This window comes from Nomascus leucogenys, chromosome 17 (genome assembly GCF_006542625.1).
Source record: "Nomascus leucogenys isolate Asia chromosome 17, Asia_NLE_v1, whole genome shotgun sequence".
NCBI classification, from domain to species: domain Eukaryota; kingdom Metazoa; phylum Chordata; class Mammalia; order Primates; family Hylobatidae; genus Nomascus; species Nomascus leucogenys.
In genome coordinates, this window is record NC_044397.1 from 26,053,690 (window position 1) to 26,630,405 (window position 576,716).

At 39.5% G+C, this 576,716-nt stretch overlaps 5 protein-coding genes and 2 long non-coding RNA genes across 15 annotated transcripts; 4 read left to right on the forward strand and 3 right to left on the reverse strand.

The window, feature by feature from the left end:
- Positions 1-62,937: 62,937 nt before the first annotated feature.
- NEB (nebulin) lies at positions 62,938-293,339 on the forward strand. 2 transcript variants are annotated; one of them, XM_030797595.1, is made up of 175 exons: positions 62,939-63,016; positions 63,619-63,702; positions 64,234-64,298; positions 67,769-67,810; positions 69,516-69,716; positions 71,857-71,964; positions 72,470-72,574; positions 73,067-73,171; positions 73,938-74,042; positions 79,913-80,017; positions 86,858-86,962; positions 87,635-87,742; positions 90,402-90,518; positions 92,989-93,093; positions 93,180-93,287; positions 93,386-93,490; positions 93,905-94,003; positions 94,956-95,060; positions 96,006-96,113; positions 96,207-96,320; positions 98,279-98,380; positions 98,475-98,582; positions 98,672-98,776; positions 99,835-99,933; positions 102,250-102,354; positions 102,910-103,017; positions 103,111-103,224; positions 105,659-105,856; positions 107,863-107,970; positions 108,490-108,588; positions 109,293-109,397; positions 109,487-109,594; positions 111,121-111,432; positions 111,537-111,743; positions 113,916-114,020; positions 114,713-114,820; positions 116,602-116,913; positions 118,048-118,254; positions 120,062-120,166; positions 121,271-121,378; positions 122,789-123,100; positions 123,651-123,857; positions 124,329-124,433; positions 124,584-124,691; positions 125,336-125,647; positions 126,845-127,051; positions 129,998-130,102; positions 131,088-131,195; positions 132,701-133,012; positions 133,143-133,349; positions 133,789-133,893; positions 135,070-135,177; positions 138,316-138,627; positions 138,822-139,025; positions 142,973-143,077; positions 144,649-144,756; positions 145,095-145,406; positions 145,858-146,061; positions 146,341-146,445; positions 146,529-146,636; positions 148,817-149,128; positions 149,422-149,625; positions 150,089-150,193; positions 153,154-153,261; positions 155,519-155,830; positions 158,122-158,325; positions 158,647-158,751; positions 159,821-159,928; positions 161,610-161,921; positions 162,227-162,430; positions 163,818-163,922; positions 168,472-168,579; positions 169,688-169,999; positions 170,976-171,179; positions 171,975-172,079; positions 173,326-173,433; positions 174,856-175,167; positions 177,056-177,259; positions 178,581-178,685; positions 178,824-178,931; positions 179,326-179,637; positions 180,844-181,047; positions 181,948-182,052; positions 182,829-182,936; positions 184,678-184,989; positions 185,778-185,981; positions 186,856-186,960; positions 187,689-187,796; positions 188,957-189,268; positions 191,652-191,855; positions 192,738-192,842; positions 193,627-193,734; positions 195,468-195,779; positions 196,568-196,771; positions 197,650-197,754; positions 198,329-198,436; positions 199,591-199,902; positions 202,803-203,006; positions 203,359-203,463; positions 207,208-207,312; positions 207,420-207,731; positions 208,440-208,544; positions 209,096-209,194; positions 209,402-209,503; positions 209,641-209,748; positions 210,340-210,651; positions 211,998-212,102; positions 212,214-212,318; positions 212,672-212,776; positions 213,910-214,017; positions 214,121-214,234; positions 214,987-215,184; positions 215,580-215,684; positions 216,370-216,474; positions 216,574-216,678; positions 216,984-217,091; positions 222,959-223,072; positions 223,984-224,181; positions 224,500-224,604; positions 225,228-225,332; positions 226,161-226,268; positions 228,263-228,367; positions 230,254-230,361; positions 230,925-231,029; positions 231,129-231,233; positions 232,217-232,315; positions 232,654-232,764; positions 237,087-237,191; positions 237,832-237,936; positions 238,181-238,285; positions 240,404-240,508; positions 240,670-240,774; positions 241,404-241,508; positions 242,836-242,940; positions 244,319-244,423; positions 245,093-245,197; positions 246,708-246,812; positions 247,489-247,596; positions 249,287-249,391; positions 250,994-251,098; positions 251,540-251,644; positions 252,300-252,404; positions 252,494-252,604; positions 253,283-253,393; positions 253,937-254,038; positions 254,138-254,242; positions 258,780-258,890; positions 259,480-259,584; positions 260,129-260,233; positions 261,938-262,042; positions 263,585-263,695; positions 264,084-264,194; positions 264,801-264,914; positions 265,652-265,756; positions 270,314-270,418; positions 271,396-271,500; positions 272,150-272,242; positions 272,846-272,938; positions 274,953-275,045; positions 275,509-275,601; positions 276,899-276,991; positions 279,003-279,095; positions 280,050-280,142; positions 280,678-280,770; positions 281,357-281,449; positions 282,020-282,112; positions 284,091-284,183; positions 284,477-284,569; positions 284,899-284,991; positions 285,858-285,965; positions 286,071-286,254; positions 286,927-287,019; positions 288,197-288,343; positions 288,637-288,743; positions 292,750-293,339. In XM_030797595.1, the coding sequence occupies exons 3-175, from the start codon at positions 64,263-64,265 to the stop codon at positions 292,921-292,923; spliced, it is 24,210 nt and encodes an 8,069-aa protein (XP_030653455.1). In that variant the 5' UTR covers positions 62,939-63,016; positions 63,619-63,702; positions 64,234-64,262; the 3' UTR covers positions 292,924-293,339. The 2 variants fall into 2 exon arrangements, with proteins under 2 accessions (XP_030653456.1, XP_030653455.1); XM_030797596.1 differs by lacking the exons at positions 150,089-150,193; positions 153,154-153,261; positions 155,519-155,830; ... (20 more) ...; positions 280,678-280,770; positions 281,357-281,449 and having other exon boundaries at positions 62,938-63,016; positions 149,422-149,589; positions 158,290-158,325.
- On the reverse strand, positions 126,604-143,360 carry LOC115831012. The gene is made up of 3 exons (XR_004026568.1): positions 143,253-143,360; positions 138,840-138,992; positions 126,604-126,907 (listed from the first exon to the last, which is right to left on the reverse strand). It is a non-coding gene; the product is annotated as an uncharacterized LOC115831012 (long non-coding RNA).
- RIF1 (replication timing regulatory factor 1) lies at positions 271,359-369,304 on the reverse strand. Of its 7 annotated transcripts, none has more exons than XR_004026565.1 (42): positions 369,159-369,277; positions 368,665-368,778; positions 367,826-367,904; positions 364,266-364,362; positions 363,017-363,144; positions 362,802-362,896; positions 359,078-359,267; positions 356,386-356,478; positions 350,443-350,581; positions 346,099-346,250; positions 343,714-343,831; positions 342,271-342,447; positions 341,929-342,039; positions 340,545-340,607; positions 339,158-339,258; positions 337,284-337,370; positions 335,955-336,025; positions 335,575-335,755; positions 333,845-333,952; positions 332,704-332,853; positions 327,197-327,296; positions 323,731-323,995; positions 322,247-322,289; positions 320,897-321,099; positions 319,941-320,040; positions 318,730-318,849; positions 317,581-317,732; positions 316,518-316,598; positions 316,374-316,428; positions 312,714-315,944; positions 310,670-310,816; positions 310,267-310,344; positions 310,062-310,177; positions 308,957-309,110; positions 304,710-304,818; positions 303,546-303,905; positions 295,384-295,520; positions 284,439-284,525; positions 283,042-283,136; positions 278,853-278,984; positions 275,209-275,360; positions 271,359-272,198 (listed from the first exon to the last, which is right to left on the reverse strand). XR_004026565.1 is itself a non-coding variant. In XM_012496511.2 (36 exons), the coding sequence occupies exons 2-36, from the start codon at positions 368,766-368,768 to the stop codon at positions 303,691-303,693; spliced, it is 7,413 nt and encodes a 2,470-aa protein (XP_012351965.1). In that variant the 5' UTR covers positions 368,769-368,778; positions 369,159-369,304; the 3' UTR covers positions 301,377-303,690. The 7 variants fall into 7 exon arrangements, 1 of the variants encoding a protein (XP_012351965.1); XR_004026564.1 differs by having other exon boundaries at positions 278,853-278,988; XR_004026566.1 differs by having other exon boundaries at positions 278,853-283,136; positions 369,254-369,284.
- Positions 369,305-389,760: 20,456 nt separating this feature from the next.
- Positions 389,761-412,252, reverse strand: TNFAIP6 (TNF alpha induced protein 6). Its single transcript, XM_003274958.2, has 6 exons — positions 412,087-412,252; positions 405,781-405,918; positions 403,646-403,807; positions 399,617-399,845; positions 396,487-396,527; positions 389,761-390,443 (listed from the first exon to the last, which is right to left on the reverse strand). Exons 1-6 carry the CDS (start codon positions 412,178-412,180, stop codon positions 390,274-390,276), a joined length of 834 nt encoding a protein of 277 aa, XP_003275006.1. The 5' UTR covers positions 412,181-412,252; the 3' UTR covers positions 389,761-390,273.
- Positions 390,436-432,677, forward strand: LOC105737691. Its single transcript, XR_001113362.2, has 3 exons — positions 390,436-390,619; positions 397,158-397,279; positions 431,107-432,677. It is a non-coding gene; the product is annotated as an uncharacterized LOC105737691 (long non-coding RNA).
- Positions 432,678-480,757: 48,080 nt separating this feature from the next.
- On the forward strand, positions 480,758-499,136 carry NMI (N-myc and STAT interactor). The gene is made up of 8 exons (XM_003274957.3): positions 480,758-481,075; positions 487,711-487,797; positions 488,618-488,713; positions 490,315-490,477; positions 493,442-493,548; positions 493,636-493,822; positions 497,871-497,977; positions 498,729-499,136. Exons 2-8 carry the CDS (start codon positions 487,717-487,719, stop codon positions 498,909-498,911), a joined length of 924 nt encoding a protein of 307 aa, XP_003275005.1. The 5' UTR covers positions 480,758-481,075; positions 487,711-487,716; the 3' UTR covers positions 498,912-499,136.
- Positions 499,137-507,838: 8,702 nt separating this feature from the next.
- Positions 507,839-524,439, forward strand: RBM43 (RNA binding motif protein 43). 2 transcript variants are annotated; one of them, XM_030797023.1, is made up of 5 exons: positions 507,839-508,005; positions 514,171-514,381; positions 517,059-517,147; positions 518,239-518,424; positions 524,347-524,439. In XM_030797023.1, the coding sequence occupies exons 1-5, from the start codon at positions 508,003-508,005 to the stop codon at positions 524,365-524,367; spliced, it is 510 nt and encodes a 169-aa protein (XP_030652883.1). In that variant the 5' UTR covers positions 507,839-508,002; the 3' UTR covers positions 524,368-524,439. The 2 variants fall into 2 exon arrangements, with proteins under 2 accessions (XP_030652883.1, XP_003275022.2); XM_003274974.4 differs by lacking the exon at positions 524,347-524,439 and having other exon boundaries at positions 518,239-521,962.
- Positions 524,440-576,716: the final 52,277 nt, after the last annotated feature.

Below are 576,716 nucleotides of genomic sequence, written 5' to 3' on the forward strand. Positions count from 1 at the left end.
TCACTGCTGTACTCAAAATACTCTTCAACTAACCTGATCTGATGTCCTTGAAGTTTAGTACTTCTAATAAGATCTAACATTTGGTTGCATTTGTTATAAATGCCAAAGTTATATTTAAAAACACCCAAAGGGGCTGGGTGTGGTGGCTCACACCTGTAATGTCAGGACTTTGGGAGGCCCAGGCAGGAGGAGAACCTGAGCCCAAGAGTTTGAGACCAGCCTGGGCAACATAGTGAGACCTCCATCTCTACAAAAAAACAAAAAAAATACGCATGGTGGCATGTGCCTGTTGTCTCAGCTACTTGGGAGGCTGAGGTGGGAAGATCACTTGATCTTGGGAGGTTGAGGCTACAATGAGCCATGATTGCAATATGCAACACTGCATTCCAGCCCAGGGAACCATGAGACTTATCGCAAATTTAAAAACAAAACAAACAAAAAAACCCAAACACTCCAAATATAAAGTGAATAGTTCAGATCAGGTGTACTGGAGGCTATATGAAGAGAGACAGTGATAGCAAGAGTCAACAGTCCTTACAGACTAAAGTGAGGTAGTAGTAGTAGTAGGCATTGGGGAACCACTGAAGGTTTGCTTGTTTTATTTTGTTTTGAGACAGGATCTTGCTGTGTTTCCCAGGCCGGAGTGCAGTAGCATGATCATGGCTCATTGCATCGTTGACCTTCTGGGCTCAAGTGATCCTCACACCTCAGCCTCCCAAGTAGCTGGGACTACAGGCACGTATCACCACGCCTGGCTAAATTTTTTTTTTTCTTAGAGATGTGGTCTTGCTATGTTGCCCAAGATGGTCTCAAACTCTTAGACTCAAATGATCCTCTCACCTGGGCCTCCCAAAGTTCTGGGATTACAGGCATGAGTCACTGCACCTGGCCTGGGAATAACAGTTTAAGGCCAGCCTCTTAAAATCAAAGTTATTGTGGCAACTTCTAAAAGATGGGTTGAAAAGAGAGGAAACTGGGGATAACATCATAAATAGATTATTATAGTATCCCTGGTGAAAGAAAATGAAGGCCTGAAACAAGGCAGAGAAGGCAAAGACAAACTTGATATCTAATGGAATATGAGTAAGTAACAATATAAGTTATCAGCCAAAATGGGATATGCTTAAGAGTCAAAGAAGGCACTATTAATAATTACTCCAGCATATCAAAATACCACACTATACCCCATAAATACATACAATTTGTCAACTAAAAATATATATTTTTTTAATTCATGAAAAAGGGGGATAAGAAGAAGAAAAACATTCCTGCAGGACTAGTCGGGGCAGAGGAGGAGTTGTGGTAACTAGATATGAGGAGACAGAGAGGAAGGAGGCACAGAGCAGTTGGAGCTTGCTGCCTGGAAGAGTGACGGTATGATAAGAGAGAGAGACGGGATGATGGGAAATAATTCACATTGTTAATTATGAAGTGTGTTTTGAATCACCTCAGTGTTATCCAGAAATGACACTCAGTTATCGTGTTCAGATAGGGGACAATGTGTTTTTGCAGTGATAGCAGTGGAGGGGAAGGGCTGTCAGCTTAAGTTGGTCATTCTGTCATCAAATGAATTAGTAGCAAAACTTGACCAGCATTTGTGAATAATGAAGCTTTTCTTGCTGACAAACTGCTGATGTTTACATTGGGCCATTATAATAGGCAATTTAATGTCATTAATGACCTTTATGTCAAAAATAACTTGTGAATGAATGAATGTAGTGAACATTAAGTACTGCTAATAGGAAAAAAAAAAGGGCAAGGCTTCTTCACCAAGTTGGCAGAATGATCATCAGTATTTCTGCCTATTCTTTGCCTCAGTTACACACACATTTATTTATTTATTTATTTATTTATTTATTTATTTATTTTAGTTTTAGAGACAAGGTCTATGTTGCCCAGGCTGGACTTCAACTCCTCAGTACAAGTGATCCTCCTGCCTGAGCCTCCTGAATAGCTGGGACTACAGGCCTGCACCACCATGCCCTGCTCTAGTTACACAAATCTTAAAATGATGCTGTTATGATAATTCAATTAAGAAAGTAAACTAGTTCTATGATCCAAGCACATAGTTATGACTCAATTCATGCTGTTGCTTTTAATCCTGAAATGATATTGTAAAATAAGAGCTTTGCCTTAAAGTTTTTGCTACTCAGTTTTTACATTTGAGGCAAGAAGGCAAGTGGCAGGGAAGAATGATTAGCAATAAAGCTTTTTAAAAGTTCTTCAGAAACAGTAGACAATTGGTTGAGTCAAATTGACCTATAATGACTATTCCCAGGAATTTCCTAGTTTTATTCCTTTGGAAGGAATTGTAACTACATTATGCCATGTAAAGAATGCTGCTATTTTACGTTTATTACAAAGATGTGCCTACAGATAAGAATCAAACTGTAGAACTTTAAAAATGTTTTAATTTTACCTGATCTTTTTCTTAGAAAGCTAACTGTAAGTAGGATATGGTGCCAAGAAAAATCATCAGCCTGACACTGTGAAAAAAGACGCCCTATTAATATGCCCACAACATTATCAGCAAGCTAAGTAACATCTCTGGACCTTAGTTTCATTATATTTTTAACTAAATATGTATCAGAGCAACAAGCCCAATGTATTTTGGAACCTCAATACATAGTGGTTTTGCTGATTGTCTTTTTAACAATTTCTAAAATATTGAATACTGGTTATTATAATTAAATGTATTCTAAACATCCGTTCTTTCTGTCTCATGCCTTTATCTAGCCTGTTCCTTCCACCTAGAATGCCTTTTCCTTCCTTTTCTCACATAGCAATCTTTGACATATCCTTGAAGACTGAGCTCTCCCATCACCCTGGGAGGTCTGGCCTGATCTGGAAGACGGTTCAGCACGTCTTTCTCTCTTGCCATAGTGTGGGATTTTTGTCTGTTTTCAGCAGGTTGTTCCAGACTGCAAGCCTCTGGAGGGCAGTGACTCAATCCCATTCAGCTCCGTATCCCCACTACCAGCATGGCATGCAATGGGGGCGTCCATACATATACAGAACAGAAACTTTCAGGGTTTGGCCAATTTTACTTTTCCCTAGCATGTATTATCATAAAGTGATGTAAGTACTATATGCCTGGATTTGTCTTATTACTACATCTATTTGTTAGTAAAAGGAGGTTACATGGTGCCTTAGTGGTTTCTTTGCACTTAAATATTTTTGAAATTATTTGGTTCTTGGCTGGGAACTGAGTTCAGTATGTCTGCTAAAGTATTTCCCATTTCTTGCCACCTCTACAATAGTGCCATAATTTCCAAGTTGATTTTGTATGTATCATCTTTATTCTCACAATCCTGAGAGGTATGTAGAGCAAGAATTAAGTTCTACATTTAACAAAAGAGAAAACCCACAGAGATTGATAGGCTCGAGGTTATATAGCTAACTGGTAACAAACCAATTTTTATTAAAATTAATTTTAAAAATTTAACTGTTTTAAAGTTTTTCTTAAATGATGAACATTGCCTGTGTTTTTCTTGCGTGTAGTTTCTATTTTAGGAGAAAGAATTTGCCTAGGGGTAGTTCTGAAACCAAGTAAAAGTAATTGGATTATGAAGGTCTTCTACCTTAAACTAGCTGTCAACTTTAAACTCAACCATTTAATAATTAAATTTAAACTTTACCTTTGTTTAATTTAGTAATGTTTCTTCACACTAATCAATTTTTCAAATTAGGAAAGTAATAAATGACAAAAATGGAAGAACATTTATTAAAGATAGAAAAATAAAATGTTTAATGGTCTTGCACATATAAATGGTGTTAATATTTTGGCTTCATTTTAATAAAGCTTTTATTAAATAGTGTCAGAGAGAGAGTGGTGGTTATTTTGTAAAGAAAATGTAAAATCTTTTTTCAAATTATAAAATTACTTGCTTATTTTCATACTTGGTGAGAGCCAAATTAAAATTATTTATAGTTCAATGGGCTACTTTGCTAATATTTGCCAGAGGTGAACTTCACTTGAATAAAAGATGTGACATAAATTTATACAACATTTTTCATGTGAATGTGGTTCTCAAAAATTTTATTTCTAAGTTGGAACGGAAAAATTTAAGAAATATAAATATGTATAATGAATATAAATTGATTTCTTAATACTTTCTACTCTGACTGAATATCAAAATTAATTAATATGCTCTTTGAATCCTAGAAAAAAAGCTAATAGTTTAAGTATTAGTAATGTACTAAAATTAAAATGACCTTAGAAAGGGATTCAGGTATTTCAGGCTAAATTTTCCTTTGATTTTAAGTTACCAACTGATAGAGTACAAAAGTGATAACTTTCTGAGTATTGTTGCTGTAAACAAGCATATATTCAGTTCCTGCTGTGTGAAAAGAAGCCAAATGTAATGATTGTGGTCTTATTCAGTGACAAAGTGCTGATGATATTATTTCCATAGACAGTACAATTCTGCAGCTGGCTCTGTCAGTCTAGGAAGAGAGCTCACTAAATAAAGACCATGAAGTAATTTGCAATTCAGGGGCAGCGTTTTAAAGGAAATGAGCTGAAAGTCTACTCATTAAAGTCAAAGGAAACCTTGTGCTTTTTTTTCTTTTCAATATATTTGTTTCTTCAAAGTGTAGCTATACCAGCTTGCATAGCCCATATTGGGAATTCAGAAAAAGGTGACACTGTTAAAATTTTTACTTTTTGGAGAAGTTAGATCTTTTGGGGTAAAAAAATTATTTGGGTGTCTGGAATTTAAACCTACGTTGCTCGTTTCATTTCAGACATATAAGAAATGTGTTTCAGAGGCATTTGTTAGTTGTCTGTTTCCTCGCAGTGTAAGACTGTCAAGCATATAAATGCAGGAGCTCCAGTGGCCTGAAAGCAGTCAGAGTTCCTACTCTCCTTCTTGGCTCAATGGAAATGCAAGTGAACTGTACAGCATTCAATGGACCAATCAACGGGGCAAAAATCAGTAAGTGCATGTCCAGTTTTCTGAGGACAGTAATTTAGCTACAAATGATTCTTTTGATGCTGTATGTATCTCCTCACCCCATCCCCTTTAGAGAGTCCAAAATTGTGTCATTTGGCTGCTTATGTATAATAGCAAAATTTTATTATAGCAAAATAAAAGTCAGTAGAGATTTGAGTAGCTACTCTGACTTAGAAACCGCTAGAGGTCAGGGATGTAGAGAATGAAACCACATATGTTGCCAGGTTGCTTAATCTGGTGGGGCAGATTTATGAACAAATAGCTTATGTGGTGTTAGAAATATATCACAGGTAAGTATTTCTGCTTCTAGTATTCAAATTCCTGACATACATACTTTTGGAATAGCCTAAAGACCTGTAAGAAATAAGTCAGTGCCAGGGCATCTCCACTTTTTATTAGATGTCAGTAGCAAGCTTGGTTCTTCTATTGGGGTAGGTTTGTTTTCCTTTTTTCTTATTTGTGCCTACTGCTCTTTCACCTCTATATAGTGGGACATTCCTTATCACATGCCCCCACTTGTTGCTACCCCAAGTCACTCAGGGTTTTACCAAACTTCCCTCTCCATCCTTGTCCTTTCAGTGTTTATTTAGACCCTAGTAACCTACAGATTCATGCTGCCTGTGTGATTGTTAAGATGATGTCTGAAAGGTAATGTGTGTGTCAGAAAGTGAATTCATCTTCCCTACCCTCCACCTCCTGCCTGCTTCTTTCCCATTTCTCAAATTTCGGTAGCACTGATCTTGGCCCTGCAAAGTAGCAACACCCTTAAATAGAGTGTTCACATATGAGTGAGATCATGTGGTAGTCCTCTTTATGTGCCTGGCTTATTTAACTTAGCATAGTGTCCTCCAGGTTCATCTACGTTGTTGCAAATGACAGCATTTCCTTCTTTTTTAAGGCTGAATAGTAGGGAATCCCATCTTGCACAGTGTTTCCTGAAACATCTAACTCAGCACACAGTGGATGCTCTTCCTCCCTGCCCGCATGGGGTATTGCTGCGTACTCCTCAGGTCTCCATATTCCTTTCCCCATCCCCCGCAGACAGCCTTGCTTCATAATTTAAAAGATGATAAAGGCTATGAGGTGTGAACTCCTGGACTTCTCTACCATTTTATTTCCCTTTGCTCATTTTCCGAGAGTTTGTTCCCTGGAGTCACTGAGGCTGATTCAAGACTCCTTGCATAACTATACTCTTAGTTCCATTTCCTTTTGCATTCATGCCTTGTTTTTCTCCTTCCGTAACATTTTATGGAACACTTACTATATGCATGCCACCGTGCTGATGCTGGGAATGTAGTCATCATAATTAAGATGGTCAAAGTTGAGCTTCCATTCTAATGAGGAGAATCTTTTTTATTGGTTTTTCAATCTCTTTCCCTCAAGTGGTCTATGTGATCTAAGACATTTCCAACTTTTCCCCTGTATAAAAAAAATAAAATCCTAAACTCTCTTAACGTTATACCTCCTTCTTGATACTACCTGATTCTTCCCTTCCCTTTTCAACCAAGCTCCTTGAGAAAACATTATAATGTTTCTGAAACTTGAGTTCACACAAACTATTTTTAAAGAACCTTGTTCCATATCTTGTAACCTATACAAAAATCAACTAAAAATGGAATATCTACCTAACTGTAAAACTTGAAACTATAAAAGTTCTTAAGATAACACAGAAGAAAATCTTTGTGACTTTGGATTAGGCAAAGATTTGTTAGCTGTATAACCAAAATTTGAGCCATAAAAGAAAAAAGATAAATTAAACTTCATAAAAATTAAGTATGGTAGTCTCCTCTTATCTGTAGTTCACTATCTGTGTTTCATTACCCACAGTGAATACCATGGTCCAAAATTGTTACATACAGTAAGATGTTTGAGATAGAGAGAGACAACATTCACATAACTTTTAGCAGCATTTTATTATAATTGTTCTGATTTATTATTGTTAATCTCTTACTACGCCTAATTTATAAATTAAACTTGATCATAGGTATTATATATAGGAAAAAAACATAGTGTGTAAGGTTCAGTAGTATCCACCATTCCAGGTATCTACTGGGAGTCTTGAAATGTATTCCTCCTGAATGAGGGGGAACTATTTTACTTCTGCTCTTTGAAAGATGTGGATAAGAAAATCAAAAGATAAGCCACACATTGGAACAAATAATATTTGCAAATCGCATATGTTATAAAGAACTTATATCCAAAAATCACAAGAAAATAAATAACTCAATTTAAAAAATAGAACAATGTGCTGTGGCTCATGCCTGTAGTCCCAACACTTTGGGAGGATGAGGTGGGCAGATTGCTTGAGTCCAGGAGTTTGAGACCAGCCTAGGCAACATGGCAAAACCCTGTCTCTACAAAAAATAGGAAAAATTAGCCAGGTATGGTGGCATGCACCTGTGGTCCCAGCTGCTCAGGAGGCTAAGGTGGGAGGATTGCTTGAGCCCAGGAAGGGGAGGTTGCAGTGAGCCAAGATCGTGCCACCACACTCCAACCTGGGTGACAGAGCGAGACCCTGTCTCAAAAGAAAGAAAAAAAAAGGCAAAAGATCTGAACAGACATTTCAACAGAGGACAAATAAGCACATGAGAGGATGCTCAACAGCATTAGTTATTAGGGAAATAATAAGTAGCTTCTCAGAAAGTTCAACCTACAACCTATGCCTACTGTATGACCCAGCCATTTCATTACTAGGTATTTACCCAAGTGAAAAAAGCCTATTCAAAGACTTGTACACAAATGTTCATAGGAGCTTTATTTATAATAGTCCACAACTGAAAAACAAAAACAAAAAACAAAACACATGCAAGTACAAACAAATCATGGTATGTCCCTACAGTGGAATACTACTCTGCCGTAAGAAGGTACAAACTATTGATACACAAGACACATGAATATCAAAATTATTATGCTGAATGTAAGCCAGACAAAAAAGATTGCATACTGAATAATCCCATTTATATGAAATTCTAGAAAATGCCAAGTAATCTATAGTCACAGAAAGCACATTAGTGGGAATGGAAGACCAGGGAAATATGGGAGCTGGGGTTACAAAGGGGTGTGAGGAAACATTCTGGAATGATGGATATATTCATTATCTTTATAGTGATGATGGTTTCATGAGTGTTTACATATGTCAAAACTTACCACCAAATTGTATCCTTAAATATGTGCAATTTACTAGATGTCAGTTATACCTCAACAAAGATTTTTTTGTTTTTTAGAAGGCTACATAATGCGCAAGTCCATTAATGTGACATTCTTATGAAGGCAAAACTATAGAGACAGAAAACATATCAGTGGTTGCCAGGAGCCAGGGTGATAAGCAGGGTTGACCACAAAGTAGCATGGGGGACATTTTTGGGATGATGAAATCGTTTGACATTTTGATTACAGCGGTGGCCACATGACTATACATGTTTGTTGAAATTCACAGAACTGTACACTAGAGGGTACATTTTACTATATATTAATTATACTGTAATTTTGAAAATGAAAAAAATATTCAAATAATTCTATGAATACCAGAGTTGTTTTTACTAAATTTCCACATCCTAATACATTGAGTAGTGCACCCTTACCAGCAAGGGTTATGTTCCAAGATCCCCAGTGGACGCCTGAACCCATATATCTTATGCTTCTTCTAGACATACATACCTATGATGGGATTTAATTTATAAATTAAGCACAGTAAGAAATTAAGCACAGTAAGAAATTAAGTACAGTAAGAAATTAATAATAAAAAATAGAACAGTTATAACAATTTTACATTTTCTCTTTGAAACTCAAGAAAAGGAGTTTGGGCCCTGGAACTGGAGGAAAAGGAGAGAGGAGGAAATGCCCAAAGTGATCTTTACCAACAGGCTTGTTGGATGATGAAGTAAAGGTTGTTTTCTCTTTCACACTCTGGTTTTTTGTTGCCTTTTCCCTAGTCTTCAGTGAAGCTTTACTACTTCCTTAGACTTGTATTAGCACCACCTAGACTTGTATTAGCACGGGAAGGTCACATTCAGAGCAAGCTGAACAGAAAATCAAGTACAGAGTTTAGAGCAGGGATCAGGAGCGAGGGTGAGCGAGATCACCGGGAAAATGTAAGTTCCTCTCTGGAGCTCCTTGGAAACAGTAGAGAGAAAGCTGAGCTTCTCCTAGTTATTAATTTATTTACATTTTCTTGTCTTTGTATTTATTTGAGCCCAGATAACTGGAAGACTGGGGACAGATGAAACATACTTCCCCACTGAGCATGTCTACTGCTACTACCTTAGTACAAGTTATCAACACCTGAAGCTTGGATGACTGCTATTGCCTTTTAACTAGTTTCTTTGAATCTTTTAGTTTTTTTTTATTTTATTTTTTAGTTTTTATACTTTAGATTCTGGGGTACATGTGCAGAACATGCAGGTTTGTTACATAGGTATACATGTACCATGGTGGTTGGCTACACCCATCAACCCGTCACCTACATTAGGTATTTCTCTTAATGCTATCCCTCCCCTAGCCCCCCACCCCCCAATGGGCCCCCATGTGTGGTGTTCCCCTCCCTGTGTCCATGTGCTGTCATTGTTCAACTCCCACTTATGAGTGAGAACATGTGGTGTTTGGTTTTCTGTTTCTGTGTTAGTTTGCTGAGAATGATGGTTTCCAGCTTCATCCATGTCCCTGCAAAGGACATGAACTCATCCTTTTTTATGGCTGCGTAGTATTCCATGGTGTATATGTGCCACATTTTCTTTATCCAGTCTATCATTGATGGACATTTGGGCTGGTTCCAAGTCTGCTATTGTGAATAGTGCCTCAATAAACATACATGTGCATGTGTCTTTATGGTAGAATGATTTATAATCCATTGGGTTGGGTATATACCCAGTAATGGGATTGCTGAGTCAAGTGGTATTTCTAGTTCTAGATCCTTCAAGAATCACTACACTGTCTTCCACAATGGTTGAATTATTTTACATTCCCACCAACAGTGTAAAAGCGTTCCTATTTCTCCACATCCTCTCCAGCATCTGTTTTTTCCTGACTTTTTAATGATCGCCATTCTAACTGGCGTGAGATGGTATCTCGTTGTGGTTTTGATTTGCATTTCTCTAATGACCAGTGATGATGAGCTTTTTTTCATATGTTTGTTGGCTGCATAAATGTCTTCTTTTGAGAAGTGTCTGTTTATTTCCTTTGCCCACTTTTTGATGGGGTTGTTTTTTTCTTGTAAATTTGTTTTAAGTTCATTGTAGATTCTGGATATTAGCCCTTTGTCAGATGGATAGGTTGCAAAAGTTTTCTCCCATTCTATAGGTTGCCTATTCACTCTGATGAACTCTTTTTTTTTTTTTTTTTTTTTTTTTTTTGAGACAGTCTCACTCTGTCACCCAGGCTGGAGTGCAGTGGTAAACTCTTTCTCTATTGCAATTCCCCTGCCTTGATAAATTGGCTCTATCTGGGAAGCTGGCAAGAAGAACCCACAGAGTGTTTACATTACTATCTGTCTTCATGAAGGCAAAGGCTTTGATTTTTTTCATAAGCCCCACCATGCAGCTAGCACTTGGCTTAGTGACTGAACCCTCATAGGCACTCAACAGATATTTGAATAAATGTGTCCTGAGCAGTGCTGTCCAATAGAAGTAAGATGTAATTTTAAATTGTTGAGTAGTTACATTCAAACGTAATAAGAAAAAATAAAGTTAATTTTACTAATACATTTTAATTACCCAATATATCTAAGATGTTACCACTGCAACATGTAATCAGTATAAAAATTATTGAGATATTTTACATTTTTTTGTGTTAAGTCTTCAAAATCCATCGTGTGTTTTACATTCAGAACACATCTCAATTTGTATTAGGTGCCTTGCAAGTGCTCCATAGCCTAAAGTAGCTAATGACTCCTGTACTGGACAGGGCAGGTCTGGAACCTCCTAGTGTTCAATATATGCCAGTTGATAGATAATAGCACAATGCAAAGAATTGGAGAAAGAAAGTTTTATTCTGAGAGCTGCCGTATCCACTGGTTGATACAGTGACTATGAGACTTCATTCACCTGTTAACATCTGGAACAGCAGAAAGACCTAAAGTGCCCATGATGAATGAGTAAGGACACTGGACCAGGAGTGAGGTGAATATGCAAAAGCCTATGTCTCCCAGAGCCCCAAAGAGACAGAGCAGAGGACACCCAAAGAGCAACAGGCTTGTTGCACCAGTGGGAAGACACAGCAGGCGGCAGGCTCTGCTGAGGAGTCTGCCAACAGAGCATCTCAAAGTGCAAACCAGGCTGGGCACAGTGGCTCACACTTGTAATCCCAGCACTTTGGAAGGCTGAGGTAGAAGGAGCACTTGAGCTCAGGAGTTCAAGACGAGCCTGGGCAACAAAGTGAAAAATCTTGTTGCTACAAAAAAATTTAAAAATTAGCCAGGTATGGTGGTGTGTGTCTGTAGTCCCAGCTACTTGGGAGGCTGAGGTGGGAGGATCACTTGAGCCCAGGAGGTCAAGGCTGCACTGAGCCATGATTGTTTCATTGCACTCCAGTCTGGCTGACAGAGCAAGACCCAGACACCAAAACATACCAAGGACTAAACTCTGACCATTTTTCTCTCTTGTCTAAATCTCTACCTAAGGGGTGAGAGAAGTCACACACTACAAACAAAGTCTCAGAAGATGGATTTTATTTAACCCTATGTAACATGGATTACTTTCCAACTTGACTCGTCATAACATCACATGACAGATGAAGAGGGAAACCAAAATGTTTTACCCCAAAAATATGTTTCATCACCATATTTTGAAATAGCTCTATAAAGCCATTTTTTTGTGGGGGAAATTTGCCTCTGTAAAGAATCTCCATTAACATAACTAGGTCTTTCCTCTACCAGGTCCTCCCAGTCTTGAAGAGATTAACTGAGAGTCTAGCACCTCTTAAAGGACTGAATAGGAAACATTTGCCGTCTATGGTCTGAAAGGCCTGCCACCTATAGACTACTGGAAACTGCCTGCTTCACTACATAGTAAGAACCTTGGAACCACAACCTCTTATCTTAACCCAGACACTCCTTTCTATTGATCCCAGGTTTTTAGAAAGTAACTTAACTCTCAGCCAATCAGAAAATCTTTGAGTCCACCTGTGACCTGTAAGTCCCCACCCTTCAAATTGTCCTGCCTTTTGGGACTTAACCAATGTATACCTCACATGTATTGACTGATGTCTTATGTCTCCCTAAGATGTATAAAACCAAGCTGCAACCCAACCACCTTGGGCACATGTTCTCAGGACCTCTTGAGACAGTGCTGTGGGCCATGGTCACTCATATTTGGCTCAAAATAAAACTCTTCAAATATTTTACAGACTTTGGCTCTTTTCACTGACAGTACTGTTCTGGGATTTGTCATGGCAGGGTATGTGTCTTAGTCCATTTTTTACTGCTGTAACATTCTAACACAGACTGGGTAATTTACAAACAATAGAGATTTATTTCTCACAGTTCTGGAGGCTGGGAAGTCCAAGACCAAGGTGCTGGCAGGTTTAGTGTCTGGTGAGGGCCTGGTCCCTTAAGCCCTTTTATGAGGGCCCTGATCCTATCCATGAGGGCACTGCCCTTGTGACTTGATTACTTCCTGAAGGCCTCACCTCTCAACACTATCACGTTGGTAATTATGTTTCAACATATGAATTTGGGGGGATATATTCAGACCCTAGCAATATGTAATGTAGTTTTTTTCTTCCTATAATACTTTCTTTGGCTAATTTGTGGCTAGCATGCTTTCCATTGGGATGTTGGTACTAGCCAACTGGGCTGTCTACTGAAATGAGTTTGTCCCAGGTTTCTGGGTAGGAAACTGTCTCCTTAAAAGTGACTTTTAGGGGCCAGGCATCATGGGTCATGCTTGTAATCCCAGCAATTTGGGAGGCCAAAGCAAGGAGATCGCTTGAGGCCGGGAGTTCAAGACCAGCCTGGTCAACGTAGCAAGACCCCATCTCTGCAAAAAATAAAAAATAAAAAAATTACCCTGGCATGGTAGCACATGCCTCTGTCCCAGCTACTCAGGAAGCTAAGGTGGGAGGATCACTAGCCTGGGAGGTCATGGCTGCAGTGAGCTGTAATCATGCCACTGCACTCCAGCCTGGGAGACAGAGTGAGACCTTGTCTCCAAAACAAAACAAAACAAAACAATACAAAAAGTGACTTTTAGATGTGTGCCCCTCACTAAGTAATAGTCATCATACTGATGACACAGTGCTTGGGAGAAAATCCACTGTGCATGTTTAAAACTCCGTTTTAATGCTCTGAGGGTAAAATGTGTGTCGTCCAAGAAGATAAGCCACTTACTTTGGTATCCAAAGCAATAGCTGCCTCCCACCCACATTTGACTAATGTTAGTTTCATTGCTTGATGCTGTTATCTCTTGTCGCTATGAGTTTCTGAATCAGCGAGACAAGAGGGCAGTTAGTGCCGCATCACCCAGCCCTCCTCTTTGCTCTTAGGGAGCAGTCTGGGTGGTGGATTCTGAACCATCCTGCACAGAGAGTTCCCAAAGGTGTCAGTGGGGATTTGTAAGCAGGAAGAAGTTCCCGATATTTAAGGGAGAATTCTGCCGTGCAGATCTCAGAACCCAGCCCACAGCTCAGAGTGAACAATTTTTAACTTTTTACTTTTCCAGAAAATGAAGACTTACCCTCCTAGGTTTCAAAGAATATCTACCAGTAATATTTTGCTGGAGACCCATGTCTTACAAAAGATCCAGTAATTTTGATGAGAGATCTCCAAGGCAGTTGAGGAGGTAAGGGGTTCATGGGGCTATTTCCCCAGCACTACTAGTGACTTAATAAAATATCAGCTGCTGTTTGACAACAAACAGAGATACACTATAAAACCACAACTGTTCCTTTCAGATTGTATTAATAGAAAAAATCTGGTAAACAAGAAAGATCAGTACAAGAATGTTCCACCAAGTAGATCCAATTTCTCAAAGGAAGTGTTAATCCCTACGCATGACAGGCTTTCACATTAAAAAAAAAAAAGTGAGTCATCATTGTATCACTGATTATTTTAAGCAGTTTTATAGAGGTTAACGGGTGTTGGAGTCAAATAAGTCATTTCTTTTTTTCTCCCTTCAAATATTTGTAAGGAGTATTACAGATATATTCTTAGAAAAATTAAAGTATGTTTAAAGATTTCTATGTGCCCTTCTCCAATTTCATTCCACCCTTTTCACCCTAAAATAAACTATATTATGTCTTAGTTTCAAGTATGCTTTCTACTTGCTATGTATGTAGTATCAATAAATGAAGTACAGAACTGCCTCTGCATATGTTAAATTTTAAAAAAATGGTAACTACTGCTAATAATTCGTGTCTTCTTGGAGAAATATCTACAAATATACAAGCATACATATCAATTTTACATAAAATAAGCTTCTATGTATCTACACCTTGTGTGTTTTTTTTTTTATTATTATTATACTTTAAGTTTTAGGGTACCTGTGCACAAAGTGCAGGTTTGTCACATATGTATCCATGTGCCATGTTGGTGTGCTGCACACATTAACTCGTCATTTCGCATTAGGTATATCTCCTAGTGCTATCCCTCTCCCCTCCCCCCACAATAGTCCCTGGTGTGTGATGTTCCCCTTCCTGTGTCCATGTGTTCTCATTGTTCAGTTCCCACCTATGTGTGAGAACATGCGGTGTTTGGTTTTTTGTCCTTGCGATAGTTTGCTGAGAATCATGTTTTCCAGTTTCATCCATGTCCCTACAAAGGACATGAACTCATCATTTTTTATGGCTGCATAGTATTCCATGGTGTATATGTGCCACATTTTCTTAATCCAGTCTATCGTTGTTGGACATTTAGGTTGGTTCCAAGTCTTTGCTATTGTGAATAGTGCTGCTATAAACATACGTGTGCATGTGTCTTTATAGCGGCATGATTTATAATCCTTTGGGTATATACCCAGTAATGGGATGGCTGGGTCAAATGGTATTTCTAGTTCTAGATCCTTGAGGAATCGCCACACTGACTTCCACAATGATTGAACTAGTTTACAGTCCCCCCAACGTGTAAAAGTGTTCCTATTTCTCCACATCCTCTCCAGCACCTGTTGTTTCCTGACTTTTTAATGATCACCATTCTAACTGGTGTGAGATGGTATCTCACTGTGGTTTTGATTTGCATTTCTCTGATGGCCAGTGATGATGAGCATTTTTTCATGTGTTTTTTGGCTGCATAAATGTCTTCTTTTGAGAAGTGTCTGTTCATGTCCTTTGCCCACTTTTTGATGGGGTTGTTTGTTTTTTTCTTGTAAATTTGTTTGAGTTCATTGTAGATTCTGGATATTAGCCCTTTATCAGATGAGTAGGTTGTGAAAATTTTCTCCCATTCTGTAGGTCGCCTGTTCACTCTGATGGTAGTTTCTTTTGCTGTGCAGAAGCTCTTTAGTTTAATTAGATCCCATTTGTCAATTTTGGCTTTTGTTGCCATTGCTTTTGGTGTTTTAGACATGAAGTCCTTGCCCATGCCTATGTCCTGAATGGTATTGCCTAGGTTTTCTTCTAGGGTTTTTATGGTGTTAGGTCTAACATGTAAGTCTTTAATCCATCTTGAATTAATTTTTGTATAAGGTGTAAGGAAGGGATCCAGTTTCAGCTTTCTACATATGGCTAGCCAGTTTTCCCAGCACCATTTATTAAATAGGGAATACTTTCCCCATTTCTTGTTTTTGTCAGATTTATCAAAGATCAGATATTTGTAGATATGCAGCATTATTTCTGAGGTCTCTGTTCTGTTCCATTGGTCTATATCTCTGTTTTGGTACCAGTACCATGCTGTTTTGGTTACTGTCGCCTTGTAGTATAGTTTGAAGTCAGGTAGTGTGATGCCTCCAGCTTTGTTCTTTTGGCTTAGGATTGACTTGGCGATGCGGGCTCTTTTTTGGTTCCATATGAACTTTAAAGTAGTTTTTTCCAATTCTGTGAAGAAAGTCATTGGTAGCTTGATGGGGATGGCATTGAATCTATAAATTGCCTTGGGCAGTATGGCCATTTTCACGATATTGATTCTTCCTACCCATGAGCATGGAATGTTCTTCCATTTGTTTGTATCCTCTTTTATTTCATTGAGCAGTGGTTCGTAGTTCTCCTTGAAGAGGTCCTTCACATCCCTTGTAAGTTGGATTCCTAGGTATTTTATTCTCTTTGTAGCAATTGTGAATGGGAGTTCACTCATGATTTGGCTCTCTGTTTGTCTGTTATTGGTGTACAAGAATGCTTGTGGTTTTTGCACATTGATTTTGTATCCTGAGACTTTGCTGAAGTTGCCTATCAGCTTAAGGAGATTTTGGGCTGAGACAATGGGGTTTTCTGGATATACAATCATGTCATCTGCAAACAGGGACAATTTGACTTCCTCTTTTCCTAATTGAATACCCTTTATTTCCTTCTCCTGCCTGATTGCCCTGGCCAGAACTTCCAACACTATGTTGAATAGGAGTGGTGAGAGAGGGCATCCCTGTCTTGTGTCCATTTTCAAAGGGAATGCTTCCAGTTTTTGCCCATTCAGTATGATATTGGCTGTGGGTTTGACATAGATAGCTCTTATTATTTTGAGATACGTCCCATCAATACCTAATTTATTGAGAGTTTTTAGCATGAAGGGTTGTTGAATTTTGTGAAAGGCCTTTTCTGCATGTATTGAGATAATCATGTGGTTTTTGTCTTTGGTTCTGTTTATATGCTGGATTACATTTATTGATTTGCATATGTTGAACCAGCCTTGCATCCCAGGGATGAAGCCCACTTGATCATGGTGGATAAGCTTTTTGATGTGCTGCTGGATTCGGTTTGCCAGTATTTTATTGAGGATTTTTGCATTGATGTTCATCAAGCATATTGGTCTAAAATTCTCTTTTTTTTGTTGTGTCTCTGCCTGGCTTTGGTATCAGGATGATGCTGGCCTCATAAGATGAGTTAGGGAGGATTCCCTCTTTTTCTATTGATTGGAATAGTTTCAGAAGGAATGGTACCAGCTCCTCTTTGTACCTCTGGTAGAATTTGGCTGTGAATCCATCTGGTCCTGGACTTTTTTTGATTGGTAAGCTATTGATTATTGCCTCAATTCCAGAGCCTGTTATTGGTCTATTCAGAGATTCAACTTCTTCCTGGTTTAGTCTTGGGAGGATGTATGTGTCGAGGAATTTATCCATTTCTTCTAGATTTTCTAGTTTATTTGCATAGAGGTGTTTATCCTTGTGTTGTTCTCTTACCATATCTTAGATAACTTTTTATATTCACACAGATCTACCTCATTTGTTTTAATAGCTGTGCATTTCATGTTAGAGGTACCTTAATTTGTTACCCCAACTTCCTATTGATGGGCATTTAATTGTTTACTTTCCCCTATTGCAATCATTTCTTTGTTACAAATATTGCTGAAGATGTTTCCGTGTACTCATAAAAGTATATATATATATATATATATATATATATATATATATATATACATATATGAACTAAATTACTAGAAATGGAGCTGCCAGGTCAAAGGATTTGTTCAGTTTATATTTTTAAAGACATAATTGCTCTTCAAAAAGTTTGACTGTCTATTATATTCTGGGTATTATCAAATGACTTAACATTAGACAAGCATTGGTGAAAATTGGCATTTTAATTAGCATTTATTTAATTATATATGAGATAAAAACTCTTTTCATTGTTTATTGGCCCTTTCTTTTATTCCCTTTAAACTGCGTATTCAAAGCCTTTTCTCATTTTTAAAAAAGATTGAACCCCTTTTATAAAGACTAACGGGTATTGGAGTCAAATGAGTCTTCTTTTTTTTTATCCTTTTTTTCCTCTAAATATTTGTAAAGAATATTACAGTTATACTCTTAATGAAATAAAACATTAAAATATATTTAAAGATTCATTTATGCCCCTTTTTCAAATTGCTATTTAAGTGCCTTTATATATTAGGGAAATTAACTCCATTCTCCTATGAATTACAATTTTTTTTACCAGTTCATTTTCTTTTAACTTATGGTATTTTTAATGCAAAATTTATGTAGTACATTTGTCAATCTTCTTTATGATTTCTGGGTTGTATCTTATTCAAGAAAGTATCTCCTCAGGCCAAGAGTATCTCCTTCTAGTACTTCCATGGTTTCATTATGTTGTAGTTACATCTTTATTCATCTGGGATTAATATTCATGTAAGAAACAGAATAGGAATCTAACTTTTTCTCATTGCACTAAGTCCTCACAGCATTTACTGAATAATCCTTCTTACCCTGCTTAGAAATGCTGCTTTTATCATTTCTATTTTATCCTCTATTCTGAGCCAGTGATCTTCTGAGTCATCCTGCAATATCAGAAACTCTTAAAATTTCTGTAGTTTAATAATATGTCTTAGTATCTAATATAGCTAGTTTCTTCAGATTTACTTTTTTTTAGAGAGTAGCTACTAGCCAGCTCTGGTATACTACCAAATAAAGTATTGTTGTTGTGCTATGAAAAACATTCTTAGGCCATGCTAGGAACACAAAGCAGAGAATAGTCAATTCCATTTGAGGAAGATAGTAGAGGAAGCTTCATAGAGAGACTTTCAGGTGTTTGAAGGTTTTCTTTAAAGACATGGAATGTAACCCTCTTGTAGCACATGAGGCCTTCCATTTTTGTTCCGTTCTTGGACCAGATAGTTGAGAAGTCTGTATTTAGAAGAAGTACAAGCTTCATATCATCAATGGCAAGATGAAGAACAAAGATCCCAGGTGATCCTAAGATGCTGCAAGGGATAGAACCAGAGACTCCTCTGCTGAAAAGCCTTAGCTGGCTCCTAATCTTTAAGTTACAAGACTGTAGAATTTGTTTGTCTTTCTTTCTTACTCTAGCCTGAGTCTTTGCCACTCAAAGATTTCGTACTGAACAATTACAGAACCAAGCTGGGGCATTGCTAATAAATTTGCCTCACAAAACTGGGGAATCCCAGACTCTGGAAAAAAATTATCTGATAGGAATGTTGTGTGGAAGGCAGGAAGATTGGACTAGAAGATATTAGAGTTCTTCCACTTTTCAGTAAGCTGATGGTGCTATGAAGAGTCTGGTTGGAGTCATTTTTCAGTCTTTCAGAAGGAGCATTGTTGAATCCCTGTAATGTCCTGTGGGTAGCGTTTGTTGTAAGGGAGATTCTGTCTTGGCTGAGATGTAAGCCCATGTGGCCCTCTGGAAAGAAAAGAGGTTGGGGACATGTGACTCAGGGGCTGTGGCCAACACACCTCTTTCACACCTCCTCTGTCTCTCGCAGGTACCAGCACCCTCCCTGGTTCAGGTAGGGAATGAGGAATAGGTTTGTGTGAGATGGGAGACCTCCAAGAGCTATTGTGGGATCATTTGTTGAGCAGCCAAAATGAAATGTATTTCTCTTCCCAAGACATGTGCAGTGCCTTCGCTAGCTTCTTTCTGAAGACAGACATATTCCCTTTTTTGTTTACACCGTAAGCACTCAATAAATAGTATGCCTCGGTCGTCATAATAATCCCTGGTTGCTTCCAGAAACAAGCCAAACTCATGAGTAAAACCAGCATTAGTGGACGCCAAACAACTGTTGCATTTCAGACACCTCAGAGCCAGCTTGGTAGCCAATGACCTTTCAGTGCAAGCTGGCTCCTTGGTGTTACTGGAGGAGAAGCAACTGCTTTCCCAGAGGCATGGGGCTGCCCCAGACAGCTGTGTTTGCTGAACTGTTTCATGTCACCTCTCTATTTAGTCCAGAAATAGAGATCTGAGAAAAGAAAAAAACCAAAACAATGGCAAGGTCTAAATGTAAACAATACGACAATGACAATGGCTTGTTGGCTTAGATCATGGGAATGCTTCATAGTGTCCAGGCTCTAGGCAGGAAAGGGAGGCTAAGCCAAGATTTTAGGGTCCCCATTTCTAAATCGAGGTCTTCAAAGGCCTAGATTAGTTTAACATGTAAATTCTTCACTTTACCCTTGCTCAGCTGGAGAGTCTATGTCCGGGCTTCTGACAAGGAGGAGAGGCTAGAGAAGAAAGAACAATGGGTACTGGAATGGCCCAATAGAGTATTTGTCTCAGATGTCTTTAGAGAAGGAAACAAAGGTCCTCTAACATGGTGATGTGGTGCAGTGGTAAGGAACCTGGAGTGTGTCTGGAGAAGAGCCTCCTAACTCTGGTTCTGTGTTGGCCATAACATTTTCTCTCTAAGCCCAGTTTATCTCAGTTTGCTCATCTGTATAATAGGAAGATAAGACTTCATAATATGGTAATTTTCTAATTTTCTAACCTCTGATTCTAAGAGCTTCAATACTCTTTGCAAAGTTAAACAGAAACCAAAAACTACCCAGGAGACCCAGACTTCAGAAATAGGGCTTATAAAATTTTTTTAATGTCTTCTGTAAAGTCTATATAATAATTTTATCACTGTCCACATTTTCTCCATGTTCTTTTGAGATTAGCTAACAGCACCTTGGACTAGTTCTACTCCAAAGAGGGTTAGAGAGACAGTACAGTTTTGTGATATTATTCGTAGGAGCCGAGGGAGTTTGACAAGCCGAAATAATTACCCAAACCTTACAGCTCTGCTTATCAAGCTCTTGCTTATCACCGCCATTGACAACAAAACCAAATATGTATGGAATATTCACAAAAAAGGGTGAGCTTACTGTGACAGGAACTTTGTTAAAAAACAAAATTGGTCCTAAGCCTGACAAGCTCATCCTATCATTTTGGAGGTAAATTTTCTTTCTTTCTTTTTTTTTTTTTTTTTGAGAGGCAGTCTCGTTCCTTCGCCCAGGCTGAAGTACAGTGGCACCATCTCGGCTCACTACACCCTCTGCCTCCCGGGTCCAAGTGATTCTCCTGCCTCAGCCTCCCGAGTAGCTGGGATTACAGGCGGGTGCCACCATGCCCGGCTAATTTTTGTATTTTTAATAGAGATGGAGTTTCACCCTGGTGGCCAGGCTGGTCTCAAACTCCTGACCTCAAGTGATCTGCCCACCTCATCCTCCCAAAGTGCTGGGATTACAGGTGTGAGCCACTGCACCTGACATTGGAGGTAAATTTTTAACAAGATAAAATGCAAGGAGTGGCATCTCCTGGAAAATGAGGTCATGATGCTCTGTGGAGGAGGAGGGTCCTGATAGGAGCCTGGAAGGAGGAGGCTGCTGGCAGCAAAGAGAAGCCAGAGGCACGCCAAGCCAGGACAACATGATGAGCAGGACACAGAAGTGCCATGTCAGGAGACAACAAGTACATGAGCGTCTTTGTAGGGCAGGACAGATGAGAGCGAGCAGACGGCAGGTTCAGCTGGAAGGGGGTTCAAGATTTGGCAGACATCCCTAGTTGCCTATCCCAATATCTTCTCTTCCTCCTTAATAACCCAACCTTGATTTTTAGCTGAGCTTCTTAATGCTCAGAATTAAAGATAACACTTTCCACACTCCTTTGCAATTAAGTGTGGCACATGGCTGGCTCTAAACAATGAGATATAGGCAGAAATGTTCTGGGGGACTCTGGGAAGATGCATACCCATTTCCTCCTTTCTTCCTGCTACATGGACTGCAGATGGGGTGGCTGGAGTTCCAGCAGCTGTCTTGCGCTTGGAGGTGATTTGAGAATGGCATATGTTGAAGTTTATAGAGAAGAAAAGAAGGAACCTGGGTTATTAATAATGCCTCAAAGTAGCCTGAGACTGCTTATCTCCACACTTGTTTCATATGAGACAGAATTTTAAATTTTAAGATACAGTTATTTAGTATTTTTCTGTCGTATGTATCCAGATTGTGGTAGGCACTTTCAGAATAAATTAATTCTTTAGAGACTAAGAAATGGTACAATTTAAAAACTAATATATCAGTTATATTTTGGGTATCTATTTCAGACATTGTGACAGATGTTGGAGGAATGTTCAGCTAATTTTCTGAAGGCCACAATACAGAAATGCTTTTGTGGTTCATTTAAATATGAGTTTATGTTTGGCTGTCAGTGAGAACTTACATATATTTCTCATCTCTCTTTCCCTGTGATATATTTGTAAAGCACATCACTACAGGTAGTGTACTTGAATGGCACTGTCAAAACATCCTCTAAACCCCGGAGTTAAAATTAATACCCTGCTTTCAGAAATAGCCAGGTAAATCCTTTCATTGGTCTAAAACTCTAAAATGAGCTTCCTCTATCTAGTAAGTCATCCATTTTACTTTGGCTCATCACATGCTATTAGAAAGATAGTCTTGATTTTGCATTCACTGCCCAAGAGCACCTAGAATATACCAAGTTGATGAGAGTGTTTGGCTGAGTGGGGAGTCGGGGGTTGGGCCATTTTAAAGGGAAGCAATATCTCTAATGCTCAGTTAAAAAAAATACACAGGGAGCAACTCTATACAACTCCCCTTCTATTCCCTCCCCTACACTCACCCTCAGCTCTGAATCAAAGGTAGTGTTGTTCCCCAAGCTGATTTTCTTTTTATCATCAGGGTATTACTCTGTTGCCCAGGGTGAAGTGCAGTGGCATGATCATACCTCACTGCAGCCTTGACCCCCTGGACTTAAGCAATCCTCCTATCTCAGTACCCCCAAGTAGCTGGGACTACAGGAGCATGCCACTCACACTCAGTTAATTTTTTTAAATTTTTTCTAGAGACGGGGTCTTGCCATATTGGTCAGGCTGGCTCCAAATTCTTGGGCACAAGGTATCCTCCCACCTCAGCCTCCCAAAGTGCTGGGATTACAGGGGTGAGCCACTATGCCCAGCCTTCAAGGCTGATTTTCTAGCAAGCTCTCAGCTGATTTTCTAGCAAGCTATCGACCACACTTTGGGTAGCAAGAGTAGGCAATGCCACCTGTCTCAAAAGTGTTTTATCTTAGTATCTTTTATCTTTAGTGTCATGCACCCTGTGCCAGCCTGGATGACATCCCAGGCACAACAAGAAAAACATCGATGAACCTGACTTGTTTGTGCTATTCTAATGCTAAGAGTGGCAAATCCAGAATAGAGACCTGGTTGTATTCATAAGTACTGTACTTTCTTTACAGTAGTAATTTCTAATAAAGATGATGCTGATGATGTTAATAATAACAGTAGCTAACCTCTTTTTTTAGTATTTATTGTGTGTCTGATAGTGTAAGTGCATTCCATGCATTATTTAATTTAATGCTATCAGTAACTCTGTACAGTAGGCACTAGTCTAACCTCCACATTTCACATGAGGAAACTGAGGCTCAGAGAAGCTAAGCAGCTTTCCCAGGGTCACATGACAAGTGTTAATGGCAAATATTTCTCTGCTCATTGAAGAGTATTAGCAAGTCCTCCTTATTGCTCCCAGACAGGTACGAGTTGAGTGAGGGTGCTGAACAGAGAGTTTTAGGTCAGTGGAAGGATTTACCTGGCTATTTCTGAAAGCAGGACATCAATTTTAACTCCTTGGGTTTTGAAGATGCTTCGACAGTTCCCTCCAAGTATACTCCCTATAGTAATATGCTTTTAAAATATATCACAGGGAGAGGGAGATGAGAAATATCTATAAGTTATCACTGACAGCCAAACACAAACTCCCTGCTTACAAGTTTATCCTCTTTCTTAAAACTTCAAAGTGAATACATCTGGGATATGGGGACAAAAGTTGTCCTCAGGAACCATGAGTCATAGTGACTTTAGGAAATGATGATTCAACACCAGACAGCAGTAAGTGAACTATTTCAAGATGTCTCAGAGTCTTAGTGTTGGAAGGATCCTGGAGGCTGAAGTCCCCTCAGCGTTCCTACTCAGAAGCTGTGCATTCATGTTCCGTACCCTTTGAGCCACAGCAGCCACTGCCTTGCCAGACAGGCTGCTGCTTTTTCAGGCAGCTCTAGTTGTTAGGAAGTCTTTCTCTGTATTAACTCCACTGGAACTCTCTTAAGCCTCATTCTGCCCTGTGGAGTACCTCAGATTCTGTCTCATCTGTCCTCTGTATGACACTAACATATGCCTGTTTCCAAGTTCCAACTCCAAGGTTGCCTACTTCTGACCTAAAATAAAACTGTGAGGGGTGTTCATGTGTGTCCTCTGGTGCTTGAACATTGAACATGCATGTTTATGCCCACACTTGCTAAGTGCTAGCTGGGCTCATTGATTTTTCTTTTCACTTTTGTTTTTTAGAGATGGGGGTCTCACCTGCCATGTTGCCCATGCTGGACTCCAACTCCTGGGCTCTGATCCTCTTGCCTCAGCCACCTGAGTAGCTGGGGGGACTATATGTGTGAGTTTGTTCATTTTAAAGGTGGCTTTGCCCAGTAATCTCTAGCTGGGAACATCCCACTGACCCTGGGAGCTAATGCATGGGGGAGGATGAGAGGTACTCCTGGGAGGGTGAGCGCCTTTGGGTTATCTCAGTCCCTGGCACCTTCAGGAACGGGCAGGCAGATGAGCTGTCATTCTAGAAAGTGCCAGCTACGCCTGCACACTCCTCTCAGCCTTGAAGGCACACACCCTAAGCTCTGAATCAAAGGTAGGGCTGCTGCCCCAAAGCCGATGTGGCTTGTTAAGAGTCTGAGAGACTGTAGGTCATTGCAGTCACAAGGGCATCCACCAGAGATGGGGACAACCAACAGGAGACCTCAGCCTTGGTGCAGGCAGTCTAATGAGGGGCCCAGCAGTGTGGTTACGAGAAAGGGCTCTGAGTCAGCAATGCAGCTTGTTGGTGGAGCTACTGAGCAAAGCTTCTTACCTTCTCTGCTTCTTCAAGGCCCAGTGTTTTATCTGTCGAATTTGGAGAAGATCTCTGCCTTATAGGCTTTAAATGTTTACTTAGTAGCTCTCAACTTCCTTTCTCTCTTGGCTCAAGTTTTGAATGTTGAGGCAGGAAACTACTACTGAATATCATTTACTTGAGATTTCCCTTGTGGGAAGGGGTATGTGTGTGTGTGTGTGTGTGTGTGTGTGTGTGAGAGAGAGAGAGAGAGAGAGAGAGAGAGAGAGAGAGAGACACCAAAGGCCACTGCGGGTGAGGGTGGAGTGTTTGGATGAACACCAGTCTGGGAGAGTCAGGATCCCTGGACTTCTAGGCCTGAGCTCCACTGCTCCCTGGTCATGTGGCTTTGGGGAAGCCACTCTAACCTTTCTAGGCCTCATTTTCTCCATTTCTAAAATGAATACCATAAATGGGAAGTAATTTCTAGTGTATTATGCTACTCAAACTTCTGTTCTCACTTGTTTTTTTGTGTACCTTCTGCATGATGGGAACTAATTCACAGCATGAAACAAGCCCCTGCAGTCCCAACTTTTAGCAGCCCGTGCCCCCAGAGAGGTCAGGTCATACCCAGATAGACAGCTCCACAACGGAAGGTAGAGGTGATGAGCAGCACACAGGCAATACAGGGACGCAGGGGCGTGGAGAGCGATGGGCAGGCACTGCGGGGAGGAAGTGCTGTTTGAGCAGGCAGCTTAAGCACTTGAGGCAGTGAGTCCAGGGTGTGTTTGGCCTGAGCACGGAGGGGCACGAAGTGGGCCTGAGGCAAGGAGATTGGATTTCATTCTAATGGGAGGGCTTTGTTTTTATTTCGGCCTTCAGAGCTGTATTTCAGTCCATGTGCAGCAGGTTAAAACACCGCTTCTCCCATCTCCTTCCCTGCTCTGTGGTGGTGGTGGTGGTTTTGACACTGAAGGGTGGAACCCGGAGGTTGGGGTGAGGAGGAGGGAAGGATGGAGCGGGTCTGGCAGGGCTTCTTGGAGAGCACGTGGAGTTGATGGCAGAGGAAAGAAGCAGGAAAGGGCACGCATTCCAGTTCATCTTGTATTTCCAAGCTCTGAACTCACTACTTAGAAGGAGGACATAAGCCCTGTTTCCTCCACTTTTCCCTTTTCCCTTGTATTTTCTCGTGGATTTAGAACACATAGAGAATTGATGCCAATGCCTATTATTTGTCTCTCAGCTAACTTTTAAAGTATTTGCAAGGCTGAATGATTATGTGTTGTGCATCAAGTGTTCCTGTATTCTCTCCCAAAGCCGTTTTTTTCCATGAAACCTATTGAAATCAAAGAAGAGAAGGTCACAACTCTCCTGGCCTCCGGTTTTTCCTGAGGTGGCAGAGCTGTGGTGTGGACAGGGTGGGCTGGTACAAGTGGGAACCTGTTTTCCAGAAGGGTGAGTTCAAAGGCTCAAAAATAAAGAAGCAATAAAATTTTAAAAAAGCAAATAAAAGAGCAAGGCTGGGGCTGGATAAATGAATCTAAAGAAAGCAAAGGGCAAACACAAAAGACCCACATTGCTCAGCTACTTCCCAGACCTCCAATCAGCGTCAGCCCCTCCATTACCTAAACTTGGGCCAAGTTGAAAGACTCAAATTAACTGGCTTTTGTTTTGTCTTTTCTCACAGCTCACCTTCCCTAGAAGCCTGGAGTGGAGGGTGAGTCCCAGAGGATGGGGAGCAGGAGGGAGGACAGAAATGTGGAGAGTGATGCCCACTCCCTAATTAGCTCCATAATGTCTGAGCCTTGAGCTTGAACTTGCTTTCTGTAAGCAAAAGTGGCCCTCTGGCCATCCCTATATACTCAACTAAAGACACTGCCCAATCCTCAGCAGTACAGATAAATACCCTTTTCAAGATTTATCCACACTGCACGTAGATGCCCCTCCCTGACTCAAAACCTTCAAAAGTATCATAAGGGCCAGTAAGATTTGATCCAGGTGGTATTCCTAGCTGTCTCCCGCTCATCTTCTCCCATCATTCTCTCCCAGCCTCCTTGGTTTTTCTTTTACTTGAATAGCATATTCCTCCCTAGGGCCTTTGTATTTGCCGTTTCCTTGGCCCAGAAGGGTCTCCCTCAGTCATGCACTTGGCTTACTCTCATTTCATTGAAGACCGTGCTCCAACTTCACCTTCCTGGGGTCTTTCTGGCTCTCCCAGACAGCTTGTCCCTCTTGTAAGAATATTTATCTGTCTGTGTGCATATCATCTATCTCCTTCATTAGGATGTAAGCACAGGAGGCATGGGAATTCGTCTGTTTTAGTCATCACTGTATCCGTAGCACTGCAAATGGTTCCTAGCACATAGTTAGCAGTCAATAAATATTTGCTGGAAAAATGCTTTGATTTGTGGGGCAGAGTCATACTTGCTGGTCTACCCAATGTCTCCAGGACGAGCTCGTTTCACGTGCCTGCAGGTATCATTTGCATTGATTATATCTCCTGGTTGTGTGTGTGTATGTGTGTGTGTGCATGTATGTGTGCATTTGCATAAGAATTGCTTAGTAAAAGTGCTACTTTTACTTGATTTTTGAAAATTGCAAAATAGCCACAACTACAAGGTGAGGAGCCCATTTGGCCAGCAAACAGAGGGAAACTTGAGAACTTCAGCCTTGCAGGTTTCCCCTAGTGCCCAGTGAGGTGGGCGGCCATACCTCTCTGTGGTCTCAGCCTGGCTATGAAAGAAGGGAGATGCTGCCTATGATATGCCTTGCCTCTAGGCAATGTTGAGGACGGGTCTCAGAGAGGGGCTCCACCAGAGCTGGTGGTGATGGGAATAATAACATATGGACCCAGGTCTCCCACCCCCACGTGGCAGCCAGGCCTTGTGGCTTCAGCCATGTGAGCTCGGGGAGTTGTTTGATTGTATGTGTGTTTGGTTTCCCTGTTTACATGGAGCAATTAAAGGTCATGAAAAGACCTCAAGACCTCTGAGTTCTCTTCACTTTGTTTCCTCTTTCTTTCCCAGGGGGTACAGTCCATGCTGTGTGAAATACCCACAAGACCGTGTCAAGAGGAAGGTATACCTGAATACCTGTATACCATTCACACAGCTTTCAGTGACTAGGTCTTTTGTCTGGCCCGCTTTCATAAGCAGTGACATTATTTAGCATCTGCTAATCCAAAATTCACCAAGTACATATTTTTTAATATTTTAGGCCATTCAATAACTACCGAATGCCTGCTATCATGCATTAAAATTTTAGAAACCAAGTTCTGCCTTGCCTTTCAAGAGAAAAATCCCAATACATAAAAAGAGGGGGGCAGGAAATAGAGCAATTCTACAGTAAGCTTCCACTGGAGTAACCCCAGGGGAACTCCGTACAGCCACAAGGGCTTTAAAGACCATGATCAGAAAACCTCTAGGCAAGATTATTTTTAAATGTTTTACAAAAATATATTCATGTCAGGTCTATGCCAATATTTGATTTTAAGCAACATGCCCCCAATTTAAACCCCAGTCTGGCCAACCCTCTGGCAATCTACTGAAATCCACACTGCTTGGCAGGTAGACAGGCCTGAGTGTAAATTCAGAGAGAGGAAGGCCCCAGAGTAACCAAGTGTCACATCTAAAACACTTGTACCCAAAAGTGTACAATCTAGATGGGTCAGAGTTCTCTAGATTTTTTGGCATCGTATTATTCAAATCACAGCAGGCAATGGAGATTCTGACCACTGAACGTGAGGTATACTTACGGTAATGTGGTCAGTTTAGAAGTGGCAGGAAGCATTTCTCTTTCTGGCAACTGATGTGAAGGCTAGCTGCCCTGAAAACTCAGATTATCTGGATCTTCTCTCAGGCAATATGGGAAACAGATGGTGAGCACATAGTCATTCTCTTTCCCATCTGATCCTCCCAGCAACTGTCTGTAGTTGACTGGGGGTGCCAGTTCTTAAGTCACGATGGTTCTCTGTTAGAAATAAACCTATTTCCATCTAAGGATAAATAACAAAATACAACTTTTTCTAGTGAGGCATAAATTGGATATGTTTGAAGTTACACATTTTGAAGAATTGTAAATGTCCAATACTTCTGAAAACACATACGCTTTAATAAGTTGATTTTTGTTTTACTATTTCTTTTCCTTTTGTTCCATGTCATCTTTCCATAGCTGACATGTTTAATAATATATTTTCAATCTAATGGTTGCATATAAAGTAAGAGTTGCATTAGACTAATTGTAAAGATCATGATATATCAAATCAAATGGTGTTTACACCAAAATCAGAAACCCCCACACATACTCTACATACGTATGTGTACATGTGTTTGTGTGTAGTGTATGCAGAAGCAGAAACATGGAGTTACAGCTTTTATCACCCAAAATGTGCATTTAACATTGAAGTGATACTCATCTTTAATTACAAGGAGTTGTTTCCCAGGCAAATCAGCCAGTCAAGTCAATTGTCTATAACTTACTTTGTAAAAGATGGAAAAGAAACCAGGTATGGTGGCTTGTACCTGTAGCCCCAGCTACTTGGGAAGCTTGAGCCCAGGAGTTCAAGGCCAGCGTGGACAATACAGTGAGACTCAGTCTGAAAAAGACCCAAAAGGCCAAGTGTATAGCTCAAGGCTGCTCAGAGGTAAGGGGCAGATCTGAGGCCAAGGCTATGTGGCCAACTCAGTGTCTCAGATTCCCCAGTGCCCTCTGGGTCTATTTGCTGCTGCCTTGGTTTTTCATACCTGGGAACCTTTGCATTCCTGTTAAGTTGGAAGCAGTTCAGTATTCAAGGGCCAGAGGCTGGAGGTAAACAGGCAGTCAAGGTGAATCCCAGAGGCTCTTTGAAATCCATTCATTCATTCATACATGCATTTACTGAGCAACTATTATACGCTGAGTTACATAATACAATGCAGGTGACCTTGTTCTAACAGATGCCTGAATCTGTGAAAACAAAGGAAAAAATAACTGTTTGTATCAGTTTCCTAGGGAAAGTGTAACAAAGTAACAAAGTACCACCAACTGGGTGGCCTATAGCAATAGACATTTATTGTCTTGCAGTTCTGGGTGCTAGAAGTCTGAAATCAAGGAGTCAGAAGGGCCAGGCTCCTTCTGAAACTTGGGGGTGAATTCTTCCTGTCTCTTCCAGCTTCTGGTGGTTGCTGACAATCCTTGGAGTTCCTTGGCTTGTAGATGCCTCACTCCAAGCTCTGCCTCCATCGTCACACCCCATCTTCTCCCTTGGTGTCTCTGTGTCTTCACATGGCGTTCTCCTCTCTGTCTCTACTTCTCCTACAAGGACACCAGTCATATTGGATTAAGAACCCACGCTGCTCTAGGATGACATCATTTTAACTCACTATATCTATGGTGACCCTATTTCCAAATGAGGTCACATTCTGAGACCCTGGAGATTAGGACTTCAACATATCTTTTAGGGGGACACAAACCTGTAACACCCTGAGGTCCAGTTTGTTTCAAAGGATTTTCAAAGTTTCACAGGATTCATCTCCCAGCCTATTCCACTTTCTCTTTGAAGCCTCCTGACTTTCTAAAAAATAACTTTTAAAAAATGCTGTAGCAAGATTTGTGGGATTATACATATTGTGGGATACTTCAAATGTTTTAAATTAACCATTTATAATGCAAAAATAGAGTGCAACACAACTATGTTATTCACAAGATAATTACAGAATTTACTTTGAAAATATTAATTTACAGTGTACTCTTGGAAGTAGGATCCAAGTTTTCAACTCCCTAAGAAAAGACAATTTATTTTAATCCTGTGGGTTTATCTCAGGCAGCAATCGTGTGCCTCATTAGTCATGACTTCAGACTCCTACATTTGAGTCCCATTGCGACAGTGAGGCTGGGCCAAGGGACCGGCTCCCCACAGATAGCCCTGCTCGCACTTAGGAAGAAGCCATTTTTTAATTGACATGAGCCTCATTCCTTCCCTTCTACCTGCTGAGCCAACACACGCTGCCTTTGCTCTGACATCACTCTGTTCATGTCCTCATGCTCCTGACTCAGAGCAGTGCCTGGCTGTCTCCTGTCCTTTTCTCATCCGCATCTCGCCTGTCCTTTGCCAGAGGGTGGACGTGCTACTGTCCAGCCCGCAGGTGGCTGCTATTTGCAGCAGTGAGCTCTGCAAACAACACTGTGCTTACCCCAGGCCTTAAGCCTGTTTGTTCTTGTCCAGTGACCCAGGGAGAGCTCAGGGCTCAGAACCATTTTCTCAGTGCTACCAGTGTTCCCCCTGAGGCATTGTGCCTGTAATATGCTCTCCACATTTTGATGGCAAGGGACTGCTTTACCTGACCTCACGGCTACTGCTCCAGAGAAATAACAATAATAACCAATATTTATTGAGCAATTACTGTGGTGTATTAGGCACTCTGCTAGGCTTTTTATATGAATCCTGTTATTTAATCTGCACAAAACATTATGAGGCAAGAACAAATATCATCCTCACTTTGCAGATAAGGAATCCAAGACCCAAGGCAAGTAGGTTACTTGTATAAGGCCATACTGTTAGTATCTTTTTTATTTTATTTAAGACAAGGTCTCACTCTGTCACTCAGGCTGGAGTGCAGTGGCACAATCACGGCTCACTGTATCCTTGACCTCCCAGGCTCAAGCCATCCTCCCACCTCAGCTTCCCAAGTAGCTAGGACCACAGGTACACACCACCATGCCGAGCTAAATTTTTTTTTTTTTGTAAAGATAGGGTCTCCCCATGTTGCCAAGGCTGGTCTTGAACTCTTGGTCTCAAGTAGCCCTCCTGCCTTGGCCTCCCAAAGTGATGGGATTACAGACGTGAGCCACCATGCCCATCCAACACTGTTAGTATCTTTGCAGACCCTGGCAACCCACCCTCAGGTGCCCTGACCCCAGCGACAGGAATTTTCATCACTCTGGCCCTGTCCTGCTCTGTTTGGGAATGCTATGACAAAATATCATAGACTGGGTGGTTTAACAACAACAAACATTTATTACTTACAGTTCTGGGGGCTGGGAAGTCCAAGATCCAGGTGCTGGCAGATTTGGTGTCTGCTGAGGGCCCTGGTTCAGAGTCTTCTTGGTTCAGAGACAGCCATCTTTTCAATGTGACCTCACATGGCAGACAGGGCAAGTGAACTCCCTCAATCCTCTTTTATAAATGGCAGTAACCCCACTCATGAAAGCCTCATGACCTAATCAACCCCCAAAGGCCCATCTCCAAATATCCTTTAAAAAAACTTTTTTTAATAGAGATGAAGCCTCATTACATTGACCAGGATGGTCTCAAACTCCTGGCCTCAAGCGATTCTCCCATCTCGGTCTCCCAAAGTGCTGGGATTACAGGCATGAGCCACCACACCCAGCCCAAATATTTCAGCATGTGAATTTGGTGGGGCATAAACATTCAGATCGTACTTGCCCTGTGGAGGATGATGGGTGGATGGATGGATGATGGCCTATGGAGGATGGTGGGTGGATGGATGGATGATGACCTATGGAGGATGATGGGTGGATGGATGCATGATGACCTATGGAGGATGATGGGTGGATGGATGGATGATGACCTATGGAGGATGATGGGTGGAAGGATGCATGATGACCTATGGAGGATGATGGGTGGATGGATGGATGGACAATAGAGCAATAGACTGATCCCAGCACAGAGAGCTTGACTGGCCTGCTCAAGGACATGCCAGGCCCTTCAAGTACACACAGTCATGGACATGCCTGTGAGGGAGCAGCACACAGGGGCAAGGAGTTTGGACTCTGAGTGACACTACCTGAGTTTAAATCCCGGTACCATCACTTGCAAATTGTGTAACCTGGGGCCAGTTTGTTCCACATCTGTGTGCCTCAGTTTTCTCATGTAGAAAGGTAGAATTATCATAATATTACTCCTGAGATGTTAAGAGAAGTAAATAAAATTAGACTTGTTGAGGCTGGGTGCAGTGGCTCACACCTGTAATCCCAGCACTTTGGGAGGCTAAGGCAGGTGGATCAGTTGAGGTTGGGAGTTCAAGACCAGCCTGGCCAACATGGTGAAACCTCATCTCTACTAAAAATACAAAGTTTAACTGGGCATGGTGGCACGTGCCTCTAATCCCAGCTACTCCGGAGGCTGAGGCAGGAGAAACTCTTGAAGCCAGGAGGCAGAGGTTGCAGTGAGCCAAGATCATGTCACTGCACTCTAGCCTCGGTGACAGAGAGAGACTCCATCTCAAAAAAAAAAAAAAAAAATAGACTTGTTAATCTCTTAGATAAGTGTCTGGCCAAAAAAAAAAAAAAAGTACTGCTCTCTGAATGTTGGCTAGTATAATTATTACAATTTTTTAACAACAATACCTTACTTTTGCCTTATGCCAAACCTTTCAAAGCCTGTGGGAAATGTTTTCTCATGTGAGCCTCGACCGGTGCCACGTAGTAGATGAGGCAAATATTTATGTCTAGTTTACAGGAGTTCATTTCAAAGAGTTCAGGAACATGAGAAATCCTAGAGCCAGGGATGGTAGATGCAAAAGCCAGGTGGGCTGACTAAGCCCAGAGGGTAAGAACTACCCTGGGGAATACTGTGAAAGATGAGAAAAATCTGTCTTTAGCTCTGCCCTCCTTCATTCTTCACTGCTGCAGCCTGAATTGCTTTCAGCTATGATCCCCTCTGAGCTCTGATACTGCTGTAAAGGGCTGTTTTTCACATGCCCATTGCTTGTTTAAGCAGGGCCGCTGGAGGGGCCTCAAAAACCCTGCAGAATGGACTTGTGATGGAGGTATTGCAGGCACTCGTTGAAACACTTGAGGAACTTAACACAGGTAACTCTAGCAGCTGATGGAGAATAGTTGGAGGCCTGGATTCAGGGAGACGAGTAGGGAGGCTGTATTGATAATTCAGGTGAGAAATATTGATTGATCTGAATTAAAGCACTAGCAATAGAGGAGAAGAGGCCGGCACGAGAGAGAGGTTGGAGGTAGTGCTGAGAGTTGACTGAATGAATGTGGAAGATGATGGGGAGCTGGGGTTGGGGTTGAAAGGAAATACTTCATAAAGCAGTGGTTCTCAAGCTTTTTTTGTTTTAACATCAGAATCACTTGGTGGGCTTGCGAAAATAGAGATTGCTGGGCCCCTACCCAAGAGTGGGTGAGGGCTCTCTTCATAGTTTGAAGACAGCCATCTTCCTGTTGTATCCTCACAGGTGTGGTCCCAGAACCAGCAGCATTAGGATCACCTGGGAACTTGTTAAAAAATGCAAATTTGTGGGCCCCTCTTTTGGGTAGGGGCCCAGCAATCTCTATTTCTCCACCCCACCTCACTTTATTGGCTTTCTCTTTATCTAGTTGCACAAAATGGGAGTGAATGCAAAGTCACAATGCCCATTGTTGCTTTGCCATGGCAACCTAATGGTTCAGACCAGGAGCATTATCAGGAACCACTATCCTAGAGAATAGTGTGGTTAGGTTTCAATGTAGCTTCTAGGAAGGAATTAGACGCAGATGGGCTGAGAAGATGGAGGAAAGCATGTTAGGTGGGCTAAATGGCATGGATAGTCAGTAATATGAGACTGTGTCCTGCCTGTTCAAGTGGCCTCTTGAGGGCCTGAGTGTGGTAGAGATAAGGCTTTTTAAATAACCAGTGCCTTTGCAGTGTATCTGTTTGTGAGCACTTCCCTTGCCCATGTTGTGATATAGCCATTGGATTTAATGAATCTTAGTGTGAGTTGTTTCAGATTCAGATGCCAAGAGGATTTAAATGAAATTAAGAAGTGCAGGCAACTCCAGGAAAGAAAGGCATGTTGTACAGGGAAGAGAAGGTGGAGTCATTAAGCCACAGGAAAACTGGGGTAAGTGCAAAGCTCAAAATGATCCCAACCAAGGTGGGAGGCAGCTGGGGTATTAATACAATAACTCTTGAGAGTCATGATTGAGTGCTATATTTGGTGACAGGTGAGGTGTGTTAATTCCTTAGCACTTCTGGTCTGCAGCTTGCTTCCCTGAGTCCTGGGGAGAGCCTCAGGCACAAAGATGCAGGTGCTGGCTTTATAAATGGTGGGAATATATTCAAAGGTCCAGGGGAAGACTACATAAACACCATCTGGGATAACCTCTAGCTAAATGCCAATAATGGTCTCTGTTAAGGCTCCTGGTCTGAACCTTTAAGTGGCTATGGCAAAGCAACAATGGGCCTTGTGACCTTGTGTTCATTCTCATTTTGTGCAACTAGAGAAAGAGAAAGCCACTAAGGTGAGTTAAGCTGGGATGGGGAGGAGGATTCCTTTTGGTATTCTAAGGTTGGCAGGTATTTAGCCTGTGGAAATAGTGCATTTTAATCTTCCTTACATGTGGGACTATTTTTCTTATTCTAGGAAGCAGAAGTCAGTTCCAAACTGCTAATCAGGTCCTGGGTTTGTTTTGGATATTCACTTGAGATTAGCACATTACTAGTTTATTATCTCGTTTTTCTCACTAAAGATAGCATACCTTGGATAGTCTTTTAGGATACTGTTAGTCAGTCTGGGCTGCTATACCAAGATACCATAGACTGGGAGGCTTGAACAACAGAAATTTATTTCTCATAGTTCAGAAAGCTGGGAAGTCCAAGATCAAGGTGCTGGCAGATTTAGAGTCTGGTGAGAGCTCTCTTCATGGTTTGCAGATGGCAGTCTTCGATTAATTCATCACGTGATAGAGAGCTCTAGTCCTTTCTCTCCTGATAGATGTATTAATCCCTTCATGGTGGCTCCACTCTCATGAGCTCATCTAAACCTCCCAAAGCTGCCATTTCCGAATACCATTGCATTGGAGGTTAGGAGGGACACAGACGTACAGTCCATAACAAATACTCTTTCCTGAAACTCATATTTTCCTGGGCATTTAAATTGGGTTTTCATTTTACTTTTGATTCCTTCAAGTCTCTACAGCCTTGGAATCATCTTTTTCGATCAGCTGGAGTCATACTCCTTTTGCCACCATTTAGAGTTAAGCAAAATGACAGAGGAACCAAATATTTCTGCTACGTGTTAAGCTCCTGGGGTGATCAAATGACGCACACCTGTGACCAATGAGGAAATGTACTAGTCATGTTGAAAGGCCCTTTTCACAAAGAGGAAGAGCAAAAGGAAACAAACATTTTAAGTAAAAAGTCATTATTAGCCCCAGTGGTTCCTGGAATAGCTCTAAGTATTGAAATTTCTCTTGCATATTGTCTTGTCCAGAGAAGTTGACTAGTAAGTATTGGTTAGCTTTAAACACTTTTACAAAATAAAAATCCAGGCTAGGTGCAGTGGCTCATGCCTGTAATTCCAGCACTTTGGGAGGCCGAGGCAGGTGGATCACCTGAGATCAGGAGTTCAAGACCAACCTGGCCAACGTGGTGAAACCTCATCTCTACTGAAAATACAAAAATTATCTGGGCATGATGATGTGCACCTGTAATCCTAGTTACTAAGGAGGCGCTGAGGCAGGAGAACCACTTGAACCCGGAAGGCAGAGGTTACAGTGAGCTGAGATCGTGCCATTGCACTCCAGCCTGGGTGACAAGAGCAAAACTCTGTCTCAAAAATAAATAATAAAAATCTGGAGTATCATTCATATTTCTTAAATAAAATATGTAATAATGCTATGCAATGTAATGTAACATAATATAATGGTTTTGAAATAGTATAACATTTTTTTCTTGGAGGTCAAATTAGTCTTGTTTAAAAGTTACTAAGTGTCAATCTTCAGCTATAAATTCATCCTGAGACCCAAGATGTGGAACATCTATTTATGGAGGATTAGCTGTGGTGTCTGTCACTCAGCAGCCCAAGGGGCTGGGAAGAGGTCAAATTCTAAAGTAAACTCACCCATGGGAAGGATATTTGGTGCAATGACAGAGCTGAAAGGGTCATTCAGCTCACTCATTTTACAGATGAGGAGAATGAGTCCCAAAGTGGGGGAGTAACTTCCAAGAGTAACACATTTAGTTGTAAATTAAATGGCATGCAGATCAGAGGTGGGGAGGATGGTAATCTGAGCCTCTCTCCCCAGCCATGGATGCCATTTCTGTCCTCTGCCCATTCTGTCCCAAGGATTTGGGTTTAGACCAGGGCAGGTCTGGAGTTGCCACTCTGGACAGTGCTGAGGTAGGGATTCACAAAGCATATGCTATGGAACAAAATGAACTGATGTTACTTAAATATATTGTTTCGTAGTTGTGTAGTTTTCAGATATGCAAAGTAGAACAAAGCCAGTAGGTTTATTTTACTTCAAGGCTCTGCTTCTTTGGGTCATTACAATTGAATGCGTTTACAAATCCCACAGAAATGTTTTAATGTTCAGAATTTCCCACACTTGCTAACAATGGAAACTTCTTCTCATGGACCAACTTGTGAGACTAATGAGTCTCAAGAACTCATATGGGGAAAGGCCAGTCCCAGTACCCTTGTTCACTTAAGAGGAAAGGAAGCCAGAAAGGTGTTATGGAACCAGTCTTACATTTTGGAAAAAGCTGTTCTCCAGTTTAACCAAGTGCCAGATCATGCCCACTCTGGACAGCTGTCTACTGAAATGATAATCCCAGGAATACATCAAGTTGGGCTTCAGTTTGTGTTTGAGATTATCTGTTAATTCAGGGCCCATCATGTCATCTTGGCTCTTCCTCAGAATATATGAGGTCACTGGAGATGATAGAACTGACCTAGTTTTTCAGTGGCCTCCGAACTACTTATGTTAAATGAGTCAGCTAGACTGTACAGTCCACAGTGAACTAGATTTCAGGAAAGAACCTGCACTCCAGAGAGTGTCCTGTGAGTGAAATGGATCTAGGAATCAATGGGACAATTGTTCATTATTTACCTACTTGTATTTGCTGTTGTCAAACTTTCAACATCAGATGCTACATAATGGATCCTGAAAAGTTACTGCTGACAAACTCTTTCCTCTTCACTCTTTTTCTTGTGAAACAACCGTTTTGGTCCCAGATACTTTCAGTAATAATGATGGAAAGGTGACTTAGATATTAGTTCAAACTCTGTCAAAGGAATTAAGCATCTCTGGATTGCTCTTATCAAAAGCACTTAGAACTATTTAATCAATTTTTTTAAAAAGGAAATGTTAAGAAATGATTGTTAAGGATGGCTCAGGTGAGTTAGTTTGGCATCTACAGGACCTCATAAAATGCCACTTACTCCACACAAACTTCTCTTGCTAAGTAGAGGTTATGCAACGACTTCCTCCCTCAAGACAAGCTCTATGAAAATTAATAAACATGGAAATATATATTCTATTTTAAAAATTGTCATCTGAGCTAGAACCACCTTTTATATTGCAAATCCTCTATGTTCATATTTACATATATGTGTATACCTCTATACATGCAATGTGTAATTTTCAAACACTAAGACTACTAACAACTGCGTAAGGACTTATCAATTCAAACTTAAATCTGGAGGTCATTTTCCTGGAAAAGAAATGTACAAATACATACATATGCACACATGTGCATACACACACACATATAATTTGTGTGTGAGGCCGAGGGTTGGAGGTACTGCCTATAACGTTAGATGACAAGCCATACAAGAAATGGACATTGCTCTATCTCATATTGGAAGCTCCTTAGAAGTCAGCAATTTAAGAGTGGCATTTTTTTTTTATTATACTTTAGGGTTTTAGGGTACATGTGCACAATGTGCAGGTTTGTTACATATGTATCCATGTGCCATGTTGATTTCCTGCACCCATTAACTCGTCATTTAGCATTAGGTATATCTCCTAATGCTGTCCCTCCCCCCTTCCCCCACCCCACAACAGTCCCTGGAATGTGATGTTCCCCTTCCTGTGTCCATGAGTTCTCATTGTTCAATTCCCACCTATGAGTGAGAACATGCGATGTTTGGTTTTTTGTCCTTGCGATAGTTTACTGAGAATGATGTTTTCCAGTTTCATCCATGTCCCTACGAAGGACACGAACTCATCATTTTTTATGGCTGCATAGTATTCCATGGTGTATATGTGCCACATTTTCTTAATCCAGTCTATCGTTGTTGGACATTTGGGTTGGTTCCAACTCTTTGCTATTGTGAATAGTGCCGCAATAAACATATGTGTGCATGTGTCTTTATAGCAGCATGATTTATAGTCCTTTGGGTATATACCCAGTAATGGGATGGCTGGGTCAAATGGTATTTCTAGTTTGAGATCCCTGAGGAATCGCCACACTGACTTCCACAATGGTTGAACTAGTTTACAGTCCCACCAACAGTGTAAAAGTGTTCCTATTTCTCCACATCCTCTCCAGCACCTGTTGTTTCCTGTTTTTTTAATGATGGCCATTCTAACTGGTGTGAGATGGTATCTCACTGTGGTTTTGATTTGCATTTCTCTGATGGCCAGTGATGATGAGCATTTCTTCATGTGTTTTTTGGCTGCATAAATGTCTTCTTTTGAGAAGTGTCTGTTCATGTCCTTTGCCCACCTTTTGATGGGGTTGTTTGTTTTTTTCTTGTAAATTTGTTTGAGTTCATTGTAGATTCTGGATATTAGCCCTTTGTCAGATGAGTAGGTTGCAAAAATTTTCTCCCATTCTGTAGGTTGCCTGTTCACTCTGATGGTAGTTTCTTTTGCTGTGCAGAAGCTCTTTAGTTTAATTAGATCCCATTTGTCAATTTTGGCTTTTGTTGCCATTGCTTTTGGTGTTTTAGACATGAAGTCCTTGCCCATGCCTATGTCCTGAATGGTATTGCCTAGGTTTTCTTGTAGGATTTTAATGGTTTTAGGTCTAACATTTAAGTCTTTAATCCATCTTGAATTAATTTTTGTATAAGGTGTAAGGAAGGGATCCAGTTTCAGCTTTCTACATATGGCTAGCCAGTTTTCCCAGCACCATTTATTAAATAGGGAATCCTTTCCCCATTTCTTGTTTTTGTCAGGTTTGTCAAAGATCAGATAGTTGTAGATATGCGGCATCATTTCTGAGGGCTCTGTTCTGTTCCATTGATCTATATCTCTGTTGTGGTACCAGTACCATGCTGTTTTGGTTACTGTAGCCTTGTAGTATAGTTTGATGTCAGGTAGCGTGATGCCTCCAGCTTTGTTCTTTTGGCTTAGGATTGACTTGGCGATGCGGGCTCTTTTTTGGTTCCATATGAACTTTAAAGTAGTTTTTTCCAATTCTGTGAAGAAAGTCATTGGTAGCTTGATGGGGATGGCATTGAATCTATAAATTACTTTGGGCAGTATGGCCATTTTCACGATATTGATTCTTCCAACCCATGAGCATGGAATGTTCTTCCATTTGTTTGTATCCTCTTTGATTTCATTGAGCAGTGGTTTGTAGTTCTCCTTGAAGAGGTCCTTCACATCCCTTGTAAGTTGGATTCCTAGGTATTTTATTCTCTTTGAAGCAATTGTGAATGGGAGTTCACTCATGATTTGGCTCTCTGTTTGTCTGTGATTGGTGTACAAGAATGCTTGTGATTTTTGTACATTGATTTTGTATCCTGAGACTTTGCTGAAGTTGCTAATCAGCTTAAGGAGATTTTGGGCTGAGACAATGGGATTTTCTAGATATACAATCATGTCATCTGCAAACAGGGACAGTTTGACTTCCTCTTTTCCTAATTGAATACCCTTTATTTCCTTCTCCTGCCTGATTGCTCTGGCCAGAACTTCCAGCACTATGTTGAATAGGAGTGGTGAGAGAGGGCATCCCTGTCTTGTGCCAGTTTTCAGAGGGAATGCTTCCAGTTTTTGCCCATTCAGTATGATATTGGCTGTGGGTTTGACATAGATAGCTCTTATTATTTTGAGATACGTCCCATCAATACCTAATTTATTGAGAGTTTTTAGCATGAAGGGTTGTTGAATTTTGTGAAAGGCCTTTTCTGCATGTATTGAGATAATCATGTGGTTTTTGTCTTTGGTTCTGTTTATATGCTGGATTACATTTATTGATTTGCGTATGTTGAACCAGCCTTGCATCCCAGGGATGAAGCCCACTTGATCATGGTGTATAAGCTTTTTGATGTGCTGCTGGATTCGGTTTGCCAGTATTTTATTCAGGATTTTTGCATCAATGTTCATCAAGGATATTGGTCTAAAATTCTCTTTTTTGGTTGTGTCTCTGCCTGGCTTTGGTATCAGGACGATGCTGGCTTCATAAAATGTGTTAGGGAGGATTCCCTCTTTTTCTATCGATTGGAATAGTTTCAGAAGGAATGGTACCAGTTCCTCCTTGTACCTCTGGTAGAATTCAGCTGTGAATCCATCAGGTCCTGGACTCTTTTTGGTTGGTAAGCTATTGATTATTGCCACAATTTCAGAACCTGTTATTGGTCTGTTCAGAGATTCGACTTCTTCCTGATTTAGTCTTGGGAGGGTGTATTTGTCGAGGAATTTATCCATCTCTTCTAGATTTTCTAGTTTATTTGCACAGAGGTGTTTGTAGTATTCTCTGATGGTAGATTGTATTTCTGTGGGATCGGTGGTGATATCCCCTTTTTCATTTTTTATTTCATCTATTTGATTCTTCTCTCTTTTCTTCTTTATTAGTCTTGCTAATGGTCTATCAATTTTGTTGATCTTCTCAAAAAACCAGCTCCTGGATTCATTAATTTTTTGAAGGGTTTTTTGTGTCTCTATTTCCTTCAGTTCTGCTCTGATTTTAGTTATTTCTAGCCTTCTGCTAGCTTTTGAATGTGTTTGCTCTTGCTTTTCTAGTTCTTTTAATTGTGATGTTAGGGTGTCAATTTTGGATCTTTCCTGCTTTCTCTTGTGGGCATTTAGTGCTATAAATTTCCCTCTACACACTGCTTTGAATGTGTCCCAGAGATTCTGGTATGTTGTGTCTTTGTTCTCATTGGTTTCAAAGAACATCTTTATTTCTGCCTTCATTTCATTATGTACCCAATAGTCATTCAGGAGCAGGTTGTTCAGTTTCCATGTAGTTGAGCGGTTTTGAGTGAGTTTTTTAATCCTGAGTTCTAGTTTGATTGCACTGTGGTCTGAGAGACAGTTTGTTATAATTTCTGTTGTTTTACATTTGCTGAGGAGAGCTTTACTTCCAACTATGTGGTCAATTTTGGAATAGGTGTGGTGTGGTGCTGAAAAAAATGTATATTCTGTTGATTTGGGGTGGAGAGTTCTGTAGATGTCTATTAGGTCCACTTTGTTTAGAGCTGAGTTCAATTCCTGGATATCCTTGTTAACTTTCTGTCTCGATGATCTGTCTAATGTTGACAGTGGGGTGTTAAAATCTCCCATTATTATTGTGTGGGAGTTTAAGTCCCTTTGTAGGTCACTCAGGACTTGCTTTATGAATCTGGGTGCTCCTGTGTTGGGTGCATATATATTTAGGATAGTTAGCTCTTCTTGTTGAATTGATCCCTTTACCATTATGTAATGGCCTTCTTTGTCTCTTTTGATCTTTGTTGGTTTAAAGTCTATTTTATCAGAGACTAGGATTGCAACCCCTGCCTTTTTTTGTTTTCCATTTGCTTGATAGATCTTCCTCCATCCCTTTATTTTGAGTCTATGTGTGTCTCTGCACGTGAGATGGGTTTCCTGAATACAGCACACTGATGGGTCCTGACTCCTTATCCAGTTTGCCAGTCTGTGTCTTTTAATTGGAGCATTTAGCCCATTTACATTTAACGTTAATATTGTTATGTGTGAATCTGATCCTGTCATTATGATGTTAGTTGGTTATTTTGCTCATTAGTTGATGCAGTTTCCTCCCAGCCTCGATGGTCTTTACAATTTGGCATGTTTTTGCAGTGGCTGGTACCGGTTGTTCCTTTCCATGTTTAGTGCTTCCTTCAGGAGCTCTTTTAGGGCAGGCCTGGTGGTGACAAAATCACTCAGCGTTTGCTTGTCTGTAAAGTATTTTATTTCTCCTTCACTTATGAAGCTTAGTTTGGCTGGATATGAAATTCTAGTTTGAAAATTCTTTTCTTTAAGAATGTTGAATATCGGCCCCCACTCTCTTCTGGCTTGTAGAGTTTCTGCTGAGAGATCAGCTGTTAGTCTGATGGGCTTCCCTTTGTGGGTAACCCGACCTTTCTCTCTGGCTGCCCTTAACATTTTTTCCTTCATTTCAACTTTGGTGAATCTGACAATTATGTGTCGTGGAGTTGCTCTTCTCGAGGAGTATCTTTGTGGCGTTCTCTGTATTTCCTGAATCTGAATGTTGGCCTGCCTTGCTAGATTGGGGAAGTTCTCCTGGATAATATCTTGCAGAGTGTTTTCCAACTTGGTTCCATTCTCCCCGTCATTTTCAGGTACACCAATCAGACGTAGGTTTGGTTGTTTCACGTAGTCCCAAATTTCTTGGAGGCTTTGTTCATTTCTTTTTATTCTTTTTTCTCTAGACTTCCCTTCTCGCTTCATTTCATTCATTTCATCTTCCATCACTGATACCCTTTCTTCCAGTTGATCGCATCTGCTACTGAGGCTTCTGCAATCTTCACGTAGTTCTCGAAACTTGGCTTTCAGCTCCATCATCTCCTTTAAGCCCTTGTCTCCATTGGTTATTCTAGTTATCCATTCTTCTAATTTTTTTTCAAAGTTTTTAACTTCTTTGCTATTGTTTTGAATTTCCTCCCGTAGCTCAGAGTAGTTTGATCGTCTGACGCCTTCTTCTCTCAACTCGTCAAAGTCATCCTCCATCCAGCTTTGTTCTGTTGCTGGTGAGGAACTGTGTTCCTTTGGAGGAGGAGAGGTGCTCTGCTTTTTAGAGTTTCCAGTTTTTCTGCTCTGTTTTTTCCCCATCTTCGTGGTTTTATCTACTTTTGGTCTTTGATGATGGTGATGTACAGTTGGGTTTTTGGTGTGGATGTCCTTTCTGTTTGTTAGTTTTCCTTCTACCAGACAGGACCCTCAGCTGCAGGTCTGTTGGAGTTTACTAGAGGTCCACTCCAGACCCTGTTTGGCTGGGTGTCAGCAGCGGTGGCTGCAGAACAGTGGATTTTCGTGAGACCACAAATTCAGCTGTCTGATAGTTCCTCTGGAAGTTTTGTCTCAGAGGAGTACCTGGCCGAGTGAGGTGTCAGTCTGTCCCTACTGGGGGGGTGCCTCCCAGTTAGGCTGCTCAGGGGTGAGGGACCCACTTTAGGAGGCAGTCTGTCCGTTCTCAGATCTCCAACTGCATGCTGGGAGAACCACTACTCTCTTCAAAGCTGTCAGTCCCACAGGGACATTTAAGTCTCCGGAATTTCCTGCTGACTTTTTGTTTGTCTGTGCCCTGCCCCCAGAGGTGGAGCCTACAGAGGCAGACAGGCCTCCTTGAGCTGTGGTGGGCTCCACCCAGTTCGAGCTTCCTGGCTGCTTTGTTTACCTAAGCAAGCCTGGGTAATGGCGGGTGCCCCTCCCCCAGCCTCACTGCCACCTTGCAGTTTGATCTCAGACTGCTGTGCTAGCAATCAGCGAGACTCCGTGGGCATAGGACCCTCCGAGCCAGATGCGGGACACAATCTCCTAGTGTGCCGTTTTCCAGGCCCGTTGGAAAAGCGCAGTATGAGGGTGGGACTGACCCGATTATCCAGGTGCCGTCTGTTACCCCTTTCTTTGACTAGGAAAGGGAACTCCCTGACCCCTTGCGCTTCCCGAGTGAGGCAGTGCCTCGCCCTGCTTTGGCTCGCGCACGGTGCGCTTCACCGACTGTCCTGCACCCACTGTTTGGCACTCCCTAGTGAGATGAAACCGGTACCTCAAGCAGAAATGCAGAAATCACCAGTCTTCTGTGTTGCTGGGGCTGGGAGCTGGAGACTGGAGCTGTTCCTATTCGGCCATCTTGGCTCCACCTATCCCAAGAGTGGCATTTTTTGAGACCCATGATTTGCAAAGTCTGTTTTGGGATGGGGAGTAAATTGTGGCCAAATTTGATAATTTACTCTGTAACAATTGAATAACTGTGGATAGTGGGTCAAAAGAGCAATTTTGCCCTTGGCTGTAGAGATTGAAAGAGTAGAAGCAAAATACATAGAACCCTTGGCTACTCTGATTTCAATACAGAAATCAAGAGACACACAATTCCAAAGTCAGGACCCTCCAAACAATGAAACTGAATGAAATACCGCACTTAAAAGATATATCTATATCCAAGTCCCATAAGAAATCACAGACAGCAGAAAAGCAACCTAGAAATGGATCAGAGGGTAATTTAATATTTTGAAACCTCTCCTTTCTCTTCCATGTTGATGTGTTTTTCTTGGGGTCTGATTTTAAGGAACATCAGTAGGAGGAGGTAGGAGTATTTAGGATGAGGGGACAGCATTAGTGAAATTTATTGTGTTTGACATGGATTGTGAAAAGTAGATAACACTTGGGAGGTTTGATAATTTGAGAAAGCTCTTTTCAATGTTGATAGAGATTTGTATTCATACCTATATTCCTGCTGTATTATTCAATCTGCATGTTTCACAATTGAATATGTTTCATTACATACTGTATAATGTATTATTGATATATTTCTACTTTGCTAATATCTGATTGAATTAAAGCACTACATTATGTAGAAGAGAATAGCAATGTGACAATGTCAGAATGTACTGCTTTCTACTGTTTTCTATTGCCTGGCTGTGTGTGCAGGGTCTTCCATAAAATAGCTTCAACTTTATGGCTTTCCATTTCTTCTCTACATACACTTTATAGTTGATCTAAATCAGATGAATTTATATTCCCCAAACAGGCAACACACCTTCCCAAGTCTGTGCTGTTGCTCATAATACCCACTAATCCTGGAATGTTCTGCCTGCTGTCATTTCTACCTCTCAGAAATCCTATTGAAAATGTACTTGAAATGCTAGCTCCATGCTTCAGATTCAAGATGGCTGACGTTTATCAAAATGTCAAATGTGTGACCTTTCTCAAAATCTCAATAAATTCTACAAAAAGTTAAAAACAATAAATAAAAAAATCAATAATGGCAATAAAAAACAAGAAGCTTGATAAATAGCATCTACTAGAATTTCTACACAAAATTCACAATGAAAAGAAAGGCTTTAAAATACCCACAAATACACTTAACTATTTAACATGCAAGACCTATATAAATAAAGCCTTAACACTTTGCTGTAGACATAAAAAAGGAAGTGGATGGGAAGATTACATTATAAAAGTACCAATTCTTGCAAAACAAAGCTATAAATTCAATGCAATTATTTTTTTAAATTCAAGGATAATTTTAATGGAACATGATAGGCTAAAAATATCATAAAGAGCAAAAATATAAAATATCCAAATGAATTTTAGAAGAATGGGGGTGGCTTGCTCTACAGATATCAAAGCATACTAAGGAGCTGCAGTAGCTGAAACAGTGTGATACTGACTTAGGAACAATGAAACAGATTGATTGAGGAAAGAGACTATACTTTTCAGGGAAATTGATAAGCTGGTTGTAAAATTTGTGTGGACTATCCAAGACAGGAACAACTAAAACTCTGTTGAATATAAAGAATGAGGTGAGAGGACTTGCTCTTCTAGAAATCAAGACATACCACAAAGCTACAGAAGTAAAATCGTGTGGTATTGGTGCAAGGCTAGACAAATAGACCAGTGGATATAACAGGGAGTTCAGAAAGAACTCACAATTTTGGTAACAGAAAATATCGATTGCAGAGGAGGAGCTTTATCCTGTTGGGAAACGATGGAATTCTCAATAAAATGTGAGACAATTGGCTATCTACATACCAAAAATAAATCTCTCCTTCATAACATATAAAAATAATTTCCAGGTAGGTTAAAGACCTAAATGTAATATGTAAAACTCTAAAGATTTTAGAAGAGTATATAGGAACGTATCTTCGTGACCTTGGGTACAAAGTATTTTTTTGTTGAAAGCAGTAACAAAAAAGAAGATTCATGAAGCTGACTACATGAAAATTAAAAACTTTTCATCGTATGTCAGTATGAAAATGATGAAAAGAAAAGCCAATGAGAGGCGAAGACATCTGCAGCACATGTGATGATCAAAGGATAGTCAGAATAAAGAAGGTCTATAGATCAATAAACAAAAGGTCAACAACTCAACAGAAAGATGGTTAAGAGACTCAGACACTTCTCAAACAACAACAAAACACTGAATTGGCTAACAAACATATAAAAAGTTCAGCCTCACCACTAATCATGAAAATGCAAATTAAAACTACACAATTATACTATTACACACCCGTTAGGTAGGCAAACATTGGAAAGCCTAATTTTAAAAATTTATATATATATAAATTTATATATTTTAAAATTTATATATATATAAATTTATATATTTTAAAATTTATATATATAAATTTATATATTTTAAAATTTATATATATAAATTTATGTATTTTAAAATTTATATATATAAATTTATGTATTTTAAAATTTATATATATAAATTTATGTATTTTAAAATTTATATATATAAATTTATATATTTTAAAGTTATATATATAAATTTATATATTTTAAAGTTATATATATAAATTTATATATTTTAAAATTTATATAAATTTATATATTTTAAAATTTATATAAATTTATATATTTTAAAATTTATATAAATTTATATATTTTAAAATTTATATAAATTTATATATTTTAAAATTTATATATATAAACTTATATATTTTAAAATTTATATATATAAACATATATTTTAAAATTTATATATATAAACTTATATATTTTAAAATTTATATATATAAATTTATATATTTTAAAATTTATATATATATAGAGAGAGAGAGAGAGAGAGGGAGAGAGACAGGGAGACAGGGTCTGGCTCTGTTGTTCAGTCTGGAGTGCAGTGGTGTGATCATAGCTCACTGTAAACTCGAACTCCTGGGCTCACGTGATCCTTTCTTCTCAGCCTCCAGAGTAGCTGGGACTATAAGTGCATGCCACCACACCTGCTTAATTTTTAAATTGTTTTGTAGAGACAGGGACTTGCAGTGTCACCCAGCCTGGTCTCAGACTCCTAGCTTCAAGTGATCCTCCCACCTTTATCTCCCAAGTGTTGGGATTATAGGCGTGACCCCCCACACTCTGCAGGAAAGCCTAATCTTAAGTGTTGGCCAGGTTAAGAGCATGCATGACTAACAAAATGTAAATTGGTACCAACACTTTGAGAAATAGATGGAATTATTTAATAAAATTGAAGATTAGCATATTCTATAACCTATAATTTCCACTTCTACTTGCATATCTTACTGATTTCATTGTCAATGGTTCCTAAAGGTGATCAGAACATGTCAACCCCAAATATACTACTTTAACATATTGATTATTTTTATTTATTTATTTATTTTGACATGTAGTCTCACTCTGTCACCCAGGCTAGAGTGCAGTGGCACCATCTCAGCTCACTGCAACCTCCGCCTCCTGGGTTCAAGAGATTTTCCTACCTCAGCCTCCTGAGTAGCTGGGATTACAGGTGCCCACTACCATGCCCAGCTAATTTTTGTATTTTTAGTGGAGACAGGTTTTGCTGTGTTGGTCAGGCTGGTCTCGAACTCCTGACCTCAGGTAATCTGTCTACCTCAGCCTCCCAAAGTGTTGGGATTACAGGTGTGAGCCACCATGCCCAGCACATATTGATTATTTTGAATTGAAGGTAATTGAAGAAAAGCAGATGCACGAAGGGCTCTCTGACTAACCCTTTCCTACCTAAAAGTGGAGCATAACTTTCTTATGAAAAAGGTGTCCTTCCTGTACCAGGAAGAGAACATTTTTATCACTTGAGGTGGGGAAGTCAACACTGAGATGAATCTGTACAAACGAACCTACTATAATAACGCTTATCTTTCATTAGTCTTTCCCATATATTTCCTGGTCACTTTCCTACATATACACTGGATATATGCTCAGTAATGGGATGACTGGGTCAAATGGTGTTTCTAGTTCTAGATCCTTGAGGAATCGCCACACTGTCTTCCACAATGGTTGAACTAGTTTACAGTCCCACCAACAGTGTAAAAGTGTTCCTGTTTCTCCACATCCTCTCCAGCACCTGTTGTTTCCTGACTTTTTAATGATCACCATTCTAACTGGTGTGAGATGGTATCTCATTGTGGTTTTGATTTGCATTTCTCTGATGGCCAGTTGTAATGAGCATTTTTTCATGTGTCTGTTGGCTGCTTAAATATCTTCTTTTGAGAAGTGTCTGTTCATATCCTTTGCCCAATTTTTGATGGAGTTGTTTGATTTTTTTCTTGTAAATTTGTTTAAATTCTTTGTGGATTCTGGATATTAGCCCTTTGTCAGATGGGTAGATTGTAAAAATTTTCTCCCATTCTGTAGGTTGCCTGTTTACTCTGATGGTAGTTTCTTTTGCTGTGCAGAAGCTCTTTAGTTTACCTAGATCCCATTTGTCAATTTTGGCTTTTGTTTCCATTGCTGTTGGTGTTTTAGTCATGAAGTCCTTGCCCATGCCTATGGCCTGAATGGTATTGCCTAGATTTTTTTCTAGGGTTTTTATGGTTTTAGGTCTAACATTTAAGTCTTTAATCCATCTTGAATTAATTTTTGTATAAGGTGTAAGCAAGGGATCCAGTTTCAGCTTTCTGCATATAGCTAGCCAGTTTTCCCAGCACCATTTATTAAATAGGGAATCCTTTCCCCATTTCTTGTTTTTGTCAGGTTTGTCAAAGATCAGATGGTTGTAGATGTGTGGTATTATTTCTGAGGGCTCTATTCTGTTTCATTGGTCTATATCTCTGTTTTGGTACCAGTACCAAGCTGTTTTGGTTAGTGTAGCCTTAGCATGTTGCCTCCAGCTTTGTTCTTTTGGCTTAGGATTGTCTTGGCAATGTGGGCTCTTTTTTGGTTCCATATGAATTTTAAGGTAGTTTTTTCCAATTCTGTGAAGAAAGTCATTGGTAGCTTGATGGGGATGGCATTGAATCTATAAAATACCTTGGGCAGTATGGCCATTTTCACATTATTGATTCTTCCTACCCATGAGCATGGCATGTTCTTCCATTTGTTTGTGTTCTCTTGTATTTCGTTGAACGTGGTTTCTAGTTCTCCTTGAAGAGGTCCTTCACATCCTTTGTATGTTGGATTCCTAGGTATTTTATTCTCTTTGTAGCAATTGTGAATGGGAGTTCACACATGATTTGCCTCTCTGTTTGTCTGTTATTGGTGTATAGGAATGCTTGTGATTTTTGCACATTGATTTTGTATCCTGAGACTTTGCTGAAGTTGCTTATCAGCTTAAGGAGATTTTGGGCTGAGGCGATGGGGTTTTCTAAATATACAATCATGTCATCTGCAAATGGACAATTTGGCTTCCTCTTTTCCTAATTGAATACCCTTTATTTCTTTCTCTTGCCTGATTGCCCTGGCCAGAACTTCCAACACTATGTTGAATAGGAATAGTGAGAGATGGCGTCCCTGTCTTGTGCCAGTTTTCAAAGGGAATGCTTCCAGTTTTTGCCCATTCAGTATGATATTGGCTGTGGGTTTGTCATAAATAGCTCTTATTATTTTGAGGTACGTCCCATCAATACCTAGTTTATTGAAAGTTTTTAGCATGAAGGGCTGTTGAATTTTGTCAAAGGCCTTTTCTGCATCTATTGAGATAATCATGTGGTTTTTGTCTTTGGTTCTGTTTATATGATGGATTATGTTTATTGATTTGTGTATGTTGAACCAGCCTTGCATTCCAGGGATGAAGCCAACTTGATCGTGGTGGATAAGCTTTTTGATGTGTTGCTGGATTCGGTTTGCCAGTATTTTATTGAGGATTTTTGCATCAATGCTCATCAAGGATATTGGTCTAAAATTCTCTTTTTTTGTTGTATCTCTGCCAGGCTTTGGTATCAGGATGATGCTGGCCTCATAAAATGAGTTAGGGAGTATTCCCTCTTTTTCTATTGATTGGAATAGTTTCAGGAGGAATGGTACCAGTTCCTCCTTGTACCTCTGGTAGAATTCAGCTGTGAATCCATCCGGTCCTGGACTTTGTCTTTGGTTGGTAAGCTATTAATTATTGCCTCAATTTCAGAGTCTGTTATTGGTCTATTCAGAGATTCAACTTCTTCCTGGTTTAGTCTTGGGAGGATGTATGTGTCGAGGAATTTATCCATTTCTTCTAGATTTTCTAGTTTATTTGTGTAGAGGTGTTTATAGTATTCTCTGATGGTAGTTTGTATTTCTGTGGGATCAGTGGTGATATCCCCTTTATCATTTTTTATTGCATTTATTTGATTCTTCTCTCATTTCTTCTTTATTAGTCTTGCTAGCGGTCTATCAATTTTGTTGATCTTTTCAAAAAACCAGCTCCTGGATTCATTGATTTTTTGAAGGGTTTTTGTGTGTCTATCTCCTTCAGTTCTGCTTTGATCTTAGTTATTTCTTGCCTTCTGCTAGCTTTTGAATGTGTTTCCTCTTGCTTCTCTAGTTCTTTTAATTGTGATGTTAGGGTGTCAATTTTAGATCTTTCCTGCTTTCTCTTTTGGGCATTTAGTGCTATAAATTTCCCTCTACACACGCTTTGAATGTGTCCCAGAGATTCTGGTATGTTGTGTCTTTGTTCTAATTGGTTTCAAAGAACATCTTTATTTCTGCCTTCATTTCGTTATGTACCCAGTAGTCATTCAGGAGGAAGTTGTTCAGTTTCCATGTAGTAGAGCGGTTTTGAGTGAGTTTCTTAATCCTAAGTTCTAGTTTGATTGCACTGTGGTCTGAGAGACAGTTTGTTATAATTTCTGTACTTTTACATTTGCTGAGGAGAGCTTTACTTCCAACTATGTGGTCTATTTTGGAATAAGTGCAATGTGGTGCTGAGAAGAATGTATATTCTGTTGATTTGGGGTGGAGAGTTCTGTAGATGTCTATTAGGTCTGCTTGGTGCAGAGCTGAGTTCAATTCCTTGATATCCTTGTTAACTTTCTGTCTTGTTGATCTGTCTAATGTTGACAGTAGGGTGTTAAGGTCTCCCATTATTACTGTGTGGGAGTCTAAGTCTCTGTGTAGGTCTCTACGGACTTGCTTTGTGAATCTGGGTGCTCCTGTATTGGGTACATATATATTTAGGATAGTTAGCTCTTCTTGTTGAATTTATCCCTTTACCATTATGTAATGGCCTTCTTTGTCTCTTTTGATCTTCGTTGGTTTAAAGTCTGTTTTATCAGAGACTAGGGTTGCAACCCCTGCTTTTTTGTTGTTTTCCATTTGCTTGGTAGATCTTCCTCTATCCCTTTATTTTGAGCCTATGTGTGTCTCTGCACGTGAAATGGGTCTCCTGAATACAGCACACTGATGGGTCTTGACTCTTTATCCAACTTGCCAGGCTGTGTCTTTTTATTGCAGCATTTAGCCCATTTACATTTAAGGTTAATATTGTTATGTGTGAATTTGATCCTGTCATTATGATGTTAGCTGGTTATTTTGCTCATTAGTTGATGCACTTTCTTCCTAGCATCGATGGTCTTTACAATTTGGCATGTTTTTGCAGTGGCTGGTACAAATTTTTCCTTTCCATGTTTAGTGCTTCCTTCAGGAGCTCTTTTAGTGCAGGCCTGGGGGTGACAAAATCTCTCAGCATTTGTTTGTCTGTAAAGGATTTTATTTCTCCTTCACTTATGAAGCTTAGTTTGGCTGGATATGAAATTCTAGGTTGAAAATTCTTTAAGAATGTTGAATATTGGCCCCCACTCTCTTGTGGCTTGTAGAGTTTCTGCTGAGAGATCAGCTGTTAGTCTGATGGGCTTCCCTTTGTGGGTAACCCGACCTTTCTCTCTGGCTGCCCTTAACATTTTTTCCTTCATTTCAACTTTGGTGAATCTGACAATTATGTGTCTTGGGGTTGCTCTTCTCGAGGAGTATCTTTGTGGTGTTCTCTGTATTTCCTGAATTTGAATGTTGGCCTGCCTTGCCAGGTTGGGGACGTTTTCCTGGATAATTTCCTGAAGAGTGTTTTCCAACTTGGTTCCATTCTCCCCATCACTTTCAGGTACACCAATCAGACGTAGATTTGGTCTTTTCACATAGTCGCATATTTCTTGAAGGCTTTGTTCGTTTCTTTTTACTCTTTTTTCTCTAAACTTCTCTTCTTGCTTCATTTCATTCATTTGATCTTCAATCACTGATATCCGTTCATCCACTTGATCAGATTAGCTACTGAAGCTTGTGCATGCATCATGTAGTTCTTGTGCCATGGTTTTCAGCTCCATCAGGTCATTTAGGGACTTCTCTACACTGTTTATTCTAGTTAGTGATTCATCTAATCGTTTTTCAAGGTTTTTAGCTTCTCTGCAATGGGTTCATACATCCTCCTTTAGCTCGGAGAAGTTTGTTATTACCGATTGTCTGAAGCCTTCTCTCAACTCGTCAAAGTCATTCTCCATCAAAATCATTCACATGTCCATGGCGAGGAGCTGCATTCCTTTGGAGGAGAAGACGCGCTCTGATTTTTAGAATTTTCAGCTTTTCTGCTCTGGTTTCTCCCCATCTTTGTGGTTTTATCTACCTTTGGTCTTTTATGATGATGATGTACAGATGGGGTTTTGGTGTGGATGTCCTTTCTGTTTGTTAGTTTTCCTCCTAACAGTCAGGAGCCTCAGCTGCAGTTCTGATGGAGTTTGCTGGAGGTCCACTCCAGACCCTGTTTGCCTGGGTATCACCAGTGGAGGCTGCAGAACAGCAAATATTGCAGAACGGCAAATGTTGCTGCCTGATCCTTCCTCTGGAAGCTTCGTCTCAGAGGGGCACCCGGCCATATGAGGTGTCAGTCGGCCCCTACTAGGAGGTGTCTCCCAGTTAGGCCACTTGGGGGTCAGGGACCCACTTGAGGAGGCAGTCTGTCTGTTCTCAGTTCTCAAACTCCCTACTGGGAGAACCACTACTCTCTTCAAAGCTGTCAGACAGGGATGTTTAAGTCTGCACAAGTTTCTGCTGCCTTTTGTTCAGCTATGCCCTGCCCCCAGAGGTGGATTCTACAGAGGCAGGCAGGCCTCCTTGAGCTGCGGTGGGCTCCATCCAGTTTGAGCTTCCTAGGCTCTTTGTTTACCTACTCAAGCCTCAGCAATGGTGGACGCCCCCCTCCCCAGCCCTGCTGCCACCTTGCAGTTTGATCTCAGACTGCTGTGCTAGCAGCGAGTGAGGCTCCGTGGGCATGGGACCCTCTGAGCCAGGCATGGGATATAACTTCTTGGTGTGCCGTTTGCTAAGGCTGTTGGAAAAGTGCAGTATTAGAGTGGGAGTGACCCAATTTTCCAGGTACCGTCTGTCACAGCCTCCCTCTGCTAGGAAAGGGAATTCCCCAACCCCTTGTGCTTCCTGGGTGAGGCAATGCCCCACCCTGCTCCATGGGCTGCACCTACTGTCTGACAAGCCCCAGTGAGATGAACCCAGCACCTCAATTGGAAATGCAGAAATCACTCATCTTCTGTGTCACTCATGCTGGGAGCTGCAGACTGGAGCTGTTCCTGTTTAGCCATCTTGGAACTCAGGTCTTCTTTTCTTAAATATGAAGGCCTCCATGTACATGTAAGAATATTAACATCAAGTATAATTTATATGTTTTTATCCTGTTAATCTCTCTGTTGTTAGTTTAATTCTCAAGCCAAGTCACAGAACCTAAGAGGGTAGAGGAAAAGTTTTCTACCCCTCCACGCAAGAATACAATGTATAAGAATGTTCATTTCATCTTTGTTCTTAAATGACAAAAGTTGAAAATACTTAATTCCCTTTCAACAGCAGAATGTGTAAGCAGAAGTATGGCCATTTGGTAGAATGTTATACAATAATAAAAACCAACAAACATGATGTAAGTAAAAAATTAAGTTACAAAAATTGCAGGCCAGGCGTGGTGGCTCATGCCTGTAATCCCAGCACTTTGGGAGGCCAAGGTGGGCAGATCACAAGGTCAGGAGATCGAGACCATCCTGGCTAACATGGTGAAACTCTGTCTCTTCTAAAAATACAAAAAAATTAGCCGGGCGTGGTGGTGGGCACCTGTAGTCCCAGCTACTCGGGAGGCTGAGGCAGGAGAATGGCGTGAACCTGGGAGGTGGAGCTTGCAGTGAGCCAAGATCATGCCACTGCGCTCCAGCCTGGGCGACAGAGCAAGACTCCATCTCAAAAAAAAAAAAAAAATTTGCATATAGCATGATTCCATTATATAAAATCTAAAAACAGACAAAATAAAACTATATTGTTTAGAAATGCATATATATGTGGTAAAAATAAAAGCAAGAAATTATTACTGCCAAAATCAAGAGATGACCTTTCTATACTAGTGTAGTGTTAATAGTTACATGGCTGCCCCCATTTACCACCATTTGCTAAACTGTATGCATAAGTTTTACATAATTTCCTGCGTGTTACATTTCATAAGAAGATCAAAACCAAATAAAGTCAAAGACAAAACAAAAACCCTAGGAAGTACAGAAAAAAAAATGAGAAGGCCGGACACCGTAACTCATGCCTGTAATCCAGCACTTTGGGAGGCTGAGGTGAGTAGATCACTTGAGATCAGGAGTTTGAGACCACCCTGGCCAACGTGGTGAAACTCTGTCTCTACTAAAAATACAAAAATTAGCCAGGTATGGTGGCCTGCACCTGTAATCCCAGCTATTTGGGAGGCTGAGGCAGGAGAATCGCTTGAACCCAGGAGGCAGAGTTTGCTGTGAGCCGAGATCAGGCCACTGCACTCCAGCCTGGGTGACAGAGTGAGACCCTGTCTCAAAAAAGAAAAAAAAAGAAAAGAAAATGAGAAAAGACATGAGACTCTTGAAACAGAAGTACATGTTAATTTAATATGTGTTAAAAGCAGTATTTCAAATTCAATTTAGTCAATAAATGGTGTTGAAACTGGAAGGAAGACATTGACATATTTGACTGACAATAAATTTCAACTCATCTCCGTGGTCAAAGACACCACAAATAACTTGGAGAAAATATTAACAACATACACAAGAGGCAAATAATCATTTCTATAGTACATTACAAATGCCCAGAAATGAATGTGGGGTGGAGATATGAGCAGATAGTAGACAGAACAAAAGATATAAATGGTCAATAAACATAAGAAAAAATAACCAACTTGATTATTAATTGGCAAAGTAAAAGTAGAAAAACTGATATGTAGGGAGAAGTAATATAATCACTGTAATTACTTGTATAATTGTAATACATTAACATTATTAAATTTAAAAGTAATTTAAATACAAAAATTAAGAAAATCAGTAAAGGCTAAGACTCCTCTAGCTTTACCATTTCTTAGTGCATGATCCATATTCTTATAGTCTCAAGATGGCTGCCCTGGCCCAGGCATTACATCTGTGTTCCAGGCATAGTAAAGGGAAGAACGGCACAAAAAAACTAGTGCATGCCAGATGAGTCTGACCTTGCTCGTCAGTCAAAAAAGAGCTTTCCCATAGGCCTCAGCATCAAGAACTGTACTTAAATCTTATTGGCAAAACAGTATCATAGGTTACCCCTAACTGTTAGGGAATCTGAGGAGTGTATTTTTAAAATGGGCATATTTCTGTGTCACACTAAACTGTGGTTCTGTTAATAGACAAGAAGGGACGCACATAGAGTTGGCCCTTTGTATCTGTGGGTTCTGTATCTGTGAATTCAACCGATCACAGATAGAAAATTTTGGGAAAAAAAATTCTGAATGCATAGAGACTTTTGGGGGGGGCATTATTATTCTCTAAACAATACAGTATAACAACTATTTAAATAGCATTTACATTGTATTAGGTATTACAAGTGTTCTAGAGTTGATTTAAAGTATACAGGAGGATGTGCACAGGTTATATGAAAATGCTATGTCATTTTATATCAGGGACTTAAGCATCTATGAATTTTGATATCTGCTAGAAGTCCTGGAACCAACCCCCCATGGATATTGGAATTGTTCTGCGCAATACCCACTGAGGGAGGGCTGTATATTGCTTAAGCAACTAGTAATGTCTGCTGCATGAAGGAAGCATCTAGAACAGAGCCTCATATATTGTACATAATAAATAATAGTTAAAAGAATTAATTAGAATTTTTATATTATAATGTATATAAACCTTTATTTCATATTATAATCCACATGAACCTTTATTGCTTGAAATTTTTACAATGAACATATATTACTTTCAAATTTATAGATCGAATGCATACTTATATTTGGAGTCCTGGAGGATTTTGCAGTTCCATAAAGTAAGAAAATGCACTCTCTCTCTCTCTCTCTCTCTCTCTCTCTCTCACACACACACACACACACACACAAACACACACTGATGGGGGGTATGTCAAAGGAATGCAGGAGCCAACTAAAAGAGCTGCCAATGGTCAAAGCTAGAACCATTTGAGTAATAAGTATTGGATTGCAACACAAAGTATAAAATAAATATCCAGTAGTCCTTACTGATATAAATAAATGATTAAATAAATAAATTGGGAAAAAAAATTTCCCATGTTGAAGAATTTCAAATAATTTATGTAGTTACTCCACCCTTAAGGAGGGGTGCACAGCTCTCCAATCCTTAGGTTTTGGCTATGCCTAGTGACTTCCTTCCAAGAGTGTGGTATGAAGAGCGGTGGTGGGGAGAGTAATTTTACAGAGCAGAAACCTCCCAAACACCACAGCCAGGTGATGAACAAGGCCAACATCAACAGCAGTAAGTCATGGGGATAGCAGGTACTCTTGATATGAGGGGAAGAAAATAGCACTTCACCTCTGTGGTCTTCCTCCCAATAACTCATAACCTGAGTCTTTTCTATGAGGAAAGACATCAGACAAATTCCAATACTAGGCAACCTATAAAATACTTGGCCTGTACTCCTCAAAACTGACAAGGTCATCAAAAATAGAGAAAGTGTGAGAAATTGCCACCTTTAAAGAGACATGACAACTTAATGTAAAGTGGTATCTGAGATGGAATCATGGAACAGAGAAAGGGCATTAAATAAAAACTAAGGATCTCTAAATAAACTACACCTTTTTAAAATAATGCTGTGTCAATATTGGTTCGTTAATCATAACACATGTATCATACTAATGTAAAGTGTCAACGATGGGGAGACTGAGTGGAAGGTATGTGGGAACTTTCTGTACTATCTCCTCAATTGTTTCTTTAAATCTAAAACTGTTCTAAAAAATAAAGTTTATTAAAAAGAAAATATCCAAATTCTTGTGAATATTTTTGATGTCTTTTCTATTGATTAAAGGATATATTAGTTATCTATTGCTGCATAACCAATTGCCACAAACCTAGTGGTTTAAACAAGACATATTCATTGTTTCACAGTTTCTGGGTATTAGGAGTTTTGGCTTGGCTTATCTGGGTCCTCTTTAGGATCACACAAGGCTGCATAGAAGTTGTTGGTGAGGCTGTATTCTCATCTGCAGGCAGGACTGGGGAAGAATCTCCTTCCCAGATTACTCTGACTCTTGGCAGGACCATTCCCTTGCAGCTGTATGACTGGAAGCCCAGCTTCTTACTGTCTTCTTCCGGAGGCTGTCCTCAGCTCCCAGAGGGCGACAGCAGTTCCTTGCCAGGTGGGCTTCTCCAGCAAGGCCATATGGCTTCATCAAGCAAGCAAGAAGAGTCTCTTGAGCAAGTTGGCTAGCAAGATGGAGTCTTATATGTTGCATGTAACTACAGGTGTGCCATCTCAACAAGTTTGCCAAATTCTACTGGTTAGCAGCAGGGCACAGGCCCCATCACACTCAAGAGGAGGGGATTTCACCAAAGTATGATCACCAGGAGGCAGGGCTTATCATGGGGCCACATTACAGTCTTTTTGCCACAAGGCTTTATTCATCTAATTCACATCCATAGTCATGAAGGGAACCGGAAGAATGGAGCCATGTACTGCAGGCCACATCCAGCCCCAAAGCTCAGCAACAAATCCCAAGTCCCACACTCCAGCATCTAGTCCCACACTCTCAGCTCAAAAGCCACCAGGAAGTCTTTGGATGAGCACCCGGTTCCAGTTCTGAAAGTCTAGGTCTATGCGTATTCTATACTTTGATGAAAAGTTTTTAAAAATGTTAGGCACATGTCATCAGGACCTCCTGAGGTTATATCACAGGCATGTCATTAACCTTTGCAAAATAAACTTTCTAAATTGATTGAGACCTGTCTCAGAGACTTTTGGGTTCATACCTTGTATGTATCCTTTCTCAGGAAACTACTGGAGGATGTTTTCCATCAAAACAAGAAAGGTAAGCAAGAGAAAGACATGGGATCCAGGAAACCCAAGGTCTAATTCAGAAGAGAAAAGAGGATAATTCCCAGAACAAAAGACAGTGGAGGGGGCTCAAGAAAAGAGCTGAGCTCCAGCTGCATAGAGAACTGATCCAGATGGAAGAAAAGATTCCCTGAGAGATCTAAGAAGAGGAAATGGGTAGAATTATAGAACACTACTTAATGTCTTTGCAGACAACACCAAGAGCAGACTTGACTTAGCCAGAAAGTTTGAGGTGTTAGTGCTAAAAATGTCTAGAATTATTCTGCCCAATACTATCGCCACCTGCTACATGTGGCTGTTTGAATTTAAGTCAAATAAAAAGTCTAAAAATTCCATTCTGCAGTTACACTAACCACATTTTGAATGTTCAATAGCCACATGGGACTAGTGGCTACTGTACTGGACAGTGCTGTTATAGAACATTTCAACTATTGCAGAAAGCTCTCTCAGACACCACTTGTCTAGAAAAATATGAAGCCAAGGAAGAAAATAAAAGAAATGGAGAAAAATATCAACTTCCAGAAAAACAAGCCCTTGTAGAGGAAAAGAAAAATAATCATAATATATAGGGTTCAGCTGTGAATAGCCTTTTGCTAATCATAAAAATGTAAACATTGAGTTCTGAATTACATGTGTAGAACTTTATTGAGGTGTAGGAGGTGAGGCTTGTGGTTTAGATGAAAGAGAATTAAAGCCTCATCTTCCCAGATAGGAGCTTAATAAATGATGCCTATGAATGAAAAATCAGGAAGGAGCAATGTAGACATTTTGTTAAATGTGTAAAGGAATATAACAAAAGATTCAGCTAAACGAGTCAAAATGATGTCTCCAGGAAGGGGAAAAAGGAATAGAGGAAACAGAAAGTGCTGATTTAGTAGCAAGTCTTACAAAACTTAAGCTTGTTTCTTAAGCTATGTTCATATAGAAGTTGATCAAAATAATGAAATCAAAGAAATGACGACAAAAACTGTTACAATCCCATCTCCCTTATCATGTCTTTTTTGGTCCCCAGGCATGACACTTTTATATTTTCATATTTAGGGAAGCATTATCTGAAGTTCCGATATTGGCACCTAACTGCCCTGCTTTGGTTTGTAGCCAGTTGTACAAGCTTCTAGTCAGATGCCTGTGTACTCATAAATTCTTAGACTAACTATTGTCCGATTTCAGAAGTTTCGAGATATTTGGTATTTCAGTTACATACAGAATAAAGAGTGAAGCTTCCAATATAATGTAAAAAATGATAATAGTAAAAATAATAATAGCTAACATTTACTGAACACTTACTATGTGCAAGGTATATAATAAGGACCTACCAATAAATCAGGGTGTCAATGTATTCTCGTTCCATAGAAGAGGTCATAGATAGGCCAGGAAAATAAAGCTGTTCTTTCATTTCTAGAGGGCATCATTCTAGATTACCATCTGCAGAATTTATTAAGGAGGTGGCAGTGTTTTTCTCTAGTATGACTAGGAGGGAAATGTAAGCTGCTTGCTGGTACACTTACCCCTGTGTAACCATGGTGGGAATATAACCAGCTCTCCTGTGAGTCTCTTACTTCTGACGTGCTTTGCAAATTATTAGGGCAACCTGCAGCAGGCCAATTTAGCAGGGGCTTTGGGGCTTTCTTTTAGCAGGAATTTATCCCAAGAGATCTAAGCCAGGGTAATTTCATGTGAACTCACTCTTGCCCCACCCCCCACCCTAACTTTTTAGATGCACACTTCACTATGAATGGAGTTTGAGGTTCTGCTCATCTGTAGCACTTCTATTTACTATCATAGTGGTTTCAAAAGTAATGTATAAAGAGTGTCTTAGTCCATTTGGTCTGCTATAACAGAAACAATATAAGCTGGGTGGCTTATAAACAGAAATTTACTTCTCATAGTTCTAGAGGCTGGATGTCTAAGATCAGGGTGCTGGCATGGTTGGGTTCTAGTGAGGATGTTCTTTCAGGTTGTGGCTGGCCATCTTCCCCCTGTAACGTCACATGGCAGAGAGAGTGCCAGGCAGCTCTCTGGGGCCTCTTTCATAAGTGTACTAATCCCATTCATGAGGGCTCCACCCTTATGACCCAATCACTTTCCACACATCGGGGGGTAGGATTTCAACATATAAATTTTGGGGGGACACATTCAGCTCAGATAGTAAAGATTTTTCAAGTCTAATAATCCCTAAGGATATTGAGATGTGTATACATAGGAACCCTCATTCTCTGTTAGTGAAACATAAAATAGTGTAAGGATTTTGACTGGCAACTTGACAATATCTATCAATTTTCAAAATGTGCATATATCTTCTGCCTCAGTAATTCTACTTCTAGAAATTTACCTTACAGGTACATTTCATATAAGTATACAAAGGTAATGCACAGGGATGCTTACTGTGTGTTTTGTTTCGCATTGTTTTGCTTTATTTTGTAATAGCAAAAACCTTGAAACAACCTAGATGTCCATTAATAAAGTAATGATTAAACTATTATACTCTATCCAATCAATAGAATTATTTGTGGAAATTAGAGTAGGATATGTTTATGTGATGTTTCATAAAAAAGTCTATTGCATATTAAGTATATCGATTTATGTCAATATCTATATTGAAAATATCTGAAACTTAAAAATGACTACTTTAAGACGCAATACTCATTTTTTACTTTATATAATTTTGTACTCTATGTTTTTAAAGTATGGGCCTGTATTATTTTTTAATTCAACAACACATTTTAAAACATGTAATGACTAGTAAGTCACAATTCTAGTTTGCAGCTACCAAGTGAGTGATCTCATATTACATAAATATCCTTTGGTCATAAGACCTGTGAGAACATACAAGATGAACAGGTATAATCAGCTAAGATGATAAAATTATGTTAGATTTTATTTACTACCATGTGAATCATGGAGGGGGAAAAGGTACATGTATTTGAAATATGAGATTACTTTCTCAAACTCCTGGCCTTAAACAATCTGCCCTCCTTGACCTCCCAAAGTGTTGGGATTACAGGCGTGAGCCACCACACCCAGCGAGATTACTTTCTAATGTTTAACTTAAAAAAGAAAAAATATTACAATATGTTTAATCTCAAATCCATATCAAGATATAGGTGACTCACAGTGTTTTGCCTGAATACAGGAGCAACCCAGAGAAAGAGCAGTTCTCTGTCATATAAGAGCCTGTGATTTCTGTTGCTATGTGTAAGGACAGACAGACAGACAGATAGAATTAGATTCTAAATTAGAAAAAATACTTCAGGAGCAAAGAAAGTGCAAGAGAGACATTAGGCAAGTTTTAAGAAAATTGTTAGATAATTTTTATGAAGGAAATGTCTTATGTTCGGATTTGCCAAATAGGACATTATTTTCTCCTGATAAGTTACTGATTTCCATGTTAATCTGCTCTTGCTGTTGAGAAATTGAGCCTGTGCCCACATTCACACGTTGCTTCTGGGAGCCAGGAGTCATCTGAGTTAACAGAAAAATCACTAACTCGGTTACGTATGAGAGAGGTTCTGTATTCCTAGGAGCTTGCCTTATCTAAGGAAGGAAAAGGTGCCAAATAGGATTTTGGTATACCCTCTTGGTTTAGTAACAGAAAAATGATGGGGTCTAATCTTTCTAATTACACCCTGTGGATATCTTATCTAGTGCCATCGTCAAATATTTTCACCTTTAACTCATCACATTTTTAAAAATTGCCTTTGCCAACTTGATGTTTACTGGGTCTTATTCCTCAGTTTCTTTCACACTAACACCAGTAACTTACCTGTAGCTCACCTGGTGAACCTTACCAGGGTGAGTACATTTACCACCATGACTGGACAAATGACATGAAGAAAGCAGTCATGGAAGGGTCAAAGCCTCTCAAAGTCATGCTTATTTTCTACTAAATTCTTTTGCATGAATATGACATTGAATGGGGCCTCAGTAAATGGGAAATTCAACCTAAAATTGAACTGCACAGGCTGGAAGTTAGGTAAAATTTGATTCCATTTGAATAGTTCTAAGCAAGCAATTTGTTACCCTTTATCCTTTAGTGGAATTGATGAACAGGTGGTTTTCAGAAGATCACTTGGTAAATTTAGCTTCTGAAATTTGAGCAACTCAAGATCTGATTGGTTGCTCTTGCCACATGATAATTCAGAGCCCAGGCATCACGCTGGCTTTTGCCTGGGGTTTTCAGGAGGGGAGAGTTGGGAGAGGCTTTGCTGCTGAAGAAATTTATTTGGTAGATTGAAGGTAAGGACAGTTTGTGACTTTTTCTGTAATGCTCTTTCAGGAGATGTTCCACAACTTCCCTTAAAGTATTTTTCAAAGGTTTGGGCCATAACTGAGGAAATTAGTGGTAGAAATATGGCTAGGAGAGTCTAACCCCATTGCCCTACTAAGGCCCTACTAATATCTGCTATGTACAGTGTGTGATTAGAGTCAAGTCCTTTGCTAACCAATTTATTGCTTGACTGAATTGGTTCTCTTGTCTAACAGTTTTTTGCCTTTGATATTTTTCTCTAAATATATTAGTATGAAAAAGAAGATATGTTGCTCTACGTTCCTATATTTATCCTGTTCTACTGGGCTTCATTTGCCTGAGGAGTGGCAGTTTTGCTAGCTTAACAAAACCAGCCACTGCAGGGTATTGGTTTACACGGCAAACATCTTTGGATGAAGGGACAGCTGTTCCAACTCATCATCCACTTCATATCAAGAGTCTCACTCTCTGGCGTCAAACTGTAGAGGCCTTGAGAGATCCTTTCTCTATTTTCTGCATTAGAAGCTTATGCTAAGGACTGACAATCCTATATGTACTTCAACCAATGCTTTACAACTTTGTTATTTTTCAGGTTTGAACGAGAGCTACAGAAACGAAAGAAAAATTCTGTATAAGCCAATGGTGTTTGGGAAGAAAATAACCCCATTGACTTGAGGTTTCTTTTTTTCTTTTAAAATTTATTGACAGATGTATTTTTATGGGTTCCAATCTGAAGCCCAAGATATACTGCAAACAGTGGATCGGGGCAGTGTAGAAAAACTAAGTCAGCCCTCTTAGAATTTTGGTGCGGGGGGAAAAATTTCAGCTTCTTCTGAAACCCAAGCTGAACTTCTTTCACTAAATTTTTGCTGGAAAATGTCTTTTCTCTAAGTGTTTGGAAGTTTAAATTCTCTGTTCCCTGAGTCCAAATTCTCTCACTTCCTTACCTCAATTTCCTTTTACAATTTTAACTAAACTGATTATGTAGAAGTAGCAATTCCCAACACTGAAGGAATAAAGAGAAAGAAATTTGAAGCTTCTGCTGTTTATACTTGTATTTTAAATGTCTTCTCTCCTTTAGCCTGCAACAATATATGATTTGTACAATAGTTTCGCTTCAAATTCTATTTTTATAATGTCATTAGATAATTTCTGTGCTGGGAGGAATAGACTGTAATATGTTTTCATTTGTATGGAATATGAAAAGTTTGTAGGTGCCACTACTACTCTGGAAAAATGGCAGATGACGAAGACTATGAGGAGGTGGTGGAGGTAAGATTTAAAAAAAAAACACTGACAGCAAACTATTTTATGTAGTGACAATCGAAGCCGTGTAGGTGAATTAATCATTTAAAAAATACATTGTGTATTATAACTTCACAAAGAGTCATCATTTAAAGCATAAGAAAGGAATATTTTATGTTCAGTTTCACTATAATTACGTGGGATTTAGAATTGAAAGGAAATATCACTGTTTCCCAATTTTGCTTTTCTTTAAGCTCTCAAAAAACCAAGTTGGAGTAAAGGCAGGTTTTAATTCGTCTTCTAAAACTACTTTCTTCCCCGCTTCCCAACCCCGATGTTCAAAGGGACAGAGATGAAGGGAAAGTTCTGAAAATGGAACTCTGTCTCTTAGTGTCTGCATAGCAATAGAGGAAAAGATCTACTCCTTATTCTTTGCTTCAACTAGCTAATCATCTATAGGGTAACATGGGTTAGATATTCAGAATAATATGTATGAAATTATATGCAGATTTGAGACTTTATACATAATACATACACACGTGCACAGATACACACATACAAGCAAATGTAAATAAAGGCATGAAAGTCACAGTGATAGTTGGAGCTGCACCTTCCCACCAACTTCATTATATTTACCCAAGTGAACAAGACTAGCTTTTGCTTTTGAATTTTGAATAAGAACAAAGACTATAGTGGGTATCTTGAAAATTTTCCTTCCAATTATTGGTGGACATCTAACACATTTTACAAAGCTGTTAATCATTTATTTTATATTTATTTTACATCCCTTTGTTTTTATCATCTTACGATTTTTCCTCTCTGGCTCTTGCCTTTAGCTTCACATTCTAGAAATAAAATCTAAAGGCTTGGAACTATAATGCACATAAATACAGTGCCATGAATCTGAATGTGCTTAATAATTACCAATTAATGATGATGATCCAAACACATGAAAATCTCCAAATGCCTAAGGCACTTGGAGGCAGTTTTGAAAATCTGTGCTTTTTAATAAGACTGAAATTAACTGTAAGAGCTACCCAGAACCAAATTTTAGGTGGCAGTGCCAAAATTACTCTTTGGAAAATTATTTTAGTGACCAGTCTATATTTAGATGAAGAAAATTTTATTTATTCTACAAATAAAATTGCTTTTATTACTGAAGGATATGAGGGAAGAAATAGAATGAATCTCATACAACGTAACACTCAACCTTTCTGGCTTAAATGCTGATGACCACATCTTTCATGCTGATATTATCACTAGTGTGCATTTTACTTATGTACCTAAGGGTCAGAAATATCACTATCAAACACTAATACAATTATAAATTAAATTGTCTTCCCTATGATAATAATGCCAGTAACAGTTTTTACTCTCCAACTTAAATATCTCTTGTCTTTCTTAAAGTAATTGTGTACCTTTGCCACTGGAAATTGTCCTTAGTGCTAGACTTGATTGATTCAACTAGATGTCATAAAAAAGGAGGCGGCTATTTTTAGACATCCCATCCCTACCATTTTGTTCCCATTACAGCATCTGGGTCTGACCAGCAGGTGATAAACGAATAGACTGCCTGCCAGAAAGTATTGAACTGAGATCTCTTTGACTTCAAAAAAGATCATGCACATAAGAGGGTGGTGCATTCGAAAAAATGGCCAGGGAAGATTTTAGAAAACAGAGAGGAACTAGCTTTAAAAATATGCAGAAAACGAGAAGAACTGGCTTTAAAAATATATCTCCTTGGGATCTTGGACATCTGAAATAAAGTTTTACTGTTCTCTCTACTCTAACTTAAACTTGGAAAGAAAGAGAGAGAAGCAAGGATGTACTATCTAATTAGTGGCACAGCTCTAAAAAAAGAGTGAGATTTGGCATACAAGTTAATGCCAACCATTTAAATAATGTTGCCTCTTTTATAAGCATATTTCTAAGATGGATTTACCAATGGTGAGAGCCCAGCAAAGGTAAAATTGAATGGTTTCCAAGGAGCTGCTTTTAAACTTGGATGCTGAGAAAATCCAAAATAGTTGTGAATCTTCCATTTTATTTTAATATTTCTTCTGAAGCCACTGATGTTTTGTGTGACTGGAGGAATGACTCTATGTGGCATCAGCATCAAACAATATTTTCTAGAGTATCCAAATGATATTTCTCATGTGCTGAAAGTCACAACTGTAAAAAAGCAAATCTCTGTCCTGTCGGTGCTTGTGATTTTTGTTGCTATGTGTAACGACATACAGGCAGAATTAGATTTTAAATTAAAACAATAGCTCAAGAGTAAAGAAAGCACAAGAATGAGGAACATTAGGCAAGTTTTAGACAATTGTTAATGCAGGTGAAATAGCACAGGCGGCCTGTTGACAATCATTAAGTAATTTGATGACACTTCACTGAACCAAGAACTCAGGCCATTGAGGGAAATTTTGCACTTACTGTTTTCCCTTCCCTTGAGTGCTGTATGTTTTGGTGTTAAAGATGAGAAAAATGAAGCATAAAGTGTTATACATCCATTTTTTTTTTTTTTTTACTAAGAAATGAGCCAAGTGTTTCATCTTTATCCCTTTCCTCATGTGATTGACCTAAACGAGCCTCTCCTTCTGTTCACCCTACAGAGCAGGGTGAGGCTAAGGACAGGATTCCTCTCTCCTTACACATCTGAAACCAAATGTCAGCCAGTTCCTTTCTGCATCTATTTATTGCTGGTGATGTCAGAAGTACAACAAAAGCAGACTCGGTTTCAGACCCAGGCTGCAGATCCATCATGCAGGCCATGATGACCTCAGAGCCACTATGACAAACTGCAGCCTACATTTCCCACACTTCGTGATGAAGAATCTTCTCATTTTTCCCTTCATTCCTTAGCGTTTACCAATTTTCATATTAGCACCATTCTGTTTAGGACAATCACACTATTGAAAAGGACTCACCCATCACTCCAGAAGAAACTTATTACTTACTAATCAGGAGGGTATAGGAATAATTGAGATGTAGATATACTTTGGGATCTTATTATTTCCATGATGCAATCCATTTAAAAATGTATTCACACTCGAGTTTCTGTTTTATTTTATTGTTAGTTTGCAAACAGTGAGTTTTATCACAGTTGCTCTCTGCCCAAGGATCTTCTTATTGTATTCTCTTCTCAGCAAATTCTATCTTGGGGACCATAAGAAAAAAATTTCCATGTCCCAGTAAAGTAAAATAGCTTCTTTTGATTAAAAAACAGCTTCATACAATTTTCTCAGCCCTCTGCATCTCTTTGTCCATTTGGATGGCATTCACTTTAGCTTTCCTAAAGTATAAATGAAATGGGTTCCAAATGGGTTCCAAAGTGAAAATGGGTTCCAAAATATGAACAGGCTCCCTCACCTACCCCTTTGCCACAGACATTCCAAATCAACTGAGCTAGTGCAGTCACCTAAGTGGTTCAGCTGAGGCAGAGGAGAGGTGGTTTCTGCTTTGGTTCTCTTGCCAATGCCTTTGCGCTCTATTTACAGTACTACACAGAAGAAGTGGTTTATGAAGAGGTGCCGGGAGAGGTAAGGCCCAGCTCACAGCTGCATAAACTGCATTCTCATTAAAGCAGGAAGAGCTTTCTCCTTTCTCAGACTCCCAGGGCCACAAAGATGGCAAAAGGGATTATCTGACAGAGGATCACTCACCTACCTGTGCCCAGAAGCTGGTGTGAAAGCACAAACATTACCTGTTTGATGGATTATTTCACCTTTTTTTCCTATTCAACAAACCCAAGATGGCAGGGGGTGGTTCCCCCTATTGCTCCTGTCTGATATTTTTGTGTAGATGAAGCTAATTAGAATAATGTCAGTGGCTATCACCATTCTCCAACAGCGGCAGGAGGGATGGTGACAACAAGCCAAGGAGCCTTGGCTTTGTGGTTGGCACAGGGGACAAGCAGTTTTACTGTGTGGAGTTGTAACTTGTAGGATACCATCTCTGCCAGCAGGGATGGTGCCTCCAAGGCTTTGTCCCTGATGATGCATTCTAATGCTACTCAGATTTTAGCACATTAGGAATTCTAAATACGCTATTACCATAAATATTCCACATTCAAGCTCTTTTTTTTTTTCAAGGTGAAATACCTCTCTCATGCTTTATTTTCTGCATGCAGCTGTTTCTCTTTGAGCACGACAAACAGTGATATGTTTGGTTAATCCTGAAGTTTGTTCAGAGAACCTGTGACTGCATAAAAACTAACATTTGTAGATGCTGTGATTTGGTTAGTTTCTCACAGTCAACCATGCCTTAGTAATCATGGGCAGTAAACAACCTATTAGCAATGATGTGACAACACTAGAGGGGGTTTCTATTAATGTACAATTTCCTTGCTAGGTTCTCTTTTCATAATTGATGCTAGAATTCTTTGGTACAGATGATATTAGCTGTGAAGGGAAGGATACTGTGAAATGGATTGAAGACTTGGCTGCTTATCTTTTTTTCTTACATGCATTATTTTTAACCTTGGATTAGACCCAAACTTTGGGTCTTAGTGTCTTGCACTATAGCCTGCTGTAAGAAATAGTAATTTCTCACCTACTACATAGATAGGACTGTTGTGAGGATAATTACCCCATTATGTTGTCATCATTATTCTTGTCCACCTAAGCATTTATTAGTGTAAATGGCACTCCAGTCCACGTTAATTAACTGACTAAGCCAAGGGAATGAAAATCTCTTATAATATTGATGCGATTCATTTTTTTAAAGTTCATTATTCTTTGTCTCCTACTACAGTGGAGAATGCCTAAATCCCTGCAGAACAAACGACCAATTTTCCCTTAGTCATTTACAACTTAATATTAAAGTCAAGAATTTAGGCTTTGTTTGATTATCTTAACCTTTTGTTCCCCAACCTCAAGTTTCTTTTACTTTACCCAGGCAACTTAAGATTTTCAACGGTTTTAAAATAATAGTTTATTGCCGATTTTCCCCGTACTACTTTGAAGTGTTTGTCTTTCTGCAAATGCAAACTTAAGGCAATGTTGCAAAGTAATAAGGAGTAAACTTTTTATTCCACACAGTCCCAACAATCAGCATTCAGATTTGTGTACATAATGTGCCTTCATACAGCTACAGTGTGCCGTTTCCTGCTTTGGCTTACTTTAGTTATGGAGAAGTAACACCAGGAATGTAAATCTGACTTGAAGTTAGAATAATATATACTGAGATCACAGTAGCACAGTCTTTGCTTTCACAACAATGTTGAACTGCATATCAAATTTTCAGACAATAACAGAAATTTATGAGACTACGACAACAAGGACATCTGACTATGAGCAATCAGAAACTTCCAAACCAGCTCTGGCACAGCCAGCACCAGCAAAGCCGGTGGAGAGGAGGAAGGTCATCCGGAAGAAAGTGGATCCTTCAAAGTTCATGACCCCCTACATTGCACACAGTCAGAAAATGCAGGATCTTTTTAGCCCAGTAAGTTTCAAACAACTTCTGCTAACCTGATTTGATTATTAAGAAATTACTGATCTCAACCCACTCTGTTTTGAATGCTGGCTGGATTTTATTTCTCAAACCTGTATGAAACAAAAACTTATTTTGCAAAATATAGGCTCTTGATTGTTGAATTTTCCTTTTATGTAATTCATTTATACCATTGCAGCATAAGAAAGCATTCTTATTGAAATCATTCCTGCAAAATAAGCATAAGGCCAATCATAAAGCATTTATTGGTATTTAATCACTATTAGCCAATCAGGAATAATGAAATCATAAATACAGATTTAATTTAGGCCAGTTCACGGAAGCTACATAACATATTTAAATAATGTCAGCAGAATAGCTTCTTAGTAGACTAGCTAACAGCATATAAAAAGGTATATAAAGAGGTGTATAGTGAGAAAGAACATTTATTTTAAAAATCCAAGATCAGACTAAGAACTCATTTGAAATTGAGGATCTGAATGTTTGGCTATGCCTTAGAACAGTGGTTATTAACCATGGCTGCACACTGGAACCCCCTGGGAATTTTAAAACTAACGATGCTCAAGCCATTCTAGTTTAATTGGTTCAGAGTTTGGCCTGTGCACAAAGATTTTTTTTTTTTTTTTTTTTTTTTTTAAGAATCAGAATCTTTCTCTGTAGCCCAGGCTGGATCAAGCAATAGCTTGATCACAGCTTACTTCAGCCCCAGACCCCTGGGCTGAAGCAATCCTCCTACCTCAGTCTCCCTAGTAGCTAGGACTACAGGTGCATGCCACCATGTCTGGCTAATTAAAAAAAAAATTTGTGGGATCTCCTGATTTTTTTTTCATAGAGGCAGGGTCTTGCTGTGTTGCCCAGGATGGTCGTAAACTCCTGGCCGCAGGTTATCCTCCCACCTTGGCCCCACAAAACATTAGAATTACAGGCATGAGCCACCATGCCCAGCCCTGTACAAAAGGATTTTAAAAAGCTGCCCAGATGATTCTAATGTGCACCCAGGTTGAGAATCACTGCTCTCAATGGTCCCTGGTCCTTAAATTCCCATGTACAGTTCTGTAAGTTACACTGACTGATTCAGACAGATTCAGACACATTTCAATGGCTCTAATTTGTTGATTGTCCATGGTGGGCTGAGGTCTCACTGGGTGGCTTGATTGCGTGTGCTCTGGAGGCTTAAAAAAATGAAATGTAGCTTAAGAGAACATTGGATTATATAAGACTAAAGTTTATGTCAAAAGCATCCTATCGAGGTTGAGCAATACATACTCACTTTTCATTAAATGATAGCAGCTCACTGTTTGGTAAAATTCTAGTTCAAAGCCTTAAATAATCTAAGACAGGTTTCTAGAAACAAGATTTTCTTACCTTCTTTAGTGCTGCAGTATTCAGCAAGGATAGAATTTTTTGTCAATATATTGCCATACATTCTTATTAATTCAGATCCTATGAACCTAGAATTTCTGATGTTCTGAACAGAATGTCAGCAAAGGTCTGTAATAGTTTTTAAGTGGTTAGTAACCAAATCAATAGTAGAATTTAGATTGTTGACTACTCCACTCAAGAGTACTCCCAAAACATTTATAATGATAAATTATGCACATTATCATTACAGCAAGAATTCATTGTATATTCAGCAGAAATAATAAAATCACATTCCTAAATTTACAGAATATGATTCAGACCTGTCATTAATTCAGCTGGTGTCTCAGCTATCTGAACTACTGAAGTTTAGCTGCAACTTCTGAATTGAATATTTTTGCATTGTATTAGCAATCAAATCTTTTCAGAATTAACTCAATTTCTATATTTATTTTCTAAAATAATTGAGGTTTAGGCTTTTTATGTATGCATTCAGACAAAAAAAAAGATTGAAAGAATCATTTTAGGGTATTTCCAAGACAATAGTCTATAATAAATTTGCATTGTCTCCAAGATGCAACCATGTTTAGGAGAAGCAATTATCAAATCTATTTTAGTTTTTGCTGAGAGTTGGGGTAGGGGACAAAAAGAAAGCTATTACAATTGATAATTGCTATAACTTGAAGGATTTTTTTTTAATCAAATGGGGTGAGTATGTTGCCTGAAATTTTCGCTGCTGTCTTGTTAGGCTAATATCTGATATTCTTTTCAGAATAAATACAAGGAGAAGTTTGAGAAAACAAAAGGACAGCCATACGCCAGCACAACAGATACCCCAGAACTTCGCAGAATCAAAAAAGTACAAGATCAACTCAGTGAGGTGGGCTGCATTGCTGAAATAAAGGAGAGGGACATTTCAAAATACACCTACTGCTGGGAATTGTGGGCTCTAAATATGTACTGTGAGAATGAGCAGTTGAATTACCATGAGCTAGTTCACAAATCTAGAAAAGCATAAGCCATAGATCATTTGCTGTAAATGTGAACCCAAAGAAACTTCTAAAAGCTTGGCTTAGCAACTTAGCTTAAGAGGAGACTATGAGATGGGAGCTCCAACTCACTGTGGTTCTCCACACTGTACAGTAAGGCCAAGAAGCAGCAGGCTGGAGATCCAGCCAGGAAAGCAGACAAGCAGTAAATGCAGGTGCTCCTTTGAAGATCACATTTTTCCAGCTAAAACGCAGAAACTATGCTTTGTGATGCAGACACTATGCTTTGTGATGCAGACCTAGAGTCATTGGGGGTAATGCTCTGTGGTTATAAGAAATTCCTTAATATACTCACATGTTTATGCCTGTCATGAACTCTGTGCATTATTTGGGCAGGTTAAGTATCGAATGGATGGTGATGTTGCTAAGACGATATGTCACGTAGATGAAAAAGCAAAGGATATTGAACATGCAAAGAAAGTGTCGCAGCAAGTCAGTAAGGTAAGGCAATGATATGGATGGCTGGGGTACTCAGTAGCATGTGCATCACCTCTGCATTGTCTTATAGGAGAAAATTGGACAGGCCTGATCCTGCCCACCAGCCTCATGGGCAGTGTGAGTTCAATACCTGTATTCATCAAGGAAGCTGCACAGATGACTGAGTGGCCTGTAGAACCTATGGGTGGATAGAAGAGTCCATGCCCTGTGCAAAGAGGCAGCTGTGACTCGGCTGCAGGCTGTTGCTGCATGGAGTTCCAGTGTCGCCAAAGAAGCTGAGGAGCTAAATTTTTAATTGAAAGGAATTAGAATTTTCAATCAAAAACTGACTATTGTAGGAAAAGTATTATAGGACGTTGGCATGGTCAATGTTTTCCTAGTAACACATTGGCAGCCTTTGAGCAAGGATGCCTTCATGAGTCTCCCTTTGTTGTTTAAATCCTCATGCCTTTGGGTGAGACCTCAAGCCACAGATCCTCTGCTCCTTCTTTCTAGGTTTTATACAAGCAGAACTGGGAAGACACCAAGGATAAGTACCTGCTTCCTCCTGATGCCCCTGAACTTGTCCAGGCCGTTAAGAACACCGCCATGTTCAGCAAGGTAAGGGCCTGCTCCATTGCCACTTCTATCTTCCTATGTCATCCTATCATATACTTCATGTAATACTTGGTGAACTCGTGATCATCCGGAATACAATTCCCCAATCTTTTTATGAGTAGCCTTGAGACATATGAGACTGCAGGGATAGGGCTTGGCAAAAAGGAACTGAGAGGAAAGCTCCTAGGCAGAGTGGGGAGAGGGTTCTTTGGGAACCTGAGCAACCCGGGGGCAGAGGGGAGTGTCTGTGGAGAATAAAGGTGCTCTGGAGAACCAGCTGAGAGAGCCACAAAGTAGTATCTCAAAATTGTCTGTAGACCCTGTGCTATAGTTTGGATGTCCCTGACTATTACTCTAATTAGAGGTTTATTTTGTGCCACTTCTTGCAAGTGTCCTATATTGCCCTGAACTATGTGAAGTGCTTCCTGGCTCCTTACACTGTGTTAACACTTGTAAGTGCTATTAATAAACAATGACAAATAATGACCAAAAAAAAAAAAAAAAACCAAGAAGGCAGGTAGAGTCACAGAGAAGAGATGAAACAAAATCAGACATATCTGCCCCTTTGAAAATAAGAAAAAGCAGGGCATACTATCAGTAAAAATGACTTGGGTTGGATGGAAAGTGGAAAGTTATCTGTGAATTTCATTTACCTTTGCTCTCAACTGGCCCTTGGTTCTTTAGGTCATTGATGGATGAATTCAAATCTATGTATTTTGTGTAAATGTGACCCTACTTCCTCCTAACTTTTCACTCTTTTTTGATTTAGAAACTGTACACTGAAGACTGGGAAGCAGACAAAAGTTTGTTTTACCCCTACAATGATAGCCCGGAACTGAGGAGAGTTGCCCAGGCCCAGAAAGCTCTCAGTGATGTAAGTGAAATGCAAGTGGCACCATTTAGGTGTGCAGAGTCAGGGGAACTTGAGTTACATCTTCTGGCCAGATGTTCACTGCAGCTCTTCTCTGTAAGAGACTAAATGTTGTATTTCAGAGGAGTACGTCTAGAATTGTTATAATTTATGATGTCTCATTTAAATTAGAAAAAAATTATACTTTATATTAAATATAATCTTGTCCAGTTCCCTCTTCTTATAGGTGGCAAACCTGAATCTGGGGTCACATTAGTTAGTGGCAGAGCCCAGGTTTGTAAGCCCAAGACTAGTATTCTTTCCATTACAGCATGAGTCCTTCTTTCCCCTTGGCTCTGGTTGAAGTTGTTCTGTGACGACAGAGTGACAATTTTTAAAAACCTATTGTAATCATAGCCACCTTCCCAAATCTATTAAGTAAACAATGTTATGGAAGGGTTGTGCCTTGCTATTCTAATCATCGAGTCCAAATTGTGGTGTGTCTCCCTTTTTCTGTGTGTGGGACCTGACTAGTGTACTTGTTAAAACATATTTGTGGCTAGGTGTGGTGACTCACCCCTGTAATCCCAGCAGTTTGGGAGGCCAAGAGGGGAGGATTGCTTGAAGCCAGGAGTCTGAGATCAGCCTGGGCAGCAAAGCAAGACCTCATCTCTACAAAATACATTTTTAAAAAATTAGCCAAGTGTGGGGGTGCATGCCTGTAGTCTCAGCTACTCAGGAGGCTGAGGTAGGAGGATCACTTGAACCCAGGAGGTGGAGGCTACGGTGAGCTATGATCAAGCCACTGCACTCCAGCCTGGGCAACAGTGAGACCCCCATCTTAAAAACAAACAAACAAACAATGACCACGCCAACAACAACTAAACAAACCAAAAACACATTTGTATAGTTATCCCACAAAGAGCTCTTGCTATCAGAAGATACTTCAGTTAGTGAAAAATCAGTGATCCCACTTGCCAGAATTTTGGTACCCTAGACCTCGAAAACCGTATCTTAGAGGAACTTAAAAGGCTTAATAGAGTCCTTAGGCTTGAAACCAGCAGCAACAGCAGCAGAGAGACCCACTTGGGCCTAACACTCTCCCTTATTTTGAGGTACTTTCTTACATGACCATTGGATTTGCGGGAGGCCATATTGAAAATCCAGACTGCTACTCCAATCTTCAGCAGAGCACTGTATTATAAAGTGACAAGTTATTTGACATTCAATTGTCAGTTAGATCCCTGGAACCTCTTATACTCAATTTGGACTTAGTAAGCCAGTTCAGACTGATTGGGATTTACTTCTAATGGAATCTAGGGTCTGATCTTGCCATGAACCAAAATTATACATACCAATTTGATGGTGTCTCCAACTTTTGAGGTCTAATTTTTAATACCACCCTCTTAATATCACCTGCAAGTTTAGTGGACATCTTTTCTATTTCACTTTCTATGTAATTGGTTAAAATATAACACAGATACAGTCGTATCCTTCCATAAGTAAGTTAGGAAATAGAGAAGGTATAACAAAATTTTGAAGTTGTCTAGCACATGGTACCAATTTTAATGTGTGAGTACTTCTCGCTTCTTTTTCAAGATTAGCTTTTTGATTCTGTATCTCACAGATTCACAATATTGTTACATGGCTGTTACCAAGTGATCAATAGTTATTTATTGAAAGTCTATTATGCATGCACACCTGGCAGGATAGAAAAGTACTGCAAGCAGTTTTCATCCTTTCCTCTGAGAATTTATAATCAGGCTGATAAAATAAAGGTATGATATATCAAACAAGAAAAAAGTTTAAAATGAAACAAAACCCAACAGTCTAATGCTTGCTACAAGACAGACAGAACACTTGTGAGTAATCAGAGAAGGCCGTGTGGAGGTGGTGGTCCCAAGGGCATGGGTGGTGATGAAGAAAGGCATTTCGAGTAGAGGGAGCACTCGAACAAAGGGACACAGGTAAAATGAGGTCTGAGTTTTGAGGGACAAGGAAAGTGAATGATGTGAGTGCCTCATTTGGAGGGCACTTGTGAGAATGCCGGCAGCAGGACCTTGAAAGGCAGACAAAATCGCTTCGACATGGAACGGTAAGAAATAAGAGGCATCATAAGATTTTGGAGTGGAAAACAGTATGATAAAAATAGAATCTGGAGTAATTTTGATGAGCAATATGACAGATTGAGATTAGGAAATACAGGAAAAACGGAGTAATTTGGAGAAATCTATTTAAAGGAGAGGAAGAAATGAATCTGAGGCTAATAAGTATTAATAAGCATGAATGGCATTGGATATTGGAGCCAAAGGAGAGAAAGAAGCCCTAAAGGAGCTTCTGACTATAGACTGGTGGTCTAGGTGAGTAGGGGCACAGCTGGTAAAGATGCGTTAATGGAAAGAGAAATGGAGTTGAGATGATTGAAGGAAACTTCAGATCAAGGCATCCTATGGATAAATTAGAAAGTACCATTGCTCAGGTGTGAGACCAGGGCAAGAAATTAATATTTCAGAGTCATCAGAACAAAGTGACAGCCAAAGACATGAACATCTATGAGGGAAGCGAAAGAGTGCATGGCCAAGGGCAGAGTTTTGGAGGACACTCACACTTAGAACTGAACAGGAGCCAGCAAAAGGATGAGGGAACAAACAGCGAAGTTGAAGAGGAACCAGGAAATGCCATGTCATATAAGCCTGGGAGAGGTTTCCAAGAAGACACTTAATCTCCTATCTCCCTTCATCTATCAAATGGAGAGATGAAGGATTACCTTCATACCATTCTAATGCTATGGACTTCGAACAATGAAAGTTGGCCACATGTTTTGAGCAATTACAGTAGAAGATGTAATGAAAGAGAACATACAATAGTGAAGTAAAGTCTTCCCTGCTATTCCTCAAAAAGATGTGACAGTTAAGGCATAGCTTTTATTTTTATTGCAGACCAGTATGCACTCAGTATCAGATTACAGACATGCCTATGAATACTGTTGTCAGTACTATGAACTTCTACAATTATTGGGCACAGAGCCCTAAGCAAGCTGTTGTTTGCAGAATGCACCACTGGGTAGGCACATAGATTTCTGGCTAAGGGCTTGGGTTTAGAGGCTTTTGCTACCTCTCCTGTACCATCTTCCTGTGTCCTTCTTAATCTACTTATCATGTTTTCCTTATTACCTAAGTAGAGACAAACTACTTTGCACACACTAAGAGTCTTTAAGCTGATGCAGAATACTGAACTTTTTTTTTTTTTTTACTTTTTAAAAATCAGATCATTCTCCATAACAACAGAATTCTAACTAAACAGAATTCTGAAGAAGGTTCCTGAGAAATTAGGACTTCTAGATCTGATTTGTCTGAAACTTCTTGGCAGGATGTCATACTTAATAAGCATTTATCCTATTCAAATGTTGCTTTTACCCTAAGGACTTAACCAGCCATGAAAAATCCTGTTGTCCTTTGCCTAAAATAAAGTCTTCAGTTTGTATTTTTTTTTTTTTTTTTTTTTGAGACAGGGTGTCACTCTCTCACCCAGGCTGGAGTGCAGTGATACAATCTTGGCTTATTGGCTTATTGCAACCTCCGCCTCCCAGGCTCAAGCAATCCTCTCACTTCAGCCTCCCAAGTAGCTGGGACTACAGGTGCACACCAACACACCCAGCTAATTTTTGTATTTTTGGTAGAGACATGGTTTTACCATATTGCCCTGGCTGGTCTTGAACCTTTGAGCAATTCATCCGCCTTTGCCTCCCAAAGTGCTGGGATTACAGGCATGAGTCACTGTGCCTTGCTTAACTTATTTAAAAGAAATTAAGCCAGGCTTGTTTGTGGAATTTGTGTAAATACATTTCAAAATCTGTCTTTTGTATCCCAATTGATTTGATGTCCATGAAAGCTTTTGTTATAGGCACCAGGTAGATATTATTGGGGTAAGATACAGTTAGACTTGGTTAAAGTATAAAGATGATTGGGACTTTGGGATTATTCAACTGCTTTACTTGATAAATAAGAATACTGCCATGAGGAAGGGAAAATAATCATAGAAATCTCACAGTTGTGTTGTGGAAGATTAGAAAGATAATTCTCCTCTTGAGACATTCCCCCATGGCCTCAGTGTGTAAGACACACATTGAGATGTCAGTCATTGACTCTTGCTCTAGCTAGGTACTATGCAGGCCACAAGGGTTCCCAAGGATAGGACATCTTCTTTGCCATCCCAGAGCTCACAGTCAAGAGGAAAGAGACATGTAGACAACAAATTACAGTGTCATCTGACAACCCCTTTAAAGGAGGTAATGGCCAAGTTGAGTGAGATCCCGGGAGAAGGTCATCACATCTGGCTCAGGAGTCAGGGAAGGCTTGGGAGAGGAGTTATGGTTGTCCTGAGTCATGGAGAGGAAACAGAGGTTTGCAGACAGACGGGGAGAGGGAACAGCATGTACGAGGCCCTGAAGCATCTGAGGGCTTCGTGTATCTGAATATACGAATCTATGAATAGTTCTGCATTGTTGGAAGCAGGGGCCAAGTCTGGTAGAACAAAAAAACCCAGAGGAGTCAGAAATGAAGAAAGAAAGGAGGGCAAGAAAGAAGGATATGCATGATTTGTGGGCACCATACTTATTTTAAGGTGATAGAAGTCTTTTATAGGCCGAAGGGAAGGAGCTAATGAAGAAGGAGAGGTTGGGGTTGTGAGAAAAAGGAGGGATGACTGAGAGAGCTGGGTGCAAAAGGATGTGCTGGAAAGGGCAGCACCCTGGGTGCAGGAGTCATTCCCTCTGAGGGATGTTTCTCCTCTGAGCCAGGGCAGGGGTGGGAGAGGCAGGGATGAATATGGAGAAGATAAGGGTGTAGCGTTTCTTTACTCTATGAAAAAGGAAGCTGAGAGTAAGGTGGAGTTAATTGTGGGCTTAAGGACAGTGTTGGGGTTTTAGACTGGCCCCTGAGAGTAGGGACTAACCAGAGACTCATAATGGGCTGTGAAAGTTTCCTTGAAGACAAAATGGCATTAGTATACCATAGGGTCATAGAGTATTGGGCACAGAGCCCCAAGCAAGCTGTTGTTCACAGAACATACCACTGGGCAGGCATGTAGATTTCAAGCTAAGTGCTGGGGTTCAGAGGCTCCCTGCCCTGTACCTTCTTCCTGTGTCCCTCTTAACCCTACTCATCATGTTAGCATTGCCTAATCCATGGAGTTGCAGGTTTTCTTCTGTGGCATTCAGCATCCTAGGCATAAGAACAGAGAAGTTGGCCAGGCGCAGTGGCTCAAGCCTGTAATCCCAGCACTTTGCGGGGCCAAGGCAGGCAGACCACGAAGTCAGGAGATCAAGACCATCCTGGCTAGCATGGTGAAACCCTGTCTCTACTAAAAATACAAAAAATTAGCCGGGCGCAGTGGCTGGTGCCTGTAGTCCCAGCTGCTCGGGAGGCTGAGGCAGGAGAATGGCGTGAACCTGGGAGGCGGAGCTTGCAGTGAGCCGAGATCGCGCCACTGCATTCCAGCCTGGGCGACATAGCGACACGCTATCTCAAAAAAAAAAAAAAAAAAAAAAAAAAAGAGGAACAGAGGAAGTATATGGTCGAGTCAATCCAAGGCTGGGGGTTTATTGAGTGTGATAAAAAGACAAGGGGTTGGGAGTTGAAGACGCTTGTTAAGAGAATAATTGCAATTGCAAACCACGGTATGGAAATGAATGGAAGAAAGCAGATCTAGGGCCATGAGTCCTGAGGACGAGGGAAGAAAATTCAACGAAACAGAAATCACTAGCTGTACTGAGAGCAAGGGTATGTAACATCTAGAAGGACAAATTATAACATGTTACACTAAAATTTAAGACTTCAAATAAAGATGAAAGCATAATCGTTTTTAAAATACATCCCTGTCTTTTATTTCATCAGGTTGCCTACAAAAAAGGTCTCGCTGAACAGCAAGCTCAATTCACGCCTCTGGCCGATCCTCCCGATATAGAATTTGCCAAGAAAGTAACCAATCAAGTGAGCAAGGTAAGTAAATAGAGCTGGGACATTGCCTCCCTTGAAGACTCTGCTTAATAATTTCAACCATCAGAGAGGGTTACTAAAGGTGAGCCTGAAGAAAAAACACAAACACTCGGAGTATTTTTACATATGATCCCCAAAAACTCTACAGCAAAAGCAATACATCCATAAACGTCAAGAACTGTGTTAATACATGTTTAGCCAGCTTGATGACTCAGTAATTGATAAATGTGAAAGTCACCTTTTGAAAACAGAAGCCATGTCCTAATGTCACTTGACATTTTCACTTATGACAGTAATACTACAGAGTCACCAAATAACCACACACTTCCATGAAGAGCTGGTTTAAATTCACGGTGAAGACCTTGGATAGTTCTATCCTATCAGTCACACTTGGAAAAATAAGAATGTGTCTCAGACATAGCTTAGTTAACAGCAGTGGGCAGTGGACCTCATAACTTTTAAGGCCCTAACAAACAGCTTAGTCTACCTATATTTAGGCAGTAAACTAGCTCTGAGGAATGTGGCTCTGATGAGGAATGCAGAGACAGATGCTCAGCTGATGAATAGGCCCATGCTAAATTCCTATTTTAAATTGGTCCAAATCAGGCCACTTTCTCCTGGGATACTGCTGCTTTTAAATACTTTATCTTGCCCTCTGTGGAGATGAGTGTCAGTTTGTTCTGCTTGAATTTTGATGAAACCTCAAGATTTTTATCTTAAGCATTTTCTGGGTAAATTATCTAGTAGAGAAGAAGCATGAAATGATATGGATAATGATGTCTATTCAGTGATGTTTGTTAGTGTTTGATATTGTAGATTACCTAACTGTGTAACTATGAGCTGTTTGGATAAAGGATCTAGTAAGTATAGTGAAATTTCACTAATAGGAATACTACCAATCTGAAACTTTGCCCATGGCTAAGCAGAAATTAACTTTAGAACTGTACATAAATACATGATCCATTGAAAGTGTTGATATTGGCCAGGCGCGGTGGCTCACGCCTGTAATCCTAGCACTTTGGGAGGCCAAAGTGGGTTGATCACCTATCAGGAATTCGAGACCAGCCTGGCCAACATGGTGAAACCCCATCTCTACTAACAATACAAAAAAGTAGCCAGGCATGGTGACGGACGCCTGTAATCTCAGCTACTTGGGAGGCTGAGGCAGGAGAATCACTTGATCCCGGGAAGTGGAGGTTGCAGTGAGCCGAGATTGTGCCTGGGTAACAAGTGTGAAACTGTCTCAAAAAGAGAAAAAAAGAAAAAAAAAGAAAGAAAGTGTTGATATTGTAAATAAGACAGGGGAGAAGGACAATTTGTCCTTTTGGAAGAAAAATAAAAAGGTATTTTCAAGTGGTCATTTAGAAAGAAAAAGGAATCTATTTTTAGATTTTTACTTAAAGTCTATTTTAAAACATACTTTAATAAGGAAACATTCTTTTGCCTTATTTAAGTATGCAGTGGGGATTCTTAAAAGTGATTTTTGAAAATCACTTTCAAACTCCTCTATAATTATTCTCTCCACCAATTTAGACTTGCCAGTTGGTTTAGTGCCACACTCTCCAGTACAGTAGCCACTAGCCAAATGTGACTAGGAAGCACCTGAATTTGATCAGTATAAACTGAGTGTATAAGTCAGCTTGGGCTTCTACAACAAAATACCACACATTGGGTGGCTTAAACAATTGACATTTATTTTCTCACAGTTCTGGAGGCTGGGAGTCTAAGATCACGGATTCAGTTCCCGGTGAGAGACCCCTTCCTGGCTTGTAGATAGCTGCCTTCTCATTGTGTTCTCACACATTGGAGACAGAGAGCCAGCTCTGATCTCTTCCTCTTCTTCCTCTTCTTATAAGGATGATAATCTCATTACGGGGTTCTCACCCTCATGACCTCACCTAAACTTAATTGCTTCCCAAATCCCCTTACCTTCAAGTACCATCACATGCCTGTGAGTTAGGTCTTCAACATACGAATTTGGGGGGTGGGGACACAGACATTCATCCCATAACACTTAGTGTCCAATATGTGAGAAACAGACACTGGATCTTGAGTATTTAATTCTGAAGAAAAGAATGTTTCAAATTAATATTTTTATGTTGATTACATGTTGGAATGTTAATTTTCAGATCTACTGGGTTCAGTAAACTGTATTATTAAAGTTATTTCCCACATGTTTCTTTCTACATTTAAAAATGTGGCTACAAGAATGACTTGCATTATATATGCACTGGATGGCACCATTCTAGGTGGGCAAGGTGACAATATTGGGTACTTTGAAAGCATTGCCAGAACTGGCTTTGCCCTGTGGAGTAATAGTATGAGCTAAGGAAGGGTGGCTGTGGAAAAAGGTCACTGGATTTGGCCATGGTGACATTATTTATTCCCAGTCTTAACCCAGATTTCTGAGTTCTTAATGACTATTGTGCATCCAAAATAATAGTTGTGTTGGGGAGAAATGCTTGTGATTGGTAGAAGTCCACCCAACAATAAACCATCCAACAAGGGAGGCACAGGGCTGCCAAGAGTGACTTACCTCTGGTACTATCTTCCCTCCTCACTCTCAAGATGCTTTGGCCCACGTTGCAGCAGGATCATATCTTCTAAAATAGGATAAAAATCTCCTTTATCTACCTAGAACTTAAAGTATAAAAAAAAAATTAAAAAAAAAACCCTTTATCTACTCACTCGCATGCATTTAAACTCAATATCCCCTTGTTGAATCATGTCTCCCAGATCCATCTGTTGGAGCCAAGGGGTCCTCCTTGGCCCACTGAAGGTTGGCTGAAAAATCAGCTTGCAAAAGGCAGATTAATTGGAGAAAAGGCATACAAATTTATTTAACGTGTACACACGGGAACCTACAGAATGAAGCTCCAGCTCCCCAGGGGGTGCAGAAGCTTATATACCATCTTGAGGTTACAGAAAGACTATGAACTTGGATCCTGGCAAAACAGGTTATGGGGAGTGGGGAGAAGAGGAATTCTGTTGAGGAGCAAGAAATGATTACTAGGGAGAATTCAATGGGTTTGAAGAACATACAATAGTCTGGGGTGAAGTCTGTTGGGCCCACAAAGCAAACAATGGTTTATGACAGTAGTCTGTCCAGGTTTCTGACAGACTTTAGTCTTCCCTCCTGCAATATAGGTTCAGTTGAAAACTCAGGGAAGGGGTCAGAGGGAATTGTTTTCTTCTTTGGTAGGTCCGGACCTTAGACAGATAAGGAAACTCGAGCCTGTGCTTTGGGAGAGGTAGAGGATTGAGAGATAGGATGGGGGTGGGAGGTTAGTGGGGAAACAATTTTTCTTCTTAGTGGGTCTGTCTGGTCTTTATGTAGAAAGAAGTCTCTTCTATCTTCCATTAATCTCTAAGGGCCTTTAATTCAAAATACTCATTATACTAGGGAGCCATATTTTGGGGTGGAGTTCTCTGTGCATCCTCACATCCTTTTCTTACAGTTCCCAGTTCAGATGGTAATGATTGCATATCTGCAGTGATTACACTAATGTTACCTTCTGTTTGCCAGCCTTCCTTACTACGCCTGTCAGAATCAATTCTCTCACCTTTGTCTTTGGCCAAAGCCATTAGCTACATACCTCCTTCTGTCTCAGCTGTATTTTGTAGCTCTAACGTAGATGAACAGGCAGAGTTGTTCATAGAAACAGGCCTTCCAGGTGGGGAAACTATGCACACCATGACCAGCTGAAAGTGGGGCCCTGAATGCAATATTGGGAAGTCCCTTTAGTTTCTCTGTACCTGCCTCTCTGCTCCCTTCCAGATCCACAAAAAAAAAATATGCGCTTTCAGGTTGGAATTTCCCACTGAAACCAACTGGAGCCTTAATTTTTTTTATAAAAATAATCTTTCAGTAACATATTGTTACACAGCATGAAGATACCAGGCCCGGGTCCTCTAAAACCATGGAAATTCTTCTGTCACATAGAATTGGGAAGATTTCCATTGATTTCACCAGAAGAGATTTGATTGAGTCAAGCAGGCAGTGTTAGGCCCACTGTGGGCAATAAAAATACCAGCTGGGTTCTTATACCTTTTCTGCAGGGATAACTTTTCTATGAATGGAACCATCAGGAGTCCCAGTGCTTAGCTACTCACAGAAAAAAAGAAGGGTAATTAACTGGCTTCGTATTCCTTTCCATTTGATAATCACATAAAAATTACAGATTCAGATGTTGAAAGTAGATAATGAAGCTATATGTTTAAGCAAGACACCAGGGTACCCAGTTTGTGGCCCCATGGAAGTCCCCTCAGCTGACCTCTGAGGAGGAAGGAAACAATCTTACTGTATCTATGGACACATGGTCACCCTCTTACCCAGAGAAGGTGTCCCAGAGCTTGGAATTGGCCTGACATACTTTCCTCTGTTAAACAAACCAAAAAAATTCTAGAGAAGTTAAACTGACTCTTTCTTCCAAGTTTCCATCGTTCAATTGCAAATACAACAGAGTTTGGAGAGAAAGGTTTCCCCCTAACCTTTCTCTCCAACTCTGTTGTGTTTGGATGTTGAGAAGGTTGAATGTTGGACTCTGACATGAGTAACCCATCTCCATGTATTGTACAAAAGCTCTGGCCTCACTCTCAGACTTGCAGAGTGAGACCCCTTGGCTGGTAGAGAGGGTCCCACATGGACACATACCTCTCTCTTCCTCTCACTCCTCCACGTATGGACCCTTGTCCTATCAACTTCTCTCCTACTCACAAATGAGACAGAAAGCCATAACTTCCTCAGTAGTCAACAAGCTCCAGCCTCCTCTTGTGTCATGAAAATCTTCCCAGACTTGGCAGTGCTCAGGAGTGGATTGTGAGAGCTCCATCTCCACCCTGACCCATTTCAGCTGCTGGATAGGAGGAAATAATATGTCGTGGTCTGTGAAGATTAAGAAGGAAGGAAGGACTTTGAATGAGGGAGTTGAGTGATCTTACACTCTTGTTTTGCGTCTTGTTTTAATATCTTCTTGAAAACCAGACATCTGTCTATCACTGTGAGAATTAATCTCCTGCTCAATTATCCTTAACAAATCTACATATGCAATGCCTGTTTCTTGATAAATGCCCAACATTTAGACCTCATTAAGAATACCTCCTACCTTCTCAACTTTAAATTATATTTCAAAGTTCTCTGGATCTCAGTTTTGGGGATCAGGCCCAATTGCCCCTTCCCAATCCTAAGGTTTTTCTCCTTTGACAGCAAGCAAGAGGTAGGGCCATGTCCCTCCAAAAAACGATACATTAGGAGATCCTAACCTGAGGTATGTGGACATCAAGAACCTCTGAAGTTATGACTGTTTGTGAGCATTTTATAGCTTTCTCAATTTCTTGAAGAGGTCTGTCTCCAAAAAAAAAGATTAGAAACATTTCTATAAGTAGTCTTAGCAAATCCAGAAATCAATTTTATTGACTTCTGTTCTTTAAATCTTCAAAACAGAGTGCAGGTAAATCAATCAGCAGTATAGCACAGATCTTATCTCAGCAAAGATTTCCATTAAAGAATTGTTCCCTCCCCGCCATACAATTTTCTTTCTTACAGAGTTTCTTTCTGTTATGATGATGACAATAGTAATAGCTATGATTATTATTATTACAATTTTTATACCCTATATTTGCTTAGTGCTGTGGGGTTTACAAAGCACTCTTTAGCGAATGATCTTATTAAACTTCCTAGCAGCCTTCTCTGTAAATATTATTGCCAGCACTTGTGGCTGAGAAAACAATCGTATTTGGTCAATACAAAGTCAAGTCTTGGTCCCAGAGTTTGATAGGACTCTAAAATATATAGCTGCGAAAACCGGTTGGCTATTTATTTGCATATTAACCTTTTGAGAAGAAAGGAAATTAGGCATTTGAGTGAGGGCTAAGCTTCCTTTAACTCAAGCTCGTTGACTGCACCACATCACTCACCTTCTGTTATAGGTATACCAGAAAGACACTTTCTTTTTCCTTAAAGGGTATTGTGGGGATGTAGGCATATGCCAGTGCCTTGAGACCCATTAGTTATATCTGTTAACACATTTTTATGAGCCATGGAGGGAGAATTGCTCTAACTCAGCTTGGGCTCTAGCTCATGGACCCAGGTTTGGGGTTGGCTTGGTTAATTCTGCTCCAAGAACACTTAAGCCAAGGTATTTCAAAACCACATATCATAGTCTCAGTTTAGTGTAGTTGAACAAACATCTATGATGTAACTTCTCTGTGCTGCATTTTGTGTTGGGTTCTGGGAATATGAAAGCAAAGAAGACATACCACCTCTCTCTTCCAGGAGCTTACAGCCTGGGATTCAGATGGAGTGGGGTTTGGGAGTCAGATGGGGCAATAATTCAATTTTTGAATTACTTTCCAGTTCCTATTAAATTTAACTCTAAACTCGAAGATCTATTCGTTAGTCTGCAAGTTGAATTTTATTGTGGTTGTTTCTTTCTGGATAACTAGGAGTTTTGGTAAAGCTTAGAAATTAATGGCTAAGTTCATTTGGCATAGAAATCTCAGGTTGATAGGTTGTACTGTAACTCTGAAATATAGATAGAGGATGACTTCTGACTCTATTTCTTTAAACATCAGGGGACATCTGCAACTTCCGAATGAATGAAGTCCCCAAACTCAGCAAGGGGAGGGGGTGTTAGTACCCTCTTTCTCCGTTCTCTATCCCCATCACCCAACTTTCTGGTTGGGTAAATTGACAGTACATTGGAAGATTTTTTTTAAAGGCATTTATTAAGGACCTAAGAGTGGCTTGCTGAAGATATTTTTAAAAGTTAATCATTATTTCTTAATTTGCTGTCTTATTTGTCAATTCATGAATTATGCTTGTCTTATTTTCTTTTTTTCTAGCAAAAATACAAAGAAGACTATGAAAATAAAATCAAAGGCAAATGGAGTGAGACACCTTGCTTTGAAGTTGCAAACGCCAGAATGAATGCTGATAACATTAGCACAGTAAGTGGGAAGGGATGGCTGGTCGGTCATCCTGGGAGGGAGACCCCTTTCCTTGGTGACTTCTAGCCACCTGCTCTACCTGAATGGGTGCCAGAACACTTGAGGCCCCTCTTCTTGGGGCAAGACCTGGTGTAGAGTTCCTGTTAAGAAAGAATTTCACAAACTCTCTTTCCTTTTGAGAAATATTATTTTGGCCAAATGCCATGATTTCTACCTCGATTTTTACAACACATTACGGTGAGACCCTCTTACTGACTACAAAGTACGGTTAGTACAAGTTAAAGGGACTCTTTTTAATTATTCTTTGCCTGAGGGGCCAAACTGTACAGTTGTGAAATTTATTAATTTAGTATCTCCTCACTGGAAAACATAAGTCTAACTATTGTTTTTCTTTTCTCTTAAGTTCCCTGCTCCTGGCCCTTAAGAGCTCTTTCTTGGTAGCCAAGAAAAGCCTTTCTAATTCTGCTTTTAGCCTATTTTAATTGTTCTAAATCTCTGTTAAGTTGCTAATCATTTTTGTAATGGTATCACATTCTCTAATTGTAATCTGACCAGCCTAAACCAAGGACAGGGTGGCTTTGTGTAACTTTTCCAAATCCCTGTGTCTTCTCATGGAAATTCTTGCATAGTTCGTTTCCACAGCAGTTCTTCAGCTTGTCTAATGTCTTACAGAGGAAATACCAGGAAGATTTTGAAAACATGAAAGACCAGATCTACTTCATGCAGACTGAAACACCAGAGTATAAAATGAATAAAAAAGCTGGTGTGGCAGCTAGCAAGGTACAAGGAAATCATCCCATTTATCTTGATGGTTTGAGTGTGGGTGAATTTCTTATAACTTTGGCTCTTGTATATAATTAGTAAAAAAGGGGAGGAGTGGTTCTTGGGGGAACTACCAGGGCTGAGACCAGTGGATGTGAGACATTTGAAAATGAGTAGAATTGAAACAAGAAGAACAACAACAAAAGTACTTTGGAATTATAATGGGGCTACTAAAAATGTTTTGCCATGTATGAGCATTAATAACATCTAATTACCATCTTCAGTATTTCCTAATTTATTATTTGCCTGAGGAACCAAACTGTACATTTATCAATTTGATTTAGTGTCTTCTTACTGGAAGGGCCTTTTGCTGTTTAGAAGGAGAAAGACTGTAATCTTAGACAGCAGGACTTCTCCCCCCAGGAAGAGGCAATTGGCAGCCTTATACGAAGACAGGCAATCATACATGCAACACTATCATTATTTTTCTTATTTTCCCACTGACTATGAAAAAACCTAGTCGCAGGTTCATAAATCCATGGATATTTCCATATGTTTGATTGAGTGACTTTGGTGAATGGCCTGAGTCCTTGGCATTCTAAAGCATGATGGTCACTAAAGAGAGCATAAACTTCGAAGCCAAACACACTTGGTTCTAACCCTGGCCTTGGCTGTGCCGGAGAAAGCAGGATTACATCACTTAGAAGGCTATTACAGCATCCACGTGTAAGACGGTGGTTTGAACCAGGAGGGTAGCAAGGCAGGTGATAAGAAGTATTTTGAAAGAGCAGCTGACTTGATTTGTTGATGGATTGGATGACGTGTGTTTTGGTCTAAGCAGTTAGATGAATGGGGTTTCCTTTTATTGAGACGGGGAAGACTATGGAAGAAGTTGGTAATTTTTTTGGAGGACAGACAGGAGCTCATCTTCAGATATGGTAGATTTGAGATGCTTTTTAGATATCCACATGGAAGTGTCAGAGGTCAGTCGACTACACGAGCCTGAAGTTTCAGGGAGATATATGGAAAGTTGTATAAACTGGGGTGTCATCAACATATAGAGACTATTTCATGCCATGAGTCTGGAGAGCATCAAGGGAGTGAGTGTAAACAGAAAACTTTCGGGGCTGAACTCTGGGGTCCTTCCATGGGAACATATATGTGAGATGAGGGAGAAGCAAAATCAGGAGAGGGCAATGCGTTGGGAAGCAAGTGAAGGGGGAAGGGAGTTATCAACTGTGTCAAATGTCTCTGAAATGGATTTACCAATGTCTGGTCTCTGGTGACCTGAACAAGAGCAATTTGGTGGAGTCTGCTTAGAGAGGATTCACGAGTGAATGAAAAGAGGGAAATTGAAGATACAAGTATATTCAGCTCTTTCTAAGTATTTTCCTGGTAAGAAAAGAAGAAAATGGGCAAGTAGCTGATGAAAAACTGGGTAAAGAGGGACTTTCTAAGATATGAAACAAAAACATCATGTTGATGGAAAGAATCCAGTAGAAAGGGAAGATTTGGTGATGTTGGAATGGGGAAGAATGTCTGGAGTGATATCCTAGAGTAGGTGGAAGGGGAAGAGATCTGGTGCTTAAGAGGAGGGGATGGCTTTGCCACAAGCCCTGACAGTTCATCTGCATAACAGGGAAGAAGGCTGCGTATCCCAGATGCGGGTAGGGAGAGAGTACAGTTTATGAATCTGCTTTCTGGTTGTTTCCATTTTTCAAGGAAACAGTTAATTCTCTAAGGTGGAAAAGTGATCTGAGTCTCCCATTCCTGTAGCATACTGTTGTGATGCTCTGTGGAGGCTGAGGGGTGGATGCCTCTGTGCTTCCCTCGTGTATCTCTTGCCTTTGGATACCAAGCTGATTGCCTTTGTTTTCTGAGTTCATAAGTGGTAGATTTATCTAGGATTCCTTGAACTTCTGTGGTTACATTGCCTGAATAAAGGGCTTACACTGGGGATCGTGGTGGGAACCAGGATCAGTTTCTTGTTCTAATCCCTGTGGACAGGCTCCTGATGGGGGCTTGTGAACCCTGGCTTCCCTATTCTCCCCCAACACCCCTCAACTTGCTGCTTCTGCCATAGCTGGAATTAAAAGTGCAAATAGGAATGGCAGAAGGAAAAGCAAGCCTCCTTCTCCCTGCTCCTTCCTCCTCCTCCTTCTACTTGTAAATTGAATACATGTGTGCTCCACGCACAGTTGCAGGTGAGGCATAAAAGGGTGGATTAGTGGTACTTCCGGCTTCCTTTCCTTAGGAGCGTGTTGGCAGGTAGGTAGCTGGGCGTTGAGAGCTGAGTGAAAGTTCTATAGCAGCAGGTATCTGGGACATCTTGCACGGTCACTATTTGGATTTCTTTCTCTCTCCTATTATTTCTGTATCTCTCTCTTTGAGGGCAAGGACCGTGTGTTCTTTCTTATATCTGTCCCCAAGCCAGAAACAGAATTGACACCCTATGGATAAGTTTGAATGAATAAATGAATGGGAAGAAAAAGCATCCTGGAAATTTATGCAGTTTCTCTGCTGCTGTTAAGAGTTACTATGAGTATTTTGTTTATAAAATGTCAAGCTGCCATTTTTCTAAAGAGAAAATTGATTTGTGGAAGTATGTCATATTCATAATAGAGACGGGGGCAAAAATAACCCATAGTTACTTTATCATTTTATTTCACTCCTACAGGTAAAATACAAAGAAGACTATGAAAAGAATAAAGGAAAAGCAGATTACAATGTGCTTCCTGCTTCAGAGAACCCACTGCTTAGGCAGCTGAAGGCAGCAGGAGATGCCCTAAGTGATGTAAGTATATTTTTTGTCAAAAGTGTTTTTAAACCTTAGCTGAAAAAGAGATGAAAATTTTCTCCTTTAATGACTAAATGAATATATAACTTTGCAAATACGTTAAGGTTATGGAGTGGTAGGTTCATTGGAACTATGTAACCACAGAAAGGCATGAGTCCCTCTGAGTACAACGTGCCTTAATGTTTGTGGTTCTGTGTGGTTAATTCAATGGGAAGGGAAATTCTCATTTGCTTATGAGCTCTGGGCACCTGGGCCTCCACATTGCAGACGTGTTGTTATTTTGACAGAAGCAGAAGGAGACTTTCAAAGATAGATCTTGGCCCCAGAAACCATCATTTGCCAACAACAGAACTTAAAAGATGGGCCCCTAAGTCTTCACAGGACTTTCTAATTGTGCAATTATTAAGAGCCCGACTAAGCCATTCAATTTAAAGCATATTAGGCAAATGAGACTGGGCTTGGGATTAAAGGACTAACAGCCTGAGAGAGAGAGAGAGAGATTGAATATGTGATGATTTGAGTTTATCTCTTACGGTTAGGTTTGCATTAAGCTTTCCTAGAATTTGTGGATTTTATGTAGCTGTCTGTGTGGGTTAGTTATCTTTTCTTTGTCCCTTGAACTAAGTCAGCAGCATAGGAAATATGTGTGTGTGGTTGGGGAGCAGGTGTAGGAAAGTGGCAAGTGAGAGGGTATAAATGGATCTGTCCAAATAGCTCTGCTGGGAAATCAATGCAAAGCACGTTTGCTTTCTTTTAAAAAACATTTTATTTCAGGGTACAGGTGGTTTTTGGTTACAGGGAAAAGTTCTTTAGTGTTGATTGCTGAGATTTTGGTGCACCCATCACCTACGCAGTGTACACTATGATCAATATGTAGTCTTTACTCCCTCACTCCCACCCCAACATTCCACTCAAGTCCCCAAAGTCCATTATATCATTCTTCTGCCTTTGTGTCCTCATAGCTTAGCTCCCACTTATAAGTGAGAGCATATGATATTTGGTTTTTCATTCCTGAGTTACTTCATTTAGAATAATGGCCTCCAGCTCCATTCAAGTTGCTTTGAAAGACATTATTTCATTCATTTTCATGGCTGAGTAGCATTCCATGCTGTATATATACCACATTTTCTTTATCCACTCGTTGGTTGATGGGCCCTTAAATTGGTTCCACATCTTTGCAATTGTGAATTGTGCTGCTATGAACATATTTATGCATGTGTCTTTTTCATATGATTTCTTTTCCTTTGGGTAGATACCCAGTAGTGGGATTGCTGGATGGAATGGTAGTTCTATTTTCAGTTCTTTAAGGAATCTCCGTACTGTTTTCCATGGTGGCTGTACTAATTTACATTCCCACCCGTAATGTAAAAGCAGTTTAAAGCAGTTTTACTCTCTAAGTGAAAAACATCCTTATTAAACATCTAAAAGCCCAAGTTCAAATCTCCTTTGTTGATAAAGACAGGAATATAAAAATATTAAACATGAATAGCATCATTTACATTTTGAAAACCCAGAATGAAAAAAGTGACAATAATCTGCTTTATCAGCTGCATATTTAAAACTAATCATTGCTTCTTTTTGTTCACGCTAAAGATAAATCCTGGCAGAGAAGAGTTAGTAATAACTCATAGTACCAGTTCATATATATATATATATCTTATTTTGAAGGCTAATTGTTTGTATAATAAGAGATTTTTTATAGGTATTGGAGGGAGGGAGATTGTGTATTTCTCACCTTATATAACTTTTTCATGAAGATTTGTTTAAAAAGAATTAAACAACTTGCAATTGCTCAAAACCTGTGTTTGCTGTGGTGCTATCAGTGAGGAAAGAGTATGTGAGCTGAGAGACAGAGAGGGCAGCAATTCACAAATACACAAGAATCTCTGCTACTAAGGGCATGGTCAGAGGTGGCATATGGGTTTCCTAATTTTTTGAGTTTGGAATGTACGAAACTCAGGCTTTATAATAATTGCTAATAGAACAGTCTTACAATTCATGACATTCCGTGTTTGATTGTCAGGTTTTTTTCTTTTTGTTTTGTTTTGTTTTGTTTTGAGACGGAGTCTCGCACTCGCCCGGGCTGGAGTGCAGTGGCGCCATCTCGGCTCACTGCAACCTCCGCCTCCCGGGTTCAAGCGATTCTCCTGCCTCAGCCTCCCAAGTAGGTGGGATTACAGGCACCCGCCACCATGCCCAGGTAACTTTTTGTATTTTCAGTAGAGAGAGGGTTTCACTTTGTTGGCTAGGCTTGTCTCAAACTCCTGACCTCGTGATCCGCCCGCCTCGGCCTCCTAAAGTGCTGGGATTACAGGCATGAGCCATCACACCCGGCCTCAGTTGTCAGTTTTTAAGACAGTTGACAGGCGATATCTTTTCTTCATTTTTTGTTTAGTGTTAGAAAATGTGTTATAATCAGCGTGGGAGTGACAGGAATCTACTTTAACCGATTTTTTTTCTTTGACAGAAACTATACAAGGAAAACTATGAAAAGACAAAGGCAAAGAGCATAAATTACTGCGAGACCCCCAAATTCAAGCTCGATACTGTTCTGCAGAACTTCAGTAGTGATGTAAGCAATCTTACTGTCACTCTTTCTGTTAAAAAAAGAACCCATTATTTCACCAATTAACAAATGAAATATGTTTTGTCTTGCAGAAAAAATACAAAGATTCCTACTTAAAAAATATTTTGGGACATTATGTAGGCAGCTTCGAGGACCCATACCATTCACACTGCATGAAAGTCACAGCTCAAAACAGTGATGTAAGTTCTGAGACAATTGTCTGACTTTCCAAAATAACATTTTTCTTAGGGCATGAATACCATGGCTGCATCTTATGCCTGATTTCTTCTTCTCATAGAAAAACTACAAAGCAGAATACGAAGAAGACAGAGGCAAAGGCTTCTTCCCTCAGACCATAACTCAAGAATATGAAGCAATTAAGAAACTAGATCAGTGTAAAGATGTAAGTCTGTAGTCTGAACTTCGAATGTGACTGCCTTCCATAGCATCTAGCGGTCAGGATATGTTTAAAATGTTGCCACTTTTACAAATAAATGTAAGCCAGGCAATTGCAAGAAAGGAAATCTATTTTGTAGTAAACATCCTATTTTCCCCTTGTTGACATCCCTACATTTTAAGAGGTAGGTCTAGCTCATTTTCCCAAAGAAGAGTTATCAGAAACCTGAAGATATAGGAAAGTTTCTCATACAGATATAAGAGCACCTCTCAAACCACTATCTAGTTAGAAAAAATATATATTTTATTAACTGCAAGTTTCATTGCTTTGTGGGGCATGAGGTTCTATTTGCTTGGCCTGTGAGCCACCTTGGATCTGACAGGTGATACTACTAAACCAAATGCCTTTGCTTCCCCACAGCACACCTACAAAGTCCATCCAGATAAGACAAAATTCACCCAAGTTACGGACTCTCCTGTTCTGCTACAAGCCCAAGTCAATTCCAAACAACTGAGTGACGTAAGTTCCTCTAACTACCCAGGACACCCCATTATGAGGGATAACATTTCATAACTCTATACATAAAATCCAATGTCTTATCAAGTTTTTTCAAAAGACTGAGTGTTAGCAAGTTTAAACAGTATATATTTGTATAAAAATGTATTTCTGCATTTCTTGGGTAGATAAAATATACAGTGAAACAATTGAAGGAAACAAATGTAGCTTAAAGCAATGGAAAGAACATGAGTTCTAGAATCAAACAAAACCGCATTCAAATGTTAGCTCTGTCACTGATGTCTGGGTGGCCAAAGATTTAACCCACCACTGGCTAATATTTCCCTTTTATAATTTGTGGCTGTTTTGAAGAGTAAGTGAAGGAAGAAATATGCACTGCATATACCCTGGCCAACAGCAGGTATTCAGTACATGAGTTTCTCTCTCCCTAGTAAGTTTCTGGAAATCGGAATCTCTGAGACAAATTTTATTATATGAGCTTTAAGTGTGGATTTCCAAAGTTGCGTTGAACTAAAACAATAAAAGTGACCTCAATAGATGAATGGCCAGAAATGAAGGCTCCAATTAGAGCATCAAAAGCCCTGATGTCTGTGAGAGGACTCTTAATCAGATGAAAGGAAAGTGGCTGTGGTACGTGAGCACTGACAGTGACAAGAGAGACAGGGTGGGGCCCTCTCAGAACCTACAGGGCCAATTGTGCTAAGCAGGGAGGGGAACATGTTTGACAGAGCCACCTCATTCCCTTAGGGTCCTACCATGGTGACAGATGTGATAATAGCTGTCAAGTGTCCCGCACACAGGTTCAGTAATGCAGGTGGCCTACCCAAGCTCTAGATGTCTCTTCTGATCTCAATAATGCTGTCACTGACTTGACAAAATGTACCACACAAGAATTTTTGTATTCTGGAACAATTCTTCTGAACTAATTGGTTCTCTCTCTCTCTCTCTGTCGTAGTTAAATTACAAAGCAAAACATGAAAGTGAAAAGTTCAAGTGCCATATCCCCCCTGATACTCCTGCTTTTATCCAGCACAAAATCAATGCCTATAACCTGAGTGATGTAAGTTCCTCATGCCCTGTACCACGTGATGTACTGACAACCTGTGCTTTTATTTTTGAACTGCTTTGTTGCAATTCAATGAATAGATTAATGTTAAAAATGGGAAGAACTGTTAACATTTGTATCATGTTCCTGTGCCTCTGCCAATATAACTGAATTCACCTTACAAAATGTGTGTAGCAATCTTATAAGTAGTTTCATACAATTAGATAATCGTAATATAGTATTGTAACCAGCCCTCAGAATGCTACCTCTCATGTATGCTTAATTGCAAATTTTAATGGTAGATCTTTTAGCCATATATTCATTTAAATTATATATAATTCATTTATTCCCTGGGCTTATAATGTCCCTTATTTCACACAAATGATACTTATTTCTACATGTATGAGAACTTGCATGAATAAAGATATAGGGGATTGAAAGGGCAGAAGTCCAGATACCCATTTCTATCCTTCATTTTTCAAACTTCATTTTATAGAAAAGTTAAATTATCCTTGGGGTTCTCTATTTCTTCAATAATTCTATAAATGAGTACTAAGATTATCTGGCATCAATGAGTATTGTAATGATTTATGAGATAACCTTTGCAGAGAACTTAGAGGTCAAATGAAATTGATGCCTTTATATCATAAAAAAGTAAGTTAACTTTAGAATATATGTGCTACTCTATAAAACATTCAGTGTTAGGAATCAAATATGAGTATAATAGCTAGAATTAAATTAATTTGATAAAAAATTCTCATAGGGAGTAGAGAAGCCCAATCTTGGAGAATTAATAGCTCCAGCTTGAGAAGAAATATTTAAAATATGCATGATTTCCTAGACAATAAAAGGGCCCATTTATTTTATATTAAGACGAGGTATTTAGTTACTCATTAGTCTTTAAAGGTCATGACATGCATATCACTTTTGCCAATTCCCTTGCTGAATTTTTCTATCCAGAATCTTTATAAGCAAGACTGGGAGAAGAGCAAAGCCAAGAAATTTGACATTAAAGTGGACGCCATTCCCCTGCTGGCAGCCAAAGCCAACACCAAGAACACCAGCGATGTGAGTGTGGCCTGGGGACCTGGGGACCTGGACAGGGTGGCCTTGGGGACATTTCCTGGCGAGTGGAATCTGGCATGTGTGATGTCTTTGCAGGTGATGTACAAGAAAGACTATGAAAAAAACAAAGGGAAAATGATTGGAGCCCTCAGCATTAATGACGATCCCAAGATGTTGCACTCCTTGAAGGTGGCCAAAAACCAGAGTGATGTGAGTGTCTTTGTAATTCACCCCTATTTTCAGACGTGGCCACAAAGTTGCTGTTTAATATAACCTTGGATGGACGTTAGCCTAACTGAAATATTGGATTCAAGATGACAAATCACACATGAAATCTTCACCCAGGTGCTAAAGGAAGATGAACTTCCTTATTCTTGTTGATGCCTTTGATACCAGTGAATGCTGCAAAAGTTTCCTTAATCTCCTTAATGCCCTCTGTTTTATTAGGAGGAAAAATATTCTGGCAATATCATTGTTTTTATTATTTTTCCTAGAAATGAGCTTAATATGTGTAAGTATAGGTACATGTGCATGTATATATTCACCCAATGCCCTGAACTGATTAAGGTAGTTTGCAAAAATATATATATAGAAAAACGAAAAGAAGTAAAGAAATTAGTTTAAGGGCAAAGTAAGAAAAACTACATAAGACATAAACTCAAAAGCAAAACATTTTATTTTAAGAAATTTATAGAATATCGATCTTATTTTAAAGACTTTAACATATTTATTAAAAATAAAATATGACCCAGTAATCCCATTACTGGGCATATACCCAAAGGAATATAAATCATTCTATTATAAAGATATATGAACACATATGTTCATTGCAGCACTATTCACAATAGCAAAGACAAGGAATCAACAATGATAGATTTGATAAAGAAAATGTGGTACGGATACACCATGGAATGCTATGCAGCCATAAAACGAAATCAGATCATGTCCTTTGCAGGGACATGGATGGAGCTGGAAGCCATTATCCTCAGCAAACTAATGCAGGAACAGAAAATCAAATACCTCATGTTCTTACTTACAAGGGGGAGTTGAATGTTGAGAACACATGGATACATGGGGGGTACAACACACACTGTTGGAGGCTGGGGGTCGGGGAGGAGGGAGAGCATCAGGAAGAATAGCTAATGGATACTGGGCTTAATTCCTAGGTGACAGGATGATCTGTGCAGCAAACCACCATGGCACACACTTACCTATGTAACAAACCCACAATCCTGCACATGTACACCTGAACTTAAAAGTTGGAAATCAAGCAAAAAAATAAAAAATAAGATAAAACTCTTCACAGAAATTACTTTCCTAATTCCTAGCAAAAAAGAAATACAGACAAATCATCTTTTCATTTATTATTGCTCTAAAGAAAACTGTTGGGTCTTAATGTTAAAAGCCAGCTTCCAGAGGTGTTACAAAATGCATTTTCACCAACTGCTCAACAGAATACTCTTCCAGGACTGTGCTTAATTATCTAAGGTTCACCTTATACCTTTTACCTCATTTTGCATCAATTCTTAAACTCATTTTTCTTTCCTTCTTTATTTTTTGAGACAGGCTCTCACTCTGTCATCCAGGCTGGGGTGTAGTGTCACAATCTCGGCTCACTACAATCTCTGCTTCCAAGGTTCAAGCAATTCTCCTGCCTCAGCCTCCCAAGTAGCTGGGATTACAGACATGTGCCATCATGCCCGGCTGATTTTTGTATTTTTAGTAGAGACGGGGTTTTACCATGTTGGCCAGGCTGGTGTCAAACTCCTGGCCTTGAGTGATCTGCCCACCTTGGCCTCTCAAAGTGCTGTGATGACAGGTGTGAGCCCCTGCACCTAGCGAAACTCATTTTTCTTTAAACATATTCAAATGAATTATTTTAAGACAAAAACTTGCTTAAATAGCAGCATTGGTGTGCTTTAAGTTATTCAGTCTGAAAAAATATTAGGACAAGTAACATAAACATCTTTATGATTATTAGCAGATGAGATTATATAAGGCATGAGCCTCTACCACATCTATTCTGCTTTTCTGCTTTGTGGAAAATTGATGGTGAGAAAACATAAATTTTGCCCCTTCAGTTAAAGTGCAGCAATGACATGAATGGCTTTTACTTTATGAGATATATTTTTCTTTATTTTTGGTTTAATTTCTTTTTCCTTTAACAGAGATTATACAAGGAAAACTATGAGAAGACAAAGGCAAAGAGTATGAATTACTGCGAGACCCCAAAATATCAACTTGATACTCAGCTGAAGAACTTCAGTGAGGTTCGAAAAGCCACGGTTACCTCTCGGGTAGGAGGGCTTTCCTACCATTTGACAAATGATTATTAACTTGAATTACATTTGTTTTATTTTTCAGGCTAAATATAAAGACTTATATGTAAAGGATATTTTGGGACATTATGTAGGCAGCATGGAGGACCCATATCACACACACTGCATGAAAGTTGCCGCTCAAAACAGTGACGTAAGTTTGAAGACAATGGTTCATGACTCACAGTGACATTGTTTGAGAACCATAACAATCATGATCTATTTTTGGTTTTCTCATTATAGAAAAGTTACAAAGCAGAATATGAAGAAGATAAAGGAAAATGCTATTTCCCTCAGACAATAACACAAGAATATGAAGCAATCAAGAAGCTGGACCAGTGTAAAGATGTAAGTTAGCTGCCCTGAATTATTGAAATTGGGCTTGGGATTCTTATGACATCTAGTGGTAAATTTAGCAGGAGTTTACATGCTAATATCTAGTGATTAGAAGGAGATAATTACATTTTACATTTTGATTTTGGGGTGGAACTGGGGAACACAACAATTATGTTGAGGAGAGCCATTTGTTACAAAATTTCAGATTTTAAAAATCTTAATTTTCATTAGTTTATATCTACATGAATTTGGGGCAAAAGAAGGACATACAGATTTAAGATAGGTGTTCATTATTTAACAAATTCTATGTGAGAAGCCATCCTAGGCCAGGCACTTTCCTTGGTGCTGAGAAAGAGAAAAAGCCAGCCACCTCTTGAGCTCCCACTGGAGTGGAGGAGACAAGTAATAAACAAAGGAAGGAGCACAGAAATAAGAAAGATATCAAGCAATGATAAGAAAACTAATATAGGATAATGATACAGAATTAAAATAGGACAACGTATGAGAGAGTGACCGGATGGGCATCTTAGGTTGGGTGGTCAAGGAAGGTCTAAAACAAGCATGACCAGCCAGGCCAAGGTGAGGGGGACAGCAGCAGGGAAGAACGGCCTAAGGAGAGAACAAGCTCAGCATTTAAGGAATTGAAAGGATGGGGTGGCTGAAATTTACTGGGGAGGAAGGCAGTAGTAAGAGGTGAAATGGTTGGAGATGAAGGAGAGGATGGATTCTGTAGGGATCATAAGCCAACGTGCAGTTGAGGCTGAGTACCAAGTTCACTAAAGAGTCACTGTGTAAGGCTTCAGCAGGGGAAGGTTAATCTGGTTGCTGAGTTGCTGTAGGCAGACCAGAGGCAACTTGGGAAGTGGGGATTAAAGGAAAAAGAGAGAGAGAGACAGACAGACAGAGAAGTGAGAATGTAAATGCATCAACTAAGTTTTCAGGAACAAAATAAACTCTGTTTTGACCTGGAACCATTTTTTATGTGAGTGCATGTATAACCAAGAATATACTGATACATTATAATGTATAAATACATTATAAATTTCATTAAAGAACATCTTCTTTTCTAGCATACCTACAAAGTTCATCCAGATAAGACCAAATTCACGGCAGTCACTGATTCTCCTGTACTGTTGCAAGCCCAGCTCAACACCAAACAGCTTAGTGATGTAAGTGCTTCGATTTATGCAAGTGTGGGTGACCCAGAGTGCTTTGCTCATTTAAAATGTAAGCATTTACGTGCTTAATCTTCATGGGCTCATCTACCATCCCAATATTATTATTTTTCAAGATTTGTTTAATAAAACACAAATGAGGCTGCTAGATTGAATTGTAGCCTGAGGAAAGTTGTGTTAGACAATAATAAAAATAAATATTTTTTAATAACTCACTGATTTTTATTGGGACTATCTTACTTATTCATTAGGATCTGTCACATGCACACTAAAACTTCATGCCAACTTAAGTAAACAGTGACAACAAAAGCATCTATTTGTGTAGGACAAGGCAAATATTTCTGATTCTTGAATTTGCTAACAAAGACTTTACAAAAAGAAAGGGCGCAGTAACAAGAAAGACATCAAACGGTGATAAGAAAACTAATATAGGATAATGCTACAGAATTTAAGTGGGATGATATCAAAGAAAGAACTGGATAGGCACTTTAGATTGAGTAGTCAAAGAAAGTCTAAGACAGGCGTGGTCCAGACATGCCAAGATCAGGGGGAAAGCAGCAGTGCTTCTCAGACATCCACATTCATGCAATCGCCTGCTGACCCTGTTGAAGTGCAGATTCTAATTCAGTAGATCTAGGGGACTCCATATTCTGACTTTCTAATAAGCTCCTAGGTGATGCTGATGCTGTGATTGGTAGGCTACTCTTTGAACAGCAAGGTGCTAACCTAGCTAAGTCCTAGAGAGTAGTACACCCTTCTCAAGATAGGTAAGTGGAAGATACAGTTTGTCCTACTATAAAATATGTTTGAAAGACACAAATTAGCTCATACCCAATTAGTAAAGAGGAGAACGGCATCAGTATAACTCAGAAGTCATTTCAGCTCATGTGTCACTTTTCCGAGGATCTTAATATTTTGTGTCCCAATAAAGAACAGCTAAACACTAACATCACTGATCTAGCTGAACTCAGCAAGCTGCAGAGAAATATAGTGCTGTATGTGGTCACAGTCACTATCAGTCACTCTTCTTATTGGCTTAGGTAGGCAATGGACTCTGCCTTGGAATTACTTCTTGTATAGTTCTCAATCTTGTGCATTTTTGCGTTTGGCTCCAAAATTAAACAACCTCATCCGTTCTTCACACTCCCTTCCTTAGACCTAACGTCACCTTTTAAAAAATTTAAATAAAGTTCTATGTTTAATATTTTAAATAAGAATTCACAGCCAGGTGCAGTGGCTCATGCCTGTGATCTCAGCACTTTGGGAGGCTGAGGCAGGCAAATCAGTTGAGCCTAGGAGTTTGAAACTAGCCTGGGCAACATGGTAAACCCCATCTCTACAAAAAAATTAAAAAATTAGCTGGGTATGGTGGCCCATGCCTGTAGTCTCAGCTACTCAGGAGGCTGAGGTGGGAGGATCACTTGAGCCTGGGAGGCGGAGGTTGCAGTGAGCTGAGATTGTGTCACTGTACTCCAGCCTGGGTGATGGAGCCAGACCCTGTCTCGAAAAAAAAAAAAAAGAGTAATTTATATATCTTTTTAACTGTGCTAGTATTTAATTTAGAATTATTTTTTTTAGTGCTTTAATTACAGAAGTTCATGTTCTCCAGACACAACCTAGCAGTATAGATTGGAAATGTGTTCCTGTGTATATAACAGAATCTATGCAATGGCAGCCAGCAGCCCAAAGTATGGTTACACAGCAGTCCCCCTTATCCATGGTTTTGCTTTCCATAATTTCAGTTACCTGCAGTCAACCATGGCCTGAAAACATGAAGTGGAAAATTCCAGAAACAATTCATAAGTCTTAAATTGCACGTTGTTCTGAGTAGCATGATGAAATCTCACACCATCCCCCTTTGTCCCTCCTTTATCAAGAAGGGTGAAAACATACAGTAAGATATTTTGAGAGAGAGAAATCACATCCACATAACTTTTATTACAGTTTTGTTATAATTTTTCTATTTATTAGTTATTGTTGTTAATCTCTTACTGTGCCTAACGTATAAATTAAACTTTATCACAGGTATATTTGTATAGGAAAGAACATGGTATATATAGGGTTCATCGCCATCTATGATTTCAGGCAGCTACTGGGGGTCTTGAAAAGTATCCCCCAAGGATAAAGGAGGACTGTGCCACAGTCCCTGAAACGGGATGAGAGTTTGAATCCTGTGCGAGACTTTGACTCAATTGAGTTTCTCTTTGAGGCATTTTTCTAAAAAGGGCACTAATGCCTTAGCTATATATGCTGTCCTAAATAAATTCAAAGAAGTTCCCCTGAACCGTTCAAATATCCTTTGTTTTTCAGCTGAATTACAAAGCAAAACATGAAGGTGAGAAGTTCAAGTGCCATGTACCAGCAGATGCTCCACAGTTTATCCAACACAGAGTCAATGCCTATAATCTGAGTGATGTAAGTACCAAAGCCTCAGAAGCCTATGTTTGGTGTGCATGAAAAGAGAAAATGTTATAAATTTTAAAAGACAAGACTAGGAATTGTGCAAATAAACAACTATTAAGATGGTTACCATGTAAGTGGAGCTTTTAAGGCCAAAATGCTCTTAAGACTCCTACTTAGCTATCAGATTTCATTTTCTATGGTCTCTGTTACTGTCAGAAGATCTCCAATTACCCGTCTGCAATTCCCTGGAGTTTTACAACATCTTTCCCATGTAAATTTCACATTTCACCTTCTCCAAGTGAGTGTCATTTTATAGCATCCTTATATAAATCGGGATAGCAGAGGGTTTAGAAAGTTTACAGAACATTAAAAAGAGAAGTTGATACTTATTTAGTGGTAGGGAGGAAGAAACTGGATGATAAATCAACACTTATACTACAATTTGATAAATATAGTTTTCATAGGAGAAATAAGTCTATATATACACAAATTTTCAATATGTTTTTATTTTTTCACTGGATTTCACTGTTGTTCTTATCATTCCTTTGCTGAATTTTTCTTGTCCAGAATGTTTATAAGCAAGACTGGGAGAAGAGCAAAGCCAAGAAGTTTGACATTAAAGTGGACGCCATTCCCCTGTTGGCAGCCAAAGCCAACACCAAGAACACCAGCGATGTGAGTGTGGCCTGGGGACCTGGGGACCTGGACAGGGTGGCCTTGGGGACATTTCCTGGTAAGTGGGATCTGGCATGTGTGATGTCTTTGCAGGTGATGTACAAGAAAGACTATGAAAAGAGCAAAGGGAAAATGATTGGGGCCCTCAGCATTAACGACGATCCCAAGATGCTGCACTCCTTGAAGACAGCCAAAAACCAGAGTGATGTGAGTGTCTTTGTGAATCTGTCTTGTTTTCAAGATGGACTCCTGGTTACAATGCCCAAGGATAGTAGTGTGGAAAAGAATTTCATGAGCATGGGCTCTTTCACATTCACAAAAGTACTGCTGTAGAGAACTTCAGAACGATGCCCCGGATTATTGCGCCTCCCACATTTGAGGGGAGAAATTACTGATTTGTACTTGATGTCCATTTCACTTTGAAAAATGTATGCATTAATATTTAATAGAATATTGATTGTATTCTGAAAATATTTTGGAAAACATCACTAGATATTTTCATATTTTCTTCTAATTGAAAAATGATTTTTAGAATGATAATTTTCAAACTGTCTTTACTTTGGAAGACATTTATGAGTCACAAAAATCTTAACAGAGTATCGTTCCTCATTGACTTTAGTAATGAGTTTTGTCTGGATCCAAGAAAAAGACTCCATTGATTATAAACCCCTCTGAGACTCTGATAAAAGATTTGAATCATCTATCTAGAAAATGAACATTTCTTTTCATGCCTTTTGCCTGAATTTTGGTGAACTCATGGGCTGCTTAAGGCTCATCTATGGGCCATGTAACATTTTCCAGTTAAAATTCTTACTACAGAGAGACAAACATCTACTACTGCAAATTATAGTATATATTGTGTATAAAATGTTTAGAGAATCCCTTAAAAGTACTGAGAATGTTCAGTGTAGCTTGCAGATACTAGTTTTTTTATGATGAAAGAGAAGGGTATTTGTATCATTTAGTTTTAACCATGCTTTTATATAATGATCTATACATATCTCTTTAATTCATTTTGCATTTATTCTGTCATTACATAGCACTTTAAAACTTCTAATTCTGTAATTTTCTCTAGTAACTTCACAGTGAATTATGTCAGTATATAGTGCTCACTTATATTACTGTCTTGTTCACTAGTTGAGTCTTTTCAACTCAAGAAGGATATAACTTCCCATTGATAGCATGTGTATTTTTATCTTTTGTTTTTATTCCTATCACAGAACCCAGCAGTAGGCACATAATAAATGCCCAATAAATATTTGTTAATTGATTGATATAGCTGACCAAAACACATAGCAAATGAGTCATTCTCACATAATATCCAGGCAAAATGCTAAGCTGCAGATATAGAATATGAATGGCTTTTTAAAAAGAATCTTTTAAAGCCATTTGGATCTTTGACAACATTTTATATGTACTGGTATGTGTCAGCTGGTGTGAACATGAACAAAACAATAACAACAATTTCTTCAAAAATACTTCCACACACCTACTGCTGTTGCAATATTGCTTTATCAGTTTATTTCTAACGAAGACAAACTGTTGTTTTCAATGTTGTTGCAAACTATCACAAAGTTAACATACTTTATTTTTATAAACCAGGGTCTCAATTTTATAGTTAAGTAATAAATGTATTCAGTGAAAGTGACCATCCACAAAATATGAGAAGGAAGATCAAGTTCCCTTAGAAAGCCCAAAGATCAGATCGTTTGCAAAAGGAATTGTTACAGAAGATTTGTAGTGCACATCTGTACTTGCCAGCTTGGGTCACTGTCTCTAACACATATGTGACCATGGGGAACTAGGATGAGTTTAGAGTTTTCTTAAAGGCAGTGAGTCAAAATTTTTCTGTTAAAGTAATTGGTGAGTGGATACAATGAAGCTGGGAATTTGAACCAATTAGCACCTTGTCTAACCATTCCAGAAAACCAGACAATGAAGGGAGTCCTTGAGGCCCAGTCAGGACATTTGGTTTATAATGCTGTACGGAAGGGCCAACGTTATTTTAATGGCTCAGTTTCTCAAACTTTTCTCTTATGAAGTCTTTTAACTGCTGCAATCTGAAGCTTCTTTTAAATTGTTGCCCAAATTGAACTTGATATGAAAACAACCTTTGAGATTCTCAGTGGGGCTTATCTCCTGTCAATAATAGGTTAAAAAACCAGTTGACTATCCATTCGAAAATGACTCTATACAGCCAATAAACTAAGTCTACAGCCCTGTGTATGAAGTAGTTATTCTATTAAAATCCAATTGTCATATGGTTTTCATTACAGTTAAAAAATGCTTCTTTACTGAAAACTCTTCATAGGTTAAATTACATTAATAATGGTAACACTTGTTAGTGGTCCTTGAGAAACCCTGTTTTAGAATAAAATCATTCCTGTTCCTGACTGAAGCAGAAGCTATTGTCCATTGTCTGCTGTGACCCAGACAGTTTCTCATTGATTTGAGAAGGTCTGCCCATGTGTGCTTTTTGGGGGAGTTTCAATGGTATGTAACATATGAACACATTTTTGGGCAAAATAACTACTCAGATGTTTGACTCTCTAACTTGTATTTATTGTTTATGAAAGATCTCTGTCTTTTCTGGAAATCCACTGAGGATTTGTGATAATAAATGATAATTTCCTATTCACAGCGTGAATATCGAAAAGATTATGAAAAGTCAAAAACTGTCTACACGGCACCTCTTGATATGCTCCAAGTCACTCAAGCTAAGAAATCTCAGGCAATTGCCAGCGACGTTGATTATAAGCACATCTTACACAGTTACAGCTACCCGCCCGACAGCATCAATGTGGACCTTGCCAAGAAGGCGTATGCGCTACAGAGCGATGTGAGTAACCAGGGTTTCTGTAGCCCCTCTTTTAAAAAGATGGAAACTGAAATGGACTTTGAAGTTGAGTGAGGTTTTTGCACTTCTCGGAGGTATCTGCATTGTCCTATGTATGAAGCAAACGACCCTTGTGGTTCTATAAGAGCATGCCCTTCAAGGTTAGGAAGAACTGATCTGGCATGCACCCCATCACTGTTTCCCTCTGGGAAATATATCAATCTTGCTAAGTTTAGAGTCTTCCTCTGTAAAATGGAAATAAATCAAAAACATTGTTTGGAGGATGTAAATGCATGCAAAATACTTAGCATGATGCCAGGCCCTGGTGAGTTCTCAATAAACATTCAGTATTTATCATCGCTATTATCATAATCATCACATTCATCATTATCAATGATTTTTACGTAGATTGCTATCTGAAAAGAAAATGTATGATTTAACATAAATATTTATAACTGTTTTTTTCTGCAGATCAGAATTTCTTTAAGCAAATTCATTTGTCCAAACTACACAACCGAATACTTCATCCTAACAATTCTATTTTTAAAAATGTGACAGAATACACATAACATAAATTTACCACCTTTGCAATTTTCAAGTGTACAGTTCAGTGGTGTTAAGTATATTAACGTTGTTGTACAACCAATCTCCAGAGGCTTTTCATCTTCCCAGACTGAAATTCTATATTCATTAAACAGCAACTTCCATTTTCCTTCTTCCCCTAGCTTGTGGCAACCACCAATCTATGCTTTGTTTCTAAGTTTGACTAACCCTAGATACCTCATATATATGAAGTCATACAGTATTTGTCTCTTTGTGATTGGCTTATTTCACTTAGCAAAATGTCCTCAAGGTTCACCCACGTTGTAGCATGTATTAGAATTTCCTTCCTTTTTAAGGGTGAATAACATTCTATTGTATCGATATGCCACATTTTATTCACCTATTCATCTGTTTGTAGACATTTGGGTTGCTTCCACCTTTAAGCTATTTTGAATAATGCTGCTATGAATATGGGCATGTGAATATCTCTTTGAGATCCTGCTTTCGATTCTTTTGGGTATAAACCCAGAAGCTGAATAGTTGGATTACATGGTAGCTCTATTTTTTATCTGTAGAGGAACCACCATACTGTTTTCTGCAGCGGCTGCAAAATTTTACATTCCTACCACTAACAATTCTATATTATACATTGTTATTCTACTTGTTATTAGTTTGATTTTGTTATGTGTTTTCATCTCAAATAGATCATAAGCCCCTGACAGGCAGGAACTAAATGCTTTCTTGATTTTCCATTCTACTTAAAATGCCCAGAGTAAAAAACAACAGTTTGAATTTTGTATCTAAAATGTAAATTTTTGGCACCACCTATGGTCAGACAACAAGAGTAGCATTTTAATAGCATCAAGTAACTGCCTCAACTAGGACCAATTCCAAATAATAACTGCTGTCTTACGCAAATTAACGAGTGCAACTATTTTAAAGTGTTTTGTTAGCCAATGTAGAAACACTCCAAAGTTGACCAGTACACATCAAGGGCCATGTGTGCAAATACTTAGTACAAATAATTCTGTTAAGTCTTATACAATTAGGAAATTAGGAAATGAGCAAATAACCCACCTTTAATGTGGCCGTCTATTTTAATTTGATTGAAACATAATACTTAAAGTTCCAGGGAACAAACGTCTCACATTTGGTTAACTGACAATTTCACTGACTCTTTGAAGTGCGGCTTTGACTTGAGCATTTTCCAGGTTGGAATTAGAGTACCACAGACTTCCATTAAGTTGGAAATAAGGACGAAATGGAACATATGCCAGTTAGAAGGAAAGCAAAAATCTAAGAGCTGTTACTATATTTCACCAAAGAAATATATAAAATAACCTTAATGTCTGCAGTAAGGAAGCTGGTCGGAAATCTCAAAAACATTGTTTTGGGTAAAACTTTGATGATTTTACATAATGAGGATGACACAGCAAAGAAATGTAACCTTTCTCTTGGTGTTTTAGGTTGAATACAAAGCTGACTACAATAGCTGGATGAAAGGTTGTGGCTGGGTGCCTTTTGGGTCCTTAGAAATGGAAAAGGCAAAGCGAGCTTCAGACATCCTCAATGAGGTAAAGCCACTGGGTGTGTCAGAGGGAGAGTGGTGACTGTGTTGTGTTAAAGCTCTCAAAAGCATGGGCAGTGGCCTAGTTCCTCAATTCCTCCTTCCTCAACCGGACAGCTTCTTGATGCCATTTGCTGATAGAGTAACAGGTAAAAAGATAACTTGTTTGTGTCATGCAAAGACACTCCAATCTCCTTGCTTGCTTTTCTGTTAAACCTTTAGAAAACTGATATTTCCAGATTCTCCTTAGCTGAGGGCATAGGCAAGAAATTAAGAAAGGAGTCTGTCTGGTTCCTGAGAGCAGTATATGTGTCTGTGCTGTCCCAAACTATCCACAATTAAATGGATTTTTAAAGATATTGATTTTTGTATTGCATTCATCAAGCCAATCAAGAATCTAGTGTTTTTACATTTTAAAATCATGAAAAACTCTTCCTTGTCACTTCAAAATAAATTTCAAGGATTTTGACATATTAATCTTCAATGGAAAACAAGATTGTTTTTCTCTTTTTGATTTGCCAAACAGAAAAAGTATCGCCAACATCCAGACACACTCAAGTTTACCTCGATTGAAGATGCTCCAATTATAGTACAGTCTAAAATTAACCAGGCCCAGAGGAGTGATGTAAGTGTTAATGCTATCTATATGTTAATAGATGTTAACTAATACAAATACATTTGTATTTCAAGTGTACTGATCACCTCTAGTTATTATACAATATGAAGAGACCCAATTACACAAGCATCTGTACAATTCCCCAGCTGTTCATTAATAAAGCATGCCTAATTCTTGTATTTACAGTAACATATATTGTGCTGACTGTCCTTTTAGCCATTTGACATTTCTTTCTAAGGAAAAGCTAAGAGGGACTTCTCTTAATGACAACAAAAACTTCAAGCCTATTTCTAGGAAAGACCAGAAAGAATGAGTATATCAAATGGGGAGCAGTTATATTTTAAGTCAGCGCTAAAACAAAAATCATATATAATCAAAACCACCCCTAAGTCCTTTTAATTGCCCACAAAATATAATATAGGTGGTTGGTGTATTCTACCCTGTTACACTTTCCTGAGCTAGGCCCAGAGGTTCCTACTGCAAGTTCCAAGGGATCTTTGCAAAACTGAATAAGCATTGAGACAGGATCCTAAGCAACTGCATGTGTGACCTTGAATGCCTACAGATATTTGCACATGAATATGCAGATGCACAAAGGATGTCCTTCCTAAAACCACCTCTGTGAAATATGATCCATTAGGAAATTATTTTCTGGTGCCATTAAATTTTCTTTCTGCTTTATTTGTTTGTTTATGCATTTTTATCTCTTTCAGATCGCTTACAAAGCCAAAGGAGAGGAAATTATTCACAAATACAACCTGCCAGCAGACCTGCCCCAGTTCATCCAGGCTAAAGTTAATGCCTACAATATCAGTGAGGTGCGTGGGTGGACTCATGGGCTGATGTGTGTGTCCAGACTTTACTAACACAGTCTCTAAGTTGTACTTAAATGACATTTTTCTTTCAGAATATGTACAAAGCAGACTTGAAAGACTTGAGCAAGAAGGGATATGACCTGAGAACTGATGCGATTCCTATCAGAGCTGCCAAAGCTGCCAGGCAGGCGGCGAGTGACGTAAGTCCAGCTGTGGTCATATGTGGGCAACTAGAAAATGTGGGTGGGTAGGCTTGGGGTCTGACAATGACCCACGTCTCCAGGCATGCGGTCCCCAATTGGAAGCAAATCTGATTGAAAACTATTCAGGAATAAAGTTCCCTAAATAGATTTAAATTTTCTGGAGGAAAAGGATTTATATAACCTTCTACTGATCCGTTCTAATCAAGCCCCCTCGTTTAAAAATCTCATCTATAGTTCTACACTAACTCACATTACTTCTCTTGTGGAGATCCAGAAGTGACTTACCATTTAAATCATAATAGCCTCCTGATGGTAAAATTTTATCTCAAAACTTTATTAATTTATATGATTTCCTTCTTTCCCTTTCCTCTCCCTTTTTCCTTCATTACTTCTATAGATAGGTGAATAGGCCTCAATTTCACCACCTCTAATAGCCAGTCTTTGGGTTCTATTACAGTTAAGAATTTTATTTCTTATCCTATTTATCTTTAACCAAGATGCGAACTGAAGTCACTTTGCTCTTTGAGATTTAAATAAAATTGGCTCAAGCCCCCATCTGTTATTCTATAGGAAGCGGAATCCCCCTCCGCATGATTTCTGTGGCGTCTCCGAGGTTTTTGTTTCTCTGCTTACCTCTGGCTCCTGGCTGGCTTGAGCTCATCTGCACCCTCCTCCTGTGGGTCTCCTCTTGCTGCTCTGTATGACCCAGAAATGAAACACAGCTCCTTCTTTTGACTTCCCAGGGTCCCAAACACCACTTTACTGATTGTTTGAAATTAGGTTTACATCGCTCCAGTGTAAATATGTGATGATTGAATAACAAATGTCCTCGTTCTGAAATGCCCCTGTCCCACCCAGGATTTCTCATCGACCCCCTTTCTCTGTGGGTGCTTTCCTCCAGCCACTCCTGCCCCAACATACCATGAACCTTTCCTCATGTCTCTGCTTCTCAGTGTCCCACAGTGCCCTCCACATGTCTCCGAGGAAGCTCAGTCTCCCTCACTTTGTTATCCAGAGCCAGTTAGTGTTTACCCCCTCCTGGCTCTGGGTCTCCCTTTGAATATCCAAGGACTTATTAAATTCTACTATTATTAATGTTAACATCCTACCACTACTACTAAAAATTCTAAAACTAAATATCCAGCTACTTGTACTCTAGTAGCACAATATAATTGGTAGAGATTGTGACATATTTATCTTTTCATTTTTCTCTACCAATGTCTAAATGCAAATGAAGAATATAAAGATTTATTTTGTCACTGATACAAATTATGGTAATGCCCCATCTCAACCTCACTTGGATAGGCAGAAACAGCTATAGACAATCAAATGGGTTCCATAATACATAACATTTTTATTTTAAGCAGGCTACATTTCAGAGCATATATAAGTGGATTGTTTATTGTTTGGTTATTGAAGTACAGGAATTTTTGGGAAGCTCAATTACTTCAAATCATGGCTTCATTGTTTAGTAAAACCCTCAAAACTACATTTTAAATTATGCCCACCTTTGTTTACAATAGGTTCAGTACAAAAAAGACTATGAAACAGCTAAAGGGAAAATGGTTGGCTTCCAAAGTCTTCAAGATGACCCTAAACTGGTTCATTATATGAACGTGGCCAAGATACAATCAGATCGGGAGTATAAAAAAGACTATGAGAAGGCAAAGACCAAATACAACACGCCCCATGATATGTTCAACGTCGTGGCGGCTAAGAAAGCTCAGGATGTGGTCAGCAATGTCAACTATAAGCATTCTCTCCATCATTACACCTACTTGCCTGACGCCATGGACCTGGAGCTGTCTAAGAACATGATGCAGATACAGAGTGATGTAAGTGTCATTTACTCCTCAAGAAATCCCCCTGTTGAGTTCAGAGCCTGCCGTGAAAAGAACCCTGGCCTAGGCCCTCACTCCTCTTTTCTTCATTGCTGTAGAATGTTTACAAGGAAGACTACAACAACTGGATGAAAGGCATTGGCTGGATTCCTATTGGCAGTCTCGACGTCGAGAAAGTTAAAAAGGCTGGTGATGCTCTGAATGAAAAGAAGTACAGGCAACATCCAGACACCCTCAAATTTACCAGCATTGTGGACTCCCCAGTTATGGTCCAGGCAAAACAGAACACGAAGCAAGTCAGTGATGTGAGTACAACAAAATAGAGAGGACAGAGGATATGGAGGAAGCTTTTTAGAAAAGTAAACAGCAGCCCAATATTTTTTTTTTCTGGGCTAATATCTTTCCATTTTACATTTATTATTTTGTTTGTTTAATTTTTTAAAAATTATAGTTATGTGTAGTTTGGGCACTAACATTTTCTTCTCTCTTGCTTTTTATCTTCCTTTTTAAAAAAATTTTCCTTTTTAATTGTCTTTGAAATATTGTGTTATTGAATAAACTTGACACGGTGAAAAAATTCTATTTTAGGACTACACACATACACAGGCACACACATACATACACAGAATTTAAGCTTAAATCCCAGACACTTTATTTTGGCAGATTTGTTGTATTCAGTTCCATATTAAGTTTCTCATATTTTCTTTTCATATATAAAACCTTAATACAGAGAAGTAATACATATGAATATATGTTTTTGCTCCTAAGAATTCAGCATACACAATTATCACAGAGACTTTTTAACTTAGGTCTGATTGAGGTAAGTATCGTTTGCCTGCCTGTCCATGAGCAGCGTCTATGCTCTGGTTAAAGTCAAAGTTTCTAAAGGAAAGTTTGATATACAGAAGATCAAAAGCATTCACTTGTTTATTTATTTAATGAATGCTTTTTGAACATTTACCGTGTGCCAGGCACTGTATTACCTGCTGATGGCGTAAAGATGAAATAGATGAGGATTCTTGGGATATAGAAATTCACAAGAATGTAGGGTAAAAGCATAAGACAAAGACATGGCTACAAACAGAGCATTGTCATCCAGAGAGACAAATGCCGCAGGAGAGGAAAATGTTAAGGGAGGTGCCTTGTACATGGGTAACTTCCTACCAGAGTTTCCCAGGCAAGTGAGAGAAGTAAGCATTCCTGGCAAAAGGAACAATATAACGGCAGTAGAAAAGGAATGAACAATATAACAGCAGTAGGAAAGGAATGAAAAAGTGTAAAAGCAAAATGTTCAGGACTGTAACCTGATTAATAAGGGACTCGTATGCTAATTTTTAGAGTCTGGATATTAGGGAGTAGGTAAGAAGAGATGTTGAATATGTTTAATCCACGGAGCCGCATTATCAGGCCTGTGTTTTAAAACACAATGCTGGCCCCAAGCGTGGAGACTTTGGAAACAGGAGAGACTGGAGGTGAGAAGATGAATTAGAAGGCTGTCACCGAAATCCAAGGAAGGCTTAATTGGACTGAAGCTAAGGCAGTAGCAATGGCAGAGAAGGAGCTGTATAGAAGGTCGAATTCATGAATCTGTCATTGCTTAGATATTGTTCTTAAAGGCAATGAGGACTTAGAGGTAACTCTTTGGGTCCTAGAGGAAATTATTTAGTATTTGGGGATTAATTTAGCTATTAGCCATGTCAGATTTTATCTTGGGTACACGCATACCAGTTTACATGTCATATTCCACATAGTCTTGCCCGGGAAATAAGGATATATATGATAAATGAGAATTATGAGATTGAAAATCTACTTGTGATTCTGGCTCTATTTTAGTTTTAGGAACTAAATAATGTATTTCTAATACCAGGAAGAGGATGCAGTAAGATTTCTGCATCACATACTTTGACATCTTTCAGTCAAAAGTATATATAATTCTTTAAAGTAACAACATTGGGCAAATATGAAATAGTGAGCCTTTTGAGTATGTTAGATTCATGTATAAGCACCTCTACATTATGAGGAAATTATTGTATGCTTTCATTGATACAATTATAATTTGGAAAGTTTTTAGCAGAAGTGAAAGACTTATTCTAACTACTATTTTCTCTCTAGGGATAAAAAAACAGAAACTAACAAAAATGGAAGAGCTATTAACTCACAGGCCAAGAATGAATTGATTTGGCTTTGGTGAATTCTATTATTCTTGCTAGGGTTTCATGGTTGAATTTACCTTCCATTCATCTCGGGCGGTGAACAATTTCTATTTTCTTAAGGATTTTTTCTCTTTATATTTTAACACACAAGACTTGTTGGTATTAAAGATAATAAGATGCTTGTTTTATTTAAAAAAATAGGAAAATGCCTTTGATGATTTTTAACACTAGAAAATCATGGGTGATTGCGCTAAAAATAACTCTTTAAAGCAAGCAATTAATAGATTTTCCTTTTTGCACTACGTGAAATGCATTTTATTGCAGATCTTATACAAAGCTAAAGGAGAAGATGTGAAACATAAATACACCATGAGTCCTGATCTTCCTCAGTTTCTCCAGGCCAAGTGCAATGCTTACAATATAAGTGACGTAAGTAGGGTCTTTGCTGGGATGTGAAATTCGGACCTGACAATAAAATCGTAGACTTTAAGAGTAGGATGGTGCCTTGACAATTTATTTAGGCCCATTTCTCACAAATCCCCTACTGGAACATATCCCATAAGGATGGTTCTTTACCTCTTCAGTTGGCCTTTTCAAGTGTAGGACAACTTTAAAGGACATAACATTCTTCTCTATGTAGAGCTCACCATCTATTCCCCTAAAACTTCTACTTGGTTTTCCTAGTTTTGCATGTGGGGGAGGTTATTATCCTCCAGAAACATAAGAATAAATGAGATCCTTTTTAAAATAACAACCCTAAAATTTCTAAAGCTGACCACCAGGTCTTCTCTTGATGTTCCTTTCATGAGAATGAACAACTTCATTGTCTCTAGTTGGTCTTCACATACCATGGTTTCTAGAACCTCTATTTGTTTTTCTCTGGATCCAGTCTTTCAACATTCCTCTCTTCAATATGTGTCAAAACCAGATGTAGGTGAATAATTAGTGCAGAGTCCAATGATCTCATGCTACACACAGTGTGACACTTTGCCAATGTGATTTCCTAAAGCAGTATGTGCTATGGGGGATTCCTTCAACTTCTGTCTGGAAAAGAACAAAACAATCCCAGCAGCTGAGGAATCACTTACAGATGCGGACATTCTGTTTGCTTTTCTGTCCAGGTCTGTTATAAACGGGATTGGCATGACTTAATAGCCAAGGGCAACAATGTGCTGGGTGATGCTATTCCCATCACTGCAGCCAAGGCATCGAGAAACATTGCCAGTGATGTGAGTACAAATTTTAGGTGAAATTTAGGTGTTTGCCTTTTTGAAAAGTAATCAAATGCTTGTTTAAATTGATACCTCATTGAAAGAAATATGTCAAATTAATGGCATTTAAATTCTCAAAATATTGTTTGGAAAACCTGTCACTTTTAGAAACATTTTTGTGGTTCTTTTCAGTTGACCCCACTTGGTAGAGCTGTCATAAATCTGACAGTGGCTTTCTCCTTTGATTCACAGCCCAAATTACCTTCACTGACACATTTCCCTGACAGCCCACATTTATTTTCAGTGGGAACACCCTGACTGACATTACCACATTAAATTCAAATGACTGCCTGCATTATAATTGTATTGAAAAGATGTTATATAAAATGTACAGATTTTTATAAACCAAAGAGGAAAAAGTCCACTTTTTTAGGATATAATTTTGATTCATGTAAATTGATGCCCATTTCCTGTAACAGAAAAAGTATACACTTCTACTCCTTTCCATCTTTGAAAAACAAAATTTTGGCCGGGCGTGGTGGCTCATGCCCGGCCAAAATTTCAGGAGGGCGGATCACGAGGTCAGGAGATCGAATGGTGGCGGGCGCCTGTCGTCCCAGCTGCTCGGGAGGCTGAGGCCCGAGAATGGCGGGAACCCGGGAGGCGGAGCTTGCAGTGAGCCGAGATTGCGCTACTGCACTCCAGCCTGGGCAACAGAGGGAGACTCCATCTCAAAAAAAAAAAAAAAAAAAGAAAGAAAAAAGGAAAAAGAAAAATTTTTAGAAAGCATGCATGCCCTGCAGAGTTCACTGTTACCTGCTGTCCCAGGGAATAAAATCTTGGTTTGAGAAAAGAGAAGAAACCAACCAGGTACACAGACCACATAGGAAATAGAGGTGTAAAAACTCTACTACTTTCCTTGTAGGAATGGTACTGAAAACATCTTCCTCAAAGGTCTGCACACAATGCACATCACTGTGAAATACATTTCTAGTTTAAGTAGAAAGTGAAAGCCTACAGTATAACTTTATTCTTTTTTTTTTAGCACTTACACAGTGATTTTTCACATGCCTAGAAATTATTTGACGATCCTTTTGCCTTCTAAACTCTTATTTATGAATTAAGGCTTAAATAGCAGGAGCTGAAAGTCTGCAGGGTTTAAGTGGATTTGAATTCTCTTGCATAACAACTGAGGTTCTGACCTGTTACAAGATTGCTCAATCTATATCCCATTGCTGATTCCAGCAGTGAGAGACTTTGGACAGCAGAACTTTTTCCATTAGGTTTTTATTGATGGGAAAACCCCACAGCAGGTCCTTACTGTGGCTCCTTAATTTATTTGCAGCTGTTTCAGCAGTGAGCTTGGAAAGCAGCTGCTGATAAAAGGAGTCTGTGAAGGCCCAGCTATCCTATAGCTGGTACTCATATTTGTGATGTAAATAACATATTAAATTGAAACCTATGAAACCTATGAAACCAAGAGATATTGGCCTTATATTTAGAATGTGTCATGTTCATATTAAGTGTGAAAATTCAGTTTGTTTAAAATAAAGTTCCACATGCAAATCGTCTGTAGGAGTCATAGCAAAGAAAATAAACTGATCTTGAATTTATCGTGACACTCGCTTGTAACTCCAATATATGTTTTCACTGAACTTTTTGGAGGGGGTTGTGGTTTGCATTTTTTTGTACACTCTTGAGAAAGTCACAAAGTTCTGAGTGTCTTTATATGTGGATGTAATTACAGCACTAATGCTATCAATGCCTAGGACTTTGCTAACCCAATTCTGCCTCCACAGTATAAATACAAGGAAGCTTATGAGAAGTCAAAGGGAAAGCATGTGGGTTTCAGAAGCCTCCAGGATGATCCCAAGCTAGTCCACTATATGAATGTGGCAAAGTTGCAGTCTGATCGTGAATACAAGAAGAACTATGAGAACACCAAAACTAGCTACCATACCCCTGGGGACATGGTTAGCATCACAGCTGCAAAGATGGCCCAGGATGTGGCTACCAATGTCAACTACAAACAGCCGTTGCATCATTACACGTACCTACCTGACGCCATGAGTCTTGAGCATACGAGGAATGTCAATCAAATTCAGAGTGATGTAAGTATGTGTAACAACAGACCCAGAGATGTTTGCACTTAAAGGATGATCACTTCTTGCTTTTATTAGACTTCATACTACAGTAAGCTATTCGAAAAATGCACTTTAGAATAAATAACCATTACTGAAAGACTGCCAAAGGCATGGCAGACAAGCTGTTTTTGCCTGCTTTCTATGCTTGTATCATAATCATTGATGTTTATTAACTTATGGATGAAAGATAAAACTATATTCCACTAACTATGAGAGCCACTTTGATTCACAGCAAGAGGAGATGGGTATTCCTGATGGGTTGGCTGCAATGGTGATAGATACAAAATGCAAAAATAGAAGAATTTTCTATCCTTCCTGAATTTGGGAAAGGTGTTTTTTTTTTCTTTATTAACTCAAGGTCACAATGTCATCCATGTAAATCTCTGTAATGAGTCATCTAAAATTAACCAGGAGTGCTTTGTGCTTGCAACATCATTTATGGAGAGCTGCATGGAAAGGTGTTTAACATTCAGAGCATCTCCTGCTGCAGGAGCCAGATTTCTGTTAGAATTGCCCTCTGTAAAGGGAAGAAGTGTTATACATATATTGGCACTCGATGAAAATATTGCTCCCCAGATGAGCTCAAGCATAGCCTAGGTGGACAGTATGGATGTAATTTAGTTTTGAAGTCTTCAGTGGAATCAAAAGGAAAGCCCAATTTATTGTCAAAAGTGACAATATTTTTTAGCAGCACCCATAGTGACCTGGATTCCCCTCTGTGTTGCATAATGCACTCTAAAGCATGATCATTTCTCTCTATTTTATTAGGCTTCATAATACAGTAAGAGACTTGAAAAAAATGCTTTAAGATAAACAACCATTATAGAAAGTACCAATTTATTGTCAAAAGTGACAAAAAATTTTTTTAGCAGTACCCATGAAAATATGTGACCTAGATTCCCTTCTGTGTTGTATAATGCACTCTAACAACAGAACAGCTTCTTCTTCTTACCACACTCCAGATAAGCTCTGTAACAGACAGTCAGACATGAGCATGCTGAAGAGTTGCTATTCATTTCCCTTGGATAGAATTGCAGATCCCAGAAACATCCCTTGAATATTCTCCAGGGTATCTTCTCATATTAGCTTACCCTTTTACAGAATGTGTATAAAGACGAGTATAACAGCTTCTTCAAGGGCATCGGATGGATCCCTATTGGTTCCCTGGAGGTGGAGAAGGTCAAGAAAGCAGGCGATGCATTAAATGAGAGGAAGTATCGACAGCACCCAGATACCATCAAGTTCACAAGTGTGCCTGATTCCATGGGCATGGTGTTGGCTCAGCATAACACAAAGCAGCTAAGTGATGTGAGTGCTTTCCTTTCAAAAGGATTTGCCCGTAAATAACCACACGTGTCTGAGCCGCTCCTCCGTCCTTCTTAATTCAGTGTGTGAGGATGCATCTATGTTAGCAAATAAACTGCTTTCATAGGTATGAGAGAAAGGGCTGCCTTTTGAAGCAACTGGGATCTTGAACATGGGAAAAACAGGGAGATGAAAATGGGGGACTATTCCAAATTTGCTTTGTTTTCCAAATATAGAGAGCCTGTGCTATTCATAAGCAGATACGCATTATACATATGAAATGACATTATTACCATTCTTATCTGTGGCTCTGTATGAATTGCAAAACAAGCTATTTATTGCTCTTGGTTGCAATATTTCTACCTAGCCACATAGGGAAGGCATAATGTCCTAATCCCCTCGCATAATAGCTCCATGTTCTGAGAGGCAGTCTTAGAATGAGGTCTCTGGGGAGGAGATAAGCAGTTTATTTGCAGTCATCTGGGATCTCATTCTGAGACCACGTCTATGTGGACTCTTATTCTTTCTGTCAGAAGCTAATTACAATGCTCAGGGCCTCACATGACTTGTTAATTTTAGAGTTCTGTTAAAATGCCTCCACCAGAAAGAGAGGGGTAAGCAAAAAGCAAAGAAAGATTTTTTGTATTTTAGCCCCAGATTTTGGAAGGTGGGGAAATGGTTTGCTTGCCTTGGATTTGAAGATCTATGGATTTTAGCTCCTGCCCCCACATTATCACAGATGTCTAAGGGTTAATTCTATCTTAGGAGTAATAAATGGTGTCAGTTTTCTTGATTTCTTTTGTACTGAGTGAGATGTCACTTCTCATGGTGTTTTTCCAGTTAGCTAGGCAAACTGTACACTCACTATATAAAGTCTTCCCCATCACAATAAATGCCATCAACATCTACCTCGTTACTCAAGCTGGAAACTTGGCAGTCACCGTTAACACCTCCCTGTGTGAACTCCCACATCCAGTACCTCTGCTGAGTCAGCTTCCTAAATATCTCTCAGCCAGCCTGCTCCCAAATGCCACCAACCCTACTTCCAGTTTCTGTATGGCTCGTATGGACAACTACAATAACCTGTTATCTGGACTCCCTTCCTGAGGTCTCAAACAACCATAAGAGCCTGTCTTAAAACACAAATCAAAGCATGTCCGTCTTATGCGTAAAATCTCTTAGGAATTTCTTGAATGTGAAGTGAAATCTAAGCTCATCAACTTGACAAAAGACCCTCCTCTCTGTGGCCCTTCTGCACCTTCTGTCTAATACCGCCCCACCCCCACGTCTACCCGGGTACATTCCAGCCCCGTGACTTGGACTGCTTTCAGTTCCTCAAGGTGGCCAGTCCATTTCCAGCCTCAGGTCCCAAATGCTCTTCCTCCGCCCCTCTCTCCAAGTTTGAGCATAAATGTTACCTCTGCAGAGTGGCTTTACTGACCATCCTTGTTTCTTTGCTACAATTATTCCATTGACAACACATCACGAATTCTAGTGATAGTTTGTAGTTTACATGTTTTATGTCTGTCCTTTCTATTGGACAATAAGCTCCAATAGGACAGATCTGCCTTCCTCACCTCTTTAAACACAGAACTTACCACTCTGTCTGGCCCACAGTGCTGTCCAATAAATACTAGTAGAATGGGAACATAAATGCATCTACCAGGGCCCCTCCCTTATGACAGAGTAGGCATTTGTCTCGTAAATGGAAAACACAAATGATAGCCTTCCTTTTTAAAGGAGTCTCTGCTTGATGAAATTTACGTTATGTGAGCTAATGATATGTGCATGCTGTCTCCTTTGCTTCTAGTTGAACTACAAGGTGGAGGGAGAGAAACTGAAGCACAAGTACACTATTGACCCTGAATTGCCTCAGTTTATTCAAGCCAAAGTCAACGCCCTCAACATGAGTGACGTGAGTATTTGGCCCGGTGCTAATATTGCCTATGTGGGCCTCTGCTTTCTGGTTCTTTGCAACTCTTGCCCTGACAATTGTAGGGGGCGCAGTTCAGTGTGGACCCTGAGCCTCCACATTAAACCCTTAACCATACAACATGAGCCTAGGGAGCCGCAGTAAAATTTTGCTTAACACAGACTTTTCCAGACTATGGGCTGTGACTCATTAGTGGGTTGTAAAGTCAATCAAGTAAGTTATGTCCCATTTAAAAAAAAAAAAAAAAGGAACATGAGACAGACAAGATTGGAAAACACAAGAGTGCCTAGTCTGTAGTATGGAAAATATTGCTTTTTACAACTTTTAATTATTTATTAAAACATCCAAAAAAGTTTAGTTTCCTTCACAAAATCTTTTTTTGTATGTAACTAGCCTCTCTCTGGAGTAGTCTAGACATCTAATTGGTGGTAATGTTTAAATCCACTATTATGAATTGTTTCCTTTTCTTAAAAAATATTGATAAGTCCTAATTTAAAAACATAATAAAACTTGAATAAAATTGTTAATTTCTTAAAAGATGGCTTATTCATTCTTTCCAGTGTTTTTAGGCTCTGTTTCATATCCAACTATACATTCCTGTGCTTTTGGTTCATTAAGGGGAAAGATTTTTCTAAGTAATATTTAAGCATTAAGATAAATTAAAGCTGAGCTGTACTACATCTGGATTTTTAGTTTTAGCATTCATATCTTTCTATAAGCTTGAAATGCTTCATTACAAGAAAATTTTTTCCAAAAGTATTATATATTTATTATAGAAAAGTTGGAAAACATAAAAAATTATGAAAAATAAATGAAAATCTTCTGTTATCCAACAGTCAAAGCATTACCTTTCTGTTGCTTTGTTATGCAAGCATATACATTTTTTGATCAGTTGAGATTATACTATGTATACAGTTTACTGGTCCTTTTAAATAAAATCAATTATATACATAAAAAACTAACTTCATAGATTGTCTTAATAGAAAGGGATCTATTACGACATGTTTTATAAGAAACATTTTGGCATTCTGTTTCATTCCTCTTTTAATGATGTCAAATAATAAAATAACCTCTACTTTTTTGAAGGCTCATTATAAAGCAGATTGGAAGAAAACCATTGCCAAGGGCTATGATTTGAGAACGGATGCCATCCCAATTGTTGCTGCAAAAAGTTCAAGGAATATTGCTAGTGATGTAAGTCTAATTTAAAAGTAGAAACTTTCTGTCTATCTAAAAGACTTCAGGAGTTCAAGACCAGCCTGGGCAACATATTAAGACCCTATCTCTACAGAAATTAAAAAAAAAAATTAGCCAGGTGTGGTGGCGTGTACCTGTAGTTCCAACTATTTGAGAGGCTGAGATGGGAGGATCTCTTTAACCCAGGAGTCTGAAGCTGCAGTGAGCTGTAATTGCACTCCAGCCTGGGTGACAGAGTGAGATACCATCTCTAAAAAAGAAAAAAAATCTATATGTGATGTATAAGACTGTATCAACTACATAAAGAAGCAAGTAAAGAAATTATAATATAAAAATATTTCCTAAAATCCTAATTGCCAATTACGTTATTTATATTGCCTCACTTAAAATATTTTTCACATATTTAAAAGCTTAATAAAGTTGTTAGAAGAAAATTCTTTTTTAAAAACTGTGAAGTATTTAAAACTTTCATTAGTATCATTGTTATGAACTTAAAAACCACTTTTTATTTGGATTTTGTCATGAAAAAAGTCATGATATACTAAAATATCACTAAATTAGAAAAGTCTCCAAGTATTTTAAAAGAATTCAGTGTTTTAATTTTATAATTTCCACGAAGAAAAAAAATCCATGGAAATAGAAACATGGAAAACCAGAAAAAATATTTTGCTAATTCTTTCTGGTTTTTCATATTTCTATTTCCATGGATTATATAACAGGATTTTAGTTAATTACATAACAGGATTTTAGGTAATTTTTTTTTACAAATTAAGTTATATTCCTATATGAATTGACATAATAAATGCCTTGATAGAGTAAAAACCCATTAATTTCAAGATCAATGCACTAATTTGTATTAGGGTTGAAATTTACTCATAATTATACAAGTACATTTTAAGGTAATACAAATTAATAATGGAAATATAATCATAAAAAAGCATGCATTGACCAGACATGGCGGCTCACACGTCTAATCCTAGCACTTTGGGAAGCTGAGGAGGGAGGGCCCCAGAGGCTGCAAGGAGTCATGATTGCACCATTGCACTCTAGCCTGGGGGACAGAGCAAGACCCTGTCTCAACAAAAAAAAAGACAAAAAAATGTGTACATCAAATGCTTCATAAGCCAACTTCTCAGGAACCTTTGAGTATATTCAAATAATTTACTTATGAAGAGTATTAATATAAACTATTCCATTATTCCATTTTTAATGATCTCCAGGGCAGGTCTCAAGATGAGCCATTAAAAATATTTTGCTAATTGTTTATTTTAAAATACAAAACAAAAAAAACTTCAATGTTACCTAGATTCAGACTGAAGTTGGCTTTTGCTTAATTTGTTGTATAAATTCACTTTATATCAGACTTCTATGTTATCCAACTTCTGTTTGCCCTTTGTTTTCAAATAGTGCAAATATAAGGAGGCCTACGAGAAAGCCAAAGGCAAGCAAATTGGATTTCTCAGTCTTCAGGATGATCCTAAACTGGTTCACTACATGAACGTGGCCAAAATCCAGTCTGATCGTGAGTACAAAAAGGGCTATGAAGCCAGCAAGACCAAGTACCACACACCTCTGGATATGGTCAGTGTGACAGCTGCAAAGAAATCTCAGGAGGTTGCCACCAACGCCAACTACAGACAGTCATACCACCACTACACTCTCCTGCCCGACGCCTTGAATGTGGAGCACTCCAGGAATGCCATGCAGATTCAGAGCGATGTATGTACTGGTTACCAAGTTGTTATCCATTTCTAATGGGTGGGAGGGAAAAACAGGAGCCACTTACTCCATCCCACACCTGGCTGCACTCACTGTAATTAAGGATTCCCTCCAGAACTCAGAGTTTTAGGATTTCACTCATTTGAACTATAGGTAGCTTTGTTGTTAATTTTATATATATGCTTAGAAATATATTTAAAATGTTGGTATTAGACCCAAACATACGATGTTGTCTATGAAAAAGTATGAGACTCAAATAGATGTTATATAATTTTCCTTCCAGTGCAAAATTCTGTTAATTTTTCATTTATTTTCCTCAAGAAAGTTAACTTTGTAAAGGAATTGCTGGATCAGGATTTCCTGTTCAAAACCACTATGAATGTAATTACTTTTATAATTAATTTCTTCTGAAAGACAGTAGGGAGTAAAAAGCAGATTATTCTCCCCCTCCCAGCTTCTCTTTTTCTTTTTGATCGTAAGTAAATCACATAGCCAAAGAAACCCAAGCCCTGACTCTTTCTGAAATGAAATTTTTTTTCTCATTGCAAAGAATCTGTACAAATCTGACTTCACCAATTGGATGAAAGGGATCGGCTGGGTGCCCATAGAGTCCCTGGAGGTGGAGAAGGCAAAGAAAGCAGGAGAGATTCTTAGTGAGAAGAAGTATCGCCAGCACCCCGAGAAGCTGAAGTTCACATACGCCATGGACACAATGGAACAGGCACTTAACAAGAGTAACAAACTGAACATGGACAAGGTAAGGACTCACCTGCCAGCCTCGCCCAGGGAACCCTCATGGTGTTCATGCCATTGAGCCTGGCAGTGCCCCCATCGTCTCCTTCAGTGTTTCTTTCTGATCGTCTTGGTGCCGGTGGTGGGAGGGGGACTCTATTGCTTCCATCATGTTTAGAGCATTCTCTTTCATAGTGACCCCTGAGATCATCTCTCAACAGCATGTTAAGAATGTGACAGAACCACAAAACTCCACATGGTTGTGCGGTGGGGGCAAGATGGTATTTGGTGCTTTCATGATAGAGGGTTGCCTTATTCAACAATTTTTTTTCTCATTGTGTATTTAGTTTACTTGACCCATCTTTTTGTTATTTCATCCATTTTCTAATATCACATTTAACCTCTTCTACCATGGAGGTGCAAATCTCTTCCTCTTGCTAGCATTGGGTCAAACTTGTCCTGCTGTAAAATCATGCACCTGACTTTCTCATTGCAGAGGCTCTACACTGAAAAATGGAACAAGGACAAGACCACCATTCATGTCATGCCTGACACACCGGATATTTTACTCTCCAGAGTAAACCAAATCACCATGAGTGATGTAAGTAGATTAACAACAGCAAAAGCTGGGGAGAAGGTTAAAGGGAACTGATACTGATGTCTGCATTCTACATACCAACCACTTTGTAGTCAGGACCTCTATTCTAACCCCAATAACAAGATGCTGTTGTTTTTCTATTTTATTGTTTAGAAATTGTACAAAGCTGGGTGGGAAGAAGAAAAGAAGAAAGGATATGACCTGAGGCCTGATGCCATTGCAATAAAGGCTGCAAAAGCCTCTAGAGACATTGCCAGTGATGTAAGTGCTTCCACTGGGCCTTTTTGGGGCTGAGCAGGTAAGAACAAATGCGCTAAGCTTGTATGTATGTAGGAGCAGCGGTCAGCTCCATTCAGGATTGGTGGGAATGCCATCCCATGTGACACAAGACACCTCCCTTCACCCCATCCAAGTACCCTCTAATCATCTGTTCATTATTTAATGTAAGTAGTGACTGAGTCTTGTTAAAATAAGTAGCCTTTAGAGTCTATTCAAATCACTTACAATTCTAAGCAAATGTAAAGATGCAATCTACATGTTTTACCAGGAGGCCCATGGCCAGGCCCTCTCTTTAAAGATGCACCATGAGAAATCCTGCCTGCAGCCTTTTCTGTCACTTAGACAACTGAGTGGGGAAATCTGCTTTCTAAATCTCTCTAAACCAATTTATTTACACATCTCTTCGATTAACTCTGAGATTATTTTCTTTCCATGGACTGAAGTCTGGGGAAAAAAAAAATGAAGTAAAAAGAGTTTGCTCCCTGCCTCTCATGAGTGCCTCCCTTCTAATTTTAGAGTAGCTCTAAAACCCTTCATCTGAGACAAAGCTAACGTCACCTAGCAAATGGTACTTTGTTCTCTTTCTTTTACCATTTTCATCACCATAATTTCTTCTCTGTCCACAGTACAAATACAAGAAAGCCTATGAACAAGCCAAAGGGAAACACATTGGCTTCCGGAGCCTGGAAGATGACCCCAAGCTGGTGCACTTCATGCAGGTGGCCAAGATGCAGTCAGACCGGGAATACAAGAAGGGATATGAGAAATCCAAGACCTCCTTCCACACCCCAGTGGACATGCTCAGTGTAGTGGCAGCCAAGAAGTCTCAGGAAGTAGCCACCAATGCCAACTACAGGAACGTGATCCACACCTACAACATGCTTCCTGATGCCATGAGCTTTGAATTGGCCAAAAATATGATGCAGATTCAAAGTGATGTAAGTGAAAGCCACATTTGCAGAGCGTTTACTCTGGATAATAAGCAACCATGAATGACCATAAGTAATGACATTTTGAAAATCCTGAAAGAAATTCATCTGCAATTTCCCAACAGTGTTTCATTTGTTACCTTAGATTGAATTCATGTCCTTTAACAAAAGGAGATCAATTCTAGAAACTAAAGTCTTGTTTTCTACTATTGTTGCTGTGAGCATTGTTGGATTCTGAATTCCACAACAGCAAATGGAACTTCATTTCAGAAACAGTGTATTGAAAGAAATATGTCTAGCAAAGATGGTCAAAGGCATAATAGGCTTTTAATAGAGGAATAAAAGGGAAAGTAAGAAATCAGATAACCTGATAGTTCCAGCCCCTCCCTCCCAACTGGGTTTCATTCTACCACTTCTAACTTTGCAATTGCCTACCTTACTAATGAAATTTTGAGAAGGTGATGACTGAGGCAGCTTTTGGACTAAATATAAGGAAGACAGAGAAAGAATAGAGCCAAGAATTTAGCTAAAGAGGCCATTTGATGGTTGGAGAGGTGAATTAAGTTACAAACCCAAAGCAGACGAAAGCAAGGCTACATTTCTCTTTGGGAATGTGAGGGCTGAGCTATTAATTGTCAGGGAGGTAGTATGTGCCCGAATGAAAGCAGCCAGGTGTAGAGAGAAATGTCAAAGCTGAGGAGGAAAAAATGAAATTTACACAAAGTACCAGGAAGGTTTCTGGCATACCTGAGGGAGTTGTAATGGTGGTGGGTGACCAAAGACAGTGAAAGAGAAAAACGGGGTTTCCATAGTCATCTGTTAACCAAGGGGACTTGGGAATTTTTGTAAGAAAGGTCAGCATAGTTGCTTTTCTCAAGGAGATAACAGTCACCTGGGAGATGAATCTATGTGGTATTTCTTAGTACTTTCTCTTTATGAAGGCATTGAGAAAAACAAGTCACAAAGACATTTCTGCTTATTTTTAATTTATCATGCAAGGAAATATAAAAAGGATAAAAGTTTAGGGAAGAAATGGTTGAAGTTCAACATGCTATTGGTTAAATACCAATATTCAAGCAAATATTGAGGTGGAAAAGTTACAGAAAAGTTACAAATGAAGTGGAAGTTACAGAATATTAAACACACACTTAGGACTCTTGGGAAGTTTCAGTTTCTTCTCATAGTTTAATTTTTCCTCTTTTGCAGAATCAGTACAAGGCTGACTATGCTGACTTCATGAAGGGCATTGGATGGCTCCCTCTGGGCTCCCTGGAAGCAGAGAAAAACAAGAAAGCCATGGAGATTATTAGTGAAAAGAAGTACCGCCAGCACCCAGACACTTTGAAGTATTCCACATTGATGGACTCGATGAACATGGTTTTGGCCCAGAATAATGCAAAAATTATGAACGAAGTAAGTCTTTCAATAATGCAGTGTTTCATATGCATCAGAGAGAATCCAGGTATAATTTACATTTAATCCACAGGTTTTTCTAATACAGTTATAGGGCATCACACTTGAGGTTATTTTACCTAGAAAAAGAGTCTTGTGGTTAAAAAAAAAGGATAGGAATTATTTCTAACTAGTAGTCTTCAAATCTTCAATGAACCATCCTATCTCATTGACTTAACCAAATAAATAGGGACTTTTACTGCACCTCTTGAAAATGAGTCCTGTTTGTCTAAGGTGAGGTTGAATAGACATTCATGGCACTGAATCAGCAGATTTCCTGATGGTAGCTGGTGTTGCAAACCACCTCCCAAACCCCAGCTTTCTTTCTGCTTTGATGGGATCAAAGAAAATTCCAAGATTACATGGCTGTAGCAGCATTTCAAACCAGGATGTTCTCTGGGTAATCTTGAGGGCAATTGTTCTACATCAGTGTTTCCTTGGTTCATGAATTATTCCAGCTTTTAGAAAAGACTTACTCTATTTTTACATTGATTTGCAATAAGAGATCAAGACCAACAAGTACAATCAACCTTGAACATCTGTTTTTGAAGTTAAAAATAATAAAATAACTGCAGCAGCACTGATGGATCAAAATGAGAAATGCCTTTGATAACATAACAGAGAAAAAGATGATTTGGATCTAAACATGAAACAGTTGCAGAAAATAATGGCCATAGTTGTGCTAGAAAGATAGAACTGTATTATGCTAAGCCACGGAGTAAAACCCCTGGAGTCTTCAGAGAATTGAATGATTTGTGGAGATAACCTCCTTGAAAGGGACCTGCCTCAAAGACAAGGCACAAATTTCTGTGCCTCTTTTAAGATTTAGAATCTAAACTATCATGAGGATATCTATTTTTTTCAGTGTTAGTAATTAACATTTCAGGGTAATGATGCCAAGAGGAGAATCATAGAACTAGCATGTACTGGCACCAAGAGATGTCTTGATGACCATCAAGCTGAATCCTCCCATTGCAGAGTTGAGAAAAGAACAGCCCAGAGAAGCAAAGCACTTCCCACACAGCAGGTTAACAGCGGGGTCTGGACTAGAACAGGGATTCTGATAACTAGGCACCACTCTTTCCACTAGCATTTCACTGCCCAATACTATTACTACTAGCCACACGTGTTGATTTATATTTACATAAATCATATTAATAATTCAGTTTCTAATTCACATTAGCTACATTTCAAGTACTCAATCGACCTATGTGGCTAGGTTCTACCATATTGGATTATGCAGAACATTTCCATCATTGCAGGAAGTTCTATTGTACAGTGCTGGTCTAAAACAAAGTTCAGAAAAATGACTGTTTTTGTAAATAAAGTTTTATAGTGACACAACCATGGCTGTTTGTTGGCATGTGGTCTCTGGCTGCTTTTGGACTACAACAGCAGAATTGAATAGCTAATGACAGCAATTGTGTAGCCCACAAAGCCTGAAATTTAAGGAATTTCTGTCTATACAGGAAAAGATTGCCAATCTCTAGTCCAGAAAAAGGTTATTCTTATTTTAATTAAGATGGGCTAAAAGAAAGAGATAGCATTTTTCATCTATTGCATTTGCAAAAATTAAAAAGCTGTGTTACATGCAATATTTGTAAGGGAGTTTCTGTTAAAGCAAACTTTTAATGGGCCATTTGTTAATGTTCATTAAAATTTAAAACTCAGGTATCATTACCCTATAGAAATCCTTATATATGTGTGCAAAGATATACATACATACATACACATAAAAATATGTTTTGCAGTTTAGGGTTTCTGAAAGGAGATGCTAAGATGAAAATTGGAGTACAGAGTATTTTTTAGGGATCCTAGTCCTTGGGAGGAAGGACTAGGCGGGAGGAGAAGTTGAACAGTGATGCTGGCATGACAAAGGCTTGGCCAGTCCCATAGAGGGCTCTCAAGTGTCTCTGTCAGTAGAGACCTGCATTGAACTGAAATGGCTAGATCTTTGTACCCCCACTTCGATGAGTTGTTGAGTTTGGTTATCTGGGAAAGGCATGCTCTTGAGTGAGACAGCTGATGACTAGAGACTATTTGCCAAAAGTTGGGGAATCAGGTCCTTCCTTGAATGAGTATATTGGTGGCACATCTCCATGTCCACCACAAGGATCATGACATTGCTTGTAGTAGAAAAAGGCTAGCGGCCATTAAGTTAAATATTCATCAACAGAGAACTGGTTAAATTAATTAGATTATACCTCCTAGTGAAATACTATGTAGCTCTACAAATGAATGAAGTAAATTATTTTAAGAAGGTTCAAAGATATCTAACCTATATTAAGTTAAAAATCAAGATGTAGAACATGACTTCATGTATATTTAAAAAGGACTATATGTATGTTTTAATTTACACAGAAAATTTTAGGAGGCAAATGCTCCATGCTGTAAGATAAGGGGAAAAAGCATTTTTACTTTCCGTCTTACATACTCCCTGTTGTATTGTTTGAATAAGCAACTTTTCCATTAAAATTTTTTTGGGCCGCGTGCAGTGGCTCACGCCTGTAATACTAGCACTTTGGGAGGTGAAGGCAGGTGGATTGCTTGAGCTCAGGAGTTAGAAACCAGCCTGTGCAAATGCAAAAACCCATCTCTACAAAAAATATAAAAATTAGCCACGTGTGGTAGTGCGTGCCTGTAGTCCCAGCTACTCAGAAGGCTGAGGTGGGAAGATGGATTGTTTGAGCCTGGGAGGTGGAGGCTGCAGTGAGCCATAATTGCACTACTATACTCCAGCCTGGGTGACAGCACAAGACCCTGTCTCAAAAATAATAAATAAATAAATAATTTAAACCCAGCTAATAAAAATACATGAAATATTGATATATATGTACAATGATATGTATGTACTAAGTGAGCTTCTTTTAAGATTTTAAACACTAATTTACACTGTTTTTTTCCTAGCATCTCTACAAACAAGCATGGGAGGCGGATAAAACCAAAGTCCACATCATGCCTGATATCCCCCAGATTATTTTGGCAAAGGCAAATGCAATTAATATGAGTGACGTAAGTATAGTTCCCCCTGTTGTCATCTTTCTCTCCGACAGATTTGAACCAGTAAGAACAAATTAATTAATATCTCAGTTATGAGAGTGAATGTTTAAAAATAATGGTGGAAATCCATACATGAAACTCTTTCTAATTTTGCTTTGTGGAGTTGGAGTAGGACTGTCAATGGGGTTGGGCCAAGCAGTTAAGAATTTGAAGGGTGGTTGGATTTTGTTCTGGGGGGGGGGGGCACTCCTTATTAAATTGAGAGATTTGGTAGAAAGAAACAGGCTCGGGGGCCAGGAGAAGAGAAAAAGGAAATAAGAGTCCTAGAATTTTGTTCTTAGAGAGCCCTTCCATCAAGCCTTTGAGATGGTTCTAAAGAAGGGGTTAAATGGAAAGGGAAGAAGAACACTTTGAAGAATCTGGGGCAAACCCCAAAACAAAGAATGTGCAACACTTGTTAGAAAATGTATTGATGTTTTATTTCATTTCCTTTTTCGTCCTAATCATAGTTGCTAGGAAATCCTCTAATCCTACCTATTTTTTTTCGTTTCTTTGTTTGAATTCCACTGAGATTTGGAATAGCTGACCTTTTTTTTAAATTGTAGATTCCACATTATTATACAAATGAAAGTGCTGATTATAAACAGTGACGTTTTCTTTTGTTGTAAGAATAGGGCTGTTTTGTAGTCTTCCTTTAACTCTTATTTGCATCAATAAGAATCTCTGGGACTTTCACATTTTTTTAAGTATATTTACAACCTAATAGAGAGCAGTAACTTTTACTTTTTCTGGTAGTTTCTTGGAAATATATTTAAGTTTGTTATAGATTGTTTTTCAAACACAGTTATGTTACTTGTGAGAACATTCAGCCACTGAAGCACCAATGAAGCATTCTGCTCAAAAACAAAAAAGACGCCACAGTGGTAGTTTACTCTTCTAAAATAAATTCAGGCTTTCATATGTAGAAGAAAACTCTTCCCTTTGCCTCTCATTACAGAAACTCTACAAACTTTCCTTGGAAGAGTCTAAAAAGAAAGGCTATGATCTCAGACCTGATGCAATTCCTATCAAAGCTGCCAAGGCTTCCAGAGATATTGCAAGTGATGTAAGTCTGAAGGAAAGCAGTCACCTGGCTGGGGGTTTCTAAGGAACCAAAATAATAAGGGCTGAGTTCTGGAAACACTGAGTGGACACAATATGAAAAACAGTGGGTCTCACTCTCTGTGAATGCTTCTTAACCTTGCTTTTGTGTTTTCTCTGATTATTTCTGAAAAAACACCAAGCTAACCACATGGTGACCCTCATAGATGTCAGCTCCCTGACTCATGAGATCTAGATAAACTTACTTTGAATCTGTCACCAAGGCTATGGCTTATAGAAATTCAAAGCCCTTCACTAAGCTTTCTTGGTGAAAGAAAGCTTTCTTTCTTGTGTTGTTCTTGCCTCCTGCTTCTTCAGATCTGATTTTCTGACAGGATGTCTCATGATCATTTGGGCTCATGGTAGTCGATGAATAAATAATCAGGAATTTTTGCAAACCACTTGTTAAACCATCGGTGGCTTGATATCAGCTATGATGGGTGTATTTACACCACAGAAATTGGCAAACACTACAAAGTGTGGTTTTCCCCGCACTGCCCGGCAAAAAGCAGGTGTACCAACACATCACTGTCATAACATGCCACCTATATGAAACTCAGTTCTTTCACAAGATTTGGTTGTTTCCACAAGAAATTCACTCACAGGGAGCATTTAATGACTTGGAGGTCCTGGGAGGAGCATATTTCAAAACACTCTTTCCTTGATCACCCATCAGTTTTACTTTCTTTCCTCTTCATCTCTGTTCTTCTTCATCTTCCCTACCTATCCAGCCCATCCCACTCTCTCTTATTATCCTGAGAACTCCAAATTCTTCTGCCCTCTATTACGCTGGAGTAATTTGGCTCTACTAGCTTCTACCCCGAACTTGCACATGCAACCCCACAAGGAGATAGGCAGAAAAAGAAGCTCTCCATGGATCAATATCTCCCCTCTATAGAAGAAAGTTGGGATGATAAATAGCACAATTTCTTCCCCATTATAGCAGTTTAGAGAGTCTTAAAAGGAGCTCCACAAATATAAAGCTATTCTAAAATTACACTGTTTTGTCTCATAATTGAATCTTTTCTCATCAGTAAATGACTGACAGGATAATTTCTCAGGGCAGCATTAAGAGAAATGTTCTGTTTTTTTATTTTTTTTTCATTTTCTGTGTTTTTACCTACTAAAGGCCTCTTTAGCACTAACAGCAAAGTACATGCATAAGTCAGTGTGATGCATCATCACAAAATCTGGATTCTAATCCTCAGTGGCCTCAGCAAGTTGCTCAGCTCTCTGGGTCTCAGCTTATTAATCTATAAAATGAGGGCAGTAATAAGAACTTTGCTATCTACCTCACAAGGGAGAGTTGTATTCAGTTACATCAATAAATATGAAAAATGCATTTGTGAACTATAGAGCGCTATACAAATATAATTTTTAATTATAATTGTACAAAAATAATATATTGACACCAGACCGATTTTTAGTCAAAGGAATTGCTCTGTGTAAAAACTCATATTTTCTTCACAGTATAAATACAAGTACAATTATGAAAAAGGGAAGGGGAAAATGGTTGGTTTCCGCAGTCTCGAGGATGATCCCAAATTAGTCCATTCCATGCAAGTGGCTAAGATGCAATCTGATCGGGAGTACAAGAAAAACTATGAGAACACAAAGACCAGCTACCACACCCCTGCCGACATGCTCAGTGTCACGGCTGCCAAGGATGCCCAAGCCAACATCACCAACACTAACTACAAGCACCTGATTCACAAGTACATCCTCCTTCCAGATGCAATGAACATTGAGCTGACCAGGAATATGAATCGCATACAGAGCGATGTAAGGCTTTCTTCTACTTGGGTGATGGTTGGAATCCTAGCATGGGAAGGGAGATCACAGTCTGTTTACATGCCATGCTTTTGTGTCTAAATGGATAAGATAAAGTAGAATTTGCTTATCTTCTTTATAGAATGAATATAAGCAAGATTACAATGAATGGTACAAAGGGCTTGGCTGGAGTCCAGCAGGCTCTCTGGAAGTGGAGAAGGCCAAGAAAGCAACTGAGTATGCCAGTGATCAGAAATACCGCCAGCACCCGAGCAACTTCCAGTTCAAGAAGCTGACTGATTCCATGGACATGGTGCTTGCCAAGCAGAATGCGCATACCATGAACAAGGTACAGAGAACAGTGGCCGCCCACACGGCTCCCACGTGAGGAAAAGCTAGCAGGCTCTGGTTCTCGTTTGAAGAAATCTAATTCAGATCCATCATTCCTAGGCAGTGGCAAACCATTCCAGATTATTCCCCTACACCATCTTCTTCTTCTGCCCACCTCTTTTTTTTTTTTCTCTTGACCTTCTAGTTGGGTTAGAAATTATTTATGTTTTTAGTTATTGTATCTTCAATACTTTCAATCCATTGTAGAAAATAGAAAATACTTAAAAGATTATTTTTTAAAATCTGAGTTTGTTTTTAGGGTCTTTTCTGAATTATATGCTACTTAGTTGTTACTACATCAAATTGAGTGCATTCAAGTACTAATATATAAATACATATTTTTATTTCCTGCTTGTCCCAGTTATTCAAATTTCATGTCTTTTTTTCCCACTTCCTAGCATTTATACACCATTGATTGGAATAAAGATAAGACCAAGGTTCATGTGATGCCTGATACACCAGATATTTTACAAGCCAAGCAGAATCAAACACTGTATAGTCAGGTAAAGCTATATAAAAATTACTTTTAAGTTTTGTATTGAAACTTATGAACTTATAAAATAATATAATAGTAAATACTGATATAAATGTTGAAGCAATGGAAGTTTGGAAATGACACACTGATTAGCCCAGGATGTTGCAAAATAGAGTGGTTAAGATCAAAGGCTTCAGCCACAACTGTATGCTTCGTGGAGCAGGTTCTGTATCTGTTTATCTCTGTGTTCATTGTGCTTGATACCAAGCAAGAAATCAATAGATAATTGTTGAAAAAAATTGCATCAAACAGCCAGGTGTGATGACATGCAGCTGTAGTCCCAGCTACTCAGGAAGCTGAGGCAGGAGGATCCCTTGAGCTCAGAAGTTTGAATCCAGTTTGAGCAACCCTGTCTCTAATTGGGAGACCCTGTCTCTAATAAATAAATACATAAATAAAGTAAAAATTGCATCAAACAGACTTGGTATGAGTTTTGGCCTTGCCATTTTTGAGATGTATGATACTGGGTAACTTAGATTTAGCTATCTAAATCTCACTTTCCTCATCCCTAAAATTGGGACCATAAAAGTGCCTGTGACATTGGATTGCCATGAGGACTAAATGGGAAATTCTGTGTAAGATCCTCAACACAGTGCCTGGCCCATGGAAAGTACTGGACAACTATGAGCTATTTTAAACCCAGTTTTAACAAACATACATCCATTCAATCAGTAAAGTCAACTCAGAAAGATTGCAACTAAATTATTGCAATTTATAAAAGGCATTTCATCATTTATTGCTTTTATCACTTAGCTAATTAAAATGTTGTGACCTGTTTTTCTTTTTATTAGCAATTATCTTAATATCTATCTTCAAAACAGTAAGCCCAGGCAGTATTTAACAGCAGTGAGAAAGGTACCTGATATGCCTGATATGACCATATTGTTTCTGAACAGCAGAGGCTGTGATAAAATATACCACCAGGATTCTCACAGCCAAAAAAGATTAAAGCCAGGTCATGTGATGCTGAGTCAGTGCTTTTTCTACTCTTTCAAACAGCTTGTTTTATTTTTATCCATATCTTTAAAGATAGGGTAGATGATGTTCGATCTGATATTCACTCTGTAGGTAAACTTTTCCCTAATAATCTATTGGGATTCTTTATATAGACAGAATAATGCTAAAGAATATCTTTAATTTTCAGAAACTCTACAAACTTGGATGGGAAGAAGCTTTGAAGAAAGGCTATGATCTCCCAGTTGATGCGATTTCTGTACAGCTAGCTAAAGCTTCAAGAGACATTGCTAGTGATGTGAGTACTAGTTTGAGTTCTAGAAGGATATATTCTTATCTGAATCAGGTAACTTAATGTTGGTAACTATTTTTATAGATAGGCTTTACCTTTCAAAATATAATGCTTCCTTCATTTTCTCCTACCGTCTTCATTTATCCAGAGTTCACTCTTCTTTTTCACTGTTCATATGTCAAAAGGGGCTTCCTGAATAGAGGTCGGGCCAGAAGACCTCTGAGATCCATTAGAGTAAGATGCTGTACTTGGAGATATTACAGAGGACCCAAGATTGCAAGTTTTCCCTACTTTGCCTGAAAATATAGTAATTTTCCTGCTTTCTACTTGTCTATTTTAGACAAATTCAAAGTGCCAGATAATAAATCAACCTCAACAAACTGATGCTGATAGATTTTATATGCACATATTTTAAAATAGCCTGTCAGTTATTTCAGTTTAGCCCATTTTGCACTTACCTAATTGTAATAAATTACCTTGGGACATAAAAAATCCAAGAAGGTCCAGAAATTTAGGTTTAAGTTCCCAAGGGCTTACTTAACTCTTCTTTCTGCTGAAAATCCGATCTAAAGTTCATAGACTCACTCTCCCAAAGGTAGATTCCAGTTATGATTACAAACGGTAGCAAATCTGGTGAAAAACTAGTTATTGTCTCTATTTAGGTATTGTCTCTATCGGTTAATTTTTTACAAGTATTGTACTTAGATATTCTGCATATTGCTAGCATATCATTTTGTTAATCCCAAAATTTAACCACAAAAATTCAGAAGGTCTTGGTTATAGTGAATAAATTGCCGGGATTTCATAGGGAAGCAGGACCTCTTAATCAAAATCTTTAAAGGAAAACAGAGATTTGGTTAATATGCAGGTTGAAGTACAGAGTGGAGGAAAAGAGTGACTAAAAATGGAATCTGACAATAAATTCTAAGAATATAAAGGAAGATTTTATTTAATTCACTTAATTTCTGGCACTCCGGAAATGTTGGAAAATTAATATGATGATATATTATTACCCACTCTTCAGCTTGCAGGTCAATCCCTTATTAAAATAAATCAACGAGGAGATAAGCCTAAAGCAATAATGATGTGTAAACTCATTTTCATTTAATGCTATATGCTAAAGATAGTTTAGGAATTGAAGAAATAACATCAATAATTTCCTAACAACTCAACATTTGATAGTACCTCATTTCTTTTTGTGTGAACCCATTAATTCGAACTTTTTAAAATCTTACTCTCAAATGAACTGTAAGTGAACTTTCCAACATTATAGAGATATATTTCCCTCAATTTCAAATGTCCTTGTATTTATAAATTTTCAGAAAATTAAAACAATTTTTATAAGTATTTAACTTAATGAATTAGAATCATAGAATTTAGAGTCGGAAGATAACATAAAGGACATTTAATCTAATCTCCCACTCAGCATCCTACCTTCTCTCCATCTCCAAAAGTCTGTAGATACTTAAAAATATAAGAATTTTGGAGGCTGGGTGCAGTGGCCCCCCTCCTGTAATCTCAGCACTTTGGGAGGCCAAGGCAGGAAGATAATAGGAAGCCAGGAGTTCAAGACCAGCCTGGGCAACATAGTGAGACTCTTTCTTTACAAAAAATAAAAAATTAGCTGGGCATGGTGGTGTGTGCCTGGAGTCCCAGCTACCTGGGAGGCTGAGGTGCGAGGATCACTTGAGCTCAGAAGGTTGAGGCTTTAGTGAGCCATGATCGCACCACTGCACTCCAGTCTGGGCAATGGAACAAGACGGTGTCTCAAAAATAAAAAAATTCTTTAAAGGAATTTTGGAGTCCTTCGGGGCAGGTCATTTCTCTGTTAGGTCATTTCTAATTGCCATTATATACCTTCTTATTTTTACCTAAATATTTTACCGATAAGCTCTGGATCTCTGTTCTACAACACCACAAAGCAGCCTATTTCCACTTCCACTTGATAGCTCTTCAAACATTTTCATATTTGCCCTCCTTTGGTTTCAGTTTTATAAATTCTTCAATCTTCTGATCATTCTATTTGTAATTTATGTTATTTTTTCAAAACTCTTGTCAAAATAGAATCCCTCAAAATTTAGTGTCGTTTTCTTGATACAGGAGGTCAGGTCAGAAAGCTTATTTGTGCCCCATACAGAATCTATGGCACTGCTTTTTTAAAAAGCAATTTTGTCAGATTGCTTATGTTGACGTTATAGTCCACTTAAACTCCTGAATATTTTATATATGTAATAATGAAGCTGGGTATCATGTAAGGTATAACGTGTTCAGCATCTAACATCAAGTAAATGCTGTTATTATACTCATTATTATCACTTGTTATTGTCATCTAGTACTAACGTAATTTTTCTCAATTGAATCTAAATACCAAATTTTACTTTTACTGTCTTAAATTTATGTAATCATTTTGACCCATTTGGCGGTGTGTTGAGCTCCTGTGGAATTTTCTTCCTAATCTAACATATTTAGCTATTTTTAGCCATCTGCACATGCAAGATATGGATCCCAAACAGGACAAGGTTATATGACATAACCCCATGGCAAACCACAAAAAATCTTGCTATTTAATAAATTAGTCTGCACTATTAGGCATATTTACTTAGTCATGTATCTTCCTGATTTTTCTACCATTTAGCCCATAAGGATTATCATTTCCATAAGAATATCACAAGAGCTGCATTAAATACAACCCCAAAGTCAGAATACACAATATCTAGCACAACCAAACATATATTTCTGCATCTAGTTAGAATTAATTTCTTATCATAACGTCTCTTGATACTCAATTACATTAGATTTCTTCAGAAGCTTTCTTCCATGTAAACAAGGTTTAGTTTAAGTAAGTAAACATTCCATACTAAGTTAGCATAGACAACCCTTCTCTCATTTCAGTTTTGGAAAGCAAACATGAAAACAAGGCAAATTGAAGCTGGATGAGGTGGCATGTACCTGTAATCCCAGCTATTAGGGAGGCTGAAGCTAGAAGAGTAGGCCTGGGAGTTCAAGATCAGCCTGGGAAACATAGTGAGACCCCTGTCTCAAAAAAAAAAAAAAAAAAAAAAGAAAGAAAGAAAAGAAAAAAAAGCAACTTGAGCTTAACTTGGCCTTTGTGTACTAAAAGAGCTGTGTTTTCTCTGATTTCAGTATAAATACAAACAAGGCTACCGAAAGCAACTTGGCCACCATGTTGGATTCCGGAGTCTGCAAGATGACCCAAAACTTGTGTTGTCCATGAATGTAGCCAAAATGCAGAGTGAAAGAGAATACAAGAAGGACTTTGAGAAGTGGAAAACTAAGTTCTCCAGCCCAGTGGACATGTTGGGAGTGGTGCTGGCCAAGAAGTGTCAGGAGTTGGTTAGTGATGTGGACTACAAGAACTACTTACATGAGTGGACGTGTCTGCCTGATCAGAACGATGTTGTGCAAGCTAAGAAAGTTTATGAACTGCAAAGTGAGGTCAGTTTCTATTAAATCCAATAGTTTATATATTAATTCATATTTTACATGAGTAGCTATTTAGTCAAAGAGAAGCAGAAACTAGGAATTACTATTGAAAATTTAAAATGCATCTCTTCGTAATGCATAGAATCACTTGAATCAAGGGTCCAGGTGAGAATGGGATTTTGATGGCTTGTTCTGTCTTTTCACAGAATCTGTATAAATCTGACCTTGAGTGGCTGAGAGGCATAGGATGGAGTCCTTTAGGTTCTTTAGAGGCAGAAAAGAACAAGCGGGCTTCGGAAATCATCAGTGAGAAGAAATATCGTCAGCCTCCGGACAGAAACAAGTTCACCAGCATTCCTGATGCCATGGACATAGTTCTGGCAAAGACAAATGCCAAAAATAGGAGTGATGTGAGTAGCACTCTGGAAATACATAAAATAGATTATAGTGCCTGCTACCTAGTGTTTGCTCGATAGCACTTGCTTAATAAATGAGTAGAACTGCAAAGCATTGCCTCATACATCACCACATAAAATTTTATATTGGATCACTTTATTTGAATTAGCAACTATCCTACACTGAATCATGTAAAAATGGGTCAGTGTAAGTTTTTGTCACCCAAAGCTTATTTATTATTTTACCAAAATGTAATGGGAAAATGATCGAACAAACTTTTTTTCTTTGAAACTTGAGTGCATGAAACACCCAGATTTTTTTGTTGGGGTAGAGTGTATGAGGGGGAGAGATTCTGAGTATCTTACACAGGTACAATGGATGTGTTATAAAGAGTGTATTTCCTGACAAATGATTATAATGCTTTTAGTTTAGCTGAATCAAGATAAATGGATGATTCTGTCACTGTAAATAAGTATCTATTCCATCTTCAACTTACCGGTGTCAGAGCTGGTGAAGAAAGTATCTAGCACATGATAGGTACTCAATACATATTCATTGAAAAAAATACATAAAAGATAGCAGGGTGGAGTAATTATATGCAAAGAAGGGAAAGATTACTCAACACTGCTCAGCTAAAAGCCTAACCTTGAACATTACAGAATATTGAAGTATGTGCCCTGAAATCTGTAATTGGTAAGAAGATTTAAATAGATATAGAATAACCATCTGTTATTAGGAGGATCTAAAATACATATACTGTAGGTCTTCGGAGGCTCTGAATATATATACTATATGTAATATGCTATACACTTTACATATATCATATATATCAGAAGTTTTATATAATATATAAGCCCATAATCAGCTTAGAATGAGCATTGATAAACTGGAGTTCCTCTTTTCCTAACTAACCCCTCACAGACTTTTTATAATGTTGATTTCCAGAATGTATAGTAAATGCTGGCCTGTCAGCTTCATTATGAATGTTTAAGCATTTACTTATTCTTTTACTGGTTTTATAATGACAGAATCCAACAAAATGAGAAGACAACAAATTTGTACAAAATATTTCCCCCTTCTTGGAATCCAAGTTTCTTTTCTCTCCATGAAACAGGAGGTAAAAAGATCTGAACTAATAAGGTGACCAAATGAGAACCCCTAGATCATGAAGTTTATCAATATACATGTTCTGGGACAGGACTCCCCAGCAGTGTGCTCTAGTTTGGGGGATGCTGAAATATGGAGCTCTCAGGCCTCAGGACCGCCACACAAAACCCGGGCCAGCTGGGGTCCTTGAGCTTGCTGTCTCTCCTTCTGAATCAACTGATACACCTATCCCAGTGTAAATAATAATAGCATTTTCTCTGCATTCCATGGGGTGAAAGTGGCGCATGTCATTGAAGAAATAGTCTAACTTAGTAACTTTCAACCAGAAGCAATTTTGTCCCACAGGAACATTTAGCAACATCTAGAAATATTTTTGGTTTTTACAACTGGGGAGTGGCATGCTACTGGCATCTAGTGGGTAGAAGCCAGGGATGCTGCTAAGCACCCCACAATGCACAGGGCAGCCCCCACGACAAAGAATCATCCAGTACACAGTATCAGTGGTTAGGAGGTAGAGAAACTCTGCTGTTTGCTTGGTGGGTACAATGTGTGTTGCTCCAGTGATGGATGCACTGAAGGCCCTGACTTCACCACAGTGCAATTGCACTTGTGCCCCCATGAATATATGGAAATAAAAAAATTTTTAAAGAGAAACTCTGGTGTTACTAAATCCAAAAGGGTAGTGCAGAACTGGGATACACACATATGGAAATTAACAAGCCTTGCTTTGTTTTGGTGCTGAGGGTCTTAATTGGCTTCTCTGGGTTATATGCACCATGGCAAACATGTGCAGGAAAAAGAAAAGTGCCAGACACACACATCTCATGCTGCACACCTCAAAGGGAAATGGACAAGTTTAAGGGATCAATGAGACAAAAAAAATTTATATTGAAATAATTTCAGGCACTCAGAAAAGTTGAAAAAATAGTACATGTAATTCACATATGTGTGTATGTGTGTGTGCATGTACCCAGATTCCCCAAATGTTAAAATTTTACCACATTTGCTTTCTCTTTTTCCCCCTTTCTTTCTCTCAGATCTAGATCTATATCTGCATATCTATATGAGAAATTAAATTGCTTCATGATGCCTAAATATTCCATCTATATTTCCCGAGAATAAGAACATTCTCATATAATCACATTGTGATGATTAAAATCACAAAATTAATTTTCACTAGTCTGCTGGTCTACAGAATTTATTCAATTTTATCGCTAATATCCTTTATAAGAAAAGAAAATATTTTCTCTGGCTCAGGATTTAATCCAAAACCACAAGTTGCATTACTTGCTATGTCTTTAGTCTCCTTTACTCTGGACTAGTTCCTCACTGTTTCTTTGCCTTCCAAGTTTTTGACATTCGTAAAGAACATAGGTCAGTTATTTTGTAGAGTCTCCCTCCATTTGGGTTTTCTGGTGGGTCCCTGTGATAGACTCAGATTATCTTTTCAGCAGGAGATAACACATTGTGTCCTCCTTAGTACCTCATATCAGGAGGCACAAGATATCAATTTTTTCTATTACTAATAACTTAAACACTTGGTTAAAGTGATATTGCCAGGTTGCTACACTGTCGAGTAACCATTTTATCCTTTGTAATTGATAAGTAATCTGGCAGGGAGATTTTCTGACACTGTGTAAATATTCTGTTTTTAATCAAATTTTCCTAGTTTTAGCTGGGCACGATGGCTCACACCTGTAATCCCAGCACTTTGGGAGGCCAAGGCAGGTAGATCACCTGAGATCAGGAGTTCAAGACCAGCCTGGCCAACATGGTGAAACCCCATCTCTACTAAAAATACAAAAATTAGCTGGGCATGTGGTGGGTGCCTGTAATCCCAGCTACTTGGGAAGCTGAGGCAGGAGAATTGCTTGAACCTGGGAGGTGGAGGTTGCAGTGAGCCAAGACTGTGCCATTGCACTCCAGCATGGGCAACAAGAGTGAAACTCCATCTCAAAAAAAAAAAAAAAAATTCCTAGTTTTAGTAAGTCAGTGAAACTTTTGTTTGGATCCCCTTGTCTTCTGTTGAAGAGACATAAGAATGGCTCTGGGACATCCAAGATATTTTGATAAATTTCCCCCAAAAAAATCCTTTTGGGAATCCTAATCCTTCACAATGATTATGAGGTACAACTATAAATAGTAAGCCACATAAAAGCTGGACACAGTGGCTCACACCTGTAATCCCAGCACTTTGGGAGGCTGAGGTGGGGAGTTCAAGGCCAGCCTGGCCAACATAGCGAAACCCTGTTTCTACTAAAAATACAAAAATTAGCCGGGTATGGTGGCGCATGCCTGTAATCCTAGCTACTCAGGTGGCTGAGGCACCAGAATCACTTGAACTCAGGAGGCAGAGGTTGCAGTGAGCCGTGATTGTGCCATTGCACTCCAGCCTGGGCGACAGAGTAAGACTCCATGTGAAAAATAATGATAATAATAACAAAAAGCCACATAAGAAATAAAACTTCCTGATTTCTAGGCACACTTTGAATAAGACATCTTTTGAAAAGGCAAGGGCTGCCTCTCAATTAAACACTGAGGGACACAACCCAAAAGATGGAGAAGTCTGTTTCATTTGATAATATTGGCAAAGCACGTAATTACCTAGATTGATTTCTTGTAGGCAGGATTATCTGTAACTTTGAAAATGTGACCCATAATCTCTGTTTTGAAAGGCAGTTATGTCCCAGATAAGTCAAGAAATATTGCATCTATTTTCTGCTTATGTTGTCTGCTTGTGATATCAATTCTGTGTAATGTTTAATTCAGATAAATTCAGCAATTCTGTTTGAAGCCAACTGTGTCATTCACTAATCTAACAACACCACTGCAAAATTATTATTTCTTATTTTAGAGACTTTACAGAGAAGCTTGGGACAAAGACAAGACTCAGATCCACATCATGCCTGATACACCTGACATTGTTCTGGCTAAAGCAAACTTAATCAACACAAGTGATGTAAGTTTTCAAATTCAGCATATGTTTTCAGAAAGCTCATTTTAATTGTTTCTAAATCAGTGAAGTTGTCTGGAAGTTCTTTGAATCCCTGAATTATTTTAATTAATGAACTACATATGACTTAGATTCCTTATGTAGTGGCTTTTAGATTGAACATCAAAATGTTAGTACTCACTATGTCAGGAAGAATGGGGAGTCTGTATTCTCTGTTCCTTGCAGTCCATTGTTATACATATCATCAAAAAGTGATGGCTTATATTGCTCTCCCCAGTGTGGACAGACACTCTCTGCAGGCAGAGACAATTCTTATTGAATCTGCGGTGCTTATCTAGAATTGTGCCTGACACATAGTAGATACTCAATGAAATTTTGAATCAGTGAGCATGCAAAAACCATGCAGGAGAATTTCATTTTTATTGTCACTGTCATTGCAGCATAATCTCCTGAAATGTGTACATCTGAAAATTAAATAGTTTAAAATCAAATTCTAAATTCTACTAGAATGACTTTAACATTAGAGAATGTATTAAAGTAGTGCCATGAAGGACTAACAGATAAACATAAGTCCAAGATCAATAGGCACTTTAAACAATCTGGTTTCTGGATAAAAGTACATTTAAATTATATTCTCAATTTTTAAATTATGTCACAGATCTGAAAAAAACAAGTTCTTTCACTTAAGCTTTTAAAATTCATTATTTAAACTTTCTTCAAAACATCCTAAGTTTTAGAAATTATGGTGGACTCAATATTTTACCTATAGATGTGGATCCTATTTTGGATGGTCCCATTTTGGGAGACAGACTATTTCACAATGCATCAGCTATATAGAAGAGATAACCCCTTAGACATGATTTTTCCCCATTAGAAGAATTAGATGAAAAGCCATAGCTCTTTTCTAACAAAAACTTCTAATGAAACAGTCCATGTGAATTGAAAAACAGCACCTCAATAATAATCCATTTCATTTCTCTATTGTTTTACTTCTGCCTGATTCTTGCAAGTTAGACATGCACTGTATAACAACAGTTTGGCCAACAAAGGCACACATACAGGACGGTGGTCCCATAACATAATCATACTGTATTTTTGCTGTATCTTTTCCATGTTTAGCTATATTTAGATACACAAATATTAATACTTCCCATTGTGTTACAGTGGCCTACACTAACATGCTCTACAGGTTTGTAGCCTAGGAGGAATAGGCTATACCATATAGCCTAGGTGTGTAGTAGGCTGTACCATCTAGGATTGCATAAGTACACTCTGTGATGTTCCCACAAGGACAAAATCACCTAACAATACATTTCTCGGGATGTATCTTTGTCATTAACCAATGCATGACTGTATTTGGGAAGAGCTGACAATTTTGCTGATTTAGGTAATTGAAGAGCTTTAAAGTTTAAAACAGGATCATTAGCAATCAATGGGCATAATTTCTAATTACTTTTGAGTATTCTAGGGCACAGATGCTATTCTCATGGACTCAAAATATTTATCACATTTGATCATTATGCTATATTTGTCTATGGGGAACAGTATTTCCCAAAATGATCTTCATTTCTTAACAGAAACTCTACCGAATGGGTTATGAGGAGCTGAAGAGAAAAGGTTATGATCTTCCTGTTGATGCCATACCAATCAAAGCAGCAAAAGCCTCCCGGGAAATTGCCAGTGAAGTAAGATTTTATCCTCTGTTGATATAGATTTGATTGCAATTTATCACTTCAAAGCAGTCTCAATTTAATTTTAAATTGAACAAAATCTAAGGGGTAACAAATTACAATGGAATAAAATGATCCCATGCAGTCTGGGATGAGGATAAGATCAAGGATGCATTTATTATGTATGGAATTTCATAGCTGTATTTAGCCTTTAATCTTTCTTATCAAAAGACTGAAGTCTTTGGCTCTCTAGGCTTAGTAAAATATTTAGAGTTAATGCACTTTGTAATTTGCCACAAAGATGGCAACAGAAGTAAATTTTGAAAGGAATGAGACACATTTGTTTTCTTTAGTACAAGTACAAGGAAGGCTTTCGCAAGCAGCTTGGCCACCACATTGGAGCCCGGAACATTGAAGATGACCCCAAGATGATGTGGTCCATGCACGTGGCCAAGATCCAGAGTGACAGGGAGTACAAGAAGGACTTTGAGAAGTGGAAGACCAAGTTTAGCAGCCCAGTGGACATGCTGGGGGTGGTGTTGGCCAAGAAGTGCCAGACCTTAGTCAGCGACGTGGACTACAAGAACTACCTGCACCAGTGGACATGCCTGCCCGACCAGAGCGACGTCATCCACGCTCGGCAGGCCTATGACCTCCAGAGCGATGTGAGTCTAAGATTTTCCTTTGGCCAACAAAACATTATGTCTGCTTTTTAAAGTATCAGAGTCCCATAGTGAGGGGAGCTGAGTTTACACAATTACCCTGGACTAATGCTCAAGCCCCATCTAGTCACCCAAACATCTGGAGGCACCATTATTCCACAAAGAAAGAGCCAGCAAAGCCCCATTGCTTTGGTGGAAGCCTCTAGATTGTCAAGCTAGACAATCAAAGGATTGAGTCCTTTCCTATGTGCTTCTGTTTAAAATGTTTTTCAAAATATGCTTTTAATCTGAAAACTTGGTTGATTTATAATTCATACCAAAAATTTAGAATTTTCTAATAATTCAAGTATTAAAATATATATAATATGAACTTTTATTTAGGGGCAAATGATTTAATTATGACAAATTGTGATAAATTATTTAATTATGAGAAATTTGTCACTTGCACTTTCAGAATTTGTACAAGTCAGACCTTCAGTGGCTAAAAGGCATTGGCTGGATGCCTAGTGGTTCTCTCGAGGATGAGAAAAACAAACGAGCCACCCAGATTTTGAGTGACCATGTTTACCGTCAGCACCCAGATAAATTTAAGTTTTCCAGCCTTATGGATTCCATACCGATGGTTTTGGCAAAAAACAATGCTATTACCATGAATCATGTAAGTCCTATCTTTGTTTGAGGGGGTTATTAATTTTTTTGTTTATGGAAACACTGAAGTCTGTTTGTATAAAAGTAAACTTATTTTCGATTCCTTTGCTTGGTACTAATGTGGTTTTAAAGTATTGTGCTTCTTATTGACACAAGACATCTAGACCTGAAAATGTCACAGATACCGATTCACTGAGCTGAATTTCTTGATTCTCATTAAAAATCAGACTGTCTGCATGTGTCTGTTTATTACTGGCCTATACCAGTCATGTTTTTCTGTTTCTCTTAGCGCCTCTATACAGAAGCTTGGGATAAAGATAAAACCACTGTCCACATTATGCCAGACACCCCTGAAGTTTTATTAGCTAAACAAAACAAAGTAAATTACAGTGAGGTAAGCAATACATTCATAGTGCATGATACATTTTCCTTACAATGCATTTTATAAATCCAACTTACTATTAATGTCTATTTTAGAAATTATATAAGCTTGGCCTAGAAGAAGCCAAGAGGAAAGGTTATGATATGCGGGTAGATGCCATTCCTATCAAGGCAGCCAAGGCCTCCAGAGATATTGCAAGTGAAGTAAGTATACTTGGAAAGTTATTTGCCTTAGCTTTGGCTCAAAGATTTATTTCTCTCTCCTGGATTTATAGTGGCACAAGTAAGCCATGAGGTTAAAGCTGTTGCTAACAGTTTATTGTTTCAATGAATGGTTTTAAATAATGGTAATACAGTTATCAACACAAAGGCCAAATTCTAGTTATGGTTGAGTCCATAGCAACATGCATTTCAAAACATGTCCATTTCCTGCTGAACAAAAGTATTAGATACTTGACTATAGTTCAGATAATTTTTTTGGCTTTTCCAATGATGTATTTCTCATATACAATTGAGCTTATTGTAGGGCTCCTTCAAAACCCAACCTATGCTGTATGAACCAATGAATCTACAAGGGCTGAATTATAGGATACATTATTCAAAGTTCAACGATTCATGTGGAACATATGTTTGTTTCTATATCAGGTGGTGGGCTACAAATATTTGCTTTCTTTAAAAGTTGGATTTGCTCACTGTCGCAAGGACAGAAAACCAAACACCGCATGTTCTCACTCATAGGTGGGAATTGAACAATGAGAACACTTGGACACAGGGTGGGGAACATTACACACTGGGGCCTGTCATAGCGTGTGGGGAGGGAGGAGGGATAGCATTAGGAGATATACCTAATGTAAATGATGAGTTAATGGGTGCAGCACACCAACATGGCACATGTATACATATGTAACAACCCTGCACGTTGTGCACATGTACCCTAGAACTTAAAGTATAATAAATTAAAAAAAAAGGATTTGCTCACATTTCTAAATTTTTTTTTTTATTTTTTGAGACGGAGTCTCGCTCTTTCGCCAAGGCTGGAGTGCAGTGGCGCTATCTCAGCTCACTGCAAGCTCCGCCTCCCGGGTTCACACCATTCTCCTGCCTCAGCCTCCTGAGTAGCTGGTACTACAGGCACCTGCCACTGCACCTGGCTAACTTTTTGTATTTTTAGTAGAGACGGTGTTTCACTGCATCAGCCAGGATGGTCTCGATCTCCTGACCTTGTGATCTGCCCGCCTCAGCCTCCCAAATAAAAATTTTTATCTTTCCATTTCTTTTGTCTATGAAGTAAAAAAAAAAAACCTCTAGATTTTTTTCTCTATTTCCGAAATATAGGAAGTAATCATAATTTAAGAAAAAATGACAATCACAGAAGGGTTAAATACCATATAATGAAATACCTGCCTGTCATTAAAAATCGTGTATAGGTCAGGCACCGTGGCTCACACCTGTAATCCCAGTGCTTTGGGAGGTCAAGGCGGGAGGATCACTTGAGGGCAGGAGTTCGAGACCAGCCTGGTCAACATAGCAAGACAGTATCTCTACAAAAAACTTAAAAATTAGCTAGGTGTGGTGGCGCATGCCTGTAGTGCTATAGCTACTCAGAAGCTGAGGTGGGAGGATCACTTCAGCCCAAGAGTTGGAGGTTGCAGTGAGACATGATTGTACCACTGCACTCCAACCTGAGCAACAGAGAGAGATGCTTTCTAAAAACAAAAAACAACAACAAAAAAACCAGTCATGTGTGCAAAGACTATTCAATGACACATAGAAATGCTTATGTGATAACTGAAAAGAGCAGGCACAAACCCATATACAGTATGACTTCTAATTATATTCTCACACACAAATCATAAAAAATTATTTTAGTGGCAGAATTACATCTTAATTTTTCTTTTTTTTTCTGTGTGTATAAATATACAGACACTCTTTGCAGGCAGAGATAATTCTTATTGAATCTGCGGTGCTTATCTAGAATTGTGCCTGACACATAGTAGATACTCAATGAAATTTTGGATCAGTGAGCATGCAAAACCCATGCAGGAGAATTTCATTTTTATTGTCATCATCATTGCAGCATAATCTCCTGAAATTTATACATCTAAAAATTAAATATTTTAAAAACAAATTCTGAATTCTAATAGAATGACTTTAACATTAAAGAATGTATTAAAGTAATGCCTATCTATATGATATATATTTTATATAAGATATATTTCATATGTGATGATATATGACATATTTTCTAAATTGTTTCTACTTCTATCATATAATTTATATATTCAGGGAAAGTTTTTTTTTAAATAAATAGAGCAAGTTAGGCTTAGTGATTGCTTTTTACTAAAAGTTAAAACAGATGACTATCCGTCTTTTTCTTCTTTTAGTTCAAGTACAAAGAAGGCTATCGTAAGCAGCTTGGCCACCACATTGGTGCCCGAGCTATACATGATGACCCCAAGATGATGTGGTCCATGCACGTGGCCAAGATCCAGAGTGACAGGGAGTACAAGAAGGACTTTGAGAAGTGGAAGACCAAGTTCAGCAGCCCAGTGGACATGCTGGGGGTGGTGTTGGCCAAGAAGTGCCAGACTTTAGTCAGCGACGTGGATTACAAGAATTACCTGCACCAGTGGACATGCCTGCCTGACCAGAGCGACGTCATCCATGCTCGGCAGGCCTATGACCTCCAGAGCGATGTGAGTACTGAGAGTCATAATAATGTGCAGACGTGGGAAATTATTCAACACGCCTTGGAGAAAATGGCAATATATGGCACAAGCTCACCAGCCCCTGCAGGTGGCAAATAGCATGCCTTTATCCATAGGAATCTTAATCCTTTAACCCTTCAGACCAAAATGGAACATTGTGTGATACCTGACCCGTCCACCAAACTAAATTTTGAGAGTGCTTTTACTTGATCTCTTATCCTTCAGATGAAAATGCATTGCTGATACAGAGATAAATATTTATTGACTCTTTGTGTCAACAGAATATGTACAAGTCTGATCTCCAGTGGATGAGAGGCATTGGCTGGGTGCCCATTGGCTCTTTGGATGTGGAAAAATGCAAAAGGGCAACTGAAATTTTGAGTGATAAAATCTATCGCCAGCCTCCAGATAGATTCAAATTTACCAGTGTGACTGACTCTCTGGAACAAGTGTTGGCCAAAAATAATGCCATCACGATGAACAAGGTGAGACTTCAAAATTAAGAATCAAAGTGGGGCTCCTAAAGGTGAATCAACAAAAAAGAAACATTAATGAGGAAAGAAAGAGCACTGAGCAATAAAAGGCATCTATCTGTCTATCTATCAGCTTGTCATCTATCTATTAATAACTGATATATATCATGTATATTTTGATATTCAGTCATTGTTTCATGATTTTGATAAAGTAGCATATTTTATCAAAAAATAGTCTGCATAAAATATGCTTATTTTCCTTTTCCTTTTGTTAACATACATTTCAGATTATTAGAAGGCATTTATAAATACACATTCCATTATGAACTTATTACTTGAAGATGTGCATAAAACACACAATGTGTATAAGATACATAACCTTTTCTTTTTTTTCTAAAGTTTTTGTGGCCCTAAAATTCCTGTTAACTATACACAGAACTTTTTTCCTGATGAATTTGTGTATTTTCTTTGATAGCGTTTATACACAGAAGCCTGGGACAAAGACAAGACTCAGATCCACATAATGCCAGACACACCAGAAATTATGTTGGCAAGAATGAACAAAATCAACTACAGTGAGGTGAGAGCAGATTCTTTGACATTTGCACACTGCTGCTTATTTCAGTTGATCTACTCTATGATGATGTAATACCAAATGACAGCTTTAGAAAGAATCTTTTTCATGCTTCATGTGAATAACAACTCTTGCATTTCTCAATCACCATCATAAATGTCAAACTTTACGCAATACAAGTTATCATTTAGGAAATACAAATGACAAGAACTAATTAAGCTGTAACCATGAGATTATGTAGACCATTTTCTTTTATTATTTTCTGAAGTTAGGAAATTAGCAATTGACCTAGACATGTAACTCCCCTTTATGCTAAAGCATAACTGTAGTAAATATATTTTCCATATATTGTTCCTAAGTGTGGTTTAGGATCCAAATTTAAGATTTTCAGTGTGTAAGATTAAAGGCAAGAACTAAAATCCACAGTACCACCAGGTAACCCACACACACACAGAGAGAGAGAGAGAGAGAGAGAGAGAGAGAGAGAGAGAGAGAGAGAAATATCTGTCAGTGTAAATATTAGCAAGCCCATTTCCTTTCACTTTCAGTATGCACAGGGCCACATGCCATCATTCCAGAATCATAGATGCCTAGGCAGAGAGTCCAGCCTCAACTCTAGTGCAAAGGGACCCCTCCCCACAAATAGGTTTTTGACCTGCCTTTGCTTAAGGGTTCCCAGTGACAAGGAGCTGATCTCATAAATCAGTCCGTTCGTTCTGGAAAATTTATGAGAAAGCTTCTGATGTATTGAGTCACAACATTTCTCTCTGTAAACTCACATAGTCCTCTGAAGCTGCACAGAACAAATCTGTGCCGACCCCCAGAGATGGAGAGCAGCACCAGGGTGCCTCCCCTGCCACCTTCACCCCAGGTTCACCTTCAAATCCAATATCCCAAGCTCCTGGGCATTCCTCACATGACATCACTGTAAAATGTGACTCTCAGAACTGAGCAAAATACTATGAGTGGGGAATGACTGATGTAGAATACACTTACCTATTGTATTTCCTCTTCTGGACATTTGACCTCTATTCTACATCCTGTGCTCCCAGGGTACATTGGCAGCTGTCACTGCTGGTGCACACAGAACTTGAGACCAACTTAAACTCTAAGACATCTTATGTGGACTAAAGCTAGGTTTCTTCCATCCTGCATTTATGCATTTGGTAATTTATCTCTGTTCAAAGATTGGCATTTATCTCTGTAGTTTCTTCTTCTTAGACTGAGCCTGTGGGTATGAGCCTGTGGGTATAAGCCTGTGGAGATTTTTGTGAATCTAAGATTCTGTCAGCTGATGTGTTAGTTATTTCACCTGGCTTTGTGCCACCAGCAAGGAAAATACTGTTTCTTTGGCAGCATAAATCAACACACAGAGCATAATTTAGAGAATTTAGGTGGAATTGCCACCATCTTAAGTAATTTTATTTTGGAAATGAGACTGTAATTTTAGTGCTTGTATAGCTAGCTCTTAATTGTCACCAAAAACTAAAAACATCAAGTCTTACTCCCCAGTCAGAAAGGATTGAATTATTAGCCAAACCTATAATATGGGTCCTGTTACAGGAAACCATGCATTATATGTGCAAGAATTTCAGGAAACAAAGGGCACCCCCTGTGTCTAGCCAGTCGGCATTTCTGGAATTCTCAACTCTGTCTTTGCTGAAAAAGCTCCGAGATGTGTTAGTGCGGCTACTCGGCTGCCAGTCCCAGGAGGCCCAGGTGCCCTTCCCCCTTTTGCCCACAACCCCCTATTCCACCCACCCAGACTGGGACACTGCCATGGGTGCTCCCCTCTCTTGTTAAAAAGAAGAGAACTTTTTGGCTGCTTTCCTATTTTCTGTAGAAGTAAACACCAACTTCTTAGAATGAGGCATTCACAGTCCAACTCTGGGCTATTCTCAGCACTCTCCTGCGACTCCTCCCTGTGGCCTCACCCACTTCCTTCAGCTCCCCTCTGCTTCCCCTCCACAGTGGTGCCTTGATTCACGTGATCTCCTCTGCCCTTGATGCCACCTTAGTCTACTGAAACTCTGCTCAAAGGCTGACTCAAAGGTCACCCCATCTGCAAGAACTTCCCTGATTCTCAATTCAGAATAAATGACTCCTTCCTGGAGCTCTTCATTATTAGTGTGGTTTGACTTTTCAGCAGTTGCTTCCACAGGTTATCAGTCTCTCCATCAGTTCTCCCAGGAACCTTTAGGTTGAGAGGGGTGTCAACCTCATCTTTGATTCTCAAGTACCCCACACAGTCAGAGACACAGGGTCAGGGCAGAATAAATGTGAGTTGAATTGATTGCCATGATCAACAGTTGAGCCTTTCCCTCCCACCCACATTTTACCACGCTAGAACTATGAATTTCAGCTTAATTTTTCCTGTAATTTTTGAACTGGATTTATTGTTTTAACTAAAAATTTTTAAAACAACCTATAATATGTATATATACTTAATTCAACGTAATTTTTTAAAGTAAAAAATAAAGGTACATTGGTCTTTATGGGTATCTTTTTGTTTTGTTTTGTTTTGTTTTTTGAGATGGAGTTTCACTCTTGCTGCCCAGGTTGGAGTGCAATGGCACAATCTCAGCTCACTGCAACTTCTGCCTCCCAGGTTCAAGTAATTCTCCTGCCTCAGTCTCCCAAGTAACTGGAATTGCAGGCATGCACCACCACACCCAGCTAATTTTTTTTATATTTAGTAGAGATGGGGTTTCACCATGTTGGCCAGGCTGGTCTCGAACTCCTGACCTCAGGTGATCCACCCGCCTCCGCCTCCCAAAGTGCTGGGATTACAGGTGTGAGCCACCGCACCCACCCTCATTTTTGAGTCTTCACTTCAGCAAACATGCATAAGGCTTAGAACTCTCAAAAGTAAGATTATTATAGGCACTGTCTGTGGAGAACTTAGTGAATTGTCTTAGTCCTCTGTCAGTTTTTAGATATAAATGTCAGCATCTGATTTTCTTTAGAGTCTGTACAAACTCGCTAATGAAGAAGCAAAGAAGAAAGGCTATGACTTGCGAAGCGATGCCATCCCCATTGTGGCGGCCAAGGCCTCCAGGGACATTATCAGTGACGTGAGTTGTCAATTCCATTCTGAGTATGTGATCAATCTAATGTGTCATTTTCACTGAACTAAATCTTAGAAAAGAACTTTTCCTGGACCTTTGAAAATATATCCTGATATATTTGTGCGGGTTTTTTCAGAACCTCAGTTCTAAGGGAAATGAAAATCTTGATATTTATAAGAGGAGTCTGTAACCTATAGGACACAGCGTCTTCTGTGAAAACTGGTCAACCAAGAATAGAGAAAGATTCATTCATGTGGACACTGTTAGAGTGAAGCTGCAGGCTTGGAGATGCTTATGTAAGAATTATCACCAGGCTTATAGAAAAGCGTATAGAAAATATAACTCATAAACTTAGGTTCTGCCAGTGAGATTCAGGGCCTGGCTTTATGTAACATTTGAATAGACAGTATTTTAAAACACATGTGGTGCTTGCTATTGAAATTCGCCCTTATGAAAAGAAGGCAGTTGATCAGTACCAGAGGTGACTACTAACCTAAAGTTACACTCTTTTTTTTTTTTTTTTTTGAGACGGAGTTTTGCTCTTGCTGCCCAGGCTGGAGTGCAATGGCCTGATCTCGGCTCACTGCAACCTCCGCCCCCCGGGGTCAAGCAATTCTCCTGCCTCAGCCTCCCAGTAGCTGGGATTACATGCACTCACCACCACGCCCATAATTTTTTGTATTTTTAGTAGAGATGGGGTTTCACCATGTTGGCCAGGCTGGTCTCAAATTCCTGACCTCAGGTGATCCACCTGCCTCAGGCTCCCAAAGTGCTGGTTTTACAAGCGTGAGGTCACACTCTTAACAATAGCTCCTAGCCATTTAGCGTGTCTCCCAGAGTAAAACTGTCATCCTTTTCTGGTGCCTCAGGGATTCTTGAGGAACAAATGACTGCTCTAAAATTCAAGGCCCACTTGCTGTCCTTTATATTGGAATCTTATGTTAGTGACTCAACTTTATGTATGTCGGACCCTCCCAGCAAATGGACTTACGCCAATAATAATAAATGATGACATAATAATAACCAAGAAGTATTGAGAACTCTTTGCTAAGAGCTTTACATGCATTGTCTCACTTACTCTTCATAATTGCCCTAGGATGTAGATATTATCATTGTCCCCATTTTGTAGATTGTTTAAGCAACTTGCCTAAAATCAAACTCCTAGTAAGTGGGGGAGTCGAGATTCTGAACAATCTCATTCCTTTCCACTGTACCATATTGTCTCTTGCTGACTCACCTACACTTTCTCAGTCAGTTGTCTTTGAGACTAGAAGCATGTATTTTGGATAACTGGCTTAGATTCCAGAATGAAGTCATTGGACATGAATAATAAAAACGTTGTTGGCACATGTGAGGCTAGAACCCATGACCTTATTAAGAGCAGGATCTAACCAGTTGGGTTGCTATGTCAGTTTTACAAGTACAATCAGTTTTCAAAATGATGCCAAAAGCTTGCCACTGCCATTGAATGCATGAATCTAGTAAAAATAATAATAATAATAAATTCTCCTCTGTTGCTACTACAGGTGGTCCTTGCAGGAATCAGTCACTCATTTTACTGTTTATTTTCTTATTTTTATTTTTTTTTTTGAGATGGAGTCTTGCTCTGTCACCCAGGCTGGAGTGCAGTGGTGCAATCTCGGCTCACTGCAAGCTCCGCCTCCCGGGTTCATGCCATTCTCCTGCCTCAGCCTCCCAAGTAGCTGGGACTACAGGCACCCGCCACCACGCCCGGCTGATTTTTTGTATTTTTAGTAGAGACGGGGTTTCACCGTGTTAGCCAGAATGGTCTTGGTCTCCTGACCTTGTGATCCACCCGCCTTGGCCTCCCAAAGTGCTGGGATTACAGGCATGAGCCACCGTGCCCGGCCTCATTTTACTGTTTATTAAAGCCACCATTCCACCAAGTGCACCCTCTTCCTGACATGCTTTTAGTGTATAGAATCCAATTCTACAGGTTCCCTGGTTCAAATGTTCTCTGACTTCCACAGGTGAACTTTTCCCCACATATGCACTTCTTGTTTTCAGAGGTATCCCTTAATACCAGGCTGTAGGTGATTTGGGGTCTACACTACAATTACATGAATTCCATCTATTTTTCTACCTCTATAAAGGCTTCCAGGATGAAAGCCAGGATACTGGCTTGAGTTAGTGCTTATTAACAAAAGTCAGTTGAACTATGATGTAAGTGAGTTGATTTTGCACAGACTCGTGGCCTCTAAGGGGTTACAATAAAAACCTGATTTGTGCATTTTCATTTTAGTACAAATATAAAGATGGTTACCGCAAGCAGCTTGGCCACCACATTGGAGCCCGGAACATTGAAGATGACCCCAAGATGATGTGGTCCATGCACGTAGCCAAGATCCAGAGTGACAGGGAGTACAAAAAGGACTTTGAGAAGTGGAAGACCAAGTTCAGCAGCCCAGTGGACATGCTGGGGGTGGTGTTGGCCAAGAAGTGCCAGACCTTAGTCAGCGACGTGGACTACAAGAACTACCTGCACGAGTGGACATGCCTGCCCGACCAGAGCGACGTCATCCACGCTCGGCAGGCCTATGACCTCCAGAGCGATGTGAGTACAGCATCTATAAATGGAGCTGTGCATAGAAATAATTTAAACTATGTGAAAATTATCCTTTATATACAATCCATTGACTTACTCAAGTTAAGATTGATTGGTCCATGAAAAAGATTTAAATCAGAATACACTTTTATTGCTTTATTATGAATACATTAATAGACTTCATAAGAAAGTAAAATTTACAAAGTGAACTTGGTCTTACAAAAACAAAATGGGAATTAAGTAACATTAGAATTCAGGGTCCACTAGAGGGAGACATTTTATTCTTTTAAGGAAGGAGGAAACGTTTTTACTTTAAAAAGAAATTACTGTGGAATTTGTTTTTGGCTTCTTTGCAAAACAAAGAATTATTGAATTCTAATGCCTACTACAACACTAAATATTATTCTTATGAAATAAAAGAAGTCTCTGTGTCTGTACACTACTGGACTGTTTCACAGACACTTCCTCTTAGCCTGGCTCTCTATGGAGGAGCCACATGGTAACGACAGAGCCTACTACCTATTGGAAGCAGATACACTATCTCAAATCTAGATATGAGAGGCACATTTCCTGCACTATGTATTTTATAGACTTTGAAGGAATTAAAGCACTAGCAAGTTTTGGAGACTAAAACTAATTTGTAATAATTATACATTAATTGGTTGTTCCTAAAAACTTACAGCCTACCTGAGAAAACTCCCACGTCTGTTCTGTAGCTTTTGACATACAGAACCCTGTGTTTTGCAATTCTTTCCAAAAAGAAAGGCTTTGCCTGCACAGAAAAGATAGTTTAAAAGGGTTGATGTCACCCATACAACGACAACATTGACAGATTGCTTACCATCTGTCTATTTGTTGGGCACCTTCTCTGGATTGCCTTCCTCACCCTGTGACATGACCTTTATAATGTGGGAAGTATTTGAAAGTTAAAAAGCATTCCAGAGGTATAAACTGTTATTGTTTTCATTCTTTTTTTTTTTTTTTTTTCGCCCAGGCTGGAGTGCAGTGGCACGATCTCTGATTACTGCAACCTCCGCCTCCTGGGTTCAAGTGATTCTCATGCTTCAGCCTCCCTGCAGCTGGAATTACAGGCTGCTGCCGCCCTGCCCCACTAATTTTTGTATTTTTAGTGGAGATGGGGTTTCGCCATATTGGCCAGGCTGGTCTCCAACTCCTGACCTCAGGTGATCCGCCCCCCTCAGCATCCCAGAGTGCTGGAATTACAGGTGTGGGCCCCCGCACCCGTCCTGTTTTCATTCTTGCTGTTGTTATTTGTGGGGCAATAACTAGTCAGCACAGGCTAATTCTAGTAGGTTTTTTTTTGTTGTTTAGACTACAAAATACAAGTTTTTTTATTTTCTATTTAGTTTCTGTGACAGGTGAAATCTTTCTAATGAGCCAAACAAAGATCCAATACTATGATTGTGAAGTAGTTATGAATACTTAATGGGTACATAAAAATCTTCAGCCAAAAAAAAAAATTAAAATAAAGTGAGAAAAATAAGGCAATATGATTTTATATAGGTGTCTGTACTTCCATCCTGAGGACTTGGTGAGGAAGAGACTGGGGCCCTGCACAATGAAATTGTTCATTTAATAAATAAGCAGCTAAATTTTATTGCCCTGAATCTTGGACAGAGTTACAGCTGTTGAAGATCTCAGGGCTTCAGGGGTTCTACAGCACTATTATATTTTAACTGTGTTTTTAAAGGCATTGCAGATATTTTGAAATATATAGAAGAATACATCGCAGGGAATAAGAATCCAAAACAATCCAACCACTAGAAAAACCCACTCTTATTCATGTAATTTATCTACCCACATTGTTTTATGTGCTACTTTAAAATTTCATATTGTATTAATGACATTTCCACATGTCATAAATATTCTTCAACAGTGAAGCTTTTAATGGCTTCAGAGTGTTCCATTTGCCTAGGCCTAAAATTGATTCACTAAGGGCCTGTTGTTGGGCATGTGTGTGGTTTCTGTCACTCTGGGTTGGTATTCTTCCCTGCATAGGGATGTTATAATTATGGTAATGTTCACTGAACAAACTGACAGAAGATATTACTTGGGATCACTCCTCTCCTAATAACCTGAAATATTTGATAACTTTTTATTATGGCTAGGAGATATTTCTGGGTCATTTTTGAGCATAATTCTTTTAGTTTGCCTTATACAATGAGCTTGTTTTCTATGAATAGAAAACAGAATTGCACTTTATTACTGGTTCTATTTGCATATTTACCCTAAATATTGTGGTCTTGATGAAGAGTTTTTGACTTTTTTCCTCTTCTCAGAATATTTACAAGTCAGATCTCCAGTGGCTGAGAGGCATTGGCTGGGTCCCCATTGGGTCTATGGATGTGGTCAAGTGCAAGAGAGCTGCTGAAATACTGAGTGATAACATCTACCGCCAGCCTCCAGACAAGCTGAAATTTACCAGTGTGACTGATTCTCTAGAGCAGGTGCTGGCCAAGAACAATGCTCTCAACATGAACAAGGTGAGTCCCAGCTGCCTCAAGCTTGTCCAAGATGCCAGAAGATGTTTTTATACTTTAATGACTAATGGAGTCAAAATTATCTATGAAGGCATGGGGTCGCATTTACCTTTTAAATTACATGCTTGAAATCCTCTAAATAACTTTGATTATTCCCAGTTTCAATCTTGATAACTAGTAATAAGACTCACACTTCCAGTAGAATACTTTATATTCAAGTCTGGCTTATTTTTCCTAATTAGGTCAGTAATAACAGTTTTTAATGAACTTTTTCTCATTTCTATTTCAAATGATTTTTAATCAACATCTTATCTTCTTTTATAGCGTTTATACACAGAGGCCTGGGACAAAGACAAGACTCAAATTCACATAATGCCTGATACACCAGAGATTATGTTGGCAAGGCAGAACAAAATCAACTACAGTGAGGTGGGGCAAAAATCTGTGGCGCTGTATTATGGTGGGGGTGTCTATACTTAGTTTTGTGGAGATTCTTGGGCCGCAGCTGTCATGGTGCATGTGGCTCTTTCATTTAACACTCCGCCCATCCAACCTTTCATCTCTGGGTTAAATATTACATTTTATGGGATTCCACTGGCAAACTGAAGTCACAATGTCTTTTCTGTTCGTGGTGATTTCCAATGTAAGTCAGTGGGACTGAGTAGTATTTTAGACATTTCAGAGGATTGTCAGATAAAATACTAGCCCATTATTTCTGCCAAAATATGCATGCCCACTAATTCCATCCCTACCAATTAGATACATCAGTAAATCACTGCCCTCTCCAGAGTGGAGAGAGTAAAGGGACAGAAAAGGCCACAGTTAAAATAACTGAGCTTTGTCTATAGAAAGAAAACCTTAGGCATAAGGAAGAAGTGTTCTCTATCAACATTGATTACTGACTTTTTTTAAAGTAAAATGTAATTTTATAGACACATGGTTTACTAATATGATACAACCAAAATTTAGAAAGTTGTGATTATAGTTGTTAACTATATTTTATTATATTTTAATTTTTCTTATTTGTCTTTTAAACATTATAAAATATTATGATTGTCATACAAATTGTAGGTAATAAAAATGAATAAAAATATATGTATATGCATATAGATAGATATTAAACATCGTTCTGCCATTTTTTTTCCACTTAGTGGGATGTTTGGATTGCTGCTTTGCTCATCAATCTGTATTACTAGATTGTATTAATCTATGCTGATATGTATATCATATTGATCTATGTATAGCATATTAATCTATAATGATATATAATAGGTTAATATATCACTATATATTAATGTTCATTGATATATCCCATTTATTTCTAATGCTATGTAGTATTTTTGGTAGAATATAATTTATTTGCTTTCCACTATTGCCAGAAACTTGAATTGTCTCCAGTTCCTATCCTTTTTTAAATTTTAGGATATAAGTCACTTAATAATCTCTGAATTGTTGATGTCAAACCTTTTGCTTTAACTCTTTGACTTTCTTTCTATAGACTCTATACAAACTTGCCAATGAAGAAGCAAAAAAGAAAGGCTATGACTTGCGAAGTGACGCCATCCCCATCGTGGCTGCCAAGGCCTCCAGGGACATTATCAGTGATGTGAGTAGCAACACCCTAGATATTTACATGGACGGATGAAGTGGGGAGGCAGGATTATTACTATTATAACATTTGGGGGCCAGTTTAAGCACATTTATTGGCTTATTTTTCTAAATCAAATAAATGTTTTTCATCTGAAAAAACTCATATTTTAAGCTTCGGAAGACTTTAGTATCTACGTCCCAGCTAGGAAGGGGGTAACCTAAACCAGTAAACTTCAATCCAGTATAAAATTGGATGTGATTCTATAATTTTTCATATCTACAATTATGAGAAATTCATCTCCATATTTTGAGCATGGAGTCTCACAGAAAATAGAAAATGGCAGAAGAGGTGTTAAAAAATAACTTAGTTACATGTATTGGTTCAACATCAGAAAAAGAGCTGATAGAACCAAGTCTAGGAAAATCCACCTTTCCCCAAATCTGCTCTGTGTTTTTGCAAACTCGTTTTTTTTTTTGGAAAATTATCTTAAATGCTTCCTTTTGAGTTCTTTTAAAATGAAAACAGAAAGACAAAGACGAGGAAAACAAGAAAATGGTGAACCTAGTTTCTCTTCCTGCCATCTCTGAAAGAGGTGGGTTCTTTGGTGGAAAATTCAGACATCTTCTTCTTCTTCTTTTTTTTTTTTGTTTGTTTGTTTCTTTGAGACAGAGTCTCAGAGTCTCACTCTTGTTGCCCAGGCTGGAGTGCAATGGTGTGATCTTGGCTCACTGCAACCTCCGCCTCCTGGGTTCAAGCAATTCTCCTGCCTCAGCCTCCCGAGTAACTGGGATTACAGGCACCAGCCACCACACTTGGCTAATTTTTTTTTTAGTATTTAGTATTTTTTGTATTTTTAGTAGAGACAGGGTTTCACCATGTTGGCTAGGCTGGTCTCAAACTCCTGACCTCAGGTGATCTGCCTGCCTCGGCCTCCCAAAGTGCTGGGATTACAGGTGTAAGCCACTGTGCCCAGCTGAAAATTCAGACTTCTGTAAATATTTGTTATGATTGGTGTGGTGTGTTGTCTGAAATAGAAAATATCCAGTTAGCCCTTACTACCACAAACAACAAAATGCTTTTTTGTAGATATATATTCCATTTTCTCACTTGAGGAATCCCAAACAAACCTCAGTCAAATTTGATCTCCAACAGAGCAGGGCTCGTAGGGTGGAAATATAATCCAGACCACTTCAGGGAGTCAAGTGCCCCAGCAGAGCTGGATTTGGGAAGGAGTGTGGGTGTGTTGGATGGAGGGATAAAATGGTATCTGTGGACTCAGGAATAGCAGTCTCAAAATCATATGTAAAATGTCTGGGTTAGTGATTTCATGGGCCTAAGATGAAGAAACAGCAATACACAGTACCAAATGATCTTCTGGAAAGTGTTGCTTCCTTTATTTTCAGAAACGTAACGTCTACATGCCATAGGACCATGTAGTTTGGCCTGTCTTCCCACTGGACTATTCCCATTAGACTGTTGCTGTTAGACTATTTGTGAGACTTCCCATTAGACTATTGCCCATTAGATTAGTGCTGTAGAGTCTAATAAGAATTCAGGATGAGGAGATAAACTGATATTCAGATTCTTTCATTTCTTTGCAAGAATTAGCAATTTTAAAATAATAAAGTTTTACATTAATGAGGCTTCTAAGCCTTTCTATTCATTTTTATTTTTGAAATGACCACCTTTATTTCAGTACAAATACAAAGATGGTTACCGCAAGCAGCTCGGCCACCACATTGGAGCCCGGAACATTGAAGATGACCCCAAGATGATGTGGTCCATGCACGTGGCCAAGATCCAGAGTGACAGGGAGTACAAGAAGGACTTTGAGAAGTGGAAGACCAAGTTCAGCAGCCCAGTGGACATGCTGGGGGTGGTGTTGGCCAAGAAGTGCCAGACCTTAGTCAGCGACGTGGACTACAAGAACTACCTGCACGAGTGGACATGCCTGCCCGACCAGAATGATGTCATCCACGCTCGGCAGGCCTATGACCTCCAGAGCGACGTGAGTAATTAAGATCCATGGTAACTGCTCATAATAGTAATTCATAGAAATACTGAGACAGTGGTCTAGGATTAGGTAGAACCTTCAGAAGGGATGACATTTCTTCTCTCTGCTCATTTTTTAGGCACCTCTTCCCCTTACTTTGTTTGGAGAGAAAGACAGTAATACCTGAGACTGTATTTGGCCTTCATATATTGAAGGACATATACACAAAGTTTCACTATCCAAGCTTTTTAGTGTTATTATTTTTGAAATCATGTTAAAACAACTTCAGTAATACTCGCTTTTGTGTTTAATCTTTCCAGAACATTTACAAATCTGATCTCCAGTGGTTGAGAGGCATTGGCTGGGTCCCCATTGGGTCTATGGATGTGGTCAAGTGCAAGAGAGCTGCCGAAATACTGAGTGATAACATCTACCGCCAGCCTCCGGACAAGCTGAAATTTACCAGTGTGACTGATTCTCTAGAGCAGGTGCTGGCCAAGAACAATGCTCTCAACATGAACAAGGTGAGCCCCCAATTTGTAGGAAAATAAGACAGGGCTATATGTCATTTAAGATACCTATTGTTAATTAAGTTAGTCTCTTTTTTTAATCCAATTAAATTGCTATCCAATGTATAGTGATTCAGTTGAATTCTCTCTTCCGTTAGATAACAATATATGGGAGCATGTCTGCTTTGACATCTCTTGTGAAATAGCCAGAGTTAAGAATGGGACAGCTCTTTGGGAGGCCGAGGCAGGCAGATCATGAGGTCAGGAGATCAAGACCATGGGGAAACTCTGTCTCTACTAAAAACACAAAAAATTAGCCGGGCGTGGTGGCAGACGCCTGTAGTCCCAGCTACTCAGGAGGCTGAGGCAGCAGAATAGCATGAACCTGGGAGGCGGAGCTCATAGTGAGCTGAGATTGCGCCACTGTACTCCAGCCTGGGCGACAGAGCGAGATTCCGTCTCAAAAAAAAAAAAAAAAAAAAGAATGGGACAGCTATTTTGGGTTCAAATTGTTTGAAGTCTATAAGAGTTAGTTATATATGATTTGGTATGAAGGTTTCTTTCTTGCTGAGTACATATTTAGGTAAGCGCAGAACAAACAAGAAAGATGCAAGCCGGGCATGGTGGCTCACACCTGCAATCTCAACACTTTTGGGAGGCTGAGGTGGGGAGATCACTTGAGCTCAGCAGTTTGAGATTAGCCTGGGCAGCATGTTGAAACCCTGTCTCTACAAAAAATACAAAAATTAGCCGGATGTGGTGACGTGCACCTGTAGTCTTAGGTACTTGGAAGGCTGAGGTGGGAGGATCCCCTGAGCCTGGAGAGGTTGAGGCTGCAGTGAGCCGTGACTGTGCCACTGCATTCCAGCCTGGGCAAGAGAGTGAAACTCTGTCTCATAAAAAAAAAAAAGAGAGAACGATGCAAATCTTCATAACATTTATCAAAAAGAAAGCTAGCGATAGCACATACAGGTACATTTGCAGCCAATAAACTAACAACAAACAGCATCAAACAAATAAAATCATGGGAAGGATTTGTTAATATAGTCATAGTACAGATATGGATGGGAATATATGCTTGGGAAATACCTGCTTTTTATTTAATTGGAGTGGGAGTGACCTGGTTACCAAACACACACACGTGGGTGTGTATATGTGTGTGTGTGTGTGTGTGTGTGTGTTTGATTTTATATATATATATACTTCATATCTTAGTATACATTTATATTTTGTTACAATAAATATCTTGTAAAATCAAAGAGGTTGAAAAGAATATTAACATACAGCACATGGAACAGACAGCAAGAAAGCTGGCTCTCAACTTTGTCATGGTTTCTTAATTGAAAACTCCTGTTTTCAACAAACTGTTTTTCTAATTCATTAACCTTTTTATCTCTCACAGCGCTTATACACAGAAGCCTGGGACAAAGACAAGACCCAAGTCCATATTATGCCTGATACACCTGAAATCATGTTGGCAAGACAAAATAAAATAAATTATAGTGAGGTAAGATCATTTGTTTTATTTCTTTGGTCTGGCCACATTGATTGTTGCTGATGTAGGAATGTCAGAATTACAAAATTAATCCTCACATAAAAGCCAGTTAGCTTAGTTGGCTTTTTATGCCATTTACCCTACCTTGAATATACATATCATTGTATTAAAAAATAGGCAGATAGAAAGGTAGATAGATTAGACAGACAGATAGAGAGACAGACACAAAAATATCTTCATTTCAGGAGGGAAAAAATATCTCAAGTCAACTATTAATGACTAAAACATAGTTTTCATTAAAAATAATTCTTGCCATTAATCAAATTAGTACTTGCTTCAAAATTTGTGCAAGTTTATTTTCTTCAATTACCTCATCTGTAAAATAGGATTAAAATGCTTATCTTAAAGAATTTTTGAAGAATGACTAAATGAGGTAAAATATTTAACATGCCCAGTGTGCAGCCTGGTGCAAAGTATTTGTTTAATAAACTTTAATGTCTCTCCTTTACACTCAAGTCACCATGAAAATTAAGATGTATTTAATGTGCTCAAAATAACTTGAGCTTTATTTACAAGAACTGAAATGAGAATTCTTAAATTCACCCATTTCAAATTGCCTGAGAACAATAAAATACATTCTTTTATGAACTATCTTCAGCCTTGCTAAACTTGTCATTGCATATCTTTGCAGTCCAGAAATACTGCTGCATAAATAGCGTCTTGCTCAATTGTTCTTGCCAAAGTCAAAAATTTATATGGTTGATTCAAGAATACTAATTTTTTAACATGTTTATGTGCCATTTTTTTTTAAGAAAAAAAGGAAGGCAGAGTTTTCTTCAGTTTGAGAGCACTGAAAAATTTAAGTACTAATTTTTAAGGTGACCAAATTTATTATTTTACCCATATTAATTACTTTTGCCTATAATAATGTAGGCTTAAAGAGGAGGCATGCTTATATCAAATAATCATGACCAGTAAAATGAAGAGGGTACGATTTCACTTTCTCCAGCATTATAAAACAGACCAAAGGACAAGCCTGATTATAAATATTTGATTGGCCTTGGCTTCAGTCACTTTTGAATGGGCCATTTTCTCTTGGCCACAGAGCTTCCTTCTCAGTTGGATTATCTTCCCCCAGGAGGTTTATTTTATCCAAGGCAGATGAAGTTAGTTTCTGTTCTAGATTATAATGAAGCTCTTAAGCCTCTCTCATTTGTTTACTTTAGGGGAATTGAGGTAGAATTTTTTTTCAGACTGCTGCAAGGATATTGGGCTATTTTTTAATTCTAAAATTTTCAGCTGGATTTACTTTCTTTAAAGTTGCATGATCATGCATTGAAGGCTCTGACTTCACCACAGTGCAATATATTAATGTAGCAAAATTGCACTCATCCCCCATGAATACAATACAAATAAATAAAAACAAAATTGCATGATCATGTTGATTCCCTGAGGAATCTAAGATCACATTTCAGAATGTCCCACTAGAATTTCTTCTCAACCCATTGCCCGTGGTGCCTTCATTCCATAAATGTAAAACAAAACAAACGCATCTATTTTTTTCCTCTTAAATTCTCATTTACCTATTCTAGTTTTCTTAAGTAACAAGCTTTAAAATACATCCTTGATGATAGCTAAAAGTGTTCTGTCCTTTGAAGCACTGCATCTTTTCTAAATGTTGAAAGAATTAAAGAACTCTATTTTTTTTGGCCTGTAGCCATGAGATGATTGAAGCACATTTTTTCCCACTTGTACCATTTTTAAAATGTGAACATTTATTCTTAAAGAAAAAACATAATAAATGAAGTGTTTGACCTTCCAGTTTCAAAAGAAACACTCCTAGAAATTTTGAAGAAAAACAAATTCCCTCTGGAATTTATCTCAAAGATATTAAATTGATTCTTATTTTTACTTTAGCTTTTTCTTATAAAGTCTCATCTTGAAAAGACTATAAACTGACACATCTTAATAATCCACTTTGTAAACATAATAGTGATCCTGTAAGAGTCTGAAGTCATTAAAAATATTAAAAAATATTAAGTGCCTCTGTAGCACATTTAAAATCCAGATACTAGTCCAGTATCCTTAATTCAATCTAATTTGAGAATGGGGCATAAAAATGAAGTTTAATTATTTGTATCGCACTTTTTAGGGATTTTCCTTACTTTTAAGATTTTGTCTTTACACAGCCTCAACAATGAAAAGTACACTGAACAGTATAAAGTAGAGGGATGATAAAGCCTCATAGAACTGTAAATCTTTGTAGTTTTTCCCTTAAAGCCATACATTATTTCTAAATTCTTTTCCAGAACTATCTACTGGTACTGTGTCTGCTTTATCTAACTCAATAAACCTCTTAAAAGAGGAAAGGGGGAAAGTGAAATTAAAGATTAAATTGTTCAATCACAGATTGATCTAAAGGCTGTGTTTGGATATAGATGAGCTGCTTTCAAACCTCAGCTACCTACCATCCTTGAGGTTACACAAAGGCTTTCCAAGGGGTAAACTGGCATAGATCGTTTTAAGTAAATCAGTTAACATAGCTTCAACTTCCATAAATACACTCTTCTAAATTATCTGCCCAAGAATGCCCCTGCAGCTTGAGTGGCATCCCACTTCTTTCATAGTCACTCTTCTCTCACGCTAAAACAAAAAAGGCATGGTTTAAAGGTGAAGAAAGAAACTACAGAACTAAATGCTACTCATTCTCTTGAACTGAATTCTGGATAGAAAAGCAACATTGCTATAAAGGAAATTATTGGGACATTTGATGAAATTGGAATATTCACTGTATATTTGATAGTAGAAGAGAATAATACTAGACAATAATACTGTATCAATATTAAATTTCCTGAGTCTGATACATATACTGTGGTTATATAAAAATATCTTTATTCTCAGGAGATACATGGTAAAGTATTCAAGGATGAAGGCCATGATGTGTACAATTTTCTCTTAATCAGTTCAACAATTGAAAATAATAATAATAAGTAAAATGAAGAAATACATACACACATAAAGAGAGAGATAGAGAAAGCAAATATGGTAAAAATGTTCATAAATTGGGTAGCTGGTATTCATTGTAGCATTCTTGCAACTTTTCTGTAGGTTTGAAGTTTTGCAAAAGGTGGAAAGTATACATTTTAAAATATTAAAACATACATTAAAATATTTGACTAAGTATGATAATATAAAGATTTCATTTTTTAAATAAAGAACAAGAAATAGTCATACTCATCCTAGTAGTTACTATGATGCACGTCTGAAAGTATTACAAGGAAACTTTACCAAACATGGCTGGGTGCAGTGGCTCATGCCTGAAATCCCAGCAATTTGGGAGGCTGAGGCAGGAGGGATCACTTGAGTTCAAGAATTTGAGATCAGCAACACCCATCTCTACTAAAAAATACAAAAATTAGCTGGGCATGGTGGAACACACCTGTAATCCCAGCTACTCGGGTGGCTGAGGCACGAGAATCGCTTGAACCTGGGAGGCAGTGAGCCGAGATTGTGCCACTGCACTCCAGCCTGGGCGACAGAGGGAGACTGTCTCAAAAAACAAAAAACAGCAATAAAAAAACCCCACAAAACTCTACCAGACAACTTAATTCATTATTGCCCATCAAAACTTTGTAATCAAACCACCATGAGCTCCTACAAGTCTCATTAAGAGATCCAATAAATTTTTATTTTTTATGTTTAAAAATCATTATAAAACTGTCTATTTATCTTGTTTTGATTTATTGAATACCGATGTTGGCAATTATTTAAAATTTTTTGTTAAGAGGATGCAGAATCAGTCAAAATTTTTATCACTGGTTCACAAAAGGGGCTAAAAGCCATTGGTATATATGATTGTTTAATGTGTGGTTCTGAAATGACACTTCCATGGAACATTTGTGTTTTGTCTTCTGTGCATGTCTGTCCTGCCACAGAAATTGAACAGTGGTGGTGCTTTCTGAATTCACAGAAGAAGTTAATAAATAGAATTTTATCAGTTTTACAGTTTTGACTCCTAAATCTTTGGTACCTGCTACCCTCATGTCCGCTAACAACTTCCAGCAGTTGATGAAATAATAGGGAGCAAATCAACATTAACAGAGAGATTCAGAAAGAATGATACATCCTTAGTTCAGCACTAAATTTGATTATGGACACATCCTCCTAGTGGTAGTATTATTATATGTTATTATATGATACTATTCTCTGCTAGTAAAAATGTTCCCAATTCAAATTTGGAATTAAATAAATCAACATTTCTTGGTTGTTTCATGAAAAGGGCAAATGGTGAACAATCTAAACACATTAAGAGGTGTTCATTTAATGTATAACATTTATAAGATTTGCTCAAAGAGAGCTTGTGATGTTAAAACTTGCTGAATGTGAAATTTTCATTTAAATAAATATCCAAGGATAAACAAAGTAAAAGAGTTCTTTTTCTGATTTAAGGCTGAACATACTCGTGTAGTTTCGCATCCAAAAGTGGTCTTCCTTTGACAAAAAATATATTTTTCGAGTGAATGTGAATTCTGTATTTCAAAGCTACTCCTTCTTTCCTCAGAGCCTCTATCGTCAGGCCATGGAAGAAGCCAAGAAAGAAGGCTATGACTTGAGAAGTGATGCCATTCCCATTGTGGCTGCCAAGGCCTCTCGGGATATTGCCAGTGATGTAAGAGCTGATCAGGTCCTAACATTTCTTACCATCATGCCAGCCACACGGAATACAGCTGGATGTCTCTTTGGTCATCATCCACCTTAACTCCCTTCAGTGCATAGGCAAATATATTGAGGCTTGAGATACAGATAACTTGCCTAAGATCACAAGCATCATAGAGGCATAGCCTAGACTGGAATGTGGCTCATTGGACTCCTTATTTTTGGTCTTTGCTCAATAGGAGTGAGTGCCTCGATTAAAGTTAGATGTATGTATGCTGAGCTACTCACAAAACCTCAGGAACTTCCTTGGAACACCCAAGGCAAAGATGCCAGAAAAGAAGCAGGCTTAACTGAGTTTGCCCCATCACTTGAAAATGAACATAAAAGGACAAAATCTTCTTTCTATGTGGTGCACGGAACCAGTATTTCTTTACCCTAAAAATGAAAACATCAGATCCCTGGACATCTTAAAAATTAATCCAAGAGTAGTAAAATTGTTCATTTTTATAGGTTTTTAAATGTTTAAATTCTGGTTAAATATATATATATATATATAATATAAAATTTACCATCTTAACCATTTTCAAGTATACTGTTTGGTGGGGTTCAGTATATTCATATTGTTGTACAACAGATTTCCAGAATTTTCATCTTGTAAAACTTAAACTCTCTACCTATTAAATAACAGAAATTGTCCATTTTAAAACTATCCCTCCCAAATGGTTTGTGAAGAGGAAATTATTTTTCAGACTATGCTAGAAAATTTTAATGATCCATGTAAACATATGCCCCAGGTGTGTTCTTAAATAGGCTCACTCACATGATGGATTTCTGAGACACTGTCATGGTTTATTACTGTAATTGGACTCTTCATTTCAGTATTCACTTTTTATCATTTTTTGCCAACATATGATTCTCTAGCATACATAAAGGAACCATTGTGGGGTTATTCTGTGGACATGTGCCAATAAGCACAACAGTCCAATATGTGGCGTTACAGCAGCATGACCAGTGAAACTCCTCTGTTGCCTTAAAGATTTCATAGAAGGCACCACCACAGAAAGAACAACAGGGAATAGCCCTTTGTGCTTCCTTCTTATTTACTGGATTCTCTCTTTCAGTACAAATACAAAGAAGCATATCGTAAACAGTTGGGTCACCACATTGGTGCCCGAGCAGTACATGATGACCCCAAGATAATGTGGTCCCTCCACATTGCCAAAGTGCAGAGTGACCGTGAGTACAAGAAAGATTTTGAGAAATACAAGACAAGGTACAGCAGCCCAGTGGACATGCTTGGTATCGTTTTGGCCAAGAAGTGTCAGACCTTGGTCAGCGATGTGGACTATAAACATCCTCTGCATGAATGGATCTGCCTGCCCGACCAGAATGACATCATTCATGCACGGAAAGCCTATGACCTCCAGAGTGATGTAAGTTTCCTTGATGTTAGCTCTGTGTGTTAAAAGCGGATCTGAAACGTGTCTGTGAGTTCTAACTAGTGCCGATGAACTTCAATTTGTTTGTATATTTCAAACAATTTACAATTAAATGTCTGAAAGGAGTTTCCCATTGGAGGTACTACAATTTGTTTTCTTCTCCAAAAGTTCTCTGTAGGGGAGGAAATAAAGTAAATATTATCTATTCTAAATAGGTATAAATCTTCCTAGGGATTCAGGCTTCCTTTGTTTGAATCAGATGAAACTTAGCCCTTAAAAATATATCACTGCAAACTTTTGGCTAAGGAAGTAAAAAAATGCATGTGTTTGTTGGCAGAGGGTAGTAGGGAGATAGTGAGAGGGAAAGCATATTATGCTAAATTACTTTAATTTACATTTTATACTTACTGATGGGAAAATTCTATCATTCTTGTGTTTTTCGAAACCAGTCATCTAATACTTGTCAACATTCAGCATGTCCTATTGAGAGTAAAATAAAATGAATAATTAAGGAAATACCAAACATATCTCTGTAACATCACATTTCCTTTATACACTTGAAGTTTTGTGATTTTTGAAGATGGAAATAAAAGTGAGAATTTTTTGACTGCAGTACTCACACACCATCAGTCTGAGTGTGTGGTTTTATTTGGAGCCATTAGACTACATTTTCCAAGGCTAAAAAAGCATGTTTCTGTGTAAAAATCTTGTAATACTCTCATAGGCAGGACCATGTCTTTTACTTTAAAAGAAGATCTTTTATCATTCTTGGTGTACTCCTCTGTACCAAAAAAATGCTCAGAAAAAAAAGTACGCTTAGGATTCAATAACATGTGTGAGTGAGTGAATGACTATGCTAGGAACCTTAACTATTCATCAGTATTTTTGTGTTTCTCTAGGATAACCCATTTTGTAACTATGAATCTGAAACACTAATTAATAAATGTGTTTCTTATCTGTTGATCTGCAGAATTTGTATAAGTCAGACCTTGAATGGATGAAAGGCATTGGCTGGGTTCCGATTGATTCCTTGGAAGTTGTTAGGGCCAAGAGAGCTGGAGAATTACTTAGTGATACTATCTACCGTCAGCGTCCAGAAACGCTGAAATTTACCAGTATAACGGACACTCCGGAGCAGGTGCTGGCAAAAAACAATGCTTTAAACATGAATAAGGTGAGTCTTCAATTCTCACTGTTAGATACCGAAAGTTACCACAGAATAATTTAAAAATTCTGATATATTATTGCATTTTAAAGATAATAATAAGAATCATACCTTCTTAAATGATTTTTCCACTATAATACCATAGTTACTTAGTGATACTTCAAAATATTAAACCATTGTTAAAAGTACTGTGTGCTTTTGTTTGTTTGTTTGTTTTGTTTTTTGAGACGAAGTTTTGTTCTCAACGCCCAGGCTGGAGTGCAGTGGCGCGATCTTGGCTCACTGCAACCTCCACCTCCCAGGTTCAAGCAATTCTCTTGCCTCAGCCTCCTGAGGAGCTGGGATTACATGAGCCTGCCAACACACCCAGCTAATTTTTGTATTTTCAGTAGAGATGGGGTTTCACCATGTTGAAGGCTAGTCTCAAACTCCTGACCTCAGGTGATCCACCCATCTTGGCCTCCCAAAGTGCTGCGATTACAGGTGTAAGCCACAGTGCCCAGCCTAAAGTACTGTGTGCTTCTGATTGGATTAGTAGGTTGTCAAAAACAAAAATACTGTGTGCTATAACTCTTTCCTATAAATTATTTTAAATACTTCAATCCAATTATACTTTTCATAACTGATAAGTCCTTTAACAGTTAGATTCTTGAAAGAATTTTAATAAGAAACAAAGGTAAGGAATTTATGCAGCTTTAATAATTTTATTTCTACCTTGTATACAAGAGAGATGACTGGCACATAATGAAAACAATAATATCTGTGAACACCAAAATAATTTCTCTCTCTCTCTTTTTTTTGTAGCGCTTATATACTGAAGCCTGGGACAATGACAAGAAAACTATTCATGTCATGCCTGATACACCAGAAATCATGTTAGCCAAACTCAACCGAATAAACTACAGTGATGTAAGTAAACTGTTGATCTAGTAATGAACAGAAAGGCGAAAATGAACCATTGTAGCTGTTTTCTTAGGAAAATGTTTTGACTAATTTACTACACATACTACAAACTACCATTTTCAGTAGAAGAGATAGTTCTCACTTGATTCAATTTTGAGCTATGTGGTGGGTCCACAAAGTAGGCTACCATTTTATTAACAGGTTATCAGGAATTGAATGATTAAGAATAAAGATTCCCATAGGAATTATACTTTTAAAACCTTCCCCTACAGGTCAGTGTGGATATCAAGTCATTATTTTATTCAGCAGCTAGCAAGAAGGCAAGGACTGGGTTGGAATCTGATGAGTTAGTAAGCCTCATATTATTTTGCTGCTCCAGTATGCTCTGATAATCATTTGATGTTAACATTTTTCCAGGCATTTCTGCCAGAACCAACATTTTCGTAAGGGCAATGATCCTGAAATCCCGGATCCATAGATGAATCACTGTCCGAGATAATAGTCCACAGCAAAATAAGAAAAAATAAGCACAATGCATTGAGTTTTTCATAAAACTGAATAGATTACATTTTAAAATATTGTCTTTTTTATCCTTCTTATGTATTAAGATGCCGTGTCTTTTATATTATGATGACAATAATAAATACTGTTTTGTTTTGTTGGGCTTGAGACATAGTTTCACTCTGTCACCCAGGCTAGAGTGCAGTGGCACAATTTTGGCTCACTGCAACCTCCGCCTCCAGGGTTCAAGCAATTCTCCTGCCTCAGCCTCCCGAGTAGCTGGGATTACAGGTGCATGCTACCATGCCCAGTTAATTTGTGTATCTTTAGTGGAGGTGGGATTTCACCATGTTGGCCAGGCTGGTCTCTTCTCAAACTCATGACCTCAGGTGATCCACCCATCTCGGCCTCCCAAAGTGCTGGGATTATAGGCGTGAGCCACCACGCCCGGCCAATAAATAATTTTTTTTTTTTACATCTGCTTGTTTAGCAAATAAAATTTTGCCAACCAAATGTTGATTTTTTTCCCCACTTTTTTTGTTGAAATTTACAAGTCAATAAAATTCCAGTGTTTGGAACATGTGCCTTAAAAATCCTAAGCACCCATGAGGCAAAGCTATCTATAAACCCACCCTAATGCTTGACTTTGTGAATTATTTCTGTAGTTTAAATGAGGACAAAGAAAAAGTAATAATAAACAGCTTCACTTTTTATGGAAGGAGCAAATGAATAATGACTTTCTTTTCTACAGAAACTCTATAAACTTGCTTTGGAAGAGTCCAAGAAGGAAGGCTATGACTTGCGTCTGGATGCCATTCCAATCCAGGCAGCCAAGGCTTCAAGAGATATTGCTAGCGATGTAAGTGGATGTTTTGGAAAAGCAATTTCTTATTCAAAGATGTTGACAGATAGAAGCTTTTAGAGTTTTTCTTGCCAGAAATTTAGTTACCCCTGTAAGTTTCAATTCCCTTTAGTGATTTTTCCCTGTACAAAATTGTAAATGGAAAAAAAGAAAAGCACAAAATTCTAGACCCATTATACCCATCGATCAATCAAAACTAGAGACATACTATTTTTAAAAAAGTGTTTTACGGACACCAAAAATGGGTTCATATTTTTGAGCCTCAGAAATTGAACACTCCCTCTTCAAAAATAAATAAATAAATAATTGCGCAGCAGTTGACCTAGATGTTTGTGAAATTAAAGGGATTAATTTATTCCCTTTAAATAATATGTGAGAAACAGCCAATATACATGTAAACTCTTCCTTACTACTTCTACTTATTCTTGCATTAAAAGAAAACTAGATGGATATGTCTTAGGGATTTCTTTTGTCCTTTGTAACTCCTAATTGGTGAGATGTCCCTCACTGGACACAAGAACAAGTGGCAAAGTAAGCAGAGCTTTTTCTCAGCACCCGCTTGCCTCTTCTCTACTCCTTTTCTTCACATGCGAAACAACTCCTAAGGGTGGCCAGCGTCCTCATTCTGTAACAAGCCTCCTTAGGACTCAAATCCAGACTTTCCCTCTTCTGGAAGGGCCTCATGCCTTAGACATATGCTTCATTTCTTCTGTAAACTAAAAAGTATCTGAAAGAGATCTCAATCAATTTAGAAGTTTATTTTGCCAAGGTTAAGGACACACACCCCATCATCAAGACTTTTCTTGCTGTTAAGCTGGAGAAGCCCACACCATAATCGTCTCATGGTAAAATGGACCATAATGTGTTATTCTTGAATCTTAAAGGTAGATAAACTGACTCATAGTGAAAGTTCAGTGATGTTGACAGGCTAACAAGAGAGCCATTTCCTGGTGACACATAAACTCTATCTAAATGTAACACATATCCTTGACTGAGAAGTCTATTATAAGTTCTAATAAGGGAACTATTCTAAAATATTCTTAATGTCAAACAGTTTTGGGAAAATATAGTTATTTTCCATCCGATTGTTATGCTCCGTCAGATTGTACAATATATTTACCTCTACTTGTTAAGGAATCAAATGTAAACTAAGCAGTGTGATATAATGAGGAGGAAAAATATTAGGAATGAGAAGCTCTTCCTTCTAGGCTCATGCTGCCACCTGCTTGTGGTGTCTGTGCAAATCACTAAACCCCTGCTAGGTTCAGGTTTTTACTTTTAAAAATAGGGTTGATGATACTCACTTTTCTCCTTCATGATAGTGTTGGGGAAAAGAAAGAGAAACAATGTGAATGTGAACCTATAAAACATGATTATATAAGATGTTCTTGTCATTATACTCATATCTCTATTTATTAGTACAAGTACAAGGAAGGCTACCGCAAACAGCTTGGCCACCACATTGGGGCCCGGAACATTAAGGATGACCCGAAGATGATGTGGTCCATCCATGCGGCCAAGATCCAGAGTGACAGGGAGTACAAGAAGGAGTTTGAGAAGTGGAAGACCAAGTTCAGCAGCCCAGTGGACATGCTGGGGGTGGTGCTGGCCAAGAAGTGTCAGATCCTTGTAAGCGACATAGACTACAAGCATCCCCTGCATGAATGGACCTGCCTGCCTGATCAGAATGACGTCATTCAGGCTCGGAAGGCCTATGACCTGCAGAGTGATGTGAGTGGCTCTAATATTCTTCAGTAATGGTTTAGAAAAGCATTCTAACTCTTTTGTGCCATGGAATCTTTCCACAGTCTGGTGAAACCTACAGACACCTCTTTAAGATAATGTTCTGAAATGCACAAAATAAAATATGTATTTAGTTTCAAAAGAAACCAATCATATTGAAATATCACTATCAAAGTATTAAACCAAACCTGTAATGTGCTTTTCATTAACACATTAAGTAAAAATTTCTAGTGGTGACTGTAATAACTAATTTCAAAGAAGCGATGAGCATAAATACTTTAAGACATCAGCAACAACTCTGTATTAGTCTGTTCTCACAGTGCTATAAAAAACTACCTGAGACTGGGTAATTTATGAAGAAAAGAGGTTTAATTGACTTGCATTTCCATGGGCTGTACCAGAGCATGGCTGGGAAGGCCTCAGGAAACTTAAAATCATGGTAGAAGGTGAAGGGGAAGCAGGCACATCTTCACATGGTGGAACAGGAGAGAGCAAAGGGGGAAGTGCTACACACTTTTAAGCACCCAGATCTCATGAGAATTCACTCACTATCATGAGAACAGCAAGGGGGAAGTCCAATCACCTCCCACCAGGCCCCTCCTCCAACATTGAGGATTACAATTCAACATGAGATCTGGATGAAGACGCAGAGCCAAACTGTATCAAACTATAATAGAACATAAAAAGATTTGAGATTTCTATAGCTGACAAAGTCAGGTGTAGTGTCAATACTACTGTAATATATTGCTTATACTTACAATGGATGAAATGCTGTATTTCAGTTAGAGGTTAATGAAAACGAGGATGTTGCATATTTTTTCTATCCAAGTTCACTGATGCCAGGTTAAGAATTCCTGTTCTAAACAACCTAATTTTCCAAATGAATCAATTGCATTATAATTTTGTGTCTATTTAACTTATAGGAAGTATCTATTGTAACTTTTGAATGGAAGTTTAAAAATGAATTATACATATGAAGACAAATTTTCTAAAAAAACTTGAAAACAGTTGCTCCCTAGAAATATGTTAGACACTTTTGTTGTTGGCCAATAGAGTCCTTTGGAGACTCAAATATTACCTCATTGATATCGAAGCTCCTTGTTTTAATCAAGCTCTGGTTAAATCAAGCACTTTTGGAAGAATGATAAAAGCAGTGACAGTTAAAAAAAGAGAGATTCCCTGAAAGCCATAAAAACAAAAAGAATTGTTACCCTTCCTTACAAGAAAAATTTTCCTTCGACCCATTGTTTATATTCAAAGAAGAAAATGAAAGAAAGAAAAAATGTATTTGTTTACTTGAATTCGAAGACAAGAAAGAGGATGGAGGATAAAATAAATATGAGTAAAAAGAGATGTACTCTTTGACTTGGAAGCATGTACATAGAAGCATACAAAAAAAGATGTCTTTTTTTATCCCCAAAAAAACACATTAATGCAATGTGATCAACCAGTAATGCTCATTTCTTCTCTATATACCAAGAAGAGCTGTGAAGGCCACTGCCTAACAACATAGGAGCCAACTGTATACTAACCCAGTACAGTTTCCATAAGAGGAGGTAGGGACCATCAAATCAGAGAATAAACACTTTGTTTCAGGAGGCAGGCAGTAATTTCCTTAAGGTGGTTTTGTATCACTGAAAATGAATAGCATTAAAGAGATTTTTATGAGTCTTTAAAACAGTAAATATTGGCTACCTTCAGGAGCCAGGCATTTAACTAGCCATTCTAAACCAAAGTAAAGCAATCCTGTAGGTCTTCCCAGAAATTTACACAAATAAGATTCAGACTTATACGTTATCTGTGTATGTTAAATCAGGATCAGGCACTAGGCTGTTTAGGTGACATCTATAGATATTTGACATTATTTCATTTTCAGGCTATTTACAAATCTGATCTTGAGTGGCTGAGAGGCATAGGATGGGTTCCCATTGGCTCTGTAGAGGTTGAGAAGGTGAAGAGAGCTGGAGAAATCCTGAGCGACAGGAAGTATCGCCAGCCTGCAGACCAGCTCAAATTCACATGCATTACAGACACTCCGGAAATTGTCCTTGCAAAGAATAATGCCCTGACAATGAGCAAGGTGAGTCTCCAGCTGTTTCCTGTTGCCAGAATCATACCTTCCACAGATTTGGCTCATAAAGTAGGAAATTCCCTAAGGGTTCCCTGAGAAAGGAGGTGTCATAGTCCTGATTCTCATGCAGGCCTTTAACAGAGCATCTGCTTGAATTCAAGGTGACCCCGTGTGCTCTTCTCACCCTGCCCCCTAATTCTTGTGTGCATGTGGGAACAGAGCCTGGAATGATTTCCCTGGAGTGATGCACTCACCCTTCTGAGCAGTGACCTGGAGACATCACAATTGCATTACCCTTCCTCACACATTCTCCTAGGCAGAGCAGATTCAGGCCACTTACGTGTCTTTAGCCATCTGGTAAGGAATATAAGCCATTTACACTTCATTCTGAGGGCTGGGATACGCATAGTGTTTCATAGCAATGCTGGTATACATTCAAATTGGTTGCTCAGGTTGTTCCTCCACATTAGGTTATGGAAATCCACTTTTGAAAGCTAGCTGCTATTTCTGCTTTCAGTTTTATTACACAAGATAGATGATCATTTGTTTCATCCAAAGTTTTATCAATCTATTTTTATCCAATGAGTCAGCCCTTAATATGCATATTTTAGACTGACTTGAACTTGAATTCTCCCACACCTGCCTGGAAGGCTTCCAATCATTAGGCTAGTACAATTGAGTGCTCAGTACAAATATGAAAGTGGCTTCAGACAGCAAACTCCAGAGTCTGGGGTATACAACTCTAGAAACTCTTTTATCCCATATCCATCAACAGCAACCACAATGATAACAGCAATAGGAATCACCAAAAAATCGTTGAGTATCTGCTATGATGGGCATTTTATATATGTGATGGATCATCTTCAAAAAATAATAAAAAAGAATGATTATCCCCCTCTCAGAAATGAGGAATGTGAGGAGTTATGTACCTTTCTCAAGATCACACAGCTTGGAAATAGTAGAGTTCGGTTTGCACTTGGGATTGACTCTGAAGTCTAGGGATTTCTACTGTCTCATAGTTCCATAACTGAGATCCATCTTTGGATATCTGAATAAGCTTGTGATTCACTGGATGAAAAGAATTACTAATAGCAACCATTATATTGCTTCATATTAATTATGAAACCATTGTACAGCTATTTAAATATTGCTATGTTTTACTTTCCCCATGACTCTTTTGCTTCCCTCATCTCCCAAAAGCATTAGAAGGAGCTATTTTATAGTTAAATATGAGTTAAATTTGCTAACAACTGTAATGATGTTATTGGCTTTAACAGAAGGTCTTATACTCCCTCCCTCTCCCCACGCCCCACGCCGCCCTGCCCTGTAGCATTTATACACAGAAGCTTGGGATGCTGACAAAACCTCCATCCACGTGATGCCAGATACCCCAGAAATCCTGCTGGCCAAGAGTAATTCTGCCAACATCAGCCAAGTAAGAGATTTCCTGACTGTTGCTTAAACCTAAGAGTAATTAAAATGCTTTTTCCACCGTAACAATTTCCTTTCTGGAATTGGCCTATTACCTTCCTCAAACACTCTTATTTTCTGTTGTCTATTATCCCTTCCCTAGAAACTTTACACCAAGGGATGGGATGAATCAAAGATGAAGGACTATGATCTGAGAGCAGATGCTATTTCCATCAAAAGTGCCAAGGCCTCCAGGGACATCGCCAGTGACGTGAGTACCTTCCATCTAACTCTCTGTGGTATCCACCGTGCTGAACAACCCAGAGGGTGGCTGGTGAACCACACTCTATAGTTATTTCCACATGTACCTTCCCGTCCTACTTCCTACCTCCCAAGACCGTTCCCTTTGTTGTTACAGAGAATAAAAATATATTTTGGCATTATAGTTAGAGTTGCTGCAGGGAATGCTTTCACCAGTGAAGATACATGATTACATTACAATTATTTTTATAACAGTATGAAACATTGCTTTTAAATATAATAGTTCAGAGATGCCAAAATGTTTGTAATATAAAATTCTTGTCCATTTCATGTTGTCTGTAATTGTCAGCACATGAGCATGGTTTTAAAACTGGATGTCTCCACCTGTATTTCTGGCATTTTAGTACAAATACAAGGAAGCCTATGAGAAACAGAAAGGCCACCACATTGGAGCCCAGAGCATTGAAGATGATCCCAAGATTATGTGTGCCATACATGCAGGAAAAATTCAAAGTGAAAGGGAGTACAAGAAGGAATTCCAAAAGTGGAAAACCAAGTTCTCTAGCCCAGTGGACATGTTAAGCATCTTGCTGGCCAAGAAATGTCAGACTTTGGTCACTGACATTGATTATCGCAATTACCTGCATGAATGGACATGCATGCCCGATCAAAACGACATTATCCAAGCAAAGAAGGCCTATGACCTGCAGAGTGATGTACGTAACATGAATTTTGGGAAAGGGGGAAGGGGAAGACGTAGATTTGTTCATTACCCAGTCAGTGCCTCTGAGGACAGCCCCCTGGGCTGTGCACTGCACAAACCTGGGGGTGGGGCTGGGGGGTACCATTCACATTGTTTAATATAAAATCCATCTTTAGTAGTTATGTTGTGGGAAGCAAAAATAGAGATGAGCCCTGGTGAGGTCATGTCCTTTATTCCCCAGCCTAGATTCCAGACTTTTTTCCATGTCATTTGTAACTTCTGGCAATGAAAACATATTGCAGACAAATATAAATCATCTGAATGTTTTTAAAATAATTGCTGTTATTATGCTAGATCCAAAACACTAAATTGCATTTCCTTGGGTCCATTATCACAGGATTAAAATGGAATCCAATTCAGCAAAATTTTCCTATAAAGATTTTCAACTATAAAATTTTTTGAAATATCAAATAATTATATTATGGAATTCAGCTTTATTACTATATATTATTATTCATGGCTAGCATAAATAATTATGTTTTTACAAATTACTTCTCTCATCAATATTAAAAACCCTGAATCATGTGAGATCTCAGGTCTTACTTTTTTGGAAGTACAATCTCCTGCACTTATCCCTTCAACTTCATGTGCTTTATTTTTCAGCTAAGGATTGGTATGTCTAACACTTGAAATGTTTTTTCTTTTTTCTTTTTTTTTGAGACGGAGTTTCACTCTTGTTGCCCAGGCTGGAATGCAATCTCCAATTGCACTCCATCCCTTAAAAAAATTTTTTTTAAATGTTAGCACTCACGACTTTAAATTATGATCACAAAGGGGATTTCCAGTGTCACAATGATGTACTTTCATATTTTATTTTTGCTTTGCCATTGCATGTACCCAGAGTTTCAGTGCTGAAGGCCTGCACTTTGCTTCTCATACAATCTTTGCCTATTTTTTCATGAAATGTTGACATTTGCCCTTTTTTTTTCCTTGAGACGGAGTTTCGCTATTCTTGCCCAGGCTGGAGTGCAATGGCACAGTCTCGGCTCACTGCAAGCTCTGCCTCCCGGGTTCAAGCTATTCTTCTGCCTTAGCCTCCCAAGTAGCTGGGATTACAGGCATGCGCCAACATGCTTGGCTAATTTTTGTATTTTTAGTACACAGGGGGTTTCACCATGTTGGGCAGAAATGGTATTTTTGTCTGACATCTTCTTTATAGAGTGTGTATAAGGCAGACCTGGAGTGGCTGCGTGGCATCGGCTGGATGCCAGAAGGCTCAGTGGAAATGAACAGAGTAAAGGTTGCTCAAGACCTCGTGAATGAAAGACTCTATAGGACACGTCCAGAAGCTTTGTCATTCACCAGCATTGTCGACACTCCAGAAGTTGTCTTGGCAAAAGCCAATTCTCTGCAAATAAGTGAGGTAAGAACCATCCTGCTATCAAGCTTTCCTGGTTCTGGATTCTGTTTTCCAAAGATACCACCCAAACTGAGCCCGTAGACTGGACTTCTTCAAAGAATTTTGGTGACAGGAGCAACTCTAAAAATGTCTTTACTAGTGGAGATACACTGAAAATAGAACCCTGACAAACCCCAACATGCCTTTCTTCTACCACACATACACACTTTGAAGCACTGCAATGAAAATGTCACTCCCTGCCAACTCAGGAACACAAATATTTGTTGACCTCATATTAAATACTAAGACATGTAGTGTCATGCTACATAATAATGTAACATTGTATTAGTCCAGATTCTCTAGAGAAACAGAACCGGTAGGGTGTGTGTGTGTGTGTGTGTGTGTGTGTGTGTGTGTGTGTGTGTGTTTGTACACACACACAGAAGAGAAAGACTTTAAGAAATTGTCTCCTGAGATCATGCAGGCTGGCTAGTCCAAAGTCTGCAGGGTAGGCCAGCCGGCTGGAGACAGAGGGATGTGTTGCAATTCAAACCCAAAGGCCATCTGCTGGCAGAATTCCTTTTTACTGGGGAGGTTTGTCTTTTCTATCAAGGTCTTCAACTAATTAGATAAGGCTCACCCACATCATGAAGGGTAGTCTCCTTTACTTGGAATCTACTGATTTAAATGTTAACTTCATTTTAACAATACTTTCACAGAAGCACCTAAAATAATGTTTGACTAAATATCTGGGTACCGTGCCCCAACCAAGCTGACACATAAAATTAACCGTTATAAACATATGTAAAAACATTTTTCCAGATTGAGTAGTTAGCTAAGGTTTACATTAGCTAACTATTAGTCAAACATTAGCTAAGGCTTAATGTTTCAGATATTGATTTCCTATTTCCCTTCTCTCCACAGAAACTGTATCAAGAAGCCTGGAATAAAGATAAAGCCAACATCACCATTCCTTCTGATACTCCGGAGATGCTGCAGGCCCACATCAATGCCTTGCAAATCAGCAATGTAAGTGGCACGAACAAGAAGTGTAAAAGCCTTTATGGGCAATATCTGTCTGCTCATGGAGAGTGTTATAGGAGACAAATTACCTACCTTGCAATGTTTATGGCTTTTAGTGCTAGACATTTTCTCTTTAGCTACCAGTCCCAGTGCAATATGAATGGAATTTCTGTCTTTTAAACGTGAGCCGGGTGCCTAGACTGCAGGATTTGGGACACCTGAATCCTTCTGGTGTCCTCCTTCACTCTTAACAGTCTCTGTTATCATCTTAGGTTTTTTTATTGATCCAGGACTTTGTCCTTTGATATTTCAAGGCCATAAGAAAGACAAAAGACCATTTTTAATTACATCTAAATGGCGGGCTATGTATGATATCTATGTCACAACCCTTTAGCAGAAACTTCTGAAAAGTCAAAGGGCAAAATTAGGGGGAGAAAAATCTTATCAGATCTTACCTGATATCTTGATAAAGATTCTCTGGCTTCCCCATTGATCCTTAGGTTCCATGTACTTGTAGTGGGATATTTTCAAATCATACCATATTGTGATGGATGCAAATATTCAAACATTAATAGAGTTTGATGTTCAGCTTTAAAATTTTAACCAGAGGTGTCCTGTACACCACAAAGGAAATAGCCAACAACCAAAAGGACGCAGAAATGAATGCTTTTTTCTTACACTGACTACATTACATTATTCTTTATGATTTATATTATGACAAATTTGAGTATATTTGCTTATTTTTCCATTCTTGTAAACAAACCTATATTTTCCCTCTATAGAAACTCTACCAAAAAGACTGGAACGAGGCCAAGCAGAAAGGCTATGACATAAGGGCAGATGCCATTGAAATCAAGCACGCCAAAGCCTCCAGAGAAATTGCCAGTGAGGTCCGCTTCCTTCTCTTTTCTCGTGGGTTTTCTCCTCTACAAAACAAGCAGGGAGACTATTTTTCAAGAATTTTGTGTTTAAAAAAAATGTGTGCATAGAATTGCATCTCATCCTGTGCTGGAAGCTTTCTCTATTTGAAAATATTAAAATGGAATGGAAAACATTAAACTTAGCATAGATGAGGTATATGTGTAAATTTACTTTGATGCTGTTACAGAGTAGAAACAAAACATCATGAGGAGTCTGTATTAAATTCCTGGGAAAATTCAGGACCCAATACAATGCCATTTTATCCCTAAAATATTTCTGACATTCTCCACAAATACAAATCACAGATGATAGTTTCATATAAGACTTAAGATTGAAATCACATTTATATGCAAGATTTTATACTGGAGGCTTATGTAGAATACTCTCAGTAATCTTTTGAAGCTCATTTAATTCTAATTTTAAAACTTACTAGTGGTCAAAATAATTATGCTACCTGTCGGGCATGGTGGCTCATGCCTGTAATCCCAGCACTTTGGGAGGCTGAGGTGGGTGGATCACCTGAGGTCAGGAGTTCGAGACCAGCCTGGCCAACATGGTAAAACCTCCTCTCTACTAAAAATACAAACAAACAAACAAACAAACAAACAAAAAATTAGCTGGGCGTGGTGGCGGGAGCCTGTAATCCCAGCTACTCAGGAGGCTGAGGCAGGAGAATCGCTTGAACCCGGGAGGCAGAGGTTTGCAGTAAGCCGAGATCATGCCATTGCATTCCAGCCTGGGCAACAAGAGTGAAACTGCTTCTCAAAAAAAAAACAAAAATAAAAATAGAATAATTATGCTACCAAGCTCACCCTGCCCCCAGCTCCAACTCTTTAAGCCACTTTGTTCCCTTTCTCTGAGCTCTTCTCTGCTTTTTATCATTTAGCTAGTTGTTTCCTCCTTCTTATTCTTCATTTTTGCCTCTAATAACCATAGCTGGTCCATGTTATCTGTTTTATTCCCAGTTTTCTCTCTCTTTGTTCAAACTTGCCTGTGTAGTCCAAACATAGGAAAGAAACAGAAAATCACCTTACACTAGTCCTAAGACACTCATCAGATGGAAACCCTTGTCCACAGAACTTTTGTTGTTATCTTCTGATTCAAGCCACAACCTTGCTTTCCGTCCTTGAAACATGCATCTGTCTTAATTGTTTCCAAAAGCACACACATATGACCTCTCCCTACCTGAGGTTCCTTCAGTACTCTTGGGAGATCATTTGACTTAATGTTGCACTTGCCAGGGAAACTTGGTGCTGGAGATTATCACCTGTGCCTTGTTTTCCCCATCTGGAATGTATGTTAATAATAGTATCTACCTCATAGAGATATTGTGAGGATGAACTGTGATCATAATTGCCACCAGTCAATGATTTTTGACTGAAAAACCTGGTAGTTTCATATGGATCTACCCAACACATTAGAAGTAGTCATAATAGTGTCTGGCATAGAGTAATTACTTAGTAAATGTCAGCTATTGTTATTTACTCTTGTTCACCATACCATCTCCCTCCTGATTTACTCATGTCCTGTCTGAAATGACCCAAAATTGTATTATCTAACTTCTTTAAAGTGAACTGAAATATGTAATGATGGCCAATGTTGAGCCAATTTATACCAAGGCTAAGAAAACGTTCTGAAACTATTTAAAGAAAACCCCTCTTAATACGTTATTTTCATATGTCTCTGTTATCTGATTTCTTACTACTTTAGTACAAATACAAAGAAGGTTACCGTAAGCAACTGGGCCACCACATGGGTTTCCGCACCCTACAAGATGACCCCAAGTCGGTATGGGCTATACATGCTGCCAAGATCCAGAGTGACAGAGAATATAAGAAAGCTTATGAGAAGTCTAAAGGAATTCACAACACACCGTTGGACATGATGTCAATTGTTCAAGCCAAGAAATGCCAGATTCTGGTTAGCGACATTGATTATCGCAATTATCTGCACCAGTGGACGTGTCTGCCAGATCAGAACGATGTGATCCAGGCCAAGAAAGCCTATGACCTGCAGAGCGATGTGCGTATATTATCACCAGACCCCGGGGAGATGTGTATTTGTGTGTTTAATCCCAGTGCATTCCCCAGAGGCATAATTTAAATGGTAATCTTAATAGAAACTAACATATTCTGTACAATTCACGGTAGCAGAATATTCCCCAGACATTTGCTATCTTATGGAGGACTCCTTCTTATGGTAGCAAGACCTTATTTACCAAGATGAAAGTCAGTCTCTTATTCTATGTAATTAGGTAGAAAATTTCAGTTGCAGCTGCTCTGAGCCGTTACCTTTGCATAATCATATACATATTTCAGAAGTAGATGTAAGCATAAGGAAATGTTGGATTTCATGTTTACTTGACACAGAAAAAGAGAGAGACGGGGGACAGGGTGGATATAGATATAGGTCTGTGTTTTTTTTCTCATTATGCATACATCTAAGGTTCTTTACCTCCTAAAATCCAACTGATGTTATTACTGATGTTACTTCCAGTGGTATATAAAAGGCAGACTTCTAGTGGTGACTGTAGAAACTAATCCAAGCGTAGAAAGTTATGTGCCATTGCTGACTGCCATTCCACCAAGTGCCACTTGTGAGCTCTGTTCCAATTCCTGCAGGATACTCTAAACTTCTCCCATGTGTGCCAGAGAGATAACACCCAATATTAACATTTAATGTTGTTCCTTGAGTTTTATGAGATTAGCCACCTAAGTGATTTAAATAGAGGTGGTATGTGGTTTGTAAGCATCAAACTCTTATGGGCAACTTTGACTGTTCCCCACTCTGTGTTCCTCTCCTTCATGTAGAACTTGTACAAGTCAGACCTGGAATGGATGAAGGGTATCGGATGGTTGCCAGAGGGTTCTGTGGAAGTGATGAGAGTGAAGAATGCCCAGAATCTCTTGAATGAAAGGTTGTATCGTATAAAGCCTGAGGCCCTCAAATTCACCAGCATTGTTGACACCCCGGAAGTAATCCAGGCAAAGATCAATGCTGTACAGATCAGTGAGGTAAGTCCAGGTGGATGATGTTTTCAGACAAATGGAAGAAATCTCAATCAAGAAGAATTTTAAACGTGAACTTTAGACTCTTCATGTCAGCGTCAGGATCTGAAACACGTTTGCGTGTATCCAGATGGATCTTTGTGTAGTCAGTCTCTTAGCAGCCTCTGTATTTCATTTGCTTTGATAAGTGTTTGGTCAATGACATGTGGTGGGCATCCTCATGTGCTACACACCCTGATACACACTTTGATCACATTTGGAGATCCAGGCCATAATACAGGCCCACCACTTAGTACTATAATCACAAAATTGCCATTTCTTTATTGCTTGAAATAGGTTGAGAAGTCTAGGGACAACTTCAATATTAGACATTATGGCAGTTATTTGGACCAAAAACAGGTAGGTCCTGCTTAGCAGTGGGGATTATCAGAGCTATCTGCAACGTGGACTTACCCATCAGATAATTAGATGTGAGTAAATGGAAAAGGATAATTTTACTACCGTATTTCTGACTCATTTTAAATTATGTTGTATCACACATAAATGTGTCCTCATTGAAGTCACTATTGGCACTTCTCAAATAAAAGTGCAAATGAGGCCAGGTACAGTGGCTTATGCCACGTATAATCTACATTTATATCGGAGAACATCCTAAAGAACTTTTCATTTTACTTATTATTTAATATAAAATTAGGTTTACCTGTTAATCTTACTTTAAAATTTTAATTTACTTATGTTAGTTTTAATTTATTATAAAATTCACTTATAATTCTTCATCATCCATTTATTCAAGCATATGTTTTATGACTTTATAATTTTGTTTATGTGGTAATTGACTTATTTACTAATTGACCATTCCATTGTTTTTCATTTTTCCCAGCCATTGTATCGCAATGCCTGGGAGAAAGAGAAGGCTAATGTGAACGTGCCAGCTGACACTCCCCTGATGCTGCAATCCAAAATCAATGCTCTGCAGATCAGCAATGTAAGACAGCACACATCATTTGCTTTTCAGAGTGCTCTCTGCCTAACCAAACCTTTTATTATATACCCCAAAGAGAGTTGGGCAAAAGGCATTTTCTTCCCATTCCTTTTATTTCTAGTCTTTCAGTTAATGATAAGTAGTTGTGTGGGTTAGCGTGTGTCTGTATAATGTACATCTCAATATTTATTGGAAGGAAAAATGGAATGGTTTCTCCAAAAACACAACATAAAACTTATAGATACACGTAGAGTAATATCTAGTTCTCATTTTTTAGTGGGCCATCCATCATTGCTTTTTCCTTGTAAAAGCCAAGCAATGTGTTTTTTTCTGATTTTTACATGATTTATTATCTCCTAAGTTTCCTTCTTCAAAACATAATTATTGGGAGAGAGCTTTACTAAATGTCATTAAAAATCTACTGGAATTCAAGCTCAATGTGAAACCAGACTCTTTTATAAATCTTAAGGAGAGACAGCATTAGGAGATACACCTAATGCTAAATGACGAGTTAATGGGTGCAGGAAATCAACATGGCACATGGATACATATGTAACAAACCTGCACATTGTGCACATGTACCCTAAAACCCTAAAGTATAATAAAAAAAAAAAAATCTTAAGGAGAGAGTAATGTTCAGTGTAACTGTTAATATCTATTTTTAAATACATCAGTAATGCTGACTCAGTAGCTCCCTCTTCAGACTGACTGTGATATTGCAATCTCTGCAGAAACGCTACCAGCAAGCTTGGGAAGATGTCAAGATGACTGGTTATGACCTGCGAGCAGATGCCATTGGGATCCAGCATGCCAAGGCTTCCAGGGATATTGCTAGTGATGTAAGAGCTCCTCCTTGCCCAACCGGAACAAACACTAACTAGTAGAAACAGAGGGAGTTTAACTTAATGCCCTTTGAATTATATTTAAATGGAATTGGGTCATTGTTGTTAGTATATTTGTAAATCCTAAATTCAAGAACAACTCTTACAATTTGGGGATCCTTTTGCATCTATGTTTGGTTCTGCAACTCTTGCGTTTAAGCACAGATTATGATTTTCTTTTCAATATCTTCACAATGTGAGTTAATTTACAAGTACTTAAAGACATTTAATTTCATAGTACAAAGAATTCTGTTGTTACTCAAAGTGTGGCATGTGTACTACCGGTGGTTGCTATAATAATTTTATGTAGCACATGCACAAGTATTTTTTAAAATAGTTATATGGTTGTTTTAATGTGTGCTAGAAAAATATTGTTTCTTTTTCTATTTAGATAGGGTTATACATTTTAAAATAAATTTTTAAAATAAGTTTATAATTAAAAATTATTTCAGGCCGGGCGCGGTGGCTCATGCCTGTAATCCCAGCACTTTGGGAGGTCAACGCAGGTGTATCACTTGAGGTCAAGAGTTCGAGACCAGCCTGGCCAACATGGTGAAACCCTGTCTCTACTAAAAATACAAATATTAGCCGGTCGTGTGGCGGATGCCTGTAATCCCAGCTACTGGGAAGGCTGAGGCAGGAGAATCACTTGAACTCGGGAGGTGGAGATTGCAAGTGAGCTGAGATCACACCACTGCACTCCAGCCTGGGGAACCGAGCGAGACTCTGTCTCAAAACAAACAAACAAACAAACAAAAAAAGAAACAAAAAAATATTTCAGCAAAGAATTAATTTGATTTAAAGTAATAAGAAGTACAATTGGTACTTGTGTGTGACAAAACATCTGAAGGTGACCAGGCTATACTGGGAGATAATCCAGCAATACAGTTCTTGCCTAAGAGATGCTCTTAGTGTTTTCATGCATGTAGACACAGAAGACAAACCAATGTATCAAAACTTATGGCTTGAATTTTAATAAAAACAGTAGTCCCCCCCCCCCACCGCCCGACCCACCAAAAAAAAGGTAAACTAAGGGAGATGGAGTTATTTTGAGTAGGCTCTCTAGAAAAAGTGGGTTTGGAAAAATTACTCTTCTATTTTCTGTTCACATCTACCAGTATCTGTACAAAACTGCTTATGAGAAACAGAAAGGCCATTACATTGGATGTCGCAGTGCCAAGGAAGACCCTAAACTGGTTTGGGCAGCAAATGTGTTGAAGATGCAGAATGACAGGCTGTACAAAAAGGCCTACAATGACCACAAAGCCAAGATCTCCATCCCCGTGGACATGGTGTCCATCAACGCTGCCAAAGAAGGCCAGGCACTAGCAAGCGATGTGGACTATCGCCACTACCTGCACCACTGGTCTTGCTTTCCCGACCAAAATGATGTGATCCAAGCCAGGAAAGCCTACGACCTGCAGAGCGATGTAAGTGTGTCCCCCGGGAACCAAGCCCCCCATTGCTTTGCCTGATGGCTCCTTCCAGTGCTCTGAAAACACAACTCTCTGTACGTAGGCACTCCACTTCATTATTATTTTATCAGAATTATTAATTGCCTACCTACAGCCAGGTTTCTTCAGAATGTTTTCATTGTTAAAGGTGCTACCAGAATTTTCCTATAGATTTGTTAATGTGTATAGTGTTTGCAGTTTCTTACTTTTTTTTTTTTTTTTTGAGATGGAGACTCTTGCTCTGTCACCCAGGCTGGAGTGCAGTGGTGCAATCTCAGCTCACTGCAACCTCCGCCTCTTGGGTTCAAGCGATTTTCCTGCATCAGCCTCCCAAGTAGCTGGGATTACAGGCATGTGCACCACACCCAGCTAATTTTTGTATTTTCAGTAGAGACAGGGTTTTGCCATCTTGGCCAGGCTGGTCTTGAACTCCTGACCTCAGGTGATCCACCTGTCTCAGCCTCCCAAAGTTCTGGGATTACAGACGTGAGCCACTGCACCCAGCTTGCCCACCCTTCCCTCCCTCCCTCCCTCCCTTCCTTCCTTCCTTCCTTCTCTCCTTCCCTCCTTCCCTCCTTCCCTCCTTCCCTTGCCCTGTTGCCCAGGCTGGAGTGCAGTGGTGTGATCTCAGCTCACTGCAACCTCTGCCTCCCGGGTTCAAGCGATTCTCCTGCCTCAGCCTCCCAAGTAGCTGGGATTACAAGCACATGCCACCACACTCGGTTGACTTTTGTATCTTTTAGTAGAAGCAGGGTTTCATCATGTTGGCCAGGCTGGTTTCAAACCCCTGACCTCAGGTGATCCACCTGCCTCGGCCTCCTAAACTGCTGGGGCAGTTTCTTAAGCATAAGAATGTCCATGGTCCTTCAGCTATGTATCAAAGAAGGGCAGGACCATCTTCCTCAAACTTAATTTGAAAAGTTAGCAGCACGCTCCAGACCACTTGTTTCCTTTAACTTGACGTTCTTCACAATGTGGTCTTTCATTAACTCACCTAAGGCATTTTTAGATTTACTCGTATTTTCTGCCCCTTCAAACTTTTAGAAATGATGGATTCCAGAAGGTTATTTATTTCCTGTATAGAATGGATAACTTAAAAATTATCTGACCTTGGTTCCCTTAAGCTTCCAGAGATACTTTTTTATAATGAATTAGTTCATTACAGAAAAGCATGTTCATCATTTAAAATGCATTGCCAAGTGGTGGATTTTAGACAGTTTCTGGAGGCCAAAATTGTGGAACTAGTGATTGAATTCCTAATCATCCTTTTAAAAATACTTACACACACCATGTGCCAGGCATTGTGCTAAGCACTAAAGATACAATGGTGAATAAAGAAGAAGAAAAAACATGACATAGGGCTGGGCATGGTGGCTCACACCTGTAATCCCAGCACTTTTCAGACAAATATATTTTCAGACAAATATATTTTCAGACAAATATAAATCATCTGAATGTTTTTAAAATAATTGCTCCTATTATGCTATATCCAAAACACTAAATAGCATTTCCTTGGGTCAATTATCACAGGATTAAAATGGAATCTAATTCAGCAAAATTTTCCTATAAAAATTTTCAATTATAAATTTTTTTGAAATATCAAATAATTATATCATGGAATTCAGCTTTATTACTATATATTATTATTCATGGCTAGTATAAATAATTATGTTTTTACAAATTACTTCTGTCATCAATATTAAAAACCCTGAATCATGTAAGATCTCAGGTCTTACTTTTCTGGAAGTACAATCTCCTGCACTTATCCCTTCAACCCCATGTGCTTTATTTTTCAGCTAAGGATTAGTATGTCTAACACCTGAAATGGTTTTTTTTTTTTTTGAGATGGAGTTTCTCTCTTGTCGCCCAGGCTGGAGTGCAATCTCCAGCCTCCAGATTGCATATTTAACAATCCCTTCAAAAACATTTTTTTAAATGTTAGTACTCATGACTTTAACTTATGATCACAAAAGGGATTTCCAGTGTCACAATGATGTACATTCATGTTTTATTTTTGCTTTGCCATTGCATGTACCCAGAGATTGTGTGCTGAAGGCCTGCACCTTGCTTCTCATAAAATCTTTGCCTATTTCTTCATTAAACGTTGACATTTGCCTTTTTTTTTTCTTTGTGAGACGGAGTTTCGCTCTTGTTACCCAGGCTGGAGTGCAATGGCATGGTCTCGGCTCACTGCAAGCTCTGCCTCCTGGGTTCAAGTGATTCTCCTGCCTCAGCCTCCCAAGTAGCTGGGGTTACAGGCATGCACCACCATGCCCGGCTAATTTTTGTATTTTTACTAGAGACGGGGTTTCACCATGTTGGTCAGAAATGGTATTTTTGTCTGACATCTTCTTTATAGAGTGTGTATAAGGCAGACCTGGAGTGGCTGCGTGGCATCGGCTGGATGCCAGAAGGCTCAGTGGAAATGAACAGAGTAAAGGTTGCTCAAGACCTCGTGAATGAAAGACTCTATAGGACACGTCCAGAAGCTTTGTCATTCACCAGCATTGTCGACACTCCAGAAGTTGTCTTGGCAAAAGCCAATTCTCTGCAAATAAGTGAGGTAAGAACCATCCTACTATCAAGCTTTCCTGGTTCTGGATTCTGTTTTCCAAAGATACCACCCAAACTGAGCCCGTAGACTGGACTTCTTCAAAGAATTTTGGTGACAGGAGCAACTCTAAAAATGTCTTTACTAGTGGAGATACACTGAAAATAGAACCCTGACAAACCCCAACATGCCTTTCTTCTACCACACATACACACTTTGAAGCACTGCAATGAAAATGTCACTCCCTGCCAACTCAGGAACACAAATATTTGTTGACCTCATATTAAATACTAAGACATGTAGTGTCATGCTACATAATAATGTAACATTGTATTAGTCCAGATTCTCTAGAGAAACAGAACCAGTAGGGTGTGTGTGTGTGTGTGTGTGTGTGTGTTTGTACACACACACAGAAGAGAGAGACTTTAAGAAATTGTCTCCTGAGATCATGCAGGCTGGCTAGTCCAAAGTCTGCAGGGTAGGCCAGCCGGCTGGAGACAGAGGGATGTGTTGCAATTCAAACCCAAAGGCCATCTGCTGGCAGAATTCCTTTTTACTGGGGAGGTTTGTCTTTTCTATCAAGGTCTTCAACTAATTAGATAAGGCTCACCCACATCATGAAGGGTAGTCTCCTTTACTTGGAATCTACTGATTTAAATGTTAACTTCATTTTAACAATACTTTCACAGAAACACCTAAAATAATGTTTGACTAAATATCTGGGTACCGTGCCCCAACCAAGCTGACACATAAAATTAACCGTTATAAACATATGTAAAAACATTTTTCCAGATTGAGTAGTTAGCTAAGGTTTACATTAGCTAACTATTAGTCAAACATTAGCTAAGGCTTAATGTTTCAGATATTGATTTCCTATTTCCCTTCTCTCCACAGAAACTGTATCAAGAAGCCTGGAATAAAGATAAAGCCAACATCACCATTCCTTCTGATACTCCGGAGATGCTGCAGGCCCACATCAATGCCTTGCAAATCAGCAATGTAAGTGGCACGAACATGAAGTGTAAAAGCCTTTATGGGCAATATCTGTCTGCTCATGGAGAGTGTTATAGGAGACAAATTACCTACCTTGCAATGTTTATGGCTTTTAGTGCTAGACATTTTCTCTTTAGCTACCAGTCCCAGTGCAATATGAATGGAATTTCTGTCTTTTAAATGTGAGCTTGGATACATCGCCGGGTGCCTAGACTGCAGGATTTGGGACACCTGAATCCTTCTGGTGTCCTCCTTCACTCTTAACAGTCTCTGTTATCATCTTAGGTTTTTTTATTGATCCAGGAATTTGTCCTTTGATATTTCAAGGCCATAAGAAAGACAAAAGACCATTTTTAATTACATCTAAATGGCGGGCTATGTATGATATCTATGTCACAACCCTTTAGCAGAAACCTCTGAAAAGTCAAAGGGCAAAATTAGGGGGAGAAAAATCTTATCAGATCTTACCTGATATCTTGATAAAGATTCTCTGGCTTCCCCATTGATCCTTAGGTTCCATGTACTTGTAGTGGGATATTTTCAAATCATACCATATTGTGATGGATGCAAATATTCAAACATTAATAGAGTTTGATGTTCAGCTTTAAAATTTTAACCAGAGGTGTCCTGTACACCACAAAGGAAATAGCCAACAACCAAAAGAACCCAGAAATGAATGCTTTTTTCTTACACTGACTACATTATTCTTTATGATTTATATTATGACAAATTTGAGTATATTTGCTTATTTTTCCATTCTTGTAAACAAACCTATATTTTCCCTCTATAGAATCTCTACCAAAAAGACTGGAACGAGGCCAAGCAGAAAGGCTATGACATAAGGGCAGATGCCATTGAAATCAAGCACGCCAAAGCCTCCAGAGAAATTGCCAGTGAGGTCCGCTTCCTTCTCTTTTCTCATGGGTTTTCTCCTCTACAAAACAAGCAGGGAGACTATTTTTCAAGAATTTTGTGTTTAAAAAAAATGTGTGCATAGAATTGCATCTCATCCTGTGCTGGAAGCTTTCTCTATTTGAAAATATTAAAATGGAATGGAAAACATTAAACTTAGCATAGATGAGGTATATGTGTAAATTTACTTTGATGCTGTTACAGAGTAGAAACAAAACATCATGAGGAGTCTGTATTAAATTCCTGGGAAAATTCAGGACCCAATACAATGCCATTTTATCCCTAAAATATTTCTGACATTCTCCACAAATATAAATCACAGATGATAGTTTCATATAAGACTTAAGACTGAAATCACATTTATATGCAAGATTTTATACTGGAGGCTTATGTAGAATACTCTTAGTAATCTTTTGAAGTTCATTTAATTCTAATTTTAAAACTTACTAGTGGTCAAAATAATTATGCTACCTGTCAGGCATGGTGGCTCATGCCTGTAATCCCAGCACTTTGGGAGGCTGAGGTGGGTGGATCACCTGAGGTCAGGAGTTCGAGACCAGCCTGGCCAACATGGTAAAACCTCCTCTCTACTAAAAATACAAACAAACAAACAAACATAAAATTAGCTGGGCGTGGTGGCGGGAGCCTGTAATCCCAGCTACTCAGGAGGCTGAGGCAGGAGAATCGCTTGAACCCGGGAGGTGGAGGTTTGCAGTAAGCCGAGATCATGCCATTGCATTCCAGCCTGGGCAACAAGAGTGAAACTGCTTCTCAAAAAAAATAAAAATAAAAATAGAATAATTATGCTACCAAGCCCACCCTGCCCCCAGCTCTAACTCTTTAAGCCACCTTGTTCCCTTTCTCTGAGCTCTTCTCTGCTTTTTATCATGTAGCTAGTTGTTTCCTCCTTCTTATTCTTCATTTTTGCCTCTAATAACCATAGCTGGTCCATGTTATCTGTTTTATTCCCAGTTTTCTCTCTCTTTGTTCAAACTTGCCTGTGTAGTCCAAACATAGGAAAGAAACAGAAAATCACCTTACACTTGTCCTAAGACACTCATCAGATGGAAACCCTTGTCCACAGAACTTTTGTTGTTATCTTCTGATTCAAGCCACAACCTTGCTTTCCGTCCTTGAAACATGCATCTGTCTTATCTGTTTCCAAAACCACACACATATGACCTCTCCCTACCTGAGGTTCCTTCAGTACTCTTGGGAGATCACTTGACCTAATGTTGCACTTGTCAGGGAAACTTGGTGCTGGAGATTATCACCTGTGCCTTGTTTTCCCCATCTGGAATGTATGTTAATAATAGTATCTACCTCATAGAGACATTGTGAGGATGAACTGTGATCATAATTGCCACCAGTCAATGATTTTTGACTGAAAAACCTGGTAGTTTCATATGGATCTACCCAACACATTAGAAGTAGTCATAATAGTGTCTGGCATAGAGTAATTACTTAGTAAATGTCAGCTATTGTTATTATTACTCTTGTTCACCATACCATCTCCCTCCTGATTTACTCATGTCCTGTCTGAAATGACCCAAAATTGTATTATCTAACTTCTTTAAAGTGAACTGAAATATGTAATGATGGCCGATGTTGAGCCAATTTATACCAAGGCTGTGAAAACATTCTGAAACTATTTAAAGAAAACCCCTCTTAATACGTTATTTTCATATGTCTCTTTTATCTGATTTCTTACTACTTTAGTACAAATACAAAGAAGGTTACCGTAAGCAACTGGGCCACCACGTGGGTTTCCGCACCCTACAAGATGACCCCAAGTCGGTATGGGCTATACATGCTGCCAAGATCCAGAGTGACAGAGAATATAAGAAAGCTTATGAGAAGTCTAAAGGAATTCACAACACACCGTTGGACATGATGTCAATTGTTCAAGCCAAGAAATGCCAGATTCTGGTTAGCGACATTGATTATCACAATTATCTGCACCAGTGGACGTGTCTGCCAGATCAGAACGATGTGATCCAGGCCAAGAAAGCCTACGACCTGCAGAGCGATGTGCGTATATTATCACCAGACCCCGGGGAGATGTGTATTTGTGTGTTTAATCCCAGTGCATTCCCCAGAGGCATAATTTAAATGGTAATCTTAATAGAAACTAACATATTCTGTACAATTCACGGTAGCAGAATATTCCCCAGACATTTGCTATCTTATGGAGGACTCCTTCTTATGGTAGCAAGACTTTATTTACCAAGATGAAAGTCAGTCTCTTATTCTATGTAATTAGGTAGAAAATTTCGGTTGCAGCTGCTCTGAGCCGTTACCTTTGCATAATCATATACATATTTCAGAAGTAGATGTAAGCATAAGGAAATGTTGGATTTCATGTTTACTTGACACAGAAAAAGAGAGAGATGGGGGACAGGGTGGATATAGATATAGGTCTGTGTTTTTTTTCTCATTATGCATACATCTAAGGTTCTTTACCTCCTGAAATCCAACTGATGTTATTACTGATGTTACTTCCAGTGGTATATAAAAGGCAGACTTCTAGTGGTGACTGTAGAAACTAATCCAAGCGTAGAAAGTTATGTGCCATTGCTGGCTGCCATTCCACCAAGTGCCACTTGTGAGCTCTGTTCCAATTCCTGCAGGATACTCTAAACTTCTCCCATGTGTGCCAGAGAGATAACACCCAATATTAACATTTAATGTTGTTCCTTGAGTTTTATGAGATTAGCCACCTAAGTGATTTAAATAGAGGTGGTATGTGGTTTGTAAGCATCAAACTCTTATGGGCAACTTTGACTGTTCCCCACTCTGTGTTCCTCTCCTTCATGTAGAACTTGTACAAGTCAGACCTGGAATGGATGAAGGGTATCGGATGGTTGCCAGAGGGTTCTGTGGAAGTGATGAGAGTGAAGAATGCCCAGAATCTCTTGAATGAAAGGTTGTATCGTATAAAGCCTGAGGCCCTCAAATTCACCAGCATTGTTGACACCCCGGAAGTAATCCAGGCAAAGATCAATGCTGTACAGATCAGTGAGGTAAGTCCAGGTGGATGATGTTTTCAGACAAATGGAAGAAATCTCAATCAAGAAGAATTTTAAACGTGAACTTTAGACTCTTCATGTCAGCGTCAGGATCTGAAACACATTTGCATGTATCCAGATGGATCTTTGTGTAGTCAGTCTCTTAGCAGCCTCTGTATTTCATTTGCTTTGATAAGTGTTTGGCAAATGCACATGTGGTGGGCATCCTCATGTGCTACACACCCTGATACACACTTTGATCACATTTGGAGATCCAGGCCATAATACAGGCCCACCACTTAGTACTATAATCACAAAATTGCCATTTCTTTATTGCTTGAAATAGGTTGAGAAGTCTAGGGACAACTTCAATATTAGACATTATGGCAGTTATTTGGACCAAAAACAGGTAGGTCCTGCTTAGCAGTGGGGATTATCAGAGCTATCTGCAACGTGGACTTACCCATCAGATAATTAGATGTGAGTAAATGGAAAAGGATAATTTTACTACCGTATTTCTGACTCATTTTAAATTATGTTGTATCACACATAAATGTGTCCTCATTGAAGTCACTATTGGCACCTCTTAAATAAAAGTGCAAATGAGGCCAGGTGCAGTGGCTTATGCCACGTATAATCTACATTTATATCGGAGAACATCCTAAAGAACTTTTCATTTTGCTTATTATCTAAATATAAAATTAGATTTACCTATTAATCTTACTTTAAAATTTTAATTTACTTATGTTAGTTTTAATTTATTATAAAATTCACTTATAATTTTATTCATCATCCATTTATTCAAGCATATGTTTTATGACTTTATAATTTTGTTTATGTGGTAATTGACTTATTTACTAATTGACCATCCCATTGTTTTTCATTTTTCCCAGCCATTGTATCGAGATGCCTGGGAGAAAGAGAAGGCTAATGTGAACGTGCCAGCTGACACTCCCCTGATGCTGCAATCCAAAATCAATGCTCTGCAGATCAGCAATGTAAGACAGCACACATCATTTGCTTTTCAGAGTGCTCTCTGCCTAACCAAACCTTTTATTATATACCCCAAAGAGAGTTGGGCAAAAGGCATTTTCTTCCCATTCCTTTTATTTCTAGTCTTTCAGTTAATGATAAGTAGTTGTGTGGGTTAGCGTGTGTCTGTATAATGTACATCTCAATGTTTATTGGAAGGAAAAATGGAATGGTTTCTCCAAAAACACAACATAAAACTTATAGATACACGTAGAGTAATATCTAGTTCTCATTTTTTAGTGGGCCATCCATCATTGCTTTTTCCTTCTAAAAGCCAAGCAATGTGTTTTTTTCTGATTTTTACATGATTTATTATCTCCTAAGTTTCCTTCTTCAAAACATAATTATTGAGAGAGAGCTTTACTAAATGTCATTAAAAATCTACTGGAATTCAAGCTCAATGTGAAACCAGACTCTTTTATAAATCTTAAGGAGAGAGTAATGTTCAGTGTAACTGTTAATATCTATTTTTAAATACATCAGTAATGCTGACTCAGTAGCTCCCTCTTCAGACTGACTGTGATACTGCACTCTCTGCAGAAACGCTACCAGCAAGCTTGGGAAGATGTCAAGATGACTGGTTATGACCTGCGAGCAGATGCCATTGGGATCCAGCATGCCAAGGCTTCCAGGGATATTGCCAGTGATGTAAGAGCTCCTCCTTGCCCAACCGGAACAAACACTAACTAGTAGAAACAGAGGGAGTTTAACTTAATGCCCTTTGAATTATATTTAAATGGAATTGGGTCATTGTTGTTAGTATATTTGTAAATCCTAAATTCAAGAACAACTCTTACAATTTGGGGATCCTTTTGCATCTATGTTTGGTTCTGCAACTCTTGCGTTTAAGCACAGATTTTGATTTTCTTTTCAATATCTTCACAATGTGAGTTAATTTACAAGTACTTAAAGACATTTAATTTCATAGTACAAAGAATTCCGTTGTTACTGAAAGTGTGGGCATGTGTACTACCGTGGTTCCTATAATAATTTTATGTAGCACATGCACAAGTATTTTTTAAAATAGTTACATGGTTGTTTTAATGTGTGCTAGAAATATACTGTTTTTTTTCCACATAGATATGGTTATACATTTCTAAATAAAATTTTAAAATAAGTTTATAATTAAAAATTATTTCAGGCCAGGCTTGGCGGCTCATGCCTGTAATCCCAGCACTTTGGGAGGCCAAGGCAGGTGGATCACTTGAGGTCAGGAGTTCGAGACCAGCCTGGCCAATATGGTGAAACGCTGTCTCTACTGAAAATACAAATATTAGCCAGGCATGGTGGCGGATGCCTGTAATCCCAGCTACTGGGAAGGCTGAGGCAGGAGAATCACTTGAACTCGGGAGGTGGGGATTGCAAGTGAGCTGAGATCACACCACTGCACTCCAGCCTGGGGAACCGAGCGAGACTCTGTCTCAAAACAAACAAACAAAAAAAGAAACAAAAAAATATTTCAGCAAAGAATTAATTTGATTTAAAGTAATAAGAAGTACAATTGGTACTTGTGTGTGACAAAACATCTGAAGGTGACCAGGCTATACTGGGAGATAATCCAGCAATACAGTTCTTGCCTAAGAGATGCTCTTAGTGTTTTCATGCATGTAGACACAGAAGACAAACCAATGTATCAAAACTTATGGCTTGAATTTTAATAAAAACAGTAGTCCCCCCCCCCGCCGCCACCCGCCCCACCATAAAAAAGGTAAACTAAGGGAGATGGAGTTATTTTGAGTAGGCTCTCTAGAAAAAGTGGGTTTGGAAAAATTACTCTTCTATTTTCTGTTCACATCTACCAGTATCTGTACAAAACTGCTTATGAGAAACAGAAAGGCCATTACATTGGATGTCGCAGTGCCAAGGAAGACCCTAAACTAGTTTGGGCAGCAAATGTGTTGAAGATGCAGAATGACAGGCTGTACAAAAAGGCCTACAACGACCACAAAGCCAAGATCTCCATCCCCGTGGACATGGTGTCCATCAACGCTGCCAAAGAAGGCCAGGCACTAGCAAGTGACGTGGACTATCGCCACTACCTGCACCACTGGTCTTGCTTTCCCGACCAAAATGATGTGATCCAAGCCAGGAAAGCCTACGACCTGCAGAGTGACGTAAGTGTGTCCCCCGGGAACCAAGCCCTCCATTGCTTTGCCTGATGGCTCCTTCCAGTGCTCTGAAAACACAACTCTCTGTACGTAGGCACTCCACTTCATTATTATTTTATCAGAATTATTAATTGCCTACCTACAGCCAGGTTTCTTCAGAATGTTTTCATTGTTAAAGGTGCTACCAGAATTTTCCTATAGATTTGTTAATGTGTATAGTGTTTGCAGTTTCTTACTTTTTTTTTTTTTTTTGAGATGGAGACTCTTGCTCTGTCACCCGGGCTGGAGTGCAGTGGTGCAATCTCAGCTCACTGCAACCTCCGCCTCTTGGGTTCAAGCGATTTTCCTGCATCAGCCTCCCAAGTAGCTGGGATTACAGGCATGTGCACCACACCCGGCTAATTTTTGTATTTTCAGTAGAGACAGGGTTTTGCCATCTTGGCCAGGCTGGTCTTGAACTCCTGACCTCAGGTGATCCACCCGTCTCAGCCTCCCAAAGTTCTGGGATTACAGACGTGAGCCACTGCGCCCAGCTTGCCCACCCTTCCCTCCCTCCCTCCCTCCCTCCCTTCCTTCCTTCCTTCCTTCCTTCCTTCCTTCCTTCCTTCCTTCCATTCTTCCTTCCCTCCTTCCCTTTCCCTGTTGCCCAGGCTGGAGTGCAGTGGTGTGATCTCAGCTCACTGCAACCTCTGCCTCCCGGGTTCAAGTGATTCTCCTGCCTCAGCCTCCCGAGTAGCTGGGATTACAAGCACATGCCACCACACTCGGTTGACTTTTGTATCTTTTAGTAGAAGCAGGGTTTCATCATGTTGGCCAGGCTGGTCTCAAACCCCTGACCTCAGGTGATCCACCTGCCTCGGCCTCCTAAAGTGCTGGGGCAGTTTCTTAAACATAAGAATGTCCATGGTCCTTCAGCTATGTATCAAAGAAGGGCAGGACCATCTTCCTCAAACTTAATTTGAAAAGTTAGCAGCACGCTCCAGACCACTTATTTCCTTTAACTTGACGTTCTTCACAATGTGGTCTTTCATTAACTCACCTAAGGCATTTTTAGATTTACTCGTATTTTCTGCCCCTTCAAACTTTTAGAAATGATGGATTCCAGAAGGTTATTTATTTCCTGTATAGAATGGATAACTTAAAAATTATCTGACCTTGGTTCCCTTAAGCTTCCAGAGATACTCTTTTATAATGAATTAGTTCATTACAGGAAAGCATGCTCATCATTTAAAATGCATTGCCAAGTGGTGGATTTTAGACAGTTTCTGGAAGCCAAAATTGTGGAACTAGTGATCAAATTCCTAATCATCCTTTGAAAAATACTTACACACACCATGTGCCAGGCATTGTGCTAAGCACTAAAGATACAATGGTGAATAAAGAAGAAGAAAAAACATGACATAGGGCTGGGCATGGTGGCTCACACCTGTAATCCCAGCACTTTGGGGAGGCTGAAGTGGGTGGGTCACAAGGTCCAGAGTTCAAGACCAGCCTGACCAACATGGTAAAACCTTGTCTCTACTAAAAACACAAAAATTAACCTGGCGCGGTGGCATGTGCCTGTAATCCCAGCTACTCAGGAGGCTGAGGCAGGAGAATCTTTTGAACCCAGGAGGCAGAGGTTGCAGTGAGCTGAGATTGCACCACTGCACTCCAGCCTGGGTGGCAGACTGAGACTCCGTCTCAAAAACAAACAAAAAACATGACAGCTCCTGACTTTAGGGAGTTCACATTGATAACCGAGACCTAGATGTTCATTAAAGAATAAAAATCGAATGGCTGAGAGTGATCCATGGAGCTATGAGGAAAGATCAAGAAAGTTTTTCTGAGAAGGCACTGATTTTACAGAGATATGAAGGAAGAATAGAAGTTGGGTTGGTTAGGAGGACATGGGGCATTCCTTCAGGGTGACCAACATGTGCAAAGAGGGCTGATGAGACTACGAATTGAAAGACAGGCTGTGTGATCAGGACACACAGGGCCAATGGAAGTACAGATGACACGAGGCTGGAAGAATAGGTGGGGACTGGTGCCAGACCATTCATCCCCTTCTAGTCTGTGTCAGAGATTTTGATGTTTATCCTATGACCAATGGGAAGCCATAGGATAGGGGGAATGTTGCGACATCGGATTTGAATTCTGAATTTTGAAAAGATCATTCTGGCTGCTGTCTGGAGAACTTACTAGAAAGCCCATTATTGTTGCTTTAAAGTCCACATTGGTAATGATATGATGATAACCTAAATATTATTCAAAAGTCTTCCATGTAGTCCCTCAAATGGAGAGCTGCTTCTGCATCACTTTGCCTTTTAGAATGCACATGGGCACTACCACACAGACCCTTGCCACAGAAAACCAAGCAAAATAAAATGCCATTGTGCATTTGAGGAATTATGTTTCTCAGGCTAGTGCTCTGTTTTAATTATTGTTTGTGGAAGGTAAAATAAAAGAGGCCTGGCGTAGTGGCTCACGCCTGTAATCCCAGCATTTTGGGAGGCCAAGGTGGGCGGATTACCTGAGGTCAGGAGTTTGAGACCAGCCTGGCTAGCATGGTGAAACTCCGTCTCTACTAAAAAAAATACAAAAATTAGCCAGGCATCATGGCACGTGCCTGTAGTCTCAGCTACTCGGGAGGCTGAGGCAGGAGAATTGCTTGAACTCGGAAAGTGGAGGTTGCAATGAGCTGAGATTGTGCCATTGCACTCCAGCCTGGGTGACAGAATGCGACTCTGTCTCAAAAAAAAAAAAAAAAAAAAAATAATATATATATATATGTATTTATGTTATATATATTTTTATGTTGTATATATAATATATACACACACAACATAAAAACTGTCCTTATTTTACCACACACATACACAACAAAACACAAACCCTGCTTCTACCTATGTTTTCTTTTTCAGGCCCTCTACAAGGCTGACTTGGAGTGGTTGCGTGGCATTGGCTGGATGCCCCAAGGGTCTCCTGAAGTGTTGAGAGTCAAAAATGCCCAGCAGATCTTTTGTGATAGTGTCTATCGGACGCCTGTGGTGAATCTTAAGTACACAAGCATTGTTGACACACCTGAAGTGGTCCTTGCTAAATCAAATGCTGAAAATATTAGTATTGTGAGTTAGTTTTTTCTCTATTAAAATTGAATTCATGCCATAAATATATGAGAAATAATAAACCTGGTCATCTATTTTAGAATAATAAAAACTTTGTTAATAACAGAATTTTTATTAAGTAATACAGTATTGTCTTGGTTTGCTTATTTTAAGCAAAAACTCAAATTATTAATAAAAGGGAATAATACAGATCTTATATCAAATTTGAGTAACTTATGTGAAAAGATTCCAGAAATCTTTGCCCTAACATGAAAAGGTTTTGGATCAAATCCAAAAGAAAATTTAAAAGTTGCATACTGGGACTAGCGACATGAAAATTGTGAAGTAATTTTATTATTGTTTCTTTCCACAGCCAAAGTACAGAGAGGTTTGGGACAAGGATAAAACTTCAATCCACATAATGCCAGATACTCCAGAAATTAATCTCGCTAGAGCAAATGCTCTTAATGTGAGCAATGTAAGTACTACAACAGACTCTCTTTTGTTTGGAAAGTTACCCAGTCAGGGCTATACTATGAGCGTGGAAGGGAGGGAAGATGGACTTGGTGGGGTGAGGAAGACTCCTTGCGGTCACCCCTTGACTAGGAGTGAGGCAAGGAGGAGATCCCTGGTGATTCACTGGGCAAGGCCAGTTACTGGTGAGTCAACATCTCCACAACAAAAGTCTCTTTAGTTGTCCTTTTTCAATAAGGGGACAAAGAAGGTGAAAGAGGAATGAAGAGATGCACAAACAAGAAAGGAGAATTAACAATAGACTCGGATAAACTCAAAATAATTTTGAGAATTCTTTGCAAAAATATGTGAATTAATTTTAAAACATGGACCTCTGGGGGTTTTCTAGAAAATCATAAATGACCAAAATTGACCCAAGGAAAAACAAAAAACAAAAAACATATAGCAAGAAATTAAGAGGTTTCTTAATTAAGAAATTAAGGAGAATATTTAAACACTTTCCTTCCTACTTTCAAGTGTCAGGGCCCCCTTGATTATTTCAAAACTTCAATAAATAAATAAATTATCAGGAGCCTAGTAAAAGAAGGAAATCCATTGCAATTACCAAAACTTTTCAAAGATAGTGTCACAAATTAAAAACTGTAGACCGGCTGGGCATGGTGGCTCATGCCTATAATCCCAGTACTTTGGAGGTCAAGGCCAGAGGATTGCTTGAGCCCAGGAGTTCAAGACTAGTCTGGGCAACATAGGGAGACCCCATCTCTGCAAGAAAATAGAAAATAAATAAATTAGTTGGGCAAAGTGAGGTGTACCTGCAGTCCAAGTTACTTGGGAGGCTGAGGTGGGAGGATCACTTGAGCCCAGGAGGAAGAGGCTGCAGTGAGCCATAATCATGCCACTGCACTCCAGCCTGGGTGACAGGGCAAGATCCTGTCTCAAATAAATAAATAAATAAATAAAATTTAAATTGTAGACCAATAATAATGGGGGGAATCTTAAATATTAATAAATCAAATTCAGCATTACATTAAAATGATATGATATAATCAACTGGGGTTCATGCAGGAATGCCAAGAGGGCCCCATAGTCAGGACCTAATAGTGCCATAGAACAAGAAGAAAAGACTCATTTTATTAGATTTAAATGGCATCTGACAAAATCCAATACCCATTCTTATTTTTTAAAAATAAAATCTTAGTTAAGGAAGAATAAATGAATATTTTCTCAACGTGACTGAAAAATAAATCTCAAATCAAAGGCCAACTCATCCTCAGTGACCAAACTTCTCATTCATATAAGGATTAAAATGAGGGTGCCCCTAATATCATCATTATTTAACATTTGCTGGAAGTATTGGCTAAGTGAGTGAGCTTCTCATTGATGCTAATATAATTACTCAGGAGTAAGAACATGCCTGGCGTGGTGGCTCACGCCTGTAATCCCAGCACTCTGGGAGGCCGAGGAGGGTGGATCACTTGAGGCCAGAAGTTCGAGACCACCCTGGCCAACGTGGTGAATGAAACTCCATCTCTACTAAAAATACAAAAATTAGCCAGGCATAGTGGTGGCTCACCTGTAATCCCAGCTACTTGGGTGGCTGAGGCACAAGAATCGTTTGAACCCAGGAGGCAGAGGTTGCAGCGAGCTGAGATCGTGCCACTGCACTCCAGCTTGGGTGACAGAGCGAGACTCTGTCAAAGAAAAAAAAGTACATATATATATTATATGTACATATATACATATATAATATGTTTTTATATATTATATATAATATATTATATATTATATAAAATATATTATATATATTATATACAATCTATTATATATAAATATTCAATATATAATATATTATATATAAATATTCAATATATATATTCAATCTCATAAAAAGCATCACAGAAAAATAGTGTAAAAATATGCATAATAAATTAGAATGAAAGAAAAAGTAAAAAGATAACATAATACATGTTTGCATTAACTACTTTCTAGTTTAATTAATTAATTACTTTATTTATTTATTTTTTGAGAGGGACTCTCGCTCTGTCACCCAGGCTGGAGTGCAGTGGCGCGATCTCAGCTTGTTGAAACTTCTGCCTCCCAGGTTCAAGCGATGCTCCTGCCTCAGCATCTCTAGTAGCTGGGATTACAGGTGTGTGCCACCACACCCAGCTAATTTGTGTATTTTTAGCAGAGAGAAGGTTTCACCATGTTGGCCAGGCTGGTCTCAAACTCCTGACCGCAAGTGATCCACCTGCCTCGGCCTCCCAAGGTGCTGGGATTATAGGCGTGAGCCACTGCACCCAGCCCTTCTTGTACATTTTAATATGGAGAATATTTTTTCTTCTGTACAGAAAACAAGTCAGTTGTCAAAATAGGCCCACTCAAAATTTATACAAAAGCTTGATTGAAAATTCGTATAAAACTTGTCCATGCTTACAAGGATAAAATTTGTCTGAGCACTCATTTTTCAGACATGCAAAAGCTACAGAACTGTCACTAATTAAAATCCACTTCTTTCTGTGCCGTAGAAGCTCCCCTACTGATAGGTATGATTTGTGAATTATATATTTAAATTACTATTATTTCTGAGTCTTTCTGTTATTTGTTAATACACAATGTATCCATTAAAATATGAACATATACTTACATACATTTTTTAAAAACTTGTAAATCAGTCACTACTTTAGTTAACTTCTCTTTAAAACCAAAAAAATAGCTGTGACATCCAATCATGCTTCAGCGGAAGATCTAACATTACCAAATGATATGGATCATTAATCATATAAGATCAAAAAAGCCATATTGAAAAAAACCCCACAAATGTAACAAGTTTACAGTTCTTAAGGTTACAAAACTGAATTGAATTAGAGATAAATAAATTGAATTATTGCATTAAAGAAATTCAATAACCCATTAATGTCTAAAGTTATCCCAATGTTACCAACACACCAACACAAGAAAACAAAGCCAAACCCTTTTTATGAACGAGATTATAAAGCATGAGCAACTACTTCAAGGCTATCATTCAAATTTAAAATTTATTGTACATTTGTAAATAACTGAAAGAGTATAATTGGAGCACTTTGGGAGGCCGAGGCAGGCGGATCACCTGAGGGTCAGGAGTTTGAGACCAGCCTGACCAACATGGAGAAAGCCTGTCTCTACTAAATATACAAAATTAGCTGGGCCTGGTGGCGCATGCCTGTAATCCCAGCTACTCGGGAGGCTGAGGAAGGAGAATGGCTTGAAGCTGGGAGGCAGAGGTTGGGGTGAACCGAGATCGTGCCATTGCCCTCCAGCCTGGGCAACAAGAGCGAAACTCCATCTCAAAAAAAAGAAAAAGAGTATAATCGGAATGTTTATGACACAGACATGATAAATGCTTGAGGTGGTGGATACCCAGTTATCCTGATGTGACTATTACCCACTGTATGCCTATATCAAAATATCTCATGCACCCTATAAATATGTATGTACCTACTATGTACCCATAAAAATAAAATATAAAACATTACAAATAATAAAAACAAAAGAAAGGAGGTTGTCAAGCCCAGACCTTTGGACTCCAGACACCATTACATGTTCCAGGACAGTGGTGCATAGAACTATTCTCACCTATTCTCTTCTTTAACTGCTCTCAAGTCCTTGGGCTTCAAAACTGTGCCCCTGTGGTATTAATTCCACCTGAGCCATTGAAGGTATTGGCAAATTTGAATCTAGGATGATACCTTATTTTTCTCCTTTTCAGAAACTTTACCGTGAGGGCTGGGATGAAATGAAGGCGGGCTGTGATGTCCGGCTGGATGCCATCCCCATCCAGGCTGCCAAGGCCTCCAGGGAGATTGCCAGTGACGTGAGTGGTCTTTTTTAACTTCTCAGTTTTTTTTTTTTTTCAGCCGATGCCCTAGGTGCATTAAGAGGACATGCTGTGACCCATCTGCTTTATTTTTGCATCTCCAGTATAAATATAAGCTTGACCATGAGAAGCAGAAGGGACACTACGTGGGCACCCTCACAGCCAGGGATGACAACAAGATCCGCTGGGCCCTCATAGCTGACAAGCTCCAGAATGAACGAGAGTACCGGCTGGACTGGGCCAAATGGAAGGCCAAGATCCAGAGCCCTGTGGACATGCTTTCCATCCTGCACTCTAAAAATTCCCAGGCTCTGGTCAGTGACATGGATTACCGCAATTACCTGCACCAGTGGACCTGCATGCCCGACCAGAACGATGTGATTCAGGCCAAGAAGGCCTACGAACTGCAGAGCGATGTGAGTGGGCTGCATTTGGGGATGAGCTGTTTTCTCAGTTTGCCATGACTTCCAGAGAGTTTATGACACTAAACCCTTCTGTCATCATTTTACAACTTCATATCACCAAGAATTTAATATTAGTGAGACCTTATAGTATGGTATCAAAATCGCCAAATCTAAGAAGGACCTAGACTTTAAATCAAGAAATAAATGGTAGTATGAATACAGGTCTTAATTGTATCAGATTAAAGAAAACTGTGAAAATATTCTTTCTACAGAATTTAGATAGCAATAGAGGCTTATATCCAGTAAAATATTGGCAGCCCATGGACAGGATGTAGGCACAGACATGCTTTTTTAATTGATACGGTGTTTAGAAATTTTGAATTAAGTTGCCAAGATTTTAAAATCCAAAAATTTTTGTGTACAAATGTCGGATTTCCCATTTCTCTTGGAAATTCAGAGGACACAACTCTGAATTATCCCTTAGTAACAATAACCAGAATGGAATCAAGGATGACCCCCTTTAAATAAAAATATATGCTATAGTTTGTCACACTGCCTGGCCACCTAATTAATTTTCTTACATTACCTGCGTGGCTGCTTGAGTATGTCCTCCTTGGCTTATATAGCATTTACATTGTATTTCTTCATCAGACCAATGGATAGGCTAACTAGGATCACATGACCAGGGTTGCTGAACTCATTCTGGCCCTGTTTTCACAGAATGTTTACAAGGCTGACTTGGAATGGTTGCGTGGAATTGGGTGGATGCCAAATGACTCCGTGTCCGTCAATCATGCCAAACATGCTGCGGACATCTTCAGTGAGGTATTCCAAGATTTTACCCTGACATTCAGTACATTTCCCAAGAAAGTGACAAAATGCACAAGCTAAAATATAGTCATCTAATATCAGCAATCTTAACCATTTCAATTGCTGTGATTTAAACTGAGCATATATATTTTTCAAAATGTACTGTCCCTATCACATTATGGGACCACATCCATAATATAATATCCAGCAGATTCACTGATGCTTGGCATTGTATAAATGGAAAAATCTTTTTGTCAGCAATAGCAATATACTTGGGAAAAGTTTGTTTCGTTGGAAAAAATGTGCATTACAATACACATAATGATACATTTACAACTTTGAGAGCTAAGCAAACTTCCTACTTTAAAATCTGTGGGAGGCATAAGAAGCTGATGCACTTGTTTAAAAAATAAAATGCTAAAAAGAAAGCCAAATTCCCAAGAAGACACCATTCAAATACGGTGCTGTATGTTTTTAGTAGAGAAGGACCCTAAATTTAGTGTATCTTCTCAGTTCACACACGTCTAGGAATTACAACTATCTAAAAGATGCTTTCTTTCCCATAGAAAAAATATCGCACAAAAATAGAAACTCTCAACTTTACGCCTGTGGATGACAGAGTTGATTATGTGACAGCGAAACAAAGTGGCGAGATCCTCGATGATGTAAGTATATGGCTGTTTTAAAATCTCACAGTGATGCAGATATCACTTCCAAAGCTTTTCCATCTACTTACACTCAGAATGCAATCATCTGAAATAAAGATTTTAATCACTGAAATGATGGATGCTAACAATTGCTTCGACAACATGATGTTTTCTTAACAAGTAACTTGCCCCCTTGCCTCTCTTTTTTTTTTTTTTTTTTTTTAGATTAAATACCGGAAAGACTGGAATGCCACCAAATCAAAGTACACCCTCACAGAAACCCCCCTGCTGCACACTGCCCAGGAGGCTGCTAGGATACTGGACCAGGTATGGGTTTCACCCAGATGCCTGGTGTTTGTGTACGAGTGGAGGGCCTTAATGGAACTGTAGGATAATTATGCACACAACTTATCCCTCCCTTCTGACTCCTCATTTTAACCCTTTACTGCGGCTCTGTCTTTCAGTATCTCTACAAGGAAGGCTGGGAGAGACAAAAAGCCACAGGTTACATTTTGCCTCCAGATGCTGTGCCATTCGTTCATGCCCATCACTGCAATGACGTTCAGAGTGAGGTAATATATCCTGATGGGAGTGCATTTTGCAAAAGTGGGACCTTGCTCCCAGGGATTCCAGTTATGCCGAAGGCAGAGATAGCAGCTTCCAGGTGTTCAGTTTCAGTGTGGCAGACCTGGCCAGGCTTGGTGAATGTTGGAGTACCTGCTCCCTTTTTGGTCCTCCTTCCATGGGCTTTGAGCTTCTTTCTTCACCCGCCCACCACCCCCCTTGGCTTTTTAAAAAGCAATTGTTCAAATTCTTTACTTTTTCTTATATTCTCTGCCCTCCCTAAAATCTTTAGGCCTTTGAATAAAAATATTGCCAGAATCAGAGAACAAGTATATATTTTTTCTCTATTTTTATTTTTTAAAATTTATTTTTATCATTTTTAGGTCTATCTCAGCAGAATATTTTTCTATTTTTAAATGGGTGTTTCTTCATATGGATTTATTTCAATGCTTTTTATTATTTGCTCTCAGAGTTGGGGGTGGGTGTCAAACAAAAGGCTGGGGGGCTGAATTTGCTGATATCCCTTAGTAGATGGTCAAGCCCCCTCTGCCTTGTGTGCTTGTCAAAACTGATGGAATTTATATTCCTCTTCTCGCCAGCTGAAATACAAAGCTGAACATGTGAAGCAAAAAGGTCATTATGTTGGTGTCCCGACGATGAGAGACGATCCTAAGCTGGTTTGGTTTGAGCATGCAGGCCAGATTCAGAATGAGAGACTATACAAAGAGGACTATCACAAAACAAAGGCCAAAATCAATATACCTGCTGATATGGTGTCAGTCTTGGCTGCCAAGCAGGGGCAGACCCTTGTCAGTGATATTGATTATCGTAATTACTTGCACCAATGGATGTGTCATCCTGACCAGAACGATGTTATTCAGGCAAGAAAGGCCTATGACCTACAGAGCGATGTAAGTGATTTTTGTTTCTTCATTATCTAGAAACGCATGGCACACTCTGAGAATGATGAGCAACATCCCAGATCCACAAGTGCTTGAAATTTGAGGCCATAGATATTTAATTTGTTCCCGAAGAGAATTGAGGCTGGATATGAAGTAAAGAAAGATCAGGAGCAGTGATGGATTGATTGGTTTGCCTACTGACTGCATTTCTGAATAACTTTCAATCAATTTTTTAAAAAAAAATCTGCTGCTTTTGTACCATTTTGGCCATCAGCAACTCCTCACTCACATTCACATAGAAAAGTATCAGCTAATGGAAAGTAATAATTGGCTTGGGTGGGAATTGAGAATGAGTTGAGGTTTTGACAATATTAGATGATAGCACAGTTAAAGACCTAAGCATGCCCTATTCCTGCTTTGCCAAGCATCTCATTCCTCAAGCCGTTTATGAAGTTGTTCCCAAAGCAAAAGAGAAACAAAATACTGATTAAGCTGCAGGGCCCAGTATGCCTCAAGCAGAGCTTTGGTAAAGCTAGGATAGAGAATAAGGCATAACCTACCTCCCACTGAAGCCTGAATCAAGATCTCTACCTGCCACCCACCTTCTGTATGTGCAGAACAGTAACTTGATACATCAACTTAGTTGCTTAGGTGCCCAGAGAAGCTAATGCTACCTGGGTCTCCTCATCATTAACAAAAGGGAACCTGGAAGTCAGACTGCTGCAGCATAGACGTTGAACTTGAACATCCCACCTCACTGGTTGCTGCAGCAAAATAGCTGTTGTGGAACTTTAATCAGAATAGCAACTCCTCTTATTTTCATGTCGAGTAGGCTGGGGGCATCTAGGTTCTTGAAGGCATAAGGGCAAGAATAGGTTTGGCTGGGACCCAGGGGATGCCTCCCCTACCCAATATGTGAACATTTACTTGTGTAGTTTCCCTCATTTAGTCTCAATGCCCCACATACTTCTACGAGACTAAATGTACCAAATCCATCTAAAAGTACAACCTCCTTGGAAAGCCTTTTCTTATGACAGTAGCAGAAAATAACAGCCCCTTCCCCTCAACTCCAATAGCATTTGAGCACTTGATCTAACAGCACTTCTTGCTTTATAAATGACTTATCTCAACTCCTAGACTCCTTCTTTATACTTATTCATCAAAGTACCAAGCATAGTGCCTCATGCACAGTAACAGCCTCAAGAAATATTGCTCAGGTGAAATCACGATTGAATGAATGGGACAACTACTAGAGAGAAATCCTTCAGAAGCTTCTGAAAAAATTGTAACCTGCCCTCTGTAAGCCTGTGTGTCAGTCATTTATTCCTCCATTATATCTCTCTTCCTGCTCTCAGAATGTCTACAAAGCTGACCTGGAGTGGCTCCGAGGCATTGGCTGGATCCCACTGGATTCTGTGGACCATGTAAGGGTTACTAGGAACCAGGAAATGATGAATCAGGTACGCAAAACCTATTCTCCTTCTAACCTAATGCCTGTCCTCCTACCTGCCATGTTGGGGTAGATAACCTGTGGTGGTAGACCTGTCTTAATTGTCTCCGTTTCTTTACAGATCAAATATAAGAAAAATGCCCTTGAAAACTATTCTAACTTTACAAGTGTGGTGGATCCTCCAGAGATTGTTTTAGCCAAGATTAATTCTGTCAATCAAAGTGATGTAAGTTTGCTTTGTGCATGCTGAAGTGTGCAGACTGGGGAGTAAATTGTCTATCACTGGGTCGATTAGCTTAACTTTAGATAATTGCTTATAAAAAAAATTGGGAGGTGGTAAATTCTAAGATCATCTTTGGGGGGTATGTCTTAAAAGTCACTAGCAGGTGGTAAATTGTATTCACTTTTAGAAATCTATATTCCTATCCAAATTATTCTATTATTTTAGCTAAAATGGACTAAAATTCAACCAGTTGGTTAGTTTTAATCTCTAAACGTGGACTGATTATGTTTCTAGGTAATCTTATAAAAATTTAATATACATTTATAGTAATAAAAGATTTGATTTTCTCTCCTTAGGTAAAATATAAAGAAACATTTAATAAAGCAAAGGGCAGGTATACGTTTTCACCAGATACACCACATATCTCCCACTCCAAAGACATGGGAAAACTCTACAGTACTGTAAGTTCTCTTTTATGTAATAACCACTCAATTTCTAATTTGAAGCTCTTGTTGCATTCATATTCTTGGCTGATTTTGTCAACTGCTGAACTTATAAGCCAACCTATTATTTATTTTCCCATTGCACTTGGTCTTGTGTATTAGAAGTACCATGTTATTCAAGGCAAATAGCGTTTATTCAGCTGGTGTTTTTGAGCTCCTGTGATGTGCCAGGCTCTTTAGGAGGCAATGAGGGGCTAAAGGTCAATGAGACAAGCCTTCAGGAGATCATGCAAGTGAGGGGAACAGACTTAAATTGATAGAATAATAATCTAAGAAGTGCTCTGGGTGCACATAGCATTGAGCACCTACCAATAGAGAAAAGGGAGGTAAGGTTGGTCCCTCTTTAGTAATCACGCATCAGCATCTCTAGCCAACAAGAAGAAAACTTGCCCTCCAAAATTTCATTCAGCTAATTTAAAGGAGACCAATAGTGTACATGTGTGCACCCAATGGGAAAGAATCTTTGCCAGTTCTCTCCCTGTGTGCAAATTTGTTGTCACTTTTACTAGGACCGCAAAAATAGTCAACTCTTACAAAATGCCTAGAGTCGGCTGGGCATGGTGGCTCATGCCTATAATCTCAGCACTTTGGGAGGGCGAGGTGGGTGGATCACCTGAGGTCAGAAGTTTGAGACCAGCTTGGCCAACATGGTGAAACCCCGTCTCTACTAAAAATACAAAAATTAGCCAGGCATAGTGGTGCGTGCCTATAATCCCAGCTACTCTGGAGGCTGAGACAGGAGAATCTCTTGAACTCAGGAGCCAGAGGTTGCAGTGAGCTGAGATCACACCACTGCACTCCAGCCTGGGTGACAGAGCAAGATTCCGTCTCAAAAAACATAAGAATAAAATAAAATAAAATAAAAAATAAAATAAAATAAAATAATAAAATAAAATGCTTCGAGTTTGTAAGTTTGATTTGCAATAAACCAAATAACTGCCCTATTCTAGGTAGATGCACTAACGGCTATAGATAAAGCTTTCAGCCTTGCCTTGAACATACATGTTTCACCTTAATTAGACCAATTGCTTTAGTGGTATCTGAAAGAAGTTGAAAGAAAACTTTTGTTGCCATGTATTTCTTTGTTCTAGATACTGTATAAAGGGGCGTGGGAGGGCACCAAGGCCTATGGCTACACCCTGGATGAACGCTACATTCCCATTGTTGGAGCCAAGCATGCTGATCTGGTGAACAGTGAGGTCAGTATGACCTTTTCCTCTCCTAAGTTTGAGAGTCTTTACTGGGGATCAAGGGACTGGTTAGGAAACTCCAGCGATTCTCAATGATGAACGCATTTTACAGCTTAAATACAAAGAGACATATGAGAAGCAGAAAGGTCACTACCTGGCTGGAAAAGTGATCGGTGAATTCCCTGGTGTGGTTCACTGTCTGGATTTCCAAAAGATGAGGAGTGCGGTAAGTAAATGTCCACTTTAACACGGGATTTGTGCCCCATAAGTGTGCTGTCGTGTCTGCCTATTTATAACTTGGTTCAAGTTAGCTGGGAAATGGAGTAGCATAGGTCCTTCCTGAGATTTTCCTCACCCCTCCCAGTCAGCCTGTGGACTCTTGGTAGCTGTGTGCTTCCTCGCTGCCAGTTTCTCCCCAACTATTTAACACTGCGACTGCTTTGTGTCAAGAAAAGGAAAAAGCATCAAGGTCACTATTTACCCTGTGTTATAAAAGGATGGAAAACTTCAGGCCAGGCGCAATGGCTCACACCTGTAATCCCAGCACTTTGGGAGGCCAAGGCAGGCAGATCACCAGAGGTCAGGAGTTCGAGACTGGCCTGGCCAACATGGTGAAACCTCATCTCTACTAAAAATACAAAAATTAGCTGGGCGTGGTGGCGCATGGCTGTAATTCTAGTTACTCGGGATGCTGAGGCATGAGAATTGTTTGAACCCAGGAGGCAGAGGTTGCAGTGAGTGGAGATCATGCCATTGCAATCCAGTCTGGGCAACAGAGTAGGATACCATCTCAAAAAAAAAAAAAAAAAAAAAAAGATGGGAAATTTCAAAAGAAGAAGAATATACTGAAGTATGATTTTTTAACCTTAGTTTATTCTAGAGATACTGATCTATATGGGAAATAAGGATCTAAAAGACATTGATCTGAATAATTTACATTTAAACCCCTTTCTTATTTTTGTCTTTAAAACGTATTAGTTGAACTACAGAAAACATTATGAGGACACCAAAGCAAATGTTCATATCCCCAATGACATGATGAATCACGTGCTGGCTAAAAGGTGCCAGTACATCCTCAGTGACCTGGAGTATCGACACTATTTCCACCAGTGGACGTCTCTTCTGGAAGAACCCAATGTTATACGTGTCCGAAACGCCCAGGAGATCTTGAGTGATGTATGATGTCCCTTCTGCAGCTTGACTCAGCTACAGCTTCCATGACTGTCTTGGCTACCCCCTAACCCTGGCTGCCATGCTCCCATTGTCCCTGTATTCATAAATCTTGCTGCTTCTCAAAACAAAGTGGCATGAGTAACCACTTTTTGGTATAAGAATCCACCCTAAGCCACAGGACACGTATGTTAAATATTTAATTGGTTCAACAGTAGACTCAGACATTGATATTGCTCTCAAGCTTCTTTAGGCTTGGGAATTAAAGACCTTCCAGCTGGTGAGAGGCCCACCTATGTCTTCTAAGCAATAAGCACAGCCAACGGCTGATAGGAAATTATCAAATGCTCAATCGTAAATTCAGAATACCTCCACATTTCATTGTTCTCTCTTTCTTGCAGAATGTGTATAAAGATGACCTGAATTGGTTGAAAGGCATTGGTTGCTACGTTTGGGATACACCCCAAATCCTCCAGGCCAAGAAATCATACGACCTTCAGAGTCAGGTGAGCCACCTTCCTAGAAGGACTGGCTCTCCATAGCTCATCAGAATCCATGGTGGTGTCAGTGGGCTGATGGGCAGGCAGAGAAAGCTTCTGTAACAGTGTAGGCTCTAACTGACCAAAGCCCCTCCTCTCCCAATCAAAGTTCTTCCAGTGGCTTGCTCTGGGGCTGGATCTTCCCAGTCTGAGTCTCTCCTTTGGTTTAAGGCGGTGCACATTTATAACAAAAGTTCATCTGGGAGGTGTTTCTTAGTGAACTACTCTCAAGCATCTGTACCTTAGTTGATCAGGTTAACTTGCAGAGAGTAGGAGGTAGAAGCATCCTTTGATTACAGGTAGATAAGTTTTGGAGGAAAAAAATCAGTATCTGGAAAACTTTTCAGCACGTGGTTCAGCTCTGATGGGGCAGTTGTAATAGAATGTTAAAAGTGAGGGGCTGCTGTCAGGAATGGAGGATAGGCATGGAAAAGGCAACAAAATGGCCAAAATCTCAACCCCCGTCTTGGTCAAGAGAAACTGTTCATTCTAGCAGCCATACAAAGTCTGCAAGACTCTAGAATGACAGCCTGTTTGTTAGGATTAAAGCAGAAACCCAGAAATAAAGGCACATCTAAGTTGGCACAAGCAGCTAAAGCTGATGACAGACCTGTATGTTACCATTTTTGATGACTTTTGTTTTTCTTCACAGCTACAATATACAGCAGCAGGTAAAGAAAATCTACAAAACTATAATCTGGTCACAGACACGCCCCTCTATGTCACTGCTGTTCAGAGTGGCATTAATGCCAGTGAGGTGCGTCTTCCTATACTCCTCTTCCAGGGACAAACTATTTCTTGTCTTTATGTATTTTTGAACAACAGAGGTGAATAACCTATTGTTGCTTGTCTATAGGTGAAATATAAAGAAAATTATCATCAGATTAAGGACAAATACACAACAGTTCTGGAAACAGTGGATTATGACAGAACCAGAAACCTGAAGAATCTTTACAGCAGTGTGAGTTGAGTTTTTTTCCCCCTCTTATATATGAGCCACCTTTCCCCCTGCCCGGACAGTAAGAGAATAAGTGGGATGGACACTCTATCCCTAAAGGCTTTTCTATGATTTTTTCCTGGACCTTCAATCCTAGTTTACCTCATAAAATTCTACTAGGTATAATTAAATAAGCCCCACCCTAAAGAGGAGTCCTGGGAGTTAGTAGGGAGTGTGTGAGAAGGACAGAAACAGAAGGAAAACCTGCTACTCAGAAGCTAACCAGATGCGTTTTCCCATATTCACAAGAAGGTCTTTAATTCCTGCAGAACCTGTACAAGGAGGCCTGGGATAGAGTGAAAGCCACCAGCTACATCCTGCCTTCCAGCACCTTGTCCCTGACACACGCCAAGAACCAGAAGCATCTGGCCAGCCATGTAAGTCAAGCAAAAACATGACAGCTTTCCCACCCTCCCTCCCCTCCCCTGCTCTCCACTCCAAGAATCTTTCAGGCTGATTCACATGTTGTCCAGAAGTAGCCCTAGCATTCCCATGGGCATGTCCAGGAAATAATTCCAAATGCTCAGTCATCAGAGTCTGTGTGCTCACTGCCTCTCTCTCTGCTGCCTGGAGAGAATCACAAGCACTTGCAAGAAGGACAGGATGTGACCTTTCAGGCTGCCTGTCTGCACATGATAATCTCTGCTAGAGCCGGAAGTAAGGATAGGCTGAAGACATAATACACCTTACAAAAATAGACTTTTTCAATAGAATTACATGGATGTAGGGCAAAAATAAACCAGTGAATATGATAACTGGTTATTATACCATCCCCAGTTAATATAAATTATTTTATAGCAATGAAATAGAAAACATTTAGAAGTTGTTTAATTCTCCTTTTTTAGGTAGAACTTTTCTTAGATATAAACATAATTGTAAAACAAACAAACCCTACATCTCATGAGCTGTTTAAATATAGTAGAAGATCGTACGTCCTCTAACTCTTTATGCCTTTAAATCTTATGACCTCTAACCATTAATGCTCTCAAGTAAAACCTTTGTGTGTGTGTGTGTGTGTGTTTTGTTTTAGTTTATTATACTTTAAGTTCTGGGGTACATGTGCAGAACGTGGAGGTTTGTTACATAGGTATACATATGCCATGGCGGTTTGCTGCACCCATCAACCCGTCATCTACATGAGGTATTTCTCCTAATGCTATCTCTCCCCTAGCCCCCTACTCCCTGACAGGACCCGGTGTGTGATGTTCCCCTCCCTGTGTCCATGTGTTCTCACTGTTCAACCCCCACTTATGAGTGAGAACATGCAGTGTTTGGTTTTCTGTTCTTGCGTTAGTTTGCTGAGATTGATGGTTTCAAGCTTCATCCATGTCCCTGCAAAGGACATGAACTCATCCTTTTTTATAGCTGCATAGTATTCCATGGTGTATATATGCCATACTTTCTTTATCCAGTCTATCATTGATGGGCATTTGGGTTGGTTCCAAGACTTTGCTATGGTGAAAAGTGCTGCAATAAACATATGTGTGCATGTGTCTTTATAGTAGAATGATTTATAATCCATTGGGTATATACCCAGTAATGGGATTGCTGGGTCAAATGGTATTTCCAGTTCTAGATCCTTGAGGAATCACCACACTGTCTTCCACAATGGTTGAACTAGTTTACACTCCCACCAACGGTGTAAAAGTGTTCCTATTTCTCCACATCCTCTCCAGCACCTGTTGTTTCCTGACTTTGTAATGATCGCCATTCTAACTGGCGTGAGATGGTATCTCACTGTGGTTTTGATTTGCATTTCTCTAATGACCAGTGATGATGAGCATTTTTCATATAATTGTTGGCCACATAAATGTCTTCTTTTGAGAGGTGTCTGTTCATATCCTTTGCCCACTTTTTGATGGGGTTGTTTGTTTTTTTCTTGTAAATTTGTTTAAGTTCTTTGTAGATTCTGGATAGTAGCCCATTGTCAAAGATGGATAGATTGCAGAAATTTTCTCCCATTCTGTAGGTTGCCTGTTCACTCTGATAGTAGTTTTGATAGTAGTTTCTTTTGCTGTGCAGAAGCTCTTTAGTTTAATTAGATTCCATTTGTCTATTTTGGCCTTTGTTGCCATTGCTTTTGGTGTTTTAGTCATGAAATATTTGCCCATGCCTATGTCCTGAAAGGTATTGCCTAGGTTTTCTTCTGGGGTTTTTATGGTTTTAGGTCTTATGTGTAAATTTTTAGTCCATCTTGAGTTAATTTTTGTATGAGGTGTAAGGAAAGGATCCAGTCTCAGCTTTCTGCATATGGCTAGCCAGTTTTCCCCTATTAAATAGGGAGTCTTCTCCCCATCGCTTGTTTTTGTCAGGTTTGTCAAAGATCAGATGACTGTAGATATGTGGTGTTGTTTCTGAGGCCTCTGTTCTGTTCCGTTGGTCTATATATCTGTTTTGGACCAAGTACCATGGTGTTTTTATTACTTTAGCCTTGTAGTATAGTTTGAAGTCAGATGGCGTAATGCCTCCAGCTTTAGTTTTTTCCAATTCTGTGAAAAAAGTCAATGGTAGCTTGATGGGGATAGCATTGAATCTATAAATTACTTTGGGCAGCATGGCCATTTTCATGATATTGAGTCTTCCTATCTATGAGCATAGAATGTTTTTCCATTTGTTTGTGTCCTCTCTTATTTCCTTGAGCAGTGGTTTGTAGTTCTCCTTGAAGAGGTCCTTCAGATCCCTTGTAAGTTGGATTCCTAGGTATTTTATTATCTTTGTAGCAGTTGTGAATGGGAGTTCACTCATGATTTGGCTGATTGTTACTGGTATATAGGAATGCTTGTGATTTTTGCACATTGATTTTGTATTCTGAGACTCTGCTGAAGTTGCTTATCAGCTTAAGGAGATTTTGGGCTGAGATGATTGGGTTTTCTAAATGTGTAATCAGGTCATCTGCAAACAGAGACAATTTGACTTCCTCTTTTCCTAATTGAAAACCGTTTATTTCTTTCTCTTGCCTCATTGCCCTGGCCAGAACTTCCAACACTATGTTGAATAGGAGTGGTGAGAGAGGGCATCCCTGTCTTGTGCCAGTTTTCAAAGGGAATGCTTCCAGCTTTTGCCTATTCAGTATGATATTGGCTGTGGGTTTGTTATAAATAGCTCTTACTATTTTGAGATACATTCCATCAATACCTAGTTTATTGACAGTTTTTAGCATGAAGGGCTGTTGAATTTTGTCGAATGCCTTTTCTGCATCTATTGAGATTCTGCATCTATTGAGATTCTGCATCTATTGAGATAATCATGTGGTTTTTGTCCTTGGTTCTGTTTATGTGACAGATTACATTTATTGATTTGCATGTGTTGAACCAGGCTTGCATCCCAGCGATGAAGTTGACTTGATCATGGTAGATAAGTTTTTTGATGTGCTGCTGGATTTGGTTTGCCAGTATTTTATTGAGGATTTTCACATTGATGTTCACCAGGGATATTGGCCTAAAATTTTCTATTTTTGTTGTGTCTCTGCCAGGTTTTGGTATCAGGATGATGCTGGCCTCATAAAATGAGTTAGGGAGGATTACCTCTTTTTCTGTTGTTTGGAATAGTTTCAGAAGGAATGGTACCAGCTCCTCCTTGTACCTCTGGTAGAATTTGGGTGTGAATCTGTCTGGTCCTGGACTTTTTTTGGTTGGTAGGCTATTACTGCCTCAATTTCAGAGCCTGTTATTGGTCTATTCAGGGATTCGACTTCTTCCTGGTTTAGTCTTGGGTGGGTGTATGTGTCCAGGAATTTATCCATTTCTTCTAGATTTTCTAGTTTATTTGCGTAGAGGTGTTTATAGTATTCTCTGATGGTAGTTTGCATTTCTGTGGGATCAGTGGTGATATCCCCTTTATCATTTTTTATTGTGTCTATTTGATTCTTCTCTCTTTTCTTCTTTATTAGTCTTGCTAGCGGTCTATTTTGTTAATCTTTTCAAAAAAACAGCTCCTGGATTCATTGATTTTTTTGAAGGGTTTCTCATGTCTCAATCTCCTTCAGTTCTGCTCTGATCTTAATTATTTCTTGTCTTCTGCCAGCTTTTGAATTCGTTTGTTCTTGCTTCTCTAGTTCTTTTAATTGTGATGTCAGGGTGTCAATTTTAGATTTTTCCTGCTTTCTCTTGTGGGCATCTAGTGCCATAAATTTCCCTCTACACACTGCTTTAAATATGTCCCAGAGATTCTGAGTTCAAGTCCTGATATCCTGGTTAATTTTCTGTCTGGTTGATCTGTCTAGTGTCAACAGTGGGTGTTAAAGTCTCCCACTATTATTGTGTTGCAGTCTAAGTCTCTTTGTAGGTCTCCAAGAACTTGTTTTATGAATCTGCGTGCTCCTGTGTTGGGTGCGTATATATTTAGGATAGTTAGCTCTTGTTCCATTGATCCCTTTCCCATTATGTAATGCCCTTCTTTGTCTCTTTTGATCTTTGTTGGTTTAAAGTCTGTGTAAAACCTTTTATTGTAAAATTCCCTGTAAGCTTTATCGTAATTCTTAGCCCAGTTCTGCTTCAGAAAAATTAGAGACTTTATCTCTTAATCGTGAACATTTTATGTAACACTTTAAATCAGCATTTCTCAAACAGGTTTTGGCCATGACTCACAGCGGGAGATTTATTTTTTATTTCAAGTTCACATACACACACACACCCCCCTGAAGTTTACCTGAGTTTCTTCTGGCACAAACGTCTCACAGAAGAGTAGTGACTGCTAGACTAGAGACAGTGCGCTCTGATAATTTCCATTCTGTTCTACTGATTTAAATGCTAGTGACTCAGTAAATTGATTTCACTACTCTACTGGGCTTACAGATGCACAGCTTAGAAATAAAGTTCATTAGACAGTCTATGGAATTATTTAATTTTTACCTGGAGGAAAAAGTAACATATATGATTTTACCCAGACCCAACTCTATCTGGAAGATTGCAAAAAGGAGCAAAGTTGTCATTTTGGAAGAAAAGTACTACAGATAAGCGCGGTGGCTCACGCTTGTAATCCCAGCATTTTGGGAGGCCGAGGCAGGCAGATCACGAGGTCAGGAGATCGAGACCACAATGAAACCCCGTCTCTACTAAAAACACAAAAAATTAGCCGGACGTGGTGGTGGGCGCCTGTAGTCCCAGCTACTCAGAGAGGCTGAGGCAGGAGAATGGCGTGAACCCGGAAGGCAGAGCTTGCAGTGAGCCGAGATCGCGCCACTGCACTCCAGACTGGGTGACAGAGCGAGACTCCGTCTCAAAAAAAAAAAAAAAAAGATTTTAAAAGCTCAAAAGAGGCCTTTTCCTCGAGTCATGAACAAAATTATAGAGGCAAGATTCTTGGCAAATTGGTTTTGGAGCAAGGTAAAACATAGAGAAATTAATCCTTTAAAAGAAGTATTCTGACCTTATTTTAGGAAAAAGGTTTTTGTTGTTGTTGTTGTTGTTGTTGTTTTTTTAAGGGTGCCTTTAAATGCCATCATCTTTGAAGCTGAGAAATAGATTAGATGTAAGAAGCTGATTTTCTGTTTTGGAAAAATCTGGTGGAAATTTTGGTTGGCCTCCAGTCAATGAAGAGCATTGCTGGAATTCTGATACAAATATATACTCCCATCTCTCTTTTGTTACAGAGGTGCAAATCTCTGAGTTGTGGAAGAATTGTCATTTTATTATTGTGTGCTATGAGATTGGATCTTAGTCTCTGTCTTAACCTGGTTTATATAATCATGGAACACTAATTAATGGGCAACATGGCTTAAGAACTAATTGTTATCCCACAGAAGTTGATTGCACTGTATTTTTGAAAGCCTTGTAGGAACTGAAATCCAGGTATTGTGTCTTCTTAGCAGCAGACTTTTCAGTTGTTAAAAACAAAAATATTCCTAAGCACAGTTTTAATCTTGCACTCATTTTAGTAAGAAAAACAAAGCCATTACCACAAGAGAATATTTTTAAATTACATAATCTTTAAAATGAATTGCTTGTAGTAGCAGTAAAAGTACTAGTATTGCTATAGGAATTTTGAAAACAGCAACGAAAATTTCACAGTGCTCTATGTTTAAAAGTACTTTTGATACAGTCTGATTTAAGCTACACGATAACCCCATGGCAGGCGCTACTGCTGTATCTCTCTGTACAGGTGGGGAAATTAGTTCAGAGAAGCGTTGTCCCCAGTGCTGGGTAGATCTCAGAGTCGGGTTTTTCCCATTAAGTCTTATGCTGTTTTAATAATATAAGCCATTACTCTCTAAAACTGTTTCTTCCTTTCTACTTATTCTCTATAGATCAAATATCGGGAAGAATATGAAAAGTTCAAAGCTCTTTATACGTTACCAAGAAGTGTTGATGATGATCCGAACACAGCACGGTGCCTCCGAGTTGGCAAGCTTAACATCGATGTAAGTACAGTCATGCGCCCCTTAACGACTAGGATACATTCTGAGAAATGTGCCACTCGTTATGTGATTCCATTGTTGTGCTAACATCGTAGAGTGCACTTCTACATACCTAGATGGGATAGCCTATTGCTCCTAGACTACAAACCTGTACAGCATGTTACTGTACTGAATACTGTAGGCAACTGTAACACAGTGGCAAGTATTTGTGTATCTAAACATAGAAAAGGTGCAGTAAAAACACAGCATTATAATCTTTTGACTGAAACATTGTTATGCAACACATGAGGGTAACTCCAAAGACCTTACTTCAAATTTAAGTCAAGTAAAATAGCCATGTATTATTAATAGGAACGTTTCTTTTCTTTTCTTTTTTTTAAGACAAGTCTCACTCTGTTGCCCCGGCTGGAGGGTAGTGGTGCAATCACGGCGCACTGCAGCCTCTACTTCTTGGGCTCCGGGAATCATCCCCCCCTCAGCCTGCTGAGTAGCTGGGCCTACAGGCATGCACCACCACACCCAGCTAAGGTTTTAATTTTTTTGTAGCGATTGGAATCTCGCTATGTTGCCCACTCTGGTCTCAAACTCCTGGGCTCAAGTGATTCTCCTGCCTCAGTCTCCCACAGTGCTGGGATTGCAGGTGTGAGTCATCATGCCCAGCCTGAACATTTTCTATTTACCAATGCATATGACACTGACTGTGCACATGTAAAGAAGCTACACATTATTTCAGCTATAATGCTTCATTTTTTAAAAATTTCCCCTGGTATTAATCTATAGAAAATGTCAGAAAACACCAGTCACCGCCCTGCCCCCAACTGTTTGCTGTGAGTTTGTTAGCCTGACTTCTCTGTATGGCCATGATGCCTTGGCACAATTTCCTGTATAACTGGCATGTGATTTTAACTTTACAGCGCCTGTATAGATCAGTTTATGAAAAGAACAAGATGAAAATCCACATCGTGCCCGACATGGTAGAGATGGTTACTGCCAAGGATTCTCAGAAGAAAGTCAGTGAGATTGATTACCGCCTGCACCTCCACGAATGGATTTGCCACCCCGACTTGCAAGTCAATGATCACGTCAGGAAAGTCACAGATCAGATCAGCGATGTAAGCCTGTGACTTAAGAAGGACCCTCCACGGCCCTGCCCCACGGCCCCACCCAGAAAAGCAGCAAACTCACGCATTTCTTTACCTTAGCCTTTTTCCACTATCTGTATGTCCATTTGTCCGACTTGACTTCAGAGCTGTCTCTGGAAGCAGGGCTCTGTGTATGCATGTTTCTGTGGCTCCCCTGAGCCTCTTTGCATAATGCCTTTGCTCCTCATTCCACAAAGGCTTCTGAGTCTAGAATGTACCTGTTTTTAGTGTTAAAGTTATTATGGTCAATTTTTTTTTTTTCTGATCCTCTCTGTCAAAACCCTCTAGATTGTATACAAGGATGACCTCAACTGGCTGAAAGGCATTGGTTGCTACGTCTGGGACACTCCTGAAATCCTCCATGCCAAGCATGCTTATGATCTACGTGATGATGTGAGTTTGCCTTGTTTTGTTCTTTAGTATATTTCCCTTTCTCCATAGTCTAGAGTTAAGAGGAGGTTATGTAAAATAGGGACATTGTCACAGGCCAGCTCTGAGGGGTGGCTGAGCTGAAGAAAGATGCTAGGAGCAGAGCAACCATCTCTCAGGAAGGCATATGGCATTCTTATTAAACAGTGCAGTCCAGGTATGCCATCGTCCTCTGGTGGAGAAGGGACCAGCATCTTCTCTTTCTACGTTTTAGGCTATTTTGGATATATTAACAAGCACTTAATTGTCATTTTAGGAAACTGTCATTTGTTAGTGTTTGTGATGCTATAGACAAGCTCTATTTGTAAAGAGAGGATTTTCCAGGCAAATTAAATACTGTAATGAGGATTTCAGTAAGAAGGTTTAAACTTTCCTAGAAGAGTAGTTATCAAGTGTCCTAGAAGACTCTAGAAGCCCCATATAAGTGTTGGTTACACTGTTATAAAATTCAAATGCATCTCAGTCTGTTGAGTAGTGCTGATGAATATAAATCTCATGAGTTAAAAGCAACCAAACCCTCTATGAAAACCAGCAGTTTCACGCATAAGGAATGGTCCAACATGGGCTTGTTTTCTTCCTCTCGGCAGATCAAGTATAAAGCTCACATGTTGAAAACAAGGAATGACTACAAGCTTGTCACAGATACACCAGTCTACGTGCAGGCTGTCAAAAGTGGGAAACAGCTAAGTGACGTAAGTGTTCCCTGGAGAAGTTAAGTGGACAGTAATAAAGCAGGGCCACCACTCAAGCAGAGGTGGCAAAAACCATAGACGGGGCAGTGCCAAGTCTTTTCTAACTGGGAAACCAGAGTCGGTATGTTTGAAAGCACTGAAGATGCTGCTGGCTATTGTTTCCTGAAACCTGATGCATTCAAGTAGGTTGCTGGGGTGGAGCTGTAGGTGATCCGAGTCTATGAAGTAACTTTGTGCCTTAGCACTTCCAACGTTGTTTTTTTGTGCCCTGTGTCATAGCAAGTTTATTTCTATCTAGGCCATTTAATAAATTAGAGCCAGCTATGGTAGAATAAGAAGCAAGCAGGCTCTAGAGTTAGAGTTGTGGAGTGCAGTCTCACCTCACCACACATTATCTATAAGGCTTAATGAAAAGCACTTAATCCATCTGAGCCTCCCATTCTGATGCATAAAATGGGGATGTTAGAAAGCACCCACTATGATGCCTGACACAGAGCAGGCAAGGCAGGCACAAAGCTGCTCTTTCTTTATTAACTCCACAGGTTGATAAGTCAATATCAGATCCCACCAGTGAGTGCAAACATTGAGACCTATTATTTTGGAACTTCTAGTGGTAAAATGCCCACCCTTCCTCTTCTTGTGCCTGGGCCATCTCTTCTGTTTCTCAGTGTGAGTGTCCACACGCCGGCTCTGATCCTATTGGACAAGCCACAGTAATATGTCAGATGAGTTCTCCAGGCAAAGGGAAGCAGGCTACCGTTATTGTTTTTAAAGAGGGACCTGGGTTCCCATTCTCTTTGCTTCTAACAATGCTTCTTTCTGCACCAGGCTGTCTACCACTATGACTATGTACACAGTGTCAGAGGCAAAGTGGCTCCAACTACCAAAACCGTGGATCTGGACCGGGCCCTTCATGCATACAAGCTCCAGAGTTCGGTGAGCAGTGAGAACTTGAGAGTGCCCAGCAGAAATCCATTCCATCAGCCTCTGTGGAAGCAAGTGGAGCTTGCTTCCTCTTGACCTGACCTTGTATAAATGCTGTTCCATTCACATGAGGTGAAAAAACAAAAACACAGAGCATAATCTATCTTTCCTCCTAGCTGCCAGGATCCCCCTATGGAGCAATCAAACCAACATAATGGGCATGTTTTAGCAATATTTACAAGTTACAAAGAAGAAAGCCAGTATATATTCTCTGCTTTCAAAAAGCTGAAAATCAAGATAACAGAGACAAGGCCTTTAACCTCAATCAAAGATGAACTAGAAATTGTTGCTGGAATTCAGAAGAGAAAGAACCTGGATCCCACCTGCATATTTAACCTGCCTATGCTATGTTACCCAATGGTGCTGATTTGGTCTCAACTTTTCATGTTATTTCCCATCTTGAGTATTAAAAATAATTTTGGGCCAGGTACGGTGGTTCATGCCTGTAATCTCAGCAATTTGGGAGGCTGAGGCGGGCAGATCACCTGAGGTCAGGAGTTCGAGACCAGCCTGGCCAACATGGTGAAACCCCATCTCTACTAAAAATACAAAAAATTAGCCAGGCATGGTAGTGCATGCCTGTAATCCCAGCTACTTGGGAGGCTGAGGCAGGAGAATCTTTTGAACCCAGGAGGCGGAGGTTGCAGTGAGCTGACATCGCGCCACTGCACTCCAGCCCGGGCAACAAAAGCAAAACTCCGTTTCAAATAATAATAATAATAATAATAATAATAATTTTGGCCAAGCACAGTGGCTCATGCCTGTAATCCCAGCACTTTAGGAGGTCATGGCAGGCAGATGGCTTGAGCCTGGAGTTTGAGACCAGCCTGAGCAACATGGTGAAACCCTGTCTGAACAAAAATACAAAAATAAATAAATTAGCCAGGCATAGTGGCATGCATCTGTGGTCCCAGCTACTTGGGAGGTTGAGGTGAAAAGATGACCTAAGCCCAGGGAGGTCAAGGATGCAGTGAACTGTGATGGTGCCACTGCACTGCAGTCTGGGTGACAGAGTGAGACCCTGTCTCAAAAATAAAATAAAAATAATTTGGTTTTTCATATTTTAAATGTAATTCTTAATCCTAAACTCCAAGAGACAGAGTATTAAGGTCACAGACAGACACTCCTCCGTGTCCTCCCTTCCTGCCATGAACACGTGCATCCTGACCTCTTCACGGCCTGATGTCAACACACTGTGTTTGGAGGGGGCAGGAGAGGGTAATACAAACATGTGCCTGGCTATATCTCATGATGGCTTGCATATCATCACCTGAGGATGGAGTAATGGCAGAGGTGACACTTGGTTACCTGTCTTCTCTGCATTTCCCAAATTCTTGCTAGATGCCATACAGCCAACTGGGCATATGTTCGGAAGCATAGAGGAATTAGTTTTTTTTTTTTTTTTTTTCTTTTTTTTTTTAGAGACAGGGTCTCCTCTGTCTCCCAGGCTGGAGTGCAATGGTGCAATCACACCTCACTGCAATCTCAAACTCCTGGGCTCAAGTGATCCTCCCACCGTAGCTTCTTAAGTAACTGGGACTACAGGTACATGCCACTACGCCTGGCTAATTTTAACATTTTTTGTAGAGGTGAGATCTTGCTATGTTGTCCAGGCTGGTCTCAACTCCTGACCTTAAGCAATCCTCCTGCCTTGGCCTCCCAAAGTGTTGGGATTACAGATGTCAGCTACCACACCTGGCCAGGAACTACTTTCAATAAACCATTTCACTCATTGTTCTATTTTTCCAAAACAATAGGTGAAGAGTAATCTGACTCATTTTATGACTCTTAGAATGTATTTAATTCTTTCCTGAAATCAGTTCGGTGAGCATAAGTGTATTAAGTATCTAGTCAAAAACGTAACATGAGCTATATGTGATTTGTTAAGCTGAGATCAGTTACTTGATGCCTGATGTCATTTAACCTGCTCTTCCTCATTCCGGCAGAATCTATACAAAACCAGCCTACGCACCCTGCCCACTGGATATAGACTTCCAGGTGACACTCCTCACTTCAAACACATCAAGGACACCCGTTACATGAGCAGTTATGTGAGTGGTCTCCTCTTCATTGAGATGGGTCTGAAGGTGGGGTGGCGGGAGACTTATATTAATTAATAGCCTGTTCTAATCCTCCAGTCTCACCCTAAAGGTTCAACCTGATAGGATGATGGGAGCTGGAGAGGAGAGACAGCATATTTTTGAGGGGTGCTGTGCAATTGATCGCTTCTGCAATTCAGCAGTGCCTGGGTAGCCCTGTGGGTTAGAACAGGATGTTCTTGGGAGCCTTGGCTGAGGGCCCATGGCTGTCATGATGCCTCTACTTCTGCTGGCCTTACTTAGCACAGATGCACCCTGAATTATCCCAAGCCATTTACTGGAAATGCAACTTCACCCACACACTACTGAGGTGTGGTGATAGTATCATCTTCCTTCTGCTATGTTTCACTGCAGAAGATATAACATCACCATGTGTTCCTTTGAAAAGAAGACTTCTTGCCTAGCTGCTGGCTGATATTTAGCTCACTACTTATCCTCTGTGCACAGTTCACAGAAGGCTAGAGGGGTACACAGGCTCTTACTACCTGTAGCTTGCTCAGATGATGACCCTCATGTTGCCCTTCTCCACTTTTTACAAGTACTCAACTGGGACTTGATGCATTTACCGCATGGGGAAGTCTTAGGGAAACTGTGGCCATCCCAGTAAGTCTGGCCTGCAGACCACAACCAGCCACTGGTGGAATAATAAGCTCTCCCTCTGTGCTACCCTTCATAGTCCTGGGAATCAAACCTGGTGGCCAGAAAGGACCCAATAACCTGTGGCTCAATAATGTACTTCCAAAGTAGACAGTCACAGATTTAATAATCTAACACCTTTACACTGTTGGTGGGACTGTAAACTAGTTCAACCATTGTGGAAGTCAGTGTGGCGATTCCTCAGGGATCTAGAACTAGAAATACCATTTGACCCAGCCATCCCATTACTGGGTATATACCCAAAGGACTATAAATCATGCTGCTATAAAGACACATGCACACGTATGTTTATTGCGGCACTATTCACAATAGCAAAGAGTTGGAACCAACCCAGATGTCCAACAACAATAGACTGGATTAAGAAAATGTGGCACATATACACCATGGAATACTATGCAGCCATAAAAAATGATGAGTTCGTGTCCTTTGTAGGGACATGGATGAAACTGGAAAACATCATTCTCAGTAAACTATCGCAAGAACAAAAAACCAAACACCGCATGTTCTCGCTCATAGGTGGGAATTGAACAATGAGAACTCATGGACACAGGAAGGGGAACATCACACTCCGGGGACTGTTGTGGGGTGGGGGGAGGGGGGAGGGACAGCATTAGGAGATACACCTAATGCTAAATGACGAGTTAATGGGTGCAGGAAATCAACATGGCACATGGATACATATGTAACAAACCTGCACATTGTGCACATGTACCCTAAAACCTAAAGTATAATAAAAAAAAAAAAAAGAGACTCAAAAAAAAAATAATAATAATAATCTAACACCTAAAAGATGTGTTTAAATGGTTGGTTAAAATCAGTCCACGAAGCTATTCATCAGTCTTAAATACATTCTCTTGTTTCTTCTTTGTATTTTCTAATTTTCTAGCCACATTGGGGCTAAAAATAAAGATTTTTCTCTGGCATTTTGCATATCTCCCTACAAACAGATTTCACCTAGGCAAGGTCGAATTTTATTCTTTTCTGGGCCTGGTTTTATTTTCCAATACATAATTTTCAAGGCCTGGATTAATATTGAAATTTTGTCAATGACTTTTCTTCATACTTAATCCTTAAAAAGAGCAATTTTTCAAATAAAGGTGACATCTCTTTTCTATTTGGAGAAATGTAATGTTGCTCCTTGTTTACCCATCATTGATCTCATTCTCACTTTGCTTTTGCAGTTCAAGTACAAAGAAGCCTATGAACACACCAAGGCATATGGCTATACACTTGGCCCCAAAGATGTTCCATTTGTCCACGTCCGGAGAGTCAACAATGTTACCAGCGAGGTATCTGAATGCTGATTCTCCAAGAGACATATTGAGTTTCAATAGCCATGGCTTTGTTTGAAATGTATTAAGAATTAATTGTATTTCAGTTGTAAACTTACATACCAGCAAAAACGAAAAAGGTCCTTATTGTCACATTTTGATACTGATATTTCTTGGTAGTGGTTTTTTGTATTTGGTAATGCCTTGGAGAGGCTTCCATAGATTCTGATGCAAAACCTTTCTAAAGAATTAATTTCTTCTTTTGACATTTACATTCAAAATCTTTAATAAGGTTGCATTTTAGTCTGACTCATGATCCTGGTTTTCTACACCAACTATTGGTTTGCATATCTGATCCTACTATGCAACCATCTGATAGAAGGTGGAAGGCTTTGTGCTCAGAATTCTTCACCTAAATGAAAAAACTCTTATTTTCTCCTTTTTTCCTAATCTCAATCATTTTCTATATCCTCGATATTTCCTCCCCTCCTCCTTATGTAAAATATTTTATTCTTGATTAGTCAGTAGATGCCCTCGTCATCCCCTACTAAATGCCTGTAATGATATTTCCTCCAACGTAGAGACTGTATCGGGAATTGTACCACAAACTTAAAGACAAGATCCATACAACTCCCGATACCCCTGAGATCCGCCAAGTCAAGAAGACACAAGAGGCTGTCAGTGAGGTGGGTATTTTCTTAGGAAAGACAGGGAGTAGAGACTAGGGATGAATGTCAATCATTTGATCTCTAATACGTGTGTTTTGGGGTATTTTTTTTCTTTAGTTGATTTACAAATCAGACTTCTTCAAGATGCAGGGCCACATGATCTCTCTGCCATACACACCCCAAGTGATCCATTGCCGCTACGTGGGAGACATCACCAGTGATGTAAGCATCTCGTAGGGGTCTTTCTGTAGTAGTCTTACCAAGACGCAGGCTTGTTTTCAGCAGTTAAAACAACCAGTGGTCTTTGAACAGCCTTTTCTGATAAGCACTTCTAAACAAAGAGTATAAGTTGGAGGTAAGACAGTGTGGGAGGAGGATGCCACAATTCTACACCTATGGAAACAGTAATAAGAGGACCACTTGGGGAAGACAGAATTGCCATCATTCTTGATCACTCAGTGACCACCATTCTACATTCAACACGGAATCATTCCAACTCCTCACTCCCTAACTCCCTATGTGGCCTCTGTCCCAGGTCATGTTGAGTGTTTTCCTCTCACTCATCCCTACTCTGACCCCGTTAGCAACTTCTTGCTGCCATTTTTTTCATTCTCCTTGTATGTTCTCTCCTCCTAAATGACCAATCCATTCAATCTGTTCTTTTCTCCAATCAATATTATAGTAATAAAATAATAGCAGTGTTCTCTCCTCAGCTAGGGCTAGAGACTTAAATGAAAAAAACCATGACTTATTTGCGTGCAAGTAAACTAAGAGTACAAGGTAGATGAACCGGCCGGGCACGGTGGCTCACGCCTGTAATCCCAGCACTTTGGGAGGCTGAGGTGGGCAGATCACCTGAGGTCAGGAGTTCGAGACCAGCCTGGCCAATATGGTGAAACCCCGTCTCTACTAAAAATACAAAAATTAGCTGGGCATGATGATGTACGCCTGTAATCCCAGCTACTAGGGAGGCTGAGGCAGGAGAATTGCTTGAACTCAGGAGGCGGAGGTTGCAGTGAGCCAAGATCTTGGCATTGCACTCCAGCCTGGGCAACAAGAATGAAACTCTGTCTCAAAAAAAAAAAAAAAAAGTAGATGAACCAAAATGAAAGATACAGTAATTAAGAAGTGTTGCTACTCCATCTTTTGTGTTTCCTGATTTACATTTACTTATGACCAGCTATATTTCTGTGTTTGTCTCTCAGATTAAATACAAAGAGGACTTGCAGGTCCTGAAGGGATTTGGCTGCTTCCTGTATGACACTCCTGACATGGTCCGTTCCCGGCACCTGCGGAAGCTCTGGGTGAGTGCACATCATCACAATGCATAATTACCCCCCGCACAGCTGGATGCCCCCATCACCAGCCTCCAGGGCTAGGCTGAAGGGATCTTAGCCTGCAGCTACTTTTAAGGGGAAATTTATCACTAACTCACTTGAGCAGATTATCACCTGCCTAATGTGATCTGTGCCTCCTATGAAAGGTGCTTAGTTAAATGACAATTGTTTTTGCTTCTGCCTGGGAAGACATCCAGGACAGATGAAAGCCCTGCTCAGCTTACACATGCCAGACATTTGAAAGACAACATGACGTGAATCCCTTAAATGATTAATCAACTTGTATTTCTCTTTTTTTTTTTAAGTCTAATTACCTATATACTGATAAGGCAAGGAAGATGCGAGACAAATACAAAGTGGTGCTTGACACTCCAGAATACAGAAAAGTGCAAGAACTGAAGACACATCTGAGTGAGGTAAAGACACTTTACTTGTCACTAAAGTCAACCAAATTGACCAGTACAAACTGAATGACTCCACAAGGCTCTTAGTTCCTCTAGTGATCGCTGTTCAGGCAACTGCAGCAGGTAAAATATTTCCCCTCTTAACTGTGGAACGGCTACTGTGTCTAAGCAAGTCAACCAACTGCAATTTACCTCAGTTTACTTATTTTGCCCCTTTTTGGTAAGATAAGCATATTCATACTTGCTCTTCCTATGTCTAGGGCTGATGAGGGGTTTTGCATGATTTTATAGATTAGAAAGACCTTTTTTTTTTTTTTCTTTTTTTTGGGGATGGAGTTTCGCTCCTGTTGCCCAGGCTGAAGTGCAATGGCGCAATCTCGGCTCACTGCAACCTGTCTCCTGGGTTCATGAGATTCTCCTGCCTCAGCCTCCAGAGTAACTAGGATTACAGGCATGCGTCACCACGCCTGGCTAATTTTATATTTTTGGTAGAGACGGGGTTTCTCCATGTTGGCCAGGCTGGTCTCTTAACTCCCAACCTCAGGTGATCTGCCCACCTCGGCCTTCCAAAGTGCTGGAATTACAGGCGTGAGCCGCCGCACCTGGCCTAGAAAGACCTTCTTACTTATTATTTTTGTTGTCTCTAAACTTATTTCAAAATTTTCTTTATCAGGAGCGCTGAGCGTGGCAGTGCCATTGGAGAAGGCTTCAGTGGCTCCCTGCTCTGCTGCCCATTCAGTAAAATTCAGACTACTTAGTTTCATTTTCATCTGGCATTGAGGCTCCTGATATATTGCAGTTATTTGTGAATAGATCTGATTTTCTCACCTAGTGTTGGTTCCTTGATGATTGGGCCCCATGTTATTTATGTGTGTCCCATAGTGCCTTGGCCATAATAGATGTGCATGTTTGCCAAAGGGCATTTCACAAGTGTAAATGGTTGCTCTTCTTATAGGTCAGTTGGCCATTCTCATTCTACTGTCACTCTGGTATTGTAGCTCCATTCATCAGTTTGTGCATTCACCATTCTGTATTGTGGCTTCACCCAGCTGAGCATTGGCTTCCAGGCCATTTCATCCTTCTAGGTAGCTCTGATGGCTGCTGATTAGGAATCTTAGGCTCTTAGTGATGCCCTGAAATACCAAATGTCACCCTCAGTGGAGGGATATGCAGCTTCCTATACTCAGTGAGCGAGAGACAGAGGATGACTAACTCTTCAGCTTTTGCAAATGCAACATTGAGCCAATTTGCTTTCCTAAAAGCTTCACTGTGTTATTTCAGCCAGTGCTCGCACTCAGACTGGAATGCTCACGTTATTTTTATCCTGGTAAAGTTGTGCTTTTCCACTCTGGCTCAGTATGAGAATCACCTGTGGAATATTTAAAAACCACCCAGAAAGGGCCCTGACTCCTAGTTCCACACCAGACTCTGATTCTCTGTGTCTGGGCATCTATATACTTTTAGATGCTCCATAGAGATTCTGTTTAATAATATGCAGCCTGTGTTGAAAACCACTGCACCACATCTCTCCTCCAGCTACCAAATAATAATAAAAAAAAATTGGTAACTTATAGTGCTTCAGAGTAAAGAAAACTCTGAAATACCTTTACTCTTTTTGGCTTTCTGGGTTCAGAATTATCTAAAACTTTAGTTTCTCCTCTTCCCAATTCCCAGGGGGATTTTGTGCAACTTGCGCATCAGCACTGAGGAAGAAGAATGGATATTTTTCAGTGGAGCAGTTTGCACCACATTTGCCTCCCCATAAGAATGACCCAGGCTTGATAAAATGCTGATCCAAGCCATTCTCCTGAATTTAGAAGGGTTGGGAGACAGCCTACAAATCTGTTTTTAATAAGAACCGTGGGGGTCAGGAGGGGTTAATATCAGGAAAGTTTGGAAAACATTGAGTTAGTAAAAAGTGTGATGGCCAAAAGAAGTTACCAACTTTTGAGTTTTCAATTGTATAGATTCTTGACATATACACGTTTGTAGTACTAGGAAGCAGGGACATTGTCGCAAGAAGCATAAGCAATGCATACCTAAGTGCAGGGGAAATATAATACACAGAGAAATGTATAATTCTAGAAATGGCATAGAGGCCAAGCACAGTGGTACATAGCTACTGTCCTGGCTACTTGGGAGGCTGAGACCAGAGGATCACTGGAGTGCAGGAGTTTGAGGCCAGCCTGGGCAATATAGTGAGACCCTGTCTCTAAAAATAAATATATAAGTACAATTTAAAAATAAGAAAAAAATTGCTTGGGAGAATTGGGTTTTAGTCCCAGATTTACTTCCAATTAGCCATATGACCTTATGTAATTCACAACTTTAGCACCCTAATTTCCTAAACTGAAGAATTGGACTAAATGATGATTTGAGCTCCTTTTAACCATAAAATTTTAAGAGTTGTTGATTTACTTTACTCAAAATTTAGCTTGGAAGAAACATTAAGTTTTCATTTAGTTTATCTCTTTCAATAGTAACACGAAAAAAAACAGTCCCAAACACACGAGCTACATTTTAACTTGCAGTCATATATAATTCAGATTTAAAGAAATTGACGTCTGTGTGTGTGTGTGTTTCTTACATTTTATCTGTTCAACTGGTATTTATATCCATGATTAGAATTTATTTGGTATCCATTTGTTCTTTCTCATTTGCCTCATTATATTAAATTCCTTCAACATTTATTAGGCAACTATTATTTTTTAGGCCCTTTGTCTGAGCTCTAGTTGATGAAAGGATCGTACCACTGAACTACTGTGCCCTAGTCTTGGAGAAGAAACAGGCATTGGTGTGACAAATGGCCTTATATAGGAAGAGTCAAGACAGCATGGACTCTTGGAGTTTTCCAGGCAAATAAGAGGGAGAAGAACATTTCAGGCAGGAAAGACAGTCTGTGAAAGTAGCCATAATGAGTTCTAGTAACTGGGACTAGTTTACATAGCACATGGAGGGTGTGGAAGGATGCTGGGAAATGAAGCTATTATAGAAACATGGGTTGGAGCCAGGTTATAAAAACTTGTAGGTGTTATATAAATGACCTTGGACTTTTGGAAAAATCACTGAAGAATTATTTCTATGAAGAATAGATTTGAGCATTAAGAAAATACGTATCTCAGACTTTTGAAAGATGGGTGACTCATGTGGGGTGATCCAATAAAGGAGTTGAGCAGGTGGTTTTGACATGTAGAAAATAAGATGGAAGGCGAACTAGGGCAGTGGTGTTGGCAAAGAATCAGATTTCAGGAATATCACAAAGTGAGGAGCCCAGGATTCACGACCATTTTGATGTAGGAATAAGGGAGGAGCCTAGGATGACTCCCCCAAGTTTCTGGCCTGAGTAACTGGGATATCAACGAGTCATTTAGCAAAATAGAGAAAATAGGAGAAGAAGCAATTTGAGATAGAGATAGAGGCAATATAAAGAATTATACATTGAACATGGTAAATCACCCAAATTCAGAAAGTTGTAGAAAACTTGGGTCTGGAGCTCAGGAAAGATGCTGGATATGTAGATTTGGAAGTCATCAATCTCAAAGTGATGCTTGAGATCACAGGTACAGATGAGATCACCCCAGGAGAATGTACTGGGTGAAAGGGGCCAATCCTTTACCCCAGCTAACAGCAGCCTTTGCATGAGGGCAGAACCAGAGGGAGGCAGATGAGGAGGCCTAAAAGACAGGAGGCCACCTAGGGAAGAATGGTGGAATGGAAGCCAGAGAAGAGAGTTTTCAGGAATGAAACACTGAGCAGCTTCAGTTGCTACAGAGAAGTGTTCATGGCAATCATGAGGTTCTTGGTAGTCTCAATGAATGTGACTTCATTGACGTGGGTAGGTGAGAGCCAAACTATGGTCTTGAGAAATTAATCAAAAGAGAGGCAAAGAAGAAACACAGGCAACTTGGCTGAGACAAGAAGAATGAAGGCCACTGGCTAGAGACTGGAAAAGGCTTAATTAATGACCGGAGGTCTTGAGTCTGTTTGCAGGTGAAGAGAGAGGGTTGGGAAAACAGGAAGAGTGGAAGATACAGAGGAGATGGAGACAATTGCTGGAATAGGGTACTAGAAGGGGCAACTGCGAATGGGACCAACAACACAGCAGGAGGCTTGAATTTTGGACAGGCTAGAGAATGTCTCTTGTTTTGACACAGGGGAAAAAAAGATAAGGAGGGTGTAGGAGGTAAATAAAAGGTGGGTTTATTGGGAAGAAACTGCAGTCATTGCAGTGGGAGGGCTCCTGCCTTTTCTATGTAAAAGCAGTGAAGGCATCTGCAGAGAACATAACATGCCCATGAAACAGAAGTGATGGTGATGACTTGGTTTATGTCTAGCTGGTCTACAGAGCTGCAGGCAAGAAGCAGAAGTCAATCTTTACTTCAGTTCCTGATACTCCTGATCTTTTAAGAGCCAAGCGAGGGCAGAAGCTTCAGAGTCAGGTAAGCTCAGAGGTTCATAAACCTGCCACTCGGGCATCACAGGGGGTGATTATGTGTGCCTGGCCTCACCTGGCCAGTGGCAGACTCACACACTTGGTTGTCCTGGCTGCAACCTCATGCCCATTAACACTGCACTTGAAGAAGCAGTTCTCTTTGGGGCCATGATAATTATGGTTGTGTTTTACTCAGGCAAGGGATGCCACATCTTCTTTCCTAAGTGTTATAAAACTTGTGTTTTGGAGTAATGAAAATAATTGCTTGATCATTCTATAGGATCTTCCTGTTATCTGCAAACAAAGCTGTTATTTCATGCAGTCAAGCAAAAATGAGGGGAAAATATGTTGAGGGATCTATCAATCAGAATCCTCTCACTCTTCTGTTAGCATTCTTTATCACATGGCTTTGCTTGGATCATACTCAGCGGTAGGCATATTAGATAACTGGAGTATGTATATGTGTTTTCAAATATGAGACACAGAGAGAACTGAACAGAAATGCATATAACAAAAAAACAAGCAAACATCAGGACAGTAAGCAGATGCCACCTTCCCACTGAATGGTTAGAAATGAATGAAGTGGACTGAATGCTAAATACTAAATGCTTTATCTCTATGACACCTCACTTTCTTCTATTATTCAGTATCTGTATGTTGAACTTGCCACCAAAGAGAGACCCCATCATCATGCTGGAAACCAGACCACAGCCTTGAAGCATGCTAAAGACGTGAAGGACATGGTCAGCGAGGTAAGATGGGAATTCAGCACTGAGGCACTGGGTAAGAGGAAAAATACTTTGTTAAAACCTTCACCTGCTACCTCTGATCAGAGAGCTCATTACTATAAATGGTGCTCAGCATCATCAAAACACAAAAGGCAGAGCTATTCTCTTAAAGTGTGTAACACATTGTGCCCCTCCACAAGACCTGTGGCTTGGTTGGAAATTGGGAAGACACTTAAACTTGTCTCTCTCTTCTGTACTTATTTCTCAGAAAAAGTACAAGATTCAATATGAAAAGATGAAGGACAAGTACACTCCGGTTCCAGATACGCCAATCCTCATCAGAGCCAAGAGGGCTTACTGGAATGCCAGTGATGTATGCATCCCTTCCTTTTTTCTTCTGTTGTGATAGGGAGAGCTGAGGTTGAAGTACCTAAGAAACATAACATATTTCAGCCATATCCATAGTTCTAAATCATGGCCCAGGAAAAAAACACATATTTTTTTTAAGGAGAAAAAAACAAAACAAAAACGCCCAAACAATACTAGTCAGGCAAAGCAGCTGAGAGATACCAGAAGCCTATTCTTCTCAATTCTCTCCTGAGTAAAAATATGACCCTTTCTTGTAATTCTTCAGTAGCATTTTCTGGGGATACTTGACAGTTAATTTACTTATCCATAAAATTATGGTCTTGCAGTCAGCCAGACATGGATTCAAATCCTGATGCTGTTACTTGCCTGCTGTATGACTCTATATCATCTGTCTAATTTTTCCGAGTCTCTTTTCATATATGTGGAATGACAATGAGAATTGTGATAATTAAATAAAACCAAACAAGATAATGTGTGTGTGTCTAGCATGCTGCTGGGCTCCTAGTTGACACTCAGAAAATGTTTGTTCCCTTTCTTCTCTTAATTGCATATAGATCATGTGAATGATGCATGACACAGTGGTTAAAATTGGGGGGACAGACGTTCATTTTCCATATCACGCAATCGAGGGCAAGGCTGCCTTTTAATGGTAATAATCTGTTAATAATCTGTTAATGAAGATGTGAAGTAGTGAATCCAAGGTAAATAGCCAGTCCTTACGGGTTTTGTGTCTCAGGGTCCAACCAGGAATTCACTGTACCCATTACCAGAGCCACACCCCTAGAGGAATAGACATGTTGGGACTTAAACTGAGCCAAAAATCAAGCCAACTTCATGACCCCCTCAACTGAGCAACATAGCTCTAGGATTTCAAGGCATCTTAAGGTGATTGCAGTGAGCCCTAAGCAGAAAAGAGAAGGTACAGCAAATGTGAACAATATCTCAGTTCCATAATTTTGTTAGGAATTTTTATTTGGAGCAGAGAAGAGCCTACTAGTTAGAAAAAGGCAATGCCAGTTAGTGCTTAAAATATAAGCTGGGAAAAAATCATATATTCTCCTCAAAATCTACCTTATAGGATATTTTTCGTCTTCTTGTGACATCCTTTATCATTATCACTTCAAAGTTACTGTTGAATATTTATTTGAACCAAGCTGAATTAATATCTTACAGCGGTGACCACACATTGAAATTGGCCCTGGGATTCATCATGCCCCACTGGACAGTGCCATCCCTAGGGCTTTATCAGTAGCAATTCTGATAACTCTAATCTTTACAATAGTCTAATGTAACAAGGGTAGTATCTGGCATTTAATATTCAGTATTAACCGTGGCTAGCCCCACAAGTAGATCTAAGCAATCTTATGATCCATCTAAAAAACAAAATTACAAAGTCAAAGAAAAGACATCTTTCATTGTGTTTGCTCAGTTATCACAAAAGAACTGTTTGACGTTGAAAATAGGTTGTGCAGAGAAGCACCCATCTTGTGTAGATTAGATGAATCTTCTATGATATTCTCAGGTTATAATCAGAGCTGTTTTCTCTTGAAATATCACAAAGATAAAGATTATAATGAAACAAAGTTTTAAGACTGCTTAGTGGAGAAGGCACTTTAATACCAGGAGTTAGAAGCTAAACCTTTTTCCCTTTTCCATGTACATTAGCATATCTTGGGCTCAACAATGTTGTTTGTTTGGGTTTTTTTTTTCCTCTCAAATAAGCTTTTGGTTTATGTTTTACATTTAAATAAACTTTTTATTTTAAGTAGTCTTAGATTTACCGAAAAGTGGCAAAGATAGTACAGAGTTCTCACATGCGCCACACCCAGGGGAACACCCACATCCTCCTGTTACTAACACCTATATCACCATCGTAGATTTGCCATGACCAGTGAACCAAGATTGATACATTATGATCAGTTAAACTCCATAGTTGCTTTGGATTTCATTAGTTTTCCCTAATGTTCTTTTTCTCTTCTAGGGTCTGAAATAAGCTTTTAAATTTTTCCTAAATGTATTCATGGGAAAACCAAAGAGAGAAGACAAGAGAGTTCAAGCTTAAAAGAGCTCAATTATGTAACTTGGTAGTTTTTTGTAATTCATGTGCTTTTTCTCTTTATAGCTACGCTACAAAGAAACATTTCAAAAGACCAAAGGGAAATACCACACGGTGAAAGATGCCCTAGACATTGTCTATCATCGCAAAGTCACAGATGACATCAGTAAAGTATGTCCCTAAATATTTCTACTTGTGTTGGGCTCTACAATTCACCATATACATACATAAATTTTTTAGCAACCTCCCTCTTCTAAAATTCTCCAGAAAGAAGCCATATTTACATTAACTTTGGGTAAGACTTACAGCTGTCTTTGTGTTTTTTATAACAGATAAAATACAAGGAGAACTACATGAGCCAGTTGGGCATCTGGAGGTCCATTCCTGATCGTCCAGAGCATTTCCACCACCGAGCAGTCACTGACGCAGTCAGTGATGTGAGTGTTGACATCTTCTATTTTCACATATAAATTCATATTCCCATATAAGCTCTGAAATCATACACTGCATAAAAACTGAAGAAACACTTGGCTAGATTTTAGATTTTGTGTGTGGATGTTTAAATCATAAAACTCAATTGCTAAGTGAGTTTCAACTTGGGAGAAGGAAATATATATTCAAATTTATAAACCTCATTTTTCTCCTGAATGTATGATATCATATTACAGGACTGGAAGTGATATATATCATCTAGGAAATAGCCTATTTTTGATCCAATGAAGTGACAACTTCATGAAGCAATTAAGACACATAACAATGCTCACTTAGAAAGTTCAGCTCTGTGTATGAAAATATAGCTGCCAAGCTAATGATATACTCTCTAGGAAAGTATGCCTGTTAAATTTGAATTGCTTTAATTAGTATTAAAAATGGAAAACTTCCATATGTTAGAAAACAATATACTAGAGGTCAGTATTACTGGAAACGTCTTTTAAATAGTTGTTTTAATACTTTATTATTTCATATACCTCAAAGGGTAGGGCTTCTGTTTGTTCCACTTGTATAGATACTAACTTACTGCTGTTTGGAGATGGCTTCTTACAACTCTTTGATGTTCTTCTCCCAGGTAAAATATAAAGAAGACTTGACTTGGCTTAAAGGCATTGGTTGCTATGCCTATGATACCCCTGATTTCACTCTGGCTGAAAAGAACAAGACTCTCTACAGCAAGGTATATATACTCAAGCAGAAATGGCCACATCCATTCGACATATACCTGTACCCACAGAGAGAATTAGCACTGAAGAAATAGTCTTTCATGTTTCCACCCCTATCATGGCTTCTAGACCTTATAGTTTGAGTACATACTTAATTTTTCACTCCTAGGAAACTCTTGGGTTTTAATCTCATTGACTGAAGGCATTTATTTGAATCTGATGAAAAATTAACTCTGTTCAACCCCTCATGATTCTTCTAGAACACTCTCCTTATTAATATGTCTCTGGGTGGTTTCTCCTATTAAAGCTGATATGACAGCCAACATAAAGTGGGGTTATTTTAATCCACAAATAATGTATGACCTGGGGCAAACCACCTAGTTTTTATAGCCTTATTTTCCTATTTACAAAATAAAGCAATTTAATCCACTTGCATTCGAGCTATACAATAGGATCCAGCAAACTTTTTCCTGAAAAATGCCAGATAGTAAATAAAACGTCTAAGAAGATGTTGTAGGCCAAATTCATTATAGGGCATATTCTTCTTTGTTTGTTACAACACTGTGGAATGGTGAAACCCATTCTAACTCATGAAGCTGTTTAAAAACAGGTGGCATGCTAGATGGGTCATACGCCACACCTGCTCTTAGAAGATTATGATTATCTGATTAATTACTGGAAAACTCTTCAAATTAATGTACTAAAAACCTTCAAGTTCACATGAAAATACTTTCAAAGTTTAATAATAATTATAATATATAGAAATAAACTAGACATTAATTTAAATTTTTGCCCAATATGGAAAATAAATCTATTTGGCATCCATTCAATGGAAGTGTTTTCGTAGTGTCCACTTTTGGGCTAGTTTTCAAGACATCTAGGCAGTTCTACCCTTCATTGCCTTGGAGGCAGAATAAACAATCAGTAAATATGTGTTAGCTTGGTTGGGTTCTGTGGCTCACACATGTAATCCCAGCACTTGGGGAGGCCAAGGCAGGTGGATAGCCTGAGCCCAGGAGTTCGAGACCAGCCTGGGCAACATGACAAAACCCCATCTCTACAAAATATACATAAATTAGCTAGGCATAGTGGTGTACCACCTGTAGTCCCATCTACTTGGGAGGCTGAGGTGGGAAGATCGATTGAGCCTGGGAGGTGGAGGTTGCAATGAGCTATGACTGTGCCTTGCACTCCAGCCTGGGCAACAGAGCGAAACCCTGTCTCCAAACAAACAAATATGTGGTAGCTCTATGAATTATCACAATTATATGATAAACAGCATGTCTCATTCTTAAGATAATCATAGCCTGCTGTCAAGTAACCATGTTCTGTTTTTTCTAGTATAAGTATAAAGAAGTATTTGAAAGGACAAAGTCAGATTTCAAGTATGTTGCTGACTCTCCGATCAATAGGCATTTCAAGTATGCAACTCAATTGATGAATGAGGTATGTATGAATAAACTGCTCCAATTAAGCCTATTCAATTCCCTAAAGAAGTCTCAGAGTTTTTTTAAATTAAATCCCAATACACAGAATGACAGGAAAGCCATCCTAAGTTTTCATTTTAACTAAAGATTTGGAAAAGACTCTATAATGTCACCATCCAACAAGCTCTGCCAAACTACAAATAAGAACAAGTGAAGGGACTGTTCAGTGGTGGGAGAGCCCCGCAAACATCAGCACCTCTGCACAAACGCAGGGCAGCACAGCCCTGCGGGGGACAATACCAGGCAGGTAAAGGATTTTCTTGACTGTCAGCGGAACTCCCTTATATAGAATATTGTGTAGATTTGGAAGACACAGAAGTTCAAGGTTAATTTAGTATCCTCGACTAAGGCACCAAAATGTCAGTTGTTAGAAGAGCTACGCTAAAGAAATAGTTGTGATTCATGCTTCAAAGACATTGCCATTGTTACTCCCAAATATATTGGTGCACAGAAGTATCCATTTGCACCCAAATTTTTTCTATTTTATCCAGCCTTTCCTGTAACCATCTTTGCAATAATTTAAGTTAAATTTAGCTGAAGATGGCTGAAATAAACAAGCTATGAATTTATTTAGTTTGGATGGTTTTATAACATTGGGATGGTTTTATAGTTAAAGTTGTATTTAATTTCCTATTTTCAGATTTTTCACAGGTTTCTGTAAGTTCAAAAATTACGTGAGAAAATTAGTACAATGTTTCTAAAAATGAAAATGTAGCCAAAGGTATATTTACTTAAATGCATGACTTTTTTGTTTGTTGTCTTTACATTCGATTCAGTTCACTTTCAGTAGATTTCCAGACTGGACAACCCTGAAGAATTACTGCCAGTAGCTTCCTATGAATACAGTCTTGATATATTTTGTTTCTATTTTTCTATTTCATGAAGAATTTCCAGGTCTCCTTTATAATCCAATAAATTAATAGCATTTGAAGACTATTACAAATTTCCCATGGATGTTTTAGCATCAGTTATGCTTTGAGATTCTCACAGCCTTAGTTGGTAAAGCTGTAGCTGATTAGTACCCTATTTTAAATATACCGTTAGATGCCATAAAACCTAATGTTGCTAATGGCATCATATGCAAAGATGGAAAATGTTTGGGCACAAGGAACTCTAATTTCGGTGTCATAAATCTGACCTATCCCACACTCCAGCCTTCTTCTGGTAATCTTCCTCCACTTGACTCTCTTTGCTTCCCTGTTTTTATTGTCTTGGGTATGTTGGGAGCCCGCCACTAGAGATGACATGTTCTGGCCCTCTGGAGTGTTTACCTTGAGACATTTTTGTGTAGCCTTGAAGTTGTACTCCTGCTATAATATGCTATGATGTTTGAGCAGAAAAAATACAGAGCTGATTATGAGCAGCGGAAAGATAAATACCACCTGGTAGTCGATGAGCCTAGACATCTGCTGGCTAAGACCGCAGGCGACCAGATCAGTCAGGTACTGTGATGGGGCTGGCCGGTGGCCCAGGCAGGACTGTGCTCCCCGTTTCTCATGAGATGTCGTTCCGTCTGCTGCAAGGATGTCATAGGTTCTGCCTATGATATTGGGTTGTTCTGTTTCAAAGTATCTGTCTAGCCACCCAAAGAGCCTGTCAGCTATTTGAGTGCGCCAGTCCATGCTCTGTGTTCTCACTTGTGCTGTGGTGAAGATGAAAGGAAAAGCTGGGTCCTCCCATCCTTTACTCTTCTGGAGAACCTGTTTGAAAACTGCAACTGTAAGCTGCAGATTGAGTTGCAAAAGCAAAAAATAAACAAACAACAACAACAAAAAAAACAAAAATTAATGGAAGGAAAGAAGACATAACTCCTTACTATATATCTTTCTATTCCAAAGATGTCTTCTTTTCTATAAAGCTATTTTGGTGGTAACATAAGTGAAACTAGCTGTATCATTCCCCATTCACAAGGTCTATGAATGGCCAACCGCAAACATTGCAGTCATTCTGCTTCACATTATAACATATTTGATGTCTTCATCCATACATATGTGAGTACATAAAGTGTGTATGCCTACATCTCTTCACTCAGAGGTGACTGGGATATAGAGCCGTGTTCTTTTCTGTCTTCATAAGTCTCTTTTGTGCTTCACTGCTCTTTGCATGGACAGAGAAAATATAAATCTAGTGCCAAGATGTTTCTGCAACATGGATGTAATGAAATTCTGCGTCCAGATATGTTGACTGCTCTCTACAATTCGCATATGTGGAGCCAGGTAATGTCTGATGGGATGTGAAGAAAGAGGTTTAGAAGTCTTGGATGCATTCCCTTGTATGCTTTCATTGATTTCTTCTCCCACTCCCTGCCCATGCTGGCTTCATATGGTAAAGCTATGTAAATATTCATTCCTTGTAAATGATCTCTGAATGTGGCCAAAGGTGATGGGACGGCGGTCATCTGCACATCATCTGACACTTTCAGAACTCTTAATAAAATTAACTGATTCTTTCAAGTGTTATTTCCAAAGTGGTATAACATTAATTTATACTTTTCAGTATTTGCCTCAAAGAAATAGATTCCTTAGAGATTGAAGATAGTAAGTAGATTCAACAGCATGTAAAAGGTCTGAATATTTAATGTTTTCATCTAATGTGTCCCTTGTTCAATTATCACTACAACTGTTGCGGGAGATGAGGATTACCGTGCAGCTCTATGAATATTGTATATATTCATGGCGCCTCTTGACTTCGATGCTGAATTGCTAGGTTATTTCTAGCACATCTGATCCCGCACACACTGGTTAACAGTGTCTCTGATAATAATGCCTTTTTAGAAGGCCAACTGAAGCATGCACTTTCCAGTACATGCTGAAAGGTAAATTTGATGCAGCAATAAACAGTGATAATTGGTAGCTACCAGACACAATGTTAGTAATAATACCATTTTTCCCAGACAAAAAAAAGTTAATTGAGCTTTTCTCTTAGCAACTTGTTTTGTAATTTTAGTTTACCATGAAATCAATATGTGAAATGAGGTTAAGCTCTCCCTATAAATATCCTGTTTGCCTGAACTTCATCCTTTGTCCTTATATGATCCTCAAATAGTTGTGCATGAAATTTTATGGTGCTCTCTGTATCTGTCCTGCTTAAAACAGCTTCTGTGCATGAAAATAATTATGACTTGAAAATTGCAAAAACAAATGAATTTTTTAAAATGATAAATACCTCAAAGCATATATACTTATTCTTTATTTTACATCCTTGTTTCATCTTTGATATGGAAAAATGCCTTTGGAGATTGTACATGTTCAATACAATATGTTATGAGTAAAACAGTATTTGTCAGACTCCAGAGAACAGGTTCTAGTCCTGCTCTGAGATTCGGTCTAAATGTGTCCTTGGGTCAGTCTCGTAACCTCTGGGGGCCTCTGAGTACATGTGTATAAAACATATTGGAACTTGGGAGGCTGAGGCAGGAGAATTGCTTGAACCCAGGAGGTGGAGGTTGCAGTGAGCCGAGATCACACCACTGCACTCCAGCCTGGGTGACAGAGCAAGACTCCGTCTCGGAGGGGAAAAAAAAAAGGAAATTATTAGTAGTAGTATCATCTGCTCACTCCATTTCACTTTTGCTATCAGACACAAATTTATAGTAAACATTTCCAGTTAGGAATTAAAGAGAAAGCTAGATACCATCTCCCACTCTGGTGTTTCAAGGGTACAATCAGATACCTTAAAGCCCACTCTACAACTTCTTAGAGCTCTTTCTTCTCTTCCACAATTTAGATCAAATACAGGAAAAACTATGAAAAATCAAAGGACAAATTTACCTCAATTGTGGATACTCCAGAACACCTGCGTACTACAAAAGTCAACAAACAAATCAGCGATGTAAGTGCAAGAAACACTGAATAGTTCTCAAACTCAGGGGGCATCTGCAAACACGGAGGGGCATTTTAAATTGTCACAAAGTCTGGGAGACTACTGCCATTTAGTGGGAGGGAGGCAGGGGTGCAAGATGTCCTGTTATGCACAAGATTCTCCTCCCCAATAAAGAATTATCGTGGCTGGGTGTGGTGGCTTATGCCTGTAATCCCAGCACTTTGGGAAGCGAAGGCAGGTGGATCACTTGAGGCCAGGAGTTTGAGACCAGCCTGGCCAATATGGCAAAACCCCATCTCTACTAAAAATACAAAAATTAGCCAGATGCAGTGGTGCATGCCTGTGGTCCCAGCTACTCAGGAGGCTGAGGCGTGAGAATTGCTTGAGCCCAGGAGATGGAGGTTGCAGTGAGCCAAGATCACGCCACTGCACTCCAGCCTTGGCGGCAAAGTGAGACTCTGTCTCAACAAAAAAAAAAAAAAAAAAAAAAAAAGAGTTGTTGTGACCAAACTGGCAGACACGCCAGCTGGAAACACTGAGGTCTTAGCAGACAGCATGAAAGCACCTGTCAAATTCGCAGAATTGTCTTTCCTTTATATTCACTCAGGAAAAAACTTTGCATTTATATTTTGATATTATACATTGAGAAGCATGACATGATGTCTTTCTGTTTTTGATCTTTCAGATCCTTTATAAATTGGAATACAATAAGGCCAAACCCAGAGGCTACACCACAATCCACGACACGCCCATGTTGCTGCATGTCCGCAAGGTTAAAGATGAAGTCAGTGATGTAAGTACTAGAATGGCTTAGCAGTCCCTCTCATCTTGGCCTCCTTCTAATGTGATGTAACAAACCCTGGTCCGGTTATCTATTCCTGTGTAACAACCACCCTAAAACTTAGTGGCTTAAAATAACAGTCATCTCTTGCTCATGATTCGGTAAGTTGACTGGACACAGCTGAATGGTCCTACTCCCCATGTTGCTGGCAGACACCTGGGGCTCAGTCAAGCCAGGACATCCAGGTGGCTCACTCCCATGGCTGGCCATTGGTGACTGCTGCGGGCTGGGAGCTGGGCTATTGTGTAGACAAGACAGGAGCTCCTTCATGTGGCCTCTCCACATGCCTTGGACTTCTCCCCAGATGGCTCTCCATGTGGCTTAAACGTAACCTGAGGTACTGATTTTTTAAAAATGAATTTCCACGACTTTCTCCTAAAGATACTGATTAGTAAATTGGTAAGCTAGGTCTGTGGTGAAGCCAGGAAAATTGTGATTCCTATGATCAGTTTAGTAAACCCCACTATGGCTCCCTTGGAACAGTTTACTTTGGCCTTAGTCACATTAAAACGTAGGATCCTTCCCCAACGATTAATGAGAAAGCCCAGATTGAGGCCCTCGACTCTGAAATTTAAGAAGAGCAAAAGTGGGTGAAGCTGGAAGTCCCAGGCCCAGGATGGAAAAACTGCCTGTTAGGCCTGCAGAGGCTAAGCCTTCCCTGTGCCTCTCCCTCCTATCCAAACCCACAGATACCAAAACTTGCTAGGTATGTCTCTAGCAACGACGATATACAGTTCCATATATTTTTAAAAGGTAGAATGATTGCTGTATTTATCAGTTCATTCATTCATCAAATATTTATTGTCTATGTGCCTGACACTAGGAATGAGATGACGGATGATAAACAGTTTTTGCCCTTAAGGGGTTCTTCTTAATGGAAAGAATAGGCAGATTAAAAAAAATTAAAACATGATATGATAATAGCTATAACTGCAGGAGCACAGAAGGAGAGCAAGACTAATTCTGTCTGGGTGAGCTGGTGGGGAAAGGCTTCTCTTCCATCAGCAGTTATCAAGATGTTCTGAACGCAAGATTTGCTGATTTGGGGAAAGGAAAACCTGAATGAATAGGTGTCCAACCAGTCCTTTCAGCACAAGCACAGAAATATAAATCACATGGCAGGCCGGGCACGGAGGCTCACACCTGTAATCCCAGCACTTTGAAAGGCTGAAGTGTGTGGGATCACCTGAGGTCAGGAGTTTGAGACCAGCGTGGCCAACATGGTGAAACCCCATCGCTACTAAAATACAAAATTAGCCAGGTGAGGTGGCGCACGCCTGTAGTCCCAGCTACTCAGGAGACTGAGGCAGAAGAATTGCTTGAACCTGGGAGGCGGAGGGTGCAGTGAGCTGAGATCACACCATTGTACTCCAGCCTGGGCGACAGAGAGAGACTCTGTTAAAAAAAAAAAAAAAAAAAAAATTATACGGCAACACTGATGACCATAGTCAGTGTGCCCTGATCTGAGATAGGAAGGTGCATCTCTGCATGGCTGTATCCTTGCTCCACAGCAGATTTTTAAAATTCCGTCTTAAGAAGCATTGTGTACGACAGTCATGCATGGATTTAATTTCTTGTTTTTTAAGATGCTCAGTATGCTGCTATAAAAAAATTAATCTTGTCACTGTGTTTCCTCCCACAGCTGAAATACAAAGAAGTATACCAAAGAAATAAATCCAACTGCACCATTGAGCCAGATGCTGTTCATATCAAAGCAGCCAAGGACGCCTACAAAGTCAACACCAATGTAAGTTCCAGAAACTTGCCCAAGCATGGTGGGGGATTTACCAGCTTCTGTAGGACACATGGCCTCTTTTTACATCTCTTCAGGCAACTGAGCTCTAGTGATTGATTCCAAAGCAAGAGTCAGGCTCCAGGAGCATGGACAATGATGCTAAAATATAAATGCTGCAATGGTCCTCACAAAGGAGCATAAGGAAGAGCAAAGGAGGCTTCATCCCATGCCATGGATGCTACACCCACTCAGCTCTTGTGGTGGGTGGCTGAGAAATAGGACATTTAATTCTGAAACATAGGTTGCATTTTTTGGAAAGTGCCTGAGAATTTTTCATTCTCTTCCCCTGTGCTCTGCTCCTGCCTCAAACTCTACAATCTGCTTCTTCTGATAAAGAAAACATTGAGCCATTTGGTGCCATCAGGCATTGGCCTAGACCTTCTTCCTGCTCAGATATTCCGTGTTGACTCTCTTCTTGGGTGTGGCATCTTAAGGCCTCAACTACAGAAATAATTTTGTGCATTTAGATGAACACTGACTTCTTAAAAATATTAAATGGTTATACAATGAAACCATTATAACCGAATTAGTACTCACTAGTGCCAGAGGAGACATATATTTATGAGGGCTAGCAAACTGGAATGCCTGTAGGAGCTGGCAAAGAGCTTGTAGGTATCCTGAGGATGGATTGAGGGTAGACGGATAGAAGGACAGATGTGAGATAAAGCAAATGCAGTAAAACGTACCTTGCAAAATCCAGGTTGTATGGGTATTCTCTGTAATATTCTTGCAACATTTTTGTATGTTTGAAATTTTTCGAAATGAAATGAGGGGAAAAAAACCTTATCAAATAGTGTACATAAAAGCATGTGCATTGTATTGTGTATAAATTATACCTCAATTTTAAAAAGAAAGAATGAGGACAGAAATGTGCCTAATAGTGCAGGCTCCTCCCATGGACACTCAAATTAAATTACATACACTTCTGTGGCTCAGATTTGGCCCAATGCAGCCAGTTCTCCAGCCCTGAAGAGTCTAGGAAGCATGCAAGCACCTCTGAGGCCAGACTGCCTGGGTTTAAATTCCAGCTCCACCAATTGCTAAGTCTCACCTTGGGAAGTTTACTTAACCTTTCTATCCAGTTCTTCAGCTGTCTATTTCATGCAGTTGTTATGAAGATTAGGTGAATTAATTTTATAAAATTTTATAATTAGTTTTGTAATTTGTAAAGAACTTAGAAAAGTGCCTGGCAGAAAATAAATACCTAGTGTTTGATCATTTTTGTTAAAAGTTAAACCTGAATTTAGTTAGAAATTAAAAGTACTCGATTCTGAAGATGATCGGGCTGGACTGGCAGAGCTAGAGAGACTGAAGAATTATTTCACCTGGAGGCCTTTAAAAATTTTAGCCTCTATTTCGGGACCACAAGTTCCCAACAGATGACCTCTGAGTGGATGACTAGCTGCATAAACTGTACAGAAATTTTAATTGGGGTTCCCTCTTGCATTAGGAATCATGATTTGAGATGTTTTAAAATGCAACAGCCCCTCTGTGCCATGTTTATGAATTTAGCCTACTGAATCAAGTGATTTCTTTCTCTCCTGCTAAAAACAGCTGGACTATAAGAAACAGTACGAAGCCAACAAAGCCCACTGGAAGTGGACCCCTGACCGACCGGACTTCCTCCAGGCTGCCAAGTCATCCCTGCAGCAAAGCGATGTAAGACAGGAGAGACATAGACGATCATAACTGCATACTGCACCTGAGAAATACAATGAATATTTCTAATAACCACTGTCAGGAGTGTTAACCCTTGCTCGTTTGAGATCCGAGGAGAGGAGGATTGTTGGGGGAGCGATGGGGGAGCTCAGAACCGAAACCTCCCCATGGAGCCTATTCTCCTTTGGCTGGGCCTGGACACAAATGGCTGAGTTCTGACTGAGCCTGGGGAGAGTCTGGAGGAAGAGTGGGGATGGAGGGGCTTGGTCCTGGCAGCTGGGCTGAAAAGGAGGAGTCCAAAATGCAGTGAGGGACCAAGAAGCTCTTTCCCTCATTCTGGTAGCAAGTCTTTGTCCTCTCCTTAAGAGGACTCCCTGTGGGTTTAATCAAATGCCCAGCTTCCTCCTGTGCTGTGACCCTTCCCTTTTCTTCTGTTAACAGTTTGAATATAAGCTGGACCGGGAGTTCCTCAAGGGTTGCAAGCTTTCTGTCACTGATGACAAAAACACGGTGCTCGCCCTCAGGAATACTTTAATAGAAAGTGATGTAAGTATCTAGTTCCTTCCATGATGCCTGATCTCACTCAGGGCCATCTTCCATGGTACAGTCCCCAGGGACACCAGGGAAGGATGGAGAAGAGCTGCTTCCATCAGGGCTCAGGTATGGGTCCTGAATTATGGCCTATCCTGTGATGGACACCAGCAGTCAAGCAGGGCAGCAGCAGTGCAAGGGCCATTAGATCCAGGTGACAGTCCTCGATTTATACTGCACCAGCAGAAAGTTCACACAGCAGGAATTAGGACCCTGAAGGCCTGGCTAGACTCGTTATGGAAACGCCATGATTTGTTTTCTATGGGATCATACTTTCCCTTCACTACAGTTTCCTCCTCTGTAAAGAAGCAATAATAATGGGCTTATGGAGGGCTTATGGGAGGGACAAATGGCATATCTGAGCATGCCGTGAACATAAGTCTGACTATATAAAGATTCATCATGAGATCTATTTTGATTGTTATTAAAACCACAACTTGCTAGACATAAGGAAAAAACCCTTTTGAATATTTCCCAAGATTTGCAAGTATCACATCTTTTATTGAGTTTAGTATTGTCAACGATGCTGTTCTAGTGGTTTGGGGGTGTAATAAAAATATGTAGGATATCCAGCAGAGCTAAAGAAATGCCCTTTATCCTGTTCCTGAAGCTGAAATACAAAGAGAAACATGTCAAGGAAAGAGGAACCTGCCATGCCGTACCTGACACGCCTCAGATCCTGCTGGCGAAGACTGTCAGCAACCTGGTGTCTGAGGTAACTCCCAGCTGCCCATGAGTTCTGCTTCCCTCTTGGGAGAATGCCCCAGGCAGATGCGTTAACGAGCTCTCTATGGATTCCCCCAGAACAAGTACAAGGACCATGTCAAGAAGCACTTGGCACAGGGCTCATACACAACACTACCAGAGACCCGGGACACTGTTCACGTCAAGGAAGTGACCAAGCATGTCAGTGATGTAAGTGATCAACCACCGGTCTCTTGGCAGCAACAATGCCACTTGACTGTAGAATCTGGTGAAATACTGTCAGTTGCCTTTTGCTTCCTTTATGTAGCTTCACTCTCACCATCAATATCTACATGTGAATCTTAAACTCTGATTTTTAAAATGACCCAGTATTTATTGGCTTTCCAATTCTGGCAATTATGGCAAATGTGGGTTTTGCTACAGGACATGTAATCTACCCATATCAGATATTACTAACCTATTAATAACAGAAGGAGACATTGCTGATTAGGAGCGGCCTCTCCTATTATTAAACTGCTACCCAATTTTAGAAAGGTAAAACTACCTCTTTGGGCCTCAGTAATCTCTGCCCTCTCTATCCTTATCAATAATGCTGTAGTAACCTTGGTATTATATGAGTCCCATATGGTCCCATATATTTTTAAAAGGTAGAAATGGTAAATAAAAGAGCTTAATTTGCCTATACCCAGGTTCTCTAAAGATTGCCAGGTGGTTCTAGTGTTGGGTTGCAGGACACAAATGACAGAGAAGAACTAGAATATGGGTCTTATCTAAGTCCCAGACTGATGCCAGGAGCATGGATTTTCCTGGAGATTTCACAGTTCTTCAAGTAAACCAACTCTGTTCCCAGCTTCCTCTACTCACAGAAGTAATTCTGGCTCTATTTAGACAAATTACAAAAAGAAGTTTGTCAAGGAGAAAGGAAAATCCAACTACTCCATCATGCTGGAGCCACCAGAGGTGAAACATGCTATGGAAGTGGCCAAGAAGCAAAGTGATGTAAGTTTTCCCTCTCAACATTCTCGGCAGCCCACTTGAAGCAGTGGAACCCAGATTGGTGCATTCTCTTGTTCCAGTATGTGGTCACTCTAATTCCTCTATGTGGTAGTTTCAAAAAGTTAGTGGTGAGAATTGGTTTGGGTTTAAGGAAAAAAGCTGATTGTGCTTAATGGGGACTTTTAGAAAGATAGCGTATCTCGGCTGGGCGTGGTGGCTCACGCCTATAATCCCAGCACTTTGGGAGCCCAAGACAGGCAGATCACGAGGTCAGGAGTTCAAGACCAGCCTGGCCAATATGGTGAAACCCTGTCTCTACCAAAAACACAAAAATCAGCCGGGCATGGTGGTACACACCTGTAGTCCCTAGCTACTCGGGAGGCTGAGGCAGAAGAATCACTTGAACCCAGGAGACAGAGGTTGCAGTGAGCTGAGATTGTACCACTGCACTCAAGCCTGGGCAACAGAGTGAGATTCCATCTCAAAAAAAAAAAAAAAAAAAAAAAAAGCGTATGTCTTGAGTAAACATTTTCTTCCCCAATAAAGGTCGCTTACAGAAAAGATGCCAAAGAGAACCTGCATTACACCACAGTGGCTGATCGACCAGACATCAAGAAGGCCACACAGGCAGCCAAACAGGCCAGTGAGGTAAGGGTGTCATGAAAATGTCCCCAGTCCCCAACAGCCACTGCCAAGGCATGCCAGGCAACCATCACCTATTGCCCATTTTGGTTTTCTCTGATTCAGGTGGAGTACAGAGCCAAGCACCGCAAGGAAGGCAGCCACGGCTTAAGCATGCTCGGTCGCCCAGACATAGAAATGGCCAAGAAGGCAGCCAAGCTGAGCAGCCAGGTAATGCAGATGGGTGCACTGGTGGCTCTCATGTGAGATTATAAAAGACCTTGCAGGAAAAAGTGATTTCCAGATTGAAATGCAAAGGGATGCTGGGTCTGTAATAGTACTGCAAAGCTTCAAGAGTTATAAAAAGTGCGCCGAGGGCCTTTTCTCATTTCCCTCTAAGCTGTCTAGACCTTTCTTGTTCTCCACTTTACCATTTATGGGCATTTGTCTGGGTGTCTGTGTGCTTAACTATCTTTATGTGACAAAAACATCAGCTCATGAGATCCTACTGGAACCTCTCCTCAGGCCTTAAGAGTTTCATCCTCGGGGTCTGATTCATACTTGAGTCACCTGGGGTAGATTTAACATTAACAGCAATGAAATTCTAACTTCTAGACTCCAACCAGATGAAAATATTCATTTTTTTTCATTAAACATACATATATTAACTGCCTGGGCTAGGAAGTAGGGATGAGCAGATGTCTTCAGATTACTTGTCCATGGATAAATCATTAAAATTTTGTTTGGCACGTGTTTGATCAGGGTATGCACAGGGTGCTGATGGAGAATGCCACATTCTTGCAGATCTCATATTATTGAGACGCAAATGGACTCAGAAATGTGTTGCCCAAACCCAGTTACCACATGACTTATTTTCCCTTGTTAGACCAATTATCTAAAATTCCCCAAGTTATGACAGGTTTCAGACTTTAGCTCAGAGATCCCATCATCTACCACCAGATCTGTCGGAGCGCAAGTTTGATCCTATAGGACTTTAGCTTAAGAATATCTTATTTCTCCTCCAATTTACAGATCCTACCTTCTTTTTCCTTGTCCTCTCAGGTATCTGTTTGAAGAAATAGGTTTGGGATATACATTTGGTTGTTGTTGTGAGTGACTGACTTTCAGCAATAGCAAATATGGGATTCCAATCTTTTGGAAGATATAATGCAGTAATGTCAAGTGACAGAACAAGTTAGAATTATGAAAACACAAGAGGGTCAGATGACTGATGAAAAGCAAATATTATTTTTAAAAAGTTTTTAAACTTAAAATTCCTATGTAACATATTTTATTGTAAATTAATGGAATTGTATAAGTATTTGAAACTAAGATATGGGATCACCACCACCAACAACAACAACAAAAAAAACAGTGGAATCTCTAAGAGTAATGAGATGTAACAAGAACTTACTTATTAATGCAAAAAGTTAATGTTTTTAAATGTACAAGGTCATATCATTGTAATTTAAAAACAAACGACTATTGATGTTGAAATTTTGAAAACTTTATTGTTTTTGAAAATCAAGAGGCTCCTATTTCTAGTACTGAGTGAATTCTATGGTATGGAGAATGGGACCCCACGGGTCCCATTTACTTCCTGTGAAAGGCTGGTTTCCGGATTGACAGCTTCATGGTGTGGCCCTGGGCCCAAGGGAGCTTCAGCTGTGTGTGGGCTCTCCCTGTTCTGACTTTGCTGTCTTGCTGCGTACTCTAGGCAGAATACCTCAAAGGCCAAAGGAGAGGGCACGGCGCTGTATCTTATGACACCCCTATGATGAGGCATCTTAAGAAAATTAATGCACTCATCAGTGATGTAAAGAAAGACTGAGACCAGCAAGCCATTATTTCTGTCTTCCTCTGATTCTCATCTACTTTCTTGGCATTGGTCAGGGGACTGACCAGGTTGCACTCTTTTCTGTTGATTTTTGTGTTGGAACGTGTAGATTGCTGTGGAAATTTGTTGAAGGATATAGTTTTGCACACACCCTTCTTTTCCTGCATGAAACTTTCCATCTGGAACATACCACTTGGAATAGGAAGGTAGACTAGACTCAGAGATGGCCTCCTAATGTATGTGTATGTTAGGTTGCTGACACTGATCAAATTAAATGATGAAACGAAAACAAACTGAGAATCTCATCTTCAACCAAAGAAACCTCTGCTTCTTATTTGCCATTTTTGATTTTTAATATACTGAAGATTGGTATTTAATATAGTTTCTCAGTTCAGGCCTACTATGAATCAACAGTATAAACTTTTAATAGCTTTTCTAATTCTCGGGACTGTTCTTCAGTCTTTAGAAGCACCAGTATACATCTCAATTCACTAAAAAGGAGCTAAAAAATTAGATCTTAAACTTTAAATACAATTAAACTCCTAAAAATATAATTAATTCAAAATCACTTTCCTATACTACATCCATAATAGGCCCAATTTCTGAGCCTGATGGGATTATAAATCCCAGGGACTGCCACTTGCCAATACACAGCATTGCAGAGTTGCCTCTTAGCTTCCATGGTTAATGGGAAAAAGCTTCACCATTCCCTAATGCCAAGTGTATATAGTTTTACTACATTACTCCCTAGTCAAACACCATTCCAAGAATTCCTAGAGTCCTAAACCTGGTGCATGTCCTTACCTTTCAAACTATACTAGTTTTAAGAAGATCCAGTCAAAAAGGAAGGCCAAAAGTGCTGAACTCAGATTCATATTAGTAGTTGTACTAAGCTGCATTTGTTTAGAGGACTTCCTATGGAGAAGGGAGCCATAACTTTTTTTCAGTTAAAAAGGTTGAAGTTAACTTGAAATTAACAGAAAAAAAAAACTGAAGTGGAACCAATGGGATTGCTGCTTGAAAAATACCTCTTCAGAAACAAGTATCTTCTAAAAGATAGAAGGACTTTTAGTTTGCTTCTAAAAGAAGCAGATTTTATTCTCATTTGAGATGGGCTTTTGCTTCTTTTCTTCCCTACTCTGACTGACTCTGCATATCTGGTTTGCTTTTCTGTGTTTCACAACTCTTGGGAACATCTCCTAGTTTTATGGACTTCTATATCTCTTAGGAAAAGTTGCCTTTGGTCCAGACACCAGCTCACACCTCAGACTTTCCTTACCAGGCCTTCCACTTCTTTATGTTGAGAGTGAAACTTCTTTTTCAGGGAAGAGCCATTGTAGCATTTGTTTACATTTCTTTTTCCTTTACTTTGTGTGTCTGTCTCAGTGTGCCTGCATCATGCTGAACTGTTCTGCATGCTTATTTTTTCTCTGCATTTCCACTGAGGATTTATTAAAAGAAAAGCAGTCTCAGCATTGTGAATGCATTTTCTCTGATGTGGCAGATTTCATTGTTATTTTGTGTCTGTTGTGCTGGATGTGTCAAGTTGGGGGAGGTGAAGAGCAGTGATGAAGCATGAAGGGTACTGCTGTTAGTGTCTTTCATCTTAACAATAACAGAAACTCTAGGATTCCCTGAGGGTTAAATATTACCCTTTTGGTTGGCTAACATCTAGAAACAGCTCAGTTTTCATTCCTCCTAGAGTGAGTAACTAGTAGAATTCTACTTCTGGCCTTAATTCTACAATACTGTTGACAAAAGCATCAGTTTGTTTTTCAATTAGGAGATGTTTCTGTCACTTTCCATTCTGTTGAATTCTTCTATAAATATCCTATTTATTTTGTGAGACAGGGTCTTGCTCTGTTGCCCAGGCTGGAGTGCAGTGGTGCGATCCTGACTCACTGCAGCTTCCACCTCCCAAGCTCAAGTGATCCTCCCACTTCAGCTTCCTGAGTAGCTGGGACTACAGGTGTGCACCACAATGCCCAGCTAATTTTTGTATTTTTAGTGGAGATGGGGTTTCAGCATGTTGCCCAAGCTGGTCTCAAACTCCTGGGCTCAAGTAATTTGCCCGCCTTGGCCTCCTAAAGTGTTGAGATTACAGGCATGAGCCACCACACCCAGCTACCATCCTCTTTAGATATTTTACCTAGACATAATGACTGTCTCTTCCTTTCAATCAAATCACATTTATTGAGCAACTATTGGTGCAAGGCATTGTGCTTATTTTTTAAATTGCAGTTACTTAGCCCTCTGCCTACCTAAACTTATTTTTATGTATACTAAAAGTATATTTAATCTTATTTTTTCTCATTATTCTAAAGTATCTCACTTTTTTCCTACTTCTAGTCTGAAATCACACTTGAAGCCATTAACTCCCAAACTCCTATTTGTTTACTCAGGAGTTATACCATTTTTGGCCAAGTTTAATAATTTTTAAATGATATAGCCAAAGTACTATTTTAAAATAACAATAAATTCTCCTAATTTAATAGATTTCTTATTTTTCAACCTTCTTGATCATTTACAGCCCTTCTTTGGATTTCATACAGACTTAAATTGCCGTTGGTTTTGCTAGTTAGGAGTGCTAAAATGCTCCAAATCAAGTATGTTAAATCACATCTCTGAATTTAGCCTGAAGCCTTTTCCATTTTTTTTTTGTTTTGCATTAGAAAGAGGTGATTACTTTTTATACCTTGGAATAATATAAAAATGAGCAAGGCCAGTGATCGTATATTTGAATGCCTGTTGTCTTGTCATTCTTAATTATTAATAGTGTCTTCTTTACTCTAAATGTCCCAGTTTGGATAATAGATTATATGATCACTCTATGTACAACGCATATTCTTTGGCATTTGTGTCTCTACTATTCCCCAATTCCCAAATTGATTGATGTCCAGGAATAATTTGGATGTTTGCATTTGCTGTTAGGTTAAATACCGAGAAAATTTCGATAAAGAAAAGGGCAAGACACCAAAATACAATCCAAAAGACAGCCAGCTCTACAAAGTCATGAAAGATGCTAATAATCTTGCAAGTGAGGTATGTTTCTAAAATTGTGGTAAAACATATAACACGGTATTTGCCATTTTAACTGTTTTTAAGTGTGCAATTCAGTAGCATTTATAACACTCACAATATTATCCAACTACTGTCACTATTTCCAAAATGTTTTCATACCGACAGAAACTATAACTATTAAGCAAAAACTCTCCATTCCCTCCTCCCGTCAGCTCCTGGGAACCTCTTATCTACTTTTTGTCTCTATGCATTTGCCTATTTTAGAGAGCGCATATAAATGGAATCAAACAGTACTTGTCCTTTGGTGTCTGGCTTATTTTACTTAGCATAATATGTTCAAGGTCCATCCATGTTGTAGGATATATCAGAACTTCATTCCTTTTTATGGCTAAATAATATTCCATTGTATGTATATGCCACATTTTGTTTATCCATTCATCTGCTGACAGACACTTGGGTTGTTTCTGCCTTCTGGCTACTTTGAATGAGGTATGGTTTTTCATCACCATCTCCAGCATTTGTTTGACGATGGGCTATCTCACTTTGATTTCCATTAGTGCTGTTCCATTTCCTATTTATGTGATTTCCTTTCTTCCACCTTAACACACAGGTTAAATACAAGGCTGACCTGAAGAAACTTCACAAACCTGTGACTGACATGAAGGAGTCTCTGATCATGAATCATGTCCTGAATACAAGCCAACTTGCCAGTTCTGTAAGCTCACTCATTTGCTCCAGAAACAGCTTATTTTACCCATTTGGAACTAAATTCTTTCTCTGAGCCTAGATGCATCTTCTTCTCTGCTACTGATACCCTAGATTTATTACAAAACTGTTCTCATTTGAGTGTATTCTTCCAAATGACAAAATTAATCTACCAATTCTCCGTTGTCTGTAACACCTCTCAGAATGTAAAAATGCTTCTTTTTAAAAAATATTTAAACTTTGCCCTCCAATTAACCATTCCCTTTTCTCTAAGGACATAGAAATACCCTCTTGAATAGTTTCTTTCACTTTTAACTTTTTACTTATAACACCTACTTTGAACAAGCCACATAACCTAAGTGTTTACATCTTAACTGACAATACTGAACTTGGATCCTCATTTTTAAAACTTTTTCTTAACCTCCTGTTTAGTGTTTGCCATTTTTAGTTTGATCTTGACAATGGTGCTGTGTAAATGTCTAATCTAAAAAGGAAAAACAGGAATGCTGAGCAGCTTCTCCATCAATGTGCCTTTTTTGCCACCTTCCCCTCAGTACCAGTACAAGAAGAAGTATGAGAAGAGTAAAGGCCACTACCACACCATACCCGATAATCTGGAGCAGCTTCACCTAAAAGAGGCCACAGAATTACAGAGTATAGTAAGTGGATCAAGACCAATTTTTCCTCTGGCACACATTCATCCACAGTACAATGTGAAAAAAAATTTCATAGATTCCCTCCATTGTTTGAGAAAATGCACAAAGATATAAGGGGCTTTGAATTTGGTAACTTTTTGAAACAAATTCTTATGTTATAAATTACAACAACATCTACATATAGTTGAGAAATATACATGCAATTATGTGCTACTGGCAGGGGCTGGAAGCATGAAGAGTGTGTTATGAAGGGACAAACCCCTCATGGTAACTACAGTGTGCCCCATGGGTTCATGCCCCAGGTTAGGGAACACTACAGTAGATTATAGGGAGTCAGGAAGATTTCAAACAGAGAAGTGATATGATCAGGTATACTACTGAAAGCATTTCTGGGAATTTACAAAATTACTAAATTTGTAAGATACAGTCATATACCGCATGATGTTTTTGGTCAATGGCAGACCACTTGTATGATGGTGGTCCCATAAGATTATAATGGAACTACCCTATGCAGGTGTACCATTTTAAAATCTTTAATACCATATTTTTACTGTACCTTTTCTATGCTTAGAGATATCAAGATACACAAATACCCTTGTGTTACAAGTGCCTACAGAGTTCAGTAAAGTAATATGCTGTACAGGTTTCTAGCTTAGGAGCAACAGGCTATATACCATATAGCCTAGGTGTGTAGCAGGCTATACCATCTAGGTTTGTGTAAGTGCACTCTGTGATGTTCACACAATGATGAAATTGCATAACAAAGCCTTTCTCATAACATATCCCAGTTGTTAAGCAATTCATGACTATAATTGAAGATTCTCAGAGGAAAGAACTTACTATCACATGACCTCCTATATCACAAATTCAGCATTATTTAGGTCCCCTGTTGGGCATTAACCATGAGGACTAACTACTAGAAACGTCCTCGTGTCTTTTGTAGGGCAGTATGTGTCCCCAGGCCTTTATTCCAACATCTTGTTACAACCCAAGAGCTCGGAGATTGAGCACTGCCATCAAGGTGCTGCGTACATGAGGGTCTTCGCCTGTTTTTCCAGTTCTGCTCTGTCACATACAAACATTTATGTGGCTCCCCTGATTCTTAACCACGTTATGAGGATGAGGAAATTGTATTTATACAACAGCCTTGAGGCTCTTTTGTCAGTCAATATGTAAATAGTGTTCATTTTTATACCAATTTATTGGCTGCATTAAATATATGGCCAGTCAGGACCCACATAGAGTTGTTTACTTATAAATAAAGCTCCATGTGTTATCCATTCAATCTAGACCCCAGGTCTCTGATAAAAGTTCTTGTGAAAGAAAAACTAAGGATTTTTATCAGAAATATTGAAAGTGTTTACAGCTACCCATCAATTATTGACCAACCTCATCTACCTGGGTAATTTTCCCCATGCATTTTCTTGCATCAGCATTTCTCTCAGCTGGTTCTTGTCAATGATTCTTTTGTCTCCTTGAATTGAATCCAAATCCTAATTATGCCTTGCAGACAGTAATGGTACCCATCCCCTCAACACCTAGACACCAAAAAAATGTACTGGATCTGAAACATAACAGGAAACTGTTTTGAGTGGCAATGAGATGCCATCCAATTGACAGAACATATCAATTAAAAAATACTATCCTTAAACTGCTGTCTAGGAATTGACCCGAGGAGAGATATCTAACATGGCTTTCTATCACCAGGTGAAATACAAAGAAAAGTATGAAAAGGAACGAGGAAAACCCATGCTGGACTTTGAAACACCAACGTATATCACTGCCAAAGAGTCTCAGCAGATGCAGAGTGGGGTATGTCAAAAAAACCACACCACACAACAATGATCCACCACACTACTGAACACAAGCTCTGCCCATGACATAGCCAGTTTCCTGTCATCCAAAAAGTGGTAGCTGATGAAACTTTTTATCATGTGATTACTAAAATCTTCTCCATCTCAGAAATCCTATGGTTCAGCTATTTTTTAAAAATGCTCTAGGTAGTAGATATTTACCATATGTCTTATTTCAACAGCCATTTCTGTAAAATTAGAACATGGAAAACTATTCCCAACACAAACAAATTATACTGAATGTAATTTGGATTTTCCTTTATGAACGAAAAGTTCCCTCCACACAGACACCCCTTTGGCTTTGAAATGCTCTACTCTTAGTAGAATGCCCCAAGCCAAACAAAAGGGTATTTGTGATCAAGACGTTTATCAAGATACCAGATAATCAAAAGTTAAGATGCCATATTCGTCATTCTAGAATTGTAAGCAGAAACATTAAATTTTTTTTTGTCATTTTTAACCAAGAGTAGAGAATGGAATCTTATTTTAAACCTTACTCTGTCTTCAGTGGGAAATGGGCTTATTTGGAATTTCCATTTGCCTCTCTTCCTCCAACTATAAAGAAAAATTGTTTTAAATAAAAGTAGCAGTTTGTGGAGCTTTCCGGTGATAGAATATCAGGTCATCAAAACTTTAAAATGGTTTCAAACAATTGGTGAATCTGAGTAAAGGATCTATAGGAGTTTGTTATACTGTTCTTGTGACTTTCCTGTAAATTTAAAATTCTATTAAAATAAAATTACAAAAGTAGAGTTCCAACATCTGTTCCAAGCCCCTCTGTGAGTCAGCCAAGTCTGGAGACTGGAGAGGAGATGGGGCAGGGAGGCAGAGTGGACAAAACCATAGAATTCCTCTGTGCCTCACTGCCCACCTAAGCTATTCAGTGATTTTTAAAAAAACAGGTCAAAACTCTGAGTGTGGTGGCATACACCTGTAGTCCCAGCTACTCAGCAGGCTGAGGCAGGAGGATCACTTCAGCTCAGGAGTTTGAGACCAGCCTGGGCAACATAGCAAGACCCCATATCAAAAAAACAGGTCATGATTAGGAAAAAAAAGCAAGTTAGCATTTGGTAGCCTTAGGCTCTTCTTCCTCTGCGACTTTTTTTCCCCTTGCATCACTGACTTGTAATTCTGAAATAAAATCTTTTGTCACCTTAAGAAAGGTGTGGGAAAGTTCAGAAGAGACAACAGAGGATTCAGAGTCTTGATGGTGCATCCATCCTTCCACTCTGTGAAGGGCCTGCCCCAGTCACAACATTAGACTGATGAGTGAGGGGCCCATCAAAGTGTCTCAGCCTGAGTTTCCTTGTGGCCATTTGCTCCAGACAAAGTATTTCAAGTACAATCATACATGTTTCAAATGTGTGACCATTAGCAGAACTATGATCGAGTTAAGAGCCCATATATAGAAAATGCTATTATTTTTTTTCTTCCTGAGATGGAGAGATAAATTGTAATAAACATTTTTTTTTAACTTGTCTTTCCTTCCTACTTACATTAGAAAGAATATAGGAAAGATTATGAAGAGTCCATTAAAGGCAGAAACCTGACTGGCCTGGAGGTCACGCCAGCTTTGTTACATGTCAAATATGCAACTAAAATAGCAAGCGAGGTAGTGCCCACTTGGTCTTTTCTTTCCCGCTTAATCCAAATAATTGCACTAATGACACTCATTAATGTGTTCCTCCTACCATTTACATCACCACCTAACTGTGGGTTTCAAATTGGGTTCTCATGTGCTTGGTACTACCACCTAATCTATTAATACCATGTTAATTCTTATGTTTTATTTGAATATTACCTTAGCATTCTATTAACTTCAAGTTTTCATTTGATATTTAATGTTAACTGATCATGCTTATACCCTGCCTTTATTCATATTTTTACTTACTAAACTGTGAACCCTTTAAAAATTGGAATTGTTTCTTATTTTCTTCTTTGCCTAAGAGAATCAATCTGGGCTTTCTTGTCAGTGTTGTTGCTTTTCTTTCATGATATAGAAAGAGTACAGGAAAGATCTAGAGGAAAGCATCCGTGGGAAGGGCCTCACTGAAATGGAAGATACACCTGACATGCTAAGAGCAAAGAATGCCACTCAAATCCTCAATGAGGTAGGCCCACAGCTGAATTCATAGAGCATCATTTCTTTGTTAGCCAAATTACACCAGAAAAAGCAAAACAAAAACAGAGAACAGAGAAAAACAGAGCTTTTGATTTTCAGATTCCATATACAACATAACTGTTAACCATTACATAAAATATATCTCAATTTCTGATGAATGGCTATTATAACAGTATGTTTCTGTAGTGGTTATCATAATCTATTATCTAATATTATTTAACTTGATATATTTGGTGTGCTTATTTACATAAAAACACGACACTGGAGTGGTGTGCACCTAAGTGTAATCTTAGTTATGTACCAAACTAGATGTACAATTTACTTTATACTCTAATCTGCTAAGCAGAGAATGCTAAAAGTATTCAAAAGGAGACCTCTGTTGACCCATACTGACTTGCATACAATAGTTTCCTCCAGAGGACTTCTGGAGACACCACTCCATCCTATCACACGGAAGAGTGAAGGTGAAGAGTAGCAAGCAACACTATCTGTGATAACTGGGGTGGCGTGGTATGTGGATTTATATTCACCCTGTATGTTTATTACCTAGTAGTAGAATTTAGGTACCTTTTTTTTTCTTTTAATGCTACTATAGAAAGAATATAAGCGAGACCTGGAACTGGAAGTCAAAGGAAGAGGCCTGAATGCCATGGCCAATGAAACTCCGGATTTTATGAGGGCCAGGAATGCTACTGATATTGCCAGTCAGGTCAGTGCTACTATTCGATGTCAATTTTTCAGGAAAGTAGTTGTAACTTTAAGGACATAAAGTGTCCCTCTGTCATCTGATTTATTGGTGAAAGTCACATGCATATAATGGCATTCTTGAACATCTGCCTGGAGGAATCCACCCCAATGAAAGGATGGAGGACCCTTTGCCAGGCTCATTGCTGTCTGCCTTTCTGAGTTTATAGGCTCTGGGGACATTCAGAGCAAAGGGCAGAAATTGAGGAATTAAGTAGCTGTTTGGAGCTGGGGCAAACTCGACATCCTGGCCTTGTTTCTGAGTCAATCCACTCATTTGATGCCAGGAATTCCTTGCTTAGAATATCTTGTGAGTTCTTCCTCTCCTTTCAAGCCCTAAGTTTAGAACAGTTTTTAGGCATCTTAGCTTGTCTAATGCTCATTGGTATGGGTCTTTTGCTTATTTGTCATCCTCCCAGCTCATAGGTAAACAATCCATGCCTATCTGGTGATGATCCCTCCTTACCCATATCCCATCCTGCATCCAACTAAATCTTCTCTCAACAGCTAGGACTTGACCTTTCTTACTAATCTCACTCTTTGGTATAAAACTATGAACAAAATAGGAAGAAATATCTGTTGAATGTCAAATGAATGAGTCCCTCTTGGAAAAGAAATATGGCTCACCTCTTAATCAAATCAAGCCAACAACTGTTGTGCACATTGTAAACATTTACCCAACTATTGGGTGTCGTTTTACAGATTAAGTATAAGCAATCAGCAGAAATGGAGAAAGCCAATTTCACTTCTGTGGTTGATACTCCAGAGATCATTCATGCCCAACAAGTCAAGAATCTTTCAAGCCAGGTAAGGACATTCGTCATGCCATCACTCATAAACCCCAATCATGAAAGAATGGAAGTCCTTCCATTAATACCTTAAGAGATTCTTCAAATCAGGTTTTCCCAATAAAAAAGAGATTCACCAGGTGCGGTGGCTCACGTATGTATTCCCAGCACTTTGGGAGGCCAAGGCAAGTGGATCACTTAAGTCCACGAGTTTGAGATCAGCCTGGGCAATGTGGCAAAACCCTGTCCCTACAAAAATTGGCCAGGTGTGGTGGTGCACGCCAGTCCCAGCTTCTAGGAAGGCTGAGGTGGGAAGATCAATTGAGCCCAGGCAGTTGAGGCTGCAGTCAGCTGTGACTGCACCACTGGGTGATAGGTGAGACTCTTAAAAAAAAAAAAGAGAGAGGGGCCTGGCATGGTGGCTCACGCCTGTATTCCCAGCACTTTGGGGGGCCGAGGTGGGTGGATCACGAGGTCAGGAGATCCAGACCATCCTGGCTAACACGGTGAAACTTTATCTCTACTAAAAAAATACACAAAAATTAGCCGGGTGTGGTGGCGGGCGCCTGTAGTCCCAGCTACTTGGGAGGCTGAGGCAGGAGAATGGTGTGAATCCAGGAGGCAGAGCTTGCAGTGAGCTGAGATCACACCACTGCACTCCAGCATGGGCAACACAGCAAGACTCTGTCTCGAAAAAAAAAAAAAAAAAAAAAGAAAAGAAAAGAGTGAGAGGGTAACCTACGATGCAGGAATTTTAAGGTACTGAAGAACTCTTACATGGTACAACTTGTAATTAATGAATCAATATTTTAACATGTAAAATCTCTTATGATGTGGCTTTAAAAATGTGTGCGCAAATCTGTAAGAAACAAAGTAGCCCACATTTGGATTACCAATCTCAAACAAGATCGAGATTGAGAACACACAGTCTAAACCCTGACTCCCCTCATGATGAATAACTCTCCATCTTCCTACAAATAGAGAGATGAAAAAAAGTAGGGTGTCCTTCACACCCCGGGATAGGCCTTTATTTGTATTAACGATTGTCAGTGATGGTCAGGAGTCTGCAATTTGTTTGAGTGGCGCCAGATTAGAATTTGTGCTTGTCTTCTGATCAATGAGTTCCAAAGCCATAGTTAACGTGCCCTAGCTGTGCTTTATAGGCACCTGGGGATGTAGATTCCCTGGTCCAACTCTGGAATTTTGATGCTAGTAAATCTGTGGTAGGCTCTGGAAATCTATTTTTGTTTGTTTTTAATTTTCACAGATAATCTCTTAATGTCCAATCAGGTTGGGGAATCAAGGATTTCAACCCTTTATTGGCAACATATAGTTGTATATTGTGAAATTACACATGAAAAATATAGTTATCACTAGAGAGTGGTTTGATTAGGAAGCAGGTATATTCAAATGGTAGAAGTGTTTTCTTTTCTTTGAAGGGTAGGGATGTGGAAGAATAATTAGCTTTTTAAAAATTACCAAAATTATATGGGCTCCAAATTACCATGTTGTGTTCACTGAGGGAGCCAGGGAGGCTGACATTCTTGGTGCTGTGAGAGGCTCACCAGCCTTTTACCTTCTGCTTTTGACACTGCTGATCTTTAATGAAAGCTTCAGCATGTGGGCCTATCCCAGTGTGGAATCAAGTCACTTGCTCTGCTCTCCTGGGGCTCTGGCTGGTTCCTCAAGGCCTAAAATATAGCCAGGCAAGTTAGTTCCTCCCCAATTCAGGTCAGTATTTACAGTTGAATGGTAAATACTGGTGAGATGGTGCTTGTGTTTCCACAAACTTGCTTCTTGATTTCCAATGGAGAGTCTGTATTTATAACTTTTAAACCTCATGCTTGGGGGTTAATACAAGCAATGTAAGCTGACTCACAAATTTAGGATAATATACAGTAGTCTCCCCTTATCCGAGGGGGATATGTTCCAAGACCTCTAGTGGATGCCTGAAATTACAGACAATACCTAACCCTATATATACTGTTTTTTCCTATACATATACACCTAAGAGAAAGCTTAATTTGTAAATTAGCACAGTAAGAGATTAACAATAATAAAATAGAACAATTATAACAATATACTGTAATAAAAGTTATGCAGTTACATGAATGTGGTCTCTCTCTCTCCCTCAAAATATCTTATTGTAATGTACTCTTATTTTTGACCGAGGTTGACTACAGTTAACTGAAACAGAGGAAAGTGAAACCTCAGATAAGTGGGGACTACTGTACTGAATACTTAATACCAGTATGGCAGGCCAGGTCTCACTAACAACTGTTTGAGTACTAAATGAATGGTTAAGTTAGATATTAAAAGCCAGTGTCCCTGTACAAAGGCTGGGATGTAACAAAAGCCCACCAAAAGTTTCGTCTAGGCCATTCCTGGGCCTTAAAGCATAACAAAATAATGAATTCTTAACAAGACCCATGTAGAATTAAACAAGTTTTCCCATGTAGAATTAAACAAGTTTTACTGTGGGTCTAAAAAAAACTCCCCAGGCCTCCACATACAAGTTTATTGGGGGTCTGAAGAAACTCCTCAAACCTCCCTGATTTAGCAGGAGACAACATAAGAGTAATCACCCCAGCACCTGAACCCATTTAAATTAAGTACATTTACTGAAGCTCCAGAGGAGGGTCTTCAGAATTCAGACCTTAGTTATAAATTAAAAGAAGTTAATCACTTATGTCTTTAGATGAATGAACACTTACACAAAGACATATAGCTTAAAAGGTAAGCTCTGAAAAACTTTGTAATTTTGAGTTGGCCTGGTGATAATTTCCAGGCCTTCTCCCAGTAACCAGTTACAGAAATAAAAACTCTTGGTCGGGCGTGGTGGCTCACGCCTGTAATCCCAGGACTTTGGGAGACCGAGGTGGGCGGATCACGAGGTCAGGAGATTGAGACCATCCTGATCAACATGGTGAAACCCCATCATTAGCTGGGTGTGGTGGCGCACACCTGTAATCCCAGCTACTCGGAAGGCTGAGGCAGGAGAATCGCTTGAACCAGGGAGTCAGAGGTTGCAGTGAGCCAAGATCACGCCACTGGACTCTAGCCTGAAGACACTGCGAAACTCCGTCTCAAAAAAAAAAAAAAACCTCTCTTCCTCCCGAGTTCATCTGCATTTCATTATTGGGCCACGAGAAATAGCAGCCCAACCCTCAATTTGGTCTGGGAACACCAGGGAGTTCAGGTCCCTTTCTCCCAGAATACATCCAAGTTCCGTGTTCATATGTGATTACCCCTCTAAGGGATTAGCACCAGCTCTGCAAACCAGTTGAGGTAGCTTTTGCTTAATCTTGGAAAAAATAAAAGAACGATTGTTTCTACTCTTTTCCCAGGACAATGAGAACTGTTGTCCTTACATCAACATAGCTAAGGAGTCATCCAGGTGACTTTTTCCATGAACAAAACATTTGTTCCTGGTGAACTACTGTTTCTTCCAAAAAATCTTGGCTTTAATTTGCTTCCATTTAGATGAACAAAATCTAGGCCTAAATCTCCCACTGGCTGAAACTGCTTGTTTGTTGTCTCTGGCAAGATTACAAATTTCAATACTTATAAATGTAATTCCTATATTAACAATGTAAATAGAGACAGACAGAATAGTTTTATCCCCATTATAACAGTGGCTAGTCTCATTCCTCAGCCCTCAGCCCTACAAACCAAAACTTCCCTGAAGAGTGGAGAAAACTGGAGCTAAGTGAAGCTAGAGAGAAAAGTGAAAGGACATAGTGACAAGCAATGAAAGAAAAATAAGGCTCTAAAGTGTTCTGCTGCAGAGAATAAAAACAATCATTTTGGTGGTGGGACTGACTGCCCACTGGCGTCTGGAAAAGCAGCCTCTGTATGGACATGTCTCTCCAGCCAAAGGCTGGGGCAGGACAGGGGAGCCCAAGGAATAGTGATGTCTGGTTCAGAGCAGTCCTTGGCCAGTCAGCTGGCCTTAGTGACGCTCCAGGTGTGTCTGTTTGGTAGAGCTGCCAGTCCTGTCAGGCTGCTTTCTGCAGCATCAAGAGCCATATTCTGGAAATGCCTCTGGGCCTGCCTGTCTGCCTGCCTGCTCAGTCCTGTAGCTGGGAGCCCTGACCACACCTGCTCATGGCTCAGTGAACATCTTGTCACCAGCTAAGGCTTTCTAGAGGTCATGTCTTTGACTCTTAACTCTCCAGCTTCTCTCCGCCTGCCTGTTGAACAGTCTGGCTACATAGCTTCATCCAGCCCAGCGAGGACTACTGCCACTGGAGCCATCCCCATCTCCTTCTCTGGGCCTTGCTGGCTGTGACTTTCCTCCTGTGGACCAGCTAGCAAGGTTCCCCCTCTGCCAGCTTTGCCATGACAGTAGGTCCTATTGAATGTCTGGGCTCAGCTTTCCTGGAAAGAAAAAGTATGGTGCTCTTTGACTGAGAGGGTTCTTCCTTGCAATGCCCTAACATCCTTGGACAGTTAAGAAAATACAAACGACTTTCCCTCTGCTGAGCCTGGAAGGGCGAAAATAGCCTATTTTAGGTCCCATTGGCCTATATCCCTGTGGTGTTTACCCTCCTTATTTCTTGGAATCTATTCCCAGAAAAAGTACAAGGAAGATGCTGAGAAGTCCATGTCATATTATGAGACTGTTTTGGACACACCAGAGATACAGAGAGTCCGGGAGAACCAAAAGAACTTCAGCCTTGTAAGTTTTTACTAAATGTAAGGCACAGCCCACAGGCACCTAGAGGTGCTGAGGAAGATGCCTCTGGATACCCCAGGCTTGCAGTGGGGCTGTTGTGCAGCCCTCCACACCTCCCATCCTGCCCCAGGAAATGTGTGCTCAATTCATCTCTGGGCTCACCTTATATCTTAATTCCAAATCACAGCATGAAAGACCCATCTGTTACTTCGTTGGTGGTGTAGGGGAGAAAATATAGTATCTTTTCCTCATCCATGGCAAGGTTCATGGCTAAAACCCCTGTAGCAAAAGACAGATTAACAAGAGACACACAATTTATTTAATAAAAGCTTCAGAATGACTACCCAAAGGGAAATGTGTGTATTTTTATGGATAGAGATGCAGAAGTGTGATTGGACAAAGAGGGGTATGATCCAATGGTAATAAATGGGATTTAGCGAGGCCTGTTTGTTCAGATTCTCCTAGTATCTCTGTGTCTTTGGCTCCTTTCCGCTGGGTCTAGGGAGGACCCTTCTGGAAGGAGGGGCTTATTGCCTGCTTTAAACGAAGGTCAGATAATTATTATCTGCTTCAGGAAAGAACAGAGAAGGCCAGAAACATCCTCCTGCTTCTGCTGTTTTTTCAAATGCCAAGGTGCCATATTTTGGGGTAGTGTATCCTAAACCCTGTCAGTGGCTTCCTTTACTGAATGTGAACTATCACTGCTTTCCATTAGTGGTGACATCTATCTTTTTCAAAGTTAAATCTAAGCAAGGGATACTTAAACAAAAACAAACCCCTAGCTTTATATGTTTTTTAAAATTAGTTTCTCCACAAAATTCTTATCAAGTAATTTCCCTTGGGCTACCAGACCATAATTATTGTGGCATAGACTTTTTTTTAAAGATACAGAATTTTAATTTTCTTTACATAATATAGGACAAATAAAGGAAATAAAGCAATGTTGAAATCTTAACAAGATGTTTACTCTTTCTTCATAGCTCCAATACCAGTGTGACCTTAAAAACAGTAAAGGAAAAATTACAGTTGTTCAAGACACGCCAGAAATACTGCGTGTAAAAGAAAATCAAAAGAATTTCAGCTCGGTATATTTACTATTTATTTTGCATTTAATGCTAACCTAGTCATTTCACTCTCCTCTTTAAAAATATACTAGCCTTATATTGATACAGACAATTAACATCTAACCTCCTCAGTAATACTAGCAGTGATTTGCTAAAATTCCCCATACTTTGCTCCAAAATCATCTCTCCAGAGACCATTTGAAATAACTTTAAAACTGCTAACAACGTAACTTTTATTTTTAAATTTTTTAATCCCAGAGCAGTAACATGTGTTGTCTTGCTCCAAGAAGATGGATTTCTTTTTGGCATTGTGATTTCTTTTGTTATCCCTCCCCCAGAGAACTGACTGACTTTGCATTTCTTTAATGGATTTTGTGTTACGTATGGGAGGGTTTTGTTGTTAATCAACATTTCCTGGCTGTTCTCATCCTGTGTTAGTACGGTACCACAATCTTAGAAGAAATCTTAAGATCTGGAAAGTGATCCATGTTGTATAATTGGTCTGAGTCGGTGATACTGACATGGAAATGTCAGGTGTGGTGCTCTGGCACTTGCCTGGGAACATCGTCTAGTGTGTTGTTTTCACAGAAGTCATGTGTCCTAGTCTTTCTCCAGAACTGCTGGGTTTTCCTTTCTTCTGTGTAACACTGTCCTGATTCTGAATGCCCAGGTTTTATATAAAGAGGATGTCTCACCAGGAACGGCTATCGGAAAGACACCTGAGATGATGAGAGTGAAACAAACACAGGACCACATTAGCTCGGTAAAGACACAGCGAATGCACTTGCAATATTTTCTGCCTCCCTTTGATAATTTACAATGACCTATGAGTTGCACTCAAAGCCTCTGTCACCAGAAACAGCTTATATTGCTAAAATAGGTGCCTGTGTACCACCACCACACAGTATACACCAGTGGCTAGAGTCATCTCATATTCAGTGCAGTGCCTTGACAGTTTTCATGAGGGAGAGATTAGATCTGAAAAACGGAGAGGCTTGTGAGAAAGTAGAATCCGGTACAGTCAAAGAACCAACCTTCCTGGATATATGTATGTGAATCTGTTTGTCCTAGTCAAATGACCTGTTGGGCATAAAGACATTGGAGTATAAAGGAAAGGGCTGCGGTCTAAATAGGGGCCCCCACCCCTGCCCCAAAGAGACGAGAGAGACAAAGCGTCCCTGTCCTAGGAATTGTTCTCCTCTTACCCAGTATCAGAATGAGGTCCCATTCACACTAAGTATAAAGCTTGCGTTATTTACATTGTTGATTTTTTAAATCTGGGGGTTACAAACAACATGTACATGTTGGGAAGAATAACTGTCCAGCATGTAATAATACCTTTCTTTTCCTATTTTTAAATCTGCAGGTGAAGTATAAGGAAGCAATAGGACAAGGAACTCCAATCCCTGACCTGCCTGAAGTGAAACGTGTGAAGGAGACGCAGAAGCACATTAGCTCGGTAGTGGCCATACTCTCAGCTTGCATTTGTGTGACTGGCCATCTCTCAATTGCTACCCTGGTGCTCTCTTATCCTTCTGCTTCCTATCAAGAGCTTCCATGCCTTGGGGATGTTGTGAATTCTCCCTTAGTCTTGATGGGGTCACTACAGGTTGCAAAAGTAGATAAGAAACCTCTCTTCTCATAATCAAGGAGTAGAAGGGATTTGGCTTTCTTTTCCTACCTGTCACTGACTTGAAGCTCATGGACTTGGCTTCTTAATTATCATGCCATTCGTTTCCAAAGTAAAATGTTTTGATGGTAGTAATAAGGTTATTGGGATGATCTCAAGTAATTTAACTAAAAGCATATACATATAAACATTTAAGTAGTATAACATACTTTGGTTTTGTGTATATATATAAAACGTGTGTGTGTATGTATGACACATCATATGAATGATAGGATTCCCAGTGTCCAAAAAGACCCTGGGTAGACATGTGAAGTCTCTTCTCCCCACCCTTTCAAGGTTTCTTCTCCTGTATTCTTTGCTCTCTCCATCTAGTAAATGCAGTGCTACAGGCTGTGATCTACCTACAATGGTATATTATACATTAAGCCTGTTCTGTCATGGTAATTTCAGGCACCTGTGCAGTTTATTGCAGGGCAGGTGTCCCCCACACCTGAAATATCAGGTTAGCACATTTCTCCTGACCTTTTGTCAAGCAAGCCCTGGCTCTGCACCCCACCCCTTTTCCCATCCATAGGCAGATTCTAGGCAGGTGTTGGCTACTAGCAAAAGACTATGTGAAGTTTGGGAAATAGTTTATAGCCAATAAAAGGGGAGGACCTTGGTCTTAGGATTCCCCTGGTCCATGGAGGACTGAACTCTCATTTGATTTTCTTTAAAAGATACTTGATACTTCTCTTGCAGGTTGTTCATATTATTTAGATCTCATTCCCTTCTCACTCTCTGCTTATACTCTGTGGTACAGATTTCCTTGTGGTACAAATTTTATTTAGAGTTTTGTGTCCTCTAATATGAGTTGAGAAAGCTAGCCCAGGTTCCTTTATCACTTTGCATTACAACTTCTTGGTTTTCTTTAATTTTGCTTTGTGTTGTTGTCCACTTTGTTGGGTGAAGAGTAAAGAAATGCCAACTTTGTTACCAAGAAGGTAGATGTTCAAAAGTTCCTAGAAGTTTCCTTGTAAAACAAAGCTATCACGCCTAGCTTGTCACTGATTTTAAGAATTAAAATCTGGGTATGTTGCTTCCCACCCCATGCACTAATACACCAGGGAATCCATCCATTTAAAAGAACCCATTCAGTCCTTTAGGCTGAAAACTTAATGTTCAGAGTTAAGGAGGCTCAGAGAGTGGAGGTTCCTTAATGTTTTCATTAAAATGCATAGTCCTTAGATACTACTACTAAAAAATATGGACTTCTCCCAATTCAGAAAACACTAGTTTACTTGATACAGCAATTAGCAGTAAAAATTTCAGGTAAAGATGCTCTTCATGAAAAATAAACTGATTAAGCCATCTCATATCCAGGGACTAGGCTCCTACAGATTAGGAGCCAGCGAGGAACATTCATTAGAACATACAAAACAAACAGAAAATTCTCAATAAGCCTGAAGGAATAGAGTATCCTATGATTGGAAAATTTTAAACCAAGCAATCTATTCATTAAGTACAAGTCCACTGCAGGCCTACTATATTTGAGGCACCAAAGCTAGATGCAATAAAATGGTTGGATTTTTCTCATTGGTAAATTTATTAATGCATTTTAGGCATGCACTAAGTGGTTATAGAAAATGCTTAATTTAGTGCCCAGTTTTCAAGGTAGTAAAATTTTTACTATTTTGGAAAAGACAACATAAATATTTATGGAATTTCTCCCCCTGTTCCTTGAATGTTATATTTGAGAGCTAGATTGCTTTTATGAGTTTCCCCCAAATAGCCCACATGTTGCTGCTATCTAAAGGATTTACGGTCATTTTACCTTTCTGGGTATTCTAATTATTTTCTACAGGTTATGTACAAAGAAAACTTGGGAACAGGCATTCCAACCACTGTGACTCCAGAGATTGAGAGAGTCAAACGCAATCAAGAGAACTTTAGCTCGGTATTTACAAATATATCATATAAGAAACTATTTCCCATAAAAAATTCACCACAATAACCCATCTTTTTTAAAGAAAGTAACATCTTAACAGCAATTCTGTGTGTGTCTGTGTGTGTTGTGTATTATTACCTGACCAAAACCATGTTAATACAAAATGACTCACATTTCCGATTATACTTTAACATTTTCAGTGACTTGACTAGATTTGAAATACTGTAAGTAGAATTAACAAGATTCCTCAGCGTTATATAACTTAATGCTTTCCATTGTACTTTTTCATTTCCAGAATTAGCTTTGTAGAGTTCATCATTAAAACTGTGAAAAAAGTAAAAACATTATCCTTACTAAATATTACTTACTAAAAAACTGCCTTCTCACATATAACCCCTTCCCCCATTACCTTCCTTCCTTACTCTCTGTGCTTGTTTCAAATGTCCTCTGGGTACTTTCTTGTATCTCACAGGTTTTGTACAAAGAAAATTTGGGGAAAGGAATCCCAACACCTATCACTCCAGAGATGGAGAGAGTCAAACGCAATCAAGAGAACTTTAGCTCGGTATTTCTTAGGGGGCCAAAAAAAAAAAAATCCCTTAATTTTATTTAAAATAATAACACCTTACAAATGTAAAATTACTAAATTCATATAATGAAAGTAATGATACCAAATATTACCTCAGTTTTCAACCCGAATCTAATTTAGTATTTAGTTCTGGTGTGAAATTTTAACTGTGTTTTCTCTAAAACATAGATATTTATCACTTTCTTTAAAAACCTGTAATATTCTGTGTTTTCTTCCTCCATTTCTCCTTTAATAACAGTAGGTGTTTCTAACTGGTGTGACAGTCAAAAGTAAAATCTAACACCCTTTCAAAAGGACAATGTTAATTAGAATTTTATTTGTATTTATTGTGGCTATTTAATGTATTCTTTGTGTTTGCAGCTTTTCTTTAAGGTTTTTTTTTCCTATGTTTAGATGTTTATTTTTCCGTAAGTTTGGGAGGTACAGGTGGTATTTGGTTACATAAGTTCTTTAGTGGTGATTTGTGAGATTTTGGTGCACCCATCACCCGAGCAGTACACACTGCACCATATTTGTAGTGTTTTATTCCCTCGCCTCACTCCCACTCTTTCCTGCAAGTCCCCAAAGTCCACTGTATCATTCTTATGCCTTTGCATCCTCATAGCTTAGCTCCCACATATCAGTGAGAACATACAATGTTTGGTTTTCCATTCCTGAGTTACTTCACTTACAATACTAGTCTCCAATCTCATTAGAGGTCACTGTGTTTGCAGCTTTTCTTAAAAGAATGTCATTCTTAAACATTTTCATTCAAAGACAACACAGCAATTCACAGTAAATATAATTTACTTGTCTTGGCTATTTTTTGTACGCTATGTTAAGATATAAATAATTTTTCCTTTGGAAAACTTTCAGTATCATCGAAAGCTAGTATTATTTAGCTTTCAACATTTATTCTTTATTTTGTTCCCCCAAACCTACCTCTCTCTCTCTTTCTCTGGTTCCCTAATTTAATGTTACCAACAACTCATGGATATTAATTTCAATTAGTTTGAATGCTATTTGATACTCCGGTCTTTGAGAGAAGGCCTACATAAGTCAAGCCACTCCTGCCGGCAGCCTGGCAGCTGTGTTTTTACTGATGTCTTTTAAAGACAGACATCCTGTGTGTGACTAAATGTCCAAAGGGGATCTATAGTTAACTCTATTTGTAAGTTATTGAGGTACTTCATCATAAAAACAACAATAAAAATACTTTTAGGCTGTTTTTTTAGGTTAAGTCTACCTAAAAGATGGGTCCAGGTTGATTTGTTTGTTGGTTTTGTGCACACAGATATTGTACAAAGAGAACCTGAGCAAGGGGACTCCCCTACCTGTCACTCCTGAGATGGAGCGAGTCAAACTCAATCAAGAAAACTTTAGCTCGGTATTTGGGAGAAAGCTCTTTAACTCCATATTAAAAAATAATAATTTCTACAAAACAGAACATCTCACCGTTCATCCCTTTATAATAATCAATTTAACAAAATCTTTTTTTTAATCACATCAACTGAATCCTTCTGTTTTCCAGATCTCCTATTCACCATTTGATTCTAACATTTTATACTTTCTATAATAGTCCCTTAAAACTTTTTATTTCCTTCCCTTTTCATCTTTATGTTGTTGGGACTGTTGAAGTTAATTGATTTCCAGAAAAGAAAAACCAAACACTAAAGCCCTTATTTACTTGGAACTCTTTTTATCTGATGTTACTGGGTTAGAGATGCAAGACAAGATACTGGACTTGAAGCCACATGTAGAAATGGTGGCTCTTCCTTAGGAACAGGGATCATCTTAACACAGACCCTGTTCAGATAAACAGTAGCACCAAGAAAGAAAACTGCTCCATATTGAAACCAAAAGAAATCTTATTTTGGGCCAGGCATGGTGGCTCACACCTGTCATCTCAGCACTTTGGGAGGCTGAGGCAGGCAGATCACTTGAGCTCAGGAGGTCGAGACCAGCCTAGGCAACATGGTGAAATTCCATCTCTGCTAAAAACAGAAAAAATTAGCCAAGCGTGGTGGCACATGCCTGCAGTCCCAGCTACTTGGGAGGCTGAGGTGGGAGGTTCATCTGAGCCCCAGGAAGTCAAGGCTGCAGTGAGCCGTGATCGTGCCACTGCACTCCAGCCTAGGCAACAGGAGTGAGACCCTGTCTCAAAAAAAAAAAAAAAAAAAAGAATAAATAAATCTTATTTTGATACTTATTCAAAACAAGCCATTTCATGAATAGAAATCCAGGCCTTCTGATTTTTTTTTAATATACAAATCAATCAGATCATGAGCTTATATTTAATGTTATTTTCTCTTTTATTAATATTGTTGCTGAAAAACTCTAACACACAAATTATCCTTTGTGTATTATACACAACTCTGAAACTTCTATATCAAGACCTTAGGTTCACTTATACCTATGATGGAGAATCAAATGTCATTAGGAAAATTTAGATGGATTTTTTTCTGGGGAGTGGGAATTAATCCAAAATATTTTTAATTGTCAGTTTAAATATATTCTAAAAGTTTGATTCTTTGACATAATTAGATCAGTAACTTTCTTTGGTCCCACTGTCTTTTTGTTCTGTTTTGTTTTTTAATTACTATTCACTAACAATCCTTCCATTTTGTTAAATTTTCAATGTTAATATGCCTTTTGGAATGTTATATTCATTGTTTTCCCTGTGGGTTATAATTATTATTCCTTTTAGTGAAAGGCTTGCAACAATTTTCAAAATTATTTTCTAATTATTTTCTTCTATACTACAGTAACTATATTATTGTATCTATTTGAAACCTTAATGATCCTGATGATCCTGGACTTTTTTTAAAGTAACCATTTGTGTTAATTTTTACACAGATTGCATTTAGGCAAAATTGCCCAGTGGTGCATAAGCCTATTAGATACTGTGGAAAATAGACAATGCCACATATTGAACTTTTATACTTGACCATCTCTACAACTTGAACTTAATGACAAAGACCAAATTGCCGTATTGCATCGATTTGGCCTGTTAAATATTTGTTAGACTGTAAGACAAACGTTTTTTGTAGAGAAAATAAATACTTGCTAATCTAACTTAAGCAATTTTTCTGTTGTACACTGAGTATTTTAGTGGTCTTAGGAAATTATTTGTATTTTTTTCCTTAATTCCTGGCACAGGAAATAAATATCTATATTCAAGTTACAATAAAAAGATTAATATCAAACACACTGATATTTCACTAAGGAAATACAAAACATGTTCTCACCCAGATCTGTGCCTGAACAGAGAGGTTGACTTGTTCAATTTGTCTTTTCTGTCTGATGTCTGTAGTTGTATACCAGGTTCCCCACAAGGTAGATGAAAGGGCTGTTTTGACTGCTCTTGTTTTTTCTGGATGCTTTCTTGTGTCATACAGGTGTTGTATAAAGAAAACGTTGGAAAAGGGATTCCAATCCCCATCACTCCAGAGATGGAGAGAGTCAAACACAATCAAGAAAACTTTAGTTCGGTATTTAAAAATAAAAAATCCCTTTAACTATTTAAAAAAATTTTTAAAAAGATTAATGGCTAGATTTTTAAAATCTAATCAACTCATCCCAATAAAAAATTTGACCTGTCTTTTTCCCAACTTAATGCTGCCATTTCCTATGAATCAGTTTTCCCCATTTTGGTAAAACATTAATATAACCATTTAACTTAATAAAAAAAGTGTTCAGTATTATATTCCTGCTTTTACAAATGTAACATTCTCAGTGTCTAAGCATCCACATTTATACTGCTTTGGCAAACTTGATCCGAATCTAAAGCTTAAACAAATGTATTTTGCAAAGACCTGACTATTAGCCTCATTTCTTATTCTAACTTTTTCTATCTCTACTGTTATTTGTACAGATATTTTGAAGTTTCTTTTTTTTTAGCACCTTATCATTGCTCTCCATTTGCCTTAAACATCGTTGTTCTCAATATGTTCACCCAAACTAAAAATTAAATACTTTGACTTCTTTTGAAAGTGAACAAAAGAAGAGTTGTGTGTATGTGTCTCCATGTATACAATGTTTGTAAACCCCAAATATCCTTATGTGATTAATAGCATTTTCAAATCAAAAGTAACTTCCTTGGTTTTATTTCTGTCTCTTGTCTGTTTCTACTTTTTTCCCTCCTTGTAACAAGGTGGGAAAGACTAATTGCTCTCTTTCATGGTTGCTCAGTGCTGCAGAGATTAGTTCAAACAATGAAAATAACAACCTTTCTTTTCCCATTTCTTAGTTTTTGCTGCTCTTTCCTGCATTCCTTTGCTTTTGAAGATGTCTTTAGGTTCAAAGAGGTTGAGTCTAAAAGCTTCTGGCATTTCCCTTCCTCTAACTCACTCTCTTCCTCCCTTCCTTCCCACTCCCAACTGCTCCAAAGCAGGGGGAAAATGACTGATTGCTTTTTTTGTTCTGGATGCTTTCTCATCATACAGGTGCTATACAAAGAAAACCTGGGGACAGGAATTCCAATCCCCATCACTCCTGAGATGCAGAGAGTCAAACACAATCAAGAAAACCTTAGCTCGGTATTTTGGAAAGAAAGGGGAAAAATGCCACAACTTCAGAATTAAACTGATCTTTACATTTATTTTTGTTTTAAGCCCATTTCCCTTCCTTTGCTTCTAATATATCTTATATTACAAAAGGATATACCTTCCCATTTCTATAATACAGTTAATGTCATTTTTTTACTTCATCTGATATTTACAAACATGTTTTAAAAATAATGAATGTTTCCATTTGTGTGGATAACAACACTGAGTTCTAACAGTCTCAAATCCTCATGTGATTGTTTAGGAGGCACTGTACTCACAAAAATGAAAAAAAAAATAACATGGATATAACTCTGACAGACTTTCCTCAGCAGCTGAGGTCCCTGCTTCTCTAGAGGGTGCAGATTCCCCATCCCAACAACAGCTTCCACTAAAGTAGTCGATGGCATTTTGTCAGCATATAACTTCTGGCTCCTTGGATGACTGTGTTTTTTCCTCACCCTTAAAACGTCCCAAGAAATGAAATGTTACTCATGGTTGTTTTTCTGGATGCTTTCTTATTGTACAGGTGTTATACAAAGAAAACATGGGCAAGGGAACCCCTTTACCTGTCACTCCTGAGATGGAAAGAGTCAAACACAATCAAGAAAATATTAGCTCGGTACTTTGGCAAGAAAAGAAAAAAACTACTTATTTAATGATTTTTGGAAACTTTCATGATTTAAAATAATACGTATTAATCCTACTTTTTAAAGACAAATTTTGTGAATTTCTTTAGCAAATTTATCTTTTTTTCCTTTGGGCTACTTCTAGCCTAACACCATTCCCATTTCTATAATACAGTTAATTTCAATTTTTTATTTCATCTGGTATTTTCAATTTTCAATCTTTAAAATAATGAGTTTTTCCGTTTGTGTGGATAACAACACTGAGTTCTGTCTCAAATCCTCATGTAATTGTTTAGGAGGCATGGTACTCACAAAAAAGAAAAAAAAAAAAAAAGTAACATGGATAACTCTGACAGCCTTTCCCCAGCAGCTGAGGTCCCTGCTTCTCTAGAGGGTGCAGATTCCCCATCCCAACAACAGCTTCCACTAAAGTAGTCGGTGGCATTTTGTCAGCATATAACTTCTGGCTCCTTGGACGACTGTGTTTTCTTAACAAGGAAGTTGACCTTACCCTTAAAACCTCTCAACAAATGAAATGTTACTCATAGTTGTTTTTCTGGATGCTTTCTCATCACGCAGGTGTTATACAAAGAAAACATGGGCAAGGGAACCCCTCTACCTGTCACTCCCGAGATGGAGAGAGTCAAACACAATCAAGAAAATATTAGCTCGGTACTTGGGCAAGAAAAGAAAAAAACTACTTACTGATTTTAAAAACTATTTCATGATTTAAAATAATACATATTAATCCTATTTTCTAAAGACAACTTAAATTTTGTGAATTTCTTTCTTTAGCAAACTTATCCTTTTTTCCTTTGGGCTACTTCTAGCCTAACACCATTTCCATAATACAGTTAATTTCGATTTTTTATCTGATATTTTCAATCATTTTTTAAAAATGAGTTTTTCCGTTTGTGTGGATAACAACACTGAGTTCTAACAGTCTTAAATCCTCATGTGATTGTTCAGGAGGCACCATACTCACAAAAATGAAAAAAAATAACATGGATAACTGACAGCCTTTCCCCAGCAGCTGAGGTCCCTGCTTCTCTAGAAGGTGCAGATTCCCCATCCCAACAACAGCTTCCACTAAAGTAGTTGGTGGCATTTTGTCAGCATATAACTTCTGGCTCCTTGGACGACTGTGTTTTCTTAACAAGGAAGTTGACCTTACCCTTAAAACCTCTCAACAAATGAAATGTTACTCATGGTTGTTTTTCTGGATGCTTTCTCATCGCACAGGTGTTATACAAAGAAAACATGGGCAAGGGAACCCCTTTACCTGTCACTCCCGAGATGGAGAGAGTCAAACACAATCAAGAAAATATTAGCTCGGTACTTGGCAAGAAAAGAAAAAAACTACTTACTGATTTTAAAAACTACTTTTATGATTTAAAATAATACATATTAATCCTACTTTTTAAAGACAAATTTTGTGAATTTCTTTAGCAAATTTACCCTTTTTTCCTTTGGGCTACTTCTAGCCTAACCCCATAATAACAAAGTTGCTTTAATCCATAAAGTTCTAATATCAAGAAGTAACAGATTTTCCTATAAAACATCCTTTTGCTTCTCTCTCTCCAAACTTACTCTCTATCCACTACCCCCAAGGTCTCTTTGTTTTAGATATGCCTGAAATTTAGGACGGGTATGTGTGGGGTGGTAGAGTAGGTCCAATGGGGCTCTTTCTTGAATATGATTTTGTTGTGCTTTTGTGTCAATGACTTTAGGTTCTAATTTACCCTGTCAGATTTGGACAAAGAGACCTTGGGAAAAATAATCCCTGATCCCCTCCTTCAAGAATAACGATATCAATTATGATCCAATAGTAGTTCTGGCAATTTGATTATCAATTTACTTAAAAATGAAAGTGTCACCAGAATGGCTTTTTGTTTTACCAATTTTCGTTTTTTGTCGTTGTTGTTCTTTAGTTTTACTGTAGTCTTTAACTGCAAACTTTAGTAAACCATTTCCTGTAAGCTTGTGCGCTATGACATTATATATGGTTGTAAATTACCCAGGGATTGAGGTTTGCATGGGGACTTCAGTTTCAGTAGCAAACAACCTTGTAGTGTCCACATTTCCACTGTCTGTAGGTTTCTCCAGTACTTGAGTGCAGTGCTTCTAAAACATTAGCACGCATCAGAATAACGTGCAGGGTTTGTGAAGCCAGATTGCTGGGTCCTGCTCTAGTTTCTCATACTGTAGGTCTGTTATAGAGGGGGCCAGAGAATTTGCATTTTTAACAAGTTCTCATTACTGACCTTGCTGTCCAAGGACCCCACGTTGAGAATCACTATTTCAACAATTCTTCCTCTTCAATGTCATTTCCTAATCTCCCACGTTTCCAAGAATGACACTGAGGGGAGATACCAAGGTTGAAGATTTATCACGATGTGTTACTATGTTTCTCATTTTCTATTGATTTACCATGATAGTGATGTAAGAGCCAAAAACCTTATTCCTTAATGATAAGCTGGATGTTGTATGAAACTAAAGCAAGAGGCAGAGCATAGAGGATAGCAAAGAAAAGGAGGGTAGGGGAAACCCTTTGCTTGTCTGAGGGCCTACATTTTTACTGACACATCTATGAGAGTTTAAGTGCTGCAAAACAGTCCAGTAAAAAAAACAGCTGCTGTGGGCCAGGTGCAGTGGCTCCTGTAATCCCAGCACTTTGGGAGGCCAAGGTGGGCGGATCACAAGGTCAGCAGTTCAAGACCAGCATGACCAACATAGTGAAACCCAGTCTCTACTAAAAAATACAAAAATTAGCCGGGCATGGTGGTGCACGCCTGTAATCCCAGCTACTCAGGAGGCTGAGGCAGAAGAATCACTTGAACCTGGGAGGCGGAGGTTGCAGTGAGCAGGGATCATGCCATTGCACTCCAGCCTGGGTGACAGAGCAAGACTCTGTCTCAAAAACAAAACAAAACAAAAAGCTGATATATTAGGAGCAGCCTCAACCTTCTCGGTGTGATTGATTGAAGCTCATGCCTGTAACTCCTGTTTAGATCATCTCTCAGGGGCTTGACATTCAGAGATTAGCAGTAAAATGATGGTGGTTTCTCATCCTTTTGAGAAACACCACAGGTCTCTCTTGCAGTCCTCAAGGGTTTCAGGGCAGGGGCCTATCCTGGAAACGTGTCTTGCTGTAACTACACTTAACTTCCTTAGGAAACATACTACTTTCCATCTAACCTAATTGCCCAAATGGTTTGGGGCCCTAAAGATAATCAAAAGTTATCTGTACCATTTCCCTTTTTGGTAACTAACTCTTTCTTTTTGGCTTTTTGGATCCATTGGATTCGCATAGGTTTTGTACAAAGAAAATGTGGGGAAAGCCACCCCAACCCCTGTCACTCCTGAGATGCAGAGAGTCAAACGCAATCAAGAAAACATTAGCTCGGTATTGTCTTGAGAAACAAAAGTGCTTTTAATTTTGCAAAATAACTCTTGCAGTTTGGCCTGCTCCTAACCCTGTCCCAGGTTAAAAACAAAGAAAATGCCAGTTACATTTGCATCTGCTCTAAACATCACACTACATTTACTGTAGCCATTAACTATTTTTAAGCTTTCTTCTTGAGAGGTGTTCTCACTAACAGTAATAGATTAAACATAGCATTTCCCCCCAACTTGCAATATAATTAATAGTGATTATTACCTCGTAGTGACTTTCGGGCACGACTTTGTATCTCACAGGTGTTATACAAAGAGAACCTGGGGAAAGCAACCCCCACACCCTTCACTCCTGAGATGGAAAGAGTGAAACGCAATCAAGAAAACTTTAGCTCGGTATTTTAGAAAGGAAAAATAAATCCTTAAAATCTTAACGGCTCTGGCAAACATGGTTATACCACTAATTTATCTTACAGTTTTTCCAAAACTTTTGTGTATCTTTAAAAATTCTTCCTTGTCCACTTAAAAACAACAAACCAACCCCACGAGGTCACAGTGATTTTACTTCTTTCTTAAACTTTTGCTTCCTACCATAACATTTTAATAGCTTTACCTTCAGTGTGATATAACTGAGCCATAACATGAGCCATAACACCAGCTAAGTGATGATTTTCAGACCTGGTTTTCTGCTGTCTGATGCCTGGATGCTCTTTTGGCTTCCCTAGGTATTGTACAAAGAGAACATGAGAAAAGCAACTCCGACACCTGTTACTCCAGAGATGGAGAGAGCTAAGCGCAACCAAGAAAACATTAGCTCGGTATTTTCTAGGACTAAAAAGAAATAGTGCAACAACTTGGAAAATAACATTTTAACATCAAAAAAAACACGCCTTTCTCATTCAACTGAAAAACACACTAAAATTTTAAAAGAGAAAAATGCAACATCTTGGAAAGTAACATTTTAACACCATAAAAATTTGCACTTATTCAACTGAAAATTTACACTAAAATTGACATTAACTGTGCTTTTACATTCCAAACCATCATACTAAACATAACAAGTTAATTGCCAATGTTTTCCTTCCCCTATACTTTACCTGAGGTAGTTCTACATAACCAACTATAACAAATTTACTTCCTAACATCCTCAATCTTCTGCTCTCCTTTAGTTTTAAGATACTTTATGACATGGGTAACACTCTGAAATGGATGCCTTCTTTGGATATATTTTGGGGTTTTAGTGTCTGGAGGACTTTGATTTCTATATTAGCATACTGGTTTATGAAGTCTGGACATAACCTAAGGAAAACAGTCACTTGTTTTAAAGGACAGTTCTTTCAAATTCCCTTCAATATCAGATTTAGAGCCAAATACCATTGAATATGTTGATGCTGTAATTCCTAGCAAATTTCAAGAGGTCACTTTTTCTTTTCAAAATTATACCGTGCCCCTTCTTTGAAAATGAGTTTCATTTTCGAAGTCAAAACAAGTCCCTTTCTCTTCTGCTGGCGGGCCCTCCCGGTCCCCAGATCAGCCTGTTCCAAAGTTGGTCATGTGTCTCACTGGGCCCCTTCAGTTGACCCAAGCGTCCCTCGCCAGCTCCTATCCATCTCTATCTGCTGGAAAGGCTTTGAGGTTTCAGATTTAGGACAGCACCACTCATTCATGGTCTCTCCTCCATCAGGTTCTTTATTCTGATAGCTTCCGGAAACAAATACAAGGCAAAGCTGCCTATGTATTGGATACCCCTGAGATGAGACGGGTGAGGGAGACCCAACGGCACATCTCAACGGTGAGTCGGGAATTCTTTAGGATTGGCTGGCTGCATGTCAGAATGTGTAAAAAGGGATATAGTCACACCATCATATTTTCATAAAGAAAATTCATGACATTTCAGGTGAAATATCATGAAGACTTTGAGAAACACAAGGGTTGCTTCACACCAGTGGTGACAGATCCTATCACTGAACGAGTAAAGAAGAACATGCAGGACTTCAGTGACATTAACTACCGAGGTATTCAGAGGAAAGTGGTAGAAATGGAACAAAAACGGAATGACCAAGATCAGGAGACTATTACAGGTAACTGAGCCTGGGTTGGGGGAGGGGATTAACTTTAAGTGAGGGGGTAGAAGAACAAAAGTAACATTATCTACATCAAGTCAAAATATAAAGGACTTCAATCTTTTTTTTTTTTTTTTTTTTTTTTTTTTTTTTTTTTTTTTTTTTTTTTTTTTTTTTTTTTTTTTTTTTTGAGACGGAGTCTTGCTCTGTCACCCAGGCTGGAGTGCAGTGGCGCGATCTCCGCTCACTGCAAGCTCTGCTTCCCAGGTTCACGCCATTCTCCTGCCTCAGCCTCTCCGAGTAGCTGGGACTACAGGCGCCCGCCACCACGCCTGGCTAATTTTTTTGTATTTTTAGTAGTGACGGGGTTTCACCATGGTCTCGATCTCCTGACCTCGTGATCCGCCCGCCTCGGCCTCCCCAAAGTGCTGGGATTACAAGCGTGAGCCACCGCGCCCGGCCGACTTCAATCGTTTTTTTAGGGGTGCAAGAAAGCTCCTATTATCTCACAGTTTACAAAGCTGATTTCTACCTTATCTTTGTTCTCCTCTGAGGAGAAGACATGACCCAGAACCTAAGCTGGAATAAGTGTGATTCAATCCTTTGGTGGTTGTTAAAATTCATGCCTTGGTTTTCAAGTTATTGGAAAACTCCAAGAACACTTGTTCTGATCACTGGTTTCCCTTTCAGGTCTACGTGTCTGGCGTACTAATCCTGGTTCGGTTTTTGACTATGATCCAGCAGAAGACAACATCCAGTCCCGAAGCTTACACATGATTAATGGTGTGTTATGCTGAAAAAGGCTTACAACATAAACATCACTATTTAGTACACTAGAGTCAATGACTTTCATTTGGGCTCTGAAGTTCCTTCCCTCCAGAGTTTTCCATTTTCTGAGCTGCCCATTTGGCATAAAAATACCTTGTTAATTAGTGAGCAAAACTTACTTTCTAGATAAGTTCAAGTTAGAAAAAATTTTGTTTCACTGCCTCAGTGCATGTCTCCTTCAGGCCCATTATTATCATTTCTAATTTTTTTTCCAAAGAAAAAACAGTAGTAAATCTTTCTATTGGAGAAGTAATGAAAATACATAGGCAAAGGGAAGAGAAGGGATTTGACCTGTAGGAACTTCCTGAGCTCTACTGCATCAAGGAAGTTTATTCATTACACAAAGCAGGCTGCACAACTTTATTCCTTCTATTCATGTTAAAAAGTAGAATACTAGCCTGGAACAGAGAATGAGACCCCTTCTCTACAAACAGTAAAAAAAAAATTAGCCACGAGTGGTGTTGTACACCTGTAGTACCAGCTGTTCAGGGGGCTGAAGTGGGAGGATAGCTTGAGCCTAGGAGGTTGAAGCTGCAGTGAGCCGTGATTGTACCACTGCCCTTCAGCCTGAGCAACAGAGACTCCATCTCAAAAAAAAAAAAAAAAAAAAGTTGAATATTATGTAGAGACAGTTCTCAAAGGATTTGTACTCCAGTTTTCTGATGAAGACACAGAAGTAAATCCATGGTTGCATTCTGACACATGCAGTTTTAAAGGTCTGCCCATGGTATTTTGGGAACACAGAGAAAGACTCTAAATTGATTTGCAGTTAGGGAGGACTTTCTGGAGAAGTTAAACATGGAGTCTGAATGTGAATATTACTATTCATTCATTTTGGTGAGCCAGGAAAATTGGCAGGGGGGAGGGGAGATGTTACAAATAGACTCTTGGATTTGAAACCTGGCTGTACAGCTTAACTGTTCCATGACCTTTGGTCATGTACTTAAGCTCTCATCTGTAAAAATAAGAAAGACAAACCTACATCAGAATAACTGTGAGGGTTTGACCCATGGGAAAGTATTTAAAACCATGCTTGGCAAAGACAACAATAACTGAGATTCAATTACTGTTAGGCATTACTACCATAGAAATTTCATGTTTGCTACATCTCCCCCAACTGCATCTCTCCCAGTCCAAGCTCAGCGCCGGAGCCGGGAGCAGTCACGATCTGCCAGCGCACTGAGCATCAGTGGGGGTGAGGAGAAGTCTGAGCATTCAGAAGCGCCAGACCACCACCTTTCGACTTACAGCGACGGGGGTGTCTTTGCAGTCTCAACAGGTACAAGTGCATGGTGCTGACTTTGGCAGACTCACCCGGCCAGCTCATTGATGGTTACTATAAGAGATGCTTTGAGTACAAAAACAAATTTAAAAATTTTTCATCCTTTCTTTTAAGAGAAAAGACTGGAATTGTGGAGGGTTGCATGAAGTTAGATGTTTCATTTTCTTTGATTTCTCTTTTTGAAAATCATTCTAAGTTGGGGGAAAAAGACATCACTCAGCTGCTAAACACAGATTAAAGGATACATAACCATTTTTCTTCTTATAAAGAATTTCCCCCCTTCTTTTCAGCTTACAAACATGCAAAAACCACAGAGCTCCCACAACAACGATCATCTTCAGTTGCTACCCAACAGACAACGGTATCTTCCATCCCATCTCATCCATCTACTGCTGGAGTAAGTGAATAACAACTCACTTAAATAAATTATTCTTAATTTTTGATATGTGCAAACATGATTATTAGGTATTATGGTCTTTTTTTTTTTAACCAAACCTTCTATTTTATATAATGCTCTTTTATTGCGTTTCATATTAATGATATCAGAAAACTTTCATTATCAAACTCAAATTAATAAAAAGCATTATTCAATAACTTAAAAAAAAAAAAACCCAAACCTATAGCAAAGCATCAGTTTTGGCTCATTGGTCTCACCTACTATCTTAAACATTTGCTGGGCGTAGTGAATCATGCCTATAATGCCAGCACTTTGGGAGGCTGATGCGGGAGGATTGCTTGAGCTCAAGAGTTTGAGACCAGCCTAGGCAACATAGTGAGACTTCATCTCTACTAAAAACCAAAAAATTAGCCAGGTGTGGTGGCGCATCTATAGCCCCAGCTACTGAGGAAGTTGAGGTGGGAGGATTGCTTGAGCCTGGAAACTGAGGTTGCAGTGAGCCATAACTGCATCACTGTACTCCAGCCTGGATGACAGAGGGAGTCCCTGTCTCAAAACACAAGAATGTATAGATGTATGCAATGTGCCCACATATATACATGCCTTATCTTAGATCTCCCCTATTAATATATATAGAAATGGTAAGCCAAATCATCTTCACAGTTCACCAGACTACTTCACAACTCTTAGTTTAAAACCCTGGATCTCATTCATAATATCCTCAAAAGCATAATACTTTAGGATCGATATGAACAATCTTTGTATGAAGACAACTGTCTTTACTAAATGACATACAAGAAGGTCTAAATAAGTGTTAGACCTATTATATTTAAGTAAGGGAATATTGTAAAGTTCTGATTTTCCCTGAAATAAACCAATGCATTCAATTCCAATATAAATCCCAATAGCATTTAAAAAAACCGTGCTAACCCTAAAATCTGAAAAAGATGCAAGGATAATCAAGTAAAATTTGAAAATGATAATACTTAAGGACTCAACTAAAAAAGAACAAAACATACCATAAAGCTATTAAAATTAAATATGGATTTAGCATGGCAATAGATACAAAATATGGATTTAGCATGGCAATAGATACAAAAATAGATGACGTCCAGAAACAGACCCTAGAAGAATTATAAATCAGCAGGAAAGGGGTAAGTTATTTAATTTATATGATCTGAGGTAACCAGTTATTTATTTAGTAAAATAATAAAATTAGATACCCATCTCAAAGCATAAACTGTAGCTGTACCAAAGATTTAGATGTAAAATACAAAATTGTAGAAGTACAAAGAATAATAGACAATACTTTTTTTTATTTTTAGAGACAGGGTCTCACTCTATCACCCAGGCTGCAGTGCAGTGGCATGATCACAGCTCACTGCAGTCTTGACTTCATGGACTCAAGCAATCCTCCAGCCTCAGCCTCCCGAATAGCTAGGACTACAGGCGTATAGGCCATTCCAGGCTAATTTTTTTTTTTTTTTTTTTTTTTTGGTAGAGGCTCACTATGTTGCCCAGGCTGGTCTTGAACCCCTGGGCTCAAGCCCTCTGCCTGCTTCGGCCTCCCAAAATGCTGGGACTACAGGCATCAGCCACTCAGCCTGGCCATAATAATTTTAAATTATAAAGGGGGAAAGCCTTCCCAGGCAAATTCCAAAATCTAGAAGTATAGAAGCCTGGCCAATTTGATCATAAAATTTTAAATGTTTCTATAACAAACATAAACATGTCAGACTGGGAGAAAACATTTACAGCATACATAACAAAAATATTAATATTGAAAAAGAATAAAGAACTCTAAAATTCACTGATAAATTATTCCCCTCGCCCGCAAAATAGGACTTGGAAGACTAAGAATAGATAATTTATGGCAAAATAAATATAAATGGCCAACAAAAAAAGGTGTTCACCATGACTAGTAACCAGGAATATAAAAATAAAAGTGCTAGTAACCAGGAATATAAAAATAAGATAAAGTACATAATACAAAGTATCAAATTGAATCAAATATCATATTGTATCATATTCGAACATTTTAACAGCAAACTTAAAAAATTAGGTCAGGAATGGTGGCTCACACCTGTAATCCCAGCACTTTAGGAGGCTGAGGTGGGAGGACTGCTCGAGTCCAGGAGTTTAAGACCAGCCAATGCAACAAGGCAAAACCCCATCTCTATTTGTAAAATTATTTTATACATATACATATATATGTATAAAATAAGTTTAAACACACATGCCATTTGACCTAAAACTTTCACCTTTAAAAGCTTTTTCTTCAGAAATTATTTGCCCAAAGATAAATGCTAGGATGCTCATTACAGTGTAAGAAAAAATAATGACAACTAAATGTCCAGAAAAATGAAAATGGCTGAATAATTCGTGATATTATTAAAATGTGAAATTCTCTGCAGCAGTCAAAAAGGGTAAGATACAGCTATATTTACATGGAAAGACTTCCAAGCTATATTAAATGGAAAGAACAAATCACAGTATTATTTATAGTAATGTTCCACTTACGCAAAGGGGAAAGGAAATCTATTTGTGAATTTGAATATATGCATGTGTATTTCAAAATGCAAGAAAAAACCATATAGGTTACATCTAAAACTACTAACCAGTGGCTGCTCCTAGGAAGAAACTTTTGATATTATCACTTATTATATACCTCCGAATTATTACAATTTTAATACTGTGGAAGATAGCTTTGAGAAACTTTTACTACTCGTATGCTCCCAAATTCCCAGAGTGAAAGATGACATGCAATAGTGCTATGGGTTTTCAAATTCTTCTCTAAAATACAAGACTGACCTCTTCAAAAGGTAGAAAAAGGCCATAAATAAAATTAGCAGCATATTCTCTCTTTTCTGTCAGTACACATACACACACACACAATTCATGCATACATCACTTGGTATGAAGTTCATACTTTGAAGTGTACAATTCAATGATTTTAAGTTTTTTTCAACCATCACCATAATCTAATTTTAGAATACTTTCATCACCATAAAAACAACTGTGTATTCAAAACTCTTCTGGTGAATTAAAAACAAACAAATGCTGGTGCCCATTGGCATTCATTCTCCATCCCCAACTTATCCCTTTCTGCTCCATCCAATCCTAGGTATCCATTTCCTGTCACTATATTATTTGGCTACCTGAGACATTTCATATAAATAAAACCATACAATATACTGACTTTGGTGCATGGCTTCCTTTACTTTTGAAGTTCATCCATGTTGTATCATGTATTAGTACTTCATTCTTGTTACTACCCAATAATAGATCTGTATGGATATACCACATCTTGCTTATGCATTCATCAGTTGGTGGGCATTTAAGTTGTTTCCACTTTTTGGCTATTATGAGTAATACTGCTGTGGACATGGATGTACAAATTATTGTGCAGATCTATGTCTTCATTCTTCTTGGGTGTACACCTAGGAGTAGAATTTGCTGGGCCATAAGGTAATGCTGTATTTAACATGTGGTAACTGCCAAATTCTTTTCCAAGGTGGCTGCACTCTTTTCCACTTCCACCAGTGGTTTATGAAGGATCCAATTTCTCCACATCCTTTCTAACATCTGTTATTGTCTGTCTGTATTATTATCACCATTCTGGCATGTGTGAAGGGGTATCTCATTGTGATTTTAATAATTTGCATTTCCAGATGACTAATTTTGAGCATCCTTCTGTGTGCTTTTTGGCTATTTGTCTATCTTTTTTTGGAGAAATGTCTATTCATATCCTTTGCCTCTTTTGGTGGGGGAAGGCATTGAGTTGTAGGAGTTCTTCCTATGTTCTGGATATTAATTGCCTATCAGATACATGACTTGCAAGTATTTCCTATTTTGTGGGTTCCTTTTACTTTGTTGATGGTTGCACATTCTCTTTTGTTCAACTTAAGTTTGTGGAGTCAGTCATGAGAGATCTTACAAATAGATGTGTGTTAACTGTTGCAAATCCAACATATAATATTTCCCCTTTTTCCATCCCCACGAATAGAAAATCTTCCGTGCCATGTATGACTATATGGCTGCTGATGCAGATGAGGTGTCCTTCAAAGATGGAGATGCCATCATAAATGTTCAAGCAATTGATGAAGGTTGGATGTATGGCACTGTGCAGAGGACTGGCAGGACCGGAATGCTCCCAGCCAACTACGTTGAAGCTATTTAGGCATTTCAAAGCATCACAACTGTCTGCAGGACTTACAGATCCTGCAGTCAATGTTTCAGTTTAGACTCTGCACTGTTACCTAAGTTCTCAAGCTGCCTATGGTTTTTCTGTGTCAATGTGATTTATGGTAGTACCATCCTTTCTCCTTTGGGTTTTAAAATAAGTTGCAGAATAGACATTTTAAAAGCTTCTGCAATATTATTTCTGTGCCTAGAGTCTTTCTCCATTATAAACGTTTTAACATTATTTTTCTAAAATAGGGATTTTGAATATGCCAAACACATGAAAGGAAAAATAGCAGAGACGTTCACCTTTTCCTTGCTGATTGCTAATGCTTATTATTTCTAATTCAGTTCTGAAATTATAAACTTATAATCAATACAAACCAGCAACCAATAAAACCTCTAATTCTGCAACACTCTGTGGATGGAATGAGCATTATTTATTTTTAATGGTTTTAATATCTACCTATAAAAATTCAATGAAGCAAATTCTACATAAAATTACTAAAAAATTATCTAAATTTTAAAAATGTACTGTTATGCATAAGAGCAGATATTCTCAAAATTCTATCTATACTTGCATTCAGCAAGCTTCTATTACAGTTTTAAGAACACCTGTGGATTCCAATCCTAACTTCAAGGGCATCTTTCCCATCTGTATCCAGTAGGATGGCAGCATGTGGCGAAGACAAAGGGAGGAGAAGCAACCATAATGGCTTAATGTTTAAGTTTACAGACTGTTCTTCCTAGAAGGCAGATAAGTCCCTGTAACTTTACAGCTGTAGTAATGCTGCTTCAAGCTTCTTAATGTGTCTGAGACTCGGAGAAAATGCTCTTGCGAAGAGAGTGCACTCACTTGCGAATGACCAACGTACACCTCTATGCCAGGCACTGGGTCAGAGGCTGAAGCTCAAGTGAAAACAAGAGACAGTTGATGCCATTAGGGAATTTACAGACCCAAGAAAAGGCAAATTATGCCTAACCATCCAAATGGTGCCAGAGATTGCTACTCTCCTGCCCCCAAGTCTTCCATCTTGCCTTAAACTGGATAAAAATGCAAGTTAGGCAACAATCCTATTGTGATTTCCAACTCCCTAACTTTTAGAATACTAAAGTATATGCTATCTCCATTACAATGAGCCATTTTTTTGTTTGGAGACAGAGTCTCACTCTGTCGCCCAGGCTGGAGTGCAGTGGCCCAATCTACTCACTGCAACCTCCTGGGTTCAAGTGATTCTTGTGTCTCAGCCTCCTGAGCAGCTGGGACTACAGGTGTGTGCCACCACTCTGGGCTAATGTTTGTATTTTTAATAGAGACAGGGTTTTGCCATACTGGCCAGACTGGTCTTGAACTCCTGACTTCAGGTGATCCACCCACCTCAGCCTCCCAAAGTCTGGGATTACAGGCCTGAGCCACTGGACCTGGCCTGGCTGGTTTAGTTTTAAATTTCCTATTTACTTTATCGGTTTGCCAAGGCACACTTTGCAGTTGCTATTGCAAAGAAAAACAGAACTTTTGTCTCTTACAGATTTTTCTTTAAAGCCTGGAAAATGTTCAACATGCAGCTGGCTTTCCAAGATCCTTGGGTTCCACATCCACAGATTCAACCAACCATGAATCAAAAATATTCAGAAAAAAAAAGATGGTCATATCTGTACTGAACAGCTAGACTTTTTTCTTGTGATTAGTCCTTAAACAATACAGTATAACCTATTTACATACATTTACATTATATTAGGTATTATAATCAAGAGATTATTTAAAGCACAGGTGCCCAGCCTTTTTGGCACTAGGGACCGGTTTTGTGGAAGACAATTTTTCCACACAGTGGGGAAGGGTGGGGAACGAAACTGTTCCACCTCAGATCAGGTGTTAGATTCTGATAAGGAGCACAAACCTAGATCCCTCAGGTGAGCAGTTCATGAAGAATTTACTGTGGCCACTGAACTGACAGGAGGCAGAGCTCAGGTGGTAATGCTTGCTCACCTCACCGGCCACTCGACCTCCTGCTGTACAGCCTGTTTCCTAACAGGCCATGGACCCATACCACTCCACAGCCCATGGGTTGGGGAACCCTGATTTAAAGTATATGGGAGAATGTGCATAGGTTATATGCAAATATTAGGTCATTTTACACTAGGGATTTTAACATCCATAAGGTGGGGGTGGTCCTGAAACCAATACCCCATGGATATTGAGGGATGACTGTATACATAAAAGTAGAGAATAATCCTACATCCACCAACTAGCCTCAAAAATTATAAACTCATGGTTAACCCTGTTTCCTCTCCACCAAAATCAACTCATGGTTAACCCTGTTTCCTCTCCACCAAACCAATGCACTCCTCCCATTACCTTATAACTTCCTTATAGTGAATCTCATTACAGATTAGTCACCTTTCAGTGTATATCTTACAAAGGACTCTTAAAACATTAATCACAAGAAAATTAACACACCTTAAAAACTGGCAATCAATATCCAATGTTCTAATCTTCCTGTCATCTGCTTGTGCTTGTTGGTCCAACGATACTAGGGAAGTCCTTTGTATATATCTCCACTACCACGTAGGCTGCAAAGAGCCATCTTCAAGAAACTATAAAAGGGAGAAATTAGGTCTACGGGTTACATCTCAACCAAATCTCTCAAATGTATGAACTGCATTGTGTCCCACCCTCCCACCCCCAAATTCGTGTTAAGTCCTAACCCCCAAGGCCTCAGAATGTGACCTTGGAAATAGGATCCTTGCAGATGCCGTTAATTCAGATGAGGCCCTAATCCAACGGCCTTGCTATCCTTATAAAAGGGAAATTTAGACAAATACACAGGCACACAGGGAGAAAGTCATATGAAGATGGGAGACTGGGGAAATACCTCTACCTGCCAAAAATGGCCAGCACACCACCCCAGAAAGCTAGCTGGGGAGAGGTATGGGACAGATACTTCCACACAGTCCTTAGAAGGAACAAACCCTGCTGATACCGTATCTCAGACCTCTACTATTCAAAACTGAGACAATACATTTCTGTTGTTTAACTTATTAGGTTTGTGGTACTGTTACAGCAGCCCTAGGAAACTAATACAGTATCTTTCAACATCACTGTTTACCCTAATTGTTGTTGTGTTTTTTTTTCCTTAAAACTATGGAGATTTTCTTCGGCTGCCACCAACGTGCTTGGTTCTGCAGAGGAAGCTAAGGTCACGTTGGGGTAAGGCATTTACTTCATCTGGTGACTAGCCTGGCAGCGCCAGCTCTGCCCTCGCCCACACCATGTGGACTGCCTCTCCAAGCTTGCCTGCGTCTACTCAGCCCTTATTTGACGAAACCTCTCTTGTAACAAGTTCAATGAGAAACTAAACTCATTAACAACAACAAAAAAACCACCACCTCTGGATTTAGAAACCAGTGGAACCCATAAAACCATGCATAAATCAGAAAATCTCTGTGGTTAAAAAGCAGGCCATAAAAGGGGAAAAGGAAAAGGAATCGTTCATGTTTGCGGAGGAATATAACATATACTCTGTGGTAACTGAATTAAGCTATTCATACTCATTTCAGATCTCATGAAAACAACAAAACAAAAAACCAAAATGTAGCCAACAAAAACAAGTACCAGAGTTTAGTTTTTATAGTTTTATTTCAGGTAAAAGTGCATTTTTTAAAAAATGTTTCAATATCCAGTTTCCATTGTCAAGTGATAACAGTTAACCCTCAATGATTCATGGAAAGTTTTACTGTGAATCAAACATAGAATTCTGCCCCCCTCAACAGTCATAAAGAACCAGAAATAGTAACTGTCAGTGTGCCTGCTTCAAACACTGTATAAAGCAGTGGTCCCCTAACCTTTTTTCAGCAGGGACCAGTTTCATGGAAGACAATTTCCACAGACAGAGGTGTTGGGGTAGATGGTTTCAAGATGAGACTGTTCCACCTCAGATCATCAGGTATTAGATTCTCATAATGAGCGCACAACCTAGATATCTTGCATGTGCAGTTTACAATAGGGTTCATGCTCCTGTGAGAATCTAATGCCACCCAGGGGTTTGAAACCCCTAGTATAAAGCATTACACGATCAAATAAAACTGACTGCACCATTATTTCCATATTTGCAGGTAACTGAGGAATGAACAAGTACTTCTGTTAGGCTTCAACTTAAATCATTTTTAAGACTTATCAAATATAAATACTTTGTGAATGTAAAACTAAGCTCTCTTAGAGTTTACCAAATGATCGGGACAACAATATTATAGGGTTAATAAATGACTGATTTGACGTCTATCAGTCTTTTTCTAAGTGCTATCAGTCAGGTCTATCCACAGGAGGTAGTGCAGAAAGCAACTGATAATTCACAGACCATCAAGGTCCCTTAACATCATGGCAAATGCGTAACTATAGTTTGAGAGTTTAAGTAGGAAAAAGAAGTGTACTTATAAAGTACTAGTGTTTCCTAGTATCTGTGTAATTTGAGCAATAGTAAAACATGTAAGTAAAATCAGGAGAAGCCATTTTGGAAAATACAGGGGTAATAGAAATTAAGTAATCAAGACCTCACTCTGCCAGCTAGAAGCAAATAACTAAATTGACTAACGTGCCATGTATGAGCAAAACCTTCCTCCATAAAAGGGATCGACAAACTCTTTAAAAGGCCAGACAGTATTTTGACTGTTGGAAGCCATACAGACTCTGTTATACTACTAAACTCAGCCACTGTACCAGGAAAGCAGCTAAAGACAATAAGCACAGCTGTTCCAATAAAACTTTATTTCTGGATACTGAAATTTTAATTTAATACGTTTTCATGTGTCACAAAATATCCTTCTTTTGACTTTTTTCACCATTAAAAAATGTAAAAACCAGTCTCAGCTCACAGGTAGTACAAAAAACAGGTGGCATGCTAGTTTACCAATCTGTGCTCTGTAAAAAAACTTAGGAGTTAAGACTGCCATCCTTCAGTTTCTATACTCAAAACCAATTTTGCTCTTAATTCTGTTTTCTTTTGGAAACTTCCTATTCTATAAAAATAAAAAATTCTTTAGACACTTGTTAGCTATTCAATAATGTATCAAAATAATTGTTACACTATACTCTATTTTCAGTTCCATGACACTTTATTTTGAAGGTGATCTTCCTAGTTATATGTTATCTGTTTAAGAAACAAAGCCGCCTTTTGTTGGAAATACTTATTAACTTACTGCTTTTGTGGCAGTATTAATAATGTATTTTAACATAATCCCTCAGGGTATTTATGAACATCAATTATAATACTGTGCTATGGACAGAACAGCTCTCAGAGACTATAGGCTATCAGCTATTTCTGAAGTATATAGGAGTATATAGGACAGCTTGTCTACTAAATGGACTATGCATTAAAATTCCAGCTCAATCTGCCTTTTCCATTCTCTTCAACTCATCACTTCTCAGTGCATCAACTTCTATCAGCATATAAGCTTGCTGTCCAGTAAATTTAGCTTTATCTACAATTATAAATTGGCACACTGTGGCCAAAAATATTCCCTCTGCTACAAGTAGAGTACAAAAGTTAGAGGTTTTTTCTTACTTCTGACATCAACAATTGAAAATATTGTCTTCAATTTTTTTAGGTAAGATGAAGGGTTATCTTTTATTCCAATGGTATTTACAGCTTACCACAACATATTTGGTTTTAACTGTTCTTTGGAGAAAGAAAGGCTTAGTATGTAAAGAAAAAAATGATTAGGACCACATCGGAAAATTTAACATTCTATTTCAGAACTGAGTAAATTCTCACAACTGTTTAGACTATATTAAATATTTATAGATCTCGAAACTTCGATGACTTACATTTTAATGGCTACTTGCAAAGAGCAATATGTAAAGCCTGGCACATAACATACTTATTAACTGGACATCAGAAAGCACGAAACCCAATTTGTTTTACAGATCAAACTATCAACAAATTTTGATAAACAAATTTTTAAAACCTATTACTTAACTTTCGGCTACATTTTCCCTAGTGCTTTCAGGGTAGTTCTTACAGATTATTTAAATATGTGAGGAAAATCCAACACCTTAACAGAATTCCAAGAAAAACTCACTTTTCCAGAATCATATTATTCAACTCTATCTTTCAAATTTCACTTTACAATAAAACAGGAATTTTCAACCACGTAATATAACAGAAAATTAAGTGACCAGAGGTCTGCAGTATAATGACAGGGCATATCTGCTAGACTGACTTATTCATTATAGCACTACTAAATTTAACTGCCAAATTAATATTAGGGGTAGTGTTGGTTTTCCATGTTTATTAATAATGATGATCCACAATAGAAGGCAAGATTTATTTAGAGACTAAATATATTCTAATACTTAGAAATCAACTTTAATGTTAACAAAAACATAACCCACAAATACTCATGAGAAAATACTTTGTCTAATTTGCCTTATCAATAAGATTCTTTATAACCTGAAATTCTTAGTCTGCCTACTTAAAAAATAAATCATCCATATTTTTAAAAGGATCTTAAGCAAAATTCTTAACTTTCTTAAAATTTTTGAACTTTAAGCCTTCAAAACCAGTCTGCACCCCCAATTCATAAAATTGACAGAGTTATAAAAGGACTTGAATCTGCCTGGGTTACCAAAACCTAAAACACAGCCTGAAGCCTCTTAGGCCCATCTACCAGTGCAGTTCACAGGCATCTGTATGAACCACCTGGGACTGTGTTTAAAAAGACTCACAGGGCCCAATGTAGATCTACTGAATCAGAATCCTCTTGTTCATATGCACATCAAAGTTTGAGAGAGCACTATGTTAAAAATCAAAACCTCACTCTAATGTTTCTATACAAAGTACAAAGTCTTTCTAATGGCTTAGGAATAAGATAGACATGGGTTGCAGCAATGAGGAAATAGTCTCCTCCCCCCACCCAAGTTTTAGTCTAATAATGCCAACTAACTGCTGTATAGCCTCCTAGGCTGAATGACAAATTAACTTTTTGAAAATCAATTATGAAGAATATGAGATAAAACCTAGGCCTTTCTTACTGAATTAAAGTCAAAGTTGGAAGAAAAAAATTAACCCTTTTATACTTTCTTTTTAAAAAGCAATTACTCTATTCTCATTCCTTTACACCTTAAAAAATAAAACCTCACTTACATATTCACGATCCCCACCGTTTCCCCAATTTTGTTTCTTGCCTCATGACTTACTCTTCACATTTTTACGATGTTTAAATTGTAAAAGAGTCTTTAACTATCTTCAAGCTGTACAGAAAAAAAAAAATCCATGGGCAATGTTAGAATTAAACTTTTTTTTTTGCGAGACAGAGATTCACTCTGTCATGCAATGGCATGATCTCGGCTCACTGCAACCTCCGCCTAAAAGGTTCAAGCAATTCTCATGTCTCAGCCTCCCGAGTAGCTGAGATTACAAATATGCACCAACATGCCTGGCTGGTTTTTGTATTTTTAGTAGAGACAGGATTTCGCCACATTGGCCAGGTCAGTTTTGAACTCCTGGACCAAAGTGATCCACCTGCCCGGCCTTCAATCATGCTTTTAATGTGCGGGTTTAAATCCTGTTTTTGCCTGTATTATCCAATAGCATTATTTAACCTGATTCATCTTTTAACTATTTTGAATTAGAGTAAAGCTCCATATGATTCAACAATGGTTTTCAAACTTGTACAAGTGGCAAAGCAGCTTTAACAATGAGATCATTGAAATACTGAAAATTTAAATTCACTCTAAAGTCCAAAACAGATTTCATAGATATGAGAATGACGGGCCAGGAGCGGTGGCTCACGCCTGTAATTCCAGCACTTTAGGAGGCTGAGGCAGGTGGATATCTGAGGTCAGTTCGAGACCAGCCTGGCCGACATGGTGAAACCCCGTCTCTACTAAAAATACAAAAATTATCTGGTTGTGGTGGCAGGCGCCTGTAATCCCAGCTACTCGGGAGGCTGAGGCAGGAGAATCGCTTGAACCCAGGAGGTGGAGGTTGCAGTGAGCTGAGATCGTGCCACTGCACTCCAGCCTGGGCAGCAAGGGCGAAACTCCATCTCAAAAAAAAAAAAAAAAAAAAAAAGAAAATGGCCGGGCGGGGTGGCTCACACCTGTAATCCCAGCACTTTGGGAGGCTGAGGCAGGCAGATCACGAGGTCAGGCGATCAAGACCATCCCAGCTAACACAGTGAACCCCTTCTCTACTAAAAATACAAAAAATTAGCCGGGCGTGATGGCAGGCACCTGTAGTCCCAGCTACTCAGGAGGCTGAGGCAGGAGAATGGCGTGAACCTGGAAGGCAGAGCTTGCAGTGAGCCGAGATCGCACCATTGCACTCTAGCATGGGCGACAGAGCAAGACTGTGTCTCAAAAAAAAAAAAAAAAAAAAGATACTACATGACACTCCTCTATGCCACTAGTTTTTTCTTCTTAAATATGCATAAGACAATTAAGACACATTTGAGTGTTATTATGATCTGATATTTGTTTTATTAACCATTAGAAAAGATTTGAAAAAACAAATTCCATTTTAATAGTGAGACAACACAGTAGAGCTAATCAGGGAATATTAATGTTTTGCTATTCGGGAATTACTAAGGGGGAAATTTGCAGGAAACTTTAAGGCAAGAATATTGCAAATAAGTTGCCAAAAATATATGCTTATAGCCACAGCAAAATGAAGATTTAGCATGCTTGTCTTTGCTCCCAAATATTTTAAATGCAACCTTATTAAACTATGATGTTTTTAAAATTAATACTTGTGCTTATATAAAATTCAGTGATTTAAGTACATGATACTCATTTGGTCACATTTTCTGCTATTACTGTTCGGCTTCCCAAGAATTTCATTCAATCAGCAAGTTTAGTTCACACAAACGTTAAGGCACATAGTCATGAAACAAGCTAATTTTAATTCTGAAGTGTGTTAAAGTAATCTGCTCCCCTCTGCCCCAAACACATATACATAGCTGCTTATTCATACCTGTTTGCTAAAAACTCGTGCACCTCCTTACGGTTAAATATAATTTGGGAAATGAATGATGTAAAATATAAATCATAATTATAATTCCTTTTAAAGAAATTAGTATTTTTCTTTAGTTACTTCAAGCCACAATCCTTAATTCAATGATCCCAGAATTCTTTATAAAACCATCCTTGGTATATGAATATCTTATTTAGACCCCAAAATATCTGTGATTATGATGAATTTATGATGATGAAAAAAGACACCAACTTTTATAGGGGTTGATGAAAAAAGACACCAACTTTTATAGAGATCCCTGAATATACGAGAGCTAACTAGGCACAAGGATTAAACTTTCTATGACTTGCTGTAGAATGTGTGCCTTGCTAAGTAGGGATTAGCTTCTGAATAAAATGTGAAAACTGAGATCACTCACTCATTCTTTTCAGAGAATAAGTGAGATATATTGTCAGTTAAAAAGATGAAACAAATATGGGAAGTCGGGCACTAATATTAGTTGGCAAAATTTACAAAGGTTTTAATTACATACCTCTTTAAAAAAAGAAAACCTAGGCAAAACAGACATATATTAAAAACAACAGTTTCAAATTTCTTCCAAGTTTGCTTTTAAATGAAGGTTTAAAAAGCAGATCAACTCTAGATTTCGTACAGTCCAACTTGCTGTGAAATACTGAAACTAACTTTCCTTTAAGAAATGTTAAGGAGGCACACTTTCTAGTGGCTGATACCCTCTTCCAAACCAAAAGTAGTAAGAAGGTAAGGGTATGAACAGCAAAGTTGTGTAACATTTTCTTATTTCTATAATTTTACTTATTCTGGATACTTTTAGAAAATAAAGTCACGTTTTAACTAAGACTGTTAATTAAGTATAAAACTATTTGTTGTTGTATTTGCAGTTACAGTATCCTACAAATATGTGCAGCAAGCCCATGAAGCACTTCCACCGTCGATACTGCTATTTCAGTATTTAATATATACAAAATGTTTCTATTGAACAGAACCAAGGTATTCACAATAAGCTGCAGAAAAACCCATGCAATTAACAAAGAATGAAATTTATAAATTAAAAACATTGTCATCTATACATAATGTACAATCATGCATTTAAAAATGAATACTATACGTCTAATAAGAATAAATTTTCACAGTCAACTGCTGCTGCACGAATATTTGCTAATGCAAATGAATAAAATCTTAGTAAATTCTGCATTAATATTTTAACCCCCAGAAGTTGAAACTTTTCTCATTTTTCTTGAAAGCTGTCAAAAGTTGACATATGCAGGAAAAGTTCCAATTCTTTCGCATTTCATTTGAGGTTTTTAACCAGTAACAAACTTCCTAAACCTCAGTCCCAACAAACATGAATTAAACAAACAAACAAACAAACAAAAGTATAAACACTTTTATCAGTTCACCAAAAATTCAAATAAAAATGTTCAATTTTACTTAAAAGTATTTTACATGTTTCACCAGAATATGTACGGGTGTAAGAAAGTATGAAATAAAATGTATAGTTCCGTTACTAGTTTTGCTTTCACATCTCAGTAAGATAATTAAATTTCCTGAAAAACCACGCATAGCAGCCAAGAAAAATACAATATATGAAAAAAAAAGATCTTACATAATGAACTTACAAAATTGAACTTACATAATAAGTCACTGTCCTTCAGGGTTTGAAATGTTAACTTTGCAAAGAGTCTCTTCTTTGAAATTGTGCTATTATTTCAGAACTTGTTTCCTCAATCAAGAAATCCAGTGATGTTTTAAAAAACCTTCAATTTTCTCTGAAAATACTAAATAGAATTTTCATGGGATGGTGATCTCCAACGTGACTGTAGATTTTTTATTACAGAGTTTGCCATACTACTTAGTTTCTCGTGCATTTCAAATAGTTGGCTTCCTGAATAATTATGAAGATCTTCTGAATCCAGCTGAAGAGCAAGAGCACTAATCTGTGCCACAAGGTTTTTGGATAACGGAGTTTCTAAAGCAACAGGATCAATTACATCTAAAAAAGAAAAAAAAAACAAAACACAATTAAATCTATACCAGACAAAAACTAAATTATTTACATGATCTTTTAAGTTAGTCCAAGTGCCTAGGTTTCAAATTGAGAGAGCAGGCTTAGGTCTTCATGAGGACAAGCAGACAAAAAAATCTACCATAGCTGCTGCTGCTGCTGCTGCTTCTTATTATTATTATGAGATGGAGCCACATTCTATTGCCCAGGCTGGAGTGCAGTAGCATAATCTCAGCTCACTGCAACCTCTGCCTCCTAGGTTCAAGCCATTCTCCCGCCTCAGCCTCCCAACTAGCTGGGATTACGGGTATGCAACACCACATCCAGCTAATTTTTGTATTTTTAGAAGGGGCAGGGTTTCATATTGCCCAGAGTGGTCTCGAACTCCTGACCTCAAGCGATCCACCCACCTTGGCCTCCCAAAGTGCTGGGATTACAGGCGTGAGCCACCATGCCCAGCCCACCACAGCTTATTATTCTGTGCTATTCTCATAGATTATTCTGTGCTATTAAAGAAATTTAAAAATAGGTAGACTACTTCATTTATTAATAGAACTAGAAGAGAAAGCATATAGTTTAAATCCTTGAGACCTTGATGGAGAAATTGACAAGAAAAACAAGTAGACACATTTGATGTCCAATCAATTAGTTTTTCATATAGTTCAAATTAAACATAAAATAATTGTTGAAATAATAAGGCATGGTCAAATTAGACTAAAAAAAATAACAAAATATTTCAAGAAAGTCAGCTGATCTTCTAAATAAAATTATCCCACTTTTGCTAAAATATACCTGAGGCAAGTCTTTCTTCATCAGGTGACAGAGATTTATTTTCTATTCCATTTACTGTTTTTTCAGAAATATCAAAAACTGGAATCTCTTCTAGTCCACGAGTCTTCACCTTGATTACAGTTGGAGCAGAAAAAAGGCAAAACAAAAACAAAAACAAAAAAACAACAACAAATTGAAATTTACTTTTAATAGGAATAATAGTACAAACACTGGAAAACATGTTGGGTAGAACCTATGTTCTACCACCCATCACAATTAAGCGCTAATACTGCTAAAAAAGTAGGTTTCAACTACACAAAATAAAGCATTACAAAGTATTTCCTCAAAGAGAGGGTTAGAATTTAACAATATTTAATAATGGTTTTCTCAGGAAATATAGCCATGGCAGCTAAGAAAATTACATTCTATTTCCCAAGTTCAAGAATACGGTATAAAAAAAGTCTATACCAGAGATTTCCAAGCTTAAATAAAACACAGAATTTAAAAAAAAACAACACACAATTTTCTGGCTGGGTGCGGTGGCTCACCCCTGTAATCCCAGCACTTTGGGAGGCCGAGGTGGGTATAGATGACTTGAGGTCAGGAGTTCAAGACCAAGCTGGCAAACATAGTGAAACGCCCCCTCTACTAAAAACACAAAAATTACGGTGCCTGTAATCCGAGCTACTCGGGAGGCTGAGGGAGGAGAACTGCTTGAGTCCAGGAGGTGGAAGCTGCAGTGGGCCGAGATCACGCCCCGCCCCTGCACTCTGGCCTGGGTGACAGTGACACTGTATTTAAAAAAAAAAAAAAAAAAAAAAAAAGATACAATTTTCTTAAGTGTTCCTAGGACCTATGGACCACTGATTGAGAAAATACTAAGTTCAGAAAGTTAACTTTCTGAAAATAATAAGTTCAGTAACCATATGACTCAACAATTCCACTTCTAGGTATATATACGAGAGAAATGAAATCATCTATCCATATAAAAACTTGCAGACACAGCAGCATTATTTGTAATAGCAAATGGTGGAAACAACCCAAATGTCTGTCAACTGGATAAACAAAATGTGGTATATGCATATAATGGATATTATTCAACCAAAAAAAGTCCAGGACCAGACAGATTCACAGCCGAATTCTACCAGAGGTACAAGGAGGAGCTGGTACCATTCCTTCTGAAACTATTCCAATCAATACAAAAAGAGGGAATCCTCACTAACTCTTTTTATGAGGCCAACATCATCCTGATACCAAAGCCTGGCAGAGACACAACAAAAAAAGAGAATTTTAGACCAATATCCTTGATGAACACTGATACAAAAACCCTCAATAAAATACTGGCAAACTGAATCCAGCAGCACATCAAAAAGCTTATCCACCATGATCAAGTGGGCTTCAGCCCTGGGATGCAAGGCTGGTTCAACATACGCAAATCAATAAATGTAATCCAGCATATAAACAGAACCAAAGACAAAAACCACATGATTATCTCAATAGATGCAGAAAAGGCCTTTGACAAAATTCAACAGCCCTTCATGCTAAAAACTCTCAATAAATTAGGTATTGATGGAACGTATCTCAAAATAATAAGAGCTATTTATGACAAACCCACAGCCAACATCATACTGAATGGGCAAAAACTGGAAGCATTCCCTTTGAAAACTGGCACAAGACAGGGATGCCCTCTCTCACCACTTTCTGTTCAACATAGTGTTGGAAGTTCTGGCCAAGGCAATGAGGCAAGAGAAAGAAATAAAGAGTATTCACTTAGGAAAAGAGGAAGTCAAACTGTTCCTGTTTGCAGATGACATGATTGTATACTTAGAAAACCCCATCGTCTCAGCCCAAAATCTCCTTGGGCCGATAAGCAACTTCAGCAAAGTCTCAGGATACAAAATCAATGTGCAAACATCACAAGCATTCATATACACCAATAACAGACAAACAGAGAGCCAAATCATGAGTGAACTCCCATTCACAATTGCTTCAAAGAGAATAAAATACCTAGGAATCCAACTTACAAGAGATGTGAAGGACCTCTTCGAGGAGAACTATAAACCACTGCTTGACAAAATGAAAGAGGACACAAACAAATGGAAGAATATTCCATGCTCATGGATAGGAAGAACCAGTATCGTGAAAATGGCCATACTGCCCAAGGTAATTTATAGATCCAATGCCACCCCCATCAAGCTACCAATGACTTTCTTCACAGAATTGGAAAAAACTACTTTAAAGTTCATATGGAACCAAAAAAAGAGCCCGCATTGCCAAGCCAATCCTAAGCCAAAAGAACAAAGCTGGAGGCATCATGCTACCTGACTTCAAACTATACTACAAGGCTACAGTAACCAAAACAGCATGGTACTGGTACCAAAACAGAGATATAGACCAATGGAACAGAACAGAGCCCTCAGAAATAATACCACACATCTACAACCATCTGATCTTTGACAAACTTGACAAAAACAAGAAACGGGGAAAGGATTCCCTATTTAATAAACGGTGTTGGGAACCATTTATTGGCTACTACTACTGGCTAGCCATATGTAAAAAGCTGAAACTGGATCCCTTCCTTATACCTTATACAAAAATTCAAGATGGATTAAAGACTTAAATGTTAGACCTAAAACCATAAAAACCCTAGAAGAAAACCTAGGCAATACCATTCAGGACACACGCATGGGCAAGGACTTCATGTCTAAAACACCAAAAGCAATGGCAACAAAAGCCAAAATTGATTAATGGGATCTAATTAAACTAAAGAGCTTCTGCACAGCAAAAGAAACTACCATCAGAGTGAACAGGCAACCTACAGAATGGGAGAAAATTTTTGCAATCTTCTCATCTGACAAAAGGCTAATATCCAGAATCTACAAAGAATTATTCAACCTCAAAATGGAAATTTTTGAGGATAAACCTTGAAAACATTATGCTACGTGAAAGAAGCCAGTCACAAAAGATCACAAGTTGTACGACCCCACTTTTATGAAATATCCAGAATAGGCAAATCTATAGAGGAAAAGTAGGCATTGGCTGGGCAGTGGAAATGAGGACTGATAGCTAATGGGTCAGTGTTTCTTCTCTGGGTGATAAAAAAAGATTCAAAATTAGATCATGGGGAATATTATTTAACTCTGTGAATATATTAAAAACTAACTGCACACATAGGGTAGGTGAATTTTACACGATGTAAATCATACCTCAATCAAGTTGTTAAATAAAAACTAATTCTCATAGACTTTCCCAAGACCCGTGGAAACTGAGTAAGAAAATACTTCAGAAACTAAATTCAATCTGTGAGACAGAAAATTACTAGTAGTTTTGGTTTTCTCTTATGAGTAACCGGTTAACGAATGTTTAGAAGATCACAAATAAGTTAATATAAAATCAAGGACCTTCAAGAATACAGCAGAAGTCTTCACTGGCTGGCAAACCCCAGGTCTGAGAAATTCTGATTCAGAACACTGCTTTTTCTATTTTTCATTTATTCAAGACTTCTGATACAGGTTGAGTATGCCTTCTCCAAAAATGGAATCTTTTTTTGGATGGAATGGAATCCAAAATTTGAAGCTTTTTGAGCACTGACATGATGCCCAAATGCTCTATGAGCGTTGTGGATTTCCAGATTAGGGCTGCTAAACTGGCAAGTAGCTGCATAATGCAAATACCTCAAAAGTGAAATAAATCTGAAGTCCAAAACATTTCTGGTCCTAAGCAATTCAGATAAGGAGTACTCAACCTGTAGTGTCAATGGATAGAGGGTCTCTGAATGTGCTTCAGTAGTCTGTGAATCCTTCTGAAATTGTATACAAAATTTTCTGTATAGTTTTATAGCAGGGAAGAATCTTAGCTTTCATCAGAATCTTGAAAAATGCCCATGACCCAAAATGTTCATGTGCACAATACTGACAAAAATGAGAAATAAGAAAAATAAGTCACAAATGTGGTAGGCATCAACATCAAAATACTGTGACCTACAAATCTGTATGGTTTTGGTGGATGTTTGGATTTGAACATCTAGGTTTTAGCAGTAGCAGCCATGGAATCAAATACGGAATGGTGGAAATGAAAGAGAAGGGGATGAACAGAATTCAAAGAGAAAACAATTTAAAAATTTATCTGAGGTGCAAGGCATAAAGACAGTACAAAATAAATGAATCAATTTGCCTGTGCCATTATGAAGTGATCTTTTAACAAACTTCTGTAACTGTACTGTTACATCATTTATTAATATACATCGTAACTAACATCTAAGTTTTTACCTGCTGCTCATGATATATTCTGAGAGCCTTTTTTACATTGGACACTTTTGGAGAACGGATAGGAAGAGTTTTTATTTCAGATGCTGTAAGAGTACTCAAATCACCAATAGTTTTTATATTCTTAGCTCTAATGAGTTGTCCCAGGCCTCTCGCCCTAAACAAAACAGAAACAGGAAATTATAACTATACAGTTTTATTTATATGCTATTTGCAAGAGTTTATCCAGTTGAATTTCCCCATTTAAGCTCAATCATAACTGAGGTTAGTCCACAGTGAAGACAGGCACATGTATGTGTAATTTAAAACAAAATTCGAATCTGATGTGTATGTCTGGAATAAGCAATAGTACTGGCAACTGAATGAGCCCATTGCATGCCTTGTGCTTCTACATACATCTCATTAATAGATAATTCTTAAGTATGCATAATCCCCTCTCCAACTTTAATCAGAAATGGACTTGGTATGTCTGATACATATTACTGAATCATTAAATTCCTCAGAGAAGTTTAAGAATACTTCATCTCCTATTGGGGATTATGCTATGACAGGGCAGCTTGATAATTCAATTAAAGAGAAACCATCTCAAGGCATCACAAACTACCTGTAATAATTCTTTTAATCAAGATATAGTGAACGATCTACACACACACATTTAAGTTTCCAAGACTTAAAACATCAAGGAAACAAACTTCTAATTAGAAAGAAAAAACAGCTGATGAACAAGTTTTATATATGTAAGTCTCATGCTTCTTCCATGTGATGACTTAATAGCTGTGTGGTTTTGTTAACTTATCTTTGTAAACTTCATCCTATAAAGTAGAAATGATATTCATATTCCTCATAAGGTTTATATTTGGATTAAACAAGATAATGGATATAAGGGTTCAATGCAGCACCTGAAATATTATGCATACATCTTACTATATTAAATGTTTTTCATATTGCCTTATCTGGCCTACCTTCTCAGTTGCATTTTTATTTAAAAAATAAACTGTGTGTGAGGAGTATATGCCAATCAATTCTAAACATGAGAACCAAGCGTTCAGGTAAGTCCTCTTAAATAAGTGGCATCTTGGAATATAAGCAAGCCTAAATAACCACTTACCACATGTTTGATGTAATCTGAGGTAAAATGATGTCAACTGGTGCCACACAGTTCACCAATGCTGGGTAAACACTTTCTGTTGGGCATGGTATGGATTCTCTGGCCATTTCTGAAATCTTAGAATAAATTTCAGAAGCTGTTACACAGAGGTCAACTGATTGAACATGAAAATATAAAGTGACATGAAAACTAAAGCACTTCTTACTAAACACTTCTTTGAGCTCTTAAATTTAGGGCTACGTGATCCTGGGGACAGAAATCCTTTGGCTGAAGTGGTATTATGCTAGATAGAAGAAAGGAGAGAAAAAAATACTCAGAACCCTAGATGACTATAATTTTACAATTTTTACAACTTAGACTGCAATCATTTCTTTAAAATTTCAAAAAACATAAAAAGAGTAATCTAGTACCTAATCAATTACTTGCTGGATCATTACTGCCTCTTACCACCTCTTCTCTTCCTTTCTGCTTACCATGTAGCAGAAAAAAGAATGTATTTTAAACTAAGGAAGAAGTTTTTCACATATATAGTTCATTTTATGACACATCATGTACATGTAATTCTGTGTCGGTATACATATATGTATATTTTAAAGCCTATAGCTTACCTTAGATTGTGCAGTAGGAGAAGTTTTAACACTTTTTCCTATGGGAGAACTATTTGAAGAATGGGACCTAACAATAGAGCACCGTCTATCAATGTCATCTGCCAATCCTGCTTGGTATATTGGATCTGCAAAGGAGACACGGCGAACCTGAAAACACAAGTCAGGATTTTACTTAACAAAACTAAAGTTTTTAAAAAATTACACCATAAATTTTCATTATGAGGTTACCCAAAAACAGAATGTGGGTTTAGAAAATTTATTTCACTAGAAGTCAGCTGCACAGTTCCCAGCAACTGCCTTCACAGATCATATTAACTCAATACCACAATTCATTCTAATTTTCTGTATTTTAAACTGTCTCTGCCTAATACCAAAGATGGTGAAAAAGGCACAGTAACAAAAAGTTAACGAAGCCATATGTGGCAGTTAAAAGTGTATGATCTGATTCTAGTAACTTTATGGGATTACCAGACTAGAAAGATGACTGATGTAAAAACAGAAATAGGCCAGGCGCAGTGGCTCACGCCTGTAATCCCAGCACTTTGGGAGGGCGAGGTGGGGGGATCACGAGGTCAGGAGTTCAAGACCAGCCTGACCAACATGGTGAAACCTTATCTCTACTAAAAATACAAAAATTAGCCAGGCTTAGTGGCACATGCCTGTAATCCCAGCTACTCAAGAGGCTGAGGCAGCAGAATCACTTGAATCCGGGAGGCAGAGGCTGCAGTGAGCCGAGATTGTGCCACTGCACTACAGCCTGGGCGACAGAGTAAGACTCTATCTCAAAAAACAAACAAACGAAACAAAAAACAAATAACTTAATCTCTAGATTCTCAGCAGAAGAATTTTCAGTGTATCTTGCAAAGTTTAGACACATGAATAACAGGAACAGGGATTTTGAAGGAACATTTTTTTAATCTTTTTTTTTTTTTTTTTTTTGAGACAAGTCTCACTCTGTCGCCGGGCTGGAGTGCAGTGGCACAATCTCAGCTCACTGCAAACTCTGCATCCTGGGTTCAAGAAATTCTCCTGCCTCAGCCTCCTGAGTAGCTGTAACTACAGGTGTGTGCCCCCATGCCCAGCTAATTTTTGTATTTTTAGTAGAGATGGGGTTTCTCCATGTTGGTCAGGCTGGTCTTGAACTCTCGACCCTCAGGGGATCCACCCGCCTTGGCCTCCCAAATCCCATGCCTGGGATTACAGGTGTGAGCTACCGAGCCTGGCCGAAGGAACACTTTCAAAGTGTGTTTGTTGAAGGCAAAAAACAAGGTGTCGTGTCTATATACTCATGCTTGTATATCTAAAATGTATTCTACAATGAATAGCAGGTTCAAGTTCAAAATTAAGGAATGCCAACATCATACCTTTTCAGGACATCTATTTTGTTAAGTAGAAGACAAATTGAGTTATGTAAGTACATTTAACTTTTCCTATTTTTTTTATTCATTCATTCAACAAACTATGTGCAAGGCACAGGGCCTGAAGCTAAAGCAGATATATAGATAATCCATCTTTTCTAAAGTAAAAGATCTATAATTTAGCTGAGGAAATGGGGACATAAATAACTATAAATAAGATAACATCTACAAGTTGATGAAGGCACGAGATTTTTTAATTAGGTATGGTCTGGAACATGTATGTAAAACGTAAAACAGCATAATGTTCCGACACATGACAACTACTAAATCTGCTTTATCAATGGCAGTGTTGCCTGCATTCCTAAATCAGTTTCCTCATATGATATTATGGTATGGGGAGCAGAAAAGATGCTAGGAGCCTTATTAATTTTGCCAAAGGTGAACAATGTGCACAGTTGCAAAAAGATCTTTAGTGTTGTAAAACGAAAGACTTATCTAAAAGGCCTCAGTCTCCTTTTTTCGAAATCTTTTCTTCTACCTACCTTTTCCCTAGCAACCATTATGGTAAATAATCAAATGAGTGGCCATATAATTGTAATATTTTGTCATTCACCAGAGGTCACTGCATGGCCAAAATATCCCAACCAAACACTGGGTTCCTTAATATTCAGCCTCATTCCCCTTACCTTATTAACAGGTGATGAGATTTCATCTTCTTGGGATCTTTTTAGTCCTCTCTTTAAAATGCTCGTAGATGGAGAAGCCAAAGGAGACCAGACACAGCGTGTCTGCATGCCACTAGGACTGTCATTTGCTGACACAAGTGAAGGATCAAGTTCCCTTTGTTTTTGAGGAGATGCATTATTGTCTCCTATTATTAGTTCAGAGATAGCTGTTCCAGATGTCAGAGACTGTGATGGTTCCTCCACTTTCTCTGAAGTATGGTGATCTTCCTGTAAAATATCACTTTCCATTACCATTTGATTGTTATCTAATTTTTCTTCAGATTTACTACACTCAGTATTTGTTTCAGTTTTATTAGCGTCAATGATTCCTTCTTCAATGCTCATTTCAACTGTGTCACAAAGAAAGTTGTCCATTTCTGCAGTCAACATTTTTGTTTCAGCTTCATCAGGCTTTGAGGTTTTGGTAGTTATGCCCTCATTCTCTGTTTCACCATCATGGCCAGTTTCAGCCTTCACCTCGCCAATCATCATTTCTTCATAATTTTTCATTTCAGTATTCGTTTCTTCAGATGAGTATGGATCAGATACATCATTTCCTCCATCTAGTTCCCCAGTTGCTGTTTGTTCAGAAATCTCAGTTTGAGCACTCAATTTTACAGGTGTAGTATTATCAGAAAGACTAATATCTGAATTAAATTCCTCAGTTGTTACTTCTTTGGCATTCAGTTTAGCTGTGTCTGCTTTAGAGTCATCATTTCTTTTATTTTCCATTGCTGCTTCTTCAGAAATACCACTTTTGGTTCTCTCTTGTTCATAGAAGCTAGCTTCATTTCCTACATCCAATTCCATAGTTTTTACTTTCTCTGGATTGGATTCTGTTACTTTACATGCATTTCCTTCAACAGTAACATTCTCTAGACTCAGTTCCATTTTTGGGGTTTCTTCTGGTTTTTCTTCTTTTGTCTCCAAAGATTCCCGTGAAACATTTTTCGAGTCTCCTAAACATGGGCCAACAGTTTTAAAATTTTCTTTAGGTGACTCTTGGCTTTCAAGAGACATTGCTTCACTAGAATCCATATCACAAGTTTCCTCTCTAAAGTTTACTATTCCAGAAGGAAGAGATTCTTGCATAGTGTTTTCTTTTGATTTGGTTTCAGAAATAATTAATGAATCATTAATGGTATCATTATCCTCTTTGAGACCCAAATGAAAATTCACACTATGATGTTCATCTAAAAATTGTCCTTCAGAACATGGATTAGCTTGAGAAGTTTCTGATGTGCTTACAGGTGCTTGTACATCTGCCTTTTTTGTTTCACTAATCTCTACATCATTTTCTGTATTCTTTATCCCGACGAGTGACTTTTCCTGAGGTTGTGATTTTTCCCCACAGCAATCACAACCTTTAGATCTCCTCACCCTCCTACTTCTCTTGTGTTGGCATTCAAGTGTTTGAAAAGTTTTTTCTGAAAGTGAAGAAATATCTGACATCCCTATTTTTGAAGATTCTCCCAAACTACAATTATCAAAAGAGTCTCGCTTATGTAATCTCTTAATGGCATTTCTAGTCCTTAGATTTGATTCTGGCACAGGTAGACTTGTAAAGGAATATTCTGCATATTTGCTAGTTTCATTTTTTTCCTCACATGCATTTGGTAAATCATCAGGAACTTGCAACAAATCTGAAGTTACTGTAGAATCCTGACATATTACAGTACTACTTTCATCTTGTTTTTCACAAATCTGAGGTTTTATGCTTCCATCTTCTTCAGAACTTACTTTACAATCATGTGACTGATTTTCAGCTTTTATACATTCCTGTTTCACCACTTTCTCTTCTTGATCTTGAATGTCAACACTTTCGTTGCTTTTGTTTCTCCATTTTCCAGATCTCTTCTTCCTAGAACCTTCTTCTTTTGCCTCCGAACTATCAGATTCTGAGTTTTCAATGCTGGAAAGCAAACCCTGAGATGCTCTTCTTGTTTGATATCGTGTTCGGCCTCTGACTAGTTTCTCAGAGGACTTATCTACAATGTCCTGGGTACCATCCCCCTCAGACTTAATGTTCTCAGGGTCTGCCTTTTTTTTATTTTGTTCAGTTTCTGCATTAGCACTAGTTTCCCCAAGAGTCTTCTCATGTAAATTACTTCCTTTCTCAATTAAACTCTCCTGTAGAGTCTGTTCAGAAATCAGTTTTTGTTTAGGTAACACATCATCTTTTATATGCAATGGACTCTTCTGAAGAGGTTTTTCTTCTTCCTTACGTCGTTCCTTTTTTTGATGATTATTTTCCTTATCTTGGCTTTCAGTGGTAGACTCTACTACTTCTGAACGTCGCCTTGAAGACCGTCTAAGGGTTTTCTGATTTGGAGTTATCTGAACCTGACTATCCTCATTTACCATTTGATCTGCTGATATTACTACTGGCGGTGTATTTTCTTTGGATTCCAAATTAATTTCTACATTTTTCTCCTCTACAGTATTAGTTTCCAATAATACAGCATTTTCCATTGTTGTTGCTTTAAGCTTTGTATTGTCATGCTCCACTGCAGATTCAGAAAGATGAACCTGATTATCTGACACACATTCTGTTTGATTAAGCAAACCAGGTGGGTTATTTTCTAAGACTACAATGCCTTCAATAGATTCCTCAGTATTTTTCTCCGGCTCAGATCTCATTAAGGGCTTAGACCTTTTATTCCCTGTTTGTTCAGCTTTACCAGCTCTCCGGCTTGATCTCTTAGTTCCATTCACTATTTTTTCAGAATCAGATTTTGAAAAAGTCCCTTCTCTTTGCTTTGCTTTTGGTAGAAAATCTGTCTTAATCATGGTTTCCTGGTTGTTTTTCACTGTAACAGTTGATGAAATATTATTCAAGGGGGATGGACTAAAAGGTCTGTTTTCTGAACCATCAAACTTCTCCAAAGTAATAAAGGTTTGCCTCCGACTTGTAGGGTATGGGGGAGTTCCAGCAACAGTGGTATTAGAAACTGAACTACTGCTGACAACGCAAGAATTTTCTGTACTAGATGCACATTCAATTGATGTTTTCTTTGATGAAATTAAAGCTTTTTTTCTGTCATCATTATTACTGTTCGACATTTCTGGACTGGTTTTATCAAGAGAACCACACTCATTATTTGAAAGTGAGGCCTTTTCAAGATGTTCATCCATACCACAGTCTTCCGTGACATCTTGAGGAATGACAATGTCACTGTCCATTTGCTCCTCCTGCACAGAAATATATACATATATATACACACACAGATTAATAACTGGCAAATGAGTTTGACTTTCTGGGAAAACTTTAGTTTTAACTTCAGTAACCCAAAGATAATCACTAACATTCAATATATGGCAACTATTCCAAAGTTAGTGGTAGATGCCCAACAATTTGTGTTCCTAATTGTAAATATTCAAGAAAAGCCAAGTACTTTTACACACACACACACACACACACACACACACACACACACACTGACTAGTGTCTGCTGATATTCTGCTAGTATCTGAATGGGAGTTAAAAGCAAATCATACAATAAATCTACCATAAATCTTAAAATTAATAAAGGGAAGACCTGCAGACATTTCAGCAGTTTAACAGACTGTATAATGGAAGGGTGATTCTAAAAAGCCCAAAATATGAAATGCCAAACATACCGTAATCATCATCTTAGAATCCTCCTTTGGTTTTCTGGTTAAAGTAGGAATTTCCCTGAAATAAATATTAGTAAGAATATTGTTTTTATAATTATTTGAAAATGAATAAAACAGACATAAAAGTTTGATGGCTTCTGTACTTACATAGGCTCTTCCTGACTATCCTGAGTAAATAAGGTATCTTGGGAAACATCCAGATTATTATACATGGCAGGAATATCACACCTGAAAAAAACTGTATATAAGTAACTTCAAAAACCGGATGATATTCTTACAATTAGAAATTAAACTTATGGCCAGGTACGGTGGCTCACGCCTGTAATCCCAGCACTTTGGGAGGTTGACGTGGGTGGGCTGCTTGAGCTCAGGAGTTCAAGACCAGCATGGGCAACATGGCAAAATCCTATCTCTACAAAAAATAAAAAATTAGCTGGGCATGGTGGCGAGCATCTGCAGTCCCAGCTACTTGGGAAGTTGATGCGGGAGGATCACTTGAGCCCAGGAGGCAGAGACTGCAGTGAGCAGAGATCATGCCACTGCACTCCAGCCTGGGTAACAAAGAAAGACTCTGTCTCAAAAACATAAAACAAAACATAAAAAGAAAAGAAACTTACAATTCTACTAAATTGTTATAAAATCATGACCCAAATGCATATTTCCCGGAAATTCCATCAAACTGTCTTCCTCTCCCAATCTACCTCAGAGAAGAAATTCAGTTTATAAATATTTGGTAGGTTACTAGGTAGCTTTATACATTATGAAATGCATTTATGTACAGTATAACTTCTGGCATTAAAATTTAGTGCACGTGGCTGGGCCTGGTGGCTCACACCTGTAATCCCAGCACTTTGGGAGGCCGAGGCGGGTGGATCATGAGGTCAGGAGATCAAGACCCTCCTGGCTAACATGGTGAAACCCCATCTCTACTGAAAGTACAAAAAAATTAGCTGGGTGTGGTGGCACACGCCTGTGGTCCCAGCTACTAGGGACGCTGAGGCAGGAGAATGGCGTGTACCCAGGAGGCAGAGCTTGCAGTGAGCCGAGATGGCACCACTGCACTCCAGCCTGGGCAACAGAGCGAAACTCCGTTGTCAAAAAAAAAAAATTAGTACACATATTTTAGTTCTAAACACAAAGTTACAGTTTTCTTGCATGAAATCTAAGGCTGAACACCAAATACCCAACTCAAAATAAAAGGCCTACAAACCGCTTTGTTTTGAGAACTTCTTTTTGATGATCAGTTAATATTCTTTCCTTTGCATCTTTTCCTTCTGGAGGTATAAACACAAAGTCAGTAGATTTTTCCTCTTCCAAAAGAATTTCACTCTTTACTTTTAAAGATGAAGATTCAAGTTTCAGCTGCAGATGTGAAAAAATGAACAAATGTACATTTTAGTTTCCAATTTTCCAATATTTCTATCACTCTCTTCTAATAATGACACCATTTTTCAATAGTGATTATGAAGTTGATGATACTCATGATCAGTAACAAATTAGTACAATGTTCCCCACTTTCTTTCTGCCTCTAATAAATACTGAGAAAGTAGAAAGTATTAAACCTCTTTACAAAGTAGGCAAGTCTGTGCTTAACTACAAAGTATGGACAAAATCGTTCATCAGGCTAACACATGGAAATGAACTGATTTGGCAGCTAGAGAGTGCATTTGCAGCTCTTAAGTTGAGGCATGACTTAGTGAAAGTCGCCAATATATGCCCTACATACAAGTAACTTTGGTACTACAATGTTATCTTAATAAATGTTCATTGGAACCATTGCTTTAATTCTATTTATAGTTGCTACAAGAATGTGGCAAAGGTATTCTTAAAAAATAACACTTTTCTTTCGTTTCACCAGGGTCATGGTCTCAAGATTCTAGAATAACCTTTACTGGAGGTCATGGAAGACAGAACTGTTGTCTAAAAGTCAGTTAACTGGCAACTAGCATGAGCTTAACATAGGTGTCTTATCTAGGCATTATTTCTATTCAAAATATTAAGTTCTAAAATACCAATAATCCTAAACAAAAGTTCTAAAATATTTTCCTCTTGTGCTACCTATGTTAGTCATTCATAACTAGTCTCATTCCATCTCAAGGGGGCTGCTGCCTGGAATAACTACATGTAACAGTTGCTAAGCATTACACAGAAACTTACCTTTCCTAACCAGGAATCATCACCCAAGGCTTCTGGGTTACCATGCTATACTAGCAGTCTTTCTAGACCAAATGCCCTAAATTCCCCTGCAATCCCAACCTTTATTTAGTCTTTTATAGTTTTTCCATCCAATTTTTAAAGTTGTATGTAAGTTACCATATATTTTATCTCCAAAATTTTGATTAAACTTTTGAAAACATACTTTGGCTGCTGGTTTCATATTTTCTTTTTTATTCTTTGTTTGTGCCAAAAATGAATCTCTTTTTCCATTTGATTTTCTCTCCATGCCACTTATCTTCACATTTAGTTGTGAATTTTCTGTCTGTTTTATTAAAAAGGAAACAATTTCATTAAATACAACGGTAATATTTTGCTTTTCCTTTTCACGTTTTGAAAATTCCTGCCTAATAAATAGTAATTGCAAATATTGTCAAAATTTTTCTAATTATTCAATCCCATAAAAATCAAAGAAAGGAAAGCCACTGTCTAATTCAAAAATAGCAAATGGCTTTGGTGTCTCTTTTATAGTAGCTGTTTAATACCATTCAATTTTATGAATTCTGAAAATGAGACATATCACATAAATATATAAAGTGAATTAAATTACTAGATTCAAACACTCTACCTGTAACTGAAAATATTTCTAAGAGAATATTCAAAGCCATAGAACTTTAAACATTAAACAATTGAGGGTTAATAAAGCATGTATGATAGAGCATATTTCCCCTCAACACAATAGATAGCCTTTACAGACCAAATTCCACTGAACTCTTTAACAAGTCTAATTGTTAGTTATCTGGTGGAAAATTTTTACTTCAGCCAAAACCAAATGCGATACTTAGTTGGCTATAAGTCTTTTTTCTCCAAAAGATTCTAAACAAAAACTAGCTATACCCTAGCTGCTCCTGAATAGAAAAAAGTTTTCTAAGAACACTCCAGCTCACAAGTCTATAGTACCTGTGCCTTTAACTACTAGATCTTCAGGCAGTAATCAAATATTAGCCAAAGAAACTTTGCTCCTATGTGATGTGACAGCAAAGATGTGTTTTTCTGATAGAAGAAATGAGAAAATCAATTTTTTAAAAATGAGAAAATGAACAGCAGCTCTGGCTTAGACATGGCTTAGTAACCATTATTTCCAGTTTTTCCAAAGCAACAATTATGTATTTTACTCTTTGTGAACAGCACAGATGAGGTACCCGAGTTCAAAACAAATGATTAATGACAAGAATTAGAGATTTACATGAGAATCTCTAGTGAAAATCACAAAAGAAATTTGAGGCCACACAACTGACAACGTGGAAAAAGTCTATGTTACAAAACTCTTTTCTGTTCAGGTTCTACTTATTTATAACTTTCAACAAATAACTTAAATGTCCAAAAACAAATGAACAATAAAACCCCCCAACTTACTCCATCAGAATATGGTCCACTGGATTCCTCCATCATTTCAACAGTTTCCACACCAGGCAACAGGAGAAGAAATTTTTGTTTGGCTTGTGTTAGTACTGGTCTTTAAAAAAGTACATAAAATATACACCTTAAGTCAAGTAGTACTGGTGAACACTGATGATCTGTTAACAATAGCACTTTAATTTTTAGAGCAGCAAAATACATCTTTATTTTTAAAGACTGTTCCTTACTATGCATATATAAAACTGGGAGAAATTAGGCAATTTTTGTATTTTTCCCTGTACTTTTCTGAATTTCCAAATTTTTATCATGGAAAATTCCAATAAGAAGTACAATATTATATAAAGTATTCATGCCTAGCTTTAATAATTATCCAGGCAGGGCGCAGTGGCTCACACCTGTAATCCCAGCACTTTGGGAGGCCGAGGCAGGCAGATCATGAGGTCAGGAGATCGAGACCATCCTGGCTAACACAGTGAAACCTTGTCTCTACTAAAAATACAAAAAATTAGCCAGGCCTGGTGGCACGCACCTTCAGTCCCAGCTACTCAGGAGGCTGAGGCAGGAGAATCGCTTGAACCCAGGAGGCGGAGCTTGCAGTGAGCCCAGATTGCGCCACTGCACTCCAGCCTGAGCCACAGAGAGAGACTCTATCTCAAAAAAAAAAAAAAAAAAAAAAAAAAAAAAAAAATCATCCATTTCCTGTCCTCCTTGTCTCTTTTATTAAGGACAATTTAAACTGCTTTTCTTGGCTCCTGAAATCAAGGTTATTCTAAGCACCAACGAAAAGGTGAAATAATGTTTAATAATTATCATGTATTCCAAATGGTAATATTTCAACTAAGGAATCCTCTGTAACAATATCCCATAAGAAAAGATTATTTTGAATCAAAATATCAATTTATATGATCACAACAGAATAGTTAGTTTGCATATAAGTTTTGTTGTTAGCATACTTTAACTCTTCAGGATAAACCAACATCGTCACTTTAGCAAAAGTGGCATTCCAGAACTGAGCACTCTGTTTTCGAATCTGTTTATTCTTGTGCAGAAATACTATGCATAATAGTGGGGACAGTTGTTCAAGAAGTTCACTGTCATAAGTTCCGGTGTAGCTGAATTGCAGACAAGCAATAATTTCTCCCAGTAGCTTTTCTAACTAGGAAAAAGGAAAAAATAAAAGCAAAAAATATACTAAACATTAACTCACAGAATATATGTTGTTATTTCAATTTTTAAAATTAAGAAAATTTTAAACTAACCCCCATTGTTGCCTTAAATATATATCCCTCTTTATAACTAGACAAATTATCAGATGAATTTGCTTTGGTTATTAATATTACAGTTCAATTTTGAACTTATTTTCTATTAACAAAAGAAATTATGTTTTTGTAATAATTATAACAAGATAAATAGTTGCCTATATACGTTCACCTAGAAAACTTTGGGTCCGATCGCCATCATATACAAAGGGATGAGCTAAGAGTTGATTAACTAGTCTGGGCTCAGTGGTTCACGCCTGTAATCCCAGCACTTTGGGAAGCCAAAGCGGGCAGACTGCTTGAGCTCAGGAGTTTGAGACCAGCCTGAGCAACATGGCAAAACCTCGCCTCTACAAAAAATAGAAAAATTAGCCAGGAGTGGTGGTGTGTGCCTGTAGTCCTAGCTACTTGGGAGGCTATGGTGGGAGAATCACCTTAAGCCCAGGAGGGCAGGGGTGTGGTAAGCCGTGATCGTGCCACTGCACTCCCACCTGGGTGAGATTTTGTCTCCAAAAAAGAGTGCATTACTTAACATGAATTTAAAGTATTAAATCCTTAAAAAAAAAAAACAAAAACCCTGTAAATGTGTTCATATGGTGTTATTAAATGTCCATTAAAAATGAAGAATAGGCCAAGCGTGGTGGCTCACACCTGTAATCTTAGCACTTTGGGAAGCCGAGGCAGGCGGATCACTTGAGGTCAGGAGTTCGAGACAAGCCTGCCCAAATGGTGAAACCCTGTCTCTACTAAATATACAAAAAATCAGCTGGGTGTGGCAGCATGTGCCTGTACTCCCAGCTACTCAGGAAGCTGAGGTGGGAGAATCACTTGTTCCCAGGAGGTGGAGGTTGCAGTGAGCTGAGATCCTGCCACTGCACTCCAGCTTGGGTGACAACAGCGAAACTCTGTCTCTAGGAAAAAAAAAAAAAAGAAAGAAAGAATAACCCCTTTAAAAATCAGCAGAATTATGTTTAAGAAACTTATCTAAACCCTATCATTTTCTCATCATGAAAGTATGGTTTATAGACAATTGTCTATTTTTACCTTGTTGTTCAGACAACTATATACTTTAGGAACTTCATCAAGCCTAGGAAGGAAAACACATAAAATAGAATACCATTTATATTTCTGCAAGTTAACACTGTACTATCTATCAAGCTAATCCTAAGAAAAAGGTAATAAAGACATAATAAATATAAACTGATGATATAAAAAGGTGCCCAAATACTTAACAAGCAAAAAAACTCAAATGCTAAATATTAAGCATAAAACCATCCCATCTTTGAAAAATGAATCACAGAAAATATCTACAATAAGCCTCAAAGTAATAATCATATTAATTGCTGGTTTCTGTACATTTCTTTTAGGCATTATTTTTAATGAAATATAGACTTAAAAGATTTGCAAAGAAAAGTTCATGGATTTGGGGGTTGTATTGTACTTTACAAAATCTGTTCCTAAAACTTTCTCTGTTAATTTATGAAAGATAAACTGTCTTCTGATTGAACCACAAAGCTTGCTATAAAGAATATTCACGAATCCTTTCAAAATGCTTGTACAAGTTTGTTACTGGGGCGTTTTTTTTTCTTTCAGGTTTTAAGGCACTGCTTGCTTTGATTCAAATAAAGGGTGATGCAAAATTAATTCAATTTTTTTGGAGAGCAATTCAGAAACATAAACGTGTATACCCAGAAATAGTGGCAAATTTGGGCAATGGTTTACGTATAAATAATGTTCAACTGTTATGAGGGAAAACACTGGAAAAACATGTATGTCCACCAATCAGAAACTGAGTAAAAAGTTTAACAGAATCACATGTAGACATTTTTTAAAATGAGATTCTCATGTATATGGTACAAAGATAGAAATCCCTCAGTATCCATGGGGTATTAGCTGGGCGTGGTGGCGGCTAATTCCAGGACCACCCTCCTGCCAGGATACCAAAATCATGGATGCTCAACATTCTAATATAAAACAAGTTGTATCTGCATGTAACCTAAACACATCCTCTCATATGTTTTAAATCATCTCTAGATTCCTTATAATATCTAATACAATGTAAATAATTGTCATATTGTATTTATTTGCATTAATTTTATTCTTTTTAATTTTTCCAAATATTTTCAATCCAGGGTTGGTTGAATCCATGAATGCAGAACCCATGGATACAAACAGCCAACTGTATTAAGTGCATACCATGTAATTAATTGCAAAACAGCATGTCAAGTAAGCTTTCCTATCTATCATGCATTTAATAGGTATGCTTGTTTGTAGAAACAATTCTGAAAAGGTAAGCATTGAAAAGCAAAGGGAAAGGGAAGTAACAGGCAAAACAGAAAGACTTCCAATTTCTCTCTCATATTTCTATACTACTTGAACTATCTTTTCAACAAAAGTGTAGTTTATTACCCTCTCTACAAAATTGTCAAGACTACCATCTACAACACAGCTGATTAAAAAATAAAAGTTGCTACCTATATTTAAATTGTATACATTTAATTCAAAGCTACTTTGTCCAAAATACTTACTTTGAGTTTTCATAAAATAATGCCAGAGGTCTTGTTAAAGTTGCAAATATTTTTCGGATCATAGAAGGCAAAGAAATATGTCCAAGTACACTGGAAATAATGCTGGTGATTGAGTTGCCAATAGTGAAGAGGGTATCGGAATGTGCTTCCTTGAAGCTCAGAGTGTGGAAAGAATAGATCACTTTCACAATAAGTTTAAATAAAGAAGTCAATTTCCCTAGGGGCTCATTCTTCTTTTTGGACCAATCTGAAGGTCTCTGTGGTGCTAAAAACAAAAACTGAATTAATTAAAAACTCAAATAAATTGAAAATAGCGTCACTGTCCACTTTTACAATTTATAGCTCACATTTAAATGTTAGATACATCAAATACATGTCCATTTGTTGACTGACACCCCAAACAAATCATAACATAATGTACCATTAATGGATAAGTATCACCAGAACATTATCTTTACAAATGAGAATGGGAGACGAAAACTACTTGGTGGATCATGAATATGAATTCCAGAAAAACAAGTCCATTTTTTCTTAGGAATTACAAAATGCATCTCAAGCTTTTATTTTACATTTCATAAAATTTCAACAACTAATATGCAAGAAAGTACTAAATTACGTAAGATAGGTTCCAAATTTAAATTTTGAAAGTTAGTTTTAAAAACAAAAAATTTCCACTAAGAATGACGGACCATTTTTTTGCTCATCTATAGTACATTGATCCCTACAAATAACATTGAACAAGTCAGAGATGCAAAGCTGAGAAAGAATGCAGTAAGTCTACTGCCTATTTCCTAGATATAAAGAAAAAGATTTGTCCTAAAAGTACTGTCTGATTTTCTTTTGTACCCTTAGATAATCCCTCTGTAAACATCTACCTAGAAGAATAAACCCACATAGCTCTTGCCCCAAAAATTTACCCATTCCAAAATTACTTGTTTCTCTCAATCAATTCATTCTTTTAAGGAATGAGATCTCAAATTTAACAAAAAATGAATGCTTAATTAAAACTAATCTCATATGGTAACATGAAAAACAAGTGTTGCTACTAAAAGGAAGTTGATCTTTCTCCTTGGAATCAATTTCTCAGACATTAATGTACATTGAAAAACTATATCCAGAAATTCCAACAGAATGTTGAGGTGAGCTGACAGCCCTTGTCAGGAGACTGGTTACATACAAGTGAATGATCAAGTTGTAAATACATTAAGGGTAACAAAAACCAGGTTTCTCACTATTAGAGACAGTAGAGACAAACACAGAAAAGGAATGAATAGCATAATCCATGTGATATTAGATGGTAAATGAAAGTGTATCTAGAGAAACAAGTAATAATTGTGCCACAGTAAGTATTTAGTAATTAACCTTACAGTGGAAAACCTGGCAGATGCCATCCTCAAACAAACAGGAAGTGTTAACATCACCAGTAATGGGAAAATAATGAACTGAAAAAGAACTACAGCATTATTTCTGTGGTACTCCAGTAATGAATGGACCCTGAATCTAATCTTAAAGCAATATGATAATCCCAGATTGAGAGACTCTAAGAAAGTAAAATTGCCTTTTTTTTTTCTTTTTGAGACGGAGTCTAGCTCTGTTGCTCAGGCTGGTGGAGTGCAGTGGCATGATCTCAGCTCACTGCAACCTCTGCCTCCTGGGTTCAGGAGATTCTCCTGCCTCAGATTCCCAAGTAGCTGGGACTACAGGCGCAGACCACCATGCCTCACTAATTTTTGTATTTTTAGTAGAGACAGGTTGTAGCCCGTTGGCCAGGCTGGTCTAGAACTCCTGACCTCAGGTGACCCACCCACCTCAGCCTTTCAAAGTGCTGGTATTACAGGCGTGAGCCACTGCACCCAGCCTAAAGTTGCTTTTTGAAGGACATAAAAGACTGAGGAACTGTTCCAGGTTGTCAACTTGTCTAAAACTATACCTTAAAATGGTTCAGCGGGGAAAAAGAATAAAATGTGTATTCTGGGGGGAGGGGGAGCAGATAAGATAAATGCAATCAACCGTTAATTGAGGAACCTGAGTAAAGGAATACGAAGTTTCCGTGTAAACTCTTGCAATATTTCTCTAAATTTGAAATCATCACCAACGTTAAGTCACCAAAAAATCCCAAGGTGATCCTGATAATAACAATTTCTTTTCGGTTAGTCTTAACATTGTTTCCTCTTCTCAACTCCTTTTTAAAATCTCCCCATTAACCCAACTTTTACAGCAAGAGGAACTCTGGCTCTGTTTTGCATGGACACGGAGTGGAAAAGACATTTGTAACTGTGGGTTCCTGAATTGGATATTCGGTTAAATCTAATTTCAGAAGTACCAACATAGGTAAAATTATGTCAAAATGAGACTGATCATCTTCGCTCTATGAAACTTTGGTGGCTTATTAATTTCTGACATCATCTGTTATACAATCTTGGTATACTTATGGTTTTCAGAGATAAGCCTATTTTTCTGACACACTGAGGTAATCAGATTAGGTCCTGGTCAGCCCAAGAGGAGAGCTAAGATCAGTATGTCAAGAACATCTATAACCTATATTTCCACGGCACTCAGGCCGGGATGCTCTGACCTATAATATACTTCAGGAGCTTAACATGTTACTCCATATTGCTACTTAGTAAAAATTCAAAAACCAAAAAAGATTCTAAGAATGTTTTAGAAAATTCATCAATGGCAGATCTTATTGGTAGATAATTTTATGTTCCTAATCATTAAACAAGAAGAAATAATATATCGCAACATTAACTAACATTTTTCATTAATGACAGATTATCACTACCTATATGGTATGAACATATAAACATAGGTGGATATATCTGACTTCAATGAATGAATTAGCAGATTTTAAAAACTATCTGCTACAAAATAACTTAAAACTAACTAAGGCATGTGGTTTTAAAAATCACACAACTTGTTATGATCCCAATTGTCCAATTTTAATCATTTAATTACCATTTTTCAGGTAAATGATGAGTTAAACTTTGTAACATTTCTGGAAAAAAATAACCAATTAACTGATCCCATTGTTTTCTTTTAAATTATAATGTCAATTCAATGACTATTTTAAATCAGGCTTGCAAATAAAAACATTTTAAGTTATGTCTAAGTTTCTTGTCCAGATAATCCTTTCTTGTCCAGATAATCCTTCATACCAGATGGAATGGGTAAAACTATTTGTACTATTAGACAATCTCTAATTAGAATAGTATTTATCTCTCTGTGTTGTAAAAAGGAGTAAAGACATTTTGTGTGATACAGATAAGAGAATGATACAGAGCATATGAAAATTAAAAAGAAAAAAGAGAACATGTATGAAAGCTCCTAGCATAGTAACTAACACGGTTAAACAAGATCAGAAGTTAGTAAAATGAGGTGGCCAAGGTATTAGGACTTCCCCTGGCAAAGTTCAGTAGTGCTTATGAAATACTGGACAAACGAAGGTTAAAAAATACATACTTACATTTAACTTTGGGCTGATATTTAATATTATATGGTGAGAAGTCAATGCAATCAACCATTACAGTAATAATATGAATAATTCTATCCACGAACAACAAATTCTAGGGAAGAGAGTATCACCGTTAGAAACATTCAAGTACTGGGACAGTATTCAACAACAGTAAGCAACGTGAAAAAATATAAGACTGTTACTCCCATAAATCCTATGTAACACACATGCCACAGCTTACAGTACATTAAGTGCAGCCACCCATGGCTTAACAGAGATCCATTCTGAAAAATGGGTCATCAGGCAATTTCATCTTGTGAGAACACAGTGTACTCACACAAACCTAGATGATACAGCTTACTACACACCTATATAGTCTGTTGCTCCTAAGCTACAAACACATAGCCTAGGCACCTGTATAGGGGTGTAGTTATTATACTGAATACCGTAGGCAATTGTAACACAATGGTATGTATTTGTGTATCTAAGCATCGAAAAGACACAGTAAAAATACCATATTATAACGTTCTGCTTAGGATATGTAGCACTAGATTTGCGGTCTGTTGTTGACTGACACATTGTTATGAGGCGCATGACCATACATGATTACAAATCTTTTTCAGTTAACTGTGTGTCAAACACTGTACTTTCTCTTCCTCAATATTTAAGAAAAATAATTCACCTTTAAGATCCCCATAAAAGCCAGCATATCAACCAATAAACTGAGATTGTAAATACTAGGATCACAGATTCTCTATCAAATTCCTCTTGAAAATTATGAAGTAAAAATATTCACTAAACCCAGTGGAAACAAAACATAAAAAGAAGTTGCTGGCCAGGACTGGTGGCTCACGCCTGTAATCCCAGCACTTTGGGAGGCTGAGGTGGGCGGATCACCTAAGGTCTGGAGTTCGAGACCAGCCTGGCCAACATAGTGAAACTCCGTCTCTACCAAAAACACAAAAATTAGCCAGGTGTGGCGGTGAATGCTTGTAACCCCAGCTACTCGGGAGGCTGAAGCAGGAAAACTGCTTGAACCCGGGAGGCGGAGGCTGCAGTGAGCCGAGATCGCACCATTGCACGCCAGCCTGCGACAGAGCAAGGCTCCGTCAAAAAAAAAGAAAGAATTATTGGTTTTTTGTCCTTGCAATAGTTTACTGAGAATGATGTTTTCCAGTTTCATCCATGTCCCTACAAAGGACGTGAACTCATCATTTTTTATGGCTGCATAGTATTCCATGGTGTATATGTGCCACATTTTCTTAATCCAGTCTATCGTTGTTGGACATTTGGGTTGGTTCCAACTCTTTGCTATTGTGAATAGTGCCGCAATAAACATACGTGTGCATGTGTCTTTATAGCAGCATGATTTATAGTCCTTTGGGTATATACCCAGTAATGGGATGGCTGGGTCAAATGGTATTTCTAGTTCTGGATCCCTGAGGAATCGCCACACTGACTTCCACAATGGTTGAACTAGTTTACAGTCCCACCAACAGTGTGAAAGTGTTCCTATTTCTCCACATCCTCTCCAGCACCTGTTCTCACTCATAGGCGGGAACTGAACAATGAGAACTCATGGACACAGGAAGGGGAACATCACACTCCGGGGACTGTTGCGGGGTGGGGGGAGGGGGGAGGGACAGCATTAGGAGATACACCTAATGCTAAATGACGAGTTAATGGGTGCAGCAAAACAACATGGCACATGGATACATATGTAACAAACCTGCATATTGTGCACATGTACCCTAAAACCTAAAGTATAATAATAAAAAAGAAAAAAAAATTAAGAATAATGGCAAAAAAAAAAAAGAATTATTGCTTAGGACGGTGTTTTTAAAGACACATTTGACACAAATTTTCAAGAAGGTATAATAAATTTCAAGCTGGTAGAATTTAAGAAAAAGGCAGTAACAAGGAACACAATACCATGAAAACATCAACAGTCATTAATCTCTAATGTATAACAATATGGCAGCAAAGTATTTAATAAACATGTTAATATACAGGAAATTCATAGTCAGGGAGATACCTGATCCCAAGTGTCTTATAAACAATTATAAAACCACATTATCACAGTTGTAACACAGGATGAATTCCAAAATTAGAAGTCCCAGATGATCCTCTCTGATCACAATACAGTAAAATAAAAAACTAATGATAAAATAGCAACACATATCCATAAAAAAACTCAACTTGCAAAGCACCCAAGTTCCCCAGGGCTATTTAAAAAAAAAAAAAAAAAAAAAAAAAGGGGGCATCAAAGGCTGGGTGCAGTGGCTCACACCTGTAATCCCAGCACTTTGGGAGGCCAAGGCAGGCGGAATCACCTGAGGTCAGGAGTTCAAGACCAGCCTGGCCAACATGGAGAAACCCCATCTCTACTAAAAATACAAAATTAGCCAGGAGTGGTGGCACGCGCCTTTAATCCCAGCTACTAGGGAGGCTAAGGCAGGAGAATCACTTGAACCCAGAGGCAGAGGTTGCAGTAAGCCGAGATCGCACCACTGCACTCCAGCCTGGACAACAAGAGTGAAACTCAGTCTCAAAAAAAAAAAAAAGGCATCAAAGTAGTCTATATGATCACTGATGGCAGTAATCAAAGTCTTACATGCATGTTTGAAAAAAGCTTTAAAACAAAACCATGCAATGTATGTAATGACAAAGAAAAGTAAAAAGCTGTGTAGTAATGATCAATAAAATAAAACTATATGCTGTTTTCCTTGGTAGACTTAGATAAGCCTTTAATTACCAAGTCCAACCGAGAAAAGAGAAGACTTCAGAACAAAAAGATTGATGGGCTTGGCATCACGTAGTCCAACCCACTTGGGAGGCTGAGGCAGGATGACTGCCTGAACCCAGGAGTTGGAGCCTGTAGTGTGTGTGGTGCCTGTGAATAGCCACTACCCTCCAGCTTGGGCAACACAGCAAGACCTCATCAAGAAAGAAAGAAAAGAAAGAGAAAAAGAGAGAAAGAAAAAAGAATACAACTGTAGATCTGGCATTCCTCTTACACTATATAAATTGGTGAAGAACAGTTTTCTAAATCATTCTAAGAGGTCACTATTGCCATAATACAAAAATTGAACAATGAGAACTCCAATATCACTAATGAAGATATACATGCAGAAAAAAAATTAATCCTATGATAATTTAAAAGAATAGCACTGTAACCAAGAGGTGTATCCCAAAAACACGTGTTTCAATACAAGGAAATATGTAAGCAACAACTTTTATGTCCTTCAGCAACAATCAAGTATGAGGGAAGAACAGACCCATCTATAATACATTAAAAAATTGCTTAAAAACAATAATCAAGTTAGGTTAACTTTAGAAGACCTAAATAAACACAAATCCTTGGAAGGAACAATTTGATTAGAAAGACGTAAATTCTTTTCCGAATTAATCTGTGAATTCACCCTTATCAAAGCCAAGCAAAATCTCAACAGGGTATTTTGTGAAATTTGATAGACTCCAAGTTTCTTCTGGAAAAGAACAAAGGGAGAAAGCCTAACTAAGACCATTTTTAAAAGGTGATAACTGAGGGTCAATCTTTTCCCGATCAGTTATAAAAACCCGCACATTATTTATTCAGTAGACAGATCCCAGAGATAATCACCATCATGACAGACAGTGTCCCTAACCTCATGGAGTGTGGGTGAAATAACATAATAAAGTACAGAAATAAACAATTTCGAGACAGTACTAAAAAGGAAATAACAAGATGCTATGCAATAAAAATAAACAAGTGCGATTAGGTAAGTCCTTTGGAAAAGGAAGCAGAAACCTCATGGGTAGTGTAAGAAGCTCAGATTTTTATTCCAAATCTAACAAAAAACTATAGTACTTCAAGAGTGACAAGATCTGATTTTCATTTTTAAAGTCACTCTGACAAATGCAATTAGAATTGTGCTAATAACAAGTAGAGGATATGTATATAAATCCATTTAAAACACTAAAACAATGAACATCTATGGGTAGTGATTATTACGATGAGAAGACGTGTGTGAAGGGGAATTTGCTTTATTGTTTGTAATCTTTTACAATAAGAACTGTTATTTTTGCCTGGGCGTGGTGGCTCATGCCTATAACCCCAACACTTTGGAAGGCTGAGGCGGGCTAATCATCTGAGGTCAGGAGTTCCAGACCAGCCTGGTCAACATGGTGAAACCCCCTCTCTACTAAAAATACAAAAATTTGCCAGGCGTGGTGGTGCACACCTGTAATCCCAGCTACTAGGGAGGAGAATCGTTTGAACCTGGAGGCAGAGGTTACAGTGAGCCCATATTGCACCAATGCACTCCAGCCTGGGTTGCCACCTGACAATCACTGTGAGACTCTGTCTCAGGGGGAAAAAAAAGAACTGTTATTTTTACTTTCTTTTATTCCTCATTAAAATATGTGTTAGATATAAGATGTAGAGAAAACAAGCACAACAAATATCATTTCAATAATCTTCATGGAAAAACAACGGTTTCTGTGTGAAGGCCATTACCAGGATCATACACAGTAATAAATAATTGAAACAACCAAAATGTCCTTAAAATAATAGAATTCCAGGCCAGGTGCAATGGCTCACGTCTGTAATCCTAGCACTTTGGGAGGCCAAGGTGGATCATCTCAGGTCAAGAGTTCGAGACCAGCCTGGCCAACATGGTGAAACCTCATCTCTACTAAAAATACAAAAATTAGCTGGGCATGGTGGTGTGCAACTGTAGTCCCAGCTACTCGGGAGGCTGAGGCAGAAGAGTCGCTTGAACCCAGAAGGCAGAGGCTGCAGTGAGCTGAGATCGTGCCACTGCACTCCAGCCTGGGCGGCAGAGTGACTCCGTCTCAAAAAATAATAAAATAAATAAATAATAGAATTCCAAGTAATGGTACAACCATACTACAGCATACTAGACAGCAGCTGAAACAAATAATAGAGCTATATGGATTGACTTGAAACGGAGCCAAGACAGTGTTTTACGAAAAGTTACAAAATTACTTCGGAATAAATGCAATAAGGATTTCATTGGCAAGAATACCGTATTCATATGCATATGCAAGTTATCAATATACAAATGACATGTGTAAACAGAAAGAGGTCTATTCTGGAATGACGCATATCAATCTGTTTCCAACAACTGTCCTTTCCATGAGGAGGGAAGGAAAGAGAAAAGAGACTTATATTTTCTAAGACTACAAACTTTCAAAGGGATTGAATTTAAACATCTAACAGATACTTAAGAGAAAGTGAGGTCCAGGACAGCAAGGCCCTTGACGTGTTAATCTAGAATGACACAAGCACAAGGAGATACACAGTATAGTAAAAGATCTTCACTGTTAATGATCCCAAAACATGAACCTTAGAGCCCAGAGACACAAAACTGTTATACAAAGCATACTAGTTTTCAGTATCAACTTTGTCACATATAAATAGAAGCAGTAATAAGTGATAGTTCACAATTATTATCTCCATTTACTTGAAAAGAATCCTTTAAAAACAAACAAAAGTAGCATCAGGACAAACTCACAGAAAAGCCTTCATCTTCCAAACTGGACATTATCTTAGAAGAAAGTTCCTCACAGCACAAGTTCTCTTCTGCTGTTGCCACCAAAGCAGCACAACGAGCAAATGCTCTATATAATTCTGACCAAGTTCTAAGCAAAGTCTTCATGGTGGTCTACCAATAACAATAAAAAAAGAAGTTTTGTTAATATATACCTATCTATCAAAGTTTATAGAATCAATACATCTTTAACATTTTTTAAAAACACTGCAACATTCAGTGTGTCAAAAAAGAGACTAACGGCCGGGCGCAGTGGCTCACGCCTGTAACCCCAGCACTTTGGGAGGCCGAGGTGGATGGATCACCCGAGGTCAGGAGTTCGAGGCCAACATGGCGAAACCCTGTCTCTACTAAAAATACAAAAAATCAGCCAGACGAAGTGGCGAACGCCTGTAATCCCAGCTACTCGGGAGGCTGAGGTAGGAGAACTGCTTGAACCCAGGAGGTGGAGGTAGCAGTGAGCCAAGATTGCACCACTGCACTCCAGCCTGGGCAACAAGAGCGAAACTCTGTCTCAAAATAAAAAAGAGACTAACACAGGGTAATAACCTTTCCCCCACACCCCAGAGATCTAACTGAAGAGACGAAATAAGGCCATGATACCAAAAATTATCAAAGATCCATAAGAACTTCTCTTGTCCTTCATCATTCTCCTAAGCTAATAATAAAGTCATAAAGAAGTCTTATTTTAGAAATTATTGTGGGCTGGGCATGGTGGCTCACGCCTGTAATCCCAGCACTTTGGGAGGCCAAGGCGGGTGGATCACTTGAGGTCAGGAGTTCGAGACAAGCCTGACCAATATGGTGAAACTCCATTTCTACTAAAAATACAAAAATTAGCTGGGCGCAGTGGCATGGTCCTGTAGTCCCACTACTTGGGAGGCTGAGACAGGAAAATTGCTTGAACCCAGGAAGCAGAGGTTGCAGTAAGCTGAGATTGCACCACTGTACTCCAAGCCTGGACGACAATGTGAGACTGTCACGAAAAAAAAAAAAAAGAGAAAAAGAAAAAGAAAAATCATTGTGGAAACTGATTATAAAGGATGAAATAATATTTTCAGAAAAATACAAATCCCTCAGAAGTCAATACTTGACAATGCCTTACCACTGGAAATCTCTGTTCTGAAAAAATGTGGTTTACTGGTAAAGTCAATGCACCATAGATGGCACTAAAATTATGTTCTAAGGCATCACCTTGATTTACTTCATTGGTCTAAAACAAGAAAAATAATGAAGTTAGACAAACTACCATCTTATTCTAATCCTAAGTAGTAACATAACTTATTTATAAGTAGTGGGCAAAACTGTGTTCCCCAATGATGAGATTCAAAATAAGTTTAACTCCTAACCCCTGGAACCTACGAATGTAGTCTTATTTGGAAATAAAGTTTGCAGATGTTCAGATGAGGTCCTACTGGATTAGGGTCAGCCCCAATCCAATGAATGGAGTCTTTTCTGTAAGAGGAAAATTTGGATAGGCAAAGAGAACAATACCATGTGAAGATGGAGGCATAGTCAAGTGATGCAGCTAAAACCCAAGGAAGGTCAAGGATTGCCAGCAACCACCAGAAGCTGAGAGGCATGAATAGATTCTGCCTCAGAGCTCCAGGAGAAACCAATCCTACCAACTCCTTGATTTTGGATAGCTGGTCTCCAGAACTGTGAGAGAATAAATCCCTGTAGTTTTAAGTCACCAGTTGGCTGTAATTTGTTACGAGCAACCTGGGGAAATTATGCACTATGTTTAAGTTCTAAAAAAGAATCCCAGAGCCAACTCCAAAGTCTTCTACTGTATATACACAGGATTCCAGCAAAAACTAATACAATAAAAAGGGTCTCTGTGATCCTTCTAACAGTGGGAAGCTATTTAAGAATGTAAATGACTTTTCTTCCAGAAGAATAGTGTGCTAGCTTGAGTAGCCAAAACAAGGGCTACGTTAACTGTAACGTAAAAAGCTGAGCACAGTGGCTCATGCCTGTAATCCCAGCACTTTGGGAGGCTGAGGCTGAGGTCAAGAGTTTGAGATCAGCCTGACCAATACAGTGAAACCCCATCTCAACTAAAAATACAAAAATTAACTAGGCGTGGTGGTGTGCACCTGTAGTCCCAGCTACTCGGGAGGCTGAGACAGGAGAACGCTTCAACCTGGGAGGCGGAGGTTGCAGTGAGCCAAGATTGTGCCACTGCACTCTAGCCTGGGTGACAGAGTGAGATTCCAACTCAACAACAACAACAACAAAATTCCTTCAAGTTATTTCATTTTTGAGTTACAGCACTATTAGCCCAGAGAATGCGTATTCCCATTTAAAGACTGACAAAGAGGCTGACAAATCATAAACAGAACTTGTGCTCCACAGCCTGTCACTATTCCCACTTTTGTTAAATAGATAAATATTAAGGATTTAAGTATTTAAATACACAGATTATTCAACTCTCAACAGATTCCTGACTTAAGGAAATGCTATATGGCTTTGAGGTAATCACCAACGTGGCTTAACTATGGGAATATATAGCCTAGTCAAGATAACCGCTGTTATTCCCTGTTAATAAAACTACTGAAAGAACCCAAGATACAAGAATTTACATCTATATGAGCCTTCTACATTTATAATCGCTACTGAAGAAAATGAAGCTGATTAGTCCCCATTAAGTTATAGTTTCTTTACCAGTGAGGCAGAAATGCAATAAAATCAATCAAAAGTGCGTTTGTCAATTCCACCAGAAAAAAATATTTACTACCTTCTATTCAAATTCAAACTTCTATTCATTTCCCAATTGCACTAACAAAAAAAAAAGGTATATTATCCAAAATATGTAGCAGATTTATTTCATACCTGATTAATCAATTCAGTTAATGGGGTGACTATAACACTCCACATTTTCCAGAGATGCTCCTTATTTTCCAACTGCTTTGCATTTTGATTAATAACATTTAAAACTGAGTCACTGAAAGCTAGTGGTGAAGTTGGACCAGAAAGAACACAGCCTACAAGTGATTCCAAACTGAGAAAGAACCTGAACAAAAAATTATAAACAATGCATCAACTTTTTGGCAGGAATATATTAATTTAATGTTAACAAAATTCTAAAATAACTGACAAAAAGTTAACGAATCCTTTTTTAAAAAAAAAACTTAAACTTATGAAATAGTACATAATCTCATTCATTACATAACCTTTCCAAGACAAAGTTTCAAGTTAAAGTACAAACTTACCTTTCATCTGATACACCACATTCCAAGAAATTGTTGAAAATTAATTGAATTAAGAACAAAGCTGGAGTTCCCTGAAGGAGAAAATGAAGTCAATCTTCTCAGTTACAAAGAATAGAACACTTGTTTTTTATAATTGGTTATTTAAGAAATAAAACTGTTTTAAGCATGACAAATTTAACTTTTGGCATTACTTAGGGTATGACAACCATGTTAGTAAAATTATTTCCATAAACTACACACAAAAATCAAGCTCTTGGCCGGGCGCAGTGGCTCACTCCTGTAATCCCAGCACTCTGGGAGGCCGAGGCAGGTGGATCACGAGTTCAGGAGATCGAGACCATCCTGGCTAACACGGTGAAACTCCGTCTGTACTAAAAATACAAAAAAACTAGCTGGGCAGGGTGGCATGCGCCTGTAGTCCCAGCTACTCAGGAGACTGAGGCAGGAGAATGGCGTGAGCCCAGGAGAAGGAGATTGCAGTGAGCCGAGATCACACCACTGCACTCCAGACTGGGCAACAGCCTGACTCCGTCTCAAAAAAAAAAAAAAAAAAAAAATCAAGCTCTTTATAGTCTAATCATAGCTGTTTCCTCTACACAGAAAATCAAGGAATTATGAGATTCCAAATATAAAAAGAACATCGATTTAAAACTTACTGGAATCCCAATGCCTATATCCTAGAGATACTAATTGCATTTTCCATTAGCTTCCAATATTTATGGCAGTAACCTACACTATTATCGTATATAAACAAACAGGAAACTTTCCTTTTGGAGCCATTTATTTAATCCAGGAAAATAGTTTTTTCATTCACATAGCAGCATATTTAATTCTTTACATTAACTATCAGTTTTTCCTTTAATTTGGTCAATATACTTCAAATCCAATACTCTCAGAATTTTACAAGGTTACCTTTCGTTAAAAAAAAAAGGGGGGGGGAAATATGGCTGGGCACAGTGGCTCACACCTGTAGTCCCAGCATCTGGAAGAGCAAGGCGGGGGGGATCACCTGAGGTTAGGAGTTCAAGACCGGCCTGACCAACATGGAGAAACCCCATCTCTATAAAAATACAAAATTAGCCGGGCGTGGTGGCACATGCCTGTAATCCCAGCTACTCAGGAGGTTGAGGCAGGAGAATAGCTTGAACCTGGGAGGCAGAGGTTGCAGTGAGCCAAGATCGTGCCACTGCTCTCCAGCCTGGTCAACAAGAGCAAAACTCCGTCTCAAAAATAAATAACATAACATAAAATAAAATAAAATAAAATATAAAAAAGGGAAGTATAAATGTTTTTGGCCAATCTTCATCATATTACATTTAAGATACTTGCATTAAGAATATCCATATTAGCAACCTGATATGCTGGTGAACCTAATACTTTCTGAGGAAGTCCTTTAATTGTAATTTCCATGAGGACCTATGAGAGATAAAAGGTTTTACAGTAAATTAGCCATAAAAATATTATCTAATAAAAATCTGAGTGTTAACTGTATCTCAATTACAAGTAATGTTCATTCATTAACATAAATATAATCTCATTAGTTAAAAAAGATCAAATACATTCATTCGCTAACATGAATATACTGCATCCGTTTGAAAAGTTCAAACAGAAATATAAAAAGCAGGTAAAGTCTTTAATCTCCAATGATAATCAATATTTTCAGTTCAGAGTCTATTTTCCTAGACCTTCTAAATTTCTGTATATGTAAGTACACAGAAAAACACACAACTTCTTGGGCACCCAGTTATACACATATTCCTTTAAACCATTAAAGCCATTACACTGTAAATCACTAATGATATTAAACTCTGCAACTAACCTTCATTTTACCTTGTTACAGAATTTTCACGTCAATATATAAAAATATTGCTATATGAATGTCCATTATTTAGTCAACCATTTTTCTATTAAGAGACCTTGGGGCTATTTCTATGTTTTTTTATACTACTAATAGAAATTCTGCAATTAATTATACTGGTACCCAAAGCAAATATTCAAAGGACTGCTAACTAATAGTTGGGTCTAAGATTGCTAAATCAAACTGACTGAGACAACCAAATTGCTCTCCAAAAATACTACCATACTCTCTTTTTTTCTTTTTTGAGACAGGGTCTCATTGTTGTCCAGGCTGGATTGCAGTGGCACGATCTTGGCTCACTGCAGCCTCAACCTCATGGGCTCAAGTGATTCTCCCACCTCTGCTTCCATAAAAGCTGGGATTACAGGCATGTCACCATGCCTGGCTAATTTTTGCAATTTGCCCACCTTGACCTCCCAAAGTGCTGGGATTACAGATGTGAGCCACCATGCCCAGCGGTAATATACTGGTATGAACATGCACTACATAACTTAAATGTTATAGAAGAGTTATGTCAGTGAAAATACATTTTCACATATTGTCATCTGAAACAGATTAGTAATAATAATAGACAGTATTAGTTTGTTCCTGGCCCATAGTACTTTCCATGTATCAATTCATTTAGTCTTTAACTACTGCTACATTCCCTCCTTACATATGGGGTTAGGCAAAGCCAAGGGAATAGATAAATTGCACAAATTTACTCAGCTAATAAATAGTTAGGCTGGTATTCAACCTAGTCTGCTCCAGAGCCCTTGATATTAACCACTATGCTATACTGCCACACAACAAGTAACTGTCAAAGTGCATAAAGGAAAACAAAATCAGAATTTAAGGGTATTGTTTGTTCCATTGGAGCTTATTTTGAGATGCCCATATCATCAAAATCATATCCAATTCACTTTTCTTCCTGTACTACACGGGTTTAAAAAAAAAAAATGTGTTTTAATACCAAAGTAATTATCTTGGTTAAAAAAGGTAATTTAAAACAAAGTACCAGCTAACTATTAGTAGTTTTCAGCAATCTTGTCATAAAAATAAAGGACATCTGAGTTTCTTCAGTTCAGGTTTCATGTCCTTTAACCCTAGTTTTTCTCTGTATGGCGGATACTTTTTTCTTACCACACTGAAGACTTTTGTGTCTGTTGTTATACTCACTTTATTAAAAAGGTTTCAAATGACTCTACAGTTAATAGAATGGCACTTATTGCAACAGGACTAGACTGCTGATGAATGCTTGATATAAAAAAAGTCTTCCCAAACTAGATCTGTGCACATATCTTCAATATAAAATTTAACTTCAGAAAATGGTTTTTAAAGTCCAACATATGGGTATTATACTTACCAGCGTTTTTGATACAGGAAATACTTCAGACTTTACTATGCTTTCCAAAAACTTTAATAAGAGAGTCAAAACTTCAGAACCTGGTTTCTCTTTTTTGTTACCTATTAAAAAAAAAAAAAAAAGTTAGGGTATAGTTCTTTTTTTTTTTTTTTTTTTTTTTTTTTGAGACAGGGTCTTGCTCTGTCACCCAAGCTGGTACGGTACAGGGGCACAATCTTGGCTCACTGCAACCACCACCTCTGGGTTCAAGCGATTCTCCTGCCTCAGCCTCCTGAGTAGCTGGGATTACAGGTGTGCACCACCATGCTGGCTAATTTTTATATTTTTAGTAGAGATGGGTTTGCTAGGCTGGTCTCAAACTCCTGACCTCAGGTGATCCACCCATCTCAGCTTCCCAAAGTGTTGGGATTACAGGCATGAGCCACCATGCCTGGCCGAGAACGGTGTATTTACTTTTTTTTTTTTTTTTTTGGAGTTTCACTCTTATTGCCCAGGCTGGAGTGCAATGGCGCCATCTCAGCTCAGTGCAACCTCCGCCTCCCAGGTTCAAGCAATTCTCCTGCCTCAGCCTCCCGAGTAGCTGGAGATTGCAGGCATGCACCACCATGCCTGGCTAATTTCGTATTTTTAGTAGAGGCGGGGTTTCTCCATGTTGGTCAGACGGGTCTCAAACTCCTGACCTCAGGTGATCCGCCCGCCTCGGCCTCCCAAAGTTCTGGAATTACGGGCATGAGCCTCCGCGCCCGGCTAGAAGGGTGTATTTCTAAGCATGTTATTTTAGAGATGACTATACAGAGAGCTATAAAAATTTATTTTTTTTTCTAAATCAACAATACTAAGTACAGTTGACCCTTGAACAACACGGGTTTGGATGGCATGAGTTCACTCATATTCAGATTTTCTTCCATCCCAGAAACAGCAAGTTCCACCCCTCCTCTTCCCTCCTTAGTGTACTCAACATAAAGACAGGAACATAACCGGTTTCCACTTAATGACTATGTTTTCTCTTATGATTTTCCTAACATTCTTTTCTCTAATTTACTATATTGTTAATGAACACAGCATATAATGCACATAACATATAAATATGTGTTTATCAGCTATTTATGTTATCAGCAAGGCTTCCAATCAATAGTAAGTTATCAGTAGTTAAGTTCTGGGGGAGTCAAAAGTTATATGTAGATTTTCGACCGTGTGGTGGGTCAGCACACCTAACCCCAGTGTTGTTCAAGCATTAACTACAAATTAAAAACTGGAAGCTATGGTAGTGCAAGAAATACTTTTAAAGTAAATTTTATATATTGCCAAAAAATTCACCGGATGCTATAAAAATCATCTGATCACCACCTGTTTCAAAAAAAAATTTGATCAGTGTAACAGTGCTTACCTGATTCAGTAACTGACTTCACCAAGCTAATTAGCTCCTTCCAGATGGCACTGACAACCACATCTGTCAAACAAAATAAACTTGAGTATTTTAAATGAAGTACACATGACTACGTACTATGACTAACACTCTCCCTTTACTTCCTTACATTAAACAAATAAATTGAACAATACTTAATTTTCCTCATAATATTCAACCCTGTAGTAAGTTTATAAAACACTATCACTTCGTTTTTGTTTGCAGAAACTAAATATGTTTATTTTTTGAGATAGGGTCTTGCTCTGTCAAGGCTGGAGTACAGTGGCACAATCATAGCTCATTGTCATCTCAACAACCTGGGCTCAAGCAGTCTTCCCACATCAGCCTCCCAAGTAGCTAGGACTATAGGTACACACCACTACACCCAACTAATTATTTTTTGTAAAGATAGCACTCTCACTACATTTCCCAGGCTGGTCACAAACATCTGCCTCAAGTGAACCTCCCACCTTAGCCTCCCAAAGTGCTAGGATTACAGGCGTGAGCTACCATGTCCAGCCATAAATGTCTTCCTTAAAACAATTATAACATGTTAACAATGAATTGTGTGACTAAGGGTAACTGCTTTATCTTTTTTTCTATTATCTTTCTTTTCTGAATTGAATGCCCACTACTTTTGAGGCAGAGATTGTTCATGGAGATTCAGAAGGGTATCTAACAACCAATAGAAAAAAATTATGTGATTCATTGTGATTCTTTTTCCAGTTGTTTGTTAAACAGCAAACAATATTTGAAATTGCCTTTCCTCATTATTTGATAGGCCATATAACACAGGAGTTTAGGCACAGATGCTAGAGCCACAGAGCCTGACACAGTACTACCACTCGTAAGTGACTCTGCCCAACTTATGTATTTCCTGTATAACCCAGTTTCCTCATTTGTAAAATGAACTAACATGGAATGTTACGGCAAAAATTAAATGAATAAATATAAAGTTCTCAATGCATAATCTGGCCAGTAGGTGGCACCACATAAATATTTGCTATTTTATCTTATTTTTTATTTTTTAATAGAGTCTTGCTCTATCACCCAGGCTGGAGTGCAGTGGCACAATCTTGGCTCACTGCAACCTCCACCTCCTGGGCTCAAGCAATTCTCATGCCTATGCCTCCCGAGTAGCTGGGACTACAGGTATCTGCCAATATGCCCACCTAGTTTTTGTATGCTTTGTAGAGACAGGGTTTTGTCATGTTGCCCAGGCTGGTCTCGAACTCCTGAGCTCAAGTGATCCACTCACCTCGGCCTCCCAAAGTGCTGGGATTACAGGTGTGAGGTACTGTGACTGACCTATTTTTTCTTCTTTTTAAACACACATTTGAGCAAGTAATAAATCAAATTCTCTTACCGGGGGCATCTTTTCCAACTGCAACAAAGCTATCATGAACAGCAGTGATAACTGTATTTGCATGTTTGGAAAAAAAAGAAGGGCTGCTGATTAACGGATATTCCAGTGGCTCTGAAAGGGGAGAATAAAAGATAATTATGTAAAACAACAGATTTCTGAAATACATTTCTCACTATAAAACTTTAAAATGTCTATTAAGTAGATGTGTTTTTTATAAAAGATTCACATTTCATAAACAATTATAAAATATTTTGGCTGTGAAAAAATAACATCTCTCCTCACCCCAATGCATTAAGTCCTAGACTGTTAGTAATTAAAATTATTCTTAAAACATTTAAATACCTAAGCTCAGCACAAGTTTATTTTGCTTAGCAAAACTCAAGACTTCTGGACCCAACAAGAAATGAAGCAACATTTCAAGTCCCAAAAGTTGAATGGAAGGGATTGTGGCCATTCCACCTAAATTCGAACTCAGGTTCATTCGGGGAGTTCCCGGGGCTCCATACGGGGAGGAAGCACCTTTAAGAAAAAAAAAAAGGGTAAGTCATACAAGCTTATTTTATATTAGCTACCCAAATGCATATATTTCATTTCAACGAAACTTTTAAAAACAGAGTTTAAACGTCTCAGGCATTAATCCATACCTTGAAATATTAATATGCAGGTATTCTGTAACATAAATTTTGAAGACTCAGATGGCAAACATAAAATAATACATGATATACATATGTATATCATATGTCTTTCTATGATATACATATGTATATCATATGTCTTTCAATGATATACATAAAGAGGCACTTTATAACTGCTAAGATTTTTTTTTTTTTTTTTGAGACACAGTCTCGTACTGCCGAGGCGGCAGTGCAGTGGTACAATCATAGTTCACTATAACCTCAAACTCCTGGGCTCAAGCAATTCTCCCATCAGCATTCCAAGTAGCTGTAACTATAGATGGATGGATGCCACTGTGCTCAGCTAATTTTTAAATTTTTTGTAGAGACAGGGTCTCACTACGTAGCACAGGTGGTATCGAACTCCTGGCTTCAAGTGATCCTCCCACCTCAGCCCCCCTAAGTGCTGAGATTATAGGTGCCTGCCACTGCACCTGGCTGAAGTGTTGTTGTTGTTTTGTTTTTTTGAGACTGAGTCTCGCTCTGTCGCCCAGGCTGGAGTGCAGTGGCGAGATCTCGGCTCACTGCAACCTCCGCCTCCTGGGGTTCAAGCGATTCTCCTGCCACAGCCTCCCAGGTAGCTGGTATTACAGGGGCCCACCACCATGCCTGGCTAATTTTTTTATTTTCAGTAGAGACGGGGTTTCACCGTGTTGGTCAGGCTGGTCTCGAACGCCTGACCTCAAGTGATCTGCCGGCCTCGGCCTCCCAAAGTGCTAGGATTACAGGCGTGAGCCACCTCACCCGGCCGATGTGTTGTTTTTAATAGCACTAAGATTCTGGTTCTAAAATCAACAGTTTCACGTTAGCTGCTCTGAGGCTTTTTTTGTAATGTACCTCACATAATGTACTGAAAAAACATCCGTCTTCTAACCACAACAATGCGCTTACAACGGTAATATTAAAAAAAAAAAAAAAGAAAAAAAAAAACAGGAAAACATAATGGATTTTTTGGTAACGAACCTAAAAATTATGAAGTGCTTCATTTCAAACGAAAAACACTGAGCAAAACCTCTCAAAGCCTTTTTTTTTTTTCCTACTTCAAAACTATGGTTCTAGGTCAACAAAGCCTGATTAAAAAAGCAAAAAAACAAGAATATCTACCTCTTACCTTTGTGTACAGGAGTCATAGGATTTAAACCTGGAGATGTAGCCACATGACACGAATTGCCTTGAGGTGAGGCATTAGAATCAATGCTTATTGTACTTTGAATCAGAGGCACACAAACCTATGGGGTAAAAGAAGAGAAAACATCGATCTATAAACTATACAACTGTCAGTTTTTAAAAGCCTCACATAATATAAATTTAATTAAATGGAGCCTTAATATATATTGCATTTTACAGATCGTTTCCATGCACAAACAGGCTAAAAAATGGAATTTGGAAAAAATATGAACAACTGTATTTGCCCTAAATGTGTATTACCTAAGTTTGTTTATATACATAAACATCTGAATTGGTACACATTATTGGTAGACTAATTTTAACTTTTTAAAACTTTGGAAAATACGAACTAAGACAAAGCTCATTTCTAACATCATCCTAGTACCAGTCACATGTAGTTACCAAATAAATTATTCCAATTAATGTATTGGACAAATGCAAAGAATTAGCCTATTGGACCCTTATAATGGTAGAATCTGGAAAATTCATTATGATCCAAATTACATTATTGACAATGCCGATCTTCAATTACTTCATGTTGTATAAATTTGAAACTCAATATTAAAAAATTAAGAACTGAATAATAGCTTAAGTGTAAGTCCTCCTGTCCAAGAATGCATTCCCTGCTATGCAGCTATTTATATAAAATATAAGGACATATTTTACGTAAAATATAAAATATAAGGACATATTTTATGTAAAATATAAAATATACCCCCAAAATATACCCCCAGAAGTAAAATATACCCCCAAAATCCAAAATAAGTGATAAAGAAATGAAAAAGGTGTTAGTAAAGCTGCTCCTTTTAACTGTAAAAAAATTCAAAAGCCAGGCTGGGCGCAGTGGCTCACGCCTGTAATCCCAGCACTTTGGGAAGCCAAGGGAGGAGGATCACAAAGTCAGGAGATCGAGACCATCCTGGCTAACAGAGTGAAACCCCGTCTCTACTAAAAATACAAAAAATTAGCCGGGCGTGGTGGCGGGCACCTGTAGTCCCAGCTACTCGGGAGGCTGACGCAGGAGAATGGCGTGAACTTGGGAGGTGGAGCTTGCAGTGAGCCGAGATCACGCCACTGCACCCCAGCCTGGGCAACAGAGCGAGACTCCATCTCAAAAAAAAAAAAAAAAAAAAAAAATTTAAAAACCAAGGATGGAAATAATTGCAATAACTCAAAAGATTTAGGTTAAGATTAAACTTTATATGTAAATACCAGTAAGGATATGCAAATCCTGAAAAATTCGTAAAATCATTGTGTAACAATTAAAAAGAACCTACAAATAGGATTAAGTCATTGGTTATCACTATGCAGCCTAGAAAATGGAGGGAGGAATAAAAAATAAGAACTGGTCCAACCTTGTATCTACCCAGTGTAGCACTTGATTTCTTTTTTTTTTATTTTATTTTTTGAGATGGAGTCTCACTCTGTTGCCCGGGCTGGAGTGCAGTGGCATGATCTCAGCTCACTGCAACCTCCATCTCCTGGGTTCAAGCAATTCTCCTCAGCCTCCTGAGTAGCTGAGACTACAGGCCCATGCCACCACACCCGGCTACTTTGTTGTATTTTAGTAGACACGGCGTTTCACCATGTTGCCCAGGCTGGTCTCAAACTCCTGAGCTCGGGCAATCCACCTGCCTCTGCCTCCCAGTGCTAGGATTACAGGCGTGAGCCACCGCGCCCGGCTGATTTCTATTTCACTGATGCTGGTTTTCTTCTCAATTATATTCCAAACGCTCTAGGGAAAAAAAGACTCTTTTTAAAATCATAATGCTTGCAGAGTAAGAATGAATATTTGAGTACTTCCTGATTTAAAAAACATTTCAGGGCCAGGCGCGGTGGCTCATGTCTGTAATCCCAGCACTTTGGGAGGCTGGCATGGGCAGATCATTTGAGGCCAGGAGTGCGAGACCAGCCTGGCCACCACGGTCAAACCCTGTCTATACTAAAAAATACAAAAAATCAGCCAGGTGTGGTTGTGCGCCTGTAGTCCCAGCTACTCGGAAGACTGACGCAGGAGAATCACTTGAACCCAGGAGGTGGAGGTTGCAGTGAACTGAGATCGCACCACTGCACTCTATCCTGGGAAACAGAACAAGACTCTGTCTCAAAATAAATAAATAAAAACATTTCAGGTAAAGGGGCTCCATTTCAAGCAATTGAACAATATCCCTTGTGGGAAATGAATTTAAGTTCTCTGCCAGTAAAGTGAAAGATCTATGTTCTAGTCTGCTAATAAATAGCAAAATAACACTAAAAGATTACATTGGTAAGAATTTAAGAACACATTAACAAAAACATAAAGTGCTATAGTCAACACTTGTAATGTTACCTGTTCAAAATTAGCAGGAAGATGAGGTCCAAGTCTCATCAGTAAATACCACCAGACTTCTAGTTTTGTTAATGCTAGAGTTTCTGTCCTCACATGGATGGAACTCAAAGGCTGCATTAACAACTTGAGTCTTTTTGCACTACACAGAATATCTTAAAAGAAAATAAGCACACAGTTAAAGAGACGTCCAAGCTAAAGATTAACTCTAACATTAGCTGTGCTATAGTCTTTTATCACAGCAGAAGAACAGATTTTAAAATATATTTTTTTAAATAAATCCCCAGGCTGTCCTTGCTCTATCCAAAACTTGCATTTTGATAAACTGCAGTACAGCCGAACCAAAAACACTCAATAAGTCAAAAATATATTTTAAAACAAATAAGTAATATTTATTAGATATTGTATGCCGGGGCAATTTCCCACCAGGAAATACCTTAGGTTGGTTACAAATGAGGGGATGCTATTGACATCTTAGTGAGTAGAGACTAGGGACACTACTAAACTTCAACAATACACCAGGACAGTCCCGAAAAACAAATTATCGAGCACGAAATGCCAAAACTTTGAGAAATACTGTCCTAGCTGCTTTAGCATTCTCATTATCCCCATTTGACAAAGAAATGGAAGCATATGTTTACATTATGTCAAAAAAGGCTATCATTTTAAAAACCAATTATTAATATATTCCATCAAAAATCATTACTACTGGGGCCACTGATTTAATACATTTTTGAAATCTAAATAGATTCATTTAGATTCAGGACTGCCCTATCTTAACAATAATCATGTTGTTAAAATTCAACATAGAAATTAAATCCAATCTTCAGAAAAAACATTTATGCCAAATGAGTAAGACTGGGGATATGTAAAATTAAGACACAGTCTGTGCTAAAATAACTTGCCAAAAGGACCTTAAAAGGGCTGCGCGTGGTGGCTCACGCCTATAATCCTGGCACTTTGGGAGGATGAGGCGGGCTGGTCAGTTGAGGTCAGGAGTTTGAAACCAGTCTGACCAACATGGTGAAATCCTATCTCTACTAAAACTACGAAAAGGTTATCTAGGCATGGCGGTGGCGCCTGTAATACCAGCTACGCAGGAGCCTAAGGCAGGAGACTCACTTGGACCCAGGAGGCAAAGGTTGCAGTGAGCTGAGATCGTGCCACTGCGCTCCAGGCTGGGCGACAGAGTGAGACTCCGTCCTAAATAAATAAATCAATAAATAGACTTGAAAAGGATTCTGAAACATCAGTCAGGCCATGTATTTGGTGGAATGGCACTCAACAATGTCTGTTACAACTACTCTGCCATTTAGCTATTTCAATTAACAGTTCTATAAGAAAATAAAGGCAATCACTGTGTGAACAAGTTCTCCAGTCCAAGACACTTCCTTTTTGGGGGTTCCTACTCTTTTTGTTCGTTCATTCACTCATTCAGAGACGGAGTTTCACTCTTGTTGCCCAGGCTGGAGTGCAATGGCAAGATCTCGGCTCACTGCAGCCTCCTCCTCCCGGGTTCAAGTGATTCTCCTGCCTCAGCCTCCCAAGTAGCTGGGATTACAGGCATGCGCCACCATGCCCGGCCAACTTTGTATTTTTAGTAGTGATGGCGTTTCTCCATGTTGGTCAGGCTGGTCTCTAACTCGAGAACTCGGGTCATCTGCCTACCTCTCAAAGTGCTGGGATTACAGGCGTGAGCCACCACGCCCGGACTCTATTCTATTTATGAGAAGAGCTCCATAATAATATCTCTACAGTAGCAGAGATTAATTGCCATGCAATAAACCAATCTCCTTTAATTACAAAATCTGATTTTACACAGGACAGTGATGGGTGCCCAGTTTTTGACTACTTTTTCTAGTCGGCCATTGAGCCATCCTATCCAGTAAAATTTAAGCGGATGTGTATATAAGATTCTTAGAAGGCTATTTCTAGGTATAGGTGAGTAAGCTGTGAAGAAGTCTTTTCTGCTCTTCTGCCTTCCCTCCTTCCTGTCTGCAATTAAGACAAATCGAAGATGGCAGAGCAAAAACACAGTCATCTGATTCCTTGATGACTTCCTCGATCCACAGTATCAGTCATGGATTCCCTAGCTCTGTATTTATTTTTAACTTACTATCTTTAAACTACTCTTATGCTTTATCTTAATTCCTAAAGATTGTAGTCCCAAACATTACCTCACACTTCTGGGTTTACAGTTAGACCCAAATACATGCCAGCTCATAAACATAAAAATAAGCTACAATTTCAATTAAAAATTATAGTAGAATGAGCACAGCGGCTCACACCTATAATCCTAACACTTTGGAAGGCTGAGGCAGGTGGATCACTTGAGTCCAGGAGCTTGAGACTAGGCTGGGCAACGTGGTCAAACCCCGCCTCTACAAAAAATACAAAAATTAGCCAGACATGGTGTCACACGCCTGTAGTCCCAGCTACTTGAGGGGGCTGAGGTGAGAGGATCACTGGAGTCCAGGAGGTCAAGGCTGCAGTCAGCCACTGCACTCCAGTCTGGGTGATAGGGCAAGACCCTAAAGGGGGGAAGAAAAAAAAAACAAAAACACCTATGCCCCCAAAATGTATGTACCAGTATTTTAAATAAAAGTAATTATAGGGCTGAGAGTGGTGGCTCTTGCCACCCAGTAATCCCAGCACTCTGGGAGACCGAGGCAGGCAGATCACAAGGTCAGAAGTTCGAGACCAGCCTGGCCAATATGGTGAAACCTTGTCTCTACTGAAAATACAAAAATTAGCCAGACGTGGTGGCAGGTGCCTGTCATCCCAGCTACTTGGGAGGCTGAGGCAGGAGAATCGCTTGAACCTGGGAGGCGGAGGTTGCAGTGAGCTGAGATCACGCCACTGCACTCCAGCCTGAGCAACAGAGTGAGACTCCATCTCAAACGAAAAAGAAAAAAAAGGCCCGGCACGGTAGCTCACACCTGGAATCCCAGCACTTTGGGAGGCCAAGGCGGGCAGATCACGAGGTCAGGGGATCAAGACCATCCTGGCTAACACGGCGAAACCCCGTCTCTACTAAAAATACAAAAAAATTAGCCGGGCTTGGTGATGAGCACCTGTAATCCCAGCTACTCCGGAGGCTGAGGCAGGAGAACGGTGTGAACCCGGGAGGCGGAGTTTGCAGTGAGCCGAGATCGAGCCACCGCACTCCAGCCTGAGCAACAGAGCGAAACTCCGTCTCAAAAAAAAAAGTAATTATACATTAATGCAAATAATCACAATACAAAACATATTAAAAGGAGGAAAAAATGGGATAAATAATGGTCTTTGGCAGGAAAAATATAAGATAAAAATCAACATTACTTAGCAGCTCTAGTAAACATACAGTATTAATTAAATCTAAGATTACCACCTAGTTAAGTACTCATACTAACCCAGTTTGGGGCTAAATATTCTTTCTTGTGATTATCAGAAAACTCCACTGGACAATAAGAAGGTATGGTTAAAGTAAATCAAAAAGAATGACTTCCATATATCAATATTAAACCACTATTAGGTACTCTTCTAGAGATCCTGAGAGAAGGCCATCAACCACTGAAATTTTTATTCCATGGAAATCACAACTGCTTCCTATCATCTACTGACTATATAACCTCTCGAAAATTACTCAATCTCTCTAAAATAGTTTAATCACTATTTTAGAGAGATTGAGTAATTTTCCAGAGGTCACATTAATAATTACATCTCAGGTCTATTGTGATGATTAAATAAAATATTACATAAAGTACTCGACTCAGTGCTAACATGTAAGAAAGCCACAAATAATAGGCTGGGGGCAGTGGCTCACACCTGTAATCCCAGCATTTGGGAGGCCAAGGCGGGCTGATCACTTGAGGTCAGGAGTTCCAGACCAGCCTGGCCAACATAGTGAAACCCTGTCTCTACTAAAAATACAAAAATTAGCCGGGTGTAGTGGTGGGCACCTGTAATCCCAGCTACTCAGGAGGCTGGGCAGGAGAATCGCTTGAACCTGGGAGGCGGGGGTTGCAGTGAGCCAAGATCCCACCACTGCACTCCAGCCTGGGCAAGAGCAACACTTTTGTATTTAATCAAAAAAAATAAATAAATAAATAAGGAAGCCACAAATAGTTATTTTTCACTTTGTTCAGTTTTTGAAATACTGTAAAACAGATTTCATATTTGTGATTTTCAATGCCTAGTATGTGAATTCTATTTTCAGTACAAATTTATTCCTGTTCCCTTAAAATGAAAATAATTCAGTAGTAACTTAATTTCAACTTAAAATCCAAAAAACCAGAAAAACTTCATTTATCTTGCTTTAAGCAAAACGAATTCATAGAAAATCAAAATTGTTAAAATATTACTTACCTGGATTTAAAGCAAAATTATCTATTAAACTCTTCCAAGCAATAAAAGCTATCTTTTTAATCATGGGTGCTCCACTACGAAATCCAAGTTCTTCTAGTTGTAACAGAGAATTGATGAAACTCCCACTTCGATGCAAGGTCTAAAAAGGGGAAAAAAATCATTAAAAAGTTATTTATCTGCATGAAACAGAGTAATTGCTATCATTCCTTTATTCATTCACTTAACAGATGCTCTTAGGACTTCATAATCTAATGGGGAGACAAAAGACAAATTATTCACAAAACATGGAGATGTGTTAAATGTTAGATATGTTACAAGTCTTAGGAATATAAGAAAAACTTTAAACACACATTCTAAACTCAAGATCACAAAATATATAAAGTTTGAAGAAGCAGACAATGCATAACACAGAACATTTCTAAAACATTAGAGAAAATCAGGAGAGCAGATAAATCCCAAACTTTATCAAATCAATACCAAACAAAACATACGTTTATATTAAAAAATTATATTAGAGAAAAAAGGTGCTGAACTCTGAAAATAATAAAAATAACCTTTCAAACAAACTGAATGGAAAATTAAGGAAACATCTTATTTCATGGCTGTAAAAGAAGTATTTTTTAAAGTATTATCTGCTAATAAAAAATAGTAAAAGTGAGATAAAAATCAAGAAAACTGAATAACTTTTCTTTTTTTTTGAGAGGAAGTCTCACTCTGTCGCCCAGGCTACAGTGCAGTGGTGCCATTTTGGCTCACTGCAGCCTCCATCTCCTGGGTTCAAGTGATTCTCCTGCCTCAGCCTTCCAAGTAGCTGGGATTACTGGCTAATACTACCACACCCAGCCAATTTTTGTTTTGTTTTGTTTTGTTTTGTTTTGTGATGGAGTCTTGCTCTGTCACCCGCTGGAGTGCAATGGCTGGATCTCAGCTCACTGCAACCTCTGCCTCCCAGGTTTAAGCGATTCTCCTGCCTCAGCCTCCCAAGTAGCTGGGATTACAGGTGTGTGCCACCATGCCTGGCTAATTACTGTATTTTTAGTTGAGGCAGGGTTTCACCATGTTGGCCAGGCTGGTCTCGAACTCCTGAACTCAGGTGATCTGTCCACCTCGGCCTCCCAAAGTGCTGGGATTACAGGCGTGAGCCACCATGCCGGCCTAATTTTTGTATTTTTAGTAGAGACAAGGTTTTGCCATGCTGGCCAGGCTGGTGACTAACTACTGACCTCAAGTGACCCACCTGCCTCAGCCTCCCAAAGTGCTGGGATTACAGACGTGAGCAACCACAGCCGGCAGAAAACCAGATAAATTCCAAATATTCCAAATATTATGTAAGATTTAAATGGGAACACTATCAAACAAAAAGAAAAATATGAGGAGAAAAAAGCAAAAAAATTAAAAAAAAAAAAAAATAGGCCAGGCACAGTGGCTCACACCTGTAATCCCAGCACCTTGGGAGGCCAAGGCAGGTGGATCACCTAAGGTCAGGAGTTCGAGACCAGCCTGACCAACATGGAGAAACCCCTTCTCTACTAAAAATACAAAAACCAGCCAGGCATGGTGGCACATGCCTGTAATCCCAGCTACTCGGGAGGCTGAGACAGGAGAACCACTTGAACCTGAGAGGCCGAGGTTGTAGTGAGCCGAGATCGTGTTTGCACTCCAGCCTGGGCAACAAGAATGAAACTGTCTCAAAAAAAAAAAAAGAAAAAAAGGAAAATAAAGTACAAAATGGAAAAATGACAAGTAATGCATCACAAATAAAAAATTATATAAACACTAATGCTCCTAACAGGCTATAAGCCACATATAATCTTCACAGACTATAAACCGGTAACAAAAAAAAATGGTTTCGAAAATAAAAAACACACAAGTTAGCTATAAGAGCTAAAGGAAATACTTCGTAATAGATCTAGCCCAAGAAGTTAAAGACAAAAGATGAAAATTATGAAGCACTGATGAAAGAAATTAAAGACCTAGGCCTGGCACAGTGTCTAACACCTGTAATCCCAGCACTTTGGGAGGCCGAGGCAGATGGATTGCTTTAGGTCATGAGTTTGAGACCAGCCTGGCCAACATGGTAAAACCCCATCTCTACTAAAAATACAGAAATCAGCCAGGCGTGGTGGCAGGCACCTATAATCCCAGCTACTCGGGAGGCCGAGGCAGGAGAATCACTTGAACCCGGGAGGCTGAGGTTGCGGTGAGCCAATATAGCCAGGGCAACAGAGCGAGACTCTTTAAAAAAAAAAAAAAAAAAAAAACCCCTAAATAAATGGAAAGACATCTGTGTTCGTGGGTAGAAAAGACAGACTTAACATCAATGAAATGCTAACTACTCAAGGCATTATATGCAGATTCATCACAATCCCTACCATGATTCCAACTGCCTTTTTCACAAAGAAGTCGATTGTCAAATTCACACGGAATTGCACAGTCTCAAAAAACCAAAACAGCCAGGTGTGGTGGCTCACACGTGTAATGCCAGCACTTTGGGAGGCCAAGGCAGGAGGATTACAAGGTCAGGAGTTCGAGACCAGCCTGACCAATATGGTGAAACACCGTCTCTACTAAAAATACAAAAATTTAGCTGGGCATGGTGGCATGCACCTGCAGTCTCAGCTACTCGGGAGGCTGAGGCAGAATCGCTTGGACCCAGGAGGCGGAGGTTGCAGTGAGCTGAGATCACGCCACTGCACTCCAGCCTGGGCGACAGGGACAGTCTCCAGCTCAAAAAATAAATAAATAAATAAAAGCCAAAACAATCCTGAAAAATAATAAAACCAGACAAACTGACTGCCAAACTCAGTATAAAGCTACAGTAATTAATACATATGCTAATGGCATAAGGACAGCCATACAGACCATAAGAACAGAATATTGAGCTCGGATATAAATCTTTCCATCTATGTTCAACTGATTTTCAAGAGGGTATCACAGGCCAGGCGCAGTGGCTCACGCCTGTAATCCCAGCACTTTGGGAGGTCGAGGCGGGTGGATCTCTTGAGCTCAGAAGTTCAAGACCAGCCTGGCCAACGTGGTAAAACCACATCTCTCATAAAAATACAGAAAAGAAAAAAAAATTAGCCGAGCATGGTAGTGGGCACCTATAATCCCAGCTACCTGGGAGACTGAGGCAGGAGAATTGCTTGAACCCAGGAGGCAGAGGTTGCAGTGAGCCAAGATCACACCACTGCACTCCAGCCTAGGCAACAGAGTAAGACTGTCTCAAAAAAAAAAAAAAAAAAAAAAAAAGGGTACCACAAGGATTTAATAAAAACAACCTTTTCAATAAATGATACTGAGGAATCTGAATATCTGCATGCAAAAGGATGAACGTGGACTCTCCTTAAACCATATCCAAATATTCACTCAAAATGGTTCAAAGATCTACATTCAAGATCTAAAACTGGAAAATTCTTAGACGAACGCACTGGGAAACAAAAATGACACTGGATTTGGCAACGACTTCATGAATATGATGTCAAGTATGAGCAATAACAAAAAATATATATAATACTTCACCAAAATTAAAAACTCTGCAATGGGTATTACCAAGAAAGCAAAAGAGAACCTACAGAATGGAAGCGAATATTTGCAAATCACAAAACTGATAAGGGATGAATATCCAAAACATATAAAGAACTACAACTCAACAACAAAAATTCAAACCTACTCAAAAATGGGCCAAGGACTTAGACATTTCTCCACAGACAATGAAACAAACAGCCAAGAACCAAATGAAAAGATGTTCAACATCACCAGTAATCAGAGAAATGCAAATCTATACCAAATCAATCCCACTTCACATTCACTAGAATGGCTATCAAAAAAAAGGAAAATAAAAAGTGTTGGTGAGGATGTTAAGGAAGCGGAACCCTAGTGCATTACTGGTGAGAATGTAAAATGGTGCAGCTGCTACAGAAGAGTTTGGTGCTGGCTGGTCCAAGTGGCTCATGCCTATAATCCAGCAATTTTGGAGGCTGAGGCAGGCAGATCACTTGAGCTGGAGACCAGCCTGAGCAGCATGGCAAAACCCCGTCTCTACAAAAAATACGAAAAAAAAAATCAGCTGGGCTGGGTGGTAGTCCCAGGTAATTGGGAGGCTGAGGTGGGAGGACGGTTTGAGACTGGGAGACAGAGGTTGCAGTGAGCGAGGTTGTGCCACTGCACTCCAGCCTGGGTGATAGATAGAGCCAGATCTTGTCTCAAAAAAAAGAAAGAGTTTGGAGCTTTCTCAAAAAGTTAAGCATAGAACTACTATATAACCCAGCAATTCCACTCTTAAGTATATACCCAAAAAACTGAAAGCCAGAATTCCAACAGATTTGTACACTGGTGTTTACAGCAACATTATTCACAATCGCCAAAAGGTAGAAACAACCTAAATGTCTCTCAACAGATAAACAAAATGTGTTACATACATAACAATTACTCAGCCATAAGAATGCAACTTTAATATATGTTATGACACGGATAAATCTTAAAAACTTTATGCTGACAGGCACGGTGGCTCACGCCTATAATCCCACCACTTTGGGAGGCCGAGGTGGGCGGATCACAAGGTCAGGAGATCGAGACCATCCTGGTCAACATGGTGAAATCCTGTCTCTACTAAAAACACAAAAATCAGCCGGACGTACTGGCACATGCCTGTAGTCCCAGCTACTCAGGAGGCTGAGGCAGGAGAATTGCTTGAACCCGGGAGGCAGAGGTTGCAGTGAGCCAAGATCACACCATTGTACTCCAGCCTGGGTGACAAGAGCGAAACTCCGTCTCAAAAAAAAAATAAAAAAACTTTATGCTTAGTGAAATAAGCCAGATACAGAAGGGCAAGTATGTTATAATTTCACTTTTATGAGGTACCTAGAATAAGCAAATTCACAGAGTCAGAAAGTAGAACAGACATTACCAAAGGGTGATGTATGGGTGCGGGAGGAGGGCAGAGGAAGTTTAATGGGTACAGTTTTTGTTGGGGATGATGCACAAGTTTTGGGTATAGATAGTGGTGATGCTTACAACATTATGAATAGATTTAATGCCATTGACTTGTTCATTTACAAATAGTTAGAACATGTATATTTACATGTTCTAAATAAATAAAATATCTATTTTATTTTATTTTAAATAAAATATTTAAATAATATTTAAATAAAATATTTTAAATAAAAAATCTAAATAAAAGCAGCACACTCCCCGCCACCCAAAACCTGGCTTAATCATTGAACATACAGTTGATTCTCTCTCATTATTCATAGTAGTTATGGTTTTCTATTATATAAAGTAGCCTTGAACACTAAGTTGGCAAATACTGAGCGATCACTCCCATGGGAAATACAGGGTTAGGTTCTTTGGACACAACACTTTCGTCAGCTGTTCAATATATAACCTGCTTAACGTCTATCTATTAGAAGATATTTTATACTACTGAATCACTAACGTCAAACTCACAGCCAGTAGCTCTATAAATCGTGCCTGAACAAAGTTTATTTTCACCACTGGGTATATCACAGTCTTCCTTTACTTAGGAACATAAACTAGACAGCCCCTGGACCCAAGCTTTGGGTTCCAAATTTAAACAGTGAAACCAACCAGGAAAAGCACAGAAAAGTGAAAAATGTGGCATTACATGGATTATAAAAAGGACACCTGTTTAAGGTATGAGAACTAAAACAAAAAGGCAGAGCATAACCTTGCTTGACCTCAGCTGGACACATGCACGTTGTGTGACTCCAATTCTTTGCCACTCTAGGTGTCTACAAATGAAGGCAAAAGCAATGCAAGTACTGATTTCAGATTTACAAATAAATTTTAGTGAGTAGGCATGAAATAATGAGCATCAGCTGTACAAAGGAAATAATGAGCATCAACTGTACAAAGAAAAGGTAAGAAAAGAAAGAGTCCAGCATGTAAAAACTATTGACTGTTCATTAACTGGGCACTTACCCTTCCAAGTAGTTTGACAAACAAAGGCCATAATTTTAACACGTAAGTCTCATTTTTACTCATAAATAGCTTCTGAAGTTCAGAGATTAATTTCTGCAAACAAAAGCAATTAATTTACCAAACAGACTCTTAGAAAAAAAAATCCAATACCAAAGTCTAGGAATAATTTTCAAAAACTGATTCAACCAAATAGTTTTTTCTATAATAAAAATATTACCCCACCCGAGGCCAGGTGCGGTGGGTCAAGCCTATAATCCTAGCACTTCGGGAGGCCGAGGCAGGAGAATCACCTGAAGTCAGGAGTTCAAGACCAGCCTGGCCAATACGGCGAAACCCTGTCTCTACTAAAAATACAAAAATTAGCTGGGCATGGTGGCAAGCGCCCATAATTCTTGCTACTCGGGAGGCTGAGGCACAAGAGTCGCTTGAACCTGGGAGGCGGAGGTTGCAGAGAGCAGAAATCGTGCCACTGCTCTCCAGCCTGGGCGACAGAGCAAGACTGTCTCAAAAAAATAAAAATAAAAATTTTCCCAAAAGACTCCAAAAGGAAAATTGAAGCATATAGCAAATCCAAATGAGTTTTTACAGTAAATGCTCTAATACAAACACCCAGATTCTACCATTAACACTTTACTACGCTGATCTTATCACCTATCTGGCCATCCTACCATCCATCAATCCAACTTTTTTTTTCTACCAATATACTTTACCCTAAAAATGTCAGCATATCATTAACTAGTTTAAATGACACTGTATTAATATTTTCACACTAATAATGAAAAAATACATTAATAGCTTCATAATCAACAGACACGTGAAATAATTTTTAGCTCAAATTTATATAATTTCATATATGCTTTGTTGCAAGCTTGATAAATGGGTTAAAGAAACAATTTTATGGTCACGCGCAGTGGCTCATGCCTGTAATCTCAGCACTTTGGGAGGCCGAGGCGGGAGGATCACAAGGTCAGGAGTTCGAGACCAGCCTGGCCAATATGGTGAAACCCCATCTCTACTAAAAATACAAATATCAGTCGGGCATGGTGGCAGGTGCCTGTAATCCCAGCTACTCCTGCTGAGGCAGGAGAATCGCTTGAACCCAGGAGGTGGAGGCTGCAGTGAGCTGAGACCGTGCCACTGCACTCCAGCCTGGGCAACAATTGCGAAACTGTCTCAAAAAAAAAAAAATTATATATATGTGTGTATATATATATATATATATATACACACATATATATATGTTACTAAAATTGAATTCATCAGAATAAAGCTATTTATAAAGACACTCGAGTTACTGTGTCATACTGAACATTATCAAGAAGTCTTCTGCATTTTAAGCAAGTAAAATCCCAGGTTTTAGGGGCTGGGTATGGTGGCTCACGCCTGTCATCCCAACACTTTGGGAGACTGAAGTGGAAGGACTGCTTGAGCCCAGGAGTTCGAGACCAGCTTGGGTAATATAGGGAGACCCTGTCTGTTAAACAAAAAAACAAGACAAGACCTTCAAATATGGCTTTCCATGTAATCTAGAGTAAAAATCCATCCTTACAATGGTCCCTGCCATAGTCCTATGTGATTGGACCCTCTTTTCCTCTCATTCTCATTCACTCCACTACTGTCACACTGCCCAGTGTTCCCAGAACACCAACCAGGTACACAACCATTAGAGCCGGGCCTTTTGCCCTCATAGTTCTCTTGTCTGGTTCATTATCCACATGGGTAACTCCTACTCTGCCTTCAAATCACTGTTCAAATGTCCTTTCCTTTGCCTTCCCTGACCACCTTACATTCCTTTCTCACGGCACTCTCTGGTCTTTGCTCTTCTCCTTAGTGCTCTTCACTTACTACACTATGTACTTAATTATCTCTCCCACAAGAAAATAAGCTCCATCAAGCCTCTTTTGTTCACTGCTATATTCACAGCGCCTGCAACAATGCACTGCACATATCAGATGCCCAGTAAATATGTTAGAAGAACAATGGTTAGAAAACCTAAAACCTATGGCAAGTAGTAACTAGAAAACTATAGAGACTAGGTAAGTTTATGTACATTAAATTTGTACCTACTGGGATTATACAGTAACAACCCAAACATGAGTGAATCAGTTAATGCTCTCCCTCTTTCAGAAATACAATTCCTATTTCCTATTTGTTGGGAATGAAGTAAAATGTCTGGATTTTAGTAACAATAGACAGCTCCCTTCCTTACTACAATGTAATGAGCAATGTGCCTATGCTAACTCATGCAACTCTTAAGGTTTTGATTCAAAGCTAAAATCCTAGATCATATTGCAACTATACCAATATGCCCAGACAGATTTTTTATTTTTTTTTTTTTTGAGAGAGGGTCTCATTGTCGCCCAGCCTAGAACGCAGTAGTGAGATCACAGCTCACTGCAGCCTCAAATTTCTGGTCAAGCAACCCTCCTGCCTTAGCCTCCCAAGCATCTGAGACTACAAGATCATGCCACCACGCCCAGCTAATTTTTAAGATATTTTGTAGAGATGGGTCTTCACCATGTTGCCCAGATGGGTCTGGAACTCCTGGCCTCAAGCAATCCTCCCATCTCAGCCTTCCACTTTGGGACTACAGGTGAGAGCCACTGTACCTGGCCCCCAGACTGAATTTTAAGCTTAGTGCAGAACCTTCTGATGCAGTATCCAGAAAATTCTTACATAAAAGAACACTCACAGTAGTCATAAGCTGCTCCGTAATAGATGCTATTTCTTGCTGTTTCTGAAGCAATAATGGCATTCCCATCTCCAGAGCAGTTGCTCCCCGCAAATGTACCTTTTGTGCTGAATGAACCACTAAAGGTATGACCAGTTTTGCCCACCTCACTGCCTCTTCTCCCATTTGAATTGGGGCTTGTTCAATTAGCCTATGATAGAGAAATCAATGAATAATTAGCGTGACCTCATGTTTTAAGTCTAAAGCAGTAAAATACGTGACACACAGAAATATACACAGTACGGCCCATTTGTTTTAGAATATATACAAATATGCATATACACAAGAAACAGATCTAATTTTTACTAATTTGCACATTATTGCTTCTGTAAATTTTTTTTAAAGAACCAATATTGTCTTTAAATTGAAATATTTCAGTCATCCCTCAGTATCCCTGGGGGATTGGTTCCAGGACCTCACAATAATGCTCAAGTCCAATATAAAAAGGACAGTACAGGCAGGGCTCACGCCTGTAATCCCAGCACTTTGGGAGGCCGAGGCAGGCGGATCACGAGGTCAGGAGATCGAGACCATCCTGGCTAACATGGTGAAACCCCGTCTTTACTAAAAATACAAAAAATTAGCTGGGTGAGGTGGCAGGCGCCTGTAGTCCCAGCTACGTGGGAGGCTGAGGCAGGAGAATGGCGTGAACCCCGGGGGGCGGAGCCTGCAGTGAGCTCGCGCCACTGCACTCCAGCCTGGGCGACAGAGTGAGACTCCGTCTCAAAAAAAATAAATAAAAAAATATATAAATAAAAAGGACGGTATAGTCATGCACCACAGAGCAAGGTTTTGGTCAAAGATGCGGCACATTCACAATGGTGGTCCCGTAAGATTATGAGGGACTTGACAAGTTCCTATCACCTAGTGACATCATAGCTGTCGTAACACTGCAGTGCAATACATTATTCATGTTTCTGATGACACTGGTGTAAACAAATCTACTGCACTCTCACTCATATAAAAGTACAGCACAATTACATACAGGACATAATACTGTACTATATGATAATGATAATAAATGACCGGCTGGGTGCAGTGGCTCACACCTGTAATCTCAGCACTTTGGGAGGTGGAGGCGGGTAGATCACGAGGTCAGGAGATCAAGACCATCCTGACCAACATGGTGAAACCCCGTCTCTTCTAAACATACAAAAATTAGCTGGGTGTGGTGGCACATGCTTGTAATCCCAGCTCCTTGGGAGGCTGAGGCAGGAGAATTGCTTGAACCCGGGAGGCGGAGGTTGCAGTGAGCCAAGACCTCACCACTGTGCTCCAGCCTGGTGACAGAGCAAGATTCCGTCTCAAAAAAAAAAAGAAAATAGTAATAAAAAAAAAACAAAAAATAAATGACTATGTTACTGGTTTATGTATATACTACACTATAATTTTTATCATTAGAGTTTACTCCTACTTATATTTTAAAAAAGTTAACTGCAAAGTAGCCTTGAAGGGTCCTTCAGCAGATACTCCAGAAGGCAGCATCAATCACAGAAGATGACAGCTCCATGCATGTTATTGCCCCTGAACACGTTTCAGTATGTCAAGATGTGGAGGTGGGAGACAGTGATAACGATCCTGACACTGCAGAGGCCCTAGGCTGATGTGTTATGTTGTTAACCAAAAAGTTACGAAAGTTAAAAAAAAAAAAATTTAAAATTAAGGCTCCTAGAATAAGGATCTAACGAGGGAAAATATGTTTGTACAATTGTATGTTTGTGTTTTAAGCTAAGTATTCTTTTTTTTTTTTTTTTTGAGACCAAGTCTCACTCTGTCACCCAAGCTGGAGGGCAGTGGTGCAATCTCAGCTCACTGCAACCTCTGCCTCCCGGGTGCAAGCGATTCTCAATGCCTCAGTCTCCCATATAGCTGAGATTACAGGCATGCATCACCACGCCCGGCTGATTTTGTATTTTCAGTAGAGATGGGGTTTCACCATGTTGGCCAGGCTGGTCTCAAACTCCTGACCTCAGGTAATCCACCCACCTGGGCCTCCCAAAGTTCTGGGATTACAGGCGTGAGCCACTGTGCCTGGCCAAAGCTAATTATTCTTACAAAAGTCAAAAAGTTTAAAAATTTTAAAGTTACAGTAAGCTGGCCAGGCACAGTCGTTCACGCCTGTAATCCTGGTACTTTGGGAGGCCAAGGTGGGTGGATCACCTGAGGTCAGGAGTTCAACACCAGACTGGCCAACATGGCAAAACCCCTCTCTGCTAAAAACACAAAAATTTGCCGGGCGTGGTGGCTGGCGCCTATAATCCCAGCTACTCGGGAAGCTGAGGCACAAGAATTACTTGAACCTGGGAGGTAGAGATTGCGGAGAGCACCACTACACTCCAGCCTGAACAACAAAGTGAGACTGTCTCAAAAAAATAAAGTTACAGAACGTAGAGGTTAATTTATTTTGAAAATGTTTTTATAGATTTAGTATAGCCTAAGTGTACAGTCTTTATGAAATCTACGAATAGTGCACAGTAACGTCCTAGACCTCCACATTCCCTCATCACTCCTTCACTGACTCACCCAAAGAATCTTTAGTCCTAAAAGCTCCATTCGTGGTAAGTGTGAGATACAGGTGTACCATTTTTTAATCTTTTTTTATCATATTTTTACTGTACCTTTTCTATGTTTAGGTACACATATAGTATCGTGTTAGAAGTGCCTACAATATCCAGTACAGTAATACACTGTACAGGTCTGTAGCCTAGGAGCAACAGGTTATACCATGCAGCCTAGGTATATAGTAGGCTATTCCACCTAGGTTTGTTTAAGTCCACTTTACAATGTTTGCACAATGATGAAATTACATAATGATGCATTCCTCAGAATGTATTCCCATCATTATGTGACACACGACTGTATTTGCATATAACCTATGCACATCCTCCCGTATACTTTAAATCATTTCTAGATTACTGATAATAGCTAATACAATGTAAGTGCTAAGTAAGTAGTTGTTATACTGTACTGTTTAGGAAATAATGACAAGAAAATCAGAGTCTGTACATGTTCAATACAGATGCAATTTTTCTGAGACTTTCAACCCTCAACTGGTTGAATCTAAGGATGCAGAACCTACAAAGGGCCAACTGTATTACTTATTGTTATATTACTAAATTCATCATTGTTATAGGATAGCCAGAGAACCATGACATAATCTTAGCATCAATCAGAGCATTCAACAATAGGGAAGTTAAAGCAAGTAACTCAACAAGAAAATTTTAAAGAACAAAAAACAGGGAAGACAGAAATGTCATCAAAGAGTTTACACTTAAAAAAAAAGAGTTTATGCATTGGCATGCCTGTTATAACAAAAATGAAGAAGGTACTCTATTCCCTGCTAAACACCAATTGCCTTCCTAAACAACCCAAGCCCAATTATGAGTTTATATTATTTTTTAAACCCTTACACAAGCTTTAACAGAACCTGAACTGTGTATGTTACTAGCAGGAACATAACCAAGACTTCACCTTGAACATGGTCCCAGTAAAAACAAACAAAAAACCTAGTAACCTATGCACATCTACTTCCATCTTTTTCCTGTTACTTTTTATCCTTGAGTCATTTGGTGTAAATGACATTCCCCCTTTTAATGTCTGTCTCTCATTTAAATTCCAAATGCCCTCTCCTTCAGCTAAATTTATGAAAACTATTCTTCAATTTGCACAGCATCCAAATGCATACCTTATGATAACATTTAATGCTTCAAAATCAACAACAGCAGAATGCGTCTCTCCTTTGTTAAATAGCACTTCTAATGAATCAATTATACTGGATACCTAAAAAACAAACCAAATGAATACAAATGAAATAAGCCTGAACTGCTTTCATTGGCATTATAGTTTTTTATTTTTTAATTGGCATATAGTTAAGATGGCATACCCAAAAACTATACTCACCATTTTGCCAACCACTTCAGAGGGAAATGTCTGCTTAGATATCACCCAAAGTGCTCTGGTACGTACATTTTTGTCTGAACTCTTAATGGTATCATTCAATTTTGAAAGCAATTCTAGAGCATTTGCCTCTGAAAAACAAGCAGTTTTAATTTTGTATAGAAATATTTGAGACTTTAAAGAGTATCAACTAAAAACTAGAGAAAACAATATACTCATCAATCATAAAATTAAATGTATATCCAGAGAACAGATCAGAGAACCAATGCTGATACCAAACTTCTCCCCAAAACACAAAATTCAGATTAGAGGGGAAGATATACTGAGAGAAAATAAAACAATAGACACCAAATCAGATATCTTGTGCAACTGAAATAACTAGATATCATTGTAGGTTTGAACATACAAGACAATTATTGGTAATATGTTTTCAATCCTGCATCTCTGCTCCAAAATGAACAACTCCTGCTTTAGGTTGCTAACACTTCCTTGTATAAAAAAGAGCAGGCAGCAGCTTTTCCCTCAAAAACAGATGGTAACAACTTTGACATCTTTATTCCTAACTTCCCTTAAGATAAGGTTTTCCTTTACAATGGAAATCATCTAGCTATGGAGCAACAGTGCAGACTACTTGAAAACTTGGAAAGCATTAGGTTCTGTGCTTTCATTACCACTTTTAGTTCCAAATTATCCCACATTTATCATTATGTCAAAAAACTTTTCAATTCAGCATATTCCTTAGTGCATATGCCTGAATAAAGTTTCCCTTTTTAGAGCAATCATGTTTAAATACCCTTTTTATCTGATATTTTTTGAGATGGAGTTTCACTCTTCTTGCCCAGGCTGGAGTGCAGTGGCACAATCTCGGCTCACTGCAAACTCCGCCTCCTGGGTTCACTCCCGCGTCATTCTCCTGCCTCAGCCTCCCGGGTAGCTGGGACTATAGGCGCCTGCCACCACGCCCGGCTAATTTTTTGTATTTTTAGTAGAGATGGGGTTTCACCGTGTTAGCCAGGATGGTCTCGATCTCCCGACCTCGTGATCCACCCGCCTCGGCCTCCCAAAGTGCTGGGATTACAGGCACGAGCCACCACACCCAGCCATTCTTTCTTTCTTAAAAGCAAACCTTAAACTACAGGTTCTGAAACTAATCCAGAGATAACAGTACTTTTAACAGCATCAAACTACTTATACTTAAAATTTACACTTTATTTATATTCTAAAAATATTAAGTCATAAGAAATTTATCTACCTGATAATTCTGAGGTAATTTTGGAATTGTATAAGCAAAACCCCAGGGCTTGTAGAGCAGCACTACTCAGCTCCGAGTTTTGACTGGAAATGTGAGTCTACAAAAACAAAACCATATTTATTACAAACAAACACAACTGTAAATCAATTTTTAGAAAGCAGAGGTCGATTACAGAACAAGCAAATTCATCACGTTACTCCAACAAATCCTTGAGAATATGCATAAAAAATAAAAATAAAAATAACAAGGAATAAAATCAGAAGGCCATGTGTACAGCTTGGTAAAGAAAGGAGAGGAAACTGGATAGAGATCAACTGAAGATAAAGGATATCTCTACACCTATGAGAGCAAAGAAAAAGAGGTCAACAGATGAAAGATGCTAAAGACATGACAGGGAAAAGGGAGCAAGGCCCTTCCACTGAGTAAACAAGAGACTCAAATCCAAAAGCTAACATCCTAGCTTTAGAGTGGAGTGACATCTCTTCCTCTAAGACTGGGAGAAGGAAGGGGTTAGAATGTAACATTTATAAAGTATCTATTATTATCTCAATTAATAGTAAAATAAAACAATTTTTTAAACCTTACTTTATACATAAGAAAATTTCAATCCATGTCAATCTGGAAATTTTTTTTTTTTTTTTTTGAGACAGAGTTTCGCTCTTGTTGCCCAGGCTGGCGTGCAATGGCATAATCTCAGCTCCCTGCAACCTCTGCTTCCCAGGTTCAAGAGTAGCTGGGATGACAGGCGCACGCCACCACGCCTATATTTCTGTATTTTTAGTAGAGATGGGGTTTCACCATGTTGGCAAGCCTGGTCTCAAACTCCTGACCTCAGGTGATCCACCCGCCTCAGACCTCCCAAAGTGCTGGGATTATAGGCGTGAGCAACCCTGCCTGGCTGTCAATCTAGAATTTAAAGCCCAACTCATACTATTTATGTAAAAGCTATAAAAGGCCAAATCTGTCAAAGAGGATCTCAATATGAATGTTTACTTTTACCCTGTACCCCATTCGCTTATACCATTTCCTACTCCAAAGGGATTTATCTTCAAAATCCCCCATATCTATTTGAATCAAATATCCAAGGAATCTTCAACTGTTATTCTTGAGCAGGAAGAACAGCAAATGTTAATGGTTAAATATATGAGCAGATATTTCCCTGTAGTGTCTTCTATATTTACAAAACCAAGCCAAAAAATGCAAACTCTAGAGTACAGAATGTAAGGGATATAGCACAGCAACCAGTTGTAGGCAACTAAGTAAGGCTTAATACTTTGAGAGCTACTAGTGTATCTCCTGGATAATAGCTAGTAAATGTTTGTGATTAATTTTCATTAAACTTACTTGAAAGTGTTCCTTAACGATGATGCGTCTCATTTTCAAGAATGTTATAGATTCCTAGACACAATCCTAGCTGAACTCTGAACACTATACAGAAACATGTTCTATTTTACCTGGTATGGTTCCTACTCTGAAAGAATTCAATTATCCTTTCATTGCTTAAAATTGCTTATTGTCCTATTATCAACCTTCCATGTGCATCCAAATAATTTCAGGTACAAATCCTATTTACAAACAATGCAACTTGACTCAAACTATATGCAATAAGGCTGGGCACAATGGCAGAGGCTTACTTTGGGAGGCCAAGGTGGGCGGATCACCTGAGGTCAGCAGTTCGAGACCAGCCTGACCAACATGGAGAAACCCCGTCTCTACAAAAAAAATACAAAAAGAAATTAGCCAGGCATAGTGGCGTATGACTGTAATCCCCGCTACTTGGGAGGCTGAGGCAGGAGAACAGCTTGAACCCGGGAGGTGTTCAAGCCATGGGCAGCGAGAGCAAAACTCCGTCTCAAAAAAAAAAAAAAGTATGCAATAGAATTCCTGATCCTATAAATACTCAATATACGAAAGTGCATGTCTTCACATCGAATTACTATAATGTGGAATATGATAATAAAGAAAATGGAATAAACACTGATATTAAGTAACTAACACACAATACAGTTTCTGCTTACACAAAAAATGTTGATGACTATGACAACACCAAGAGTAGGTAGTATCTCTATTAATGCTTAGCCAAAAATCATGTTAAAATGTACAATACATGTCTGGATGAAACACTTGTTTAAAGGCACACGGCTGGGCACGGTGGCTCACACCTGTAATCCCACCACTGTGGGGGGGCCAAGGCGGGTGGATCACCTGAGGTCAGGAGTTCAAGACCAGCCTGGTCAACATGGCGAAACCCCGTCTCTACTAAAAATATTAGCTCGATGTGGTGGGGGCATGCCTGTAATCCCAGCTACTCAGGAGGCTGAGGCAGGAGAATCGCTTGAACCTGGGAGGCAGAGGTTGCAGTGAGCTGAGATTGTGCCACTGCACTCCAGCATGGGTGACACAGCAAGACTCTGCCTCAAACAAACAAAAAGCACAAAAGCTGGGCATGGTGTCACCTACTTGTAATCTCAGCTACTAAGGAGGCTGAGGTGGGAGGATCGCTTGGACCCAGGAGTTCGAGACTGGCTTAGACAACCTATCAAGACCCCCACCTCAATTTTAAAATTTAAAAAAAAAATAAAAGCACAAGAACAAGGTCATAATAAAAACACAAAAAGAAAATTAAAAAAAAAAAGAACAAGGTCATAAAAATGAGAACTCTAAGAAACTTTGGAGATAAAAGTTCAACTTTTTCATTCTAAAAACAAGGAAATTTAAAAGATGTTAAGGATGGTCAGGAAGCCACTGAGTAGGCAAGTGAAGACACGAACACAGGTCTGTAGTAGGATGTCAATCAGCAAAAAATGGTAACGGTTGTAGCAAAAACTGAGGGTGAATGAGGAAAAAGAAATTAATGCTACCTACAGACTAGACCAAAGACAATTGTAATTTTAGAATCACTTACTTAGATGTAGATTCCCAAAAGGAAAGAAAACAGATTAATCTCTGATCACTGCTTTCAAGAGCACAAACTCAGATTCAAGTGCCCCTAGGCAACTTTAGGCAAATTAAATTAATTTCTTCACCTGCAGTGATCATTAAGCAATAATCTCATGGAACCACGGAGAGTTAAGCGATAAAGCGTGTAAGGTAATTAAGAAAGTACCTGAGAAGCTTTAATTAACAATAAAGAGTATTATAATCAGTATTACTGCTGTTATTTTAGATTCAAAGCTTTTGAGTCAACTGGCGAAACTTTAAAAAAACCACCAAAAGTGGCTGGACACAGTGGCTCATGCCTGTAATCCCAACACTTTGGGAGGCTGAGGCAGGTGGATCACCTGAGGTCGGGAGTTCGAGACCAGCCTGACCAACATGGAGAAACCCCTTCTCTACTAAAAATACAAAATTAGCCGGGGTGGTGGTAATCCCAGCTATTCAGGAGGCTGAGGCAAGAGAATCGCTTGAACCCGAGAGGCGGAGGTTTCAGTGAGCCGAGCCCGAGCCATTGCACTCTCACCTGGGCAACAAGAGCAAAACTACACCTCAAAAAAAACACAAAACAACAACAAAAAAAAAACTACCAAAAGTGAAAAACTGTTAAACAAACAGATACACACCTTTAAAACTTTGTACAGCCGAGGAAGTTTTTTCTCAATTTCTGTAATTACTTCTTTTCCTTCTTCTCCAGTCATACGACTTAAAAAGCAGGAAGAACACAAGTTTAAGTAGTTGACAGGAAAAAAAAAATACTCCCAAAAATACATGTACAATCTTTTTAAAAATTACGTTCTAACTCTTGCAAATGAATTGACCCAGTAGGTAAGGTCCTTAAGGGTATACAGAATATATAATGCAATATATATCAGAAATGAAAGTAATAAACCCTCAGAATAAGTTTTTACATCGAGTACATGCAAGTTGTGACAGCCTGACTCCAAAAAGACAGAACAGGGATCCCTATCCCTAGTTACTAACGATTTGCTAAGCCTTTACAAAAGGTTTTACGAAACTTTAGTACATTTCTATGAAAATTATTTTGAAGCATTTTGCAATTAATAAAAATCAGTTTATTGCTCTGTTAAAAAATCAACTCTGAGTAACCACATTTTCCCAACACATCGGTGGTTTACACTGAAGACCCCTCCTCCAACAACTACTTCCAATCGAAACTTTTAAATATCCCTCGCTTGCAAAACACACGTGCAGGCTCCCTCGTTCCAAACACACACCTCAAGCGCAGCAGCAGCAGTACCCGGGAACGTCACCTAGGATACATCTCCCCCGCCCCCCAAAGCGTCCGTGACTCGGGCGTCCTCACATTTGCCAGACTTCTAGAATTAACATTTGCTAGACTTCTAGAACTCACATTCATTCTACGCGCCCCTCCCAACCACCTTCTTTCTCCCCACTCCAGAGCGCCCCCCCAGCCCCCGCTACGCCCCGTGGCGGACCTCACCTGGTCAAAGTCAGGTAAGCGTCAGTCTGCCCTCCATGGGAGGCAGAAGGGTCTTCCAAAGTCTCCAACAGCGGCGCGAGGGGGCTCTGACCCCTGGCCGTCATGTCGGCCACCCTGAGGCCCGAACCGGAAGAGGAGAAAATCCAGTGACCGATGGAAACAGCCCCGCGGCGGCCCAGTGTGAGTCCGGCCCTCACACCCGCACGCCCGCCCCGGCCTCACAGCCACGCCGCGTCTGCACCCCAGGCCTCCGAAGCACCAAACCCCAGCGCGAATCTCCTCCGGCGCCCGGCACCAGGCACCTGAGCCCACGCCACATTCGGGCCTGGGCCCGCTCCCGCCACCACTTTCCCGGGCAGCTTTCAACAGAGGGAGGAGATCAGCGGAGGGCGGGAGAAGCCCGGGGAACGAGGCATCTCGCCGCGAGGGGGCGGAGGGTGGGCAGACTGAGGGTTCCCCGCGGCCTACCACTGTGACCTCGATATTTATCCCACCTAGGAAGATCAGGACAGGGTCCTCTCCGCCTCTGCCCCTCGGCACCCGGACGCTGCCAGAGCTCGACTTTCCCCGGCTCCGGCTGTTTACTCACGCGTGCGGCGCGCTCCCTCCTAGACCAAGATGGCGGCGGGGCGGGCCCACGAGTGCGCGGGAGTAGGTTAGGCCTGGCGGGAGAAGTTCGAGCCAATCCAACAGTCAGCGGCGCACCGGAGTTATCGATCGCCTCCCTTCCCATCCCTTCCCCGCCCGGCTGCCGCGGCACGCCCCTCTGGTCAGCATCAGGTGGTGGTGTTTTGCCTAAGGCGAGAGACTTGAAATTCAAAATGTGAGTTAATTGCTCAGACTCACTAGACTGAACATAGTGGGCCTTCAGACTAAGTGTTCAAACTCCAAGTCCAGTGCTTGTTAAAGTTTTAGCAACAAATCAGTTAGCAAAAGGAGATAACGTACTGTTAGGTTTAAGACTAAGAGCTGGCCGGGCGCAGTGGCTCACACCTTGTAATCCAAGCACTTTGAGAGGCCGAGGCAGGCGGGTCACCTGAGGTCAGGAGTTCGAGACCAGCCTGGCCAACACATGGTGAAACCCCGTCTCTACTTAAAAAAAAAAATACAAAAATTAGTTGGGTGTGGTGGCACACGCCTGTAGTCCCAGCCACTTGGGAAGCTGAGGCAGGAGAATCGCTGGAACCCGGGAGGCGGAGGTTGCAGTGAGCGGAGATCACGCCACAGCACTCCAGCCTGAGCGACAGAGTAAGAGTAAGACTCCGTCTCTCAAAAAAAAAAAAAAAGAAAGAAAGAAAAGAAAAGAGCTGTATCTCAAGCAGGTCTAGATTCCAGCTCTGGTTCCATGTGACTTTAGCAAGTTAATTAACCTATGCCTTAATTTTCTCCTGTATAAAATAAGGCTTTTAATAGGTGAAGTGAGAAAAGGTTGGAGAGGCCAATGGTTCTCAAGTCTTAAGCGTACATAACAATGGCCTGGGGATATTCGTTATTAAACTGCAGATTCCTGGGCCCCGCCCATATGCATTGTAATTCGGTAGATTTAGGTAGCTCCCGAGGGTGTGCATTGTTCTGTTAGGCCCCTGGGGGGTTGAAGGGTGGGATTTGGCCAGGGAAACTTCCCTAGAGAAACTTAAGTAAACACAATGACAGTCATTTCTCTTTATTGTTAATATGCTGCTCACCTTTTCTTTTTTTTTTTTGAGACGGAGCCTCATTCTTTCGCCCAGGCTGCAGTGCAGTGGCGTGATCTCGGCTCACTGCAACCTCTGCCTCCCGGGTTCAAGCGAGTCTCTGACTCAGCCTCCCAAGCAGCTGGGATTACAGGCGCCCACCACCACACCCGGCTAATTTTTGTATTTTTAGTAGAGACGGGGTTTCACCATCTTGGCCGTGCTGGTCTCGAACTCCTGACCTAGTGATCCACCCACCTCGGACACCCAAAGTGCTGGGATTACAGGCGTGAGCCACCGCGCCGGGCCCGTTGCTCCCCATTTCATATGCCTTCGTGCACTCTCCACAACACACAGGATTGCATCAACTCTAAATCAGACACATGAAGCCCAGCAGCAATGGAACTCTCCCATCATGGGTTCCTGGCCCAGGTTTTGAGCCCTCACTCACATGCACCGCAACTCTCAGCTCTAGAAGTAGGGTGTTGCTTTTTGCTCCTCTTTGTGTCATCTGCACTTAGCAAAATGACTGCCAAACCAAGCAGTCCATACATAGTATGCTTTTATATATATATATATATATACACACACACACATATATGTGTATTTTTTGAGACGGAGTCTCGCTCTGTCACCCAGGCTGGAGTGCACTGACCTGATCTCAGCTCACTTCAACCTCCGCCTCCCGGGTTCAAGCGATTCCCCTGCATCAGCCTCCCAAGTAGCTGGGATTACAGGCATGCGCCACCATGCCCAGCTAATTTTTTGTATTTTAGTAGAGACGGGGTTTCACCATGTTGGCCAGGCTGGTCTTGAACTCCTGACCTCAGATGATAGGCCCGCCTTGGCCTCCCAAAGTGCTGGGATTACAGGTGTGACCCACCATGCCTGGCCTTCCCTGTCTCTTAAAAAAAAAGGGACTCAATCTATCAGTAATAATTTAATGTTATATTTCTGAAAGTGTGGTTCTGGAATCATTGCGTCAGAAAATCCCAGGTTAGCTTCTTTATATGTAAATGTCTGGACCATACCTCTCAGGATAAGCCTACTAATCTACATTTTTGATATGCAGTCTAAATTATTCTTGTCAGCAGCAAAGTTTGAGATTCCTATTATGTTCAAGGCACAAATTTTCTATAACTTTGATAAGATAGTTCAACTATTACATTTATTGTAATTGGAATACAAATATCAGTTTCCAAAAGAACCCAACTATGTATGGCAGAAATTCTTTGTCTGCATCTAAAATATATTCATGGAGAGAAAACAAAAATTTTCAGAAGTTCAAGAGCTACAAAACTATTAAAACTGACAATCTTGAGGAGCCAAAAGGGAAGCCTAACTCATTGTTATGCTCAGGCCTTCTGGAGAAAGAACATAATCACGCACTTTAGAAAAATGATCCAGTTTGAAGCTGGGTGCAGTGACATGCACCTGTAGTCCCAGCTACTCAGGAGACTGAGGTTGGAGGGTCCTTTGACCCCAGGAGTTTGAGGTCAGCCTGGACAACATAAGAAGACCTAATCTCTTTAAAAAAATAAAACAAAATACAACAAGAAAAGAAAGCGAATCCAATTTGACTTCATCATCAGGGCTACTCATAGGCAGGATTAATCACTCTTGATCACTGGATGAAGAAAATATTTCTTAAACTGCCTATTCTAGCAGACTAATATAATTGAAAAATTAAAATCCTCTAACTGTACTGTGGAAAAAACAGAATTTTGACCTAAATTTGTAAGCCTGGTTATCTGCTGTCATAGGATATTGGTAGAAATATAAATTAGTGGCCGGGTGCGGTGGCTCATGCCTGTAATCCCAGCACTTTCGGAGGCCGAGGCGGGTGGATCACTTGAGGCCAGGAGTTCAAGACAAGCCTGACCAACATGGTGAAACCCCATCTCTACTAAAAATACAAAATTAGCCAGACATGTTGGCACATGCCTGTAAATCCAGCTACTCGGGAGGCTGAGGCAGGAGAATCGCTTGAACCTGGGAGTTGGAGGTTGCAGTGAGCCGAGATCGTGCCATTGCACTCCAGCCTGGGTGACAGAGCGAGACTCCATCTCAAAAAAAAAAAAAAAAAGAAAGAAATGTAAATTAATATAGCCTCTACTGTTGAAGGACATTTTTCAGTATTTATCTAAATTAAAAATTCCCTAAGTCTTTGATGCAAAAATTTCACTTCTAGATGATAATCCTACAGATATACACATTCATGTGCAACATAAAGTATGCAGATATTTGTTCATTGCAGAATTGTCTGTAATATTAAAAGATTAGAAACAACCAATGAGGACATGTTAAGTAGATTATGGAACATCTACGCTGTATAATACTTTGCAGCTATTAATGTCCAGTACTAATGTACACCAATATCCAAAATATATTTAATAAATAAAAGGTTCACTAAAAGGAACCAGAGATTCATGGAGAACTGGCCAATTCCAGGGCTGAAGCTACAAAAGTAAAAAGTGCTTAGAAAATGATGGGAATGTGTTAAAATGACTCAAGGGCCAGCCAGAAGGACTCCCACTGGCTGAATCTGGAACAATGAATTATAACCTATTGATTGAAAAAAGAGCCCATACAGATACTAAAAATGTGCAGATAAAGAAATAAAGGAAGGAGAAGGAATGTCACAGCTAGGAAATCACCATTTTGCAACAATGACAGTAATAATTGATTCAGGCAATAATCAGTAGGTGTTAAAACCATTGAGTAAAAGTTTAATGAAGAGCAGTTTCAAAATATCCCTCCATGATATATTTTTTAAGAAGAAACAGTAACTTCACAGTAGAGACACCTAATGAATATCACCAAAACTGGTAAAAGCTGATATCACTGAGATTCCCTGATGTGATTCACTGAGGAAACAACATCACTTCTACCTTCATAACCTAAATCTATCCATGAAGAATCAGAAAAATCCATATTGAAGGATTTTCTGTAAACAGAAAACAAAAAAACAAGTCCAACACAAAAGTGGCCTGTACTCTTCAAATGACAATGTCATAAAAGACAAAAGACAAAGGAAAACAGAACTGTTTCAGAATAAAGAAGACTCAACAGTCATGATAATCAAATTCAATGCGTGATTGTGGATTGGAAACAGCACGTTTTGTTTAAAGGAGTCATGAAATTTTTAAAAAGACTAAATTTTCTACATTTGATAATTGTACTGTGGTTATGTAAGAAAATCAGAATAAGAGCTCACAAACAGGAAAAGCTTGTTCTGTGAGCCATAAAACCAAGTAGCAGCCAGAATGGATTTTGTTTTGCTCTTTTTTTGGAGACAATCTCCCTCTGTTACCCAGGCTGGAGTTCAGTGGTGCAATCTTGGCTCACTGCAGCCTCCACCTCCTGGGCTCAAGAGATTCTCCCACCTTAGCCTCCCAAGTAGCTAGGACTACAGGCATGCACCACCACGCCTGGCTAACTTTTGTATTTTTTTAGTAGAGACGGGGTTTCACCATGTTGACCAGGCTGATCTTGAACTCCTGACCTCAAGTGATCCACCCCCACTCGGCCTCCAAAGTTCTGGGATTACAGGTGTGAGCCACCAGGCCAGCTCAGAATGAGTTTTAAACTCGTTCATTTGATAAACACAACTCACCTCCGTGAACCACGTTTGCAAGCTAACCAATCAGCATCAGCCTCTCATGTCTGAAAGTCAACCAACCAGAGATGAACTCACTCCAAAAAAAGATGTCTGAGTACCAGCCAACCAACAATAGTAGCATCTGAGTAACCAAGCTTTTAAGGATCCTGCCATCCCATTTATGCCTCTGAGAATCTGCCCATCCCTGAACTCCATGCTTCCCCCAAACCCTATAGAGTCCAGCAGTCTGCCTTGCTCATACTCTACCTGACCAGTATAGCTTTCCATTCCTGTAGCATGCAAATCCAGCTTTGTCTTTTTATTTAGATACTGAGTGTTGGTCTTCTAACTCCACCAGACCAGTCAGGCTCAACTTAGGTAACAAAGTTGTGAGTTGTTTTTCAGTTGCCATGGACCTCCAGGTTGAAGGTCATGTAACCTGAACGTGCGCAGATGAACCAAGCCTACAACCACTGTCAGAACTTGCTTGCTTGAGGAGTGGGGACTGAATCAAGTGGACGCCACATGGCAGGATCCAGGATCCAATCAGATTGAGCCCTGGGGTCACACCATAGCAGTATCCAGTTGGATCATGCCTCCCAGCATCACCTCATTGCAAGAGCCAATCAGCTCACCCTTCATTACCCTATGCTTATAAAACCTGAGCCAGCCCTCAGCTTGAAGAGACAGACTTGAGCACTTCCTTGTGTTACCTTGCCAGTTGACTGGCGATAAAGCTTTTCTCAAGCTGCTGCTGTGGTATTGCCTTCTAAGAGCACTGGGCAGTGAGCCCATTAATTGCTCAGTAGCAGTCTCATCCTTTAGTAATTCTGGAGGTTCCACCAAGATCATTTTGAAGACTCTTGGCTGGCAGTTTTCCAGGCAACCTTCAGACCAACGGGTGCACTTGCTGGGCTCCTTCTATCTAAGTTTCGTTGGTCTACCAGATCAGCTGCCATGTGAAATCAGTATTAATAACCATTTGAGCTCTGTTTTCATTGAATCCCTATTACTGCATTTATTCTTCTATTCTAGGATTTATAACTAAGTAGATCCACTAGGACTAGGTGTTTGTACCAAGTAATTAGACAACTTTTGGTTTGGAGAAGCACCATTTAGTAATCAGACCCAGGTATTTAATAAGATAATTATTCCCTTTACTCTGGAGGTGTACCATTTGAAAATGTTTGCCATTAATCCACTTATTCTCCTGCTGCTTGCTTTTTTCTTTTCTTTTCTTTTTTTTTCGAGACAGAGTCTCGCTCTGTCACCCAGGCTGGAGTGCAGTGGCACGATATCAACTCATTGCAACCTCTGCCTCTCAAGTACAAGCGATTCTCCTACCTCAGCCTCCCGAGTATCTGGGTCTACAGGCATGCACCATCACGCCTGGCAAATTTTTGTATTTTTTGGCAGACATGGTTTCACCATGTTGACCAGGCTGTCTTGAACTCCTGACTTCAAGTGATCTGCCCACCTCAGCTTCCCAAAGTTCTGGTATTACAGGTGTGAGCCATTGTGCCCAGCCTAAACTACTTTCTATCTCTATAGATCTGCCTATTCTGAACATTTTATATGAATTGAATCGTATAACATATGACCTTTTGTGACTGGCTTCTGGCACTTAGTATTTTGTTTTCTAGGTTTATCTACATTGTGGCATTATCAGTACTTCATTCTTTTTGATGGCTGAATAATATTCCATTGAATAGGTATACCCCATTTTGTTTATCCATTTATCAGTTGATGGATATTTGAAGTTGAATTAAAATCCCAGTCTAGAGCCAAATTAAGGACCATAATTAAGAAATTACAGTCTTCAGAGAAATAGGCAAAAATGTGCTATAGAATCCAGGTTTTTAAAAGATGAGTATTCTTCTAAACTATAGACCTGTACTAACTAAATCAATTAATTCTAAGACCTACCAAAGAGAAAAATGTCTAAAAGCAGCAAATCATGAAGGAGATTTAAATAACACAACTGTAAAATGTTTTAAATGTAAAAATATACACTAGATAAAGCAGTTATAGAAGCCTTTATTTTAAAGATATAATAGACAAAAATTAAAGATTCTAAGTTAGATAAAAATAAAAAATAAACTTTGGGAAACTTTCAGTATTCTGTGTCAGGTCTAGTATCTGAAGTAAAAGGGGCCTTACCTTCTCTTTTTGTAAATGGGCTTAAACCTAATTTAGGGGATTTAATTTTTTTAATGAATTAAAAATATATAATTGCAAGCTTAGAAAAATATCAAATATATGGTCAACATTTTCAGACATCTTTAAAATATAAACAAACTGGAAATCAATACTTGTTATGGCTCATTGTATTAAATAACCCATAGTGTCTCTGTTCTTTAAGATGTTGAAGCCTGTAGATAAGGACATTTGTAAATATAGTGAGCAGAAGGGCCATTAAAAGAAACTAATGTGGCCAGGCATGGTGGCTCACGCCTGTAATCCCAGCACTTTGGGAGGCCGAGGTGGGCAGATCACGAGGTCAGGAGTTCAAGACCAGCCTGACCAACATGGTGAAACCCCGTCTCTACTAAAAATACAAAAAAAATTAGCTGGGCGTGGTGGCGTGCGCCTGTCATCCCAGTTACTCAGAAGGCTGAGGCAGGAGAATCACTTGAACCTGGGAGGTGGAGGTTGCAGTGAGCCAAGATCGCGCCACTGTACTCCAGCCTGGAGACAGAGCGAGACTCCGTCTCAAAAAAAAAAAGAAAAAAGAAAGAAAAGAAACAATGTATCATACTGGGTAGCTAAAAAACAGGACGATTATCCAAAAATCCATCCAGTCATGTGGCTCCAAGGTAGACATGAGCACCCAACAATTTGGAGTCCGTTTTCTAATTCCCAAGGGAAATAAAACAACTTTTCTGCTTAAAAAAAAAAAATTTGTTTTTCCTCTGAGACAGAGTCTTGCTCTGTTGCCCAGGCTTGAGTGTGGTGGCCCATCTCAGTTCACTGCAACCTCCGCCTCTCGGGTTCAAGTGATTCTCCTGCTTCAGTCTCCCAAGTAACTGGGATTACAGGCATGTGCCACCACACTCAGCTAATTTTTGTATTTTTAGTAGAGACAGGGTTTTGCCATGTTGGCCAGGCTGCTCTGGAACTCCTGACCTCAGGTGATCCGCCCCCCTCGGCCTCCCAAAGTGGCCGGGATTATAGCCGTGAACCACTGCTTCCAGCCAGAAAAAGAAAATTTCCATTAAAAATGACAGTGCCAGATTGCTTTACAAAAGAAAAGATAAGACAAATTTGAACGTACATAGTAAATTGTGAAAGACTTAAGGAAAAATAAACATTATTTAGCTTGGTTTAATAGAACCACCCAAGTAGTAAAAATCTGACAATTTAATGTCTCAACTATAACTGATATTTTGAGATCATTATCAGAAGAATATTCTTTATTCTCTGTGATAGAAATTGTGCAGAAAACAACATAGGACCCCTGAACTGCTATCCTTGGAATAGCCCAATTACAAGATTGGCCCTTAGCTGGCATCTAGAAACTTAGATCTGGGGATGGTTTTCAACATTTATCTGATGAGTTGCTCATTGTACCTAAAACTGTACAATGTGTTTTTTTTTTCTGAATACTTGCTTTTCTTTCTGAGAATTTGGAATTTGTGTACATGCCAGGCAGGGGATGCCTACATGCTTACCCCCCAATAGAAACTTTGGGCACAGTGTCTCTAGTGAGCTGTCCTGGTTGGCAACATTTCACATGTATTGACACAACTCATTGCTGCGGAGATTAAGCAAGTCCTGTGTGAATCCACTGAGAGAAGCACCTTGGAAGCTTGTGTCTGGTTTCCCCTGGACTGTGCCCAGGTGCCTTTTCCCTTTCCTGATTGTGCAATAGGTCAGTAAAGACATATATAGATATCATCTATGTGCCTTAGCCATGAGTATAACTATATGCTGAGTCCTGCGAATCCTCCTAGTGAGTCGTCATACGTGGGGATGGTTTTGAGGACCTCTAACCCAAACATCTGGCCAGGTGCGCTGGCTCACGCCTGTAATCCCAGCACTTTGAGAGGCCGAGGAGGGCGGATCACCTGAGGTCAGGAATTCGAGACCAGCCTGGCCAACATGGTGAAATCCTGTCTCTACTAAAAAATATAAACATTGAAAAAAAGTACTCATTACAACTTCAGTCACTTTTACCTTCTACCTTGCCTTTCTGGTTTTGTAAGAAACATCTCATATACTAGAGCAGTTTTTCCCTCTTCTGCCTACAATATGTGAATGAGCTGTTGATTCGACATAATTATCAAGTACAGTAGTCCCTCCCCTTCTCTGAGGGGATATGTTTCAAGACCCCCAGTGGATGCCTGAAACTGCAAATGGTACAGACCTCTGTATATACTATGTTTTTGTCCTGTACATACATACCTATGATAAAATTTATATTAGGCACAGTGAGAGATTGATAGCAATAACTAATAATGTAATAGACCAATATACTCTAATAAAAGCTCTGTAAATGTGGTCTCTCTCTCTCTCTCTGCGTCTCTCTCTTTTTCTCTCTCAAAATATTGTATTGTGCTATGGGCAGCAGAAACCATGGAAGGACTACTGTATTTCAATATATTAGTGATGTGGAAAGAGCTGCTTTCAAATGCAACTGGCCACCTAGACCCAGCCTTCTGAGGTTTGCCAGTAACTGCTGCCTGTGTACCTTGCCAACATCTGATTCTCTGTAATATTTAAAAGGACTGTGCTGTCTTACGTTTTCCAATTGCCTTTGGGGTAGGTGCTGTCTTCTTCATCTTGAATAAACCCTTACAAAGGGGAAGCTTTGTGGGAATCTATTGGGAAATGTTTTGAGACATTTATTGGAGCCCTTGAGAGAGAATATTTAGCAGCCTTGCCCAAGAACATTGTGGTCATTTTTGATTAAAAGGAAACATACCAAACAAAATTTAAGTTAGGAGAAAAGGCAATTTTCTAACAGACAATGTTTTCTTAGAACTGACATACCTTAGGCTTCTGTCCAAAGTGTACCATTTAATATTTTAAGCAAATCTGTATTACTCTAATTCAAATGTGGATACTTTCCTCCATAAATGAGTGCATAAGACATATTTGTAATTGCTGCAGTTAACATTAAATGTTTCCAGCCTTAAATAGCCTATCTTTGATCAATTGTTTCCTTATATTCTTGAATTTACCATTCCTGAACAGTTCATTATTAATATAGCTACCACTTATAACGAATTTGTCCAGTAGACTCTGGCAACAGATGGCATTTTCATTTTAGAAAGTCCAAATATTCTACCTAATTATTTCAGATGGTACATTTGTGGAATAAAGTATTGAAATATACCATATAGTCCTCTAAGAATACAGCTTTAGGATAGGAAACAAATTTTTCCAAATACTCAATGATATGTAACATAGTACAGTATTTACTATGATAATTTTTTGACATAGATATTATGCCTGTATGTATTCTGTTTCATGCCTCTCCACTTCAAATCCTCCCTTCATTGCCTGCCCTATGAAAATGGAGGTGGGCCCTTTAAAATTTACTCATTACCAGCCTGTACACTCTGTTAAGCTTTGTCAATAGAGGGTGCTGGCTGGGGATGCGGTGGCTCACGCCTGTAATCCCAACACTTTGGGAGGCCAAGGCAGGTGGATCACTTGAGGTCAGGAGTTCAAGACCAGCCTGGCCAACATGCCAAAACCCCGCCTCTACTAAAAATACAAAAATTAGGTGGCAAATGCTTGTAGTCCCAGCTACTCAGGTGGCTAAGGCAGGAGAATTGCTTGAACCCAGGAGGTGGAGGTTGTAGTAAGCCAAGATTGCACCACTGCACTCCAGCCTGGGCAACAGAGTAAGACTCTGTCTCAAAAAAAAAAAAAAAATAGAGGCTGCTGGAGAGATGGGGAAGGGACTTTCCTTCCTAGTTTCAGGATTCCTGCTTAGCAAGTTCCTGCAGTGTATGTGGCTCCTTCAGCACCTAGCTCCTGCAGTGCCACGGGCTCAGGAGCACCCAGCAGCCAGCAGCTTCCCCTGGCACCTGACTCAGATACTTTTGTAATGGAGGGTCTTCCATAAGACACCTCTCTTTGAACAGCATTCACCAGAAGCGTGCTTTCCAGCAAGTTCCACCAGTGCTGTACCACAGCAACTTCTCTCCATCCAGTGAGCTAGAGTCACCCTCTCCAGCAAGGTCTGGATCTCAGTCCTGGGGCTGGAGGCTCCTCCTTGAGTGCTCTTTCTCGTAGCTGCTCTGTATATCTGCTTATATCTCCTTATGTGTTTACTTTTCACTAGCCAATCTCTCATTACTCCATTCCTCCGTAACAGTACTAGCATAGTAATTCTTTTTCTAAAAAATAAATTTTTTTTTGAGACGGAGTCTCGCTCTGTTGCCCAGGCTGGAGTGCAGTGGTGCGATCTTGGCTCACTACAACCTCCGCCTCCTGGGTTCAAGCAATTCATCTGCCACAGCCTCCTGAGTAGCTGGGACTACAGGTGTATGCCACCATGCCTGGCTAATTTTTTTTTTTGTATTTTTAGTAGAGGTGGGGTTTCACCATGTTGGCCGGGCTGGTCTCGAACTCCTAACCTTGTGATCTGCCCACTTCAGCCTCCCAAAGTGCTGGGATCATAGGCTTGAGCCACCACGCCCAGCCAAAAATAATTCTTTGTATTAAATATTTCCCTGTTCAAATTTCCATGTGGATTCTGTCTCCTGATTGGACCATACTGATACAGATATGAAACATGTATACTCTATCACCTAACTCTTGGCAGATAGTAAGAATGTTTATCATGAGCCAGACAAGGTAGGAAGGTGGCACCGCCTATAGTCCTAGCTACTTAGGAGGCTCAGGCAGGGGGATCCCTTCAGCCCAGGAGTTTGAGGCCAACCTATGCAACATAGTGAGACCCTATCTCTTAAAAAAAAAAATTAAAAGAAGAGGCAGGGCACAGTGGCTCATGCCTGTAATCCCAGCACTTTGGGAGGCTGAGGCAGGTGGATCACCTGAGGTCAGGAGTTCAAGACAGGCCTGGCCAAGGTGGTGAAACCCCGTCTCAACTAACAATACAAAAAATTAGCCAGGCATCATGGCAGGTGCCTGTAATCCCAGCTACTTGGGATGCTGAGGCAGGAAAATTGCTTGAACCTGGGAGGTAGAGGTTGCAGTGAGCTGAGATCGTGCCACTACACTCCAGCCTGGGGAAACAACAACAACAACAACAACAACAAAAACCCTGTCTCCAAAAATAAATAAATAAATACATAAATAAATACATAAATAAATAAAATATGTAGTATGTAGTATGCTAAGTAGTTGATCAGTTCTAGGGATTTTTTAAAAAAGTAGGGAAGAGGATATACAATTTTAGGGAAAAGGTGGTTGAAATAAAGGGCCAGGAAGACTTTACTAAGAATATGGCTTTTGAGTAAAGAGCTGAAGGCAACAAGGGAGTGAGTCATGTGGCTACCTGGGAAGAGTATTCCAGGCAGAGGAAAGAGCAGGGATCAAGGCCCAGAGTTGAGAGTGTGCTAATACGGCACAGTACAAACAGCAGTGTGTCTGGGGTGGAGATAATGGTGGGAGGTGGGGCGAGGGGTGATGGGAGATGAGATGACAGAGGTAAGAGGGGGCCAGATCATGATGGGCCTTCTAGGTTACAGGATGGACCTCCTAGGTCACCCTGACTTTCTTCTGAGTGAGACGAGAGGCTGTCACCATTACAGCGAAATAATATACTGTTATTATAAATGCTCTTGTTTGTGCTTGAAAAATACTGATTACTAAAATACTTGGTATTTTAGAAGGGAAAAATAAAAATAATTCTATTAAGATTATTTTGTAAGTGATCCCCATTCACTTTCGCAGGGATAGAATTTCAGAAGGCAATGTGAAAATGAGCTGTGTACTGTATTATACACGTACATTTATTTTAAATGAACATATTGACTCAATTAAAGCTAATACCATGAAACTTTGCCTTTGGCATCATGAGACTCACTGTGAGGTTATTAAAACTTAGACAAAATTTAAAAAATAAAAATAAAAAACTTAGGTACGTAGTGATCTTATTTATGATTGACTGTAAAGTAAATGCCCAAAAATGATGATTTGTATTTTATAAACACTGTTAAGGATTTGGCTCTTCCAGTGGAATCCCAAGAGCCTGTGTCTTTAGGGAGTTTACTTTTTCTACACTTACACTTTGTGGGATCTGATTTCTTCTAGTGGTTTTCTTTGTTGGGCATTTGTTTAGAAGGAAACAAAATAGCTGTGGATATATGCTTTAGAAATCTAAAAAACAACACGAGACATGAAAACAACTTGCTTTCACAATAACAGAGCAAGAAAAAAGTTTTTTTGAGGAGGAAGAGTTGAAAAACAAATTCCTAAAAAACTTCCTTTTCAAAAATATTCAGTCCCAAAACCTGAACTCAAATGTTATATTAAAGAAAATACTGAATATATACATATATCAACATCAGTACATTTGTTTTATTTTCAGAGAATGATTTTAATATAAAGAACATATTAAATTAAAAGTAAGCATTACTTAAAAAAAAGAACCACCTCCAAACCCACACATAAGCACAGCAAAGAAAACAGAGTAATAGAGAAAAGTCTACAAATAAATCTGAGCTGATATTAAATTAAAAACATTCAAATAAAGTAGAATTACTAGACGCCAAGAATAACAAAGGAGACATGCAAGAGGATGCTAAGTTGAATAAAGAAAATTAAGTTTTAGACCAGGCGCAGTGGCTCATACCTGTAATCCTACCACTTTGGGAGGCCAAACTGGGTAGATCACTTGAGCATAGGAGTTCGAGACCATCCGGGGCAACATGGCAAAACCCCATCTCTACCAAAAAATACAAAAATTAGCCAGGCGTGGTGGCTGTGCCTGTAAGTCCCAGCTACTTGGGGACCTGAGACAGAAGGATTGCTTGAGCCCAGGAGGATGAAGCTGCAGTGAGCCATGATTGTGCCACTGCACTCCAGCCTGAGGGACAGAGCAAGACCTCGTCTCAACAAAAAAGAAAAAAAAATTAAGTTTTAAAAATATTTTTGGGCCAGGCGCAGTGTATCACGCCTGTAATCCTGGCACTTCGGGAGGCCAAGATGGGTGGATCACCTGAGGTCGGGAGTTTGAGACCACCCTGGCCAACATGGTGAAACCCCATCTCTACTAAAAATACAAAAAATTAGCCAGGCGTGGTGGTGGGTGCCTGTAATCTCAGCTACTTGGGAGGCTTAGGCAGGAGAATCACTTGAACCCGGGAGGTGGAGGTTGTAGTGAGCCAAGATCGCACCACTGCACTCCAAACTGGGCAACAGGGTGGGATTCCATCTCAAAGAAAAAAAAATGTGAAGGTAAGAGCAATTTACTGAAAGAATCATCTACATATATTATAAGGCTTTCTTTAAATCGGTTGTATAACCTATTTTTATAGGTCTTAGGATATATAATTATAACGTATCTTAAATATTGCTAGTAAGGTTTATAAGTGATTCAGCCAAATCTGTAGAAGTCATTGTAACCTATCTCTAACCCTACTCCTACTACACTATTGAGTTATAGGGGAACCTAGGTCAGCAGTAATAGATGGTATTTAACATCATTTAAAATATTTCCACGTATTTGTTTTTTATTTTTATTTTTATTTTTTTGAGACGGAGTCTCACTCTGTCGCCCAGGCTAGAGTGCAGTGGCACGATCTTGGCTCACTGCAAGCTCCGCCTCCCAGGTTCAGGCCATTCTCCTGCCTCAGCCTCCCGAGTAGCTGGGTCTACAGGTGCCCGCCAGCATACCCGGCTAATTTTTTGTATTTTTAGTAGAGACGGGGTTTCACCGTGTTAGTCAGGATGGCCTTGATCTCCTGACCTCGTGATCTGCCCGCCTTGTCCTCCCAAAGTTCTGGTATTACAGGCGTGAGCCACTGCACCCGGCCATTTCCACGCATTTGAATATTATTCTCAGGAAACCTTAAAGGACTTACATTTATCATCCATATCAATAATAAGAGTGGCTGGGCATGGTGACAGAGGGAGACTCCGTCTCAAACAAATAATAATAATAATGAGTGCACTGTACTTTTTAAATTTGAACACATTCTTCAATTTCCTATAAATATTACTCCCAAAGAGAACCAAAAAAATGAGAATTCTGATAAAGAACAAAAAACCTATGGGGGTGAGGAAAACAGAGTAAAAAAAAAAATCCATAATCAAGAAAGTGAAAAAGTATTAAATGTAGTAAGAAAACATATAAACAGAGAAATGTTATATGGGCCTTATTTAATATTCACCTTTAACATTAAGTTAATTTCTCCAAGTTTAGAAAAATAACAGTCTTCTGTTCATGGCTTCTTGTTTGTGCTTTGTTATCTAGAATTATACTTTAATTCCTCAAAGTTTAAGTCTGCATGAAACATTATTAAGAGATGCATTATTTTTCTATCACTGCTGTAAAACATTACAACACACTTAGTGGCTTAAAACAACATTTATTTATTTATTTATTTTTGAGATGGAGTCTTGCTCTATCGCCCAGCCTGGAGTGCAGCGGCATGATCTCAGCTCACTGCATCCTCTGCCTCCTGGGTTCAAATGATCCTCCTGCCTCAGCCTCCCGAGTAGCTGGGATTATAGGCATGCGCCACCATGCCCAGCTAATTTTTGTATTTTTAGTAGAGACAGGTTTTCACCATGTTGGCCAGTCTGGTCTTGAACTCCTGACCTTAAGTGATCCGCCCGCCTCTGCCTCCCAAATTGCTGGGATTACAGGCATGAGCCACCACACCTGGCCACATTTATAATCTTACAGTTCTGTAGCTCAGATGTCCAACGAGGGTCTCACTAGTCTAAAACCAAGGTGTTGGCACAGCTGCGTTTCTTTCTGGAGACTCAGGGGAGAATCTGTTCCTATACCTTTTCTAGTTCCCAGCTGCGACCCACATTCTTTGGTTCATGGCTTCCTTCCTCCATATTCAAAGGTAGCAACATAGCATCACTCTGACCCTGCTTTGTTGTCACCTCTTTTTCTCCGACTCTCTTTTTATGCTTCCTTCATCCACTTTTAAGGACCCTTGCAATTACATTGGACCTACCTGTATAATCCAAGATAAGCTCCCTGTTTTAAGGCACTTAATTACATCTGCAAAATTGCTTTTGCCGTGTAAGATAATATAGTCACAAGTTCCAAGGATTAGGACTTAGACATTTTAGAAGGATGGAGGATTTCTGCCTACCACAAAAGGTTATGTTTAAAATCCCATTGTCTGACAACTACCTCCTATCTCTCCATTCATTCTCTCTTATACTCTGATTCCACAATCCTTTGAGCCTTTGTGGGAGCTTCACTTCATCAAGTCTACCACCATTTCGGTGTCCCTTATTTCCTGATGTCCTCTCTTCCCTTCTAATTAAACTACATTCTGGCTGGGCATGATGGCCCACGCCTGAAATCCCACCACTTTGGGAGGCCAAGGCAGGCGGATCACTTGAGCTCAGGAGATTGAGACCAGCCTGGCCAACATAGTGAAAACCTGTCTCTACTAAAAATACAAAAAATTAGCTGGGCGTGGTGGCATGTGTCTGTAATTCCAGCTACTCAGGAGGCTGAGGCAGGAGAATCGCTTGAACCTGGGGGGCAGAGGTTGCAGTGAGCCGAGATTGAGCCACTACATTCCAGTCTGGGTGACGGAGTGAGACTCTGTCTCAAAAAAATAAATAAATACATAAATAAATAAAATGAAATACGAAATAAAAATTTAAAAAATCTACATTCCATGGGTTATCTTTACAATCCCTCCTTTAAGCATGCACACTTTCTCCTCCCTTGCCCCTTTCTTGTTATACTCACATGGCAAAAACCCGGCAGTGGTTAACCCAATTCTCCCTCTAGCCTGTCTTTTTCTCATGAAGCTGAACATGGCTAGAAGAAAACAGCCTTGCTGACCAGTCTCCTGTTAAAGTCCATGACCATGAACTTCAGATGGGCCCTTTGTGCTGCCTGATAATCACATGGGCACATGCCACCACACCGAGTTAATTTTTTTAGAGACAGGGTTTCTCCATGTTGCCCAGGCTGGTCTCAAACTCTTGGGCTCAAGCCATGTGCCTACCTCGGCCTCCCAAAGTTATGAGATTACAGGTATGAGCCACTACACTCAGTCTACTTTGAAATTACGGTAGTTACTCGACTGACTGCTAGATCTTATTTACAGCATTAATAAAGAAACACATGCTTTAATGTATCACAGTTTGTTTGTTTGTTTGTTTTTAGATATGGGGGTCTCACTATATTGCTTAGGCTGGAGTGCAGTAGGGCTATTCATAGGCATAATCATAGCTCACTGCAACCTCAAACTCCTGGGCTCAAGCCATCCTCCTGCCCGAGCCCCCTGAGTAGCTGGGACTATAGGCATGTGCCACCACACCTGGCTTTGATTTTTTTTTCAATGATTTGATAACTGTGTTTTAATATAATTAGTTTTCTTTGTATTCCTTTATATTTTATGCATTTGAAAATATTATTCTGACCATCCAGAAATTTCACCCATCAAAGAATTTATGGTATATATAAAGGCTAAGAGTCCCTCCTGCGGGTGAATTATCCATGTCCCTCTCTAAATCCAGTCCCTCTATTTGTGCGCTAGATACTATCTCCTCTCACTGAGCTAAGTGTCCTCCTTTTGCCCTTTCAGATCTGTTCTCCACCTTCTCCTTGCACTGGGCCCTGAAGCTGATCTCTGTGCAGTATCAACCAGATCTCGTTGCATTCTGACTTCTGTTGGGATGAAACAATGGGAGGTACAAGTAGTACAGAGAAGGGTGGAGGAAGGAGACTTTGGGGTATTTATCCTCAATCCCTCCCCACAGTCTTGGGTTGGCAGAAGCTCTTTTCCAGCTTTGGTTGGGCAACCCTTTCCTGTGGCTAAAGCTCCCTGTCTTGATTTCATATAACTACCCCTGATTTTGCTCTTTCATGGCCCTCCTGCTTGGTGAGCACCCTGTGATTCACCATTCCTTGAGTGCTTCTCTTAAGTCAGCCCATTCCTCTATTGTAATCTCTCCAGGCTCCCTCTTTGGAGAGTGTCATATGCTTTTTGCCAGGGGCCTCACAACTACATGGACTCAAAGAAATGGCCCCAGCAGCTCTCCCAGCTGAGTTCATTCATTCTCATCAAGAAAGTCTCCTTTCAGCCCACTTGTCCTTACAGCTACCACTTCCTTGTTAGCCAGACCCACTGTCTCCAATACCTCTCCTTTCTCCTCTAGTTCACTCTTCACACACTTCAGTTGGGCTTTTGCCTCCTCCCCACTGAAACTGCCCATCCAGGTCACTGATGATCTCACAGGTCAGTGGTTTATAATGCAGCACTCTAACCTATGTTTAATATGTAGTCTATTTATTACGTATATTAATTATTATCTCTCTCCCTCCACCAGAACATAAGCTCCTCATACCTAGGGATTTTTGTTCCTTTGGTTCTCTGGTGTTCCCTAAGTGCCTAGAACAGTGCTTGGCACATGCTTTTTTTTTTTTTTTTTTTTTTTTTTTTTTTTTTTTTTTTTTTTTCAGAGAAGTCTCACTCTTACCCCCAGGTTTGAGTGCAATGGCTCGATCTCAGCTCACTGCAACCTCCGCCTCCTGGGTTCAAATGATTCTCCTGCCTCTGCCTCCCAAGTAGCTGGGATTAAGTCACCTGCCACCACGCCCGGCTAATTTTTGTATTTTTAGTAGAGACGGGGTTTCACCATTTTGGCCAGGCTGGTCTTGAACTCCTGACCTCAGGTGATCCGCCCGCCTTGGCCTCCCAAAGTGCTGGGATTACAGGTGTGAGCCACTGCGCCCGGCTGGCACATGCATTTTTGTTTAATTTAATTAGATGGTAATCATTGCCTGTTTAGGGATGGAAAGGTGTGATACCTTTCCTTACCATCATAAGGCCAACACTCCTATAACAAAGGCAGGCTAACAAAAGAAATGCATTATAAATTTATTTAATCAAAATTTTATGTGACATGGGAGCCTTCAGAAATGAAGACTCAAAGACCCAAGGAAAATTGTATGTTTATGTTTAGGTTTGATGAAGAATAGACAGCCATGTAGAAATGTGATTGGACAAATCATATGATCTCATGGCAACAGACCAAGTGGGGAGGCCCAGCAAGGCCTGTCTGTCTAGATTCTTTTTGGCCTCTCTGTTTAGCACTCCTTCCTACTGGGTGTGGGGCAGGACTCTTCTGGAATGAGGGTCTTCAAGGGAGGAGGAGAACAGAGTGACCTTTCTAGGTTTTATGGCATGCTTTTTGGGAGAGGAGTCTGTAACTAGACTTGAGGAAGAGGAATTCTGGTTCTGGTTGCTTTTTTTTTTTTTTTTTTTTCCTTAAAGACAGGATCTCGCTCTGTCTCCCGGACTGGAGTGCAGTGACGCAATCATAGCTCCACTGCAGCCTCAAACTCCTGGGCTCAAGTGATCCTCCCGCCTCTGCCCCCCAAGTAGCTGGGACTACAGGCATGTGGCAGTATGCCCAGATAATTTTACAATTTTTTTCATAGAGATGAGGTCTTGCTATGTTGCCCAGCCTGGTTTTGAACTCCTGAGCTCAAGAGATCCTCTGCCTCGGCCTCCCAAAGTGATGGGATTACAGGAGTGAGCCACTGCACCCGGTGAATTCTGGTTTCTATGACTTGCTTTGGAAGAGGAAGAGAGGCAAGAGGGAAGAGGAAGGAGAAGGTCACAGAGATCTTGCTTCTGAGGTGTTCCAATCTCCTTTAGTTCAAAGTACTCAGTATCCCAAAGTGTCATACTTTGGGGTATCGTCTGAGCCCAAACACCCCTCATATACAGAGTAACAACTGTGGTTTTTTCTCCCTAAAAAGGTGAAGTGACAAAACAAAAATAAAGTATAGATGAATACATGTCATATCTTATAATGGGACTTTTTATTCTCTTAAATAAAAGCTATAGGAGGTCACTGGTTTGGACTTGGCTTCTGCACCAGGCCAAAGAGACCAAACCAAAATGGAGTCACTCATGCTAAAGTTTCACACCACCAACCCGAAATTAGTTGTTTATCTGACCTTCCAAGAAACCAAGAGACAGAGAGATAATAGCCAAACCGTCAAACAGACCAGTTTTAGCTGGCATGATAAGGAAGTTGTCTCTGCTTTAACCTTTATAAGAAAAGTAACTTTGAAACAACCAGTCTGCTTTTTGTTTTCTGTTTCTGCTCTCCTCAGCCCTTTTATATCAATAAAACCAACCTCCTCTGCTCAGCTCATCAGAACACTCATTCTGTTTTAAAAATGAGGTGCCTGATTCTAGAATTGCAAATAAAAGCCAGTTAAGATCTTTAAACTAAATTTGTTGTCATTTTGTCTTTTGACAGTCCTAAACATAAATATGAGAAAAGAGACTTCAGCAAAATCAAATATAATAGCAAATAAATTTTAACATTTGATATATTTTAAAAAACCATAAAAGTAAAAGACAAACTATAAATAAAAATTAAATTACAGCATATATGACAAACATGGACATATATAATAATTTCTTACAAATCAATAGAGAAGATTATACCAGTTTTTAAAAATGGTGAAAAAAAGGCATGGAAAAATAATTCGCAAAAAAATTAACAAAAAATTATATAACCATCAATCTCATGAATAAAGAAATGCAAATTCAAACTACAGTGAGGCCTCATTTTTGCCTATCAAAACAGAAAATTTTATTTTAATTAACCTTTGATTCAGTAATTCTATTTCCAGGTCCTTGTCTTAAATAATTAGAGAGGTGCACAAATATGTGTGTTCAAGGATATTTATTGCAACAATATTTATGAAAACGACCTGAAATTCCAACAATAGAGACAGACTTAAATAATGTATAAAACATTCATATCATAGAATATTTTACAGCTGTTTAAAATCATGTTTTTGTAGAATAATCAATGATTTCAGAAAATGTTTATAAAGTTCAAGATTTAAAAAGTATAATATAAAACTGTACATGGAGCAGGATTCCAAAATTTCAAATGCAAATACATATAGGTACATATATACATATACCACAAATAAAAAAATGACTGAAAGAAAAAAAATATGAAAATGTTAACGCTTGTTATTTCTATGCAGTGAGATTATGAGAGGTTTCATTTTCTCGTTTAAAGTTGCCTGTATTTTCCAATTTTCCCTAAATTATGTATTGCTTTCACATTTAGAAAAATAATAAATAAATGTTAATCATAACAGTGACATCAAAGGAGCTCCAAAAGATTCCAACATAAACACTGTGTGTTTTGATCATCCTTTTTTTTTTTTTATAAGTGGCTAAATCTTCCAGCTAAAAAGTTTTTATTTCCAGTAGAAGTAGTACTTGTATTTTTTCCTTGACTGGCTTTGGATACAGGATCCACTGCAACATATTTGATTTGGAAACCTCCAGCTGTCACTGAAGCATCACTTAGAAACTTCAAGGTCATGACATTTCCTGTTGGGGGGAAGGAGGCAAAAGAACAAAGATGTTATTCTCCTTTGATTTGGCTGACAATTCAAAGACTCTTCATTCTCATAGGAAAATATAAGAATTTATGAACAAGATTCCTAGAATTCAGAGGTCGATTCTCAAGCTGAAGAGTCTGTGGTTTCATTGCCGCATGGAACAGGGTGAGAGACATTTGTATTTTTTCCTTTGGTCCTCCAATCTATCCTACAGGAAATTTTGTCTATTGTATTTATTTATTTATTTTTGAGACGGAGTCTCACTTACTTTGTTGCCCAGGCTGAGTGCTGTGGTGCGATCTCGGCTCATCACAACCTCCGCCTCCCGGGCTCAAGTGATTCTCCTGCCTCAGCCTCCAGAGTAGCTGGGATTACAGGCATGTGCCACCACATCCTACTAATTTTTGTATTTTTACTAGAGACGGAGTTTCACCATGTTGGCCAGGCTGGTTTCGAACTCCTGACCTCAGGTGATCCACGCACCTCAGCCTCCCTCCCAAAATGTTGGGATTACAGGCATGAGCCACTGAGTTGACCTCTCTCTTGTATTTAAAAAGTACTCTTGGGCCGGGCCTGGTGGGTCACGCCTGTAATCCCAGCACTTTGGGAGTTCGAGGTGGGCAGATCACCCGAGGTTGAGAGTTCAAGACCAGCCTGACCAACATGGTGAATCCCCGTCTCTAGTAAAAATACAAAAAATCAGCCAGGCGTGGTGGCCTGTGCCTGTAATCCCAGCTACTTGGGAGGCTGAGGCAGGAGAATCACTAGAACCTGGAGGCAGAGGTTGCAGTGAGCCGAGATTCTGCCATTGCACTCTAGCCTGGGCAACAAGAGCAAAACTCCGTCTCAAAAAAAAAAAGATACTCTTTGTAGAAGGAACACCCACTGAATTACAGGAGAATGGCAGGCAGGTCAAACCAGTGATGGGTGGATGAGTTATTTACTAAATGATGTCAGAGCAACAAGTTTCACATTTATAAGAAACGAAGCTAGATTTCTACTTTACACAGAGTATCTAAACACATTTTACTGTAATATAAAGACCAAAATGTGCTAAATAAAAAGGAAAAACTTTATTATATAACATAAAATATAGGAATATTTATATCTTTTTCAAAAAGGAGGCAAAGGCCTTCTTTTTGTTTGTTTTTGGAGACAGGCTCTCACTGTGTTGCCCAGGCTGGTCTCAAGCTCCTGTGCTCTAAGTGATCTTCCTACCCCAGCTTCCCAAAATGTTGGGGTCACAGCCGTGAGCTGCAAATACATATAAACAAAAGCAGAGTATATACATTCCTAATGCTTGCTTTTATCTATTAACTCATTTAACCCCCACAACAACACTGTGAGGTGAGGGGGATACTTTTTAAATATTCGTTTTACAGATAAGAAACTGAGGCACAGAGTGACTACTAAGTAGCTTGCCCAAAGCCACAGAACTAAATGGGCAGAGTCAGGTTTGAGCACAGGCAGTCTGGTTTCCAAGTTCATGCTCTGATCCTCAGACTGCTATTTTCTCATATTTGGAAGATTTGCCTAAATATAAAAAAACATTTTTGCATGAGACAGACTGAGAGAAAATAGGATTAATATCTCTAATATACAAAGGGCTGCTAGAAATAAAGAGAAAGACAAAAGCACCAAAGAATATGCAAGAAATATAAATTCATAGGCAATTCGTAGGTGTTCAAAGGGCTAATAGACATTTAAAAATGTGTTCAAAAACACTACCAAAAATTCAGCTTAGATTATTAATGATACTTTTTTGCTCTTCTATTGTGAGAGAATTCAGAGAATATTCAGCTGGTTAAAATGCAAATTGGTTAGGTATGAGTTGACAGGCCTTATTAAAAAACAAACAAACAAAAAAATGGCTGGGCACAGTGGCTCACGCCTGTAATCCTAGCACTTTGGGAGGCCGAGGCAGGTGGATCACGAGGTTAGAAGACTGAGACCATCCTGGCTAACACAGTGAAACCCCGTCTCTACTAAAAATACAAAAAATTAGCTGGGCGTGGTGGTGGGCGCCTGTAGTCCCAGCTACTCGGGAGGAGGCTGAGGCAGGACAATGGCGTGAACCCAGGAGGTGGAGCTTGCAGTGAGCCGAGATCGCGCCACTGCACTCCAGCCTGGGAGACAGAGCGAGACTCATTCTCAAAAAAATAAAAAATAAAAAATAAAAAAAGGGCCGGGCACGGTGGCTCACGCTTGTAATCCTAGCACTTTGGGAGGCCGAGGCGGGCGGATCACGAGGTCAGGAGATTGAGACCACGGTGAAACCCCGTCTCTACTAAAAATACAAAATATTAGCCGGGCGTGTTGGCGGGCGCCTGTAGTCCCAGCTACTCAGAGTGGCTGAGGCAAGAGAATGGCGTGAACCTGGGAGGCGGAGCTTGCAGTGAGCCAAGATTGCGCCACTGCACTCCAGCCTGGGCGACAGAGCGAGACTCCATCTCAAAAAAAAAAAAAGAAAAGAAAATGTAAACTGGGAGTCAGCCAGGCAAGGTGGTTTATGCCTGAAATCTCAGCACTTTGGGAGGCTGAGGCAGGAGGACAGCTTGAATTCAGGACTTCAGGACCAGCCTAGGCAACATAGCAAGACCCCATCTCTACTAAAAATAAAAAATAAAAAATTAGCCTTGTGCGGGAAAATCACTTGAGCCTAGGAGTTTGAGGCTGTAGTGAGCTGTGATGGCGCCCTGCACTCCAGCCTGGGTGACAGAACAAGACCCTGTCTCAAAAATAACAAAAAAAAAAAAAAAAAGAAAAGAAAAAGAAATGTAAATTGGCACTGTAAGAATCTATTTTTTTTAAAGTAGAATTACTGAATAAAGACAGGTTTTAAAATGTTCATTGAAACGTTGAATAACAAAATAAAAAAATCAGAATCAAATGCTTCAGAATGTTAAATATTAGTACATGACAAATTATGGTATATCCATACAGTGACCTATTAGGCAGTCATGAAAAAGAATTTGAATGATCTAAATATTGTACTCGGACTTGGAAATATGTCCATAGTTTCCATGTATATAATGTTTGTATAATAGAAAAACATCTGGAAGGATGGTCACTACAGAGTTATCAAATGCCTTTCTGGGATGGAGCAGTGAGGAGAGTAGGCACATCCTTACTTTCATATCTCTTATTAATGTGGTAGGATTATGGACAATTTCAGGTTCTTTCTTTCTTTTTTATTTTTGAGAGAGGATATCACTCTGTCTCCCAGGCTGGAGAGCAGTGGCATGATCACGGCTCACTACAGACTTGACCTCCCTGGACTCAGGTGATCCTCCTACCTCAGCCTTCCGAGTAGCTGGGACTACAGGTACGCATCAGGATGCCTGGCTAACTTTGTATTTTAAAATTTTTTTTGAAAGGGAATCTTACTTTGTTGCCGAGGCTAGCGTGCAGTGGAGCCATCTCAGTTAACTACAACCTCTGCCTCTCAGGTTCAAGCGATTTTCCTGCCTCAGCCTCCTGAGTAACTGGGACTACAGGCACGTGCCACCACATCTGGCTAATTTTTTGTGTTTTTAGTAGAGATGGGGTTTCACCATATTGGCCAGGCTGTCTTGAACTCCTGACCTTAAGTGATCCACCCACCTTGGCCTCCCAAAGTGCTAGAATTACAGGTATGAGCCACTGTGCCCGGCTGACTTCTGTATTTTTTTGTAGAGATGTGGTTGCATCACGTTGCCCAGGCTGGTCTCAAACTCCTGAGGCTCACGCAATCCTCTCACCTTGGCCTCCCAAAGTGCTAGGATTATAGGCATTAGCTACCATGCTTGGCCAATGTCTTTATTTTCTATTTTTGTTTTGTAATCTATACCCTGGGTTGAGTAAGCATATATTTAAAAAGAAAACCAGATCAAAATGTTAATAGTATTATGCTTGATAGGATTTTTTTTTTTTTTTTTTGAGATGGGGTCTTGCCCTGTCACCCAGGCTGGAGTGCAGTGGCATGATCTCAGCTCACTGCAACCTCTGACTCCCAGGTTCAAGTGATTCTCCTGCCTCAGCCTCCCAAGTGGCTGGGACTACAGGCGCGTGCCACCGTACCTGGCTAATTTTTTGTATTTTTAGTAGAGACGGGGTTTCACCGTGTTAGCCAGGATGGTCTCGATCTCCTGACTTGGTGATCCGCCCACCTCATCCTCCCAAAGTGCTAGGATTACAGGCGTAAGCAACCGCACCAGGCCTATGCTTGATAGGATTTTATGTTAACTGTATCTTATATTTCTTTTTCTATTACTTTGTATCAATGTCCTCTTCCTGATTTTTTGCTAAATCTTTGGCTCTTTTGTTTAACTATATTCTTTTCTGTTTCTTGATTTGTTTCCCTTTGAAGGATAAATTGTGTGGGTTTTTTTTCCAGTTTCTTGAAGTTGTGCCAATAAAACCCCACCACTGATTTGATTACATTTGGAGTAAATTGTCTATTTTAGACAAAAAAGGAAAATGTAAAATTTCAGACTTTTTTTTTTTTTTTTTTGAGACGGAGTTTTGCTCTTGTTGCTCAGGCTGGAGTGCGATGGCGCTATCTCGGCTCACCACAACCTCTGCCTCCCGGGTTCAAGCAATTCTCCTGCCTCAGCCTCCCAAGTAGCTGGGATTACAGGCATGCGCCTCCACGCCCGGCTAATTTTGTATTTCTAGTAGAGACGGGGTTTCTCCATGTTGGTCAGGCTGGTCTTGGACTCCTGACCTCAGGTGATTGGCCTGCCTCGGCCTCCCAAAGTGCTGGGATTACAGACGTGAGCCACCGCACCCGGCCTAGACTTCTTTTTAACTTCTTTGTTTAATATTATTCCTCCTACAGCAATAAGATGTTTTCTTTCAACTTTCTGTTAATATAAAATATATTTTCAAGAAAGGAATGAGAGATAAGTAAACGGTTTAATTTAATAGGTTATCTTTCTTAAGGGAGTTTGTAACAGAATAATGAACTAACAAGGTTTAAGCATTAATCATTTAATAACAGAGCAGGAAGTTCCATCTCTTACAGTTATGACGAATAAATTAGAATTGAGTCACTGAAAGGCTGGGATGTGGGAGTAAGTTAACTAGTAGTATCTGAGTACTTAGAAATTGCAACTCAAGGTAGTTTTGTTATTTATAGTTGCAGAAGTACTGTGATAATTTTATGACTTGGGAGAAAATAGAGCACATAAAAATGCCAGCTGCTGGTGCTGGTGATGGAAATAAAATATTGAACACATGTAAGAAAGAAAGTTTTTGGCCAGAAAATAGCAGGATGGGATAAATTAAAGAGTGATATTGCATATTGAGATAAACTTATGCGACTACAGGGCATTTCTTGAGGTATATTTCTTGGAATAAAGTCACAGAAAATATTGGGTGGGTGGGCAATATTTGGAAAGCACTACCTATTATATCTGGTCTTTTCAGATTTACTACGCATGATTAGTATATTAAAAGATCCCTGCGGTCTTCCAATAAAGAAACCTGTTTGATACTGTTTAACCCAACGTTTTCCAAATTTATTTGACCTTAGAGCCCTCTTCTCATGTAACATCTATTTAAATCTCAAAGAACTTTTTTATTTGAAACATTCTCTGGAGAATATTGTACTAAGATAAAAGTGTAATGAATATGATGTAAGATTGTTTTAGTGACAAAGATTTTTTATGACTTTATAAATTACTTCAACCCTTTATCAATGAAAAATTTCAGCCATTTTATTAGCACATTTATGGAAATCATAAACTACAGCAATATTTGTGGATTTGCAGATTCAAGACTCTCTCAGATACATTACATTTTCAGCAAAGAACAAGAGTTTATACATTTTTTAGTGCAAGCAGTTGGCATAAATCTTTAAGTATAAGTAATTTTTTTTTTTTTTTTTTTTTTTTTGCATTTTACAAGCTAGCAAGCTGCATCTGGTGTTGGTTCTTTCAACTTTAAAAAGTGAATAATAACTACTATTTACTATTTAACAGTGTCCCTTTACTTTCAGGGACACTGTAAAGAAACAAATCATAGTTTGGGTCCTCAATTTAGAACCTTACCTGTACTGATGATGTCATCTGGAAGCTCATCTCCACAGTATCTGAAAAGGAATTTTTAGAAAAGACACGTCACACAAATGAATATTATACAGCTAGTAAAGTGGCTGTTACTGATAATCAGGCCTCTGAGTAATAGCTCATTGTTCCATAATTTTTAAAATTTCTATTGTTATTTTACCTGGATTTGTAAGGGAGAATAGGAGTTAAAACAAAGTTTGTTATTTGAAATAATCTTCTTACAATATTGATGATATTTTATTTTATTTTATTTAGACGGAGTTTTGCTCTGTCGCTCAGGCTGGAGTGCAGTGGTGCAGTCTCGGCTCACTGCAACCTCTTCCTCCTGGGTTCAAGCGATTCTCCTGCCTCAGCCTCCCAAGTAACTGAGATTACAGGCATGCGCCACCACACCTGGCTAATTTTTGTACTTTTAGTAAAGATGGGGTTTCACCATGTTGGCCAGGCTCGTCTTGAACTCCTGGCTTCAGGTGATCCTCCCACCTCAGCTTCTCAAAGTGTTGGGATTACAGGCGTGAGCCACCACACCCAGCCAATGAGATTTTAAAGGAAAGATATGTGTGGCATTTTTACTTTGTGTAACTAGAAAATTTTGTGCAGTGGATAATTTGAATCTATTTGGAAAAATTAAAATTTTCTTTCTTTTTTTTGAGATGGAGTCTCAGTCTATAGCCCAGGCTGGGGTACAATGGCACAATCTTGGCTGACTGCAACCTCTGCCTCCTGGGTTCAAGTGATTCTCCTGCCTCAGCCTCCCGCGTAGCTGGGATTACAGGTATGTGCCATCACACCCTACTAATTTTTGTATTTTTAGTAGAGACAGGGTTTTGCCATGTTGGCCAGGCTGGTCGCAAACTCCTGACCTCAGGTGATCCGACCGCCTCAGCCTCCCAAAGTGCTAGGATTACAGGCATAAGCCACTGTGTCCAGCCTTAAAAATTTATTTCTAATTAATTTTATAACATTTTCTTCACAGTTGTAGAAGAATGGGCATATGCTTGGTGATATTAATATTTTGAATTCTAGGATAGACTGATTTAAATATGGAAAAATTATTTTGGACCTTATAGGTATAAAAGGATTTGATTTTTATCTGAATCACGACTTGAAAGGAACCCTCTTACACATATAAAAAGGTAAAGGTTTTACAGGTTTCTAAATATGTAATTTATTCTAGAGGAAAAGTCTAAATTTACCTAAAGGGTAAATTATATAATATAAATCTAAGAAATAACAAATTAGCCTGTTCAAACCTCCTAAAGACAGTAGTTTATGATTTTATATAAGATAGGATGTTGCTGTATTGTCCAGGCTGAAATACAGTGTTTATTCATAGGCTCCTTCCCACTTCTCAACACGGGAGTTTTAATCTGCTTGTTTCTGACCTGGGCAGACCTGGTGGTCCCCTACTCCTGAGAGGTCATCATATTGATGCTGCTCTTAGTGTGGACACCCCATCAGCATAGTACACTGTATCCCAGAACTACTGGGCTCAAGTGCTCCTCCTGCCTCAGCTTCCAAAGTAGCTGGGACCACAGGTGTGCCCGCCTATACTTTGTTCTTAATTCCCCAACTCTACTTTGTGTCTTCATCAAACTATTTTTATAAACTATCTTTTCTCTATAGCAGTAGTCTGTCAGCTAAAGAAGAAAACAAGGCCGGGTGTGGTGGCTCACGCCTGTAATCCCAGCACTTTAGGAGGCCGAGGCTGGCAGATCACCTGAAGTCAGGAGTTTGAGACCAGCCTGGACAACATGGTGAAACCCCACCTCTACTAAAAATACAAAAATTAGCCAGGCGTAGTGGTAGGCGCCTGTAATCCCAGCTACTCGGGATGCTGGGGCAGGAGAATTGCTGGAACGGGGGAGGCAGAGGTTGCAGTGAGCTGAGATTGTGCCACTGCACTCCAGCCTGGTGACAGAGTGAGACTCCGTCTCAAAAAAAAGAAAAAAAAAAAAAAAGATGTAGAAGGAAGAAAACAAAACAAAAAATACTTTCCCTTAAAAAACTCTTCATTTTTGCAAGAAATGCCTTTGGTTTTCTTTGTATTTAAGTTACACGTTCAAAATCAACATAAAAAGCGATTGAGTCTGTCATTTTTAAATTGTCCCCATTACCATTTTTTCCCTATTAAATTACTATCATGTATAATAGAGAATTGAAAACTGATAGTCTATTGATAATTGATAGTCTAAAATATGGGTTATTAGGTGGGGACCTGAATATATAAAATACCTAATTGTACACTCTTTAATTTGCAATATATCATAAGACACTCAAAATTCAAAGTATATTAAAGATTTGGAGTGTGAAGAAAAAGGTTGTGTTCTAGCATGTTGAAAAGCCAAAGGAAAAATATTAAAGAGAGAAAGGGTTAAACTTTGCTTATTTACCTTACTTCCTTAATACTTAGCACAATGCTTTTAGGAAGAAGAAAGGCAACAATTATTGAATTTATAACCTTTTTTTTTTTTGTTTTTTGAGACAGAGTCTTGCTCTGTCACCCAGGCTGGAGTGCAGTGGTGCAGTCTTGGCTCACTGCAGCCTCCACCTCCCGGGTTCAAGTGATTCTCCTGCCTCAGCCTCCTGAGTAGCTGAGATTACAGGTGCCTGCCACCACGCCTGGCTAATTTTTGTATTTTTAGTAAAAACAGGGTTTTGCCATGTTGGCCAGGCTGGTCTTGAACTCCTGACCTCAGGTGATCTGCCCACCTTGGCCTCCCAAAGTGGTGTGGATTACAGGCGTGAGACACCATGCCTGGCCCTATAATCATTTTTAAGGTTGTAAGAAATTAGAACTTAAAAACCTGAACAATTTTTGCAACTCACATATCTTTCTTCTTCCTATTGTTAGTCAGATCTTGAGGTGTTTATAAAATAGACTAACTAGTTCTTACAACTTAGCCATAATCAAAAGGCAGCTCTCACTGCTTTAATAAGTATGTTGTAGCAGCCAGCTAAGAAAAATCTTTGTTGAAAAATGATATGGTGTTTTAGGAGAGTAGAACTATTCCAAAATCAATATTATAGGAACAGTGGAGGGAAAATTAAAGAAGCATCAAACAAAATACTGGACATTCATTTAACTTCCTGTATGGGGACCCACACGTACCTTCCCACAAAGCCATGGACATCATCGTAACTGTCATATATTTCAACATAATCAGCCAAGCAACCTGGGTCATCTTCAAGGTCAAAATCTAAAAAACTCAGGTGAATATGCTGACCATACTTGAGTCTAATGTGCCAGTAGCAGATTTGGTTATCTTCGTACTCATTTGGGAAGCCTGGAGATTTAAAAATTCGCTTTGGATCTGTAAAGACACCACCACACTCCTTTGCTGAAATGAGAAGAAAAAAACGTAAAAACCCCAAAGCATTAGGAAAAACATTATCCCTGTTAAAAATGACATTTCTTAGCAATCTATTACTTTTTATGAAATGTTAAATGTCTTAGTATACAGCATCTATGGTATATTATGTGTGCTTTTAGCTAAAGAATAAATGTATTTTTTCATCAATAGTTACTAAATTCTCTAAAATGAACATGGACTCTTTGTGAATTTATTTTTATTTTTACATTTTGAGACAAGATCTCGCTCTGTCACCCAGGCTGGACTGCAGTGACCCAATCATAGCTTATTGCAGCCTTGAACTCCTTGGCTCAAGCAATCCTCCCACTTCAGCCTCCTAAGTAGTTGGGATGATAGGCATGTACCACCAAGCCCTGGTAATTTTTTTTTTTTTTTTTTTGTGGAAATGGATCATGCAATGTTGCCCAGGCTGGTATTGAACGCCTGACCTCAAGTGAGCCTCCTGCCTCTGCCTCTGAAAGTGCTGAGATTATAGACATGAGCCACTGTGCCCAGCCATGAATTTTAAAAAAGTAAATATAGTAAGAAAAAAATGGCTAGGTGCAGTGATGCTCACCCTTAGTCCCAGCTAATTGGGAGGCTGAGGCAGAAGAATCCCATGAGCCTATGAGTTTGAGGCCAACCTGGGCAACATAGTGAGACCTCCAGCTCTAAAAAATAAAAATAAAAATAAATTTTAAAATTAAAACAATTGTAATTAATTGTATTTTTTAAAATATTTTTGTTTTATTTTATCTTTTAAGGCATAACATGACAAGTCTTTTGTGCACACACCTATTTTTTTTTGTTGTTGTTTTTTGAAATGGAGTCTCACTCTGTTGCCCAAGCTGGAGTGCAGTGGCACAATCTTGGCTCACTGTAGCCTCTGCAATTGTTCAAGCAATTCTTATGCCTCAGCCTCTTGAGTCGCTGGGATTACAGGCATGAGCCACCACGTCTGGCTAATTTTTGTATTTTTAGTAGAGATAGGGTCTTGCCATGTGGGCCAGGTTGGACTCGAACTCCTGACCTCTGGTGATTGACCCACCTCAGCTTCCCAAAGTGTTGGGATTATAGGTGTGAGCCACGGCACCTGGCCTATGTCTATGTATTTTGACAAATATATATACATTTATATTACAAACAGCCCTATCAAGATGGTAGGGACTTTGTCCTGTGGTGTCACCATATGTCTTCAGGGCCACAAGCACTTAGAATAATGGATCCCATAAATTCTGCTTGGAAAATCATTATACAATTTCATAATCGCAAGAGACTTTAAAGTCACTCTAATCCACTTAAAAGGAATAATTTATAATTATTCTGTATACTGCCTTTACTGATTTTAAACTAATACCGTAATCCTAATATTTTAGGATTTGGTGGAGATATTGATGTTTGTTTTTCCAAGTCATTCATCATTTAACAGATTTCAATATGTTATAACTTTTCATAAGAAAAACAAACACATATAAAACAAAACAAAAATGCTGTATCAGAATCAGTGGTTTGCAATATGACCTAGAGGGAAAGCTAGGAAGAAGCCCTGGTTAATTTTAATTCCATATCAAGTAAGTGTCTAATGTCTACAAAAAAGGTGCTCCCCAGCCTTTCTATGCTCCTGTTCTGCTTTGATGAAATAAAGCAAAACAGGAGCATAGAAAGGCTGGGGAGCAACAAATGAAGGTCAAGGATCTAGTTCAAGGTTGGTGACCACTCTACACTTCATTTTCTTCATTGGTAAAATAAATGTAGCCATGCCTTTCCCATTATCTATCACACAGGGTTATTCTAAGGATAAATACAGAAAATAATTTAAAGATGTTATGCAACCCATAAGCTATTCTTACTGTATAATAAAATATACAACACATAGTTTGTATGTCTGCATAAGGATGTACATTGCCAGCTTTAGGAGTGAATTGTTCCATCCCATAGCATCCAATCTTTGTTATATATATGAATAGATTAGAAAAAATTCACATATTGAACTAATTTGGCTGCCTATTTGGCTATATTTATTTAGATCTATATTTTATGTTACATCTAGTTACTGCCTCATTATTTAGAATATCAGCTCTAACTTGGTGACATTGATTAATCAATAATGATTGCTTTATTTTTGTGAAGCCATTATGTTTTTTGTTTTATTCCAGTGATATTTCAGTGAGCTGTTCCCCTAGTGCTAGTTCAGGCGGTCAAGTCTCCTTCAAGTTAACCACATCCTAAATAGTCAGCATACCACCAAATCCAAAAGTGAGCTAAATGCACTGAGAATTGGGTAAAAACAAATCTCCCAGGATTCTGTATTCCCAGAGTGTATTCAGCCTCTCTGAGAAAAGAAAGCAACTTATAATAATTTATAATTTAGGATTATATTCTTATGAAGGGGCAATGAAATACTGAAAGGACCGTTTCATTGGCACTTCTTCAATGACTCTAGAGTTTAATCTATGGAAATTATCCAGTGGAAGCTCAGAGATCCTAAAGTTTATCAAGTGAAAGAAGAATCAGAGAATACATTTGAAAAGAAGAGCTACTCTTAAGAGTAAAAAAGAGTGGTCTGCATAAATATATTTAAGAAAATGTAAGAGAGGGAGGGAGGAAAGGAAGATACATATTGTTGACATAACTAAATATGGGACTAAATTAGTACAGTATAGTATAGGACTAAATAAGCTTAAAGCATGTCAAAATGACTTGAAAGTTAAAGTTACATAAATGCACTGTTAAGTATTTATTCCTATTTTGTCTCAGTTAAGACTAGTTGTAGCTGTAGGCAAAAATCTTTCTACTTGGACTACACATAATTTTGAGATATAGGTTAGTTACAGACATGAGAAACTGTTCTCCAAATGTTAATATCATTAAATAATAGATTTTATAATAATACACTAAAACCTCACTATGTAACTCTTTTACTGTGTTATGGAATTTCTTATAGAGTAAATCCAAATGGGACACATCTGAGGATGTTTATGATCCTAAATGCCAGGAAGACTTTGTAACATACTGTAATATTTTGTAACATTGTCCTGGCGGAAATATACCCAAAAAGAACAGCCTACTTTTTCTCCAAGAACATGACCTAAGAATAATTCTTTATAGTAATTATGAGTTAATTTTCTCATTATTTCCTAGTTGCAAGCAACCATGGAAAAAATATGAATACAAATATATGGTATAATGATAGCTAGTATATACAGTATATAATTGTTAAACCATAGAATTAGAGTTGCTTAGTTTGGAAGTACTAGCATATATACACAAAAAGAAATTAAGGAAATAATTTATTTGTTTACTTTGTCTCCTTTTCCCCATCGTATCAAAAGGACAATTTTGAATAGTTAACATTTGGTAGCATCACTTTATTGTTTTAGCTAATTTACTGTGACAAGTTTTTAATCTGCTTTTTAATTTTCTTTTTCTTGATGGCTGGGAAGTTCCCTGGCACAGAGAAGATCTGAATTCTCAGTCCCATCAGCCTAATCATTATCGACTCCTGATTCAGGGTTACTTAATTCTCTAAGTTGCAATTTCCTGATTTCTAAAATAGGTATAACAATAGCTCCTTGAAGAATTATTGTGAATATTAAGTTAGAGTGTAGATGAAGGAACACAACTCAATGTCTGGTATAGTATAAGCACTTTATGAATTGTAGTTATTAGTAGTCATTATTATTACCAAATTCAATTATTTCTGGAAAAAGTAGCCATTTCTTTTTTAACAACCTCTTGGCAGCATGGAAGTGTTTTTGCAAAACATAAAATTATTATTTTTAACACACCATGTGGGTTGTAGCAATAGGCATCCCATCTTTCACTCCTATTGAGACGGACTCCATAATCAATAATGCCAGTTTTTCCAAATCCACAGTTGGGCCCTGGCTTCACAATGGGGTATCCAACTCTGCCCTTAGCCATCCATCCAGCAGCACAGACATGAAATCCTGCAAGAAGAAAAAGAGTTATGGACTAAACAGGTAAACTGTCTTGGCTAAGCAAAAGTCATCTTAGCAAAGATAGCCACTTCCAACAGTAAGTTTCTTAACTGCTCAAATCCAGTTCATGTAAAAGGGAGAAAATTGTTTCCTTAATTAGACAAAGTGTGAATACACATGAAATATAACTTCCGATTTTTAGTGGAAAATTACCTCTTACTTGAAAAAAATGCAAATGGACTACAAATTATTGTGGGTATGAAACTAATCCAAATTCAGAGCTGGCTTCTTTTCACAAATGACTTATGGAATGCCATGAGATAATTTCTGAAATTATCAATTTTGAAAAAAATATTTTCAAGTGGTAATTTAATTTCTATTTCAGGATCAATTAAGATATTTGTAATATCTTATTTATTTATTTTTTGAGACAGAGTGTCACTCTGTAACCCAGGCTGGAGTGCAGTGGTGCAATCTCGGCTCACTCCAACCTCCGCCTCCCGGGTCCAAGCAGTTCTCCTGCCTCAGCCTCCTGAATAGCTGGGGTTACAGGCATGCACCACCACGCCCAGCTAATTTTTGTATTTTTAGTAGAGATGTGGTTTCTCCATGTTGGCCAGGCTGGTCTCAAACCCCTGACCTCAAGTGATTCACCCACCTCGGCCTCCCAAAGTGCTATGATTACAGGCATGAACCACCAGGCCTGGCCTATTTATTTAGAGACATGGTCTTGCTCTGTCATCTAGGCTAGAGTGCAGTGGCATGAACACAGCTCATTGCAGCCTCCACCTCCTGGGTCAAGCAATCCTCCCACCTCAGCCTTTAGAGTAGCTGTGACCACAGGTGTGCATCACCACACCTGGCTAATTTTTTTATTTTTTTTGTAGAGATGAGGTTTCGCTATGTTGCCTAGGCTGGTCTTGAACTCCTGAGCTCAAGCAGTCCAAAGTGCTGGGATTACAGGTGTGAACCGCTGCACCCTATCAGATATTCATAATGTTTTAAAAGATTTGAATAAAGATAAATTCTCTCATACATTTCAAACAAAGGCTCAGCCCTGTTTCCCTTGCTCAGCCTCAGAGGCTGTTTTAGTATCTGTCAATGCCACCAAGAGCAATTTTACTAGAGGTCCAGGATGGCCAGTAAAGATTATGGGCTTTGTTTCTTCCATTCCAGTTACTTTGCCCCATGCCGCCCCGTGATTACAGACCAGCAGTCATCTGGGGAGGCTTTGGGGCATTTGAGAAAACACTGTTATTTTTTTTCTTGAGTAATGTATCAACTTTGCCCGACGTTATCCAGTCAGCAAAGGAGTTCTGAATGGGGGTGGCCCATTCTCCCCAAAGGCCAAGAGATATGGCAGCAATCCACTTTTGTATAAAGAAGCATATAACACCAGTTGATTGCTGGGATTTTCACCAGGTCTTCTGATACCATCTTCCCAGTTTCTTTCTGCTTCTATCTCACGACCTGCCTGTCCTCCTTTTCCTTATAGCTTTTGATCCTGAAATACAAATACATTATCCCACTTAATGGAAAAAAATTGGGGAAAAAAGCCACTAAATTCAATATTTCTCTACCAAGTAAATTTCCTTGTAAGACTCAATATAGTACTATGGCATCATTTAACAGTCTCCATACTGAGAAGTCAAAGAGATAGAACAATACTAAAAACGAACAGCAATGACATTGAAATTAATGAGAAATTTAAATAATACTGAAATAATGAGGTTTTCATTTTCTTTTGACTTTTATTTTATTAGATCACACTGGGTTAAGACTCCACATGAGTTGCTGGTACTAGAAACTTTCTGCCAACTCTAGGCAGATGGATAGGAGAAGTCAGAGAGCAGAGATGTCCTAGGGGCATAGTGATATATCAGAAGGGGGTTGGAGAAAGAAGTCTTACTAGGGTTTAGGAAAGATGGATTTTTTTTCCTCCAAGGATAAAAAAGAAGAAAAATCATTGTGAAATCAGTTACCAATTTTTCTGGCTGCCTCTAGCTGCTTGTAAGTTGCGAGATGGCCGCCTTCGAATTCACACACCGCCTTAGCTTCTGCGTAGGTGAGCTTGTATTTGCCAGACCGTGCTTCTCTGTGGTACACACCGGCTGCTCGTTCTGTAAAATCAGATGATGTCATAAAAGCACTGTTATTCCTTCTTATGGAACAGGGGAAATTTTGTGGCCTCAGCTGGAAGATTACAACAGCTATTGTTCCTGCCAAAGGGCTTTCTGGGTTGGCTGCCTTGGGTAGCTAAGTTTTCACTGTTAGGAAGCTTTGGGGAAAAATCTGAATGAGGGGGAATTTTAGGGGAATTTGGGGCCATAAACAGAAACTTGAGGCTAAATTATGTTTTTTTGTTTGTTTGTTTGGTTTTGGTTTTGTTTTGTTTTTTTGAGATGGAGTCTCGCTCTCTCCCACGCTGGAGTGCAGTGGCACGATCTCAGCTCACTGCAAGCTCCGCCTCCCGGGTTCACACCATTCTCCTGCCTCAGCCTCCCAAGTAGCTGGGACTACAGGTGCCCACCATCACACCTGGCTAATTTTTGTTTTTTTTGTTTTTTTTTTAAGTAGCGACAGGGTTTCACTGTGTTAGCCAGGATGGTCTCGATCTCCTGACCTCGTGATCCACCCGCCTCGGCCTCCAAAAGTGCTGACATTACAGGCATGAGTCACCGGGCCCAGCCTAAATTATGTTTTTGATCTGATAGCCTGAAATAAAGTTTTTATTTATTTTTTTATTTTGTATTTTTATTTTGTGAGACAGAGTCTCACTCTGTCGCCCAGGCTGGTGAGATCTGGGCTCACTGCAATCTCCGCCTCCCGGGTTCAAGCAATTCTCCTGCCTCAGCCTCCCGAGTAGCTGAGATTACAGGCATGTGCCACCACAACCGGCTAATTTTTGTATTTTTAGTAGAGACGAAGTTTCACCATGTTGGCCAGGCTAGTCTTGAACTCCTGACCTCAAGTGATCCTCCTGCCTCGGCCTCCCAAAGTGTTAGGATTACAGACATGAGACTCCGCGCCTGGCCTAAAATAAAGTTTTTAATACAACATTGTATTGCAACACTATCCACAGGTGATAAAGTTTTGGCTTCCTTTTGGATTTAAGCTATATAAAAACTTGCGAAGGTAAGCAATAGGGGAAAGAAAAGGAGGTGAAGGCAAAAGAAACTAGTGAAGATGGATCCATTATGTAGGCTCGCAATGATGTAGAAAAATAAGCTGAAATATCCAATTGAGGGAAATGACTAATGCAATATAATTAAGGATTTAGGCCGGGCGTGGTGGCTCATGCCTGTAATCCCAGCACTTTGGGAGGCCAAGGCGGGCGGATCATGAGGTCAGGAGATTGAGACCATCCTGGCTAACATGGTGAAACCCTGTCTCTATTAAAAATACAAAAAATTAGCTGAGCATGGTGGCGGGTGCCTGTAGTCCCAGCTACTCAGGAGACTGAGGCAAGAGAATGGCATGAACCCGGGAGGTGGAGCTTGCAGTGAGCCGAGATTGCGCCACTGCACTCCAGCCTGGGCGACAGAGTGAGACTCTGTCTCAAAAAAAAAAAAAAAAAAAAGAATTTAGTAAAACAAATAAAAACTGAGGAAAGATCTGAAGGGATCCAAAGCAAATACTAAATCAGGGAAAAGAAAAATAGATTCAAACACAGCAGAGAAAAAAACTGGACACACCTAACTACCAGTTAATGCCTCAATTTTTTATCTGATTTGTCTTTTTTAGTTCACATATTTTTCCCAACATATTTTAGGCAGTGTTAAGTCATACATGAGTTGTCTTCCAATAGATCACTGTTTAAATGGATTGTTTTGAGTTTGGAGTCCGTTCTACCATAGAAACAACGTGAAAAGATTCCCAGGACAATAGTCATAACATTAGCTCTGTAGTTAGCTCTAATAGTTCTATGTAGTCTGACATTATTGTTAAGTCTCTGTATCCTGACCTGTGCAATCAGCCACCCTTAGGACCATTTGTGGTGAGGACATACATATTTCTTGGCACCAAGAAATGAATCCAGGGGAATTAGAAATATAGTTATTTGTTTTCCACCCCAAACTGAAGTTGACATTGCCATAGTTCAATAAGAGAGGGTGCTTGCTTTTCTGAACTCTAAGGATCCTACTCTTATACATTACATAGTAAATCCCATTACTCATACACAGAGGACCTTAGTCAATCTGATGCTCGAGGTCAGAGAATACCAGGAACATCGGTCAAGTTGTTTCTCCATTGAAAGATGCCTGCTGCCCAGTGTCCTTCATATGGCAAAGACTCATTAAACTTTTGCTAGTTTTCAATTTAGTTACTTTGAACATTATACCACGGGGTATTTTGTTGGTGCTGTGGGGTCAGGTTCTATCCTCAAGGAACTTGGACACTAGTGAATATTTTGAATTTCTTTATCTTGAAATAGAGGAACACTAAAGCTTTTGGTAGAGACAGGAGACGTGTTTAGCTTACTTATGTATTATAGTAGAGATTGTTGTTAATCATTAAAAAGTTAAAAATTATATTTCCTAAGAATACAGATTAAAAGACCTGTATTTGAAAACAAATTTTGTAGAAATTATTTTAATGTATACAAAGTTTCCTCAAACTGATTTTCTTCATATTTTGTTTCAAAATTAAAATGTGATGTATACAGAAAAAATTAACGGAGATTTGGCCGGGCATGGTAGCTCATGCCTATAATTCCAGCACTTTGGGAGGCTGAGGCAGGTGGATCACCTGAGGTTAGAAGTTCCAGACCAGCCTGGCCAACATGGTAAAACCCCATCTCTATTAAAAATACAAAAAATTAGCCAGGTGTGGTGGTGCACGCCTATAGTCCCAGCTACTCGGAAGGCTGAGGCAGGAGAATTGCTTGAACCAGGGAGGCAGAGTTGCAGTGAGCAGAGATCATGCCACAACACCCCAGCCTGGGCAACAGAGCGAGACTCCGTCTCAAAAAACAAAACAAAACAAAAAAATTAACAGATTTAAAAAAATAATAATTTAAAATTTTCCTCCCAGTAATTTTTCATTTTTTAAAACCTTTTATTTTAAATTTGGGGGTACATGTGCAGGTTTGTTACATAGGTAAACTCATGTCACAGGGGTTTGCTGTACAGATTATTTTATCACCCAGGAATTAAACCCAGTACCTCTGTTCCTCTCCCTTCTCCCAACCTCAGTAATTTTTCTTAAACTTTTGGTACCTACTGAAACTTGTCTAGTAATAACATAATAACAGAAATAGCAAAAAATTTTTATGTTATAATTTCTGATTTAATTTATTAAAGATTAATATTCCACATTGTTCCTCTAACAGCACCAAACTTCCCAGTATGTTGCCATATGAACAAATAGAGAACTCTTGGAGTATGTACCTGACAATCTTAAATAAGGTGTTTTATTAAAGATATTTCTCAATTCAGAATTTTGAGCTATTAAGATGGACCTTTGTACAATGAATCCTAATTTTACCTTTCAGAAGAAATAATATTTTATTAATTTATCTAGTCAATAGTCATTTATTAAAACTGAAAATTTGTTTAATAAATGTTTTCTCCTTTTAGTGAGTGGCGGCAGTAGAAATGGACTTTGGTTCCACTGCTGTTTCTACCATGGAGTTGTATAACCAGATGAGCCTGTTTCCTCATTTGTCAAATGGGACTAATGATAGCTTCTGGACCATAGGAGGAGCTCAAGATACGTTACTTTTCCTTTCTTTCTTTTTTTTCCTTTGAGACAAAGCCTCACTCTGTCACCCAGGCTTGAGTGCAGTGGTGAGGTCACGGCTCACTGCAACGTCTGCCTCTTGGGCTCAAGTGATCCTCCCACTTCAGCCTCCTGAGTAGCTAGGACTACAGGCATGCACCACCACACCCAGTTAATTGTGGTTTTTTTTTGGTAGAGACAGAGTTTCTCTAGGTTGCCCAGGCTGGTCTTTTTAATTCCTGGGCTCAAGCAATCTGCCCACCTCAGCCTCCCACAGTGCTAGGATTACAGGTGTGAACCACCGCATCCCGCCTTCCTTTCCCTTCTTTTTCAGATTCAACAATAAAAATAATTGCTTATCTGTGCATTTTTTATTCTCGTGATCCATGTAAAATGATTGTAATTTCTTGTCCTTAACTGTTGTTTGTTTTTGTTTTGTCTAAAGTACTACTTTAAAAATTAGATGATACTGGAGTTAAAATAAGCCTTAGGGATCCTTTACTTCAACCGTATCATTTTACCAGATTGGAACCATAACCTAGAGAATTTAAAGTAAACTTGTCCAACTTGCGGCCTGCCAGGACGGCTTTGAATGTGGCCCAACACAAATTTGTAAACTTTCTTAAAACATTATGAGTTCCCCGGGCCGGGCACGGTGGCTCACGCCTATAATCCCAGCACTTTGGAAGGCTGAGGTGGGCGGATCACAAGGTCAGGTTATCGAGACCATCCTGGCTAACATGGTGAAACCCTGTCTCTACTAAAAATACAAAAAATTAGCCAGGCGTGGTGGCTGGTGCCTGTAGTCCCAGCTACTTGGGAGGCTGAGGCAGGAGGATGGCATGAACCCGGGAGGCGGAGCTTGGAGTGAGCCGAGATCGCACCACTGCACTCCAGCCTGGGCAACAGAGCAAGACTCCGTCTCAAAAAAAAAACAACACATTATGAGTTGCCCAAGACAATTCTTCTTCTTCCAGTGTGGCCCAGGGAAGGCAAAAGACGGGACACCCTAGATTTAAAGTGTCCTGTTCTTGATAGTTGCTAACAGATGTATCCCTTCTAATCCAACTATCTTTCCTTCCTAAATGGTTTCTGAAAAGATTAGATTGATCCAACCAACTATAAACATCTGTGCTAGGCTGGCTGGTCAAAAATTTGCCCCAGATTGAAGCAATTTGCAATTATCCTGACCCTCAGATTTGTAGCATACATTAATAGACACTTGAATTTGCTTCTCTCTACCTCTGGGGCAGAACTTCTGTTGTCCAGGTTTATATTTTTGTGACATACAACGACACTTTAAAAGACAACTCTAAATTACTTGATTATTAGAGGGTTTGATAATATTTCAAAGTTTATCTGCATGGATTTAATTCTTACTAGCTTTACGACATTTAAAAAAAATCCTGACGCATATGAGCGTATTTCCTACATTTGACTGTATACAACAAAAATAAAGAGATGGGCTCATTCCTCTACTAAATTTCAGATCCCGTCTTGGCCAAATGGATCACAATGAAATTAGTTCACTGGCTCAAGCTGAAAAAAATAGGCGGCAAGGCTGTGCATTACAAATTAGGCTTTTTAATGAAATCCGCATGGTTGCAGTTATTACCAGAGAGAAACATGCTGAAAGGGAAAATATTCTACAACTGTGCTGTTTAGCAAGCATAAAATCAAAATCTAGGTTAATTTTGCCTTCTCTTTATTTCTTTATTCTATGCAAGAATCTATGCATTTTTCCCTAAGAAATTCAATTTTTTTTACTATTAAACACAATAATGAACATAGAGCAATATCAATTTGTATCATGAGAATTAAAGCATTGTTTAGCATACTGTAATATAAGGGGTGTTTTGGGTTTTCTGCATTTTCCTTTTTTGATCTATTGTTTATCTTCACTGTTTGGCCTATCTCATTCCTTACATTTAACAAAGCAAAATAACAAAAGAAACTTTCCTTGTCTAACAAAAGGGTCAGAAAAGTATTTATATGGATAGTAGAAACAGAAAGAATCAAAGTGGTAAGAATGCATTCAGAAGGAGAAACATTTTTCACTTTTTTCTGTATTGCAAGCTGGCTTGGTCAAAATAGTCAAAATGTTTGAAAAAACTAAGATATAGACTATAGCTCAGAGTACACGAAGCAATTATTATAAAACTTTTGTATACTCCAATTTACCTGTTAGGATTCTGAAGTCTGATTGCAAATGCATTAACATAAAAACAGAAGACTATATTGGAGTTTCTAGTTGGTTAAAGAAATACTCCTCACTGTACTACTACATCTGCTTTGAAAAGTTTAAAAATATATTTTCATACTGAATATAAATATTAACTGCTATTTTCTACTGAACTATTCACCTTATAAAATGCTATTTTTAAATTTTAGAGGACAAGAACCCTTAAAAAAAAAAGCATATGTATTCCAAAGGCTATCTTTCCTAAGCATTTTCTTTGAGAACATTAGCCTTGTACAAAATAGAAAAAGTTACTGCTTTAATTTCCTTCTCCATGATTTAAAGAATTGACATTCTCAACAAGAGGCTCATGAGTGAAGTTTCTTACCAAGCCATATGGAGTTGTGAAAAATTCCGTCCTTGAATCCCCATCCTTGAGTGTCTTCCCATAGCAAGAGAAATAAGTAAATTAAGACGATCATATCGTCAGTTGTAGTGAAGTAACAGCCTGTTAGGGGCTGCTCACAATAAATTCTCAGAGCAGCGGCTGAAATGTGACTGAAACATCTGGTTTCCACATCTTTTAAATAGTTTTTTTCAACTGTGAGGTCAGCAAGTACTCTCCAATGGCATTTTCCGCTGTAGAGTTACACAATTATCTCAGTGTCTGAAGCAAATCCTCTGACTCATTTGCATTGGCAACCAAAACTAAGGAGATAGAATGATCATCTATGTTTTAGAATTAACTTACTAAGAACGGAGTTCATTTATTGTTAGTCACAAACACTTTTCTGTTAGAAAGTTTGCATAACTTGATGCAGATTTAGCAGTGATTAAAAGAAAGTCAAACTTCAGTAGGAATTTCAAGATAAATCCTAAATGTCTTATTTGCAGTGCCAATTATGGGATATGGGGTTAAACACTAATCTTTTATTGGTAATGTTGGACTGGCTTTTCTAAACATTGTCAAGCCCGTCTAAAAAATTTAAAACAAAAAGTGTGCACAGTTTGGAGAATCCTAATTTTTCTCCAGTGATCTATGACTTCCTTATTCTCTGTCTGCTTTTTTCTCCCAGGGTGGGGTCTGTTGCAGTCTTTGGTTTGTTATGGTCAGCAGCTAAATAAATGCATCAGCTCCCAGAAAAGTAGTTCAATTTCAGAGCGTCAGGACGTTCCAGCAGCTTTGGGATGTCCTATTATAACACAGTTTTCCCAGGCCACAAATTCTTGAAGTATTGGGAGAAAGGTGGGTAGACTAACAAAGTTAATAAAAATTTGTGCCTAGCTTCCCTAGACCACTCTAACTTTGAAGAAGACGATCAAGGTAATAGAAAATAATTATTACAGTAAAGTCATCATGTCTTCAAATATCCCAAACTTCCCTCTTCCTTTGTGTAGAATCCTTGGGTAACATATCTGATAATACTCCCACTACTGCTGATGCTAATGGCATTTCCTATTGTTCATTGATAGCCATTTATTGGCAACTTTTGATTTTTTTACAAAATTGGTCATTTTTTGCTACTTAGATTCTCTACTTTTGGTCTCAAATTGCTTCCCATTCACTCCTATTACAGCATTCATTTCTCCCGTGCTTTCTTAGTCCCTCCAATGATGTTGGAGTTCTTTGAAAAAGCCAACTTGCTAGACATGCTCTGGTCTGGAGTTAGCTTTGAATCCCTTAGACATCTTTGCTTTGAACATCTCAGGTGTGTTCTGGTCTCATCTCTTCTCAAAAGAGCAGTTATGGGGATGTAGGCTGAGAGTACAGAATTTATTGGATGCTCACTGAGGTATACATAAAGTTACTAGCATTCAAAATCTTTATTTTGGACTGGTGGCACGTGAAAGATGTGGGAATTGTATCCAAGTTCACAGATAGGGTTAGTGAATTTAAGTTTATTGCAAAAGAGAAAGGTATAGCTTAGACCAGGTGGGTGTGACTGTGGAGAAGACAGGCATGGTTACTGAGAGCAAGATTCATAGGTAGTTGGAAGGAATAAACCATGATATTTCCTTGGAAAGTATAATTATATGAGTATATTTTAAGTTTGTGGTTCAGGAAGTAAATATAACTTTAGTTGTGCAATGCTACGCAAAACCTTCCCATAGTCTTTCCAATTCTTTGCTTGTCACATCCTCCAGCTGTGCCCTTTCTGCATCTCTCTCAAGGGCCTAATTTCCCCCTAGTTCTCATTTATCAAAAATTACTCTCAGGAAAGGGTTTGCAATTAATCTTTACTTAGGCCAGATAACTAAGAACAGATACCCTTCTGTGTTCATTTGCATTTTAATGAAGCTCCAAATACAGCGAAGTGTGAATGTTCAACTTCTTTTAACACGAAAATTTAATGAGTTGCTTTGATGAATTAACCCAATCTGGGGTGGAGGATTTCTTTCTCCCCTCTCCCAACTCTCATGCAGAATATAAATATTTCCCCTTACTTCTGCATAGTGTCTGAAAATCTCATCCTCCATATCATCAAGGAATTAGAGAATAATGCCTAATGATGTGAGTTCTGATTTTGAGAGGCATTCAATAAAGGAAAGAGGAAATGGGATTTTCATATGGAAAAGATGCAGAGGGTAATCCCGAGGATGAGAGAGAAGAAAGAGAGAGTAGCAAAGGAAATGTTGCCTATGAACTTACCTTGGAAGTTGTCTAAGAAGCACCCTCTGCCCAGCCTCCAGCACACATCACCCAGGATAAGGCTTATGAGGAGCTGAGAGAAGATACACTGATAAAAGTTCCTTTCAGCCTGGATGCAGTGGCTCACGCCTGTAATTCCAACACTTTGGGAGGTTGAGGCAGGTGGATCACGAGGTCAGGAGTTCGAGACCAGCCAGACCAATATGGTGAAACCCCGTTTCTACTAAAAATACAAAAATTAACTGGGCGTGGTGGCTCGCTTCTGTAATCCCAGCTACTCAGGAGGCTGAGGCAGGAGAATCGCTTGAACCTGGGAGGCGGAAGTTACAGTGAGCCAAGATCGCACCACTGCACTCCAGCCTGGGTGCCAGAGCCAAACTCCATCTTAAAAAAAGAAAAAAAAAAAGGTTCCTTTCAAGGGCCTGGAAGACTTTACCAGTCAAGTATTTTGCCTTCGCAGAGGAATGCCCTCCCCTCCCACTATCTCTGGGTCAAGATGTGCAGTGGCTCCTTTCACACATATCACCACTAGCTGAAAACCCAGCAAGACTACTTTTTGTAGAGGAGCTCCTGTTTTGGTTGCTTTTCTACAATGTTCCAATGCCTGTAAGCCTAAGCAGCTATTAGATACCTAAAGGCATGGTGGGGAGAACTCCGTATCTGAATTGGGATATGGCTGCACCAAACAAGCTTAAGATCTCTTAAGCTGCCACGATAATGATGTCACTATTGCACAAAGTTAACTGAAAAAATGAGACACTAGCCAGTGTGGTGGTGTGTGCTTGCAGTCCCAGCTATTCAGGAGGCTGAGGCAGGAGGATCACTTGAGCCTAGGAGTCGGAGGCTTCAGTGAGCTATGATCATATCATTACACTATAGCCTGGGCAACAGAGCGATATGCTGTCTAGAAAGAAAAAAACAGCAAGAGAGATGCTAAAGTAGAATTTTAAACATCTATTAGCGGTTGAAAGGAAATATTTTTTATCCTTTTGACATGCTGAGTCCCAGCTGACAGGGAAAAGGGATGGAGAAGTGTCAGGTGAATATAGACAGGAGAAAAAGAAAGAGAGAGAAGGAAAACAGGTTCTAAGACAACATGTCTGGTTATGCTTAAGACTGGATTTGAATGGCAACATGTGCAAAAATGCAATTCTTTGATACACTGTATGAAAATTAAAATATAAGTTATATCCTTTATTAAGCATATGTTGCAATCTTGGAAAGAGCAGGAAAAAACAAGATGAGATTAGGAAAGAGTGGAGCTCAGTGAATTACAAAATATGTCAATACAGGACATTTTTAACACTGCCAATAAGGACATAAAATTGCAATACAGGAATGCCCCACCCATCCCAGAATCTCCACATGGACTAGGATAGGAATAAAGGCAATAAATGAAGAAAAACCCATTCCCCTTGAGTGTGATTTAAAATGATTGGAGAGAAATTCTTACGTGTGACATAGAACATGCTTAAAGAAATGAAATGTGGCATTGTACTCGTTCATTCAATAATCAGTGCAAACTTTTACAGGGTCAGTGAGCAGGATAGAGCCTAACTAGAACAATGGGAAATCTTTGGAAAAGTGAAATATTTATTTATTTATTTTTTTGAGACAGAGTTTCGCTCTTGTTGCCCTGGCTGGAGTGCAATCACAATCTCGGCTCACTGCAACCTCCACCTCCCAGGTTCAAGCAGTTCTGCCTCAGCCTCCCGAGTAGCTGGGATTACAGGCATGCACCACCATGCCCGGCTAATTTTGTATTTTTAGTAAAGATGGGGTTTCTCCATGTTGGTCAGGCTGGTCTCGAACTCCTGACCTCCAGTGATCCACCCACCTCGGCCTCCCAAAGTGCTGGGATTATAGGCATCAGACACCATGCCCAGCCTGTTTAATTATTTTATATCAAAAAGCTTTGAGACAGTAAATATGAGCCTATGTACAACACCGAATGGAATAATGCACTTTCAAGTTTATGGGTAAACGGATGTCAGAAAGAGATCCAAAACTGATGTTGGACTTCCAATTGTTAATGCAGTGTGACAGTTGTTAGTAATCTTCACCAAATATTTCCAGCTCTTCGACTTCCAGCAAACATGATAGCATTGTACTTGTGTCCCTCTGTGATTTGGTGGAACCATGTGATTATTTTTGGCTAATGAGATGTGAGCAAAAATTATGTATGTCATCTCAGAGTGAGAATTTAATTGCTAATGCTCCAGAACTCTTTTCTTCTGGCATGGAGGGAAACATTTGTGATGGCAGCTGCTCTTTCACCCTGATTCCTAATTGATCCCTGGATTTTATATAACATGAATGAACTATAAACCTTTGTTGTTTTAAGTTATTGAGATTTTGGGGTCATTTATTACTGCTAGCATAACAATCTATCCTGATTTGTAGGAAGAAGTGAGCTAATATAGATATTAAAACAAAGGGTAAGTTTAAAAGGTTAGCAGTCTAAGGACATTCAGATGCAAAAACTAAGACAAGAAGGATAAATACGAAGAGGAGGAAATAAGAATGAGGAAAAGAAGACAGTGATTAACGGATTTAATATTCTTCCTCTGCTCACCTCTCAAACTCCTAATAACACACAGTTCCTCAATCTATGATTTGCCTCTCCAAATTTATTGACCAGTACCCCCCCATATACATTTATTCCAATCAGACTGCTTCCTATGCCTCTAAGTCTTGAAAACATGTCTTCTTTCCTTGCCTCTTGTCTTCTCTAACTAGTCAGGGAATCACCAAACTCAGTGTTAGAAACCAAGAGATTAGCTGTCTCAAATTCTACCTGTTGTAAATCACTGCTATGCTGCCCTTATTTATTTATTTATTATTTGAGAACTGAGGTCTTGCTATGTTGCCCAGGCTGACCTCCAACTTGTGTGCTCAAGTGATTCTCCTGCCTCAGCCTCCTGAGTAGCTGGAACTATAGGTGCACACCCTCACACCTTCATAACCTGAAATCCTTAAAACTTTGGCTCATCCTTAAACTGAGGCCTACAGAGTAAGTCTTACTTCCATCAGCTTTCAGGAAACATTACTATGACCTATGAAGCCCGGAGCAAAGAATCAAGCACATATATTTGAAAACAAATTTAAAATATGCTCCCTTAAAATTTCCCTTTTAAATATTTTTACAAGATAGGTTCTAAAACATTACGTTTAGAGTGATCCTATGTGTTAAAAGGTACATCTTGAGCCTAGAGGTTCAAGGCCAGTCAGGGCAACATATTGAGACCCTATCTTTACAAAAAAAATTTTTTTTAATTAGCTGGGCATGGTGGTGTGTGCCTAACTATTTGGGAGGCTGAGGCAGGGAGACTGCTTGAGCTTGGGATGTCGAGCTACAGTGAGCTATGACGGCGTCATGGCACTCCAGCTTAGACAACAGAGTAAGACAGCAAGACTCTGTCTCTCAAAAACAAAAACAAAAAAATTAAAAACAACAAATAAAGAAAAATATATGTGTAAATATAGTTAAAGGGAAAGTCCAGAAAGATATACACACAAATGCCAAATATCTCTGCATGGTGGAGTTATGCTTTCATGATCGGGAGCTTTCTAATTTCTTCTTGTTTTTTTTTTTTGTATTAAATGAATTTTTGTCCAATAAATATATATCATTTGTGTAATGAATAAGTTATAATTCATATACACATATTTTTTATTTTATTTTTGAGACATATATATACATATATTTAAAGGCCTTGGCCTAATTGACACAGCAATGAGACTGTTAAAGACTATTTACTTATTTATTTTTATTTTTTATTTGAGTTTTATTTTTTTATTTGAGTCTTGCTCTGTCACCCAGGCTGGAATAAAAAAAAAAAATTAAAAAACTAAAAAAAAAAAAAAAAGAAAGCAAAGATGGTAATATAATTTTTTTTTTGAGACAGAGTTTTGCTCTTGTCACCCAGGCTGGAGTGCAATGGTGCGATCTCAGCTCACTGCAACCTCTGCCTCCTGGGTTCAAGGGATTCTCCTGCCTCAGCCTCTGGAGTAGCTGGGATTACAGGTGCCCACCACCACACTCAGCTAATTTTTGTATTTTTAGTAGAGATGCGGTTTCGCCATGTTGGCCAGGCTGGTCTTGAACTCCTGACCTCAAGTGATCCACCCTCCTTGGCCTCCCCAGTGCTGGGATTACAGGCATGAGCCACCGTGCCTGGCCTAAGATGGTAATATAATTTTTTTAAATAAACTTTTCCTTTCCATCATGTAGGCAGAGGCTACAGTGAGCTGAGATCATGTCACTGCACTCCAGCCTGGGTGACAGAGTGAGATTCTGTCTCAAAAATAAAATAAAATAAAATAAAACACTGTGAGAACACAGGAGTATTAAGATTTTACAAGTTCCTAAGAAACTGGAGTATTGTGTTTTTAACCAAGTACGTAGTTAAAAGGATCTATTGTCTTTCCAAAGAAAAAGATTAGTCATTATAGGATGAAAGCCAAGTAATAATTCATAGATTTGTGCTAGGTTACATGGCACAGAAGATTACTGTTTTTATTTTAATTTTTTTAATTTAAATTTTAATTTTTTGAGACACGGTCTCACTCTGTCATCCAAGCTAGAGTGTGATCATGGCTTATGGCAGTCTCAACCTCCCCAGGCTCATTTTTGTATTTTCTGTAATGATGGAGTTTTGCCATGTTGGCCAGGCTGGTCTTAAATTCCTGGGATCGAGTGATCCTCCCACCTCGGCCTCCGAAAGTGCTGAGATTACAGGCATGAGTCACCGTGCCCAGTCTACTTTTGGATAACTCCAGTGTACTTGAGGTCTATATCTTAGCCTCTAAATAGATATTTAATTTTTTGCAAATGTTTACTGAGGGCATTGTTTATGTTGAGCATTATGCTGTATATAGTAGGTAGGGATATAAAGATTAATAAAGTATCATCTCAAAGAGTTCACACTTTCCTATTTGGAATATTCTCAAGTTGATTTGATTATTCACTTGGAAGTTTTGGAAAGGGGTTTAGTTAAATGTAATGCTATGTCCATTGTCATTCCACATCCTCTGGCACAGTGAAGGGAAAAATCTACCAGGAAAATGTTTGATCTTAGGATCTTTGGTACTGATAACGCTGGCAAGAGTAGCTGCCACCAGGGCTAGTGGCTTTGTCCATGAAGTATTAGATATAGTTAGGTAGGCCGAGTGCATCCTTCTTCAAAGAAATAATTTATGTCATCGGAAACAGCCTGCCTTTAGAGACAACTTCCTTTCTGCCTTGATGTCCTGCTCAGTTGCTATGGGCAAGATCTTTGCATCTTCTTCCACTCATCATCCCTTCTTTTAGTACAACAGGTAGGACGAAGGCAAGGAGAGAAATCAAGCACATCTCCTAGATCTTTCACCTCTGTTACCAAGAAGCATGAGTGAGAGAAATCCTAGGTTTCATTCTTGATTTCTCTCACCAATCTCATCCAATCCACTTCCATGTCCTGTGGTCTCTATCTTCAAAGACAAAATGGTAGCAGAGATTGTTGGATGATTACCATACAGGTTCTCTTTTTCCTGAGCACAGTCACAGGCTCTATTTCCCTGCCCTTTGCCATTTTATGCAGTCAGGTGGCTAGATTCTAGCTAGTAGGATGTAAGTTAACGTGAAGTATAACACTTTCTGTCCAGGCTCGTGAGGCGGTTGCTCATTTGCAATCTGATGCCTGAATGAGGACTTTTGAGACTTTGAGGAGAGTGGAACCAAAAGACAGAAAAAGCCTCATTTTCTGTGTGACCAGGTAGAGGAGATTGCACCAGTCAGGAACACCAAACAAAATTCTACTCGGTGAAGCCACTGGGATTGGGATTTACTTGTTACCCTAACTAAGCGATACCACTGATTGGTCTGCCTCTTTCCATTTCTATGCTACCACCCCAGTCTATGACGCCACAATCTCCTGCTTAGACTGTTATAATAGCTTCTTATCTCCTTGCTTTCTCTTTTGCTACCTAGAAGTCATTCTCTGTAAAGCAACCTGGAAGCTGTTTTAAAAGCAGAAATCAGACCTTGTGACTTCCCTGCTTAAAAACCCCTCAAGTTTTCCTGTAGCACCAAAAATAACATCAATCTCTTGATCCTGGCTTCCAAACTGCCTGCCATTTCCCATGCTCTGGGTCTTGCCCACTTCTTAAACCTCACCCATCCTGTCTTAACTTGAACATGCCAAGCTTATTCCCACTATAGGGATTTTGCAATCACTGTTTCCTTTTTTTGTGATAATCTTCCCTTCATCTTCTTTCTTGTGTTCAATCTCAGCTTAATTACTACCTCCTCAGTGAGGACCTTGTTACCCAATCTAAAGTAGCATTTAGTCACTTTTATTTTAGGACCTCATTTCTTTTTTTTTTTTTTCTTTTTTTGAGGGAGTGTCTCATTCTGTCACCAAGCTGGAGTGCAGTGGCATGATCTTGGCTCGCCGCAAGCTCTGCATCCAGGGCGCAAATGATCCTCCTGCCTCAGCCTCCCAAGTAGCTGAGACCATGGGCACGCACCACCGTACCTGGCTAATTAGGACCCTATTTTCTTAAACGTCAGGTTTTTTGAGGTATAATTTATGTCCAGTAAGAGTTATCCTTTACAAGGTATACCATTCTATGAATTCCGAAAAACACACTCAGTTGTGAAACTGTCACCATCACAATCAAGATGTAGAGTATTTCCATTACCCCAAAAAGTTCCCTCAATATCACTCTACTTTAGATCTCGCATTGATCACCGTCTAATATTCTTACTTTATGTATTCATGTATCTTTTCATTCATTTGTTTAATTGTTGTCTTCTACTAAAATATATGTCCATTTAAACAGAGATCTTATTTCCTCGCTCACCTCTGAATCCACTGGTATGCTGTAGAGTCTCAACAAATATTTTCAAAGGAAAGAAAGTCAGAAGGAAGAAAGGCAGGGAGGGAGGGTAGGGTCTCTATGACTTCACATGTCCAGAGGGGATATGTAATAAAACCTTTTCTAGAGTGTTTTTGAGGACCACAGAAGATGTTGACTAAAAGCCCCCAGCATCATGCCTGGCATTCAGTGGTCTACAGTTCATGTAGTTACCATTGCCTTTGAAGTTAGTTTATCAGTCTTCCTTGGCCAGCTTGATGTTTTCAGTAAGACTGGTCTTCTTCTTCCTTTTGCTATTTTGTTCCATCATGCTGCCTTCTACTGGTCCAGGGCTTTTTTCTCACTAGTGAGACAACTTGACAACTTTTCAAGGCATGTAGGTCACTGACCTCTCTCAGCAGCCTCCATACTAGCAGGAAAGAGAAGCTTTCAGGTTCCTTCTTGCTCTGGCCAATAATTACATGAATTTCTTTCACAAGACCCACAGTCCTATATTAAGGAGTGAGATAAGGGATTCTCTGTTGTCTCCTGTCTTTACAGCTCCAGTGACTCAGCAGACAAGCTCACTGATATGGTTCGTCTGTGTCTCCACCCAAATCTCATCTTGAATTGTAGCTCCCATAATCTCCATGTGTTGTGGGAGGTAATTGAATCGTGGGGGCAGTTACCCCCATGCTGCTGTTCTCATGATAGTGAGTGAGTTCTCATGAGATCTGATGGTTTTATAAGGGGCGTCCATCCTCCTTCCCTCGGCACTCACTTCTCTCGCCTGCTGCCATGTGAGACATGCCTGTTTTGCCTTCCACCTTGACTGTAAGTTTCCTGAGGCCTCCCTAGCCATGGAGAACTGTGAGTCAATTAAACTTTCTTTTCTTTATAAATTACCCAGTCTTGGGTAGGTCTTCCTAGCAGCGTGAGAATGGACTAATACACTCACTCTGCTGTGAGATTCCTGAGGATCTCAAGATTTACTGTTCTTTCTAAGCCCCCTTTAGTGTGCAACCTTGACCTGAACCTCACAGGAGTCAGCACCCTTCATGTCAGCCCTGATATCCTTTCCAGAGAGGCCTTTGCCCACAGCTGATGCTCACTTAGCTTCAGGTTGCAGTTTTCAGATTTCCTATGGCATCCAATTGAAAATGCTCTGTCATCATTCTCTACCCCCCATCTCAAGGGGACTTCTGAATGTCTGCACGCATGGGGGACCTTTGTTTTAGTTCCTCTTAGCCAATTTAGCATATTGTGCAGCAATGTAAAGAATGAGAAGGAAGAATTCCAGTACTCATGGGGGGACATTTATTTAATCAGTATTATTTGAGTATTTTAAATGACAAGTAGTTACTGAGTAACTAAAATTAAATTAATCTAGAAATGTAAAAAAAGCCAAAACTGATTTGATCTGTTATCTAACTTGAGACCTGGGAGAAAGTTTCATGAGCCTCTTTCTGATACCCTCATCTTGCAGACATAAAAATGTATGCCCACAGAAATTAAACTGGCTAGTCAAAGTCATATTTATCAGAATCTGAACTAAGACCCGGGTCTGTTGACTCCTGTTCACAAATCATTACTAAAGTCAACATGCTATCTCCTGGCGAGGGAAAAAGGGGTGAAGGCCCAGATGAAAGCCTTTCTGGCTGTTTAATACACTGTCACTGCACAGCCAAAGCTCAGAGATATTGATAGCCTAAGAATCAACTGGGGGAGGCTGGCACATAAATCACTGCTGTGGCACCCTTGAAAAAGAAGATAATATTGCATATATTGAGATGAAACAGTAGCTAATAGCGATAAATGCATTCTTTAAACAAAAAATTATCTCTAAACTGTGTTAGTGTCTTGATGAGATAGTCTTGCCAGGGCCAAAATGTTCCAAGTGAAGGGAGACACATTTATGGAGGTTCGGAAATGGAAGCAGATGACTCCTTTGGAGAGCAGCGAGTTCTTCAGTATAGCTAGGGAAGAAGGGGCATAGCAGGAGATGGAGAGAAGTGGTAGGAGATGCGGCCTGAAGGAAGCACCAGCCAAGTCTTCTTTGCAAAACTAAGGAGCTTGAATTTTATCCTGAAGGCTAGGGACAACTTGTAAGGGCCAAGAAACTTTCTAAAACATGTTTCTTTTCTTAATTACTTAACCTCAAGACTCTTTTCAGAGGTCCTCTCGTTCATGAACTTGTTTGACTCCTTGGACAGTTAAGTGTATTTTATTTATTTAAGAGCTTTAAGGGTTCCAATCTGTTTGGAAGGAAGATGCTTTTTAACCTGATGGTTCTCTCTGTCTCTCTAGATACATAGATAACATATATTTGGTATACTTTGCCATCAGGTGCTATTGAGAAAATAAATAAATATAAACAAGAACACACATAACATTTTTTTCTTTTTAAGACAGGGTCTCACTCTGTATTTCTGCTCAGGCTGGAGTGCGGAGTGACACAATCACAGCTCACTGCAGCCTCGCCCTCTCAGGCTCAAGCGATTCTCCCACCTAGCCTCCTGAGTAGCCGGGACTACAGGTGTGTGTTACCATGTCCAGCTAATTTTTGTATTTTTTGTAGAGACTGTTTCACCATGTTGCCCAGGCTGGTCTCAAATTCCTGGACTCAAGCAATTTTCCTGCCTTGGCCTCCCCAAGTGCTGGAATTACAGGCATAAACCACCACTCCCAGCCACATGTAATTTTTAAAAAATAATTATTTGTCCATGTTTGTTTCACTATCACCTAATGAATACCACTTAGATTTGTTTTATCTTAGATGGAGTCTTGCTCTGTTGCCCAGGCCGGAGTGCAGTGGCGTGATCTCTGCTCACTGCAACCTCTGCCTCCCAGGTTCAAGCCATTCTCCTGCCTCAGCCTCCCAAGTAGCTGTGATACAGGCACCCACCACAACGCCTGGTTAATTTTTATTTTGTGTTTTTAGTGGAGATGGGGTTTCACCATGTTGGCCAGGCTGGTCTTGAACTCCTGACCTCAAGTGATCTGTTGACCTCGGCCTCCCAAAGTGCTGGGATTACAAGTGTGAGCCACTGCGCCCGGCCCTACCATTTAGATTTAAAAATCTCCTCCTTAGAAACAGATTGTAGCCCTTAAATCTCTCCTATAGAGAAATTCCAGAGCTGCCATGAAAATTTAAAAGAATACATTCATAAAAGGACTAAAAACTAGAAAAAATATTGTCATCAATCAGACATTTTGAAAAATTCCAAAGAGAAACAGAATTAGCTGGGCACAGGAAAATATATAAGCAGGAAAGTACTTCTACTAAAGGTGCAAGTGGCCCCAGGATTGTTCTAAAGACACAGCAATGGATGTAAAGAGTAAGAGGGGTGTCTCTAGCAATCATTAGTGTGATGAGGGAAGCATCCAGAATGGTTAGTTGGGTCAGTCCTGTCCTAGCAAGTGGAAGAGAGCAGAACTGTTCCCTCCTTGTGGGAGGACTGAGGGTGAGTACTGCAGTCAGAGAAAGGGCAGTATCCTGGAGGACTATTTTACCTTCAGAAGAAGAGAAACTGGTATTTCCAGTAGATGAGCTATTGTCACATCCCAAGAGGGCAGCAGACTCTACTCCTTCTTCACAGTAACTGGTGCAGACTCTGTTGAACAAAGCAGAATTCTCGGATCCCAAATACCCATATGAACTGAAAACCAAATATCATCAACCATTAAAGGAAGAGCAAAATCATGAAAGAGAAGCACCGAACTCAACGGACAGAACTAACACAGAAGGAAGCTGAATTTATATATCAAAAAGTAAGAGTAGATTATAATCAGGAAACAAGAATAGAATATTCTGAAAGAGAACCAATGAATGATGATGGCAATATAATCATTGAAATAAAAACTCAACTGGTAACCTGAAGAGCAGAATGGACACAATTGAAGACTGAATAGAAAATGGGAAATTAAAAAGAAGAATAATTCCCGCACATAATGCAAGAGAATAGAAAGATGATGAGTATAATAGAAATGTTGAGACAAGACTTAGAGACCCACATTTTTCACATTTATCTAGGCTATCTAGGCAGATCCTAAAATAATGAGGTTGAATATATTCTCATATGTTTATTATTTGTATTTCTAGCTCTGGAACTTTTTTTTTTTGAGACAGGATCTCACTCTGTCACCCAGGCTGGAGTGCAGTGGTGCAATCACGGCTCACTGTAGCCTCGACATCCTGGGCTCAAGTGATCCTCCTGCCTTGGCCTCTGGAAGCACTGGGATTACAGGTATGAGTCACTGTGCCTGGCCTGGAACTTCTTTTTTATGCTATGCTGAATCACTGAAGCTGGTCACGTTTTTAAGGTGTTTTTTTTTTAAATTTTTAAATAAGACTGTCACCCAGTCTAGAGTGCAGTGGCACAATCTCAGCTCACTGCAACTTCTGCCTCCCGGGTTCAAGCAATTCAGCCTTCCGAGTAGCTGAGATTACAGGCATGCACCACCACACTCAGCTAATTTTTGTATTTTTAGTTGAAATGGGGTTTTGCCACGTTGGCCAGGCTGATCTCCAACTTCTGACCTCAGGTGATCTGCCCACCTTGGCCTCTCAAAGTGCTGGGATTACAGGCATGAGCCACTGCTCCCGGCCTGCTGGTCAAGTTTTAAGGATTAGCAAGAATGATGACTCAGACTAGGCTGACACTACCTTTGCAAGAACAAGGACACTGATGCTCCAGGTATGTTCTTTTTTTTTTGAGATGGAGTCTCCCTCTGTCGCCCAGGCTGGAGTGCAGTGGCGCAATCTTGGCTCACTGCAAGTGCCACCTCCCGGGTTCATGCCATTCTCCTGCCTCAGCCTCCCGAGTAGCTGGGACTACAGGCGCCCACCACCACACCCAGCTAATTTTTTGTATTTTTAGTAGAGACAGGGTTTCATCATGTTAGCCAGGATGGTCTCGATCTCCCGACCTTGTGATCCGCCTGCCTCAGCCTCCTAAAGTGCTGGGATTACAGGCATGCGCCACTGCGCCCAGCCCCAGGTATGTTCTTTTCCAGTGCATCTCATATTTGTCATGAAAGCATACCTACGGTTTGGTTAGCTCTGCTACCTTTAAGAAGGTGGAATCCTTCAGGTTAGAAGATCCCAGAACTATGGGTCTTTTATTCTGTTTTGGTTTGGGGAGGTGGGTAACGAAAGTCAGAAATGTTAGCAGGTGGGCACGGTGGCTCATGTCAGTAATCCCAACACTTTGGAAGGCCTGAGGCCAGAAGTTCAAGATCAACCTAGGCAACATAGTGATACTCCATTTCTACAAAAAAATACAAAAACATTAGCTGAGTATAGTGGCATGCACCTGTAGTCCCAGGCACTTGGGAGGCTGAGGTGAGAGAATTGCTTGAGCCTAGGAGGTGAAGGCTGCAGTGAACGGTGATTGCACCATTACACTCCAGCCTGGGCAATAGAGCAAGACCCCATCCCTTAAAGAATTTTTTAAAAAATGTTAGCACTCACGACTTTAACTTATGATCACAAAAGGGATTTCCAGTGTCCCAGTGGTGTACTTTCATGTTTTATTTTTGCTTTGCCATTGGATGTATTCAGAGTTTCAGTGCTAAAGGCCTGTACCTTGCTTCTCATACAATCTTTGCCTATTTTTTCATTAAGTGTTGACATTTGCCTATATATTTTTTTTTTTTTTTGAGACGGGGTTTCACTCTTGTTGCCCAGGCTGGAGTGCAATGGCCCGGTCTCGGCTCACTGCAACTTCCAACTCCTGGGTTCAAGCGATTCTCCTGCCTCAGCCTCCCCAGTAGCTGGGATTACAGGCTCCCGCCACTATGCCCGTCTAATTTTTGTATTTTTAATCGAGACGAGGTTTCACCAAGTTGGTCAGGCTGGTCTCGATCTCCTGACCTCAGGCAATCCGCCCGCCTGAGCCTCCCAAACTGCTGGGATTACAGGCGTGAGCCACTGCGCCTGGTGACATTTGCCATCCTTTTTTTTTTTTGAGATGGAGTCTCGCTCTGTCACCCAGGCACCCAGACTGGAGTGCAGTGGAGCGATCTCGGCTCACTGCAAGCTCCGCCTGCCAGGTTCACGCCATTCTCCTGCCTCAGCCTCTCCGAGTAGCTGGGACTACAGGCGCCCGCCAACACGCCCGGCTAATTTTTTGCATTTTTAGTAGAGACGGGGTTTCACCGTGGTCTCGATCTCCTGACCTCGTGATCTACCCGCCTCGGCCTTCCAAAGTGCTGGGATTACAAGCGTGAACCACCGCGCCCGGCCTTTTTTTTTTTTTTTTTTTTTTGAGACAGAGTCTTGCTCTGTCACCCAGGCTGGAGTGCAGGGGCGCTATCTCGGCTTACTGCAAGCTCCACCTCCCACGTTCCTGCCATTCTCCTGCCTCAGCCTCCCAAATAGCTGGGACTACAGGTGCCCACCACCCCCAGCTAATTTTTTGTATTTTTTAGTAGAGATGGGGTTTCACTGTGTTAGCCAGGATGGTCTTGATCTCCTGACCTCGTGATCCGCCCGCCTCGGCCTCCCAAACTGCTGGGATTACAGGCGTGAGCCACCGTGCCCAGCCGACAGTTGCCATTTCTAAGCATTCAGTATAACATCTATGTTTCCCCTCCTTCCACTGGAAAAAAAAACTATTATTATTCAAAATTCTGTTTCCTATTCCCTTATGAAACTCCTTTATCCTCCACAGGTAGAATACAGTTCAGTCAGATGTTTTTAAAAGAAATTTTTTTGTAGACATGGGGTCTTGGAGTCTTGCGATGTTGGCTAGGCTGGTCTCGAACTCTTAGTCTCAAGCAATCCTTCTGCCTCAGCCTCCCAAAGTGTTGGGATTGCAGACATGAGCCATCATGACTGGCCTTATCTTAGACTATCTTAAGAAGAGTTCATTCTTATGATAACAATAGTTTCTGAGTCAAAAGTGAGGTCAGGCATTGGCTTAGACAAGGATTTCATGACCAAAAACCCAAAAGCAAATGCAATAAAAACAAAGATAAGGCCGGGCGCGGTGGCTCAAGCCTGTAATCCCAGCACTTTGGGAGGCCGAGGCGGGCGGATCACGAGGTCAGGAGATCGAGACCATCCTGGCTAACATGGTGAAACCCCGTCTCTACTAAAAATACAAAAAAAAAATTAGCCGGGCGTGTTGGCGGGCGCCTGTAGTCCCAGCTACTCAGGAGGCTGAGGCAGGAGAATGGCGTGAACCCGGGAGGCAGAGCTTGCAGTGAGCCGAGATTGCGCCACTGCACTCCAGCCTGGGGGACAGAGCAAGACTCCGTCTCAAAAAAAAAAAAAAACAAAGATAAATAGCTGGGACCTAATTAACCTAAAGAGCATTTGCACAGCAAAAGGAACAATCAGCAGATTAAACAGACAACCCACAGAGTGGGAGAAAATCTTCACAATCTATACATCTGACAAAGGACTAATAACCAGAATCTACAACGAACTCAAACAAATCAGTGAGAAAAAAACAAACAATCCCATCAAAAAGTGGGCTAAGGACATGAATAGACAATTCTCAAAAGAAGATATACAAATGGCCAACAAACATATGAAAAAATGCTCAACATCATGAATGATCAGGGAAGTGCAAATCAAAACCACAATGTGATACCACCTTACTCCTGCAAGAATGGCCATAATAAAAAAATCAAAAAACAGTAGATGTTCACATGGGTGCGGTGATCAGGGAACACTTCTACACTGCTAGTGGGAATATAAACTGGTACAACCACTATAGAAAACAGTGTGGAGATCCCTTAAAGAATTAAAAGTAGAACTATGATTTGATCCAACAGTCCCACTACTGGATATCTACCCAGAGGAAAAGAAGTCATTATTCGAAAAAGATACTTGCGCACGCATTTCCAACAGTCCCACTACTGGATATCTACCCAGAGGAAAAGAAGTCATTATTCGAAAAAGATACTTGCGCACGCATGTTTATAGCAGAACAATTCCCAATTGCAAAAATGTGGAACCAACCCAAATGCCCATCAATCAACGAGTGGATAAAAAAATCTGTGGTATATATATATGATGGAATACTACTCAGCCATAAAAAGGAATGAACTAACAGCATTTCCAATGGCCTGGATGAGATGGGAGACTATTATTGTAAGTGAAGTAACTCAGGAATGGAAAACCAAGCATCGTATGTTCTCACTGATATACGAGAGCTAAGCTATGAGGATGCAGAAGCATAGGAACGATGCAATGGACTTTGGGGACTTGGGGGGAAGAGTGGGAAGGGGGCGAGGGATAAAATACAACACATATGGTGCAGTGTATACTGCTTGGATGATGGATGCGCCAAAATATCACAAATCACCACTAAAGAACTTACTCATGTAACCAAATACCACCTGTACCCCAATAGCTTATGGAAAAATAAAATAAAATAAAAATGAGGTCAGGGCTGGGCATGTTGGCTCTTTCCTGTAATCCTAATACTTTGGGAGGCTGAGGCAGGTGGATAACTTGTGCCTGGGAGTATAAGGCCAGCCTTGACAACATGGTGAAATCTCATCTTTACAAAAAATACAAAAAATTAGCTAGGCATGGTGGTGTATACCTGTAGTTCAAGCTGCTTGGGAGGCTGAGGTGGGAGGATCACCTGAGCCTGGGAAGTCGAGGGTGCAGTGAGCTCTGACCTCACCACTGCACTCCAGCCTGGGCGATGGGAGTGAGACACTATCTCCAAAAAAAAAAAAAAAAATGAGGTCAGGACATAACATTGACACATGGTAAGATTTGTTGAGTGCATAAACAAATGTATTCTTTTTTTTTTTTTTTGAGATGGAGTCTTGCTCTGTCGCCCAGGCTGGAGTGCAGTGGTGTAATCTCGGCTCACTGCAAGCTCCGCCTCCCGGCTTCATGCCGTTCTCCTGCCTCAGCCTCCTGAGTAGCTGGGACTACAGGCGCCCGCCACCAGGCCTGGCTAATTTTTTGTATTTTTAGTAGAGACGGGGTTTCACCGTGTTAGCCAGGATGGTCTTGATCTTCTGACCTTGTGATCTGCCTGCCTCGACCTCCCAAAGTGCTGGGATTACAAGCTTGAGCCATTGTGCCCGGCCAACAAATGTATTCTTTGAAAACACTCCTGTTCTGGAAAAGCTACGCCACAAACATAGCAGTTATTTCATTGAATGTATAGGTGCGGCTTAAAAAATAGCACCTGCAAGCTAAGGAGCGTACCAATCAGCATCAGAATGGTAATTTGTAAGAACCATACAGGCTGGTACTAGGAAGAACACAGATTTGAATTCAGATGAGTTACCTTTGTGACCTTAAAGCATATTACTTTCTCACTGAACTTCACTTTACTTGTCTGTAAGATGTGGGTACGTATGTGCTTTGCAGTGTTCCTCTGAGATTTAAGGGAGTTAATCTATGAAAAGGGCTGGCGATACCTGATGCACAGTAGGCACTCAATGAAAACTCATTCCCTTGTGACTTTATAGTGCATTTCTCAAAGAAGTCCTCATCAAGTATTTAATTGGATTATCATAATACAGATAATATTTTTAATTTTAGAAAATTAGTTATGAGTACACCACAACGGGTCTGTAATATTTCATTCGTAAGTTAGAATAAAACATAAATCCATTTAAAAAAAGGTCTTCCGTTTCAGTCGTCATTATCCTCATTTCTCTCCATCTTACCAAAAGAGCAGTATCAATGGCAGTGGAATTGCAAACCAATTGGCAGCTGAATAACTTTCAACACTCTCTCTGTCACACACACACACACGCGCACACACACACACACACGCACACACACACACGCACACACACACACACGCATGTGCACATGCACACAGGTTGCCTGAGGAAACAGAAAAACATTCCAGGAGATAGTGAGGCATTTAGGATTTTCCAAGTGGAATTTCCTCTCTTCCTTTCCTTTCTTGGTTTTGTCCCTCCCAGCAGGTCAGAAAAAGGTGCACAGCAGGATGTGAAGATCTCTCTGCTCTGAGCGCCGGCTGGTTCTTTCTCTGTCAGGGAACTTCTCAAATGAGAAGAGACAGAAGAAGAGATTTTTGAGGGAGGAGAGAGAAAGTCACTTTACATCAGTGAAGAGGAAGAGAGGAGACTCAGAACGCAAGCAAACATTGCTCTTCTTCTTCCGCTTCGTTAACACGAATTACTGCCAACAATCTGCTGCATTCACATCTTGCTGGGTGTTTAAATATCCATCCCAAATTTGCCTCATTTCTGTCACTCTTCTTGGTGTGTTTCTAGATGAATGGTTGTAGAAGTTTATTTGTAAAAGTGGTAAATATTACTTCTCTATTAAGATCAAATTTTTCTCGAAAGAGTCAACACAACTAATTATTATGAAAATAAATATAATTATTGTACTGTTGAAATACTTAATAGAATTATATATTGTGTGGTGTCTCAGGCTACTTGCCCCTGACTGTCTCACCCACCCCTTACTAACCTGGCTGCCTTTTTCTGTGGGACAAATTCCTCCTTAGCTTCCTGAATATTTCTCTATGTCAGACTTATTTTATCTTATTTTTCCAGATTAGAGGTTTTTGGTGGTTGGGGGAAGAAGTGCTGCAGATATACACGGCTTAGCTTTTCTCTACAATATGATTTTTAAAAGTAGTGTTCATCTAACTAAAAAGCAAATGTTTTTCTCATCATTGTCAATTGGTTTTCAAATACTGACCCTGTCTCTAGATACTATCTCCCACCCCTCCAGCCATAACAAAAGTCTCACTATAGGAGTATTGGGACTATGGCTGAAATTTTACTGTCAAGCGAACTTTTACTGCTTTCCCAAAGTTCTATCCAAATACCATCTCGTTTGTGAAGTGTTCTTTGCTTCTCTTGAACAATTAATCACTTGAATCATTTCCTTCTCTGTGTTTCCATAGCACAAAGGACGTATCTCCACTATGCGTAGTATATCTTTTTGTATATCCGTCTCCCCAACATTGGCTGTGACGTGAATAAATGTTTTAAGCACTTTTATTTTTATTTTTGTAGACATGGAGCTTTGCCATGTTACCCAAGCTGATCTCAAACTCCTGGTCTTAAGCGATCCTCCCACGTTGGCCTCCCAAAGTGTTGGCATTACAGGCATGAGTCACCACACCAAGCCACACCAGTTTTAAGCACTTTTAATACATAAGGACAACTTGCCCTGTAGTTGAGTACCTTTTCTCCTCCACTCCAACAAACATTGGATAGCATAATTCTAAAAATCTTTGCTAACAACTTAAATCACTTTGATTATTTTTGAGATGAAACATTGAACAATATGATTTGTACAGTAACGACTGTTTGTGTTTTAAACTGATCATATTTTGAGGTCAGTTCAATTCTATTATTATGATGTGGCTCCCCAACCCAACCTATTACTCCTTCCTATTTGGCACTCTGGGGATTATATGGTAATGTACTTATCTTGCAAAATATTGCACTGTGGTAATATGATTAAGTTATTTCATCAGAATGTAGTATTAAAGCTATAATATGTTCCTGGAAAATTGCAGTGCTGAGCCAGTTCTTAATAGTTATTTCTGCCCATTCACACTACTTCTGAATTACACATCACTACTAGTAAGTCCAATAAAAATTTATTCCGAATGACGTGTTTGCTAATAAATCTGGAGAAAATTTGAAAATTCCCTGGGAGTCAGCAGAAAATAGTTTTTTTTTGTTTTTTTTTTTTTTCCTGAGACAGAGTTTTGCTCTTGTTGCCCAGGCTGGAGTGCAATGGTGTGATCACAGCTCACTGCAACCTCTGCCTCCCGGGTTCAAGTGATTCTCCTGCCTCGGCCTCCTGAGTAGCTGGGATTACAGGTGCCCTCCACCATGCCCAGCCAGGCTAGTCTCAAACTCCTGACCTCAGGTGATCTGCCCACCTTAGCTTCCCAAAGTGCTGGGATTACAGGCGTGAGCCACCGCGCCCGGCCAAGGCTTTACACATTTTAACAAATTTAGTCTTTATAACTATTTCTACCTTCTCCACCCTACTTGGTTTCCTGGGAGGCTGAGATTTGTAGACAGCATCATCAGGGTCGCTTGCCATCTGACCTTCAGGAGTGTATGGCTGATGGGAGGCACTGGCATGAGATTGGAGGAAGAAAGGAGGAGAGTCAGGTTGGGATATGTGTTTCCTGACCCCCTTCCTGCCAGATTGAGGCAGTTGTCTGCATGCCTGCTAGAGCATGGAGCCTTTGTGGCCGCCTACATACAGCTACCATCTGGGTGCTGATAAATCATTTCTCCCTTCCTGCCTGGGAGTGGTAATGGTGTTCTGCCCACATCTTTATAACCAGTGTCTTTATTAAGCCTCCTCTGTTATTCTCCTGGCGTGCTCCATCTCTTTTCTGCCAGGATCCTGGCTGATATGCTTGATTGATAGTTTGGCTGAATGTAGAATTCTCAGTTAGAAATAACCCCTCTCAGAATTTTAATGACATTGTTTATTGCTTCTGACTTCCAGTGTTGCTGTTGAAAAGTCGATATTTTGATTCTTGAATTTCTGTCTCCCCAACCCTAAAATCTTGTAAAAATCTTTTTGTCTCTGGTGTTCTGAAATGCCACAGAGTTGCATCTTTTTGAAAGACTTTTTCCACCACTGTGTTGGACAATGAGTTCTTAAAATCTGAATGCGTATGTCCTTGAGTACTGGGAATTTTTCATGATGATTTTGCTACTGATTTCCTCCTTTCTTTTTTCCAAGTTTTCTGTTTTTAGGATTCATATTTCTATATAATAGATGTTGGAACTCCTAGTTTTACCCTCTAGTTTTCCAGACCTTTTCACTTTTCTTTTATATTTTTTGTCTTTTTTATTTACTTTCTGAGAGGTTTGCCTAATTTTATCTTCCAACACTTCTTTTGAGTTTTTCATTTCTGCCATCACTCTTTTTTTATTTCCAAGATCTGTTTTCTGCTCCTTGAATAAGCCATTTAAAAGTAGATATTTTTCTTTCATGAGTGTAATATCTCCTTTTGACTATATAAGGATATTGGTTATGTTGGTTTTTGAAGTTTACTTCTTCCTTCTTAGACTCTGTTTCCTCCAAGGTCCTTTTGTTCTTTTGTTTTCATCATCATTTTTTATATTAAATGTTTCTGCAATTCTGATAACCCATGAGTGTTTGCTCATATTTAAGAATTGGGAGTAAAATAATGAATAGTGTCCTGAGTGCACGGGTGAGTCTTGTTGACTATGACATTCATTCTAGGGTGATCTGGCTGGGCTGTATTGTTGAAAAACCCTCAATGTCAGTATCTTTAGGTCTGAACCCTCGGACTGGTCCTGGCTGTCAGGTTGCAGGAATGGTGTGGGGGATGAATGCCAGGGTCTCATCATTCATTATGCAAATATTCGCTTAATCATTCTGTTTTTAGTATATCACATTTATTCTCCATTGTAACTGATTTTGCCCTGTCCAGAGACCCTCTATTTTACTGCCTTCAAGGACGAAGACCCTCCAGTCTTCCATAGGGAAAGGAGGAGGGTGGTGGCCAAGCTGTACAGGGTTGGGGCATGGATCTGGGAGTTATGATGATTCCACAACAGACTTTCAACCAAGCTTCATATTTTTTCGACTTTTCTAAGTATATGGCACTATCAATTCCTGAGCCTTTTTTCTTTTTCTCTATAATATAAACCAGTTAATGTTCTTAGAATGCCTCACTACTGGAATAGGATTTAACTGTCTTTTCTGCTAAGGTAGTTGCCCCTCTCACATATGCTTTCTAGCTTCCAAAACATTTATATTAGAGATTTTTTAAAAATATAACCTTTTAGTGTCATTTTAGTAGGATTTTAGGATGGAGAGAATATTGATGCTTTTGTTAAATTCACCATCTTTACCTACTTAAAGCTGATTATAACTTCTCGCAGCTGAAAAGAGTAATCTATAATAGCCGGTTCTTTGCCTTCTATATACTTTAAAGCACTTGCTTCCCCAATATTTGGCTGTTTATTGATCGCTAATGAACAAGACCACTTGATAATTTGTTGCGACTGGTAAGATATATTCTTCTTACATGGAAATGAGCAATCCTTTTTTTTTTTTTTTTTTGAGATGGAGTCTCGCTCTATCTATCGCCCAGGCTGGAGTGCAGTGGCGTGATCTCTGCTCACTGCAAGCTCCGCCTCTCGGGTTCATGCCATTTTCCTGCCCCAGCCTTCTGAGTAGCTGGGACTACAGTTGCCCGCCACCACGTCTGGCTAATTTTTTGTATTTTCAGTAGAGACGGGGTTTTACCACGTTAGCCAGAATGGTCTCGATCTCCTGACCTCGTGGTCCGCCCACCTCGGCCTCCCTAAGTGTTGGGATTACAGGCGTGAGCCACCACACCTGGCCAGAAATGAGCAATCTTATGAAAAAAGCAAGGGTGACTCAAGAACTGTGCTCTGAGTACTGTTAGAGCACCATTTTAACAACTTAATATGTCCCTATTAGGGCCAGGTAATTTTTGCCCTTGGCCATGGCCACCATGAAACCGTGGCATTTTGTTTTAGCACCTTCTTCTGTCTTTTGAAAAATCTCCCAATACATATGTTCTCAGGAGAAGGTAGTAGCTACCTTGGCCTTGGCAGATTCAGGGGACATGTGACCTTGGATCATCCTATTGGACATTCTCTCCTGCACTTTTTCATTCAACGGATAGAAAGTCGTGGGAACAGATGGAGGCCCTATCTATCACAGAGGCAGAGGCCTTGTTGTCCTGTTGGAGGACAGTTGCCTGGGTTTCTGTTGTTTGACCTGGTCACACAGTCCTCCCTGAGATTATTCTCAGTTTTCAAGCCTGCTCATCTGGCCACTCATTAATTTAGTCAGCCTTGATGACCTTCTAATAAATTTCTCTTTTACTTAAGATAGCAAGCCATGTTTCAGTTGCAAACAAAAGCCCTGACTAAAAACACTGCAACCACAGGAAAGAAATGTGCATGTGCCACAGGAGGCTGGGAGGCTGGGATGGAAGAGAAACAAATCCACCAGGCCTTCAGTAAATTAATTTAAAATGCTTGCCCCTTTAGGAATGGATTGCCAGTATTCCCTGCCTATGAAAACAGTGGTGGACTTTCACAATTTTTTTTTCTTACAATCTAAGAGGATGTCAATGGCCCACTTCTGTGCCTCTGAAATCCCATGTTTGTTTTACCGGAGCCAAAGGGAATGACTCACTAATGAGGACCACATTTGCCTTCATCTGAAATGCCAAGGGAGTTGTTTAGTAATATTTGGGAGCAATCCCTCATAAATAGCACCAATCTAAAATAGTTCAATAAATTAAATGGGAAATTCAATTGATTTTTGGGCTACCAATATTATGTCACTCTTATATACTCAATTAAATCAAATGAGTTCAATTTGATTTACGGCGTAATAGTAACAGTTATTCAATTGACAGCAATCTAATCTGACACACACACACACACACACACACACACACACACCTTAAAATATTTTAAGTACCAAAGAAATAAATGAAAAAATCTTATTGTAAAAATAATTTTAAAACAACACAGATATATTTAAAGTAAAACCTGAAAAAGCCTCTTTTTAAATCCTCACTCTCCCCAATCTACCCCCAATCTTATTCCTTCACCATAGATAACCTCTGTTAACAGTTAGTTAGATTTGTGTGTCCTTCCAGAACTGGCTGTTACTTTTTCTTTCTACATATCTATACACACATTTGTAGATGTGCCTTTTTACATATTTTCAGTCTTAACCATGTTACTTTGAAGCATGTTTTTTATTTATCCAATGTATTTTAGAGATCTTTTCAAATCAATACATGTAAGACTCCATTTTTTAAAAGACCATACTGTATTATATAATATGGCTTAACCACAATTAACGTGGTGAGTACCATATTTCTGAACTTAAGTTGCTTGCATTTTTTTCTCTATTATAAACAATGCTAACATGGATATCCTGTGTTATATATTAAATGCCTATATGCACGTAAGTATTTTGGTATAGTAAATTATTCCTAGAAGTAGAGTTGTAGGTTAAAGCTGTGCATGTTTAACATTTTCAAAGATCCTGCCCCCCCCATCAAATAGTCTCCTGTGGTTTTAATTTGCATTTCCATGCTTACTGGAGAGTTGGAGCATCTTCCTTTATATCTTTGTTGTGAAATTGCCTGCTCATACTATTTGTTGACTTTTCTAGTAGATTGATTATATCTTTCTTACTGTTTGCCTGAGTAGTATTTTCATAGTAAAACACTTACTTTTTTTTTTTGAGTCTGAGTCTCGTACTGTCACCCAGGCTGGAGTGCAACAGCGTGATCTCGGCTCACTGCAACCTCTGCTTCCCGGGTTCAAGCGATTCTTCTGCCTCAGCCTCCTGAGTAGCTGGGATTACAGGTGTCCGCCACCATGCCCGTGTAATTTTTTGTATTTTTTTTTTTTTTTTTTTTTTGAGACGGAGCCCAGGCTGGAGTGCAGTGGCGCGATCTTGGCTCACTGCAAGCTTCAGCTTCTGGGTTCATGCCATTCTACTGCCTCAGCTTCCCGAGTAGCTGGGACTACAGGTGCCCACCACCATACCCGGCTAATTTTTTGTATTTTTAGTAGAGACGAGGGGTTTTACCATGTTAGCCAGGATGGTCTCGATCTCCAGAACTTGTGATCCACCCGCCTTGGCCTCCCAAAGTGCTGGGATTACAGGTGTGAGCCACCACGCCTGGCCGATTTTTTGTATTTTTAGTAGGGATGGGGTTTCACTATGTTGGCTAGGCTGGTCTCGAACTCCTGACCTTGTGATCCACCCACCTCGGCCTCCCAAAGTGCTGGGATTACAGGCATGAGCTACCACGCCTGGCATAAAACACTTTCATGATATGCAGAACTTTAAAAGCAAATGACAATTTCACCTCCATTTTGCCTTAATTGCCTCATCTGAAGCAATATAAATACTTAATGACTTGCTGAACTTTTTAAGTTGCTTGCCAAGAAGTATATCAATGCCACTCATGTGCATTAAACTGACTTATACTGTGTATTTCAAAAATAATTTAAAAGGACAAATAAATTAATGAAGTTATATTCTCTAGATAGTTCTTTTAAATTTTATACTTTTTTTTTTTTTAAGAGACAGGGTCTCATTCTGTTGCCCAGGCCAGAGTGCAGTGGCACAGTCTTCCTACCTCAGCCTCCAGAAGTGCTAGGATTACAGGCGTAAGCCACTGTGCACAGCCATTATTTACATTTTAATTAATTTAAAAATTAGGGTGTTTGTAGACCTACACAAGTTTATGCTAACATTGATATGGAAAGGCACACGTTCTAAGATAGGTAGTGCAATCTTGAAAGAACAGAGAAAGAAGAATCACTCTACCTGATACTAAGGCATACTATATGGTGATAGTAATGAAGACAATGTGTGCTGGGAGAGGGATAGACACAGTTCAATAGAACAGATTTTAAAATCCAGAAATAGATCCATACAAATATGCTCAACTAATTTTTGACACAGGTGAAATGTTTCAGGAGGAACAGACATTCAACAAATGATGCTGGAAAAATTAGGCATCCATAAGCAAAAAAACGAGTCAAGAGCTAAACCTCACACCTTATTCAAACATTAACTCAAAACAGATAATGAACTCAAAGGTAAAATGTAAAATTATAGAAGTTAGGGAAAAAAGAAAATATTAAGGATCTATGGCTAGGCAGAGTGCTTAGATGATACCAAAAACACTATTCATAAACGGAAAAATTAATAAATTGGACCTCATCAAAAATTTTAAAACCTTTGCTCTCTGAAATATCCTGTTAACAGGATGAAAAGACGAGCTACAGACTAGGAGAAAGCTTTGAAATCCACATATTTAACAAAGGACTAGTATCTGGAATACATAAAGAATACTCAAAATGCAACAGCAAAATAACAATCCAATCAGAAAATGGGCAAAACCCATAGACTGTATACACTAAAGAGGTGTACCGATAGCAAATGAAAAGATATTCAACATCATTAGCCACTAGAGAAATGCAAAATTAAAATCATGATAAGATATCACTATCAGAAGGGCTAAAATTAAAAATAATGACAATAACAAATGCAGACGAGAATGTGGATAAACTGAATCACTCATATACTGCTGGAGGGAGTATCAAATGGTTAGTCAATTCTAAAAAAAGAGTTTGGCCGTTTCCTAAACTAAAGAGGCAAAAGACAGTTCTTAGAATGGGAGAAAAAACTTACAAACCATGTATCTGATAAGTGTCTAGTATCCAGAATATATAAAGGACTCATAATAAAAATAGAAAAATTGGCACAGGATGTGAATAGACATTTCTACAAAGAAGATATTCAAATGGTCAGTGAGTGTGTGAAAAGATACGCAACACCGTCGGTCATCAGGGAAATGCAAATCAAAAGTAGTTCATACCCACTAGGATTGACAGAATAAAAAAATCAGATAATAACAAGTGCTGGTGAGAATATGGAGAAGCTGGAAACTTCATCCACTGCTGATGAGAATGTCAAATGGTGAAGTCACTCTGAAAAACAGTCTGACAAGGATCCTTGTGGTGAAGTGTTACCATTGAGGAAACTGGGTAAAGGGCACATAGGAACTCTGAACAATTTCTTTCAATTGCATGTGAATCTATAATTATTTCAAAATTTAAAAGTCCAGTTAAAGAACAAAAAACAATAGGCACAAAGAGGCTGAGGAATTTTGTTTAATACCTAACAGAAAAATCAATAATTAAAAAATTATGGTAGATATCTTCAAGTCAACTCTATATTCAAAAATGTTCCTTCTTAGAAAGGAAACACCTTTTTAAACACCCTTGGCTTTTTAAAATTTATTTTTTATACTTATCAGAGTTTAAAAAGTCAGATATTTCTAGAAGACTGAAAATATGGTAACTTGCTAGACTTCTCAACTGCTGCCTCATAATTCCCACTTTCAAAGTCAATCATTTTAAATTATTTCAGAAGTTTCTTCAGGTATTTGGCTCTGTTTTTCTATAATAATATGCTTATGGTGCTATTTCTTATTTTTTCATTTTAGACACTATTCATTCATTTTCTACTATTTTGTATATCATAAAAAATGAGGATTTAGCTCTCTTATCTCCTGCCTACCATCTCTATACTTTCTTGCTCCCATCCTCCCAATATGGTTCTATCAGAAATGTAAAGAATATTAAGTGATTATATTATTATGACTATGCAAATATTATTCTTAGCCGAGTGTACTATGATTAAATATTAATTCTTGCACAAGTCTTTGTTTTTCTCTGGAAGTGATAATTGCCTTTTCCCTCCCATTTACTTAGTTTTCTGTGTACCTGTTCCTAATTCAGCTCCAAACTGTTTACAGAATTGTAAAACTGCATTCAGTATTTGAAAACATAGGAATTAAACTATCAATTCAAATTTTCTTGTTGACATCCATACCAAAGCCCTCTATCCCTTTTCTCTAATTTGGATAGTTTCTCTCAAGACCTCCTGGGAATTGCCTCTGTCTTCCTCTCCTTTTGAAGACTGTTTACTGAATCCTAAGTATTTTCTTTTCTCAATTTGTCTCATTTTAGTGGAGTACATTCACCAGTAGCTTCCAGAGTAAGGGGATACAGGAAGTTAATTTTTAAGAAATCACCTCTTGCAGTGTCTTTATGCACACTTGATTGGTTTGCATGAGAATACAGTTCTATATTGTTAATCATTTTTCCTTAAAACTGTAAAAGCTTATTTCAACATCCAATTTCATTGAAAAGACTGTTGTCTTTACGGTCTGTAATATTTTGTATGTGACGTATTTTTTTGTCTCTTTCTCTGGAAGCTTTTTGGATTCCTTCCTTCCTTCCTTCCTTCCTTCCTTCCTTCCTTCCTTCCTTCCTTCCTTCCTTCCTTCCTTTCTTCTTTTTTTTTTGAGACAAGATCTCACTCTGTAGCCCAGGTTGGAGTGCAGTGGCACAATCACAGCTCACTGCAGCCTTGACCTCCTGGGCTCAAGCAATCCTCCCACCTCGGTCTCCTGAGTAGCAGAGACTTCAGGCGCATACCACCATGCCCAGGTAAATTTTGTATTTTTTGTAGAGACGGGGTTTTGCCGCATTGCCCAGGCTTGTCTCAAACTCCTGGCCTCAAGGGATCCACCTGCCTCAGCCTCCCAAACTGCGGGGATTACAGACATGAGCCACTGCACCTGGCCCATTGATTAATACTTTCAGCCTCCAGTTTAATAGTTTCTTGTTCTTTTGTTCTTAAATGCTATATATATTCTCTTATCCTTGTTAGAATATTAATTATAAGTTTTAAAAACATATTCATCTGTTCCTTGCATTATTGTGCACCCACATATTTGTTTATCTCCCTCTTCCAAGCAAGAAGGTTTTATCAAATGTTGGATGATCCTTGACAACTGGAAGCTCTGTATGTATGAGGTCTGACAAGTAGGGAGTTTATAGCAGAGTGATTGTTCAGGTATCGTTTTTTTTTTTCTGGGCAGTAGCTATTGGCCTTCTTTTCTGGGGCTGGTCACTCTCTCCAGAAAGGAATCCTCCACTTTCATCTCAGGATGGTGGCGATGGAGTGATCTGGGTGCTGAGGTTAGTAAGTCTCATTGTTCAGAATGCAGACTTGTACTTGATCTCTGTGTTGCCAGTAAGTTACCTCAATCATGCCTGCATACCTGCTATCCTTGAGTCTAGAGATTTTTCTGGTTTAACCTCCCCTGAAAATAATGTCAAGCCTTCTGCAGAAGAAGGAGGATCAGTTGCCTGGCTGTGCAGGTTGTGAGGAGGTGTACTGGTTGAACTGCTTTTATGCAAGACATCAGCCAGTCCTCCCGATTTTAGCCTCATCTGCTTCCCATATTCAGAGACAACTTGTGGCTCTAATTTCTGGGCCTTTGAAGGACTTGGCAGCCAAATCTACGTGCTTCTTGGCATCCCCCATCCTCACCCCTACTGTAATAATTTAGTTTCAGCTTCCGCTAGTCTGCTAAATCAGTTATCATAAGTCTGTTTTGTTGACATCTCTTGGTGGCTATTATCTCTTCTCCCATTCCCTCTGTGCCTATTACTTTTTGAAGTTTTCTTTTTCTCTTTTTTTTGAGATGGAATCCCGCTCTCTTGCCATACTGGAGTGCAGTGGTGTGATCTCGGCTCACTGCAACTTCCGCCTCCTAGGTTCAAGCGATTCTCTTGCCTCAGCCTCCCAAATAGCTGGGATTACAGGCAACTGCCACCACACCCAGCTAATTTTTGTTTTTAGTAGAGATAGATTTTCCCATGCTGGCCAGGCTGGTCTTGAGCTCCTGACCTCAGATGATCCACCTGCCTCGGCCTCCCAAAATGCTGGGATTCCAGGCATGAGCCACTGCGTCTGGCCTATTTTTGAACTTTTCTTTTCCTTTTTTTTTTTTTTTTTTTTATACAGAGTCCTGTTCTGTTTCTCAGGCTGGAGTGCAATTATGTGATCATAGTTCACTGCAGCCTTGAACTCCTAGGCTCAAGTGATCCTTCTCCCTCAGCCTCCTGAGTAGCTGGAACCATGCCCTGCTAATTAATTAATTAATTAATTTTTTTTTTTTTTGGGGTAGAGACAGGGTCTCACAGTGATGCCCAGGTTGGTCTTGAAATCCTGGCCTCAAGTTATCCTCCTGCCTCAGCCTCCCAAAATATTGGGATAACAGGCATCAACCACTGCACCTGGCCTCCATTTTACATTTCTTTACCAATATTTTGGTGAGATTTTGGGTGGCAGTGACGGTGAACAGGTGTTTTACTTTGTCGTGTTTGAATGGCAGTCTAAATTTTTTTTTTTTTTTAGACAGGGTTTCACTCTCTTGCCCAGACTGGAGTGCAGTGGTGTGATCTATGCTCACTGTTACTTCTGCCTCACGGGATCAAGTGATCCCCCCACCTAAGCTTCCCTAGTAGCTAGGACTGCAGGCACACGCCACCATGCCTGGCTAATTTTTGTTTTATGTTGTAGAGATGGAGTTTCGCCATGTTGCCCAGGCTGGTCTCCAATTCCTGGGCTCAAGTGATCTGACTACCTCTGCCTCTGAAAGTGCTGCGATTACAGGCTTGAGCCATCTCACCTGACCTGCAAACTTCTTGCATTCTAATATAAACGGTGGTTGCTTCCAAAGGATAAGTCTTATGGAGTATCTGCATACTCAGGGAATAAGAAAATAATGCCAGCACTGTCCACTGTATGTTCTATTCTTCTTTAGCAGGAATTTTCACATGGGCCTAAGACTGCCTGCTTAAGGACCATATCTCTGCGTACAAGGCTTACCAAGTGGTAGATTTCACAGCCAAATCTAGGTGTGTCTCTGGGACTAATTTCTTTCTTTCTTTTTTTTTTAATTTTACTTTAAGTTCTGGGATACATGTGCAGAATGTGCCAGTTTTTTACATAGGTACCTATTACATAGGTGTACATGTGCCATGGTGGTTTGCTGCACCTATCAACCTTCATCTAGGTTTTAAACCCTGTATGCATTAGGTATATGTGACTAATTTCTTGCCAGTTCTGTGATCTGGAATATAAAGCAACAAGATAGAAAACAATCTTGAATAGCAACCCTAGAGATAACACTACAGAGGAAGATAGAAAAATCTGGATTCTTGACACTGTGAAACTGCCGCTCCCTTATGCTTGGAGTGCTGTGTAAGAGGGACATTAACTGTAACTTCTATTTTGTACAACCATCTCCTATTGCTTTTTATTTGTTCATTTTGTTTTTCTTCCACCAAGTAAATATTTTAATTAATAAACAATATTTTATGTTGAGGAAGTCAAGAATTATGACGTGGTGAAGCGATAAAGAGGAAGGATGAAAAAGGAAGAAAGAAAAGAAAAATGGTTAATAATAAATATTTAAGAATTTTAAGAATAAAACAAAAGAATAAAACATTATTCCTTTAAGATTTAGAGAATAAAAAATTCTCATCCTGCTTTTGGCATCTTTTCTACAAAGAGCTTCTGTGTACCATGTAATTTGATTTTTTTTTAAATAAGAAAAGGTTGGAGAAAAACAGCATCATGTAATACTTGGTAGTTGACTAATCTTAGGTTTATTTTATTATTAGTGAAAAATGGGATGCCTTTCTTCCATTTCTATATTTTAGTCAGACATTATATCATGCAAACTGATTCCATTTTTAATAGTTGTTTTCTGGTGATTCAGTGTTTTTCTCATTTATTCCTTCATCATGTCTAGATTCTTGTGTTGGGAGAAGATGATATTAGACTGATATGTTTTATTTAACATTGACCAAAAAAGTTCAGAATGTTGATATTACTTTTATTTTTAAGAAATAAAACCAGATTACTCTTTAAATATCTATTTTTATTTTTCTTTATTATTATATTTATGGGCATATAGTTTACATACAATAAAATGCACAAACATTACATGTTCAGTTCAGTGAGTTTAGACAAAACAAGACAGAATAATTATAGCACCTAAGAACTTTTCCTCATGCTCCTTCCCAGGCAATATTCTTTGCTATAGTTTGAATGTTTGCTCCCTCCAAAACTCATGTAGAAATGTACTTGCCTGGCTGGGTGCAGTGGCTCATGTCTGTAATCCCAGCACTTTGGGAGGCCGAGGTGGGCGGATCACAAGGTCAGGATTTCGAGACCAGCCTGGCCAACATAGTGAAACTCAATCTCTACTAAAAATACAAAAAATTAGCCGGGCGCGGTGGCACGTGCCTGTAATCATAGCTACTCAGGAGGCTGAGGCCCAAGAATCGCATGAATCCAGGAGGTGGAGATTGCAGTGAGCCGAGATGGTGCCACTGCACACCAGCCCAGGTGACAGTGTGAGACTCTGTCTCAAAAACACAAACAAACAAACAAAAAGTACCTGCTCTTGTAACAGTATTAAGAAGTGGGACCTTTAAGAGGTGATTAAGACACGAATGGGTTGATGCTGTCATGCACTCTGTCCCTCTCTTGCCCTTTTGCTCTTCTGCCATGTGATGATGCAGCAAGAAGGTCCTTGCCAGATGTTGGCACCTTGATATTGGACTTCTGAGCCTCCAGAACTGTGAGCCAATAAGTTTTTGTTCATTATAAATTACTCAGTCTGTGGTATTCTATTACAGCAGTATGAACAAATTAAGACATCTTTCAAACTGTCAGAGTTAAGCAATGTTCCGATTTCTGTCATTGCAGATTAATTTTGCCTGTTTTGGGAATTCATATTTTGCTCAACATAATTGAGTAAAATTTTTTGAGGTTAATCTATGTTGCTGTGGGTATTGGTGGCTTTTTTTTTAAACTGATTCCATTGTATAAAAATATTACACTTTTAAAATCCATTTTCTTGCTGACAGATGCAATAGGTATCCTCTTTCATGGCTTCCAGTGATCCTCACCTCCTGGAATTCATTCACATCCTTGTGTAATCTCCTTCCTTCGAGGATGGGTTCAACCTAGCAACTCTCTTCTAATAAATAGAATAAGGCAAATGCCATGGCATGTCACTTCCAAGATTTGGATATAAAATATTTGACTTCTGTGTCTCTTCTTCTCTGTGGTTCTTCTTGCCTGCTTGTTGTGATAAAGCAAGCCGTCATGGGGTCCACATGGCAAGGAGCTGAAGAAGACCTCCGGCCAACAGTCAGTGAAGAACTCAGGCCATCAGTCTAACAGTATGTGAAAAATTGAGTCTTTCCAACAGCCATGTAAGTAGACTTGGAAGTAAATCCTTCTCCAAGCAGAGCCTTGAGATGATCTCCAAATCCAGTCAGCACCTTTATTGGAACCTTATGAGAGAAGATACTGCTGCTTTTTTGATGAGATTTTTGACCCACAGAAACTGAGATAATAAATGTTGTTTCCATTTACTTTTTGGGCAATTTGTGATGTAGCAGTGGATAGCTGTTACAACAGACATTTGGTTGTTTTTAATTTTTTTTTTTTTTTTTTTTGGGATGGAGTCTCACCCTGTCACCCAGTCTGGAGTGCAGTGGTGCAATCTTGGCTCACTGCAGCCTCCACCTCCCGGGTTCGAGCGATTCTCCTGCCTCAGCCTCCCGAGTAGCTGGGACTACAGGTGCATGCCACCACGCCCAGCTAATTTTTGTATTTTTAGTAGAGACGGGGTTTCACCATATTGGCCAGGCTGGTCTCGAACTCCTGATCTTGTCATCCACCCGCCTTATCCTCCCAAAGTGCTGGGATTACAGGCATGAGCCACCGCACCCAGCCTGTTTTCAAATTTTCGTCAGTGTCGTATTTCATTATTTATTTTCTATTTGTTCTTTGTTTCTCTGTTTCAGTTTTCTTGCCTTCTTTTGGGTAATATATATTAATTTAAAATATGCCATTCTATCTCATCTATGGACATTTTTAGCTACACCTATTTAGTGTTATTTTTTAGTGAGTATTCTAGAGATTACAATGTTCATCTTTAACTTATCACTAACTACAAATAATGTTTTACTATTAAATAAATAATGTAAGCCTTTTATAACCATATAACTCCGTTTACTCTGGTCTTTTGTGTTCTTGTTGCCATATATGCTACTTTTATAATATGTTGTTATTCTTCTTGCATTAAATATATTTTACCTATACTTAAATATATTTGAAGCCAAAAGAATAGCAATGTATTGTGGGATATACATATAATTCATAGCAAAAATAATGGCAATGTATTTAAAGTGGCATTTTACGTTTACCTAGATATTCAGTAGGTGCATTTCATCATCAGAGTATTCAGTGTAAGATCTAATAATGAGACCTTATTTTGAAAGAAGAATAAGAGGCCTAGAATTCATTATCTCCAAAGAATAAATGACACCACAATATAGTAGTTACTTGGATTTCAGAGTTTGGAATCCCAGCTCTGCCACTTACTGATTATATAACATGGGGCAATGTACTCACCATCCCTTACTTTTCCTATCCGTGAGATGAAGATGATAAAATCTACTTTACATCATGGTTTTCAGGAGCAAATCAGATAATCATTGTCAAGTCCTTGGTGTATTTTCTGGCATTTAGTTATTCATTTTAACCACACCTACCATCATTGTTACTGCTGCTGTTACTGTTGTGATTATTGTTGCTATTATAATTAGCATTACTACTATTTGTACTAGCAGTGGTGGTGGTGGTGCCTAATTCTCTTCCTACTTGTTCGTTATTTCTTTTCTTTCTTTTTTTTTTTTTTTTTTGAGTTGGAGTTTCGCTCTTGTTGCCCAGGCTGGAGTGCAATGGCGGGATCTCAGCTCACCACAACCTCTGCCTCCCAGGTTCAAGCGATTCTCCTGCCTCAGCCTCCTGAGCAGCTGGGATTACAGGCATGTGCCCCCATGCCCAGCTAATTTTGTATTTTTAGTAGAGACAGGGTTTTGCCATGTTGGTCAGGCTGGTCTCGAACTCCCGACCTCAGGTGATCCACCCCCCTCGGCATCCCAAAGTGCTGAATTACAGGTGTGAACCACCATGCCTGGCCCCTGTTTGTTATTTCTTAGTCTTCTTTTAGGGCTCTTCTATCTCTATTTACTCAATAACATTCATATTCTCTGGGATTGTGGTCATGAGTCACTTTTCTTGCCCTTCTACATAATTTCACTGATTTTTTTTTTTTTTCCCACGAGAATCAGGGAAATGGGGTCTCTAATTTTTTTTTTTTTTTTTAGATGGAGTCTCGCTCTGTCGCCCAGGCTGGAGTGCAGTGGCACGATCTCGGCTCACTGCAACCTCCACCTCCTGGGTTCAAGTGATTCTCCTGCCTCAGCCTCCTGAGTAGCTGGGATTACAGGCACACACCACCACTCCCAGCTAATTTTTGTATTTTTAGTAGAGACAGGGTTTCACCATGTTGGTCAGGTTGGTCTCGAACTCCTGGCCTCGTGATCCACCTGCCTCAGCCTCCCAAAGTGCTGGGATTACAGGCGTGAGCCACCGTGCCCTGCCTGGAGTCTCTAATTTTTTAAGTTATTTTGCAGAGTATTAACTGACACTTGTATACAACCTCTTTTGTCAAGTTTTGGACTCATAATCCAAGCCTATTAGACATCTCCACTTGGCTATCCAGCAGATGCCACAAATTCACTATTTGCTAAATAGAAATTATCTTTCTCTTTCCAAGCCTGCTCCTCTGCTCATGTCCATACAGTGGTAAGAGTATCAGTAACATCAGTTGTCCACACTAAAAACTGGAAGTAACCTTGGATTTCTTTTTTTTATTCATTTATCCATTAATTAATCATAAACCTGGATATGTTGTACTGGAAGATATAACTGTGACAAGATATCAGTCCTATGTCCTCACAGAACTCATAGCCTGACAAGCTCCAATTGATTACTAAGTCCTACTAATTCAGCTCCCTAAATATTTCTGGAATTTACCCTTTCTTCTTTGTTTCCTTAGCCCTTACCTTAATTCAGTTGTCATCATCTGATTATTCTGCATTTATTTTCCCCCTAGCTCATTTATTACTCTATATAATAATGATTTTTTTTAAAAAAATTATTTCCATCAGTTTTTGGGGAACAGGTGGTATTTGGTTACATGAGTAAGTTCTTTAGTGGTGATTTGTGAGATTTTGGTGCACCCATCACCTGAGAAGTGTACACTGAACCCAATTTGTAGTCTTTTATCCCTCACCGCATCCCACCACTTCCACTTGAGTTCCCAAAGTCCATTGTGTCATTTTAATGCCTTTGCATCCTCATAGTTTAGCTCCCACTTATGAGGGAGGACATATGGTATTTGGTTTGCCATTCCTAAGTTACTTCACTTAGAATAATAGTCTCCAATCCCATCCAGGTTGCTGCAAACACCATTAATTCATTCCTTTTTGTGGCTGAGTAGTATCCTATTATATATATACACCACAGTTTCTTTATCCACTCGTTGATTGATGAGCATATTGGTTGGTTCCATATTTTTGCAATTGCAAATTGTGCTGCTATAAACATGTGTGTGTAAGTATCTTTTTCATATAATGACTTCCTTTCCTCTGGGTAGATACCCAGTATTGGGATTGCTGGGTCAAATGGTAGTTCTACTTTTAGTTCTTTAAGGAATCTCCACACTGTTTTCCGTAATGCTTGCACTAGTTTACATTTCCACCAGCAGTGTGAAAGTGTTCCCTTTTTACCGCATCCATGCCAACATCTATTATTTTTTTATTTTTAAATTATGGCCATTTTTGCAGGAGTAAGGTGGTATCGCATTGTGGTTTTGATTTGCATTTCCCTGATCATTAGTGATGTTGAGCATTTTTTCATGTTTATTGGCCATTGATCTATCTTCTTTTGAGAACTGTCTATTCATGTGCTTAGCCCACTTTTTGATGGGATTTTTTTTTTCTTGCTAATTTGTCTGAGTTCTTTGTAGATTCTGGATATTAGTCCTTTGTTGGATGTATCATGATTGTGAAGATTTTCTCTCATGTTATGGGTTGTCTGTTTAGTCTGATGACTGTTCCTTTTGCCATGCAAAAGCTCTTTAGTTTAATTAGGTCCTAGCTATTTATCTTTGTTTTTACTGCATTTGCTTTTGTTTTCTTGGTCATGAAATCCTTGCCTAAGCCAATGTCTAGAAGGGTTTTTCCAATGTTATCTTCTAGAATTTTTTTTGAAACAGAGTCTTGCTCTGTTGCCCAGGCTGGAGTGCAGTGGCATGATCTCAGCTCACCACAACTTCTGCCTCCTGGATTCAAGCGATTCTCCTGCTTCAGCCTCCTGAGTAACTGGGACTACAGGCACATGCCACCATGCCCGCCTAATTTTTGTATTTTTAGTAGAGATGGGGTTTCTCCATGTTGGTCAGGCTGGTCTCAAACTCCTGACCTCCTGATCCGCCTGCCTAGGCCTCCCAAAGTGCTGGGATTATAAGCGTGAGCCACCATGCCTGGTCCTAGAATTTTTATAGTTTTAGGTCTTAGATTTAAGTCTTCGATCCATCTTGAGTTGATTTTTATATAAGGTGAGAGATGAGGATCCAGTTTCTTTCTCCTACATGTGGCTAGCTAGTTATCCCAGCACCATTTGTTGAATGGTGCTTTCCCCACTTTATGTTTTTGTTTGCTTTGTTGAAGATCAGTTGGCTGTAAGTATTTGGGTTTAATTCTGGGTTCTCTATTCTGTTTCATTGGTCTATATGCCTATTTTTATACCAGTACCATGCTGTTTTGGTGACTATGACCTTATAATATAGTTTGAAGTCAGGCAATAGGATGCCTCCAGATTTGTTCTTTTTGCTTAGTCTTGTTTTGGTTATGCAGGTGCTTTTTTGTTTTAATATGAATTTTAGGATTGTTTTTCTAGTTCTGTGAAGAATGATGGTGGTGTTTTGATGGGAATTGCATTGAATTTGTATGTAGATTGCTTTTGGCAGTGTGGTTATTTTCAGACTATTGATTCTACCCATCCATGAGCATGGGATGTGTTTCCATTTGTTTGTGTTGTCTATGATTTCTTTCAGCAGTGGTTTGTAGTTTTCCCTGCAGAGGTCTTTCACCTCTTTGGTTAGGTATATTCCTAAGTATTTTAATTTTTTGTAACTGTTTTAAAAAGAATTGAGTTCTTTATTAGATTCTCAGCTTGGTTTCTGTTGGTGTATAGGAGAGCTACTGATTTGTATATTAATTTTGTATCCTGAAACTTTGCTGAATTCTTTTATCAATTCTTGGAGCTTTTTGGAGGAGTCTTTAGAGTTTTCTAGGTATACAATCATATTGTCAGCCAACAGTGAGAGTTTGACTTTCTCTTTATGAATTTGGTTGCCCTTTATTTCTTTATCTTGTCTGATTGCTCTGGCTAGGACTTCCAGTACTATGTTGAAGGAGAGTGGTGAGAGTGGGCATCCTTGTCTTGTTCCAGTTCTCAGAGGGAATGCTGTCAACTTTTCCCCATTTAGTATTATGTTGGTGGTGGTTTTGTCATAGATAGCTTTTATTACATTGAGGTATGCCCCTTGTATGCCCAATTTTGCTGAGAGTTTTAATCATAAAGTGACACTGGATTTTATCAAATGCTTTTTCTGCATCTATTGAGATGATCATGTTATTTTTGTTATAAATTCTGTTTATGTGTTGTACCATATTTATTGACTTGTGTATGTCAAACCATCCCTGCATCCTTGGTGAAACCCACTTGATCATGGTGGATTATCTTTTTGATATGTTGTTGGATTTGGTTAGCTAGTATTTTGTTAAGATTTTTGTATCTCTGTTCATCAGGAATATTGGTTTGTAATTTTCTTTTTTGGTTATATCGTTTCCTGGTTTTGGTATTAGGGTGAGACCGGCTTCATAGAATGAATTAGGGAGGATTCCCTCTTTCTCTCTCTCGTGCAATAGTGTCAATAGGATTGTTACCAGTTCTTCTTTGAATGTGTGGTAGAATTCAGCTATGACTCTGTCTGGCCTTGGACTTTTTTTTTGGTATCTTTTTTTATTACCAGTTCAATCTCATTGCTTGTTATTGGTCTGTTCAGGGTATCTAATTCTTCCTGATTTAAATTAGGAGGGTTGTATCTTTCCAGGAATTTATCTATCTCCTCTAGGTTTTCTAGTTTATGCACATAAACTCTTCATAGTAGCCTTGAATGATCTTTTGTATTTCAGTGGTGTCAGTTGTAATATCTCCCATTTTGTTTCTAATTGAGCTTATTTGGATTTTCTCTCCTCTTTTCTTGGTTAATCTTGTTAATGGTCTATCAATTTTACTTATATTTTCAAAGAACCAGCTTTGTGTTTCATTTGTCTTTTGTATTTTGTTGTTGTTGTTTCAATTTCATTTAGTTCTGCTCTGATCTTGGTTATTTCCTTTCTTCTGCTGGGTTTGGGTTTGGTTTGTTCTTGTTTCTCTAGTTCCTTGAGGTGTGACCTTAGATTGTCTATTTGTGCTCTTTCAGATTTTTTGATGTAGGCATTTAGGGCTATGAACTTTCCTGTTAGCACAACCTTTGCTGTTTCCCAGAGGTTTTGATATGTTGTGTCACTATTGTTGTGCAGTTAGAAGACTTTTTTAATTTCCTTCTTGATTTCGTTGTTGACCCAATGATCATTCAGGAGCAGGTTATTTAATTTCCATGGATTTGCATGGTTTTGAAGGTTCCTTTTGGAGTTGATTTCCAGTTTTATCTCACTGTGATCTGAGAGAGTACTCGATACAATTTCAATTTACTTAAATTTATCGAGACTTGTTTTATGGCCCATCATATGGTCTTTCTTGAAGAAAGTTCCATGTGCTGATGAATAGAATGTATATTTTGTGGTTGTTGGGTAGAATGTTCTGTAAATAGCTGTTAAGTCCATTTGTTTAACGGTTTAAATCCATTGTTTCTTTGTTGACTTTCTGTCTTGATGACCTGTCTAGTGCTGTCAGTGGAGTATTGAAGTCCCCCACTGTTATTGTGTTGCTGTCCATCTCATTTCTTAGATCTAGTAGTAATTGTTTTATAAATTTGGGAGCTCCAGTGTTAGGTGCATATATGTTTAGGATTGTGATATTTTCCTGTTTGACAAGGCCTTTTATCATTATATAATGTCCCTCTTTGTCTTTTAACTGCTGTTGCTTTAAACTTTGTTTTGTCTGATATAAGAATAGCTACTTCTGCTCGCTTTTGGTGTCCATTTGCATGGAATGTCTTTTTCCACTCCTTTACCTCAAGTTTATGTGAGTACTTATGTGTGAGGTGAGTCTCATGAAGGTAGCAGATGGTTGGTGAATTCTTATCTGTTCTGCAATTCTGTATCTTTTAAGTGGAGCATTTAGGCCATTTACATTCAGTGTTAGTATTGAGATGTGAGGTACTATTCCATTCATTGTGCTACTTATTTCCTGTATACCTTTTTCTTATTGTATTTTTGTTTTATAGATTCTGTGAGACTTACGCTGTAAGAGGTTCTGTTTTGATGTGTTTCTAGGATTTGTTTCAAGATTTAGAGCTCCTTTTAGCAGTTTTTGTAGTGCTAGCTTGGTAGTGGCGAATTCTCTCAGCGTTCGTTTGTCTGAAAAAGACTGTATCTTTCCCTAATTTATGAAGCTTAGTTTCACTGGATACAAAATTCTTGGCTGATAATTGTTTTCTTTAAGGAGGCTGAAGATAGAGCCCCAGTTCCTTCTAGCTTGTAGGGTTTCTGCTGAGAAATGTGCTGTTAATCTGATAAGTTTTTCTTTATAGGTTATCTGGCGCTTTTGCCTCACAGCTCTTAAGATTCTTTCCTTCGTCTTAACTTTAGATAACCTGATGACAACGTGCCTAGGTGATGATCTTTTTGCAGTGAATTTCCCAGATGTTCTTTGACCTTCTTGTATTTGCATGTCTAGTTCTCTAGCAAGGCAAGGGAAGCTTTCCTCAATTATTCCCCCAAATATGTTTTCCAAACTTTTAGATTTCTCTTCTTCCTCAGGAATGCCAATTATTCTTAGGTTTGGTCACTTAACATAATCCCAAATTTCTTGGAGGCTTTGTTCATTTTTTTTCTTATTCTTTTTTCTTTGTCTTTGTTGGATTGGGTTAATTTGAAAATCTTATCTTTGGGCTCTGAAGTTCTTTCTTCTGCTTGTTCAATTCTATTGCTGAGACTTTCCAGAACATTTTTCATTTCTCTAAGTGCGTCCATTATTTCCTGAAGTTTTTATTATTTTTTATTTATGTTATCTATTTCACTGACGATTTCTCCCCTCATTTCGTGTATCCTTTTTTATATATTTATTTTTTTTTGAGACCAAGTTTCACTGTTGTTGCTCAGGCTGGAGTGCAGTGGTGTGATCCTGGCTCACTGCAGTCTCCACCTCCCGGGTTCAAGCAATTCTCCTGCCTCAGCCTCTCAAGTAGCTGGGATTACAGGCGCCTGCCACCACGCCTGGCTAATTTTTTTGTATTTTTAGTAGAGACGGGGTTTCACCATGTTGCCCACGCTGGTCCTGAACGTCTGACCTTGGGTTATCCACCCGCCTCGACCTCCCAAAGTGCTGGCATTACAGGAGTAAGCCACCACGCCCAGCTTTGTATTTATTTATTTATTTATTTTTTTGAGACAAAGTCTCTCTCTTGTCCCCCAGGCTGGAGTGCAATGGGGTAATCTTGGCTCACTGCAACTTCTGCCTCCTGGGTTCAAGTGATTCTCCTGCCTCAGCCTCCCGAGTAGCTGGGATTACAGGTGCCTGCCATGGCGCTGGGGTAATTTTTGTATTTTTAGTAGAGACGAGGGTTTCACCATGTTGGCCAGGCTGGTCTCGAACTCCTGACTTCAGGTGATCCACCCACCTCGGCCTCCCAAATTGCTGGGATTACAAGTGTGAGCCACCGCGCACGGCCTCATTTTTTTTTAATTCCGTTAAATTGGACTTCACCTTTCTCTGGTGCCTGCTTGATTAGTTTAATGACTGATTTTCTGAATTCTTTTTTAGGCAAACCATAGATTTCTTCTTGGTTTGGATTCATTGCTGGTGAGCTAGTGTCATTTTTGGGGGCTGTTAAAGAGCCTTGCTTTGTCATATTACCAGAATTGTTTTTCTGGTTCCTTCTCATTTGGATAGTCTATGTCCGAGGAAAGGTCTAGGGCTCCAGGCTGCTGTTCAGATTCTTTTGTCCCATGGAGTGTTCCCTTGATGTAGTACTTGCCCTTTTCCTATGGATATGGCTTCCTGAAAGCTGAGCTGTAGTGATTGTTACCTCTCTTCTGGATCTAGCTATTCAGCAGGTCTACCAGGCTCTGGGCTGGTACTGGGGGTTGTCTGCACAGAGTCCTGTGATATGAACCGTCTGTGGGTCTCTCAGCCATGGATACCAGCACCTGTTCTGTGGAGGTGGCAGGGGAGTGAAATGGACTCTGTGAGGGTCCTTATTTTTGGTTGTTTAATGCTCTATTTTTGTGTTGGTTGGGCTCCTGCCAGGAGGTGGTGCTTTCAAGAGAGCATCAGCTGTGGTATTATAGGGAGGATCAGGTGGTGGGTAGGGGCCTAGAACTCCCAAGAGTATATGCCGTTTGTCTTCAGCTACCAGGGTACACAGGGAAGGACCATCAGGTGGGGGAAGGGCTAGAAGTGCCTGAGTTCAGACTCTCTTTGGGCAGATCTTGGCTGCGGCTGCTTTGGGGGATGAGAGTGTGGTTCCCAAGTCAATGGAGTAATGTTCTTTTCATGGGCGTCCGTGTGAAGAGACCACCAAACAGGCTTTGTGTGAGCAATAAAGCTTTTAATCACCTGGGTGCAGGCGGGCTGAGTCCGAAAAGAGAGCCAGCAAAGGGTGGTGGATTATCATTAGTTCTTACAGGTTTTGGGATAGGCGGTGAAGTTAAGAGCAATGTTTTGTGGGCGGGGTGGATCTCACAAAGTACATTCTCAATGGTAGGGAGAATTACAAAGAACCTTCTTAAGGGTGGGGGAGATTACAAAGTACATTGATCAGTTAGGGTGGGGCAGAAACAAATCACAATGGTAGAATGTCATCAGTTGAGGCTATTTTTACTTCTTTTGTGGATCTTCAGTTACTTCAGGCCATCTGGATGTATACGTGCAAGTCACAGGGGATGCGATGGCTTGGCTTGGGCTCAGAGGCCTGACAGTTCTCAGGAGGATTATGTCTGCCTCTGCTGTGTCATGCCGGTTGTCAGGGAAGTGGAAGAAAGCTGGCAGTCACAGGCCTCACCCAGCTCCCGTGCAACCGAAAAGGCTGGTCTCACTCCCACCTTTCCCCCGACTCCCAACAGCACCAAGTCTGTTCCCAGCAGTGGGTGAGCAGGGCTGAGAACTTGCTGCAGGCTACCAGTCTCCCAGATGCAGAAGCAAGCAGGGCTTTTGTGTCTGCCCGCTTGTGGAGTCTGCACACCAGAATCACTCCCTCCCCGGAGTTCTGGCCAGGAGATTTTGCATTCTGTTGGAATTGTTACAAAGTTCAGCTGTAGGTTTCCTTTTCCCTGTGGTCTTTTCCCAGTTCCTCAGGCAGCCCTCCCCAAGGACTCCTGTGAGACAAGGCGGAAGTGGCTTCCCCAGGGACCCAGAGAGCCCACAGGGCTTTTCCTGCTGCTTCCTCTACCCCTGTATTTCACTCAGCTGTCTAAATTGACTCAGCTTCAGCTAAGGTCAGAATCTCCTCCTGTGATCTAGACCTTCAGGTTCCCCAGTGAGTGTTGTCTCATGTGTCCATGTGAAGAGACCACCAAATAGGCTTTGTGTGAGCAAGAAGGCTGTTTATTTCACCTGGGTGCAGGTGGGCTGAGTCAGAAAAGAGAGTCAGCAAGGGTGGTGGATTATCATTAGTTCTTATAGGTTTTGGGATAGGTGGTGGAATTAAGAGCAATGTTTTGGGAGCAGAGGGTGGATCTCACAAAGTACATTCTCAAGGGTGGGAGAATTACAAAGAAATTTCTTAAGGGTGGGGAGATTATAAAGAACATTGATCGGCCGGGCGCGGTGGCTCATGCCTGTAATCCCAGCACTTCGAGAGGTCGAGGCGGGCGGATCACAAGGTCAGGAGATCGAGACCATCCTGGCTAACATGGTGAAACCCCGTCTCTACTAAAAAATACAAAAAATTTAGCCGGGCATGGTGGCGGGTGCCTGTAGTCCCATCTACTCAGGAGGCTGAGGCAGGAGAATGGCGTGAACCCAGGAGGCAGAACTTGCAGTAAGCCGAGATCACGCCACTGCACTGCAGCCTGGGTGACCGAGCAAGACTCTGTCTCAAAAAAAAAAAAAAAAAAGAACATCGATCAGTTAGGGTGGGGCAGAAACAAATCACAATGTGGAATGTCATCAGTTAAGCTATTTTCACTTCTGTGGATCTTCACTTGCTTCAGGCCATCTGGATGTACACATGCAGGTTACTGGGGATATGGTGGCTTAGCCTGGGCTCAGAGGCCTGACATTCCTGTCTTCTTATATTAATAAGAAAAATAAAACAAAATAGTGGTAAAGTGTTGGGGCGGCGAAAATTTTTGGGGGTGTTATGGAGAGATAATGGGTGATGTTTCTCAGGGCTGCTTCGAGCGGGATTGGGGTGGCATGGGAACCTACAGTGGGAGAGATTCAACTGAAGAAGGATTTTGGGGTAAGGGGTGATATTTTGGGGTTGTTAGAAGGAGCATTTGTCATATAGAATTATTGGTGATGGCCTGAATGCGATTTTGTGTGAATTGAGAAACTAAACGAAAGACACAGGGTCCGAATAAGAGAAGGAGAAAAACAGGTATTCAAGGACTAAGAATTGGGAGTACGCAGAACATCCAATTACAGAGTGTCAAAGGGGGTTCAGTGTAATTATTTGCTTGGTTGGCGTGTTTTTGGGCTCTATCCTTGAGTTTTTTTATGTTGTCATACACCAGGCCAGATTGATTTAGGTAAAAACAACATTCTTCATTTAAAAATATACAGAGTGCCCCCCAACTTTTTTTTTTTTTTTTTAGTAGTGAGTAAGTCAGGGCCTCCTTGAATTTGGAGGAAAGAGAAATGCAAAGCCAGCAACTGTTTGTTAAAGAAGGATTAGAAAGGGCTAGGAGAGAGTGACTGAGATTGATAGTGTGGTGGAGATGGCTGGGGAGAGGTAGAGGGTGGCATAAGAATGGGAACGAGAATAAGAGTAAGTATAAAAGTAAAGAATAGGACTTCATCAGGGTGAAAGTATTGGAGGGTACTTTATCACTGAAGATCTTCTATCCACTTCAAGATAGACTTAAGGGTGGCGATTTGAGGTAAAACCAGGAGCCACTAAATACCAAGAGCCTCAGAAACTAAGGTGGGAAGGCCAAACTGAGGAATTATGTCTGACAGAAGGGAAGAAATGACCATGGTGGCCTTCTCAGACCCTGTGGGAAAGGCCTCTACCCACCAAGTGAAAGTGTCTACCCAGACCAAGAGGTATTTTAGTTTCTTGACTTGAGGCATGTTGAGTAAAGTCAATTTGCCAGTGTTGGGTGGGGGCAAATCCCTGAGCTTGATGTGTAGGGAAGGGAGGGGGCCTGAACAATCCCTGAGGAGTAGAATAGCAGGTGGAACACTAAGAAGTGATTTCCTTGAGGATGGATTTCCACAATGGAAAGGAAATGAGAGGTTCTAAGAGGCGGACTAGCGGCTTGTAACCTACATAGAAGAGGTTATGAAATGACAGAATAGAATGGGCCTGTGAGGCTGGAAGGAGATACTTTCCTTGGTACAAGAACCATTTGCCTTGTGTGGGAAGAGATTGATAGGTGGAAGTTTCAGTGGGGGAGTAGGTGGGAGTGACTAGATGAGGAGAAAAACTGCCATGAGGGATAGAAGTTGGAACACCAGCTGCTTTTTCAGCTTATCAGCATAAGCATTGTCCTGAGCGATGGGATCTGATGCCTTTTGAGGGCCTTTGCAGTGAATGACTCTAGCTTTCTTTGGAAGTAAAACGGCCTTGAGAAGAGTTTTTATTAAAGAGGCATTAATGATGGAGGACCCTTGTGTAGTGAGGAAACCTTTCAGCTCATAAAACAGCATGGTGGTGCAGGATATGGGGTCAGTATAAATATTGACACATAGTCCCTTTACAAGAGTGAGGGCCCGAATTAAGGCAATGAGTTTGGCTTGCTGAGAGGTAGTGGAGGGGGGCAGAGCAGTAGCCTCAGTGATAGATGTGGAAGATACTATAGCATAGCCTGCCTTTGCTGGTGAGTGGTGATTAGGCCTGGTGGAACCGCCATCAATAAACCAAGTGTGATCAGGGTGAGGAACAGGAAAGAAGGAAATATGGGGAAATGGAGTGAATGTCAGGTGGATCAGAGAGATACAGTCATGGGGGTCAGGTGAGGTATCTGGAATAATGTGGGAGGCCAGATTGAAGTCCAGGCCAGGAACAATGGTAATTGTGGGAGACTCAACAAAGAGTGAGTATAGCTGAAGGAACTGGGTAGCAGAAAGTATATGTGTCAGGTGTGAGGAAGAAAATAGATTTTGGAAGTTATGAGAGCTGTAGAGAGTGAGTTGAGCATAGTTTGTGATTTTGGGGGCTTCCAAAAGTATTAAGGCAGCGGCAGCTGCCACACACAGACATGAGGGCTAGGCTAAAACAGTAAGGTCAAGTTGTTTGGACAGAAAGGCTACGGGGCGCGGTCCTGGCTCTTGTGTAAGAACTCCGACTGCACAGCCCTGCACTTTGGCTGTGTGTAATGAAAAGGGAGTGATGAGTCAGGGAGAGCCAGTATGGAAGCAGCTTTTAGGGCTGTTTTTTAAGGAATGGAAAGGGGAGTGGGGAAAGGATTTAGGATCTGTGAGGTCAACTAGGTTTGCTTTTGTGAGTTTATATAATGGTTCAGTCAGGATGGTAAAACTAGGTATCCAAAGGCGGAAGTACCTAACCATGCCCAGGAAGGAAAGGACTTGTTTTGTAGAAGGGGTTGGGGTTTGGGAGATTAGCCGGACACGATCAGCAGGGAGAGCACGTGTGTTTTCATGCAGAATTATGTTGAGATGGGTAATGGATGAGGAAGAAATTTGGGCTTGACTGAAGTAATGGGGGCTGTCCGTGAAGCCTTGCAGCAGTACAGCCCAGGTAATTTGCTGAGCCTAATGGGTGTCAGGGTCAGTCCAAGTGAAAGCGAAAAGAGGCTGGGATGAAGGGGGCAAAGGAATGGTAAAGAAATCATGTTTGAGATCCGGAACAGAATAATGGGTTATGGAGGGGTTGTGGAGGGAGGTATTGAGGATAGGATAGTATATGGCTTTGGCACCATATATGGGGTGGATAGGCAAGACAATTTTGTTGATAAGGTGCAGATCCTGTACTAATCTGTAAGGCTTGTCCAGTTTTTGGACAGGTAAAATGGGGGAATTGTAAGGAGAGTTTATAGGCTTTAAAAGGCCATGCTGTAATAGGCAAGTGATAACAGGCTTTAATCCTTTTAAAGCGTGCTGGGGGATGGGATATTGGCATTGAGCGGGCTAAGGTGATTAGGTTTTAATGGGATGGTAAGGGGTGCATCATCTGTCGCCAAGGAGGGAGTAGAGGTATCCTATACTTGTGGATTAAGGTGGGGAGATATAAGGAGAGGATGTGAAGGAGGCTTTGAATGGGGCAAAAGATGGCAATTGAGGTGTGGCTGTAGCCCAGGAATAATCAGGGAAGAAGATAATTTGGTTAAAATGTCTCAGCATAATAAGGGAACTGGGCAGGTGGGGATAACTAAAAGGAGTGTATAAAAGAATATTGTCCAAGTTGGCACCAGAGTTGGGGAGTTTTAAGAGGTTTAGAAGCCTGGCCATCAATACCCACAACAGTTATGGAGGCAAGGGAAACAGGCCCTTGAAAATAAGGTAATGTGGAGTGAGTAGCCTCCATGTTGATTAAGAAGGGGACGGACTTACCCTCCACTGTAAGAGTTACCAGAAGCTCGGCATCCATGATGGCCCAGGAGGCTTCCAAGGCGATCAGGCAGCGTCAGTCTTCAGCCACTAAGATGAGAAGATCTGGGAAGGAGTCAGTCAGAGAGCCTTGGGCCAGAGTTCCTGGGGGAGTGGCTGCCAGGTGAGTTGAACAGTCCGATTTTCTGTGGGGTCCCACACAGACGGGACACGGCTTAGGAGGAATCCCGGGCTGTGGGCATTCCTTGGCCCAGTGGCCAGATTTCCAGCACTTGCTTTTGGAGGAGGTTCTGGAGGAACCCCTGGCAGCTGTGGTTCAGGTGTTTGGAGTTCTTGTTTGCTGCAACTGTGGCTGGGGTTTGTCTCACAGTGGAGGCAAGGAATTGCAACTTAGAAATACATTGCTACTTGGCTGCCTCTACTCTATTATTGTACACCTTGAAGGCGAGGCTAATTAAGTCCTGTTGTGGGGTTTGAGGGCTAGAATTTAATTTTTGGAGCTTTATTTAATGTTGGGGAGCAGATTGGGTAATAAAATAAAATGCATATTGGGAATAAGATGGCCTTCTGACCTCTATGGGTCTAGGGCAGTAAAACGTCTAAGGGTTGTTGCCAAATGGGCCATGGACTGGGCTGGGTTTTTATATTTGATGAAAAAGAGCCTAAATGCTAGCTGATTTGGGAGAGGTCAGATAAAGAGAAAAGGAGCATTAACCTTGACTATGCCTTTAGCTCCAGCCACCTCTTTAAGAGGAAATTGCTGGGCAGGTGGGGGAGGGCTAGTCGCGGAACAAAACTGTAAGCCAGACTGGGTGAGGAGGGGAGGTGATAAAAAGATTATGGGGTGGGGGCGCAGAGGCTGAGGAAGAATTGGGACCTGGCTTGGCCTGGCAAGGGGCAGCCTGGGGAGAAGGGGAGGCCAGATGAGTCCGTAGAAAAGAAGGATTCGAAGGACTCAGAGCTTGGAGTGGAGACTGAAGGAAGAGACAGGAGAGAAGGAAGAAAGATTTGGGATGAGTCTCATTGGGAGCAGAGACTAGGGAGGGACCAATGTGTAAAAGAATGCCTAGATGTCAGGCACCTTGGACCATTTGCCCATTTTACAACAAAAATTATCTAGATCTTGTAGGATAGACAAATCAAAAGTACCATTCTCTGGCCACTTGGAACTACTGTCGAGTTTGTATTGGGGCTAAGCGGCATTGCAGAAGAAAATAAGATGCTTAGATTTTAGGTCAGGTGAGAGTTTAAGAGGTTTTAAGTTCTTGAGAACACAGGCTAAGGGAGAAGAAGGAGGAAAGGAGGGTGGAAGGTTGCCCATGGTGAAGGAGGCAAATTTAAAAGAAAGGTAGAGACATGGACAAGCGGGATGGGGAGCAGCCCTGGGCTGCAATGTGGGTGAGCAGCCAAAGCAGGCGTCCCCGCAATTGACTTGCCACCAAGAGAATGTGGGTGAATGACCAAGGCAGGCGTCCCTGCGGAGATGAGACAGCAATGGAACGTGGGTGAATAATCAGAGAGGCGTCCCTGCAATGATTAAACACCAAAGGAAGGCTGCCTTCCCGAGTCTGTGACCGGTGCCAGAGTTTTGGGTCCACGGATAAAATTTGTCTCTTTTGTCTCTACCAGAAAATGAAAGGAATTGAAATTAAGAGAAGGGAGAGATTGAAGGGTGGTGCCAAGATTGAAAGGAGAAAGAGGTTGAGGGATAGTGAGAGAGGTTGGAGAAGAGAGTAAAAAGAGGCTGCTTACCCGATTTAAAATCGATGAGCTCTTCCTTGGGCTGGTTGGTCGAGGACCTGAGGTCGTAGGTGGATCTCTTCACGGAGTGAGGGTGAGGACAGGGGACTGGTCTCCCGAAAAAGTCCCGCTGATCCGGGTCTTTGGCACCAAATGTCTCACGTGTCCTTGTGAAGAGACCACCAAACAGGCTTTGTGTGAGCAACAAGGCTGTTTATTTCACCTGGGTACAGGTGGGCTGAGTCAAAAAAGAGAGTCAGCAAGGGTGGTGGATTATCATTAGTTCTTATAGGTTTTGGGATAGGCGGTGGAGTTAAGAGCAATGTTTTGGGAGCAGAGGGTGGATCTCACAAAGTACATTCTCAAGGGTGGGGAGAATTACAAAGAAATTTCTTAAGAGTAGGGGAGATTATAAAGAACATTGATCAGTTAGGGTGGGGCAGAAACAAATCGCAATGGTGGAATGTCATCAGTTAAGCTATTTTCACTTCTGTGGATCTTCAGTTGCTTCAGGCCATCTGGATATATACGTGCAGGTCATTGGGGATATGATGGCTTAGCTTGGGCTCAGAGGCCTGACAAGGGTGTGTGTTCCGAGGCAGACAATCCCCCTTTCCCACTTCCACAGCTTGGGCAATCACTGTGTTTGGGGTGTCTCCCAGGTCCTGCAGGAGCAATCCTCTTCTTTCAGAGGGTCTGTGGGTTTTCTTGGCTTTCCTGGTTTATTCCTGCAGTAGTTCTGGAGCAAAAGTTCATGATGAGAGTGTCCATACACTGCTCTGTCTGCCCGACTGGGAGCTGCAAACCTGTCCCGCCTCCCATCTGCCATGATGTTCTCATGTCTCTCTTGTCCCTTCTCTCTAAAATACATTTGGTGAATTCATTCTTCAAAATACAGGTAAAGCCTCACATTCCCTGTGAGAACACCTCCAACCATCTTTTGCACATCTCTAACATATCACTTAGCATATCACGTTAGAAAGTTTTGTTTGATATATTTCTCTCCTTTGAGTATAGGAAATCTCAGTTTCATGAGGATAGCGATTAGCTGCATTTATTTTGTTTGTTTGTTTTTGTTTTTGAGACAGAGTCTCGCTTTGTCACCTAGGCTGGAGTGCAGTGGTGTGATCTCGGCTCACTGCAACCTCCACCTCCTGGGTTCAAGCAATTCTCCTGCCTCAGCCTCCCGAGTAGCTGGAACTACAGGTGTGCGCCACCACACCCAGCTAATTTTTGTATTTTTAGTAGAGACAAGGTTTCACCATGTTGCCCAGGCTGGTCTCGAACTCCTGACCTCAGGTGATCCACCCGCCTTGGCCTCCCAAAGTGCTGGGATTACAGATGTGAGCCCCAGCACCTGGCTTGTTTATTTTTTAAAAATAGTACCAGGCATATAATAAAAACTCAATGAGTTAGTGAATGAATGAATGTAATGAATACAAGATTCAGTCACTTAACTATGGAGTGACAACCATCTTCTTTTACTCATTTTTAACACGTTTATTTGGTGATTTGTTTCATGTCTACTTTATGCCAGGCATCAATCCAGTGCAGGCAATGAGCAAGACACACAAAGTCACTGCTTTCATGGAGCTTACATTCTAGCAGCAGTGACAAAAAAAAAACAAAACGGAGCAATAAGTAAACAAGGAAATTATCAGATAATGATGAGTGCTTTGAAAGACTCAGCATAGGCTGATATGATAGAAAAGAGGGTCAGGAATGGCTTCTCTGAGGAGGTGACTTTGAAGCTTAGATCTGAATGACCTGAAGGAGCCAGCCATGCCAGACAGATGGGAAGGCTGGAGCAAAAGCCCTGTGGCAAGAATGAACTTGACCAATTCTCCAAAAACAAAAGGGAGAGCAAGGTGATGAAAGAGCTTAATGAAAGGGGGAATTTACTGAGAGGGGAAAGGTAGGCAGTGGCAGGTACTGTGGGGCTGTGTAAGCCAGGTTGGGCATATGGAGTTGAATTTATATGCAGTAGGAGGTTTTTCAGCAGGTGACAACATGATTTAATTTATGTTTTAAAAAGATCACTCTGGTGTCTCATCAGAGAAGAACTTATAGTGGATTAAGAGGGGCAGCAGGGAGTCATCTCAGGAGGCTACTGCATTTGTCCAGGGAGAGTTGATGGGATGGTGGCTTGGATGGTGATGGCAACAATGGAGAAGGGAAAGAAGTGTACTGGTTCAGGGACATTTTGGAGGTTTGCTCTTGAGTTGGATGAGTAGCATGAGGGGGTAAGAGCTTTCAAAGATAGTCTGATGAATGCAAATCCTTTATTCACTTTTGTTACCAGGAATTTAGTACTAAGGATTTTATTCACCTTTGTGACCAGGAATTTAGCACTAAGTATTAGTCAAAAGAGAAAAGAGTGTGGAATCCTTTTGCACATCCTTGCCGATGGCTATTGGGTCAAGTGGAAAGGTAGAGAAGACTTGTTTTTGGACAGGGGCTGACCTTGGGGATACTAAGCATTTTCTTGAGGAGGGGAGAGCTTTGGCTAACAATATTTAATATGCCCTCGCAAGATAACAAAACCGACCAGCAAGAGACGCATAGCATCTACTGAGGTGCCAACAATATCAGAAGTTGAAGATGCCAACACAAAAGGACCTCCTGGGCCTTTCTTTTAGCTGTGTCAGTGAATGTGAGATGTGGAGAGACAATGGAACATGGTTAACTGAAGTCTTTTTCAAAAATGCCTTCTAGGAGAAGATCATCAGGCTGCCTACTGGAGCTTTGGCTGCTTTTCTAGCCAAATAGGAAATGTGTGAGTGTCCCAAGGGCTCAGGCCATGTCTTAGTCATCTTTGAATTCCCACCCAAGGATTAGCAGAATGCATGACACAATACACTGCAAGAGCTGAGTGAAGATTTAAGCAAAGGGAAAAATGATAATTGTCCCAGAGGATAGTCCAGCCCTTTGTATGCTGTAACCTCAATATCAAATTTATATTTTGTGGTTTGCTATGATCCCGTTAAGGCTAATTTCTCTTCCCTGGGAAACATTAGATCATAATCAATTCCTTTGTTCCATTTTTTTTTTTTTTTGAGACAGGGTCTTACTCTGTCACTCAGGCTAGAGTGCAGTGGCGTGATCTCAGCTCACTGCAACCTCCTGAGCTCAAGCGATCCTCCATCCTTGGCCTCCCAAGTAGCTGGGACCACAAGCGTGCACCACTGTGTCCAGCTAATTTTTGTATTTTTTTTGTAGAGACAGAAAAATACCCAGCTCGGCTAGTCTCGAACTCCTGGATTCATGCAATCTGCCTGTCTTGGCCTCTCAAAGTGCTGGGATTACAGGCATAAGCCACCATGCCCGGCCCTCCATTTGTTTGATTAAATATGCTAAACCCAATTTTCCAATGTACATTTACAAAATAATTTTTATTTTTTGTTCTGTTGCAAATTTTTGTGTCACTTGATAACTAATTGCCACCTCAGTTATATTTACTTATGTGTACAAACATACTATATACGAATTTTCTTCATTTGTTAAAGAAAATAAAATTTAATTGAATAAAAATTATGAACACAAATAAACAAGTGTAGAAATAAAGGGTACCCATAACTTTGCCTTCAAAGAAACTTTAAAGATTTACGCAGGGACTTTTTTCTATGTATATACACGCATACACACACACGCAAACACACACACACATTTTGTGGGGGTGACAAAAATGGGATCACTGTAGATTTAATGTTTTGCAATTGGATTTAAATATTATTTTTAAATATAATATAATTAATAAGTGGGAACTTAACTTTGAGTTCAGAGTGTGCTTCTTTTTCTTTTTCTCTTTTCTTTGACAGTATTTCTTTTTATACCTTTTATAACATAGAACATTATTCTATGAGCCCAACTGGGAAAATGAATGTAAGTTCAACTAAGTAAGATGTCAGCCCAACTTAAGGACTTAGGCATCTGGTGAGTAGTTGGACAAGATGACCTCTGATTTCTCCAACTCTGAGATTCTGTGAATGGAGACAGGAAATAGGAATTTGTAAGGCTAATTGGACTGAAAAGACTGAATTCCTGGTATAAGGGAGTTCTGGGAAATTAGGTTGGAAAGACAGATTACGGCCTGGTTGCATTTACACCTTGGCTCTCCAGCTGGGCATGTAGGTGCATGTTGGGAGCAAATGCCCATGAAAGAAGAGTGACAAGATCAGGAATCTTCTCTTTCCCCTTCTCCTTCCTCTTCCCCTTCCCCTCCTTCTCCTCCTTCTCCTCCTTTTTTCTTCTTCTTCCTCCTCCTCTTCTTCCTCTTCTTCTTTCTTCTTCTTCTTTCTTCTTCTCCCTTCCTCTCCTCTCTTTTCATCTTCCTCTTTTCTAACTTTTATAGAAAATGAACACCAAATTCTCTCACTTTTATGGGCCTCCTCTTCCTTGAATTCCCATATGAAGTAACTTGAGCTCACTTCCCACATAATGAAGGAAAGTTCTATGCCAGTTACACAGATCTGTCCTCTCTTTTCCTATAAATCTGAAAACAGTAAATCTCCATAAAGACAGGGACTAGTTTTACCTACATCGTCTTACAATAGTATACAAAGACTTGCATGCAAATAGGACTCACTACAATTTTTACTTTTTATTTTTAATTATGGTAAAATACACATAACAAAATTTATCATCAACCATTTTTAAGTGTACATTTCAGTGGTATTAAGTACATTCACATTGTTGTACAACCATCACTACCATCCATCTCCAGAACTCTTTTCATTTTGCAAAACTGAAACTAGCCTGAATGCGGTGGCTCACGCCTGTAATCCCAGCACTTTGGGAGGCTGAGGTGGGCGGATCACCTAAGGTCAGGAGTTTGAGACCAGCCTGGCCAACATGGTGAAACCCCGTCTCTACTGAACATACAAAAAAAATTAGCCAGGTCTGGTGGCAGGTGCCTGTAATCCCAGCTACTTGGGAGGCTGAGACAGGAGAATTGCTTGAACCCAGGAGGCTGAGGTTGCAGTGAGCTGAGATGGCACCGTTGCACTCCAGCCTGGGGGACAAGAGCAAGACTTCGTCTCAAAAAAACAAAAATAAAAATAAAAACAAACAAACAAAAAACAAACAAACTGAAACTCTATGCTCATTAAACAATAACTCCCCATTCACTCTTTCCCTCATCCCCTGGCAACCACCATTCTACTTCCTCTGTAAATTGGATTATTCTAGGTTCCTTATATAAATGGAACCATACAATACTTGTCCTTTTGTAGATGACTTATTTCACTTAGCATAATGTCCTCAAGGTTCATACATAATCTATTCTATACCAGACTTTCCTTCCTTTTTAAGGCCAAATAATACTCCATTGCATCTATATGGCATATTTTATTTACTGATTCATCTAACTAAAATTATTTCGATGAGAATCCTGTAGCCCATAGATCCATTAAGGCCACAGACTTCTTTTGGGCCTGCAAAAGTCACCACTGTATCACTTAAAAGTTTCCCAACATTTCCTGATTTTGTTTGACAGCCTAGAATTCTTTGAGATGCTTTTTATTCTCAGACATAGCTGCTGTTCTTTCAGGGATCAGGGTATCTTAGGGCCAGGGCTGTGGTTAAATAGGAAGAAGGGTGAGATCAAGGCCACACGTAGGTTAATATTACCTTCTTCAACAAGTATTCACAGGTCACTCTTTTTGGAAAACACCACCTTAGTTGCTATGGTAGGTACTCGATATCACAATGGCCAGGTGGCCTTTGGGTGGAGAGAGTCATGTAATTTGTAAATCAATGGGCTTGACACTATTTAGACTCTGGGCTTAATAACCAAGATAGACTCTTACAGAGAAGTTGTGCTTTTCACACACAGGCAGGCATTTCCACAAGTCAAGAAACAGCAGAAGATGCTGGACGCGGTGGCTCACGCCTGTAATCTCAGCACTTTTGGGAAGCCAAGGCGGGCAGATCATGAGGTCAAGAGATCTAGACCATCCTGGCCAACATGGTGAAACCCCCATCTCTACTAAAAATACAAAAACTACCTGGGCGTTGTGGCGCGTGCCTATAGTCCCAGCTACTCAGGAGGCTGAGGCAGGAGAATCGCTTGAACCCGGGAGGCAGAGGTTGCAGTGAGCCGAGATTGTGCCACTGTACTCCAGACTGGGTGACAGAGTGAGACTCCATCTCAAAAAAAGAAAAGAAAAGAAAAGAAAAGAAACAGCAGAAGATGGACAAGACTCTGCCTCCCGTCTTCCCTTCACAACTGACCCTCCTTACCCCAACCACCTCCTTCCGGTGGCTTGGTTTTGAGGTCATGTTGTAAATTAGCTGCAAAAGAAGACCAGGGAAGACGTTTCTCCTAACGTTCTTTCCCTACACCTTGCAAGCCCCCCCTGTATTTTCAGTATTTCTGGTAAGGACCTCACCACATGTGGTGCAGAGCATGGTACTATGCAGAATGACGTAGAGAGAAAGAATTTTCCCTTTCCAGACACATTTTTATGTTATCACTGTTGTCAAAGCAGATGAAAAATCAGGTTGCTGCTGAGTCACAGCCTCCACAATGGCACACCCCCTCTCCTCCATGTGTCCAGCGAACTGATGTAATTTCTCAAGAGATTTCTCAGGAAAAAGTGATTCTTTCTGTGTGTCTCCCAGTAATGTTACTTTGGTTTATGCTCATAAAAGCATAGGTTGGCTGTAATCTTAATTAGCCCTCATTGAACAATATTTTTCTTATTTTTTTCCTAGGGTTTTCTTCAGCAACCGTATCTAATTTTTTTGTCATAGCAGTGTGCCCCAAGAAAAAGTTTCAGACAGCAGAAACAGATCTACAGATTAATAGTATATAAAAGATTTTCTACTTTTTTTCCCAAAAAGTGAAGCTAATCAGAATGAAATGTAAGAAAGTGTAATTTTTCTAGACGTTCGTGTCTGTACCACAGCAGGGGGGTTCCCTTGTAAATGAGTTATCTTTTTTTTTCCAAAAAGAAGTTTATTGCAAGGAGGCTTATTAACTACTCCTGGGAGTTGATGAAAGTCCCATCTCTTTGCCTGGGGTGCGTAACTCAGTGGGAGTCAATTCCACACGGAGTTTTGGTGGTGATGATCTCACTATTTTATACCTCATGTCTACACTTTAGTTTATGTAAAAAAGTTCCTTTCCCTGATGAAAAATGTCCAGTCTGTGACAAAGTTGTTCTTGCCTTTTCATGTGTCTTTTTTTCCTCCCAGTTGGACATGAATCACACTCTTCATATTTTGGCATGTAGTAGTTATTAATTAATTCAACCAGTTGAAGAGAGTCCCATGCCAGATTGTTACTGGCACTTGTTATTTGACATCTGTGAGTACAACTGGTAATGAGCAGGCTTTATCTGAAATCCTCAGTCAGCAGCACAATATTCCAGGAGGCGGGACCATCACCGCTAGCATGCACGCCCTGCTGCTTTCTGCCTCCCACGTAAAGGCTGGGAGATGGCCACATAGATGCAATGATCTAGGGCTAATAAAGTATGGGCTTCCCTAAAGTAGCTTCCTTACTGGACTACTAGAATAACATTAAAGTTAATTTAAAAATTTCTAATTGATATATAATATTTGTACCTTTTTATAGCGTTCATACATTTTGTTATAGGCATAGAATGTATAATAATCAAGTCAGGGTATTTAGGGTATTTATATTTTTTGTACTGGGAACATTTCTTTCCAGTATTTATTTATTTGTATTTCTTTGTGCTGGGAACATTTCAAGTCCTCTCTTCTAGCTAATTTGAAATATACAATACAATGTTAAACTGTAGTCACCTATTCTGCTATGGAACATTAAAACTTATTTTTTCTATCTAACTGTATATTTGTACCCATTAACTAACCTCTTTTCATCCCTGCCACACTCTTCTCAGCCTATGGCAACTACCATTCCACTCTCTACCTCTGCGAGATCAATGCTTTTAGCTCCACGGATGAGTGAGAACTTGCGATATTTGTCTTTCTGTGCCCAGCTTATTTCTAAAGATAATTCTTTAGGTTAATATTTTAGCTCTGTAAAATTTCATTTAAACCAGAGCCCTTAACCTAGGTTCCACAGACTCCCAGGAGTCTATGAATTGCTTAGGCATTAAGTGAAACACCTGAAATTTCATGCAGGTTTTGTATATGTGGGAATGCTTCTGGGAGAAGAATTCCTAGTTCTCATCAGAGTCTCAAATATATCTGTCCCTGCCTCACTCTCGAAGTGATTTGGGTGATTGCATTGTGATATATGTGTAATAGTTCCCAGTCATTTTGTCAATTAACCTTTATTAATACATAGGATAAATGATTGCCTGAGAAGGGCACTGTATTAGTTAGGGTTCTCAAGAGAAACAGAACCAATACGATATTTATAGATATGTGGAAAGAGATTGACTATAAGAGATTGCCTCATGTGACTGTGAAGGTTGAGAAGCCCCACAATCTGCCATCTGCAAGCTGGAGCCCCAGGAAAACCAGTAGTGTAGTTACAGTCCAAGCCCAAAGCCCTGAGAACCAGGAGCTCTGGTGTCCAAGGACAGAAGTAGATGGATGTCTCAGCTCAAGCAGACAGAATAAATTCACCATTCCTTTGCCTTTTTGTTCTATTTAGGCCCCCAATAGATTGGATGATGCCTGCCCACATTTGGAAAGAGCAGATCTCCTTTACTCACTCCACCAATTCAAAAGCTCCTCTCTTCTGGAAACACCTTCACAGACATGCCCAGAAATAATGTTTTCCCAGCTCTCTGAGCATCCCATAGCCCAGTCAAACTGACCCATAAAATTACTAATCACAGGCACTATGTTAGACATTTTTGGGAGAAACACAGATACAGCACAACTCTTATTTTGGAAGAGATTACCATCTTTGGGAGAATGAATTGTATAATGGTTCCCCAAAGACAGCAATGCAAGGCTGTAAATGTGCCCAGTAAGTGGTATGGACAAAACGTGCTAAAATAATTTAGAGAATGGAGGAATCACTAGTGGCCCTTGGGTTGTTGGAAAAGGAGATTAAATTGAGCCTGAAGATGCATCAGCAAAGCCTGACACTGGTGTTCAGTCAGCATGCTCTAGAGGCTTAGAACAGTTGTTAAATAATGAAATATTTTTGTGTTATTTGGTAAGTAGTAGCAGTCTTCCCCCATCTCCATCCTAGCGCTTCCACCAAGCTGGCCATACCTGTTCCTCCACAAGGAATTCCCAACTTCTCTTCCCCTGACCTTCCTAAGATCTAGCAACTGAGGGATTAATGGCCAGCCTAGAAAGAATTCTCTGGGACACTGCTCCAGCACTGTGGTGAGAGCCATTCTCATGGTTCAATGTCCATGCTGAGCAGTTGTGTTTTCACTATCACCACTGCAAGTGAAAGTTCACTTGTCTGACTGTATGACTGAAATAATAGAAAGGAAAGAGGAAACAACTCAGGAGAGGAAAACAGAGAGAGAAGAGGCCTAGTATGTTCTGGAGTTGGAGAGCTGACTAATTCAGTGGGATGTGGAAGGGAGTAATGGCTGATGAAGTTACAGATAAACTGTAGCCAGCCTGTGGTGGAAAGTTTGGTATTGGGAGTGACGGGAGGGAGTGTACATCTTACACTCTGGAATTTGGATTGTATATATGGGATGTCATCTGCAAGTGCTTAACATGTTGAATGACATGATGATACTAACCCTTTTAGAAGAATAATCTGGCACGAGTATGCAGGATGAAAGGAAAGAGAACCATTACCAGGGTAAATTCCAGATGTAGATCAGCCCCATGAAAAATCCTGCGGGAATAAAACATTCAACTATGAATTTTCATGCAAGAGAGTATGGGGAAAAAGAGACACTGGCTGTGGCATGAGAAATGAAACTGGGCAGAATTTTTGAAATCAAGTTTTAAGAAATCTGTGCCATCTGGTCACATTGCCCTTTGCAGGAGGCCAGATGAGGTTTGTGGCCACAGAAGGGGCTGTATGAGCAGCAGAGAAAACAATTGCTGCTTGGTATATCTTCAGAGACTACATCACAAAAAACCCACTCAATATTACCCATCTTTCTTACGTGTAGTTCATTAAAGAATATGGCAAAAATGGCCGGGCGCGGTGGCTCACGCCTGTAATCCCAGCACTTTGGGAGGCCGAGATGGGCGGATCACGAGGTCAAGAGATCAAGACCAACCTCGCTAACACGGTGAAACCCCATCTCTACTAAAAATACAAAAGAATTAGCTGGGCGTGGTAGCAGGCTCCTGTAGTCACAGCTACTCGGGAGGCTGAGGCAGGAGAATGGGGTGAACCCGGGAGGCGGAGCTTGCAGTGAGCTGAGATCGTGCCACTGCACTCCAGCCTGGGTGACAGAGCGAGACTCCGTCTCAAAAAAAAAAAAAAAAAAAAAGAATATGGCAAAAATAAGAGAAACAAAATGAGTGAAAAAGAAAGATCTTAGACTTACTATTTGACTGACTTGTTTTTATGTGTTCTATCTAAATCTAGATCAGCAAACAACTAAGTCTTGGCAGCCCAGAATCCGTTCCTGGCACACACTGCACAATTCAAGGGGACACGAGGAGGCATTGTGTGGTGCCCATCTAGTGTCATTTTATGCAGTTGTGTTGGTGACTCTATTCAGGTCTTGCATTTTATATTTTGACCTATCTAATTATTTTCTTCTATGCAACAGTCATCCCTTTCAACACTTCTAATTATAGCTTAAAATCAGAGGACAATATTAATATTAATAATATTATTTAATTTTGCATTTACTGTTCAAAAAGTATTTTTATGTACATTAGCTAAATTAATCCTCACCAAACACCCTATAATTGGTAGGTAACATTATTGTCATCATTTTTACATTTGAGAAACTGAGAAATGGACCCTCGGAAAGCTAAAGGGAAATGTGATCAGTAGTAACATTTTTTTGAGCACCTATTATGTACCAGATCCTTTACATATGTCCAAGTTCACAGAGCTAGTCAGGGTCAAAGCAAAGACTCAGCTTGGTTCTCCTGGTGATTTTAAGAGGGTGCAATTTCCATGACAAACCAGCCTACCAGGTGTTGTTTGTCCACCTGAGAAAACTTCTATTTGAGTATTGGCACCAAAATTAGAGTTCTTATTCTTCAAAAGGTTGAAAAACAGCTGAGGTCAATCTCCCAAAAGGCAACAATGTTTCCATTCCAATTCATAAAGTCGCCAAGCAGTAAGATCTGAAGGACACTGTTTTGTTTATTTTTATTGGAGATGAAGCTTGTTTTTATTTATAATTTCCCTGGAGGGGTTTAAGCCCTGAGAAGGATGAATTAACTCTGGCTTTGTATATTAAACATCATCAAACTGCCCCATGTAGATATTATGTTATTAAAATGAGTCCTGTGTGTGAGATCATTCTATCTTGTTACATTGCACACTAGGGCAAACTATTTAGAATAAATTGAAATGAATAATTAATGAAAGAGAAGAGAATACCCCTTTCAGGTTCCCATATACACTTGCCCTGTTCTTTTTTCTTGGCTTCCCCTACTTCCTCTTTCCACTCTTTAGTGTCATTTTGACTCATTTCCCCTCACTGTTTATTCCTTCTTCTCCCTCAGAGTAGCTCTAATGGCAGCCTAGCTACAAGCAAGAAGCCAATGCCTTCTGAAGGAGATGGCATGAAAGACAGGAACAGCTCTTGTTCTTTCCTCAGGAAAAGCACACCACAGTGTGGAGACAAAAGGACTCCATTTTGGATACTGATCTGCCGTGTTGAGTTCTGATTAGCCCCAGTCCCATGAATGCCTCCTGATTCCTCATTTATTTACTGTCCTTAGTGTAAGAACATGTCAACCCTGATGTTATCACACAAATTATAGGCTATAGTGCTTATGACATCCTTGCCTGTTTTGGAGGGTTGCTTTTAATTGTCCTGCTGGAGCATGTATACCCTTTCCCTGTGGTATATAAACCCTGGGTCTGGGGAGTAACAGTGCAGAGGTCTGTCTTGCAGCCACACTTCCATCTTAAGTTTCCATTAAAACATTCCTTACTGACAAACTGGATTTGTCTGCCTTGTTCTTTGGTATCTCAGCTTCTTTGGCATTTGGGGGCTGCTTTGCATATACAGCCCCTTCATGAAACACAGGGACACCTAGAAATAACTCACTTTCCATCTATGGACTCACCAACCAGGCTGGCAAACAGGAAGAGGGTTCTGTGCTCCCTGATAGCCAGGTAGCACATAAAACCTGTCCACCAGAATGATGATTTCTGGTCATGCTTTTAGTGAACCAGTTAGTCTACAGCTTTGTTACTCAAAGTGTAGTCCAAGTGTGTCCGGAATTGGTGGGTTCTTGGTTTCACTGACTTCAAGAATGAAGCCGCGGACCCTCACGGTGAGTGTTACAGTTCTTAAAGGCGGCGCGTCCGGAGTTTGTTCCTTCTGATGTTCGGATGTGTTCGGATTTTCTTCCTTCTGGTGGGTTCATGGTCTCGCTGGCTCAGGAGTGAAGCTGCAGACCTTCGCGGTGAGTGTTACAGCTCTTAAGGCAGCGCATCTAGAGTTGTTCGGTCCTCCTGGTGGGTTTGTGGTCTCATTGGCTTCAGGAGTGAAGCTGCAGACCTTAGTGGTGAGTGTTACAGCTCATAAAAGCAGTGTGGACCCAAAGAGTGAGCAGTAGCAAGATTTATTGCAAAGAGCGAAAGAACAAGGCTTCCACACTGTGGAAGGGGACAAGAGGGTTGCCACTGCTGACTCAGGCAGCCTGCTTTTATTCTCTTATCTAGCCCCACCCATACCCTGCTGATTGGTCCATTTTACAGAGAGCTGATTGGTCCGTTTTGACAGGGTGCTGACTGGTGCCTTTATAATCCCTGAGCAAGACACAAAAGTTCTCCATGTCCCCACTAGATTAGCTAGATACAAAGTGTCCATACAAAGGACACAAAGGTTCTCCAAGTCCCCACCAGAGTAGCTACAGAGTGTCGATTGGTGCATTCACAAACCCTGAGCTAGACACAGGGTGCTGATTGGTGTGTTTACAAACCTTGAGCTAGATACAGAGTGCTGATTCGTGTATTTACAATCCCTTAGCTAGACATAAAGGTTCTCCAAGTCCCCACCAAAGTAGCTAGATACAGAGTGTCTATTGGTGCATTCACAAACCCTGAACTAGACACACGGTGCTGATTGGTGTGTTTACAAACCTTGAGCTAGATACAGAGTGCCCATTCGTGTATTTACAATCCCTGAGCTAGACATAAAGGTTGTCCAAGTCCCCACCAGACTCAGGAGCCCAGCTGGCTTCACCCAGTGGATCCCGCACGGGGCCGCAGGTGGAGCTGCCTGCCAGTCCCGTGCCGTGTGCCCGGACTCCTCAGCCCTTGGGTGGTCGATGGGAGTGGGCACGGAGGAGCAGGGGGCCGCACTCCACGGGGAGGCTCCTGGCCGCACAGGAACCCAAGGAGGCGCGGGGGAGGCTCAGGCATGGCGGGCTGCTGGTCCTGACCCCTGCCCCGTGGGAAGGCCGCTAAGGCCTGGGGAGAAATTGAGCACAGCAGCTGCTGGCCTAGGTGCTAAGCCCCTCACTACCCCGGGCGGCTTGCTGCTCCCAGTGCGGGGCCCGCTGAGCCCATGGCCACCCGGAACTCACGCTGGCCCGCAAGTACCGCCCGCAGCCCTGGTTCCCGCCCGCGCCTCTCCTTCCACACCTCCCGGCAAGCTGAAGGAGCCGGCTCTGGCCTTGGCCAGCCCAGAAAGGGGTTCTCACAGTGCAGAGGCGGGCTGAAGGGCTCCCCAAGTGCCACCAAAGTGGGAGCCCAGGCAGAGGAGGCGCGAGAGTGAGCGAGGGCTGCGAGGACTGCCAGCATGCTGTCACCTCTCACAAGAAACAGCACCATCAGCATCATCTAGGAGCTTTTGGAATGCAAAATATCCACCCTAATCCTCCAGAATCAGAATGTATATTTTAACATGATCTTCAGCTGATTTATATGGACATGGAAGTTTGTCAAACACTGGTGTATAGAAAGTCTTCTTGCCCCAACACATATTTTTCCCTTTTTTGTAACTATGCCGCCCATTTCAAGGGAGATCAACAGAAATAATTTATTATATCAAGATATATATTAGGCTGGGCTAATACATATCTTCGTAGATACATATTAATCCTTCTTGATAGATTAATTAGGTGGTGGCTTATGCTTGTAATCCCAGCACTTTGGGAGGCTGAGGCTGGTGGATTGCTTGAGTCCAGGAGTTCAAGACCAGCCTGGGAAATGTGGCAAAACCCCAATCTCTATAAAAAATATACACACAAAAAATTAGCTGGCTGGACGTGGTGGCGTGCACCTCTGGTTTCAGCTACTGGGGAGGCTGAGGTGGGAGGATCTCTTGAGCCCCAAGGCAGAAATTGTAGTGAGCCAAGATCACGCCACAACCCTCCAGCCTAGGTGAGTGAGACCCTTTCTCAAAATACATATGTGTGGGGGGGAGTGGGGGGAGGGAATTATATTCCTATATTTAGGCTCACTAAGACCAACCAGAAGACAAATTTAACATAATACAAAAAGTTGAGCTCCTTTGCCTCTTACTTTTTTTTGTTTTGTTTTGTTTTGTTTTTGTTTTTGAGATGGAGTCTCGCTCTGTCGTCCAGGTTGGAGTGCAGTGGCGCGATCTCGGCTCACTGCGAGCTCCGCCTCCCAGGTTCAAGCGATTCTCCTGCCTCAGCCTCCCGAGTAGCTGGGACTACAGGCACCAGCCACCACGCCCGGCTAATTTTTTTGTATTTTTAGTAGAGACGGGGTTTCACCATGTTAGCCAGGATGGTCTCGATCTCCTGACCTCGTGATCCGCCCACCTCGGCCTCCCAAAGTACTGGGATTACAGGTGTGAGCCAACGCACCCGGCCACCTCTTATGTTTTTTAAAATTCTGAATAGGTTAGTGACTAGTGACTTTCTTTGTTGCAATCATTTGATACCTCTTATAAAGTACTATTTCAGACAGGAAAATAATCAGAAACAACATATTCAAACACCAGTCCAAATCTTGCTGCTTGACAATTTCTAGACAATTTCTAGAATGCCTCCAGCAGCCCCCTCAGGCAAAACAGACTACAAATTCCCTAATTAAAAAACATAGTCAAGGCCAGGTGTGGTTGTTATAGCAAAGGGGTTGTTATAACATTGGGTCCAGAGTATTTTACTCCTACTCTAGTATTTAATGACTAGTTAGAAATAACTATTTATATGGTGTGCACTAGGTACAGTTACTGCAGGTAACATAAAATACATTTTTAAATGACCTTATTTCTTAAAAGTACTTTTCTAGGGAGGAAGAACAGAGATAAAGGAAATGTAAGAGAAAAATTGAAAAAAAATCTCACCATAGTATAAGATGAAACAAGTACAATTTAGTGAGTGCTTTCCATGGGTAGAACACTGTGTTTAGTCCTTGAAATGCATCTCTGTCTCATTCACCACATCTTTATTTTATAGATGAGAAAATTGAAGCTGAGAAACTTCAGTACCTAAAAATCGAAATTCAAACCCATTTCTGACACCAAAACCATGCTTTATTTATTTATTTATTTTTTTGACAGGGTCTCGTGCTATTGCCCAGGCTGAAGTACAGCAGTGCAGTCACAGCTGACTGCAGCCTTGAACTCCTGGACTCAAGTGATTCTTCTGCCTCAGTTTCCACAAATGCTGGGTTTATAGTCATGAGCCATCATGTCTGGCCAAAATCATGCCTTTAACTATACAGTACTGCTTGCCTGATAAAATAGTAAGTATTTTCCTTTACCATTTATGTAGTCCAATGGGAAAACTCTTGAAAACTAGAAGGAAATTATAGAATTCATTTGTATCCCCCAGGATCTTGCACAATACTGGGCATAAGTGTTCCAATTTCCCCAAGGATGAACTGCAAACCAGATCAACACAATCTTAGCAATAGCAACAGCAGCATAAGCTTGGTGTAGTAGCCTTTTCTTAAAAGAGAATCATCATGTAATAGATATCAGGTGCTTTCTCATAGTTTGCATAATCACTAAACTCTTGGTGCCTCCCATTTGTTTCATGCTATATTAGTCCTTTTGGACTGCTATAATAAAACATCATAAACTGGTAGTTTATAAACAACAGAATTTATTTTTCACAGTTCTGGAAGCTGCAAGTCTAAGATCCAGGGTCCTGCAGATCTAGTGCCTGGTGAGAGCCAGCTTCTTGATTCGTAGATTACCTTCTGTTTGTGCCCTCACATGGCAGAAGAGGTCAACGAACTCCTTTGGGCTTCTTTGATAAGGGCATTAATCTCATTCATTTAGGCTCCACCATTTATGACCTAATCATTTCCCAAAGGCCCCAGCCCTAATACTGTCACCTTGGGGGTTAGGAATTCAACATATGAATTTTGGTGGAACACAAACATTTAATCCATTGCACATCCCTCTGAGATTTTTCACCCGATCTTTCTTCTCAGTCTACTTTCTCTACCTTAATGAATCAACTCAATTTTCACCTCTTCTGTGAAGGAAACTTCCCTGACCTCCTCAGGTAGAGGGGACTACTCTCTCCTTTGTCTTTTACTACTTCTGGTATCCTACCCCTTCCAACACACATTAGACTGTGTGTAATACTGGTGTGTGTGTGCGCGTGTGTGTGTGTGTGTTTATAGAAAGTCTGGGAGGAGTTCATTGCCATGTAGTCGGGAAGACAAATGTGTAACATAATATTCATCTCACATCTGTGTAGATTTACATGAGATATCCAAGGCACAGAGTGCTGCAGCTCATGTGCAACATATTTATTGAGTGCATGATAACATCAATAAATAACTTTTATATTAGGAGAGGGCGTAATTTACTAGAGCATTCCTCAAAAGGTCCCATCAGAAACTTCCCAAGATTTTAATAACTGTTCCTTGAAAAAAGAATATATCGCTCAAATTGATTTGATAAGTTCAAGGTTGAATAAAGTTAAAATTTTCAATATGCGCAAATTTTTAATTTTTCCCTGCAATACTTCTTGGAACTCTTAATGTGCCGATGTGCATTGTGAATTTCCAAAAGTGGATTCAGTATGCAGCATTTCCTAATTGTATTGGGCCATAAAATTCCATGTTCTCCATGTACCCTAGGACACAATTTGGAGATATTGTTGAGAGTAGAGTATGATATCATTGTCACCACATATTAACTGCTTGATTTTGGGTCACCTCTTTATGCCTTAGTTTCCTCAACTGCAAAATGGGGATAATACCTTCCTGCCTGCTTCAGACAGGTGAAAGAAATGGGAATAATACCTACATCTAATATTGTTGGCAAAACAAAAAGGTTTATAAAATGTCCAGGAGTTCTTAGTAGATGTTAGCAATTACAATTATTAATAATATGTCCAGGAGCCAACTCTTCATCTTCAGATCTCTAACACTTTGCAGAATACCAGATTTGAAGCTGAGTTAAATTCAGACTGTTAGTACATGTCTCAGGTTTAGAATGTAGGTGTCCAAAAAGACTTCCCCTCCACCTGTATCATTTACCTTTTAAACAGAATCTGAGTCAATATATTAAGTTAGTTCTGTTCTGGCCATGGTCCTGTCCTTTAGTATCTTCTTATAAAAAATAAAAATAAGAAGAAATAAGGTTCAACTAAATAACCTCGAGAGTTCATATTCCCTCTAAAATTTCAAGGTAAAGCTAAAGTAATTCTTTCTCAAGTTGCAGCAGATGGAGTTTTTGTATTTTCTAACTGGTCTGATAAGCACAAAGAAGTCTTTTTTTACTTAGGAATGCCATTTTACAGGAGGCTGAGGTGGTGGGATCACTTGGGGCCAGAGCTCAAGATCAGCCTGAGAAACAGTTAGATACCTGCCCCCAGCCCCCAAATTAAAATAAAAGTACAAAAAATCTGGGTGACGTCGTGAATTCCTGTAATCCCAGCTACTTGGGAGTGGAGGTGGGAGGACTGCTTAAGCTCAGGAGTTGGAGACTGGGCAACAGAGCAAGACTCATCTCAAAAAAAAAAAAAAAAAAGAAAAGAAAAGAAAAAGAAATGTCACCACTTTAAACTGGTTCCACATCTCCCCTCATCTGTATTTATGAGCCGGGGCAGCTGTGGGGTGGTTCTTTGTGTGGGATTAAGAGACACTGCAGTTCTTGAAATAAACCAGATGTTTGAATTTTCAAAGGAAAAGTTCACACCTAGTGAAGTATTTATTTACAAGCTCCACAACAAAACAAGAGATTATAAGAAAACTTTCAAGGGACATGGGTCACAGAAACCAACAGGAACACCACAGCTTTCCCAACTTCATGGCCCGGGGGATGTTACAAAACACACAGAAACGCCGATCTTGTACTGATTGTAAACATTTGTAAACTAGTGTTACAATGACTAAGAAATTACAAGAGTTACAATCTGATGAAGAGCGATTCCTGCTTTGACTTTATTTGGTTTCTATCCACTTTTCCAACATACCTTATAAAATACATGCAAAAAACTGGTTTTAGAAAGCGTTCCCTAAAATTAGCGTGTACGGAAACTTCAGGTATACTTCTGCTTTCTTCCGCAAAACCACTCCTTTTTAAAAATCGAAAGCGAAATTGGTTTTTTTTTCTGTTAGTGACTAATCATTGGAGACAACCAGGTTTAGTATTCGAGCAGTGGTTAAGTGCTAAAGAAAAATCGCCGTTAAAGCAGTTTTCTTTTTCACTGTCTTTTTCTTTTCGCCCGGAACCGAGCTGTTCCTGCGAGGGCCACCTCCTCAGGAAGACCCCGCAGCTCTCCCGAGGCGCTTCTGCAGGAGGCAGCGCCAGTTTCGAGAACCCGGACCTTCCCCTCCCAGTGCCTCCGGGGGTTCCGGCGTCTCGGGCGCTGCTGTTTTCCGGGAAGGGCAGGCGCGCTGGGCCTCGGGGAGCTGCGCTCGGCGGGCGGACGCGGGTGAGTGGGGAGTCCCTTCCCTGACTGCCATTCCCGCCGCTGGCAGTCCCGGGCTGGAGAGCCGGGGGTGGAAAGGGAGGTGGGAGACCTCAGCGCCGACGGGAGTCGGATAGCGCCGGAGTTGAGACCCTGCTCCCCGGGAGCTGCCCGCAGCCGAGTCGCGGAGGCCACGCCGCCTTCGAGGGGGCGCACCTGCTCCTGGGCCTGCTGTGCAGTCTCTGGGCCGTCAGGGCTTGCAGCCTTGTCACTTGTTGGCTTTGCTTCATTCAGGAAATTGAAACATAAAGTTATTTGTGTTTCCTTGCTGTTTTATCTCTCTCTCTTTTTTTTTTTTTTTTGAGACGGGAGTCTCGCTCTGTCGCCCAGGCTGGAGTGCAGTGGCGCGATCTCGGCTCACTGCAAGCTCCGCCCCCCAGGTTCACTCCATTCTTCTGCCTCAGCCTCCCGAGTAGAGTAGCTGGGACTACAGGCGCCCGCCACCACGCCTGGCTAATTTTTTTTGTATTTTTAGTAGAGACGGGGTTTCACCGTGTTAACCAGGATGGATACGATTTCCTGACCTCGTGATCCGCTCGCCTCGGCCTCCCAAAGTGCTGGGATTACAGGCGTGAGCCACCGCGCCCGGCCCTCGCTGTTTTCTAGGAGTGTCTCTGGAGATAGTCCTTAGAAAAACAGATTTCTTAAGAAAACGATTCTTGGCAGGGGCAGTGTTGTGCAGTCACGGCTGGCGTTTCAGAATAGGCAAGGTTTTTCTTGAAGGAGACATCCGAAGGAGAATACTATGTTTCCAGTCTGTACAACAGGCAGACGTTCTGTTGCCTTTCTTTATTTTTGCTGCCAGGCATGCATATAGGAAGATTCGATTCTACACGGCCTGGCACCGCAGTTATATGATTGTATTAGGGAAATACGGTGATGGTGATTTGTATTAGATTTTTTTATTCGCTGCCATAACAAATTACATGGCTTTAGTGGCTTAAACACAAAGGAACGCGCGCGCGCGCGCACACACACACACACACACACTCACACACACAATTTACTATCTTAGGATTCTGTAGCAGTCCTACTGAGGTCTCACTGGGTTAAAATCAAAGTGTTGGCAGGGTTGCCTTCCTTTCTGGAAGCTCTTGGGGTGAATCCCTTTTCCATCTTCCGGAGGCCACCTACCTTATTTGGCTCAGTAGCCCTTCCTCCATCTTCAGGGCCAGCAACATTGCGCCTCTGAAAGTTCTTCTGGGGTCACATCTCTTGACTCTTCTTCTGTCTTCCGCTTTCACTTTTAAGTATCCATGATTATACTGGGCCCCCACAGATAATCCAGGATTCTCTCCATATTTAAAAGCAAGCTGATTAGCAACCTTAATTCAACTTGCAGCCTTAATTCTCCTTTGCAATCTAAACTAACATAATCACAGATTCTTGGGATTAGGATGTGGACATCTTTGAGGGAGCCATTGTTTTGCCTACTACACGATTGCATAAAAGGAATGACCATACGTCCCACTCATGCATAGAGCAGAAGTATCCAGACGCTAAAGATGCCAAAAGTGTTCTGGGGGTGTTATAGTAGACCATTTATGCTGAGAGCCTTTATTACAGGCTCTTGGGAATATTGGCATTGTCACAATAATAAAAATAAAAAGCAATTAAATAACATTGCAGTTTCTGTCTTCTGAAATGTAATAAGAGGACTTCATATACATGTGATGTCCTGAGTACAACAAATACTTAAGTCAAGATACCACATAATTCTCTAAATGGAGTGTTTTCAGTGTGTAAGCTTATACTGAGAAAGTGCTCCGAAGGTCTGCAGGGAGGAGTAGACATGGTCCCAGCCCTCAACATCTTTACTGACGTGTCATGGAAAATGACATAGGTACACACATAATTAAAGCACCACAAAGGAGATAAAGGAGGGGGAGTAACATCCTTTGGGGGAATCAGAAAAGGCTTTGGGAACTTGGGGAAAATTTGGAATGGACCTTGAAGAACAGTAAGATTTCATTAGACGGAGATTAAGGTTGGGAGAGGAGGAGGGATGTGACAGTTTGAGGGACAGAGGAAAGAAAAGGAACTATCCAAGTGTTCAGTGTGGTTAGGGAACTGGGTTGAGGAATTGACTAAATAGGAAGGGAAAGTGAGTTGGAGTTAGAATGTATCAGACCATGGCTGACCATTAGGAAGATTTTGCAGTTGTTGATACAATGGCGATATATATGTATATATGTATGTGTGTGTGTGTGTGTGTGTGTGTGAGAGAGAGAGAGAGAGAGAGAGAGAGAAAGATGTGGTTTAAATATATATATATGTACTTAAATATATATATTGTCTCAAGCCATCTCAAACTTACAGAAAAGTTGCAAGTACAGTAAAACAACTTTTCCTTTTCCTAAATTATTTAAGAATAAATTTCCAATCTGGTGACCTATCATCTTTCATTATATACTTGAGTATATATTTCCTACAAAAAAGATGTGCTCCGACATAACCACAATACAGTCATCAAAATCAGTAATGTGGAGTGCTACGTTACTACAATTTAATAATCAGAGCCAATGTGAATTTCACCAGTTGTCCTGATAATGTCTTGGATAGTGTAGGGGTCAAGGGAAAACTTCCTCTTTGCTCTCTGAAGGGCAAAGGCAGATTAAATAGGAGAAATGGCATACAAATTTATTAATGTGCACAGGGGAAAAAAATCACATAGTGATTATACTGCACAATGGGGTACAGATGGTTATATTCCCTACTTTTTAGGGGAAAGGGAGAAGGGGAAGTGTGGATGATTATAGGGGGTTAGTAAATGATTTTTAAAGGAATTCAAGGGACTCGAAGAACATACAATGGCCTTGGACAAAGCCTGTTGGGCTTGCAGAGCAGACAGTGGTTGTAACCTAGGTTTGTTGACAGACTTCAGTCTTCTCTCTGTGATATGAATTCAGAATTAAAAACTCAGGGAAGGGACTAGAGGTAATTGTTCTGTTTTCTGGCAGGTCCCACATTTAGGCAGATAAGAGAACATCAGTGCATCCTCATCCTGTGCTTTTGGAGAGACAGAGGAGGAGGGGGAGGTCAGAGAGACCTTGAGCCATTTTCAGTTTAGCATGTCAAAATGCCATACTTTGGGGTATCAGTTTCTGAGCCCCAATGATAGCAAAAGGATCCAGTTGAGGATCATGCTTTCTATTTAGTCGTGAGGTCTCTGTAGTCTCCTTCAGTATGGACATTTCTTAGTCTTTCCTTGGCCTTCTGAACTTGAAACTTTTGAAGAGAACAGGGCAGTTGTATTGTAGAACCCCTCAATTTGAGTTTGTCTGATGTTTCCTCATGCTTACATTGAGATTATGCATCTTTGGCAGTACTATCGTCGAAGTTACATTGTGTTCTCAGTGTACCTTGTAATGTTACATTATTTTGATTTATTCCATTATTTACTTTGATTATCTCATTATGTTGATGTCTGCCAGACTTCTCCAGTGTAAAGTTACTCTTTTCTTCTTTGAAATTAATAAACATTTTGTGGAGAACTATTTTGAAGGTAACTAAAAATTCCTTTCTTCACCAAAATTTCTAATTTATCTGGACTCAGTTTTTTACTTTAATCAACAGATTTAATCATTACTACCATTATCTATTTTAATCTTTAATTTATCCCCAGATTTGGCCACTGAAAACCATCTCAAGGTGGATTCTGTGTCCTTTCGACATGTCATCATCATTCTTTAAGCATTTCCTTGCTTTTTGGCATCATAAGATGTCCCAGGCTCATCTTGCAGTTTTTCTGTCCTGGTTTTGGGATCAACCATTTCTCTAAAGAGTCCTGGTTCCTTTTGGTGGAGAATAGTATTAGAAACCAAAGTCTGGGTGCTGAGTGCGCTCATTGCTCATTGTGGTTGTATCTGCTCTCCCAGGCCTTCTCAGCAGACAGAGCTAGGGTATATATGTATTTGTATATACACAAGATACACACATAGGCATTGCTTTTTTTTTTTTTTTTTTTCTGAGATGGAGTCTCGCTCTGTCACTCAGGCTAGAGTGCCATGATGCAATCTTGACTCACTGCAACCTCTGCCTCCTGGGTTCAAGCGATTCTCCTGCCTCAGCCTCCCGAGTAGCTAGGATTACAGGTGCGCACCACCATGCCCAGGTAATCACACATAGGTATTTCTATCTGTCTGTCTATTATCTGTCTGTCTGTCTGTCTGTCTGTCTGTCTATCTATCTATCTATCTCAATTATCAATCAGAAACCACAGCTGCAGGATTACATTGAAATCTAGTTCCAATCAACAGTATTTATTCTGGTTTTCTCCCTTTCCATATTTATAATTATCTTCTCTGATGGTGAAAAACTTGGCTCCTATTATCCTCCATATATTTACTTACTTGATCAGTTCTGTGTATGTACCTTTGGCCACTGGAGTCCTTTCAGTTGAGTTCCCATGTCCCTTTCACATACTCCCATCATATTGTATGTGTCTGTGCATGTGTTTTAGTGCTTTTTACTTTTCTGGCACTACAAGATATTCCAGGCTTATTTTGTATATTTTATACCCCAGACCTAGAATCAGCCATTGCTCCAATGAGCCCTGGTTTCTTTTATTGAAGAATATTATTAGAAACTAAGATCTGGGTGTTATGTGACTCTCCTCTTTTTTTTTTTTTTTTTGACACTCCTGTATTCATTAAACTAAGACATGGCTAAGTTTTTGCTAGTCTTCTATTTTATTTTTAAGGAGGAATAGATGTCTTTTATTTCTTTTTCAAGGATATTGAGACTTTAGCCACTTGAAATCTTGGAAAATTATATTGCAGACTGTTTATTAATGTGTATCTAAAAACACAGAATCATGATATCCTTTGTCCCATTTTTGATCTGAGAGTTTTTCATCTCAGTAAATTCATATGTAGGCAAGAGTCCTTAAATTTTTTGTACCGTGGATTCCTTTGCCAGCTTGGCAAATCCTATGGGCCTTTCTCCAAAAAAAAAAAAAAAAAAAAAAATTTGCGGGGACAGGCATGATGGCTTATCCCAGCACTTTGGGAGTCCAAGGGGGGCGGATTGTTTGAGCCCAGGAGTTCGAGACCAGTCTAGGCAACTTGGTGAAAACCCATCTCTACAAAAAATACAAAAATTAGCTGGGCATGGTGGCACATACCTGTAGCCCCAACTACTTGGGGGGCTGAGGTGGGAGGATCACTTGAGCCTGGGATGTCGAGGCTGCAGTGAGCCGTGTTCGTGCCCCCCTGCACTCCAGCCTGGGCAACAAAGTGAGACCCTATCTAAAAAAAAAATTAAATGCATAAAATAAAATACATAGAATTACAAAGTAAATCAATTGTACTGAAATATGGCTGGGATTATAGGCACCTGGCACCACGCCCAGCTAATTTTTTTTGTATTTTTAGTAGAGACAGGGTTTCACCATGTTGGCCAGGCTGGTCTCAAACTCTTAACCTCATGATCCACCCGCCTTGGCCTCCCAAAGTGCTGGGATTACAGACGTGAACCACCGTGCCCGGCCAGAAATCAATTGTATTGAAATATGGTTATCAGAATATTTAAAAAGCAAATGTTTGATATAGTGATATGTATCAATGTATTGCAATGTATTACAAGACCTAGTGGTGAGGTTAGTAACTAATGTAGAAGCAATGTTAAACACAAACTATTTTAGCATATCTGCAACAATATTCTGTGAAACTATCTGTGCTTTCTACTGGTGACTATCACAGGTGCTGTGAATACTGCTGTAGTTTGTTACCATATTCATAAATGAAGAGAATGCTAAGCTTCAATTAGAGGTTATTAGAAATAAACATGTAATTTCTTCCCAATCCATGTTTATGGACCCAGCGGGAGAGTTAGTGAAAGCTTCAGGTAAGAACACCTGTGTAGAGAAAGCATATGTTGGAGGCCTCTTGACTTTGTTTACATTTGGGGAGAAAAGGGAGAATTAAATATTTTAATCAAAACCTTTGAAAAAGGTTGGAAAACCAAAATAGTATTCTTTTAAAATGGAGCATGATATTATTGTTGGAATATGAACTACAAAGGAACATTAATGTTCATTACTTTCTGTATATTATTTTGTTGAAAAGCAAAGGATTTTTAGAATCTTTTTATATATTATAGGTGTGAAAGTTATTTGAAATACTGGAGCTGTGGCTCACGCCTGTAATCCCAGCACTTTGGGAGGCTGAGGGGGGTGCATCACTTGACAAGAGTTCAAGACCAGCCTGACCAACATGGTGAAACCCCATCTCTACTAAAAATACAAAAATTAGCCGGGCATGGTGGCAGGTACCTGTAATCCCAGCTACTTGGGAGGCTGAGACAGGAGAATCACTTGAACCTGGGAGGCAGGGGTTGCAGTGAGCCGAGATCGCACTATTGCCCTCCAGCCTGGGCGACAGAGTGAGACTCTGTCTCAAAAAAAGAAAAAAAAAAGGAGTTATTGAAATATAGACTTTGGATATAAGCCATATGATAATAAAGCCTTTGAAGATGGGAAAAAAAGATATAGCAAAGAAGAGATGTTTCTTCCATAAAAGGGTAAAAGTTGTTATTTCTTTGTTCTTAAATTTGTGTATATATGCTATGCTTACAATATTTATTTTTTATAATATTAGGGAATCATGGAAGCTGATAAAGACAACACACAACAAATTCTTAAGGAGCATTTGCCAGATGAATTTATAAAAGATGAACAAAATAAGGTAAAAAGGAAATTACTGGGTAGTATTAAAAATTATTTTATATCTGTTAGTTTTGCAGTAAGGCATGTTTTGTATGTCTTTGTCCAACATTACCCTGAATTTGGGAGACTGTTAGGCTTTAAAAAATTTTTTAACTTCCATTATGTTATTTAAGCCTTACAAGAAGTGTCATATTTTTATTCTTTCTCTTATAAGGCTTACAACACTAGCTGCTTTCTCACTCACACCCTCATTTCTTGGATTTGCATCAACAAGTTAAGAGCATAGTTAGCAATTATCTCATTAGACCCCAAGAGGGAACAGAGGCCCAGGTAGCTTAAACCACTTTCCCAAGGTCATACGTCTGGCTTGTTAAGGTAGCTCTGTACTATGGGATACTATGGGAATCACAGATAATTAAGAACAAAAACAACAACAACACCAACAACAAACTGCCCCAGAATATGTCCGCTATTACAGTGCAATTTAAAAGTCTTATCGTGGTCACAAATAGCTAGGAAAGGAGTTGATGCAGCACTGAAGTAATATTCAGAAGATCTGATCTCAATCTTTGCCTTACTATATAAATTTCTGTGACTTTGGTCTAGTGTAAAAGGTGGTTTCCTGATTTATATAATGGAGATAGTACTACTTGGCAATGTTAGAATAGACAGCTGATGATGTAAAATATTCAACAAATGCATTATTCACATAGTCATATTTATTCTGAGACTGTCTAATATCTTTGTTCAGGATGAGAGAAATTTATAGTCTTTAGTTCATTCAGAAAAATGAGTTCAGGGGCTATTTACTTTCTTTGGTACCATTTGATATTTTTAAGGGACTAATTGATGAAATTACAAAGGAAAATATTCAACTAAAGAAGGAGATCCAAAAGCTTGAAACGGAGTTACAAGAGGCTACCAAAGAATTCCAGGTACTCTCTTAATTATTTTATATACAACATTTTTGATGGATGCATGGTTTTTGGAAAAAGCATTTGAGTTATACAAAATTCATTTTTAAAACTTTATCATCATCCATGGCACCACCATTTGTAATAGTTCAAAATGGAAAACACCCCAATGATTCCTTCATAGTAGAATGAATTAGTGAATTGGGGTATAGTCATATGATAGAAAACTACACAGCAATGAGAATGAACAGATCATAATGACATGCAGCAACATAAATGAGTTTCATAAACACAATGTTAACACAAAAAAGACAGAAGAGGGCATACCATGTGCTTCCCTTTAAATTAAGCAAAAGCAGGATGTTTGAAGTTAAAACAGTGGTTATTTTGGAAGCAGGTAAGACCCAGAAGGGAACCCAAGGGGGTTTCTGGGGTGTTGTCATGTTCTGCCTATCATCTGCGTGTCAATCATGTGTGTTAGCTTTGTAAAATTTCATCTTGCTGTACTTATGATACATGCATTTTTCTATTATTTATGTACACTTTAATAAATTTACAAAAACAAAAAATTAATAAAATTTACCAAAAAAAGATGGTCATTAGCAAATTACTGTTGGATCAAATTCTGGCTTTTCTCACTGAGTTCTTTTATTATTATTCTCATCCAAGGTGCTTTGGTAATTTAAATGAGTTTCACGGTTTAGAAAATTGGACATATATTAATCCTCACCATTTAAATTCTCTCCTAAATTTTCCTGTATTTTAATTGTACATAATTTTCACCCATTTTTTTTCTTAACAACTCAGATGGTTAAAAAATTAAAGCATTGAGGCTGGGCGCGGTGGCTTACACCTGTAATCCCAGCACTTTGGGAGGCTGAGGCGGGTGGATCATGGGGTCAGGAGTTCACGACTAGCCTGGCTAAGATGGTGAAACCCTGTCTCTACTAAAAAAAAAAAAATTAGCCAGGCATGGTGGCAGGTGCCTGTATCCCAGCTACTTGGGAGGCTGAGGCAGGAGACTTGCTTGAACCTGGGAGGCGGAGGTTGCAGTGAGCTGAGATCACACCACTGTGCTCCAGCCTGGCAACAGAGTGAGACTCTGTCTCAAAATAAATAAGTAAATAAATAAATAAATAAAATTATCTAATTCTGGAGTCTTTCTTTTTGGATGAAATTATCCGGATTTGTAATACCATATTATACCCAACACTATATTTCGTACTTTGCAGCAAAATTAAATATACTATCTAATGATTTCCTTTAGAGATAGTCTATTATTGGCACTTGTTTAAAAAGTCCTTATTTACATGAATGATGTAGGCTTTAGAACTGAACACCATACAATATTGACAGTTTAAACATTGATTAGAAAAAAGTGAGAGGATTACATATTTTTAATTTCATCTGTGAAATGATATTAAAAGATCAGCATTTGATTACTGAGTACTTACATGGGAAAAAGCAATTGCTAAAGATGTTAAATAAGACCATACTCAATATTCTACAAGGTTCTAAAATTAGTGGGGAATGAATTATTGGATGACCAAATTACATTATCTTTGGAAGGACTTAAGTTATTTCTCATCTTGATTTTAATCAAACATTTTCATTTGGATTAGATTAAAGAGGATATTCCTGAAACAAAGATGAAATTCTTATCAGTTGAAACTCCTGTGAATGACAGCCAGTTGTCAAATATCTCCTGTTCATTTCAAGTGAGCTCGAAAGTTCCTTATGAGCTACAAAAAGGACAAGCACTTATCACCTTTGAAAAAGAAGAAGGTATGACTAATGTTAAAAAATATGACCATGTTATTTGGAAAGCACTTTCATAGACATTTAGCTATTACTTTGCTAATATTACTTCACTTATATTATTTCTTATCCTCATAGTGATGTTCTGAGGCAGGTATGATTATTCCCATTTTACAGATGAGAAAACTGAGACAAGTGCCTTGAATATGATCTCTTATTCAGAAAGCCATGACTGTGGGACTTAAATCCAGGTGCTATGATGATGTCCAATACCAGCCTCTTTCTACTCCACATGCTACCTCCAAATAATGATAGTAATATTTCAAGGTAGTAGAGCTGTACAGTTCTCAGAGACATTATCACATTTTATACTCACACAATTCCATAAATGTAGGAGGATAGGATAGTTATTATTGTGTCCTTTAAATATAGACATGCCAGAGCCAAGAAAACAGATTCTGAGGATGTTTAAGTGATTTACCTAAGGGCACATAGCCAATGAATGAGAAGCGCCTGGGAGCTAGAGATTTGGGATGAGACCTAATGTTTGCTAAGTCTGCCATGGTGAGGGCCCCTGTTCGGAGCTGGGGGTTTCTGAGTAGGGAGGATCTGGCTTTGAGTACCAGCCTTGTCCCTTCCTAGAAGCATGATTTGGGATGGGTTCTTTATAAACCTCAGGGTTTTATGCAGGTGCTTCATGGTAGTACCTACTTCATGAGGCTGCTTTGGGTATTAAATGAGAAATGTTGATAAAATACTTAGCACAATGTTGGACACTTAATACATACTTAATGGATGTTAGTTGTTGCTACATGTTAGGAATTTTTCAGATAAGGATACAGAAGCTTAAAGAAGATAATTAACTTGCTTAAAGTCTATACGGTTAATTGCAGAGCTGAGAGCCAAACCCTGAGAGTCCATGTACTTCCACTGGGCCAATATTTCTCTCGGTAGGCCACCAGCCCAGGCCTTTGTTCTTTTATTTAAGTTACGTGGTGAGGGACCAGATGGTGTTCCCAGCCCTTCCAGTGCTCGTATTCTGACAGTCTATAACCCATGTTTCCTCAAAACTGGTGCACCACTGTAGCCTGAAAATAAATGTTGAAAGGAAAGGCATTCCAGCAGGTCAGTATATGCGCGTAGAAGACATGCATCGCCAGTGTGTTTTCCTTCACCCTGGAGCTACTGCTACAGGTAGAAGAGGAGTCCAGGACTCATATTGGCAACTGGTAATCAGGATATAACTAAAAGATAGATATAAACGAGGATTTGGGAGGCAGGGTTTCTGCACAGCAATTTGCTGGGAATGTTGGAAATGGAATTCTCTAAAAGCACCTACATCATTGCTTCTACGCTTGACGTGGCTCTGAGCTCCCGATCTCCTGGGATAGCAGTAGGTTTGAAACACAATTAAGTAGGAGTTGGCTCTTGATTGTCAGAGTCACAAAAGTTGAAACACAAGCAGTCCCTCTCAGCTGTATCAGATCACCAGATGTTGGGGGTTTGTGGAAGAGTGGGAGGGAAAGAGGATCATCTGAGTATTACTCATTGATATTTTCTGTTATTGTCTGTTGTCATTAGCAAAAAAACACAAAAACACAAAAAAACAAAAAACCATCATCCAAGTTATAGAGTCATATTTTGGTACAGTGAGTTGAATTCCCACATGGCCATGGCCCTGCCTTCTGGCCCTTTTTTTCTCTTCCTCCAGCTGTGGTGTGGTGCCATCTGGTCTGGTTGTCATAAACACATTGAAGTTTTATAAGACAGAGAGTGAATGTCACTTATTTTCATGATACATTGGAATAGCAGCCCCAAATATCAACAAGTGAAGTATTATAAACTCATGCCACACATTAAAAATAAATGCCCACTCACATTTTTAATTGACGTAGAGTTGCCTTTTGGAGTACTAGTGACTTTTAGCATTTTACTAAACCTCTCCCATTTGCACAGGTAAATTAGACTTGACAGCTTTGTGATCAATATAGCAGGACTATCAACTTTTTAAAGAACGATTTCAAGAGCATTTCGGCAAAAGTGGAATTCGTCATTAAGTATGACAAAAAAAAAAAGACTCATTCTTTGATATTCCAGCCTATGTAGTCTTTAACATGTAATCCTTGAGAAGACAGAGCAAATGAATATATATTGCTCTAGTGCTTGTAACATATTAAGGAGTAACAAATGATAAGGTTAAGTAAAATCAAGACTAATTGTACAAATGACATTTAGCCATGAAAGTTTTCCCAGCTTACTGAACATGGGAGAATTTCTGGCTGTGCATTAATGTACTAGGGGAATCCTCTGGAAATGGTTAATAGTGGAAGGAAGGGTATGTGGCTGAGCTGAAGTAATATATGAATTCTGGAAGATTGTTAGGCTTATCTCTTAAGAGATAAGAGAAAAGATTCATCTTATGAGATGAATCTAGAACTTGAGAACTTCTACACTGTGATTTTGCTGATGTACTTTTACATTAATATATTCTACTTTGGGACCAAGAGCAATGGCTCATCCCTGTAATCCCAGAACTTTGTCTGGGAGTCTGATGCAGGAGGATTGCTTGAGTCCAGGAGTTCCAGAGCAGCCTGGGCAACAAAGTGAGACCTCGTCTCTACAAAAAGTTAAAAAAATTAGCTAGGCGTGGTGGCATGCACCTGTAATCCTAGCTATTCTGGAAGCTGAGGTGGGAGGATCTCTTGAGCCCAGGAGTTTGAGGTTACAGTGAGCTATGATCACATCACTGCATTCCAGCCTCAGTGACAGAGTGAGATCCGGTCCCCCTTCCCCCTGACCCCCCAAAATATATATTCTACTTTGGTGGCAAGACCATTATCACTTGGAACCACCTCCCGTCAAATTTTTAAAATTAGACCCTTTAATATTAAAGAAAATTAAAAATATTCAGGATAATTTGTTCTTAAACCAAAAGCGTAACAATTCTTGAAATATTGGAAATTAATACTTCCTTCCTGAATTATTTTTCAGTTGCCCAAAATGTGGTAAGCATGAGTAAACATCATGTGCAGATAAAAGACATAAATCTGGAGGTTACGGCCAAGCCAGTTCCATTAAACTCAGGAGTCAGATTCCAGGTAACAGGATGATTAAAATTTTTTGGATTTCTGTTCATCACAAGCACTTCTCTCATCCATATTTCTGAACAGCAAATCATTTTCCAGGTTTATGCAGAAGTTTCTAAAATGAAAATCAATGTTACTGAAATTCCTGGCACATTGCCTGAAGATCAAATGAGAGATAAACTAGAGCTGAGCTTTTCGAAGTCCCGAAATGGAGGCGGAGAGGTGGACCGCGTGGACTATGACAGACAGTCCGGGAGTGCAGTCATCACGTTTGTGGAGACTGGAGGTATTCAAGGGTGTGGAAGGTTAACAGACACTCTGCCATTTCAGTCATGTTCTGTTGTTTCTGAAAGTACTCCTATTCTACTTCTTTTATTTGGAATGTATTAGCATGATAATTGGGGATTTTAAAAAACCTTATAAAATAGTAGAGTGTGGGAAATTATTTCCAGGGACAGTACTAGGAAAGACAATATTGCTACAAATAGGCAGGGTGCAGTGGCTCACCCCTGTAATCCCAGCACTTTGGGAAGCGGAGGCAGGCGGATCACTTGAGGTCAGGAGTTCGAGACCAGCCTGTCCAACATGGCGAAACCCCATCTCTACCGAAAATACAAAAATTAGCCAGGCATGGTGGCGAGTGCCTGTAATCCCAGCTATTCAGGAGGCTGAGGTGGGGAGAATCGCTTGAACCCAGCAGGTGGAGAGTGCAGTGAGCCGAGATCACCAGGCATAGTGGTGCGTGCCTGTGGTCCTAGCTACTCAGGAGGCTGAGGCTGGAGGATTACTTGAGGCCAGGAGGTCGAGGCTGCAGTGACCTGTGATTGCACCACTGCACTACAGCCTGGGAAACAGAGTGAGACCCTGTCTCAAAAAACAAAATTACAAAAAAAATTGATGGATTAGATTTTTTCATGACAAAGTAATAAATGCTTTTCTAAGGAAGGTGAAATAATACAGAAGAACATACATTTAGTAAAAATGAGACATTTCGGCCGGGCCCGGTGGCTTATGCCTGTAATCTCAGCACTTTGGGAGGCCGAGGCAGGCAGATCATGAAGTGCGGAGTTCGAGACCAGCCTGACTAACATGGTGAAACCCCGTCTCTACTAAAAATACAAAAAAATTAGCCAGATGTGGTGGCGCACGCCTGTAATCCCAGCTACTCGGGGGGCTCAGGCAGGAGAATAGCTTGAACCCAGGAGGTAGAGTTTGCAGTGAGCCGAGACTGCGCCACTGCACTCCAGCTTGGGCAACAGAGTGAGACTCTGTCTCAAAAAAAAAAAAAAAAACAGACATTTCCTCAAACTTCCCTTTGTCCTACTATTAGTTAGTTATGGTTATTTGGATGTCTTTCTAGGCTTTTCTCTGGGCACATTAAAACATGTCAATATCCTTTTTTTTTTTTTTTTTTTTTTTTTGTGAGACAGAGTCTTGCTTTGTCGCCTGGGCTGGAGTGCAGTGGCACTATCTCAGCTCACTGCAACCTCCGCTTCCCGGGTTCAAGCAATTCTCCCACCTCAGCCTCCCAAGTAGCTGGAATTACAAGTGCATGCCACCATGCCTGACTAATTTTTGTATTTTTGGTAGAGACGGGGTTTCACCATGTTGGTCAGGCTGGTCTCGAACTCCCGACTTCAAGTGATATGCCCGCCTTGGCTTCCCAAAGTGCTGGGATTACAAGCATGAGCCACCGCTCCTGGCCCAATACGCATTTTTGACCTGAGATTTTGGATGATGTTTAGGGCATCCTGGTGGGATGCGTTAGGGAGAGCTATAAAAGGAAGGGGTCTTGAGGGCTACTGTAATATGTTGTCTTGGAAATGAACAATAACTTGGAAATTTCCATAGTCAAGCATCCAGATTTTAATTTGCCAAATTCCTATGTTCATTTAGCCTGTTTGCTGTTAGTTTGTCTATATCTTGGATTTTAAAAAATCTGGCCAGGCGCAGTGGCTCACGCCTATAATCCCAGCACTTTGGGAGGCTGAGGCGGGTGGATCACTTGAGGCCAGGAGTTCAAGACCAGCCTGGCCAACATCACGAGACCCCTTCTCCACTAAAAATACAAAAATTAGCGGATGTGCTGGCTCATGCCTATAGTCTCAACTACTTGGGAGGCTGAGGCAGGAGAATTGCTTGAGCCTGGGGGGTGGAGGTTGCAGGGATCCGAGATTGCATCACTGCACTTCAGCCTGGGTGACAGAGTGAGACTCGGTCTCAAAAAAACCCAAATAAAATTAATAAAATAAAATAAACTAGAATGCAATTTATAACTCTACTGTGAGAGATAATACTAGCTTTGGAACCTGTGACCTTGGGCCATCTGGGGATATTCTCCTAGAGGTTACATCTAGCCAGATGGGGAAAAATACTTCTGCAGGTTATAGGTTATCCAACAGGTAACTACTGAAGGATATGAAGGTATTCTGGAGATAAATATGCCAGATACTTCAGAAACTGTGTCTTACTGACTCATCACAATAATCTACATGATAGGTCCTGTAATTATGCTTATTTTACAGAAAAAGAAACTGAGGCTTTGAGAAGTCAGGCAACATATCCAAGGCCATATAGCTCATAAGTAGCAGAGCTAGGACTGAAGCTGGTCTATTTGACTCAGGACCTGTACTCTGTTTTTTTTTAACTGTGATAAAATATATATAACATAAAATTTACCATTTTAACAATTTTTAAATGTACAATTCAAGGGTACTAAGTAAATTCACAATGTTGTACAACCATCACCACTATCCAGCTCTAGAACTTTTTAATCACCCCAAACTGAAACTCTGTACCCATTTATTTTATTTTTATTTTATTTTTTTTGAGACGGAGTCTCGCTGTGTCCCCCAGGTTGGAGTGCAGTGGTGTGATCTCAGCTCACTGCAAGCTCCGCCTCCTGGGTTCACGCCATTCTCCTGCCTCAGCCTCCCGAGTAGCTGGGACTACAGGTGCCCGCCAACACACCCGGCTAATTTTTTGTATTTTTAGTAGAAACGGGGTTTCACCGTGTTAGCCAAGATGGTCTCGATCTTCTGACCTTGTGATCCGCCTGTCTCGGCCTCCCAAAGTGTTGGGATTACAGGCGTGAGCCACCACGCCTGGCCACTCTGTACCCATTTAACAATAATTCTCCATTACCTCTTCTTCCAGCCCCTGGTAACCACCATTCTACTTTCTGTCTCTATGAATTTGCCTATTCTAGGTACCTCATTCAAGTGGAATTATACAATATTTGTCCTTTTCCTGTCTGTCTTATTTTGGTTAGCATAATGTTATCAGGGTCCATCCATGTTGTGGTATGTATCAGAATTTCATCCTTTTTAAAGGCTGAATAATATTCTCCGTGTGTGCGTGTGTGTTTTATATATCCATTTTGTTTATCTGTTCATCTGTTGGTGGACACTTGGGTTGCTTCCACCTTTTGCCTATTGTGAAAAATACTCCTCTGAGCATTAACGAGCAAGTATCCGTCCGAGTCCCTGCTTTCAGTTGTTTCGGGTATATACCCAGAAGTTGAATTGCTGGATCATATCATGTTCTATTTTAATATTTTGGGGAGCTGTCATACTGTTTTCTACAGTGGCTGTACCATTTTACATTTCTACCAGCAATGCCTCAGGGTTTCAATTTCTCCATATTCTCGCCAATGAGGGCCTACACTCTTAATCATTGTACCATATTGCTGATCCAAGGTAGATGAGTGAGATGGTTGGATATTCCCAAGAACTGTTTTTGTGAAACGTTACAGTCTTGACACACATCCTTTCACCACTCTAGGAGAAAAAAATACTGCTAAAAAATAGACTATTCTTTGTGTTGTAGAAAACTGATGAATTTTTATTTCCTTTCAGTTTTTCTAGATGACATTCAATCTCCTCCCTGCTTTGGTTAACATCATTACTTCAGTTTATTGAATATATTGAAAAAATATATACAGTATTCTAATCATAGTTTTCACTTACAGCTTTTGAGAAACTGGGAAACATTCCAGTCTTGTTAGATGAGTGGGTTACTTTCTGCAAAAGACTATCGTATTTTTTATAGCTCAAAGTAGATCTGTCTGAGGACATTGCAACCCTTTGTGCATTGATTGACTGCAGTGAATAATTCAAGATGGAATGAAGCCTTTAAACCTCATTATTGTTTGGTCTTGTAGTTTTCAAAATTATGTACTGTGAAGTCTTCAAAGTGGGCTTTAAAATTTCTTAAAAATTAATCTTTTAACTCAATATTTACTGTAATAGTGTTCTCTTTGAAGGAAGTTTTAACTTTGGTTAAAAATGCTTATGATATAAAAAAGACAAATATTGTTTTTGCTTTGCTTTTAGTGGCTGACAAGATTTTGAAAAAGAAAGAATACCCTCTTTATATAAATCAAACCTGCCATAGAGTTACTGTTTCTCCATACACAGAAATACACTTGAAAAAGTATCAGGTAAAGTCATCTCTTTTCTCTCATTTTCAGAACTCACTGCCCAAACCCGCCCCACAAAAAATAAAGTTGTTGTGAGTCCGTTACTTATGAATCTTATCAATGAGGGATAGCAAAATGGTTTCTTTACTTCATTTTTGCTTGGTGCAAAATGAGTTTGTCTTTTGAAGGAGCATTTTAATGCAAAACTGTACTTTATTATACAATTTTTAAAACTGAAATTACTCAGATAATGGCACAATTTTTATTTTTGTACATGGAGACATAGCTGCATTTCTCTCATGTGTCTACTGTCAGTGAGCATGAGAAAGAATTCCTGCCTACTTTCTCTGAACTCATTATCTTTACCCCAGAACTGCTCCCTTTTCCTCTTCCTTCCCAGGTATCCAATGGTACCACCATCTACCTACTCCACCGACTTAAAAGCTAGAACTCATACTTAACTCTTCAGTTTGCTTCACCTCCAACATTCATTTGGTCACTAAATCTTGCCAGCTCCACTTCTGACTACCTCTTTACCTGGTCTTTCTATTCCCAGAGCATCCCTCCTTTCCTCTATGTTCCATAATGCCACCAAAGTTCTCTTTCTAAAACTCAGATCTGACTTGGATATTCTCTTGCTTGGAAAATCTTCCTAAGATTTCTTGTCTCTTCTAAGATAAAATAAAAAATATTAAGCAGAGATTGTGAATGTAAAGTTTTGTAATTCAAAACTCTTAGAAATCTTTCTATTTATCATTTTTTTCCTTCTTAGCTATTTTCAGGAACATCTAAGAGGACAGTGCTTCTGACGGGAATGGAAGGCATTCAAATGGATGAAGAAATTGTGGAGGATTTAATTAACATTCACTTTCAACGGGCAAAGAATGGAGGTGGAGAAGTAGATGTGGTCAAGTGTTCTCTAGGTCAACCTCACATAGCATACTTTGAAGAATAGACTTAACAGAATCATGAAAACTATCGCTTTTTAACGTGGATTACTGTAAATGTTTGACAAAAATGAATATGCTTTTCCTTAAAAAATGAAAACTTTAATTTTTACCATCCATTTATGTTTAGATACAAAACTTATTTCCATGTTTCTGAATCTTCTTTGTTTCAAACGGTGCTGCATGTTTTCAACTACAATAAGTGCACTGTAATAAAAAGTTTTGTTTATAGATTATGTGTATTGGTGCCATGTCTGCTGAAATCAACCTTAAGTGATTCAGATGTCCCCTGCCAGTGCTGGCTCATCCTGTTATGGTCTTGTGGGCCAATTCAGTTGTGGCCCCATGCCCACCAATATGCAGACTTGACTCAACATTTTCCAAAACAAAGGCAGTTACATTCAGCAGTTTGTGATTCCTGTAAACTCAACTGAAGAGTCGAAGGACTTCAAGAGCAACCATTTCCCACTGTGCATAGCATTTCACTCCACAACTCTAAAGGTTCTCAGAGCTGAGTGTGATCTTTTTCTTGAATTTTTGTTCACCCAAGTGCCAAGTGTCCCTTGACTCCTTCCAAGCCATCCCCTCTCCAAATAGAGCTCGTAAAGGACTAGCTTTTTCTTTCTTTTGCACTTACAACAGAAACAATTGGTATAAGAGTTTGAAAACCTTGGCATGGAGAGAGAGGTAAATACAAAATTAGTGACTCATCACTCATCATGCTCGAGGCTGGGGAATGCCTGGAGGTAAAAACACAGTACCTGCCCTCCAAGGGCTTAAAGTTTAGTTGCAAAGACCCAGTTTACTAGCATCTCACTGTTTTTAACTTGCAGAAACTTTAAACTCTCCTATTCAGAGAAGATAAAAGTCTTTTTGATAAAGAACCGTTAGGCCGGATGCGGTGGCTGACACCACCAGCACTTTGGGAGGCTGAGGTGGGCGGATCACTTGAGGTCAGGAGTTCGAAACCAGCCTGGCCAACATAGTGAAACCCCGTCTCTAGTAGAAATACAAAAATTAGCCGGGCATGGTGGTGGGCGCCTGTAACCCCAGCTACTTGGGAGGCTGAGGCAGAATTGCTTGAACCTGGGAGGCAGAGGTTGTAGTGAGCTGAGATCGTGCCATTGCACTCCAGCCTGGGTGTTGCAGTGAGACTTTGTCTCAAAAAAAAAAAAAAAAAGAAAAATAGAAAAAAAACCTTTGGACAACTTCTATTCTGACATGGTAGGTTTCATGACATGGTAGGTTACTGGCAGCAGAATTAAATTCATATTAAAACGCTGGCAGAAATGAAAGGCTTTTAGAAAATGTTCTAAACCTATTGAATGCTGCCTGGCATCTAAAACAAACAAAAGGAAAAGCTCGAGTTTTGCTTCTGATATTTTATTTTTAGTTTTTAAAGTTACATTACTCTCAGGAGTTCTTATTTTCACCTTTCTTTAAAGAATGACAGATGGTGCCTAAAAACTACAATTTATGATATATCTTCATAGTTACCATTTAAAAAAATCTCTCGTGTCTATTATTCTTTTAAAATAGAATGACTATTTAAAGCTCTCAAAAATATTAAGAAGAAAACTTTAAAGTACCTTTTTAATTTCCATTGTGCCAGTCTCACTGGCACAGAAGGTATTGTTGATAGTCTGTGGCAGATTGCCTATCAGGAAGAATTTTATGTTAATATTTATTTAGGACAAAGTTGAAATAGTCACTTTTGTATTTTGGGGGGTCCTCTTTAGGCAGTAAAATTGATAATTCAATTCTAAATTTTCATATGTGTTTTTTGATAAATATTTCTAGCTTAGAAAAATGATACTTTTCTTTTGGATTCCTTTCACCCTCACCCAAGAGCAGTCTGGCTGGATGTCAGAAAACAAGTATTGGCTCTCCTGCTTATTCCTAGAGTTTTAAGGATTTTACAGAAGGACAGCTGTCTTTGAAAACTTATCAAAAGTACATATTGACTATTTAATATATTGAATATTAAGAAAGGGGCCTTCACATGTATGTCCAAGATGAGCTAACTCCAGACATTGCCAATACGATAAGTCAGATAGATACATATGTGGAATTACAAGTTTCTCTTGCTGTTTGTTGATTTATCAGGCAGGACAGGCTAGGTAATGCCACGGTAACAAACAACCTGCCAAACCTCATGGGCCTAAACAATTCTTACTTGTGCTGATTATCCAGCACAGGTTGGCCGGGGGACTCTGTTTATCCTCATCACTTAGAGACTCCATTCTTGAGACAAGAATGATGGAGGGTGGAGGAGGGGGAGGAAACGTGAAATCTGGAAAGTCTTGTATTAGCAATTAAATGCTGTGACCCAGAAATGATTCTTGTCATTTCTTCTCACATCTCATTGGTCAGAAATAGTCACATGGCCCTATTCAAATAGAAGGGACTTGGGCTGGGCATGGTGGCTCATCCATGTAATCCTAGCACTTTGGGAGGCCAAAATACGAGGATCACTTGAGGCTAGGAGTTTGAGACCAGCCTGGGCAACACAGTGAGACCCCATCTCTATTTAAAATCTAAATACATGTATATATATAAATGCTTATATATCTCGATTTTAACTCTAAATATATATATATATGGGGACTAGGAAATTCTGTCTTATCAAAAGTTAGGAGAACCAGATATTGCTGAGCCAGAATAATAACCAGCATAGCCTACCTGTCTTACCACCAATATTTAGTTCATTCTTCTTCTCACACAAAATACACTCATAGTCATCTCATCCTTAAGGGAGAAAAACAAGAAATTCTATCCAATCATGATATTAAACTCAAAGTGCATGAATTCAAAGTGCTCTACATCAGGTCTGAATGTTACTCCTCTTTATGCAGAGATCCCCACACATCCAATATAGAGTAGCGGAACTGGAATAAGATGAGTGCAATAAACTCTTACACTTGGAAAGGGAAAGAATGGGAGACACATAGCAGTCACTGGGCCAAAGCAATTCTGAAATCCCATTTAGTAGATGTGTGCTCCTACTCCCAGGGTGTGGAATTTGGAGTAGGCCCTGATTCCATTCTCTAAGAATTCTCTTGCTCATTGTCCTTATGGCTCTTGAACATTCTTCTTCTTCTTTTTTTTTTTTTGACAAGGATTCTCACTCTATCGCCCACGCTGGAGTGCAGTGGTGTGATCTCGGCTCACTGCAACCTCTGCCTCCCAGTTGAACATTCTTCTTTTTCCATTATTCTTCTTCGCCATATCTAGAATGGGCATTTGAAATCTCTTGGAATCTGAAAAGCTTCCCTAGTGCACTTCCTATGATCAATGTTTGTGACCAAAGTTATAAAGTTTTGAACAGTCATGGTCTCTTTAGTCTGGGGTGGTGGTTATTTAGCTGGTAAAATGGAAAAACTCAATAGGCATCTTGTCTATTTTATTCTGGTAAGCTTAAACATCCACAGTTCTTTTCCAGACTTACTTTTTAGAGTTGTTATTATTCTCTGCTTTCTTAGCCTCATGCTTCTTTCACTCTCATTTAATTATAGATACTTTGGGTCTATCAGGCCACACTTTTGCTTTCATTTCCTTGAGCTATTTTGTCCAGTTGAAAGGGTTTATTGTATTCCACAACCTTAATTGGTGTTTTTGCTCTGAGGGATCCTAATCTATTTAGAGATTTACACCTGGATTTGATCCCTGCCATAAACCGGAGTTCTAATCAATCTTTGTTACTCAACAGGCTTCTTGGTTTTATTGTTTATTATTTGGGAATGAGAAATGTTTCTTCCAACCCCGTAAGTTGGAAGTTCATATTTCTGGACTTTCTCTATTCCCTTTCATTCCTGCTTTCAAACTGGCCAGTTCTTTTCTAAAGTCATTTCTTTCTTATATTACTTTGTTAAATGCACTCAATGATAACAGAAAAATGCTAGTAACTTTCTGCTTCCCATACTTAAAAAAAACAAACAACCCCAAAACCACAAGCTAATTAGGTACATTATCTGCTTTCCAAGCTATCACATGACAGTTTTACAAAGTACTTTTATACTGCATAATGTGGGTCACCATCCTTCCAATCTCTGATAACTATTTTCTTCTTATCTGCCACTTGGCCTCTAAGCCAAAGCCATGTATTTCAAGTAGTGTTTGGATTGTGTGGGTTTTTTTGGCCATAGCAGTACTCCATTTCAGAATACCAATTTCTGTATCAATCAGAATAGGCTATGTGATGCCGATGTGAAAATTTTTTAAATTTAAAATTTTTAAATTTTAAATCTTTTTATATTTCAGAGACTTAAAACAACACACACTTATTCCTTCCTCAAGCTACATGGCCATTGATGGTTCAACAAAAAGAGCTCTGCTCATGGTAAACACTTAGGGACCCAAACTCATGGCAGCCACCATCTTTACTACTGCTAGATGTCATGCCAGAGGAAGAAAAGAGCTTTGAAGGGTCTTTAACTGGTAATTAAATTTTTGGCCCAGAAATGATACTTGTCACTTCCACTCACAACTCAGAACTAAGCATATGGACCTACCCAACCATAAAGGAGCCTGGATGTTCATTCTTACCATATGGGCGGAAGGCAGAAAGCCAAAACTGTATGGGAAATAGCATTAATGATACCTGCTTGGTATTAAAAAAGAAAAGATGCTCAGTCTTGAAAAATACACATAGTATAATGGAGATAATAAGAATCACCAAAAGTACACATCCAGAGATAATGGTAAATATTTTTGTGTTCTCCTTTCCATTCTTTTTCTCCCCCAATCACATCACATTTAATGCTGTAAATATACCCATATACCCTATGCTATTTTTTACTTCCTTATTATTGGGAATAAGGTGGTTTCTAATTTCTTCACACTTACAAATATTCTGATGTACATAAGTCCTTATATGTCTTGGTACATAAGTCATTTTCTGCAGTTCTGACCTTACTTCAAGGTGATAATTACTAGGTTGAAAGGCAGAAGGATGAAAAACTCTTTTAAGGATCTTGTTAAGTGAGGCCAGAATTGCTTACTAGAAAGGTAGGCATTGGTTTGTACTTTCATTAACAGTGTAACCAAGCACTATCTCATTGCTCCATTTCAGCACTGAATACTACTTATCTAAATATGTTTTCTTTATTCTATTTTTGGAAATTTTCATAACACATCCCAGGGTTTTATGAAAATAAGTAATTACCAAGATACAGGTGAAACATCCTGTAATGGATTTTGCTTTAGCTTTTTGGTGTCACAAATGAAAAACGTTCAGGAAAATGTTGATTTTATTTCTTTCTTTCTTTAGAGATGGAGTCTCGCTCTGTCATGCAGGCTGGAGTGCAGTGGCACAGTCTCAACTCACTGCAACCTCCACCTCCCGGGTTCAAGCGATTCTTCTGCCTCAGCCTCCTGAGTAGCTGGGACTACAGGGGCATGCCACCACACCCGGCTAATTTTTTGTATTTTTAGTAGAGACGGGGTTTCACCTTATTAGCCAGGATGGTCTCGATCTCCTGACCTAGTGATCCATCCACCTCAGCCTCCCAAAGTGCTGGGATTACAGGCATGAGCCACCGCAGCCGGCCCTCCAATTTGATTTTATTAAAGCTTCAAGACAGAAAAGTACAGTGAGGCAAGAGGCCTTATAATTGGGGCTATAAGATGTTAAAAGATTTTCTTTGATGCAGTTTCAGTTAGTAATATGCTGCTAAAATAATTTTGCCACATTTGGAGTCCTCTTTCTTCAAGGGTGTTGGAATAGTTTGGCATATATATGATTAAAGGTTACTGTAGGTCATGTTCGATGGCACAGATAGGTTGACCTGAATTCCCAACTCTAATCCTAGACCTCTCATCATTTTCTGGAGAGAATGGAGACTTCAATTATGAGTCGGGGAAAACAAGAAAGACATTCAATATGAGCCAACATATAAAGATATTTTCAGAAAGAGGCCAGGGCTATTAAGATGGTATAACAGGGTGATGGAATGATTAAGTAGGAAGATAGACTGGGTGATGAGAGCTAGTCTTTCTGAAGAGAAGTTATTGTGTTGGAGGGTGTGACTGCCCTCAGCATTCCTTCTGGGTGGCATACTCAGTTTGTCAGTTTGCCAACATTCTGCATTTATGAGAACAGTTTGCTGTTTACTCATACAGGCTCCAGCGGTATACTGAGTTGATCACGACCCTCAATCTTTTGGCTTCCAACATTATTGTAGCTAAGACCCAAGTGACAGCAAGAGCCAGTCAAGTGAAGATCAGGGCGGAGCTATTGAGGCAGGGACACAGTACACAGGTCAGGTAGAACTCCCAGGCTGATAGTTTGTTGTGATTGCAGCAGAGGGTCAGTGCAGTGGTAGGAGATCCGGCCAGAAAAAAAAGGATCAAGGTCATTGTGGCTCAGGTGAGAGCAATGAAAACAATGACGTGTTTAAATAGAAGTCAAATCTGATTTACATTTTAAAAAGATCCTTCTGGGTGTGGTAGCAAGAATGGACTGAGGAGCTAGAGAGGATGGAGACTGCATGAGGATGGTAGGGATGCAGCTGGAAAGAGGGACTGATACTGGGTCCCTCTGGAAGGCCCATTGTTGGGGTATACTAAGAAGGATGAGGAAAAGAGAAATCAAGAACTGGGTCATGAGCTTGAGCTCATGGGTAGACAGTGCTGCCAATTCTTGAGGGGGAATTAAGAAGGGGAGAAGAAGAGTTCTACTTGTTAAATTTCAGATGCTTGTTGGACATTCAAGTCGGCACTTAGATATATAAAATCTGGAGATAAAATATAAATTGGGGAATTACATACAGATGTACCTCATTCTGGTTTTTTTTTTTTTTTTTTCTTGAGACAGAGTCTTGCTCTGGAGTTCTGCTTGTTAAATTTCAGATGCTTTTTTGACGTTCAAGTGGGCACTTAGATATATAAATCTGGAGATAAAATATAAATTGGGGAATTACATACAGATCTACCTCATGCTGTTTTTTTTTCTTTTTTCTTCTTGAGACAGAGTCTTGTTCTGTCGCCCAGGCTGGAGTGCAGTGGTGTGATCTTGGCTCACTCTGCCTCCCGGGTTCAAGCGATTTTCTAGCCTCAGCCTCCCGAGTAGCTGAGATTACAGGTGTGTGCCACCACGCCCGGCTAATTTCTGTATTTTTAGTACAGATGGGTTTCACCATGTTGCTCAAGCTGGTCTTGAACTCCTGAGCTCAAAGTGATCCACCCACCTTGGCCTCCCAAAGTTCTGGGAATACAGGCGGGAGCCACTGCCCCCTACCTCATTCTGTTTTAAAATCTTCATAGCCTTGTGCCTTACTGATATATCATCAGCCATATATCAAATAGCTCCATCCAATGATAAACTAGGTAGATCCCAGTTTTTAAAAAATTATTACTACCTGTATTTCAAGCAATGTACAACTAAAATTTCTATACAATATCTTAGTGCCATTTGTGCACTATAACTTCAAGTTCAGTTCTAAAAGTAGAATTGCTGAGACTAAGAATATGTGCATTTTACATTTTTTTGCACTTTACATTTTGATAAAAATCTTTAGAAGTATTTGCATCTATCTATGCTTGCAGCAACTCTGATGCTTTCTTACATTCAGGCTAACACTTTTTAGTTTTGCAGATCCAGTTGTGGAAAAATGGTATCTTATTATTTCAATTTACATTTCTTAGGAGTGGGATTGGGTTTCTTCATATGTGCTAGCCATCTACCTTTGTTCTTCATGCATTCACTAATTTGATTTTGAAGTTTGTCCAGAGATTCCCTGTGTCCCCATAGGCACCATTCAGGGGTCCTATACTAAGGCATGACAAGGTGGTGAGCTCTCTGTTGGCAGGGACCTGGCGCTTTCACCCTGTGTCCTTAGCACCCGGCAGAGGTCCAAGAGGGCTCCTGGTCTGGGCTGGGAAGGTACTTCAATAACTTGCCAATATTTATCCTTAACTTCCTTTCATAGGTTGGAGAAAGTATGGCTAACATAGATAATTTTACTGAGGTCAGTTATGAATAATGAGGGTTATTAATCTCTTCTACCCACGATTAAGATAAAGAAATGTCCGTGTTCAACACGGGGTTGGGGGTTGAGGTGGGGGTTGGGGAACTGGGGTAGGTTGTGCAGAGGAAAAGGCACAGGTGGGGGAAGGGGAAGAAGGCTGGACAGATAATAAGGGCGCAGGAAAGACATCCAGGTTTCACTGAGTGCAGGGCTTTTTAAAACTGATGTTAGAAAAACTTGACTTGCTGTTGTAAAAAACCATCTGTATGAAGTAGAAAATTGGTATCAATAACATTATAGAGAATACGTTCTAAAAAGTAAAGGTAGCTGGATGTAAAATTCTGGCAGCAGTTTAATATCCTAGATGGTTAGGTTGAGGCCAGCAACTAATGAGGACAAAAGCCTTCTCCATGGGAAATTTTGGACAATTGTCTGGAGAAATATTACAGTGCGCATAAACCAAATTGAATTGTTTTCAGAAGTGTTGTAAGGTTTCATGTAGTAAAGCCCACATGCCCTTCAATTGCATGGCATCGAAAATATAAACACAGAAGAGAGCATGCATGCAAGATATTTAACTCCCTTACATGATAATGCATGCGATTAAAAACTATTATGACATCTAGGGCTCTCTGCAACTGCTAGATGACTGATGTTATGAAAAGAGTAGCCCTCCAGTATCAACACAGGAAGCGGCCACCACCTCCTATGTGTTTTCCGTTTTTGCGTTTTTTCTTTTTTTAAATCAACTCTGCTGTTGTTGCTGCTGCTTAGCAAAACGGGTAAAAACAAAATTGCAATCATTGACGCATCACCCAGAGAATCCCCACATTTCCTGTGGAGGAATCCTCTCGGCCTCTCTCCAGCTTGCTTCCAAAAGTTGCAAAACTACGGAGGGCGTCTGGGCAGGCTCTGGCAACAGCACTCCTGAGTCCGAGCTCCCACCCAGAGGACACGAGGTTGCAGAACAGCCGGATCGGGTGGAAGGGCCGCCCTTTTCTTCGTAGCCTCCAAGGGAGCGGAAACAAAAAAAAACGAAACCAAAACCTGCCTGCTCGCTCCTCTCCCCATCGCCTGCGTTCCGCTGGTTGTGGGCTTCCTGCGGCCACCGAGGGCGCGTCTCTCCTCCGCCATGGCAAGTTGCTTTTGCTTTGGGTTTTGCGGTGCAGATCCGTACCTTGTACCGTCGCCATGGTCCCCTAGAAGGGCGCGGAACCGGGCGCGACGGGCCAGGGTGCAGGGCTGCGCGGGAAGCGGCGGCGCGCGGAGGGGCCCCGGGGACCCCGGAGACCCCGGAGAGCCGTCCACCCCAGCGGGCAAACTCAGATCAGCCTCGCTGCACCCTTCCCAGGTGGCGGCACTGCGCGCTCCTGAAATTCACGTACGGCGCTGCAGTATAGGCCCGCTCCAGAGGCTCAGGACTAGGCTGCCACCTCCCGCACCCACTGCCCAGGCGACGGGGACGCCGCCGTTTCGTCGAGGAGCTGCTTCGCAGGCTGTTAGGGCTTAACTGTTGTCCTCCCACGCCTCGGGGGGAACAAAAGTGGACTGATTAGCCAGAAATGGAGGCCACCGCTGCATTTTGAAAAGGGCTCGTAAGAACGCTTCGAGCCAAGGACGCAAGTCAGGAAGACATCCTTATGTCTTACGTCTGCCTTGGTGCAAATTCTTGTCTTTTGTGGTCTTAGTTTTTCCTCCAGAGACACAGGGCGTTGTGTTTTTACCATCAGTGCTGGTGAGGAAGAAGAGTTAGCAAATTCGAAATTTAGCCTTCTATGTTTCGTTTTGTTTCCATCAACCGCTTAAAAGCCTTGGCAAGGCCTTTAATTCCTGCTCTGAAATGCTAGAGTCCCGGAAGTGCAAAAGCAAGTGCGTTTTTGTTGACCTGGTGGCGGTAAAGGCGTCGTCATTGAAAATAAACAACTGATTTTTAGAAAATCAATATGAACGAATGCGGTGAATGAATCTTCTGTTTCTTCCCAATGCTTTACTTGCAAAAGTAAAGTTTTTCTATATACTTTTTGCTTTCTGATAAGATGGCCAAGTCTGTTATAACATAATACTGATGCAAGGAAAAGCGCCATCACCTTAGTATGTCTTGGCTAAAAGCTGCTTGTTTCAAAGTCCTTGAAAGGACTGTCTTTCTCTAGGACATTTCTTTATCTTAATTGTGGGTAGAAGAGATTAATAACCCTCATTATTCATAACTGACCTCAGTAAAATTATCTATGTTAGCCATACTTTCTCCAACCTATGAAAGGAAGTTAAGGATAAATATTGGCAAGTTATTGAAGTACTAATTCATTAGATGATTCATAGAAACTAGTCCTTACCAAACAAAATTTACACCTTTATGTTTTTTTCTCCTAAAAATACTGGTTCAGGGAGAAGTTTCTTTGATTTTAAAGATAAATTACATGTAGACATTCGAATAAAGAAATACGGTATTAGTACTAATGAGGGCATAGAGCTGAAGTAAGATTCCTGAGTTTAAATTGATTGCATGTTTTTCTTTGATATTGTTGGGGTGCAGAAAATGATCTCCCTGCCGGGCGCGGTGGCTCACGCCTGTAATCCCAGCACTTTGGGAGGTGAAGGAGGGCGGATCACTTGAGGTCAGCAGTCTCTGCTAAAAATACAAAAATTAGCTGGGCGTGATGGCACCCACCTGTAGTCTCAGCTACTTGGGAGGCTGAGGTGCGAGGATCACTTGAGCCCAGGAGGCAGAGGTTGCAGGGAGCCAAGATCGCGCCATTGTACTCCAGCCTGGGCAACAGAGCAAGGCTCGGTCTAAAAAAAAAAAAAAGAAGGCTTTGAGAGGCCAAGGGGGGCGGATCACGAGGTCAGGAGTTCAAGACCAGCCTGGCCAACATGGTGAAACCCCGTCTCTACTAAAAATACAAAAATTAGCCGGGCATGGTGGCTGGTGCCTGTAGTCCCAGCTACTCAGGAGGCTGGGGCAGGAGAATCGCTTGAACCCGGGAGGTGGAGGTTGCAGTGAGCCAAGATCGTGCCACTGCACTCCAGCATAGGTGACAGAGCTAGACTCCGTCTCAAAACAAACAAACAAACAAAAAACAAGAAAAGAAAAAGATCTCCCAAAAGAAATAAAAACAAATGCAGTGAGTGAATCTTCTATTTCTCCCTAGTGCTTCACTTAGAAAAATAAAGTTTTTTTTATGCCTTTTTTGCTTTCTGATATGATGGCCCTACTTTTATTCTTACATTGACAGGGTTGAGCATTTCTATCTTTTTGTGACCATATTTAAATTTTCAATGTTTTTGTTTTTATTTTTATTTTTTTTGAAACAGAGTCTCACTCTGTCACCTCACCTAGGCTGGAGTGCAGTGGTGCGATCTTGGCCCACTGCAACCTCTACCTCCCGTGTTCAAGCCATTCTGGTTCCTTGGCCTCTGGAGTAGCTGGGATTACAGGTGCCTGCCACCACTAATTTTTGTATTTTTAGTAGAGATGGGGTTTCACCATGTTGTCCAAGCTGATCTCGAACTCCTGACCTCAAGTGATCTGCCCACCTCATCTTCCCAAAGTGCTGGGATTACAGCCGTGAGCTACTGCACCTGGCCTTTTTTTCAACTTAGCAGGTTTGGTCTAAAAGTGAAAAACCGATAATAATGTAAACAGTAAATATTGTTTATAGCAGGTCCCAATAGTGTGTTGTGATTACTTTTTCTCCTTTTGGTCCAGTGTTATGTGTATTTTTCCTTTTCCACTTCTAGGAAAATGTTCCCAGCAAATGGGTCAAATGGATTTTCTATCATTCTTTCCTTTCTTTCTTCCTTTTTTTTTCCGGGACGAAGTCTCCCTCTATTGCCCAGGCAGGCTGGAGTGCGATGGTGCTCACTACAACCTCTGCCTCCCAGGTTCAAGCCATTCTCCTGCCTCAGCCTCCCAAGTAGCTGGGACTGCAGGCATGTGCCACCACGCCCAGCTAATTTTTGTAGTTTTAGTAGAGATGGGGTTGCACCATGTTGGCCAGGCTGGTCTCGAACTCCTGACCTCAGGTGATCCGCCCACCTCAGCCCCCCAAAGTGCAGGGTTTACAGGTGTGAGCCACCGTGCCCGGCCTGCATTCCATAATTTACTTAAAATCATTCAAGTACTTTAGTTTTCTTATGATTTTTAGGCTGGGGCTCCTTCAAATCCCAGAAATGGCAGAGAACTTGCTCTGAGATACACATGCTAGCAGGTTCTCTCTGAAGTGTTCATTCAGGCTTTTTTTTTTGAGACAGAGCCTTGCTCTGTCGCCCAGGCTGGAGTGCAGTGGTGCCATTTTGGTTCACTGCAGCCTTGACCTCCTGGGCTCAAGCGATCCTCCTATCTCTGCCTCTGGAGTAGCTAGCTGGCACTACAGGTGTGCACCACCACACCCGGCTAATGTTTTTTGTTTTTGATCGAGACTGGGTTTCACCATGTTGGCCAGGCTGGTCTGGAACTCCTGACCACAAGTGATCCACCCACCTTGGCCTCCCAAAGTGCTGGGATTACAGGCGTGAGCCACCACACCCAGTCAGGCTTTTCAGGCCTTTTTTTTTTTTTTTTTTTTTAAAGTAAAATAATCCTCAAGTTTTTTTCCTTGTGGTTTGGCCCAGCTGCCTTCATTGCAGCGTGTTATGTGCATATCCAAGCTTGTGTGCACTGGGGGTAGGGAAGGTGAGGAGACAGCTGGAGCAGTTGTTTTACCAATACCCTGTCAACAAACCCTTGGTTTGGTCCCTTTGTTTGTTTCTGAGGTTCTGCTCTGAAAGTCGTCACCTGTTCACTATAACCCCCTTTTGCATATTCTGAGTTAGCTCCTTCCCTCTGTCTTATTGTTCCATATACTTCCATGTATTGTCTTTTCTTTTTTCTTTTTTTTTTTTTTAGGTGGAGTTTTGCTCTTGTCATCCAGGCTGGAGTGCAATGGCACGATTTGGGCTCACTGCAACCTCCGCCTCCCAGGTTTAAGCTATTCTCTTGCCTCAGCCTCCTGAGTAGCTGGGATTACAGGCACTTGCCACCACACCCAGCAAATTTTTGTATTTTTAGTAGAGACGGTGTTTCACCATGTTGGCCAGGCTGATCTAGAACTCCTGACCTCAGGTGATCCACCTGCCTTGGCCTCCCAAAGTGCTGGGATTACAGGTGTGAGCCACCGCGCCCAGCCACTTCCATGTGTTTTTGGTCTTCATTTGTTGAACTCTCCTGTGCTGATTGCTCCCTTTAACTGGGTTTATTCTTTTTAAAATTATCTTTTTTTTTTTTTTTTTTGTGAAGGAGTTTCGCTCTTGTTTCCCAGGCTGGAGTGCAATGGCACAATCTCGGCTCACCCCAACCTCCGCCTCCCGGGTTCAAGCAATTCTCCTGCCTCAACCTCCCGAGTAGCTGGGATTACAGGCACACACCACCACGCCAGGCTATTTTTTCTTATTTTTAGTACAGACAGGGTTTCTCCATGTTGGTCAGGCTGGTCTCGAACTCCCAACCTCAGGTGATCTGCCCGCCTTGTCCTCCCAAAGTGCTAGGATTACAGGTGTGAGCCACCGTGCCTGGCCTTCTTTTTAAAATTGTTTTACTTTCATTTTATGGGGCTCTTGGGATGGACAGGACAGTGTGTGTGTGTGTGTGTGTGTGTGTGTGTATGTGTGTCTGTGTGTGTGTGTGTGCACACACGTGTGCGCTTACACTGTCTTCCTGATCTGGTAGGTCAGAAATAGTTTCAGTGGAGTCCTATTGAATAGAGGGGCCTCTGGACTGAGGGCCCCAAATTCCTTTCAGGTCTGCTAACCATCACTCTAGCCCATGAGCTGTGCTGTCCAACCCCAGGTAACTTAGGACAGCTTATGTTTGAGCTCGGGTGGACTAACTGTATAAAAATTGGGAGAAGATTATAAATCCACTTCCCTAAATGAGGCTGAGGGACAAATTAAAGCATTTAAATAGAAGCCTTAACTGGATAATATAAGTTCAAAGAGAATGAGCCCAACAAAAGATCTACTTGCAGTTGATACTCTGTGCCCAGCATGATGGCAGGGTCTGCAATAGTGTGTACTTGCTGTGGCTGACTTTCATGTCCGATATGTGCTGGAAGGCGGGCTTTACCCCACTGCAGTCCCCATGTTATTGCCAGGGGTTTGTTTGTTTATTTAGAAACAGAGTCTCTTGTTGCCCAGGCTGGAGTGCAGTGGTGTGATCTGGGCTCACTGCAACCTCCGCCTCCTGGGTTCAAGTGATTCTTCTGTCTCAGCTTCCCGAGTAGCTGGGATTCAGGTGCCCGCCACCTCGCCCAGCTACTTTTTGTATTTTTAGTAGAGACAGGGTTTCACCATGTTGGCCAGGCTGGTCTCGAACTCCTGACCTCAGGTGATCTGCCTGCTTCAGCCTCCCAAAGTGCTGGGATTACAGGCGTGAGCCACTATCCATGGCCTAGGGTTTTATTTTTTTATGGTAACTTTCCTGATTCTGACAATAAAAGTAGGGGATGTGTTTCTTACTGTCTTACATACTTTAGACTCTACAATGTAAAGAAAACATATAGCCACCTCCAAATACCATATTTTGTGGTTAGTTTGACTTATTTTTAATTAATAAATTTTTAAATTTATATTTTTGATCTTTTCCTTTGTAACTTCTTCCATTATTTTTAGGCCTTCCTAAATCAGACAAATATTAGCCAATATTTTCCACTTATTAAAAAAAGGATGGTAACTTCCATTATTTTTAGGCCTTCCTAAATCAGACAAATATTAACCAATATTTTCCACTTATGAAAAAAAGGGTGGCTGGGCATGGTGGCTCATGCCTGTAATCCCAGCACTTAGAGTGGCTGAGGCAGCAGATCACTTGAGGTCAGGAGTTTGAGACCAGCCTGGACAACATGGTAAAACCTTGTGTCTACTAAAAATACGAAAATTAGCTGGGTGTGGTGGCGAGCACCTGTAATCACAGCTACTTGAGAGGCTGAGACAGGAGAATCGCTTGAACCCGGGAGGCAGAGGTTGTAGTGAGCTGAGATCACACCACTGCACTCAAGCCTGGGTGACAAAGTGAGACTCCATCTCAAAAAAAAAAAAAAAAAAAGAAAGTTTTAATTTTTACATTTAACTCTTAAATTCATATAGAGTTTATGTTGGTATATGGTGTGAGGCAAGGATTTACTCCCCTACACCCCTTTTAAAAAGTGTCTAACCAGCTGCACCAGCACTTTTATAGAATAAGATATTCTCTCCATTGAAGTGTGATGTCATCTTTATTACGTAGAGTCTTGTATTTTTAAAGAATAACCTACTGTTTCTCTTACAGGCATCAGTTTTGAATGTCAAGGAATCCAAAGCTCCTGAAAGAACAGTTGTAGTTGCTGGTCTTCCAGTTGACCTTTTTAGTGATCAATTATTGGCCATATTAGTGAAGAGCCACTTCCAAGACATTAAGAATGAGGGTGGAGATGTTGAAGATGTGATATATCCGACAAGAACCAAGGGAGTTGCATATGTAATATTCAAAGAAAAAAAAGGTATTTCCAAGTCAAATTTTTGTAATTTTAGAAATACTTCTTCAGTGAAATTTAAAAATTACATTTTATTAAAATGATCCATGGAATTGGTAAATTTTAAAGTAGCTTTTTTTGACTTTTTGAGAGAGTCTCACTCTGTCACCCAGGTTAGAGTGCAGTGGCATGATCTCAGCTCACTGCAACCTCCGCTTCCCAGGTTCAAGTGATTCTTCTGCCTCAGCCTCCTGAATAGCTGGGATTACAGGAGGTGCCTGCCATCACGCCCAGCTAATTTTTGTATTTTTAGTAGAGACGGAGTTTCACCATGTTGGCCAGGTTGGTCTTGAACTCCTTGACCTCAAGTGATCTGCCTGGCTCAGCCTCCCAAAGTACCGGGATTACAGGCGTGAGCCACCATGCCTGGCTAAAGTAACTTAAAAATATATATTTTATTGTGAATATACAAATGGCATGATATTGCTTTAGGAAGAAAAGATATGAAAATGGCTCATGATAAAGTTGCTAGTGACTGGAAAATTCTTGAAAACTTTCTTCTATATTTTGATTCTGTCTATATCTTGGGGTGAAAGTGTTACATTTTATTGTAGAAAACCTGTAAAATACCAACAAAATGGAGAAAAACCCCACAAAGATGATATATAATCTCAAAAATAAGATGACTACTCTGGGAATTTTCAGGTGGCCTCAACTATATATTTTAGAATAAATGGATATTCTAATATAGTATCTGCCTTATTACTGGCAAAGTTGAATTGAGAAGTGTGGCTTGGATCTGAGATCAGATTGAGCCATTCTGCTCCCTGCACCCAATCCCTGACTTAGATGGTGAGGAAGTTGGGTTGGCAGAGTACACACACCCCTTCAGCCTCATGGAATGGGCAACCTTCTTTACAGCTTAGTGGCTGGCAGAAAATACATTGCCAGAGAAAAACAAGTCTCCATGCCAGGCTCTTGGAGGTGAACATACCACATGGGGGTTGGAGCAGAGGAAGATACCTTGCTTTGCTTGAGGGATGACAGAGTCCAGAGAAAGATCCAAGGCACTATGGATTTTCAGTACCTTTAGCTGTCACCATTAATTAAGTCATTCCTTCTCAATGGGGTTGTTCAGGTAAGGGATGGCAGGAGGGGCTCAGGGGCTCATTATTTCTCTAAGGAGATGGCAGTGTTTTTGAAAGTTAATATTTTATATGTTGAATTGTCAACTCAGAGAGACACAGAGAGAGAGAGATTGGCCTCGGTCATTCATTCATAAATATTTTCTGAGTACCTATTATTTACCAGGCAGCATGCTAGGTCTTGAGGATACAGCAATGAGTGAAATAGGCAAAGCCTTTTTTTTTTCTTGAAATGTACATCTGGACAGATTTTAAACAAATGAATCTATAATATGTGGGGTGCTTTATTTATTTATATAAAACTTAGATATTTATTTAAATATTTATATTTATGATTATATATTCATAAATAATAAGTGCTACGACAAGACATAAAGAAGAATAAAGGGATAGAATATGACGGCAAGTGCTGTTTTAGATGAATAGGAAGGGAAATGCTCTGTTTAGACGACATTTGAGCAGAGGCCAAGTAAGGGAATGATTCATGCAGATAAGCGGGGAGAACATTCTAGGCCAAGGGAGGGACTGGTAATTTTGCGAGTGGGGAGCATACTGGGTGTGTGGAAGAACAGCAAGGAGGCCTGTGTGGCTGGAGTGGAATGAGCCGGGGGAGAGTGATAGGAGATGTGGTTAGATGGGGAGAGGGGGCCAGTTTATGCTCAGTAACTGCTGGATCATGGCAAAGTGTCTGGGATTTTATTCTGGGTGAGAGGGAAGGTTTCAAGCAGGGGATTGACAAGATTGGACTGCCTTTTCTTAAATGGGCAACCTAGCAGCTGTTTGAAGAACTGGAATTACTACTCATCGTTGGCTTTGATAGGGCAGTACCAGGGCAGGTGATAAGAACTGGTGGGTATTCGGGAAAATATTGATGGATTAAATATCATTTTCTGTGGTGGAGAACACTGGGGATAGAATACATTTGGGAGGGAGATAGTTATCAAGAGTTCAGTTTGGGTCAATGAGACGCCTATTAGGATAATGAGGTAGAGAGTTCTACAGGCAGAAGGGAGAAAGATCGAGGCTGAAGATAGAATTTTGAAAGTGATTCACGTAGAGATGGTGTCTAAAGCCGTGGAGATGGTTGAGATCACCCAGGGGATGGGGTATAGGTTAGCAAAGAAGCATGAGGTATGAGGTCCAGGTCTCACCAACGTCTAGAGAATGGGAAGACAGGAGGATTAGGAAGGAGACTCAGCAGGTCAGCCAGTGAATTGGGAGGAAAACCAGAACAGTATGATATCTTGGATCAAGAATGTAAAGTCTTCTTGTGACTAGAATTAACAGAGATGGTGATATACCTTTACATTTTTGTTTTTTATTCATGCATATAATGCCTTTTGTGTTTTATAACGTGATTTGGATCATATTTACACATAAAATGAACTTTAATGAGTTAAAGTGCAACAAAAAAGTGATTTGAATGTTGAATTTAGAGGAAAAATGTAGAAAAAAATCTTAGACATTCTTGTATAATATAATTGAATGTGCCTATTTTTATTAAAAAATTATTAGTGTATCGTGCCATAAACACTTCTGATGCCAGTGTTTCCACTTAGTTGCAGAGAATGTCATCAGACAAAAGAAACACTGGCTAGCAAGGAAGGCTAGACATGCTGAACTCACAGTCTCTCATTTTAGTGACAAGGTAAGGTGTGATGCTGAAGGTGTACTGATAGTCCTGTATCCCATTTCTTCTTTGAAGTTTTTCTTATGGCAGGAGACACAAAGTCTTCTCACTCCATGACTTCTAGGAAAGAAAATGCATACTCCCTGAGTCAGTGTTAAAGGCCAACCCTGGCCCTTGAAATTTTGGTTATTGCCTCATCTGTTTTTATCTTTCTATGTGTGCCACTTAATGTTTTATTTTACAAAATGTAAATTTTTTGAGACAAGGTCTTGCTCTGTCACCTAGGCAGTGGCATAATCTTGGTTCACTCTAGCCTCTGCCTCTTGGGCTCAGGTGATTCTCCTGCATCAACCTCCCGAGTAGCTGGGACTATAGGTGTGCACCACCAGGCCTGGCTAATTTTTGTAGTTTTTGTAGAGACAGGGTGTCCCTGTGTTGCCCGGGCTGGTCTCAAACTCCTGGACTCAAGCAGTCCTCCCACCTCAGCCCCCCAAAGTGCTGGGATTACAGGGGTGAGCCACCACGTCCAGCCTCACTTAGTGCTTTTAAAGTGATAGTAAGCTCTTATACTGTCATGGATGATGCCAGGTACCAACCTAAAGGCTTATTTTGGGAAAAAACAATTAGAATGAACATTAAAAAGAAGTTTTGAAGAGACAGGAAGTAAGTAAAAGAGGAAAAAGTTAAAATCCAAGGTAATTGTTTACTAACTTGATTCTGTAAGACACTCAGAGTTGTATGCAGCCATCTGATGAACTTAGACTGGGGGCAGGAATGACTTTTGGGGGACCCCTATCCAAGCAGAACCAGAACAGTTTATATGTATGGGTTCTGCATAAAACTGTTTCAAAAAAGAATTCTGCCTCTAAAAATTATTTGAGACCCTCTGTTTTGGGGTATGTGGTGAGGGAGTGTGAATCCCAAATTGAACAAAATGGGATAACTTTGATGGGCTGCCCTGGTGCAAGAAGTCAGGAAGTCTGGGGCAGGCAAATGGGGCCTGGTTTAGTGCAATTTCTGCAGAGACAAGAAAGTGGCAGAAAAGAATGTGTTTATGTAGTCTCTCCCACTAGGCAGTACTGTTTTCATTTCTCTCTTTTTAATTTCAGATCTTCATCTCTGTAAATGCCATCCTTGATCTTTCTGTTTTTGGGAAAGAAGTTATTCTAGAAACTCTGGTAAAGGACCTGAAAAAAAAAATCCCGAGTTTAAGCTTCAGTTCTTTGAAACCCAATGGAAGAATCTCCGTGGAAGGATCATTTCTGGCTTTCAAGAGGCTCAAAGAGTCTTTGCTAGTAAGAGCATATTCTCTCTTAAAAAAAGACAGAAATTTTACCAGTGAGGGGAGAAAGTGGAATAGACAAAATCCCCAAAGGAATCTACAGAGAAGTAGTAACTCTATGGCGTCAGTCAGGACCTTAGTACCTGAGACTGCTAGAAGTGGAGAAATGCTTGTGCTTGACACAGATGTTTTTCTTTACCTGAAACACAAGTGTGGATCTTATGAAAGCACACTGAAAAAATTCCACATTCTGAGTCAGGAGAAAGTGGATGGTGAAATCACCACAATTTGTCTAAAAAACATTCAAGTTGGTTCTCAGCCAAACAATGTAAATCATGTAAAAGAGCTCATTGAGGAATGGTCACATGCTCTTTACTTAAAGCTTAGAAAAGAGACATTTATTTTGGAAGGAAAGGAAAATAGAGAGAAAAGAATGATCAAAAGGGCATGTGAACAATTAAGTTCGAGATACCTTGAAGTCCTGATTAACTTTTATAGGACACACATTGACATTATAGGATCTTCTTCTGACACTTACCTGTTTAAAAAAGGGGTCATGAAATTAATAGGGCAAAAGGTTAGTTAATAAAATCTCAGCAATATAGCCATAAGGGCTGCTTTCTCTTGCTGAGCAGTGACCGTTATCATGAATGAGGCTAGCTTTACACACCCTATCTCATTAATCCTTATGCTCATCCTTCTTTGTCAGTGTTGACTATCCTCATGTTATAGCAGAAGAAACTAGGATTTGGAGAAGTTGAAACACTTTTCTGAAGTTATCCAGTTGACAAGGAATGAGGCTGTGGCTTAGCCCAGTCTATCTGATTACACAGATAATCACAGATAATATCTAAGGAATAAACCTTTGAAAAAAACTCACCAAACTTTTTTTTTTTATTTTATTTGAGATGGAGTCTTGTTCTGTCGCCCAGGCTGGAGTGCAGTGGCGTGATGTCGGCTCACTGCAACGTCCACCTCCTGGGTTCACGCCATTCTCCTGCCTCAGCTTCCGGAGTAGCCGGGACTACAGGTGCCCATCACCACGCCCGGCTAATCTTTTTGTATTTTTTTAGTAGAGACGGGGTTTCACCGTGTTAGCTAGGATGGTCTCCATCTCCTGACCTCGTGATCTGCCCACCTCGGCTTCCCAAAGTGCTGGGATTACAGGCGTGAGCCACCGCGCCCAGCAAACTCACCAAACTTTGAAGGAATCTTACTTTCTCTGTAACTCCAAATTATTAGAGAATAATAATTATTAAGAAGTAGCCTTAACATATGAGAAGATTGAAAGGTGATTATTATGCCATGGGTAATTTCTTAACATTTACAGTTTGTGTTTACTCCATGTAGAATTAGAATACTGGCAAAAATCACTGAGGAAACTACTTAGATGGAAAGCATATCTTATGCAGGTAATCATTATTTGACTAAATTCTATTGTTTCAAGGCTGCTGGCCACATAGGATGTTTTTACTACTACTTTTTTAGCCTAAGTGCTTACATAAAATGGTGATTCTGCTATAATTGTGCAAGTTGATAATATTAATTGAGTCATTCTTGTCACACCCAACTAAAACAGAGTCAAGAAGCTAGGGGGAAAACATGCTTGGGACACATAATATTGCTCCAAGAATGTAATTCTCTGTGAGCCTGGCTACTGAAACTGCTTGCTGTAACTTGAGACCAGTTTTGTCTATAGCTGCTGAGATAACTTGCTGTAACTCTAGGACTAATTTTGCCTATGGCCATTGCCCACCAGTTGGAGCTTGCCAGCTCCCCAGAGCTTTACTAATACCAATGAACTTTCTCTTAAGACCACAAGTTGGCCGGGCGTGGTGGCTCAGGCCTGTAATCCCAGCACTTTGGGAGGCTGAGTGGGTGGATCACAAGGTCAGAAGATTGAGACCATCCTGGCTAACATGGTAAAACCCTGTCTGTACTAAAAATACAAAAATTAGCCAGGCATGGTGGTGGGTGCCTGTAGTCCCACCTACTCGGGAGGCTGAGGCAGGAGAATGGCGTGAACCCGGGAGGTGGAGCTTGCAGTGAGCCAAGATCGCACTACTGCACTCCAGCCTGGGTGACAGAGCGAGACTCTGTCTCAAAAAAAAAAAAGACCACAAGTAACATTCTTAGTTTTAAATAAAACCCTCAACCTTCTCTTTGTTTGTTGGACATACTAAAGATCACCTAGAATTGAAATTCTTTCTTCTCAAATAAAACATTAAATTTAGAGTTTTGTGTCTACATTTTCATTTTGACTTTGATATACATGGTGTCAGAAGTGGGATACAAAGCTGACTCACCTCACGGAGAATCACTGGCCTTTGGAGTTATGGCATGAGGTACCCATGTTGGGGCTCTTTGAACCCCCCACACCCCCACCACTTTCACGGGTTATCCTTTTCTCCCTCCAGTGAGTATCTCTTGGACAGAACTCTCAGATATGGTTTGAGTTCTGTTTTATTTGGGATATGATTAGGGAGAGGTCTTTCCCCCTCTTGTTTGGTAGATCTGTTGGGTAGAATTATTTTCCCCCTGTTGACCTCAGCTGCGAGGTTTGGACCTTGAGGCTTGGATGAGGGAATTTTTCCCTTTCTTTGGAGAAGGCTTATCATTCTTGCTGGTAAGCATGTATTTTATTTTCTGTCTGGACTTGTATTTATTTGGCCCTTGTGTATTCAGTGCTTGCATTTACTTGGCTTTTGCATAGTTGACATTAAATCAGAGCACCCACGAAATGAGCTCTCAAAGTTCAAAGGCATGCCAGAATATTTTCTGGAACTCCAGCTAGTAACATATTCAAACATTACAGGGATCATTTAGTCTGTTTTTCTTAAAACTGAACTAAAAGATGGAGGCTATAAAATCATACACTCCAAATAAGATATGTATATTTCATTGATATCTTGAGGCTAAAAAGAATAAAAACAAAACAAAATACATTCAGGATACAAATACTGCTTTGTTAAAAAATACTGTCTCAAAGGTGGCTGAAACTTTTTCTTTCCTAGACCTTTCCCCTCCCCTTCTTACAGTATCCCCTCTTTATCCTTCTCTAAACAGCTATTCTAACATACTACTTAAATAAAAACACTTGAAAACCAGCAGATATAAAACAAAGTCACTTTGACCTTCCTATTTTTTTTTTTTAAAGCAAAGATTAAATTCCCATGTAAAACCTTCCTCCCTATACAAAAAAGAATGGCAGCATTCTTATCTTCAACGGCAAAGAATTGAGTCCAAGAAAATACTGTATAAACCTTGTTAAAAATCACTCTTGTCTTTTGATCCTACTCACATAATTCAGCACACTTTCACAGTTAACTATTTTTTGTTCAATTTAGTGCACTGGTGAGTGACTCAAACTGCTTTATCCCAAATTTGATTCACAACCTTTATAAGATTGCCTGTTAAAAAAGCTTAAAGCTTATCTTTAGCCCATTTTGTCAGAAAAATAATTTGCATCTAATCATTTTTATGAACTGGTGAATTTATATATTTTACTATATCATGACTAAAATTCTAAAATAAAAGTTCTAATATCTTTATGTATATGTGTTTAAATATGTTTATGTGTATGTACATATATTATGTTATATGTTGTATCTACATAAAAGCTGGTGTAGTCAGCCAGAAATCCCTTAAGAAATTTTATTTTGATTGGTTTAAATAAATGAGCACTCATATAAAATGTACGGTAATTAACCCCCAATTTTTTTTAACTGATGTGACTTAAGTAAATCTTTGATAAATTAATTGGTTTTAAAATTGTGGCTAAAATAAAATTAGAAATGTCTTCAAAATTGTCAGCATACATTTTTATCTGGGTTTACTGGTCAGTTTTATATTTGCCTCTGCTAGATGTTTTAAAGTCATAAAGCCTAAAACAAAATGATCTTTGTTTATATAGTTTTTAAATAAATATGATTAATATTGTTGTTTTAATAAAAATAGCTGTAACTTTTCTTTTTTTTTTTTTTTTTTTTTTTTTTTTTTTGAGACGGAGTCTCGCTCTGTCACCCAGGCTGGAGTGCAGTGGCGCGATCTCGGCTCACTGCAAGCTCCGCCTCCCGGGTTCACGCCATTCTCCTGCCTCAGCCTCTCCGAGTAGCTGGGACTACAGGCGCCCGCCACCACGCCCGGCTATTTTTTTTTTTTTGTATTTTTAGTAGAGACGGGTTTCACCGTGGTCTCGATCTCCTGACCTCGTGATCCGCCCGCCTTGGCCTCCCAAAGTGCTGGGATTACAAGCGTGAGCCACCGCGCCCGGCAAATAGCTGTAACTTTTCTGAGTTATCAACAGGGTGGCTGTTTTTAACTTTAAGATTCTTACTTAAACCTTAATATCAAGATAAACACTTGATGGTAACAGTCTATAAAATGGGACAGAGCGAGACTCTGTCTCAAAAAACAAACAAAATGACTAGTTCTATCTGAATTTTCATAAATCTAGGAATAATAATTGACAAATAAATCTTATAAATGAAATAAACATTCATAAATGAGCTTTTCATCTAATTTTAAAATCTTAAAATTATGTTAAATGATACTCATTAAATGTCTGGATCATATCCAAATTGAAAAAAAAAACAAATTGCTAAATACATAGACATTTGTTCTTGGCTTCTTAGGTTTTATAAAAGGACTAAAAGTATTTAGGTCTATTAATCAAAATATAAATTTAGGAAAATTGATGTATTAAAAAATTATATGATAAATTTTTATCCTAAGATAAAATAATTGGTTGCTAAAAATTTTATTTTTTATTTTTATTTTTTGAGACAGAGTTTTGCTCTTATTGCCCAGGCTAGAGTGCAATGGTGCGGTACCAGCTCACTGCAACCTCCGCCTCTTGGGTTCAAGCAATTCTCCTGCCTCAGCCTCCCAAATAGCTGGGATTACAGGCACCTGCCACCACACCTGGCTAATACATTTTTTTTTTTTTTGAGACGGAGTCTTGCTCTGTCACCCAGGCTGGAGTGCAGTGGCGCGATCTTGGCTCACTGCAACCTCTGCCTCCCAGGTTCAAGCAATTCTCCTATCTCAGTCTCCCTAGTAGCTGGGATTACAGGCGTGCACCACCACGCCAGGCTAATTGTTGTACTTTTAGTAGAGAGAGGGGTTTCACCATGTTGGCCAGGCAGGTCTCGAACTCCTGACCTCAAGTGATCCACCCACCTTGGCCTCCCATCTTCCTGGAACTTTTCAAAACAAGAACTCAAGGTGCAACAGTTACAGGTGGATACTTTTTCGTAGCACATACCCCCAAAAACCTGGGGATCCTGGGTTACATAATGAGCTCCTTCTTGGATTATTTGCAAGAGTCTTCTAAGTGGGCCTTAATTCACCCTGTACACCACTACCAAATTCATGTGTCTGAAGTGATTCCTGGTATCTGGGAGGCTTAGACTGGAGGTCTGGTGTTAATTGCCCCACTCTGAAATTTCACTGCAATATTTAATATTTAATCATTTTATTAAATATTTAATATTTAATCTCATTGTCTTTTTAACCCATTTATAGCATGTATTTTCTGAAAGGTATAGCTTATTCATACCCATAAAAATGTAGTATTTCATTATGTATTCACTGACACTTTTTGGGTTTTTTAAATGTCTATTTTTAGATGTGAATACCTTTCCCTCCTCCTGAAGACTAAGGTCTGATTTTTTATCTTGCCCAAATTCCTATCTAAGGGGTCTGGGGAGTCATGCCCTACAAACCATAAACTCTCATCAGATGGGTTTTATTTAACTCTGTATATCGTGACTTGCTTTCCAATCTGGCATGACAAGGAAGAAAATAAAAATGTTTTACCCCAAAATATATTTCCTTGCCATACCTTGAAATTGCCCTGCAAAGTCTCTTGTGGGAAAAATCCACATTCTATAGAGAATCCCCTTCCCTCTTTGTTTTCCTTCTTTCTTTCCAGATCCAGGAGATAATCAACTAAAAGCCAGGCACCATTTTAAGTCCAATAAGAAACATTTTACAACCTGCTCTCTCTGAAGTCTGCTATCTGAGAGCTTCCTCTGCACAATAAAACTTGTTCTCCACAATCCTTTATCTTAACCGGAACATTTCCTATCTATTGATCCCAGGTCTTCAGATAAACTCAACCGTCAACCAGAAAATGTTTCAATTTACCTATAGCCTGGAAGCCACCACTTTTGAGTTGTCCTGCCTTTCTGAACCAAACCAATGTATTTCTTCAATGTATTTAATTCATGTCTCATGCCTTCCTAAAATATGTAAAACTAAACTGTACCCCGACCACCTTGGGCACATGTTCTCAGGACCTCCCGAGGGCTGTGTCACGGGCCATGGTCACTCATATTAGGCTCAGAATAAATCTCTTCAAATATTTTACAGAGTTTGACTCTTCGTCAATACCCCCAAAGCTAGTAAGCATCATTTACTTACAGGCAGTCCTGTGTGTTAGAAGGATACTGCCTATACGGCAGTCAGAGCAGAGTGGTTGAGGGCATGGGTTTTGTAGCTTGATAGATCTGAGGCTGAATTTTGGCAATACTACTTACTGACTTGTGACTTCCATTGCACATCTATAAAATGGGGATAATAGCTACTGTTAGAAGCATGTGAACCAGAACAACACCATCTTGAATAGGAGCTGGGTAAAATGAGGCTGATACCTACTGGGCTGCATTCCCAGATGGGTAAGGCATTCTAAGTCACAGGATGAGACAGGAGGTTGGCACAAGATACATATCATAAAGTCCTTGCTGATGTTTTAAAACAGGTTGCAGTAAAGAAACTGGTTAAAACCCACCAAAACCAAGACAGTGATGAGAGTGACCTCTGGTGATCCTCTCACTGCTACACTCCCACCAGCGCCATGACAGTTTGCAAATGCCATGGCAATATCATAAAGTTATCCTATATGGTCTAAAAGGGAGGCATGAATAATCCACCCCTTGTTTAGCATATCGTCAAGAAATAACCATAAAAATGGCAACCAGCAGCCCAGACTGTCCATGAAGTAGTCGTTCTTTTATTCCTTTACTTTCTTAATAAATTTGTTTTTGCTTTACTCTGTCAACTGGCCCTGAATTCTTTCTTGCATGAGATCCAAGAACCCTCTCTTGGGGTCTGGATCTGGACCCCTTTCCTGTAACACTATGACCTCATAAGATTTTGTGACAATCAGGTGAAGTTCTCAGCCTGGGGCTGGGCTCCTTGTAACGAAGGGTAGCCAGCCGTTCCTCTAATTCCTGCCAGTCAAGGGAGAGAAAGTGATGCAGTTCAGACTAATAAGGGAAGGCGATTTTCTTTTGCTTCAGGCCTTTTTCTGTAGTAGAAAAACGGGAAGGAAGACCATGCTTGATATTACAGATCTCTTATCTTACAGATACAGAGGTAAAACTAAAGCAGGGTTCATTGTTTCACAACATAGTTTTGAGAGGGAATATCAGAATTCTGTCCTGATGTTTTTCACGCCCTAGGGCAGAGGGAGTGGTTTGTGTCCTGGTGGAAGACAATAGGCGACCCCAGCTTTTCAGAGGACAGAGCTCTGGCTTCATTCTGTTCAGGAACCGCCGGCTAGTCTGGAGCATCTTAAAGGAACCACGGAGATAGCTCTATATAGTGCCTCTAGGAGTGTGGATCAGAATCGATTCTTTCGGTTTTCAAATTTCCTCTCTGATTTATTTTTTAAAGCAGGGTCAGAGTTGGACTTCTGTGGTTGGCTGTATATTGTAACCATGCCATGTGGTCAGAAAATTGCTTCAACCCTTTTAACTGATCCATTCTGTTTCATCACTGTCAAAAGTCAAAATTACAACAAATTTATTTGAAGATCTTAATTGGTTTTTATTTGCAATTCTAAAATTGGGCAACACTGCGTTCTATAAGACAGAATAGTGTTTTGATGAGCTATGCAGAGAAGGTTGGTTTTATAGACGTAACAGGGCTGAAGAGAGCAGAAAGAGACAACAAAAGGACTGGTTGATTCAGTTACTTTTCTTGTAAGGGTGAAAGCAGAGGGCACTTCTTTATCCTGCTGGCTAAAACTGGCCTGTTTGGGGATTTGGCTGTTTTCTCTCTCTTCCGATTTCTCAGTTCAGATAAACAACTGAGTTTCAGGTTAGTAGCGTGGAACTTTAGCATGACTGACTCCATTTTGGTTTGGTCTGTTGGGTCTAGCGCAAGAGCTCAGTCCAAACCAATGGCCTCTTGTAAATTTTATTTCAAACCACATTGGGACACAAGATAAGGTCAGTCTTTTTAAATATTTAAATGAATGACTCTAATCCTTATTTTTTTCTCTTTTCAGTTTCAAGATGGCTTTTTTCTTTTTCTTTTTTTTTTTTGATTCTCTCTCTAACTCCCAGGGATACTTACTCAGCAGAGGGTGTCAGGCCTAAAGGAAAGAAACCTGTTAAACTTGCCCAGTTTGCCATGGGAACCCATCCTGTTTAACAAGTTGTCTCCAGTGGTCTGTCATTTTAGTGCAGTCCTTGTCATCATGCTGACCAGGTCCTGTGGCCATCGCTGATGGCTGTACTTTCTACAGGTGAAAAAAGAAGAGTCTGCCCAGTTAGACTCTGCAGTGTTCATTACATAGCGAGGTAGGCCAGCTCCCGGGAACGCGCATCTTTAGGGACAGAGCCCTCTCCTCTTACAAAGTTGGCCCTCATTATTCACGGATTCCATATTTATATGTCTGCTTACTTGCAAACATTTATCAGTAACCCCCACTCCATGTGCACAAAATGGCAAAAAATTTGAGCCACCTGCATATTCCCAGGTGTGGCCTTCCTGTTTCAGCTCTCTTATTGTAAACAAGTGTCTTTTTTGAGGTCTATTTAATGATACATTTTCCACATTTTTATTTATTTTTTATTTTTAGAGACAGGGTGTTGCTCTGTTGCCCAGGCTGGAATGCAGTGGCATGATCATGGTTTATTTGGTTCAAACACTAAGCTTGGGGCTCATTCTAAACAGCAAAATCACCAACTAAATGCACAAAAATGTAGGGCAGGTGTGGTGGCTCAAGCCGGTAATCCCAGTGCTTTAGAAGGCTGGGGTGGGAGGCTGAGGTAGGAGAATCGCTTGAGGCTAGGAGTCTGAGAGCAGCCTGGGCAACAAAGTGAGATCCCCATCTCTACAAAAAAATAAAAAATAAATTAGCTGGGCATGGTGGCACACACCTATAGTCCTAGCAACTTATGAGGCTGAGGCAGGAGGATCCCTTGAACCCAGTAATTCAAGCCTTTTTTTTTTTGAGACAGAGTTTCGCTCTTGTTGCCCAGGCTGGAGTGCAATGGCGTGATCTCGGCTCACTGCAACCTCCGCCTCCCGGGTTCAAGCAGTTCTCCTGCCTCAGCCTCCTGAATAGCTGGGATTACAGGTGCCCACCACCATGCCCGGCTAATTTTTATATTTTTAGTAGAGACAAGGTTTTACCATGTTGGGCAGGCCTTCAGGTGATCCACCTGCCTTGGCCTCCCAAAGTACTGGGATTAAAGATGTGAGCCACTGCGCCTGTCCGAGTTTAAGCCATTTTTAAAAGGTAAATTCCTGAAAGAAGAAATAAAGCTGAATTGAAGTTGAGAGCGAGGCCAGGTGTGAATTTGGCATTCTCTTGACACAGCTGAAAAAATTTCTTACATGTGCAAGAGACCAGTCTTGAAGAGCTGTTACTGCTATCGTGAGAATTCCTATATAAGGGACTTCAGGTGTGTTCCTGAGATGACATTAATTTACACCTAGCATCACTCTCAACTTCAATTTGGCTTTATTTCTTTCAGGAATGCATCTTTTAAAAAAGGCTTGAACTCCTGGGTTCAAGGGATCCTCCTGCCTCAGCCTCTTAAGTTGCTAGGGCTATAGGTGTGTGCCACCATGCCTAGATAATTTATTTTTTATTTTTTACAGAGGTGGGGGTCTCACTTTGTTGCCCAGGCTGGTCTTAGACTCCTGGCCTCAAGCGATTCTCCTACCCCAGCCTCACACCCCAGCCTTCTAAAGTGCTGGGATTACTGGCTTGAGCCACCACACCTGCCCTACATTTTTGTGCATTTAGTTGGTGATTTTGCTGTTTAGAATGAGCCCCAAGCTTAGTGTTTGAAGTGTTTTCTAGAGTTCTAAATGTAAGAAGACTGGGATGTGCTTTACAGAGAAAATACATATATTAGATAAGTTTCATCTAGGCATGAGTTTCAGTGCTGTTGGCTGTGAGTTCGTTGCTAATGAATCAACATTGTATATTAAATCACGTGTCTTTAAACAGAAACACACACCAAACAAGGCTATGTATTGACTGATTAATGAAAATGACCAGAGGCTTGTGGGAACCTAATCTTGTATTTCTCCCAGGAGTGATGGTTTACTATTTGTGGATTCGTTATTCTCGAAAATTTTATAGGACACAACTGTCTACAATCAACAATATATACAGCAGTTTCCCTAAGATGACCCAATAATGCCAGAGAGGATGAGTCAGAAATTCTTTCCATATGAATTTGTGGAAGGACCAGACTCTCCTAGTTCCTATTTTTTTTTTTTTTTTGTGATGGAGTCTTGCTCTGTTGCCCAGGCTGGAGTGCAGTAGCACGATCTCAGCTCATTGCAACCTCCACCTCCCGGGTTCAAGTGATTCTGCTGTCTCAGCCTCCCGAGTAGCTGGGACTACAGGTGCATACCATCATGCCTGGCTAATATTTTTTGTGTTTTTAGTAGAGATGGGGTTTCACCATGTTGGCCAGGCTGGTCTTGAACTCCTGACCTCAGGTGATCCATCTGCCTCAGCCTCCCAAAGTCCTGGGATTACAGGTGAACCACTGTGCCCAGCCTCTCCTGGTTTCTAAAAGATCATCCCTGTCCCTCTTGCTGTTTTCCTGTGGCCTGGTACTTACCTGTGTTCCCTAGACAAGGGGACTCTGTCCTCTTGGTCACTGCCATTAGCTGGGGAGGGGTGGTGGTGATGTGGCACAAGGTGGAAGGGTAATTCAGAGATACGATGGTGCAAATCATCCTTGCCCATCTCAGGCAGTCTTCTTCTAGCTCTACTTCTGTGGTCATTTTTTTTTTTTTTTTGGCCCAGATATGGAGAATATTTCTCATTCCAGCCTCAGTATGATTTGTAGTGGGAATATTTACTGTCTTGCTCTCATTTCCCCAACATATAATTGCAAAAATAAAACAATCTGACACTGCTACATTTCCTGAGATCTGAGCTGTCCATTTGTAGCCAAGGTCATCCTGATAGAGAATGATGTAAATACTATAAACAGTTATCTGTGGGTCCTATTTATGTCATTCCTAGAATAAAACCTCAGGATTCACTGGAGACGGAGGAGTAAATCAACACTGTCTGCAGTCAAATCAGGTTTGAGCTGGGCTTCATTGAATTCAGAATCAATCAGAACTGTATTGGATTTTGTTGCTGAAGCTTAGCTTTTGTTGAAGAATTAAAAGGTGGCAATGTTCTCCTAAAATTGGCATTCTCTTGACACAGCTGAAAAAATTTCTTAACACGTGCAAGAGACCAGTCTTGAAGAGCTATGTTATTGCTGTCCTGAGAATTCCTATATAAGGGACTTTGGGTGTGTTCATTAGATGAAACTAATTTACACCTGGCCTCACTCTCAACTTCAATTCAGCTTTATTTCTTCTTTCAGGAATGCACCTTTTAAAAATGGCTTGTGGCAGAGTAGCTATAGTTTTAAAACATAAATATACAAAAGTGTCTATAAAACTACGCATTTCTATATACTCAGAGATGAAGAGGTTATTCATGGTAAACAAGCCTTCTTAGATTAGGTGTATGTTTTCTTACCCTTGCTTTTTTTTTTTAAATACCAGTTATAATACTTTGTACAATCAATTATTATTTTAAAGTACATTAATTTAGTAGATGTCAATTATTTGTAACACTTTCTATGCTTCCATTTTCTTGCCACCTGGTGTCAAGGCCTGGTCTTAAGGATTATTATAAACCATGTGTATGTTTTTCTTTCATTTTGTCTCTCACCTTTTTTACATTTTTTTTTTTTTTTGAGACAGGGTCTCACTCTGTCATCCGGGCTGGAGTACAGTGGTGCAATCTCGGTTGCAATGGTGCAATCTCGGTGCAGCCTCGCCTTCCTAGGCTCAAGCAATTATCCTACCTCAGCCTTCCCAGTAGCTGGAACTTGAGGCTCATTTTTCTATTTTTTTGTAGAGCAGGGTTTTGCCATGTTGGCCAGGCTGGTCTCGAACTCCTGGGCTCAAGTGGTCCGCCCAGCTCGGCCTCCCAAAGTGCTGGGATTACGGGCGTGAGCCATCGTACCCGTCTCTCTCTTCTGTTCTATTTTTATCCATTCGACGCCATATCAGAAACAACGGTAAGAATTTATTACTTTTAGAGAAACCTCTATCTACTCCCAATTCTAACCCAAATGCAGTGATGAGTAAAATGAAAAAGTGGTAGTTTGAAATAAAGGAGCTATTAAAACAATAGGAGTACCTTGGAAACAGCAGCAAGACTCCTGGTAGAGATGATGATGTTACTTTGATGTTGTTGCTGTTGTTGTTTTAAATAAGCCTTTACGCTCCTATATGATGATGTTACTCTGAGTGCTGGAGTATGACATCTTCTCCCACAGACTGAGGAATAAACATGTAGCTTCCGACTCTGTACTTGATATTCAGTAATCGTTATCTTTATCAAAGATAATAAAATAATTCCTTCCATATTGTTGAGTGGTATGACATAAGAACTATGCAGCTAAAAGGGCATATATCATGGAACTGTTCACAATGGGATTATTTTTCTATTTCTAAATTGGTTTGAGAATCAGAGGCTGTTATAATCTGAACAAGCACTAGAGGGAGCCAGATCCCTGTCTGAGGAATTCTTTGCTCTGGTGGGGAAACACCGCTGTAGCCCACATTTAAATCAGCTGTGGTGGCTTCAGTGGCGCAATCAGTTAGCGTGGTACTTATAAATCAGCTTGCAGACTTGCGAATCTTGTGCTCAGCCTTAGACATATAATTTCAGGCAAAAATTCCCATAGGTGTCTTTAATAGAAAAGGGATTTTAGCAGTACCAAGATATCATTATGTATTGTTTACTTTTTATTTTTTTTTTTGTGGAGCTCAGTTCACATTTTTTTTTTTTAGCTCAGTTCACAGACATGATTCCACGTGCATTAGAGATTTAAGAATCATAGATCTTAGAGGGTAAAGTGTTACACAATAAAGGGACCTAAGAGACTTCCAAATACAATCGGTGGACCATGTTTGGATTATGATTCAAACAAAACAGCGATAAGAAGATGCTGGTGAGACAACTAGGGAAATTTGAACCGGAAGACAATCTTATACCATATTATGGGATTACTCTTAATCTTTTTAGGTGTCATAATGATATCTTGGGGCTGGGCATTGTGGCTCATGCCTGTAATCCCAGCACTTTGGGAGGCCGCAGTGGGAGGACTGCCTGAGCCCAGGAGTCTGAGACCAGCCTGTGTAACATGGCAAGACCCCATCTCCGCGAAAAAATGAAATAAAAAATAAAAAATAAATAATGATATCTTGGTAATGCTAAAATCCCTTTTCTATTAAATATACATATGGGAATTGAAAGTATATGTGTGTGTGTGTGTGGAGAGAGGTGGGAAGATAATAGAAGAAACAAGATTGACAACAGCTGATAATTGTTGGAGCTGGAGTTCATTATGCTATTTATTCGCCCTTTGTGAATGTTTTAAATTTACCTTTAAAAGTGAAAATGAAAAAGTAGAGACATTATATTCTTACAATATATATTTATGATGTAGTTTACCACCATTTATGGCTAATGTGTATTTCTTAGGTTGCAAACTCAGTTTTGCAAGAAAATATCACCTTTCCCCATAATTGAATTTAATTTCTAGTTTGAACTTTTATTTTACTAGATGTCAGAAACCAAATATCAATTAATTCAGAGCAATCTCACATTGCACTGAGTCAAAAAATTAATTCAAGATCATCTTGGTCAATTCTGGATTTTTCCCACCTCATCTGCCAGCAGAATTGCTAAGTGAAAGCCAGTGAGAGGTGGTGGTGGTGAGTCAGGGGCTGGTCCTTGGTTGTCACCTCCTGAGTCAGACATCTAGTCAGACAACCTTCACCTTCTCTTGGGTAGGTTTGTCCTTGCAAATGACAGTCACATTGTCTGACGACCATCCATAAAACCTCTCCAGATCTGCCTCTCCCTAGCTGTCAAACCTCCCTGGGGATGGGGAAACATTCAGAGGCTTTCACTCTGGCTTTCTCAGCTCTGCCCTTGTGGCCATTTCCGCTGTATTTCTCCAATACTATGTTTGTCATGGAAGGTCCTGGAACATTTCTCTAGGACATTTGCCACTTCCACAGGTTCTATTTGGGAACAAAGGCATTTTCTGCTTTCAAACCCTTAACAAATCTAGGGGCTTCAGGGTTCAGTCCTCAGAGACTAGGGATATACACAGGCCACATTCTAATATCTAATATCTCTTCCTGTAATGTCTAATATCTCTTCCTGAAGCCTGTGGTGTCTTTGTCTGGTCTGGTGGGTAGACTTAGCTCATAATCTATAATAATTGCTTATAGCGTAAACATACCCAAAGTCCTTCAGAGCTCTGGATGCAGAGAAAGGTCACAGGTTCACAGAAATCATGAAGAAAAATTTTCTTCAATTAACGTAATAAAATACTGTGCTATTGAATAATTTTAATTCAAAACTTAACATTTGCTTCTCACCACATAAATAAACTAGGGAAGCAGTAGGAAATAGTAGTTGTGAATGTAGGTTCTGGGCTTAGAGACCAGTGTTCTAATCCTGCCTCTGTCTTTTTAGTATGATCAGGCACAAATTAAAGTTTCTAAATCTCATTTTTCTTTTTTTGAGGTGGAGTCTTGCTCTGTCGCCCAGGCTGGAGTTCAGTGGCGCGATCTCGGCTCACTGCAAGCTCCGCCTCCCGGGTTCACGCCATTCTCCTGCCTCAGCCTCCCGAGTAGCTGGGACTACAGGTGCCCGCCAACACGCCCGGCTAATTTTTTTGTATTTTTAGTAGAGATGAGATTTCACCGTGTTAGCCAGGATGGTCTCAATCTCCTGACCTTGTGATCCGCCCGCCTCGGCATCCCAAAGTGCTGGGATTACAGGCCTGAGCTACCACGCTTGGCCCTAAATCTCATATTTTTAATTCATAAAGCAGAGGTATTAATATCTACTGTGCAATGTTTTGGGGGAGGGTTTAACAAGAATCTGTATATAAAGTGCACATAGAGTTTGGCACTTTGTATAAACCTATAAATGGCAACCATTTTTATTATTAAGAATAGCAAACAGGCAGGAAAAGCCCCTTATGCAATTTTTGCATCTGGTTAATGAACCTTTCTCCTATGACTTCCTAAGTTATTAGCTCAGATCTCAAAGAACCACATAGGAACCTGGGTGCAGCCCGGGGCACTGAAATGACCACAGTTAAAAAAAAATTTCTCTCTGGTTTCCATTCCAAGGTACACGGAGCCCAAATTCCCAGGCCATTTTAAGAAATAACTGCTTAGACTTTATTTCTAGTGTGGCCCATTCTTTATGAACTGTCAGTGGAAAGGAAGCAGATGAAAAGAGGAATTCCAAGAGTATAATATCACCATGGCCTCATGAAACAGGAGAAAAGAAACCAAACAATTTATAGTGGACAATTTCTAGATGTTTATTGCCAGGACCTTCTGCTTAGAGTGAGAAGAATATCAAATGAATGCCGTGTTCCTTTCCAGCATTGTAAGAAAAAGCAAAGTTACTTTATTCAGGCACCCATCTGCCCTGCTTTGATGGCTTTGGTGTTCTGGCTAGGAGAGAAAGATCCACTACTGCCCTGTTTTCCGAGGAGGCCTTAACAGGGATTCCATGCTGAACTGGCTTCTGATTCCTCTTTGCTCCTGGATGTTAGATTTCAACCCCTTGGATAGAGATGTCCAGTTTTGTAATTAGCCTCCTTCTAGAGGCAGCATGGTGCTGGTAAGCTACCGAGAATTGGCTTGGAGTGGAAAACTGCAGTCTCAGATACATACAGGCTCTCTACACAGATGCAATCTATTAATTAACCTTGTGCACCCAGAGTATTTCATTAAGCTTTAATGCTTTAGTGCTTAAAGTAGGTTCTGTGAAAAAATGTGACTCATACTGAGAAATCAATTGATGTTGCACTATTATTTAACATTAACCTCTCAGACTAGGGTATTTTTAACATATGTCCTTGGTGGGCACCTGTATTCATTTCCTATTGCTGCTCTAACCCCTATGATTATGTTGGGTCCATCAGGATAATCCAGATAATTTCTTCATCTCAAGATCCTTAACATAATCCTCTCTGTAAAGTCACTTTTGCCATATAAGGTAACATTATCCACAGGTTTTAGGGGTTAGGATGAGGACATCTTTGGGGGTTTTTATTCTACCATCCACAGTCCACCTCTGTCCCCCAAATCTTTACTTCCATCCACATGTAAAATACATTAATCTCATTCCATCTCCAAAGGTCTCAGTCCATTATAGCATCACCTCAATGCCCAAAATCTCATCTAAATTTAATCAGCTCAAAAGTCTCAAATCTCATCAGATCTGGGTAAGGCTTTGGGTATAACTCATCCTGAGGCACAATGCATCTTCATCTGGGAAGCTGTGAACTCAACTCAAGAAGCAAGTTATTTGCTCTCCAAATACAGCGGTGGGACAGACATAGGATAACAGATATAGACATTCCAGTTCAGAAGGGGAGAAAATGAAAGGAAAAAAGGAGTCGTGAGTTTCAAGCGAATTTGAAATCCAGCAGGGCAAACAACATTAGGTTTCAAGGCTTGGGAATAATCCTCTGTTTCGCATCTTTGCCCTCTGGGCTGAAGGCTCTGCCCTTGAAGTCATCCTTTCTTCTTCATGAAGGCTAGCATGTGTTTGCAGATGAGTAGTATTATCAGCCTGTTTCCTACCTGTAGAATTTTGACTCTTCCATGATTACAAAATGCATACACAGGTTTTTCTCAGTGTTACTACTTTCTGAATTCTCTAAAATGATTTATAACTTTCTAAAGTACGTTCATGTAAACAAGATTTCAGATTCTACACATGTATAAACTTTTAGTTGGTTCTTATCAGGATTTTCAGTTTTCTGGTAGCAAGTAAACTTGAGATAATAGCTTTCTTATAGAAATAGGATTGTTGGGCTAAATCATTAATGTAGTCTTTGAGAGAGAAGGCACAAATAACTATGTGTATGTTCTATGGGATAAGATTATAAGAATTATTGGCTAGTGGATCCTCTGTACGTTGCCTAGAATAAAAACCCCTGTGACCGACGTTCTTTTCTAAAAACAAAAAAAAAAAACCACGTATTTATTTTAGTTCTAAGGATACACATACAGGTTTGTTCTATAGATAAATTGTGTGTTGTGGGGGTTTGGTGTGTTTTGTGAGCTGGGTAATAAGCATAGTACCTGATAGGTTGTTTTTTGATCCTCACCCTCCTCTCACCTTCCATCCTCAAGTAGGCCCTGGTGTCTATTATTCCCTTCTTTGTGTCCATGTGTATCAATGTTTGGCTCTCACTTATAAGTGAGAACATGGGATGTTTGGTTTTCTGTTTCCACATTAGTTCGCTTAAGATAATGGCCTTCAGCTCCATCTATGCTGCTGCAAAGGACATTATCTTTATTTTTTTATTTTTTTTATTTTATGGCTGTCTAGAATTTTCTCGTGTATATATACTATATTTTCTTGATCCAGTCTAACATTGATGGGCAGTTAGGTTGATTCCATGTCTTTGCTATTGTGAGTAGTGCTGTGATGAACATACATATGCATATGTCTTTATAGTAGAATGATTTATATTCCTTTCGGTGTATACTAAATAATGAGATTGCTGGGTTGAATGGTAGTTCTGTTTGGAGTTCTTTGAGAAATCGCCAAATTGCTTTCCATAATGGCTGAACTAATTTACATTCCCTCCAGCAGTGTATAAGCAGTCCCTTTTCTCCGTATCCTAGCCAGCATCTGTTATTTTTTGACTTCTATTTTTTTTTTTTTAAGACAGAATCTTGCTCTGTTGCCCAGGTTGGAATGCAGTGGCACGATCCCCGCTCACTGCAACCTCCACCTCCTGGATTCAAGCAATCCTCCTGCCTCAGCCTCCTGAGTAGCTGGGATTGCAGGTGTGTGCCACCACGCCTGGCTAATTTTTGTATTTTTAGTAGAGACGGTTTCACCATGTTGGTCAGGCTGGTCTCAAACTCCTGACCTCGGGTGATCCACCCACCTTGGCCTCCCAAAGTGTTGGGATTACAGGTGTGAGCCACTGTGCCTGGCTTTTGACTTTTTAATACTAGCCATTCTGACTGGTGTGAGAGGTATCTCATTGTGGTTTTGATTTGCACTTCACTAGTGATCAGTGACGATGATCTTCTTTTCATATGCTTGTTGCCCACAAGACATATGTATATGTCTTCTCTTGAAAAGTATCTGTTCATGTCCTTTGCCCATGTTTTAATGGGGTTATTTTCTGCTTGTTCATTTGCTTTTCTTATAAATTCTGGATATTACACCTTTGTCAGATGCATAGTTTGCTAATACTTTCTCCCATTCTGTAGGTTGTCTATTTGCTCTGTTGACAGTTTCTTTTGCTGTGAAGAAGCTCTTTAGTTTAATTAGGTTTCATTTGTCAGTTTCTGTGTTTGTTGCAATTGCTTTTGGTGTCTTTGTCATAAAATCTTTGCCAGGGCCTATGTCTAGAACTATATTTACTAGGTTTTCTTCAAGAGTTTTTATAGTTTTAGGTTTTACAGATAAGTCTTTAATCCATCTTGAGTTGATTTTTGTATATGGTGTAAGGAAGGAGTTCAGTTTCAACCTTCTGCATATGGCTAGCCAGTTATCCCAGCACTATTTATTGAATAGAGAGTTCCATTTATTGTTGACTTTGTCAAAGATCAGATGGTCATAGGTGCACAGCTTTTTTTCTGGGCTTTTTATCGTGTTCCATTGGTCTATGTGTCTGTTTGTGTACCAGTACCATGCTGTTTTGGTTATTGTAGCCTTGTAGCATAGTTTGAATTATGATAATGTGTTACCTTTGGCTTTGTCCTTTTTGGTTAGGATTGCCTTGGCTATTCAGGCTCTTTTTTTGGTTCCATATGAATTAAAGTTTTTTTTTTTCCAATTCTGTGAAAAATGTCATTTGTAGTTTGATAGGAATAGCACTGAATCTATAAATTGCTTTGGGCAGTGTGGCCATTTTAATAATGTTGATTCTTACTATCCATTAACATGGAAAGTTTTTCCATTCATTTGTGTTATTTCTGATATCTTTGAGCAGTGCTTTGTAGAGTTGTTGTAGAGTTCTTTCACTTCCCTGGTTAGCTGTGTTTTATTTTAATTTTTTGTGGCTATTGTGAATGAGATTACATTCTTGATTTGGCACTCAGCTTGGAGAGTATTAGTGTACAGAAATGATCTTGATTTTTGTACATTGATTTTGTATCTTGAGACTTTGCTGAAGTTGTTTGTCAAATCTAGGAGCTTTTGAGCAGAGACTATGTGTGGGGTTTTCTAGGTATAAAGTCAGATAGTCTGCAAACAGAGATGATTTGACCTCCTGACTTCCTATTTGGATGCCTTTTATTTCTTTCTCTTGACCAATTACTCTGGCTAGGACTTCCAGTACTATGTTGAATAGGAGTAGTGAAAGTGGGTATCCTTGTCTTGCTCTAGTTCTCAAGGGGAATGCTTTCAGCTTTTGCCTGTTCAGTATGATGTTGATTGTGGGTCTGTCATAAATGGCTTTTATTATTTTGAGGTATGTTCTTTCAATGCCTAGTTTTTTGAGGATTTTTAATGTGAAGGGATGCTAAATTTTATCAAAAGCCTTTTCTGCATCTATTGAGATGATTGTGTGGTTTTTGTTTTTAATTCTGTTATGTGACGAATCACATTTATTGATTTGCATATGTTGAATCAACCTTGTATTCCAGGGATAAAGCCTATTTAATCACAGTGAATTAGCTTTTTGATGTGTTGCTGGATTTGGTTTGCAAGTATTTTGTTGAGGATTTTTGTATCTGTGTTTATCAAGGCTATTGGCCTGAAGTTCATTTTTTTTGTCTTTCTCTGCCAGGTTTTGATATCAGAATGATGTTGGCCTCATTGAATGAGTTGGAGAGGAGTCCCTCCTCCTCCATTTTTAAGAATAGTTTCAGTAGAAATTGTATTAGCTCTTTTTTGTACATCTAATAGAATTTGGCTGTGAATCTGTCTGGTCCTGGGCTTTTTTCTGGTTGGTAAGATTTCTATTACTTATTCAATTTCTAAACTTGTTATTGATCTGTTCAGGGTTTGAATTTCTTCCTTGTTCAGTCTTGGAAGATTGTGTTTCCAGGAATTTATCCATTTTTTTCTAGGTTTTCTAGTTTGTATGCATAGAGATGTTCATAATAGTCTCTGATGGTTTTTTGTATTTCTGTGGGGTTAGTGGTAATGTCTCCTTTGTCATTTCCGATTGTGTTTATTTGGATTTTCTTTCTCTTTTTCTTTATTAGTCTAGCTAGCCATCTATCTTATTTATTCTTTCAAAAAACAACTTCTGTTTTATTAATCTTTTGTATGGTTTTTCATGACTCAGTTTCATTCAGTTCACCTCTGATTTTGGTGATTTCTTCTCTTTTGCTAGATTTGGGCTTGATTTGCTCTTGTTTTTCTAGTTCCTTGAGGTGTGATGTTAGTTTGTTAATTTGAGATCTTTTTAACTTTTTGATGTGGGTGTTTAGTGCTACAATTTTTCTTCTTAATACTGCTTTAGCTGTGTCCCAGAGATTCTGGTATATTGTATCTTTGTCCTCATTAGTTTCAAATAATTTGTTGGTGTGTGCCTTAATTTCATCATTTACCCAGAGGTCATTCAGAAGCAGGTTGTGTAATTTTGATGTAATTATGTGGTTTTGAGTAATCTTCGTATTGATTTCTATTTTTATTGCACTGTGGTCTGAGAATGTGGTTGATATGATTTTGGTTTTTAAAAATTTGCTGAGTATTGTTTTACGGCTGATTGTGTAGTCAATTTTAGAGTATGTGCCATATGCAGATGAGAGGAATGTATATTCTGTTGTTTTTGAGTGGAGAGTTCTGTGGTTGTCTGTTAGGTTCATTTGGTGATTAATCTTCTTGAGTTCAGATTTTCACCACATCTGCCCTATATTAATTTCCTATTTCTTTGATAAATTACCACCAATGTACTGGCTTAAGATAACACAGATGTATTATAGTTCTGAGGGCAGAAGTCTAAAATGTGTCTCACAGGCTAAAATCAAGGTATTGACAGGGCTGGTCCTTCTAGAGACTTGAGAGGAGAAATCATACTTTACCATTCCTAGCTTAGAGGCTGCCAGCCTTTCTCGGGGCATGGCTCCATATCACTCTGACCCTCTTTCTTCCCTCTTATAAGGACTCCTGTGATTACATAGGGCCCATCTGGATAATCCAGAATAATCTCCACATCTCAAAATCCTTAACATAATCACATATGCAGTCTCTCTTGCTGTGTAAGTTATAACATATTCACAGGTTCTAGAGATTAGGATGTAGATTTCTTTGGTGGGCTATTTTTCAATTTACCATATACCCATGAATATTGTGCCTCACAACTAAATTGGCTCCTGCTAGACATCTTCAATGGCTTCCTACTTCTTCCCACACAAATTCATATTTATTTTAGTGTTTTTAAGGCCTTGTATATTTGGAGTCCCTTCTTTCTAATTTCAGCCCTCACTTCTTCCTTGCATTTAACCTCTGTTGTGATAGGCTAGTCTTTGTATATTTAGTCAAACTTCTGTGCCCTTGTTTGTGTCAGCTCTCTCACTGGGAATGTCTTTTCTTTGATCCATAAAAATCCTACTCATTATTTAAGGTTCATGCTGAAATCTTGCCTCTTAACCGAGACTTCTCGTGGTAACTCTGTCCTCTTTGGTTTCTTTTTTCATGATCTTCTAAGGCATTTGTGGTTTTTGTATAAAACTTATTATATATATGTTTATATATACAATATTGGTTTTTTACTATTACTTCACTTGTGTTTTACTTGCCTCCTCATTTTATTTATAAACTCTTTGAAAGCAGAAAAAAAGTCATATGTATTTTGCATATTAAATCACCCTTAGCATGGTTTTAAGCTTATTGTAATGCCAAATAAAATATCTGCTGCCCATTGGGAGCTCTTTTGGTAGGTCCATGGTTTTCAGAGACTTTCACTTAGAATATCGGAAAAAAGAGCCCAGACTTGCCATCTACTGAAGAAACAAAAGGGGATTCTTTATGTATCCATTCTGTAATCCACTGTAAAGCTATTCTTCTTCATTTGCATTTTAAGATCTATGATTTATAATTTTTATAACCAAACTTTTTCAACATTGTGATAAAAGCTAACTGGCACCCAGTGCATCCATTATCCCAAGTGACCTCCCTTTGTGGTCTAGTGCCTGGTTTGGTCCTATGTCCTTGTGGTTTATAGAGGACTCTGTTGCCTCTCCTGAGCTCAGTTGGGTTCCAGGGATGAATAGCCATCATGGAAGTTTCCTGCTAGGCTTAGTTCACTTCACTCCTGCTGTGGGTAGGTTTTTTGGGGAAGCCTAGTTTATTCAAGGCCCAGTCATGATCTTCTGTTTCCGTGGCAATACTCATCATCATTTTCAGCATCAGATTCAACATTGCTATTATTTATTGAACGCTTTTTCTCTACCAAACATTGTGCTGAGTATTTTACATGTAACATCTCATTTAATCATTTCATTAAACTTGAGGATAATTCAGGGAGTAGGTTTGGGTTAAGTAAAGGGATATAAAGATGTTCAATTCTGTGTTCAATGATTCTTCTTGAGATGTTACAGCATAGCTCAGTAACAATAGACATTCTTCTGGACAGTTTTCATTTTGGCCCAACGCCTGACAGGTAGCTACTACATGTTTCATCACGGTATGGGGGGCAGTGAGTCAATTGTTTCTTGAATTTTAGAACACTCAGCTATCTTGCCATTCAAACAATTGACTCTATCCAGTAAGTTCCGGTGTTTTCTAGAGAGTGCTGAATATTCTTATCTTTTTAAAATTTAGATGTGGGTCTCTTTCTTATTGGGGTTGGGGCCAAATGGAAGGAGAGATTTGGTTGCTTAAGCCATTGAAGTCTGATTACAAATTGAATGTGACAAGTAAGACTGCCAGTCTAGAAGTTATAACCAAAAGCAGCCCTCCCAGTTTTTCCTAATGCTATATATGTTTTTTTGTGTATATTTTTCTGTGCTCAGTATTTATGGTGATCAGAAAAACAAGTCATATTATCTGACACATCATACATCAAGATATTTGCAAACATGCTAACCATTTCAACAGAAGTTTAGAATTTTATGTACAATATGGTATCTTTTTGTAGTTCTGGGCTCAGCTATGAAAATCTGTTCCATTCTTGTAGTTTTGTGAAACTGAAATTTTGACTCTTTCTAGACTATGGCAGAGTGTATGTGAATGACAAAGTAAATCCTCTCATTTTGTAATTTTGGACTTCAGTTTTTGGTCTCATGTTTAAAGGCTCTTCCATGATCTATGTAAGTGAGTGGATAAATGAAAGGGCATATTCATTGGTATCTTCCACAGGGGCCTCTCGGGCCAGTCTTTAGGATGACCAGGTACTTATAATGAGGCCCTATGTATGAAGAGCCTTTCATGCAAGGTGATTTTTGAAGGGCTTGAACAGAGAGACAAGGTCTTTCTCAAACTTACAAGAATAAACTATGTGGCTTTTTTGTCTGTTTGCTTGCTAGTAATTGTTGGTGCATTTTCGTATAATTTTGTCTAAGACTTGTTTTCATTATAATATACCACCAGGAAGGAAATTGTGGGGTAGTGGAAGATGCCCCCACCTACTTCTGATTGTGAATCTATCAAGGAGGCTTTCAACGTTTACCAAAACCCCCCCGATAATTGCTAAATAGACAGTTTGGCTTAGGTCAGTTTGTAATACTGAACCTGGCAGAAAGGTATTGTTATTATTGCTTTCGTTTTATGTATGTATCTAATACACTTAAATGAATATGCTAAAGCTCATAAAATTAAGTGACTGGTCAGTGACAGAGTTAGGCTGTCAGAGGTATTTGTATTTGCTTTTTATCTTTATGCTAAACAATTGAGTTATGTTTATATTCACCCTGGATAATTGGCAATTATATGAAGAATATAACCTGCCATATAGAGTAGGGCAAGAAAATTTTAAAAGACTTAATAGTACTGAAACAAAAATGGCTTCTCTTTTGGAGTAGCAGCACTTAGAAGTATGGCACATATTTTGCACATTAAGTAGGCCTATTTTGTCTCTTATTCCTGTTGCTATGGAAGAGAAGATACGCAGGAAGGAACTTATTGATTTCCTCTAAGGCAAATGCACTAGTAGAATTTTGCCTGAAAGGGATTCTATTGCCCAAATCTCACAAGGTGAGAAGCCGTTATTGACCCAATATCATGAAGACATAAGAGGAGCTGGCTTGTGTAGATAATGTAGTTACTGACATAGAAATTGATTCCCGGACACACACACACACACACCTCACATACACAGACATCTTTATATTCTATAAAGCTATTTTGATTCACTTCAATCAATTCATTTTTCTCTATGTTGATGTCTCAAATTATGGACTATTTTACATATTATTTTAGCCAGAAATAGCTGTCTTCAAAGAATATAAATATTGACTATAATAAAATGCCAGTATGTAGCTTCTACATTTGTATTAATTTTGATAGATATTAAATGGTAATTAATTTCCACCAAAGCAATTTACATTGGGGTATCACTTTCAGTAAAATTTATAAAACACTTCACATAGCAAAATAAAACATTTGTCTCTTAAGGGTAACTACTGATGTCTGATTTATACTCTGTGAACAAAATATTAGACAGCCATCTGCATCACTATAGATTATGGAAGATTAGAGTAATAAAAAACTACGTTTCAGAAAAAGTGCAGAAATGCAAAATGCTCATCTTGAATTTTTCTTACTAGCTGGTAAACTCATCTCAGGTAGGGAACATCTTTAATCACCATGAAATAAATAAATAAATCTCTGCTGTTACTCATCTTGCAGCACAATACATAGAGCTGCCCATGTGACAAGCAGCCCTATTGCCATCCAATGCATATATTATTTATACTGCTTAACTTTATGATTTCTAATTTGTGGCTCATGTTTGAAACCATAGTTTATTTTCTCTGTTCAAAGACTCCTAATATATATGAGGTATTTTTTTAAGCTATTAATCAACTTAGTATCTTATGCTTCAGTTTCTGCTGTTTTTTAAGAGTGATAGTTTGTATTTTGGATGTGCTCCCCAGCTTCTTCTTCAACACATTTGATGACACTATCACTCAGCTTACTTTTTATATCTAGGTGATTTCAAATATAACTGCATATTTGATAAGTATTTGATTGGGTCTTTTGTGCTTGACATAGTAATAAAAAAACTAGATGGAAATTTAATTATTTATATAAAGTAGAAAATGAGGAATAGGAACCGATATACAAAAACAAAGCAAGTGATAATCTTCAACTCTATTGTGGAACTGCGCAAAACTCACTCGAAATTTAGCAGAAATGTAAAGTTCTATCCTTGGGTTCAAACAGCAACTTGCATAGGTAAAGGTTGGGGGTTATGTAACTTTTTTTTTTTTTGAGACAGAGTCTCGCTCTTGCCCAGGCGGGAGTGCAGTGGCGTGATCTCGGCTCACTGCAAGCTCCGCCTCCCGGGTTCACGCCGTTCTCCTGCCTCAGCCTCCTGAGTAGCTGGGACTACAGGCTCCCGCCACCATGCCTGGCTAATTTTTTTTTTTTTTTTTGTATTTTTTAGTAGAGACGGGGTTTCACCATGTTAGCCAGGATGGTCTCAATCTCCTGACTTTGTGATCTGCCCGCCTCGGCCTCCCAAAGTGCTGGGATTACAGGCGTGAGCCACTGTGCCCGGCCGGGGCGATATGTAACTCAAATAAAGTAGATATTATGGTTGTCTAACATTCATTGGACACTTCTTCTCTTGTGTAGCTGCTATATGGTTTAGGTGAGCCCCAGAAGTGGGACCTAAGCCAATGGGGTAATAGAGGTTCTATGTCATCTGCCCCAACGATTGGTTCAGGTGACCCAGGCTTTAGCCAATCATTGCTTGTGTTTCTCCAACTGCAGGGATTGGTTCTGAGGTGGTCCAAATATCAAGTAGCTCAACACTTTTGATCAATGATTGTGTAACTTCTCTGTCTCCAAGAGGGAACAAAAGTGCGTATGGCCCCATATTGCTGCTGCAAATGATCTTGCCTCCGTGAGAAAAGTTAACTGGAGGACAAAGCCAGCACTTAATGGGAAAATTACAGAGAAATAGGGTGAGGCAGCAATTGAACTATATCAGTTCACATTATTTCTGGACTTTTCAGTTACTTGAAGCAAGCTTCCATTGTGGATTTTTCTGTTTTATTAAAAATTATGTATTTACTTTTGTTAAAAAACTTAAAATAATATAAGTATTGTATCTGGAAAAAATACCTAGAGAGGATTTCTGAGATTAGAAAATAGTAAATTGAGCTAACGAGGTTACCCATCTGCTACAAAAACTTTAATATACTGGAAAAAATACTTTAAAACAACCAGAAATAAGGAGAGACTGAAAGCCTCAAGTATAAGTTTTTAGGGGAATGGCATCACCATCTGGAGCTCTATATTTGATCCAGACATGAATCCTAATGGTCAGAGGCTGGGGTTTTAACCTCCATATAAAGGCAAGAGATGGAGGCAAAGTGGAGTCTGCTGGAACCAAGACTTCTACAAAGCTTAAGATGCAGGAAGTCTTCCCTTTCCATAACAGAATGGATACTAGAATTGTACCAACTAGCTGAGATAAATCACAAGAATGTTTTCTTTTGCCTAAATGGGAAAAAAAAAATCCCTATTAGAAAATAAACCCCCTGACTGGATGTGGTGGTGCATGCCTGTAATTCCAGCATTTGGGAGGCTGAGGAGGGTGGATTGCTTGAGGCTGATGGATTGCTTGAGGCCAGGAGTTCGAGACCAACCTGGCCAATATGTACCATCTCTACTAAAAATACAAAAATTAGCTGGGTGTGGTGGTGCACTCCTGTAATCCCAGCTACTCAGGAGACAGAGGCACAAGAATTGCTTGAACCTGGGAGGCATAGGTTGCAGTGAGCCAAGATCACACCAACTGTACTCCAGCCTGGGCAATAGAGTGAGATTCTGTCTCACAAAAAGAAAAAAAGAAAACCCCTGTGTGGATGTGAAATCCGAATGCGCACTATTCACCTAGTGTAAGAACCACTTATCCAAAAAAGTAAAAATAAAAGCTGACTTCAGCTAAGTGAAATTTCCAGTGTGTTTTACAGAAATAATGTGAACACAAGTTTGCACAAACACAAATGACACATGATATATTTCACTAAAAATGCAAATAAGCTCAGAAGGAAGGAGTGAGATTTAAGGTGCAAGGAAAACAAATAAATTGTAAACCTGGTTAAATCTAGATAAACTGATGATCAAAGAACTCCACAATAAAAAAAGATTGATTTTTTGAGGGGATGTAGATGGTGGTACTTAAAAAATAGGGTGAAACTAAAATACTGAAAAATGATAAATGGAAGATGGGAGGGAATGATTGAAATTAAAGTGTCCTAATTTTTTTAAATCATTCAGGAATATTATAGAAATACTGAATAACTTCAGATATTTGGCTAAGTATGCATGCTAAAAATTTAAAGTTAATGCTAAAAGAATAGAAATTGAAATACAGGCCAGGTGCCGTGGCTCACACCTGTAATCCCAGCACTTTGGGAGGCTGAGGCAGGCAAATCACCTGAGGTCAGGAGTTCAACACCAGCCTGGGCAACATGGAGAGACCCCACCTCTACTAAAAATACAAAAATTAGCTGGGCATGGTGGCACGCACCTGTAATCCCAGCTACTCAAGGGTCTGAGGCACGAGAATAGCTTGAACCCGAGAGGCGGAGGTTGCAGTGAGCTGAGATGGCCGCCACTGCCCCCCAGTCTGGGCCACAGAGTGAGACACTATCTCAAAGAAAAAATAAATTGAAATACAATATGACTATGTGTGGATTTATGTCATTGTGTAAATTTAAAAAAATTGATGTATAATATAGTAGTACACTAATCTTATGTGTGTTCAATCAAATTAAAAAAAATACCTGTTGTATTAGTCAGGGTTCTCTAGAAGGACAGAACTAATAGGATATATGTATTTAAATATATATACATAAACTCCCCTTCATATATAATGACTTACACGATCACAAGGTAAGGTCCCACAATAGGCCATCTGCAAACTGAGGAGCAAAGAAACCAGTAGTGGCTCAGTCCGAGTCCCAAAACCTCGAAAGTAGGGAAGCCAACAGTGTAGCCTTCAGTCTATGGCTGAAGGCCTGAGAGCCCCTGGCAAACCACAGGTGTAAGTCCAAGAGTTTGAAAGCTGAAGAACTTGGAGTCTGATGTTCGAGGGCAGGGAGTATCCAGCACGGGAGAAAGATGAAGGCCAGAAAACTCAGCAAGTCAGCTTCTTCCACCTTCTTCTGCCTGCTTTTCCTAGCCACACTGGCAGCCGATTGGATGGTGCCCACTCACACTGTGGGTGGGTCTTCCTGAGGGTGGGTCTTTCTCTCCCAGTCCACTGACTCAAATGTTAATCTCTTCTGGCAACACCCAGAAAGACCCAGATACACACAGAAACAATACTTGGCATCCTTCAATCCAATCAAGTTGACACAATATTAACCATCACACCTGTTTACCACTAGAATAAGATATGGGACATCACCATCACCCCAGAAGCCTCTCTTGCAATCATTGTCCTATAGGTAATCATTATTCAAGTTTCCAACTTCATAGATCAGTTTTACAAGTTTTTGAACTTCAAAAAGTGGAATCATATATATATACACACACACACACATATATATATATACACATATATATATGTATACACCATGGAATACTACTCAGCCATAAAAGAGGAATGAAATAATGGCATTCACAGCAACCTGGGTGGAGTTGGAGACCATTATTGTAAGTGAAGTAACTCAGGAATGGAAAACCAAATATCATGTGTTCTCACTTATAAGTAGGAGCTAAGCTATGAAGACACGAAGGCATAAGAATGATACAATGGACTTTGGGGATGCCAGGGGAAGGGGAGCAGGGCGGCAAGAGATAAAAGACTACACACTGGCTACAGTGTACACTGCTCAGGTGATGAGTGCACCAAAATCTCAGTAATGACTGCTAAAGAACTTATCCATGTATGGCCAGGTGTGGTGGCTCACGCCTGTAATCCCAGCACTTTGGGAGGCCGAGGCGGGCAGATCACCTGAGGTCGGGTGTTCGAGACCAGCCTGACCAACATGCAGAAACCCCATCTCTACTAAAAAAAAAAAAAAAAAATTAGTTGGGGGTGGTGGCACATGTCTGTAATCCCAGCTACTCGGGAGGCTGAGGCAGGATAATTGCTTGAACCCGGGAGGTGGAGGTTGCAGTGAGCCGAGATCGTGCCATTGCACTCCAGCCTGGGCAACAAGAGCAAAACTCCATCTCAAAGAACAAAACAAAACTTATCCACGTAACCAAAAAGCAAAGCAAATAGTTTTGTTCCCCCAACTATTGAAATAAAAAAACTGGAATCATACACATATAATCCATTGTGTTTGTCTTCTTTCAACATTTTGTCTGTCAGAATTATTCATGTTGTTTGTAGCTGTAGTTTATTGTTTTTCAAACTGAGTAGTATTCCATTGTAAGAATATATCATAATTTATTTATATAGTCTATTGTTCATGGATATTTGAGTTATGTTCTATATTTGCTATTATGAATAAAGCTGCTATGAGCATGCTTGTACATGACTTTTGGTGCACATATACACTCATTTCTTGTGGATATATCCTATGAGAGGAACTATTGGGCCATAGGGAAGGGGCGTGTTTAGCTTTATTAAATACTGTCAATAGTTTTCCAAATTGATTGTACAAATTTACGCTCTCATCAGCAGCATATGAGAGTACCAGTTATTCACATCCTCACCAACACTTAATACTGCCAGGTTTGTTTTTTTTTTTTTTTTTTTTTCCTGAGACAGGGTCTTGTTTTGTCACCCAGGATGGAGTGCAGTGGTGCAAACATGGCTCACTGCATCCTTGACCTCCTGGGCTCAAGCAATTTTCCTGTCTCGGCCTTCTGTGTAACTGGAACCACAGGTATGTGCCACCACACTCAGCTAATTTTTTATTTTTTTTTGTAGAGACAGGGTCTCACTTTGTTCCCCAGGCTGGTCTTGAACTCCTGCACTCAAGTGATCCTTCTGTCTTGGCCTCCCAAAGTGCTGGGATTACAGGTGTGAGCCACCTCACCTGGCCTATAAATTATATTTTTTAAAAAGTTTATTGCTGATAAAGATATGCCACCTCACCTGACCTATAAATGATATTTTTGAAAAGTTTATTGCTCATAAAGATATCCAATTGATTTTTAAATATTGATCTTGCATCTTGTGACTTCGCTAAATTCTCTTGTTATTTCTGTTTATGGAATACATATTTTTGGATATTCCATGTAATAGATGTATTTGTAATTATTCTGTTTGGGATATTGTTACATTTCTCCAATCTAAGGAGACACATCTTTTACCAGTTCTGGAAATTTTCCTGCCATTGTTTTAGTTGAATATAGCTCCTCCATTTTCCTTATTTTTGAATTTCTCTCTTTCATCTAGACACATCATTGTAAAATTGCACATTGCCAAAGACAAAGAGAAAAATCCACAAAGCAACCTGAAAAAAAAAAAAAGATTACTTACAAAGAACAATGGGTAGATTGACAACACATTTCACATCAGCAGAAATAGAGGCCAAAAGACAGTGAAACAATATATTTGAAGTGCTGAGCTACCTACCAAGAATTCTATTTGAAGCTAAACTTTCATTCAAGAGAGAGGGTGAAATAAAGACATTTTCAGAGAAAGATTCAAATAATTTAATTCTCCCGTAACTTCGCTAAGAACTATGAAGCGGCTCATGTTACTAAGAAGCGAGAATGGAGAACAAAACAATATTGTGTGGGGGAAAGGGGAGCCGTAACTACTGATGCTGGAGAGATTTAAACAAGTGCAAGAGATTATCATGAACAACTTTCCACCAATGGATTTTAAGCCTTATGTTAAAGGAATAATTTTCTTAAAAAAAGTTTTCAAATTGGATTAAAAAAGAAATAGCATACTGGAACAGACCAGGATTCATTAACAACAATGAATGAAGTAAAATCATCTCATGTGAAAAAGCCCAGACGATTTAAGGGTGAATTCCAACAACCGGCAAGAAACAGATTAACTATATAGTTGTCGCTCAGTATCTGCAGGCGATTGGTTCCAGGACCCTCAAGGATACCAAAATCCACAGATGCTGAAGTCTCTTTCGTAAAATGGCGTAGTATTTGCATATAACCTATGCACATCCTCCTGTATACTTTAAATCATCTCTACGTTACTGATATTAGCTAATTCAATGTAAATGCTATGCAAACAGTTGTTATACTGCATTGTTTAAAAATTTGTGTTATTTTTATTGCCAAATTATTTTTCAAATATTTTCTCTTATAAGTTGCTTGAATCTGTGGATGCATAATCCCTGGATATGGAGGGCTGACTGGATACAGATTACTGTAATAAATAAAAAGGAATTTTTCTATTCCAAAACTCATTTTATGATACCTATATAATTTTGGTAAAAAACCAAAATGTACAAGAACTATATAAAAAATTATGAGCTGGGCATGGTGGCTCATGCCTGTAAGCCCAGCACTTTGCGGGGCTAAGGTGAGAGGATTGCTTGAGCTCAGGACTTCGAGATTAGCCCGGGTAACATAGTGAGACCTCGTCTCTACTAAAAATAATAAAAAGTATCTAGCTAGGTGTGGTAATGTGCGTCTGTAGTCCCAGCTACTTGGGGGGCTGAGGAGAGAGGATCACTTGAGCCCAGGAGATCTAGTCTGCAGTGAGCCATGATGGTGCCACTGCACTCCAGCCTGAATGATAGAGAGAGACCTGTCTCAGAAAAAAAAAAAAAAAATTATGAACACATATACTAAATAAAATATCAGCAAATAAAATTTGCAACTGCTTATCACGATCAAATAGATCATATCTAGGTTGATTTTACTTCAGGAATAAAAGACATTAACTTTACACAAAATGTAAATGTAACTGCAAGCCAGGAACTCTTCCTTGAGCTAAAAAAGCGTATCTGTCAAATCCACAGCAAGGATCATACTTAGTGGTGATACATTTGAACATAAAACAGACTGCACTCTGCTCAGCAGACATGTTGTCTTTTGAGGTTTTATTTAGAATGACTGGGGAATGTTCTCTTTTGTTTCCCATAGAACTCTGTATTTGAAAACTTTTATACTGAATGATAAAATGCAGTTCATGTCAGAAAAGCCGTGATCTACAAATAGTTTATTATGTGTCAACCAGTTCATTCAAGCACTTCCAGATATCAGTGCTAGATGTTTGGTTTTGACATTTTGACAAAGACAGACTGCTTATATTTTAGAGCATTCCATCTTAAACTCTCCCTAAATCTGGTTATATATGCATTTCATACAATATCTTACCCATATGTAAATAAAACATAAAGTCATTGGAAAAATTCATGACACAGACATTGCCATTAATTTATGTAATATGACAACAATGAGTGCTATATAAACATTATACTGAGACTCTTGCAAGTGTATGCTATAACAACAGCAACAACAAAGACAGGTCTAAGGGCTAGAAATCAAGAAACAAAATGGTTGTGATCCATAGATGATATGATTGTCTATGTAGACAATCCAAGAGAATTGGAACTAATAAGAAAATTCAATCAGTTACTAGATACAATATAATTACAAAACAGTCAATGACCTTTTATTCAGAGACAAAATGCAATTAGAAAAGGTAATTAGAATAGAAATCTTGTATATAATGGCAGAAAAATTATAAGGAACCCAGGAATAAATTTAATATAAGATATGCAAGACCTTCTAAAATTATACAACTTGATTGAAAAGTATGAAGGAAAATCTAAGTAAATGAGAAGACTCTCAGTTTATGAATGAGGTTACCCAGTGCCATATGGCAACTGTTCCTAAACTAATTTATAAACAATGGAATTCAAAAGATACTAACAGTAGAGTTTTTTTCCCATAAAACTTGGGATCCTGAGCCAAGGAAATTTTGAAGAACAAGCACAGTTGTCCTGCTACCAGATATCAAGAGTTAGTTATTTTAAATACACTATTAAATATCGAATCAAAATAGGTACTATTAGTATAGAGATAAACCTTTGGGAAAAAAGTCCAGAATCATATCCATATCAATATGAAAACTTGGTGTATTTATTCACTCAATGCCTATTAAGCACTCTGTTTTTTTGCTAGCAGGGGCTTATTCAAGCTGTCTTCCAGGTTCTTTTGACAGGATACCAGCAGTCATTGATCGCTTATTACCTGGTATTACAAATTTTCCTGATTCATCTGTACATTTCTTGCTCTTAACATTGGAATTATTTATTTCCTCAAGAAATCTTGATTCCCCTTATGGGAAATACCTTACCCATATGTAAATAAAACATAAAGTTTTATTTATCCAGCCTGAATGACAGAGAGAGAGACCTGTCTCAGAAAAAATAATTATGAACACATACACTAAATAAAATATCAGCAAATAAAATTTGCAACTGCTTATCATAATCAAACAGATCATGTCTAGGCTGATTTTACAAGACAGTCTGTGTTAGGAGTGCTCATTGCTACTGGGTTGGTCATTGTTTCTAGGACTTTTCAGTTGACAGAGCTAAAAATTAAACACATATATTCATATACATACACACATATACATATATTACATTTAAATATATATATAAAAGTGTATGTATATAAAGTGCATAGTTCAGTGTATACATACATATTTAAAGATGAAAACCCCATGAGTTCATAGTGATAATGCCAATTCAAATTCAGGAATGCAAGATTTTTACTTACATTCTCATCTATTAAATCTGTGTCTTCTTCAGCACTGGAAATCATGGTTGTTAAGGGTGTTGTTACAGTGGGTAGCTAGTCTGGTATAAGCAAGCAGGAGAGGGCTCCCGTCCCCCACCACACCCTGAGTGTCAGGTGACCATCTGGTGATGGTCAGGCTGTTGTTCACTGTCTAAATAACAATTGGTCATAGCTGGTGCCGGGGAAAAGCAGTCTTCCAATAGATAGGAAACACCTGAAACTGGTGATCAGCAGCTTCCTAATAAGATGTCAGGAGTTGGGCAAGTGGGTTCAAGCATGAGCATGCAGACAGTCTACCCCAAGAGAAGAATCGGGGGAGAAGTAACACAAGACCCCGGAACTATGCCAGTGTATAAAACCTCAAGTCGAAAGGTCAAACTGCGCACTTGATCTCTCAAGCTGCCCACTTGGCCGTCTTCCAAGTGTATTTTATTTCCTTTCATTCCTGTTGTAAAGCTTTTTAATACACTTTCACTCTTGCTGTAAAACTTGCCTCAGTCTCTCCTTCTGCCTTATGTCCCTCAGGTGAATTCTTTGTTCTGAGAAGCCAAGAATTGAGGTTGCTGCAGCCCCGTATGGATACTTTCCACTGATAACAACATGAAGGATGAGAAATTTAGAATATTCTAGCATTACTAATTTGCTTTATTCTCTGTTATACACAGAATCATCTCAGAATACTAATACTAATACAACCACTGCCAATATGATCACAGAAAAGACTTAGTTTTGTTGTAACTATTGTCTGTGGCTTTTGGTTTTGCTGTATATTTGTTTTCTCTGTTTTCATGTGGGGATTTGGGGGGATTCAAATCTATGCTACTGTTCCTATAGCAGCATATGTTCCAAATCCCCTTTTGAAAAGTTCTGAAACTTTCTTCCTTGGATAATTAAACATATACAAAGAGTAGTCCAATGGGCTGATGACTGTTTAATTTAGTCTAGGATGTGCTTTGTAGTTCACTACTAAAGGCCATTGTAGTGAACTAAAAGAACATTGTAGTGCACTCAAGTCCACATGGTGGTCTCTCCTGGTTCATCCTACTGAGAGTTCTAGAATAAGGTCAGTCAAGCTGCAATAGCAGTCAGAGAGTGTCTCTGGGGCTGTGATCAGTAGAGGGCCCCAGGTACCACTTGTAGAGGCTTAATCTAGCTAATAATCTCTTTTTTGATGCAGTTTCACTCGTTGCGCGGGCTGGAGTGCAATGGCACGATCTCAGCTCACTACAACCTCTGCCTCCCAGGTTCAAGTGATTCTCCTGCCTCAGCCTCCCGAATAGCTGGGATTACAGGCGTGCACCACCATACCCGGCTAATTTTTGTATTTTTATTAGAGGTGGGGTTTCACTATGTTGGCCAGGCTGGTCTTGAGCTCCTGACCTCCAGTTTTCCACCTGCCTTGGCCTCCCAAAGTGCTAGGATTACAGGTATGAGCCACTGCACCCGGCTCAATAATCTTAAGCAACTCTTCAAAACTACCAACATAAATAAACAATCTAAGTCAAAACAGTGTGATTGCTATCAAAATGCAGATTAAGAACAGTGCCCTACTGCCTCTTTTCAATCAGATTGCTTCTCTATACCCCTTCTATGTAGATATTCTGGAGCTGGCAGTTGTGATAGTGAACATGTACTGTTTTGGTTGCCCATCACCCATTTCCCTTACTTTGGCACACACACTAATTTCCTTTTGAAGAATTAACTCTCCCTCTGGAAATTTTCTTTTCGGATTGTCTACCCCCTAAGCAGGCAAGTGACTCCAGCTTGGTTAATCAGACGCTCCTGGAACTTCCAGTCTTGATTGGAGCAATGCAGAAAGGGTATGAGATGCTAGGAGATTAACCGTTCCAGTGATAGTAGGTGTGGAGAATGTTGATTAATTCCACTTGCTTTGGAGCTACTCTGATTCTTAACCTTTTTTCGACTTGTTTCTCTGGTATTGCTATCAATTTTGTATGTCCCCTGATATCTACCTAATACATTCGTGTTCTAAGTTGTTTGTTACTTGTGACCAAACAACTATCACTGGTTTAGTGGTGATCTCTGGAGTACATAAGAAATCTTGATTGTTTTAATTGCAATACCTCTTCTAGCAGTTCTGATCCTCCTTACCCTGCTCTATTTAAAAAACACACACTTTGTGACTTACTTATTATGTTTATTGTCTATCTCTTTCACTAAAACATAAGCTCTATGAATACAAGGATTCTTGATTTAAATGTGTTTCTTTGACTCGTGTATCCCAAATACCTATGACAATTAGTGAAACATAGTAGGTACTCAAGAAATATTTGTAAATTTAATAAAGTCTTTAAGCCACTGATTTGTGAATTTCTTGATGGTCTATATGGAGCAATGCTTAGTGCCCAGTTTGTTGTGAAACCTTGGCATGTTTTTGCTGCAGATGGTTTGGTATGTTATCACTGTGTGGGTTGGGAGAAAATGTAATAACATGAGGACAGTAACCAGCTGCTTTGCATCTCCAAGGGTATGAACAAAACTCTGGGCTCAGATGGTTAAAGTTCTACACAATTGTCCAGATCTTGATATCTAACCAAAGTCCATTTTACTTTTTAAGGGAAATTTTGGAAATATCAATAGTAAGGTAAAAGCAGATTTGATTGAATGACTCAAAAGTAATACATTCATTTTTGAATTTTTTTAAAATTTAAAATTTGCACTTATTCCAACAAAATGACACAACACCCAACTGAGACCGAATGTCATAATCGGGCAGCGGATCTCAAGGTGGCAAGTACAGCCAGGAGAGGATGGCTAGTGTGATTTGAAGTAATAGTGTAGAAACTGAGCCCAGAATGAAGTTATTACCAGAATGTCACAGTTGCTAGTGGAAGGTAAATTGAACAACTAATATTGGAAAGGAAAGAAGAATTAATATTTATTAAGCAAGTATTATGTTTTACATGAGATGTACATGTTATTTTACATATGCCTTTCATATGTTTTTTTCACATTATCCTCAGAAGAAACCTATGTGTTAACACCTTCATTTTATAAACAGAGAAACTGAGATGAGAAGCTAGTTAACTTGTGGTCACACAAGAAAATGGCAGATCCAGAATCTGGCTCAGGTTGACTGATTCTAAATCTCTGATACTTTCCGCTACATCACCTCCAACCAAGAAATTAGTTATTAAATCTGAAATTATAGAAAACAAGCCACCTTTTCTGGGTAAAGATGGTGGATGAGTATAGGCAATAGCTATCACCCTCTTGTCGAACTCCAAGCCCCTCTAATCTAAACTTTTTTTTTTTTTGAGACGGAGTCTTGCTCTGTCACCCAGGCTGGAGTACAGTGGTGCAATCTTGGCTTACTGCAACCTTCAACTCCCGGGTTCAAGCGGTCCTCCCACTAGCCTCCCAAGTAGCTAAGATTATAGGCATGTGCCACCAGGCTCAGCTAATTTTTTTGTGTGTTTTTAGTAGAGGCAGGGTTTCTCCATGTTGGCCAGGCTGATCTCAAACTCCTGACCTCAAATGAACCACCTGCCTCAACCTCCCAAAGTGCTGGGATTACAGGCCTGAGTCCCTGCGCCCGGCCTAAAGTTTTTTTTTTTTTTTTTTTTTTTTAAGGCATAAACACTTGAGGACAAGAGAATGGGAGAGAAAATGAATAAAATTTTGAAAATTAATAAGTAGACGGGAAAGTGGTAATTGATGAAGCAGATCTGACATGACTGAATCCTCACTAAGCAGTGGAGAAAGTTGAGAAACAAATTGATTTACACTGAGTTGAATCCCTGAGGCTCAATTAGAGCGGACACCTCTGTAAGTGCAAAGAAAGCAGTCTGATTTCTTTTTGAAGTAGTTAAGCTCCCTAGGCCTACGTCCCGATTCTACAGAGTTGTATGACGGCTTGCTCTTCCATCATCATGGAGGAAGATTGAAGCTATATTCCCAGGAAATGTAACATAGAAGGGGTAACGTAGAAAGGATTCCAAGCACAATTGAGGACAGGGGCCCATACTGAAAGCAGGGGAAGAAGGTAAAATTTGTATACTCAATTCTGAAATCACTGAATCACTGTCTTTCCCTATAAACCTCACAGAAAGCCAGCAGCCAGTCCCATACCCTACAGGAGAGGAATTCGGATGATCATTCTCTGGGGAATCTCAGCAGCCCATGGCTTTCCAAGAGGAGAGACCCAATGACATTAACGCTAGGGATTCCTTAGGGAAATAGCTGTCCTCATCGCTTGGAACTGGAGCCCATGGCAAAACAGCCCCACCTTTGTGCTCAAAGCTTCTAATCAACTTTTTAATAAATGTAAACAAAAATTTTAATTGTGGTAAAAAACACATGAAATTTTTCATCTTAACCATTTTTAAGTGTAGACTTCAGTATTTCAGAATATTCACATTGCTGTGCAAGAGATCTCCAGAACATTTTCATCTTGCAAACATGAAACTGTATACTCACTGAACAACTACCCATTTCCCCCTCTTCCCTGGAAACCACCACGCTTCTGTTTCTATGAGTTTGACCACTTTAGATCTCTTGCATAAGTGGACTCATACAATATTTGCCCTTCCGTGACTGGCTTATTTCACTTAGCACAATGTCTTCAAGTTGCATCCTTGTTGTATATAGCATGTGACAAGATTTCCTTCTTTATTTAATATAAAATATTCCAGCTTTTAATCGACTTGTAAAGCTCCACTCTTAAGTACGCACAGACAATCCGCAATTATCAGGCATCAGAGCAAAGCTTCTTGAGTCATGATAGAGAGAAACAAACATAAAACACCAAACTACTCAGGGATAAGATAACTTTACAAAAACTATCATTTAAAACCTCAGAGAAGGCCGGGCATGGTGGCTCATGCCTGTAATTCCAGCACTTTGGGAGGCCGAGACAGGCAGATTATTTGAGGTCAGGAGTTCAAGACTAGCCTGGCCAACATGGCGAAACCCCGTCTCTACTAAAAACACAAAAATTAGCCGGGCATGGTGGCGTGTGCTTGTAGTCCTAGCTACTCGGGAGGCTGAGGCAGGAGAATTGCTTGAACCCGGGTGGTGGAGGTTGCAGTGAGCCGAGATCACGCCACTGTACTCCAGCCTGGGCAACAGAGGGAGACTCTATCTGAAAAACAAAACAAAACAAAACAAAACAAAAACAAAAAACAAAACAAACAAACAAACAAACAAAAAACCTCAGAGAATAGGAGATTCCATACAGGAAGCAAGAATAGAATAATTATAACAAAAAGATCAGTAAAAACAAAAACAAAGAGTTCTTGGGAAAACCTGAAAGAATTTTTGAAATATAAAGCTGAATAATTTCTCAGCAAGTGGAAAAAAGAGAAAAAGGATGGAAAATGAGAGAAAAAAGATAGGAAAATTAGAGCACAAGGTCAGGAAACCTAAAATCCAAAATAATAGGAATTTTACAAAGAGAAAACAGATAAAATAGAGGAGAGGAATTCATCAACAAAATAATTACAAAAATTATGCAGAACTGAAGCACGTGAATTTCTTGGTTGAAGGGTCCACCTCATTCGCTGCACAATGGTACAGCATGATGAAATCTCAGGACACCAGGGACAATAAGGAAACTCTACCAATTTTATTTTATTTTTTACAAAGAGAGATAAAAAAGAATTCAAAGTTAGAATGGCATCAATATTGCAACAGCAATGCTGGAAACTCTAAGATGATGGAGAAATGTCTTCAAAATTATAATAGAAAATGATCTCCAATTTAAAATTCTTTGCCCAGCTAATTTATTAATCAAGGTATCCAATGACTATTAAATTTGTAAGTGTCAAGGCTCTACTTTATCACTTTGTTTGCTGAGTAGCATTGCAGAAATAAAAACGTAAGTTCAGGCCCGGCGCAGTGGCTCATGCCTGTAATCCCAGCACTTTGGGAGGCTGAGGCAGGTGGATCACTTGAGGTCAGGAGCTCCAGACCAGCTTGGCCAACGTGGTGAAACTCTGTCTCTACTAAAAATACAAAAATGAGCCGGGCGTGATGGTGCATGCCTGTAATCACAGCTAATCAGGAGGCTGAGGCAGGAGAATTGCTTGAACCTAGGAGGTGGAGGTTGCAGTGAGCTGAGATCATGACACTGCACTCCAGCCTGGGCAAAACAGTGAGACTGCATCTCAAAAACAGAAAACAAAAAACAAAAAGTAGTACATCAGCTCATTTATCTGTATTTCCTTTTTGTTATCTTTACATACATTTTAATTGTGGAATAGTTTCAGATTTACAAAACAGTGTGAAGACAGTACAGAGTTCTCATTAGTCCATGCCCAGTTTGCCCTATTATCAACATTTTACATTAGTGTAGCATGTTTGTCACAATATAGGAACCCGTATGGATACATCATTATGAACTAAAGTCCATGCTTTATTCACATTTCCTGAGTTTTTACCTAAAGTCCTTTTTCTGCTCCAGTTTCCCATCCAGGAGACCACATTACACTTAGGCATCACAACTCCTTAGGCTCCTCTTGATTATGACAGTTTCACAAACTTTCCTTGTTTTTGATGACCCTGACAATTTCAAGGAGTACTGGTCAGGCATTTTGTAGAATGCCCCTCAACTGAGATTTGCCTAATGTTTTTCTCATGATTAGGCTGGGATTATGGGTTTTGAGGAGGTAAAGTGCCAGTCTCATCACATCCTTTTAAGGGCTCATGCTATCCACATGACTTACCACTCTTGATGTTTACCAGGAGCACCTCGCTTAGGTGTGTTTATCAGATTTCTCCACTGTCAAGTTACTCTTTCCCCTCTTTGCTTGCTATACTTGTTGGAAGTCACGATGTGCAGCCTACACATGAAGTTGGGAGTTACGTTCCACTTCCCTGAGGGTGGAATAGCCACACAAATTGTTTGGAATTCTTCTGCATGGTAGATTTATCTTTTCTCTCCCTATTTATTTATTCACTCACTTATTTATACTAGCATTGACTCACAGGTGTTTGTCTTATGCTTTGGGTTATAATCCAATATTACTATATTTATTTTGCTGTACTTTCTTTTTGTAATACTTATTTCAGAGGTGCTATGTCACAGAGATCCAGGATATTCTAGTTGTCTTTCTTCTAATTTATAGCCTTTAGTCTACATTCTAAAACATGTAAAATTAATGTAGTGAAAAAATACTCTTCTACTTGTACACAAGCCACAGACTTTTATTAAAATAAATGCAGTCAGCATTCTCTGTTAGCAATGAAAACTGTTCCGCGGAAAGCATGGCGCCTGTGGAGCTTACGATCTGTTCAGTTACTGTAACAACATTTCTCCTGAATTAGGTCTGTAGAGATGAATTTACGCCGTAGTTAACCAAGCTGCTATGGAACCTGAGGCATTAAAATGCTTTTTACTCTACTGATTGTCATTGCACTTATATTCCCATCAAGCAGTGTATGTAAGAAAATGTTTTTTATTTAATTTCTAAATGACTACAGCAGAGAATTATATTTAGAATAGACAGAGCTTCTTAGGCAGCCTTACAAAAAAACCAATCTGATGAAGCTGGAAACCATCGTTCTAAGCAAACTATCACAAGGACAGAAAACAAAATACCGCATGTTCTCACTCATAGGTGGGAGTTGAACAATGAGAACACATGGACACAGGGCGGGGAACATCACACACGGGGCCTGTCAGGGGGAGAGGGCTGGGGGAGAGAGAGCATTCGGAGAAATACCTAATGTAAATGACGAGTTGATGGGTGAAGCAAACCAACATGGCACATATATACGTATGTAACAAACCTGCACGTTGTGCACATGTACCCTAGGACTTAAAGTATAATAATAATAAAAATAATAATAACAACAACAACAACAAAAATCCTCAAAAGCTTTGGATATTACATTTTGAATATCTCTTTAAAAAATACATTTGTTGTTTGAACTTTTTTTTTTTGAGATGGAGTTTCGCTCTTGTTGCCCAGGCTGGAGTGCAGTGGCGCGATCTCAGCTCACTGCAACCGTCGCCTCCCGGGTTCAAGCAGTTCTCCCCTCAGCCTCCCAAGTAGCTGGGATTACAGGCATGCACCACAATGCCTGACTAATTTTGTATTTTTAGTAGAGATGGGGTTTTTCCATGTTGGTAAGGCTGGTCTCGAACTCCCAACCTCAGGTGATCCACCCGCTTCGGCCTCCCAAAGTGCTGGGATTACAGGCGTGAGCCACAGTGCCTGGTTTTTGTTTGCTCTTTCTAATTTTTCTACGTGTGATCCTCATGATGTACACGGTGTATCTTCAATTGTGTAAATGACTAAGTGCTGAAAACGAAGACTCATAAGAAGTCATTTAGCTTGGACAGGTTAAACAGAAACAGTGTAAAAGAGTATTAATGATAGCATTAAAGTTATTCCTAACTTTAATGTGAATGTTAGCTTTCCTCATTAAGTTTGAAGTTTCCTGAGGGTTGCTGGTAGAAGCAATTTATCAAATTTAAGTAATTTTCTTCTATTCTTCTATTCATAAGATTTTTTAAAATTCGAAATTAATGGTACATTTATTAAATACTTTCTCTGGGTTCAAGTGATTCTCCTGCCTCAGCCTCCCAAGTAGCTGGGATTATAAGCATGAGCCACCACACCTGACAGATTTGTGTATTTTTAGTAGAGATGGGGTTTCACCATGTTGGCCAGGCTGGTCTGGAACTCCTGAGCTCAAGTGATCTGCCTACATCAGCCTCACGAAATGCTGGGATTACAGGCATGAGCCACTGTGCCCAGCGCCGTGTAATCTTTTAATAAAGCCATTAGCATCAGTAGATTTCCTCATGTTGGCCATTCTTGTATTATTGGAAAAACGCTACTTGGTTCATATGACATAGAAGTTATTTGTTCCTTGAAGATTTCATAATACTTTCTTGCAAAACTATCTTGGACTAATACCTTTACTATGGGACACTGTTTTTTTTTTTCCCCACAGCTTTTTACTACTTCTGTATTTATAGATGAATTTAGGTTTAATAAGTCTTTTTAAAACAATTTTGTCCATTTTAATTTTCCTATATTTTCTATTTTAATCTAGATTTTCAAGTTTACTGGTACAAAGTTATACCACATTATCTTAAAATTGAAAATAACGTTCTTTACATACATCATTGTAAAAGAAAATAAGATTTCAGGACACTGTAAATTTATTACTCCAAGAGAGAAATTAAGCCCTTGAGTCACGTAGCATGTTTACAACTTCTGCCTCTTAGTTTATAGATGAACTGTCTTCCTCATTGTTCTTGTTCTGTGAGTGACCAGGGACAACCAGAGACCAGACCTTCTCTCTTTTCAATCACTGATCTTTGTTATAGGTTAACTGAATCCTTCACCGTCTCATACCTAGACCACCTTGACTCATCAGATTGTTGCAATTATGCATTAAGCTTTATGTAAAAAGATAGTGAAATACTGTTCTGTTTTCTTAAACTTTTTGTATATAAATGACTCCAAACTTCTACACTTAGGAACGCTGACTTCCATTCTTTGGAATCTGTATTTCTTGGTAGGCCCTCCTCAAACTTTGCCTTTGAACAAACTCTCTTTAAACTAAATTTTGATCTTTTTGATTGTTTTAGGTTGATATCATTATATTGTCTTTCTTGATTCTACCTTAATGTTATTATTTGTGTTTTCTTTAGTCAAACTAACAAAAATTTGCCTATTTTATTGGCCTTCTGCAATAATCAATTTTGTATTTACTTGATTGCTTTATTGATTTCTATTTTTTTTTTTTTTGAGACAGAGTCTCGCTCTGCCGCCCAGGCTGAAGTGCCGTGGCGTGATCTTGGCTCACTGCAAGCTCCGCCTCCCGGGTTCATGCCATTCTCCTGCCTCAGCCTCCTGAGTAGCTGGGACTACAGGCGCCCGCCACCATGCCTGGCTAATTTTTTTTTGTATTTTTAGTAGAGACGAGTTTCACCATGTTAGCCAGGATGGTCTCGATCTCCTGACCTCGTGATCCGCCCGCCTCGGCCTCCCAAAGTGCTGGGATTACAGGCTTGAGCCACCGGCCGATTTCTATTTTTTTTTAATAAACAAGTTAACTCCAAAGAACCAGTTAAAAAACTAATTTTTTATACTAAAAAAATTGGCTAGAAACATGTTGGTGATTGAAACGGAGGCCCAAACAGGTCCAAACCAGTAGAAGTTTTGAGTTGCTTAAACTTTTCTGTTCTTGTTTTTTGTCAGAAGTAGAGAAACTTTGTTCTACAGTGGTATTCACAGATTTGCAGATTGTCAAAGGTCTCAGGGTACATCCCATGAGAATGTCAGAGTATTTTGTCTTTAACAAACTGGCTTGGATGGAATCAAAATGATCCCATGCATGAAAAATAATTGTTGTTCAGTTATTACTGTAGACCTCTCCATAATGCATAATATGATGAAGCGATAAGAAGATTACATAATGGACAGAGGAAAAGCCCCTGTGGCAAACCAATTTATATGGCAGAACAGATAAATGGGTTTGCACTAAAATTGTGCGTCAATTTTGAGCCTGCACATAAAATGTCCCAGAAGACTGGCTTCTTGGTAATATTTTAAAATAACTGTACCAATTCTATTTTAGCCTTGGGGTCCTTTTATGATTATACCTGCAGGAAAACTTCAATAATGAGGGAGAAAATGAAAATATTTGCATTTTGCATAAGTTTCACCATCATTTTTCTGTCTTTCTTTTTACTCATATGCATTTTTGCAAATATTAAAGCCAGAATTGATTAGAACAAGAATGCTGTGGCTCACACAGTATACCCTAAATCAACCTTTCTGTCTGGAAGTTGAAAATTTATCTTTCTAAGCCAGGCTAACACCTAATAGTCTCCACATTGTGAGATGTGTAAAGGCCATCATGACAATGGGGCAGAAAGTTTAGTCAATTCAATTTATTTAACACCTCATAACACTCTGGGGTTTTTCTTCACTGTCCAGGCTTGTAAAATTTATTATGAACCTTTAATCCTTCCCCCAGCTTTTCTTAGGTTTTTAAAGTGAATGTAAAACAAAACAAACACAGTCTATAAAAACAATTCCTCTGTAGCAGCACGCGTTGCACTGCGCATGCTATGAACACAGGCTTGTCAGGGACTCTAAAAACCTGTGCCAAAGTGTGTTAGGCTTTTCAGACATTCTTACAGACATTATTTTTTCTTTTTTCTTTTTTTTTTTGAGACAGAGTTTCACTCTTGTCGCCCAGGCTGGAGTGCAGTGGTGCAATCTTGGCTCACTGCAAGATCTGCCTCCCGTTTCAAGCGATTCTCCTGCCTCAGCCTCCAGAGTAGCTGGGATTACAGGTGCCACCACCACACCCGGCTAATTTTATGTATTTTGTTTGTCTGTTTGTTTGTTTTTTAATGTAAGAGAGATGTCAACAGGGAGTCAACATTTGCATGAATTATATCCCTCATTCTGCCTTTGCTTTTTAAATATTATTTTTATTATAAAGATGAAGTCACAATAAAAATCATACATTCAAATTATACAAAAGATAGCACATTCACATGGAAAAATTAAAACCTTACAGAGAAGAAAAAAATAGTAAAATTCTCCTGCTCCTTGTCTCTACTTTGGTTCAAAAATAGATTTTTGTCTTTTTATAAGTGTGAGAAATGTAAATATTGACTAAGGATGCTACCAATTACTTCAAAAGATTGAGTTATATTCACAAAACCAAAATAATTCATCATTGATAACTTGAATGTAACAGTACAATAGCAGAAAAGCAAAACAAAACAAAACAAAAATCACAAAATTCCTCTAATATATGATTACTAGGTGTCATTTCCAAGGGCAGAAAATGATGGCTATTCTCCTTCTATCCTAGTAAAGAATTAACAATGCATGCCTTTACTCTACGGAGGGAAAATCCTTTCTTTGGAATGACACCGGACTATATATAATTTATCATCCAAACGGGGACAAAGGCATAAACCAGAAGAATTCTGGATTAACTGTGACATGTGTTCATCCTATACAGTACGCTAATCTATTCAATTGTAGCATTCATTATGTACCGCCTGTTACTGTTACTTTGTAGTTTTATATGTGAGGTTTTGTTCCACATTTTAAGTCTCAATTACTTACAAGCACTGTGACTTTTACTCTTGATAACAGAAACAAAATCTCCAGGAACATCGCTAGGTACATAGTAAGAACTTAATAAATTCTCTTTCTGTATTAACTTGATTAACAAATACCTTCTGTATTTTCTTGATTTCTGTATTTTCTTGATTAACAAATACCGAAATGACTTCTAAGATCTTTCTGTCTTTGCTTCCAGATTATCAGAAGCATCCTAGCTGTGATTTTGTGGATTGTTAGGTTTTGCAGTATTTTTTCAAAGTCTCCAAAATTGCATTAAAACACACACAAGGGGTCATCCCTACCTGATTCTGGGGATTCAGACTGGCTACTAGTTCTGGGCCCAGAACTCCCAGCTGACTGTGTCACTGAGTGAGATTTTTGAAGTGGTCGATTATATTCCTGAATTTCTAATCTGTTTCTCCTGGGATATAGTTATAGCATCTAGTACTTGTTTGTTTTGGGCGATATTCAATCCCAAACAAATAACAACAACAATAAAAAACAGATTTCAAAGGAGGCAGGACCAGAGGGAGCTATGACTGTTGGAGGAAGCAATTCATTAAAAATTTACTTGGAGGCGGCAGCGCTCTTTTTCACTGGAATTTCTTTACGTGCCTTATTATGTTTGGAAAAGATTCTGCACTTGCTCTGCCATCCCATTCAAAGATGTACAAGACAGAGTCCTAGCCTGCTGGAAAGTCTACTGGGGAGGCAAATGCTTGAGTGAATAAATTACCACACAGTATTGTAAGAACAACAATAGACAGACTTACAATCAATCCTGGAGAGAGTGACAAGCTCTATTAGGGTGGGAGTGGTGAATGGCGTGTGACATTAGGGCAAGTAGAATCTGATCTGAGTTTTGAGAGACAAACTCCATTATGAAGTATGGGGATAAAAGGATCATGAAAGACTTGTATGAGTTTAAAAATATCAGATTTGAAGTCCTGGGTGATAGAAACTACTGTTAACGTTGATTTGTATGGCTGGTTAAGTTTTTTCAAAGGAGCTATGAAGCTACGGATGATGGTCTCTTTATATACCACATGTTTGTATAAAAACCTATACAAATGATATAAATGGTACTTGAGTGATTTTGTTGTCTTAATGACTATATCATTTAATAAGACATGTAGATGTCACACAAAGTATATAATTCATATAATTAAAAATACACGCATGTAATTATAGGAAATATACATTTTTTATGACCTGCAATTGATTCTTTTTCTTTCAGTTTTTAAAAAAACTGCTCTTTTAAAAATGGCTGTTTAGATTTCCATGGAGGCACCATATTTTGCAATGAAGTAAGGTCTTTTGAGTTTCTTCAAATTCATAAACCTGTTTCCAGAGATTATAACTCCCTCACTGAGCCATAAAATCCATATCCTCAAGTTATTAAAGGAACTTATAGGGTTAAAACATGCTTGAAATTCCCAAACAAGTTTGTAAGTACTTTCCTAGAAAGTACTGAAAAACACAGTAAATCCATTTAGCTTGGTGATTGTCATGCCTCTGGCCCATGACGGGAAGTAATTCTGGTCACCTTATAGTGGGCTTATTCCTTTTGGCCAATTTTTTTAGCTCCACTATCTGTAATGACTTCTCACAAATCTACCAAGCATTTTCCTTTCTTTAACCATTTCTTTAAAGGGGAAGGAAGAGACGTGATGAACCACCACCCTGTGGGACTTTGTGTTTGGGAAACTTGTGCAAGAAAATGCTGATGTTCAGGCTACTGCTACTGTTGTCAGTAATAAAACCCTTTGTCTCCAACCCAGTTGTCTTGTGTCTTCAGCAAGTAGAGTACAATCTGACTCTTCACAGTTCTTAAACTTTTGTGATAAGCTGTTTGGGGTCTACTTTCTTTGCCCTACTTTCATTTCTACTTTCTTTGCCCACTGATTAAACTTGGGTGGTTCCCCAAATTCTGCCTCTGGCTCATTGCTTTTCTCTTCCTTCATCCTTTTTCTGAGGGTTTGTATTAAGCCTCATGTGTACAGTTCTAAATGATAAAGGATGAACTCCAAATCTGCATTTCCAGCCATCCTCTCCTCTGAACTCTGGACTCATATATTCAACTCTGTTGCCCAGAGCACCTCAAACTCAACATGTTTCAAACTCAACATGTTTCAAACTCATGACTTGTATTACCCTGCTTGGGACTTTGCCTCCTCTAGGGTCTCTACCTTAGTTGATGGTACAGCTATGCACCCAGGCACTTAGCTAAGTGATGGTCTTTGACCCCTGTGCTAGAGTCAAAGAGGCACCATAGAGGCACCATATTTTGCAATGAAATAAAGTCTTTGAGTTTCTTTAACTTCATAAACCTGTCCTAGAGCACAGGAGTCAAAGACTGTCACTTAGCAAAGTACTTGGGTACATAGCACCTCCTCCCACCTCCCCACACTTTAGTCACTAGTATTGCTGATTTTTCTTCTTAAATTATATTAAGCCCCACCTTTATTATCACTACTCCAGTTTGAGCCCTCATCATCTATGTCTTGGGACCCACAGTATAATACTCAGGGTTTTTCAAGAAACAGAACCAATAGAAAATCAATTAATCAATCAGTTGATTAATTATAAAGAATTGACTTATGGTATTATAGTGACTGGTAAGTCCAAAATCTGCAGGTCAGGTCAGTGGTGCAGGAGACCCTGGGAGAGCACAGCTGCCCACAGGCAGGAAGAACCAATGATACAGATGAATCTGAGTCTGAAGGCAGTCAGCTGGAGAACTCTTCCTTCCTCAGGGGCGGGTTTGTTTCTTTTTCTACTCAGGCCTTCCACTGCTTGGATGAGGCTCACCCACATTATGGTGGACAATTTGCTTTACTCAAATTCACCAATTTCAATGTCAATCTCATCCAAAAACACCTTCACAGAAACACCCAGAATAATATTTGACCAAATATCTGGGCATCCTGTGTCCCAGCCGAATTGACATAAAAATAATAGTCACACGTAGTCTCCTAGGTGATTTCCTTGTGTTCACTTTTGTCCCTTTCAAATTTGCCCTTCGAAGTCATCTATCTGAAAGACAAATCAGACCACATGACTCTCCTACCCAAAACCTTCAATGACTCCACATTAACCTTGTATTCCTAAACATGGCTGGTTCTCCAGAGAAATAGAACCAATAGGATTTAGGATCCTACAAGAGTCTAGGATAAAAGTCATATCATGAGAATCTAGGACCTCATTTTTGTCCATCTCTCCAACTTCATTTTGTGCCACCTCTTACCTATTATGCCATATTGGGACATACGGTGTTATAATTCCTTGAACATACTAAGTTGGGCCTCTGCTCTTCCTCTAACTGGGATTCTTTTCAGCTTCCCCTTACACTTGGTTAATTCCTACTATGGGCTGACATACAGGTCAAGGGTAAACTCTAGGAAGATTCCTGGCTCTCTTGGATTTCCCAGGCTAAAGTTTGTGCCTGTCCTCTGTGCTCTTTCTTCTGTGAATAACATGCTGCCCATATTTCTACCACTGCTTTACCACAGTATATTAGAAATTACTGGTCTAAAAAATTAGACTCACTAACCAATGTCTTCTATGAGGAAAGAAGCTATATCTTATTTATCTTTGTAACCTTAATGTCTAAATAGCATCTGGCCTAATAGTACTGCTCAATAAATATTCACTGATCAAGGGACTGATTTTTAAGTCCACAAAATTCCATATTGGAGTGTGACAGAGGAAATAAGGGGTAAAGGAATAGAAAATAAGGGTCTTCTTTGGTGAAATTAAACAAAAACAAAAACAAAAAAAAACAAAACCCGAACCCATGATGAAGTTTCAGATTCTTTTGGGAAAATGGCTTTAAACAACTTCCTAGAAAATCAAGGTTTTCTTATTGAGCATTTAGAATACCTGTAGGGTCAGAGGCTGTCTGTGACTTTATCATGATCAGAGGCCATTCAGTTCTCTGCTAGACATCTGGTGAGGGCTTGGGTTTTAGTGCAAAGAAAAGCCTCAGGACTTGGAGCAGTAATGGCTGATGGCTGTCACACTAACAGGTAAGATCAGCTGACACTTAAAAAATTATAATTAATCATTATTTTATTTTTGAAAGATTTCGAACACCTAAGAACACTATAATTAGGTTTTTTTTTTTTTTTTTTTTTTTTTTTTGTGGCTCATGCTTAATACACAGGCATTTTTGCTGCCAGGCAGTATTTAGCCCATACATCACACTGTGGGCACCTGAAACCATGGCAACCATGTTTTACTGATCATTTAAAAATGTAAGCAATTTAATTTGGCTTAAACATTTAGAGGCTTTATTTTGCCAGTTATTTCAGGAAGTGGTTTAAAAAAACACTTCAACAGGCATACGTTTTTATTGCCACTCTTCCCCTCCCCCCAAATTCTTGTGCTTTTCTTCTGAACCATTATCTTCTCTCTCTCTCTCTTTTTTTTTTTTTTTTTAGATTCTAGAGGTAGAGAATGATTTGCAGCCATAAGGCTATCAGTGTGCTCATGTATCATTTACTTAGTCTTTGAAATCAGGCTCAAAGGATTTGGTCTAGGGCGGAGGCTGGTACTATCTTTTAAAGACAGTCAGAATGCCCCTTTCTCATTTTTCTATAAGTTAACACCATTGGAAGTTCAAGTAATTTTCTGCTAAAAGGCAAACTGAGATAAAAGAAGACATTTATTGATGCTTTTACATGTGTGTCAGGAAGTAGGATAGTATCACTACTTTTTAAAGCTATTAACTATAGGAGGAAAACACATCTAATTTCTAACAAACATCCTTTGAATCCAATCTCACTGTAGCTCTTCCAAGTACATTAGCGGAATTATCTCTATATTACCAAGATTGGTATCACAAAATAACAGCAGAGTTTCAATCCTAAAAGCTCAATAACTGATGTCCTTCGCAAGCCTCTCACACTGGAATTTAGAAGCTTCCATTCAGAATGACTCACGACAAAATTTGTCAAAACTTGTGGATATATATGGAAAATTTTCTTCCACTCAAATCAAGAAAGACAGTTTTCTTTTCTCTCAAAGTCAGTGGGTGGGGGAGTGCTAAAACTTCTTGTTGATAAAATATTTATAAGGCAATATTTTCAAAGTTATAATCATGATGGTAAACACATTTATAAAAAATTAAATGAAGCCAAGTGGGAGTGTAGTTAAATATCTTCTTAAATATTTTGGCAGGTTACAGTGGAGATTAAGATTCCAGGCTATTTTAAAACAGAATTGAATGATATCTCTCAACTCTTGTAATTATAATTGGGGAGCCATACAAATAATAAAAATATTAAGATTATTTACGCAGATATTTGTTTGACTTGCCACTATCTATACAGCTTATTTTTCTTTGCTCAGACCTCATGCTTGGCTAAATGTACGCTGGGTTCTGTTAGTGGCAGAAATATTTTTATAATTAAATTAGAAGAAATTTTAAAATATTTCATTTCTGTATATAAACATGTATTGACACTAATAGCTCCATTTCCTCAGTGGTATTCTGAAGCTATGATAGAGTTTTGTAGTGTGCAGTAAAGGAGTATTAAGAAATTGGCAGTGAAGGAGGGTCGGTGAGCAATCTCTTAGACAATCCTCCATGGATTGACCTTCCTTCACGGTAGGCCTGTCCAAGCAAATTCCCCTTAGAATTGAGATTTTTCTTTCTTTGGTTTTTCTATCCTCTATATATTTGCAATAGAAGCCTACAGACCTTAGATATAAAGTTGGCTGGGGCAAGTTGCCTAAAAAATGCACTTTTTTTTTTTTTTTTTGAGATGGAATCTTACTCTGTCATCCAGGCTGGAGTGCAGTGGCATGATCTCGGCTCACTGTAACCTCTGCCTCCCCGGTTCAAGCAGTTCTCCTGCCTCAGCCACCCAAGTAGCTGGGATTACAAGTATGCACCACCATACCTCGCTAATTTTTGTATTTTTTAGTAGAGACGGGGTTTTGCCATGTTAGTCAGGCTGGTCTTGAACTCCTGACCTCAAGTGACCTGCCTGCCTCGGCATCCCAAAGTGCTGGGATTACAGGTATGAGCCACCAGGCCTAGCCCCTTTGATTTTTGAAGCAAAATGGTCTAATTGGCTTTTAATTGTGCATTTAAAAATGCTTGTTCATTCCTTTCTCTCCACCCACCCCACATCCTTGAAAAACTTCAGCTCCTGTCTTCCTGACCACCCCGCTATGCTGGGAGGCTGGCTTCTCAGTGTGTCTAGGCTACTTGCCGTTTGCCTGGACATTCCCAATAAGTAAGACTAAAATCAGCTGCCTTATTTGAAGAGGGGGCCCCCTGGTGTCTTTCTGAGGAGCATTAGACAGTGGGACAAATATTTGACCTATGCTGCTGCGTTGCATCTCCTAGGTTTTTCTGATGGAAGGACTTCCCTGAGCTGGACTGATGATAAAGAAGCCAGTTTCCCAAGGCCCTCTGGCCGCTGAGCTGCACCCATTCCCCAACATGACTCCTCAGTCATCAGCGTGGGCCACACCCTGCTTGGAATGTTGAGAAGAAGTGATGTCCTCTCTGTGGCTAGAAGTACACCATTTCTTTCCCATTGGATTTGAGAAGTTGGGAGGAGGCATTAAACTCTGCTTGTCCTTTTCATTAATATCATGTTCTGTAAGTCTGTGTTTCTGTGTGAAGGTACACTTCCCTGGGTAGAAAAAAACCTGTTCTTGGATTCACTTTGGACCTAGAAAACTAGTCTTAACATCAGGCTAATATCCTCTGCCTGACATCATCACTGTGATCTCATTCAATTCATTATTCAATGTCTCAGTCCTCTTCACAATGGGTCAGCTCTTTTCCTTCTGACTTTTAGGTATATATGCCATCAGAAGTGAGTTAAGTGATTACAAGTGAGATGGGAAAAATATCTATTTATTTAACAGAATTTAATTCTTTTTAAAGCCACTATTTTCACCGGGCAGCGGAAAACAATCTTGTCATGACCATGTATTTCAGTCAACTACATTTAAAAACTTTCTGTTGTGTAAATCATCAAATTGACAGGTTACTATCTGCTTCACATCACAGTTCACAGCTCCCTCTCTGAGGCTACCCTTTCCCCACTCATGGTCCTGATGCTATCCCATTGAGCTTCAGAGTCCATCCCCTGGCAGTGTAAGGCAGAGGGGGAGTTTGTTTATGTGCCCGGGTACAGTTTGGCAACATAAAAGTTGGTTCACTCCCTTATTTTTTGTTTCCCACTCCAATGCTAATGCAGTCCAGCTACTGATGTCCATGGTTGAGCCTCTGGGCATGGATGACTTCCAGTGTTGGCTCTCTTGTGTGTCACATGGGATGATCTTTGGTGTCTGGGCTGGTGCTCTTTACAGAGTACTGCAGGGGATCCTGTGGAGGCACCACTGCTTCCCCTCCCCTGCTCTCCAATTTTCAAGAGTGTGGTTCCCTTCTGATATGGTTTGGGTGTGTCTCCACTCAAATCTCATCTTGAATTCCCACATGTTGTGGGAGGGACCTGGGGGAAGGTAATTGAATCATGGGGCCAAGTCTTTCCTGTGCTGTTCTTGTGATAATGAATAAGTCTTGAGATCTGATGGTTTTAAAAAGAGGAGCTCCCCTGCACAGGCTTTCTGTTTGCCTGCTGCCATCCATGTAAGATGTGACTCACTCCTCCTTGCCTTCAGCCATGATTGTGAGGCTTCCCCAGCCATGTGGAACTATAAGTCCATTAAACCTCTTTCTTTTGTAAATTGCCCAGTCTTGGGTATGTCTTTATCAGCAGCGTGAAAACAGACTAATACACCTTCATTCTTCTGGCTGGCCTCTTTTGGGGCTGGTTAGCAAGCTGGATCTTCTCTCTAGGTATCTTCAAATGTCTACTCTTAAGTTCAAGAAAAACCTAGAAATCCCCACTCCACCACACTTGGCTGTTTATGAAACCAGAGGTGATGCTTGCCTTATCTTGCCTAATTTCCCTCCTCCTTCTCTCTGCTGACCATTTGTCCATGTCCTACCAGGCATCCTGCTGGGTCTGCCAGAGAAGTGGTCAGCAATTCCCTCCACTCAAAATCACCCTCACACTTCTGGGGAGATTCTCTCAGGCCCCCATTCTGCCTCTGGGATGGCAGTAGGAAGTGGTGTGTGGGTGTCTTAAGTATAATTTTTACTTCTTTTCTCCAATGCAGTTTCCCAACTTGTTTTATATTTTGTCCTCTGGAAGTGCGTGTGTGTGTGTGTGTGTGTGTGTGTGTGTGTGTGTGTGTTGCTGGGTGTTTGTTTTGAAAGTGGAGAGTGGTTTGAGGGAGAAGGGAAGCTAAAATCACTATTTGATGTCTCAAGTTGCAGATTGATGGAAATGATACATTAGGAACAGAAAACTTGATGTAAGAGAGGGAAGAGACTTACTGGAGTAATTCCTTAAACAGGAGAAGGGAGGAGAGGAATGGGAGCTAATCCTATCTGCCTACCTGGACCTTTGCTTTTTGTGTTTCAACAAGAGGTTTCCTGTCTTGTTCTCTGTTGCCCAATTCCTGCTTTGGTGCTCTGAACAAGATAGCAGAGTGGATGAGTTATGTATCAGGGAAGAAATCAGAACTCTTGAGAGCTGAAATTATGAACGTACTAGATATTTCACAACAACTGGATGTTGTGAGTTAAAAGTAGTAATATCCAACCAGCATAAAACAATTAAAACTTCCAAGTAATGATGGTTACATTAATGTATTTATTTATTTTCCTAAAAAAATTGCAAACTTCTCCTATCATGGTAACTGTCAGTGCTAGAGTTGGGAAAGAAGTTGGGGCATGGATTCAAGGTAAGAATGTAGGACCAGAAGGGGCAGAGCCAGGATGAGGTAGAGAGTCTTACGGGAAATTGAAAAGTTATTTCTAAGTCCAATATGTTGTTTACAACGTTCAGTGGCATAGGAGGATGTCGCAACTCCCTGAACTTATAAAATATGCAGCAGTCCTTCTTATTTTGGGTGAACATTATAAGCTATGTGGATCTGTGGTTTGCTTTCCAAGACCAGAAGTTATACTTGTTTTACAGTTGCTAAAGTTTACCATTCTTGAAAGTGCAGGTAGCTGCTTTAAAATACTGTTCTACAAAAAAGATCATTCTGATCGAAAAAAGAAAGTGGTAAGAAATCTCCTTAGGCTTCAATTGCTGAGTAAACAGAGTCCTCAAAGGTCTGTCTACACACACCACAAGTCAGAAGTGGGTTTCTTTAGTAGAAGGATGTGACAGACCAGCAAGACTGGGATCTGGCGATTAGGTAGGCACACCTACGAGCCTCTCCTGCCGGCAATGTCAGGAGATCTAGGAAGAGAAAAAGATGTCCAGGTAGAGTGCGAGAGAGTGTAGGCAGGAAGCAGAGGTGGACTGGAAGTTGGAGATCAGAGCAGAAGAGGGTGGAACTGAGGCAGAGACTGGTACCAAAAGGGCCCAGCAGGGCCAGGTGTCCTGGGATAAGACAAGCCCAGCAGGTCTCACAGGTGGAAACGAAACAAAATGTTGACTAAAAGTATGTGGAGTAAGTTGAGGTCAGAATCCAGGCAAGCAATTCAGTAATAGTTTTGGGGCATGAGAAGCAACAAAGATCCTAAGCTCAACACTTAGGATGCCGAGCTCAAAACTTTCTGGGACCAGGTATCGTCTTAGTGTGGTGGAGTTACATAGGTGCATGTGGCAAAGCAAGTAACGTGGGCAATGAATTCCAACACTCGGATCTCTAGAGTACACACATGCGCACCACACACCCCCTACACGCCGTGCAGGGGATCAAGGCCCTGAGTTTTGGGTTAAATGAAGATTGCCGGGTGGAGGTCGTTCGGGGGAGGATGTTAAGTGAAAATGCTGTATAACCTGCATGCTATTTGCAAGCGGTTGCGATTCTCCTGTCCAGCACGTGCCACTGGGCTCTCCCCTCTGTGTGTAAGCCCCCAGTAAAACCCCGTGTCTTGTTTGCTGGCTCTGGGTCTCTTCTTTGGCCTCTTGAATCCTTAATAGGGTTAATAAGGTTTTGACACGACCCTCCCACAACCCCCGACAGCCTCCCAATACCACACACACACACATATACACACACACCACACACACAACCCATAAACATCACACACACATACACCCACCTATACAGAGGGAGAGAGGATGGGAACATGATGGAACAAAAGAATCACAAAACGTATTTTGGAAATAGGAGGAAAATATGGATAATTTCATTTTCTTTTCTGGTTTGAATATACTTTCTAAATTGTCTACTAATAAACGTGCTATTATTTTAATAATAATATACAGACTTTCTTTAAAAAGAAATCTACCCAAATGAACCGCAGTGTATTTGCAGACAATCTGAGGATTTGGTATTTGGTTAAATGACTGGGTGGCTGCTCCTAGATGGGACACAGATGTAAAACCACATGATTGCAGGACACAACAAATTCTCTTGGAATTGGGTAAATTCCCATATTCAATCTGCTTGCCTTTTATCTTCTTGTGGAAATTTCTTGATTGACTGGTGGAATATCCACTTTCTTCTATAACAGTCATTTAGGCCGGATCTATCTGGGACAAAATGAAAGAAGAGTTGAAAATTATTGAACTGAGGCGATTATTTGGAAAGACTCAAACTGAATAAATAAAGGTTGGACCCCCAATTCATGTACCCAGCTGGATACTTTTTACTGGCCAGTTGAGCCCCTAATAGGATTGTGGGATAAGAAGAATATTGGGTTTCATTTTTTAGTTCATTTTGCAAATGAGAAGAGCCCTAGGAAAAATTCCTTTTGTTTTTTATGCTAAAATATTTCATCATTAACCCGATACAAAATGTATTAGATAATACTTTTTAAAAAGCACTGGACCAATAAACTTTACAAGATTTAAAAATGTTTCCTATCCCAAATGTTTTCATTAACCTCAATGATATAAATGGAGCCACATACATCAACAATGAAAAGATAAGCAAATCTTAGTCACAATTGAAGTTTTTATTTATACTCAGGAATTGGCCTATAAGAAAAGAAATATTTTGTTACCTGAATGAAACTGACTATTTATTACACATGTACCTGTCCGTCATACTCCTCTGGTCAAATTGGAAAGTCAGTTTGAATGGCAGATATGATTTTCACATATTCTTGTTTGTGTGCGTTGTCTGAATTTTGGGAAGCCAGAGTTGCATTAAGACAATAATGGGATGGTTTGGCCATAGACTTGGATGTTAGGTAACTCACATGCTGTGTCTTTAATGCAAGGCCAATTATGTTTAGCGAGAGATAACAAACAGTTCAATAGGTTCATATCACCCTACTCCTGGGTTAGGTGCGTAAAGATCACAAAAGAGGCCATAAGGAATATAATGATGCTAAATGGACCCTAAATATGCTATTCCCCACATAAGCACCAATTGCAGTATAAAATCCATTAGAACTTTGCTAATTATAAATACTTTCTAGTCTCTGCTAGAGTGAAATAGTGCACCTCATTAAATATTGTCATTAACATCCTGTGAGTCCGGTGATTACTCCCACACACAAATAGTCTCAGTGACTACTGACCCCTACCTGGTGGGTGGAGGATGTGCATGTTTCTTGATTCAGCTATTTGTTCTGTCATTAAGGCTTTGAGACCAAATAATTCAGGCTAAATGAAATTTGATTGTTAGGACAGGTCTGGGCCAATTAGGCCAAAGCAGTAGCTTTCATTTAGTGTTTTCCCATCTCTTATGCTCCACTTACTAGATGTCTCCTGATGACCCTAGCTTAGAGGTGCAGATGTGTCTTTTTTCCTACTTGGTCCCACCAACTGTCCTCTCTCATATTTCCATGGGCTTTTAAGCTTCCAAGTGTTAGCTGTGCGATGGCCCCAGTCACTCCTCTTTCATGGGTACACCTGCGGACATGAAGTCCAGGCATCCCCTGCCCAGTGTAGTCCTGGCTGCTCTGTGTCACTGTCATTGCCCTGTGGATGCTGGCACATTGACTGGGCCATGATCTCTGTTCCTGGCACAGAACTTGAGGCCTTTGGAATGGCTTCCCTAAACTTCCATTCCCCAGTAGGGTATACTTCCCTTTTCTTTTCTTTTTTTTTGCAGGGAGTT

What these genes read in the sequence shown, in the direction of transcription:
- NEB (XM_030797595.1), top strand. Translation starts at nt 64,263, where the DNA reads ATGGCAGATGACGAAGACTATGAGGAGGTGGTGGAG. An exon ending in ACACCGCCATGTTCAGCAAG is followed by an intron (nt 73,172 to 73,937) that starts GTAAGGGCCTGC and finishes TTTTTGATTTAG; the next exon opens with AAACTGTACACTGAAGACTG. An exon ending in ATGCCTTGCAAATCAGCAAT is followed by an intron (nt 192,843 to 193,626) that starts GTAAGTGGCACG and finishes TTCCCTCTATAG; the next exon opens with AATCTCTACCAAAAAGACTG.
- RBM43 (XM_003274974.4), top strand. An exon ending in AATATTCAAAGAAAAAAAAG is followed by an intron (nt 514,382 to 517,058) that starts GTATTTCCAAGT and finishes GTTTCCACTTAG; the next exon opens with TTGCAGAGAATGTCATCAGA. An exon ending in TCTCTCATTTTAGTGACAAG is followed by an intron (nt 517,148 to 518,238) that starts GTAAGGTGTGAT and finishes TTTTAATTTCAG; the next exon opens with ATCTTCATCTCTGTAAATGC.
- NMI (XM_003274957.3), top strand. Translation starts at nt 487,717, where the DNA reads ATGGAAGCTGATAAAGACAACACACAACAAATTCTTAAGGAGCATTTG. An exon ending in TAAAAGATGAACAAAATAAG is followed by an intron (nt 487,798 to 488,617) that starts GTAAAAAGGAAA and finishes GATATTTTTAAG; the next exon opens with GGACTAATTGATGAAATTAC. An exon ending in CACCTTTGAAAAAGAAGAAG is followed by an intron (nt 490,478 to 493,441) that starts GTATGACTAATG and finishes ATTATTTTTCAG; the next exon opens with TTGCCCAAAATGTGGTAAGC.
- RIF1 (XM_012496511.2), bottom strand. Translation starts at nt 368,768, where the DNA reads ATGACGGCCAGGGGTCAGAGCCCCCTCGCGCCGCTGTTGGAGACTTTG. An exon ending in GTTTATCCTGAAGAGTTAAA is followed by an intron (nt 320,041 to 320,896) that starts GTATGCTAACAA and finishes ACTTTTTTAAAG; the next exon opens with ACCAGTACTAACACAAGCCA. An exon ending in ATATGAAACCAGCAGCCAAA is followed by an intron (nt 317,733 to 318,729) that starts GTATGTTTTCAA and finishes TCACATCTGCAG; the next exon opens with CTGAAACTTGAATCTTCATC.
- TNFAIP6 (XM_003274958.2), bottom strand. Translation starts at nt 412,180, where the DNA reads ATGATCGTCTTAATTTACTTATTTCTCTTGCTATGGGAAGACACTCAA. An exon ending in AGAGGCAGCCAGAAAAATTG is followed by an intron (nt 403,808 to 405,780) that starts GTAACTGATTTC and finishes TTCTTCTTGCAG; the next exon opens with GATTTCATGTCTGTGCTGCT. An exon ending in CTATTGCTACAACCCACATG is followed by an intron (nt 399,846 to 403,645) that starts GTGTGTTAAAAA and finishes TTCTCATTTCAG; the next exon opens with CAAAGGAGTGTGGTGGTGTC.